The sequence below is a fragment of the Furipterus horrens genome, unplaced genomic scaffold, assembly GCF_987537825.1.
Source record: "Furipterus horrens unplaced genomic scaffold, mFurHor1.1.pri manual_scaffold_3, whole genome shotgun sequence".
Classification (NCBI taxonomy): Eukaryota; Metazoa; Chordata; class Mammalia; order Chiroptera; family Furipteridae; genus Furipterus; species Furipterus horrens.
The window spans coordinates 183,477,115-184,053,830 of record NW_028327173.1 but is presented as its reverse complement, the minus strand read 5'-3'; the positions used below and the strand labels follow the sequence as shown (position 1 = coordinate 184,053,830).

Sequence of the window (576,716 nt, the reverse complement as noted above, 5' to 3'; positions counted from 1 at the left end):
TGAAGACTTTTCTTAGATACATTTTCATTAAATAAATTCTTAAGGATTAGAGATCTTCAATGAAGTGGCAAAATGACAGGCAGTGGGGCAGGGACCCCTCCTGAACACATTTATTTCCCTCATACATTTGTTGTGAGGATTAGAGAAGATAATGTAGAGCAGTTGGCATACAGTAGATACTCAGTAAATAATAACAGTCAAAAACAGCTAATATTTACTGAGGGTTAACTGTGCACCAGACACTATTCTAAGTATTTTACACTTGCTAACTGACTTTATCCCCATGGTAATATGTGAACTGAGTATCAATGTTCCCCCAATATTATACAGAGGAAAATGAGGCACAAAAAGATAAAGCAGTTGGCCCAAAGTCACACAGATAGTAAGGGGGAAGGGCCGGGGTTCAGGGTTAGACATTCATCTCCAGGGTTTATGTTCTCATCCCAGCCTGCTGACTCCCAGAAAGCGGTGTTCCCTAGTGGAACAAAGGCTGCCTTTGGAATCCATGGCAGACACTGATCATGCCTCCGCAATATCCATTCTCTCCTCTTCCTTACTAACTGAATCCCAATATTTTTACAGGTCAGTAATATGCCCAATTTAAAAAACAAAACAAAACAAAACAAAACAAAAATCTTCCCCAGACTCCCTGACAGGCAGGGTGAACATGTGTCCCAGTCCCGGCCAATGAATGTCAGCTGAAGGGACAGACTCAGCTGGCACTCGGCACTCATCTTGGCACTTTCCCCCTCCCCTTTCACTGCCCGATTGCAGTTGTGAGGCCTGGAAGTTCAGGGGTCTCCTTGTGAACTAAAGAATGAAGTCTGCATGCCAAGGACGGAGGAGCAGAAAGACCGAGGGAGCCTGGGATGTTGACAGCATTGTAAAACCACCCAGCAGACCTGGAGGGGCTCACATCGGACCCCTCTGTGAGAGAAAATTATCCTTTCTTTAGTGAAGCCACTCTCAGCCTGGTTTCTGTTACCTGCCGCTAAAGCAATCATATTTGATGCAAAATCCCAACTCTAGTAGTGGGTCCCTCGAGTGAGGACTGTGTGTGTGCATGGCTGAGTTCTACCGCGTTAAGCGCAGAGCTTTGGTTTACTTATTTACTCTTATTTCCCATGTTGCACCCCGCAGTACCTGGAAAGGCAAGTACACAGCCCACTACCTGCAAGAAAAGAGGGAAAGGAAGGAAGGAAGAGAAAAAGAGAAAGGGAAGGAGGGAAGGAGAGAAGGAGGGAGGAGGAAGGCGGGAAATGAATTACTGCCGGCTGGTCAGGGACACCCACAGTGCAGGGGATGGCACAAAATGGGGTGAGTCTCTATGTCACGGGGTCACACAAAATCAGCCTCGATGGGTGCCTGGGAGTTTTGTGTTCCCCTGACCTTGTTTCCACTCCCTTTTTTCCTCAGGTGTTTTTTCTCCCTCTCCCAGTCTCTGTTTTATTTAGCTGGTGCTTCCTGTGGTCAAGCCCTGAGCCCCTAGCCTGGTTCTGTCACCAGCTCTAGTCATTCCCTGTTAGTTCCCAGGGAGCAGACTTGAAACAAAATAACCTTTCATCTCCTCGGCACTGGGCACCTGTGCGCCACAGCTGCCCTGGCACTGCTCACCCCCCGGGGGAACAGCCCTGAATCAGGACAGTAAGAGAAAGGCCACCCTAGTACAATGACACAGGGCAGAGGCAGTGGAGGAGGGAGTCCCTGGGCCCTCAGAAGCACAGAGGAAGTTTCATAGCAGGGAGTACTTGAGCTGAGACATGAAAAACAAGTATTTTTCTAGAGATGGGCAGGGATGGAAATTTTCAGGGAGCTGGAAACATCACATGCAAGTGACATTAATAATGACAGGTGAGATGAGAGGGCATCCTGCACTCAGGGGCCTAGAGATAAGTGTTGTTTTTATTGCTGGGATGCAGTTTAGGGAGGGACAGTGGCATGTTAGGAGGTGGGACCAGCAGGCAAGGCTGAGCATGAAGGCCAGTGGGCCTGCCTCTGGGGTCTGCCAGGACTGGGTTTTGTTCTCACCTGTCACCCACAGCTAGTCCCATTCTTCAGCCGCATGCCTTCAGGCTGTGCTGTGATTGGTGCTTTCAGACTTCCCACCTGGCTAGGCTTCTGCATATCACCTAACCCCGGACTAGACCAAAGCTGTTCTTTGCCTGCCTAGCAGCCAGCCAGCCAGCCAGCACCCTGCTGCTGGTCCACCTGCCTGAACCCAGAGGGTTCCCCAATCTTTTGGCTTCTGCAGGAAATGACTCTAATTTCTGATCATTAAAATGGTTCTCTGGAATGGACCTCTCCTTCCTACTTGCCAATGAGATTTAGCCTCACTTCCTTTCCTCATCTGATTTGTAAGTGGGGCCAGTGGAGATTACACTCATGGACATTCTTACCCAATAGAACCAGGGGACAAGGTATGTGCTGTCCTTGTGAATCTGAACTGCGCAGAACCCCTGTCCTGACTGACACCTTGGGAGATGTGTGACTGATGACTGAAGGTGTCAGGGATCAGCTCAGGTCAGATTTAGCCTGAGGCTGTTTCCCCATTTTGGATTTTGGGTTTTGGATTCTGACTCTCTTGCTATCAAACTCATTATATTTTTGCACAGTCTACAGGAAAAGCCCCAGTGTTAGGAATTCAGCATCTAAGATCCTTAAAAAGTGAGTGGTGAATTGGAACCCTTATATGTTGCTGGTGAGAATGTAAAATGGTACAGCTGTTGAGGAAAGCACATTGGCAGTTCCTCAAAAACTGTTAAACATTTGATGAAGCAATCTTGCTCCTGTCTATATAACCAAGAGAAATGAAAACATATGTTCGCACAAAGACTTGTACACAAATGTTCATAGCAGCCAAGTATTCATAATAGCCAGAAAAGTGGCAAAAACCTAAATGTCCTTCAGCAAGTGAACAGATAAACAAATGTGAGCTATCCACACAATGGGGTATTTTTTGCCATGAAAAGGAATGAGGTACTGATGCACGCTGGAACATGGATGAACCTTGAAAACATCATGCTGAGTGAATGGAGCTGACACAAAAGACCACATATTATGTGATTCCATTTATAAGAAACAGAATAGGTGAACATAGAGGCAGGAAGTACATTAGTGGCTGCCAGGAGTTGGAAGGAGGGGTGAGTGGCAAGTAATTGCTTAGCGAGTACTGCGTTTCCTCTGGGGTGATGAACTTAGAGGTGATGGTTGCACAACATTGTGAATTTACTAAAACCCACTACATTGTATACTTTTAAAGTGATCAATTTTATGTTTTGTGAATTTTACCTCAATGAAAAAAAGTGAGTAATTCTTTTAAGATTCCTGTGCATATAGAGCTCCCTGATGAAATAGTGATTTTTTTTAAATTGATGTATAACTGACATATAACATTATATTAGTTTCAGGTGTAGAACATAATTTTTCGATATTTGTATATACTGTGAAATGATCTATCACCACAATAAGTCTAGTTAACATGTCACCATATATAGCTATAAAAAAATTTTTTTTTCTTGTACATGATGTTTCTGATGTCCTTATAACCTGGTTCTTGTAGATCTCAAAGCCTGGTGGGTCTGAGTTCCATTTAGGACAGTAATATTTCTCCCATGACATCATCAGGTCATTTTTATTTTTACATTTCATCTGTGATTCTGATGGATTCCAGTGATTGTGTTCAATGTGTCCCTGTGACCCGGAGGCTCAGAAATTGTCCCAGGCAGGATTCCAGGTCCCTGGGGAGTGGGTGACGCATCCTCCTCTCTTGCTCCACCACATCCCCAAGTTGCCCACAGCCTCTCCCTGCCCAGGAGGGAACCATTCACGGGTTCACACTTTCTCTGGACATTTGTCCAGACTTTTGCAGCAAGCACTGTCCTAGGCCCCGAGGATCCAAACGTGGTTAAGACAGAGTCCCTGCTCTCAAGGAGCCAGTGGGGGCAGCAGAAAAGTGACTGAGCCAGTGCACGACTAGGTGACAGAGAAAATGCATGAGGTGGCAAGTGGAAGGGCTGGAGGGGAAACATGTGAATGGGGTCTGCAGGGACAGGTAAGAAGAGTTCATTGGAGAGACAAGGCAAGAAGACTTTTCAAAGCCACAAGTGTGTGGAATCTCCTAAAACAGTGAAGGGCTTGGAATGCCTTGTTCTCCAGCCTGAGTTTGGATGTTACTCTGACAGCAGAGGGAAACTACTCAAGGATTTTAAAAAAGGAAAGTTCCATCATTGGATTTGCATTTTTCGGGGGAAAAAACACACTGGGAGCAAACTAGAGGCTGGATCAGAGAGCTGGAGTAAAGGTTGGCCAGGAGGCTCCTGCAACAGTCCACGCACGAGATGACGGAGCCAGGTGGAGGCTATTGGCGGTGGAGGTGGAGGAGGCAGAGACAGAGCTGACTGGGCTGAGATGTTGGGTAGCTGTGGCTGGTGCAATAGTGGGGTTATAATAGGCATTAAGAGCATCCCGGGAAACTCCCAGGAGTAATTATGTAAGAAGGGACTAGGAGTGGAGCAGATTTGGAAGGAATAAGAAGCTGAGTTTGGGGCAGGGGGAGCCTGAGAGCCTGAGGCATGTCCAAGTGGAAAGGTTGAGCAGGCCCCCTGGTAGAAGGCCTGGTGACTTCTGCCTGTGTGTCCCTGCTTGCAAGTCCCATGTCTCCCCAGGAGTTCAGCTTTGGGACCCGTGACCTGGAAACTGCTGGTGGCTGCTCCTGTCAAGGTTATTCTGGTTTAAACTCTTTCTTCCTGTTGGCATACGATGTCCCACTTGTCACTTCTCCCTTTAATTGGAAGTGCAGAAAATGACCTTCACCTTCCAGTGGGGACTGAGACCTTTTTCTCTCTCAGCTCTGACACCTGCTACTGCTTCACTTGCTATTAAAGGGCTGTGTGACCGGGTGGCGTGCCTCTCAGGTGGTGCTAAATGGGTACCCGGGAGGGCATGGAGAAATGGCAGGACAGAGAGGCAGGAATGTGGCTCACGGCCAAGTGGAGCAGGGCCTGCAGTCTGGGGTGCTGAAGCCAGAGGGAAGGTTTCTGAATGAGGACCATGGTATGTGCCCCAGGAGAAAGGTGTCACCCCACCTCTACCACGTAAGGCTCTGCAGCTCTTTTCAAGCCTGCTTCCTACCACTTACCTACGTCAGTTAACCTTCTGGGCGTGTCTTATTCTGCCTTGTCTAAGGTCACATGGGTCATATACAGCGGAGCCGAGCAGAGTCTGTACTCTGTCTCTGTACCATAAGGACTAGTCCCAAGAGGGTGAAATTAAAGGACAAGCTACTCAACCGAACCCTACCTGGCTCCAACAATGGGGTGTTCCAATGTAAGGCCAGCCATCTGGAGAGAGATATCGGGGTGGCGGGTGTTCTGTGCAGCCCCTGTCCTGCCTCCCCTGGGAGCCCACCACCACCTTGAGTTTCTCCTCTCCAGTCCCCCTCAGGCTGCAGAGTGAAGCGGGAACTGCCTTCTAGTCCCGGCTTGTTTGCCAATTCATTTTCTTGCAAACAAATCCTGCCTTGTAATATTGTTGCTGTAATGGGAAAGAGGTTCATCTCTTTCCAATTCTGCAATGTGGGCAGACTTTTAAGGGATCTGTCTATTTTCAGTCACATATTAATATGCTGCCTGCCACAGCTCCAAATGCAATATCTTCTGCTCCATATTCTGGGCCATTTTACTTAAGGGGGTGGGGTGGGTGGAGGAGAGGTAATATTTCAGATGAGGCAAGTTTAAAAGGACTTGTCTTATCTCAAGACAATACTTGAAGGGATTTGGACAAGATACAAACCCAAATCTTTTATTTGTGAAAATTATTTGCTCAACAGAGCTGGTAAAAAGTGTGTGTGTGTGTGGTGTGCGTGCATGCCCACGCTCCCATGCAGGCATCTACAGTAACGTTGAGGTCTCAAGCTCTCCCTCCTTGGGACAGCAGCATTTCCTAACCGGAGCGATGAGTAATCTCAGTGATGCACATGGCTTCCTTTCATTCGGGGACACCGAAGGCCTGTGAAGGACCAAGGGAAGTGGTAGGACATTCTTGCCCACACTCCTGCGGCTGGCTAGTGGCACACTTTTCAACATCTTCTGCCCATGTCTTCCAAAGAGGTTTAGGCTAAGACCCTGCTGGTTAGACGTCTCCATTGCAAGGCTTTTGCTGACATTTAATCTTCCTAATCCATACGATTTTGTGGTATTATCTCATGTTTAACAGACAGAAAGACACATCTCGTCTTGGGGGGCAGAGCAGTCAGAGTTAAGCTGTTGGGAGGCCAGGAGTAAGATCCTAGAATGGACCCAGGAGTTCTGTCTCCTCCTGCCTCAGCCGTATCTGCTGTGCTGCGTTGTCCCTCTTCTGTCTGTCCTGGTGGGTTTAAGGGGTTGGAATTGCAACCCAGAAGGCAAAATTTAAATGTTCTTAATTCTCTGCCCTGAAACTTCAGGTTCATTAAAACCCTAATGTTCCAATCTTTTTTTTCTTTTTTTTAGATTGCATTTCTTGATTTATTTTCCCCTTCCTCCAATAGGAACCCAGTGACTTTCAATGACCATTATCTGAGAGTGTACATGCCTCGGGACTTAGATGTGCTTACTATGTGCAAAGCATTTTTAGTGCTTTTCCAGGTTTTTCCTTGCCTACGTGATGCTACTTAAAATCTACTATGTAATCTTAACACTCAGGATCTCATTTGCTTTTAGACTTCTGGGCCTTCAGATCCATGTGTGGCCTGCCCGTCTATGTATTATTCATAGACACACCTGTTCTCAAGTAGGAAACCAAATACAGTTTAATTCATTTTTTTAATTGAAAAAAGGAATCACAGCTCTGATTTGTAAACCTGCTGCCCCCTCCACTCATAAGTTATTCTGGAAACATTCCTGGAAAGCTTTTTTTCTCCCCAGTAAGAGGAGACCTGCTTTCTCTCTGAAGAGGACCTGAAATCCCTGCTGGCGGCGTCTCTGCCCTGAGACACATCTCTGAAATCCCTGATGTCGTCCAGTTGTGTTCTCTGCTGGGCAAGGGCAGCTGAGCAGTGAGAGCAGAACTGCAGCATTGGAACGTATTTAGGTTGGCATGAGAAGTGTCCAGAATTTGGAAGAGGGAGCATTGTACCTATGAGAATTTTGCAGGGATTTCATTATTGCCTAACTTTAAGCTTTGCTATTATTGATTAATATTGTTTCTAATTAACTTTAAAAATATTTGAAGTTGACTTCTGGTTGAGGATTATTTCCATCTTCCTAGTTGTTCTTATAGTGTGTATTTGTCTTGGTTGTACTGGCTTAAATCACACCTCATCCTATGGTAGACTTTTCTCCCAGAATGAACCACCTGCTGTTTTGATTCAGAGAAACATGGCAAAGGGACATGGCCTGAGTGGCAGAGAAATTCAGGAAATCTCCTGCCAGAACATTGCTATTTTGAAGTTAACAAAACTAGAAAGATGTTTATGATGTCGTAACATGGTTTAAATCATTGAGAATATGGCTGCTGGGGTTGGGAAGAACTACCACATATTGGTCAACCAACCTTGGACAGGTTAGTTAATATCTCTAAAGCTAACTAATCTCATCTGGAGAAAGAGAAAGAGACACAGACTGAGTGACAGAGAGAGACATACAGAGAAAGGGAGAGAATAAAGGATTAAATAAGAGAATTATATTTTAATGTCCAACACCCTCAATAAGTGTTAGGGATTGTATTATTGCTGTTGAGTTTGTGAAACATTTAAAAGCATAACACTGAATGTGGGATGGTCTGACATGTAGCTAGATGCACAGGATGGTTTGTGTTGCAGGCAGCCATCTCCATGGCAACCACAGTGCCCTCTACTTAGCAGGTCCCCTGAGAAATCACCCATGGCACCATTTTGCTTATAGCTCAGTGATTCCCTGGTCCTTCTAGGTCTTTTATGAATAAAGACTAAGAAGGGTTTTCTTTCTTTTGAAAAGGAATAATTTTTATTCATTTTAATTATACAAGGAATACATGAATATATTCTCTTTATTTAAAAAATTGAAACATTACAGATAAGGCTGAAGTCACCTTTGAGCACCACCTCCAATTGTTGCCTCCACCCCAGAGGTAACTCTTATCATCACATTGATGTGTCTTCTTCTGCAAATTTTACCCTGCATTAAAAGGTCCACAGGAAAAACATAGTATTGTTTAATGCACAGGGGTATTCTTACATATGTTATCATATTGTTTGTTATTCTTCAGCTGGATTTTCCCTCACTCAGAAATAGGTTTTGAAGCTAATTGAATTGCCAGTGTACTAGTAAGGTTTGGCAGGATTTACGGTGTCTTCACAAAGTAAAGATTGAAATAGGTTTTGAAGATCTTTCTACATAAGTACACATAGTGCGCTTCAAAACTTCTGTTGTGTGTGTGTGTGTGTTATGGATGTTGCTATTGCAAAGCTGCCACAAACATCCTGTAACCTGCCTTCTGAGCACATGTGTAATTGTTTCTTTGGGGGAGAAATGGATCGTAGTGTATAAACGTTTTACACTTTAATGTTGACATATTACTTGGCAAAGGGATCATACCAATTTACAACCTTATCTATAGTGTGTGGAAATATCTTCTCTCCTAAACCCTTTTAATTTTTTTCTAATTTAATAAGTTAAAACAAAAACAAAACTTCACTGTGTTTGAATTTCCTTTTTTCTAATTACTGAAAAATTTTGGGTAAAACTTATATTTTATATATTTTATTTTATAAAATTTTGCATTTATATTTCTGTGGATTAGCATTTTATATCTTTAGAATATTTTCCCATTGGACTGTTTTGCATTTTCTTTTTGATCTGTAGGAGTTCTTTATATACTCTAGATACTGATCCTTTGTTGCAAGTATTTTCTTTTTGTCCTTTAACTTTGTGTATGGTGTCTTCTGCCATGCAGAAGTTCTTGTTTTTAATATAGTCAGGTTTATGGTTCTTTTACGTGTTTTGGGTTTTGTGTCTTGTTTAGAAATACTTTTTGATACCAAGTCATTAAAAAAAAGAACTTTCTGCATAATATTCTAATGTTTGTTTACATCCATGTTGTTAATGAGAGAGGTTTTTTAAGTAATGCCTTATATACATTGCAGGTACATCTACAACCCAGGTAAGAGGATGAGCCCTGGGCAGTTCAGAAGTGACACACAGCTCTTGCTGGACTTGAGCAGTCCCAGCAGGTTCCAGCAGAGGGCAGTGTCTGAGCAGGTCTGCAGCCCTCTCTGTTGGGGCGCTCAGGGGTTCCCTGAAGCACCATAGGGAACATTTTAACAGCTCTAAAATTATCAGATTCTAGTGAGAAGAGACTATGTCTAGTTGAGGAAAAGTCCAGGAGCAAAGTCTGTTGCTGAATGTGCTGCCCAGTGGGAAAGAAAATGGGTCGAGGGGCAAGTGTCCTGGTGGACCCTGTGGGTTCCCAGGGCATGTGGGAAAGAGCAGATCAAAGTTAGCCAGCATCACAGAGGGTTTTCTTCAAGCGAAGCGTTGTCTGCTTAAGTCTGGTCCACACGCTTCAAGTGAAAGCTTAAGTTTTACAAAGGAGATGCTATTTACTAGACAAACAATCGGCAGGATAGAGACATGAATCCCCTAACTTATCCTTTTGATTTCATCAATAATCCAAGCTCTGTCTCCTTTTGAAAAAAATTTAAAAAGGAAGGGAGGGAGGGAGGAGAGGAGGGAGGAAGGAAGGAAAGAAAAGGAAGAAAAGAAGAGAAGAGAAAAGAAGAGAAAAGAAAAGAGAAAGATCGGCCACGAGCCAGAGGCACAGCTGACGTCACAGGGAAAACTGAGAAAACAAGAGACGATACTTACTAATCAGTCTCCTCCCCTCCCCTTACCTCAGGCACATTGGGGGCTAGCAGTTCCGTTTTCTGTTGTTGCTTTAATACTACCAATGTAGGATGAACTATATCATTATAAAGCTAGAAAAATATTGGCAGTGAAATACATAGATCCACATGAATATGTTGATCTACATAAATTTTATTCTTGTACCGGTCTCTCAGTTCATGTGCTGCTTGTCCCTGCTCATACATTCTTCCCCTTTTCCTGCCCTGCTTTGTGCCCAGGGAGGCCTGTGTGAACAGGTCAATGGGCTCCCTTGCTCATCGGTTTCCGGTTTGACCAATGAGAAGCACTTGCAGGAAGAGAGGTTTGAATACTTATTCCCGAGGCTCCTCCCTGCTGGGTTGTAGTTGGTGGTGGCTTCATTCCTTTGCAGACTGAGGGTAGTCCTACAGCTATAGGGATGATTCACCCCTCTCTTTTCTTCCCCTTCCATGCCTGAGGGTGTTAGAGCTCTCCAGATAGCCTGGGTGCTTCACCCTCCTGTACTGGCTTCCTCTATCCCTACTCACACCCTTAGAAATACTTCCTTCATTAATTTATCTTTAATCATCTCTTCTGAATGTGCTGTTTGAGTCCTGCCCTAACCCTGACTAATACAGAAACCTAAATCTATAAGGATTCTTCATCCTGAAATAGATTGTGTACAATTAAATGTATTGCTGTTTTTCATTCTCTTTCCCACACAAATAATCTCCAAGCCCAGTGGTGGCTGCTGGCCCTGCACCCTTCCTAGAGAAAGAGCAACAAGTCATTGCAAACCTGCCTAAAAACCCTGCTAACTGGGTGTATTTTCTGTAATTATCTCATATTTGTTTATCAAAGACTTCTTCCCCCAGGCCCACAAAAATGTTCCATTGCTATAAATACTCTTCAATTCCATTCTAAACTTTAAAGGCAAACAACCTGGAAGATGAAAGGATGGCAGGAACCACTTTGGATGCCTTGATGGTTTGATCAATTCATTAAGGGATGGTTGTAGAAAATTACCAGAGATGTAAATTGCATTTATATGCAGTCCTCCCCTTCAGAGAGAGAATTGCTGTCCTATAAACTAAATGGTCACAATAAACCACCACTCTAAGTAGGTGAGGTCATATAGTTTCCATTTACCACCACATGTACCTAACTGAGTGACCTGGTCTCCCACCCCATCCTTTCCCTTCTTCTACCTGCTGGTAAAGATGTGAATGAACAAAGTCCAGAGATTGCAATAGGAGGAACAGGACCCTAATTAACACATTAGATTACCATGAATAACTGAGTGCTCTGGACATCTACTTTAATTAAACACTAAGTGAGCCTTATTCACTGCAGACTGCCCGCCACTTGTTCCTTCTGGGTACACTACTTCTGCACTTGCAGCTAATGAGTGCTACCTCATTCCCAATCCAGCTCTCATCCTATTTTCAGCTCTTGTCTGGTGACCTCTTCTGGTGACCTAAAAGACATCCTTGATACCTTCTTATCCTCCTACCCCATATCCAATGTATCCAAAGTCTGTGGATTTCATCTGAGTTTCTGTCTCCAGTCTGCATTATTCTTCCCACCTCCACCACCAAGCACTAGGTCAGAATGCCCTGGACGAGTCTACTAGCCTCATAACTGGCTTATCCTCAACAGCTTCACCCCTATGGGAGCCTTGAGTACTGGCCTGAGTCCTGGTTCTTTGTTACACACTCCCCTGTGGTGTTCACAGGCTGTATTGGGAGAGAGATGCCCATCTCTTCCACACATGCTCTGTGAGGCCAGGAGTTGTCTTTGTGCACGTGGCATGTGTGTGGCATATAGGACAATTTCAAAAAAGACTTGCTGAAGGAATTAATGGGCACAACTTTGCTCTTTCCTTTAATAGCAGTGAGTGGTGTTGGCACCTCCTCACACTAAAGAAATGGAGGTCCAAGGTCTGGAGAGAGACAGATATGGTACTGATGAGAGTTGTGGAAATGGACTACATTGTTTTATGACAGCCTGTGATTCTTTGATTTAAAGGCTATTCATATCTTCTTGCCTCTTCTGCCTGTGTAGATACTACCTACCCACCCCAATCTGGCTCTGTCTTGTGCCAGTGTTGTTGGGTCCATGCCATCGCCCAGCCTGTGACCACAAGAGCCCCTCTTCCTTGTGGTTCTGTGCCCTTGTTTATTCTTGTGCTGAGAAACCTGGGCCTTCCATTCCCAGGCGTGCTTCTGATTAGATGCAATAAAGCACTTAAAAGTCAATTGGTCTCCTGGAATTTCTTTCCTCTCACTGTTATAGGCCATGCAAGTGAAGATTAAATTACAAGTAAGAGGTTTTGTTCAGAAGCTTGAGTTTTCAGAACTAACTTCAAAGCTGGAGTTTTCAGAATGATCTCTGGGGTGAATAGATGGAAAAGGGAAAACCCGAGCACGCAAGACCTTCCTTCCATTCCTCCAAATATTGGCTGAGATCACAGGCTAAATGATGTATCAGTGAGCCAGGGCTTGCAGAGGTGGTTGTCTGTACCAATGGTTCTCAAACTTGAGCTCGCGTCAGGGTAACTCGGAAGTCTTCTCCGACATGGATGGCTGGGCCCCAGCGCCAAAGTTTCTGATTCAGTTGGTCTAGGGTGAGGTCTGAAGATTTGCATCTAATGCATTTCCAGGCCCTGCAGGTGCTGCTGGCCTCTGGGAACACACTTGGAAATGCAAGGGGCTGCAGTGCACTCCTCCCCACGTACTCAGACTTGGATGTGCATTCCAGTCACCCGGGATCTTGTGGAAGCACAGGTTCTGACTGAGGAGGTTGAAGTGGATTCTGGTGCCCCTGCTGCTGCAGTGAGGGCCCCATGCTCAGAAGTGAGGCTCAGGAAAACCATCCTCTTCTTGAGCCCTGGTCCGCTGTGATCAGGGTATCTTCCTTCCTCTATGCCTTCCTGGATTATCAGGGGATACTTGGGGTGACCTTGGAAAGAGGTGGGTGCCAAGATGTGTGACTTGAACTTAAGTTTTTCAAGGTCTCATTGGCCTGGCCAACAGGAATCCAATGTCTGTATGCCAGAGGCAGCTTCTGTCTCAGCTTCAGATGGAAACCTGATCTTCCTTTATCCCCCTTTGCTGAAAAGACCCTCACCTGGAAAGCTGATAGGTGTGAAGAGGAAATACAATGGAAGAGCAACACTGGCAGAATCATGCCGCTGGGTCAGACAGGTGCCAAGTGTCTGTCTCTTGGGAATTGGGTCTCACTGAGGCTGTAAAAAGGTGGGAAGTCAAAGTGAAAAGGAAAGCTTTCTCCTTTATAAACGAACCGTGTGTTACAGCAGATTGTCTACAAGCATCAGCTCTGGGCTTAGACATGGACTCAAAGCTTTAAATAAAATAGCATTTGTAAACTTCATACCACAGGGCTTGGCACTTAGTGTGTGCATAATGAATGACAGCTATTGTAATTTTTTTAATAGGAAGAACTAATTATAGAATTAGAATTCATATCAAGAGGAAAACAGGCAGCTTGATAGCCTGTAGAATAAAATGGTATGACTGTTTACTCACTGGGATTTCCTATTCTCCACCTTGCTCAGTGCCTGGCCCATGGAGATACTTGGTACATATTTGTTGAGTGGAAGGAAAAAATAACACAAGTCTAAGTGAATTAGTAGATGGAGGGATTTGCACTGATGGAAATTGTCCAAAGGGAAAAAATTATGGAAACATCTGAATTCTTTTTTTTACTGCTTTTGCTATTACAGTTGTTCCCACTCTTTCCCCCTCTTCCCACCTCCACCAAGCCCGTCCCCTGGCAATCCCCACACCATTGTTCATGTCCACGGGTCATGTGTATATATGTTCAACACCAAATTCTTGAAAGTGAGGGTTCAGGCCCTGAGTAAACTCATTCCATTTTTTAATTTATAAAATTGGCCACTACCACTACTTTACAGGATAATTATGAGATATATTTGACAATATAAAAGTGCTTGGTGAATTGTAAAGCACAAATCACGTATTAGCTACTTCAATAAAGTGGGTCAGTTACCTAAAAGATCCTCTGGATTGTGACAACTTCAATGTTGAGACAGAGAGTGCAAGTCACCAGCCCTCGGGTTTTGCTACATTGGCTTCGTCTTTTAGGTTGGCTCCTGTATGCTAGAAAAATCTCTTAATTTCTTATATTATTTGCTAAATGTGCTATGAGCCTCATCAGAAGGCCTGAGTAGAGGTGGGTGTGCATGCAGGTAAAGCCACCTGAGTAGGGCTCACCTCTGTTGATAAAATGGGGAGCCCGTGAGCCTGGCTGGCAAGGAACAGCCCTCCAACCTCCCCCGCCTCCTCTCCGCAGCCTAATGAATCTCATTTATTGTTAATGCTGGTTCCACTGGCTCCTTTGCAAATAGTCTGAATAAAACATCAGAGTGTGATGAGGGGGGCAGTACTCTCCCTCTTCTCTTACTACCTCTGCTGCATTCCTTCCCTCCTCTTTTCTCATGCCCCTGGTCCCTTCATTACTCTGATTAACAATCTTTATCTAATTGGCTTATCATGAAGCAGCCAAATAGGACTCCTGGGCTCTTGCAGGGACGGTGAGGAAAACGACTGGGATAGGCCTGGCATTGGTTTTTGTTTTTTGTTGTTTTCCTTGGTGGGTGGAGGTAAAAAGCAAACAGCGAATTTGCAACCTTAGAGCGGAGATCTGGGAATAAATAAAGTAGAGGCTCTGACCTTCCCGGGGTGATTCCTCAGTTCACAGGACAGCAAAGGGTCAGCCTGGAGATGGGAGGCCAGATGGCTGCTACTGCGGAGGATACAAATCTGGCTACTGAGGCAAATGTTTGCATGATTCTGAGACAAGGCACACTAGGAAAGCACAGCCAGAAAGGCGTGTACTTGGCATGAGTCTCAATCCACACACACAGTTGCACAGGGAATGCAGTTCTGCTATTTTCTCTAGTTCAACTTCATTACTGACTACCCTGATTCTTAGAGCAACCACTTCCCTGTTTTCCTTATAGCTTTATCACTGACAAGTGCCTCCCCAAGACACTATCATTTACCCTCAACATTTAAAAAAAATCTGGTATATCTTTGAAGTCATTTTTAACCTATAAATTCCACCTAGACTCCTTCTTATTTTTATAAATTTTCTGTTTAAGAACCTGAGCTTTTTAACCTGTAAAGTTTTTCACAGTCTGAATTTTGCTGAATGCTTATTCAAGAAACAGTTTAATATGTTCTTCTGAGCTCTGTATTTTCTGAAAATTGGTAGCTGGATCCAAAGTCTTGATTAAACTTAACTTTGATCCTTTGGGCAAGATTATAGATGGCTGGTGTTGTGTTTTTCATCAGGAGGCACATAATGTCTAAGTGTCTTGACCCCTTTTGTGATGTTAACGGTTGTTGATGGTCAATGCCTAAATCTATTAATTCACTGGGGTTGCAAAATGGTGGCGTTCTATCATTTTTTAAAATTTATTTATTAGTTGGAATACATAAAGGCATGATTCCTCTCATCTATGATTTGGTTACCCAGTGCTACTATTTGTGAAGGAAAAGCAGGGCAAATACTTGATTCTTTGTCTTTATCAGTTTTCAAGATAATGAATAGGGCCTTTCATCCTCCAATAGCGACCAATTAGTTTTTTTCAAATATCATTAGGAACACATGGATTTAAACATATTTGATGGGTTTAAGTCGTCGTCGGCAGTCGTCCGTCTCGAGAGACGATGGTGTAGCTTCTTAAGAGTCTATCTGCACCGCCGAGAATGGCTGTGCAGTCCGACTCGGGAGTGACACGGTATCTGTCTCCTCCCGTGTTGAATCGACATCTTGCGATGACGCTGGAGTGTCCTCTCCAGTGGAGCTGAAGCTACAGAGCCTGGGCAGGGTGATATGGAGGGTCTGCTGTTGCCCATGCAGCAGACCCCCCCCCTCTTCGCAGCTGAAGGATCCAAGGGAAAGACGGAGTCAATACAGCTTGGCTTCAGGTGCGCCGCAGGAGTTGCCGGTGTTGACTACAACGTCAAACCGCCTTAGGGACTCCGGCTCCGGATTTTCTGTCGGGGTTTACTCCCTTAGCCTTTCCCCTGAAGAGGTATGCCGCAAGGCAGTGGAGGTTTTTTGGAATCAGAGTTTTCCTTCTCTGGATGGGTTTAAGTAGAGTTCTGCAATTATTATCCTTATTGGAAGGATAATAATTGTCCCATCTTTGGCAGTGGGGGCTTCTTCAGCTGGCTTCTGAGTCCTGCTGAAATGACCCTAGTAGTCTTTGATACCTTCCCTGTGATTTGGAATGAGAAGGTGCCCCAGGCTAATCTTTTGCATCTCCTGCCCCAGACCTGTAAGCAGCTGTTCCTCCAAGAAACCCTGATTTCTTATGGGGGAATACAATGCCAGGGATGCTCATTGATAATTTATTACAATGTTAGTCATTCTTTGTAGTCCTTTCAGTGGACAGAACTAAAGGGTTAATAGGAGGAAAATATACACAAAGCCAGTTTTGCTGTACCACTTGCTTTAAAAATGCAGATTTGTTCAAACACGATTGGTATGTTAAGGATCAATTGGAGCCCAACACAAATTCTGCATTTGTCTATGGGTGATTTTATACAGGAGAGATATTAGGTGAAGCTGAACCAAGCTGTGTAAGAATATGCAAAACAGCAAAAAAATCTGGAATAAGCTTTTCCGCAAAGAGTAAACACAATCTATACACAACGACCTTAAATCGAAATTGCCAAATCCTGCAGAAGTGGCACCTTTCACTGCTAGGAGCAGCTGGTTTGGTGGTTTCAAACATCACTTCAATTTTCAGAGTTTTCAGCTGTTAAGTACAAGTACAGATGAGAAAGCAGGAGAAGGATCCCCAACAATGACACCGAAGGCGGCTATACAATGGATGACATTTTCGATTATGATGGAACGGGTATCTATTATAAATGCATGCCTCAAAGGGCCTCCATCTCAAAGGCAGAAAAAATGACCCAGATTTAAGGCTATAAAAAATCCCATCAATGCTCAATAGAGGACGATGAGCCAGCCACCCACAGATGGTGTTACAAATTTCTGCCCAGTTTCAGGTACAGCTCCTTCTAGCGCTTCACAATACCTAATAAGCCACAACCCTTCCAATGCCCACTGCCACTCACAGACTCCAGGCCTTTTTCAAGGCAAGTGCCCATTTATTGCAGTGTTGATGTATTTCTTCACCAGTTAGCATATATAGAACTGTGCTACCATCTTTGACCCCATTTTCACCATAAACCCTGTGTTTTTTATTGCATGATTTTTCACACTGTGGTGATTTTTAAGAACATATGTATCATATTCTAAATACATACACACCCCATGAGTTCATACTGATACTTTCAATTCAGTTGCAGGTGACACACAATTCTTGCTTAACCTCATCTGTAGTATAAAATTTTATCTCCTTTCTTCCATGCCCCAAATCCTGGTTCTCAGGGATATAGGAGATGATAGAATATCCCAAAATTACTCATTTGCTTTATCCTATCTTACACAACAGAATAACCATAGAAAATTAATCACCATCTACGTAATTACTGAGAATTCTCCCAGAGAGGAGCCCTAACTGGTCACTTTCAAGAGCTGGTAGGGTAAAGACCCCTCTGTGGCTCCTTGAGGCCCACTGCACTCACCACTATTGATTGGGGCAAAACCCCTTCTAGATTCAGCTGCTCTTTTCAGGTTGACCTGCATGTTTTGTAAGGATCCCATATCCTCCCCAGCTTCCCCTGGTGCACTGGCTGATATCCTGCAGATGTTGAAGCTTTTGGTGGTTTGCCCAGCCTGTATTTTAGAGTTCATGGGGAGACTGCATCAGTTAACTGTTGCAAACATTGTCCATCAATTTTAAATTGTTTGCTATCTAGATGCTCTGTTTTTATGTGGGAATTTGAGAGAGATTTAAAAACCAAGTCATTATCACTGCTATCTTCCCAGAATCTCTCCCTGAAAACGATTTCTTCATAGTTTGTCTTTAAAAATGAACATTGGTTTTTTTAATATATATAAAGATATTTAAAATTTTTATTTAGTCAAGTGTATTTGACTTTCCCCCATTGTTTTTATATTTAACAAGGCCTTTGTCATCAAAATGTTAAATAAAAATCTTTTTACAATATCTCATGATATTTTAAGTTTCATTTTGTACGTATTCTTTTCTTAGCCATCTCACCTATTTGAACATTATTTTGTAAAATGCTGTAGGAGGAATGTCTAAGTCAATTCTTTTTATTTCCCTCAAACCCTAAACCTCCCATGTCCATTGATTGAATTTGCAATTCTTCCTTTATTATAGATCAATCAAAAATATCAAGATCTATAGGTTATTTCTTCTTGATATGTCTAATTTTGCAGTTGTACCAAAATGCTTATTTATTTTAGTTTAATAGTATATTTTAATGTTTAAGGCATATTCCTCCTCATATTTTTCTTTTAAAAGAAAAGTTAAGTGTCTTCACATACATTATTTCTTAATTCCAGCAGAGTAAAAAGCCCAAAGTCAATTTTGTGTGTAGGTCTTCGGTTCTCTATTAATTTTCTTTTTAAAAATGTAACTGTGTCTGCTTGTCTGATCTCTTCCAAATGTTGTGTAACAGCCCAAGAGGTGCTGTTCATGGCTGTATCTCAGCACCAGTTGGCAAGGATTGTGACAGCTTCTTCAAGTTGGGCAAATGACTTGGGGGGAAGGTTTAGGGCTGACATTAGACACCCTCAGTAGGATGATGGGAGGACCATTGAGCTGTGGGATAGCATCGGAAAGTTGGTACTCACCCAGGCACATAAGACTTCTTGTGCTGATAGACTTAACTTTTCCAGCTGTGATTTAAGAAAGTGCATGGAGTTGGTAGATCCAAAATGGAAAAAAAGGTCCATCCACAGGTAAGAAAACAAAAACAAAAACAAACAAACAAACAAAAAACAGCCCAAGCTTCAGTGCAGAGCAAATGCTTCATACAACCAATAACACACCTTTGCAGGATAGCTGTGTGGAGCTAGGATTCTGATATGAAGCCATGAACAGAACAGAGCTAATGGAATTACAAGGTACACTAATCCATGGTCTTGATCTCTCGTGGTTGCTGAAACCAACTGACTTGCATAACCACAAGCCAGCAGCAGCAATACAACACATTTGCATTCTGGAGTTGATGTTTTCTGCATTGGGCTTCTTCTCTGACCTTGTAAGGTGAGGGCTGACACTTATAAATGCCGTCTCTTGTCTTCCTGAGACAAAAAACAAAAACAAAATTAATATCCCCAAGAAATGGAATGTAAAGGCTCCCATCTTGTAAATCAACTTGGAAAAATATCCTGGAATATCTCATATAAAACATCAACTTCAGCTGAAATTCAGTAGATTTTATTGTATAGATAGACTATTGTTTAAAGGGATAAAAAGAGTCAAATAGTGAAATTCAGCCTTCAGGAAGATGCAGCGATACTAACCAGGAATAGGAAGCTCATGTCTGTTGGCAGTGAATCCTCTAGTGACACTGGCCCATTAATCTTTTCACGTTTTTTCTCTTTCCAGCAGTCAGAGCCTTCAATGCACCTGCAAGAAGGCATATTCACTGATTCCAGTAATACATTCAAATTTAGAGCTCTGAGGACTTTTTAGGATGACCATTTCCATCTCAGTCACTTTACAGGCCTGTAGGCTTGGAGTGGTGAAGGGACTCCATCATGCAGTGTGTCTGCAGAAAAGCCAGGCCTGCCAGGTCATCGCTGTGAAGTGACAGCTGCATTTACAGATTTAACTCTCTTCATTTTATAAATGGGTGAATGAAGCCAGCAACAGGGAGACTGTGAGGACAAATTATAAAGAGGTGTTATATAAATTTTATGGTAAGAAAAGCATCAGACTGTTTCTTGGAAGGACCAGAGCCTACGTGGGGTCACTTTTGTATATACTGACCATAAGGTGCTCTCAGAGGGTGCAGTTTTCTAAACACGCAGAAATAAAACAAATAATGCATTTTAATTATCTACAGAAAAGAATAGGAGTGATTTTAAGCTAGGAGAGCTGCCATAACACCATAAATAAAGTCAATACATTGCTCGGAACACGAATTAATTAGTGTTTAAATAATAAAAAGGACTATCAATTATAAAACATTACCACCAATTACTTGCTGAACAAACAGCTTTTTTTTTTTTTTGCTATTATTAATAATTCTAGCTACTGATTTTCTATAATTGTGGACCACAGTTTTCCTTTGGATAAACAGCTGAGCAGACTTACAATGCAAAGTCAAGTTGCTATTCAGACCAATCAAAGCTGCCTAATGCCCCTGTCCCCTTCTGCTGACCCTTCAAAGCTAGCTTGCTTCTCAGCCTCCACTCTCTGCTGCCAGAGAAACCTGAGAGAAAATCACTTAGTATTTGCTCATTAAGGTTAGAACTGGCTTTTATATGAAAATCAAACATCCAAGAAAACACCTGAGGTGACATTTTCTGTTTCTGTGTGTGGCTGCTTGATGAAATCATTCCAGCTTGTGTGACCAGCTCAGCCACGGTGAAGGGCAGAGCTTGCCAGCTGGTAGATGACAGGGAGCAGTGATTTATTAGGAGGTCTGGGCCTGTAGCTTAGAAGATCAGAGTTCAGGCCCCTTCTCTTCAATAACCTCAATGTGGGATTTGGGACAAGTTATTGAACCAATTTGAGATTTCATTCTCCCAGTTAGGAGTGGTAGACTGCTCCTTGCCATTTATTATTTCACAAGGAAATGAATGAGGATTAGAGCTGGCATGTAAACCCCAAATAAGACATAAGAGAGATAAAGAAAACCTTTGCTCTCCTTTTTCCTTTTAAAATAAGTTGTCTATTAACTCTCAGGCTGTTTAGGATTGGGTCAACTATCTATCCTGCATGAACAGGGCCCAAGGAACAAGGGTACAGGCCCTGGGTGTTCCTCACCCTCCTGGTCCCCTCTGAGACTCACATGCAGAGTCAGGTTCTGTCCCACCAACAGAGCTGGGCTTGCTGAGAATCCCAGGAAGACAAGCACCGTCCTCACACATTACGTGGGTTTTCTCATTCAGTCCTCTCAGCAACTCCATGAGGCACTCCACTTTCATTCCCTCTTTACAAATGAAGAAATGGAGACCCCAAAAGGTTAAGGTCACAGAGTTAACAAATGATAGAGCCAAGATATCAACCCGGAAGGGTTCTTCACCACCTTGCTAAACTGTCACATGCACAATTTACTGTCTTGGAGTGGGCTTCTGCCCTGCAGCCCTGCCTCTGTTTGTGTTTCAGTGATCTGGGTCTAACTTAGAAGGCAATTGTCTCACGTCAAAAGGTCCTTCCACACAGAAACCTCCACTTCCTCCAGAAAGTTCTCCACAGAACTCATAATGGAGCTGGCGTTAGTGTTGCCTGTCACTGCCAGACCCAATAAGCAGAGAGAGGGATTGAATCTTTATGGGCGCTTTATTCAGATGATCAGTGACTGAAAAGACAGCGGGTTTGTATCCTAACAGACCACCTTAAATTCCATTATCAATGGACCTTTTTTATAGGGAGAAGAAAAGTGTAGGTAAGGGGTTTGGAATTCAGGGAAAAGTTAATCAGATAAAAGCTGCAGCATTCTTTATCTGTGCCCTGGAGCACAGTGGCTCAGATACCATCTTGATTACTTGCAGTCCTCCTGAGGCACAAACGTGGAACTGCTTATGGTCCTAGAGTTAAGGGGGGTTATACCTTCAGTTACTGGAACAATAGCTTTTTACATGCATTGATTATTAAGCTTATTGGCTGTTACCTAAACTAAAATTTTCCAACTCTTGAATCCCCCATCAATAGCAGCCTAGGCCCACACTACCTGGCTCTCAGCTCAGTGATCCCACATGGCTGGGAGCTCTGGAGGAAAGGGACAGTTCATTGTTGGGTTCCCAGACCCTTACACAGGGTCAGCCACTAGTAGGTGAAACTTTGTATAACAAGTATGTCTCCCTTCGTCTCTCACACACATCCAAACACACACATGAAGACTCATAGCCTTCAGCTGCCAAAAGGTCCAGAATGTCTCCCCAGAATCCCACAGTTTAAAATCTCTTTTTCCTTCTGACCAATGGACTTTTTATACCTGCCCCCCAAAGATGGCTGTAGGGGTGGAGGTGAGAGAGAACAAACAGCTTCCTGCTCTAATTCTGGCTTTGCTTCAAACATAGTGTGGGATTTCTGGGGCCTCTTAAGCCACCCCTTTTCTATTCCTCCCCCAGGGCACTTAATATTTTTCCAGGCCCTTCCTCCAGGGGACTGGGTGGAGTGGCAGTGGGTAGAGTCCACTTGAGCAAAAGGATGCTTCTCTCTGCTCAGCTACAACCTTCCCCACTGGCTGTGAGCCACCCCATCCTGCTAACCATACCACCCTACCTTGAAAGGTGACTGCAATAAAACAGGAAATAAAAAGCAGAAAGTCCATATTCTTTGGCTGATCAGTCTTTGTGCTACAAGGTGGAACAGAAATAAATTTATGAACTATCTGAGCTGCAATTCCTTGATTTCAAAGTAATCCAATCGTGGGGCAATGTCAGTTCCAATTGAAGAAGAAAACAAACTTCAAGTTTCTGGCATTCCCCCAACCTGAGCAATCACTGAGGACATAAATGTGGTAATTGTTCGAGAGCTCCAGCAAGACCTGTGCTGGGCTCACTGGTTCTGTGTTTGCTTGCGGTCTGTGCAAGCAAAGGGCTCACTTAATACGCTCAGGTCCTCACCTGCTCTCCAGTGCCCCCTTCTGCCCACTGTGGAAGGGGTATTGATATTCCAGCCCACAGCAGTCTACAGAACTGTGACTCCAGAAGGCAAGAGGAAAGAGCCCACTGGGCTATTGAAAGCAGGAGCCACCATGGGTCTCAACATCAGAAGCCAGGCTGGTTTCATCTGGGGCCCCCAGGGCCAGAAAGGTCATCTGGATCAGTGGGAAATTAGTCAGAGGGAGGGCCACCAGCCCTCTCACCTCAGGCAAAGTTCTGCTCCAAGGCAGAGCCCACCCAGAGAGACCATGAAAGGACAATGGCTCAAAATGTCCTAGGGTCTTGCTTTTGCTCACTCAACCGAACATCCAGGAAATCTGTGGCTCGGGCTTTATTCACTCATCTACTGTGGGATTGTCTGAAATTTCTTGGGCAAAAATTTCTTTCTTTTCTTTTTAAATTAGGTAAATTCTTCATGTTTTCTTATAAATTTCTTATCAATTCTTTGCCTCTTTTTCTTAGTTTCCTGCACAGTTGATCACACCATCCTTTTTAGAGCCTTTTCCTTCTTTGCTCCCAGGACACTACCTTCCCTGGGCGGGTCTCCTTCTCTTTGCTGCTCTTTGGTCTTTGAGGGCTCCCATTCATGTGTCCTTGAGCACTGGCCTCTCCAGAGTTCTAGCCTCCACATTCTTGCTTTCTTCTCTCTCCTTGAGGGTTCCTATCCAGACCCACCTAAGTGCTCATATATGGTCCAGCTGAGACCTCCCCCAAGTTCTAGACCCATGTGTACTAAACTCATAGGCACCTCAAATTCAACATAACTAAATATAGCATCTTTCCCCTGTGTTCCCCACCTCATCAAATAACTTGCCCAAGGAAGAACCCCGGGAGACATTCTTAATTAACTTCTCTCTATAAACTATGTCATGGCAATTTCATTTTCTAAGTATCTTTCGAATCTCTCTGTTTTTCTCCATCTTTACCTTCATTATCATAAGCTTTCAGCTGACAGCTATAACAGTCTCCTAATTCATCACTATTTCTAGTGTGTGTCCCTGCTTAGTCAGCAATGGTCTCAATAATGCTGCATGCAGAAGACCCTCAGCATCTCATTTTAAAAAATCTATTTTTCTCTTATGGGTTTGTGAGCCAGCTGGGCGATGTGCACCAGGCTGCGACAGCAGGGGCGGCTCTGTTCCATTTGTTTCCCATCTCCCACCTCCTGGGCCAGTGGGCTGGCCAGGGTGTGTTTTTCTCATGGCAAGGCAGAGGTATAAGAGGGCAAGTGGAAGTACTCAAAGGCCTCTTAAGGCCTCGGCTTAGACATGTAACACTGTCACCTCTACCCATATGCCATTGGCCAAAACAAGTCATATGGCCTGACCCAAGGTTAAAAGGAAGACAAACACACTTGGCTCACTATGAGGCCATGGAAAGGGTCCGGATGCAGGGAGCAGTGAGCAATGGGGCCAACAATGCAATCTACCACTGGCCCTCTCTAATCCAGTTTCCACCTTGCAGCTAGATTTATAACATGCAAATATGATTATGATACTCCCCATTGCTTTTGAAAGAGTCTAAATCCATGATGTTAGCCCAGCTTATCTCCTTTCTTATGATACCAGTCACTCTGTTCCTGCCATATTGAATAATATTTATTTTCTAAATTTGCCTGAGCTCTCTTACCTCCAAGTCTTTGCACAGCTAGTCCCTTTGCCTGGAGCACTTTTTCAGCCTCACCTCACCCCATTACCTAGTCCCCATTCCTTGCATTTTCTGGTTAACTCCACTTGCCCTTCAGCTCTTTCTTTGGGTCACGTCCTCCAAAAACTGTCCCTTATCTCATGATAGAACTGCCCTCAGGTCCATTTCCTATTCTGTGTACTTGTGGCCATAATAATACTTACCCATCCATATAGTAATTACCCAAGGAGTGGGACTATTTTTAGTCTTGGTGCTTAGCCATTGTACCTGGGTCATTGTAAGTACTCCATAAATAACTTTCCATGGGTAATTACCACATGGGGGACTGTCCATGAATATAAAGCTTAATGCCTTTGTTGTTGATGATGTTGTTTTATATAACCAAAAGACAACAAATAATTATATAGCAACACTTATACTTGTTACGAAGGAGGAGACCAGGATGCTGAAAGAGAATAAAAAAGGAAACTAAATTATATTGGAGGGTGAAGGGAGGTGTTTTTTGGAAAACTACAAACTGAGACCTGAAAGAAAAGTAGGAATTTTGTGAAGGAAGAGCTGGGGGAAGAGAGATCCAGGCCCTATGAACATCATATGCAAAGGTCCTAAGGCAAGAAGGGAGGCGAGTTGCTGTGGCCCTTGTGTAGGAAATAAAGGACACAAGAGGAGCTGATGCCTTTTAAAAGCCTTCAGTGCTTTGGTTCTGGTTGTCCTTTATTAAGTTTTCTGTGGCATTAACTCTGGGTGCCCCTTTACTGAAGAAAAACCAGTACAGAACAAGGCCCAAGCTCTCAGGTTACAAGGCCCCAAGCAGCCTGCAGCCTGTCCTCTCTCTGGAGGGTAGAGAATAGAGCAGGAGTGAGGGGAGTCACCACCACTCCTATCATTTCTCTCCACCTTTCTTTCTGGCCCAGCTTCTTTGATGTAACTTCTGGAGATTTTCAAAATTAGAGTCATTACTGATATAGGGAGCCTGCCATGCAAATCAAATGAGAGGCTGTGGCAGGCTAATGAAGGCCAGAGACCTGGAGATCTAATGAAGATGAACAACTCTGTTACAAGTAGAGGATGCCATTTCTTCATGTGCTGTTGGAGCAGGAAAAGAGGTAAGATCAGGATTTTTACTGTGCTTTATTTTACAAAGACAAGTAAAATTAAAATATACACCTCTATTTTTATCTGTATCTATTTAATATTTATCTATCTATATCTGTGTGACAAGGGGAAAAATAATATTTAGATGGCTTGGACAGGCAGGAGACTCTCTTTATGTGGCCCAGTTAATCAAGTTTGCACCATTTTCATCCAAGCTTCAGGTGATAAGGTCATTGAAGGTCAGATGAGCCTCTAAAGGCAATGTGGAGGAACCCACTTTGAAACAGCTAACCAAACATTCAGACTGAGGTGAAGAAGTAACACAGACAGATAATGAAAAGTAAAAAATATTTTGCCTGTTTATGTGTAATTTCTCAATCTTAAATGTTTGAAATAGGTAGTTTCTGAATTAAACTTTATTCCAAATTTTGTGACAATTTTAGAAAGTCCTTGTCAATATAATTGGTAGACCATTATCCTCAGAATCTGTTTTAATCAGTTTTCAATTTAGGAACTCAGTGAGCTCCAATGCTAAACTCTGTTTTTGTGTTTCCCCATTAATGCAGTGAGGTTCCAGGATCTTGGTTTTCCAGAATTTCAGTCGTTCAAGGAATGCTAATGAGTGTGGCCATGAAGTGCCTGTATAGCATGGTACAGACTGCAATCACTGTTGAAGCTCTCAGTGAGCTGACAAAAGGCTGGGAATTTGGGGATCAATTCTCTCCATTAAACAATTTCAAGAAAATCTTGGAGGCACAGAGCAGAGAAACGTTGACTTGAAAACCACTTATTGGGGTAGGTCAATTAAGTTTGTATTTTTTTGAGCTCATCCTTTTTGGGTGGTAGCTTTTGTTGGTTCATTTTCATGAAAATCCAGCCCCTACTTTTATTGTCAATAAGTTAATAGATTTTATTTTTATATCCTTTTATCCCAGTATATAATTCTTTATGTTCATAGATTAATATTAGGGGAAATTTCTTTGCCAACTAATGATCCATGTAGTCATAATAAAAAATAAGAATTTCAAAGGTTTTCAGAGCCAGAAAGAATTATTGCAGATACAAGTGGGTCTATAACTGTGTTGTCCAAATGTTTCACCAAATTTATTAGCCATTTTCAGCTCTTTCATGATTGAGAGTGAACCTCTTAGTAATTGAAGCCAGGAAATAATCTGTTGAATGTTAGAGCTAAAATTCATCTTAGGTACTATACAATCCAATTCATGCACTTAGAAAAGAGGAGACTGAGGCCAAACTTACTGACAGCTCCTGCCCATTCAAAATCGTCTAGGTCATGGTCATGTCACTGATTTCATAAATAACAAACAGAATTCTTGACCCTTTTCACCAGTCTAAATTGCTTTTGAAGAAAGACTGAAGCTAAAAGAAGCCAATTCGCTCCAGATGATGTAGTCCTGGTAGAATTAAGACTAGAACTCAAGTCTCTCTAACACTCAGTCTAGAACTAATTTCCATGTAACCAAAAAGCATCTGTAAATTTGGAATAATAATATCTGCTGTACTGTTATGAGAATTAAACAGGGTGAACTGTGTGAAATTGTTATATTTACCTAGATTTCATTTTTCAGCAGGGAACTTGTCTAAACAAAATATATGGATATCTTGTCCTAACTAGTGTGGCTCAGTTGGTTGGGCATTGTTCTGCAAAGGTGAAAGGTCACTGGTTCGATTCCTTGATTCCCAGGCAGGGCATATGCCTGTACTACAGGTTTGGTCCCAGTCGGAGCATGAATTAGAGACAACCGATTGATGTTTCTCTCTCATATCAATGTTTCTCTCCCTTTCTTTCTCCCTCCTTACCCCTCTTTCTAAAAATTAAATTAATAAAATCTTAGGAAAACAAACAAACAAACCAAAAGGTGGGTATCTCAAATCACTCGAGGGTGGGTTTGCATTTAGACTTCAGGAAAAGACCATAATCAAGGACTAGAACCTATCAGGGCTCTCTCTCCATCTCTCCTCTCAGGCCCTCTTTTAACATCTGTTTGATTCTACATTGTCTACAGACAAATCTCTTCTGCTTTTCTGATCCACACATCACAGTCACCCAATTTGCATGTGAGAAAGACTGAGTCTTTCTCTCTCAGTTTCCACTGTGCATTCTCAGGGAAAGGACTTTACTTGGTCACAGTCAAGTGAAGACCAAGTAACTGGATGTGTTGGGGGTGGGTATGGAGTGTGGACAGTAGTAGGGTTACCATAGTTCGAGAAGTGCCAAAGAGTAGATAGTTCTCCTTAGAGAAGAAAATCCCCAGGAGATGAAAGATGCAGCACGAGCTCCCATTGGCTTAGAATTCAACAGATTCTCTTAACCCTTGGAAAGTAGGACAAGGTGCTCCATTGACTTTACTTTGTGTTTCCCCCTCTCACCTCTTTTGCTTCCTGCTAAGGCTGGCATGAGAACCTGAGTGTATTGCTTACATTCACCCCATAAGCAGTCCTGTGTGTGGTTACTAAAAACCTGTCTTAGCTCAGGCTGCTATAACAAAAAACCACAAACTCGGTGGCTTATAAACAACAGAAACTTACTTCTCACAGTCTGGAGGCAGGAAGTTCGAGATAAAGTGCTAGTCTGTTGGGTTCTGGTGAGAGCCATCTTCTAGGTTGCAGACTGCTGTCTCCTCACTGTGTTCTCACCAAACAAAGTAGGGCCAGGAGCTCTCTGGCATCTTCTTTATAAAAGCACTAACAGGACTCATGAGGGCTTCACCCTCATGACCCAATCACCATCTTCCCCATCCTTGCTCAGATGACCTCATTTCTAATTTTCTGAGAAAATTGAAGCAATCAGAAGAGAATTTTGACAATCCCCACCACCACATCCACCTCCACCAGCATCTCACATGTACTCTGCTTCTATGTATGTTAGCTCAGCTGACTACCCACCTCCATTTTTCTGTCTTCCCCAGGACACCCTTCTAGCAATCTATCTTTCTTCTCCATCATCAACTTTCTTTCTCTACAGAGTCATTCTCATGAGTATACAAGCATGCAGCTGACTCCTCTTGCCTGGCCAATCTGTCATTTCCTAAAATGCCCACCTTCTTTTTTGGTCCTCAGAAATTACAAGTCATATTAGATCCATCAAGGGCATCTTCTTGGCTCAGGTGAGAGGCCAGATCCAAATATCACACCTGTACTACTCTCAGCCACACAAGAAAATAGCAGGCTGCCTCCACTTCGCTGCCTGAACAACCAGGCAATCTGAAAATATTTATGGAGCCCCACCATAACCCAGGCACTGGGAATGGCAGTCGCCAAGTCTGAGAGTCCCTATCCTCAGAGACTATGTTCTAGAGTGGGGAGCCAGGTCATAGACACAAAAAACCAAAATAAATGAAGAGAGGTGATATGGGGTACTGTGAAGTGAGCCAGATGTGGGGAACATTTTTCTAAGGTATGACATTTGAGTTGAAACAGAATGAGAAGTAAGCAACATACCAACATCTGGGGGAATGGATCTTCAATGGGAAGAAACAGAAGTGCAAAGGCTATGAAACAGGAATGAGTTGGGCCTGTTTATTCTGCATTAGAGAGATTCTATGAGGCCATTTGTACACTCTCTCCACAGCTTTCCTGCCATGGTCTATGGGAGAACGTCCATAGGCTTTGCCCCCTTCCAGAGACACCAAAAAGAAGACTGACATATATGCTGCTCACAACCCCCATTCCCAAATATGCTGGTGTTTATGTTGCCCCACCCTTGGCTTAGGTAAGAATAAACCACCTTGTCAGCAAAATATGTGAAAGACTTTAGACACAGGCAAATTTGATTACTGGGTGTTCTATCTAGAGCAACCTTCTAATTCATCTTTCATCATCGAAGAGTTATTTAACACCTTGGTCACTGGTAGTTAATTTATGTGATTCTTGCCCATAGAAATTCAAACTGTATTCAGAAAAGAGGCTGTTGATTGTTGCCCTGTAGATACTGAACAATTTTATATCTATCTGTATTTATTTCAACTTTATTAATGGTCGATATATGTTTTGTAATCCTCCCTTACAATACTAGTTCCTTCAATAACAATGACATATGTCATTTTACATTTATTTGAGTCAAGATTTTACCTTTTATAAATATAGTTGACCTTTGAACAACTAGGGGTTGGGGTATTGACCCTCTATAAAGTCAAAAATTCACATAACTTTTGACTCCCCCAAAACTTAACTACTAATAGCCTACAGTTAACTGGAAGCCTTAACAATAACGTAAAAAGCTAATACATATTTCGTATGTTACAAATTATATACTGTGTTCTTATAATAAACTAGAGAAAAGAAAATATTATTAAGAAAGCCATAAGAAAGAGAAAATATATTTACATAGTTATTGAAAAACAAATCTGCATGTAAGTGCACCTGTGTAGTTCAAACCCATGTTGTTCAAGGATCAATGCTAAGTATACTTTGGAAAATTTAACCTCCTCTCTATTCTTTCTCTTCTGTCCTCTTTCTGGTTCTGAACAATCACATATCTTGGAGGTAAGTCAGAAGCAGATGGCATGCTCCTCTGTGCACAGAGGGAATAACTGGGGCTTGGAGAAGTGAAGACTCTCCCTGTTTGCTCACTCCTGCTCTAGAGCTCCATGGTGGACAGGAAGCATGTACCACTGCTATGAATTCTTTAGGAAATGCATTGAAGTGTCTTTGGGAAAGGGAAGGGGTCTATTCACAGATAACTAAATGTCCAGTCTCAGAAATGAAGATATCTTGCCCCAAATACCAGGAGCACCCCCAAGGAGAAAGGCTACACTTAGACAAAATCGATCTATAGAATGTTACTGTTGGATACGAGGGTCTTAATGATTATCCACTAAGAGTCCTGCTGGGACCCAGGCAAACATTCCATTCATTTACCAAATCACTAAACCAAAGCTAGTTTTATTGTCATATTTCTCCCTTGTCATGCAAAAATGTTTATGGCCTTCAATAAAGACTCCTCTCTATTGAGAATTGAGTTGGGTATATATTGTTTTAAACTTCAGCATCCTCCAGTAAGATTTATATTCTTGTTTTGCTTAAGATTCACATTTTAATGTGGCAATAAAATCAAGTGAAATTGTCTCATTGCAAAGGATCCTATTTAGTTAATTATCAGGCCTCATGCCACAAATCACTGCATTGTGTTTCTTGTACCCAGAGAAGGCCGCTATTTTCTTCCTCTTTTCATGAGTTCCATCCACTGGAGTCATATTGATGAGCAGAGATGGGGCTAGAGGTTATGGAGAGGGGAGAGTAGAAAAGAGGTAACTGCCCTGTACTGTGCAACCCCCCAAAAGCCCACCATGTATGCATCAATTCAGTAAGCAGTGTGGTGAATGAGCAGTGTCCAGATTCTGGGGTCAGATTTTGATTCCCAGTTCTGCCATCTACCAGCTCTATGACCTCAGGCACATTGTTGAACATCTTTAACTCTTCAATTCCTCCCTGCCCACATATAGGTTATAATGATGCTATATCAACCACCTGGCTTAGTATTAAAAATTAAATTAAGTAATGGATTTAAAGAAACTGGCACCAAACAAAGTGGGCAGAGAATATTGGATCACTTCCTATTTGAGGCTGACAACTTGGAGGAGCATCCAGCATGATGTGCCTGGCGCTTGCCAGAGGTCACCAAACAAGAATCCAGATGCCTGGGATGAGATAAGCGAGCATCAAGGGGTTAGGGGTTCAGGCAAGAGTCTAAGTAGTAAAGAACAAAGGAGGTCAAAAGAAACACAGAGAAGGGTTGACAGGCACACAAGTGAGGAACAAGAGTAGGATTTATTAACCTGATTAACATATAGGGGATATCTATACCAAGAAGGCTACTTCACTTCAGGCGAAAGTTGGGGTGGGCAGAATCGAGGACTACCACACAGAAGCGAAGCAAACTAGGAGATCCTCCACAGGTTCCTTTGGCAGAAAGCAGGGTCTGCTCTTAAACAGATTTGGTTTCCCAGCCTTCTCCACCCACCATGCAAATGGGTAGTGCTGAGGGCAGTCCTGACAATCCAGGATGGCAACTGTGATGAATCAGTGATTCAAACACAGGTTCAGGGGGAGCCTTTATGCCTTGACAGTGATTTGGATAGCCTGGGAAATCTCAAATGGATTTTATCTTTGGTGTCAACTCTGAACAATTGGTAGTGGCTGCCTGAAACATTGTCTTGAGAAATATTTTGAAGGCCACATTGGGCAAGGATGCTGTGATTGATGATTTAAGTCTGCCAATGGCTTAGAAAAGAAGAGTGGAGGTGTACTCACTCCCTTGTAGCTGGAAGCAGTAGAGCCAGTCCCTCCTAGCTGATGTGCAGCTGGAGCACGCCCACAAGGCGTTGGGGAAGGAATTTATTCATGTACGCATTCATTTCTTCAGCATTCCTGGAGCAGCCTCCCCAGCAGCACTGCTGCCCTGGGGGAAGTGAGGCTGTGCTGTAGGAGGAAGTTCCAGGGACTCTGGGAGCAATTTTGCAGACCCAGCAAGGCTTTGGCACTTCATTTAGATTCAACATCAGCAAACAACCCTGGGAAGGAGAAATTATTATTATCATCCCAATCTGTAAGCTAGAAAACTGAGGGTCTCAGTTTTTAAAACATTTGGCTTAATAATTTCTACTATAATAATTGTTGTGTCCTCAAATGCACAGCTTTTGCACCTTTCACTGAAAGCCAGGATAAGGATGAGAACATGCACATACAAAGCCATTTGCCCTCTGTGGTGTTTAAGAGCAGCCTTCCTGACACACTGGCCAGCCCTCAGCCAAGCTCTGAGTGTTACCTAAACTCAGGGGATGCGTATTCAGTGAATTGGCCCATATTTTATCTCCCTACAAAATAGCTATTTAAATATCCCTTGAGTATGCACTTTCTGAATCATTAAGGCCTTGGGGTGCATCAATTACACTAATTTGGGAAAGCGATCAAATTCATGCAGAGCTGTTATTTTTAAAGAAAAGACATTTCAGTATATTGATGGGGAATTGGTGTACGGAGCATATAGATTTCCAGTTATCTCCTGTCATGGCACGAGTCCATCAGTTTCCTTTAAGAGATGGAGAACCCATTATGCCTGGTATTAACTAAGATCAATTTCAGTAAAGGAAGACCTTCAACACAAGGGAATTGAACTGAGCTGGGAATATATGACGTAATGTTTCAAGCGATAAGTCATTGCGGGGACTCCAAATTCTTGTATAAACAATGATTAAATAGAATTTTTGTCCCTGCCTTTTGCTAAAGGTGATATTTTTTTTTACTATAAAGTATAATGTATCTGTTTTGGCATTGTTAGCAAAGTATGCAGTTAATAATTGGGCTTCTTAGAGATTTCAGAGTTCTTTGGTCTTACTGTGAAAGGAGGGCCTTATCTTTACTGCCAACTCATTTCTACCCTTCAAACTCAAGTGACAGTCTTTTGTAAAGAATTTGGCTTTGGGTGTTATCTTTCAAGAAAATGGGATTCCAAACTTCAACACAGTGAATAGAGTTACAAAGATACCATGACGGTAATATGGAAATAGAGTAAAGATAAGCTTTCTGCTGAGATGTGAGATGCAGGGAAAAAAACCCCAAAACCTGATAAGGTGAATAGGAACAACACTGGGGCAGGATATCTATCAGTGTCTCTAAGGAAAAAAATGAAGTGAAACCTGACTTTTTCCCTTTTTCTGTGAACAAAGTTCTTCAGGGTTCATAAAAGCTATTAATATTTATCTACTTAAGTATATTCATATAGATATTTAGAGTTGGAAAGGACCTCAGATATCTTAACAGACGAGAAAGCTAAAGCCCAGGGAAGTAATGTGATTGACCGAGGATCACAGCTTTCTGTCCTTCTGGTTTTTAGCTATTTCTTGGTAGCTAACTTTTAATTTTTAAGAGAAAATTCAGGAAATTTTACTTAGTAAAAGGAACATTGTTCCACTCTTTTGATTTTGTTTTTGATGGTGGCATTGACTTTTAAATATGCACCAGAACCTAGCACCATGATTAGATGCCAGAACCTCTAACTTGGAATCAAATTGAATGCTATTTTTCTGATTCCATGTTTCTCGGGGATGACATCACAAGGATGCAGAAAGCACATTCTCACAAAGTAACATTTAGAGGCCCGGAAAGAACATTAGTTTGGGTTCATCAAGTAATGGCTCTTCCTTTACCAGAACCCAGCCTGGACATACAAGACTGGGAGGCAAAAAGAGAAAAAAGCTGAGCTACTTGAGGGCTGGCACATACGACAGGTCCAGTTCAGACACAGTTATGGAGGAGCCCAGATCTGAACCAGGAGAGAAGAGCAGGACCTTCACCCTTCTTTCTATTTTATTTATTTTTCAGCCCAGTTAGCCACCAGCAGCCTTCCCTAGTCCTCAGAGTGCACACACTCTTGGCCATTTCCCTATTTCTCCTACATATAATCAGTCCCTCCAGAGCTTCTCTTCCATCCTTAAAGATCTCCAGTTCCCTCACTTTGCTGAATCTCTCAGTCTATCAACACTTTCTGGCTTTCCTTCCTCTTCTACCATTGTGTTTTTCATCAGTAGTTACCTCACTGACATTCTCCCCAGTCCCCTCCACTGCCACTTGAGTTGTCCCTCCACTAAAAATCAGCACACTATCAACCCCAGCTGTGGGATTGTTGGACCCATTCAACCACCCGCTTCCCCAAGTCCTGATGCTCAGTGGAGCCTGTGAAACCCATCACAGTGCCATCCTCATGCAACCCACTGGTACCCGAAGATTTTTGCTCTGGTTCCATAATGACTATTTCAAATCTTTCCCACTGTCCTCAGTTGCTCCACCATATCTTTGTTCCTAGTTTGCATCCCCTCATTTGTAGCACAAGATTTGGCTTTGTGTTTATTGAAAAAAAAAAAATCAACAGGGTAGTTCCCAAACTATCCTAAAATATCATGGAGTCTCAACAACCTGAACTGGGAGGCCAGGAAGTAGTTCATCCAAGAGTAGCACGAGCCAGAAGAAGACGGGTTGAGCCATAGGAGAGAGTGGGAAACAATTTAAATATCAGAGTGGGTTCCCATGCCAGAGGTCCTGAAGCTGAGGCAGAGGATTCGTTTAGATGCCCTTCAAGAGGACCCTCTATGCCTCATTGAATTTCTAGTTCATTTCAAATCTCAACTAAAGACTTTAGTGTCTCTTCTGCTTGAAATTCTTAAATTGTACCAACCACGAATAAATTTGCTCTGAAAGGCATTTTGGGATATAGAGCAGAAGATGCTGCATAATAAAGTTGTATTCTTTATATTGTGTTAGGTTGAGGGAGCCATCTCTGAAATTTTGTAATTCAAACAGAGCTGTGGCCCAATTATTTTCCCTTTTGTTTTCATCCTCTGACTTCCCAGCAGGTACAGAATTTTAGCCTGGAGAAAATTTTCGGTCAGGTATCCTGCTCAAGTCTCAGAGTTGTGAAGATGCTGACAAATTAGGAGTATGCTGGGTTGAGCGGCCCTTGTGTGGTTAGCTTCACTGCCTCATCTTTCCCTTGTTTTTATGCTGCTTGTTTCTGGTGATTTACAGACTCCCCAAGAAGGGTGGAAGAAAGTAATGACCCAGAGCAAAGAGCATCTGCTCATTTTGCTTGTCTTGGTCATAAGATTTTGATGTCTTTTGGCTCTTCCCTGATGCAGGAAGATATTTTTTAGGTGCAGCCCTTGGTTGTCAATTCTTCATTATGGGGAAAACTCTGTGCACAAATAGGCTCCGGGGACCCTAAAGCCACTGAGGAGGCTTTGTCCTATATAAAGTTCCTGAGCAAAGTCCAGTTGTTGAGTCTTTCCCCAGGCTCCAGAAAGTCTTGTGTAGTGAGAGAGAGATTATGAAGTAGATAAAAGAAAACGTCCTTATAGGTAGCCTACAGGCTTCTACACGACCTCTTAACTCAATCAGCAACCCTGAAACTTCAGTTGTCCAGCTGGATCACTAGGTCTCCTTTGTTAAAAGCTGAATAAGAGCTAAGGTGAAAAATAAACCATGGGTGGTAGTCAGTGAGAAGATGAGCTTAGCATCAAAGAGAAGAGCCTGCTGGTCAGTGGGAGATGGACCAACCACAAAAGGCAGGAGCTACTTGTTAGAGGAATTGCCATGGACCAGGGCTTGTCTGCAGACATATTCATCTAGCCAAAGTCTCAAAAAAAAGAAAAAGGAAAAAATAAAGAAAATTCTTTAAATCAGTTTATATTCTTTAATAAGCTAAAATGTTCACTATTAGAAGGAGCCTAGACAAATTATTCTGGAATAATAGATATAATTTTTGTTTTCTCAATAAATATGTGTATATGTTAGGTTTGATGATTTATTATAGATAGTCTCACCTACTGCCAAAAGAGAGCTTAAGGGAAATAACCAAAAGGCATTCATGGTGACATTTTTCACCTCCTGCTCCCTCGGGTTTTGTGGAAGGCACACTGAATGCCTTGTTCAGAGTGACCCTGAGTGACTGTTCCTCCTTGGCTTCAGCTCTCATGGGTCTCTGGTCACAGGCCTAGAGGTAGGAATGGCCTCCCACACAGCAGTTTCTGGGTGACTCAACATTCCTTGCTGTTTGTCTTAACCCTGCCCACATCTCTGTAAGAATCTCTTCATTAGAGTGCCCTCACTGAACAACTTTGTTTCCTGTGGAACTCTCATCACTATAATCTCCAACATGTTGGAAAATCTATAAAATTGTAACACGTAATCCCACCAATTTACAAAAATACTTCGCTCTGGGTGGTGCTGTGCGCTTTGTCAACGTGACACGTGTTAACTCTTTCTTGCCTGCTGCATCTCTGGGGAGAAGGAGAGTATTGGCATTGTATCAATCCTGTCTTACAGGAAAGGAAATGGTGTCACGGGAAGCTCAGGAATTTTCTCAAGGTCCATGACTAATTCGGGTCAGGGTGGTCAAGTTCTCAGATCTCTAGCACTCTCCTCTGGCCCAGATTGCTCTGACCCAGCAGCCAAAGGAAAGCAAGCCCTTGGCTTTATTCTTTATCCTTTATCAGTTTCTAGGGACTGGAGAAAGATGTTCCTGCCACAGGGTCACCCTTAGCATAATTTCCAACTTCAAAATACATGACTCCTTTCAGAACCAGGCGGTATTCTCCTTCTCCCTTGTTTCCGCACAGGGAGCACTGCTGTTTTACAAACTATCTGCCTTTCACGTTAGATTCTGTGTCAAAGACCTTTCAGAAATCCTGGCTGGGGATAAGCGGCCTGGGCTTAGCAAAGGAAAAGGGCTCTCATTTAATGATTTCTAGCATGTGTCTTTCTCTGTCTTGCAGCCGACTGTTCCCCTGTTTGTGTGTGTCCTTTTCTCTTTCCTCCTTTCTTCATGCCTTCCTTTCATCAGAGGTGTTGTGAGACAAGCTAACAGTCCCTGCACGTTGAGTCACCCAGAACAGTGGGAAGCCATTGCCACCCCGATGCCCGTGGACAAAGCCCAGGGAGAGCTGTAGTCACGAAGGCATGACTGCTCGGCCCCTGCCACAAATGTGATACTGGAGTAGGGAGGGAACAGGGAAGAATTACCCTGAGTCTTACTCTCTCCCCTCTCACCTTCTGATCTCTTGCTGGTGCTTCTCATTGGCCAAGGCCAACTGTCGGCCAGAAGGCAAGGGATCCTGGGCTAAGCAATCCATAAGGGTAGCCTTGGGCAGAGAGTGGATAGAAGCAATGGCACGGGGTGGTGGGTGGAGAACAAATAGAAAATAGCAAACACAGGAATGACCCCACCTATTGATAACAGTGAGATTAGTGAAATGAGTGAAACATATTTCAGTTAATTGCTTTAACCCTTGCTCTTCCCTCCAAAATGGTGTTGATTCATGTCTTGAGGAGTTTTAGAAAGAGCAAGATGCCGATGACACTCTCTGAGCATTTCTATTTTCTCCACTCAATCTGTCCCTTTGCCTTATGCCATTAGCTGGAGCAATCTATGGACACCTTGACTTTTCTCTTTTGTGAAGTCAAGAGTTGTATCTTTTTCTTTCCCCTGCCTTCTTCTCCTTTGCTGAATGCTGAAGAAGAAGACCAATTTCTGTCAATAGGGCCCCAAACAAGCCATGGCAGAGGTCTTTTCAAATGGCAACCAGGTTGTGACACTCTTGCTTCCACACATGTCAATCACCAGGTACAGGAGGCACTCTTACCATGAAGCTAATGAAATGTAATCATCAGCACCTCCATCCCACTCACATAGGTCCCTTCCAAGTCCCTCACAAAGGCCCAGAAATTTCATATTCATGATGTTGTAGTCTTGTTCTTAAAGATAGCCCTCAAAATTGCATAAAACTCAGGCTTCACAAGACCTCGACCTGTCCCTTCTTCTATACCTTTGCCCCTGATGACTAGTCTGGCAGTGTTTACAGAATCCAAGGCAGAGGTAATTAATATATGATAGACTTACTGGCAGAGACTCCTAAGACATATGGTCCAGTCAGTGGGCCCAAACAAAGGAGCAATTGCAAGGTGTCACTGCATTCTAATAAAGCTGTGGCAGCAAAACACAGTCGGTGACACAGATGACAAAGGCAGGCTGCCAAGGACCAGCCATTCCCAAACATGCTCTGGTGCTCTGCAGTTTCATAAACCTTCTGTATAACACCAGGGGGGCAACTGCCTTATCGGCTGGCTGACCAACTTGCACACCTGCTGTTCGGGGAGGCGTGGCGCCGAGGACACAGGCAGGCCTGCCCTGCAAGCCTTTCCAGAACCGAACCTGGTTCAGGCCACAGGGAAGCCAGCAGGGGCTCTGCACTTGGGTACATCTGTGGATGCCAGTGCTGGGACACTGTGCCCTGGTTTGGGTTACAGAGATGGAGCTGTAGCTCATTAGTTCCAGCCCCAGCTAACACAGCCCAGCCCTGGGTTAAGTCCCAGTCACTTGGGTTTCTTTTCATCCACAATCACAAAGCACCTGCATGCCTCGTGCTATTGGCCTCAGGAGCAACGGGGTTTAAGATGCATATGCCTTAATGCCAATCCTTCCCTCTTCAGAAAAACCCACCAGAGACCAATCCTTGAGTGGGAACCTACTAAGTGACAGCACTGAGGATTAAAGGAAAAGCAATTCACATGTTCTTTATATTGCTTTAGCATTTTAGTACTTATCAGACCCTTATTTAGAGACAGGAAAGAGGGAAGTGGGAGACAGAGGAAGGAAGGGTAAAAGAATATATTATAAAAGGAACTAAAAACAAAGGTGCTGGAGGGTTTGATCCTAGCCTCTTTATTGGCTGAGATCAAACCTTGGGCAAGAAACTTAATCTCTCTGAGTCTTAGTTTTCCAATTTTATAGAATGGGTATAAAAATGGTACCTGGCAAAAAGGAAAAAGACTTCTGGTCAAGATGATGGTGTAGGTAAACATGGCTCACCTCCTTGCCAAACCACATCAAAATTACAACTAAACAATAGAATAACCATCATTCAGAACTGCCAGAAACCAAGCTGAATGGAAGTCTTGCAAATATAAAATTAAAGAAGCTACATTGAGACAGGTAGGAAGAGTGGAGTTGCAGAACGAGCTGGTCCCACACCCACAAGTGGTGGACAAAGGTTGGGAGGGATGTCTCAAGAGCAAAGGGTCCCAGCCCCACACCAGGCACCCCAGCCTAGGGTTCACATGCCAGGAAAAGAGGTCTCTATAACTTCTGGCTGTAAAAACCAGCAACAAGTGAGGCTGTGGAAGACAGAAACTGCTGGACTCCCTGGCAATTCCTCTTAAAGGGCCCATGCACAAACTTACTCAGACTCTCTCCCTCTGAGCTCCAGCATGGGGCAGCAGATTGAAAAGCACCAGAGACATATGGGGGAAGAATTGAATTGCCTGGCACCAGGGCAAGAGCTGTGGGACAGTTTTTTCCCAGACAGAAGTGCTGGCAGAGGCCAATCTACCCTTTCTGAGCCCTCCCCCTACAAAGCCAGCAGGCAGGTGCCATATCTGAAACTTCATCAACCTGGCTCACACTGTTTGCCCCAGCCTGGTGATTCCTTGAGGCCTTTCCCCATCCAACTTACAGGCCCACCCTAGCTGTTTCCAGTGGCTTTTCCATATGAATGGCTTGTCTTGGCCCATGCTTCAGATTTTTCTAAATTCTCCCAAACAAGTAGAATCTGGCTTCAGTGAATGCCATATCTCTCACTAAGTTGCCCCAGGCTCAGCACTAGCAGCAGCCAGCCTCAGTTCACAGCCTGGCCTCACCTGGGCACCTCCAAGCCCAGCACAAGTAACAGCCAGCTGCTTGGTAGCTTATGCTGTGTGACCATGGACAGAACACAGGTGGTGGCTGACCTTGAACATGTCAATAGCAATCAAGGCTCAACTACAACATGAGGGAGTACACAGCCCACACAGCGGGCACACCTTGAGTACCCAGCTTGAGTAATAGGAGAGGCTGTGCCACTGGACCCTACAAGACACCTACTACTTTAGGCCACTCTACCAAGCCTAGATGATTTAATAGCTCCACATAACACATAGAAACAAAAACAGGGAGGCTGCCAAAATGAGGAGACAAAGAAACATGTCCCAAATGAAAGAACAGAACAAAACCCCAGAAAAAGAACTAAACAAAATGGAGACAAGCAAGCTACTAGATGCAGAGTTTAAAACACTGGTTATAAGTTTGCTCAAGGAACTTAGTGAGGACCTTGACAGCACAAAAAAGATCCAGTCAGAAACAAAGGATACATTAATTAAAGTGAAGAACAATTTATAGAAAACCAACAGTAGGGTGGATGAAGCCAAGAATCAAATTAGTGATTTGGACCATAAGGAAGCAAAAAACAAGCAATTGGAACAGCAAAGAGAAAGAAGAATCTAAAAAAATGAGGATGGTGTACAGAGCTTCTGGGACAACCTCAAGTGTACCAACATTTGCATCATGGGGGTGCCAGAAGGAGAAGAGAGAGAACAAGAAATTAGAAACATATTTGAAAAAATAATGACAGAAAACTTCCCTAACTTGGTGAAAGAAATAGATATACAAGTCCAGGAAGTGTAGAGTCCTGAACAAGATAAATCCAAAGAGGTCCACACCAAGACACATAATTAAAATGCCAAAGATTAAAGACAAAGAGAGAACCTTAAAAGCAACAAGAGAAAGGTAGTTTGTTACCCACAAGGGAGCCTCCATAAGACTGTCAGCTGATTTCTTAAAAGAAACTTTGCAGGCTAGAAGAGATTGGCAAGAAATATTCAGTGATGAAGAGCAAAGACCTACAACCAAAATACTCTACCCAGCAAAGCTATCATTTAGAATAGGACAGATAAAGATCTTCCCAGATAAGGAAAAGCTAAAGGAGTTGATCACTACCAGTCCATTATTATAGAAAATGTTTTAGGGTCCTCTTTAAGAAGAAGAAGAAGATAAAAAAAATGAGCAATAAAATTGCAACAAATACGTATCTATCAACAACTAAATCTAAAAAACAAAATAAACAAACAAGCGGAACAGAAACAGAATCATAGATACAGAGAGCATTTTGTTGGTTGCCAGATAGGGTAGGGGGGATGGGTGAAAGGGGTGAAGGGATTGAGAAGTGCAAATTGTTAGTTACAGAATGGTCATGGGGATGTAAAGTACAGCATAGGAAATAGGGTAGCCAAAGAACATATATGCATGACCCATGGACATGGTCAACATTGAGGGGAATTGCCTGAGGGAGAGGGGGCTGGGTGGAGTGGGAAAAAAAGGAGAAAACTGGGACAACTGTAATAGCATGATCAATAAAATATAATTTTTTTTAAAGTACCTGTTTTCTAGATGGCCATGACTTAACACACATAAAACCCTGAGAGCTGTTCCCAACACACAGAAAGTGCTCAGTAAGTATAAATACTATTTTATATATACTTGCATAACTTCCCAGGCTATGAGCACTGTCTTTGTCAGATAAAGCTCTATCTTGGCATAGAAGGGACAGGGCTCTGAGCTTACCAGCTATGGAATCTCAGGCTGACCTGTCCCCTCAGCCCTTGCCATCTATAAAGTAAGGGTGCCTATAATATTTGCCTCATCAAGTTTGTACTAAGATGCAAATGAAGCAGGCATCATGCCTGAGCTTTCATTCTCTGTGAAGGACAATGAAATGGCTATACTATTTGGAAGTTATAAAATTACTCAGACACTTGGGGTTTGCCTGCCTTATTGTTTTATGCATGAACCTCTGTCAGCACCCTTCCTCCATCCTGAGGTTAGTGTTTACCTCCACGGATGGTCAAGGACCCTGAGAAAAGCCACCTGCCAGTACCCTGAAGGATTCCATTCTGGAACAGATTCACTTCAGAACCACCTCCTCCTGGAGTGGAGTGCTTAGGACCAGCCCTGAATTCTGGTTTTGGGAGACACTTGACAAACTGGCACTTTGGGCCCAGGAACCACCTAGGCCACTGAGCCATGAGGACAGCGGGGTGCTGCACCCTGGTGCACGCTCTGCTGCTCTGTTCCAGCTGGCCGGTCTGCTTCATGAACTGCTCTCGGAGCCGTGATGAAAGGGCCTTTTTGATGGGCAGAGTCATTAGCAACTTTGTTTTAATTATGCTTCCTGGCATTTCCCCATTTCTTTCCTTTCACGATGCCTGACAATGTTATTATTGTCACCCAAATACCAAAAAGTGAAGAGCAAATGAAACTGCTATAAATAGGGATGAGTATCAGGCTGGTTGGAAAACAAAGGACATTAGTCACCTTTTTTTGTGTGTGTCAACTGAGTAGGCTGTTCTGGCCTTGCCTAGTCTGGAGCCCAGGAAGGGCCTTATATCTGAGATTTGCTGATGTCTGGACGGGATCTAATTTCTAACATCTGGTGCAGACAGTCCATTCAGGAAAGACAAAGAACTTGTCAGGAGTTCCTCAATGTCAGTTTAGTGATGCAATAAGAGAAGGGAGAGAAGAAATATGCCCAATCCATCCAGGTAGCTCTGAGTCCATGGGGACAAGTGGTAGACAGGAAGTGTGCAGGCAGAAGTGAGGGGGCCTTCTTCTCCTGGGGAAATTACCCAGGATGTTTCTCAGAACCAGCGCTGTGACTGAGAACTCTCTGAGAATGAGGAGGGATCCCTCAAAAACAAGATTTTTAGAAAAGTTCTGTTGGTAGTCAATTCTGACATTTGTCTAAAAAATGTTTTTTCTTTTTCTATCTTTACAAAAGAAGTTCTCACAGGGTTTACTATTCTTTCTTTTAAAAATGTATTTATTTATTCATTTTTAATTGTATTTTTCTATTACCATTGATCTCTCCATACCCTCTTTCACCTCCACCCATCCTCACCACCCCCACCATGCTATTGTCCATATCCATGAGTTTTCTCTTTTTCATTTAATTCTTGTTTACTCTAATACAGTTGTCCCAATCTCCCCCTCTTTGCCCTCCTCCACCCAGACCACCCCCTGAGTCCTTTCTTTTTATTTTTTCCTTTTTGCTCAATCTCTCCACTCCCCTACCCCTCGAGCTGAGAGAGATCAGGGTTTATTATTCTTTTTTTTTTTTTAATACTTCTGTTTTTTTGTTGTATTTTTTTTCCATTACCATTTATCGCCTTATACCACCCCCACAATCACCACACTGTTGTTCACATCTATGAGTCCCTTCTCCTTTTTACTCAATCCCTGTACCCCTAAGATATCCCCAGAGCTGTCATCCTGCCCTCTGAGTCTGTCTCTGTTTTGCTTATTAATTCAGTTTGTCCACTAGATTCCATATATTAGTGAAATTATATGTCTTTTTCTGAGTGTCATATCTCACTTAGCATAATGTTCTTCAGGTCCATCCATGCTGTCACAAAATGTAAAATTTTCTTCTTTTTTTTACGGCTGGGTATTATTCCATTTTGTTTATGTACCATAGTTGTTTTATCCACTCATCTACTGGTAGACACTTGAGCTGCTTCCATATCTTGGCTATTGTAAATAACACTTCAATGAACATAGAGGTGTTTATGTTCTTTCAAGTCAGTGTTTTGGGTTTCTTTGGATATATTCCCAGAAGTGGAATCACTGGGTCAAAGGCAGATCCATTTTAACTTCTGAGGTATCTCCATACTGCTTTCTGCAGTGACTGCACCAGTCTGCATTCCCACAAACAGTGTCTTTTGGAGCCAGAATCTCTCTACCTTCTGGCTTTTGCTGTTGAAAGGCTAATTGTTTTCACTTGCTGTTCCTCTGATCCATGTTTCCTCCCTGGCTGTCTTTAAGAACTTCTCGTTGCCTTTGGTAGGAAAGCAGTTTCACCACAATGTGTCCAAATGTGGATTTCTTTTTATCATCCTGCTTGGGATTAGTAATGATTCCAAATCTAGAAAATTCTCAGCCTTTATTCTTCAGATATTGCCTCTACCCATTTTCTGTATTATTTCTCTTCTGAGCTCTGCTTAGATCTGTTTGACCTCCAAACCCTTCTACTTCTCAGGCTTTTATCTGTGGGAATCCCAGGCAACTGCAATATGTTCCTCCAGAGGAAATGTTTGCTTTTGCTTCTGCCATCTGCCAGGAGTGCTTTAAATACTGGGCTGCTTGGAACTAATTTCTCATTAATTAGTCACTTTGCTTTTTGATATATAAGAATGGTGTGAATTCAGTCCCCAAACCTGCATTGGAACAGGCCTGTGGTTACAAATATTTGGAAGAGACTTTGTTTTCCAAGGGCCAAGGCAGAGACAGAGATGCTTCCTTGTTAGTAACCTTGTGAAGCAGAATCTTGTCTTCATCTATGCTTTCATTGAGGGTGCAGCATGTTGGAGACCTCTGCCACCTGCCCCAACATGGCCACGAACCCAAGGCCTTGGAATAGATGGTGGAGCCGAGAAGCCCTTGGGGGCAGTTGCAACCTTCAACAGACACTTGTTCCCACATTCTCAGCCTCTCTCCACTGGCCCAAGCATTCTGAATTTTGAAACAAATTTATTCAGACTTTTGAGATGTTGTTTCTTTATTTGTTTATTTTGGAGTGAAAAGATTTTTAGGATTTCCAGAAATGGAAGTCCACATCTTCATATTTATAAATCCCCTCTCTGAAGAACTTATCAGTTTATCACTGTTTATCTTCATTTTGTTCTCTGAAGACCTCTCCACCCTCCCTTCAATAGGAGGCATGAAAGGCAACCTCCTATTGCATGGATGAAAGTACTATGTTAGAACCTGTTTGTATGTTTATCACATGCATTGCTTAGCTCCTCTTTTTGTATATGCTTTACCAGGTGCACATTGTATTAGTATAGTAGTACATGTTTACAACGTATTCGTCGTCGTCGTCGTCGTCGTCGGCAGCCGTCCGTCTCGAGAGACGATGGCGTAGCTTCCTGAGAGTCTATCTGCACCGCCGAGAATGGCTGTGCAGTCCGATTCGGGAGTGACAATCCCTGCCGCACTTGGTACAGGTGAAGGCAGATGGCTGTTGTTGCTGCTGCTGACGCTGCTTCCGTCTCGATCTTTTCTGGACCGCCTCCTCGTTGCGCGCAGCCTCCGCGCGTGACGTACCTTGCCTGATCGCGAGCCTCCAGGCTAGGCGGTCGTCTGCTTGAACTTCCCATGTGTTGAGATTGATGGAGCATTGTGTCATGTCCTTTTTGCAGATGTCTTTGAACCGCAGTTTTGGGCGCCCTGTCATCCTCTTGCCTTCTGCTAGGTCACCGTAGAGGAGGTCTTTGGGGATACGGCCTGCATCCATTCTTTTGACATGGCCGAGCCACCTGAGGCGTCTCTCGCTAAGAACTGCATGCAAACTGCTCATATTGGCTCGCTTCAGCACCTCGGTGTTGGGGACCTTATCCTGCCAGGCAACATGCAGGACGCGTCGCAGGCACCTCATGTGGAAGCTGTTGAGTTTCCTTTCGTGCCTTGCGTAGGTGGTCCACGTCTCGCTGCCATAGAGGAGAGTGCTGAGTACGCAGGCTTGGTAGATGCGCAGTCTGGTTTTCTCAGTGAGGCTGGAATTGTTCCACGCTCGCCGGTTCAGTCTGGCCATAACTGTGGCTGCCCTGGCGATTCTCCGGTTGACCTCCAGGTCGACTGACAGAGAGCTCGAGATGGTGGACCCGAGGTAAGTGAAGTCGTTGACAACCTCCAGGGTGTATCCGTCAATGGTGATGCATGGGGGAGTCCCCGTGCCTTGAGCCATAACATTCGTCTTCGTCAGGCTGATGGCTAGTCCGAACTCCTTGCATGCGTGGGAAAGGCAAGTGACTAGCTGCTGGAGTCCCTCTTCGGAGTGTGATGTCAAAGCTGCATCGTCGGCGAAGAGCATCTCACGGATGAGCACCTCTTTGACTTTGGTCTTGGCTTGTAGACGGGCCAGGTTGTAGAGCTTGCCATCGGATCTGGTGTGAATGAAGACACCCTCGCTGCAGTCCTTAAAGGCGTATTGGAGGAGCATGGAGAAGAAGATTCCGAACAGCGTAGGCGCGAGGACGCAGCCCTGCTTTACTCCGCTGCTGACTGGGAAGGCCTCAGAGGTTGCGCCGTTGTAGGACACCGTGCTGTGCATGTTGTCGTGAAAGGACATGACCACAGCAAGCAGATGTGGTGGACAGCCAATCTTCCGTAGCAAGCTGAAGAGTCCGCTTCGACTGACCAGATCAAACGCCTTCGTGAGGTCAATAAAGGCGAGGTAGAGTGGTTTATGCTGCTCATGACACTTCTCCTGCAGCTGGCGTAGGGAGAAGATCATGTCCACTGTTGATCGGCCAGCTCTGAAGCCACACTGGGACTCTGGGTAGACGCGGGAAGCAAGGGTCTGCAGGCGGGCAAGAGCGACCCGGGCGAATACTTTGCCGACGACGCTGAGGAGAGAGATGCCCCGGTAGTTGTTGCAGTCGCTGCGGTCTCCTTTGTTCTTGTACATGGTGATAATGTTGGCGTCTCTCATATCCTGGGGGATGTAACCCTCCTTCCAGCAGAGACAGAGTAGATGGTGGAGCGGCTGTAGCAGGACTGGTTTCCCGCTCTTTAGGATTTCTGGAGGGATTCCGTCGCTTCCTGGTGCTTTCCCGCAAGCGAGGCGGTCGATGGCTTTGCCGAGCTCTGCCGCAGTAGGTGGGGTGTCTAGCTCCTCCATGACTGGTAGGTCTGGGATGGCTTTAAGAGCAGTGTCTGTTACGGTGTTCTTCGTTGCGTACAGCTCGAGGTAGTGCTCGGTCCACCGCCGCATTTGCTGTTCCTGGTCAGTGATGACCTCACCTGTCTTGGACTTAAGGGGGGCGATCTTGGAGGGGATTGGGCCTGTTGCCTTCTTGATACCCTCATACATTCCTCGTGCGTTGCCTATATCGGCGGCTTCCTGAATGCTTCTGCACAGGTTTAGCCAATAGGTGTTGGCACAGTGGCGGGCGGTCTTCTGGACTTTGTTCCTGGCAGCCCGTAGAGCTTGAAGTGTACTGGGAGTGGGCGTGACCTTGTAAGCCAGTAGGGCCTTCCTCTTAGCCTCGATCACGGGTTCCATTTCTTCCCAGTGAGCCTCGTACCAGTCAGCGTTCTTCCGCTCTTTCTTCCCGTAAGCAATAATGGCGGAGTTGTATATGGCATCGCGGAGACGTGGCCAATTGGATTCGATAATGTCATCTGCCGCCACTCCCTCGCCGAGTGCATCTTCCATCTTGTTGATGAATTGCTGGGTCTTAACTGGGTTGCTGGCACAACTGGTGTTGATGCGTGGGCGACCCTTCATCTTGGAGTGGTGCAACCTCTTCGGCATTATGCGCACCTTGCTTACCACAAGGGCATGGTCCGTGTCGCAGTCTGCACTGTGGTAGCTGCGGGTGAGGAGGGTGCTGCCAATATCCGTTCTTCTGGTGATGACGAGGTCAAGCTGGTGCCAATGGCGGGAGCGGGGGTGCCTCCATGACACCTGGTGGATCTCTTTGCACTTGAAGAATGTGTTTGTCACGCACAGGCCGTGGTGACACAAAAGCTCAAGCAGTCGCTGACCATTCTCATTGATCTTTCCTCTCCCAAAGTTTCCAAGGCAGGTGGGCCAGGCCATGTGGTCGGCTCCTACTCTTGCGTTGAAGTCTCCAAGGAGATAGAGAGCGTTACTTCTGGGAATCTTGGATAACGCTTCGTCCAGTGCATGGTAGAACTGTTCTTTCTCTTCGGTGGTGGCGCAGAGGGTTGGGGCATACGCGCTAAGAATGCTGACTGGGCCGAAAGTTGTTGACAATCGGAGGGTAAGTAATCTCTCTGTGCCTCCTGTGGGTGGCTCTATGGAGTTAACAAGCGTGTTCTTCACAGCGAACCCAACACCGTGCTGTCTTGGTTGGTCCGGAGACTTCCCTTGCCAGTAGAAGGTGTAGTTGGTTTCTCTGATAGTTCCGTTGTCGGCCAACCGGGTCTCCTGTAGAGCCGCAATGTCGATGTTTAGTCGTGCCAGTTCCCTATCGATGACAGTGGTTTTCCTGGCACCCTTGAACCACGGAAGGTCTGCAGTAAGTCCGGGGCACATGGTCCTGATGTTCCAGCTAGCGAGGCGAAGAGCCGGAGGCTTCTTTCTTGTTGTTTGCTTGGAATTAACTGGTGCGGGTGTTTTGTGGCCCACTTTTCGAGAGGCGCCTCTCTGATCCCCACGCACCCAGTGGGGCAGGCGAGCCATGGCGAGACGGTAGCTGTCCAGTGAGGTGCGATGACCTCTCCCACCGTCAGAGGAGACCCCTGGCGCTCGTTTCCTTCGCCAATCGGATGAGCTTATAACCGGTATCTGTCTCCTCCCGTGTTGAGTCGACATCTTGCGATGACGCTGGAGTGTCCTCTCAAGTGAAACTGAAGCTACAGAGCCTGGGCAGGGTGATATGGAGGGTCTGCTGTTGCCCATGCAGCAGACCCCCCCTCTCTTCGCAGCTGAAGGGTCCAAGGGAAAGACAATGTCAATACAGCTTGGCTTCAGGTGCGCCGCAGGAGTTGCCGGTGTTGACTACAATGTCAAACCGCCTTAGGGACTCCGGCTCCGGATTTTCTGTCGGGGTTTACTCCCTTAGCCTTTCCCCTGAAGAGGTATGCCGCAAGGCAGCGGAGGTTTTTTGGAGTCAGAGTTTTCCTTCTCTGATTTTAGAGATGTCCTTCCTCTTTCTCCAATTCTGCATAAGATTCAGTTTACAAGACAACGTATTAATAAATATACATATATATATTTTTTTTAACTGATGGGATATGTAATCACAAGAGTTTGGAGATTTCATTACCTTTTAAAGCTATTATCAACGTATGGCTAGATAGAAAAATCCAGAAATTCATACACATTGAACTCTACTTCTTTAGACTGAAAAATAAAAGGTCTGGCTTGGGTTATGAAAACAGATCATGTACCCAGGGTGGTGGGGAGGTAATGTGGTTGTGGGGTCTGAGACTGGGAGACTGTGACTGACCCTCTAGTGCAGCAGTTCTCAACCTGTGAGTCGCGACCCCTTTGGGCGTCGAATGACCCTTTCACAGGGGTCGCTTAAGACCATCAGAAAACACATATATAATTACATATTGTTTTTGTGATTAATCACTGTGCTTTAATTATGTTCAATTTGTAACCATGAAAATACATCCTGCATATCAGATATTTACATTACAATTCATACCAGTAGCAAAGTTACAGTTATGAAGTAGCAACGAAAATAATTTTATGGTTGGGGGTCACCACAACATGAGGAACTGTATTAAAGGGTCGCGGCATTAGGAACCTTGAGAACCACTGCTCTAGTGGAACCATTCTCTAAGACTCATTTCTCCTTCTTGACTGTAACCCATTTTACTCATTTCAACATTTCTTTCTATTGCACAATAAGTTTTTCCACAGTTTTTCACTCACCTATTGACACCACGATAGTTTAGTTTCTCTGCCAAAAAAACAAACAAGAAAACACCCTAAAACACCAAACCTAGAATTGACATTAAAAATATATATTAGCACCTGCAAAAGCAATTGACAGCTCTTGGCCCCAAATCACTAGTCAGAGCTCACCTGGGTTCTCTCCACGTACCTTGCCTGGGGCTATGTTTGCAGACTGGCTGCCTCCCTGTTCTTTCTGATGCTTGTTCCTCTGCTTGTCTGCCTCTGTTGCCTGGCTGGGTTATGTTTACAGGCCTCTAAAAACACATTCATTGTGATGGTGGACACAAGTGATCAGGGTTCAAGAGAGCCACCTGGCTGGAAGACCATAGTTTAAGTCTACAAACAGGAGTTAGAGTCCAAACTTCCTTTTTTCATTTTGAAACTGCCTTGACTTATGTTTCCGATGATAATTCCAGGACCCTCAATTCCCAGGGTGATCCCAAATAGGGATGCAGAGAAATGCTTGGTCTGGGGCTATTTGCTGTTTATAGTCTTCGAAGGTAGTAAACAGAAGGCTTAGATAAGTGTGTGTGTGTGTGTGTGTGTGTGTGTGTGTGTGTATAAACTGACATAATTAACAGATTGCCTGCAGTCATTAGAAAGTTTTTAGATGCAGAATTGAGGTACTGTGGTACCATGGCACAAATTAACAAGACGTTTTGTGCTACAATGCTGTGTGCACACAGACACATGAATTGTGCACATGTCACAGTTGAGTCACTCCCCAAAGTATTCAAAGCTGAAGCTGATGTCCTGTTTCTTCAGAATCTTTGAGAACTCTGAGTGCATTAGTGTGGACAGAAGCAGGCTGAGACTACACTGAGCCGATGGGCATTATCATCTCCTGTGAGGTCAAGTAAAACAAACCAGGTCTCCAAATAGGCCTGTGTTTTCCCAGCCAACAGCCCTCCCATTTGTATTTTCTCCTTAAGGGAGATATTTTTTAAAAGCCAATTTCACAGAATCAATTTTAGTGGGCCCTTTAAAATGGGAGGTGAGCTGGAGGTAGTTCAGTTTGTTTTAATAATAACTTCAGCTTATTGAAGCGAGCATTAGCATATCATGTCCCCATATGGCAGTCGTTAGAGACAAGGGAAACTTGAGAAGTTTATTGCTCTGAGATAGCTAATAGAAGAAATTGAAGACATTTTTATAGGACCTAAAGGTAGTGCCAATAAAATAAGGACAAAATCTATTTGTAAGTGATAGGTAAGAGCAGGAAAGCTTTGAGGAGAAGACAGATCTTTGCTCTGCAGTATGCAAGGTAGGAGTAGCTTTCAGGTAAGAGGTCTATGATTCATATCCATATTAGTTTATTCATTTATTTTCTCAGTGGCTCAATCTAACAATGTTGATTGAGCATCTGCTATGTTTCTAAATGCAGTGGATTCTGAGGATACAAGACACAATCCTTGCTTCGAGGACCTTACACATGGCTAATTAAACTAGGAAAGAGATCACTTGAGTGCAAAGGGGATGGGATAAGTGGTAGAATAGGCAGGGTGTGATATGCCAATGCATGCTGGGGATAAAGGAATGTTTTCTACCTGACCTGCCAGGGCAAGGCTTGGGTGTGGGTTGTTCCAGGCAGGAAGAGCTAGAGGTACAAAAGCTGCAAGAATGGAGAAAACGGGGTGTTTTCCTTGAGCAACTGCAAGTGGTTCTTTATGGCTCCCACTAGTTCAAAGGAGGAATGTGAAGAGGTTAAGCCAGAAAGGTAAGCAGAGATTCAGCTCACAAGGAGCCTTCTGTGATTACCAGCAATGGGAAACCATTAAAAGGTTTTAAGCAGGGGAAACGACATGATAAAATTTGCATTTTAGAAGAACGGTGTTGGTAGCATATGGGAAATGGCTTGGTGCTGGGATATGTGAGGATAGGAGGCAAGCTAGGAGCCTGGTAAGTAATAATCAAGTTAAAGGATAAAAGTGGTTGATGTGGGATAGAGAGAGTGAACAGACTGAAGATATATTAGAAAGGTAGAATTAGCAGGACTTGAGAATGGGTTGAATTCAGGAGGAGGAAAAATAGAAACTAAGGATAAAGCCAAAGATTCTGGCTGTTGCAGGGTGGGAGAGATGGTACCATTCACTGAGACAGAGAACACAGGGGAAGGAGGGAGTTTGAAGAGGAAGACCGTGAATTAAGTTTTAGGCATCTCATGTTTGCCTGTGGGACATCCAATAAAGTCTTAGATATATGTATTTGGAGCTAAGAATAGGGAGCTGGTAGGGCTTAGAAAGTTGGGAGTCATCAGCCTATTGTTGAGATATGGATGAGATCACCCCAGACAGAGGTGAAATGGAAGAGATCTTAGAAGAGAGCCCAGGGGAATCAACCAACATTGAAGAGATGGAATGATGATGAGAAGCCCTGAAGGCAGCCTGAGGATCAGCAGAGAAGCTGGGAGATCTAAGAGTGTAGTGCCAGAGGGACCATCAAAAAAGAGAAGGATGTGAGGAGTAGAAGGGGAGGAGGAGAAGGAGTGAAAGGACCCATTAGATTCAATAACAAGCAGGTCATTAGTGATCTGGGCAAGGGCAGTTGCAGTGATGTCATGGGAAAGTGGGTTGCAGAGTGAATGCGAGGTGGGAAAGTGGAATCTGGGAATAGACATAACCCTTCTCTTTGAAGTTTCTATCTGTGAAGAGGAGGAGGAGAGTGATAGTACAGAAGCAATTATTTAGGAGCCAAATGGTCAGGAGAGACTTGAGGTGATCCAAATGCTGATGAGAAATAGGCAACTGGAAAGAAAATGTTCATGAATCAGGAGGCAGAGGGGGTGATCATTGCAGAGGGGTCCCTGAGAAAGGGGTCTTGCCTGAGTGCAGTGGAAAGGACTGACCTTGGAGAGGAGGACAGACCTAGTGCCAATTAACAGACAACCACAAAAATCTAGGAGTATACACCAGTAACTGTATATGTTCCCACTTCTGGAATCAGCTGGGGGTCAGCTTATGGCTCCATTGACCTTGACTGGACTCACCTGTCTGAGACTTCACTGCTGTCCATTGATCTGGATGAGCTGCTTCTCTAGTGGCTGAAGTGACTGGGTTTTGCTCCCATGACCCTCATCCTCATCCTGGGGTCAGTAGGCTCGGCTCGGCTTGTCCCCCTCATGGTGATGGCAGAGATGCAAGGAAATGGGCTCCAATGGGCAAGCCCATTTGCAGCCTCTGTCTGTCCTGCCTCCTAACATCCCTCTAGTCAAAGCGTGTCATGTGTCTATGCCCCATCTCGAGTCATCTAACCCACATTGTAAAGTTAGATGGCAGAGGGCAAGGGTTCAGGACAGGATGAAGAATTTTTTAACACAAATAAAAGAGAAATACAGTTTTGACATTTTGTCAAACATAAGAAGAAAAAGAAGTTTGCAAGAATCCAAGGGAAAAAGGCAAATTAAAGGCCTGGCCATTTGCTCTTTTTTAGTTCATGACAAGGTGTTGCTGCATTATTTACGTCTGGAAAGGTTAACACTCAGCTGTGGTTAATGAGTAAAGCAGTTTGGAGGGGAACACGTTGTGATGGGGCCAGCATTGCCGTATAAAACTTAATGACAGCAAAGCCAGCTTTAGTGCTTCTGTAGAGAGGAAGGAAAGCCCTCCATCATCTCATGAAGTAGGTAGACTGTGCTCTCGGGCAAAAGAAAAAAAAAATTCTCTCCAAAGCTTGTTTACGAGAGATGGGTATTGAACTGTGAAAGAGTTTAAGTGTGTGTGTGGGAGACAGAAGTGTCTGCAAAAGGGAAGATGAGATGGCAGTGGGTTATGTCCACGTTACACCTACAAGGGCACAAAGTGAGCTCTGGGTCAGTGAAGTCCAGGGAACGGGAGCATGAGTCCATGATAGGAGCACTCTTCCCATTCTCTTCCTCTGTTTCCAGGCAGAACCATTCTACAAATACCTCCTTCTGCATTAGAAGCAGTACTGACAAAGGCTGCTCTGAGCTTTATAAATACAGTAACTGACCCGGGCATACATGGTTATCATCAGGAGATATTGTGCTGACATAAATCAGGGGTCTCCAGGTGGTGCCCCCTCTTCTTCGACTTCTTGTAGTGAGAAGTATTCCCTGTTGGGGCACTGATGGAATATAGTATCTAATTTTAACTCAACTAACTCTCAGAAAATGGACACATAACTTCAGAGTTTCCTGCAAAGAAATAGCAGTTGGAAGACAGACAATGTGGAAATGGCCAAGCTGACCACTGGCCCGCCCCAAGAATGAGCTGTCCTCACTCAGCCTCACTGTGTGGTGAAACAGTGGTGATCTGATCACTTCTGATGAGAATCAGCCAAATAAAAATAAATGGAAGTACTGAAGATTATTTAAAACACTGCATATGTGCATCCGCTATCATAAACTGTCATTAATTTGCCCCAGGTGTGTGTTGTACATGGCGTTATGCTGAATGGGAGTAGGATTAGTAGAACATTCAAAAATTAAGAATTTAGAACACAGATACCAACTTCTACAACAGCCTCAGCAATATTTTAGCACAAGTGATACCCAATCCAGTATTTTTCTGTACTGGCTGGTGTGGCTCATTGGATTGAGAGCTGGCCTGTGAATCAATCGAGTATTTTTTTAAGTGTCACCATACAACAATAAAAAGCATCTATTAAGGTTTCTTACTTAGAAAAAAACAAAAGACCACACTCTTTCTATGCTCTTCCTTCGGTGGTAAAAATGGCTAAAATACATTGAAAAGATTATGGCCACAAACAAAAATGGATTCCTTTATCATTAAATAATATTAAAAGATGGGTAGAAAATATTGCTGAAAGTTAGAAGAACTGCGTACAGAACAAATGACACCAAGTGGGAGGCTTGTTATGTTTTGGGTTGACAGTATAGAAGTTGTCTAAGTTAATGGTATTATTAGGTTCTTTTCCAATAATGAATAATATAAAGAGCTAGGATTTAGTGAGTCGCTAAACGAAAGAGGCACTAAAGAAGATATATCCTCTGCAAAAAATGACTTCTTAAAAACTGAATGAAAGGATTTGGAAGAAGTCAGGCTACTGAGTTGCCCCATATGTGAAATTTATTTAGTTTCCTTTTTCCTAAGCTAGCTATTGCAGCAAAGAAGTGGCAGCCAGACATTCACAGGGTAGCACTCTCAAATTTGACTGTGTGTGATCATCATGAATGTGTGTATGACTCACCTGGGGTCTTGTTAAAATGCAGGTTTGGATTCAGTCTGTCCTGGCCTGAGAGTCTGCATTGCTAAAAGCTCCCATGTGAGGCTCCCAGTCATAAACCACATCTTGAGTGGTGAAACCATTAAGAAGTATAGAATGTTAGGGTTGGTATTGATTTTATAAAAATAAGATGATTTATAATATAGTAAAATCTTTAGATTATTTTGTAGTGACATGTAGAGAGATTATCCAAATCATTTATATTCAGAGAGGTCTGCTGGTTGTCTTGTGGCAAAATCCTTAAGAGTTTTTATTTATGAGGATGTGCTGCTAATTGTGCTTTGCAAACATAATTTTTTTAAAAATCTGACCTTTCAAGTAATGACAAATAGCTAACAGTAGAATTCTATCTAGAAGGTATTAAATAAGTTAATTAATACACCTAATCTGTTTCTTAAAGTACAAGGGGCAGTTTACCAATGAATAAGGAAGTAACAGCTCTTCCAAAGAAACTTATGCTAGGAAAGACCATTATGAAAATAGATGTTTTCATCATTATGTAATTTTGTTGTTGAAAATGACACTGCACCACCTATAAAAACGTTCATGTCTTCATCCTAAGAAACTAAATTTTCTAATATTTAAATATCACTCACATGGCCAACTTTGAATACATTTTATAAAAATATTTTTAAAAAGCTATATTCCATCAATGCATCTTCTGATTTATTTGTAAGAAAATAAAGTTGACATTAGGGACTATATAATGGTGTTAGCTAAATTCTCACAAAATCTTTGCATAATTGGTGAATGTGATTGAACAGTGAATACCATGATTTAGTGAGAGGTCAATGGTGCACGCCTCCCATATGGTTCGATAAAGTATCTTTCCCCCCTCCTCCGACAGCATTACAACCAAGCAAAAAAAACAAAACAAATGTAGACCTACATCGTTGAACAAGTATACCACAAAGTCCTAAACCAAGATTTTAAAACATAAAGAAGCATATTCAATTGCATTGTTCTCACCAAGAATATTAATAGTAATGTGTAAATGGTTCTATAGGAATAAAATTTTATCATTAAAAAGTAAAATAATTACTTAAAACTATTATTTGTTTCTTTTTTCTTAATCCTTTTTAAATTTATATATTTTATATATTGTTATGTACATGAAACATGGGTACAATAGTACATTTGAATAATTTATGAATAGTTTATCAATACATATATATTTTAAGGGGTTGTTTACTCTTTTTACATAATGAGGTGTGTAATACAAAAATATCAGAGGACACATGTAAATTTACACATTTATAGATCCTGAGCTCTGAATGGTCTGGTCATTCTCCTTCATTCTACAAATATTCGTTATATGCAAACACTGTCTTAATGAGTGCTTGTTGCTTATATATTCTAAAAGACATTTAACCTCAGAGTGATCAGGTTTTGTTGGCAATATGCAACTATATGAATGGCCATCACCACAGAAAGAAGAAAAAATTATCTTTCAGGTTAGATTAAGCAGCTGGGCTGTGGAATGCTTCAAGTCCAGATTGTTCTTGTGGAAACTCAATAAGCATTTATTGTATCACTAGCATGCCAGGGGAAGATGTATGGGCTGTGGAGAGGATGTGGTCCCAGAGATCTTCACATGGCTCACAATGGGATCCCTGCAGCTGACTCACAGGGTCCACTCTTTAGGACTAGCACTCTTCAGAGGCACGGTGTAGAAAAGCCTACAGGCTCAATCAGGAGCTTTGTCTAAATGTTGCTTCATTTTTCTATTTAAGAGCTCTATCTCTTTCTTTAGAAAAAGACTTTCTGAGGAATGCTTACCACAAAAACAGGTTGTATAAACTGCCTCTTGAGAAACCATTGCTATGACCTCACTAAAATAAGTCCTATTGTGAATAATCACTACTTTCAAGAACTCCCAATGAGAAAACTCAATGAAAGGAGAGATATTTGACTCCTATTTGAAAACAAGTAGAATTAGTTTCTTCGTATTACAAAGAATCTGGGGCAGAATTATGTGTTCAGGATAAAGGAATAGGTGGTTTTTCTCTCTCTAATTCTGATACAGGGAAGAGAAGTATTGAATAAAAGAACTAGTGCCAAGAAAAAGGGAGTTGAAACACATGAAGAACTAAGTCATCTGCAGGCTTTAAATGAGAATAGAAGTAGCAGCAAAAAGAAGCCACAAAGCTTTGCAAGATAAACCTAGCCTGAAGGTCCAGCTCCACATATCAGCCTTGAGACACAATGACTCTAAGATGGAATTCATATCAAAGTAAAAAGAACATTTAATCAGAATATGGCTATGGGAAAAGTTTTATTTAATGGTAATTAATAACTAATATATACAGAGAGAAAAAACATGTTTTTCTAAGAAAAGTGTTTATTCTCTAAGAATAAACAGCTTTGTTGTTTACTGTTGTTTCAAGTCAGCAATTTAAAAAAGTATACTATATAATTAATAATTAAAAAGGAAAAAATAGAGACTTCCAGCCAAAATGGAGGCCCAGACAGACATGCTGCATCTCCCTCCACAACTAAGAAAGAATACAATTACCTCAAAACTAGAGACAACCAGAAGTTCCAGAATATCAAACTGCATGGAAATCCAACAAACAAAGATATAAAGAAGAAATACTCATCCAGACAAGTAGGAGGGGTGGAGCTGGGGTGGAGAGGACACAATGTGGTGGCGGCAGCAGCCGGCCAGTGGAAAGCGCAGTCACATGTTTTAAAAAGTCAGGAGGGACACCTGGGGAGTGCTCCCAGCACCAGAACACACCACACAGCTCATGGTCCCAGCACCGGGGAAAATCAAGCCTCATTGCTTCTGACTGTGCAACCCAGTTGGGGTTGGGGCAGAGGAAGAAACTGCCAGTCTCTCAGCAGAGTTCACTTATTTAAAGGGCCCCCACAATCCTAGAACGTCTGCAGACACACCCACTCTGGGAACCATGGTCAGAGAGCAACAGCTAGAGAGGCACCAGTCCTATATGGAAGTGGGAGAAGTGCCTAGAAAAGGGGTGAGCGCTGAGCAAGTGGCATTGTTCTCTCTCAGACCCCTTCCCCACATACAGTGCCACCACGTGGTGAAACAGGTTGCCTTGTCCTGATGAATACCTAAGGCTCTGCCCCTTACAACATAACGGGTGCAACAGCTCTTCCTAAGACATAGAGGCAAACAAACACAGGAGCCTGTCAAGATGAGGAGACAGAGAGGTATGGCCCAAAAGGCAGAATGAACCAAGGTTCCAGTGGGAGAACTAAGGGATGAGGAGACAGCAAACCTCACAGACAAGGAGATAGCTAACCTAACAGACATAGAGCTCAAAACACTGCTGATAAAGATGCTCACAGGCTTGACAGATATGCTTAAGTATGGCAAACACATAAGGGAAGAAGTGAAGACTATGATAAGTAAAATGAAGGAAAATTTACACAAAACCAATGGTGAAGGGAAGGAAACTGGGGTTCAAATCAATGATTTAGAACATAAGAAAGAAAAATAAAAGTCAAGCAGTACGGAATGAGGAAACAAGAATTGAAAAAAATGAGGAGAGGCTTAGGAACCTTTGGGGCAACTCTAAATGTGCCAACATCCAAACCATAGGGGAGCCAGAAGAAGAGGAAGAGCAAGAAATTGAAAGCTTATGTGAAAAAATAATGAAGGAAAACTCCCCAAATTTGGCGAAGGAAATAGACACAAGTCCAGGAATCACAGAGAGTCCCAAACAAGCTGAACCCAAAAAGAACCACACCAAGACACCTCATAATTAAAATGCCAAAGATTAAAGAGAGAATCTTAAAAGCTGCAAGAGAAAAGCAGAGAGTTACCTACAAAGGGGTACCTATAAGACTATTAGCTGATTTCTCAAAAGAAACTTTGCAGGCAAGAAGGGACTGGCAAGAAGTATTCAAGGTGATGAAAAGCAAGGACTTACAACCAAGATTACTCTATCCAGCAAAGCTATCATTTGGAATGGAAGGGCAGATAAAGTGTTTCCCAGACAAGGTAAAGCTAAAAGAGTTCATCACCACCAAGCCATTATTATATGAAATGTCAAAGGGACTTACTTAAGAAAAAGAAGATCAAAATTACGGACATTAAAATGACAACAAACTTACAACTATCAACAACTGAATCTAAAAAATAAAAACAAAATCCAGTGAAGCAAACCAAACTAGGAACAGAATCATAAGAATGGGAATCATTTGGAGGGTTATCAGCTGGGAGGGGGAAGGGGGAGAAATGGGGAAATGGTGCAGGGATTAAGAAGCATAATTGTTAGGTACAAAATAGACAGGGGGAAGTTAAGAATAATACAGGAAAGGGTGAAGCCAAAGAACTTATATGCACAACTCATGGACATGAACTAAGGGTGATGGGATTGCTGGACGGAAGGGGGTACTGGGAAGAGGGGAGCAGAGGGGAAAAAAATTGGGACTACTGTAACAGCATAATCAATAAACTATCCTTTAAAGAAAAGTAAAAACTAAATCATTATAATCCACTAGTTTGGATTTGGTCAAATAACCATTTGACTCTAAGGAAAAGTATGTGTCCAACTGATTACACAAAATAATTAAAACACTAACTGCCAATTGATCTCTGGATTCAATGTAATTCCAATCAAAGTTCTACCAGGCATTTTTTTTTTCCATTGGTATGCCCATTTTTAATTTATATAGAAATGCAAAGGTGTAGAATAGCATAATAATCTTACAATAGAAGAACAACATTGAGAACTTTATACTCTCTGATTTCAAGATTTAGGATAAAGCTAAAATAATCAAGCAGTTGTGGTATTGGCATAAAGATAGATAAATATATTAATGGAATAGAGTTGAATCCATAAATAGACTCACACTTATATGGTCAATTGATTTTTTAACAAAGATGTCAAAACATTTTAATGGAGAAAAAAAGTCTTCTTTTATAAGTGGTATTGCAACAACTGGATTTTCATGTAGAATAATGAATCTTGACCCCTATTTCACATCATATACAAAAACTGTTCTAGATGAACTATAGTTTTAAACCCTACTCTTGGGTTTACCTTTCACAGTGGCTTTAACAGTTTCTACAGAAATGTAATTGGTCAGCAAAAGGAATATTTCTGCACCCTTTTGTGCTGATGGGTATGGATTGGGGGATAATAAAGCCATTTATTTGACTAGCCTAAGACAAACAAGGACCCCAAGATGAAACTCAGCTCCAAGTCCTAGAGTAAGAGCTCTAGCTGTCGAGAGTATCTGCTCGACCAGCTGCAGACCTTGCCTGAAGGGAGAAGTGATTAATGTAGGCAGGTTTCAAGTATTTCTGGGTTCTCTGGTCAAAATTCCATCTTTAATGCCGTTTTTAATTCCCAACCTCTCTCTGGCTTCTAAGACTACCTTTCTTACTTATACCTGCTATTCTCACGACTATCACCTGATGCTCAGAGAGATATTTTCATCCAGAGTCAAGTTTTAAACAATAGTGTGTGTGTGTGTGTTTTAAGAGCACCGTGACATGCTGTAATTATGCCAATTAAGGAATTATTTTCTAAACTTTCTCACCCATTTATCAGAATTGAAACAGAAACATTAGATCTGAAAACAGGTGAACTCAGCTCAGCTGTTCTGGAGATAAAAACAGCTAAACTAAAGGAAAGAGTAACTCCCACAGAAATAAAAATGGTCACAGGAAAAGGACGAGTATAAAGAAAAGAGAAATCCTTAAAATAGGAAAATCAGCCAGGGACCTAACACTTTCTGTGTCTCTGAATGAGAGCTTCTTTTGACAAAGTAGCCCATTTTAGCTTGGTGGGTAGATGCTGGGGCTGGGGAGAAGGTTTCTTTATGCCTTAAATCAACAGAGAAAAGAGTTCGGCAAACTTATTTTCTCTCCCTTCTCCACATGTAAAATCCATTACAAAGCTTGAAGCCATCTCTCCACTGTGGAGAAAAGGAAAGTATTTACAGAGAAGACAGAAGAATGTCTTCACACACTTACACAAAAGAGGCCAATTAAAGCTCTCAGTAGAGGAAAGTTTTTTTGAGCTTGTTTCTGTCAAGAACAGAAAAAAGCCTGGCCATTGACCAGCGGCCTTTAGATGAGGAGCCAAATCTGAGTCACAGGGGTAAGAGGCCTGAGGAGTATGTGGGAATTTAAGCCACTGGCGTTATCTTGTGAGTGCCAGATAGGATGAATGGCCCAAGGGAAGCAGAATTTGCCCAGTACAGCAGAGACGCTTGATCACCCCAGGCAATTAAAAGGAAAGAACACAGTCTAATTCTGTCTCCATTCTTGGAAGCACTGACATTCCCCTTTGCATTTCCTATTCTTTTTCTACTTTGTTATTCCAGGTTTATTTTGTTTGTTTTTTTGTTTGCTTGTTTTTTTTAACCTCAAAAAATCAAATCCTCTTACTTTCTTCTAATTATTACCTCCTACAAATAACAGGAAGGGATGTTCCCAATTAACTACTGACTCCAAAGTGAGGTCAGCATGTTGGGTACCATGCCAGTCATGCTTTAGGAGGAGAGGCTGGGAGGCAAAGAGGATAAGGCTGGGATGTACTTGGGGAGGAGAACACAAGGGGTCAAGACATGCCGAGAGCAGTTGGGACAGGTGGGAAGGTAAAGAAACATATGAATCATACTTGAGAGGCAGAAAGTTGGGCTGCCATTTCATACCACTGGAGAGGCCATTGTTATGGCAAAGGAGTCTGACCCCAGTTAATGATATTAGACTGCTGACAGCTTTTAAGCCTCACCCCTTTCTCTTCCCCATGTACCCCTAGCAGCCAATACAATAGCCTGGGTGCTCCTTCCATTGGTGAGGGTAGGAGAGTCAAATCGAGCAAGCCTGGGACCTCCCATGCTGGCCCCATCCCCCAAGCACACAGAAAGCCTTGAGCTGGCTCCTTGGCTTCTTTCCTTGTTCTCTTTGCCTTTCAGGGATACCAGAGTAGCCTGCCCTGCCCTCCCCAGGGACCTCAATTATTTAATCCAAATTTTCATATTCTCTTGGTATGCAGAGGCCATTGTCCATCTCCACATCTAAGCCAAATTTTGGGTGGGAATCCACCTGCTTCTACAGGTACCCAGAGAACAGATATAGGAAACATGTACATTCATCATCCATGGTGACACCTAGTAATGATATATGCAGGCAAAACAGCAACAAAAGCAGCATCAGAAAATCTGGGCCAAGTTGGCAAGAAGAAGGGCAAGGCTAGAGGTTGATATAACTTATGGAGGAATGAAGATAGAGTGTGTTAAAGGAAGTACATATTTTTTATCCCAGCTTATTGGTCAGAGTCTATCAGAGGGATCACTTCCATAAATTTGAGTTGTCTACAAAATCACATGCCACAGGCATATAAAATGTGAGCTGAAAACATCAGTTATGGTTCTAGGACAATTTTAAACCTCCATTTATCGCACTTATTCTGAACATTTTTAGTTATGAGTTTTCAGTTTCTCTCTGGTTCTCTTTCTACCTCCAATTTTTATTTTATGTGCTCATGATTTGATTACTTGCTTTGAATATGATAGTATGACTTGTGATATTCCCCCTCAGATCCCATCCAGAACTTGATTTTTGCTACCACACATCAGGACTCTAGGTAAGCAATAACTTTACACGTGCACACACACACACACACACACACACACACACACACACACACATACACACGAGGAATCGATAACTGGCTATTGAGGACAGAGAGCTATCGAGATATATCCAGAATATAAGCTTCCCAGATATCTTAACCACTCCCATCCAAGGCTATACATTACAGAGAAATTAATGTGTATAGAGTCTGGCAGCACTGTCTTGTTTTCTCTGAAATTAAGGTATAACAGCTAAAGTCAATGAACACAAGACAAGTAACTGGCCCTGTAGGGTCTATTTTTCAGTTAATCAAGAATTTGGAGTTAACTGAGAAGTGAGATTGAAAATGTTATATTTGCGATATATACAAATCAGCACAAAAGATGGTCTGTGATAATGGAGGGAACTAAATTGGAAGTTTCAGTTTTAGCTTTGTCATGCTCTCTCTGTGAATTTATGTAAGTCACCTCCTTATCTATAAATTGGTGAGTTTGGACCAGTCTTTGAGGTTCTCCAAACTCTAAAACTTCAGTGAATAGGTTAGTTAGGGTAGTCTAGGCTATGTTGAAGTACCAAATAAACTGAGAATCTTAGCAGTTTAAAACTGAAAAGTTTATTTCTCACTCATGCAAAATCCATTGTTGTTCTTAGGGTTCTCCAGAGCAGTTCTCCTCCAAAGATCCAGGCTGATAGAAGCTCTGTCATTTTGTAGTTGTACCATCTAGAAGACAAAGTCTGCAAAGTCCTTGCAGCAAGCATAAGAGAAAACTGAGAGTAAACTAATAGCTTTTAAATGTTCTGGCCCAGGTGTGACATACATCATTTCCACTCACAGCCTAGTAACCAGCTGGCTCTGTTCATTTGCCAAAGAGCCGCACAATGTGGAGGAGCATGTCTCTGTTGTGGCGGGCTCTAGACCAAGGTCATAGGTTCACATCATATACGGCCCAGTCACCCCGACATAGAGATTTTACAATGACCACAGATAATACCTTCAAGAGGAAGCCGCCATCTTCCAGAAATGGCTCAGGGCTCACAAACACCCTTGCCTGTGAATGGCCCCAAACAACTCATTGCCAACAGGGCAAAACCAACTCAAAGCATAAGGTCATCTGACAGTGCAAAAGGAAATGGTCAGATGGTCTGTTTGAGGCCTGATAGGGGGTAGGAAGAAGATCCTCTATGAAGCTAACAGAACACATAAGGGTTGAAAATATACCCTTGCCTCGTATTTCTTATATTCCACTTTACCTAATACACTGGACTAGAGAGTAGACAAAAATAAGCTGCTTGAATTGCTCTTTCTGATTAAAAAAAAAAAAAAAAAAAGAAAGAAAGAAAAAGAAAAAAATAAAATAAACAGATTCCAGTTGCAAACCAGCAAAGCTGAAGGCAGAAAAAGCATTGGTACCTACAAACGTGTCTACTGGTTGGCAGCCTGGCCGGCTCACTGGAACTCAGCAATAAAGACATAATTCCTCCATGCTCCCAGCTGAGCTAAAGAATCTTGGTCTTTTTACAGATCCTGAGTGTGATGTACAGCCTTGGTGGATTTCCGGGGCCCCTCCCTATAGAACGAGTCCAGTTTGCAGCAGAAGGAAAAGAGCATTGGAACAGACCCACCTGCAGCCTGAGCCTGCCTCCGCTGGGTCATGGACTATGCAGAAGTCCTCCTTCCAAGCCCTGGAATGAGTCTTGCTGATTACTGCCCTCATAATCTGAACAAATTTGGCTTCAAAAGGCATTAAAGGGCCCAGGAGAAATGGAGAGGAAAGAAAGAAAAATGGAGTGGTCTGGCAGGTAGCAATTCAGTTTTTCTGTAGGCTGAGAGTTCAGCCATCGCGGCATCTTGCATAAGTTCCACCGGGGAATGTTTTCATAGGCTAACCGTCCCTCTGATTTAGGAAATGACTATCTAGAAAAATAGCTGTCTCACTAGGTAACACCTAATTTATCTGGATGAGTCCATGTGTAGCTTCTCTTGGGTAAGGCACTTTTACGAAGCAAGCGGTGGTAGGAATTCTCAGATGCTCGATCATTGAGTAGTATTTGCTGGGGCTTGGAAACTGCTAGAGTTCTCCTCTTGCAGTTTCAACCTGTTCTGTTTACTGCTCCTCTGTCTCAAAACTCTCCTTTGTCTTGACCTCCTCAGCTTAGCATTATGTTACTCCTTTGTTGCTCTGCAGTATTTTTCTCCTTTCAGGCTCACATGTCTAGATGTCTCCTATGCATGTATGTTCCTTGTAGTTCTGCCCTCAAACTTTGCTCTTTTTGTGCTAACCTTCTCCTTAGGTTTCAGCTATCACACTCATGGAGATTACTCTCCAATTCAGAGTGTTCACTTACTGAGTACCTACTATGTGTTGAACATAGAATTAGATGCTTCAGATGTAGGAAAAAATAACACAGCTATAGGACAAGTAAATATTTCATCTCAATTTCCTGTCCTCCAGATCCATATTATCTACAGCTCTACTGGCACCTCAATCCTAATTCACCAGCCTTCACAAACAATTTCTCCACTTGGTTTACAATTTTGGTTAATTGCTCCATCAGTCTTCTATTTCCCCAGGCTGGTGACCTTGGCTTCATTGTTGACTGTTTCTTTTCCCATAACAGTCAATTAATATGTATCCCAGATTCTGCCATTAGCTTGTTCACCCTTGTTTAAACTCACATTAATCCTCATCTGAAATATTCTGGGAGTCCCCTCTTTAATCTCCATTCCTCTCATCTCTCTCCCTTCTCAGTAATCTTATGAGAACAATTACTCTTCCTCAAGCATAGCTGTGATTAGGCATTCCTTTACCAAACTGGCTCCCCACTGACTGACAAATTAGGTATAAATTTCTCACCATAGAATCTAAGGTCTTTTATGACAAGGCCCTGATCTACCTTATTCCCCAAATCTACCCCACAGTACCTTACACATCAATCAAATAAATGACTTCTGGCAGTTTTCCATCTTTATATTTCTGCTCATGTCATTTTTTTTCCACATAAAAAGTTTGGGATGCTTTTTTCCCCACTCCTCCAGCCTCACCTGATAAAATCACATGGCTCTTCCTCCAGGCAGGATTCCTACCCTTTTGACCTCTCATTATCCTTGGTTTGTACCTCTCTTGAGTTTGATTGTATTTGTATTATTTGAATCTTTGTCTTGTTCCTATAGCTAGACTATGTCCTATCCAACATGACAGATCAAGTCCTTAAATATATGGAGAATGTACCAAGAATGGACAGTGTACATTTTGTTATAACTTAAATTGGTAACTCTAGGAGTGAGAATACCCTGGAACACAATGATATTCCCTGAAAGCTCTTCATTAGAACATAGAAGAAGGACTTGACATGAATCTGAGATGCCACAGTGACCTTCTGAGATTTAGTGAAATCTGAAGGGGAAGAAAAATCAAATTAAAAAAAAAAAAAAAAAGAAGTGGGTGTCCTATAGGAGGAGACTGACACCTTCAGAGCATAAATTATAAAAATAACAGCCAGTATTTATATATCACTTACTATTTGCCAGACATTGTTCTAAACGTTCCACATAGGTCAATTAATTTAATCCTCATAAAACTCCTTTTGCTAATGAGAAAACTGAACACAAAAGAGTTAAACATTTGGTTCAAGATCCCAGCTAATTAGTCATGGAGCTGAACCCAAGCAGACCAGCTTCCCAGTACTGCTCCCAAACATTATATTCTCCAGCCAGGCTCTTGCTGTGCTGGAGAGACAGGAAGTAAGTCCCATCCCTTGGAGCTGTGCTGAGCCCCAGGACACATATCACCTTTCAACTTGAATTATTCTGTCAAGGAAGCCACCCTCACATGTAGACCAGTATTCCTGGAATCTCCCAGGAGCCATGTTTCACACCAACCAGCCCTGGAGGGTCACCCCTCCCCCAACACATGAAGCTACTGCATGGACCTCTCTAAACATGGAAATGGTGCCACTGTCCCTGACCAGAGGATGGATGACAGCAGAATGGCCACTCAGGAAGTATGTGAAGAGTGTGGGGCTTAGATGCTCTGAGGAAACATGCCCCACCAAGCCTTAAGGTTTAGGTGGCTGCCTCAGCTGGCTCTCTTTCCCCCAGACACTGCCTGGCCCTCCCCTTTGCGGCCCCTGCTGAGGCAGCATGACAAGCGCTGGCATGTAACATTGTGCTGAAGCTTTACATCTGGGTCTCTGGCTCCCCACCCACTCCAGTCTCCCACTCATTGTCTCTTCTACTTAAAAAGTGTCATGCTAGAAGATGAACCACACAGAGCCACATGTACACATGCCATGGCTGGGTAGGCAGGTTGGCAGCAGGAAGCATGTCTGCTTTGCCTACCCTGGGGAGCAGTCGAGCTGGCATGGGCTGAGCTCCCACTGTGTACCAGGCACTGTTCTAAGGATTTTTCTACATATTAACTTACTGATCTACATAAAACTGCTCACTGAGTTGGTGGTCATTTTTTCTTTCTCATTTTTATGAGAAATTTGGAGCACAATTTACATGAAATCAAAAAAGACCCCAAATCACCTCAGCAATCTTGAGAAAGAAGAGCAAAGTTGGAGGGTTCACAATACCTGTTATCAAACTAAACTACAAGGCCACTGTAATCAAAACAGTCTGATACTGGCATAAGAACAGACACATAGATCAATGGAACAGAATAGAGAGCCCAGAAATAAACCCAGGTCTTTATGGTCATTAATATTTGACAAAAGGGGCATGAGAATACAATGGAGAAAATACAGTATCTTTAATAAATGATGTTGGAAAATCTAGACAGGTACATGCAAAAAAAGAAAGAAAGAAAGAAAGAAAGAAAGAAAGAAAGAAAGAAACTAGATCACTAACTTACACCACACACCATAATGAACCCAAAATGGATAAAAGACTTAAACACAAGTCATGATACCATAAAAATCCTAGTGGAAAACATAGGCAGTGAAGTTTCAGATATCTCACTTATCAATATTTTTGCCAATATATCTCCTAAGGCAAGGGAAATAAAGGAAAAAATAAACAAACATAAAATTAAAAAGCTTCTGCACAGCTAAAGAAATTATCATAAAAATAAAAAGGGAACTGTATGGGAGAACTTATTTGCCAACAATACACCAGACAAGGGTTTGATCTCTAAAATATATAAAAAACCTATATGACCCAACACCAGGAAGACAAACAACACAATTTAAAAATGGGCAAAGAACCTGAACAGATACTTCTCCAAGGAGGACATACAGAGGGCCCATAGGCACATCAAAAAGTGCTCAACATCACTAGCTATCAAAGAGATATAAATTAGAACCACAATGAGATATCACCTCACACCTACAAAAATGACTATTATTAATAAACCAACAAACAAGTGCTGGCAAGGATGTGGAAAAAAGGGAACCCTAGTGTACTATTGGTGGAAATGCAGACTGGTGCAGCCAATGTGGAAAACAGTATGGAATTTCTTCGAAAAATTAAAAATGGAACTGCCCTTTGAACCAGCAATTCCACTGCTGGGAATATACCCTAAGAATCCTGAATCACCAATTCAAAAGAATTTATGCACTCCTATGTTCATAGCAGCAATATTTACAATAGCCAAGATTTGGAAACAGCCTAAGTTTCCATCAGTAGATTAAAAAAACCTGTGGTACATTTATACAATGGAATACTACGCAACAGAAAAACGAAGGAATTCCTACCTTTAACAACAGCATGGATGGAATGGAGAGTATTATGCTAAGTAAAATAAGCCAGTTGGTGAAAGACAAATACCATATAATCTCACTTAGAAGAGAAATCTAATAAACAAAATAACCTAATGAGCAAAGTAGAACCAGAGACACAGAATCATGGAATAGACAGACAGCTATAAGAAGGGAGGGGGAAGAAGGTGACTGATTGAAAGAAGGTAAAGGGATTAATCAAAGAACATGTATGAAGGATCCATGGACATGGATAATGGTGTGGGGACTGACTTTGGAAGTGGGGTGGGGGGGGTAAAGGGGGGGAAATTGAAACAACTCTAATAGCATGAGCAATAAAACATTAAAATCTTAAAAAATAAATAAAACATTCACCATTGCAAGTGGATTAACATCAATCAATTACACTTAAAAAAAGAAAGAAAGAAGATTGGAGCACAGAAATGTACAATCATTTTTACAAGGTCACACAGCTAGTTAAAAGAAGAGTCAGGATTTGAACTCATCCAGAGCCTTTGCTCTTAGTCACAAACCTTCACTGAATGTCTTCTAAAAAAAAAAAAAAAGGATATACAGTAGCTATACACATGTGAAATAGCCCTTTAGAGCACTTTAGAATCTGTTAAAAAGCTTTCCAGGCACTGAACACCATCCCCCAAAATTCTGATTCCTTTGTTCCAGAATGGCATCTAAAAGTCTATTTTTTAAATAGCTCCCAGTGGATTCTAATGCTTTAGATTTAGGGTGGTTTTGGCATCCATGTAAAGTACATTCATTCTTAATTTCTGCCATCCAGTCATCAAATGTCATATGTGCCAACATATAAGAAAATAGAACTGAAAGAAGTCCCACAAAGCTTTAGCTAACTTGGACATATGAGCTTTTAGAAATACAGATAACATGATCAAACCTCTACTTATAGTTTACTTATTCATTTAGTCATAAAATTAAAACCATGCATTACACACACTAACAAATTAATTTAGAAACATTGCTTTTTCCATTCTCATATTCCACAAGACAACCGTCTTTGAACTTCTCACATACATGCACCACATTCTTGTTTTCACTTCCTTAAAGCCACAGTCGGTGACATTTGCACAGGTTTCTGGTCCACACCACCTGTACAGCTGTTCACTGATGGAAATACAAGTCTTTTCACTGTAGGTATCACGTAGCCATTGGAAACTTTATCCCATGACATAAAAAATAAGGACAGTTGGATGGTCCCTGTTTGTGTGTGTGTGGTGGGCAGGGCTGGTCATTGGCTGATAGGCTAGGCTTACTCCGCAACCCATTCTGAGTGATCTGTGCCTCCTGAGCAACTGTTAGATATTTCAAATATTACTTCTGCTTGTGGACAAATGCTTGATTGACAACCCATAAACCCCTTGCTGTACTGTTCCTTAAAGTGAGTCAGAGAAAGACAAGAACCACATGATTTCACTCATATATGGAATCTAATGAACAAACTGAACAAGCAAAATAGAAACAGACTGACAGTTTTCAGAGGGGAGGAGGGTTTGGGGGTTGGGTGAAAAGGTGGAGGGATCAAGAAACAACAAAAACAAAAAACTCGTAGACACAGGGACTAGAGGAGTGGTAATTACCAGAGGGAAAGGAGGGTGGAGGGAGATAGAAGAGAGAACAGGAGAGACAAATGGTGGAAGGAGACCTGACTTGGGGTGGTGAACACACAACACATATACAGATAACGCATCATGGAATCGTATACCTGAAACCTATATAATTGTATTAACCAATGTCACCCCAATAAATGCAATAAAAATGCAAAAAAAAAAAAAAAAAGCAAAAAATGAGGCTTATTTCCAATGATGGCCTGACTTGCAATTGTGATGTATAATAATAAATGGAGTAATAATAAATGGAGCTAAAACTAATAACTAATAGCTAAATAATAATGGAGCTAAAATTCTGAGATTACACACTCAATTCACGGAGCTTAATTATTCAATTTCTTTGCCTCTCATTTCTTTTTTTAACTGAGTCCATCAGAGGTGACCTCCAGGGTGTTGGTTGGAGCACTTTCTCCAGTGTTTGAGGTTTAAAATAAGGCAATGAAAGGCTGTGACCTCTAATGTGAGACACTTTGTAAGAGTTCCATAGTAAGGTGACTGACTCTTCCAAAAGCTAATTCAGAGAGAGAAGAAGGAACCTCATTGTTTATTCAAGCATAGGCAGTTTTGTTGAACACCAAATGATAAGTAAGGCATGGTTGCTTATAATTCTATGCCTAAGGGTTCAAGGGCATCACTTGGAGCTTCTTTCCCCTCTTTCATTCTCCTCAGTACCAGAGGTGACAGGTGTCCACATCCTCGCCAGGTCCAGGCCTCAGCAGGACTGTGATGCAGCCCGGCTACTTCTAGAAGGCATTCGTGTTTGACCGTGCTTGACTGGCAATGAGACGAACCCCCATAAGCTGCTTTTTCTAAGTTGAGGATTGTTCTTCACAGTCAGTTGATACAGGAAACAATTACTTAGAATCTTTGAAAACCAAATGTGTAAAGAGAAATTAAAATCTAATTAAATGGATGTAGGCAGTTCTGTCTGAGCTGAAACTCTCAAGCCACTGCAGTTTGTCAAAGGTTGCATTATCTCTCCGAGCCTGGGCACACCAGGCTCTGCTGGGCTCTGAGCCCAGTGCTCCCTTTCCAGCGCCCTTTTATCTGTCCCTGTCCTGGGCTCCAGATCCTCATTGTTCTTGGGCAGAGACACTGACAAACAGGCCATCTATTAGGGTTGCAGAAGGGCCTCCTACAGAGGACAGGGTTCTCCCTAATTGTTAAACTTCAAACCAGTGTTTCCTAACAGAGATTCTTCTGGCTGTGTGGCAGGACAATTCTTCCCATGCTTCTCTGGCAGGGGCAGTGGGCAATACTGACCCCAAATGAGAATCACCATGTCAAGGCAGTTCTGTTCAGCTACCTGCATGTAGCTGGCAGCCAGTAACCATCAGCCTTCCATCCTCAGCTCCACAGTGAGAATCTCTTAGACAGCAGTACCCCAGTCTGTGCACTTGTCACCAGTCTGCAGTGAGATTCCTGAATGAAGTGGCTACAAGTTTTTATAGCAAATTGATATTGTCACAACATTTTTATTGCATTTTATGGTTGGAATGGGGATGGGGAAAAAGTGGGCTGTTGTCTCTCATTGTTTGCAGAGTTCTGTCCTCGACCCTCCTTGCTCATTTTAGACCCTGCTCCTAGCCAAGCTTCTCCTGCTTGATGTGTAAAGGTGGTTTTCTGACTTTTTTGGACACGTGGTTCTTTCTTCCCATGGTCATATTTTTTCACAGAGGCAATCTTGGTTGCACAGAACAGAGGTTCAGTCACAAAAGGTGAGGCGCAGGTGGTCGCTGCAGAGATTCACATGGAGAGAAGCTGGGTGTGTATCTTTGAGAACCAACAGGATCTAAGGGAGGCGAGGTCCTGGGAGCAGCTGCTCTCTGCCTCCCTCCAAGGCTGTCTGCCTCCTCTCAGAGGCTCTCTCTCTCTCTGGCTGCATCCTGTGTGATCATGGTTTCTGCTCCTCTCCACCTGCCCTGCACTGGGCCCCCTGTAGCCTTTTCCAACCTCATGACCTCAGCTCCACCTGTCTACAGCCTGGGCTCTGATTCCCTGCTTCAAGGTTGGGGTGATCGAGTGGGCTCTGGTCATCTCTTCCTGCCGAGCCTCAGCCTGAGCAGGCTCCTGGCGGCTGTGCTTGGGTCAGTGTCCTCTCCAGGCTCACTGATGTCCTCTGAAGAGAGAGGGAAACAGAGCCACTTGGTAAAATGCAGCTCCCCCATCCTGTAAGCAGCAGGGGCTATGGAAGGGGCAGTTTTTCTGGATGGCACCCTGGTGGGTTCTGTGTGTCCAAAACACTCTTGCTCCATCTCCTGTTACCCAGACTGGCGACAGCAGACGGTGTAGCTGACTCCTGCCCACCCTGGTCCTCTGAGGGGATCTAGTAATAGGTACCAGGAAACTGCAGGGCCATCACCTATCAGGTTGTGTTGTCCCTGACATGCACATTTGTAGGCATTTCTCACCTTGGAACTCAGAGCTATTGCTTAGCTGGTGAAAGAGAAGTATAGGCAATTCCTGGAGGCATTTCCCACTACCCAGCCTCTGTGTGGTAGATAGCTCCGTGAGGGTTAATTGGCTTTCAGCTGATGAAATCACAGCAGAGTTATCCATTGTCGGAGCTCGTTGACAGCATAACAGTTATTACTCCCTGGACACTTCCCCACTACCTTCTGAGACATTTCATTTTCTCACTCTTGTCGGAAATGAGGATTTGCATCAACATGTCAGCGCCCTCTTGTAATAATGCCATAATGTTATTGTTTTCACACCACTGTTCGGAGTGGGTGCTGCAGAGACTGCCACACACGCACACCAGTTCACTGGCTGAGCCCTGTCGGGGGCCTGGGGACATCATTTCTTAGCAGGATGCCTAGGGGGAAAGGTACTTCTGCACCCAAGGGCCCTCCCCTGTGGCTAGCAGGGGACCTCCTGACATGGGTGCTCTTGTCCCCATAACTAGGCACTAGGAGTTTAGACTTCACTCCTTGCCCTTCTCTGAGTCAGGGACAAATGCCAGCTGTGGGCAGGATGTAGTTCACCAGTTCCAGTATCCTTCACACTGTTAAGGTTCATTCTGGCCCATAGCAGGGGCAGCTCATGGGCTCCATCACTCCATTTCTAATGGAGAAGGAGGATGCTGCTTCTTGCCCTTAGGATAAGACTTAGAAGAACAAGATTAGACTTTGAGCCTCGAGACAGAAGTAAAGGAAGAGCCCTGTGCTGTGTTTGGTCTGCTCAACCGGACCTGCAGAACTCTGGCTACCAGTCACGGGGTCTTCAGCATGACCTTCGCCCTGGCCTTGCCCCCTGTGCATAGACACTGGCACCCTCTTTGAGGTCCTCAAGGGTGAGCGTGCTTCCTCCTCTGCTCTTTCTCCATACCTTTTCACCTTAGAGATAGCTAGTAACCACTTTGGCCCACCTCCCTTTTCCTGGCTTGGACCAGGTCGCAACTAGATTAGTTTTGCCATCTCTTGGACCAAGATCTTCCATTCTCATCCCTTCTCCACAGAAGGAAGTCATAGGACAATACAGTAGAGACCACCATCTCCCTCTATCACTCCCTTCTGCTATTCAATGTCCAACCTTCAAACAATGACCTACATTTCCCTGATTATCTTTACACAGCAGTAAAAGGGTACCAAAAGATGGCTGGAGAGAATGCATTTGCTATAAATTGTCAACCTAGAATGAGGTAGAGTCTCTTGTCAATGTAAGAAACATTCAAACTTATAGAGAATTTTTGTGAGTTTATTTGAGCTAAACTGACAGTTGCTGGGAAGCCAAACCGCAATGGATTGAGGAAGTGCTCCAGAGAACGGCAGTTCTGAGCCACGCTTTACACGTTACAGTCAGAGGAGGGAAGGCAAGGGGGTTGTATGAAATCCACTGATGATAGATTAGGGAGGTAAGAGGAAGCTAAGTTGGGGGGGGGGGCCTTTCGGATAGGATAAGAAGTAAAATGATAGACACATTCTTCTTTTCCATAGGTGGGTATAGGCTAGGTAATAGTCAAGAATGAACACAATAATAATAACAGTGAGATTTGTGGTGCCAGCTTTGGTACTCTGCTGTGGTATCTGTGCTTTGAGGGGGTCAGAAAAAGGAAATTACTTTGACATTCTAAAGGTATGTTATCATTGATACAGAAAATGACAGATTTAATTAGGGAAGATCTAGCCTAGGACATAAACTGCTTTTAGTTAGTAAGCTTTCATTTCAGACCATCTTTTGTGGTTACTTTAGGCCTCTGAGTTGTAAGGTTGCCATGCAGACCTCCTCTAAGCTTGTCAGTTTAGTATATGGCCTTATTATTATTATTATTTTTTTGTCCACACTCTAAAATCATGAGGTAGACAGAGAAGGGGGCCTAAGGACCCAGGGGGTGCTATCACACCCCTCTGCCCAGTGCTTGATAAAGCAGTTGGTGTCGAGAGCTGGTGGCTGAAAGGACATTGGGGCACTGTAGTACCATTTCCTAGTCCAGACATCTGCTATTCAGCATCAGACGAATAGAGAAGGGAAAGGCCACAACACTCACAGGGGATCCCTCCCCAAGGACAGGAGCTCATCAAAGACTCAAGGGCCAGGTCATCTGTTAGTGCTGGGAGGCATATAATAGCAACTAATACCCTTAGGGTATGGATACATTTATAAATATGATATTAATACTCAATACATTATTTATGACCCCAAATATAAATAATTCAGTGTGTCCATATTTAGCAGGTTTCTGCTTAAAAACCAGCTTTGCCCTGGGTCTTGGCTATTGACATTGATCCAGGAAGGACTGGAAAAGGAGCAGCTCAGCTCATGTTCCCTGCCCAGAGTGGCTGAGCTGCTACTCACTGTGGGGACTGTCTCAACCCAGTTCCACCTTCACATGGGCACTCATTTAGCATCTCCATTGCCCTCTTTCCATTCACCCACCCATGTAATGAAGACAGTTGGGCTCAATGATCTCCAAGGTTCACCCCAGCCTTGAGATTCCACGGAGACAAAAAACTAAAGAAAGTGATCCATGGCCCAGAAGGGTTGCACTTGACTGCCCAATCCTGGAGGGCAGTGCCCAGGCAGTCGTCTTCAGGCTATGACTTGCCAGTGGTCCCACGCACCATGCTGGGGATGCTTGAAGTCCTGGTTCCTTAGGTGTCTACATGCTTGTACTATGGGGTCTGTGTCTCTCTTATCTGTAAAATACTTTATGTCAGAGACTTATGTTTACCTTTATTTATTGCACAGTCTGGGGTTTGTGGCAATATTCTCTCCACTGTGTAAGCCATCAGGACAATTTTATCTTTCCTTTTTTATTTTTGCCTGTGGCTGGAGTTAAGCTGATCTCACTTTTTTTTTTTAAGTATATTTTATTGATTACTATTACAGTTGTCCCAAATTTTTCCCCCTTGGCCCCTTTCAGCTTGGTACACCCCCTTCCCTCCTGCAATCTCACCCCTTAGTTATGTCCATGGGTCATGCATATAAGTTCTTTGGTTTCTGCATTTCCTATATTATTCTTAACATTCACCTATTTTGTTCCTACCAATTATGCTTCTTAGTCCCTACATCATTTCCTCATTCTCCCCTTTCCCCTCCCAGCTGATAACCCTCCAAATGATCCCCATACCTATGATTCTGTTCCTATTCTGGCTTGCTTAGTTGGATTTTGTTTTTATTTTTTAGATTCAGTTGTTGATAGTTGTGAGTTTGTTGTTATTTTAGTGTTTACAACTTTGATCTTCTTTTTCATCAATAAGTCCCTTTAACATTTCATATAATAATGGCTTGGTGATAATGGACTCTTTTAGCTTTACCTTGTCTGGGAAGCACTTTATCTGCCCTTCCATTCTAAATGATAGCTTTGCTGGATAGAGTAATCTAGGTTGTTGGTCCTTGATTTTCATCACATCGAGTACTTCATGCTAGTCCCTTCTTGCCTGCAAAGTTTCTTTTGAGAAATCAGCTGACAGTCTTATGGGAACTCCTTTGTAGGTAACTCTCTTCTTTTCTCTTGCTGCTTTTAAGATTCTCTCTTTATCTTTCACCTTTGGCATTTTAATTATGATATGTTATGATGTGTCCTCTTTGGGTCCAATGTGTTTGGGACTCTGTACTTCCTGGACTTATATTTCTATTTCCTTTGCCAAATTAGGGAAGTTTTCTTTCATTATTTTTTCAAATAAGTTTTCAATTTATTGCTCTTCCTCTTCTTCTTCTGGCATCCCTATGGTTCAGACATTGGCATGTTTGGAGATGTCCTTTAAGCCTCTCTTTTTTTTGTTTGTTTTTTTAATTCTTGTTTCTTCTTTTTGTTCTGGTTGAATATTTATTTCTTCCTTGTGTTCCAATTATTTTGTTTGAATTCTGGCCTCCTTCACTTCTTTCTTGGTTTCCTGTGGATTATTCTTTATTTCACTGAGTGTAACCTTCATTTTTCCTTTAGTTTTTTGCTTTACTCAAGGAGCTCTCTGAATATCCTGACAACCAGTGTTTTGAACTCTGCATCTGAAAGGTTGGCTATCTCCATTTTGCTTAGTTCTTTTTCTAGGGTTTTGTTCTGTTTCTTCATTTAGGCCATATTTCTTTGCCTTCTCAATTTAGCAGCCTCCCTGTGTTTTTTTTTCTGTGTATTAGGTAGAGCTGCTTTTACTTCCTGACTTAGTAGCATGGTCTATGTAGAAAAGGCACCTGTAAATTGTAAGAGGTGGAGTCTTAGGTAATTTCCAGGGTGGGGCTACCTCCTTGACCATTTGTGGCTATGTGGTGAGGTCTCTGAGAGGGGAAAATAACACCACCTGGCTTCTGGCAATTCACTCAACTCTCAACCCATTTTCTGTCACTTCACCCCCTTCCCATGTGTGACTGGCACCCTTCCAGCTACTGCCCTGGTGGTGAATCCTGAAGTGGGTATCTTTGTGTATGTTCTTAGACTGTGCTGGCCTTTTAAGTGGTGAAAATCCAGCAGTTTCTTCTCCTACTGGTTTTTACAGCCAGAGATAATGGAATCTATCTTCTTGGTGCTGGAAACCTGGTCTTGCAGTGTGGCCTGGGGCTGGGATTGCTCACTCCCAAGGTATCTCTCCCATCCATTTCACTACTGCTGCTGCCACCTTTCCAGGCCACACCACCTCTCCACTCATCCCTGCATCTCTGCCTCACCTACCCATCATGATGAAGGTGTCTTCTTTAAGTCCTTGGTTGTTGGACTTTCATACAGCTCGATTTTCTGACAGTTCTGGGTGTTATTAGTTTTGAGATCTGGTTGTAAGTCTTTCTGTGGTTGGGTGAGGAGGTGAAGCATGTCTACCTATGCCTCCATCTTGACCAGAAGTCTAATCTCCTCTCTTCTTAAGAACTGATCTCCCATTCCTTGGCCATAGAAATAGGAAGAGATAGAATAGCCTCTGGCAGCACCCAGGGGATCTGCCAACCTTGTGGCCTTGGACAGAATTACCTGCAAAACAAAAGGATTGGATTCAAAAATTTACAGGCCATTTTCAACCCACAATTCATTACAAAACATGAGTAGGGAGAGAGGCAGAGAGCCTGCCTTGAGTAACCCTGGATTTAGTGGCCTTCAGAATGTAGAAACTAAAATTGTCCATGATAGCTTTCATGGTAGAAGAATATTGCCACAAACTCCAGATCTTGTTAGCAAATTGTTCTGTCCCTTGGCCAAATAACTCCAAGTGCATTCCTCTGGGGGCAGGGAGGGAGGCTGAAAGAGGGTGATAGGTAAGCTTAGGTAAGAGACAGCATTTACTAGCAGTTAAGTTGGAAGTCTCCTGATTTAGCCAAATGTCCCTAAGTGCACCTGTCTTTAGACTGTGTAGGAAAAAAAAAAAAGGAATCATTCTATTTTCAAAGATATGAGCCAATAGAGGCTCAATTACCTCTTTTGAGACTGTGTTCTGGCTTGTGATCATGGGTGTAGTTTTCTTTTTAATTGAAATCCCTCTTGATGAGGCCCATTTCTTCTCCTTTAATCTTCTGAGTTGATGAAGAAGCCCTAGCCATGATTAAAAACCAGCCTTCCTAATGCTGTCTCTTCTTTCTCCATTAAAAAAATACCCTTGTAACCTTGGGGTTAGAAGTATTTCCCCTATTGTCTCAGTCTTTTTTACTTTTTTTTAAATTGCTATACCCTCTTTTCAAAAGTGATCTAAGATTAAATGTAGCAGCCCACTCCAATCGATGGAGGTGTGTTTTCTGTTACTCTGCCCCCAAATTGCATGCTTGCTTTTAAATAACACCAATTTCTACCTTAATTTAGCTGCTGTTTCACTGTGATTCTAAGATCATTTTCTCCCGAGAAATGCCTATTTCCATTGTACAATGCTCAGCTCATTTACATATAATGGCATATAATGACACTGGGGAATAGTAGATGGTGATGATTGTGATGTTCATAATAAAAATGAAAAAGCAGTGATGACTCCTGGGTTTGGTGACAGTGAATGGTATTGTTTGGATGCACGTTGCCTGCAGAGGCACCCCCTGGCTGGAGTGCTCTAGTCCCAGGAAGCTATAGAGGGTCTCAGACAATTGCCAGCACTCAGCATTGTCCTATGACAATTTGTTTGGTCACAGTTACCTCTCATCTCCTGGGATGTTGATGCTTATTGTTAAGCATTAACACATCCTGATTTTATTCAAAGTTTAGAACTTTCTTGATGGTCTCAGACATGCGGAGAGAAAAGCCATGGAGGAAGACAAGTGGGTAGAAACCTCCTGAGGGCTGTGTGTATTCGAGGGAGCCTCTGCGGCTGAGCCAGCTGCAAGGATGCCGGAGCCAGGGCCCGCTCTGCTGTGCGGTGGGTGGTGAGCACATCACTGCGGTGGCATAAGAAGCCCCACCCAGACTCTCAGCCGGCTCAGATTTCTCTCCAGCCTCAGCCTCACCATGTATAAAAAAGAGAAGATCATCCTGCCTCAGAAGTTACTCTTCTGTGGGTGCCTAAGGGTGCAGACAACTGGTGGGTGTTGTGAAAAATATTTTTGATGCTTTCTGGAGTCTCTTTCCATTTAATTCAGTATATATTTATTAAACACCTGCCATCCTGGCAAGTCGCTGGGGGGAGGGCAGGAAACACAAGGACAAAGTTCTTGCCCTGAGACACAGCAAACTGAGGGCAGGAGTGATAGGTAAGAAACACAAATAAGGAGGACTCCATGCTTTGACTCGGGAATAAATAAAGCCTGTGAGTTAACTGAGGAGAAACAGATTACCTTTGACTAAAGTGAGGTGGCATTTGAATTGCACCTTTAAAAAGAACTTTTAAAAAAAGTTATAAATGTTTTCAAACATATTCAATAGTAGAAAGAATAGTATAATTAACTCCCATGTGTACACCACCCAGCCTCAAACCTCAATACACGGTTTCATATAAAACCCCACTCACTTCCCACTACAACCCGCCATTAAATCATTTCCGCTCAAATCTCAGAAAGCATATCATTTCATAGGAATGCACTCTTCATTTCAACATAAGCACAATACAATTATTATACTTCAAACAATTCCTTTAATATCATCAAATGTGTAATCAGTACTCAGTTGTCTCATAATTTGTTTCTACAGTTGGTTTGTTCAAATCAGGATGCAAACTAGGTTGATAGGTCTCTTTAGCCTTTTCCTCCTCTCTTTTTTTCTTGCAATTTATTGTTGTTGTTGTTGAAGGAACAACATTTGTCCTTCAGAGTTTCCCTAAGTCTGAATTTTGCTGATTGCATCTCTAGAATATTTAATGTTCCTCTGCTCCAGTAGTTTGTATAAATTGGCAGTTCAATTTAGAGCTTCATCAGATTTGGGTTCAACGTTCTGGGAAAGACTCCTTTATTGGTGGGCTGGGCCTTCCTTCAGGAGGGTTATAGAGCCTGATGGTCTCTTTCTGTGATGTCAGCAGGTGCTGGTAATCGTCACCTGAGCACAATGCTCTTTTGCCTATTGTGGGTGACAGTCATGAAGATGGTTATTCTGTAATTATTTTATAATCTAGACATATATGTCTCATGGTTTTTTAAAAATTTTAAATAAAGAACATGAGCATTTTAATAGGCAGTATGGAGCCAATGCAGACTTTGTGCTGGGCAGTGACTAGTCAGATCCACAGAGTAGGGCAGAGTGAGTGTCTCACAGATTACAGCTGGGCCTTAATGGCTAAAATGTTAATTTGTTAAACTCAGAGACTGAGTAAGCAATGGTTTGAGGCCCGCATTCATGAGCCTCCCCTTTGGGGCACTGACTATTATAGTGTAGATTATGCTTCTGCCTCCCACCAGGTCATTTCAGAGGGTGCCAGGCAGCCCAAGTCAGGAGCTTGGTGAAGGAGCCTTCATCTGCCAATGTTTATCATAAATAAGAGTGTTTCTTAGGGTGGGTGTTTCCAATGTTTAGGTAAGAGTGAACCTCCACCAGAGCAATTTGCACATTTTGATTAATTAATACATGGTCCTGGGAGACTCCCAAATATGAGAGAGGAAAGGGTCTTATGGAATTAACTACCTAAATTCAAATTCCAGAGATAGCCTTTAAAAACTGGGATACCATTGACAAATTACTTAACATTTTCAAGCCTCAGTTTGCTCAACAGTAAAATGAAGTAATAATAGTACCCATCTTCCCATTCTGATAATTAAATGGATGGATGCTTACAAATCAGCAGGCAAGCATTGAGGAACCAATAAATGTTGGCTATCATTATCATGCAGTACATGATTCCTCTGACATTTGTTTCTGCAGCCTCAGAATGGCAAGTTTCAGGGTCTTAAAATATTAATTGATGAAGCTAGTATTGAAAAATGGCTGCTTTCTTAGATCTCTGAAGGGACTTGGCTGTGACACCAAAGTGGGTTAAGTAGTTTATTTTTCCTCTTTCTTTTCTTTCATTATTTCTAGTAAGGAGATTTTGTATGTTCGAGAAACTGGTGAACTTCCTGAGCGTTTGAACCGAAATAAATTATGGTGATCACATTGATTGTCAGCCTGCTCCTGAACCCTTTGCCAGAATCCTGCCAATGCCCACGTGGGGATTGAAAAGTCATTAGAAACAAAGATGTAATTAACATCCAAAACAGGCAGGGAGACAAGTTGTCAAACTTTGTGGTCTACAAATAACCAAGAAGAGGCTGAAATCACTGAAGAGAAATTGAAAGCCGTAAAAGCCAAATGCGTCTGACTTCTTTGGGTTAATGAGAGCCTGGCTTGAAGCTCATCAGTGGTGATGAGGACATGACAGCCAAGAGCATCTCTAAAATGAGGTCCCTCTTTTAGTTCAGATGTGATTTCCAAATGAGATGTTTCCTGGGGCTCTCTTAACGTTGCTGTGCAGTCAGTGATCCATCAATAAATATATATTGAGCATTTATAGTGTTAGTGTTAGTTCTGGGGAGCCAGTAATAAACAAGACAGACCAGAGCCTGGCCTTGGGGGACTTGCAAGCTAATGGTAAAGACAAATAAATGAGCAATTATAACAGGAGGAGAAGTCATATAACTTTAGGAGAACCCAATCTAATTAATAATGTCCAAAGGCAGTCTATGGGCTACTAGTCAAGGATTTAATAAGAATCAAGAATGGATACCATTTCTACCTCTGCTGTCATTGCCTTAAGTCTAGTTTGTTACCACTTTGTGCCTAGATTCATAAATAGGAGATTCCTCTCCTCAAAAAACCACTTTTATCACATCAGATTCCTGCAGAAAAACCTTCTGGGACTTTCTATACTGACAAGGTTAAGCTTGAATTCTTTAGCCTGGATCTTGAAACTTAAGTACGAATTTACACAAAGATAAGGACAGTAGGAGTAGGGGAGAGGATTTGTTGCACAAGTTTATTACAGGAAGAGATTGAGGAAGAAATAATACCCAAAGAAACAGATAGACTCAGTGCCCTTCTTTCTCATTCTGTCCTCCTGGTGAGTTCTTGGCATCCCCTGAACTTGTGCACCTGTCCCTGAGAGCCCAGAGGCACCTGGGCCATACTAGATGTCCCAGTCCTGATGCTGGTTAGATTCTCCTTCATCTCAGCACTCACAGATGAATATAAAAATTATGGCACACCCTGCATATCAGTTATGTGCAGTAATGGTGGTCCCAGTTAATAAATGTCATCCAGAGGTTGAAATCACCATTAATCCGAAGGAAGCAATGAAAAGATATTTTAACCAGCATAGATCAAATTTATCCTAAGCAGGACAAATGATAACTCCTCAATTCCAATGACTTTTCTACATTTGATGTTGACTCTCCAAACTTTAATATAGACTGTTATAGCATTTATCACATTGCATTTTAATTATCTGTCTCCTTGCTATCTCTGTGGTCCACCAGACTGTGCAGCCTTCCTCAGGAACCATCTTTTATTCATCTTTTAAACAAAACACCTGCCATAAAGCCCGGTACACAAGAGGCACTCAATAAATGGTAAGTAAGTTCTGTTCCATTGCCCTACAAAGCCATTTCTGAGAAACTTAGGTCACAGTAATTTGCCTTTTCTCTAAAGTTTTGAGGCAGTGATCTATCCTATTCATGTTTTTTTTTTTTTCACTTTTACAACTTTTAAATGAGTTTTAAAAGTTCATTGGAATATTCTCTGTTCACACACACAAAAAAAATTATAAATGCTATTGTTGCCAAAGCTAGTCCATCAATTCTATTTTTAAACCTCACATTCAACTCACAAACACTTATTGAACACTTGCTATGGGCTGAGCTCTGGAACAGACCCTGGAAATAAAGCAATGACTAGGCCCTGTATTCAAGAAGCTTACAACCCAAGAGAGTGGATTAACGATGAGTATAGTATGGCAAGTTGATGGCACAGAGGAGGGAGTCCTTACTCTGGTGGTGGACATGAAGGTTCAACAGGGAAAATAAATTAGAGATCACCCAAGTGGTAAGATTGGAAGGGAAGGAATTCCAGCAGAGGCAGGAGATTCAGAGACAGGCTGAGGTGCTTCCTGTGAAGTCTGGGTGGCAGGGAAGGTACCTATCACGGGACTGGGGGAGCTGCCAGTGAGTGAGGGGACAATCAAAGAGAGCCTTTAAGGCACCCTAGTGATTTGGACTTTATTCTATATGTGTTGAAGTAGGGGCAGGAGGAAGCTTTGGGCAGAGAAATGCTTGGATGACTCCGGTCTGATTGTAGGCTGAGGCGTGGGTTAGGGATGCGGCAGCCAGGGGAGAGAGCTGGGCAGAAGGCTGCTGCGTGGCTCAGGTGAGAAACAGTGAAGAGTGGAACCCAGGCAGCCCCCGTTTCCCTAAGCCTGTCCTGCCTTTCCTGCACTTCCATGCTCCCAAACTCTCCAAAAGGATGGAGAGTGGTGGTGGGATCCAGTGATGTTGAGGATGTTTGGCAGAGTTGGCATGTACACATGGACGTTTGCCAGTCTCGTGTTTATTAATGGAAACCACTCCAGTCTCTTGTCTCCAGACCATGCTCTAAGCCCCTTAGGGTCAACACTGAATCTTACACAACTATCACTATCCCACACTAGCACAGTGCCCTGCACATGTACAAGCCAATGAAGATTTATGAATTCAGACATGGTCACTAATCCATATACTTTGTCTATATTATATACTTTGGAAGGGAAGATCACTGTCAGGTGCACGTTTTGTTCACTGCTGACATGTTTTATAAACAAATATTAATTTAAACCTCATGGCATTAACAATTCTAGTCTAACAGATGACATGGAGTGAGGGCAGGGCGTGGAGTATAGACCAGCCTGGATCTGAGCCTCACCATGGCCCTGATTCAGCCCCAGCATCAGTTTAGTTAATTTCTTCAAGATTCAGACGAGGCCTCTGGCTCCCCTCTACCCTAGTAACAGCTCTTATAAACCTTCAGACAAGCAACGGTCAAGTTCAAAGATCAGACACGACCAACAATCACAGGATATTTTTTCCACTTTTAATTCAGTGAGAAGAGCATTCCTCAATATGCTACATAGGATTCACAGACACCAGAGACTTCAAAATGGCAAGTCAAACTGAAAATCATTGATGCTGTCTTTGAGGATTTAGGAAGTGCTTTGGGATTCTGATACTGACACTGCCCCCCACCAGAGCCTTCATTCAGAGCCCAGTTTTCACTGTTCTGTGGGAGGGTCTGGCACACCTACCTCCCCTACAAATACTGCACTGAAAGCTCTGTGTGAGGGGCATTTCCTGGGTATTGAACAGAACTTGCAGTTACTCATTTAAATAACATTTATTGAGCAACAATGTGTTTTAGGCACTACGATGCAAACCAGAAAAATAATGGAAAAGGTCAAGTAGCCTGAATTGACTCTAAGTCTCCCTCTGTAACCAGGGGTATGTGCCATTGCTCAACCTTTTTGAGCCTTGGTTACTTATCTGTAAAATGGGGACAGTAAAACCCTTTTTGTGGGTTGTGATTAGGTTAATGAAGGGCCATATCCCACTCACAGGTGTTCACAAAGTTCTCTTCCTCTTTCTTGTAGAAATCTTAAAATCCACAAGTGGATACAAACATCAGATAACTAGAAAATTACATAAAAGCAGAGTATATGTTGCATTAATTTATAGCAAACCGCTCAACATCAAACAAGGAAGCCTGCAGCTGTCTGGGGAGGAGCTGCTTAGAAACTCAACGCAATTTTTCAAAAATCTATTCCAAACCAGTGTTGACATAAATTCATCTTTATCTGAGCTTTAGCTTTAAATAATTGTAATATTAAAAGTAAATTAAATACTGCATATGACAAGGCATTGGAGGTGGTTAGGGAGCAATTTCACAGTTGACGACTCAAGCCTTCCTATCTGATAAAAATTTACATTTCCCCAGGGGTAGAGGAGCAGAGTCTCAGGACTTGGGGAGGAGATATAGACACAGGCAATGTGACCTGATTCGAGAAGGTGGGGTCTTGGGCATGGGACTCAGACATGTAGAGTAGATGCCATTTTCTGAGCCTTTAATTGGCCAAGTAAACAGATACTCTTGGTTACAGAAACTGAGTCAGGGCATGTGGGTTCTCTTCCCACATTTGCAATCATGCAGGTAACTCAGATCTGGAGGTGCAGGTGGTTATGTGGCTCCCCAGGATTTGGGGAGCCCCCCTTCTTTGCCCCCACCATGTTGTACTCTCCCTCACCACTGCCACCCATTCCCATCACCTCCCCTCTGGTGGCTTTTGGGATCATTATTGAATATATGTCATGCTGTGTAGAGTATGTCAGAGATACAGCTTCTGATTCTCAGCAGGGGATGGATGTAGAGCTACTTTTCCAGCAGCAGGAAAAATTGCAGCTGAGCTTTCCATGTGCTCCATCCATAGAGTGGGACTTGGGGCCCTGTGGGTTTTCACTGGGAGACTGGGCATTGGCCTTGATTATCCAAGGGACAGAGTTGAGTTGTGCTGTGCTTCAGGAATTTGAAGGAGAGAGACAGAAACCAAAATTCTGGGAGAAAGTGGATGAGAAACCAGAAGGGGCTGGCTTGGAGCCAGGGGAGGACAGAACCAAAGCCAAGTTGGTAATGAGAAGGGACCAAATCACTCAGGAGACATCACACTGGAGCAGCTTTGACAAATCTAACAAATCGCTATTGACCCAGCTGCAAGGGCTTTCCCTTTAGTGGCGTCTTAAAGGCACCGAGCAGCTCCCAGCATGCCTGCAGGAAGCAGGCCAGGCTTAGAGAGGCAGTCTGTGTCTGCAGCTCAGAACAATCCCACCTGGCCCTCAGCAACAGGCTTAACAGTCTTCCAGGGCTTAGGACTTTCCAATTCACAAAGCATTTCATGTGCACTGTAATATCAGAGCCTTGAAAAAAACCACTGTTAGTCCCCATTTTATAGCTGGGAGATAACAAAAATAAGAGATTTTCCCAAGGTCACTTAGCTTTTCAGTTGTGGAGTCTGATGTTGGACGTTCTTCTTCCTCCATATTCCATCTTGAATCTATGACCTTGGCTGTATCCACACCAAGTTCCATTCAATCTACAGGGAAAGCTAAAACTATTCCTTGCTCTTGGTTCACAAGCTGAACGACATTTTTGCTGAGTGGTGGCCTAATAATAAGCCACTACCCTATTTCTGATCTCACCTGTGCCACCCTGACCTGAATGCCCACAGTCTCCCCAAAGACAAGGTATAACCCATTTTGACCACTCACTATCCATTCACCAGTACTCAGACGTAGTCACAAGTAGTGACCCTTCCCATGTTGGCCCAGATATCCAAACTTCATTTTCTTTATTCCATTTGACTGTTCTTTACACAGCTGATCATTTCCTGTGCAATATCACCTGGCTCCTAGAGGAATCATGGCATGTGTTTTAACAGCTCTCCCATGTATGAAACCACCTGTATGAAATCTCAGCAAATATAGGTAGCAATCAATCTTCCATTAAGCAATATAAAGCAACCAGTCCCATTAAATTCAGTGTTGCAACGGACACGGTTGGTTGGCTAAATATCAGTGCCATTTATAAGTACATCCTTCTTGGGGTTGTCTTGAACTTGAAAATATTTTTCATTAACTAGCTGGTATTTAACAGAAATTAATTGGTTGCTATGCATCATCAATTTCATCCCCTAGAAGTGAGACCCACAGCTGCCTTGGAACAGCTGTGTGCATGGTGGAGCTTTCCAGGTGGTTCTCTGAGACACATTACGTTCCCTTTCCTCCCTTCCTCCCTGATTCTCTCTCACCTCTACATCTCCTTACCTGGCATTTTAATGAGGCTTCCTCTAACCGGGATGTATTTTTGCAAGCTGTTGCTTAATTTCTGTCTTTGGAGTTGGCTCATATTCTAAAACATTTTACTATTTGCTAATGTCCAACTGGACATGGGTACTAGCAGAATGAGAGAACTGGAATCAGAGAGAAGCTGAGGAGTGAAGGGCTGGTATGACTCTGAGCGAGGCAGCTTATCCTGCAGTGTCAGGGACTTCATTTATGGAATGATATGAGCATTTGCCACCCACCTGCCACATCTGTATTAGTCAAGAGTCCTTTAACTGAACTGACAGAAACCCACTCAAAAAATAATTGAAGCAGATAAACGGCATTTATTGCCTCAAATCAGTGAGTCTAAGGGAATTTGGGCACGGCTGGATCCAGGGATTCAAATAATATCATCAGTACTCTCTATTTATATCTCTGTATTGGTTTCTCAGGCTGCTCTAATAAAGTACCATAAACTTGGTGGCTTAAATCAACAGAAATTTTTGGACAACAATGTGAGTAGATTTAATGCCATTTAAAAGTGGTTAGAATGATAACTTTTATGTTATGCACATTCTACCACAATTAAAAACAAACGTTCCAGAAATTTATACTCTCACACGTTCTAGAGGCTAGCAGTCCAAAATCAAGGTCCCGTAGAACCGTGCTCTCTCTGGGGGCTCTAGGGAAGACCCTTTCTTGCCTCTTCCCGCTTCTGTGTTGCCAGCAGTCCTTGGCCTTCCTTGGTTTATAGACACATTACTCCAATCTCTGTTTCCATTGTTATATGGTACACTCCTTCTGTGTGTATGTTTCTGCATCTCTTTTTTTCCTCTTATAAGGACACCAGTCACTAGAGCCCACTCTTATTCAGTGTGACCTCACCTTAACTATTTATGTATGCAGCAGCTCTACTTCCAAATAAGATTATTCCAGGTAGACATGTATGTTTGGGTATCAGTATTCATTGAGTACTATCTCTTAACCATTTACTTGTTTTCTTCATTTTCATTCAGGTTCTCCAGTGGCTGAAGTAGAACTGGAGGAAATCCCCAGTAATTCCAGAAAAAGGGAAAAGTCTCTACCCCCCCCCCCCACCATAACTGGAATCTGCTTGGTTCTGCTTGGATCAGGTGCTCAGTTCTGGACCAATCACTGTCCAAGGTGATGGGCAATTCAGACCCCCCTGAGGCAGGGCAGGCAGGGTCCTGTGACTAACACACGGCTTTTCCAGAATCTATGGAAATGCAAAACAGACACAAAGAGCAGATGTCTCCTACATTAATCCTATTTTTATGTTACTTTTCATATGCATAGCTGTGTTTCCATTATTAAAGAAAAGGACCTATACTATTTAAAGTACTATTTTCACCTACAGAAACTTGATTAACTGAGCATGATGGCTTTGATTTAGAAGACATTAAATTAAGGGTTTCTTGAGTACTAGGAATATATATATATATATATATATATATATATATATATATATATATATATTAGAAGAGCAGTGACTTTGTAGCAAGACTACAACTTATAAAAATCCCCAACTCCTTCTCATTCACATAATTTAAGTTAGAAATTTAAGAGGAGGAACCCTTAGATGACACAAAAATGTGACATGTAGCATTCAGGTGCTCTTGGAACTATAAGGTATTCTGAGCATTAGTACTTTGTAAAACAAAGACCAAAGTGGAGTTAAGCTTACCTGCCCCTGATCTCCACCTGGCTGAATCTCATTTTGCAGCTTTTCTGTTCTCATTAAGTAGTCATAGCAGATTCACCCACAGAAGTGCCACCTTCAATCCAGACTTGCCAGAAAAAACTCAGTCACAATTGGATCTGCCCAACACCTTCTCAATATACCTCTTGTCCTCTTATTTCTGAAATGTAAGTAAGGAAATGAACCATTATTCCCCTTTCCTGAAGGGCAAGGTCAAAGGCTCTATTGGAAGAGATTCTGTCATCCAGAGAGGGGAAAGGAAATAGAATTCATCCTCTCCAGGGTGACATCTGGTGCATAGGCCAGCAATGTTCTCTGGTAACTTTCACTTTGAATGACTTCTAAATGCACGCTTAACTCCACGAGAAGATTTATCCAGACATGCGCACCTGCTAGTATTTCATTAATTGGCTTAGTCAGCAAATGGAGAGCCCTGGCCCACTGGCTACATCTGGCAGAACTTGAGCATCCTCTGCGGGCTTCCATTTGCCAGGCCCTGCTTATGCATCAGTTAACAACCTGCTTTTCCAGAACCCTGACATGTGAGTGATGGTTTGGACTTAAATACTGCACAAATACATACAGACTTTGCCCCTGCCTCACCTCCGATAATAGAGAGTGCTAGGAAGTGGCCTTTTTTCACTTCGTCTGAACAGGCAGTGGTTTTGACAGTTGCCAAACTAATCTAGGGGCAAGCTCCTCAGCAGAAATGAAGCAGGCAGCAAGCATACTTCCTTCAGCAGTCCCCAGCCCAGATGGTCTCAAACTGTGGTGACTGAGACACCCAGAGAGACTTGGAAGTCCCACTAACCAGAGACAAAGGTCTGAAAGCAAGAAAAGGGTTTCAGAAAGGAGACAGAAGGACCGGGAAGGAAATACAGATCATTAATGCTGCCGTGGAATGCAGGAAAGACAAACTGCCACTGTTAGTGCAGGAAACAGCGAGCCAACTCGTCCCAGTCTGCCAGGGACTTGCCCAGTTCTAAACCTGAGAGTCCCACAGCCAGGAACCCCTCATTCCCAGACCAACCAGGATGGTTGGACTCCCTCTGCAGCTATAACATGGGCCTGAAATGCACTCTGGGATGACTTTGTGGCCGAATACATTTAAAATTTGAAAATTGTCACTTGATTCTGTGGCCCTGGTTGCAAAAAGCAGACACAAGCATGCCTGCTCCCAGCACAGCCCCAGCCCAGGTCTGACTTCTGCACCTTCTCACTGATCGCTCCTCCTTGGACTGGGAATCCTCACGTTACCACTGTGACTTCTAATCCCTCTGTGCTGCAGGACTAGGCTCAGTACCTTGCCCACTCCTCCCCACCCACTGGTCCTTGACCTTGGCCTCCTGGCCAGGCATTGACAGCTGATCTTGAGCCCAGCAACGCTCAGCCCAGCATACAAAGAGTGTCTGTTTTGTCAACAAAAAAGCTCTCCTGTGGTTTCCCATGCTCCTGCCTGCCCATCTGGCAAATGTGGAATAGATCATATGTCAAGATAATTTTCCAGAGGCAAAAAGCAACACATAGGTCTTAGTTATCTTGCAATGAGTTTTTCTTAATGGCACACAGATCCATGGAATCATTAACTCATTTTTTTTTTTCATATTTATTGAGAAATCAGCACATGTCAGTTGCTAATGTAGGTACTTGGGATATAGCAGAGGACAAGACAGGCAAGACCTTTGCTCATAGAGCTTAGGTCCTAGAGAGGAAGAGAAAGATAATAAATGAGAACCTAAACAAATGAACAATAACAGTTCAGAAAGTAATAAGCACTGTGAAGATAATAACAAGGGGGTGTAACCTTCTTGGGGAGGGGACTTGGCTCACTTTACCATTAGGGACCTTCCTACCCCAAGGATATAGTCTAGCTGTTCCTCAAAGAACCCTGTACTTCCTGCTGCTGGCCAGGATCAGTGGGACTTATGGACTCTCAAGGGATTGCTTCACTTTATCCACAGACATTGTTCCTGTTTTGCCTCCCTGCCCTCTCCCTTTGCCCTTTGTGTAAACCACAGTGTTAGGACTATGGCTGGAGCTTTAGGGACTGAGCCTCTCTTGGTGAACTCCCTTCTTGAGATGCACTGGGTCAAAACAGGTCTCTGGAGGCCATGAGGCCTGCAGTTTGGAGTGTGGGCCTTGGTATCAGCCATCCTGAGTTCCCTTCCTTCACCCTTATCTGTCTTGCTATCTGGCACTGGGCCTTCAAAACCTGATCAAGCATCTCCCCTGGAAAGCACCCCCTGCCTACACCCCACTTCCAGCAACATGAGTCCCTAGCAGTAAGATCCTATGAATGCCAAGTCAGCATGGTCAAGTTTTACTCATTTTTACTGAGCAGAGTGTCTGAGGCATAGATGGGACTCAATAAGCATCTATTGAATGCATGCATGAATAAATGAACAAATGCAGAGCTCGGCAGGCGAGCCCAGATCTGATAAACCTAGTCCCCCAGCTCATCGCAGGACCCAGAAGTCCACAATGAAAGGCCAAGTCAACTTACTTTTCCACAAGTTACATTACGCCCAATCAAAAAGTTGGAAAAGCATCTCTTGGGTGGTTCAGATCAGCTCTCCCAGAAGTGAAAAGCAAAACTGTTTTCATCAAAACCACACAGAAACCCCCTCGGTGGACTGCTTTGGAGCAACTATTGATTTTTAAGAAAAGTTTAATTTAACAAAAGTGCTGTTTGCAGCTCCTTGTATTTCCCCCTGAATTCCCTCCATGTATCTCCAGCTGTAACGTGTAAGCCCCAGTGATGGTGAAATGCCTAGCTCACCGCGGGGTTGTTGGGAGAAATCTGTCTTCATAGCTCTCTCTGGACGAGATGTTAATCTCCAACAGACTGGAATTAAAAGTCTTCCAGGCAGCTTAGATCTCCCTGGCTCTGCTGGGTGGAGGCAGCGGTGAAGGTTAACCCCGATGAGCCCTGACTCAAGGCCAGGGTCTTTGGCATCTCCTGTGGGCTACTGCCTGCAGAGCAGCCAAGGGGTTTTTCAAAGCTGTTTGAGGAATAACGAAATGTCAGAGAGTCAACTCTTGCTAAATGCTTTCTTGTGGATAATAAGAAATCATCACCAATCTATAGTATGGAAGAATTACAAAACCCTTTCAGAAACCTTCTGTCACAGATCTCGGCCTGGAAACATTAAGAGAAGGTCATCATCAAGGTTCCAGTTTGCTGAAATGTAACCCCTCTGTTCTCTTCACGGTCAGGGATGTTGATATTCTGCCTCACCCCAACTCTGGTTAATAGCAAAATGGCTCCAAAATGATGATGAGAGCAGTCAGCTTGCTGGACGGACTGGGATAAGTCATGGACATTAAGAGTCTTTATTTTCGGTGGAACCCACAGTGTGGTTGTGAGGTTCAGCTATGAAGTTGTGTGTCAACATACTTTGTAAACTGTAGAGCACTATACAAATAGGAGAAGTTATTATTATGGGCCACCATAAGTTACTAATTTTGAAGAAAATTAGGCTGAATATCTTTTACTGTCTCTTTAATGTCACATAAAGCATTTGAGAACATCCCCATGGTTCAGTGGTATAATTCTGAACTTTGCTTGTCTTAGTCATAGGATGACTTCGTAAGCTCCTGAACCTATAGTGAAGATTGCTTGGACATGGTAATAGTAGCTCTCACCACAAGATGGCACTATTGGTGACATTTCTTTGCCTTGATTGCTTAAAACAAACCTGACATTTGAGTGGGCCAGGTCAAAAGTACAAAGGCCAGGTCAGGAGTACAAAGAGAGGCCCTCCTCCCATATGTTTAATTATTTAAAAGTTAAGTCAATCTAATACACAAAGTAAATAAAATCTGTTTTCTATCTTGAAAAGCATATCTTCCTAATGAGATGGAAAGCCAAGTGAGATCCCCAGAGGCCTGGGGAGAAACAGGGTGGTTCAGGAAGGCTGGCATCTGACCGGCCTCCTTCAGCTCCACTTTCACTGTGAAGGCCTTGCCCATGTGCTTCCACTCTCTGCTCTCACACCTGTATCCCTCAGCCTTGGGCCACCCTCAAAGGCCAGACCAGGGGGCAGGCACCTGCGTGCTCTGGAGGTAGGCTCAGGATTGTTAGGCAGGCACATGTGAGGCCCTGGGCATCCACAGAATGGTCTAGAACAGAGGTGAGCAGACTTTTCTATAAAAGGTCAAGTAGTAAATATTTTAGATTTTGTGGGCAATATGGTCTACGTCACAACTATTCAACTTTGCTATTGCATCCCAGAAGCAACCACAGACAATACATAAATGAGTGGTGTGGCTGTGTTGCAATGAAGCTTTATTTATGAAAATGGGCAACAAGTCAGATCTGGTCCACAGGCCATTGTCTGCATGCATCTGATCAGAAGCCGGGATTAGTGTTGCCAAATAAAATACAAAACATCCAGTCAAATCTCAATTCCAGAGAAGCAGTAATTTTTTAGTGTAAGTATGTTCCAAATATTGCATGGGATATACTAAAAATATGAGTGGCTGTTTGTCTGAAACTCAAATTTAACTGTGTGTCATGTATGTTTATTGGCTAAGTCTCACCACTCCAGCTGGGGTGGGAGCTCTGGCTAGGCCTGTCTCGTTGGCCCTGTGGCCTCCTTGGCTCACAGGGCAGGCTGCAGCCAGAGGGAGGCCAAGGGCAGACTCTACCACGCAGGCCCTTCGTCACTCTTGCCCGGGGCTAAGGGCAGTACCAGTTTGTTTGTTTTGGGGTTTTTTTGCTTTGTTTTGTTTTTGTACCAGTTCTTTATGCTCTCATCCCCTGGCCATGTCCCCTGATTTGAGGGTGATGACCTCCCTGCACAGACAGGGCAAGGAAGTGACCAGAGTTGGCAAGAAGCTCAAAATACACAAGAAGGAGAAAAAGGCTCAGGAAGTCGCAGCCTTCTCAGTCAGGGGCACTTGGTTCTGTGAGGCTGGGAATCCTCTGCACACTTCCTCAGTGGGAAAGGATGACCAGGAACAGGCAGCCTTGGTGCAGAAAAAGAAGCACAGGAGTCCCAGGGAACACAACATGAAGATGAAGAAGAAGAAGAAAATCCAACAGGAGGGAGACACCCACCTTGACCACCCCAAGCCCTCCAGATCCAGGGAGAGCAGCCCAAGAAAAGGAAGTAAAAAGGAGCCAGTCAAAGTTGAGGCTTCAGAATACATCCCAATAGGAGGTGACCTCAAGTTCCCTGTGAGGAAGAAAGTGAAGTCCAATAAAAAGGCAGAGCAGCTGGGCATTCAGGGGCCAGCTCTAAAGAGAAAGAAACAAAGAAGAGGAAAGAGCAAAGTAGCAGGAGAAACTTGGGAGGAGAAGCCTGACACAGACTTAGAGGTGGTGCTGGAAAAGAAAGGCAACCTCGATGAGGCACACATAGACCAGGTGAGACGATAGGCTTTGCAAGAAGAGACTGATCGTGAGTCAGGCAAAACAAAAGCCTCTGAAACCCAGAAGTGGACAGGGACTCAGTTTGGCCAGTGGGATACAGCTGGTTTTGAAAACGAGGAACAGAAACTGAAATTTCTCAAACTTATGGGCAGCTTTAAAAATCTGTCCCCTTCATTCAGCCACACCCCTGCCACGATTGGAAGGCCCAACATGGCACTCAGTAGGAAAGCAGCCAATACCCTGCATCAGAGCCTACAGCAGGACTACGACTGGGCCATGAGCTGGAAGTCCAGCTGGGAGACTGGCCTTGGCTTCTCTGCCACCCCAAATAAGATCTTTTATATTGACCGCATGCTTCCAAGTCAATCAAGTTTGAAGATTAAACTCTACTGTCTTGTCTCCGCCCAAAATAGATAGAATGTCTGCTTTGCAATTTAAATATCTGATCTTGTGTAGTTTGGACATTTAATTATTAAACAAATATTTATTGACCAAATTCCTGGTGTGTGCTAGGTACTGAGGGTTACACAGGATACAAAAAAAAAAAAAAAAAAAAAAAGCCTTAATTAATCCCTCCCTTTATGGGGCTTATACAGAAAGATATTATACTAATTCACATATACATAAATGGATCATTGCAAATTGGAGGACTATGAAGATAAGAATAACAAGAGAGAGAAATAAATTGGGAGGCAAGGTACATCTGAGTAGTGATGTTTGGTCTGAAATATAAGAAAACAAGATTCCAGGCAGAGGACGGTGACTGAGCAAAGGCCCCAAGCTGACACCTGAGAGAGGGGCTAAGGCGTAGTGAGTGGGAGGGAAGCAAGGATGAGAAGGGAGGGGCAGGGGCCTGGTGGGAGCAGCTCGTGATTCAATTTCATTTCGATTGCAGCAGGAAGCCACACACGCTTTCACACAGGGAGGGAATATGATCCAGTTCTCATTTCCAAGAGCTCATGCTTGTAGTTTCTCCCTGCAGAGAATGGGGACAAGAGGAAGGAGGGGACTTAGTTTGGAGGCCCCTGCAGCAGTTCTGGAAAGAGGGATGGGAGACTGCACAGCTCTGAGAAGCACATGCAATAGTGGAGGAAGCAGAGGTGAGAGAGAGGGGAGTGGGGAGACTGTCTCCTGGGTTTCTGGTTTTGCCGAGGTGGAGAAAAATGGAGGTGATGCTGGCATGGGAAGAAGATGGACATCTTCATTGTTGGCATATAAAATTGGAGATACCTCTGATTCTTCTAAGTGGGCATATCAAGTGAGCAGGTAGATATACTCGTCTGCAGCTCAGAAGAGAGGTCAGGGCTAGAAATGGATGAGGGCGTGGTTGGGGGCCTTTGGAAGGCATTATAGCCATGAGAATAGCTGGGCCCCTCTTGGTGTAAAGAGAAAGGGGCCTGGGGTAAGGGGGGTGACAGATTCCTGAGGCACCTCAATGTTTAGAAGAAGAGACAGCAAAGGAGGGAAATTAGGGGAGAGTAGTGCCATAGAAGCCAAAAGGAGGGGCTGTTTCAAAGGGTTCTATCTCTAATGATTGCCAAAAACATCCTTTTTCCTTTGACCTTGTGGGGCCCTTCCTGATCATGGCCTTTCTCACCCATCTCTGCTTACATTCATGATAGAAAGATGAAGCAGGCTGAGAAAAGATAAAACATATACATGACTATACACCCTCACTCCCATTAGTAATTTGCACAGTAGGCACCCACCATTGATGGAGTGAGTAAAAAGATGAATGAGTGACATTTGAATGAGTGGACAAGTGTCTTCATGCCCCTCTTTTATTGGTTAAGAAATAGATTCCGAATCTTTTAGAATTTTTTAAAACGAAATGGCAGCCTGTGAAGGGAGAGGCTCCTGAAACAAATGTAAGGTGCATTGGCCCTTCCCAGTCGGGGACGGTAGTCCTCTCCTGGGCCTTAGTAAGGCCCACTGGGCTCAGGAGCTTGGGGAAGTCAGTGCCTGAGCTAAGCTCACTAGGATGATGGGTGTCCTGTGTTGTTCTGAATACCTGCAGGGAAATCACGGGGCTCCCGTTATTCATATTAGTGACATTTCTCATTCCTAGTAAATAACCTTGTGTTTTGACCTGTAACAGTGTGAAATGCTAGCAAGGCTGCACAGAAATTAAAATTCCCTGATGTGGCTCAGAGGCTGCCCATGCAGATCCTGCCCAGGTGAGGAAAGGTCTGCTGGACCCTGGGAAAAAACAAAGGAAGGAAAAGGTCACAGAGGAAGTAGCTGTGTGGTGAAATGCCAAAGAACAAGAGTTTATCTAGACCAAAGAGCTACCCTTTACATAAAAGAATTCCAAGCCAAGGGTCAATAGCTGGTCTGGAAGCCAACTACACAAGCAAAATGGAAATTGATGATTAAAAGAGGACCCGGAACAAAATCTGGTATGTGACAGTACTTTCCTTTATCAAGCACTTTAAATGCTTTTTAGTAGATATCACCTTATTTTAATTTTCCAGAAACCTGACAAAGTAGGTATGACAAAGATTAGGGTTTCCATCTGGCAGATGAACAGAATGAGAAAGGCTCAGAGAAATTAAGCAACTTGCCTAAGGTCACACAGCAACCTGGTCAGGAGCGTGGTCAGGACCCAGGTCTCCTGAGCACAGTTTGTTAGTCATTGTAGCACAATGTCTTTCAGAAGAATATCAGGTAACAAAAGGAGATCCATACAAGACCTCACCAATTCCATAAAGAATTTTCTCCCCAGAAATTAGAAGACACCTATGGCTATTACATGTCTGTGTCCAGCAACCTTAGGAGTCTATAGGAACAGAAGCCACCAGTTAAGACGTATCAATAGTATTCTGAAATAGGTATCCTATAGAAAGCTTGTGTTTTCCACAGCAAAGTAATGGCTATCCGTGGAAGTCATGAAGTAAGGCACCATCAATATCAATTTGTTGCTACTTAGCGTGTTGCTGTCCATTCCTGGGAAAGGAGAGCCGCAGCCAGACTGCTCTGCGGTGCTGCTCCCTGGGATCCCCGAAGCTGGACTAAGTCAATAATGCCTCATCTGCCTCAAACCGTTCAATCCTCTCTCCCTGTTCCTTTTACAGAAACCTGCAGGAGAGTTAACCCCTGAACTTCCAGAAATTTAACCTAACTTCTGCCCCATCAGGCCAAGTCTTGGTGTGGATAGGATGGGAGTGAGAGGAAGAAGCCAGGACCCCACTAAGAATTCTGGCCAGTACAGGAGCCTAAAAACTAGAGTCCAGAATCCCAGAAGACATGGGCTCAGGCTTGGAGGCAAAGAATAGTTTTGGGTGTCACATCTCTTCGGATCCCAATGTACCTAACATAGTCATGCCAAAAGCACTCAGTTAAGATTTGCTAAATTGAATTTTCTTAAATGGATATAAGAGGGACTAAGTGAAAAATGAGGTTACGCAAAAAGACACAGCTTCTCCTACAAATCCATAAGGAAAAGGCAAACAACTCATAGACAAACAGGCAACATATCTGAATAGGGACTTCACAAAACCAAATATCTAAATAACCAAAAACAAACAAATAGGTGTTCAACTTGGGTAGTCGCAGGGAAATGGTAATGAAAACCACCTGAGATGTCACCATACTGATTAGAATGGCTAAAATGGAGGAGACTGACCACACCAGAGGATGTGGAGCCCCTAGAAGTCCCACACTCTATTAACTGGTTCAGTTCATACACATTGGAAAACCATCTGACAGCACCTATAGAAGCTGAAACTTCCAATTCCGAAGGCCAACAATGCTACTCTGAGGTACATACCCACCATGCACGATACATGTGTTCAGCAAAAGACATGGACTAGAATGCTCATAACAGAATTTTTATAATAGCCCCAAATTGGAAATTACCCCAATGCCCATCAACAGTAGACTAGATATAAATGCTATAGTCACCGTATTGAATATTATACAGCAATGAAAATGAGCCAACAGCAACAACGTGGTTGAATTTTATCAATTTAACGTTGAACAAAGGAAGCTGGACACAAAAAAGCACATCCTGGGGGCTTACATCAAGCTAAAAATGGGCAAAATGACTCCAGAGTGTTAGAAGTCAACACTTGCTGCAAGAACACGGTCTACAAGGAGGGCCCTGGAATGTGCTGGTCATGTTCTGTTTTTCAGTCGGGTGCTACTTACATCAGTGTGTTCAGTTTATGAACGATCTCTGCACACTTATGATTTATGCATGTTTCTGAATGCATTTTATACTTGCATAAAAACATCTTTGAACCAAAAAAAAAAAAAACGAGCTACATTTCACCAGCATCTCTAATTCTGCTGCTTCTGCTGTCATCCCACCCAGTGCAGAGAAGGAAAAAAATTTTCTTTCCCTCCATCACTGTCCATTGCCCATCCTTTCTTGGTAGATCTTCTCTTTTCCCTTCTCCTTTACTTACTTTCTGACTTAGATCTTAGCTCTTTTGGAAGGCCTGGTCCAAGGAAAGCTTTAAAGTTGACATGGTATTAGAAATCTGGGCCCATGGAGGAAGCCTGAGTCACACTTTTTGGTGACGGATTAGATCACAGGAGCGAGAAGCTGGGTAAATCCTGGAGACCTTTCATGGGACAATGAGGATGCTTAGAGCTGCCAGCATCAGGCAGGGTCACATTCACATTTTATACAGATGCCTGGAGCAGCAGTTGTGTGGAGGATGAAGAGGGACAAAATTAGAGCCAGGGGGGTGGCTTCAGAGCCCATTTTAATGGTTTGAGCAAGAAATGATATGTCTTAAAAAATGAGGCTTTGCTTTTTCCTCCTATCCTCTCTACCTTATCCACATGTAAATGATAATAAATAGCAGATGCCCTTGCCAGGAAAGGATGGAGCAGAGGAGGGAGGCAATGGCTGGGGTCAGACAAGAATAGGATGTCAGCGAGGGAGAGAGATGGATGCAGGCATCAGTAATCAACTGGGGCCTGGGACTTAACCTAGTGAGGATACCATCGGGCACCCAGTTAAGAGCTTAAGGAGTTTAGTTCCCCTTGCGATGACTAAAACCTGCTTTGAGACTAACATATCACATTTTGCTTTCCTGAAGAAGTTTGGTCTTTATTCTTCAAGTGCACACTTATTTATGTCCTCTTTTCTCGTCAAAGATTCCTACTGTTTAACTGCTGTGGCTAAAACAACTCTGCTGCGAGTCTCAGTAGCTTGCTTGTAGAAAGAGAATATGTTTGTCTCCTGCAGCTGCAAGACAGGCAAATAGAAGGTACAGAGAAGAGTGTCACGCCCACCCCCAGGTTGGGAGCCATCAGAATCAGGCAGGAGAACAGTTTGTTGATGCCAAAAGCCACTCTACAGTCTTTAGAAATCCCTGTTTGGATAACCTGAGCCCAGACTCTGAGCTGAGTATGCACAGATGACCGTGGGGGTAGTCTGCTCAGTGCTCACAAAGAAAGCCACCCCTGATGCCCTTCATCTGGGCTTTTCCCACAACCTCCCCCAACTCGTCCCCAAGTCCTGCGTCTCCATCCCCACTGCCACCTGTGGTTAGAACCTCTGTCACTTCCCTACCTCCTGCCACCAGCATCATTACCCTGAAATCCATTCTCTGCATTGCAACCCAGGTGGTGATTCTAAAATGTGGGACTGGTTGGATCTTGTCCCTGCTTGAAATCATTCAGTGTGCACCACTTATTCCACCACAAAAACATACGGAGTATCTACCCTCTGCTTGTCATCCTTTAGCTTGGGGGATACAGCAGTTAAAACAAAGCCTGCCTTCCTGAAGTCCAAATTCTTCAAGTGCTAGCTGCTCACAAGGCCCCCCAGCATCTGGGCCCACCTTGCTTTCCAGCCTGTTTGTACTCACCATACCCCTGGAATTTTCCACTCCAGTCATGCTGAACCATCTGTGACCTCCCAGACACAGCTGGCTCTTTCTCACCTCCGGACATCAGCCTATGCCCCTCCCCCTGCATGGAGCACCCTTCCCCTACTCATCATGCTGTCATTTGACTGCTACATCTCATTCTTCCTCCCTGTCTCAGCTTCAAGGTCACCTACTCCAGAGAGCCTTCCTTAACCTCCAAAGATACTAGGTGTTCCTACCATGTGTATCTATGGAACCTTGTGTTTCCTTGACTCTCCTCAAAGACAGAGACAACGTTTGATTGACTTTACATGTTCCGGATGCCCAAAGCATAGCACAGTATCTGAGGCCTCTACAAAACTTGTTGGTTACGAGAACAGAGGCAGCCAGTTCAGTCTGGGACATCATATGCTGTGAGACTTCCTTGGGTATAAAAACCCTGAGGCAGCCTCTCCTGGGCGACCGAAGCTTCTGAGGGGCCCATGAGGAAAAAGAACAGAACAGAAAGGTTGTAAAGATGGACACTGGGCTGCCATCCCACCTCCCTCCTGAGTCTCATCTCCCCCTGTCTGCAGTGTGAAGCCAAGTTCATTGCGATCCAACCCCCGCGCACACAGTTCATTTCAGCATCTGGACCATGGAAATGGAGTTTTCTTTTTTGCCAAACCATTAGAAATTTTTGTTTCTATCAGCTATTAGAGTTATCACAGGAATTTGTGTTACTGGGGAATTTGGGGGTGGGGGGATCTCTGTGCCTAGATATGTGTCTATTAGAGGAAAGGGAATGGGGGGGCGCAGCACTAAGGCGGGTTGGGAAGCTAGTGTCCTTCAGCTTTTTCAGGTCTGCTGGGTTTGGGCACCTATCGGCAGGCTATTTTAAAGCACATAAAATCTGAAAATAGACAGGGTAGGGCTGCGGTGGCGGAAGTCTGGTTTGGCGAGGACTGCTCCTCGTGATTAGCATTGTCACTGTAGGGCCCTGAAGCTGGGAGGAAGCTGGAGAAAGACGAGGTTGGAGAGGGAAAACTTTGCCATCATGGAAGGCATGGCTCACACACCCTCAGGCCTCCTCCCTCCTCCCTCGAGGATATTCATGTTACATACCCAGGGACCTTCTCCTGCTTCTTTCTGGAGCCTGCAGGGTGGGCTGGCAGGCAGAGAAGCAGCAGGAAGCAGCTTATTTCACTACAAGGGAAAGGTGCTAGCACCCAATTTACCTCCAGCACCTCCCTATGCCAGTGCCCTCCCAGCACATGCAAGCAAGGTGGCCTTGCCCTGACCCAGGTGGCCTCTCCCTGACCCAGGTGGCCTCTTCCTGACTCAGGTGGCCAATACCCAGTAGCAGGGAGCTCCTGCCTCGTGCCTTATTCTCAGCCTACACCTTGCACCGTTCTGCCCCACCGGCTTTGTACTTTCGTTCCTGATCACCCTGGAACCTGACCTCTGACCTCATGCTCAGTATCTGTCTCTGCTCTTGTTCAGTGTGGTCTAACCCTTGATACCTTTAATACTCTGGTCCTTCCCTTCTTCCCCTCATTGAAGATACTTTACATTTATGTCCCAGATTATATGCTCTAGAATACCAGGAGAACACCCGAGGCACCTGGAGGAGCGGGCATCTGGGTCACATTCCCTGGGTGTGAACGTTGGCTCCAAGGCTTACCTGCTATGAGCTGAATTGCTATAGTGAGTTTTGAGCCTCCCCAGCATTGGCTTCTTCATTTATAAAATGGGGGTCGTAATAGCACCAACCTCATAAGATTGCTGAGAGAATCCACTGAGCTGATTTACATGTAAGTAATTAGCATAGCACCTGATCCGTAATAGGGACTCAACAAGTGTTAGATAAAATAAGAAATTCAGCCCCCAGAGCCCTACTGACCTGCAGGAATGAGAAATGAGTGCTTACCACCCATACCTCCAAAAATGTAAGATAAAAATGTTTAGAATAATGGTGACTTTCTCTGTCCTAAGTTTAGGAAAAAGAGCCAGAGCTCCATGAGGCGTCATGGACAGAGTAACTTCGGCGTGGCTGAGGATGGGCAGCGGTCCCTGGGGCAGGGGTTTGTATCCCTTGGGCAGCGGTTGAGGAGTAGGAGAGGTCTGTGGGTCCAAGTGGTAGCGTCCGTGATCTCCCCGAGGAACCCAGAGCGAGGAGGGCAGAATGAGCCCCAGTTCACACCACCACTGCATCGGAGCTACAAAAGTTGCAGGAGGGCTAGGAGCCAGCGGACCATTGCAGACCCAAGAAAGCCTGTGAGGCTCAGAGAGGTGCTAAGCAATCAGTGCTTCTCAGGCGTCCTGTGAGGCACACCCTGGCAAAACCAGGCCAGGCAGAAGGTGCATTTTCAGTGGCACCTGCCAGGGTGGAGCAGGCCCAGGTTCTTGTGTTCTCCCCCTTTTCCTAAAGTGCAGACTTGAATCTGGGGCAGCAAATGCCTGTTCTGTTAGGTCCATGAGCTCCCCGCCCTTTCTGAGACTCCTGTCTTCACTTTGACCTTCAATCTCAGCCATGGTGGGACAGAGTCACTCATCCCAGGAAGCACCATCATTGGTGTCACCTCATTGAATTGAAAACAGCTGCTAACTCAGGTGGGAGATGCTAAGGTGTGCTGCCTCCTGGCCTGGGCGTGACATCCCCTGGGAGTTCCCTGTGGGCCGATGGGAACAGGTGATGAACATACAGGGGCCCCGCTGGGACAGCGGCCTGCTCCTTCTGGGCACTGGTCTGTGGGCAGCAAGGGTGTGAGATGAGAGTATTCGTTGGGATCAAGGCTCAGCTGTTCTCACAAAGACACCAATGGCAGTGGCTTAAACAAGACAAAAGTTCTTACTCTCACGCCCAGCAGTCTGGGGCCAGTATGGAGGCCCCACAGTGTTGGGGGCCCAACCTCCACCCTCCCACTGCTCCACTATTCCTCGGGTGTTCCACTCACCCCGGGGGCCACACAGGGCTTCCCACCCCATCTGCACTCCAGCCAGCATCAGCAGGAAGGGGAAGTGCAGAGCTCACCCCTGAAAAACAGATTTTATTAGGGGCAGTCATGTGCCCAGTTATGACTCAAAGGGCTGATGAAGGAAAAAACAGGTGGGACAAAATGACAGTCTTCTGTAACAATGACCAATTCAGAACCTGCCCACAGGGCCCACACCAGTGCAAAGACAGACAAACCTTACAGTGTGATGAATAATAAAAGACACACCATTCAATCAAATGAATGGCACATATATTAGGGCCTATGAGCACTGAGGAAACAGAGGTGAAATCACTGTCCTTACCCTCATCAGGCTCAGAGTTATCGGGGAGAAAAAAATCATCTAATGTGCTTCGTGATATAAAGGAAATACTTGTTTATTCATTAATGCATGTTCATCAAGCTCCTGCCTCATAGCGGTCAATGCACCAGTTCCAGGGAGACTGTGACTAAGGACACACACCCTGCCCCCAAGCTTCTGACTCTTTAGAAGGGGAAACAGACACCTGATGGTGGTCAGTGCTATGATTGCGATAAGCGCGGGGACCCCTAACGCAGCCTGGGGGTCTTGACAGAACCAAATGTTTCGACACTGATGAGACCCCAGAACCTTCGCCCAACCCTGGGGAACAGCCCCTCGATGACCGAAATTGAATTTCTCACAGGCCCAGCTGAGAAGTTGAGAGTTGGATTTAAATTGATTTTTGAAGGAATACAGAAATGAGATATTTCTTGCACATTTAATTTTACACAAAGAATTATTTCCACCACACGAAGTTGAGCTCCAGGAAGCTCTGTGTTCCAGGGGCAGAACTTTGCAGATCCCCAAAGGCAGGAGGTGTGTTTAGTGTCCCAAGGATAAACGGCAGCTCCTTTGCCTCCCAGGCACCCTGGAACTCCACAGTCTTACTTCCATCAGCCAAGATTTTGATGGTTATTGGGTGGTGGTGAGGTCAAAGCTGTGCACCCCGAGTTTCCCACTCCGCTCTGAAGCTCCCCCAAGGACAGAATCCACAGCACTCCAGATCACTTGCTCTGTGTTTTATTATCTCAATGGCCCAAAATGTGCTTTGTCCTACCAAAACCACCATTGCTTGAATTAAAACCCATTTTCTCTCATCTGGGCTTTGAAGGGCTGACACAGCAATAGTTTATCATCCTAAATTGTGAGAAAATGTTTTCTAAGCTGTAAAGACTCAAAAATATAAAGTGGCTTTATTTTTCTCATATATAAAACCACATAGCTAGTGAAGTGAAAACTAAACTTTATTGAATAACCAATCATTGCTAGGCTAAGCACATTACATACTTTATCTACCTATAAACCCACCATGCCTCTGCCAAGTAAGCATTACTTACTCATTGTACAGATGGGAAACTGAAGCACAGAGCGGTCAAGAAGCTTGCCTGTAGTCACACAGCTGCTTTGTGGCAAAGCCAGGATTAGAATCCAGATCTTTGTGATTCTTTATTCTTCTGTAATCCTATTATAGTTTAATTAAGTCAAAAATAGCCTTTGTTCTTTAGGTTAAACAACTCTAGTTCGTTTAATTTCTTTTTACTCTTTAAAACGGGCACTTCATCTTATAAAACATCTGACAGTTTTTGAAGAAAAACAACTGTTCTTGGTGGCTATAAATAGGTGGTTATCTTAGGGGCTTAGTATGTTGTAACCTCTGAGATTTTATACAAATCTTAAGATCCCACTAGTACTGGGGTCTTGTAACTGTGGTCAATTTAAGCCAGTAGGGTCACATCAAAGGCACTTAAATTAAGAGTAAAGATACATGTTGTCAATACAAATTTATTGCGTTGTGATAAAAAGTGGTTAATTGTCCTTTGAAAGACTTGAAATGATATTAACATAGAGTTACTTGAGGGTAGTAGAGACGGTGGCAGTTGAGAAAAACATTTATCCATCCATCACTCTGTTCATCCATCCAAATATATAGATTATCACTATGCTGGAAACTAGTGTTAGGCACTTTGGAAGACACAAAGTGTGTGTGTGTGTGTGTGTGTGTGTGTGTGTGTGTGTGAGAGAGAGAGAGAGATATGTTTGGAGAACGTTTGTTTTACATGGTTAATTTTGCCTCCTCACCTTGATTGGGTCAGTTTTGTCCTGTGCTTTTTATTTGTCTAATCATAAAAAAATAAAATAAAATTCCAATAAGGGAGCATCTTACAATATACCTGACCATTATTCCCTAAAACTGTCAAGGTCATCCAAAACAAAGAAAGTCTGAGAGACTGTCACAGCCAGAAGGAACCTAGAAGACATGACAATGTAGTATCTTGGATAGATCCAGAAACAGGAAAAGGATGATAGGGTAAAAAACAAGGAAATCTGAATAAACTATGGACTTCAGTTAATAATAATGTTTTTTTAATCACTCACAAGTTTCAGTAAAATAATGCTGTCATTCCTCATCACAAATAGGGGCCCAAAGGTTGAGATAAAGAGAAATGCTGAGGTCACAGTAGGGTAGCAAATGTGCAAGAGCCCGAAATCTCAGCCCTTCTTGGCCTCCAGCTGTTACTTTAGCCTCAGAGGTATCGTCTCTCAGAGGAACATGTCATGAACCCTCAGGCCAGTGACAACCTAGGGTTCTTGACTGGACTAGGGTCTCCCACAGGATGTAAGCCCATCCCAGACCAATTGTTTTAAGCCATTTCTTAAGACAAGCCCTTCATTTCTCCTTCACCACCTTTCAAATGGCCATAGATTTTACTTGGCAAGATTTAAAAACAATCCTCTCCACCTTGTTAAGTTTTCCCTTTAATTACCAGAGGGAGAAACAACATTATTGGAATCAACCTCTCTGCAGCACACGTCCTTCTGTTTGGCAAATTAAAAGCATTTGGATGAAACTCTTCCATGTTCCTGATCAATAGCTCAAGTCATAATTATTCAGCAGGCTTGGAGTTTTCTCTGATGACAGCTGTCTGGGTGAGCTGATCTGCAACTGTCTTGTATGCTTCTGCAGTCTATCACTCTGTGATTGGGGTCTGCAGTAGATACCTCTACAGGATCTTTGGGGAAAGAGGGGAATGACTTGCCACATCTATTAAGAAATCCTCTCAGGCCTCCACATTTCTCCAGGGAAGATGTTAGCCACAGTTAGGTGGGGCCATTTATTTTTTTACTGTTATTTGCCTGTTGTAGAACCAAGTCACACCTTCAGAAGACCAAAAAGACCACCCATTTTATAGGACAATTGAGTACTATCAGGCTTAAGATTGTGGATACTGGTTATGTATCTGAGGAGCTATAAACAATCACATCTTATTAGCTTAGATTTCACTAATTTCAGCATTAACTGTGAGTTTGGATGGGATGTGGACTATTTCTCAAGCAAATCTTTTGCTAAAGGATAGTGCAATTTAATGTTGTTAACAAAACTGCAAGGGTGAATTTTTAAGATATGTCAGAGGATTGACTTTTTCAACATCACCTGTCAGTCTTTTACAAGTGCCCAGTCACACACAAATAGTCAATTTATTTGTTCCAAATCCTCCCATAGTCTTATCATTGAGACACCAAACTCCAACCCTGGCTCTGTATTTCACTAGACAGATTAGTTAGCTCTCATTGTTAGTTGGTTTTGTTTTGTTTTTTCTGTAAAATAGGAATACGTCTTGTCAACTTTACAGAGGTACTATAAAAACTAAATGAAATAAAAGATATGGCAGTGACTCTTAATTATAAAAATACTGTCAGTTAATTATTTCACACATTAAAGAGAGTATTTTTAACACCTGTGGTTACTTTTTAGTTTGTTTGTTTTTTTAATGTTTTGCCTGTTTTAGGCTTACTCCACATCCTTGAAAGTAACCAACTAATTCTTTTAAGACAAAACACAGTTTAAGTTTGGCTCTATTCCAACTCATAAACAATGAGATCTAAGATTGTCTTTTTATATAAAAGGAAACAAAACCACTAGGGTCTGTGTGAGCCAAGCCCAGGTAGCTTGCACAAATTATACTGTCTTTTAAGTATTAGTGGGAACTACATTAGGTCAAAGGCATTGAGACTCTGCTAGAGCATCTTATGAGTGATGTCATGAATGGACTGCCCATTAGATTCAATGCTAAGAAGCATCCAAAATCATGGGTGCTCTTTGTAAGAGACTGAGGTGTCTGAGGATCTGACAATTTTTCTGTAGGAGAATATTGCCTGAAGACTAAGCAGGGCATGGAGCCCACTTAGCAATGGAATCTCTTTCTAATACTTTTGAAAGCATCTGGGCTTCACCTCAGTCTTGAACACCCTCACCTACTCTTTCAACAAATGCCTACTTGCTCATAGACCTCTAAAAAGCAAGCTTCGCAGAAGCCTAAACTGACCAGACCAAAGGGTGACATCACTGGGTGCTGGTCTGAGCCCTTCACTCAGTGTTGGACATACGCTTCACCACGCCCTTGGGATTTATTTCCTCAAGAACTGAACCACCTTGGATAGGGTTCAAGAAGAGCCTACCTTATACCACATCCCAGAAGCATTCCAGCATCTGCTCAGGAAGACCTATTCCAAGTCTGCAGAGATCATTCTTAATCATCATTATTATTTCCGTATTCTCACAGTCAACCTCCACCCACTATCATCATAGTTTTTAAAATTCAACATGAACAACATTGCATATATTCTCTGAGTCACTCTCTTCTTATGTCACAGGACAAATTAAAGCAAACCAGTCAAAAGTCTGGAAACAGAGTGGATTGGAAATAACTGTCTCTTTAAATGAACGAGAACAGGAAAACTGATGATTCTAAATTGGAGCATGAGCCATACTTTATCCTCGAAGAATTATTAGAAAGAAAGGGACATACATATATTTCTGTTGACACTGTATATTAAGTGAACTTTCTAAGCCCTATTTGTCAGCATTAAATAAATATGCTCAGCGTTTCCTACTGTGTCCTGTATTTCTTCTGGTTTTAAACCAAAGAGATTAAGACTCTTAATTAAGACACTGGAGGAAGGCCCCATCAGTTTTGCCAGCGCAAATTAGTTCAAAGGCCCAGAGCTGCTCCTTTTTGTTTGCTGGTATGGGAGATTTGTTTGATCTAACATGATTGAAGAAATGAAATATCCCTAAGACAAAGAACCAATATTGCACTTGTGGAGAGTGTTTGAAGGGAAATTGGAAACTAATGCACGTTAGCAGTGGGTCCAAAATACAACCAGAAGGAGAAATGCTATTTATAGGGAAAGTGATGTGACTAGACTAATCCTTTAGAATAGATTGCACCTTTTTCTTCCTTTATTTATTTTTTTTAAGAAACATAAATGAGATAGAATTTCAATTTTCTAACAAGGACCCATGAGCTGAGAACATTATCTTTCCTTGCTTCAGTACATGCCAAGTTTTTATATGCATTATCTTGTTAATATTCACAACATTTCTATGAAATAGTTATTATCACCCCTATTTTACAGATAAGGAATCTCATTCTCCAAGGGTAGATCCTCATCTAAAGTCAAGTATATTCTCTGAGACAATTGCTTAATTTCTGATTCCATCAACTCTTAGGCATGTGGTTAAGTCTGAAGAGGAGAAAGATCTTGGTCAAGGACAGTACAAGCTTGTTCAGTTTGGGTGTTGCATTGGGTTGGGTTGCATTGGGGACAGTGGATATAGCCAGGCCAGGATGACTCTTCAAGGGCACAGGGAAAATGAGCAAGACGCAAAGCTACCCCAGTGTCATCAGCTGAAGTCCAACAACAGACACGGCCCAAAATGCCTTTCTCTCATCCCAGTTTGGTCTTGCTTCCCTGTCAGAGCTCACTTTCTCCTCTTCCCTATCTCCTGGGGGGGGGGGGGGGTGCATACTGCACCTACTTATTCAAGACCTAGTGGTCACTTTTATAAAATGTGCTCAGCAAATTCAGTTGTTTGTTTTTATTTACATAACAATAGTCCATAAAAATGGAAAACCTTATGTTGGCTGAGGGAAGGAGAGATGAGTTCTTCTGTGTGGTGTGTGCTATATTGTTGGGATAACTAGTACCTGTGTCATAGTATTGTCACTTATCCCCTAAGGGGTGATCCCATTTGATGTCTAAATAGCCAGTCAGACTTTGAGAAGGAAGAGGATGAAAGATGGTTTGCTTTAATTTTTGTCAAGTTAGGCATTGTAATGCAGAACAAAGCCACATTCCTCAGTTTCTACTACCCCAGAACCCTGGGACCTTCATGACTGATGAGCCAAAAATGCAACATGCATACACACACACACATACACACACACACACATGTGTTTATATTATAGATAAGACACTGGGAACGATAAGGACTAGGTATCCATGGGTAACTCATAATGGGGTAGAAATGGGTGGTAGCTTTGTGTGGACAAAGTGGTTTTGAAAAATTTGTCTATAACTGTGATATCCAGCAGTCCTGGAGGAAGATTCAGATAATATCAATTATTGCCTCTTCTTCTGGTTACCTCATAGAAACATTGATTTATTTGATCATCTTGTGACTTTTGGCAATGTCTGTCAGGTTTGACAGTCTTTCAGATGTGTATTGTTTTAAGGGTACCCAGGATTTGTTTTAATACAGTATAATAAGACACACAGACCCAGAAAGGGTTGTCATGGAGGAAGACTTTTTTTACTTACAGATCAACAGAGACAGGAGGCATGGTATGCCATGCAAGGGGCCACACGAGAAGCACCAGGTTCAGTCAGGAGGCAGGAGCTGGGGGAAAGCATGGACAAGGGTCTCTTATGGTTTCCTGGGAAGAACAGGTGAGGCAGAGTGAGCAGGCTTTGTCTACTGTGAGTAATTCCACAAGGCTCTGTGGTGGAGGTGCTGTTCCTAGGCAATCAGTGCAGAGGAATAGTGGCCGTGAGTGTGAGAGCCAGTAAAGATGGTGGGTCAGGGTGTGGGCTCTGACCTGGCTGCTTTGCATACAAGAGTGTGCTCATGGGCGAGTTGTATACTGTCTCCAGGAACTGGCTAGTCCTGGGAGGAACAGTCCCTCTTGAGTCAGCAAGGCCCCAAAATACAGAAAATAAAAAGACATGGTTCATACATGCATGTCAACTGTACTTCCTACAGTTCTAAAAGACAGAGGAAGGGCTACAGGGGTATAGGTCTTATGTGTGTTGGGGGGGGACCTCTACAATGACTCTTTATTGTGTAAAAGGGTTAATGGCAGAGGGGAAAATACTATTTTTTGTTCTGTTTATTTTTTTGCTGAGTATACAATTCATTAGTTCAAAGTATATTTATAATCAGTGTAACCATCACCACTATCTAATTCAAAAATATTTTCCTCATCCCCCAAAAGAAACCCTATACCCATAAACAGTCACTCCCCATGCTCCTTTATCTTAGCTCCTGGTAACCACTAATCTATTTTCTGTTTCTATGGATTTGCCTATTATGGACACTTTATGTAAATGAAATAATATATTATATGGCCTTTTGTGTCTTACTTCTTTCACTTAACAAAATATTTTCATGGCACATCCAAGTTGTTGCACATGTAAGTACTTCATTTCTTTTTATGGCCTTATAATATTCCAGTGTATGAATGGACCACATTCTAGTTGCACATTCATCAGTTCCCGGGCACAGGGTTGCTTTTACTCTTTGTCTGTTATGAATAATGTTACGACGAACATTTGTGTACAAGTTTTTATATGATGTATATTTACATTTCTCTTGGATATATGCCTAGGAGTAGAATTGTTGGTATATACACTAACTGTATATTTAACTTTTTGAGGAACTGCCAAACTATTTTTCAAAGTGGTTGCATCAGCAACGTATAGGACTTTCAATTTCTCCACATCCTTAAGGACATTTGTTACTGACCATATTTTTGATAACAGCCATCCTAGTGGGTGGGAAGTGGTATTTCATTGTGCTTTTGATTTGTATTTTCCTAATGACTAATGATGTTGACCATCTTTTATATGAGAGCTCTATTTTTTATGTTAATTTTTTCCTTAACACACAAAGACTATGTAATAACTTGGGAAAAAAGTTAAAAAGGCAATAAAAATAATTATTAATTTTACAACCCATAAATTATTACTAACAATACTTTTATATATTCTTCCAGATTTTTTCTAAGAAGAATATAAAAATCATGCCATCTGTACTACTTTCTAGCTTCCTTTTTTCACTTAAGACGTATTGTAAACCTATTTCCATGTTAATACCTATTTTCTATAATGTTATTTAAGTGGCTTCATATTATTTCTCTGAACGCATTTACCAGGAATTATTTACTGTCCACTATTTTGGAGGGTCTAAATTGTTTCAAATTTTGTACTAAGATAATTTGGCAAATAACATCCTTGTAGTCAAATCCTTATACAAATAAGTTATTCATGCCTTAGTATAAATTCCCAGAAGTGGAATTTCTGAGTCAAGCAGTATGCAAAATACCAATGCCAAATTTGTGTATTATTAGTTGCCAGACGCTGTGCTTTGTTTAGTCCTACTTTCTAATTCCATTTCAAACTTTGAGACTGAGGATGTGGCTGGCCAGCTCAATTGGTTAGAGAATAGAATAACAATACCAGGACTGTGGGTTTGCTCTCTGCCTGATAAGCCTTGAGTACCCCTTTCCAGCCAATTTACAAATATCTATCACTGAGCATGAGTCAACAGAAAGAGGGTAAGTGGTCATATTGGTGCACTACCTTCAGGTCTCGCTCACATCACTTCCTAGGGGAGGCCTCCCCTGACTACCTGCTAAGACAACCAATAGGTTTTTGTCAACTTTGGCCACGAGCTAGAAGCTTTGCAAGGGAAGGCGCAATGTCTAACTTGTTCAACCTGGTGTTCCCAGTACCTGCCTAGCAACAGAAAAATACATGTATGCTGAAAAAAAGAACAAATTAATACTACTGAGAGGAACAAGCCAAAAGAAGCTTTAGTAACACTGGGCTGTCCACAAAGAGAGACACAGCCAGCACAGGTGACTGCAGACAGAAACAATATAATGACCAAACATGTCAGCTCTCTGCCCGCTGAGAAGGGAGGGAATTAACACAGTGGGGTGTGCTGTGTGCTGTGCATACAATATTGCATTCAGCCCTCGCCACAGTAACCCCTATAGAGCAGCAGGCCTTATCCTCTGTTTTAGACAGGAGAGCACTGAGGGTAGAAAATTTTTATTGCTCCCCCAAGGTGTCCCACCTATAAAAAAGAAAAGTCAGCATCTCACACCAGATCTGTCAGCCTACAGAGTACCCCCTTTCTTGGCTTACATGATCACATTCTATTTATTCCAGAAAGCTGAGAACCAGATATAACCTTGTGTAGTCCAAGCAAAAAGCTTTAAGGCCTTTTACGTGGCTCTGAGCATGACCAACATTGTCCCAAAATACCATTAAGTCTCGTTATATCACCATAGAGATGCCAAGTAGAGATGGCCTGATTAGTCTTGAAGGGCCTTGCCCTTGAGGGTCAGTTCTGCTCATGCTCCTGTCAAAAGAGCACTTATTTAGGACATGGGCCATGGTGACTCTCAAGTGTTAATGGCACAAGTAATGCATAGGCTGCACAGCCCCCTCAGCAGCTGTAAGGAAAGCTATATTTATCTGCCAGCTAATTCTGAGAGCTGGTTTCCCTTCATGGAGATCTGTGACCCTCTTGGGCCCTGTAGGCACATTTAAACAATGTAAGGAGATTGAACCACTCTGCCAAAGAGACATTTTTAATGTCAGCACCATAGCATTGACTTTTTCTACTTCAAACATTCTGTTGGCGTAAGTTTACACAGGGCTGCCACGTATATCAGAAATACTCTTTCTCACACTTCAGTGGTGTCTGCCAGGGGAAGTCACTTGCAGGACATATCTGATTGTGACCACTGAGTGAGTCCAAGCCTAGCAGAGCCCAGCCAAACTGTCCCACTGTGGAATCGGGTAGAGCATCTTTCTCCCTTAGGAACCGAGATTATTAAATCATTCCTGCCTGACCATAAATCAAAGTGTGAACTTGGCCAAGAGGCTGTCAGTCCCGAGGCAGGCCATCACTGCTCCCTCCCCAAGAGGATCATGAGGTTTTCTCTTTGAATTCCAGAGTCTTAGAGTCACAATTACATTTTTAAAATTTTGGGGGTGTGTACACTAAGCTACTTTCCTGACAGATTTTCAAGGGATCATGAGCAGAGATAGAGGTTGGAGATAAGGGTTGGTGAGACCCACCTTCCTCAGTCTGGCCAGGCTCTTCAAGCCTTTTCTGAGACCAAAATTAGGGCTGGATGCAACTGGGTGGGACTCTAAGAGAAAACTAGCAGAGATCTGCCAAATACGTTACCCTAATATGATAAGTGCTTAGTAATTTTGGCTACTTCAGAATTATAAAATTTTGGGTTTCTTAGTCAAGAGCAGAAAGGAAAAGGGGCATGTGAATTAACTGAGAAGTTTAAGAAAAGTATGGTTTTTAATGGATTGATTTTATGTTACCTCTAGAGCTTTCAATGGAATACATTTATATGAGCCATTATTCACAAGCACTCATAGATAACAATTATAGTGGTGACAACATAAATCTCCCTGATAGAAGCAAGGGAGTAGTAAGCTGGGGAAAGAATAGGGAATGGTGGATGAACCTTTTAGGTCACTCGTAATCATAAGAAAAGCAATTAGTCTTACCTACCTTTAGATTTAGAGATATACAGTGAGCCACCATCTTGGCCTCCAAATTTTTATTATTTATCCCATCTGTAAAAATTTTTAAACACAGATTTCCAATATGTTATATATTATATGCATGTCCTACTATACTAATCTATGATATACATTTAAATACATATATAAGAAACAGCATAGCATCAGAGGAAAATCAATAGACATAGATATTATAATGTTTTCTCCTTTCATCTCAAAGGGTCATCTAGGTATATCTTATTTTGGAGACTTCCACTTTAAATCTCATGGAACCTATATTAGCTTCCTTGGGTTGCCATAACAAGGTACCATAGGCTAGTTAGCTTAAACAATGGATATTTATAATATTTCTCCCAGTTTTGGTGTCAGCCAAGCTGGTGTCTTCTGAGGCCTCTCTTCTTGGCTTGCAGATAGCCACCATCTTGTGGCCTGTTCATTTGGGGCTCCCTCTGCGCATGATCACTCCTATTGTCAGTGTGTCCAAATTTCATCTGTATGAGGATGCCAGTCAGATTGGATCAGGGCTCAGCTAACAGCCTCATTTTCACTTAGTCACCTCTTTAATGGTCCTGACTCCAAATACTGTCACATTCTGAGATACTGAGGAATAGGCCTTCACATATGAATTGAGATGGGGGAAGACACAATTCAGCCCCTAACAGAGTCTCTTTCAGAAACTAGTGCAATGGCCTAGGAAAGCCTGCTGTCGGACCCTGGAACCAAGCGCAGGGTCTCGGAGGCTGTTCTAAAGCCATTAGCCAACCATTTGCATTCAGCCCCTGCAGGGTAATTTTGCCCAGTGATAACTGTAGAACCACCTCTCCCAGAAACCAAGGCTGATCCCTCTATATCAGGTAATGCCAGGCCACTGGCTGACTTTCCAGAGGTGACAGATCACTCGCTCTCCCACCTCACAAAGGGGAAATGCAAGAGAACCCTCAAAAGCTTTGGATAGTGTTGGACGGGCCTCCTTCAGACTCTCCCAGCTGTGGAGGCACCAGCTGGGACACTACAGGGTCTGCGATTGGAGATCCAGTAATGAGTCTAATCCACACACCTCCTTCCAGTATGGTGACAAGGTAGGGGTCATGTATAGGGTCCAATGAGGGTCCTTTTACATACTCTCTTTTCTCTTTGAACATCTTCTAGCCCTTAGATCTTTCAGGGCCATCACTAGCTTATGGGACTCCCTAATTTACATTCCCAGGGTTATTCCTATTTTAAGAGATTCAATTGAATTGAGGGAAAAGCCATCCAAAGGAATGAATCCCTAATGTTGGAATTTTGGACATTGGGATTCTGGGTTAGGGAAATATTTGAGGGGTAGCATAACCTTTCTGGCCTTTCAAATCACCCCTTGGTGAGAGATACTGATTCTAGCTGTTCCTATTATTAAAAAGTTGCTGCTGCCTCTACAGAACAGCTTCTGTTCACTACTTCCAAAAGGGAAAAGGATTAAGATCCGAGTCCATATGATACTAATTCCAAGGAAAGAGGCAAGTAGAAGTGGTGACCTTCTCAGGTGGGACAAGGGAACACATGAAGGGAAGATAGGGTTTAGGGGAGGTTAAAACGAGGCCTCTGGAATTCAGCTGCCTGAGCGTGACTTCTGGGTCTGCCCCTTTCTACTGGACTATTCAGTGTATGATTCAGTTTCTTCATTTTGAACTTGAGATAATTCTAATGTCTGTCTCACGGCACTACTAGGAGTTTTAAATGAGATAATACCAGTAAAGTGCTTAGCACAGTGCCTGACATACAGTAAGTACCCAATAAATGTTAGCTCCTGTCATTAACAAGGGTGCGTCAAGTCAGAAGGTCTAAAATCAGGCAAATATACAGCAAGATTGATCCCCCTTCAAAAGGGATGGAGACCTGCGGGAAAAGGACCTCAGAGAATGATTTTTTTTTTCCTACTTTAAAATATACATAGGTGTGGCGAGTATTTTGAAATATTTGAAATATTTAATGCAGGGTAGTGGAGGCTTTCAGAGCAAGATGGGGACAAGCTTCAAGAGGCAAATGCTTATTTTGAATTCCTGGCAAGACTGTGAAGAGGTGAGGTGAACTCTGTCCCAGAACTTTAGCATTGGGGGACAATGGTGATAATGTGAAGGAGAAATTGGCCAGAAAAATGTTAACCTTGAAATCAAAGCCCAAATGTATATTGAGCATTGGGGATCATAAACCCCTCAGAGAACCTGACAGCTACGCGTGCCCTTCCCCAATAAACCTCACATGCACATCAAACTCTACAGAGAATTCCAGAGTCACCCTGGACTGCCTGAACCCCATCAGTGAATCCTGAAGGAATCTATGACCCCAGATTAAAATTTTCTCATAAGAGAAAAAAAACAAGAAGCTTGTAGACTTACAGGGCTTAATGTCAGAAAATATTTGGAAGCAAATGCATCATGCTGAAGTGCTGAACAAGGCCAGCGTGTTCCTGAGGAAGCCCTCAAGGCCACTGCCCATCCTTGCCATGTAGTTTGAACCCAACAGCGGCCTCCACTGTGGATAGAGTTAAGTGGGCTCCTAAACCAATGGTGTGGCAGACTCCGAGGTCCAAGGTGGGCAGTGTAGCATAGAAAAGAAGAGGCCCAAGCAGGACAGAGCAGCCATCTCCATTTGGTGGAGAAACCTCCCCTGTGACATGATGGGGCAGAGCAAACCTGAGAGAGGCAGTAGCAGACCTCACTGGGGCTCCACCCCAGCCTTGCCACCATCACTGCTCTGCATATGAGTGGGGTTCCCAGGAGTACCCCTGGCTCCAGCCCTCTCTCCCACCCTACTTCCTAGTTATGTCTCAAATCCACCTTATCCCGGCCTCAGCCCTTGTCCCTCACTACCTGGCTCACCCAGACTCCTCTGTGGCTCCCTGCCCTGCCCTGTGGCCTCTGCTATTCATGCCCCACACTCAGCCAGTGTGCTCCTCTTCCTCAGAGGGAAATCTGATTGTGCCCCCAGAATGACACGCACTGCCTGAACACAGTTGTGAAGGCTTTGTCCCACCTACCCTCCAGCCTCTTCTCCTGCCCCACCACAGCATGGCTGCCCCATGCCTGAGCACCCTGCAGTCCAGCCTCTCCTCGGCGCTCCGGGATCTTACCCATGCCCATTGCCTGCCTGGCCAGCTCCCATGATTCCTTTAAGTCTCTTGTCACCTTCTTTAAGAAGTCTTTCCTACCCTTTCCTCCACCCCCAACATCTCTTACCATGACCCCAAACTCCAGCCATCAGAACTATTGTCCTTGCAGTCCCCTCGAGGCATGCTCTCCCTGGCTCCAGGCCACCTCCTCCTCAGCCAGAGCTCCTTTAAGGGGCCCTCCCCAACCAGCATGCCCTCAGCCCCTGGGTGTGTCCCAGCAGAGGTCTTGCCTCATCCACTATACGCTGTCTCCCGGTCTCTGCCTTGTCGGCCTGTCTTGTGTTGTACTGGGTTATGGCGAGGATGAATGGGTCGATGTGCACAATGCGCTTCAAACAGTGCCCAGAAAATAGTAAGCACAAGAGTTAGTCATTATTATTGTGGTTGATAACATCATCATCATCATCATCATCATCACCATCATCATCATCATAATCATTTACAGCTATGTTCTCAGCACCTGACACATGGCAGCATTCAGTAAGTTTCTGTTAAAGGAATGAATGGATGATAAAACTCAATGTATCATTGCTTTTTATTTTAGTTTAAATACTTTTTAAGAATCACTTTGTTCTCCTCAAAATATCTTAGGGATAAGGATTCTGGGCCTGGCAAACCTTGAAACTGAAGTATAGAAAAGCCTGTTCAAAGTTACACAAAGAGCTGCCAGCTGAGTCTGGGGACAGAGCACAGGGGCTCCAGGTCCTGGCTGCACCCCCATCCCAGGAGTAACTTTTCAGGACAGTTTTGGGGGCCCCACCTCCAGAAACCCTCCTTCTCCAGCCTGAGCTGCTGTGTAGAGGTGGGGAAGGAAGGGGGAGCACGTGCAATCTGATTGAGATTTCATTAACTTGCGTCCGTTTGTGTCACCTAATTATTGCAGTCTCAGGCCTGCTCTAATAAATGTGTTTTCCTAACCCACAGCCTCTGGGCTATCATTCTAACCATATCCATTATGACTGAATGGTTCCTTGGGAACAGAGCAACGTTCTTTGAATTGCAGGCTAAGTGGGGCATGCTAAAGAGCTTCCTGCCCACCGGAAGAGGGAGGTGGGCAGGCCAGTCCCCTGTGCTCTGGTGACCGAGCCCTGCCACTTCACTGTTGGTCACCTGCCGAAACAGTGGGCCTGGTGTGTTTACACAGTCTGTGCCTGGCTATAGCCGAGGAGTTCAACCACAGCCTCCAGGAAGGGGCAGGAGCCTGCTTGTGGCCTTAAATATTTAGTCAACTGGAAAAGCTCAGAGGAACATGAGGTCACTGAGACAGCATTAAGCAAAACGCAGCCCCACCCAGGGGATGATTTAGGTCGTAGGTCTTTCATACCAACATTCTCATACCAAGAGAATTCAGTGCCTGTGCAGGGTGTTACTGGCCTCTGCTCAATGCTCTATGTTAAAATTCTTCTTTTCTTTCTTGCCCTCCAGAATAGATGGCACTGGGCAGCGAAAGCTGGGTGTTTCATTGCAAACTCCACAGACAAAGCAGCTGCCTCTGTATTGACATTTGCATGTCTTTTGTCTTTACAGACACTTAAAAAATGTGTGGTGAGCAGAGAACTGTATGCTTTTAGGGAAACAGATTTACCTTCTTAATTATGTTTCTACTTGTTCTCGGATTGAGATTTGTTTGCCTTGTCTGAGCTGACGCCAACTGGGGTGGAGATAGAGGTTTGGAGAGAGTCCTAGAGGAAGCAAAACTAATCTGATGAACACGAATTGTCTGCTGCTGAGATTCTGGGAGGATGTTGGTCTCTGAGGATTTGCCTCAAAGGTCTGAGAGCTACCCGAGGTCCCCACTTCCTCACTCTTAAGAACAGTACTTCGAGGGTGGCCAAGATGTCACTCATCTGTGTTCAGGGGGAATTATTATAGTGCAGTGAGGACAGGTGTCTCTCCAAACTCACACGCTTCAATGAGTCCAGCAGCAGAGGAATGGAAAGCTGGGATGTGGTCTCCATACTAGGCCAAAGACAAGGGCTTCCTGACACCGTCTTTGGCCACAATTCCCTTGTGGAGATGGGAGCTGCATCTACAGTCCTGGATCTTACCAATTCCACCAGCTAAGTCTTGAAATTCTGCTCTAACTAGGCAACAGATCACTGAGGTTGGCAGTGGCTTAACAAGGCTTCCCATTCTGGTGCTGGCAAAAGTAAAACCGTGGCTCGAAGGCAGCCATGGTCACAGCAAGTCCAAAAGTCCTCATGTGTTAGATCAGACTGCCCATAGTATATTCAGTGAAGATGTGCTATGTGCTCCCTGCAGCCTGGCCTATGTAAACCCTCTGCATCAGTCACAGGTCATGGTTCATGGTTTTCACTTCCCAATCTGCTGGCTGATTTAGAAGATCCAGTGGGTAGAGACAGTAAAGAAGGTGCTTTTGTGCTAAACTCACCATGGAGACACAAGGTGGAAGTTTACTAGAGCGAGCAATAAACTTCCAGTGTGGTGAGCCACTGCTATTTGGGTGTTTGTTACAGCAGCTAGCATTACCTTAAAAATGTCTCTTCATATTTATGAGGTGGCAGTGACAGATTTCCCTAAGTTATGGTTTCTCCTCCCTTCCAGTGACCCATATCCTGACTCCATAGGAACACTTCTTAGTAAATCGAAATTAGGTCATTGCTTTTGGAAAACAGACAAGATAGTGGGAGAGAAGTTTAATCCTTCCAAGAATATGTTGGGGGAAAGAAAAGTAGGTGAAAAGAATCTTGAAAGAGATTGCAAGAATGATTTTAGAAACCACATCTTCTTCATGATGCCACCGGTATATTTGGAAGGCGATGAGAAGTGAGAAAAGACACCCCTGTGTGGCAAAGGAGAGACTGAGGCAGAATGAATGCTTTACTTTGTTGAGAAATCCATCAAGGCTGCAGCTTTTGTGCCTCCCATTCCACTGGTTGAATGAGCCTTTGCAAATAAGACTAGTGATATTTCCATTTCAAAAGCAGTGGGTACCGGGCTCCCCCTCCGGCGACACACCCAAAGAGAAAGCTCGGACTGGAATCACCACTTTTCCTACAATCCATTCTCAATTTAAATTCTAATTAGATAAATCCACAGGTAGGGGAGGTAACAGAGGATGGGGATGGAATAATCAGAGGTGTTGTGAAGAAACAGGGTGAAGGGAGTAGAAAAGAAAGAACAGAAAGCAGGCCCCTTTCTCTCGCACAGACCGCCCCTTATGGATCGTCATGAGGTTGGAGGCCCTGGGTTGTGGGCCCTGGAAATGCTCAGTGCTCTGTGCAAACTGGTCTTTAATGGGAACCCTCCACCCCAATATCTGGAGCCTGCTAAGATTCGGACTGAATAGGAGTAGAGAACTGGGGGTGCGATGTAAATACCAGGTTATTTGTTGTTATATTTTACATACACTACCCTGCAGAGTCTAGGCTGTGTTGCTAGGAAAGATTCAACTGTTCACCGCCAGTCACAATGCTGTCCGATGGAGTTTGCACTATGACAGCAATGTTCTATAATTCTTCAGTAGCCACTAGTCACACGTGACTACTGAACACTTGGAATGTGATGAGTACAGCTCAGGAATGGAATGTTAGTTCTGCTTAGTTTTAATTAATTTAAAATTGAATAACCACATGTGGCTAGTGGCAACCGTAGCGGACAGCCACGTGGATCAATGTGTTGCATGTTTGCCATTGGCAGCAAGGGAGCTCTGTGCCCTCTATAGCGCACCAGGTGGGAAGTCAGGCCCATCAGTGGACACTGACAATATCCTTGGTAAAGCTCAGCTGAAGCACATTGTTGGAAAGCAAAGCTTCCAGACTTGAACTCATGAGAAAAGCCTACAGACAATTTCTATATTCCTCTCTGTTTCCCTCTCATTTGCACCATTTTGGATTGTTAAGGAACAGTGGGTCTGAAAAGAATGCAAATACAGATCTTGAGCCCTACATGCCGGCACAAGAATAAGAGTGATTTAATCTTTACCAGCAACCTTATAAGGTAGCTATTATCCCCATTTTTCACATGAGTAAACTGAGGCTTGGGGGCTTGAATAATTTACCAGAAACTCAGCTAGTATGTGACCAAGCAGGGATTTTTACTATTTGATTCCATTATATTCTTCACCATATTCATAAATGTTCCATAATTCAAACCACAAACGTGCTTTTCTCCTCCAGTCTCTTGTACACAGAACATCTGGCCCCCGACTGTTTTCTTTCATTTCCCCCCATCACTAGTCTGATGCAAGAGATGCTAATTAAAAGAAGTGTCTGGGGCACCACTGAATCTTAATGCCTAGCATTTGCATTGCACTTTACAGTTTACAAAGCATCCTGCCATTTATTATTTATTTGCTCTCCCCCTAAAACATATGGATAATTATCATTTCCTTTTCATGGGGGGTGGGAGGGTGGAATGGAAGCTCAGAGAAGCTAAGTGACCCCACAGCTAGACAGAGATGACCCAGGGCCGAGACCCCCAGCCTGACTAGGGGGCCTGGGTTCTGCCCCCCTCACAGCGGCTGCTTCAGGCCCTAGGAGGCATCGCCAGACTCTGAGGCAGGCAGTCTTAGCCTTCATAGAATAATAATGATCCCTTAGCAGAAAAATGTTTTTAAATACACAAAAATCAAACATATAGCATTTCAAAGGAAATCAATTATAGTAAATAAAAATATTTTTAATCAAATGTACAATATAGTGTTATACATGTGCTTCTTTATTAACTCAGCCCATTCTAGTGGTGGCTCTATTAACTTTTGCAATTTCAAAGCAGTGATCAGTGGAAATTGTATTTTAAATATGTACAACAATGGTAATATCATATGAAAATATCTTCAATTTCCGATGGTAACAAAGACACAGCTACTACTAATACTCCTGTGGTTTGTTGACCACTTTTATAATTGGAGAGAATACCTATTTTCATTTAATGTTAAAAATAAAGATAAATTTTTTTCCCATCTAAGTTCACAGACCCTTTGAATTCCATTCATGGAACACCTAGAACAACCCACTTAGGACTTTTCAATCTGGAAGCTTCAAAATTCTTAGACTGGATCCTCCTTTTCAATCAGGGAAATGGTCTACTTATAAAATGCATCCAGTTATGGGAAGCCAGGGTGCTTGGTGGTGGCAAATTTAGCTCAGCCCTAGAGTGGAAAACCACTGGGAGCGTGGTGGCACGCAGGACCCACTCCACATACCAGTTTTCCCGCGGGGGACCAGGCCTGCATTTATATAGTAGTTAAAAAGTTTGCTTTCTGCTAAAGAACCCCCTCATCCTGGGCTGAGAACAACAGATGTTCAGCATGTAACCTTGAACCAGTCTCTTAGAGCCTGTTTTGGGCCAATTTCTGAGAACAGGATGTGGCTAGACAAGTTATCCTTATCATCCATGTCTGTGAAACATTCTTTTCTCTAATATGTAAAAGTAATAATCATATAAGGCAATGATTGGCACTATGATTCACAATTTTCTTGGAAGTAATCCACCTAAGAAATCAATAAAAGCCTGTTAAGGCAGGGGCAGACTGCGCTTTCTCCTCTAGAAAGTGGCCAGTTCTGTCCCCTCTTCTGCACGGGATTCTTGCAGTCGCTGTGCATTTATTCCCTCATCCACAATGCTGTGGACTCTGCGGGTCAGAGGTCCGCGACATCTGGTTTTACCCCTAACCTTCCTCCTACAAGACCAATGAGGACATTTGAGATTGCTGGTTTGAATTAAGCAAGAACCAGAAATAATTTTAAGGCCATAATAGTCAACTAAGCTCGACTTCTTTTTTTTAACTTTTAAAAATATGTTTATTGATTTTAGAGGGAGATAAAGACAGAGAAACATCGATTGGTTGCCTCCCATATGTGCCCTAACCGGGATCAGACCCCTAGCCTAGGTATGTGCCTTGACTGGGAATGCAACCCCAAATATTTTGGTGTACAGCACAACACTCCAACCAACTGAGCCACACCAGTCAGGGTGCAAGCTCCACTTCTGATGTGTTCTCATTGTATTGCCTTAGAGTCATTGAGTTTTCTATATGCCCCATGATAATGACAATGAGCACCCCAGTCATCCATCTTGTATCCACGTGGCATCTTCCTGCCCAGAGTTTGAGAACGTATGTCAAAGTACGCTCTCGGATAGTCAGAGGCTCATGTTTTCTTCTTCTGTTTTCATTTTAAACCTTCACTTCTGTAACTGATTCTCACAATATTTCATTTTGATAGTTCAGTGAATAGTATGGTTATCCCTGCTCTATAGATGGAAAAAATGAGGTACAAAGTGATTGAGTAATTGTCCCAGGGTCACGTAGTTTCCCTGCAGAGAAGAGATCTCAGGGCTCCCAACTTTCAAAATCCTATTTACTATTGAGAACTTTAAGGTGTAGGGGTAGAGGAGGCAGACACAGGGAATGAGGTCAGGTAAATGAGGCCACAGCTGGCGTACTTTGAACAAGAATGTGCTCAAAGTTCCCAGAGTAAACATTTGAAAAAGAGAAAAGAGAGAAAGGTGACCCTGAAGATTTGTCATCTTAAATTTCAAGGATCGCACTGCAGATGGCGGCGTGCCCAGACCTGGCTAGCGGGAGATGTTGGATGTCTCTAAACTCCTCCAGAGAGATTTATAGTAATTTCTTGATGTACCCAAGCAGAGTGACTGGCTGTCCCAAATCATTCCCGAAATCATAAAGGAGAACATTCGGGGAAATGGCATTTATACCAACTCACCCTTGAGTAAATCATTTTATTATTTTTCCCAAGTATCCTATGATGGGCGGGAAAAGCACCGAAAGCCTGGTTTTCCTTTCATCATTAGTCTTAGCCCATTAACTAAATGATAAACAAGAATTTAATTAAAAGCCACTGTCAGATTTAAAACTCATGACACATACCAGGAATAAGCTTGGCAGTTGAAAGGGTCACAGCACAGACCAGCCGGAGGAATTCTAAGAAAGTTATTAAACTGGAAATTCATTCACTCCAGTGGGGAAACCCCAAATACTTGATTTTAACCTGTCAAGGATCCTTAATTTGCTTTTCATCTAGTGAGGCATTTGGAAGTTCTCAAGTATTTGAAGCAATCTATCACTCCCTATCCTTTTTCTTCTCTCTCTGGGCATTTAGTGAAGAAAGCCTAGAGCTAAAACATGAACAAATAATTTGAGTGTGACACAAATAAAATCCAAAACGTCTTTTCCAAGACTGGTATACAATTATCACCATTGTTACTACCAAATTTCTTCAGGACTATACCAATATCAGGGATTGGGGGGGTGGATTCAAGAGGAGATATACTTGTTTCCAAATTTTCATTACAACAAAATACCACACATCCACAAGTGGTGGAGGGAGGTAGGGTGGAAGGAGTCCCAAGGACTTGTCCAGTGGCCTGGGAGGTCCTTGTCATATTTGCCACAATGCAGAAGGGACAATGTGCATGGAAATTCTTCCTCCTGGGCCAGTGGGAACAGAAATGAACATGAGGATCTCACTCTATCGTCCTCTTCCTGGGGGAGAAGTTTAAGAAAAGGGACTAGGGAAGGTGGAAATGGAGTTGGTTATGAAAATCTGTCATTTGCACCTGTCAAATACATGAGACTGATTACCATCCCCACCTATTATGGATATCATCAGTAGAGCCCAAACATAGCCCCTATGCCCTCTGCATAGGCAGCCTCTACCCACAGAAACTGGGGTGAGAGAGAATCCCACAGTCTTTGCACATCTGGTTGTGTTTGCTATTGTTGTTGCTGCTGCTGTTGTTTTTTCACATTTTCAGTCTCCTGGGTGGTGACTGGTGAAATGGCTGCCTTGGATCAGTGGCCCTCACTGCCCAGCAGGTGACCCTCACGTGCATTATTATGTACCTAGTATGGTGGTTCTCACTCAATCATTTTCACTCATATGCAGGAAAGCATATCCAAATGTAGGCAAATGTCGGAGATATTATTCTAGGCAGAATGGAAAACCATTTTATTTGTGTAGGTAAACAATCAGATATTGCTATAAGGCATTTCTTGCCATACACCTTTGAAGCTGTGGGTCTTGCTACCTCCATGAATCGCTGCCTTAGACATTGGGAGGCAGCTTCAGGTTCAGGATAAGATTCTCCAGGCCTCATTCTGCGAAGGTGACGATGCTCGTGAGAGTCAGCCTGACATCAGACCAAAGCTCAGCGATGTCAGTCTGTCCCTTTTGACCTGTTGCAGATAGACACTGAAGGACCCGGTGGTGGGACAGCTTTGTCTACCAATGGTTCCTCATGATGTGCTTCAGACAGTCCTGGGGCTGTAATTCAGAGAAGCCAGGATCTGCCAACTTCTCTCTCCCTGTACACCTTTCCCTAGACTTCACGCACACCCTGCCCACCCCGAGTCTGAACACCCCCACGTCCCCACATTCCACTGGCTAGTGGTAGACACCCGGAAGGCTTGAGTGAATGCCAAAGAGACAACAAAAAGAAATCTGAAATCAGTGAATGGCTTTATTGCTCAGTGTTTAACCTCAGCCATCTTCCAGGCAGGCAACTCTCATTCCCTATTCACTGTTTACCCTGAGGAATCTGAAGTTTAATGAGGTTCACACGAGAAAGACTCATAAAACCACAGCTGTCCAGCGAATCTTTCCTGCTGGGGAGGTGGGCAGAGCCGAGGCTTTAATTGCAAGCATCACCACAGTCAGGGGGGAGGCTCAGGAAAATAAACCTAGCTTCCTCTGCTGTCTTTGTTTCTTTTCAATGGTTCCCGGTGGTCTCCTTAGTTGCTTTTGCCAGTGAGTAGAAAAGCTTCCTAAATAATTCAGCACTTTATGTGATTCAGCTTCTCATCAAACTCGACCCAAGTCAGTTCTGGGATCACAACATTTTGGGTCAGGTTCGCACAGCGAGGCCAGCTGCACTCTAACCAGACCCTGAAGGGGTGTCCTGGAGGAGGGTCGCCTAGCAGGTGAGAAGGAATATTAATTGGAAATTCAAGAATGAGATTTTCACTTTCCCAGTGGGCCACTTAAAAGGTAATTAAAGAAATATTGTGTCAACAACTCCCTGGGAAAAGGGACACAGCCTCAGTGAGACACTGGGCCTTCCGTTTCGTCGTTTAGCCCAGCAGTGAGAGGACTCAGTGCCCTACACTGAGTCTATGTCTGGCGGTCACCAGGTGTTTTATTTCACGGGGAAGACTGATGCAAAGTAAAAGCAGAGATGGTAAGCACAGTGGAGCATTGGGCAGGTTGAATTCGAGTTCAGACCGGGCTGGCTGGACACTCCCCAGCTCAGGTAGTTTGTTTGGTGCTTGTTTGGTAGTTGAGGACTGTGTTGGTGTTGATCCTGGGAAGAGGGAGAGCGGGGGGTGGGGGGGGGGCAAGGGACAGTATGGAGGAGATGAAAAGTAAAGAAAGATGAGGGGAAGGCATCCTACCCTTTCCTGTTCAGAGTCTGTGTACTTAGAACACGATTCAAGCTTGGCGGGCCCACGGATATTTGCGATCATCAGAATTACCTTTTTTGCAGAAAAGAACATAAAAATAAGGAAAGCAGAGGCAGTCATGGTGGGCCCTAGAATACTGCCTAAAAGCTGTAGGAAGGCTGTTTGGAAGACCCAGGTCTTACTAATCACAGGCTGGGGTGAGGCTTCCACTGCTCCCCAGAGGCAACAATTTCACTGCCCTCTCAAAATTCATTTTCAAAAAAAAGCATTCATTTTCATAATGCTGTCAAAATTCATCAGGGACCCAACAAAAGAGAAACTTTAATTTCCATGACTAATCTTTGATAATGATTGTGATAGGAATATTTATTGAAAATACAATTAAAATGAAATACTCGCAAGCTATTAAATACAATTTACTCAAGTGATATCTTTTAAGAAATCCAGATAGGCATCATGACCAGCAGCTTTAGCCCCTCCTTCACTGGCATGGGCTTAGGCTGTGATAAGCTCAACTGACCTTCCAGTCCTGGGATCTGTTGAACTTGTCACATCAGCTGGCACTGATGACCACATTCCACCCCGATATAGTCCCCAACAAATGTCAACCTCATTTTTCTTATTATTTCAAGAATTCTTGTGACTGCTTTAGGAACCAGTAGAGCACAAAAGACCAGAGTAAACCTTTCCTCATACAGAAATCTCATTCTTGGCATAAGCCAGTTTGCATTTGATTCTTGCTGACCCCCACCACTACCACCACCAACAACAGCAACACCCTTTTTTTTTTTTTCAGATCACCATGAATTTGTCTCTTTCTCTTCTCTGCACCTGCCACTCCTCTTCTTACTCTCCCCTAGCTCCACAAACATTCTTATTTTGGTCACTACCTGGATGAGATTATACCTTGGCAGAGAGAACCTCATGGCCAGATGTGTTCGTTTCAGGACTCCAGAGCCAAGGCATGTGGTTTCTTGTGTCTAAAATGAAGCACCAGTATCATTGTGGGTAAAATCTAAAAAGTACTTTGGACGAAAGGACCACATTGTTCATCTGACGAATTCGGTATCCACACAAAAGCCACTTGACCCTGGGAGATTCTAGGAACCACGAGATGATGGTCATGTCTGAATGGATGCCCAAGCTCACAGGATCCCCTTGCTCTGTCTTCTTGATTAGAGTAAAACATTAAGGATGAAATTCAGAATGTATCACTTTTTAATATTAATAAGTGTTTGTCCTTGGTCAAGTGCAGAAAGCAGACCTAGCATAACGCTAATCTCTGGATGTTTAAGAAGGCTAGCGGGTCAAAGAGATGAGCCAGCCCACCCTTTGCAAAACTGGTGATAACTATGGGAAAGACTTAACAGAAGGTAATAAGAGATTCACAGAAGAATAGTAAATAGACAATATTTTTGCAGAAACCATCATGGTGGAGGAACAAATGGAAGATACTAAGAAGAGGAGGAAGTGTGGCTGGCCAGCAAGGAGACCACTGAGGACTGAAAAAAAGTTATTACATTGGAATTAGAGGCAAAGGAGTGCTTGAGAGAAAAGAGGAGCAGTGTTGTTGAATTAAAAACAAAAACAAAACCAGGGAGTCCATGCTCAAGCCCAGCTCACCTCCCATTGCTCTCCTTCCCCAGCCCCCTTTGCCTGTGGAACCACTTAGGTTTCGAGACATGTGGTGCTGATTCATACCTCCAAGCTTTGCTCACATACTTCTCTCTGTCTGCAATGCCCCTTTCTTTGTCTTCACTGTTTCCCCATACTCTATCTATGTTGGGCACACAGTAAGAGCAAGAAAATATTTAGTGACTGACAGACAAGTCAAAATACCCTATCAAAAAAAGAGATGCCGATGCCCTCCCCAGATACTTGTCTGATCATGTATAAGGAACTATGTACACTCATGGGTCAGTCACAAGTCAGAGCCACATCAATTATTTCTAACAACAGATTAATACAAGGAATAGTTAGCAAGTTAGGAAGTTATCTAGGCAGAGGTGATCACTGCAGAAAACAGTCCCTGCCTCAGTGGCTGGGATGACACCGACAGGAACAGAATTTACAGGAATAGGTTTCTTAGCATCACTGTCCCCCCGTAGCGCACTCTATTGGAAAGCCTAACAAAGAGCCATCTGGCAAAGCAGAAATGTGCTTTGCAGGGTCCCAACTCCAGTACAACAAAATATTACATAGGAGGGTGGTTTAGGAAGGAGACAAGTGCACACTTAACTTATGCTAAAACAAGAAATTAACAGAGTGCTTTTCTTAGCCTATATGGTTAATTTATGCCTTTTCCTTTCCTCTTTAGCATCTCTTCCCAGCCGTGACTCAGAAACAACTACTCTGTAATGATTGCCAGCCAAACCCTACAGAGACTAACTTTCCATCCAGATTTAATGCAAACAATTCCAGGGGCTCCCAGAGAGAAGCCACGAGCCTTGAGTTATGAAGAAGTGAATGGCTAACCGAGAAATTTAAGCACTCTCCTCCAGACTAAAATGTGGGGTGTTTTCCCCCCTATACCACCATAACTCTTTAGTAAAACAACTGCATTGGGTATTTAACTTCTGTACTCACTAATAGCAACAACAAACAAGAAAAACTATTCGACTCTACTGCTGATGACTCAAAGAACTAGAGCAATGTGTGAATCAGTGAATTGCAGGTAGAACCTACCCTCATCCACACAAGATATTTTAATTCGTGGTTTCTTGAAGGTAAATCTGTGAGTCAAGGCTTTTGTGCATGTAGCTTCTTTATCCTGTTCTCCAAAAGGTTTCTGTTATTCTCCCTAGTTCATTCCTGCCTCACTCCTCCATCAAAGCTGGACAGTGAAAATCAATCTGTTTTTTATGTCAGGACCTGCTTTTGTTTAAAAGTAAACTACATCTCCAGCCCTGAAAAACACAGAAGTCTTGATGCCTGCACTTTGCTTCATTCTAGGCATTCTTTTCTTATTTCTGTCTCCAGCAGCTTTTGGAGGGATCACGCAGAGTTTTCCACCACATCCCTCCCCACCTCACACTGGGCACAAGCCTTTGTTTTCTACATGCTTTCCTCCCACAAGGTATTGTAAATTGGGCTATACATACTATCATTTGCATAGGATACACTGGGGCTGACTCTGTACAGAGCCAAAAATCCAAAAAGAAAATAGACTTTGGTGAGCTTTTCATCACTAAAGGGGAAGCCCTGACACAGTGAAGCCTGGACTCCTCTAGAATAGTAATGTGTACGCAAGATGCCGTTTGCATAAGGCATTTCTAAAGAAGTCAGGATGGATTATGGGAGCTTTCCTTTTTTATATTGCAAAACCAATTTAAGCAATAAAATATGTGGTGTCATCACATGGAGTCATACAATATACATGTCATCATTGATCACTGTTTATGCTTCCAGGGTCTGATCTGAATGATTATGAAATAGGAGAAGGAATATGAGAAGAACAAAACAATATGTTCACTCTGCTTTTCGAATAGGCAAGGAGTTTTTTTTTAAGCTGAAGCTCAGTGCCAGTGAGGGTATAGTAAAACATATACTCACTTGAACTTGTTGCTAGAAGTATAATTTTACAGTGGTTCTGAAAAACAATTTGTAACTATATGTAAAGAGACTTAATTAAAAGTGTCTGAAAAACATTTTGGAACTTTATACCAGGAAACTTAAAACTGTTAGTATATATACTTTGTCCTAGTGATTTCAATTTCATAGATCTATCCTAGGAAATAACCAGCAATGGTAATAAAGATTTATATAAAACAATGTTCATGAAAATGTTATTTATAATAGTAAAAATATATAATAAGTAATCTAAATATGGAAAATGTCAAATAAACCATGGTGCATTCATATGATGGAATATTATTTTGTACTTAAAATAATATCAATTTAGTAACATAAAATTAGGAAAATTTAGTAATACAGAAAGGTGCTAGTGATGTGATGATATAAAAATGGTATGAAAGAGCAGCAGAACACAAAGCTATATATGTTGTTTGAACCTGATGTTGCAGAAAATTAAATATATGCATGGACCCCCAAATAATTGATGGAGTGCAGGTGAATTTTACTCTCTTGTTAAGCCCTACAGTAACTTCCAAATTATTTTTTAAATGAGAAAAAGTTTATTTTAAAAATATAACTGAATTATCTGATAATAGAAAATGATACTGACATATTTAGCATAGTCTTTAAAAATATGATCTAAGTTGAGTTCACAAGAACAATTCTCACAATCTGCTTTCCATTGCTTTCCCTATACTTAAAGTTCATTTTTCTTGCTTTCTGAGGCTGAGAGGTTATTACTGGATCAAGTGCCAGTGCCAGCAGCTAGGACAGCCAACTGGGAGTTAACTGTAAAGCGTACAGTCCTGAGATACACCTCAGAAATGTTCAAAAACTATGGGAAGGAGCTGATTTAATTTTTGAGAATTTAAGGATGAAGTTAAGTACAATAATACATGTTCTTTTTGAAGAAAATTACTAAAATAACAGGAAAGCTATTATGTCTCCTCTTGAGTCTTTCAGAGGAAATTGGCTATTTGGAGCTTTATCAGTTCTCTTTTTTCTTTCTATCCAGCAAACTGAGCTGATAGAGTGAATAGGAAGAAGAAATTATTTTCTAAGAAGTTGCTTAAAAATATTAATAACTAAGGTATAGGTTTCTTTATTTTTCCAGAGTTTTTCCTATATCATCTCATGAGTTCATCAAAATAATCCAATGAGGTATTCAGAACAGGTATTATAATCCAAAGTTGTGGAAATTAAGTACAGATGGATGATGACATTTGCCCAGAGGATATAAAGATCGCCTCTGATAACCTTTAATCCATTGTTGCCCAAGGCTCCTGTTCAGTCCCTGAGCCAATAGGAACTAGTATTATATTCAGAGCCCACTCCCCAGAATGCACTAAATTGAAGACCTAATATGTCTGAAGTGAGTGTCCAAGACTTAGAGTCTTCTTCTCCCCTGACGTGCACCACATGCACTCTCATTGCTAGAGCAACAGGTTCTCAGCTGGGCTGTGCCTTCCAGCTGAGGCCTGAACCTCAACTTTCCTGGGACTCTTATAGCCCCCCATACCCTAGACTAGTCCCCTTCCCCTGGACTGAACTTCACCCCATTGGCTTGGAGCCCCCAGCTCACATACCCACATTGTCATCATCATCATCATCGTCATTGTCACTACCACTGCCTCCACCATTTAGACTCTAGCTAATTTGGAAGTTGAGTTTTGACAGCTTGTCACAAGGTCACAAATCCATTTAGGTGCCAGAGCTATAACAGAATCAGGATATGTTTCCAGATTTCTTCAGTCTTGGGCCTCCCTCCCTTCCTCCCTTTTGTTTTCTTCCTTCCTCCTTTCTTATCTCCTTCCCTCCTTCCTCTCCCCCTTCCTTCCTTCTTTTTACTTTATTTAATTTTTTTTGGTTAAATTCCTCAGTTCATGGCATATTATCACCATTTGCCCATGTGCGGTCTCTCCAACTGTCTTATTTACCCAAAGCCACTCCCTCTGTCCTCTCCCACAAGACAGTTATAATATGTTTAGTGTACAATGGCATAATGAGAGGCAAATTGTTAATATGTATGCATATATTTTAACTGACATAGTTTGGCATTATAGATCTCATTCTGTTAACTACTTTTTTTCACAAAATATGTTTTTAGGATCTGTTCATGTAACTAGGTGCTCATCAAACCCAGTGCTTCCAGCTGCTGCACCCATGGGTGTAGACCCATGACATTCGTCCATCCTCTTTCATGTTCACCACTATCCAATTGCCAAGAAGAGCAGATGTGGGCAGAATCTGCTCTGTCCTTGCTCAGAACTGACCTCCAGCAGCCTGCCTGCTGTGTACTATATAAAGCATGAGCTCCCCCAGAAAAAGCGCACACTAAAGTATGCCAAGGTTCAGTCCTAAAATGACCACCAGATACATGGCTCTAAATTTCTCCTGTCTCCCAAGCCCTACTAAGACAAGGTTAGTCCTGGATGTATCTTCAAATGATTAGTTTGACAGTCCCTTGCTCTGTGTGCGTGTATAACAGTATAATTGTAAAGGCCCAGAGAATAAATAGGTCACGCTTTGATAGTCATACCGTCAACTGTTGTTACTATTCAACTTTGCCATTTTGAACATAAAAGCAATCATAGACAATATGTTAACAAATGAATGTGGCTGCATTTCGATAAAATTTTATTTAAAAAAGAGACAACAGTGAGCTAGATTTGACTGTGAGCTGGATTTGGCCATGAGTCAGCTTGGGCCTTCAGTTTGCCAATCCTGTTTTATTATAATCACTGCTCTCCTGGAAGAGAGATAAAAGTGAACAATTATGAGAATCCTAGTTGTCTGAATGCCAATCATTTGCGTACTGGTGAGAAGCTGAGATTATAAGACTCTTACCGCGTATGCTTACTTTTCCTGTCCTCCTCAAACACTGATATATCTGTGGTTTATACTACACTGAATGAAAAACATTAATACATGCAAACATTAAATTTGGTCTTCATGGTCACTAGAGACCAGTCCTCTCCCCAGCAATCCAGGAGAATTTCAAGCTTATCCTGAAGAAGAAACAGTTTCCTGCCTACTTAAAGGCACAGCCTCCTGCTTGGTAAGATAGGCTTCCGCACCAGTCCACCAGGGATCACTACTGAAAACACACATCTCAGACAAAAGGAGGTGCTTTTTAAATTGCAGTGTTTGAATTAAGCCCCTTTAATCCTCCTTCAGGCACAACGCGTTAAAAGCAGAAGGGAAGGCACAAAGAGAGAGAAGACTGAATAAAGGAGGACAGAAGAGAAAAATCTAAATTTAAACCAAAAAGATATGACTTTTCCTAAGTCGTGTATTCATTCAACAAATAGTTATTTTAATTAACATCTTTTCAATTGGAATATAATACATTCACACGTTCAGAAACTTCTAATACAGGTAAATAATGAAAAGGAGCCTGTTTTTGACTGAGACTTCAGTGAAACGCAGAAACATTCAGAGTCAGCAGCCTATAAAACAATTCCTTAAAAGAGGCACATAGTTCAGCAACCTTGCTTTTATCACTTCATTCGATGAGTTGGATTTAAATCTACTATTTTCCTGTCCGTTTTTTTAGTTGTCCTACCTTTTCTATGTTCCTTTTTATTTTCTTTTTTGCCCTTTTTAGGATTAATCAATATTTTTGTTTGTTTTACCATTCCACTGTTTCCTCTTACTTCATTAGTTCTGTAACCTGTTACTCTTTATTTTTTCAGGAAGTTCCCTGTAGACACATTAATTCCAAGGACCCTTGTGACTTCCTTGGGCTCATCCAGATAATCCAGGATAATCACCCCAATCCAGAGTCTATAACTTGATTACATCTGTAAGGCCCCTTTGCCATGTAAAGTACCATGCTTACAAATTTTGCAGTTAAAGACATGTGGACACCTTTGGGGGACCATTTTTCTGCTTACCATACCTAGTAATTCAAGGATGCCTGCGTTCTTGAATGGGCTAAGATTGTTCTATAAGACAAAGCTGTTTCTTCTTCCCCCTTTATTTATTTTATTTACATGAGGATGAATTCGTGAGTATCTGTTTCAGTTTACAGGTTTTAACCCAATTCTATCATTATTTATTTTGTTGCTCAAATTGTGCCAACTTTGGTCATTAGCTTTTGCTTCAGTTGCATTCCTGTGTCTTTTTTATATACCCTATCCTTTTTCAAGGACTTCTTTTCTTCTGATGCTACACAATGTTCATGCTCATTTTGCATTTTCTATGCTCAAATCATGAATTCTACTCTTTTTTCCATAGAACTCTTGTTCTTTTTATTAGAGAAACCAAGATCTGGGAACTAGGTAGCAAAACATTGAAGAAAAAGCTGGATGGGGTTACACTGCCTCTGGCAGTGAGGGGGGCATGCAATCAGATAAAGACATGGAAGAATTTGGGCCTACTAACAGTATTTTACTTTATTACTGGGCTAATGGTTATATTGATGTTTATTTTATTAAAAGGTATTCTTTACTTATTGTTTTGTATGTTTTTCATTGTGTGTCTTTTTCACAATTTAAATTAGATGGATAAAAAAAGAAATAAAGTGATTTATAGAATGACAACAGTAGAGGCAGGCAATACTCAGAACAGAGATAACAGCAAAGAAATAGTCATGTCAGTAGTAATGGAAAGAAAGGCATGAAGAATGAAATTATCATGGCTTCCTTTGACCATCGCCTGGGACTGAGGGAGGAGCCTACCTTCCGTACACTCTCTGAGACTCTATACCTGAAAAAAATTGGAGAGCTGCTCTCAAGAAAGAGATGGCTAATAAGTCAGCACCCAACAATGTCTGCCCTACTACCCTGTTTAGTCAATCACATTCCTTCTACACCATTCTTGTTCACAGAATTTGATTCCTTTTCTTGATTGCCTGTGAAGGCGTGGCTTAAATCTCCCTTCTTCTCAATGAGCCCTCCACTTCCACGCGCATGCACACACACACTTAATACAGTGCAAGCATCTACTCACACCAAGCAAGACCTTCATAGAGCCTGGGCACTTTCACTTTTGGAGACCCCCATGCCATTCTCCACATCACAGTCTACATATAGCCCACATTTAATGCAACTGTTTGCTGTAAAAATGTTTTGATGATTTGTGTGTGACCTTTATAATTTTTACTTTTGAGCTTTGTGAAAGCCTTGAAAATGGACCAAAATAAAAAGATCATTGTATATCTTCAATCGAAATGTATATGTTGTCTACCTTTCATTATCTTTGAGCTATTTTACAACTCTGTAATTGTAGAAATTAATAAGAATGCAAATCATTCTGGTCTATAAACATGAAAATGTATTTTGTCTGGCAGAAGGACAATTGATTACCCTTCCCCCTCTCACTGTGGAAAAAAACAATTTTGCATTTATTTGTAAACTCATGTGAATGCCTATATGTGTCTCTGCATTTTGAAATCTCTTTTGAATCAATTGTAACATATTACTGGTTCTCTTATTAATGAATAAGTTTAAATTAAATTATTGACATGTGTTAATATTGTATTTGCACGAGAGTCATGCTTTTACCTTTTCAAAAATACTATTCTTTATTTATGTTAGAGGCCTTCCACCAAGGTGTCCAGTGGATTCACCTGACAAAGCAGGAGAAATTGTACTGCCAGACAAGTGCTTCTCATGAACAATGGAAGCCCAAGTATGTCGATTCTTGACTCCCAGAAATGAACCTGAATTAATAATAGAAAATTTTGTTGAGTCTCAGTTTCTCTAGTTTCTCTGTCTCTCTCTCTCTCTCTACCAATTTTGTACTTTGTTTTGTTTTGTTTATGGCTCAGAAGTTATTCCCCAGTGGTGGTGGCAATGACTGGGAATTTGGTTTTGTAGTTTGATCATTTAATGATCTCTGTACATGAATTAATAAATTATAGACATTTACTTTTGTTGAGTAAACAGATGACAGAAAATCTGGTTGCTTAGTCTTATTTGTTTGTAAATTTGTCTATTTTGAGCTCAAAGAATTTTATGCCCACCAGGAAAGAGAACAGCTCTTTAATTTCTGGACCACTGCGTTTTTGTGTTTCTGTACCTCCTATGCCTTTTAACCTGGGGCTAAAATTGTAAAATTGAAGCTCTAAGATATTTTGTGGCTTTATATCTATGTGTCTGTAATTCAAGCCCTTTTTATAATATAAATGTAAAGTGTTCCTCCCTTGAGAGGGTATTAATAAATTAGATTATCAAGTATCTTAAAGAAGCTGTATTCTGATTATTTAAAGAGATAAATAAATGCTTATATAAATCAAATATTCCTGAAATTTTAATAAAATGAAGAAATTTAATTTCTAATGTTTTAAATATGCTACACTAAAAAGAAACCTTACATAAACTTAGAAACATTTTAAGAATCTAAGTTCTCATAATTAAAATAAACCTTTGGCAAATAAGACTAGTTTAATATGTTTGGCTTAATCAAGCAGTTGTGCCTTCTCTACTTTATTAGTGTAAAATATAATTGAACACACTTTTATTCTACTTGACTGTATTTTTCCTGTAGTTATACAGGTTACTGATTAAATGAACTAAACATTACTCTATTTTTTATGATTTTTTAAAAATATGCTTTATTGATTATGCTGTTACAGTTGTCCCAATTTCTCTTCCCTTTGTTCCCCTCTACCCAGTGACCCCCCTCCCTCTAGTTGTCCCCCCCCTTAGTCCATGCCCATTGGTTGTGCATATAGTTCTTCTCGACATCTTCCTGTCTACTCCACTCCCTCCTACTATGCTTCTTAATTCCTGTACCATCTCCCTCCCTTTCCCCACTTCCCCCTCCCTGCTGACATCCCCCCAATATGTTCCCCATACCTATAATTCTTTTCCCACTCTTGTTGCCTGCTTAGTTTGCCTTTGTTTCAGTTCCCTAGCTTCTGTTGTTGGTTGTTGTGATACAGTTTTCAGTTTAATATTCTCCTAAACAAGTCTCTTTAACATTTCATATAACAGTGGTTTGGATCTAATGAATTCCTTCAGTTTTACTTTGTCCTGGAAGCACTTTCTCTGCCCTTCTATTCTGAATGACAGCTTCTCTGGATAGAGTAATTGTGGTTGTAGGTTTTTGATTTTCATTACTTTAAATATTTCTTGCCAGTCCCTTCTTGCCTGCAGGGTTTCTTTTGAGAAATCAGCTGATAGTCTTATTGGGACCCCTTTGTACATAATTCTCTTCTTTTCTCTTGCTGCTTTTAAGATTCTCTCTTTATTCTTAATTTTTGACATTTTGATTATAATGTGTCTTGGTGTGGTTCTCCCTGGGTCCAGTTTTTTTGGAACTCTCTGTGCTTCCTGGACCTGTAAGTCTATTTCCTTCCCCAAGTTAGGGAAGTTCTGTTTCATTATTTTTTCACATAATTTTTCCATTTCTAATTCTTCTTCTTCTTCACCTTCTGGCAACCCTATGATTCGGATGTTGGCCTGCTTATAGCTGTCCCATAGGTTCCTGATCCTCTCCTCACTTCCCTCACTTGTTGTTTCCTCTTTCTGCACTGGTTGACTTTGTTCCTTCCCTGTGTTCCGATTTGTTGATTTGATCCCTGGTTTTCTTCCCCTCACCACTAGTTTTATATGTGTTTTCATTCATTTCAGCAGGGCTAGCCTTCATTCCTTCCCTGTCTCATTTAAGATCTGCTGTTAGGACTATAAGCATTCGTATAACCAAAGCTCTGAACTGTGTCTTAGGGGGTGGAGCCCCGTGCACTTGTCACAACTGGGCAACCCTCCTCACCACGCTGTGGCGTTTTGTGTGGGAGCAGGGGTCCAAGATGGATTTCTGCTGTTCACTCTGCTGAGAGACCAGGAGCCTCCTCCTCCATCCCCACCCCCTGTGGGCCTCACAGTCCAAGGCAATGGGGTCTGCCTTCCCCAGCATTGGAATCGCAAACTGACGGGTCTGGTCTGCAGCCGGAGGTGCTCCCCAGGCGCTTCTCGCCTCCCCTTAAATACGGCTGTCTGTGCTAACCACCTTCCCGCCGCTGCTGCCGCCACTGCTGCTGCTGCCAGCACAGCTCAACCTCTCTGCCCCGGCTTCACCCCCTTACCTGTCTGGATGAGCACCACTTCTTTATAACTTCATACATTGGACTTCCATTTTTTTTCTGGAGCTTCTGGTTATTTCTGGTTTTGTGTTAGTTTTATTCCCTCTCAGCTGTGGAGGGAAAAGGAACATGTCAGTCTAGGCCTCCATCTTAGCCGGAAGTCTCTAAACATTACTCTTATATAATATAAATCTGTGTTTAACAAAACTGAATCATTATTTTTATAACTTTATTTCAAGAATAATTATGTTTTTAGTATGCCAGCTTGAAGATAATTTCTGAAATTCCTAAGTAGCTTAAAACCTTGAACTGGTATTAAACTGAGTTAATTAAAGGATAACAAGATAGAATATTGAAACATTAAATTAATTAGTTATATGCTCTAGAATGGCAATATATGGGTCATGTTAATGAGCATGTTCATTTTTGTTACTTCAAGAACATGTACAAGAGAAGTGTATGGCTATTAAAAAGTATATTAATGAGCTCTTCTAGTCAGCTGTAATGCTGGTGTATGGCAGAAAGTTCTATTTTCCACTCCACTTTTCTCCATGAATGAGAAGTCCGCTGGTTTAGTTAAAAGTTATAATTAATGTGAGCGGTTGCAACTACACTTAGGAGGAATAGTGACAGAAAAATCCAACTGTATATATGTCTTGATTTTTTCAAAGAAAAAGACTACAGTAGTTTTATCCTAAAGCAGCAGTCCTCAATTTTGTGGGTCTCCAGACCGTTTTATTCTTGGGACTTGCTGAGAATCATAAATGGCTCTTGTGTGAATTATAACTATCAATATCATACTAAAATTAAAACTGATCATTTAAATAATACTGGTCTATTATTTAACTTCAGGATACTAGTAAACAAGAAATTGCCTGTTTGCATAAGTGGCATATCAGAATTATGAGAAAATTTGTTTGAATCTCTTGGCTCCCCGAGATGTATCCTAATATCAAATGTCAGTTTGCTTCAGAATATGAAAAAGGACAATGAAAGCAAAAACTCAGATATATGAATTCTGCTTGCCTTTGTTGATAACACCTGAGTCTGAAAAGAAGTTATGAAAGATGTTAGAGCCTTAGCAAAGTTCACTCTGTTTGGATGGGTTTGCTTCCCTGGTTTACCGATGAATGCCTTTGTTGATGATATGAATGGTGATTCTTAACTTTCTGTGTAAAGTACCTAGAAAGAAAAGATTCTGTGTCTTACTAAAATAATTCTGTTTTATGTTGACTTTATGTCCTTGATTATTTGAAGGGAAAAAAAGAATGAAGACTCCTTTATAAAAGGAGTAAGCATCTTTTCAATTGAGTTGCTATGAATGTGTACTTTTAAATGTTTTATTGTCACTTTGATTAAACAGGTAATAAATAGTTTCTCAGGCATCCATGAGCCTATCTTAATCAATTGTCCAAACTTCTCTGTCAATTCTTTTTTTAATTTTGCCTTCCCAAAATGGGATCCTACATATAGAAAAACAATACTTTCAGGATTTTTTAAATACCTAAAACCATCTTTGAGATTTCCCAGAGAACCCCTGGAAAACACCTACAAAGTTATTTTTTATTCTTTATAAAAAGAGAAGTATTGTAAATAATTAAGTTTGTTTAAAATGTGACTATTATAAGAATTTCGTGGGAAGAATTATCAGCAGAAACTCTCAGCATGCCCTAGCTTAAATTTGTATAAATAATATGGTATTAAAATAAACACTACAAAAAGGTATGCTTAGTGAGAAGTCCCTGGAAATTTGTCAGTGTTCTTGTTTTCTATTATGTGTTTTTACCTCAGGGGAAACACTGATCAAAAGTCTTAAGAAATAGTTCCTTTCAAGTTTTACTATATTTATTAGTGTCCTGGAGATGCGTTACTTGATATTAGTCCATGGCAGTATGGAGCTATAAGTCATATAATTCAGTTATTATTTGAAAATACTTACTTAGCCCAAACCTTATTCTTTAGTTTAATCTACAGGCCTATAAGCCATTGATTCTCAGCCAGAAATATGCATCAGATTTACCCACAAAATATGGGCATATAAATAGAAATATCCATTTATATATTTTATAAAAATATTTTAAAAGATCCAGACTTATTGGCTCTCTTTGCTTGATATCCTTGGTATGTTCTTGGTATATTGCATATATTATGTCTCAGGAGTATTGTATGCTATATCTCAAGACTTTTTTCCCCTTTATAAAATTATATTTATATATTCTTATATGCCAAATGTGACATTCACTGACTTCTTTCATTGTCTTTGAGTTAATTTACAATTCTCTAAGTTATTTTTTTAAATTATAGCAATGAAAATAATTATTATCTTTAAACATGCAAATTAATTCTGTCTGGTGGAGGAGCAATTGATCCCTTCCACCCTTCCTTATGAAAAAAGCCAGTTTTGCATTTATTTGTGAATTTATTTTATGACCTACATATGTCCCTGGTTTTTTAATTCTTTTTTTGAACCAGTTATAATATATCACTGATTTCCACATTCATTAATAAGTAAATAAAATAGTTGACACAAATTCACTTAGTATATTTGTATGACTAAGTAATATGAATGTATATGGTTTTTTAATTTCAAAAATATTATCCTTTAACATTTTAAATTCTTCATTTAGTTCTTCTGGTATAAACTTGATAATATTTATTATTTATACATAACTATAAAAGAGTTAAATTGTCAAGAGTTGAGAGGTTGTCATAATGTTAGTTTATTAGACACTCAATTAATCATTTATTAATTTTTGAATCTATAGGAAGTTTCTTGCTGTCCTGGAGCTAATAATTTTATTTTAAGCATCAAACATTCTATGGGCACTTGAGAAGCTCTTAAACCCTATGGGGTAAAATCAAAATAACTGTATAGTCATTCATTTGTTGAATGAATATATCTACCACTTAAAAAAATGCCATTTTTCTTTTTTTTTTTTTTTTTTTTTAGAGAGGGGAAAGGGAGAAAGAGAAACATTGATGTGAGAGAAAAATATCAATTGGTTGCCTCTCACACATGACACAACCTGGGGACAAACCCAGAACCCCGGCATGTGCCCTGACCAGGAACTGAACCAGTGACCTTTCACTTTGCGGGATGACACCCAACTAACTGAGCCACATCAGTCAGGGCAATATAGCTACCATTTTGGTAGCTCTTCTCATATGCCATACACTCATACATATTCTAGAAATAAGGAATACAACATGAGAAGAAAATCTGGCAGGGAAATTTATTGGAACTCATTAGCATTAGTATTACTATTATCATTTGATAGGTGAGGAACAGGCTAAATGAGGCTGAATACTTTGTCTATGATCACGCAGTTCTAAGTGCCAGAAGCAGTATTTGAATGCAAGTCTTTGACCTCAGAGTCTATGCCTTTCCACTACCCAGTGTATGGTATAGGGTCTTATGCCAGTTCCCCTAAGGGAATCCCATCAAGGTGATTTAAGGCTTTGCCCTTCATTCCTTCTACCCTCCAGCCCCATTTCCTTTTACTTGACTAAGGAGACATCATACTGGAAAGCACAGTGCTCATAGGCATTGGATTTCAAGTTCAGCAAGCTGGGGTACAACTTTAGTCCAGCCAAAAGCTACATAATTCTGAACAAGTTACTCAATCTCTCTATTAAAATAAGAATATTAATAATATCTAAGAGTTGTGAAGGGAAATGAGATAATGCATATAATGGGCTTGGCACCGTTCCTGGCACAAAGTAAGTGCTCAATAAATGGTTGTCATGGTAACATTCACCCCAGATTCCTGCCCCTAGGTGACCTCATATGGCTCTGAACTGCTGCTGCAGTCTGAATTGCAGGGACTGGATTAGGAAGGAGAAATCGGTGGTGGAAAAACATGATTTGCATAAGCATTTACATATTAAGAGAACTCTTTTTATTTCACAATGGAACAAGCCTTTTGAAGCAAGGCTCTACAATCCAGTGACAATTTAAACAAATTCAAATCAGAAAGTTACAAGGAAGATTACAGAAGGAAACAGGAGGAATCTAGCCTTAATGGAGCTAAATCCCAGAAACCCTGAGCCAAGCAGGCTCCAAGTTGGCTTTAACTCCTGCCCGTGCTGAGCATGAATTCTTCCCAGGTTCAGCAGTAATTGGAAAGAGGGAGACGCGGGAGCACAGGGCACAAGGGAAGGAGGCCCAACCTATACCTAGTAAAAAACTCAAGTCCAGGTCTCAATCTCTGTTCCTGGGGGCAGGTGGAGGGGTGCTCTGCGTAAGTGCCAACCTCCTAAAGTGGGAAACCAGGCACGGAATAGAGGGGGCCTTAACTTATAGCCAAGTGGGTGGGCTTATGACCAGGGCTGTCAGAGAGCTGGCCTGCAGTACTCAGTAACTGCCTTGGAAAAGAGCTGGAGACTGAACAGGGTTTGTAAGAGAGAGAGGACACCCTACACACACAGAACAGGACCATCACACCTCCAGTGAGGTCTTCCTGACACACTAGGTACCTCACTTGGACTTGACAAAGCTCCCTGGCAGCTGTCATGTGGCTTAGAGAAGGAGGTCAAGGCTTTGTGTGCCATCAATAAGACACTGGGGTTCAAACCTAGCTCTGTCACCTACCAGCAGAGCAACTTGATTTACATTGCGTCTCTAAACCTCAGTTTCTTCATCTCTAAATTAAGGATAATAAAGTCCTATAAGGTTGTTGTAAGGATTAAAGGAGATAAGTAAGTAAATGGGAATTAAACACATTTGCCACACAAGATGTTTTGAGATGACATGAGATGATGCATAAAAACACTGTGATAACAGCCCTAAGTGGCAGCTTGGCAGTTTGGGATAAATCTTGAATTCTCCCCCTCCATGATCTGAGCCTCTCCCTGACTCTCAGGTGTCTTGTGCAACTTTGAATAGTCATGTCACCCCACTGGGTCCTGGTTTCCTCGCCTGTCTACAAGGGATAATGACTAAACTTCCCCTCTTGGTTGCCAGGAGGGCTGCATGAGGTCACATGTGTTATGGGAAAGATAGTTTATAAAGTAAAGCTCCACATGATGGTTGGTCCTTGGGCTTCAGAGGTACACAAGACAGTTTCCTAATCTTTGTTGGGAAGGGTACTTATTCTGGATGCAAAATATTCACCAACGATACTCTAGAGCTTCCTGAGACCTCGTTCACCAGGGTAGGTCCTCGTAGTGACTCTCTCCAGCAGCAATGGGGATAATGCAACTATTGCAGGCACATATCCCACTCCTCCCAAATCAGAAAAATCTCCAGCTGCTTCTCACCACATCCCCTTCCTCAGCTTGAGAGAAGCTCCTAAAGGCCAATCAGAATCTTTGCCCCTAGTTGTCTATAAGCACACACACAAAACTCCCCCTTGCATGTATCCCCATCAATCATGTGCCAGTTATGAAGGTGTGATATCATCACTTCCAATACGCTCTTTTATTTTGCAGCAATCACAAAAGGGGATGGTCTTTCATCACTCCAAATCCATGCTCCCTTTTAATTATTACCTTTTGTCAATATCATTTTGACATAATATCTGTATGTTCTTTATATTTCTCTTTTTTTAATTTCTTTTTCCTCTTGTGGTTGATCCTGTGGATTTCTTTTTTTTTTAATTTTTAATTATCTTATTAAATTTATTGGGGTGACATTGGTTAATAAAATTACATAGGTTTTAGTTATACAATTCTATAATACATCACTTGTTATTGTATTATGTGTTCACCACCCCAAGTCAAGTCTCCTTCCATCACCATCTGTCCTTCATTTGCCCTCTTATACCACTCACCCCCCTTTCCCTGGCCCGTAGATTTCTGATACATCCTCTTAGCTAAAGTCATTGTGGATCTCCTTCCATTTCCAAACCAATTGCTCAGTGCCATTAACTTTGTAGTTTCATCTTTGAAAGTTCCAATTTTCGTATTCCTTTCTCTACTTTTCTTAACTTTTTAATAACAGAGACATGTCAGAACAGAAATTGCTTCTGGTCTGGAACAGGCTGTGCTCTTGATAGCACGTATATTACTAAGGCGCGGGTGGTTTCCCTTTGACTTGACACAAACCTAATCAGGATATGAGAACTCTGAAGATATCAGTCTTTCTCTGTGGCTCCACAGTTGTTAGGGAAGTAGGGACGATATTGATGTATGTACATTTCCTTGTAGTTCACAACAGAGAGAGAGAGAAAGAGAGGGAGGTGGGAAGACAGAGATCCCTGACATTTCTCTCTTAAACAAGACATGTGAGCAACCAAATGCCATTTGACAGGACAAATATTTACTGTGCCTACAAACAGCCCTGAACCACAGGGCAGGAAACTAGAAAACTCTGAGCCAACGCTGATCAGCGTTCAACGAAGATACCAGGTCCCAAGAGCTGGGGATTGAGGGCATCATTTAACAGCAAACCACCAACAGAATTTGTCTTGTTAGCCCCATATCCAAACGGGGCATTTTCTTTTCATTTCCTGGAGTCTCCATGGGCTCATATTCCCCTAAACTCTGAATTTATGGCCGATCTTTCACAGAGCAGTCAGCTGGATTATAGGGTGGCAGAGTTCTTGTGAAGATTTGCTAGTTCTCCAAAAAGACAACTGGACTCCTGAAGACCCACAGGAACATCACTGCTAATAGCAAGCAATGAGATGAGAACCCCGTCTAGAGACCAGGGCTGGAAAAAGCACTCACAGGCCTTTTTGGAGCAGCATCAGCAGCAAGCCACATGGGGGAGGGCTGGGGGGACTGTCCACTAACCAGCTTGCCAGCCCCTCTGTAACTGGGAGAGAAGTCCTGCTTACTTCAACAGCATTATTTTTTTCGACAGAAGTGTCTGAAAAACAACCTCCCAGAGCAATGCTCTTTGACACTGGCCACAAAGGCATCTGAGAAGTTTCATCTTCTGCCTTTCGTGTGGGAAAACCCGCTGCTGCAGGTTTTGCAAATGCTACACCGCTGGTTTTGAAGGTGGAGAAAGAGGTCCAGGAGCCGAGGAACACAAGAGACCTGCAGATGCTGGAAAAGGCAAGGAAACAGATTCTCTCCCTGGGCCTCCAGAAGGAACACAGTTCCTTTTTAGTCACTGAATTTGGGGTCATTTCTTCTAGCTGCCCTAGAACACAGATGCCCTGGGTTGTGGTGGACACCCGTGGGCCTAGTCAGCAGTGGAGGTGGGAACGCAGAGGAACCTTTGCCCGGCCGTTCTGACACTGACTCCATCCTGCCAGAGGGCTCCTCACGGAGGCCACAGCCCCGCAGGCAAGACCAGCTGCTTCTCATTCTCGGAAAGTCTTGCTATCAACAGAGGTACAGCTCAAGGCCAGAGCAGGCTGAGGGGTTGGGGGGCCATCCCGAATGGGGGTCGGGGATTGAGAACTGAAAGTCCTGTGGCAGGCCCAGGCCGCTATCTCCTCTCTCCGCAGAAAACCTCAGAGGAAGGGCCTGCCGAGAAGGTGTAGCTGCAGCGGCTGGCTCAGGTTCCGCATCCTGCTTCCGAGCCCCTGAGACAAGGCAGAGACCGCGTTCGCACGCAGCTGAAAATACTCAGTCCTGTCTTCTGTGGTCTCTGCAAGTGTTTCAACTGCCCCACGAGCCAGTTCTCAAAAATATTTATTGAATGAATAAACAACTGAATGACCCAACGACTGAATGAATAAATAGACTAGTATAAAGTATCTGGATGTTATCACAAGATACCACTGTTTTTCTTAGCCTGGAGGTGTGTGGGTGGGTGGTGGTGCTGGGAATTAGGTGGAAATGGGGTAAAGATCCTTTTTTTCTTTTAATCTCCCTAGGAAGGGCCTGACTGAACATAGAGCCTCCCTTCAACGGACACCAAGGCAGGTGTCCTTGGGCCCAGAATAGAAAGGTGGTTGGGAGCCCTGTTGCCGCTGCTGCAGTTGGTATGCAGGCAGACGCTCCCAGAACATTCGAAATCTGAGGGGGTGGATGCTAATAACCCATAATCAATGTTGCAGTTGCCAACAGCCAAAAGAAAAATGAACCTTTAATTGAGCAAGATTTGGCATCAATCAATGATGTGACTTTCGTCAGGCAAAACCAACAGATTACTGAGTCAGACATCCAACTGTGGGAATTGTTCTCTACTGAGGCAAAGGCAGTGAAATGTGGATATATGGCACATCTTTCCTAGCCTGGGGCCATAACTCACTGTGAGAAAAATCCTCTATATCTGTTTTAAAATCTCCTTGAGTTTCTTCTTTAAGGTATGTCCTAGCAGAGCTTAACTTATTTTATTCTACCAAGCTCTTTCACAGAAGCATTGTATTTTATTATATGCTGATGATAGTTCTTAAGAGAAAAAAATAAAAAGAAAATTAAATTAGCAGATACCTGGCCAAAGAGCCATTGAAAGAGGAGCTTGAAGGAACAGTAGCAGGTCCAAGAATCCTGGCAAGATGGCAGCAACGTGACTGCATAGGTTTGGATCTTCTTGAGTCTCCACATGAAAAGAGCTATTAAGTAGCAAAACCAACAAACCTGGCCATGGACAACATTCACCACAAAACTAGCTAGTAAGGTATCCTTACAAACCCCAAGTGCAAGCAAGTTGGGATAAAGCACCATCAGCAGCAAATCTGGGTGCTCTCAGCCCATGTAAGAAAGCAGGGAGAAGCCACAAGGCGTGTCTACAGACCCAGAACAGGAAAACCCAAAATAGCCAACAGATGAGGAGCTCGTGCAGGGCCTATCAAGAACAGCAATTGGTACTGGGAGGGGCTTTGCCCAACCCAAACAGAGAGTGTAAGGGTTCAATGGTCAGCTCTGAACTATGGGCTTTCCAAACTGACCAGCCAGGGCTCCCCTCCAGGACAGCACCCCACATCAGGGAATGCCCCTGGGAGTGGAATCAAAACTGAGCAGGAGTTTTAGACTGATTCAGCCTGTCCATAAAAGCAGGCAGAAACCCAGCTGCAGACTTTCATGCTGATGACCCTCCCCTCCATCTGCTTAGGTGACCAGGCTAGCTCTTTGTTGTTCTGAAGCCATTGCTTTGTTGACCTATCTGGACACAGTTCTGCAGCTCAACACTTGTTATTCTTTCAGAGGCACTTTTGCTATCACCCTCTGGCTTCACGCATAATTTCAATCAATTAATCCTGCTTCTGCCCTCTAGACCTATAAAGAAGTCGCTGCCCTCCTCCATATGATAGTTTCAAATATTTGAGAACAGCTATCACAGGCCCACTGAAAGCATCTGTGTTTCAGGCTGAGTATACCAGTTTCTTCCAAAGCTCCTTCTGGAATGTGGCATCCAGCATCCTTAGTCCAGACCACTGCCTCTGGGTTTGTTGCAGTTTAGTTCACGGAATAACAGAAAATCTACCAGTCCTGGAACCCAGAGAGCTTGTATTTAAGTTCTGGAATCTCCACCTGCTGGCTAGCTTTTTACTCTCTCTTAGCCTTAGTTTTCTTATCTGCAATATGGGGATAATATTAAATCATAGATTGCCTTTGAGGCTCAGTGAGATAATGTAGCCCCTTGCAGATCTCTAGAGCATAGACAAAATATGTATAAATGTTTAGGCATTGTTTTTCAAAGTTGTAACGTTATTGGCACCCAAATTGCATTTTTAGAAAGAGATCATTCCAGAAGTGATCTGTTTAGAAGAGGATGCCATTGGATTATCTTTTCCCTGTTATAGTCTATGCTTCTTCTAATGTCCCTTTTATAGTCTATGCTTCTTCTAATGCAGTTTAAGTTACATGAACTCAACAGGCCTATCACACTGTTGGTCCTTACTGAGCTGGCAGTAAGCTGAGGGAGAGCCATGCCACAGACTCAAGTTTCTTAATTGTCTTAGACAAGGTCAGACGTAGTCTTATACAACACTTTGATGAAGAGAGATGCTGTCAGCCTCATACAAAAGGCCTTTCATGCCAAATTAGATCAGTCCATTGTTCTTCCCCCAACTTGATTCCAAGAATGGGGGAGGAAGTGTACAGAAATTTTTACACCTTTCTTATTTAAAAAACATTATAGTTATTATATACATCCAATCTTTCTTTTCCTCAATATCTTTATATCAATCTTTAACCCAAGAACCAATCTAAAACTTTCAGTTATGCTTATTTTGGCCTATTCTCTCCTCTGGACAAAAAAGGCCATATACCCACGGTAAGATATATACACCCTTTTAGTTGACCTACATTTTTCTTTCTAGTTTCACAGGGTCTCTCCTACCAATATACCAAGATGTGTTAAACAGGTCCATAGGTTCTTGATTGTTTCCTTAACTACTGCTCTAAAATCCAACCATCTTTAAAAGTTGGCAATAAGGTTTTAGAAAATGCATGTGGTTAGCTGTTTTAATTAAAGGATGCTTTTAAAAATAAAAGGCAAAGCATGTTATTCACTTTGGTTAAATAAATGGAACCTACCGGGAGCCTGGATGCTTGGCTAGAATCAACAGGCCAATGCCCATGTGGTGCCAATTACCTTGAATTACCAGCCAAGAACAGAGGAAAAAACAAATAGTCACATGAGGGCTAGTGTTAAAATCAAAACAATACATTTTATTGGGGTCATTTGTACTGTAACATGCTGAGAATGCACATAAGCTTTCAAATATACTCGTGTAACCTTACCCATAGTCAGAGATACTCTCTCCACACACATATGTCCAGACACACAGTTGTCCTCATACCCAACAAGAATTAATCACACACACATTCTTGGAGAAAGTGTGACAATTTATGGATGTGTACTAATACCATCCAATCACAATAAGACAAGGAATAAAATCTCACCTCATAAGACTTCAAAAAGAAAACAAGTGGTGATTAACACTGAGCTCTTGGTTAACAGTCTCATTGGTGAAAGTCCCCAAGAGATGTTGACTAAAACATTGACCCAGCCATCACTGGCATTTGAACAGCTAAGCAGATCAGAGACCCTCGTGTGATATTTACATCCAGCACCTAGATCCAGGACTTCATTGGATATATCTTAACTCTGAATGTGTTTATGAAATGTCTCAGACAAGATAAATTTTCACTGTCTCAGTCCTCCCTTCCCTGGTATCCTTTATGCTACTGGTACTTTGTAGTTTATGGTTTCAAAGAATTCCCTTTAAATTTTTAACCTGCAGGATATTTCCCAGTGAAATTGCAAACTCTGTGCATATAAACTAGGCCTTCAGATTCCTTTCTCTTTCCCCACTGAGCTCTTAATCCTATGCCTTTCATAAAGCAAACACCCAAAAGACATTGCTTGACCCAATGGCCTAACGTGGCCTTGGAGATATCGACATGATGTCAGTCTTGAACTTCATGGTGCTGCGTGAAAAGAACTGTTAAAATAGGCTGGGACTTATTACTTTCCTGTAAAATTCCCTCTCCCTGCACTTACTACAGACCCTGTGATTTATTCATCCTTTGATGCATTTTTGCCTTGGCTGTGTGTGTGTGTGTGTGTGTGTGTGTGTGTGTGTGTGTGTGTGTGTGTGTTTTAAATGATGCTATTAGTATTTTGTTTCTCATTCAGGTAGTGAGTTAAAGAGATAATCCTTTCTAAATTGCTAGCATTCCAAAGAGTCATAGGGTTGCAGTCAGAAGTTGCTCTTATGCAAGAAAAGGGCAAATACAGTTGCTCACCCAAGAAGCAGAGCAGGATGATCCACATGCCCCCAAGTAAAGATGGTCCCATGAAGTGGCAGAGGAGCCTGCTTTTGATCTGTGGTAACCTGTAACCTAGCCATTGCCTGAGATCTGAGTCTTGATATTTTTTTCCCATTTTCCAAGTATGTGCTTATTTAAATTTTATAATCTTCTGATTATAAACTCCTAGGGCTTTCAAGGAGGAAAACAACAGGTCAACTTGAAGTTAAAGAAGGTAAATGAACATAGGCCAGGAAAACAAGGTCCAATTCTTGCTGAAGACTCAGCTAGACTTGTATCATGGGGACACCAGCTTGACTGCATAAGGTATCTGGCTCTATGCCAAAACTGGACACATCTGGAAATTATCATTTTGCAGTTTTCTCAGCCTCTTCCCTATGGCCAGGCTTCACTGTCTCACACATTTAGCCAGACCTCACAAACTCACACATTACTGGACAAAGGGGTTGATATACTTGGCCAACACATCCTTGAAAAATGACATCATTTGCAGCAGGTGGTCAGCAAGCATATAAACAGACCTCAAACACACAACAGGAACATATGCATCACCCGCAGGCAGTCACTATCCCTCAGTGTGCCGTTGGCCAAATACAGTATGACAACAGAGATATTGCTTCACCCCAGGTCCCTCTGAATGCTGGCTAGCAGCTCCCCAATGGTGAACATCAGAACTGTCTCTAAGCAGCTAACAGGCCAGAGCTTGGCCTCAAAGGTCCCAAGTGTAGAGCCTGGAATAAAAATGCAAGTGATGCTTCTGCTCTGCCTCCTCCTCATATGCAGGGAACTTGGAAGGTCACTTTGATCAGACCCACAGTGCCAACCATCCCTTATGAAGACTGAGTCTAATGGCTCTTGGCACACACCCTGGCTGACAGGTTTGTTAAAATGTAAAAAAACAAATGAGCAAAAACAATTTAATCAAATAAACAAAACCAAAGAACACACCTCTTCTCCAGCTGCCTGGGTGTTTCCCAGGCCTGCTTCCAGTTTCTCTCTTCTACTAAAGCCTGGCCCTGAGCCTCGCCCACTTGCATCATTGCTGGAGTTCTATCTATCTCCCCACCCACTGCTCTCATTAAGGCACCACGTCTCCCTACTCTAATCCACCTTCATGTAAAGGCAAGAAAATCAAGGGGCAAGATTAGTACCCAATCCAATGGTATGATGATCCAAACACCATGGAGGGCGCTAGCCAAGGATGAGGCGTGCAGCCCCTTCAGCACTGTCGCTTTGGCATCTGGGGGAAGGAACGCTGGTGTCACGGTCTTAAGATATGGGCAATGGGAGCTGTGCTAGTGGGTAGAGCACAGGCAAAAGGCCTTCAGATAAGGTCCCACTTCATTAATCATTGAACTGAACTCTGGTTCTGGCCCAGGCGTGTTTTGCCTGGTAGAGTGGTGGGCACCTGACATTTCAGGGTTTGAGGGGTAATCATAGTCAAGACAGTGACATGGTTCCTGTGTTTTTCCTTTGGGGAGGGGAATTGTGTAAGGAGGTATACCTGAGAGGTATCATTTGGATGCCTATTGAAATAAAGGTATATTTATTCAAAAAATTCAGATTAAGTAGTATCCAAGGTGGCCAGCTGGACTCTGGAGCCAAGACCATTCGGAGGGCCTCTGCAACGGTGTCTAGGCCTTCACCTGTGCGCTGACGCCAGTCTGCTTCCTGAGCCCTCTCTCTGCATTTTTCCAGAGAGGGAATCTAGCTGGCTGCTGACCAAGTGAACTGCCATTGGGTTGAGAGGGAGACTACATCATAGAAGAACTTGGCTGGGTTGGGGTAATATGATTCCTCTAAGAAGGGAGTGTGGGGGCAGGAGAGGACTGATGAGCAATGCTGCAGAAGACGGCTCCTATTTCTCCTCTTAGAGCTGGGAAAAGTTCTCACTTGCATCACGTCAATATGAATCAGAGGAGCAGACCTGGAGCAGGGAATCCCTCCTAACCTGGTCATCAGCAGATTGAAGGGAGACCAGATGCCTTCCGGTCAGTACATAGAACATCTGAGAAAGCTGGCATGAGGATTAGAGAGAAAGGGCAAGAAGATATGCACATTGCAGATTAATTAAACATCTTGATAGAGCAGACTCCCTTGCCCTCCCTCAGACCCTGCCTCAACTGTGTTCCCACCCAGAGGAATGGTTCATTAGTGGGAGGTCAGTGCATTTACATAGACTCGCTGTTATTTATCAGAGAGGCAGGAAGGGTAAGGCAGGAATGCCGGTTGACTCTATTATACAATCACCTGGAAATCTAATTTGTGGAACCAGTAGCCATCTGTTCCATGGGTAATGTGCCAAGGTAACTGCCAACCACAGAACAAGCTTTCTGCTGTTGGGTAACTAATTGCATCTAAGGGACCAACACAGCATGAAACTCAAATTGTGGAACGTGATCTTCCACCAAATTACTCCTTCTGCTTGGGTTTTCTCTGAGAGGCAGTGAGTGTGGTACAACGTCTGTGACCCAGCAGCAGGATGGAGAGGCTGGGGTAGTCCTGTGCCTCCAAAGTGTGGCAGGTTACCTGGTCAGAGGGGCAAGCACATACCTGGAGTGCTGCAGAAGACTGTAGTTCCGCTGCAGTTCATTTTTCCCTCCTGAGAAATGGAAATCAGATTCAGGATGAAGCTGTGAAAAGAAGTCAGACCTAGCAGGGTTTAATCAGTGGTACCTTCTATACTTGCTGATTTTCTTTCTTTTTTAAGTCAACTTTTTTAGAGACTATGGGGAGCGGAATGTAAAGGAAGTATGAAATCTACATCTTCACCCCTATCACTACAGATGACATGATGGCCAATGGTTTAGATTACAAGCTTCCTCGCCTTAATAAAGTCCTCATAGGAAAAGACTTCTTGTTCTTTGGTGTTACCCACAACATCCAGCACTCAGAAGGGAGCAAGCTAATAGCAGGTGGGTTCTCCACCCTCTTATGAACCCCTAGCCCCTGATCCCTGTCCACCCAAGGCTTAGCTGAGTCCCGAGCAGACTAGATCTTAGGTTTTTGTAATATTTAATAAATTTTCATGGAATGGGTGGATGTATATCTAATCTACTTAAAGAGACTTAACCCCAAAGTCCACGTTAAAGTAATTTTGTACTGTTTTTTTATTGTTTCTTTGCTTTTAAGATATATCAGCATCATCAAAAATGTACAAAGAACGCTGAACTTGTACAGGCCTCTCAGTATCAGCTACTTCTAGCCATCCAACGGGACCAGGAACAGATCTCTCCTCATATAACTGTCTCCTGGGCTTTTTCTAACCTCTCATTAAATCCATATCATGCTGGACTCTTTCTGAGCTTTGGTGAAAAAAAACACTTTTTGTTTTCTAGACAGACCAGTACCTAGCACACCACCCATGTGTGATGAATACTTAGCAAGGATGAGAGCCAGCAAGAGGGAAAACAAGGGACTTAACTAGCAGAGGGGAGGACGCTTAGCACTAAGGGAGCTAAGCTACTAATAAAAAGCATGAATCAAAGGCACTTTTGAGTTTCTGGTCCTCTGGAGGTCAGTGAAGGGGTTTCACATCAAAGCTGCTGCAGAAGGAAGAATAATCATTAGGCTGGGCCCATTGTGAAAGGTAAATAAGGAATATTTGAGAAGATTGGATTGGTTTTCCAGCAATGTCTCCATTACCTATGGAAACAGAGGTTTGCAGTGGTGTGGATAATCCCACAAAACAAAATACTATACCTACCAGTTAATTAGGGAGAAAGGATTCTAAGAGGCTCTTTGTTTGTTTGCTTTATTTTTAAAAAAAATGAAGACATGGTTATAGACTACCTTTCTGATTGAATTTTGCTGGGATGAATAGGAAAATGAAGTCTATGCCTGGGCACACACAAGCTGGGAGGCAATGGCAGTGAAAAGAATATTAGTCTGGGATTCACAATTCACTGTGATGACAAAAATGACATCTGCCCAGGGGTGTGATGGTAAATGTCTAACACCTGGCTCTCCAATAAAAGCCCTGATTTGTGATGCTGGCCCCTTTCAGTGGTATAAATACTCCCATCATGGCTGATTCCAAGGCACCAACCTGACATCACTGAGCATGGAGCAGGGAAGAGAGGCAATTCCAACATATCCCTGCATCTACTGGAATAGGCTAAATTTGGATGACAGAAACCCACCAACTCTGGTGGGGGCAGAATCTCATATTTTTGTATATCTGATGTCATAATTGCATTCAAAGAAATTAATTACTTTTAATAAAAATTGCTATATTAAAAAAATGATGTCAAGGAACATCTAAAGGTTAATTGTATGGCTTAGTCAACTATCTTGAAATAAAATATTTACCAATAAAGTTCTCAAATTGGCATGGAATTGACGTCTAGGCTTTCAATGACATCTGACATGTAGTAGACATGACAGTGCTGAAAAACTGCACTACAGCCACCTATCAGTAACAGAACTCTAATCGCAACTCTAAGTTTACCTTCACTTAAAACCCTAAGGAGATTTTAAAAATAAAAGATTTTTTCAGGATCTCTTAGCATATTTTCCCCAATTTTATTGACTAAGCTTTAAAATACTATGCCTTTTCAAACAGATGTCTCTGCTAGCATTTGTATTTGTTCAAAGGAGGAAGGAGAAAAGGTAGTTTCCTCTCCAGAAGTCAAGTACAAACATACCTGTAAACAGGGCAGAACTGTCCAGCTTTTTACATTCTGTATTTTTTATCTATAGAAGTTTCTTCATGCTCTAGAACTCTGGGAGTCTCCATTTCTATCGGAAGGCCCAAGAAATGTCATTTTGACGTGGTGCCAGCTAAAAGAGTTTGCTTGGAAACCCTTTCCTTCAGTGATGGCTGTTACCTCTATCAATTTCTCATTCATGCTATGGCAATAAGTGCACAGTAAGCTCAACACACATACAAAGGCCCATCGTGGGCCTTCTTCCTTGGAATACTCACAAGATTTCCCCTCTTCCAATCAGACAGTCAGCATCAGAAATGAATTCTCAGGCTAAAGTTTCCTCTATGTCAGGAGACATAGGATGTGTGATCTCTTGGAGTCAACCAGCAAAAGCTGGTGAGTAAGTCTCTGAGTTTAATGCCCAAATGATTAATTTCCCTACCCATTAGCAGTAAGAACTCTAAAACTTCCTGGCCCATCTGTTCCTAGGAAATTGCTTGAGTCTCCAATTCAAGTGTAAGGTTCTGTGGCTCCTCCCTCTGTCCCTGAGTCTGTCTTTTGTCTCTTCACTCATCACTGTCCAACCCCAACTCCTGGGAAAAGTCAATTTAGACTCAAGTTCCTAAATTGGTGTCCCTTCCATTTCCACACATCCACCTCTGTTAACTTCTGGCAAAGGAAACCACTTTAAATCTTTGTTCAGAAGTCATAGGTTTCAAATAGAGTTTTACGTGGTAAAATTCTACCATAAGCTGGTATTTATTTAACTCATTTTTCTAACAGAGTAAAGTCTGCTTCAAAAAAAGTGGAGTTAGCTGATTCTCATCTAGTGATGGTTGCTAGGAAACCATTCTCTGGCAAATTAGAATCATATAATCTCTGACTTCCCTATCTTGAGAACTCCTATAGAATTAATGTAGGCACAATTTATTCCATGATGAATCAGCACTGTTCAGTGATATCTTTTCTCTCTTACTGTTCAATTGTTATTAAAATAATTAACCTTTACCTACAGTTTATGTTTTAACTTCCTAGTAGTCTTAAAACTCTCAGAAAATAGTTGTTTTGCATGTACACCTTCGAATCCAGGCTCCCAAATGTCTAATCACCAGAGTTTAACCAATATGCACAGACTGTATTTTTTATTGTATTTATTGGGGTGACATTTGTTAATAAAATTATACAGGTTTCAGGGGTACAATTCTATAATACATCATCTTATACTATATTGTGAGGGTACGGGGGAGAAATGGTGATGGAAGGAGATGTGAGTTGGGGTGGTGAACTATTTGTTGTTGAAGGGTGGTAGTCTCATGGGAAAAATACCCCCAGATTGGAACAAACATAAACAGTCTGAAGTAAGTTCCATTGACAATTAAATGTGTTCTCAAAGCTATTTTCTTCCTCTGGTTTACATTTCTGTTCTATGCTCTTAAATTTGAAGCCACAAAAGGGAAAACTTACCAGAATATTCAAGAAGTGGTTGTGGGATCTGGTGCAATTTCTTCATAGAACAGTTTGGTGATATCTGTTAAAGCTAAAGATGCACAAACACTGAGACTCCCAAGTCCATTGCTAGAAACACTAAATCCTCATGCAACAGGAGAAATTCACCAAAAAACTATATGGAAATAACTTAAGTGTCTATCAACAATAGAATAGATAAAATTATGTACAAATTGGCATTCACAGAATAGTCACAGGGATGTAAAGTACAGTCTACAGAATATAGTAAATAATATTGTAATAACTATATATGGTGTCAGATGGACACTACATTTATCTGGGTGATTACTTCATAAGTTGTATAACCATCTAATCACTGGGCTGTACAACTGAAACTAATATACTATTGTGTATCAGTTGTAATTGAAAAATAAAAATTATTTAATAAAAAGAATTGATAAAATTGGTACTATATTCATTCAACAGCATAATTACTAGTAATACTATACTATCATTCTCTACCATACAACACAATATCACACTATGTTGTACTATGTAACAGTTAAATGAGCTGAAGCTACATGTGTCACCATGATAAATCACTGAGAAAAACTAAGGAGACATTTGCAGAGAAATGCATACCATATGATACCATTTGTATAAAGTTTAAAATATGCCACACCAAATTGTGTAAGAATATGGTATACAGTAAAAATATATCAATACAAATACTTATGAGAATAAAATCACTAAATCTAGGGCAGTGGTTAGCTTTGGTGGGGGGAGAAGGATGGGTAAGAAAGAGGTACATATTTTTTCTATAATGTTTTACTTATTAAAATATATATATATTCGGAGAAAGCTTAGCAAAATATTAGGACTGGGCAAAGCTGAGAGTTAAGAGCAGGGATGGTTGTTATTTTTTGTTTGATATATTGCATTTTGTTTTTAGAAATGTGTTTTAGACTAACAGACCTAAGATTCTTTTGCAGGCCACCATTGCATAGGGCTGGTGCATGAGAAAGTACTGAGGGCATTTTCAACTCAGGGAACTTGGTTCCCTCCAATTAAAATGGATGGATTCATTTGAGTTCTATCTACACACTAGAAAGTTCACATAAATTAGTCCTTTTAAGTATAGACAATGAGGCATGATCTTTTTAAAATATAGTAAATAAATCTCTCTTTGTTTTTCTTTGGAGAACAGCTCCTTATCATAGCAGTGCACCACTTGGACAGCTAACAATGCCTAAAGCAATGGTTTGAAGCTTTAATAAACATAAAAATCACCTGGGATACTTGTTAAAATGGAAATTTCTCTGACCCACCCCTTATCCACCCCCTCCCCCAGCCAGTGCTAATTCAGAACACCAGGATTGGGGCCCTGTCATTTCCACTGTTAGAAATCACCCAGCTAATTCTGCCACAAGAGGACGGTGAACAAAGTGTCCATAGAGTGCACTGGCACTCTTCCAAGTAGGTTGTCCACCGTGAACCAAAGAACATTACTGATTCTGATGACGAGAATCACTGAAAACCTCGTGAGTGTCAGAGTAATGTTAGCTAATAAATAGCTCCTTGAAAATCCAAATTTATAAAATTATCACATACCACATACTGTTCAGCATTCATGCATTCACCAGATATTTATTGAATGTCTGTTCCATGCAAGGTACTTTATTCTCTTCCTTAATTGTATGTACCCTATATTAATTTTTGACACATACACATATGTAAAATTTTACATAAATGTGGTCTGCTGATTCATCATCTTGGCTTCCTCCTGTCCCCAAATTAGAACTGATGTGTCAGGAATGTCTTTTTCTTTTTAAGGACCTGTATGGTCTTTTCTTGTCCTTTCTATTTGTTTAACCACCCCTCCCACTCTTCTTCTTCCATCCGTATCAGTCACTCCTGGCCCAGATAATCCATGTTAACAATTTAACATGTACCTACCCATATACTTCTTTATGCTCATATGATCTTATATTGACATATGTGCACATGCACCTAAACGTAGCATATCCACATGCATAGATGACTCAGCATCTTAAAAGACAGTCTTTATCTGTCAGAAGCTTATCATCCTTTGGGAGAGAGAATGCACATATACAAAAATATCAAGACAAAGAAGACAAAAGAGGAAAGTTGACACAAGTGCTATAGTACCATCGTCATACAGTAAAAAGTATATTAAAAGGGCCTATCACCTCATGAGTTGTAGGCTTATGGAAGGCAAAAAATAGAAATTCTAAGGGTCATTGTCATTGCTTGCATGTCAGATCAGGACCACCCAGATCAGAATTAGCTTAAAACCTGGGTCCTCTGTATGCAAGAGACATATTCCCCCAGGTCAATAAGGGAACGTCTTGTCCTCAGAGGACAGAGCTGAGGTGGGAGTCCCTTCCCAGGGTGAAGCTCCCAGATGCCAGGAACATCTTGGCTGGAGCAAGGTGAAGGTCATGCAAGCAAAGGCACTCTGTTTAACTTAGCAAATGCCATGGTGATATTTGCAGGCACAATCATGTGAATGTTATTTGCTGTGAGAAATGCATTTCCAAAGCAGATGCTTCTCACCATCTATCCTCTTGGCTGCCTCAAAATGAAGCAATTTCTTTCTCAGCCTCCCAGGAGGGTGTTAGTGAGCAGCGGCCTGGGATTGAGATTTGGCAGCAAACCTAAAAGAAGAGCTAAAATCATCCTCTTGCCTGGTGAGGTGGGCTTCTGCACTAGGGATGGCAGAGCCAAAACATGCAACTTTGGAAAACACTATTCAGTCCCCATCCCAGGTCAGCCTTGTGTCCTGAGCGACAAGGGAAGTGAGACTTTGGGTAGAAGTTGACCACCTGCGTGAACCCAGAATTAGAGCTCAAGGTGAGCAGGAAGGGAACAAAAAGTCTCGAAAGTACATGACACAGTGGCCAACAAACCAGTGAAACAGAAGCAGCTGGGATCAGTGAGGTAAAAGGAGACGGCTTTCTAGTTGATGAGTCCCAGCTCTCCTGAGTGCTGGCTGCTTGATTTACCCAGGTGGCTTTTATTTTTTTCAATCCTCTTGGCAGAACACGAATGTAGGGTCCTGGGGCTCCCTCGTCCTTGGCTGGTCCAGGTATCAGATGGAAAAATAAAGAAGTTGGCCAACCCAAAAAATCTACAGCACGACCTTTACTACCACTGCAAGGGTCAGCCCCATACCCACTCCACAGAGGGTGATAAGAACTCACTCGATTCCTCTGGAAACACCCATTGCGGTCCTATTGGTCCTATAGAGTGAGAATATTAACACCTTCCCACTCATCTTACCTGATTGATGTGAGGATTATGTGTGGCGCTGACTGCTAAAGCATTTTTTAAATCGTAAAGGTTATAGTATGATAAGGCCTTTATGGCGCTGTATCAAATCTTCTGCTACTCGCTTACCTAATGCTACTCTGAAAAATTGGTTGCCAGCCATCTATATTTTAAATAAGTAATAAGCGGGGAAAAGATAATCACATACACTTGTCATTTACACTTGTCCTGTTATGCAGCAGATGGGAGGTGGCTAAATTAACAGTTGATTTTTTTTTCATTGTAGAACATCTTTCACAACATTGGGCATTGTAGGTAAAATGAAAGAAGTACGAGGGAATGAAGTGTTGGCAGGCTCTTGGTGGCTTACTATCTCTCACCTCAAAGGTAGGCGGAGGCTGAGGGTCGGCAGAGGATGCACAGAGGTCCCTTAGTAAGGAGACTTGGGTCCAGCTTCATACTACACCTCCAACTTTGGGTGAAGACAACTTTTCCTACTCTCTGATAAAGCCATCCATAGGCTTCATATTCACCTGGGTTCTTTCATTGTTCAGTTATTTAAATCCTTAAGGACTGACAACTCCCAACCTCTTTCTAAAACTGTATTTTGTAGACCAGGGTCATCATTTGCTTCTCCGACTATGAAGCTGAGTCCTAGCCTCCTCCCTCAAGATGAGAGATAATAAACCACAAGGAGCCCTCCACCCCTTCATTCCCTCATGACCCAATGGTGTGAAAAATGTTCTACAATTGTTTTTTAAAAATCAAGCATTAATTCAGCCACCTCCCCTCTGCTGTGTAAGAGGACAGGTAGAAATGACAAGTATATGTGATTATCTTTTCCCTGCTTATTATTTATTCAAAATATGGATGGCTGCCCACCAACTTTTCAGATTAGCATTAGATAGCCAATATCACCACGCAGAGCTAATAATATAATTCTAATCAAAGGTAAAGAAACATCACATTTTTATTAGCATATACATTATTATCTGTATAAAAGTACAATTTTCAAGAGACTTTCTGAAATACTGAAAATAGTTTAAATATCTGTGATGAGAGCTGGGCTTCCAGATGGGCAATCACTTTGACATCCTCTTTCTTCCCATACTGCCCACCCCAGCCCCGGGCAGGAGTGGGTGCTGAGCTGCTTCCAAGCCAAGAAGTAAAGTGGATGGACTGGACCATCCCCTGGTTAACCCACTCATGGGGCTGACGTGTCAGGGACCACATGGCTCATTGGAGCTGAGCTGAGCTGAGCCTGGCATCCAGCAATCCTGCTTTCCAATCCATTTCTCTCTGTTTTTTCTTTGGAAGACAGGAATTTTCATGTTGTGGTGTAAAATAAAATTAATCTAAGAAATTCTACCATGATTTCTTTTTTTTTTTTAAGTAGCATTGCGATGATAGATTCGGAGGCCTAAGGAGGGATATTGGAAAATAAAATTTGGAGAGTAAGATGGTATTGGAACACCACCAATAATGAGCAAGGAAAAGGGTACCCTGAATTCCAAAGACCAGTACCAATAAGCCAGGCAGGATGATCTCTGGAGAAGAGTCATTCACTGGTAGAATTGTTCCTTGAGCACCATCCATATCTGCCGTGTGGTCTCCTGAGCAAACTGTCTGCCAGGAGGGACCATGATACAGATGGCTGGGATGAGTCATTCTGTATGCTGACGTCTGTGTGCCGCTGTCCTGAATCCTTTCTGAGATCAGCAGGAATTCTTTGTCCAGGCCCAGTCTCCCTCAATGACCCTTCTGAATTTGTATCACCAAGACCCAGACCTGGGACTGAGGTCCCCTGAGATGCAAACCCAGTCCAAAGGTGGGTCAAAGCAGCCTCCCAGCTGCTGTCCTCAGGTCTCCTTATCTGCACTGGGTTTTGTTTTTTTGTTTTTTTGGCACCAAGGACTCAGAAGGAAGACAGTACAATGCAGTGGGTGAGCGCATGAGCTTTGGTGTCAGAGCCTGACATTGGTGTGTGACTGGGGCAAGTATTCAGCCTCTCTTAATGTGTCCTCTTCTACAGTCTTGATGGTGATAATAATAATAAGACCTACTTCAGAGGGTCATTGTGAGGATTCAATGGTGCTTAGCACAGCAGCTGGCACATTGTAAGCGCTTCATAAATGTTAGCTATTGCTATTAATACCCAGCAGGCTCCCACCGTGTTGCTTGTAAAGAACATGCTCCTGTGCTCTGCAGAATTCAGTTTTCTCTCTTAACGTTCTGTCCTTCAACATCCTGGCCAGAGACTCCCATGTCCCTGTGATATTGTTTTACTGGACTTTATAAGACAGGATCAGAGGACATCCTGCCTGCATCGTGGTCTTAAGCCCACACCACCAGCCCATGGGCTTTCCTATCTCTCTCCGGGGGACTGGGAGCTCAGAACTTCAATCACCTCTAAATGGTACCAGATCAGGAAGCAAAACCAATGCACTCTCTGTGACTGTGGTTCTTCCAAGAGAAGGAAACCTTCTGATGGCCAGGGGGAGCCCTTGATTCTAACCTCTGTTGTGGCCAAACCCCAGGTGGTGGAGCCCAATCTGCTTAATGCAGTGGAGATACAAAATCAAACCAGAGACATGTGATGGAGCACAGCCCCAGCCTCTCTCAGAGGGAATTCAGATTGAAGAACATTGATTTAGTATCACACCCCAATTTCATGAAGGCTCTTGGATACAACCGAGGTAGCTGCACCTCCACAGCCCTCTGATAGAAGGGGGAGCCCACAAAATGCATTACTTCAAGTTGCTTTCTTGAAGCTTCCAGAGCAGTCAAGCAATTAGTTCTGTGCAAAAGCCAGGACAAGCTGGAGAGATAAGACTCCCTGGGAAAAAAGAACTCATTCTGCAGAAAAGCAGAAATGAGATGAGCAAAGAGCATGAAGACTACAATTAGAGGGGAGCTATAGATGATTCGTATTTTACAAATGAGTAAACATACTTAGAAAGATGATGCATTTCCTCCAATCACAATGGGTTGGAGGCAGACGTGAACCAGTAACGGAAATAAATGGCAGCTAGTGTTCATTTAGAGCTTACCATGTTTCAGGCACAGCGTTCGGGGCGTTATGAGGACCTTGAGCACATTATCTAGCCACTGTGCCTCAGTTTCTCCATCTGTGAAATGAAGCTAATAATAGTGCCTACCTCCACTTTACAGTTCTTGTAAGGATCTTAGAACACTGCCTGGCACACCTGGGTTAGTTCCTATTGCTACTATCATCACAAACATGATTATCATTGCCTTTATAGGTTGATATTGGGGAGGAGTAAAAGAAATGTTGTCTCAGAAGAAGAGCAAAGCCTGTGGCTAATTCAAAGACAAAGACAATGCCTTCACCAGCAAAAATAAGTGTGGGTAACACTTCTGGCAAGAAAGCAGCTGTGACCCACCACAGGAGGGCAGGAATGTCACCTGCCAAGAAACAAGGAGACTTCAGCCAAGCAGTGGCCACCCACAGCCACTCCAGGCAGAGCACAAGTCCCATGGGGCCAAAAGGGATGTGGCAGCCAAAGAGATGGTGAGCACAGGAAGGCTAAGGCAGACCCTGTGAAGAGAACAGTGACGGGGGCGGGGTGCAGGTGTGGCAGGAGCCAGAGGGATGTGATGTCCTCCTGGGAAAGCTTAGCACAGATTGGAGGGCATGGGGAGTCTGGACGGTGAGGGGTACAGCAGAGATGGCCAAGAAGATGAGCTTTAAAGGCAGTTGAGACAAGCAGTATGAGAGCTTGCCTTTGTCCATGAATTTACACGGTGTCACCTCATTTATAAAGCAGGGTTTGTCTGTTTTTTTCCGCACACATCTCTACAAAATGTTCTTGATATCTCCCTCCACAGCCTGTTGGGGGATCCATCGAGGTGCTCAAACTGGTTAAATACTGGGTAGGGGTCCCTGAACATATGCAGACAGGGTCCACAGCACTCTGCCTCTGTGCTCTGGGAGGACCTGGTTGGGTGCCCCCATTTCAGTCTACAAGCCAAAGAGGATGCTCTAGTAAGGCATCAGCGAGCCCCTGGGCAAAAGCTCTGTCGTATGCCTCTCTTCCCATCCCACAAAGCCATCTGGTCATCTGTCAGGGACTGGGAGCCAGAAGCTTCCCTGGCTGGAAGCAGAGGCTGTATTCCTGAAGCCCAGTTGGGCTGGTTCTGGGGAACCCCTGCTCTGCATTCAGACTGCAAGGCCAACTAGGGGTCATTTTAAGGCAATAAGCACCAGGCTCTTCAATCCAGAAGGCATTTCCTTCACCTCTTCACGTCTGCTTCTGTGTCTGGGTATCTGCATAGCAACAAAAATCCAAGAGTCCACAGGTAGCAGCCATTGATGTCTATCAACTGGTATGTGGGCTTCAGGTCATTTCCTCCACTTGACTGAGAGGCGGTGGTGCTGGGGAGGCTATATTTATCACAGGCTTTGAGTACACAGAAGGGGATGTTTTCCAACAGATCAGAAACATTTAAACTTAGGATAATAGCAAGCACAATACATTCTACAATAGCTTCATCGCACAGGTTGCTGTTGTTCTGCCTTCTCCCCATCCCTCCCCTCCTCCTTTGTTTCCTCTCCAGTCTTTCCCTTCACGACCTCATCTCCTTCTCTACCTTCAATTGTCATCTGCAGACACACGATACCCAAATGCTCATTTCTAGCTCCTCTCTTCCCCTGATGTGGCTCCACCCTTCCAGACTTCTCCTGAACATCTCCCCCTGAACGTGGTGCCAGCTTCTCAAACTCAATACTGCAGAACTAAATCCACCATCCGCTCCGCTGAAACCTGCTTCTTCTTCTGAGCTCCCTTCCCGGCTGGAACTATCATGCTCTGATCGCTCCCCTTCCCAGCCCCCCGGGATTCGATGAGATGAGCCTCCAGTTCTGCCAGTTCTACCTTTAAGAGGTCTCTTGCTTCTGTTCTTGCCTTTCTGTTTCCATCATCTGTCCCTTCCCTAATCATGGCTGTTTAACTTCTTACTGAACTTCAGCACAGCCTCCAAACTGGCCTCCCAACCTCAACTGCTCCTTGCCCCCATCCCAGTCCTTTCCAGGCTCTGTTGCCAGATTAATCATCCAAATCATAATGTTTGATTGTATCACACCTTCCACTGGGTGGGGAGAGCTGTTTCCTCCAGTCATTGTCTCCAGAAGGAAATGCTAATTCCCTGGCCTTTAAAAGGGCAAAGAGGGGTGTGGAATGAATTTTCCCTCATGAGCCAGTGCTAACTGATGAGTGGTGGCTGTGTGGAGTGCAGTATGGAAAAGAACTCTAAGGGCTAATGGAAAAGATTCCCATGATCGGTTGGTCATGTCTTTCATGAGCACCCCCCATCTAGGCCTGCCATCATTTAACCCGTCATCATCGTCTTTTTAACAGTAGAGCTCTCCAATCTATTGTTATGAAAGACCACTGCACTGTTCCCCAAACCTAGTGTGTACCCACCTACTTCTGTGGTTTATTCATGTTGTCCTTCCTCCTCCCCAATGCCATTCCCAAAGTCATACTCAAGTTCCATCTCCTCCCTAAAAGGTTCTTATTTTCCCCCAAACTGAATAACATCTCCCTTAAACTTCTTAATTTGTAGTCCCTCAGTCCCTCTCCAATATCACACCCTCTTTTCCATAAGAAAACTCAACAGCAGGAGCCATATTGTTTGTCCAGTATTTCACACCTAGTGGACAAATACTTGTCCAGTGAATGAATGAATGATATCCAAAGGTGATATGTGTTCCTAATAATGAAGTTGTCCATCAGTTATTTTTCAATTAGGTTAAAATGCAAGCATCACAATTGAATAACTGGCTAATCATTAGCAATCAAAGCTGTAACAGAAATACAAGCTAAGTTCTGACTTATTGGCCCTTCCCTTTATTCTAAAACCCTGGGAACTTTACCAGTATCACCCAATCAATTCAATTAAAAAAAAAAAAAAAAAAAACCCTGGAAACTTTATTATTAAACATTCCAGTCCCTTCTCTTGCCAGGCTCCCTAGAAGCACATGTGTGGAGGATAATTGAACCTCTCCAGGGCCAGTACTCTACCGAGGCCTTGGAGAGTTGTCTTGGAAGCATAATGCCATTTGGGGAATTTATGCTGATTTTGTTGCAGATGGTGTGTTGTTTCAATTTGCCTCCTACGAGTTCATGTTCATTGTTCTCCCTCTGGTTTCCAAAGACTCAAAAACTAGTTGACTCAGAGCACCCCCAAATTAAAAAGAAAAAAATACATGCCCTGACTACATGCATACACTGGAAGAACTGTGGCGGATTTTAATCATTGAGCACGGATTTAAGAATGGGTCACCTGTTGGTGTCACCTGTTTGTGACTCAGAGCAGGCTGAGCCCAGTGGTCCCCTCCCTCACTTGGTTGAGTACCAAAGTCCACTGGGCAGCTTTTTTTTCTAAAAATACACGGAGATTCTTGGGCCCCACCTTATGAGATCCTATTTTAGTTGGTCTAGAATGACAGCTTAAAATAAATATTTAAGAAAACTTTTCCTACAGAATTCTGCTGCGGAGACACATTTAGAAGCCAATTGTATAGCAGACGGACCATGTGGAGAACGGGGCCCCTGTAAAGACAGAAGGAGCACTGTGCTTACTGACCTGGCCTTGGAGCCTGCATGTGAGGCTGCCTGCTGCTCTGGCAGGGCTGGGGCAGGTCTCTTCCAGGCAGTGGTTCTCCAATTTGGTGAGCTGGAAACAGCTCCAGGAGACCCTGGTAAATAACTATATTCCCCGGCCCAGCCCTCTTCATTCCAACGTAGTAGATTTTGGAGATCCAGGGATTTGCATGTCTAACAAGCCCAGCATGGGAACCTGAGGCAGGTGGGCCAGAAACCACATGGAGGAATTCCTGCTATATGTTTGGGTCGAAGTCCAATTCTGAGATTGTCCTGTCCCAGCACTGCAAGCATTCAGGAATGCTCCAAGTGCCCCTCCCACTGCTTCAGCACATGAGGAGCCTTCCTAACTGACCTGCCGCCATCAGCAGCACCTGCTGTGACATCTCTTGCTCGGCACCACAGTCACATGATGAGCCCTCAGTTCTGAACATTTTCTCTGAAGGGAGAGAAACTTGTACCAGCACAAGTCTCTCTCACACTCTCTCCAACAACTACCTAGCCAGCAGGCCTCTCTGCAAGGTCATGATAGGGTACAAGGGATGAATAAGGACAGTCTCCCTCTCTCAAAGCCCAGGTGAAAGCTCCACCTCTATATGGCCTTCTCTCTGCACTGCCAGCAAATGCAGTCTCCCTTGTTCTGAACTTCTTGAGAACGATCTGTCCTCTTCTTAGAGCCTTTGCAGTACCTTTGATAATGGTGGGTATTCAGCCAGTGTGGGTACCACTTTAGGCAAAACCAGACCTATCTTGCCTGACATACCAGCCCCTCTGCCAGGCCTCACCTGACCCAGGCCTGCTGTGGACCTGCAGTCACTGAGTTTCCCTACTATGGACAATAAATATCCCTTAAGCCCTCATTTCAAAAAGCTCACAGGGGTCTCACAGGAGGCAAGACAGTCACCAGCAAGGTTACAGCACAACACCTGGTAGAATGCGGTGTGCACAGCGCTGTGGGAGCACAGGAGTCACACCTGACTGGCATTCGAACCGCCCCATGCTCCGATGCCTCACTCCCACCCTAAACAACTGACGGGTCCTGGGCCCCATCGCCATTCACTATGAGGTTACACTGACCTAAGCCACTTCATATAACTCCCAGCTCCCACTCCCTCTGTTTGGTTATGACTCTCTGTGGCCCTTTATTACAGTGGCCCTTTGAAGGCAGCCCCTGTCCCTTGATTGTCTGAGCTGGTGTGGCACCGTGGGTAATGGCTGTGCCCTTCAAACCAGGCAACCTGGGTTCAAATCCCACTTCTGCCATTTACAAAAAGCACGACCTCAAGCAGGTTAGTAAACTTATATATACGTCAATGACCTTCTCAAACATGGAAAAAATATCACCTGCCTCACATGGCTGAGAAAAATACAAATGAGGTAATACATGTACCATGGTTATTTTAAAAGGCCAACTTCTGATTCTAATAGTGGGAAATGCAGACTTGGGGGAGAAACGAGGAGGCTGCGGTAGGGTTTTGAGAAAGCAGGAATCTTATGGTTCACCTCACATCCCAGATTGCAGGGTCCTGCTTCCTTTCAGCCTAGGTCTGTGTTACAGCCATAGCCCAGCAGCATACGTTGGCACAAGAGTGTCCCCTGTGTGAGGGCCATGCCAGCCTCTCCTTCACTGACCATGAACTGCTATAAGCTCCTGTACAAAGGTAGGAGCGAGCCCACCTGCAGCTCCAAGTTCACCTGGCAGGCCTCAGTGGTCCTGAAACACTGGAGAACCAGCTCTTCTCCATCCGGGCCTACAAACCCTCTCCTCTTAGGTGGCTGCCAGGCCCCCCATGTGCTACACACACAGGTCTGCAGTCCACAGAGGTGGGCAGTGGGGGTGAAGGGAAAGGCTGCCAGTTGGACTGAAGGGGTATCTGATGGATGCCTGGCCAAGAAAACAGCATCAGGCAGCATAATGAAAGTGTGTTGGTTGTCATAGCAACTCCCTGTCCCTTCTGAGAGTCTGGCCACTGTAGGAATCGGCCCTGTTTGGGATATCCAAAGTGGGTTGGTTCCTCAGGAATCATGCCACTACTTTCTTTACTCCCATGTCCCTGGCTGATGAACACCTTTGAAATTCCTAGTAACAATCAATTCTTCCAGGCTTGGTGGACAGATTCTGCCTTGTCTATTCATTGTTGGGAATGTATTTGGCATACTTGATGGGAAATATAGGGGTTGGTTCCTCTTGCCATCCGAGGTGTTGATACATATACAAACTATTCCTGGTGTTCGCTCATGCGCGCATGTGGGTCTTAGCTATTCCTGTGTAACAAACCATCTTGAAGCCTAGTAGCTTAAAACAGTAAACACTGATTATTGGTTACAAGCCTACAGGTGCACTGGGAAGTCTGGCCTCAGCTGGGCTCGTGCACTGACAGCTGTAGATTGCTCAGGCAGTTCTCCTTCTCTTGGCTGGGCTCTCCCATGTGTTTGGAGGTCAGAAGGTTGAAAGATGATCTGAGTGCTCATCCACATGGAGAATAGCACCATCCTGGGCTTCTTCTCAAGTTGGCAGGGTTCTAAAAGAGAGAGCAGAAGTGTTCACTGATTCTTGAGGCCCAGGCTCTGAACTGGCACACCATCCTTTCTGCCACATTCTACTGGTCAAAGGAAGTCACAGGACCAGCACAGATTCTAGGACAAGAGAAAGAGATTCCTTCTCCTCAAGCAGAAAGCTACAAAGTCACAGGAACGATTATACATGGATACTGGGGGTGGGGGAATGGGGAGAAGTGGGGCCATTTTTGCCAACAATTGATTTCAATGCGGAAAGGTTGAGTGCTGTGAAACAATCTTCTTTAAAAGCCTCATGAACTCACTTTGCAAGAAATTGCATTATTAGAATGAATTTCTAATTATGTTAATGCCTGGTGAGTGAGGGAAGGACGGAATGAATGAATGCACTTTAGAACTTGTTTGAAGCACTGTTCCATCCCCGCTTGTGTATAGCTCAGGATTCCCAAGCTGCTCCCACTTTCCATCGCAGAAATCATCACAGTGAAGGGCCTGTGAATCGGGCTTTCCCAAGGCCAGCCGGGTGAAGTCAGGTCAGCAGGAATTCGGCCCAGGCATTGTAACCCAACGCCAGAGTGATGCCAAACACTGCCAGGAGCCAGCAGCATTAGGACTCCTCCCTGGGGCATCCTAACCCCAGTAGTTGCTGAGCCTGGAGAGTAAGTACGCAGCCGTGTCCTTTTTAAAAAAACTACTGGCACTAATGAGACCAACAAGATAATGTAGGACATTAATATGATTGTACCTGGGAACATGATCCTAAACTGAGTTGCCAAGGCGATGCCAGCAGGTCAGGGATGGGGAGGCCAGTGTGGAGACTCTAGAAGCTTCCACACTCGCTGCTGCTGCCCCTCAGGCCATACAACCAGTGACCCTTCTGCTGCTCGGTTCTACCTGCACTTGTTCGGGTCTCCCATTGAATGGTCGCCTCCATATTCCAGTTTAGCACGTGATGCCCCATATTCCCAACGTCGATGTAGGTTTTTAATCCAGGGGCACAGGATGGCTTCATCTGAAAGATACGACTCCTCGGTGCACGAAAGGGCAGGCCCCAAGGACCCTGCAGCCACCAAGCCCTCCCCTGTGCTTGAAAACCTCCTCTTCTCCTCACCTGCTGTGTGCCCTAGAAGCATCTACAGGACTGCCCTCCCTGCCCCGGACCTTGGAGCCCAGGCAGCCTCCCTTTTTTTCTAAAATGCCAGCAGAGGGAGCAGCAAAACCCCCAGAGCCTTGTTTTGATTTTTAACATATGTCTCCTGCATACATTATACCTAATCCCCTGATCCCCCACAGGACTGTCACCAATTTGTTCTTTCTGGAAACAAGACTATGGTTAAAAGAAAAAAAAGTCTCAAATACTAAATAATTAACTCAAGGACATCTTCCAAGAAAAATACAAGAATTCAAAAGACTAATCTTCCACTTGAATGATTTGGGCCTCTATTAATTATAACTCCCTATTCATTGTGATTAATGATTGCCAGGATGACATTTAGAACAGAAAATTGGGAGAGAATAACAAGCAGGAATTTGTCTTTGTGATAAGATCTAACCATGGAATAGCCTTTCCCAGGGGAAGTGACAGGACTTCATTTCAGGACCCTTTTAACACTTCCTAGCAAAGGCTGGGAGAATGCTTTAGAAGAAGCAATTGTCCTCTAAGGAGAGATCAGAAAGGCCTGAACAGTTACTTAGATCTTGGCTTTACAAAGTGATTGACAGCTGTGAATGATGACGGCAACAGCAACAGCAAATGCAGACAATACAGATTCAGAGAAAAGTTAACTTTCTTTCTCATTTTTCAAAATTTTATTGTTGTTCAGTTACAGTTGTTCCAATTTTTCTCCCCTTGCTCTTCCCCACCCCCCACCCTCTCCCACAGTCAATCCCACCCTGTGGTCCATGTCCCTGGGTCCTTTATACTCGTTCCTTGACTAGACCCTTCCGCTTCTTTCCGCCCTTACCCCCCTCTCCCCTCCCCTCTGGTCACTGTCAGTTTGTTCCTTATTTCCATGTCTCTGGTTCTATTTTGCTCATTTGTTTGTTTTGCTCATTAGGTTCTTGTATTAGGTGAGATAATGTGGTATTTGCCTTTTGCCACCTGGCTTATTTCACTAACCATAATACTCTCTAGTTCCAACCATGTTGTCACGAAGGGTAGGAGTTCCTTCTTCCTTTCTGCTGCATAGTATTTCACTGTGTAAATGTCCCACAGCTTTTTGATCCACTCATCGACTGATGAGCACTTATGCACTTATGCACTTATGCTGCTATAAATATTAGGGTGCGTCGGTTCTTTTGAATTGGTGTTTCGGGATTCTTAGGATACAATTCCAGCAGTGAGATCACTGGATCAAAAGGCAGTTCCATTTTTAGTTTTTTGAGGAAATTCCATACTGTTTTCCACAGTGGCTGCACCAGTCTGCATTCCCACCAACAGTGCACTAGGGTTCCCTTTTCTCCACATCCTTGCCAACACTTGTTGTTTGCTAATTGATTAATGATGGCCATTCTGATGTGTGAGATGGGATCTCATTGTGGTTTTAATTTTCATCTCCCTGATGGCTAGTGATATTGAGCATCCTTTCATATGTCTATAGGCCCTCCTATAACCTCCTTAGAGAAATGTCTATTCAGGTCCTTTGCCCATTTTTTAATTGGATTGTTTGTATTCCTGGTGTTGAGTCATGTGAGTTCTTCATATATTTTGGAGATCAAACACTTGTCTGAGGTATCATTGGCAAATATGTTTTCCCATATGGTTGGTTCCCTTTTCATTTTGCTGATATTTTCTTTAGCCATGCAGAAAATTCTTAATTTGATGTAGTCCCATTTGCTAATTCTTTTCTTTATTTCCCTTGCCCTAGGAGATATAGTGGCAAAAATATTGTTGCATGGGATATCGGAAATTTTACAGCCTGTATTTTTTTCTCTAGGACTTATATGGTGTCGCAACTTATATTTAAGTCTTTTATCCATCTTGAGTTTATTCTGGTGAATGGTGTAAGTTGGTGGTCTAGTTTCAATTTTTTGCATGTACCTACCTGTCCAGTTCTCCCAACACCATTTATTGAAGAGGCTATTTTTACTCCATTTTATGCTTCCACCCTCTTTGTCAAATATTAATTAAATAAATTATGGCGATCAGCTTAATAACTTGTTAGAAGCTATCAGTAAGCAGAAAATACGCAGCAATTTCATATTAGGAAGTCTTTCCTTCATGTATGTTATTTAGATCTAGTTTCTTTTTTTCTCTACAGACTCAATTAACACATAATATGTATCACCTGCTAAATCCAATACCAAATGTACCACATACTTCAGATGACAGCCTGTAATTTAGGAGGAAGCCCTCTGGAGATACAATTGTCCCGATCTGTTGGAACATGCTACAGTTCTGTGGTGCCTTATCCAGGTGGTGAGGAACTGTTGATAACTCAGTAACACTGAAATTGTCGTTACCAGATCTATTTGGTGCTTAGAGGCAACAATTGCAAACAAGCAATTGTATGAGCATCTCAAAGCCCAGCAGCTTCAACCTCCACCCAATTTCTTGTAAGGGTCCCCAGCCTTAGCCTGGTTTCAAAGGGTCCATCACCTTTCTGCAGCATACTAGGGAGCCAAGACCCCAGAGGGGTCCCTTGAGGCTGCACACCCCAGCAACTGCCCCCATCAGCACTTCCTGAGGAATTAAGTTACTCAGGCACCCTGCCCAGCAAGAAATGGAGGCATCTGTGGAGACAGGAGCAGTGTTCAAAGTCACTGCTTACTCAAATTGGGCTCACCAGCTGCCTAGATCCAGTCTTCTCAGTTTAGACTCTACCACTGCCTTCAGGCTGCATAAGGTACTACTTAAGGCTCAAGACATATCTCTTTCCACTCACACATCTATGGCCATTTTACCTGTGACCTATTCTAGTCACTGAACAGAACCACTCCAATCCATCAGATGTGGACAGGGTTTTCTTCCCTGCATGCTAGCTAACACATATTTTGGACCATCTGCTAAATCTACCATAGAACATGCCACAACTCCCAAGGCTCAGCCAGTAAAACTTCAACCCCTTCCCTTGATGGACTTCCTCTCACTTCCTGGTTGAAGTCAGCCGAAACTCTCAGATCTGTCTTTCTGTCTTTGTACCTCAGTGTGTGTGTGTGTGTGTGTGTGTGTGTGTGTGTGTGCATGCGTGCACGTGTGTTTTGATGATGATGATGATAAGGGAATGAGACCAACAAGGGCACTCCCAGGATCCTGATCTCTTCTCTCCCAAGTGTCTCTGCCCCTGTATAACTAGTTAGGTGCAGAGAGGCAATTCCACCAAAATGCAAATGGGTGTGTGCTGAATAATCTGCTGAGAGATTTATTTGCACTGGTTTTGCTTCAGTGAGAGACAAAGAATAAGAAGTATTTATCGTTCTCCCATCCCAAGAGGTCTTTGTGTTGAACAGCTAGGCTGCCTAGTCTCCAGGCAGATAGCCAGAAGCTGCAAATGCCCAGGAGATAGCTGTGCACAGGCCTTCATGACACATTACTTCCCCGCCCCCATCTATGAAACAGCCCCCGTATAGAAGCACTTGGTTTTGATAAGGCTGGTGTAGGAGCAACATGGGTGGGGAACAACCTATTTCAGGGAGAGAAGTAGGGGGGTTCTTCAAGGCCAAAGGTAGAAAAAGTAGCATGGACTTGTGCCTCCCACTCCCACACAGCAGCCAGAGGAGACTGAGCCTCTCTCTAAAGAGGTGCCACTGTGTGCCTGCCCAAGAGATGGACATTAGTCCTCGCAGCAGGGGAACTGTAGCCAAGATTCTACTTGGCCCAGAAACACTGGGCCACCCTGTTCCTCCAGCCATTTCATCAGCAGTGACCCTACAAGTATGGTGACCAGGGGCCCTGCCCCAGAAGATCCTACTCTGCCTGGGTATTTCCACAATACCCAAGGGGGGTGGGGATGGTGAGACAAACCGATAGCCAATCTTGACTACTTACCATTGGTAAGTGAGGGCTCATGGCAGGTTCGATTTTCTTCAGAACAAATGAAGTAGTGTGACACTCATTATCCTTGAAAGCGATGGAAAAACTGGGTGAGATATGATATTTAACTTCACCTACCCATGCAGTCTGAGTTCCAGACCTGAGAACGTGTCCTATCACACAGCGACACAGAGCCAGCTGCTAGGTTCTATTTACAATGCTGTCCTATGCAGCTAGTGAAAATCAGACCTTCCCCTGGAACCCGGCTGCCTTCCTGCCTTCCTCTCTCCTTCCCACCCATGTGGGTGGGCCTCAGCTGGGCCTGGGGAGGGTAGCTAGAGAGGCTCTGCTAAAGAGATAGGGGAAGCATTCTGGCTTTTACTTATTCCTCTCATCCCTCCTGTTGAGTCCCGCTCCCAGTGTGTACTGTGATTGATGAGTTAGCCAATTTCTCTCTTTCTGTCTTTAAATTCTAAGTCAGGCTCCCCCCACCCCCCAGCCAGATGAGCCCACTTCTCTTCCTTTCATCACCTCTTCCTACCCCTAGTTCTTTGCTGGACTGTCCAGGTCACATTAATTTATAGTTTCTCTTAGGCCAATCAATAGAAAGATTTCTAGATGTTTCTGATGTGGTTTGTTGTTGATTTGTTAGTTGACTATATGCTCCAGAAGAGCAAGAACCACACCTTCTACTCCACTGACAACCCCCGCTGATGTAGTTTAAATGCAGGTCTTTATCTCTATGGCCGCAGGCCACCTGTGTATACTAGAAATGCCCACCCCAAGAAGACAGTATCTGGGGCCTGGAACTAAACCCTCATCCCTCCTCCTCATTCACTTTGCCTTTCCTGCTTAAAGCCAAGGTTACATCACCTCTCCATGCAGGTTTGAGAGGAGTTGGGGAAATCAAAAGTGCCTTAAATCAGTATTTTGTGAATGCACCAAACTCAAGAAAGGAAGCAGCCAACCAGCATCAGTCTATTAAGGCTCGACTTGCTTGGTTTGGTGCTATAAGTAAACAGTTTTCTCAGCTAGATGGATTTATTGCCCTGCCGAAGACTTGCACATGAACTCGGCAAGCCTCTGAGTACCTCTCTGCTTTTGGGTCACCCTGGGGCCAAGCCTTCATGTAGAGGAGATGACATTATCTATGTCGCCCCTAAAGCGCAGTTCTGGGTGCTTTTGCTGTAGCATCTTTGCTGTAGATATCATTGCACAAGCATTTCACCAAATAACTCATCAACCGTAAGGCAAATTTGCTCTAAATATATATATATATAAAAGGATAAAATACCTGGGTGACAGTTTGGGTTTTGTTTCTTTGATTGGTTGATTTTCTTTCTCCATTGATGAATTGACTACCATAAAAATTGAAAATAACAGTTTGGGGTTTTTTTAATTTGGTTTTATTTCTTTACTGATAAATCAATGATGTATAAAAGATAAAATATCTGGTTGACAGTTTGGTTTCATTTCTTCATTGATGAAGTACTTCCATTTTTATATGATAGAAGCCTTAATCCACATATTCCATAGAACTTTTGGAATATTTATCAATGAACATGTGACAATATGTCAAGAACAAACAGTGTGGAAGGTTTCCACAACATAATATAAAGCTCAGTTCCAACTATGCATCTTAGCATTTGGAAACCGATACCTCTCTTAATGAGAGAAGAAATTTTAGCAAAAAGAAAAAAAAAATGCAATGTTGAACAAGGAAATGAATCAACAAGCACAAAACAATGCATAACACTATGTAACAGAAGACTACAAAGACAGGTGCTTATGCACAACCCAAAATAAAATCAGTCATTTTAGAAGGATTGCTATGAACTACACACATTTTAAATATATTCAAATATTTTATATTTTTCAATAGAGTCATAATTTTCTTCCTTTTTAGACGAAAGTGCTTATGGCCAACTAGTTATGTGGCAAAAATGTTTCTAGGAAAGATATCTATGGCAAAGACGTCTCGAACACCGGACCCCCCAAAAACTGCAGCTCTTTCCTGAAGCCAGTTATCTCCTGGACATCAATTCTCAGCCTGGATTTCCCCGCCAACTCACTTTTCTGAACACCATGTGCTGAGGGGAGGAAGGGTGAGTCTAAAGTCATATCCAGGCTCCCAGAAGGTATTTTAGGGTTTGTCAGCTGCATCCCAGGGAAGACACTGGCTGACCAGGGATTTCAGCAATTCGATGTTGTAGAATTGGTAGCACAGCCCGTGCTGAGCAGCTCAGGGCCTTCCCGATGCATTCTCAGCAATTCTGTCTCATTAACAGTCTTTTTTTTTTTACACCTGACCCATTTATGACAGTCAATCCCAGGTGACACCAAGAAGCCACCACACATCTGTGTCTTTTTAAAAGGCTCCCAGGCTCCCACCAAAGGTGTCTGCTTTCTACAGCTAATTCAGGCCTCCCTCCCCTTTCATGCTGTTCAAGACAAAGGGAGAGAGAGAGACTGTCAATTAAACAAAAAAAGAGAAAAAACCGGCAAGAGAGAAACCCCCACTAGCAGACGTCTCATCTTTGGTGCCTAGACAGATGCCCAGCCGAGTGTGGTGTGTGCAGGGTCACTGGCTGGTGCTGCCTCATCCTTCCCTTGGTCATTTCCACCCCAGAGCCCTGCTCTTCCCGCCACTGCTTTGCCAGGCTCCCTGCACTGATTGCATTTCGGGAGATCACACGTCACCAGAAACGTGCACTGCTAGGGCGTCTATGCTAGTGTACAGGCGGCACTGGGGCCAGCCTTCCCAGGTGGAACCACAGGACTTCTCTGCCAGGTTGGGTGCCTGAAATGCCATCTCCCTGCCACATCTGCTGCTACTTCCTAGTTTCTCATCTGCATTTCCTGTTCCTTGTAACTGTGGTCAGTCTGTTTCATCTATATTCCCTCCACCTTCTGCACAGTCAGAGATTTGGTTTATCAAAGCCTGTTGTGCTCTATGGTAATAATCCTGCATGCGTAGTTAGCAACCAGCGCAGCCCACTTTACTCCTGGGCCTCCCTGTCAGATACAGTTCAGTTCTGACCTGTTAGAGCACCCAGGTGGCAGGAGAAAGGTGCCCAGTCCCACTTCTCTCTGTGCACATTGACCTATTTGTCACAGACTGACAAGAGCTGGGAACATGGTGGAACACAGGCTCTTATTTGTAAATGTCACTCAGACTTTTGCAGGGATTGTTTTAAAGTCAGGGAATGGGGTCTAGAGTTTATAGATCTTGTTAGCAACCTATTTGTCTTACTGGATCCAGATCCTTTAGGCAAGACTACCAAAGAATTTCCTTCCTTTTTTTTTCAGCAAGCATTTTTGTCAATATTTCACACACTAACAAGGGGTCTGGCTAGAATACTGAAATGCTGGACAAGCTTCTTTCGAGGGAAGAAGAAATTATAAAGGATGAGGAGGGCTGAAATATGTATATCAGGGAGGGCAACATAAGACTAATGAAAAATTATTTATACTTACTGTAATAATTTAGTGATTAATCTATTAATAGTACCAAAATAAAAACTTAATCCCTCAAGTGATTTGCAGTAATATTTAGTAACTCTCAGTATTCCAAGTAAAGTAGTAATTAATGCTTTTAATGAATCAGGTGTTAGTTCCTTTAATTGGCCTTCTACCTTGAAAATTTTATGTCTCCTTATAATTAAAACATGTAAATGATTTTTATGTGTTTCACGTCTATTAATAACAATTTAATAACCAAACTTAAATATGTTCTCATTCTAATCATAAAACTATTTTAAAGACTTTAAAACGGTATCCAAGTCTTTATATTAGCCAATTACTCCTGTTGGATATAAAAACATTTTACGTTGTTCTTGATAACAGCTCCTGATATAAAAAATAGTCCAGATAATTTTAACAAATAATACTTAACATTTTGTAATGTGTGTATGCAGCCTATTGGCATATGTGCAATAACCAAAAGTGGACACTGGAGGGAGGTAGACAGAGAGGGTGAGAAGGAAGGAAAAAGATGGAATACGATATAGATATTATATATAAATATTGTTCTTGAATGAAGAATGGATTGGCTTGACCTCTTTGATGCTCCTTTACTGGAGGCTATACCCGGGGACCTAATTATAAAAATAATGTGTGATTCATGTAACATGAATTTACTTCATTTGGAAAAAGACCTGAGCTTGTCAGACTTGTCTCTGAAGAAAGTTCATTATCATGCTCCCTCTACCCACCCAATACTTGTATAATGGATTCTAGTTTTCAAAATGATTTCATAGACATTATCTTATTTTGGAGGCAATGTGGTGTAGCAGAAAGAAAATTAGACTTGAGTCAGGAAACCTGAATTGTTGCCTGCTCTCTTCCACCAGGCGCCAATGACCTTGGATGAGGTGCTTATCCTGTCTGGGCAGAAGCTTCCTCATATGTAACATGCCAGGGTTAGACAGATGATCTCTAAGGTCCTTGAAATTTTAAAGCTATAATTGTATGATATAGTTTGTGTGTGTGTGTGAGAGAGAGAGAGAGAGAGAGAGAGTGTATGTGTGTCCTATCTTAAACAGAATTCTTTCAAATAAAACCACTATTCTGCCTTCACTAAAAGCATTTTCTCCTTCTATCTTAGAGAAATAATGCAAATGCCAGGGAACTCCCAGGTAGTGAAACAGGCCCTCTGGGACTCAGCAAGTTCCAGGATTGGGTTACAAAACCTAATGTGTATATGAAATGTTTCCATCAACTTATAAAATAAAAGTCCAATAAAAGCAGTGGCTTTTTATTATTATTTAGATTTAGATCATCCCCTACAGTGTTAAAAACCCAAAGGCAACCTCCTGAGTTTAGTAGGAATCTCAGAACAAAATGAAAACTGAACATAGCAAGAAAAATAGATGCATTAGACATCATCATCCCATCTAAAAGGCAATTCTTATTCTTTGTTTTTGTGTGTGTTTCTTTAAGCCCAGCAAACAGCACAAATGTTGAAAGCTCATTAGAATTTTAAAGCATTCTTAACCTGCTGATCAATTCTAACTTTTAGAATTTCTGTGTCATTTTTATTAACTGAACACAAAGCATCTCATCCTCAGCCTGAAAGAAACCCTTTAAGTCTTTTGTTTGGGAGTGTGTGGCTGTACACCTTGCTTCTCACTCATGCCTCTATCTCTCAGTTCCCAAATTCTGGCAACAAACAAACAAACAAACAAACAAACAAAAGACTCTAGGAGAACTAAGAATGTGCATTGGGAATGCCCACTCAAGGATGGGATGGTGGGGGAGGGAGGGCAGGGGAAGGAGGATTCTGTTTCATGGACTATCAGGTCGAGGCTTGGGCAGGAGACCAGGCATCCCAGAGAGCACAGGCTGGGAGAGATCATTGCAGAGTTCCCCAGAGCAACTGTGTAACCTGGCTAAGGTGAGCTCCAAAGGGCAGCTCACTGGGTCAGTGCAACCCAATCTTCAGAGCAGAGAAAGCAGTCAAGGTTGTGCAGAGTGCATTTAGATTCTCAGGTACTGTGGCTGTACAAGAATTAAATTGAAAGCATGCACATTGAAAGAAGGACTAGAAAGTATGAACGTGAGGAGCATCGAAAAACATTTCAGTTAGATCCATAGGGCCCCTTTCTCTAGAGGAATTTCAGCTCAAGGGAAACGTTTTATTCACCAATATCAATTAAACTCCTACTGACCCTGTTCTAGGCACTAGATACATCAGTGAACAAGTCAGACAAAATCTCTGCTCTCATGGACATTATGTCCTTGTGAGCGAACAGTGACTATTATATGAGATACATACATCATCGAATGATTATTAGATTTTGGAGGCCAGCTGCTATGGAACTAAATAAGTAAGATAAAGAGGGTAAGAATGAGTAGGGACCAGGGAAGGACCGGGTGCTATTCAAAAGATGGTCAGCATGGGTGTCCCTAAAAATAGGTGACATTTCAGCAGAGTTTTAAAAGGTGAAGGAGAGAGCCATGCAGGTATGTAGATGAAGAGCATTCCAGGCAGAGGAGCAACCAACCAGTGCAAAGGCCCTGAGGCAGCAGCAGTATGTTAAAGGGATAGAAATGTGGTTAAAGCAGAGTGAATGGGGGCAGTAGTATGAGGAGGTGAGGTCAGAGAAATAATCATTGACAAAATGTGTAGAACTTTGAATACGATTGTGAGAACTTCAGTTTTTACTTTGAGTGAAACCCACTAGAGGGTTTTGAGTTGAAGATTTATATTTTAATAGGATAACTCTGGCAACAGTGTTGAGATAACTCAATTTCAAATAGGATTATCCATCTGAAATGCCTTCCCAACTGGGGCAACCCCCTAATATCCCTCAGCTCTACCTGCAATGCCCCTGTCTCTTAGAGGGTCCCTGGGCCAGGGCAGGACCTGAGATCCCTTGAGAGATAATCCTTCCATTTGGTGAACAGGGTTTGCTCAGTTCCTTCTTGGCTGGAGCCACTGCACCATGATGTGGCAGCACCTGTGGGCCCTTCCCAGAATACCTTCCACGCACCAGCCTTCTGCAGGCCGGCTACAGTCTCAGAAAGCAGCAGCCCGGGGGAAAGGGGAGGTGGTTGGTTTAGCTTACAAAGGAGAGCCTTCACAAACTTGATCCTTCACGAGGCCCCTTTCCCCAGACCACGGTCTCTCTTCCCCCCTCCGTCCCTACCCTCTTTGTGCAGCCCTTTCCTCATGTCCCCAGGCTAGCCTTCTCCTCTTCCTCCTCTGTACAGTGGAAACTCCACTCCTGCCCACAGGAGGGGTGCTGGCCCCTCAGACCCTAGCATCTCAGCGTTCAGCAAGATGCCCTCTCGTTGGCTCTTAAACAGGGCGGGAGGCTTGGGAAATGGGGAGGGGGCACAATGACTAGAAACACTATTGGCATTTAGCGCTTCAGGACCAAGGATGCTAAGCATCCAACAACAATCAGGACAGTCTTGTTCCACACCAAAAAGATCACTCATGTGCTTGAAAGTTAGAGCAGAGATGAGAATCAGACCCCAGGTTATTCCCACTGTGAGGGTCATGGCCAATTTTGTCACTGGTTTGCCTAAGAAGCAAGTTTTTCCAACATGAGTTTTAACTGACCACCAATTGTTCTGATAGAAAACATAGTCTGGTCTCATAGGAGGAAGGCTAATTCCTCTTGATAGCATGCCTTGGACCTTGCCCCTAACGACGTCTTGTATAGCACAGGGAGGCGAGCGCAGCTTCCAAGGTTGAGCTGCCTGCTGTGAATCCTGACTCTACCACAGATTAGTAGTGCTGCCCTGTCTAGGTTACCTCCCTAAGTCAGTTTTGTCATCTGTAAAATGGGGAGAAAAACAGCACCCACCTCGTGGGGAGATTGTGTGAGAACATGTGTCTGGGCTGAACCCCATAACACTAAGGAAATTAAATTCCCTCCCTGGAAAGAGGCATGCATCTGTTCACCCTGCCCCCAACCAAGATCATAATGTCTAACACAAAATACAGTATGCCAATAAATTGGGTGTGTATTTTTCACATTGCCTAGTTAGTGACTGAGGCCCCAAATCATAATTCAATACGAATCTAAAAAAAGTTGCTATTTTGCCAAAGTTCACAGGGCTTGACAAAAGCAATGGCTGTGGCTGTGATACAGCCCAAGAATTGCTCCATAATCACATAACAATGTTCAAGGCAGTCGGAAGAATATAACACACAGGACAACCCCAAGGTGATGCTTCTATTAGGGTCCTTACCTCTTCCAGCAAGTCCATCTGAGTGAAACAAGGAGCCAACTTAACTTCCCTGTGAAAGAGCAGGCAAATCATCGCCCCAGACCTTTACTTTTTAGCATGCTATTCCCCAAGACCTTTGGGGCAGAACTATAATCAAATCGTTTTTTGAAACTCTTCCCTGAATTGCTACTTTGTTCCTTCCCTGCACTTGCTTCCTTGAACCTCTCAGGTAGAGTAGTTAAATTGCACCCTTTCTTCTTCCAGGGAAATCAAAATGCCCTTTAAATGTTCAGATGATAGCAGAGATTCTCCTTTTCTACCAATTCAACTCTGTAGACGGGAAACTGGCCTAGATATGTATGTATATATATGAGGGATGGGGACAGTTGTGTGGAAGGAGTGTGTGTTATGTGTCTGTAGTATGTAATAATGTGTGTGTGTATATATATACTGGTATATATATGGGTTGTGTGTATGCATATGGTGTATATAGTGTGCATGGTGAGTGTGTGGTGTGTATGGCGGTGTGCATTATGTGATATGTGGGTGAAAGGAGTGTATGTATGTGGGGAGAGGATGTATGTGTGTGTATATGTATGTGGGGTGTGTGGGTATGGTATGTATAATACATAGTGTGTGTACACGGATGTGGGGTGGGGGAGAGTATGTGTACATGGGGGAGGGGTTTATCTGTGTATCTGTGTCCAGGTGTGTCCATGTGTGTCTCTGTGTTAGGCAGGGCAGAGTCAGGAACAGAGAGTGCTCCAAGTCAGGCACAGACCTGGCTTCAATAAGAGCGATGCCTGACCTTTGAGTGATTTACATACATAATTTCTACACTGCACAACTCCACAAGCATTGTTTACAGATGAGGGAACTGCGTCTCAGAGAGGATAGGATAGCTATCTTGACCAAGGTCACATAGTCAGTAAGCAGAATAACTAGGATTCGAATAGGCCTGGATAACTCCAAAAGCATGTTCTTGTTTTATGATCTCAGATACTTTACCATAACAGTCTAAGGGAAACCAAGACATTAATAATTTAGTCAATATGTCTTTGCCTTTCATGGTTCCTTTTTCCCAAAGTTATCTCTACCCATGAAATGTTCCAGTGTCAGGATATAACTGTGTAAGTGGATTTAAGAGGAGGGAACCAGAACTGGATCTTTCAATCCTGGTAATGCTGGGAAACAGTCAGCAATCATAGTTCTCCACTCTGGACCTTAAGAGTGAATGAGAGATGACAAAAGAGAAGGAGAGAAGAGCCAACTCAAATCATCTTCAAGGAATTGGTTGGAAAGGAGTTGGGCATGGAGCAATTATGTTTGGTCACACTTATTTGTAAGCCAGTGGTGATAGGACACCAGCCCAAAAGAACACAGAATGGAGAATTTATGGGAAAGGATAATGAAAGGAAGGAGTCTGAGTAAAATGAATGGGATCAGAAACAGAATGACTGACAGCTACCAGATGCTTGATAGACTCACGGAGGCCATTTGGCCTCAGGTCTCTCACAGGTGAAAGGCTGAGGATATCCTGGCTCCATTAACTCAAGCACAAGGCCTGAGATTGGGTTCATAGTGGGGCTTTGGAGAGATGCAATTAATGAAGAAAAAAGCATCTGTCAACTGCAGCAACTCTCCAGCTCTATTTGTTTCAGTTCTCTTATGGGGGCTGTCATTTGGCCTGAGAGACCCTGGAACCATCTTGACTGTGGGGACAAAGTCCTAGAGACAGGCTTTGCAGCACATTTGAATAGACATTGGAAGAACAAAATAGGAAGAAAAGGAAAGCAGGCATTAGATTTAAATTCTAAGAGGCACAAGGCAATGTAATCTGTTAATGTTGAATGAAAGAACACATGCAAGAGAGTATTGAAAGTATTTTGAAATACAAGGTAGGACTGTTTTCCCCAAAGAAATCCATGGTAGCCCTGGCTGGTGTGACTCAGTGGATTGAGTGCTGGCCTATGAACCAAAGGCTCACCGGTTCAATTCCCAGCCAGGATACATGCCTGGGTTGCAGGCCAGGTCCCTGGTTGGGGATGTGCAAGAGGCAACCACACATTGATGTTTCTCTCCCTCTCTTTCTCCCTCTCTTTCCCTCTCTAAAAGTAAATAAATAAAATCTTTAAAAAAAAAAGAAATCCATGGTAGATTGGTTCAGTTCATCTATTCATTCGACAGATGAGTGCCTAGTCTACTAAGTGTGATTTGGAGGCTGGACATACAACAGTGAACGAGGACTGTCCTTGTTCTTTCTGTAACTATGTCAGTTGGAAGAGACAGAATATCAGTAAACATATAAATAGGATAATTCCAGCTTGTATAACTGCTATGAAGGGAAAAAAAAGCAAGAGAGCAGCTAGTGGTGGGAGGAGGCGAGCTCCTGCTGATGGGCTCTGCAGTCGTCAATGCTGGGTTCAGACCCCAGCTCCACCACTTGCCCTGGGTAAGTCACTCTTCCATGCCTCGCTTTCCTGATCTCTAAAACAGGGCTAATAATGCTTGAGAGATGGAGAGCGATAAGTAGGTAAAGCACTGGCAAGTACTAAGACCTCAAAAAGTAAGCATGATGATGGGGTTTTTAGTTGCAAACAGAATGTACTCCAGCAAGTTTAAGGAGCAAAGAAATTTAATAAAGGATGGCTCAGGGAAGATGTAAGAGGGCCAAAGAATTAAGCTTCCATTCTGGAATAGTGCACAACTGCACCTCTAGACTGCTCCAGTGGAAGTCTTGTCTCAGCAGTGATCAAGGTAGAGCTTGGCTGTAGGATGCTACCACTAGGAGCTCCTTCACTCCAGTGCTGTGGCTTCCGAAAGCACTTTGGATGTCTATTGCTTCGCCAGACTAGATTCTATACAGCACCTCCTTCCTTGCATTCCAAATTTCTCTTATATGGTATGTCTGATTGACAGATTGTAAGCCCTGTCTTATCTTGTTCTTTGGCCCTAGCTGGTGTAGCTCAGTTGGTTGGAGTGTCGTCCCATACACCAAAAGTTTGTGGGTTTGAGTCCCAGTCAGGGTGCATGCCTAGGTTGTGGGTTCAATCCCCGTTCTGAGTGTGTATGGAAGGCAACGAATCTCTCTCTCTCTCTCTCTCTCTCTCTCTCTCTCTCTCTCTAAATCAAAGCATGAAAAAATATCCTCAGGTGAGGAGAAAGAAAGAAAGAAAGAAAGAAAGAAAGAAAGAAAGAAAGAAAGAAAGAAAGAAAGAAAGAAAGAAAGAAAGAAAGAAAGAAGAGAGAGAGAGAGAGAAAGAAAGAAAGAAAGAAAGAAAGAAAGAAAGAAAGAAAGAAAGAAAGAAAGAAAGAAAGAAAGAAAGAAAGAAAGAAATGGATTCTGGTTCCTTGGGAGGCTAATGAAGTGGGTTTATGGTTTCAACCTAGGGAGGCAAGACTCCTAATATAGGAAACTCTTCAAGCATAGGAAGAATAATCAGCTTTGCTGGGTGGTATGAATCTCAGGTGTCCATGGTACAGAGCAAAAAAAACCACATGGCTGGTTCAACATAACCCATGTCCAATATTGCTTCTTCTCTCTCCAAAGAAAACAAATCAGCACATAGAGAGATCATCACCTTTGCAAGTGTGACATCTCTACTTCCGAAGTTATTAAAGAAAAGGGGAAAGAAAACACATGTCAGCAAGACATAAAAGTCTAACAATACCATGCATTGATGATCATGTGGAGAAAAGAAAGTTCTCACACGTGGCTAGTGGGAGTGTGTATTGATGCAGCCATTTTGGCACGCACTTCAGGAATAACCAATGGAATTAAAGACGTGCATGCTCTATGACCCAGAAAATCACTCCTAGAGAAATTCTCAAATGCATATGCAAAGAGTCAAGGTAGGAGAGGACTGGATGAAAGAAGGTGGAGGGATTAGCCAGAGAACATATATGCATAACCCATAGACACAGACCACAGTGTGGTGATGGCCAGAGGGAAGGGGGGACAAGGGTTGGGTGGAGGTGGGCAAAGGGGGTAAATGGGGACATCTATAACAGTGTAAGCAATAAAATAAAGTTTTTTAAAAATGTATATGCAAAGAGACACATGTAAAAATATTCACTGCAGCACTCTTGGTAATACTGGGAAACTGGAAATAACTAGAATGCACACCAACCAGAAAATGGATAAATAAGTTGTGACTTATCAAATAGTGAAATACTCCCAGCAGTTATATAAATGAATCATAACTACTTACAGCAACATGGGTAGATACCTAACACATGAAAAAACAAGTCACAGAAGGACAAAGAAAAGCAAATCACAGTCTGATGTCAATTAAATAGAACTTGAAAATGCAAATCACTGCAAACACCCCTCAGTGGATACATTTACATGGAGCGAAACTGTAAGTCACACACAGGGGTGCTGTATACCACAGTCAGATGGTGCATCTCTCTGGGAGAGAGGGAAGGAAATTAAAGGAAGCCTTCAATTATGTATGAGCTATGATGTCTACATACACATACTCCTATGTGTGTTTAAAATGTTTCACAACTTTCTTAAAAAAACTAAAAGAGAAGAGGTCTAGAATCACTCAACTCTGAGTAGCAATTCTGACTCTTCCACTTCCTAGAAGAAAACAGCGAACCTTTTTTCATCTGGAAAATGGGGCCAATAACTGTTAGGTTGAACCTCATGAAATTGTCTCTTTCCCAGGACAAAGACAGTAACATATCAGGAGTTTCATAGATTCTGTCTAACTGTAGCCAGCACAGCTGTGGTGGGGACTAAAGGAAAATGCGTGTGTAAAAGGCCCCTCATTTGGCACTCAATATACAATCGCCCTTATGAAAAACAGAGATGTTTTGTCAGAAGGTTTGGATGTATCCCTGCTTAGAAGCCCCAGAGGAGCTAGCTGACCTCTGGAGGTAGCCAAGGTCCTATCAGGTGGGTCTAGAATTACCCATGCCATTGGAATAGGAGTCTGAGATGAGGAGAAAGATAGCTGATATCAAGTCTTGCAGCACAGCTTTTCTAGCACCATTTCAAAACCAGAGTATGGGTTAAGGGAGGCCTTTCAAAGACAAATGAGGCTTTCCCTGGCTGGTGTCAGATGGAGAGGCCTGCAGAGACACATCTGTTTGGCTCAAGTTCAGGGCAGCACCAGCCAGGGACCAGACTGTGATTTCAAAGCCAATCAACCTGGCCAACATGCTGAAAAGGGCTCTGAATAAGCCCCTGGCCAATCTTAAAGAGAACAGACTGGTACCTTTCCCACAGAATCAGCCTTCCAAACACTGAATGCATATCTTCATTATACTCAAGACCGAAAAAATTGCCTAGTAAATATTGGTAGTGGGTTTCAGAAATGGCAGTGTGTGGGGCTCTTTTTGTTTTGTTTTGGTATTTTGAGGTGGGGATGGCAGGAAAGAGCTGAAGATGATTAATGATCAAAGCCTAGTAAAAAAACACTCCAGCCAATTTGTGCTGATTTTCTTCTGCCTGAAAATGGGGAAAACCCATGGATTACTTAAGCTTAATTGATGTTTTTGCAGTGAAGGAAATGAAAGGTGCTTAATTCACATATACACACTCAGAAGTCCATTACCAAGCTGTCACCTCGATCAGCCACACCACTAGGATTTCCTTGGGCTCTCCTGTCTATGCACGCACAAATCTGCTCCCAGCTGTGTGTCAATCTCAGGGCAACTGGCTGGTCAGGTTGTTTAAGAGGAAAAGGTAGAGTCGAGAAAGAGCTGAAGAAAACAATCTGGACAGGAAATCAACACCTTTGGTCTTTGCAACTTAACAATCAAACATTTAACTTGTTCTCCTTAAAGTACAATTTTTCTGGCCCTTGTCCTGAAATAGTATTTAAGGACTTATCCAAAGTCACGGCAACTGTGGTAACCAAACTGGAAATTCTCAGGCAGGTATTTAACCTCCCCGAGTCCCAGTTTCTTCACCTATCTACCAGGGACATCTATAAAATTGGGACAATACTTTCCTCAAAGTCGTGGTGAGGATTCTGAGTCACAGAAGATATGTAAGGGACACAAACTGGTTCATTGTAGCACATTACTATTGAATACTACAATAATAAATGTTATTCTCTTCTCTCTGGCATTGATGAGGACAGTTAATCTTCATGTATATGACCCATAGTACTTAATGAGTGAAGAGGAGGAAAAAGGTACAAGCAAACGTATAGCATGCAATAGCAGCTGGCCTTTGTTAACTATCTAATCCTTCCTACTCAGCCCAAATGAATAGAAGTGTAATATCCTTATTACATACTCAGAAACCAGAGAGTGTACCCAATAAAGTCAGCACACAGATAAACAAAACTATGCCCAAATGAGGTAGCCCTTCGAATCACATGTGAGATGTCCAAGTGAAGAGCATTAAACAAGCAAGCAGCAAAGCAGCAGAGACCATATTTTCTGCAAGTGAGTGAATGCCCTTTAATTCCAGTTGTTGCTAAAAGCATGTTTGAAAGGGAGGGACAAAGAAGCAACTAGAGAGGCGGGATGTTTGCGCAATGAGAAAGGTTGTCCAGGCAGCACTCAGCTGATGAACACTTGGTTCCCCAGAAGCCCTTTCACCTGCAAAGGCTGTACAGGATGCATTTACATTCAAGGAGAGCTGCCCCTCCAGCACCTCCCAGATTGCCCCGATAGGCATTCCCTGTGAACACAAGCTTAAAATAAAAGTTCTAGAAAATCAATTGCATTCTACAATGGCCATGTATTTCTTTTGTAATCAGAAGACAATAGAGCTCACAAAAAAAGAAATAAAGAAAGTCAATTGATTAAGGCTATCCAATTGAGGCAGGAGTCTATATACAGGGTGTGGCAAAAGTAGGTTTACAGTTATTTGTATGGAAAATACTACAATAACTAATAGATAATAATACAAGAATAAACTCTGTTTTGTGTACTCACAACTGGAAATCTACTTTCGTCCCACTCTGCATATTGAAGCCTAGCCTTTACAAACAGTTAGGGACAGGCTGAGAGTACAAAACAATCCGTGTATAAACTTTGATGTAGCAAAGCAGCCAGCCGATATAGTGCTGACCAGCAGAGGCCAGCAAGGGACCTAGGTCAGTATGAGACAACAATAAACGACAGAGCTAAGAGAAGACAAAAGAAGAATAATTTTGGAACCAGAATAAAACCACCTTACCACTATAAACACCACAGGAGAACAGAGAAGACTGATTGTTGTCAACAGAACTGCCCTATAAAGACAACACACTTATAAACCAGAAAATCCCCTAGGTCCTGTCCTAGGCAAGGTCACTTTAATAGTTTGTATTATATTCTCTAGATCAATTTCCACCACTTACCCAGTTGTACAATCTTAATCATCTGCCTTCTTGTAACTTCTTAAGAATCTCCATAGGGATGGAGGACCTTTGGATTACACTGTATTTCCATTTATAATTAGAGTCCTGCGCCAGTCTGTCCTGTCCTCTACTCCACTATCTGTGTCACTCTGCTGCCCCTAGTTAGTGCACAGACTTGGTGCACCTCATTCTACCAGGCTGCCAACGTGGATGTTCTTCATGGCCATTGTCACTGCTAATTTCCTCCAGAAGGCCTGTCTGTGCTCTGCTCTGTGCTATTTCAGATCACCCACTCATGCTCCTGCCACTATGCCTAGCACATCCACCTAGAGCCCTGGACTTCACCAAACACTGGTCCTGGGCTTCACCTCCCCAGCCACACTGCTAGCCTGTGTCACCTGCCAGTCAGGAAATGCCGCCCACTTTCCTTGCTCAGCATTTTCAGACAGTCTCCCAAAGGAGGGATGCTCAGTCCCAGTCATATTGTTTTTTCCACGTTGTCACACAATCCTCTCCTTGCAGGAATGTCTCCCACACAGATTTGGGATAAATGAAGATGAAAAAAAGCACTTACCTAAAGAAGGCCAAAACCCAGTGGAAGGAAAAGAGACTCAAATAACTGAGTTTGCCAACAAATAAGGCTTCATTGTAGCATATCTGAAGTTGACACAACAGTACTTAGGCTAAAAAATATACATGCATACACACATGCATACATGCATGCATTAATAGAACAAAACCTCAGTGTCATCCTTCCATCTTCACTTTGGATGCAGTCTGTCAGCAAATCCTGTCTTCTCAGATTCTATTCTTGTCCAGGCCACCATCACCTCCCAACTGGCTTCTGCCCATGGCCCCAGTAATCCATCCATAACACTGCAGTCGGAGGGATCCTGCCCACATGTGAGTTGGGGCATGTTGCTGTTTTACTCAAAGTCCTCAAATGCTCCCACCCTCACTCTGACCCCCATGGGCCCCCATGTGCTGGGTCTTCTCTTTAACTTCATGTTCTTTTGCTCACTCCTCATCAGACCTGTCACATAAGCTCCTGCCCCAGGACCTTGGCACTGGCTGCCCTCTCTACTGGACATTCTTACCAGGTGACTGCTTGTCTACTTCCCTCATTGTCCTTAGGTCATTGGTTAAGACATCCTGCTCTGATCACCCTGTCTAAAACATCTCAGTCGCCCCAAACATTTATTTTTTTGTCTCTCTCAAACATTTATTTGTTCTTCAAGGGAAAAGGCCCAGAATCTACATTTACCACTCTAGTCAGTTTTCCATAGTCCAGAGTCTGACTCTCAGTCTTTTAGGCCATAAACCCAATTTGTATCTTTTCTAAGGAATCAGGCTCAAGTGACCAAATTATAAAATCAGAAAACCCACTTACTTCTTTACAATAACTTTTAAAACCTCTTATTTGGAAGGAAAAAGTCTACATGCATATGTGATCAGTACATTCACTCTCCTTAGAACAAGGGAAGGAGAATCTCAGGCATGAATATGAGCTACTCATAAAAAACGTGATGAGCAGGTGATAAGAGAAAAAATTATAATTTCCCCTGCAGCATACGACTTACTATTATATGTTCTTGTCAACGGTGCGGGAACCCTCACAGTGGGCCGTGTTGCCTCCTGCACACCCTTTCTCCACATTCCAAATGCCTGGATGTCTGCAGCCCAACATTCCCCGCCCTGCCCTGGTTAGTGCATGGAAATTCATTCCTTTTTCCGGGGCTCCACTGCTGACCAACCCCAGCTAACACATCAGGCAATGACAACCAAGGCCTGCTGGCTGGGGTCTCTGCATTCTCCCTCCTATAGATGAATTCACATGTCTATGCTCTAATTCAAGGTAACCCGGGTCCTTTATGGGAAGAACAAGTTTGTACCCCACTGTGAACTGAGGGCACAGTCTGGGGTGAACCCTGCAGACACATTTTCTTTAAAGTCTTAAGTCCCACCTTATTTTTAATATAGATCTTACATTCTATTTTATAGTATTTTACTTACCTCCCCAGTAAAAATGGAATGTCCTGGAATATGTGTCATGGCCACATACTGAGCTTTATTCACCTAAAATGCCACCCTGTGAAGCTGAGATTTGACTCCCAAATGCCGACCAGACTGTAGGAGCAACAATGAGTGTGGTCTGGGGTGTTCTGGAAAGGAGGTTTATATGGGACATGCAAGGGAACCTGTCCAGCAGGCAACTGGAGATATGGGCATATAGTGCAGGAGAGAGGTGGGGGTTGGCGATACAAGCTTGGATACCAGCATGATGTGATGGCAGGAGCCAAGATGGTAGGTAGACTTGTCTGTAGACCATGAGAAGAGGAAAAAGCTGCCGGTGAAGCTCTGAGTGCAGCCCACACAGCTGAGTGATGGAGAAGGAAGTGGGACCAGGTAGGTAGAATCAGGAATCTCTTTTAAAAGGCAGAGAAAGCCTCAAACACTCTAAGCAAGTGCCCAAGAAAGGCAGGTCAAGCTTCAATGCTGGACAATTGACCAGTACTGAGGCTGATCTAACAAACCAAGATTTCCAACCTGCTGAGCACAAAACTCATGGTACTCAATTACCCTGTCGCCATAGAGCTCAGGCTGGCAGGACCACTCAACATCACCTCCAGTCCTCAGTGATGCAGCTGCTGTGCCACAGAGGGGCCACCTGAGCTCACACAGGTGGGCAGAGCTGCCTATGAGAGGTCAATCCCTGTCTGCTGGCTTCACACTCTTTGTCCTTATTTGCCTGGATCAAAAGCCCAGAAAAGAGGAGGGGAAGATCAGGGTAGGCTGCTGTCTGCACTACAGCTGGCTAAAGAACTGTCTCTGTAAAGATATCTATCTGCTTGTGAATTGCTGGACTGGACAGGTTACCAAAAGCTTTTTTAAATTCTTAGATCCTTTCTAGAGGTGACAGTCACTAGGGTGTTTATAATGGAGTCTTTTGCCATTAGGGCTTCAAATCTTCCTTATGACCAAGCTTTGAACTGCTAGAAGAAGAGGAGGAACAAACATGGATTCTGCCCCCACCGTGAGCCGGCCTCATATTGAACACTCCACACACATCTCGTTTCCTCTGCAGAATGACCTGCAGGGCACGTGCTGTCATTATCTCCATTTTACAGACAAGAAACCACGACTCAAAGAACTAGTGAGTGGAAAGCTGCATCAGAGTACGTTTTTCAGTTTTCAGTAACAACTTCAGAGTTGACGAAGCTCTCCCACACAGAGTATTTCCTGTGGACTCAAGAGATTCACGCTGAGAATTAACCTCATTTTACAAATAAGAAAGCTGAGACCCTGAAAGTTCAAGTGGCTTGTCTGAGATCCGAAGGTGAGGCCATTTGGAGTTCAGTGTTCTCCACATGACACTTCTATCCACTCCTGTTTCCTAGTCATTCCAAGAGAAAGCCTGGAAGACATGAACAGGAGATTTTCCCATAAAGGACAGTTTCCTAAAGCAGAGGCCTCTTTCCTGAAAGATTTCGTGGGAAATGTCAAACTGTTGAGTCCCGGGGTGAAATCTGTGACCTAGAAGTCACAGAGGGCATCAATAGGGAAAATGACTCTTCTGGGTTTAGTGAAGCCCACGCCACCACCCTTCCTCATCGGCCAGGCTGCACCTCTGCTTCTGAGGGGCCCAGTGAGGTGACCATGTTGGCCACTCACTGTGTGTCCTTCAATCTCAAGCTTCATGAACTTGGCTCCTAACAACACCTCCGACCTCACCCTCCAGACTTCTCCCTGTCTCTCACTCACCAGCTAGCCGTGGAATGCCCTGTGCATCCTGTGTGCTATGCATTATATTCTCATCTCACTGACCCTTATTACCTGCCTCTTGCTCAGGGATCCCGCCACCCAGCATAAGAACAAAGGATCTTGTTTTCCTTCTCTCTGTAACCCTGTGTGGGTCCACACTTAGAGGATTTTTTTTTAATGACCTAACAAAAAGTCAGATTAATTAATTTTTTTACTATAATAACCACTCTGTACCAAAAACACCCTTTGACTATTAAGTGAGTGTGAATAACTTGTCAGGGAAGATGCTGGCAATTTCCCTGTTGACTCTCTCTGCCATGGAAGCCTTCTCTGCCAGCAGACTGTCCTAATACTGTTCCCCAGAGCAGCACCCAGTCAGTCATACATTCTGAGCATTGGCCAGTGGAGAATAACAGGTTGTTTGCTACTTTAGTGAGACCTTTAGTCTACCACTGGGAATAATAACGACTATAATAATAATACCAAGTATTTATATCATACTTTACATTTTTCAAAATAGCTATTGGATCTTAAAGCAGGAAAGGGCCTAAGACTGAGCCAAAGTCTTTCATTGACAGATGAAAAAATAAAAAACAGATGAAGCTCAGAACACCCAATATCCTGAGTGACCTTCATAATACTCCTTGTGGGTGGGCCAATTGACACGGAAAGTGACTTGTCCCAAGTGGCTCAGCCAATGCGAAGCAGAGCTGGGCCCAGACTTCCAGTTTCCCAGTCCCCCTGGTCTCTGGCACTCTTTCCCCCTTGGCCAAGGAACCATTGAAAGCGGTACCTCAGATCTGACCTTGGGCTCTCCCAGCATGGAACCCTGCTTCCAAAGGCCTCCCTGCTCTGGGGGTGTCTCTGCTCCCACCTCACTTTTCTTCCCAGTCTGCCTTGAGTCACAAAATGTGAAAAGCCTGCACACCCTAAATTGTCTGTTAGAGACAATTTTGAGCTGAGAGTTGAGTAGTTTCCTGTCGCTTTAACAACAAGTATGTTTTTGAAGCTTTCTACAGCAGCAATTCCCATACATGGGAAGACGTTTGTGCTCTAAGTGAGGGGAATCTTACGCACCCCCCCCCCCACACACACACACACACCCCGTATGGCCCTGTTTGGCTGGAGGAGCTGATGAGGATCAGGGACTAATCAGGAAGTGGACCCAGCTAAGCCTCCAGGAACAGCCGCCCAATCAGCAAGACAGTGAGGGCGCCTCCTGGTGGAAAGGTACAAGGTGCCTGCAGTCCTTGGGGCACAAAGGGAGAGCCAGTGAGAGGGACAAAAGAGGCTGGACTTCAGTGAGAACTCCTCAGCCTCTTCTCAGGCAAGTCAGTGTTGACAGCTGCTTCCCAAGGGCCACACACGCAGCTGAAGAGCCAAGCTGATTCTGCAGCAAGTGTTCTTCGTGGACTCCCACTTGCCAGGGGGGAAGTCAAGATAAATCTGTGATCCAGATTTTCAGTGCAAGGAATTTACATCTGGTCGGAAATTCAAGAGGTAAAACTCTGCCCTGGTCTTTACCGGCCTGGCATGCAGTTCTTTGCGTGCGCTCTCTCTCCCTGTCTCTCTCTCTTTCTTTAGTAACAGCACCTTGATTTTCCTCAAGGGTCCCTCACACCCCCAGCCATGCTCAGTCCATGTGTTTCTTCTGCCCCCACCCATTAGGCTTTCCAATCCAGGCCACCTGAGAAGCACCCACCAAGTCCTGTAAGCCCAGATAAACAATCTTCTTCTCAAAAGCCTTTTATGACCCTGAAAAGCAGTTACCCACGTTCTCCTGCGACGTCCCTCCTCTGCATCCATCACACTGTCCCACACTGGGGTGGGTCAGTCCCCCTTCCACACTCGGGCTTTGAAGAGCTGAGTCTGTCTTCTAATTATTTTTATATCAGAAGATTCTAGCACAGTGCCTGGCACATCGTGAGTGCTCAATGAATGTTGGATGGAGTAATTGAAGGACAAGACTCACTCATAAACTATAAATAATCATGTCAGTACCATATGGACAGATCAGATCCCCTCGGCTCATGGACGTTTTATCAGCCTCAGGTGCTACAAACCATCACCTGCCAAGGCTTTACTGCATTTATTTGTGAGGCAACATAAACCCCATCTGACAGATCCTCCTACCCATATATCAGACAGACAACACAAGATTAAACAACCGACCCTGGCACGCCCCCTCAGTGACCCTGAGGCCAGGCTACCTCTGGTACTGAGGGGCTGAGCAAGAAAGCTGCACCCCTGACCTGGAATGTTCCTCAAGGTCTCACCCTGGGTCAGGGCGGGGCCAGGAAAGGGAATCTGCAGAGGAGAGCGGCACATCTGCCCTACACTTTCTTGGTATCTGGTTTAGAAAAACAAAATACTTGGCCAAGGAAACAGAGAACCACCAGCCTGCAAAAGGCTGATTTTTAAAAACAAAATACTTTGCTATAAGAAACAGCTACATCATAATAGAGATTCTGAGCAATTCAGGGCATTTCTCCTCTTGTAAAATGCTTGAACTCAATCAATAAACATTCCTCCTCCACAGCTTAGCAGCCCCAGGACAATCTTGCCTCAATGGAAGAATTTCACCTTTGGTAGGAAGGGGGTGAACTCAGCCATGTTCTCAAGATAAGCAAATCCCAGCTAAGAGGTAGTTTTTCTCCTCCCTTTCTACCCCTCTCCACCAGTTTGGAAGAACTAGTACATTTGCTGCTTCCACAAGTTAGGATTCAGAGAAAACTAACGTTAAGAGTTATTTCTTCATTGCGGTTCAATATTCCTGTAAGTTTCCTTTTTGTTGCCCCAAGCCAGAGCCAGTTATCTTGTGATGGAAAGAAATTGTTTCAGTGTTATATGATTTGTATCTGGTAAATCCATGCACCCTGCTGATTATCATCATATTCCCGTCCTTTAGCTGTTTTCAAAATGACAGCCTATTGATCCAGCCATCTCCCGGGTTCTGAAGTTCATGAGAAAGGACATCTCCTTTGTATCGTTCATTCCTGCTGTTCCTTGCGCTCCAGGTAGAAGTCTTGCCTTTCATATTTTATGTACTTCCCCCGCCCTTTCAAATAAGGACAAATCACGCAGAGTCTTGTGTTGCCTACCAGGCACAGTTCCAGGCACAGATTTCGCTCTCGGGCTTTGCTGAGCTCAGTGGAGTTGAGTATAACCGTGGCTTCCAACCTGCACTGAGGCCCTGCCCTTTAAATTAAGAAATGACAGCATCATGGGTCCTCTCTGCATCGGCACAGGTACAGCAGGACGGCCTACATTACTGATGCCTTCTCTTCTGTTCAAGCCTTACAACCATCCAGTGAGGCTGGGAGAGAGTGGCCGCATCGACATGGTCCAAGGGTGGGAACTGGGTTGTGTTGAGAAATTCTGAAAGTGACAGACCTGGGATCTGGTCCTGGGAGTGCTGGGTCTAGGCATAGTGCTTTCCTCTTGATCTTGTCCCCGAGTCCATCTCAAGCATCATTTCACTGCAAGCCATATTGCTTAAACAGCACCTTGGCTCTGCCTTTCAGGAGCTCAGGCACCTTGAGCAGGTTTTATCTTGCCAATCCTCAGTTTCTTCACCCACTAAATGGAGCTAAGAATGCCCCAGTTACCTGCTGTATAAGCTAAATGAAATGATGCCACTAAAGATTCTTTTTTTTTTTTTTCTTGTGTGTGTGTGGGGAGGGGGTTCTTTTTTTTTTTTTTTTTTTTTTCATTATTTGATAGTCTAAGAGAAAAGATGTCAGTGCCCCTGACTAAATAGTCAGGTATTGCATGTTTTAAAAATTCTTAGCCCTGGCTGCTGTGGCTCAGTGGATTGAGCATCGGCCTGTGAGCCAAGTGTCACTGGTTCGATTACCAGTCAGGGCACGTGACTAGGTTGCACGACAGGTCCCCAGCTGGGAGCACAAGTGAGAGGCAACCACTCAGTGATGTTTCTCTCCCTCTCTTTCTCTTTTTCCCTCTCTCTAAAAACAAATAAACAAACAAACAAATTAATTAATTAAAAAAAAAATTTGCAGCACACCGGTCGAAAATTGCTGCTTTTGGGCACCTGATCTCACTTTAAAAAAGAAAGGAAAACTGGTATTACTTGTTTACAGTAAGGCTCAGACAACGTAGTCCCTTTTATGCTGGGGAAATTGGATGCTTCCTAAGGAGAAAAGAGACGAGAGAAAGGGAACGAACATTGATCAGACACTTCCTGGATAGGCACGAGGCACTGGGCTGTTTCCCTTGAGGTGTCACATGAAGACACCCGTTGAGAAATCAAAGCTCAGAGATGGTGAGTAGTCTGACCATCTCAGTTTGGGGGATGGTGAAACCAAGATTCTACTCGAGCCCATGTAATTCCAAAACCTACGCCCTTTCTGACCACAGTGCTCTTCCTTCTTAAGTCAAAGCTAGTCAGATATTGGCAGAGTAGAACAATGTTTCAGTGGGAAAGGCCGCTTTACTGTAATTTCCCGCCAAGTGTGGGAGGCTGGAATCTGTGAACTCCTGCAATTCTGTGACCTACCCACCCTGGAAAAGCTCTCCCAAGCCCCCAACAACTAACACAGAGTGCTCAGTTTAGACAGCATTTTCATATATATTCCCAACCTTGTAAGGAAGGTAGTAGTATCAACCAGTTTTAAAGATGAGGGGCTGAAGCACAGAGAGATGAACACCCCACATCACCCAGCCCAGCAGTTTTCAATCTGTGGGTCGCGACCCCTTTGGGGGTCTAACAACCCTTTCACAGGGGTCGCCTAAGACCATTGGAAAATACATATATAATTACATATTGTTTTTGTGATTAATCACTATGCTTTAATTATGTTCAATTTGTAACAATGAAAATACATCCTGCATATCAGATATTTACACTATGATTCATAACAGTAGCAAGATTACAGTTATGAAGTAGCAACGAAAATAATTTTATGGTTGGGGGTTACCACAACATGAGGACCTGTGTTAAAGGGTCGCAGCACTAGGAAGGTTGAGAACCACTGACCCAGCTGGTGGAAAGCAATCTAAGATTCACGCGTAGGTTCACTGCCTTTATTCTTGTGTTCTTTGCACTCAGCCACAGCATCTTCCACAGACCCCTCCTGCCCCATTGCCTTTGTCCTTCTGGGGATTAGGTGGTAACCTAGAGCCTAGATATCTGCTGCTGCTCAAGACCCCGTCCAAGCACCTGTGTTCCATCTTCCATGGCTTTTCAGTGTTTTCCACAACTTGATGATCTTTTCCATTTTGCTTCCCCCATCCTCTGTGATTCCACTTTGAGCATCTTATCTTGAGAACCAAGTAGGATAAAAAAATTTTCAAAGCCCTGTTGCCAGCAGTTTCTTTCTGTTCACTAACTAACTAAACATTATTCACAGATACCCTGTCTTTGTAATACAGTAATCCCTCTCTGCATCACAGTTCACTTATCACGGCCTCACTGTCTCACGGGATTTTTAAAAATATTATATTTAATTATTTATCGCGGATTTTTCACTATATCGCGGGATTTTGCGGTACTGTATACATATGTTGTTAAAGTTACATAGGGTTAAGGGTGTAGAATATGTTTAAGAACATAAGTGGTGTTTATAAAAGTGTGGAAGAGGTTAATAAGGGAGTGGGAAAGGTTAATAAGGGACTGGGAATGGTTTATAAGTGTGTGGGAAGGGTTTATAAAGCCTTAAAATATATATAAATACTAAAATAAATGTAAGGTTCCTACTTCGTGGATTTTCACCTATCATGGCGGGGGGGCTGGAGGGGGGTTTCTAGAATGTAACACCTGTGATGAGTGAGGGAACATTGTAATCTGTTTCCTGGTGCCCGCACCGAGCAGAGTGTTTTAAAAACATCACAATTCTCATAACAATGCTGCAACCCATGTGCTATTTTCCACCCCTCATAGGTGAAGTAACCAAGACCTAGACACCTTAACTTACCTAAGGCTACAAAGTTAGAAAGAGGCAAATAGAGATTCAGGCTCAGGCATTGTAGCCAAGGCCTCCATATCAAGACATTCCACAAACCCGTTTGACTGTGAAGTGGGTGGGATTTTGCTCAAACAACAGAGCAACTAGAAGGGAACCTTCACGGCTGTGGTCCTGCTGCCTCTAGACTGGCATGGCAGACGCCTGCGTCTCTGCCTGCTGTGCGCCGCAGCTGAAGATTCCAGCATAGTGGCTGTCCCTGCCTAGTGACAAACTACTCTTCCTGGTGCAACCAGCAAATTGCCTTCCAGAGAGCACCGCGGCCTGTTAATAGCAGTAACAGCTATCGTCTGCGAGCTCTCACCACGTGCCAAGATGCCGCACAGAGTGCTTCTTAAAGCCTTTGGGCCTTTGGAGGCAGCTACTGGGGTAGAGCAAAGGGTCCAAACAATTACTGCCCTTCCCCGGGGGATCATACTCTCCTCTCCCGTTCACTTGGACAGCGATCAGTGATATTCTTTCTCTCTCTCTCTCCCTCTCTCTCCCTCCCCCACCCCCACATCCCCATCCATTTCAGCCACGGAAATGTCAAGGCCCTAGACAGGGGCTGCATGTAAGACTGGGCCACAGTGAATGTGACAAGGACCAGCAGAGCTGAAACCAATCCACAGTGAACATGGAACATGAAAAAGAAATAAACTTTTGTGGTTTAACACAGCACAACTTGGTTTAAACTGACATGGTAATAAGGGAAATGGAGGCACAGACTGGTAACTGCCCAACATAACACTGCCGGCAGGTGGTGGTGTCCTAACGGCACAGCCAAGCCCTTCATTCCCAAGCTCCCTTCAGCCACCTGCCGTCACTGCCTGACCTGGCTCTCCACGGCAGCACAAGGTCTGCTGGTCACCGCCAAAGGCAGCCTCTCACCTGTGCCTTCACTGGCTTCTCCACAGCACGGGCACTGTGAGTCCCTTTTTCTCTCCTCAGATACTCCTTGGTGGCCTCCGTGACCTGTACCCCTCCCTGCCTGCTCCTTCAGCGTTTCTCTTTCTCCTCCAGAGGCAGCCCAGTAGTTACAACACAGGCTTGAGAATCAGACAGAATCCAAAGGTCCAGTCCAGGCTCTTCCAATCACAGCTATGTGGCTGTGGCCAAGTTGTTCATCCTCTCTGAGCCCCAGTTTTTGAACTGGAAGACTGGAATAAAAATGCCTCCTTCGCAGGCTCTTGGGAGCATCATTAAACCAGCTGGCCTGGGTGAAGGAGACATGCCAGCCATGGGACCTCATGTCCTTATCTGATAATCTTACCTCCCTCAATTGCCTGAAGGCTACTTGACCCTCTTCTTCTCCCTCTCTGGTCAGTTCATCCAACAAGTTGAACTAAAAGATCCAGAAACAAATCAGTCAAATCCACTAGCAATTGCTCAGTCTTCAAACCTCTCTAGAATCTGGTTTCTTCTCACGAGCCACCTTCTCAGCTTCCAGTCTAGGCCAGTCACCATCATCTCTCATCTGATCATGGCAATGACCTCCCAACGGCTCTCCCTGGTCCCACACAGTGCCCGCAGCCTGCCTGTTACAACGCAAGTCACATCATCATGTCCCTCCTCCACTCCCAGCCTCCCAAAGGCTTCCATCTGGTGATGCACAATGCCTATAGACTTTGCGTGGACGCCACTTAGAGCTCACCTCCTCTGACACCCCCCTTGCCCACTCACACAGGCCACACTTGTCCCTGAGCTCTTCAGTGGTCGCCTCAAGTGATGCCCCCTCTGAGGGTCTCTACGCATATTCTCCTCTCTGGCACAAGCCCTCCTGCCTCGGGTGTATGCGTGGATCTCTCACTTGCTCACTTTCTTCATATCTCTGCTCTGAGGTCGCTGGATCAGAGGGAGGCCTTCCTAGACCACGGTTACAAAACCAGCACTCCACCCTGCCACCCCAAAGTCACTTCCCAGACCCTCACTTGGCTTTATTCTTCTTCATGGCATTTTTGCCACCTGAAATATTGAATCTTTATTTGCTTACCATGTCTCCCCTACTAGAATGTAATCGGCAGCCGTCCGTCTCGAGAGACGATGGTGTAGCTTCTTAAGAGTCTATCTGCACCGCCGAAAATGGTTGTGCAGTCCGACTCGGGAGTGACACGGTATCTGTCTCCTCCCGTGTTGAATCGACATCTTACGATGATGCTGGAGTGTCCTCTCCAGTGAAGCTGAAGCTACAGAGCCTGGGCAGGGTGATATGGAGGGTCTGCTGTTGCCCATGCAGCAGACCCCCCCTCTCTTCGCAGCTGAAGGGTCCAAGGGAAAGACGGAGTCAATACAGCTTGGCTTCAGGTGCGCCGCAGGAGTTGCCGGTGTTGACTACAATGTCAAACTGCCTTAGGGACTCCGGCTCCGGATTTTCTGTCGGGGTTTACTCCCTTAGCCTTTCCCCTGAAGAGGTATGCTGCAAGGCAGCGGAGGTTTTTTGGAGTCAGAGTTTTCCTTCTCTGATGTGCCCTGACTGGAAGATCGAACCAGCAACACTTAGCTCGCAGGCCAACGCTCAATCCACTGAGCCAAACCAGCCACCTGCTGTTATCCCAGTGCCTAAAATTACTGCCTGACACATGGTAAGTATTCAATAAATTTTACTGGGTGAATGATTGGATGGATAATATTGGATTCTTGAACTGTTGTAAGAAGCTACAGTAAGTAGACAGAGAAGCAAGGAAGGCATACAGTAGTCAGCAGAGAGAAGCAGGAAAATGGAACAGACACATAGAGAAAAGCAGAAATGAGGTATCTTTTGTCCCAAGAAAGATGGATGAAGAGGCTACCATTCCTGACTTCTAAGGTCATGTTCCAGGTGGTCCAGCTGTTTCGTGTCCTTGGATATAATCACACTATAGACTGCACATACACACACTACATACACCACACCACACAGGCACATATACCACATACCACATCACACACACACACACACACACACACTGCATCACATCACATACCACACACTTTACTAAAATGACATTGAGTGAATTTCTGAGTCTCTCTGCTTAATGATCCCACACAATGCCCAACACAGAACCAGGCACACATTAGCGTTCATTAGTGTGAGTGCCCTTCCTCCCATTCAAAGCCCTAGCTCCGAGCAGTTCCCAAGGTTGGGACTTGCCCCCATGTTCACTTCCGCATAGTCTTTGGCTCCACCCTGCTGCCTTCCCTCTGCACAGCATTTCCAGTCCCTCCAGCTGTCCTCTGAACTCACTTTGTCCTCTGCTGCTCCCCCTGTCTAATGGACACCCGCTCCCAACCGCCCTGTCTGACAAGAACGCCTTTGATGTGCAGTCATTCTGGACAGAAACTCAGAAGTCATATTGAGCATCTATTTCTATCACCCCTACGTCTGCCCACAGAGCCTCTTAATTCCTGGCAAACACTTCCTAGAGTAACCTTTCTTTTCCATTTCCACGATTGGATCTTTCAAGCACTTCATCCAGGCATCCATCTCTAAGCCCAGGACAAATCAGGTCCGCGTTTATCTGTAACGGGCCCGTACTTTTCTTTCCAGCCTTGGCCAGGGTTTGTAATTGCCTCTTTGTGATAGCATTAGATTACTGTCTCTCTCCCCCACTAGACTCTAAACTCCACAAGGACAGCTCTCAATAGATGCTGTTGGATGGATAAATGGAGCTATTTTTTTCTTTGTTTCTTTGTCCTCATCCTGAGCTATCGCCTAAGTTTCCTGAAGGATGGAGCTGTGTTTATACTGCCTGTACCTCCCCCAGCCCCAGTGCTTAGTACAAAACCAACAGCATCTTAGGTGCTCAATAAATAAGGACATATTGATTACTGTGACCCTGTCAACCATTCAGGTGCTGAGTTTGTTTGGGGAAAGGCAAGATCTCATTCCCAAGCGACCAGTCAGGTAAACAGGCCCCGCGGGCCCCAGAACCTGATACCCAGGGATGTCCGTGTTCACACAGCGGCCCACCAGGCGGGCGGAGTTTCTTTCCTTTGCCTCCTGAGACGGCAGTAATTAGAAGCAGCAGCCGTCACCACATTGCATTCCCCAGAGCAGCCTGTGGGATGCGCGTAACACGTGTAGCTGCGAGACCCCCTGCTGGGGAGAGAATAGAGGAATCATTTGCTGAACATAACAGGGGTGACGGTGACGGGGATGAGACGCTGCATAGCAAATAGCTCCCCCATCTTCCCCAAAGCCCTAAATAATTTCTCCACTTGAAAAAAAAAAGGGATGCACAATTAATTTTTCATGTAGATCCCACTTAGAAGCTCAGGCGAGGGCTGCACGTACTAAAAGCCAGGCATAAGCGGCCATAGTCGTCTCGTTTAGACAAAGCCAAAAAGAGGGAAGCAAAGGAGGAAACCCTGTGGCCTTTATGGTGGCACCTTGTGGGCATGGAGTGACAGAACAGAGGGTGCCTGCTTGTTCTTTCTTGTCTCTAAGGTCCTGTTTTGGGCCCCAAGGTGGTCACTTTCATGGCCATATTTGCCACTACACTGCGGGGAGGACTTGACCTTTTGTACATGAGGAAACTGAGGCTCAGGGAAGTTGGTCACCTCGGCGAAGGTCACCCAGACGATAGAAGGCTGAGTAGGATTCCAAGTCCAGCTGGACTCCCCTCTGGCATGCCTGCCAGAAGCATTGATTCCCTGCAGGTATTTAGGGAGATGCTGGGTGACCATCTGTCAAGACAGCATGGCCGGCTGGTCTTCACTCCAGTGGACTTGCCTAATCCAGATTTTTCTATACACGTTAACTGTTTACATTCTCTGCTGTAGCTCCAAGGCAAGAGCAGACAGGAGCAGAGGAGAAGGCAAGGTGGTTCTGACTCTGCTGCTGCTCATGGCTAGCCATCCCATCTGGGTCCCTTCCAGCGCAACACCCAGGACTGCCATGGAGTGTGGTACCACAGAGAAAACAGTAAAAACATCAGCTCGGCTTACGTGTCCTCTGCCACCTCGCTAGCCGCAAACGGCTTAACCCCTCTGTATTTAATTCCTAGGGCTGCTGGAACAAAGTGCCGCAAATCCAGTGGCTTAAAACAAGAGAGATGTATCATCTTATAATTCTGGAGACTAGAAGTCTGGAATCAAGGTGTCAGCAAGCATTGGTGCCTTCTGAGGGCTCTGAGGGAGAATCTAGTCCATGTTTCTCTCTGAACTTCTGGTGCCTGCCCCCAAAATCCTTGGTGTTCCCTGACTTGTAGATGCATCACCCCAATCTCTGCCTCCACCGTCACATGACGTTCTCCCTGTGTGTCTCTTCTTGTCTTGTAAGGACAGCAGTCATAACAGATTAGGGGCCAACCCTACTCTAGGATGACTAACTAATGCAATTACCCTGTCTCCAAATACCGTCATTCTATGGTACTAGGCGGTCAGGACTTAAACATGTCCTTTGGGAAGACACAATTTAACCCTCTGTGCCTCTGTCTTCCCTAAAGGAAGAAAATAAGAGCGCCTACTTCCCAGGATGCTTGTGAGGATGGGCTAAGTTAGCAGTTGGAAAGGACGCAAAGGAGCGCCTGCTATATTATAAGAGCGCCACAGCTGTTATTTGTGATTAATGATGTTGTCGTTATGATTGTCTGTGAGGGGATGGAAGTATCCCTTTTCTCGGAGACACTAGCTGAATAAACTGTATTTTCATATAGAAACTCGCTCTTTCCCACAACTAGAAATTTAAATATTCAGTAGCTAAGGTCTTTAATGGCATATAAAGGAAATCTACTGAGGCCAGCATTGGCAGAAAGGGGAGAGACAGTAAAAGGGAGGAGGGGCATTTCCTGAAGCAGAAGCAAGAATTCCAAGAAGGCTGGAAAACCAAGGTCTGGGTGGCTGTAGGGAATTCAGAAAGTTTTGTTTTTTAACTTTTCTCTCTGTGTAACTTCTCTACTCCTTCACCTGTGTGGTTTAGGGAAACACGTAACCTCTGTGCCTCAGTTTCCTCATCTGAAACTGGGATGAGAACAGGGTAAAATGAGTACTAACATGTAAAGCTTTTGGCATGGCACAGAGGAGCACTGAGCATGCATTAGCTGTTGTTATAGTCTCGGCTTGGCTTTTCCTGTTCTCCTGTCTACAAGGTGGGAAACACAGCTACTGATCACTCCAGAGGTTTTCCTGATCCTGCCTTCAAGAGAATGGACCGGGCTGTGACTGACTATCCTTCTGGAAACCCCTAGTTGCTGAAGTGTCTCTGGCCAGCCTGGGTGGGGAGCCTGGCCTGCAGTCTGTGGCAACCTGACCATATCCAAGGCCATCTCCTGCCTTTGCCAAACTCCTTCTCTTGCTGGAGAGGCCCCCACAAGTACCAATTTTAAGTTTGCTGCCTAGACTTTCAGTGTAAGTCAGATCAAATCTGCAGCACCTTCTCTGCTTTCCCACGACACCTAGATTAAGACCCATATTTGTCACTCTGGTTAATAAGGCCCTCCCAGATCTAGCCACTGCCTGCTTTTCAGACCTTTCCCAGGCTCCCTTGGCCGTAACAGTCATATTGTCCTTTCTCTTTCTTAAGCACAGCAAGCTTATGGTCTCCCCAGGACCTTTGCATATGCCATTCCTGCTGCCTAGAATATCTTTCCCCTAGATTTCCACATGACCATCTCTTTTTCACCATTCAGATCTCTGCTCCAAAGACTCACTTCCCTAAGGAGACCTGCCCTGACCTCTTTATCTCACAGCAGCTCCTATCACCAGCCCCAGTCACAGTATATTCCACCACCCTATTGTCATTTCTATTTAGCAATTATCCCTTCCTGATGTTATCTTATCTGCCCATCAGCTTACTTGCTTATTTTCAATGACTCCCCACAGAAAATAAGCCTCATGGTAGTGAAGACATTGTTTGTCTTATTCACTTTGATGTCCCCTATGCCCAGAGCAGAGTTTAATATATCCTGCGTACTAATATTGGGGGAATGAACAAATGTAAGAATAAATGAATTCTGAGCCTGGTATCACGTGGGTGGTAGAGTCAGACATTTCCCTTTGTTTTGGATGGTGCCATTAGTGGTCCTTTCTAATCTTGCATCACCCACCCCAGGATGCCAAAGACACATTAGCTTCTCAGATCCCCACATTTTGCAAGACTTATGTCTTTTGGAAACTTTGAATCAGGTTTCTATTTTCCCATTGCACTAGCATAGTTCTTCAGTCACAGTTGTAAACATCACCAATAATATTTATGAATATCAAAACCAAGCTAGATCCCCCCACCTTTAGTTCTATGCAATCACAGAAATTCTCCAGTCTTATAGTTTATTATGTAATTTTATCATCACCCAAGGATGCAAAGTGATTTATTTGTTTACATAGGTTCGGGTTATTCAAATATTCCTTTATCTGCTCTCTGTAATAGATATTCTTTTTCTATTGCCTTAATTGTATCTTATCAGACAACTTGGTTTTGTTTTATGCTATGTGGCCTCAGGATATACTGCTGTGTTTAAACATCATCACACATACTTCAGTATATTACACAGTCATTTATACTCATTGTAACTTGTCTACTTGCCAAGAAACCATCCTGGATTACTCTGTTGCAAAGAAAAATTAAACAAGTGCCTTTTTCCTGCCTCCTAACATGTATGCACCCAGGCTTTGGAAGGTTCTCTTCCTGCCCAGCTCCCCTGCCTGTGCTGGACCTATCTGAGCACCTCTTGAGAGAAAGAAAAGAGAAAGTAGAAATCTCCTCAACTTCCCAAGAGGTTCTGAGCAGTGCAGTGACCAGGAGTGCCCAGGCACCACCAGAAAGGGTTTTACAAAATCTTCCCACTACAAATGAGACTTGGTCTCTGGTCCTCAGAACAGACAGGAAAGGGAAGCGGCCGAAGGAGGAACACTGCCCCGGTCTCACGCCAGCGCTCCCTCCTTAGCTACTTTCGGAGTTCGTTTCCTGTGGGTTTGATTGTTGAACGCTTCCTCTTTGTGCCCCACAAGTTGCTGGGTAATCAACCCACCTGCAAAATTAGACGATCGAGTTGGGGTTTGATCACTATTAGAAGGAAACAGACTCCCACCCAAGTTGTGGAGGTCCAGCTGCCCTCTGTCAGGAGAAGCTGTTCTGTCCTCATGACTTCCTCTTCAGCCCTGCCCCTCGCTGCAGCTGTTGGGTCTTAGCCTGGCGATCCACGGCTGGCCGAGACCTCATCCAAAGGGAGTTACTTCCCTGAAGTATATGCAGAAATGGATGCCTCGAGCAGCCAGCCCATTTCAGTACAAAGACCTGAGGCAGCTCTTTTATTTAACCTGAAATTAAGTCCCCTCTGTAGTGACTTGCTTAGGGAACTTTTATTTTCCAATTTTCCTTCTGGTTTTAAGGTTTTTCTCTGATTCCTTTCCTTTCATTGTCCTCTCTACCCGCCCCCCCCCCCCCCCCCACACACACAGAGGTCTGGAGCTAGAGAAATTGTTTCTTCTGCTGAACCCTCCTGGTTTGTGGTCATTGGTACCAAGCTTCCCTGTGACCTGAGTTTCCCAATCACTTCTTTCCTAGTGGGAAGCAGCAGGCTTAGAGTGATTGCATTGTCTTCTTTCCAAGTCATAAAATTTTCTTCCTCTCTCTAGGAGATTGCATGGGTCTCCGGGTAGATAACCATAGTTAAACCCTGGCACATGTCCTGCTAATAGATTCTGTGTTTATGGTGACTTGTGTGACCTAGCGCCAAGCCACTACCAGTTGCCTATGGGTACAGGTTTTTATTTGGAAAGTGCCCTTCCTCCTTGAATGAAAAGCCTTTTACAAAAGTGCTATCTTCTCATACAGAAGAGGTGTATAAAAATGGAAATAGGCACAGATAGAAGATAAGATGGGCCAAGGTCATATTTGGGAGTCAGAGACAGAATAAGAACTAGTTGCTGGATTTTTCCAGAACGTGCTGCATGTGGCCGTGGCAACAGTGTTGGTGCTCAGAGCACTGGGCCCAGGGCAGGCAGTGGCTGGGGCGCAAGTCACAGAGAGCAGGCCTCAGACCAGTCTTCGCTTTGTATTTTCTCAGGGCTTTAGGGCTGACAGGACCTTTCCTCAGTCCTGGTCTACACTGTCTGTTCCCAGGAATTAGTCAGAGACCCCTGCGTGTTGAATGACCTGACAAGTCACCACCCAACCTGAGCTGACAAGGCTGAAATCATAATTTCACAAACGCAGGTCACCATCAGGGCCCTAAATCAGGACACTTGACAGTTACAGAGAGGAATAGCATGACCACTCATGTAAACAGTATCATAAAATGCAAAGAAATTTAATTACTTTCTGTTGCTTTGACAGCAACACCAAATGATTTTTAGCAAAATATTAACAAGGATTTCTTTTTCATGTTGAGGCCTATGAGGTTTATTTTCTGGTGTAGCTATCCATTGACAAAAAGTTATAAGACAATTTATGGAAATACAACCTAATATTCATCATTAAAACCAAGTAAAATGTTGATTTGGAAAACTGCCTTTTCAGCGTGCACGAGCAACATGTAGTGATGTGTGCAAAACGGCCTGCGTGCTCCGTGTTGTTGACGCTTCTCGTCAGAGCAGTAGAATGAATGGGGTGAGGGCAAGGCAGTGTGGAGCGGGGCCAGGCTGGCATCAGAGTCAGCCTCCTCGGGCCCGGCCCCAGTGCCGCCACTTATCAGTAATGGTGCCCTGGGCAGTGACGTGGCCTCCCTGCACCTCGGTTTTGTTTCATGTAAAATGACACTAATCATCTTCTACCCTGTAGCACAGAGGCCTAAATGAATTAATTTATGTGAGTCTCTCGGTTCCACGCCTGCCACATAAGCACTGGAGAAACAGTAATGATTATTATGAAGAGGAATGTGACAAATTGCAAATATGCCCATGCAAATCAGGACGGGGGCGCGCCAGGGAGCGAGGATCTGCAGGCAGAGCTCCACTGGGCCTCAGCAGTCGGAGGAGGGAATATTTTGTCTATGAAACGTGGACAATGCAAGAGAAGGACAGTTGTTGACTTAGAAGAAAGCACCATTCAGTGGAGTTCAAGAGAAAGGCTGCCAAATTCTTTGCAGGTCATAACCCTGAGACCCGTGGAGAGGAGCCTATGTGAAAGGGAGAGAGGAAAAGAAAAGTGAGGAGCTGCTCAGACCATGCCAGCCCTTCACCGTGTCACAGTATTTGTGTGGCATCTTGGCTAAAGCAAAACTACGTGGGGACAGACTTCACTTAGGGCCGCAGGCCCCTCTATCCTCTGGAGCTCAGCCTGGGAGCCTGCAGCCGGCAACAGATCACACTTGTCTTGTATTTCTGGAGCTGGAGATCTGCAGGCCCTCACGTCAAAGGCTTTTCTGTGATGGAACAGCATCCTGCCCCCTCGTCAGTAAGCAAGGCCGGCAATGCACTGTGGACAAATGAGGTGCTTGGAGAAGGTTCGGAGCTCACTGGTTTGAGCAGGTCATGGAATAATTGTTTTCTCCGAGAGAAACTCATAAAAATATACATTTTATTTTGTCCCTGTGTTTAGGTTCTCAAAGTTAAATTTTAAACCTTTGTTTACCACTATATTACCCTTCATGATTAGAATATTTGCTTTCTTCTTTCCTTGGTTCTGATTTTCTAGTTTATTAGTCCTGTCTTTTATGTCTTTGATTGTAAGCTGCCTGGAATTCCTGTTGGAAGAGGTGAGATATAAACCATAAAATAAACATAAAGAGAAGACATTCCGTAAAAGTTTGCTGAATTTATTGAATTGTCGAATTTTTCCATATAAACCAGGCTGCTTCTGAAAAATGAGTAAGCACAAGAGAGAGCAATAACCAAAAAACATTCTTCTTATTTTCTTGTTTATGTATCAAAATTCCACCTAGGAGAGCAATCCCATTTCCCTTCTCTCCTGTAGCCATAATGCAAATCCTTTCTTCCTTGTGAGAGTATCTGAGAGTGTGTATGAGTGCAGATGCTTCAAGAGGCTGATAGTATAAGTTACACATCATCTGTTCATCATCTGCCCGGGGGCACATGCCATTTCTCATTGGAGGGAGCAACTTCAACAGCTAATTTCAGCCCTGTCTTGTATCGTCCTTCTACCACGGCCCTGCCCTGCCTCATGGAGGGGAAAAAGAGAGAGAGAAAAGAGAAGAACAGAAAAGAAAGAAAAGCACACCTGCATCCTCAAGGTTCAAAAGAGATCTCATTTGAAGCCATTCTTGAGGTTGCTATAGTGATGGACAATTCTGATCATCGGGGTGCAGGAGCCGCTGGTGCTGAAGAAAGCATTGAGTTGCAGAGTCCTGGCCAGATGGGTGTAGAGAGAGCACCAGAGTGGCTCCCCATTGAAGAAAATGACTCGCTCATTCAGCCCACTCTCCACACTCCTGCAAAGCCTTTCTGCTGTGAAGTCAGCCTCTCCAAGCTCAGATTAAACATTACCTGGCCCCTCTCAGCATGCTCTAGGGCTCCGGTGGAGTCTTTTTTCCATTATGTTCTAATGGGCCCTTCAAGGATGTACTGAACAAGTGAGCAATTTGCCTCTGAGGGTTCTGAATTTAGTTGATTTGAAAAGGAGCCCAATTTCTCCTCTGATAGACCCCTAGGGGACTGCCTTTTCTACTGCACCCCCAAAGCAGTAAACTTCTGAGTCTGGGCCACACCAGGACAGCCTTCACCTGTTTGTGGAGGGACAACAGGCATTTTAGGGAGACAGGGCTCGATGTCTAACCGCACTCTGAGGCTACCTCCTCCGCAGCTTTTCCTCCTGTGCTCACCCAGCCTTCTCTGCACACCTGTCTTCTGCACAGCTGTGTACTTTCCTCATTTTGAAAAAGATTTGCTAAATCCGTTAGATACAATTCACAAGACCTAAAAACTGAGCCTCTTTGTTTGCACTGACTAAAGCGAACTGGCAAGGAGAACAATGAACCATAAACAGAAGGAAGACAGAGAATGTCTCCATCCCCAGGCTGCAGAACCCAAGGGAAAAACGAAGGGTGAAGCCAACACACATTCCCAGTCCATTCTCCTGACTGGCTCTTCTACAAATGGGGAAAGCTCAAGTTCCTTTTTCCTAGCCTCTCTTGAATGTAACAATGGTCATGTGACATCACTTTGGCCAAAGATGTCTGCTAGGGCCTCCTGGAAGATTACTGTTTTTCCCAATAAAAAGTACCACCTTTTGGTTTCTTCTGCCATGGGACAACCTGAGAGAGGTGCCAGGTAGTCTCTGAGCCTGCATGAACGACAACCCATTTCCAGACCTGTTTGGGAGAAAAATCATCCCTGTGTCGTTAAAGCATTATAGTCAGATCGTTCTTGCACTGACAGCTGAATTGTTTCCTCTTTGATACACGCTCTCATTTACGTATGTTGACTCTTTCTCAAAAAAATGCATATATATAGGAGGAAGCAGATACTAAAGCCAATGAAGAGTTACTTCTTGGAAATTTTAATCTCATAGTTATGTCATTTAAATCATTTGGCAGTGCCCAGAGGTGTTCTGTCCATCATTTCCGCGGTTTCTAAAAGTTGGCTGGGTTAGGGTTTTCTTAGAGCCTCAGAAATTCTGCTATGTACCATAGCACATGAAGCAGTATTTCATTTTCTTCTGACCAAACTATTTTGGAAGAGACTAGGGGAGCAGAGACGGAAAGACAGCACAGCAGAATGATGAAGTAACTTAGTCCTATAATGTTCTGCAGGCAGAGATGAAAGGCCTCTTTTAAGAAGCAAAATTCCTAAATGGATCCTCTTACCAGAGCCATGTTAACCTTGGCTCTGTGCTTAGATTCCAATTCTGTGAAATGGGGTGTGTTAGTCTGAGTTCTCCAGAGAAACAGACTAATAAGACATACTTTTTTTTTTCATAAAGAGAGATATCTTTTTCAAAGAGAGAGATTAATTGATCGGTTGATTGATTTACTATAAGCAACTGGCTCACATGATTATGGTGGCTGAGTAGTTTGCAATTGACAAACTAGAGACTCAGGAGAGCCAAGGGTGTATGTTCCAGTCTGAGTCCAAGTCTGAAAGCAAGAGAATACTGATGTCCCAGTCCAAAGACAGGCAGATAGAATTCTTTCTCAATTAGCCTTTGCTCTGTTTAGACCTGTAATGGATTGGATGAGGCCCACTCACCCTGGGAAGGGCACTCTTCTTTATTCAGTCTACCAGTTTAAATGTTAATCTCACCTAGAAACACTGTTAATGACAAATCAGAAATAATATTTAACCAAATATCTGTGCACCCTGTGGCTCAGTCAAGTTGACACATGAAAATAACCATCACATGGAAAGATTCACCGGTCCTACGAAAGAAAAGTTGTGAGAATTAAATAACACAGATTAGGTACTTAAAATGATGTCTGGCACACAGTACGCACACAATAAAATATTTAAGAAATGAAATTCATCTGAGAAAGTCATTTTGTATCAAGAGAAGTTCTATTACAAATGTTGAGTTTAGCTTTAACCTCCTGAAAAATTTTTATTTCACCATTTTCAAATTGCTTTAATTACATTACTGTTGCACAATGGCACAATTAATCAACCCCTGCTAGCCCTGTGCTCAGAGGGCAAATGTGCCTTAATCACTGGGAAGGTCAGTGTCTGGTTAGGGAAGGGGCCCAGTCAGCGGGGTGCTTCCACTGAGAAAGGGGAATCGGTAAGGTGAGTTCCCCTTGATTGACCACCCACCTGTTCTAGTTAGATGAGGATTTTCTTCTAAATGCAAATCATAGGGCCATTCACTAAGTGACTTAATTTGAATGACAATATTGCGAAGAAGAAAATCAGACTAGACCTCTATTCTTAAAGAAAAAGCAAGGATAACTGGGCAGAAAAAGAGCCTGCCAAGAGAGGCAGGATTCTTGATGATGATTCAATGGCTCTCATTGCCCAGAAATTACAATAAAAGGACATAAAACTATAGCATCGAGTTCTCAAAAATGGCCCTGTGTTTCTTCAGGAATGGTCTGAGACATTTGAGTATTCATATATATAGGCTTTGAATTAGAGACAACATTGAGGGTCTCAGTCCTCTGGTAAAACCCATCTAGTGACTCCCTGCTCCCCTGCACCTGATTGAAATTCCAGGTTGAGAAAGAGGCTCCCATCACCCACTCGATTGGCCATGTTCCCATCTTTCATCCCTCCCAGATTTTGGAAGAAAACCTTAACATCTGTCACATTCCCAACCACCTCAAGAGTGTTCTGCCTGGGGGACATTGATGGGAGTTGTTAGGATGTGAAGTCTAAGTCCTGGGGACATTCGACTGGTCCTGTCAGTGATTCTGGCTTCTGAGTCTGACAAATAACACTGTTTCTGCTCTGTGACACCCCTCCAGCTGACACCCATCTACATTTTCAGAGGACACCATTTCAAATATTTTAAAGAAGAGAAGTTTAAATGGAGTACCAACAGGTGTTGTGTTATCATTTTACTTATTAATTAATAGAGCCAAGATTTTTTTTTTCATACTAAGAAACCCTGGTCTCAGTCTCTGGGTATCAGAGCTCAGACTAGACTGAAGTACAGGGGTACACCCTCAAGCATTTATTTGGAACAATGAGACTTTTTGATGAAGGAAAGGAGAAAATTAGAGGCCATGAGAGGGAAACGGGAAGTGCCAGAAGGAAAAGTTTGGGCAGTTGTGAAGTTAACAGGGTTTGCAGCCATCTAGGCTGGGAAAACTAATGCCACCCCCACTCTATTCCACCTTCCCCATTGAGTTAGAGGTTTCCAAGACCATCCCAAGTTCAATGTCTTGCCTGGAGGACTCACATGATTCAGCATACAGTCATACTCATGGCTAAGATTCATTTGAGCAAAATCAGCAGGGGAAACCAGACACAAATTTTCAAGAGCGCCATCCTGTCAAGGAACACAGGACCCAGTTCCTCCAGCGACAACTATTGAGAAGCTTGACAGAGACTCAGTGCCCAGGATTATTACTGGGGGTTGGTCACATAGGCACCCTCTGCCTAGCATGCCCCCAAACTCCACACTTCCAGAAGGAAAGCAGTTGTTGAGCATAAAGCACATTGTTTACACATACTCAGTTTAGGCACTGTGAGCCCCCTGAGGGTTGGAACCCTCCTGAAAGCCAAGTTCCCAGAGGCCAGCCTAGGAAGTAGGCCTTGCAAAAGAGAGCAGTCTCGGGCCTGCTATATTCACCCTCTCTGCACACCTTTCTGGATCTGTTCACTGTTCCCTGCAGCAACAGCCCCCACCGAGCATCCCATTCAGCAGGCTGCGGCTGCTGCGGACCCGTCAGGATAGAGCAAACAACTGTTTAGCAAAGTCATACTTTTACATACACATACATTTCAAGCGACCTCCTCTTCCTGGGTGTCAGAATGCTGACAAGACTTCTTTGCCCACTTCACCCAACCCAGCTTCTCCCTGCCTCACCCCACTGCTCCACTCCTGGAGTCAGGTGCACTGGCTGGCTGGGTTTAATGTTCTGCCTGGCCTTCAGCCTTCAGGGGTGAGCGCAGAAGACCCTGGCCATTCCCCCTCCAGAGGATGGACGGTTCACTCATCAGGTACTTACTGGGCATCTCAGGACACATAAAAGGACTGCAGAGGTCAGAGGCATGAAGGACCCTAATCTTAGGGTAAATCACTCTAGAAATCACACCTAGAAACAGAAAACATGGGTGAGGAAGAGATTCTGGGGTCTGGGTTCAAGTTCTGGCTCTACTGCTTACTAATTGTGGGGCTCCAAGCTTTATATTTGCAAAATGGGGGTGAGAAACTCCACCTCATGTTTATTGGGAGGATTAAAAGAGATTCTCAACATGATGTGCTAGTTCTCTTGCTCTTCATCTTTTCTCTGTTCTAAAGAGCTCCAAGTCATTCCTGCTTCTCTCAATAGCTAAATTCCAATGTTAAAGGCATTAGAAGACAGCTCTGAAGTGTAAGCAATTCCCTGCCTCGTCCTCCCAGCAAGGATTATTGACCCAGACAGGGTCTGTTTGCTCAGCAGAAAAAGGCTCTGAATATAAAGGTTCGCACAGAAATCCCAGAGCCCCAGAAAGCTAGACTAAAAGAGAAAAGTTTAAATAAGTTGAAGTTGAGAGTTCATCATCATCAACAAATATTTATCATAGCTCTAGTCCTGGGAAGGATACAGCAGGGACTGTAAGAGAAACGAGAGACAAGACCTAGTAGTGGTCTTTGTTCTTGGGGAATTGAAGAAGCCTCAGATACTTGGGGTAATAAGACAAGTGCATGCAGCAGAATAAAATCAAAGGCTTGGTTATAGGAAAAACAGACTCTATAGTGTGCTAAAGGAATAACTAGGTAAGGGGCAAAAATGTGTCTGGGCCTCGAGGATGGACCCCAACATCCCCACCTCCTCGTATTCAGACTTGAATAATCCTGGTAACCCCTGCCCACGTGGGCTGGACTGAATGGCTTGGTGTTAACCAACAGAATACAGCAGAAGTAATGGGATGTCACTTCTGACATTAGGTTATAGAAAGGTGTACCTTTCATCCTGGGTGTTCACACTTGCTGGCTCTTTCACCTGCCGGCTTGCTCTGAGAGGAACCAGATGCCCTAAGGAGAGGCTCCCAAGGTAAGGAACTGCTCACTTGGCCTCCTGCCAATACCAGCAAGGAAGTGAACGCTACCGATGACCATGTGAGCAAGCTTGGAAGTGATCCCCCCAAAGTCGAGATGAGACTGCAGCCCTGGCTGACAGTGTTTAGTCTTAGGGAAGACCTTGAACCGGAGGCACCGACCTAAGCCACACATTTTCTGACTCAGAGAAGTTGTGGGATAATACATGTTTGTTTTTGTAAGCCACTAAATTTGGGGTAATTTGCTATGCAACAATAAGTAACTAATACAACTGAAAAAGATGGGTAGGATTACAGGGGGTGGAGGGTGTTGGGGAAAACAAGGTAGAAGGGCAGATGGAAAGAGAGAGAGAGAAAATGAATATGAATGAATTTCAAGTGAACACTTTGGTGCGAAAAACTATTAGGAGTTCAGCTCCTGGTTGACAACCTCTGTGTGACTGTGTGATCAAAGGCTTTGCCTGGCAGGTCTGGGGGAACCTCCTCCCCACAGCAGCCTTGGCACACAGCCCTGCACCACAGCCGACAGAAAAAGGTACAGCCATTCACTCAGTGCCCCCTCGCTGGTCATGCTCTTCACATATTTATATTCCTAACTCAGAGGCACCTTCACTGCTAGATCTGGGGCCTCGGGCAGAGGTCCCTTCAAGCACCCATCTCTGCTGAGGTCTCTTTGCGGAGCGGGGATGTGAATGTGGAAGGGAAAACCAAGAAGACACGTCCCCCACTCTGACTCAGTACACAGTACTTTTCTACTTCTAGCCCTTCCCCCTCTCTCTGCCCATGACCGCAAGGTCCATAAGACTGAAGTTGTCTGTTCAGGAGCCCCCTCAACAGCCAGGCTGCCCCCACATTTACACTGACCATCTGACTCTGGGCTGCTGTACATGTTTGTGGGGGGAAATGAAACAGGGAGGAATCATGATCTTTTCCAGTTTTAGACTCTTGCTTTTACTATCGCAGTAGGTGATCAGCTTTCATTTTTGGCCTGTTGCTTTAATCAGCTACTCTGACAACTCAGTGCTCTCTCCCAGCTCAGCTGAGCTCCTGAGGACTGTCAAAGATACAGAGGGAGCAGTTCTTGTGACTGAGGCTGCATTCCAGCTGGAGAAAATGAGAAGCAAGAGCTCCAGAAAAGCTCAGCCCATCACTGAAGGAGAAGAATTCCAGAGGAGACCAAAGCTCCTGGATGGCAATGATGGACAGAAAGTATGTTCCTTGTCATCTAATTGTCACCTCCAATAAGTCTCCACTTGGTTTTTAGGGCTTCATCCACCTATGGACAGGGACAGCCTGTGCCCTCTAGGACCTGCTGTGCAATGACTTAGCTATGCAAAATCTGCTCCTTGGATCAGCGGCATCAGCATCGCCAGACGCTTGTTAGAAATGCAGCCTGGGAGGCTCCATGCACACCTTCTGCATAATCTGCATGCTAACAGGGCTCCAGGTGATTGGTATGCACATGGAAGCTGCAGCATCGCTGGCCTGAAACAGACTGACAGACTCACACGCTTAAAAACAAACAAAGCCAAAACCCTAACACGATTTTGTTAATAAGTAAAGTGGAGAACTGGGATCAACTGATTAATTTAATCACTCATTCAATTACTTATCTATCTATCTATCTATCTATCTATTTATTTTTTAAGAAACCATGTATTGGACATCTGCACTCAACATACCAAGCTGAAAAAAATATATGGTCTCCCCCAAAACAGCTTACAACTGGAAGGGGTTTCAGACACGTAAACAAAAACAGGTGTTATATACTACTACGGAAGTATTTACAGGTACCGAGGGGCACAAGGAAGGGGCTGTTCCACTCTGCACAAGTTGTGAGGGGTCAAGGAAAGCTTGACTTGGGTCTAGTAATATGAGTAATTGGTAACTCAAGCAGGGAAGGACATCCCAGGCTGAGGCTTATGAAGCTTGTTTGGCAAATAGTTTGGTGCAGCTGGGGAGCAGGAATGAGAGGTGGGTGTGGCCAAAAAATAATGCAGGATAAGGGTAAACTTGCAAAAACTTTATGTACTCACACTAAGAAGTCAGATTTTGTCCTACCGGAATCTGAGTCTTAGGTTGCTTTTGTTTGTAAGTGACAAAAGGGGGCCCACCTAAAAGTAGCTTAAGGTATAAGGACACTTAAGTTTCTCATGCAATAAAAAGTCCAGGAGAAAGCCTCAGGAACTCATCAGCATAGGGGTTGGGTCAGCTTCCCTCCATAATCACAGGGTGGAAGTCGAGGTCCCAGCATCATGGCTTCAACACACAAAATGCCAAAGCAAGAAAGGGAATTTTTCTCACTTGTGTCTTTTCTATTGAGGAGGAACATATTTTCCCAGAAGCCTTCAGAAGTCTTCATCTCTGGATTACAACCCTCTGCCCTAGCTGCAAGGAGATCTGGGAGGGTCAGCATTTGCCTCTGTCAGCATCTTTCTCAGGAAGCCAGCTCTGCCAGCGAGGAAGAACAGCATTGGGATTGGCGGAGGAGCAGTAACTGCCACCGGTGGGCATTAGCAGGACAATCATGTGATAAGATGTGCACCCAGATGACAACTCCGGTGGCAGTGTGGAAGATGTGCTGAATGAGGAGGGAGGAAGGTAATAGAAGGATAGGTTGAAGGTAGATCAGGGGGAGGTGGTGGACCATTAGTGGCCCCCAGAGAAGCACATATCTTCATGCACCCAACTGAGACATCCCCTGAAAGCCCTCAAAAATAGTAAAGGGAGTGCTTTCTGGGACTGAGGTGCTACAGGAGCCACTGACATCTGTGTTATTACAATCCCTGTAATCCCAGCTCAACCTGCCAGCGAAAGGGGCCTGGGGAAATTAGGACTGCAGAAGACACATCGGAATTCATTTCCCTTAAAATTATAATTACAGTTAATACTGTAGAGCTTTTATACTGAAAAGCTCAAAAAGGCTTCCTTGGGGCCAAATTGATGTAAATGTTTAAAAGGGTTCACAGAAATGGATTTCCAGGAAGCCTTTCAGCCCAACCTCTCAACTGCTGTCATAGTTGCAAGCTACCTGGAAAGATTTTTCAAAACGCTGAGACACAAACCTCTGGCCTTGGAAATCTTGTTCCTGGTTTGAGGAACAAGACTTACTTACACACATGGATGGTACAAGATAATGCTCTGATTAGAGATCTTGTGGTTGTAAAGGACTAAGGCCAGTACAAATAAAAGACTAGGGATAAAAAATGGTGCATTCACGCCAGCCAAAGGTGGGGAATGAAGAAATGCATTGCTTCATAACACCAGAGGTCACCAAGAGCTAAGGCCGTTCTTTCTTTCTTTTTTTTTTTGTCAACATGGAGCTTAGGCCCATGTGCCCTTGTACTAATTCCATCCTCTTGCTTACTGTTAAAAACTAAAAAAATAAGAATTAAAAAGCTAGACTTTTCTGCTTACTGTTTCTGCACAAAGCCCAGCACCGTAGTGCCCAGATCGGTGCTGCCTTCCAAGTCCAGGGCCGACTACAAACTAACCACAGTTTCAGCGTTTGAAGCAAGCCATGCCATTGGCAGATGATCAGTCCATGAATGGGATTCTGTAGGGCCAGGCAGCGCTCTCTTCTCCAATCATCTGTACCCAGTGGCTCCATCAGGCTGGGGAGAGAAGTAATATCAGGTGTGCATCAGACAGACAGCCAGGATCCAGTACGTGTTGAAATGGATGCCCAGAAAGTGTAAGGTGGAGAGTTTATTGAGCTGGCAAGGAAAGAGAGAAGGAGTTTTCTCATCATGAGACTCTGAAGTGGAAATATTACTCTCTTTTTTACATCATCCCTGTTTTAGGTATATTTTTCCAAGATGACAGAGCCAGATCCCAAAAGTAAGAACATAATAAGCATCTAACTCTTCTGACGCAAAGGGTCACTGAGAACTGCATTTCCAAGACCATGTTTTCTGAATGTCCAAGTCCCTTCTCCCCTCTGAACCTCTTTCCCTCACCTAGGACATGAGAGGCCACACTGAACGATCTCTAAACTTCCTTCCAGCTGGATCATTCTGTGACTCTGAGCTTTTTCCTTAGAGAGAGGGATTGGAAAAATAAACAAGTGAGGAGCACGTCTTCTCATCATAAAAAAAAAAGGCATCATCACTCATTTGCTATAGTACAATGTTTTGTCAGCATTAATGACCTTTCGTTTTCAGAAAATAATGGGCATGGGAGGAACTAAGATCTTAATTAACTCTGAAGCGTAATTAAAAAAAATAAATGATGCAAAATGAGACCTCTGTTCTCTACTGCAGTCTTCTGGTGGCAAACCAGGAAAATTAAAATGCTGAAAAATCCTCTGTATGAGACATCTGAAATGATAACCCTGCATATTACAAGCCAGAAAAAGCTGAGGGCAGCTCCCAGCCTGGAGTCTAGAGAAGTGCAGTTAATGAGGCTGGGTGGCTCCCAAGTGTCTCTGGAGGTCATTGAAAGAACCGAGACCTGGAAGGATGGGATTGCAGTAAACTCAACATCAGGAGAGTTTACGGAGCGGCAGTTATCACCATGGGCCTCTGAACTGTCACTTAGACTCAATCTCTCAGCCTGAAGCAGCCAAGCCCCCTGGCTGCTTACCTAGAAGGGGCAGGCTCCTACCATGGCGCTATTGTAACCATGTGACATTCATCAGTGCCCAGGTATCATCCGTGACAAGCACACTGGAGTCTCTCACATGGAAGTATATTAGATTGACCTTTAGGAGAAAAGGGAATGTTCATTGGGAATAAAAAATTGAGGTCAGAGCAAAGGCACCAAGCACAAAGTTTAATTTTCATCAGCTGTCCGTGATGTTCTCACAATACCATTTTCTTGGGGTCTGATTTATCTCCGTTCCTTCCAACCTTGTGTGAATCTCTAATTAGTTTAGAAACAGAATCAGGGTCTTTGTGTCATTAAATTGGAGTTGGCAGGCAGGCCAACAGTGCTTGACAGTTAGAGCCATTTTAGGGGGTGGGATGTAAAGGGGTAGGTTTCTTTCTAAGCGAGTGCCCAGGACAACGTCCTTGGCGAGCCTTCACAGGAATGATGATAAGAAGGGGGTGTCAAATCCAGGTAACCACTTTACCCACAACTCTATTCTTGAATGAGCAGCATCCTTCAGAGAAACAATGGGACCCAACCATGGTCAGGATCCTCGATCTCCTTTCAAGGCAATCTCTCCAATCTAGGGGACATTTATCGCCATTGAATTGGGCAATGCTTAGCTGATATCAGACAAATAGAAAGGACTAGAAAGAAGACTGCCCCAAGTGGCCTCAAGGCTGGTGATGTTTCAGCCAGCTTACACAGCTTGAGGCCTTGCTGATTCCCTTGTTGTGGCCGTATGGCATCTTGGAGTGAGGAGGTAAGCTCGGACTCCTGGAGAGATTCTTCTGGTCTGATGAATGGGCCCACAAAGGTTGCTTGCTGTCATGATGGGGTTTAAAGCCCATGGGAACAACAAGAGAATGACCTTCTGCCTACACAAATCCACCAGATGCACCTCTTCCATGAAACCTTTGACTATGACCACCCCCATTGACCTGTCTCTCCTCTGAACTCCTAATGGAATTTTTGTCCGAACACTTATGGGGTCTCAGAGCTGCAAGGATGTTACTTACAGATCATCCAGTGCACTGAGGGTTGATATAAGAGCATTTCACAGGTGAGGAAAGTGATACTTAGCAAGGTGCAGTGACTTTTGGGCTAGTTGGTGGCAGAGGCAGAATTAGTAACCAGGCTTCCTGATCCCTCTTTGTCACATAGCATATACTGTCAAGCATCATCAGTATGCCTCATCTCTTGCTTTATGTCTTGTATGGGAATCTCTGAGGGACAAAGGGAGCCCCTATAGGCTTGAGGTGAAAGGCTTGTGTAAAGGCCATTCTCAGAGTGGTGAAGGGAATACCAGAAGCTCAAAGCCTCTGTGTTGTCTCCAAGAAAGACCAAGGAGTGGCAAACTTACTTACCGCCTCACTCACTTAACCCCTGGGAAAAAGCTTACTTCCTCTTCACTCTGGCCTTCTAGGGAGCCCCAATTTCAGTGTGGCTGCCTGGAGCAATCCTGTCTTTGTGCCAGGCTTATGTTTGGATTTGTAGTCTTGGAAGGCATGGGTTCCTACCCCATCTCCTACTTGTGGGATGGGGGAAAACTTCTACCCACAACTTCTGGTTTATTCCCTTTCCTGGATTTTGTGGATTATCTCCTCTCACTAAAGAAGAAACATCTGCTCCAGCCTTCTTCTCTAGAAGAAAAAGGATTTACTAGTTTAATGCAAATGGATGCAATTATAATAGCCAATCCTTATTAGTCCTACAATGTGCCAAGTATTGTTATAAAGGCTTTACATATATTACTTTATCTTCCAACAACCCTATGAGGAGGATGTGAACTTGCCCAAGGTCACACATGTGATAAATGGCAGAGTTGAGATTTAAATCCAGATTGCCTCGCTCCAGAGTCTCGTGATGTAAACACGATTTAGCACTGCTTTGCAGCACAATGCACAATGCAATGTGAAAATACAGCACACACACATCTTCATATGATGGGGCACAAAGCTGTTGGTTTCTCCATTCCAAAAGGCAATTGGAATATTTTAGCTCTTTTCTTGAATAGGGGCCTAAAGAGCCACCCTGGGGCTTCTGAGTATATACAAAGAGCGGACCCCGCAAAACATGGAATTATCTTCTGGAGGGTGAGCCCCCCTTGTAGTACAAGCTTTCCCTGTTAAGAGAGTGTTCTAGGGACCCATCTGTATCAGTGTACCAGCTGCCAGTGTTGTGAGAGGCTGCATTAGGCTTTAGTGAATTTTTTTGAAGACTTTCAATGCATTTGCCCATTTCATGATGGATGATTTACAAGTGCACCTGCCCACAACACACTGAGTGTTTAGCAGTTTTTGACCAAAAACAGTTATGACCCCTGGATCCGAGTCCTTTTTCACCCAATCTTACCCTGAGCAACATTTTTGTTGTTTGTTTCCCCAGATGAAAAAAGTCCTTAAAGAGAAATGTTTTGCCAATGTGGAAGAGGTGAAACAAAAAACATTGGAAGCACTAAAAGGCATCAAAATGGACGAGTTCAAAAACTGTTTTGAGCAGAGGAAAAGATGTCTTCATAGGTGTAGTGCATCAAATGGAGAGTACTTTGAAGGTGACTGAAGTTTAAACATGTAAGAATAAATACATGATGTTTTATAAATAAACTCTGGGGTGTTTTTTTTGTACCCCCGCCCCCGCTTGTACTGAGTCTGGCATCATGGATCAGGTGAAGAGTTTGTTCTAACATTTTCTGAGCACTTGCTAGTATGTCAAGCACTATGCTTAACACTTTACAGAGATTATTTTATTTACTCTTAACCAGTTTTATGAAGGGAATTCTATGTAATTACCCCCCTCTTAAGGGAAGTGGCCCTTAGAGAAGATAAGTAACCTGTCCAAGGATCCACACTCCAATGTCAGAGTAGCCAGCATCAGAGTCCACACTCTAAGTACCGCCATTGCCTCTACCTCTTCCAGGGTGGCATGTTGAGTGACAGCATTAACTTGAAGGCTCTAAAGAGAGGGTGAAAGATTCGAAAGGTTCATGACCACCTTTATAAAATGGCTATTTCTCAGCAATACATTGATTTGCCCCATCCACCTTCTTGGCTGGTTACCCAGCAGAGAGGGGCAATGAAGTTCATCATGGACTGCACCCTATGACTGCAGCAGTGATAGTTAGTCAGCTGCTTTTAGTTATGGCTGTGACCTTGGACAGCATCTCAAGCCAAGAAGAAAGAAGTGATTCAGGGGGGATGAAGACCGCCCAAGAGTAATTCCCTTTCGGCTATGATTCATTGCAGGTGGGAAGGGAGAAAGCAGGGATGCAGGAAGGCACTATAACGTGACGGTTAAGTGTGAGGATTCTGGAGCCAGACTCCTTGGGTTGTAAATCCTAGATCTGATACTTACTAGCTATATCACTTTGGGAAAATTATTTACTCTCCTCTGTGCCTCAGGGTCCTCATTTATAAAATGGGAACAATAGCATCTACCTGAGAGGATAAATGGATATAGTATTTATAAAGCTCTTAAAATATTATGTGGTATATAGTAATTGCTCTGTATTTGTTAAATAAGCATAGACAGCAGACCACACTTAACTTGAAACTTTATACCCTATCTTATCTTTGGTGTTGTTGGGGTAGAGGTGGGATGCTTTTTTTTTTTTTTTTTTTTAACATTGTCTCTTTCAAAAATGTATTTCTTATTTTAGGGTATGGGGTTAAAGAACAAGATGATACTTACAATTAAAGAAAGCTTACAAGAAAAAAACCTGACAGAAGTTTTTCACTTAAAGTATTGTAACATTCAAACTTGACTTAGAACATAACAATATTTCAAACAAAAATGTTTATGGATTTTCCAAAGATGAATAAATGAAATAGTGACTAAGCCCTATTCACACTGATGGCTATTTCGAAAACTCATTAATGTACAAACAAGCCCAGATTATGAACTGTAGCAGTTGACTTGTCACTGCCATTTTTTTCTGCTTCCAAAATAGAGCCTTGATTAAAGCATTCATACCCCATATTGCTCCTACCTTTACTCCAGAGATTGAGAAATATATACAACAAATGAATTTATTTTCACCATATGGATAACATATTGTAGCTCTCTGCCAATGTTACTTGAAAACCTTTCATAACAAAACAATTTGACAACAGATATAAACAATTCAATAAATACGCAATGGTCTTTCACTACAGTCCTTTAAAGATGCATGTTAATTCATGCTGTTAACATTAGAATCACAGTTCATGGAATCCAAATAGAAACGAGCTAGGGTGACTTTCAAAGTAATGTTGGATCTCTCATTTTATTTAGAATCCCACTAGAACTGGTAATCATTTCAAAGGCCCTTTCATGCATTAATCACTGGGTGGCAGGAGTTAATGAAAAATTTTCCTGTTCTGACATCCATTGCCAGCAATGAACGCCCCCAAATCTCCAAGGAAGCATTGTTATTGCACAATACATGAGGACTTGGAACTTTTCCAAAAGCTTAAAAAAATAAAAATAAAAAATGGAATTATATTTGACATTTCCTGACACCTACATTAATACTGTATGACTAATAAAAGCACGTCAGTTGCCTGGACGGAACCAGCGATCCGCATGTGCCCAGAATGCACATGAGTGAAGATGCAGTAAATAAAAAGAAGCCATCTTCATTGCCTATAGATCTCTTTCAGTCAAAGGTTGAAGTTCAAAGACCGAATGATCAAAGTGTTTGTTCATTTTCTCAGTAGGACTATCTTCTCTTAGGAGGATGTTAATAGTGATGTCAACAAGTATCATCATGATACCACCATTTTGTTTTCTTTAGATTCTTGTTACATGTTCGAACATGTATCTGGTTGTCATTTCTTTCCTCTGCAGCCAGAAAGCATGCTATTCATTCTAAGGCAAACTGATTGGACTGACAGCGCCGGGGACCAGTCTTCTGTAAGAATGAGTAAACAGATATGACCATTGTTGTAAACATGAGGATGAATGGGGATATTTTCACCAGTAAACATGACCTGAGGAGAGTCAAAAGGACATTGACTATTAAATCGAAGTTGAAAATTTTCCCCTTCATATAAGGTATTTGGTGCATCTTCTGTATCTACAATCTGCCATGTAATTGGATTTTGAATATTCTTTTCATTTAAAATCATCCCAGGAGGTGGGTTATTTTGCAAAGCCAACAGCTCTTCCTGCAGTTATTTCTGCACTGATGCCTTGATGGAACCATCCCCCCAAGGCCAGCAAGGCTAGCGCAGAGGTGGGATGCTTCTGACAGGATGAAGAGGGGTGGGGGTAGGGAGGAGTAAACTGTGTGACCATAAAGCAGAAGCATTTAGAAAGGACAAGGTTTCCTTGACTGATTCATCCCTCAAGTCATACTCTAAGCACCTAGGAAGTTGAGTGACTCTCTCCAACATTCTTTACACTCTTACAGCTTCTATCCTAGTTTAGTTCCACATTCAAGCTCACCTTAATAGCTGAAGGTCTTCTAAATGGCCTCATCTACATCTCCTGCTGTCTCTGACAGGGGCCAAGCACAGCTTCCCAACTAACCTTCCAGGGTACACACCACTCCATTGCTTAGAAACATTTCATGACTGTCTCTGCCCTCATCATAAGCATCTTGACCTAAAATTCAGGCTCTGCACAATCTATTCTCAGGTGACATTTCTAAGACTATTTCTCTCTACTTCCCTTTCAGCAGACTATTAACCAGCTAATAGACTAATAGCCAGACTATTAGCCACAATTTCCCCAGGGGTCTCTTTCACATTCCCATTTAACACTTTTCTTATCTTCATATGTCAAAATCCTGCCTTACCTTCAAGATTTACTCAAATACTCCTGGTCCCTCCAGACAGAGAAGGTATCCCCCCTTCCTTTGAATTCCATGACACTTTGTATCTTGCCTTTCATACTTATCACATCCTGGTCTTATAGTTATTTATGGAGAAAAATTATCTTCTCTCCCAAAAGAATGTAAGCTCTTTAGGGAAGGATGTATCTAATACATATTTGTATCCACTACAGGGACTAGAAGTATTCCTCACATATGCTAGGCACTAAATAATTATTTTCTGGAATGGATGGTTAGATGGACAGACAGATAAGTCTTCTTAATACTGAAAAAGTTTCCATGGGGAGTCCTCTCTCTACATTTTCAGAGGACACTTTAGCCCTAGATCCACACTCAGTCATGAAGTAAGAATGACACTGGGACCCGAAGGTCTTAGTTTTGCTTGCCTTGATACATGTGTTAGGTGGCCTGCAATTTCAATATGGGGCCCTCGGGGGCAGAGAAGTGAAGGAGTTAATACTTAATTCCAAGACCTAAAGGAAATGCCTCTTTCCTGGTCGATATTCAAACCTTTACCAGGGTGCTCAGGATAATATGAACTGTCTGTTACCATTAGAGATTAGGCAACAGGTACCCCAAATTGAAATTATTTATCAATTACTGAAGGCACTGAGTTTACAATTCACAGTTGGAAGAGAAGAAGGAACTTTTATTGAATACCAACTCTTATTAAAAATAAGTCATCTACCCACAAAAGACCCTTGTGAAATAGGCATTATTTTTCCCATTTTACAGAAAAGAAAACTTAAAAAGGTGAAGTAGCTTGTCCAATATCACAGTTACAAGTGCTGAAGCCTGGATTTAAACTCATCTGACATCCAAATCTCTGTTTTTTCACAAAGCAATGTTACACCCTTTAACTGTCATTGTGGTTTCACCCAAGTTAAATCTGTCCAGAAGGTATCCAGCCATGTAATATGAAAAATAGAGACATTTATTAAAGAAGATACAAGAAACATTGTACATAGGGCAATGATGCCTTAGTCCCCTTCAAAGAAGGCACCTTGGGACCTCACACAGTTCTCCCAATCACTATCATCTGCTCCATCATATTTTCCTGAATTTCATCAACTGTCTGAAATCTCTGCCCTTTAAAAGGTGATTTCAGTTTGGGGAAAAGCCAGAAGTTGCAGGGCACCATATCTGGGTTGTACTGGGGTTGAGTCAGCTGGATGATTTGATGTTTTACAAAAAAACTCTACATAAGATGTGATATGTGAGTAGGCACATTGTCATGATGAAGCTGCCCATCACCCGTTGCTCATAGTTGTGGTCTTCTGAATCGTCCGAATAGTTTCTGTGGAGGAATGTTCAAGCTTAATGCAAAATTTGATGCAGATTCATTGCTCTACTTGCTCAATCACTGTGAATGTGATGGCCACACAGTACACATCCTCACTCAATTGCACCTATAGTCCCCACTGGCCAGTACAGTGAAGTCATCGTTGTTCACGCATATGCATTCCAGTCCACTCTCCTTGGCTGCCAGGTTACATCAATGTTGTGCAAACTATTCTTGTAATATTAGCAATGGCTGGACTTTTTCCAGACAGATCTCGTATGCTTCCTTATACTTATGCCTTGGATCCTCCATGGCTCTAGGTGGCCTCTTCATTCAACATCTCCACTGAATTAGTCAAGGTAGTTAACCTTAATTGCAGTAACAAACCATTGTCAAAATCTCAGTGCACAACAAAATACAAGCTTATTTCTCACTCATACCATAGTTGAATGCAGTTGGGCAATTCTTCTCCAAGCAGTGACTCAGGGATTGAAACTTCTTTCCAAACTCAAAAACTGCAAACTTAAACACATCATTTACAATGTTAACTTAGAGGAGGATGAGGGTGAAGACAATTGCACAGGATTAGAAGTGCCATACATCACCCCATTGATCAAAACCCAGTCATATAGCCTCAACATAATTTCAAGGAAGAAGGGAAAATGTAGTCTTCCTGTGTGTCCAGGGAAAGAAAATAGGATTCAGAAACATTAGCCAGTCACTGACACACCCATCATATCAGTTAGTGTTCTCATAGGGAACAGATGGCACACCTTGCTAGGATTTTGAATTTTTTAATATATTTTATTGATTATGCTATTACAGTTGTCCCTATTTTTCCCCTTTTCCCCCTGCACCTGGTACCCCCATTCTCTCCAGAAATTCCCCACCTTAGTTCATGCCCATGGATCATGCATATAAATTCTTTGGATTCTCTGTTACCTATACTGTTCTTATATCCCCCTATTTTGTACCTATAGATTTGTGCTTCTTTACCCCTGAACTTTTCTCCCAATTTTCCCTCTCCTCCTCCCCCTCCCAACCTTGTCTGGGAAGCACTTTATCTGGCCTTCAATTCTAAATGATAGCTTCACCGGGTAGAGCAGTCTTGGCTGTAGGTGCCTACTTTTCATGACTTTGAATATTTCTTCCCAGTACCTTCTAGCCTGCAAAGTTTCTTCTGAGATGTCAGCTGACAGCCTTATGGGAACTCCCCTGGAGGTAACTAACTGCTTTTCTCTTGATGCTTTTAAGACTCTCTCTTTATCTTTAACCTCTGGCATTTTAATTATGATGTGTCTTGGTGGTGCGGTCCTCTTTGGGTCTAGCTTGTTTGGGACTCTCTGTGCTTCCTGGACTTGTATGTCTATTTCCTTCACCAAATTAGGAAAGTTTTCTTTAATTATTTTTTCAAATAAGTTTTCAACTTCTTGCTCTTCCTTTTTTCCTCCTGGTAACCCTATGATTCAGACATTGGTACATTTAAAGATGTCCCAGAGGTTCCTAAGCCTTTCCTCATTTTTTTTTTTAAATTCTTTTTTCTTCTTGTTGTTCTGATTGAGTGTTTTTTCCTTCCTTGTGTTCCAAATCATTGATTTGATCCTTGGGTTCATCCCCTTCACTGTTGGTTCCCTATAGATTTTTCTTTATCTCATTTAATGCAACCTTCATTTCTGCCTGGTTCTTTTTTATGCCATTGAAGTAACCAATGAGTTCCTTGAGTATCCTTATAACGAGTGTTTTGAATTCTGCATCTGATAGATTGCCTATCTCCATTTTGTTTAGTTCTTCTTCTGGAGTTTGTTCTGTTCTTTCATTTGAGCAATATTCCTTTGTCTCCTCATCTTGGCAGCCTCCCTGTGTTTATTTCTGTGTATTAGGTAGAGCTGCTTTGACTCCCTGTCTTAGTGCACCTGTTAAGTTATATGGGGTGGAGCCTTAGCTAATTGCCAGGGTGGAGCAACCTGTGTCACCAATCTTCTACTCTGTGTAGGGGAGGGCTTTCAGAGGGGACAATGTCACCCCTTGACCTCTGGAGTTTTTCCCAGGAGGAAGCTGTCTCCCCACTCACACTTCACTTTCTCTCCGTATGTCACTGGTGCCCTTCCAGCTGTTGCCCTGGAGCTGAATCCCAGAGTGTGTGGGTCTGCGTGAGTCCTAAGTCCATTGTCAACTCTTTAAGAGGGCACAGTTTCTTCTACTGCCCCAATCCCCACTGGTTTTTACAGCTAGAATCTATGGGACCTATCTTCCTGGTGCTGGGTTCCTAAGCTGGGTGATTGGGACTGGGGCTGGGACCCTTTGCTCCTGACATATCCTTCCCATTTTTTATCCACCACACGTGGATGTAGGACTACTCTTTCCTGTCTTCACACCTCTCTGCGCCACTCTGAATCTCCATGCCTCTCTGCACCTCTGCCCCTCCTACCCATCTGGATGAATGTGGCTTCTTCAAATCCTTGGCTGTTGGACTTCTACACAGCTCAATTTTCTAACAGTTCTGGATGAAATCTGTTTTGTAGTCTAGTTGTATTTTTTGCTATAGTTGTGCGCAAAGGCAAGGCTTGTTTACCTATGCCTCCATCTTGATTGAAAGTCAGATTTTGAATTTAATGAAGATATTATTTACAGAGGCATCAATGGGGTTAAGGGAATCTATGAGGAATTTTGAGGCATCCAGGGACCAGCCAAAACAAGAATCTTATACCACCCTTATTCCAATGGCAAGAAGAGGAAAACATGTTATTAGAGCCCAGTAAGAGCTGGAGTCATGAAAGAAGTCTTCCTGACAGAAGCCACTGTTGTTTGTAGAGGATGAAACCACGGGCAGAACTGCAATGCCTAAGCAGGAAGTGAATGAGGAAGAAGTACCCTTAACTCTCTCTCTAACCTCAGATCTCCTGCCAACACCTCCCTATGGCCAAAGCCAATTGAAAGGCAGAGAACAAGAGAGCCTGTGCGATGCACAGAAAATGGCAGACAATGAATTCTGGGGATAGGAATTCAAAAGACTAAACAGCATGTTAACCATTTCATCTGAACCTCTCCCTTCCCTGAAAAGCATTATTCACCCATAAATTCTTCCCTGGTGCTCTTCCCCCCAAATTCCGCCTATCTAGATTCATTCCCCCAGATGGGCACATACATCACATGCCTCACACCCTCCCCTATCCACACAGGGCTTTTTCTCCAATATGACTTGTAGAACCCAATACGGGGTTTATAGCAACTCATTATTTCACTCTGTAAGAATGAAACTCTCTGTGAGAAGAGAGGAGAGGACCAGGAACTAGAGCCCCTGCTCTGAGAGACCTTGACACTCCAGGCCCTGAATACCTCAGTCCTTCACTCCTCTTCTACCTCCTCCCCAACTCTGTCCTTTTCCACCTTTAGTACATCCCCCTGGGACCTGCATCAGACCTGGCTCTGTGCTGATTGAGATGAACTGTGAAGATATGTTCACCGTCACTTGGTGCTTTTGCAGGGTTTGGGGAAACAGCTGCAGTAATTACACTGGATTTCTGGAAAGGAAACTAATGGTGCAGGTTCAGATCTAAAATACTTTTGATCCTCTTCATCATTAAAAGGCCATTAAAGGTACAACACATACACATATTACTGGACATCAAATACACATTGATGTAAAAAGAAATTAGGCTTATAATTGTTCCCAAGGCCATTATCTCCAGTGAGTGAGGACACGTGGTACCCTGTGTGGTTCTACAAAAGGACTTTCATTAACCCTGATCAGTTCAGTTAAGATGACATTGATTAAGCTTGTGCTATGTGCCATCCTAATCAGATGTCTACTTCTATGGCTGCCCTGACTTAAAATGTGACTTTCAAGGACTTGCACTCTGGTTTACAGGCAGAGCCCCAGGAAAAAAAGCTGCAGGCCTTGAAAGACCACAAGAGTTTGTGGCAACAGCAATGCATGACTTTGTGACCCCAGCAAAACAGGCAAAATCATAATGTGTAAAATGATGGAGATTGAAGAATCATCTAACAAAGTTCTTTGTGTGTAATAGGTATTCAATCAATATCACTTTTATCGAGAAATTAACCAATGACCCAAAAGATATTATCTTTACAGGCTTTATGTAAGTATATGAATTCCATTCTTATTGGCTTAGATCCTAACTAGCTCCCCCAAACTACCACCAAAGAGATTTTCATGAAGACTTAGCCCAGGCTAAGCCCACCTCATTTAACCCCATACACTCCCACTCCTAATCATTCAGCAGAACACAGCAGATCCAACTACCACCTCCTCCTGTCACAACTGTACCCCTTGACCTGACTCCTCATTCCATTTGTCACTGAGTGTGAGGTTAGGCGACACCAGAATCCTACTTCCAGAGAGTCCAAGATAATAAAGAGGAAGAGGGAAAGACAGGTGGTCAAGAAAGCTCTGAGACTCATGGGTCACAAAATTCTCAAGAGTAAAGACTGAGGGTGGGAGACAGCACAGAGCCAACAGTGATGCAGAAAGAGTGCCTCCCACAGGGCACAGATTATTAAATACACAGCACATGGCTGTTTTCACTTAGATTTTAGACAATACCTTCAGAACCATGCCAGACCCAGCCATTGCCAAAAAAAAAAAAAAAAAGAAATACATAAAAAGCCTACAACCAGTATAAGTTTGAGCTATAACCAGCAAAGGGTCTGTTGGAGACCTTCAGACTCAGAAACTAAGGCCAAGATATGACTGGAGTTTATGGAGTGGGTGATAATTGCAAACCCAAAAGAGACCAGAGGCAGGAGGTCATTCCTAAAATGCAGGGTGTACTTGTACCTGAGGCCACCTCCAGAAGGTATCACTGGGTTTAATGTCCACCCATAGGGACTGGTTAAATATAATGGTGTAGCTACAAATTATTAATATCTATAGATACTAATATGAAAAATTACCCAAAAAAGAATATAAAATAAAAATGCAAAGGGACATATACGTAGTGTAATATAGTACCATTTGTGTAAAAAGAAGTGAAAGGAATGCATACCTTGTTTGGTTATATATGCACACATTTTCTCTAAACGATATGTAAGAAACCAGTAACATTGGTTGTCTATAGGAAAAGGAAGTGAGGGGCTGGAGGTCTGGGGTAGGAGGGAGAATTTTCACCTTCATATTTCTAAAAATTAATTAATTTGACTATTATTTATTCAAAATATAAAATAGTCTAAAATTATTTTTAAATGAGTATGAAAAGAAACGATCCTTTTTTGAAAGTATATCAGGAACTTTGTACATATTGTCTAATTTACTTCTCTCAATCTTACAGAATTCTACTTTTTATTTTTACATAATTTTAAAAATCTTACAAATGTAATTAATATATATTCAATGCAGAAAATCAGAGAAACTCATATATAATATGAAAAACAAACAAAACTCAAACTCAGCTGTAATCCCAACTACCCTCAAAGATAAGCACTGTTAAAATTTTGGTGTAAAGCCTTTCAGGTATATGGTTGTTTTCATAAAAATGAAATTGCAGTGTTCATACTGCTTTGTAACTTATTTTTCTCACTTCCCACTATATCATGAACATTTTTCCATGTCAATACTTATTCCTTTACAAGATAACTTTAAGTTTATTATTTAACAATGTTGTCTAATAAGAAAGTATCATAATTTATTTAATAAATTTTGTATTTAAAAATACCGTTATGGAAAAACACGGCTTGCTTCCTCACACACAAAATCAAAATTACAACTAAATTATAGAACAATCATCAGTCAGAACTGGCAGAAAGTGAGTTGAACGAAAGTCTGTCTAGTTCCACCCATGTTGTTACAAATGGTAGAAGTTCCTTCTTTCTTTCTGCTACATAGTACTCCATTGTGTAAATATACCACTGGATGTCTTTCCAATAGGACAGTCTTACAGATTTAGAGACTTGTATGTGGGTTATGCTACACAAATTAACATGTGTTTTCTGTTTTCATAGGGCATAAGCCTATGATCTCATTACCTGAGTGATTGTCTGTATGTATAGGCCTCACTTAACCCTGTCTGCATCGCTGCCTCCTGAGATTCAATGGTTTGGCTGAACTAAGTGGCTGGGTTGGTGAAGAATGGGGTGGTCTGTGGGCTTCACTTTAAAACTGGTTTCTCTTTTCCATCCTAATGGCTTGGACAAAAGGAGCCCAAACTAAGTATAATGGGCAAAAGGGTTTTGAACAGGTGAGATGTACCTGGCACACCTTACTCCAAAGAAGCCCTTCTTTTCTGTAATGTGGGACATTGAAAAATTAATCCCTGACTTTTGTCATCTAGTGGTTATGGATTGAATGATGTCTTTTAACCCTGTTGACAGATCTGTTGCCCCCAGAATACAGCAAGGATGCCAGCCTGTTAAACCAAGCATGCCATTGTCCAGGGACAGCCAACTGACCTGGAGTCTGCACGATCCTTCCCCATGTGGGAAGGCCACCCTCCCCTCCACACCCCCACTCTTATTAGGGATTTCTGGACCCAAGGGTAGGCAGGACGATGACCATGTCCAGCTTGAAGCAGCTAGAAGAGCTCGAGACCTTCGCCCATTATCCTTTATAAGATTGTAAAGGGTCTTAAGTCTGAGAGGGAGGGATTGTTATTTTTTATTGTTAAAATAAATAATTAATTATTTACTTAAAAAAAAGAAGAAGAAGATATGAAAGGGTGAGGCAGGAGAGCTTGTATGTACAACCCATGGGCATGGACTTGGGGGGGGGGATTGTTGGGGGATGGGGGCTGCTGGATGGAGGGGACCAAAGGGGAAAAAATTGGAACTATTGTAACAATATAATCAATAAAATATACTTAAAAAAAAATAAAGTCTGGCAACTATGGAATTAAAGAAACCACACCCATCCAGACTGATATGAGGGACACAGATGCGGAATGGGCTGGTCCCACATATATGTGTGGTGGATAAAAATTCAGAAGAGATAGCTCAGGAGCCAGAAGTTCCAGCCCCAGACCAGGCCCCCTAGCCCAGGGTACCAGTACCAAGAAGATAAATCGCCACAACTTCTAGCTGCCAAAACTAGCAGGGATTGAGTTGGTGGAATTCACACATGAACTTACTCAGACTCACTCCCTCTGAGCTCCAGCACCAGCGTAGCAGCTTGAAAGGCACCAGTGGCATACAGTGAGGAACTGAAGTGCCTGGCATCAAGGTGAGAGCTCGGGGACAGCTTTTTCCCAGGCAAAAAGGCAGACAGAGCCACAGAGCCAGCATGGAGGTGCCATATCTGACTAACATTGTTTGCCTTCCCTGGAGATTCCCAGAGACTCTATCTCACCCAGCTTTTAACAGTTTTTCATATGAATGGTTTGGCTCAAGCTTCGTAACTTCCTAAATCCTTTCAAACAAGCAACAGCTGGTCTCAGTGTGCCTCCAGAACCAATACCTCTTGCAAAATGGTCCCAAGCATGGCACTAGCAGCAGACAGCCTAGATCTATAGTTTTGCTTTGCCTGGGAATCTCCAAGCCCAGCAAAAGTAGCAGCCATCTCAGATTGCTCTGTAGCTTAGGCAAAGTGACCCCAGGCAAAACACCGCTGGGGGCTGACCTTGGCCTACACCATCTGGGAAACCCAGGGCCAATGCATACAGTGGATAGCTACAGACCACATCAGAGTGCCACAACCCTGCCCCTGCACAACTGATCCTCCACAGAGGGCAGAGGTTGGTGGTCAGTAGTCACAACCAATCCCTGCAAATGACTACCCTTGGTAAATTCCTCCCATTGACCTTCCAACAGCAATCAAGGCTCAACTGACTACAAGAGGAGGGTGTATTCAGCCCACACAAGGAGCACACCTTGAGTACCCAGCTTGGGTGATAGGGGAGGCTGTGCCACTGGTACTAAGACAGGGAGCCATAGCAGCTCTACCTAATACATAGAAACAAACACAGGGAGGCTGTCAAAATGAAGAGACAAAGAAACATGACCCAAATGAAAGAACATATCAAAACTCCAAAGAAAGAACTAAACAAAATGGAGATAAGCAATCTATCAAATGCAGAATTCAAAACACCAGTTATAAGGATACTCAAGGAACTTAGTGAGGACCTCAACAGCATAAAAAAGATCCAGTCAGAAATGAAGGATACACTAATTAAAATAAAGAAAAATTTATAGGGAAACAACAGTAGAGTGGTAAAGCCGAGAATCAAATCAATGATTTGGAACATAAGGAAGCAAAAAGCAACCAATCAGAACAACAAGGAGAAAAAAGAATCCAAAAAAATGAGGATAGAATAAGCAGTTTCTGGGACAAATTCAAGAGGTCCAATATTTGCATCATAGGGGTGCCAGAAGGAGAAGAGAAAAAGCAAGAAATTGGAAATCTATTAGAAAAAATAATGAAGAAAACTTACCTAATTTGGTGAATATAGACATGCAAGTGCAGGAAGCACACGGAATCCCAAACAAGATGGATGCAAAGAGTCCACTCCAAAACACATCACAATTAAAATGCCAAAGTTTAAAGATAAAGAGAGAATCTTAAAAGCAGCAAGAGAAAAGCAGTTAGTTACCTCCAGGGGAGTTCCCATAATGCTATCCGCTGATTTCTGAAAAGAAACTTTGCAGCTTAGAAGGGAGTAGGAAGAAATAGTCGAAGTCATGAAAAGCAGGGACCTACAGCCAAGATTGTTCTACTCGGCTATGCCACTTAGAATCGAAGGGCACATGAAGAAAACAAGATCATAACTATGAAAATAAAATGGCAATAAATACATATCTGTCAACAACTGACTCTAAAAAACAAATTAAGCAAACAAAAACAGAGACAAAATCATGAATACAGAGTGTGTTTTGATGGTTGCCAGATGGCAGGGGGTGTAGGGGAATGGGTGAAGAGGTGAGGGGATTAAGAAGTACAAATAGATAGTTACAGAATAGCCATAAGGATGTAAGTTACAGAATAGCCATGGGAATGTAAAGTACAGTATAGGAAATGGAGTAGCCAAAGAACTCATACGCATGACCCATGGGCATGAACAATGGTGTGGGGATTACCTGAGGGACTGAGGAGGGGGGTACTGGGTGGAGGGGAGGCAGAGGGTGAAAAATTGGGACAACTGTAATAGTGTAATCAATAAAATATAATAAAAATACTGTTATGAACATCCTTTATGAGGGTCGTAGATTGGACTCCTCTCTCTTCATTCCACATATCTAATCTATCAGCAAATCCTGTTGGCTCTGTGTTCAAAACATTCTCCCTAATATGATCATTTTTCTTTCACTATGACTACTCTGGCCTGACCTACCATCATCTCTCATCAAATACAGAAGTGACATTTGCTACGTGTTGTTACAAGTGTTTTAACTCATTTAATCCTCACAACAACCATATGTTCTATGTGTTTCACATTTATTAATTCATTTAATCCTTACAAACACCCTATGAGGTCAGTATAATTATTATCCTCATTATACAAATGAGGAAACAGAGACATAGAGAGAATATTTAGTTTGCCCAAAATCATGTAGGTAGTAGGTGGCATAGTTGGGATTTCAACCCAACCAGTCTGGCTCCAGACTGCTCTTAATGCATAAGCTCTACCACCCCTATAGATAACTGCAGTATCTCCCAGCTGGTCTCGCTGCTTCTACCTATCTCGCCAAAGCTATTCTCAAGATAGCTACCTGAGTAATTATATTAACATAAATCTGATGTTGTCTAAAGGGAAAATAAATGGTGATGGAAGGAGACCTGACTTGGGGTGGTAAACACACAATACAATATACAGATGATGTATTGTAGAATTGTATACCTGAAACCTATATAGTTTTATTAAGCAATGTTACCCCAATAAATTCAATAAAAAATAAAACAATCAACTGTATAGTTAAAAAAAAAAAAAGAAAAGAAAAGAAAGAAAAGTTCAGATGATGCCATTTCATTGCTGAAAACCTTCCAATATCTTTCCATTCCAGTTAGACTAAGTCCATGTGCTGGTCCGCACCATCCAGTCTCCCATGACCGCCTGCTGCCACCCTCCTTTCTAGTCACAGCAGCCTCCCTGCTAGTCCTTGAACAACTCAGGCATACTCCTGCCCCAGATCCTTTGGATTTGCTGTCCCCTCTGCATGGAATGCTCTTCCTCTCCCTGGCCACATTGCTCACTCCCTTAACTCTTTCAGCTTTTGCTCAAATGTCAGTTTCTGAGTAAGGCGTTGTTAAGCCCCACTGTTCAATGTTACTTACGTCTCCGCCTGCACTGCAGCACTCTCCCATACCCCTTCTCTGCTTTTCTTTCATAATTCCTTTCATTTGACATATTGTAAGTTCATGTATTTATTGTTTGTCTCCCTCTTCGATTGTAAGCTCAATGAGGGCGGGAATCTTTCTGTCGTCTGCTCTGTCTCTAAGGCTGCAAACAGTGCCATTCAGCTGTTCCACAGTCTTCCAGCTCACCTGGGCAGGTGCCCAAACAGGGGCAGCTTTAAGGGGACAATTGCCCCTCTCCTCAACCTCAATTTCATAATTTTCAGGTCCTTTTGCCCTTTTTTCTTATTTTGCCAGCTGGGTGAGTTTGAACAAGTTATTTCCATTCTCTGAGCTAGGGCTTCCTCATCTGTGTATTGAAGTATATTAATCCCTAGCTCACGGGATTGCTGTGAGGATCCGATGAGATGTGTGTAAAGCACACAGTAGGCACGCAATAAGTCAGTGGTGGCTCCTGCTGCTGCTGCTACCAGGCATAGCAATAAGGTAGAAGGGAGCCGTTTGGCAGAGATGACCTTAAGGTCTTCTGGGGGCTCATAGCCCTAGGCCACAAGCAGGTCACTTTGAGTTGAGGCTGAGCACACTGAGAGAGAAATGCCTGGTGGTATCATCACCCCAGTTCCCCATCATGGACTCTCTGCCCATGCATGCAGTATGCACTGCCCCACCTCACATCTTTTTCTCTTCACCCTGTTTCCCTATGAAAGCGCTGAAGATGCAGATGTTATGGCCCCTTTGAGTTCAGCCTAATTGCCAAGCTTGTAAGTGCTTGGCACCATGCTGGCAAACGAGGCAGTGGGGATGCATAACGTTTAAGCTCTGGGTATATTAATAAGGAGACACAGCCTAGTGATAAATAAGCCAACTCAAGATGAAATATAATATTAGGGAGGATAATATGGAAGAACAAAGAAGAGACTGAGGTGGAGAGGAGAGGAGTAGAATGGGAGGTGGGCTGGGTGCAGATCTCCACGTGCTGCTTTGGGAGCCTTCAAGGACCGTGGAATGAGCATATGCTTAGAATCCAGACTTGGGCTTTAATTCTGCCTCAGACACATCAGCTATGTGTGTCTTGGAAAAGCTGGTTAAACTCCATTTTCTGACCTAGAAAAATGAGACTAACAAAAATCTACCTCCACTAAACTGTTGTGAGAATTAAGTGTTGTAAAGAGCCCAGCATGATCCCAGGAACATAGTAGGTGCTCAGCAAATGTTATTTTCTTCTGCATGCTCTCAATTCTCACAGCCTCACCACCAAGCCCAGAAGAGGTGCCCTGATATGGCCCAGACTTCACTTCATCCTCATCTTGGGGCAAAGAAAGAAGCTAAGCCTCTGGGAAGCAAGGCAGACAGGAAGGCCAGGAGGCAACGGTCATGGTTACCTCCTACCCAGACTGAGCCCATGCTGCTCACCCACTCAACAGAACAGCAGTCCGCCTGGCCTTGGGATACAAAGATCAAAGATGAACAAAATGTGGAGTCTACCTTAAAGGAGCCGGAGGTCGACAGGGGGAGACAGACACATAATCATAATAGCTACGAAGGGAGTAGGGGCTTCACTTATGATGTCTAGGAATCCCGATTTCGAAGAACCTGCTTTATTGCACCCACCATTAAATTTGACTTGGAGTTTGAAAAAAAAAACAAACGTTCTCACAGTTTCAACAGAGCTCTGAGCAAAGCGCTGCGCGGAGAACAGAGGGGAGTAATGAACTCTGCTCGGGAGAGTCAGGAGGCGGCATTTGACCGGGTAACATGATGCGAACTAACGTTTATTAATGTTTACTGAGCACTAACATGTCGGGCACCCAGTGCTTCACACATATTAGCTTATTCATTCCTCCCAACAGCTTTATGAGGGAAAGAATGCTCATATTTTACAAGGACAATGTCACATAGTTTGAGAATGGTAGACAGAGTCTTATTCTAGACCCCACATTCTTACTGTCTTTGCCAAACTGCCTCTGTGAGTCTTGAATAAATATTGTGGCCATTCTGAGATCCAAGGTCAGTTTATTCCCCCTCCCCCCAACAAACACACACATACACTGAAACTACATGCAGACCAATAGAGACTGGCTCATCCATCTATCCAGGCCGTGTTCATTAGCATCTACTCTATGAAAGACAGAACTATGGGACTTGTGTGTATAGAGGGGAGAGAGCGTGGGGGACGGCAACCCAGCACCCCCTTCTCCACCCATGAGCTCTGTTTTGCTGCAATTCCCCTTGGCTCCAGAGCCTAGAGAGTGAGATATTTAGAGTTGGAAGAGTCAGCTGGGCTTCTTTTCCACCTCTGTTCCTGGCAGTCAGGAATGATGGTACCTGAGAGGTGTAAGACATGAAGAAGGGCTCAAAGGCTTGGAGACTCAAAGGATCTTCCAAAGCAAGGGTACTCTTCTTCCCTATTTCAGGAGTGGAACAAGTCTTTAAATTCAATCTTACACAGAGCAGGCAGAGCGGCACTGCAGTGAGATAAGTTGGCTTGGGGGTGTTGGAGCCCCACTCACTCAACACTCTCGATATCCTTTCCCACCTTCTCAGGTGGCCCCTGAAGCCTCCCCATGGAGTGCAGTTTGAAACCCATCCTAGGCACAGCCCTGGCCAAAGCTTGCTGGTATCCTGTCCTCGGCTCTGTAAGCAAGAGCAGAAAGCAAGGGACTTACTCATTACTCGTCAGTCGGTGGTTTAATGAACATTGACATGACTCTCTGCCCTAATATGTGCTCTGAAGTGCCCAGAGCAGAGACACAGGTTCTGGGCTGGGATCAAGAGGAGTGGAGTCTCGAAAGATGGGCCAGGTTGGGGTGTGGGGGATGGGGAGATGCTAGTGGAGCAGGTAATAGATGTTTTCTCATTCTGGCCACAGTTGAGTGGCGATGAAAGAAAATGAAATCAGAGAACCATTCAGAGTGAATGAAGCCCTCACAATTGCTTTTATCCCATATGATCAAGGACACTATCATTAAATTCTGTTCACTAGGACACCTTCTACAAAGGCAGGGGAAGAGCGGACTTCAGTCTGTACTCCTCCCCAGGGTTGTTGTGAGGAATAAATGGGCTAATACATATAAAGCACTTAAAATAGCACATGGCATATAGGGTTAGTCAATAAATGTTAGTTTTATTATCGTCATCTTCAGAGGTACTTAATTATAGCTTTGGATGCCTTAAAATGTCAAATAACTACAAGAGCCTTCTCCTAGGCTCCCATGTCTAGATAGGCTCAAAACATGGTTTGCCAGATTAATTAATACTGTACGTTAAAAAAAAACACAATAAAGGCTTATCTCTCAGTCATATCACAGTCTGTTTCAGTAGAGCATGGGAGGTAGTACTGCTCCATGAAGTCGTTCGTGTAGGCTCCACCATTGCCTAGGAGTTTGAAGTTCTTGACTAATTTTTGCATCCAGCCTAGGGGCAAGGTTGAGAGGCAGCTGAGAGGATCATGCAGAATAAGGGTCGCACTTGCAAGAGACTGACATCACTTCTGTCCACATTCTGTTGGTCAGAACTTAAGCCACAAGGCCCGGCTACAAAGTGAAACCTAGCTATGTCCCTCAGGGGAAAAAATGAGACTGGAGAGTACTGGGCCAGCCTTTGCCACATATTTCAACACTTTTTATACTAAATTTAGATATTGATAAAAACTCTTTATTATGGAAAGTATTGAACAAGACTAGAAGGAATAGTGCAACAAACCCCCAGGAGCTGTCATTGAGCTTAGTTTTCATCTCACGGTCAATCTTACTTCATCTTACTTCCACCCAACTCCCCCTTTGGATTTACTTTAAAGCAAACCCAAAATATTCCATCATTAAACTTATAACTATGTCAGCACAGAAGATTTTTAAATATTTACTATGGGCTCATCACTATGCCTGCATTAGGAATATAATTATGAAGAAGATAAAAATTTTGTCTTTAAAAAGTTGTGGCTGGATTTCCAGCCAAGATGGAGGCGTAGAGAGACACACTGCATCTCCCTCCACAACTAAGAAGGAGTACAACTACCTCAAAACTAGAAACAACCAGAAGTTCCGGAAAATCAAATTACATACTCATCCAGACAGGTAGGAGGGGCGGAGCCGAGGTGGAGAGGACGTGGTGTGGTGGTAGCAGCAGCGCAAGTGGGAGAGGTGCCTGGAAAAAGGAACGAGTGCTGGGCAGGCGGCATTGTTCCCTCTCAGACCCCTCCCCCGCATACAGCACCACAACGTGGTGAAACAGGTCACCCTCTACTGACGAATCCCTAAGGCTCTGACCCTTACAACATAACAAGAGCAACAGCTCTACCTGGGATGCAGAGGCAAACAAACACAGGAGCCTGTCAGAATGAGGAGAGAGAGAAGTATGGCCCAAAGGAGGAAGCAGATCAAGGTTCCAGTGGGAGAACTAAGCAACAAGGAGATAGCCAACCTCACAGATGAGGAGATAGACAACCTAACAGATGCAGAATTCAAAATTTTGGTGATAAAGATGCTCACAGGCTTGACAGATATGCTTGAGTATGGCAGATGCATAAGGGAAGAAGTGAAGGCTATGCTAAGTGAAACAAAGGAAAATTCACACAAAACCAATGGTGAAGGGAAGGAAATTGTGGTTCAAATCAATGATTTGGAACATAAGGAAGAAAAAAACAGTCAACCAGTGCAGAATGAGGAAGCAAGAATTGAAAAATATGAGGAAAACTTCCCAAATTTCGAGAAGGAGATGGACATACAGGTCCAGGAAGCACGGAGGGTCCCAGGGGAGCTAGGCCCAGAGGGGACCACACCAGGACTGCATCATGATTGAGATGCCAAAGGTGAAAGATAAAGAGAGAGTCCTGGGAGCAGCAAGAGAGAGAAGGAGAGTTGCCTACAAGGGGGTGCCTATAGGACTATCAGCTGATTTCTCAGAGGACACTTTTCAGGCAGGAAGGGACTGGCAAGCAGTATTCAATACGATGAAAGGCAACCTGCAACCAGGATTACTCTATCCAGCAAGGCTATCATTTAGAATGGAAGGGCAGATGAAGTGCTTCCCAGACAAGGTGAAGCTAAAGGAGTTCACCCTCACCAAGCCATTATTATATGAAATGTCAAAGGGACTTATTTAAGAAAAAGAAGATCAAAACTATGAACACTAAAATGACAACAAACCCATCAAACCCATAAATATCAACAACTGAATCTAAAAAATAAAAACAAAATCCAATGAAACAAACCAGAGTAGGAACAGAATCATAGGTATGAGGATCTTTTGGAGGGTTATCAGCTGGGAGCGGGGAGGGGGGAAATGGTGCAGGGGATTAAGAAGCATAATCGGTTGGTACAAAATAGACAGGGGAAGAATAATATAGGAAAGGATGAAGCCAAATAACTTATATGCACGACCCATGGACATGAACTAAGGGGGGGTGGAACTGCTGGAGGGAAGGAGGATACTGGGTGGAGGGGAGCAAAGGAGAAAAAAATTGGAACTACTGTAACAACATAATAAAATATACTTAAATTTTTTTTTTAAAGTTGTGGCTGAGTGAGGAGCTTATAGATTAAAGCTTATTAAGATAAGCTAGACCAAATCATAATGAGAATAGAAAACAGAACTAACTTTCTTCTTATTTGGGAGGATATAGCCTCCAGCATGGGCTCAAATATCCCCTTTGAAACAGCTGAAGTGACCACAATAATTAATAATCTTATTTTCCCCTGACCTCCCTACCTCACTAGTGGGTTTCCTAAGCATCTTCGCTCTTACTTGAGAAGCTGCTCCTCTGAGAGCTTTTAGTATAGGAGCTCTGCCTATCACAGGACAGGAGCTCACCTGTCAGTAGCCAGAGTCTGATAATGGAATGACTGCTGACAGAGGCCGTTTCTGGCCCAGTCACCTCCTGGGGCTTCCGCTAAGCAATGACCTCAGGCTTTAACTCTCTGTCTTTTCTTAGAGGTGGGAAGGATAAGTGGCCTCCAGGGGTTAAGAGGCTAAACCTTAATCAAAAAGAAACTGAGTGTTGACAGCTCTGCTGGCTCTAAGCTCTCTCTAATCAGAGCCCAGGAACCTTAATGGGTCACTAACTTGCCCCAGATGTCCTGCCACATATCACCACCTGCACACCAGTGATTCAGCATGCCAGACAAAGCCAGGAATAAAATACCGTCTGTATCCTCTACCTCCTTCAGCTTTTCCAACCCCGCAGAAGCCTGGAGTGTGAAATTCAAATACAAGTGGGCTTGGAAACTACACAATTAGGTAAAACACACATGGAATATCTATTATCTCTCTGTCTCTGTCTCTTTCTCTCTCTCTCTATCTCCAACACCAACTTCAGTTGCAGAATATTCACCTGCATGGGGATAGTGGGTGATCTGAAGCACAACAGGGTAATTGTTTCTGCCCAGAGGTGTATCTTGTGAAGGACAGAAGGCAAATAGAGTCACATCTAGAGTTCCTCCTGCATTTAGGGATTTGGTGATAGCTCCAGTGCCCATTTATTATAATCTAGCCTCCGTGTGAGCCCAGCAGGTTGAGCTGCAAATGGACACTCTGTTAAGACTCACCTCGAGTTGGATGCAGGCAAGCAGAGGCCTGGAGAGAGGGAGAGGCCCAGCAGGTATCTCCCGAGCAGTCTGCTGCCTGCCTGTCAATTCACAGAATCCTCACTTGTCTCACCTACCCATCTATTTCCTGTTATGAAAGTGGGTTGGGAGTGAATAGAAAGAATTATGGAATGTTCGTTCTAACATTTTTGGAGAATGGGTGGGGGAACAAGGTTAATTAAAAACCATGGTTAATAATAAGTTCACCCTTAGAGTGAGCCTGGATGATCAAACTTCAAATAATCAAGTACTCCAAAGATAAATGAAGTATGTATCACCTAGTGTGGCTCTTCACTGCAGAAGGGCAAGACTGTAAAGAGGCTAGAAGAACAGATGCACGTGTCAGACATTCCTGGATTCAAGTCTGGGTTCTATTCAACCACCTATTAGCCATTTTCCTTGCAAGCAACTTAACTCAGTTTTCCAGGCACAAATAGATTGCAGGTGCACCACAAAATGCTGTTGTTTGTAAATTCTTTGATAATAAAACATCTAAAGCAATTTTTGCAACTATTCATTTTGTAATAGTTGAAGTTACACCTTACCACTATTTGTATCGCTCCGTGTGAGATTTGTGGAATATAGTATGTAACTGTTATTTGGTTGCATACTTTACACACAGTACCCATGACCAGAGAGGTCAGTCTGGGGTGACTACATCACCTCTCCTAATCCTCGACTGAATCATCTCAGTCAAGTTAATAGGCCCAGAGAGATGCCTCACGTCTCCTCAAATTTACCTCAGAATGCCCCCCAAAAGACTAGAATTTTCTATGTGTACCATTATGTGAAAAAGATTGGAAAGCACTAATTTAACCTCTGAATAAATTTCCTCAAAGGAAACGTGGGAAAAAATAGTATACCTCACATTGGGTTTTGTGAGGATGAAATGAGTTAAAATATATAAAGCACTTAGAATAGCGTACGGAATATAGCAAATGAATAATGAAGGGCAGTTATTATTTTTCTTTATCTGTAAGATGTGGATAATAATACCTACCTCATATGGCTGATGTGAAGATTACACATGTGAGATAAAGCATGTTAAAGGCTTGGTACTACATCTGCTATACAGTAGGTCAGTAATTGCAAACCAGTGTTACAAGCAATCTAACTAGTTCAAATGCACATAACTTTCTATGTTAGACTGTAACTTCCCAGTGCAGCTCGTGTGTGCATTACTTCCAGTTAGATTGTAAACTCTTTAAACTGACTTCACTCTTCAGGACCTATGGCAGTTCTGGAACGATAGAAGTCATCCAAAACATGGTTGGAGGTTGATTTTGTGGAGTTCTTTACAGAGTGATATTACATCTATTATTTTATCTCTCAAAACTGCTTTAAGCTACTTTCATGTTAAAGGTAGGAAAACTGAGGCCTAGACAGATGATGTGGCTTGCCCAAGGTAGCAGCAGCTTTCAGAACTGGAAGCAGAACCTCGGCCTATTGACTCCAAGCGGAGTGTTTTCATCAGATCACATTACACTGGGGCTGCTGCGTACAGTTGGACAGGGGAGTGCCATTCATATCACAGATGTTACAGATTTGTATATTTATGAAGTACTTTTATGGAAGATGGCAGCAAGAGTTTTGTTATAAAAATAAGTATTTTACAATCATTGTCTAAAGGAGCACCTTTACCTTATTTGTACAAATGTACTTTTCTCTGATGATTCAAACAGTATTTTGGGATGTTGAGGCCCTTTGGAATATCAATTTGAATCTAAAAGGTAGGAATACTTTATAGTAGTGATCAGCAAACTTTTTCTGTAAGAGGCCAGGCAGTAAATGTTTTAGGTCTTGTGGGCCATAGAGTTGTAAGTATTCAGCTTAGCAATTGTAGCCTGAAAGCAGCCGTAGGCAATGTGGGAATGAACGAATGTGGCTGTGTTCCAGGAAAGCTCCAGTTAGAAGAAAAGGCAGTGGGTAAAAACTTGCCAATACTCACTCACAGAATTATGGTTATATGAATGATCAATTAGAATTTTTTGAAAGCGTATTACCTCATTTAGATTGAACTTGTTAAAAGGCGAGAAGCCAAATCTTGGAAACAGAACTGATTTCAAACCCCTTGTTCTTTAATCTTAATATACTGCAGGTGTCCTCATTATTGGCAAGTTGGTGACTCACCAGTATGCAGTGATCAATTGTGAGGTATGTTTGCAAACAATTTCCAATGTTTATATATATATATATATATATATATGTATATATATATATATATATATGTGTGTGTGTGTGTGTGTGTGTGTGTGTGTGTGAATATATATATATATCTTTTTAATCCTCGCCCAAGGGTATATTCATTGATTTCAGAGAGAGAGGGAGGTGGTGATGGGGCAAGGAGCAGAGAGAGAGGAAGAGGGAGAAACATCATCAATCATCTACTTCCCATATGCACCCTGACCCGGGACCGAACCTGCAACCTAGGTATGTGCTCTGAAGGGGGATCAAACCCGCAACCTTCTGGTGTATGGGACCATGCTCCAACCAACTGAGCCACACAGCCAGGACAATTTTCATAGATATTACTAAAAAAAAAAAAAAAAAGTGAAATAGATCAGAAGGGTCTCACACTTGTTTTGATTTCTTGAATGGAAGGAAAAGTCAGATCTAGTCCAGACGGAGCCCTCACTCTTACCCTTGGCCCCTAGGAAACTGACTCCTCAGTCCTCTTGGCCTTTGTCTCTATAAACTCCTTTTTCCTTTGTTTAGATGAAAACAGAGCTGTGATTCTATGAAAGAAGCTTTATCAGGAAACAAAGGTGAGAAAAAAACAAATGGAGATCTACAAAAAGACCTAGTCACCTGGTTTACCAAACAGCCTTTGTTCCTCTCGCTACCAGACCAAGCTGTCCAGGCTGCTAATCCACACAGCTTCAGCTTAGCACCACTTATGACCTTGATGGAATCTCAGTCTCTACATGACCATAAGTCCATGACCTTTATAGACATTTAGGGCTGGAAGTTGGAGGTTACCTAACCTGTTACATGCATAAGGTGCCTTTCCTTTGGCATCCAATTCTGCCTGGACATCCTTGTAAGATCAGGAAGCCGTCACCTATATTAGCCAGTGTTATTGTCAACAACACAATTTATTAGGAAGTCCTTTTATATGCTGAGTTAAATTTAACTCTCATTATTGCTGCTTCTGCATACTTCTGCAGTCACATAAAATAGCCCCACTTGCTTTTTCACATAGCAGCCTCACCAATATCTGAAGATGCTATCATGGAATACCAAGCACAGGATTCAAGGTGAGATTTAATAGTCCAATACCTTCCCTGACTGGAGACTTCTGTTTTGTAGGGATGGGGAGTCACAGCACACTACTGGCAATTCTAAGTTATGGACAACTAACTTTTCTAAGTCTTTAGTTCTATCTCCCACAGGCTGAGTGAGGCACACCTGGCCTTCTGGATCTAAGAATAAACCACATTTGTAAGCTGTACAGTATGTTAAGTGCCTTAATATTCATTATCTAATGCAGTGATTCTTAGCCTTGAATATATGCTAGATTTGCTCTTTCATTTAAGTTTTTAAGCAACTTTTAGGGATCCTGATTCTCTCAAACAATATAATTTGCTATTATCTCAGCCTTTAGTCACTAAAAAATTTGATAACAATGCACTAAAAATAGTGATAATGGCTCAGATTAGTTAAGTTTTGTGCCAGGCATTGGGCTTAGAGATTTTCAAATGTTATTTACCCCTCACAAAAACCTTATGAAGTAGTTGCTATTATTAATGGGTAAACAATGGTACAGAAAGGTTGTTACTTGCTCAAGGCCACCGTGTCAATAGGTAGAGGACCCAGTATTTGAACCCAAGCAGATTGACAAGAGAACTCATACTTGTAATTACATCACACTGTTCCCATAAATGTCCTTTTTCAAAGCACTAATAAACTATGTGAACAAGTCTGGATATAGCTCTATGGCAAACCAGCAAGGCTTGAGTTAATCAAACCTTTTGAATAAATACAGCTCATTCTTAATATGACTACTTATGCTCAAGAAGCCTGTTAGTCTATTTTCTCCATACTAACACAGTTAATGGCCATGCTGAAATCCTAGAGGCAGAATCCATAGATATAGTATTTCTTGAAGTGGTTAAATGCAAAGCAATAGGCATCCTGGTTCTATCACTGTATAATCATTAAGACTTCTGTGCTTCAGAAAGTAATTGATAGTATCTACCTTATGATTATTATGATTACAAAGTAATTCGGGTTAGGTAAGGTGCTTAGGAAAACCCCAGGTACATAGAAAGTGCTCATTAAATGTTGACTATTATTGTAATTCTCATATGAAAACAATAAGTAATCTGGTATATCTGGTTCTTATAGTTATCACTCTTTAAATAATCTAGTCTAAAATTATTCAGGACTTGTCAAATTAATCAATCTGTATGTTGGCAATCTCATTTTTTAAAAAGTGAGTATCTGCTCATCTTTAATAATTCAGCACCTCATAGTCCACCATGCTTTCTTAAAGACTACCAAGAGTCCTGATTATCACTCTCTACACTGAGAACCAGAGACCTAAAGCATACTCTGATGCCTTGATATTTGAATGTAATGGAGAAAAAGGGCAGTAACTACCCAAGGTGGGCACCTCAATTTGTGGCCTGTTGAGTCATCAGCAGTCGTGAGCCCGAGTGTAGGAAATCAAGATTGGTAGTCAAGGCAATTGAGCTTTGGGGATCCTCAAGGCCAAGTCTGAGGAGGGCTCGGGGTGTTAGCAATCACAGCAGAGCTGTCCTTCAGTAGAGTAAGTCACCACGGAACCCAAGGATGAGAGCCAGCCAAGCAGACATTCCCAAAGAACTGGGACCCTTGCAGCAACTGAACCTGAAAGCATTGTACAGCTGTTACCCATCCTACCAATCTTTTCACCAGCAGAGCATTGAAGTTATAAAAGAACCTTCTAGATCTAGTTCAGAGGCTGTAAACTAATAGACTATAGACTAAAAAATAGCCACAGATGTCTTATTTGCTTCCCCTTAGTTATCTTTTTGAATTAACTAATATTTAAAAATCTGAAGATTTAGCATAAAAATAGATTCTGCTCCTCTTTAAAAAAAAAAAAAAAACAAAAACAAAGATCTGGCTACATTATGTCCTTTGAACAGGAATCAGCCAAAGCCAAGTAGTAGCTATCCTCTTCGGATACGCAGAACCTAACCAGACATTAACATTTGCAAATGCTGATTAAATCCAACCATTTCATTCCATGGATGAAGAAACTGGAGCTCTGAAAAACTATTTGACCTGTCTACATTTAATAGCAGTCAAAATCAGAAGACCAGGTATTCTAAATCTGAGTTCAGTGATCTTCAGTGAGTCCTGTTGATCTTTACCCTAGAGAATTTGAGATACAAGGACATTACCGGCTTGTAGGCACCATGACAAGGAGAAACAAAACTGTGAACTAGGCCTTTTGCTTTTGCACCCACTGTGCTGCATTCCCTCTGCTGGGCCAGAAATTCTCAGGGGCTACAAACCACTAGGGAAGTTAAAACTAGCCAGAAACTCCAAGTCCCAGCATTCCTCAGGCTGCTGACCACACCCACAGTCTAAACTATCTGTGCTCTCAGCGTAAAGCCCTGCACATTCTCAGCCTCCACAGATGCTCTCCTTACCAGCTGGGTTATGACCAAACATGCTGCTTTTTCCTTTGCAAATGACCTTTTCCCTACCCACACAGGCAGTTAGGGAACAATAGCCTCCATGGGACATGACTCGGGGGAGGGAGGGAACAGTTACAGAAGACAGGAGGTCAGTAGGCGCTCTGAACTTACTTCCTGGCTTTCTTCCCAAAACATCAAATGGCTATGGCCATGGCCTTTAGTACCTTGCTTTTAAAAAGTACAGACTCTGACCAGATTGACACAGTTTTACACAAAAGATGCCCTAGCTATGCTCCCCTTGAGTGTAGTGACATTGATTTGTAAATCTTTGAAATCTGTGGCTTAAATTGCCTTGAATGCATAGCATCATAGCTTCATTATATCTGAGGCCCAGGAATACACTATCTAAAACTGTCCCAGGGGCTATTTGGTTCCCTTTATATCTTGGAGATACCAATGACAAAATTACAGTCTGTGCAGAGGGATGGAATAGTAACTGTGGAACCATTTGCATGAGATCATACTCTATAAAGATAACAGGAATACCAAATCAAAACTTTAAGGATGAGAGCAGAAAACAGTTGGCAACTGAACTGGACTGAAGATGACAAGGCTGAACAGTTGAGCGGGTACTGAGTCAGAGATTCTGACCTGTATAAAGAACTAAAAACAAGCACACTGTCAAAGGGCAAGTGCTCACACAAGCATAATGTCAGTGACAGTTGAAGCCAAAGAACTTGCCAAGGTCTGCCTTTGCCCTGCCAAGGATCCTGGAACAACTCCTCCATGTTCCCATGAGAAAGACTGCTGCCAGGGACTAGTAAGTAGAGAGGCAAATAAAGGTGTTATAGCCAAGTTCCAAGATTCATCAAAATCCAAGCCACACATTTATTCTGTTCAGGTCTATCAGTCCTGGCTATTGCACAGTGTCCCAGGAGCACAAGTGAAATATCAGGCCATTGGCTATGGTCAAAGACTTGTCTGTCACCCCTCAATAAGGAGATTTATTCTCATTGAGGCAGAGGAGATTCTTCTAGATGCATCATTTAGATTCCAATACTTTTCCCACTTACTGAATATACAGGGACAGTATTCTCTCAGAACTAAATGATGATGACAATAATCATTCTATGAGATGGATTTTTAAATGTGCTTTTTCTCTTTTAACCCTCAACCCCCTCAGAAGCCTCAGAAGCCGAGTCTGTTGATGTTCTCAACTTTCTTAAGTGGGAACTTGGCAAACAGGCTAGGGTCTATGTAAAAGAAAAAGAAAAAAAACAAAAACTAGAGCTCAGAAAGGGAAGGAGGACTCCCCAACCCTACCCTTGGGTCGCAGGGGCGCGCATAGGGAAGTGCTCTCACTCACTGGCCCAGGTGCGCCGGGCCGTGAGTCCAGGCGTCCCTCGGACACTCCCCAACGGACATAAGATCAGTGCCCCAACGGGCACAGGGAGGGCCCACTGAACACGCAGAGGACCATGCGCAGATACCTCTAGACAGCTCCCATGGGCGCCGGGCCCCAGGCCGGAAAGCAGACCACTAGCGCAGGCTCTGTTCGTGCCCACCCAGACGGGAGAGGGAAGGCAGGCAGCTGCAGCACCGGAACAGCTGGCAGCAGCGACTCACAGACGCTCACTTCCACTGAGCACAAGTGTCCGGGGCACCGCCCTAAGAGGCGAGAGACCAACTCCTGGAGCTTGGCTCAGTGGGACTACGGGCACAGGCACGCGAGCGCCAAAACACCTCAGCCCGGGGACAATAGGCGCCAATCGCGGGGCAAGCTCTCGGGCCGCCCCGCCCGTGCAGGGGCTCGTGCACAAGGACACCTCAACTGGCTCCAGCGGGCAGCAAGGGAGCGCACCATTGCGGCAACCGCGGGTGCACACCATTGCTGCAAGAAACAAGAACCTCTGAACCGCCACACTAGACCAGCTGCGGACGCAGAAAAGGAAGGCGACACACCAAGGCTAAAACTGAGTAAAAACATCGCTTTTTTTTTTTCAATTTTTTTTTCTCTCTTTCTTCTTTCTTTCTTCTTTATTCTTTCTTTTCTTTCCTCTCTTTTCTTGGGTTTTTTTTGGGGGGGGTTGTGTTTTATTTTTTTAATTTTCTTTCTCTCTTCTTTCTTTCTTCTTTCTTTATTCTTTTCTTTCTTCTCTTTTCTTGGGTTTTTTGGGGTTTTTTTGTGTTTTATTTTTTTCAATTTTTTTCCTCTCTTCTTTCTTTCTTTCTTCTTTCTTTTCTTTCTTTCTTTCTTTCTTCTCTTTTCTTGGTTTTTTTTGGGGGGGTTTCCTCCCCTTCCAAAAAGAAAAACAAACTTTATCTCTAACGTGTTGCATATAACCTCTCCTTCTCATCCTTTCTCTTTAATCGTTGTTTATTTGTTTGTGTGTCTAGTTTAGCCCCCCTATCACTCTAAGTAATAGAATATAATTACTATATAAACCCAATACAATACAATCCCACTTTCTTACTATATTATGCATTTTTTCATCCTTTTCTTCTATTTTTATTAACATACAATGTAAATATTACCTACTGGCTTGCACAGTCTCAACTATTATTAATCTATCACCCCCCTCTATCAAAAATTATATTTTTCCTCCCCCAAAACAACTCTTATCTATTCTTCTTATAGTATAAAAGCTCTAATCTCTTTACATTTATATTAATATGGGCTCGTTGGCTGACGATAGCGGGATAGAGAGTGGGGGATACTTTTTGAGGGTGTGGGTCTCCTGCCTGGGTTGTGTGTTTATGTTTTTAACAGCATATCCACAAAAGAACTCAAGACAAAGTGGATAGAGTGACTCTCAACCAACTAGCCAGAAGGAAGATCCTACCAAAGAACATCTGAAATATAACCAAACAGCATAAACAAACGACATAAAGGGTAACTCAAGAACTTCAGGCTCAGGATATCAAAGAGACTGCACCACTGAAACCCCCCAGATCTCCGATAAAGAATCTCACACCACAAAGGAGGGAAGTCAAAGCAGACGCCCCCCCCCAAAAAAAAACCAAATAAATAAAAACAAACAAAAAGAATCCAACATGGTAAGACGTAAAAATAACCCCTCAATGAAAAGAGGAATCCCTCAGAAAGACAGATAGATGAAATAGACATAGCCCAAATGTCAGACATGGAATTCAAAACAATTGTGGTAAAGAAGCTCAATATACACGACATCCTTAAAATCAACTATGACAACCTCCAAGGAAGTTACCAGCAGCTCCAAGAAAATTACAGGGAACTTGCAGAGAACTACACCAGCATAAAAAAAGACATAGAAACTGTTAACAAGAACCAGGAAGAATTGAAGAATTCAATCTCTGAACTGAAAAACACAGTAGAATCAGTCAAAAGCAGACTAAACAAAGCAGAGGATTGGATTAGTGAGTTAGAAGATAATGTAGAGGAAAAACTCCCAGACAATACAGCAAAATGAAAAAAGATTGAAAAAATATGAACAAGATGTAAGGGAATTACAGGATAGCATGAGAAGAAATAATATCAGGATGATCGGAATTAGAGAGGGAGAAGAAAAGGACCATGGAATTGAAAAACTGATAGGAGAAATAGTGACAGAAAATTTTCCGAACCTGATGAGAGAAAAAGTTATACAAGTTCAGGAAGCACAGAGAGTTCCAATGAAGAGGAACCCCCAAAAACCCACTCCAAGGCACATCATAATTAAAATGGCAACATTTCAAGACAAAGAGAGAATCCTAAAAGCAGCAAGAGAAAAACAGCAAATAACATACAAGGGAGCTCCGATAAGGCTATCAACTGATTTCTCAACAGAAACATTACAAGCCAGAAGGGAATGGTCAAAAATATTTCAAGCAATGAAAAACAAAGGCCTACAACCAAGAATACTCTACCCAGCAAGGCTCTCATTCAAAATAGAAGGTGAAATAAGGAGTTTCTCAGACAAAGGAAGACTGAAAGAATACATTGCCACCAAACCAGCATTGCAAGAGATGCTAAAGGGAGTGTTCTAAGAAAAAAGAAGAAAAGAACAAGAGAGGAGAGGAACAGAGGTACAAAGGGCAATGAATAAATACATGTCAATAATAACCTTAAATGTAAATGGATTAAATGCTCCAATTAAAAGACATAGGGTAACGGAATGGATAAGAGAACAGGACCCACATATTTACTGTCTACAAGAAACACACCTGAAAACAAAAGATTTACACAGACTGAAAGTAAAGGGATATAAAAAAATATTCCAAGCAAATGGACCGGAAAGAAAAGCTGGGGTAGCAGTCCTCATATCAGACAAAACGGATTTCAAAGCAAGGGCAATAAAAAGAGACAAAGAAGGACATTTCATAATATTTAAAGGAACAATCCATCAAGAAGATATGACTTTGATGAACATATATGCACCCAACATAGGAGCACCGAAATACATAAAGAAAATACTAGAAGACCACAAGAAGGATATTAACAACAACACACTCATTGTAGGGGACTTCAACACTCCATTATCAACAATAGACAGATCATCAAAGCAAAGAAACACCAAGGATATACAGGCATTGAACAACACACTAAACCACATGGATCTAACTGATATATATATAGAACTTTCCACCCCAAAGAAGCAAAATATACATTCTTTTCAAATGCACATGGGACATTTACAAAGATAGACCACATGATAGGACACAAAACAAGCCTCAACAAATTCAAGAAAATTGAAATCATATCAAGCATCTTTTCAGATCACAATGCCTTGAAACTAGAAATCAACCTCAGAGAAAAAAAAACAAAGACACCCAAACTCATGGAGATTGACTAACATGCTATTAAATAATGAATGGGTTAACAATGACATCAAAGAAGAAATCAAGAAATTTCTAGAAACTAATGATAATGAGCACACAACAGACCAAAACCTGTGGGACACAGCAAAAGCAGTCCTGAGAGGGAAGTTTATAGCAATGCAGGCATATCTGAAAAGGCTAGAAGAATCTCAAATAAAAAACCTAACCATAAAGCTACAAGAACTAGAACAACAACAAACAAAGCCTAGGGCAAGAAGAAGGAATGAAATCATCAAGATCAGAGCAGAACTAAATGACATAGAGACTAAACAAACAATCCAAAAGATCAACAAAACTAGGAGCTGGTTCTTCGAAAAAATAAACAAAATCGACAAGCCTCTAGCCAGTCTAATCAAGAAAAAAAGAGAGAAGACCCAAATAAACAAAATCAGAAATGAAAGAGAAGAAATCATGACTGATACCACAGAAATACAAATGATAGTTAGAAATTACTACAGACAACTGTATGACAAGAAATTTGACAATCTAGAAGAAATGGACAAATTTCTAGAAACATACAACCTTCCAAAACTGAATCAAGAAGAAATGGAAAGTCTCAACAGACCAATAACAAAGAAGGAAATTGAAACAGTAATCCAAAATCTCCCTGCACACAAAAGCCCTGGACCGGATGGCTTCACAGGCGAATTCTACAAAACATTCAGGGAAGAACTAACTCCTATCCTCCTCAAACTGTTCCAAAAAATCCAAGAAGAGGGGAAAATCCCAAACTCTTTCTATGAAGCCAGTATTATCCTAATCCCCAAACCAGGTCAAGACACAACAAAGAAAGAAAACTACAGGCCAATATCACTGATGAACATAGATGCTAAAATCCTCAATAAAATATTGGCAAACAGGATCCAGCAATACATAAAAAAGATCATACGTCATGATCAAGTGGGCTTCATTCCAGGGATGCAAGGATGGTTTAATATTCGCAAATCAATAAATATAATACATCACCTAAACAAAATGAAAGACAAAAATCACATGATCATATCAATAGATGCAGAAAAAGCATTTGATAAAGTACAACACCCATTTATGATGAAAACACTCAGCAAAATGGGAATAGAGGGAGCATACCTTAACATAATTAAGGCTATATATGAGAAGCCTGAGGCCAACATCATACTCAATGGACAAAAACTGAAAGCATTCCCCCTGAACTCAGGAACTAGACAAGGATGTCCACTCTCTCCACTCCTATTCAACATAGTGTTGGAAGTCCTAGCCACAGCAATCAGACAAGAAAAAGAAATAAAAGGCAACCAAATTGGGAAAAAGGAAGTAAAACTTTCATTATATGCAGATGACATGATAGTATACCTAGAAAATCCTATAAACTCTACTAAAAGACTACTCGATATAATAAGTGAATTTGGCAAAATCGCAGGGTACAAAATAAACATACAGAAATCTAAGGCATTTCTGTACACCAACAATAAAATAGCAGAGACAGAGACAAAAAAGAAAATACCATTTACTATAGCAACAAGAAAAATAAAGTGCCTAGGAGTAAACTTAACCAAAGAGATAAAAGACCTGTACTCTGAAAATTACATAACATTGAAGAAAGAAATTAAGGAAGATACAAATAAATGGAAGCAAATACTATGTTCTTGGATGGGAAGAATCAACATCATCAAAATGGCCATACTACCCAAAGCAATTTACAGATTCAATGCAATCCCTATTAAAATACCAATGACATATTTCACAGACCTAGAACAAATACCCCATAAATTCATATGGAACCAAATAAGACCCCGAATAGCAAAAGCAATCTTGAGACAGAAGAACACAGCAGGAGGAATCACAACACCAGATATCAAACAATACTACAAAGCCACTGTAATCAAAACAGTATGGTACTGGCATAAGAACAGACATATAGATCAGTGGAACAGAATAGAGAGTCCAGAAATAAACCCAGGCCTCTATGGTCAACTAATATTTGATAAAGGAGGAAGGAACATAAAATGGAGTGAGAAGAGCCTCTTTAACAAATGGTGCTGGGAGAACTGGATAGGGACCTGCAAAAAAATTAAACTAGACCACCAAGTTACACCACACACGAGAATAAACTCAAGATGGATCAAAGAGTTAAATGTAAGCCGTGACACCATGAAAGTCCTAGAGGAAAACATAGGCAAGAAAATATCAGATGTCTCACGTAACAATTTCTTCACGGATACATCTCCTAAAGCAAGAGAAATAAAGGAAAAAATAAATAAATGGGATTACATCAAACTAAAGAGTTTCTGCTCAGCTAAAGAAAACATCAGCAAGATGAAAAGGAAACCAACCATATGGGAAAACATATTTGCCAATGACATCACAGACAGGGGACTGATTTCCAAAATATATAAAGAGCTGATACGACTCAACATCAAGAAAACAAACAACCCAATTAAAAAATGGGCAAAGGACCTGAACAAACACTTCTCCGAAGAGGACATACAGAAGGTCCATAGACACATGAAAAAATGCTCAACAGCATTAGCCATCAGGGAGATGCAAATAAAAACCACAATGAGATACCATTTTATACCAGTCAGAATGGCCATCATCAACAAATCAACAAACAAGTGCTGGCGAGGATGTGGAGAAACAGGAGCCCTACTGCACTGTTTGTGGGAATGCAGACAGGTGCAGCCACTATGGAGAACAGTATGGAATTACCTCAAAAAATTAAAAATGGAACTGCCTTTTGAACCAGCGACTCTACTACTAGGATTATACCCGAAGAATCTTGAAACACCAATTCAAAAGAACTTATGCACCGCTATGTTCATTGCAGCACTGTTTGCAATAGCTAAGTGTTGGAAACAACCTAAGTGCCCACCTGTAGATGAGTGGATCAAAAAACTGTGGTACATTTACACAATGGAATACTATGTAGCAGAAAGAAAGAAGGAACTCCTGCCATTTGCAACAACATGGATGGAACTAGAGAGAATTATGCTTAGTGAAATAAGCCAGGAAAAGAAAGAAAAATACCATATGATATCACCTAATAGAGGAAACTAAAGAACAACACAAACAAAGGAACTAAATAGAACAAAGAGCAGAATAACAGTCAATAGGGGGGAGGGGAGAGGGAGAGAAGGGGGATAAGTAAGGGAAGGGTTTAGTCAAAGAACCCGTATAAATGACTCATGGACATGGACAACGGGGAGGGATATGATTGCGGGAGAGGGGGTGGGTTGGGTGGGGAAGAGAAATTGGGGGAAAAGGGGACAACTGTAATTGAAAAACCAAAAAAAAAGAAAGGGAAGGAACTAGTCTCTTTAGATTTGGGAGACAAAGGAATGCTGAATTAGGGCTGAGAGCCCTTTCACAACAGGCATGAACTCTCCAGCTCAGGAGGGAACTCTCCTCCTTCCCCAACTACGCAAAATCAGACTTGAGTGGTAGGACCAGGAAACCCTTGGGACACTTTTGTAACTACTTTGTCATCAATGCACAGAATTCTGGTACCCAAATTCAATGAGTCCAGGCTAATAATTTGATTCTACATAAGGCTCTTTGAGAAATGAGTGTTATAACCAGGAAAAGACCCAAATCTTCCTAATCTAGCACTGGTCACTCAATTCAAACCAAGCAGGGTTTTTAAGCACCAGGCCCTCACTGAGAAAGCACAACGGGGTGAGAAAATGCCAGCCTTTCCAACGTGGCAGCATGTAAAGGAGGAATCATTACCATGTACATGATGATGTGCAAAACAGTGGCTCAGGAAAGCTCTTCAGGAGGATGTGGTCAGCACTATTTGTTAGCCCTTCACACCTGCAGGTTTAACAGTTCAGTTAGTTCATTTTCCTTCCTGATTGAAGCTACTAGCTCCCTAGCTATTAAGACCGGAGCCTGAACAAAGGCTGTCATAGGACTAAGCTCCTCCCTCCCCAACTACGCTTTTTCATTTTAAGTCACTGCCTCAGAGTTCCACTTCCTGTATGGTGGAGTTTAAGCATCTAATGAATAGACTTCCCAATGGAAAACAACTATAAACTCTTGAAAAAACACAAAAAACTACCAGAAGGCATTGGTGACTACATAGGCAAGTTCTGGAGAGAGGTTGAAACTTGGAAGAAGGAAATGGCACAAGGTGAGTTCCCACTTTTATGGCTTTTAGGCTGCTAGAAAACTGCAGTCTTTCTGGTTGAAGAATCAGAGCAATCACAGCTTCGGAAAAGTGAGCAGCAAAATCTCATAAGAAAAAGATTGAATTCTGTGCATAAAACTCTACTAACAGCTCTGGCTGACCCCTGAACCCTACCTGTGTGAGAGAGACTTCAGCTAAAGATAAAAGAACTAAAATGAGATTTGAGCTGCTGCCCAAGACGCAGCTTCCAGTTTGAGTCCAATGAAGTTAAATGCCTGCTAACTAACAAACAAACAAACCAGTACTCTTCAGAGAAATACAACAGAATGCACAGCATAATCATTTACAACATTCAGGACACAATCTAAAATTACTCAACATTTGAAGAACCAGAAAAATATGACTCTTTCTCTGGAGAAAAGACAAACAATGAAGCCCTGCTCTGAGATGATTCACATGTTGAATTTAACAGAAAAGAATTTTTCAAAAGTTATTACGTTCAATGTAGTAAACAAAAACACGCTTCTAATGAATAGAAACAGGAACGCTATAGAGAAAGATGAAGCAGTTACTACCAATAATCACATTCACTTATGCTGTGATGCCAAGTGGGATGGTAATTAGAAAACAACTCATATTCAAAAGTACTCCTGCTCAGTTAGAGATTTTTGTTTCAAGTGACTTTTATTTGTATCAAAACTAAATTGAAAATTGCTTACTGACATTATAGGTAGTTTTTGCATTTTGGGAGACTTGACTGGAGAGATAAATGATTTAGGGAAGTTTGGTGGGGAAATTTTGTGTGAAGGTAATTTCGTTTAGTGAGGATATAAAATCTGTTTGGGATTCCTAATATTCAACGCCAGGCCTCTACTGATTCTTACATGGACCAATTTTTCTTTTTTCTTTCAGAAGTTAGAGCACATGCTATGAAATACTCCTACCAGGCATCAAAAGGAGGCAGTCTACAGTAAAAAGAAAGTGTTTTTATAGAGAAAAGTTGTTTTCAGAGAGAAAGCATGGAGAACATCAAAGTTTTGTCTTCTGAAGTTATTCTAACAAGGAATTATTAAGAGGAATTACAGTAGTCCCTCTCTATATCGCAGTTCACTTATCGTGGCCTCTCTGTACCGTGCGATTTTTAAAAATATTATAATTATTTATCGTGGATTTTTTGCTATATTGTGGGATTTTGCAGTACTGTATACATATGTTGTTAAAGTTACGTAGGTTTAAGAGTGTAGAATATGTTAAAGAACATAAGTAGTGTTTATAAAAGTGTGGAAAAGGTTAATAAGGGAGTGGGAAAGGTTAATAAGGGACTGCGAATGGTTTATAAGTGTGTGGGGAGGGATTATAAAGCCTTAAAATATATATAAATACTAAAATAAATGTAAGGTTCCTACTTTGCAGATTGTCACCTATCATGGGGTGGAGGGAGGGGGCATCTAGACCATAATACCCCCAATAAGTGAGGGAATAGTGTACTTGGAACACCCTGGCTGGTTTGGCTCAGTGGATTGAGCGTCGGCCTGCGAGCTAAGCGTCGCTGGTTCGATCTTCCAGTCAGGGCACATCAGAGAAGGAAAACTCTGACTCCAAAAAACCTCCGCTGCCTTGCGGCATACCTCTTCAGGGGAAAGGCTAAGGGAGTAAACCCCGACAGAAAATCCGGAGCCGGAGTCCCTAAGGCGGTTTGACGTTGTAGTCAACACCGGCAACTCCTGCGGCGCACCTGAAGCCAAGCTGTATTGACTCCGTCTTTCCCTTGGACCCTTCAGCTGCGAAGAGAGGGGAGGTCTGCTGCATGGGCAACAGCAGACCCTCCATATCACCCTGCCCAAGCTCTGTAGCTTCAGCTTCACTGGAGAGGACACTCCAGCGTCATGGCAAGATGTCGATTCAACACGGGAGGAGACAGATACCGTGTCACTCCCGAGTCGGACTGCACAACCATTCTCGGTGGTGCAGATAGACTCTTAAGAAGCTACACCATCGTCTCTCGAGACGGACGGCTGCCGAAATGCGAAAGTGTACTTGGAAGAGATAATCCCAAATCCATTTTGGGTCTCACACTGGTTCTTCGCTCTTTTGTTTACTGAATTCTATATCCTGTGAGACTTGAGTTTCAAAAACGGAGCCCCTAAGATTCCTGGCACTCTCAAAAGCAGGATATGACAGAAAAGAGTAAAACTGGTTCCTGGATAAAACAAAAGGACACAAAACTCACAAAAAGGTGACAACAACTACTGTAATAAAGGTTATCAACAGGCCTGAAACTATTAGTTTTAGAAATAAATGGAGGTGATAGTTTCTCTGAGGACAAGGAGTATAATTATTTAATTCAATAAAAACAAACACTGTCCAAACAAAATAAGAGAATAAGACCTCCCAAAGAGTGTTCTTAGCAACCTTGTATATGTACCGAGTAAGCTCAGTTTTCAGTGTTAAAATGCAGCAATGACTCTTGAGCTAAGGCCTGATTAGTCAATCAGAAACAGAAAAAAAAAAAAAGCAGAAAATCTAGAAACCCCTTTTTATCATAGTTTTTCCACTATAAAGCGGACCACCACACACTCCAATGATATAAAATTCTAGAAACTCCACAAAATGCCTCTTTTTTTAATTTATTTTTTGTTATCAAAGAGAATGTCCAGAAACACTGAGTACTAAAGAATCTGTTCATGGCATCATTTTACAAAAGTTCCTAATGGAGTGTGAATATTTTATTGTGATGTATCTCCTTCACTTATTAAAGATGAGGTGGATGAACTGATGCAATTACTTAAAAAAGTTCCAGACAAAAACATCCCTTCTCATTCCGAATCTGCTGAGTGGAGTGAATTCAGTGGTTACAATACCACCACTGCCTAATAATCAACCTCCCCAGCGTAGGGAGCTCATTAGGTCTCAGGTCTCTCAGATATAGGCACCATGTTTAAAGTCTCACACAAAACGTCTGTGTCACTTAAATTACACAATGTGGCAGTGTTTTTTTTTTTTTTTTTTTTCCATGGGGACATAATCTTGAAAGAAGGGGCAAAATAGAAAACAACATGTGAGTACATTATTGGACGGGACTTGGAATCTGGGCATTGTAGACCTTGTTGAAGAGGAATTCCACCAACGAAGCATCTGTCAGTTCTGAGTTGCTCCTAGTGCTGAGGGTGTCCACACATTTAACCATGTGTTGTTGGTCAGGGCCTTCTTCATCTACTGTTTGGCTCAAATGGTTTGAACTGAGTTTGGTTGTCCTTCTCCTCCATCTTAAGCTTTATTTCTCGGCCTCGGGGTATGTGGGGTACTTGACTGTTTCTATCTTTTCTCGGACTTTGTAGGAGGGATATAGGCCCGTCCTTCCCAGTTTCCTGTTGACACCTTTAGAATAGCCATCCCAATGATTTCCAGCCACACCAATGATGTCTCCAGGTTCCATAGGAATTTCATCTGCAGTTCGAGGCTGGTGGGGATAAATGGCAATCTGGTTGTGGGCATTTTGGCCCCCAAAATAGTAGATGTCATCTAAAGAATGGAAGTTTGCAGAGGCATCAGGATGCAGTGTTTGCATGATTTCATAAGCAACTCGACAGACCTTGGGGGAGAATGAAAAACAATTGTCAGTGTATGTCAGATCTCCTTCATGGCAATCTAAAAGCCCCTGGACAAAGAGACTAGAACGAGACTAGGACGAGGACCGAGAGAATGAGAAGTAGCGGATTCTAGTTACAAGTTTCCAGTCTATTTGCTCTCAGATAATGGTATAGTATAAGTCATTTTTCATCTCTGTGCTTATATCTTTTTAACATAAAAGATTATTACAATTAAGGTCTCTGAGAGATAGAAAACATAAGAATATGAATCAGTTAATTTTAATAATCAGAGCTACACAGTACTCCATGTTGGGCACTGGTGGCACAAAAATGAGTAAGACATAGTTTGTGCCCTTGAAGAATTTGAAGTTTAGAATTAGGATTATAAATACTTTACAAAAATGCTACTGCTCCTTTTCCTTCATTCAGTTGATCAATTACATACTCCTTTCTGCTAATTTGGACTTGGTCTCAGAACTCTTCTCAATAGAAACTCATGTAATTACTGACAGTCTATTGGCACTGGCAAGTGAGGTAAAACATATCTATTCTGTAAAGTACCATTTCTATTCTAAAGTTTTTTTATTTTTTTATTTTTTTTTATTTTGGTTTTTCAATTACAGTTGTCCCCTTTTCCCCTAATTTCTCTCCCCCACCTAACCCACCCCCTCTCCCGCAATCATATCCCTCCCCGTTGTCCATGTCCATGAATCATTTATACAGGCTCTTTAATTAAACCCTTCCCTTACTTATCCCCCTTCTCTCCCTCTCCCCTCCCCCCTATTGACTGTTATTCTGCTCTTTGTTCTATTTAGTTCCTTTGTTTGTGTTGTTCTTTAGTTTCCTGTATTAGGTGATATCATATCTAAAGTTTTTTTATTTTTATTTTTTTTAAGGTTTATTTTATTCTCATTCAAGAAAGAGTGGAAGGGAGAGAGAGGGGGGGTGGGGAGAGAGAAAGAAAGAGAGAGAAACATCTATTGATTGCCTCCTAGGTACCCTGACTGGGGATCAACCCACAACCGGGGCACATGCCCAGATTGGGAATCAAACCAGTAACCTTTTGGTTTACAGGACAACACTCCAACCAACTGAGCCACGCTAGCCAGGGCTCTAGTCTAAAGAGTTTAAAGTGTGCTATGTAGATAGTAGCATTCTAGGACTAAAATAAGATGGACTAGTCTTCGAGGAAGATGCATCTACCTGATGCACTTAAGGCTACTTAACAGATTCCTCTGTCTAAAGAATACCTACCATGCCCATTGGATGGATGGCAGCTGAAATTTCTTGAGCCTAATGCTTGGGGATTAAGTTATACTATAACTATCCTCATGGAGGTATAACATTTTAAGCAATTAATAAATACATTTATTATAGGATAAATGGGTTTCAGAAACTCTTCCAATAATTTCTGGTGAGGAAAGAAGAGAGAATATTATTATTTTGCTTAGAAAACTCTTCCAGCCCTGGTGAGTAAGCTCAGTTGGTTAGAGCACCGTCTGGATAAGCCCAGGTTATGCGTTCAGAATTTTATCCCTGAGGAGCAACCAGCTGAGTTTGCATGAGCCTCCAGAGCTCTCTCAGAGTAGATGGGATCTTGTTTCTTTGTCAAAACAGACACGGTCAGGAGGACCTCTTAGTGAGGAAAGTTGGAAGTGGGTTCTTGTCTCATTGGGTGATGCAGGATATTTGTAAACTATTTTGTTTTGCTATTCAATGAGAAAATAGTATCCACTGTTGTTTCCTGAGCCATACCTTGGGGGAAATTCCCATCCAGAGCCACTTGTCTGGAATAAATGTAGTATCTGGTTTCTCTCACTGCACCTTCCAAAATCTGACTCAAAGAGTACTAAGGCCAGTTACACTGTGTATGGATTTGGAAACCGACGACAGAGAGTGCCACAAGAATGTGTCGCAAGGCAAAGTGTCACAGGGGGATACTTTATTTACTTTATTTAATGTTAGAGCTTCATTTAACTTAATTTATTTAATTTTAGAGCTCTATAACTAGAGCGGTGGTTCTCAACAAGGGCAATTTTGCCCCTGTGGGACATTTGGTAATGTCTGGAGACATTTTTGATTGTCACAACCTGAGGTGCGCATGCTACTGGCCAGGGATGCTATTAAGTACCCTACAGTGCACAGGTCAGTGCCTCACAACAATTTATCTGGGTCCAAATGCCAGTGGTGCCTAGGCTGAGAAATGCTCAACTAGAAGAACAAACTTTAGGCAGGCCTACAGCCTAGGCCCACAGAGGAGGTGGTACATATAGGAAAGTGACCCTTGATTTACTCATTCTAATGATACACATTCAAAAATGTGTGGAGACTGTTACCAGTTATTTGCACCTGTTGATCAGGCAGGCACACAGCAAGATCATCAAACAGTTGAGAGAGACCAAGCAGTTATAACCACTCCCACCCCCACCCTTGAGAATGGAAAAGGGATCATGACGCTAATTAGGGAGAAACAACAGCAGTGGATGCCTACATGAGAACTTGAAGGTCAAGTCCCTTCTGACTAGGATTGCTGCCTATGTGAACAACTGTTCTGTGCAGCTACCTTTTTTGAGTAGTAAATTGTATTCTTATTCCATATTGAAGAAACTCATATAGCCTTTGTTGGAAAAGTATCTTTCCAACAATCACATCACCATCCCACTGTGACCATGTGCATTGTCACAGGATAGAAAACTGCCTGTTTCTTTATACTCTCTGAAGTATATTCTCATGAAAACGATGTGGCATTCCTTTTCTCCGTTTCTTTTCTCAATTGCTTCTAAGCTTTCAGGCATATGTTATTCTTACATGCTTTACATTTCTTGGTAGTTATTTCATGAGAGTATTTTGCTCACTATATTCTGGACCATGGTAAGATCTGTACTTTTATCTCCTCTGAAATCCCCTCTGCACCTAGTATAATTCTGAGCACAAAAAGTCATTTAACAGATTGTTGAATGAACTAGCAAATAATATGCATATAAATTAAAGAGCAGAATAAAATCCACAATAAATAATGCTATGCTGATATTCCACTGGAACATATAAGGCTGCTTGGACTACTCATAAAAACACATACAGCAAACCCATAACACATAATTATATGCAACAATTAAACTCAAAGAATGAGTGTAGTACAGTATTGCTTACATTTAATGTACAGTTTCTTGCTTGATAGAAATGTAATAGGACTTGAAGGAATTACATTTACTCTTTTGTATTTTCTATAAAGCAATCAAGTGAGGCAAAATGGAGAGCATAAATGTGTAGAAATGGATGTATTCCAGTTAAATATTGACTGTATGCAAAATCAGGAAGTATTAAGTAAGCTTAATTACTTGCTGTTTCTGTTAAATGCCATGAACAAGTCAAGCACTTTAAACTCCAGTAGTTGGTTTCAGTGGAGATGTATTCAACCGTTGCTTCCAAACAACTAAATATTCAGTGCACTTAAATAGCTATTTTGGGGGGGGAATCTTCTCATACTTACATAAAAGAAATCATTCCCAAATATTAGGAAAACTGCACTGGAATTATGATAACTAACGTTAAAAAAACCACAAAGAAAACTAGAACTTCCTTACCACAATATGACCAAAAAGTTCTGGCCACTTAAAAATACCCTACTATCACTTACCTGGGATGAAAAAGTACACACTAGGAAGTCTGCCTGGGAGAGAAAGTGTATATCCAGAATCACACCCCGAAGTGAATTTTCTGTGTATCGATTGTGTAGTCCAGCTGACCAAGAGATAGAATTATCACTGATAAACTCATAAGTAGGGTACCTGAAAAAGAAATAAATTCATACATAGTCACTGAAATCACAGTATTCTATCAGGAGCTGGTACCCTATCAGCAGGAGGCAGACCTTCTCCTCTGACCAAGAGTTCCTGTCTTTCTAACGGTCAAGAGAGCTTTAAAATTATAACATTCAAGAGAGTAGTCAACGAAGCACCTTTGAATCCAACAGTGGGACCGAAACCATTCTGGAGTGCTCTGTATGTTAAATATCATGGCATGTCATATAAAACACACAATGATGCATCAAAATGTCCCTTCTCAATTCATGAAAGAGCTGAAAACAGAAAGTTCCTATATTCTTTGTAATGAGTGACCTCTAAGAGGTTTTTCAAGCTGCTTTCATACTTGATCACTGAGCTTTTCCTTTAAACTATAAATATCATGACTAAACTTCATTTAAATGTTTAATTCAGAATTTGTAATAATTCAGACTGGTCTCCTAACTACCATCCTTGAAGCACCATCTTAACCAATATCGGTAATGCAACCATTCTAATACATTTATGAAGGTAAATTCCTTGTAAATGGCCACCCAAGTAACATTTTGGTAGTCTTGAGACAGATATTTAAAACTATTATAATAGGATGTCTTTAAAAAGTCTACCATATGTTCAAATGATTCTAGTCTGAATTAGAGGTTTAATTATACTCTAGAGTGAATAAATTTTCTCAGTGTATGAGATAGGTCTTCAGAGTTAAAATGCAAACTTTGGGCAGTTAATTGAAAAGGAGATAATAACGGTACCTATTTTATATAATTTTATAAGCATTAAAGATATTAAGCAATGTAAAGCACTCAGAAGAGTATCTGACATGTAGTAAATGCTCAGTCAATATTGTTTGTGACTGTTAAACATTTTTCCCTATACATTCATCTGGTTTTATTCCTTAACTTCCTTTAGATCTTCTGCTCAAATACAGCCTTATTAGTAAGGACTTGGGCAATCTGTATCTCTTCTACCTGCTTAATTTTTCTCCATGGCTCTTATTATCATTTGACACAATATAAATTTACTGTTTATTTACTGCTTCCCTCCATTCATTCCCCACCTCCATCATCCCTAACTGACAACAGGCATTTCATCTGTTTTGTGTACTCTATTATTCTTAGCACCTAGAAGAGAAATTGGGATATAAGAGAGGATCAGTAAGTATTTGTTGAAAGAAGAATAGTTCCTATTTACAAATATGGAAACATTATAAATTGGTTTACCTGTCTGTCTCCCACATAGTTTTGCCCCCAAACTGGGACTAAGCTTTACGTATTTTCCTTTGCATCACAGCATCTTGCATTCCATACAATGTTATGTGAATAGATACACAAACAAGTGAGTGCTATCTATGTCTGGGACTTTTCCCTAATCCCTTATGAGCTGCTTCGGATTTCTCTTCATTTCCCAGCCACCAAGGAGCTTTGTCTCATTGCCTCTAATAATGACTGTGAAGGTAAAGTCTCTGAGCACTGTTTTAGACTGGTATTCAGTGTTCAGATCCATTTGGTCTCATTATTTTTGACATTTTGCCCTCCTCAACTCCAAACCAGGGAGATGAAGGAAATGTCACATTTGTTCTAAAAAGAAAATAAACAAAGAGACTTTTAATGTGATTCCTGCAAAGCTGCATACCAGGCATAGGGCAGAAACAGCAATAAATAAATATGAAAAGGCTGGAGGGCAGAGGAGAAGGGGAATTGCTAAAACATAGCAGTAAAGGTTTTATCCTTAATTAAAGACTACTTTTGTCAGCATGGTTTGGGTGCTCAGTGAAACACAGAAAAAAGTGATCCTTTTACTGAGAAGTGACACTAACATTAATGCCATTCTTAACTTATAGGTCCCTCCCTGAAACCAAATCAAAAGGGCACCTAAATTACTTAGGCCTTCTCTCTTTATGCAAAAGACCACTTGATGAAGGACACCTAGAGTGGAAAAAACAGGAAATGGAGTGAATAATGGGAGAGCGAGAGTTTGCATCTCCAATAATGAGCATGGAACTTTCTGTACAAACATGCTTCTTTCTTGTCTTGCCCACAAGTATGTCAGCAGAGGAATTCTTCCATTTTGAAGCTGCAGAGATTGGCAATAATAAAAAATAGTTTTTTCTTCTTCTACCTTACAAAAATTTATTTTTATATCACCCACAAAGGACTAATTTGAAATTAAAGACTAACATCAAATGTTCTTTTCTTAAGTCCTTCTCCAGACTGAGGGTGATACTCCTCATGACTCAGAAAATTAAAATTAAAGAATTTTCAAAGAGGAAAAGTATGCACAAATACTACATTTATAATAGAATATGAAGGAAACTGCTGCCTGGACTACAACTGGGAAAGGAGTTTCTAGCTGTTGACCACCAAAAAGAAAATTCAAATTTTATTAACCCCATAATCCAAGTACTGCCAACTGTACTACAAGGGTTGCTTGGTATAAAAACATAATACTGTGTAATGAATCAAAGCTGTAAGCACGTCAGATTTTTTTTCTAAATACTTCTATGTCCAGAAATATAGCTTAAGGAAATAATGAGGATAATTTCAGGCACATATCATAGCATTATTTATAAGATTTAAAAAATTATAAGTAACCTAACTACCCAATATTGAGAGAATGGTCAAGTATGCAATGGAATATCCATACTTATTAAAAAAGATGTTTATAATGATTTTTTTAGTGACCTGGGAAAACAGATCTACTGCTGTATTAATCCAAAAAGAGTTCACATTATACAGAATATGATAAAACTACTAAAATGTGTAACTGTATAAATGATTGAAGGAAATATGTCAAAATTTGAACAGTTACTGACACTGAGTAATGGGACTGTGGGTAATATTTTTTCCCTTGCTTGTATACTTACCAACTTCCATATTTTCTAATGAGTATGAATTACTTTGCTAATTAAGGAAAAAAGAAAAAAAGCTTGTAATGCATTCAAGAACAAATAAAAGAGTAGATAAAATTAATATTTTAATACTTTTTCAACCAAGCTACAAATTTAGTCTGGTATTTTAAAATGAAAGAGCATGGTGAACAATTTCTACATCTCTCTAATAGGTCTAGATATCAAACTGGAAAAGTACTTGTGAACATTTCTTATTCTGTTTTGTGCCCAAATGTTCATTTAATCCCCAATTCTTTTTTAAGAATTATAACTGCATAAGTTGGTTTATACTTGGCTGGTAAATATCTTGGTTCTTGTTTATAAGTGTGTGCGTGTATTTAATAGAGACTTAAGGAAAAAAGCAACTTACATCAGATTAATTTGAATTCTTAGGAGATAAAAGTAAGATTTAAATTATTATCCAATGATTTGGAGAAACTCCTGCATGATAGCCCTCATTCTAAATTTGTTTTCCTTCCCAACCTCCATTCATGACATATAAATGGGACCAAGACATAAATAAAATAAATTGAATAGTCAAATAGCTTAAATAATTAATAAAATTCTTTCAAACTAATAGGATCGAAGTAAACATAATTCGGCATAGAGGAGGGACACAGTCAAGCATTTAGGGATGACTTCTGGAACAGATAGTATCTGAGCAGAGCTAAGACTGCTTTCACATATATTTAATACATCCTTTATTTACTGGTACTAAATAAAGGCCAACTCTAGGTTCATCCAGATCCTATGATAAATTCCCAATTAGGATCAGTGCTTCATGAGTTTTCATACTACCTGATGTTAATTCTGTATTAGTCCTACTCATTCTGTAAAGTACTTGTCTGCACCCCCATTAGAAGTTCCTTGAAAGCAGACAGTGTCTTACTTATCATGGATACCCAGCACCTAGCACACTGCCTGAAATATAGGCAGGTCACATTATTTAATACATACTAGCAGTCCTTTTCCTGAACTTACAGAACATATTTTTTGGCTCTTAATGCTTCTTTAATAAAACTTCCAAATCCCAGAAATTTTAATAAGATGAAACTTTTATCTTACATATGTTTCAGTTGCCGGTAATTGTTAGTGAAGCTATCACAGCAAAAGGGCAAGCACCTGCTGTGTTATTGCTAACCGTCTTGTATGGTTGGTTAGTGTTACAGACTGAATGTCGTTACCCCCCAGAATTCGTGTTTTAAGCCTTAACCCCACAATGTGATGATATTTGGAGATAGGGCCCTGGAGAGGTAATTAGGGTTAAAAAAGGGCATAAGGTTGGGGTCCTCATAATGGAATTAGTGCCTTTACAAGAAGAGACACCAGAAAGTTTGCTCTCTCTTAAAAGCACACAAAGAGGTCATGTGAGTACATAACAAGATGGCAGCTGCCTTCGGTCCAAGAAAAGAGGCTTAAGAATGAAATATACACTTTGCTGGCACCTCACAATTGCTTTGATTATATTAACAAGTTACACAAGTACACAGTTGTTTGAGTTTAAAAACCCCAATAGTTAGTACTAATATTATAACAAGAATCACAAGTCATGGGAATTAAGGATTCCTTTCAACTGAAAAGTTTTACTCTAGAATCACTACTTTATCTAACTTACTTTGTTTTTGCCTCCTTTAATAAGGAAGGGTCATCTGTGGCCAAATATACTCTTTTTTTATCCACTTGCATCCTGCGAGCGAGAAGCTGAAAATGTTCTTCAACGTACACCATGTACTCCTCAATGGGATGGAAGGCAGCTTCTGTTCCCACTTTGTCTGTGCGTCTGACATGAACTCTGGGGGCAGAGGGACAAAGTCAGATTCTGCTGATAATATCCTAATTCACTGGGTGCTCTTAGGGTACTCAACTTTATACTCCTATTCATGATGGCTTTATGAACATTTTAAACTAATTTTTCTTTCCCTTTTCACCATTAATTTTTTTTTAATTCAAACACATATATCTTAAATATATTTGTATATTAACACAATACAAAAGGAATTAAAAACTAAGTAAAGCCTTTAAAAAAATGCATTCTTATAGAAAAAGTAATTGGCATATCAGGAACAAATGGAAGATTACAGAATTCTAGTCCCTAAGAGGCAGCAAAATACCAACTAGCCTTTCAGAAAAAACTGGATATTAACTTTTAAGATTTTTACAATGAATAATATTAAGATTCTCAGCTGTTATTATAGAACGTTAATATATTATTTGTAACATTTTGATGCCAACATTTTTTTCCTTCATTTTATCCTGTTGGTCACTCTGAAACTGCCAACTTGTAGAATTTAAAGTTGCCTGCTTCTCTCAAGAAATTGGAATTGTTCACTGTGATCCAAAGTAATGAAGCGGGACAAAAAGAATAATTCCACTGAATTTCAGTGAAATTTTTCATGAGAAGAAACAGTGTTTGATATTCTGATTTCACCTAGTATTTTCTTTAGCTTTAACATTTGAAATAGGGGTCAGTAACTTCTATACATATGAAGACTAAGACACAAGGGAGTCATGCAAATAAAAATAAAAACAAAGGAGAGATGTAAGAGAAAGGAGAATCTTAGGAAGAGGGGCATTTTAGACAGTGGCAGAAAACTACACTAAGCAATTTTCTCAATTTTCCAAGTACTCCTGACATTAGGCACGGATCAATAATTTGACAGAGGATCATAATGAAATTTCTATGGAAGAATCTGAATTTCAGACCTCTGAAGGATATTAGAAGTCATTTAATTTAATGTAACTTTTACCTGACAGTTAAGGGAACTGATGCTTCTGAAGACAATACAGTGAGCAAAGACAACACAAGGTACTTCAACCCAGTCCTCACAAAAGTAAAAGTGATTTGTATACCTGACTGATTTTCACTATTAGACAGCAAGCTCCTTTGGTGTAGAAAATCTGATTTTATTTATTCCCAATTTCACTAGATGAAATGAATGAATGAATGAATGAATGACAGGTAGATACTAAAATCTGTTTAGTACTATGTTAGTAGAGACCTTAAATACCATCTAATCTGGTATTTGTTTTTAACAAATGAGGAAAGGGTGACAATGAAGGCCCCAAATGAGCAAGTAAGTTGCCCAAAGTCACAGAACTTGTTAGTGGCAGATGTAGCTGGGACCTCCAGATTCCTAAACCCTAGCACACTTCTCCTTCATTACAGGAGACTACCTTAGCTGTCTGTGCTACCTCAATTTTCTGTCGTTGGCCAATTCTCAACGTGGTGGATGGCCCACGGAAAATTAATAAAGGTTGCTTTCTGGTATGTAAAACTATAGGAAATCTAAAGTTAAGAAGGATCTGGAAAGAAAGAGATTTTCTTTCTTTAGTTTCCTCACCTGTAAAATAATGATCTCTCCCCACTTCACAGGACTGTGTTACAGGATCAATGAGATAATGTAGTTGAAAGTATTTTGGTAATTTAAACACTATACTGTTATCTTTCTCCATCTTTCAAGATCCTGTTCAAACGCTGCAGCTGTGAAGCCTTTCCTGATCCAGATGGAAGTACATTTCCCTTTCCCTGATTTCTTACAACATTTCTAATGCTTCTCTCATGGTAGTTATCACATTCTACCCATAATGTTAGTTATGTAAGTCTCTTTCCCACAGGCTGTATTGAGTTGGAAGTAGCCATTTAAAAAACATTAATCTCTGTCCCCCCATAGTAGCAGGTATTCAATACATGTCTTACAAATAAGTGAATGAATTAGCAATGTATTAATATTAATCAATAGTTTATCACAAACAGTATAAGCTACAGAATGCCATGGTCTAGTCTACAAGTCCATTTTGAGGAATCATTTACATATCAGTCACTCTGAAATGTGATATTTTGTAGGACCTGCTTTCCCATAGAACTAAAATCCTGTTTTAATCCTTATATTATCACATCACCATTTTTAGGGCAGGTATTACCTACCCAGTTTTACTGATGGAGAAAATCAAAGCCAATGCTACTATTAGGTAGCGTGGCCCTAAATAGGGGAAAGCCAGGACTACTAACCAAGTGACTTAACTTTTAGGTCAGTATTCTTTCCATTAGGCAAAGAACATTTCCCATGGGGTTGAAATCTGACATCAGGACCCAGGCAATCTCTTTTTCCTGTGACTTTTTATGTACGTGTATAGGAGTACATGCTTGTGAGCAAACATGTTCTTTTGGAAATATTTCTTGCTCCCAGGATTTCCTGACATACCTCCCTTAACATAAAAGCACCAGATTGAATACATATGTACACTGTAACTCCCAAGTGGGCCAAGAGATCATTTTAAACAATAATTTTAACATTACCTTAGAGTACAAATGATATCCTTGTTCTCAAAATACCTTCCAGGACAGAAAAAGAACAACAACAACAACAAAACACCCAGAACATCAAAAAAGCAAAACAATCACCAGCGGTAATTAATGGAGCCTAAGAATAAGGTACAATTGAAAAGCTATAAATTTGACAGCTTCATCTCACGGCTCTGTTAGGGTAAGACAAGGTCATGTATAATATCCAAAATACTCCCAATAAAATAAAATCTTGCCGGTTTCCCAAGGGAAACATCTAATTTCAGAAATATGGGCTTAATACATTTATTGAATGAATAAGTAAAATAAGGATGACAAAGTACAATGACTCAGCCATTCTAAGTGAACAAAAGAAGAATAATCTCCCTGTAGCTAAGGTGAACTGTGGAATCTGTTTTGGGGTAAAGCTATAAAATTAAACCATATATTGTAAAGTTCACAATACATTGTAAAGGTATATATCCCTGATACTCCGTATCACGTCACAAGGAACAAATCAGATTCTTACCCAATAACTGGATGTTTGAAGCCAAGCTTCTTAGTGGCCTCTTCTATTTCCTTTTCCAGCCAAGGTTGTGGGCGGATCAAGTATTTGACAAACTGAGACACCCACCACACTGCAGGATCACCATGGACTCGAACAAGTCGATCTGCAAGGTCTTCTGGAACGGCCAGGGGTAGATATGGAGGACGAGGGTGAAGACTGTCGACAATGGGGAGCTCAACCACCTGAACGTTTTTGTCCTTTATTTCACCTAAAAGAATATCAAAATGTCATCACCACCACACTGTGTTGCTCATACAACTATCATTTAACAAGGACTCACTCTGGGTGTTTTCATTCAATAGCAACTCTAGAGAAGTATTATAATTTTCACTTCACACAGGTGTTTACAAAGGTGCCCAAGGTGTTAACACAAAAGTGACAGAGCTGTAGTTCACATTTGGATTGGTGTGCCTCTTAAATCCATAGCCTTTTTCTTTTCTTTCATTATATGATGCTAAATCAACACTTCTACCCCAGATAAAGAGGGTATCTAGAACCCAAAGTGTCTAATCAGAGAATAACCGTATTGCCAGTGGACAAAGCCAGAAAGGCAAAGTTCTGGGTTTTTTGGTAATTATTATTATTTTTTAATTAGACATAAAGTGTTCTCAAAACTTGCAGCTTGTCATTATAGCAAATGGCTCTTGCATTACTTTCATGCTGGAGCAAATGACTTCAGGGATACCTAAAGATTACAATTATAAGCCAAGCATTATATATCTTTTTAAGAAAAAAAAAGATAATTCTAAAGTCTTTTTTTCTTGGCCAAAATAGAGCAATTATATTCTCAATTATGATAATAATAGAATCTGTGTTTACCTGGACATTAATTTAAAGTTACAACAGAGATTAGATGCTAGTTTTTATAGATGATGATTAGTTTAAGAATCCAACTTCTATATGTCACTAATGTTAAACACCATGTAGTAATAAGTACAAGACACAAAGAGATACCAGGCAGAGAGATTTCACAAATATAAAATATACTGAATTAAATTTTCAATAACAAAATATTATTAACTTGAACATATAACTCCAGTCAAGATGCTGTCACTGTGCATAATGAATGAGAATCACAGTTAATCACTGAACCATTAAGGAAAGAATGTACTTGTGGAGACTAAACCTAGAATACATTTAAAATGTACCCACAAGAATGAAACAACAGTCCTCAAATTCTGCTTTTCTGCATATATTCAAAGTGTTTTAAAATAAATTTTGTGATCTGGGAATGCAATCACTCAAACCAACTGTATAGTTATTAGAAAGTCAGTGGTACAACTAAGAATTAAAAATGTCTGGCAAATATTCTCTCTCTGATATGTAAAACTCATTTCAGGATTTAGAACAAAGCCCTTGAAACAGAGTTGGGCACTTTTATCATATGAGAAACTGTAATTAAGAGTGTGTGGGGGCAGAGTGAGCTGCATTTTCAATTAAACTCTAATAGTCTCCCTAAGGGCAGGAAAATTGGGGTGCTTTCCCTGATGTGAAGATAAGAGAAGTGGTACACAATCAGAGAGAAAAAAAGGAAGAGAAAGAGGTAGTTCTTTTTTATATAAGAAACAAAAGAGAGAAAGAAAGGAAGACCCTGGCCTCTGATAAATGACCATACGAAAAAACACAATTAGGGACTTCTGGCCATGATGGAGGTGTAGGTAGACACCAGAAGATCCAGAAGATCAAGCTGCATAGAAGTCCAATAAACAAAGATATAAAGAAGAAATACTCATCCAGACAAGTAGGAGGGGCCAAGCCAGGGTGGAGAGGGCACGGTGTGGCAACGGCAGCAGCAGCAGCAGTGGCAGTGACAGTAGCTGTGGCCAGGGTGGAAACACAGTCATGCATTTTCTAAAAAGTAGGGAGGGACATCTGGGGAGCGCTCCCAGCACCAGACCAGACAGCATAGCTCACAGTTACTACACCGGGAAAAATAAAGCCTCATTGCTTCTAGCTGTGAAAACCAGTGGGGGTTGGGGAAGAGAAAGAAACTGCTGGTCTCTCAGTAGAGTCCATTTGTTTAGAGGGCCCCCATGGTCCTAGAACATCTGCAGATCTACCCACTCTGGGAACCATGGCCAAGGCAAAAGTTAGAGAGGCACCAGTCCCATACGGGAAGCAGGAGAAGTGCCTGGAAACGGGGCAAGTACTGAGCAAGCAGCATTGTTCCCTCTCTGACCCCTTCCCAACATACAGTGCCACAGCATGGTGAAACAGGGTCACCCTATACTGACAAATACCTAAGGCTCCTCCCCTTACAATGTAACAGGTGCGACAGCTCCACCTAAGACATGGAGGCAAACACAGGAGCCTGTCAAGATGAGGAGACAGAGAAGTATGGCCCCAAAGAGGGAACAGATCAAGGTTCCAGTGGGAGAACTAAGTGATGAGGAGAGAGCCAACCTAACAGATGCAGAGGTCAAAACCCTGGTGAGAAAGATGCTCACAGACTTGACAGATATGCTTAAGTACGGCAAATGCATAAGGGAAGAAATGAAGGTTATGCTAAGTGAAACTAAGGGAAATCCACATGAAACCAATGGTGAAGGGAAGGAAATCAGGGTTCAAATCAATGATCTGGAACAAAAGGAAGAAATAAACAGTCAACCAGTACAGAATGAAGAAATAAGAATTAAAAAAAAAAACAAGCAGAGTCTTAGGAACCACTGGGACAACTTTAAATGTGCTAACAACTGAATCATAGGGGTGCCAAAAGGAGTAAAGGAAGAGAAAGAAATTGAAAACTTATGTGAAAAAAAAATGAAGGAAAACTTCCCAAACTTGGCAAAGGAATAGACATACAAGCCCAGGAAGCACAGAGAATCCCAAGCAAGCTAGACCTAAGGAGGATCACACCAAGACACATCATAATTAAAATGCCAAAAGTTAGAGAAAGAAGGAATCTTAAAAGCAGCAAGAGAAAAGAAGAGTTACCTACAAAGAGGTTCCCATAAGTCTATCAGCTGATTTCTCAAAAGAAACTTTGCAGGCAAGAAGGGACTGGCAAGAAGTAGTCAAAGTGATGAAAAGCAAGGACCTACAATCTAGATTACTCTATCCAGCAAGCCTATCATTTAGAATGAAAGGGCAGATAAAGTACTTCCCAGGCAAGGTAAAACTAAAGTAGTTCATCATCACCAAGTCATTATTACATGAAATGTTAAAGGGACTTACTTATTTAAGTAAAAAATCAAAATGATGAACATTAAAATGGCAACAAATTCACAACTATCAATAACTGAATCTAAAAAAAACAAAAACAAAACAAACCAAGCAAACAACCAGAATAAGAATGGAATAATAAGTATGGGGATCATTTGGAAGGTTATCAGCAGGGAGTGGGAAGGAGGAGAATGAGGGAAAAATGGTGCAGAGGTTAAGAAGCAAAATTGGTAGGTACAAAATAGACAGGGGTATGTTAAGACTATTATTGGAAATGGAGAAGCCAAAGCACTTACATGCATGACCCATGGACATGAACTAAGCTGAGATGGATTGCTGGAGGGAATGGGGTACTGGGCAAAGGGGGGCAAAGGGGAAAAAATTGGGACAACTATAATAGCATAATAAAATATATTTTAAAAAAGAATACTTCTATTCATAATATAAAATACAAAAGTAAATTAAATGTTATTTAGAACTAACATTTTCATATCCTTCGTTATCGCTATTTGTGATCATTACTATCATTATAATAAAACGTATTGTACTTTTTCATTTTCAGAGAATTTGCACATACTAGTTCAGTGTATTTTTAAAAGAGCTCACTGTTCTCCTCAAGACCCATTTTCAAGGAAAACTTTTTCCTAGAGCCTAAGCTATTGAAGATGTTTTACCAAAGCCTAACCAACCTCGGGGAAGGAATATACCCATCTCAGGTTCATTAAAGACAGACCTAATCAGAGGAATTTGGAATACTTCCTTTACCTCATATTATACCACCATATCAATAGGTCTACTGAGTAGTAACAAAGGATTACAGCTAAAAGAACTGCCTATTTAAAGAGTCTTCAAGAAGATCTAAAAACCACAAGGCAGTCAAAAAGATACTAGAGGAAAATTTAGTATCTGATTTCATGGCTATAGCTAAGAGTTAACACAGCCTAACTCCCTGCCAGATAAATATAAATCCTGACACTAAAGGCCTATGTATTTCAGTTTCTTCTTAGCAAATACGGCAAGTCCAGCTTTCAACAAAAAAAGTTACAAGATGTGTTAAATAACAAAAAAATAAAGACCAAAGGAACAAAGCAACCACCAGATCCAGACTTGTATATTGCAGAGATCGTATCAGACTGGGAATTTAAAAGAACTATGACCATATGCTAAGGACTCTAACGAAAAAAGTGGACAATATGCAAGAAAAGATGAGCAATGTAAACGAAGAGATAAAAACTCTACAAATAATGAAAAGTAAATGCTAGAAATCAAAAACACTATAACAGAAATAATGCCTTTGACAGGCTTATCAGTTAGCCTGAACATGACCAAGGAAAGAATCATATTAAAATATCTTTTAAAGGCTTTATATCTAAAATATAAAAAGATCTCAACTCTTTGAGTGCCAACATCGCTGTGACACTGACAAATTTTCCCAAAAGTGCCAGCGTCGCTCCCAGCAACTCTTTTCTCAATGGCTATAAATGTAAATAACAATGGAATAATTTGTATTTTATGTTTTGTTCTCTTTCTTTGTACCTTAAGTTATATATTGATATAATGTTCTCTCATGTTGATCCATATTTCAAATTATACATGGCACTCAAAGGGTTAAAACTCAACAATAAGAAAACAAACAACCGTATTATAACATGGGCAAAAGATAACTCACTAAAGATAACACAGATGGCAAATAATCATATGACGATCAATATTATAGATCATTAGTATATTGCATCTTAAAACAGGACACCACTAAATGCCTCTTACAATGGCTAAAATTTAAAACAGTGAGTGAAACACCAAATGCTGGGAAGGATATGGAGCAACGGGAACTCTCATTCATCACTGGTGGAAATGCAAAATGGTACAGCTATTGTTATGAACTGAATGTTTGCATCCTCCCAAAATTACGTGGTGCTCTAATCTCTCATGTGATGATCATTAGGAGGAGGGGGTCTTTGTGAGGTAATTAGGTTTAGATGAGGTCATGAGGGTGGGGCCTCTATGCTGGGAATGATGCCATACAAGAAGGGGAAAATACCGGAGCTCCCTCACTCTGTCAAGTGAGGATACACCAAGAAGGCATCTGTCTGCAAGCCAGGAAAGGGCACTCACCAAAATCCGAATTTGCTAACATTCTGATTTTGGACTTCTAAGCCTCCAGAACTGTGAAAAATAATGTCTGTTGGTTTAGCCACCCAGTCTATGGTATTTTGTTATGGTAGCCCAAGCAGACTACGACAGCCACTTAGGAAGACAGTTTACAGTTTCTTCCATAGCTAAACATAGTCTTACCATATAACCCAGCAATTTCTCTTTGGTATTTACCCAAATGAGTTGGAAACATATGTCCATGCAATAATCTGCACATAAATGTTTATACCAGCTTTATTCATAATTGCTAAAAACTGGAAACAATCAAGATGTCCCTCTTAGGTGAACAAATAAACAAACTGTGATACACCCATACAATTCAACATTATTCAGCAATAAAACGACATGAGCCTTCGAGACACAAAAAGACAGAGAGGAACTTTTTTAAAAAAGTCCGTCAGAAAAGCCTTCATAATGTATGATTCAAACTATATGACATTCTGGAAAATGCAAAATTATGGAGACAGAAAAAAAGATTAGTGATTGCCAGAGGTTGGGGATAGAAGTGAACATGGGATTTTTAGTGCTCTGAAACTCTTCTGTATGATTGCGTAATGGTGGACATATGCCATTATGCATTTGGCAGGACCCTTAGGACTATATAACACAAAGACTGAACCTAATGGTAAACTTTAGATAATAATAATGTATCAATATCAGTTCACTGATTGTAAAAAATGGACCACACCAATGCAAAGATTAATAACAGGGGAACTGGACTACAGAGGAGGAGGGGAGGAGGAAGCGGAGAAGGAGAGAACATCTGGGAATGCTATACTTTGTAATAAAATTTTCAGTATACCTAAAACTGCTCTAAGAAATAAAGTATATCGATTAAGAAAAATACATGCATTCAAAAAGACTTAAAGAATACACATACACATTTTATTTAAGGTATTTTAATTTTCTTTGTCATATTTTCTATACTTTCTGGGTTTTTCAACAATATGTGTTCATTGCTTTATATTTTAAAATACTTAAAAATAATTATGCCAAATATTATAGAATGAATAAATCTGGCAATAACAGAAAGACAACACGATCCAGATTAAATTAAATCTGGAAAATTGTTATCTCCAACACTGTAGTCCAGTTAACACAATCTTTAATCCTTTTTTTCCTCATCATATATTAAAAATCATGCTATCACCCTCCTAGGGTTTTCTAGAAAGAAGAAATGAGGCCATTCTTTAAAAATTTAAAAAGATACCACAGAAACTCTAAAAATTATTAATGATGGGCGCTGACCAGTGTGGCTCAGTTGGTTGGGCATCAGCCTGCAGGGTGGAAGGACACTGGATACCCGATCAGGGCACATGCCTGGGTTACAGTTTGGTCCCTGGCTGGAGCACATGCCAGAGGTAGTAAATTGATGTTTCTCTCTCACATCAATGTTTCTCTCCCTCTCTTTCTCCCTCCCTTTCTCTCTCTCTAAAAATATCACAAATAAATTTTTTTTAAAAGGAGTCTCTCCCAGCCACCCCCACCCCTTCTTTAAAAAAAGTTATTAATGATGGGAAAAGATAAGGTGTCTCCTTTGACTGAAAAGGGAGCTAGGCATGGAAAGGGTCCCTTCCAATGAAACCTCTATCCAACTAACAAGGCTAAATTCAACACAAATTGAAACACAAATTTAGAGTTTTCTATTAAATAAAAAAGGCTTTTTTCAGTCCAGCTGTAAGGCTATTTGGACAAACAGCCTAAATTCAATAAAATATGAGTCAGAGGTTACCTGATACCTCTTTTCCTCGGAAGAAACTTGTTCTATCTGAATGTATTTAATTTCTACGTCAGTGTAGATGTTTTCAAGTTGACAACTGTAAGGATTTTCTGGTCAATATTGATAGAAACGCTATACGTTGATATAAGTGAAAGGATAGCTTTTTCAAAGTACTCTTTCTTTTATGGCAAACAGATACATTAAATTTGCCATCATGTATAACAGTTTCTTACTCTTTGCTAATTGATGGAATTTAAAAGAAATCCAAGTGATATATGAGGCCCCTTTCCCTATTTATTGTTTCCAGATTGTTGTTAACAAAGTAAAATCAACTCTTAAAATTAACACTATTAACACAATGTTTATTAAAACGACTGTCATGTAATAACATGTCATATCCATTAACAGGCCTCAATCTTTCATTTAAGCCCATCTAAGGAGCTTGATCAAGTTCCAATATAATAATGTGTGCTTCCTTTCATTCCAGCAAGACACAGCACAGGGATTTTGTATTGAACTTAAAAAAAAAAAAAAATGGACCCAGGAACAGGTGTCTCAGGCTAAATTGGGAACTGCATAAGTGAGCTTTCTGTTAGGGGATGATAAGAAATCATTTAAAATTTTAATTGAAGAATGCCAGGCACCAGAGGCAAATAGCATGCAATTTTTTTAAATGCTAAATAAAGCCAGCTGTCAAAAAGGGCAAGCTCGCTGGTGGTTACAGCTATTCACCTTCATGCAACAACAGCCAAAAGGTCTCTATTTCTTGCAGTGTGTTTAATCCACATGGTGGACTGTAGCCTCTGCACACCACTTCCATACCCTGGGGTCAAGTTGCCATAGCATGGGAATAAAATTCAAAGTGAAGAAAAAGTGACTTTTTGGCTATCTGTCCTTTTAAATTATCTACAATTACATCTCTTTTAATTAATTTAGGAGAGATTTGACTGCAGCATTCTTGCTGTTCTATGTATTGGTCTCTGTGAGAAAGTGAATTCTTTCATTTAGTGCTAAGGAAAACTGCATCCAAACCACTTTTTTGAATTGGGAATATTGAGCGGCAGGTTGCAAAAATGTGTTGTCTCACATTCCAATGACAAAAGAGATTGTAACTGACAAGTACGAAAATAAAAGATTCTGAACTTCTACTTTCTCATTTCTGGAAGTCACTAACCTAAACAGAGAGGAGAAAAGACAGGAGTAGAGGCAATGACCTTTTTTAAAAAAATCCACAAACTGAACAGTACTTTTCTGTAAGTATCTCTTACCTGTGGTCCTTGATAGTTCTTTGTTAATTTAAATTAAACCAATTAAACATAAAACTGAATAACAGCATATTGTGTTTTACTTAAAAAAGCAATAGCTTTAAAATGCTAGCCTGTCCTTGACAATAGATAATTTCATCAATGTCATCAAAATGAGCTGTGGAATGATTTATTTCCCTGTTATTTTTAAAGAATGACATGGCTAGATGGAGGGTTCAGGCTATTACTTTTAGCTACAATGCAAAGACTGCATTCAGAACTCTAAATGATTCTTTTCTTCCCCCTTTTTCTTTAATCTGCTCAGCATAACCTAAAGACCCAGGTAATTCATTACCATGAGACAGAACTGCAAAGTGGTTTTTAAGAAATGGTATGGCAAATGCATTAATTTACACAAGTGTTTTCTTCTGCATTTGTGGCCACTCTGTTTTTACTCAATTACACAGATAATTTCATTATTAAAATAGAGAGGAGTATGTATAAATAAACAGGCAAGGGCATATTACAGTTGTTACAGTGTTTCTGTTAAACTGAAAACGTCATCAAGTACACATTTTTATGTAAAATTATAGCCATTTTATATAAAATCACAAAAACAAAAATTACTATTTATCATTAATGCATATTTTTCAGGCTAAGAAGAATATTAAAAAAGAGATTTCATTTAATCAAATGAGAGACGTTTAATTTAAATTATATATCCACAGAAGACCAAGGAACAGTGATTTGGTCCTTATATACATTAGTTAGTTCGATAATTATATAACAGAATTAATGATATTCAAAAAGTATCTAAAAGCTATTATCAGATTTTTTTAACTGTCATGAATATAGACATAACATTTATTACTTAAAACTATGGATGCTGGCCTGCACAAACTACAAAATTCGGGAATCTTTATGCCTCCCCTGCCTTTATTTTTGGTGCTCAGAATATTGTTCAGTTGAGATGGAGTAACTTACCCTTTTCTTCCTTTGAGGAAAACCCTTTCATATCCAGCCTTTTGATGAATTATTTAACTGTCACATTCTAAATTATCCTAGCAAAAAATGTATCTCCTGATATAATTGAATACTTTCCTATGTTCTTAATTTTAAAAGTACAAATCTTTCAGGGTAACATTCATTGTTTATATCCATGCCACTATTTACAATGAATGGTTGAGTGATAATAGTGGCAATCCAATGTCATTTCCTCAATTCAATTAAAAAGTTTCCTAACAAGCAATTCTATATTAACTTGACTACCTTTTGCCAATATTCTTCAAAAGCATGGTTGTATTTATTTACTGTTTTTCCCAAATCATTGCTAATGTGTTATAAAATTACATGTTAGCCCTGGCTGGGTGGCTCAGTTGGTTGGAGCATCATATGTACACCAAAAAGTTGCAGGTCAATTCCTGGTGAGGGCACATACCTAGGTTGCAGATTTGATCCCTGGTGTCATTGGGGCTTGTATAGGAGGCAACCTATCGATGTCCGGCTGTCTGTCTGTCTCTCTCTATCTCTCCCCTTCTCTCCCTCCCTCCCTTCTTATCTCTCTAAAACCAATAATAACATACCCCTGGGTGACAATTTTTAAAAATTGCACGTTAAATTCCTATGAATAAGAAACCTACATAAAGATTGCAATTACTCTGAATGTAAACACTGATTTACAATTTCACCTATTCAATGACAGTTAAGAATAAATATAATACACAAGGTTTATTTACCTAAACCACTATCATTTTCATAATTCTACAGCTAAAGAAATTTACTTGCACTCAACACCCTCAAGCAGGTCTGTTTTGGAGTATGTTGAGAAATACAAACCTAATTAGACTGGTTTTTTAGTCACTTTCTACTAAAAGATAACTGAGAAGCAGATGGTTTAATGCTCTCTTCCACATAATTGAGGCAATCAGAGGCAGAAGAAAAAGTAATGCCCTGGAGTTCTGATACGTTGGCACTACCCTACGTAAGCTAAGACATATGACAGGCATGTGAGCATTTTTATCATCATCGGTCCAGTACTCCCAGTGTACAGAATACTATACTTAAGATTTGTGGACACTTTACAACTTTTTCAAGACCAGCTCAATTTCTGGCTGGAATGAATGTACCTTCCAATCCTTCACGGTTTTTGTTTAAATTTTTATAACATCACTAACCACATTTTAGCTCATGAGATAGAATTTTCAAATTATTGTGTTGATCTTCTTCCCTTTTTTAAATTTTTTATTTTTATTATTTTTTTTATTTTTGACTTTATTGTTTTTCTATTACAGTTGTCCCATTTTTCCTCCATTGCTCCCCCATAGCCCACCCACCCCTTCTCCCACAGTCAATCCTCACCCCGTTGTCCACATCCATGGGTCATTTATACTAGTTTCTTAACTAGACCCTTCTCCTTCATATACCCCCTCTTCCCCACCCCCCTACCCCTGGTCACTGTTAGTCTGCTCCTTGTTTACATGCTTCTGGTTCAATTTTCTATTTAGATTGAGAGCTTATTAATTTGAGGCAAACAAATTTTTAAAAACACTATTCACAAATTTACAACAATTGAAACTATATATTTGTTTGGTAATTATTATTGTAGAGCATTGTAGAGCAAACTTATTTTGTAAGAAGTCATATAGTAAATATTTAGGCTCTGAGGGCTATATGGTCTTTGTTGCATCTACTCAACTCTGCCACTGCAGTATAAAAGCAGCCACAGACAATAAGTTAACAAGTAAACATGGCTGTGTTCCAATAAACTGAATTACCTTCCTATTTTCTGTATATAAAATAATAATGAAAAATTGTTGCCATACAGAGATCATTCACATTTTAAAATGCAGAAAAAATACCATTAGGGAAATGTTTTAAGCAGTTCATTAATAAAAATACCATGCTGCTTTTTTCTGGATTTTATAAGTTTGTAGTATTTGTCAGCTTTTAAAATTTACCAAGAGTGAACTTTAAAAAATATTAAAAATGCAATATTTTTGATTTTTAAAAGAATTTAATGGTTCCTAAATAACACCAAGACCCAGCTAGCTGAAAGCATTTTGACTTCTAACTTTGTCCACTCTTGGAAGAAAAAACAAAACAAAGAGCATTAACCCTTGAATTAAAACCTATTGGTTTATAGGGAGAAACAAAATCACACAACCATTCGAAAGCCAATCCTATAAGTGACCCATGTTTTCAAAACAAAAGATTAATTAGTCTCTCAATCGTCAAACTTTACTATGGATTACTTGCAATTACCCCATTGGCTCCATGTCCGCTTGCCTCTCTTTTTACATGTGTCCACTGACAGAAAATTCTCCTACCACGTCTCTATCTGGTTGACTCCTATTCATACTTTGTATCTTAGCTTAAAAATCACTTCCTCCAGAAGAATCTCTGATATGTGTTATGTATGTGCTTCGGAGTATTATCAGCTTACTCATATCACAATATATTTCAGTCGTTCTTTCAGCTGTCTGCCTTTCCTCCACACCTCCTACGGGGCAGGGACTGCTCCTGTCTTCTTCATGTAGCCCAGCATGGTGCCTGCACGCAGCAAGTTTTTTTCTTCAATTATTGTTATTCTAAGACTTCTTCCATATAAGGATGCCAAATAAAACTCTCTGACCAAAAGCCTTTTTAAACGAGATATGGAGAGAAAGTAACCATCCAGTTTAGATAACTAAACATAGCAAATGGCAATCTACCTAAACTTGTACTTAAATCAGGCACCTCAAGGGCATTACATTTTATCACATTTACAAACACTGTTTCTTTCTAGTCATTATTTTCATTTTTAAAAAGTTTGCCAATTAGATTTACTAAAATAAGTAATTCAGTTCGATTAATTATGTATTTATTAAGACAGTGGGGAAAAGATAAGAAGGAAATACAAAACAGCCAAAGTGGTTAAGTGCTAATCTGAATAAATGTTCAATTTTTAGAATGAAAAAAAAAAGAAGAATATTGAGGTTTTCTGTTGCTAAATTATCTATTCGAGAGTGTTTATATCAACTAGAAAAGCATTTTGGAAGCTGGTCATCATACATAGCCTATATACATAGTCAATGTATTTTATATAAACCAATAATTGTTGAAAGATACACCAAACCATTAAATACCAATATTCCCATTCTGAATTATCATAAGAAATCTATTTGGAAGAATCAGGCTTATTATAGTAGTTAGTTCAGGTTTAGAAAACGTACTGTGATATAGAAAATTAAATCTACCATTTTATCAGCACCTTTAGAATAGATATCCACAGATGATGGAAAAAACTACTATTATAATTTTTAACTGGAAGCATAATTTTTAATATTTTTGCTTCACTTAACCAAATTACTACACAGGATATGGTTTCAGAAACAAATATCAAATAATGAAGAAGAAACATAGAACTCAACCTACAAGGTATGACTTAGCCACTGAAATGATCAGAAGTGCATATTAATTCCTGTAGTGCTGACAGATTTGAACAGGAATCACTAAATTCCACCTGCAGGTACAGCATGTCAAGTACGTATGAACAATAATAACTTGATGACAGTTGTGCCAAAGGAAATACCCCAAGATACTTTGTACAAGTCAGAACAATAACAGATATAGTTGATTTATGGCTAACTAAAGGATTAATGTCAAAGAGCTTATTAAATTTTATTCTGTTTCTTCTAAACCTAGAAATAGGGTAGTTTCTCCAAAAGGTACACACATAGATAATGTACTGTATATACAGAAGTAGATAGCAAGCATAGTTTGCTGTGCTCAAACATAAATCTCTCCCTTCTTCTGTATATAAGATTAGCATCTATTTTAGTTATGATGAGTTCTACAAGCATATTGAAAATAATCACTAATTAAATGTATCCAAAGGCACAGTTGAATTGATTAGCATGAATAAAAATCTATGATTTTATATAATACCAACAGTGATAAAAGGAAAGATCTATTTAATTAAAATTATAATTGTGCCACCATGATAAAAATATTGCAATAATTTCTTTAATCAGGGACTGCAAATGAAGAAGAAAATACCACTGACAACTTTTCAGTACTGAAAATTATATGGAAGGCTTGGAAAAATTTACAGAATAGGGGGAGTCGAGAGGGTAGAGATATTAAGATTAGTCATTTTATTTAGTTCCTAGACTTAGGAATTGTTATGCCTGTAATCATGTTTCTGCTAGGTACGGTGTTTGGCACGTGTTTACCAGGGAGAACTTAGATCAGAGGTAGGCAGAAGTGAATGTACTAACAAGAGTGGTTATTTATAAGCTGTATAAATCACAATCTATTAGGCATTAGATTCCAGATATATTAATATAAAGAATGATTTGTTTAATTATAACATTAACAAATTCTGAATGTTTCAAATTCAAGCCATTTCAATCTTCATATCCTGTACATACAGAATGCATAAGGATTAAAAATCAAACAAACCAAATAACTAGTTGTAGCCTATAGGCAGGGCCAAACTATATACTAAATTTGATGTGTCGTGGGGTCAACTTTTTACTTTTGTGTTAACTGAATACCACCCAAAAAGTTGCCTCTCCCTTGAATAGTAATACTAAGAACCACGCCCTACTCTGGCTCTGTACTTCTACAAAGAAGCTTGAAACTGAACTAAGTCCATAAAATGAAAAAGTTAGCTTCAGTGAGCCTGACAGAGCTGCTTTTCTTTTATCTTCCTAACCTTGATGCTTACTCTGTTTGCATCAGCTGTAAACTACAGAGCAGACCAATGGAAGACGTAACTTTAAAACTAAAGCTCAGTTAGGTTATAGATTAAGAGAATCACTTACAAAGAAAAACATGTGTTGATATATAGAATAAAGCTCCTAAATCATCCTAAGGAAGACACAACTCACATCACAAGAACACTTTAAATTCATATAGGACCTTTTAAAGCACTTTATAGAAGTTATCCAGTTAACTCTCCTGACCATTTCTGTGAAGCATCAGATATTATCTGATATTTTTTCCAAAGGAGGCTAAAAGAAACAAAGGCACTAAAGTTACTCACTTTGCCAATGACATAGCTTCCTATTCCACAGCTAGTTTTTTAAAAGGTTTTACTTATTTATCTCTAGAGCAGCGGTTCTCAACCTGTGGGTCGCGACCCCTATGGGGGTCAAACAACCCTTTCACAGGGGTCGCCTAAGACCATTGGAAAACACATATATAATTACATACTGTTTTTGTGATTAATCACTATGCTTTAATTATGTTCAATTTGTAACAATGAAAATACATTCTGCATATCAGATATTTACATTATGATTCATAACAGTAGCAAAATTACAGTTATGAAGTAGCAACAAAAATAATTTATGGTTGGGGGTCACCACAACATGAGGAACTGTATTAAAGGGTCACGGCATTAGGAAGGTTGAGAACCACTGCTCTAGAGAGACAGGAAGGGAGAAAGAAAGAGAGGGAGAAACACATCGATGTGAGAAAGAAACATCAATGTGCTACATCTCATATGCGCCCCAACTGGGGATTGAACCCACAATCCATATAAATGCCCCGACCAGGAATCAAACATTCAATCTTTTGCTTTGCTTGGAGGATGCCCAACCAACTGAGCCACACCGGTCAGGGCCACATCTCATGTTTTTGTCTCATGAGAAATTATATTAACTGGGATGCCTCAGCCTTTTGAAAAAAAGTTTGACTTCCCACAAGATGTGAGTGCAGAGACAGTCTATTATCTTGCTTAGAATTTCACCTAATAACTTAGTTCAGTATTTTCCACACTGTAGGCACTCCATGTGTATTTGTTCAATGAATAAAAGCTATTAATGACGGCTATCAATTACTAGGGCTCATATATCAGGGGCTGTGCTAAGTGCATTACACATACCATTTCATTTAATCCTGCCAACAACTCAGAGGTAAGTAAATTATTAATTCTCATTTTACTGATGAGGAAACTAACTTGCTCAAGATTACCTCTGTTTAGGCCTTCTTTAAAGATCACCAATGTAGAAAAATACAACAGACTTGCAATAAGAAACTCTCCGTATATGTTCTCTATATATTCTATACCCTCTACCACCAGATCATAAGAGAAAAGGGAAATCACTTGCTGATATTTATATCTCTTATAATGCCTATAGTATAGTGTCTTAATCAATTATTGATCATCAAATGTTTTCTGAATAAAATGTAGAACTACATAAACAAATTATGCTTTAGTGTCTTCAACTGTAAAATGGAGATAAAGGAGCTTCAGTGGTTCACAAAGTTTGGTCCCTGGGTCTGGAAATTTTATCAGAAATACAAATTCTTAGGCCCCACCCAGACCTACTGAATCAAAAACTAGTGTTTTAACACATCTTCCAGGTGATTCTCATGCACACTTAAGTTTAAAAAAAAAAAAAAAAAAAAAGCAGGTCTACATTACTTGTAAGATAATTTTAAGAATTAGCCGAGATCAATAATGTGGAGCAGGGTGGGGCTTGGTTAGTACTTGGATGTGAGACCACCTGGGAGTACTGGATGCTGTCCGCTTTTTACCTAGAAATAAAGCTAACTAAGAATGTAAAAGAACTGTACTCAGAAATTATAAGACATTGAAGGAAAAATTGAAATAGATACAAATAAGTGAAAGTACATATCATGTTCATGGATAGGAAGCATTAACGTCATTAAAATGTCCATGCTACCCAAAGCAATCTATAGATTCAATATAATTGCTATCAGGATTCCAATGACACAGAACTAGAACAAATATTTCAAAAATTTATATAAAAGCACAAAAGGCACCACATAGCAATAGCAATCCTGAGAAAGAAGAACAAAGTTGGAGGAATTACACTACCTAATATCAAACTATACTATAAGGCCATAGTAATCAAAAAAGCATGGTACTGGCATAAAAACAGACGCATAGATCAATGGAACAGAACAGAGTGCCCAGAAATAAACCCATACCTTTATAGTCTATTAATGGTCAACAGAGGAAGCAAGCACATATAAATTGGCTAAAGATAGATTATTCAATAAATGGTGTGGGGAAAATTGGAGAGATATGTGCAGAAAAATGAAACTAGACCACCTTATTACACCACATGCAAGAATAAATTCAAAATAGATGAAAGACTTAAATGTCAGACCTGAAACCATAAAAACCCTAGAAGAAATCAGGCAGCAAAATCTCGGACATAGCTCATAGCAATATTTTATCAAAAAAATCTCCCCAGATAAGGGAAACAAAAGAAAAAATAAATAAATGGGACTACATCTAACTAAAGAAGTTTGTGCACAGCAGAGGAAAACATCAACAAAAGAAAAAGCAACCCACAGAATGGGAGAACATATTTGCCGATACATCTGATAAGGGGTTAATATCCAAAATTTATAAAGAACTCACAAAACTCAACACCAAAATAACAGACAACCCAATTAAAAAATGGGCAAAGGACCTGAATAGACACTTCTCCAAGGAGGACATACAGATGGCCAATAGACATATGAAAAGATGCTCAAAGTAACTAATTATGAGAGAAATGAAAATTAAAACCACAATTAGATAACAACTCATACCTGTCAGGATGGCTATCATCAATAAATCAACAAACAACAAGTGCTGGCCAGGATGTGGAGAAAGGGGAACTCTTTTGCACTGTTGGTGGAGATACCTCAAAAAATTAAAAATGGACATTTAGACCCAGCAATCCCACTTCTGGGAATATATCCAAAGGAACCTAAAACACTAATTTTAAAGAACATAAGCACCCTGTTCATTGCAGCATTATTTACAATCGCCAAGATATGGAAGATATGGAAGCGGCCCAAGTGTCCATCAGTAGATGAGTGGATAAAACAACTATACTATGGGACCTTTTCACAATTGAATACTACTTGGCCATAAAAAAGAAAAAAGTTTTACCCTTTGCAACAGTATGGATGGACCTGGAGAACACTATGCTAACTGAAATAAGCCAATCAGAGAAAGACAAATACCATATGATTTCTCTCATATGTAGAATCTAATGAACAAACTGAACTAACAAGCAAAATAGAGACAGACTCATAGATGGAGAGCTAAGGGAGGAATTAGGGGGTGAAGGGATTGAGAAAAAGGAAAATGGACTCATGGGCATGGACAGCAGTGTGGTGATTGTAGGGGACAAGGGGGTGTAACAGCACTACATGGTAATGGTAAAAAATACAAGAAAAATCATTAAAAACATAATGTGGAATCACCCTAAAAAGTGAAAGGTATATCATCACCATCACCATCACCATTAAAAGAGTAAATTTCATTCCTTTGAAAAAGCTTAGTGATTTTGCTAAATCCAGATGAAAATAAACATCAGAAATAAAATAGATCATGAAATACTTTTTAAATAATATATTGTTCTAGATTTAATTTGAATGATGGGACAGCATTCATGGATCCAAAGAAAAAGATGACTATGAGCCATAAAGTTTTACAAAGAAATCTGATAATCTGGTTATATGGCAGTTCAACCCAGAGAATCTGACAAGTTGCACAGGCTTCTTACCTGACCAGTGACCAGTGGAGATGCCAGCTCTGTCTGTGCAGGTCTCACTTACAGGTCTAAACACCGTTTCCCAACCACCAGTAGCATAGCGCCAGTTCTGAGATTCCAAGATAAGTGTTCGCTGGGTGCCATATGCAATCATGAAGCAGTAGACCACATGATGCAGTTGACAGCCATAGCCACAGCCTTTGTTGATATTACACACTAGCTTCTTGGCTTTGCTGCAGTCCTTGGGATTCTGCCAGGAAGGAAGAGAAACAAAGGTGAAGGTAAGCTACACAGAGCGACTTCTCTTCACAGGTGATAGTGCATAAATCATAAGACAGGACTGGTCCAGTATATTTTATAAAGCAAAGAATACAGCTTTAAAAACTGAATTTCAAAGAAACTGTATGTGTATACTTAGGGGGGTGGCAGTAAAAAAAAAAAGTTACTTTGGAAACATCACTAAACAGATACGAAATTAAGCAGTTACATTTAAAAGAATACTCTTTCACTTTTCTATCATGTAGAACATTCAAGTGTGATCATCTGTGAACTCAAAGTTGCATATATTGAGATTTTTAAAAGGAAATTAAAAAGTTCATTTATTTCAGTTTCAATTCAGCATTCTGGGTATATCTTCCCTGATGAAACTCAAATCATCTTAAAGAAAATATTATAATATACCTTTTAATTCCACCTGTCTCCAAAGTTCTAGATGTCACAAAGAAAATCATTATGGAAGTAAAGCCACTGAATAAAAAGATATCTGAATTCAACAATTACAAAATATCAGTCATGGGACTTAAAAAAAATCAATTTTGATAGCTGCTGGGAATTTTCACAATAAAATACAGAACGTATTCTATAGTAACTGTCTTGAAAATTTGATATGCCACTTTTTAATCAGAACGGTCATTTTCTTATTTGTATATTTGCTATAAGATGAATAGGAAGTGATTAAAACACTTAATACTATTTAACAGTGGGTGCAATGTCTTTGCTAATATGAGAATTTCCTTTTTCTACTCTAACATCAATTTTGCTATAACTTATATGAGCTGTTGCTAAATATCCCTAAGTGTAGGGAACCACTCCTCGTGGTTTAGGGAACTGTAGCCCCAGCCTGAGCATGACTGCCGCCGGCATTCCAGCTGTGCTTGTCTTTAAGTCTCAACATAAGGCTGTGTGTGCAGCATGACTGAAAACCACTCAGAGGGTTTCCATGGGAATTGGATTTAAAGAATGCTTCTTATGCTTTAGAACTTGCTCTGCTTTTCTTATCTCTTAGTTAAGTATAAACAATCTCTAGCAAGGAATGTATGAAACCTTGCACCTATTGCCAGTGTGGCGTCAAGATGTTTGATAGACCCTGACACAGACTGGTCACTGTACCCTCTGTACTAGTTCACATAATCTGTTACTGTCAACTGTAATCCTAATGCCTCCAAACTACTGATAATTCATGAATCTTGACCTTGTATCTCTCATGTGTATCCTCCTCAACAAAAGGCATGACGGAAGAAGGTCTAATTGCTGGTCTCCACTAGAGAGAGCAGTCACCTTCCTTCCCCCAGACATAATAAAATGTCCTGGGTAAAAGCCTGTTCATCAGACATAATTAAGTGTCCTGGGTAAAAGTTTGTTCCGCTGTGGTCACAGAGCAGCTTCCAAACGAGCCTAGGGTGTTGTGAGGCACATCCACCTCACCTAAGCATCTTAGTTCTTCAAATAAAAATTTGTTTTGACAAGGACTCCTTAGCCTGAAAGGTTTTTCAAGCTGTTTTGTCTGAAAGGGAAGAGAAAGAGTGGATGTCTTAAGGAACAGAATCTTCTGTTCCAGAAAGCAAGAAGCAAAGTAACTACTTCTCAATTATATGAGCCTTGAATAAAGCAGTCACCAAATCACAAATCTCCCACTATTTTCTAAGCATATTATCTGTTCTGTCAAGTTGAGAGATCCCTAGAACAAAAGCTAGGACAATGAGGCCATAAAAATGTGACTGAAGGGAAAAATGCAAATTTCTTTCAGAAGAGGTTACCTTCCACATTCCAACATGCCACTGCAGGCCAGCCTTTTAATATCAAAGCAGAACCTGTACCAGCGATTTTCAACCTTTTTCATCTCACATAAACTAATTACTAAAATTTTGTGGCACAAAAAAAGTTTTTTTTTTTTGCTGATCTGACAAAAAATGTAGGTATAATTTTGATTCATTCACACCAGACAGCTATTGTGTTAGCTGCCGTCATTTTTTATTTGACAACCTAAGGGAAAAGAGGACAGTTCCCCTGACTAAATAGTCAGGTACTGAATGCTTTAAAACTTCTTGCAGCAAACCGGTTGAAAATCGCTGACTTATACCCTCAAGAGCCTTCTGAAGAGTTAACAGTTCTATGACTCCAAGAGAGCCCGGATAAAATTCAGCAAGAATTGGTCACTACTATTTCTCCAGTCAAGTACTACATTTGCTGATCTTTTCATTTAAGACCCTGAACTCATGACAGACTGCTACGGCAATTAAGATTCTCATTCTAGTTATAACACAACATATTTGAGAGGCACAGAGGGCTGTGATGTTATGGGTACAGAGAGACCGATATAATTTACTTTCTGAACAACATTATACAAGGACCCTGAAAATAAACATCATTCTGAAACTGATACAAAGTTTTATTATTAACTCAATAAGTTAATAATAACTCAACAAGAAAGCAAATCAATATTATAAAATGGTACACCTGAAACCTATAGGATTTTATTAACAATGTCAACCCAGTAAGTTCAATTTAAAAAGAAAGCAAATAAGGAACACTGTCATGTCAGATTTTTCATGTTTAGTGTAAGAAATACACTTTAATCTCTAAAACTCATATAAATGAAAATGTCCTTCATATAGTTTTTAATAAATATTTTCTTTTAGAACAGTTCATAGATGTGCAAAATTATTACAAAGATAGTACAGATATCCCAAATACCTCACATCCAGTTTCCCCTATTATTTATTTTCATTAGTCTTCATGTTTTTTAAGAAAACAAAAGTGAGGGCACATAATAAAAACCTGTGACCTTTAGTTTTGAAACTAAAGATTTATTTAAAAGATTGCTCACTTCTGTATTTACGAAAAGCATATATACTGTATTTCTTAGGAGACGAGTTAAACCACAGCCGTTATTAAATGACTTTGGCACTGCTAGGATACAGAGGTTTCCACGGCCTTCACTTAATAAGTTAATAGTAATTGTGGGTTAATGATGTCATATTACAAAAAAAAAAAAATGTAGTACTGATTCCATGGCTTTTAAATTGAATCATAGATAAAGCCTTTTGCCATGACTATTTACACTTTCCATACACACAAATAAAAGCCTCTTTAGAGGAAAATTTTCCAGCCACAATGTAATTTCCCTCACTTCTCTGCCTGGTAACTACAGACCAAAAACATTGCACAAAAAAGCTAAACTAAAAAAATGAAAAAACATTTAGTCAAAGAAGCTAAAACATAATATCTCCAGGCATCTCTTGCAAAGAGTAAATGTTTAATAAACTATTATTAGTTCTACTGAATTTCATGTACACAGACAAAAGTGATGTCAGTTTTTGGTGGGGAGAACACTTAAAATCAGCTCTTAGCCAATTTCAAGTATACAATACAGTACTGTTAACTACACTCACCATGCTGTACGTTACATCTCTAGAGCTTATCCCACATAATCAACCGAACCTTCGTACCCTTTGACCAATATCTCTTCATTTCCTCCACCTCCCTGCCCCTGGTAACTACTGTTCTACTCTGTTTATTATGAACTTGACTCATTTAGATTGCACATGTAAGTGAAGTCATGCAGTATTTGTCTTTTGTCTTATTTCATTTTAGCACAATATCTTCCAGGTTCGTTTGTGTTGTCACCAATAGCAAGATTTTCTTCAATATTATGGCTGAATAACATCCTATTACACATGAGCTTACACAGGCACATGTGCACACACACACACACTTTTCTTTATCCACTCATCCATTGATAGTGTAGCACATAGGTTGTTTCCATTATCTTGGCAATTGTGAACAATATTGCAATGAACATGGGGGTGCAGATGTCTTTTCCAGACAGTGATTTCATTTCCTTTGGATATATATACTAAGTAGTGGGATTACTGTATAATATGGTAGCTCTATTTATTTGTAAAGAAATTTCTGTACTGTTTTCCATAACAACAATACCACCAACAGCGCCTGAGGGTTCCCTCTTCTCCACATCCTCAACACTTATCTTTTGTCTTTTTGATAATAGCCCTTCTAACAGGTAATACACATTGTGGTTTTGATTTGCATTTCACTGATGCTTAATGACCTGTTGAGCATTGATATGTCTTCTTTTAAGGAATATTAATTAAGGTCCTAAGTTCATATTGGGTGCTATCGTTGTTGTTTTGCTATTAATATTAAGTTCCTTATATATTCTGGATGTTAGGCCTTTATCAGATATCGTCGGCAGCCGTCCGTCTCGAGAGACGATGGTGTAGCTTCTTAAGAGTCTATCTGCATCACCGAGAGTGGCTGTGCAGTCCAACTCGGGAGTGACACGGTATCTGTCTCCTCCCGTGTTGAATCGACATCTTGTGATGACGCTGGAGTGTCCTCTCCAGTGAAGCTGAAGCTACAGAGCCTGGGCAGGGTGATATGGAGGGTCTGCTGTTGCCCATGCAGCAGACCCCCCCTCTCTTCGCAGCTGAAGGGTCCAAGGGAAAGACGGAGTCAATACAGCTTGGCTTCAGGTGCGCCGCAGGAGTTGCCGGTGTTGACTACAACGTCAAACCGCCTTAGGGACTCCGGCTCCGGATTTTCTGTCGGGGTTTACTCCCTTAGCCTTTCCCCTGAAGAGGTATGCCGCAAGGCAGCGGAGGTTTTTTGGAGTCAAGAGTTTTCCTTCTCTGATGTGCCCTGACTGGAAGATCGAACCAACGACACTTAGCTCGCAGGACGATGCTCAATCCACTGAGCCAAACCAGCCAGGGTATTATCAGATATATGGTTTGCAATATTTTCCCTCATTTCATAGACTGCCTTTTCATTTTGTTCATTATTTCGTCTGCTGTGCAGAAGCTTTTCAGTTTGATGTAGTCCCATTTATTGATTTTTACTTTTGTTGCTTGTGCTTTTGGTGTCATATCTAAAAAAATATCACTGCCAAGACCAAGGTCAAGGAGCTTTTTCCCTATGTGTTTTTCTAGTCTTTTAACGCTTGAAGAACTTATATTTAAAGGTTAAAAATCCAAATCCTGGGGATTTTTCCAGGCTCCTCTCTAACAACATTCCTTCTGTAGGGAAGACTTAAGCCATAGAGATAGCTCTTAATTCCAATAAAGAGAGGTCAGTAAAAAAAAAAAAAAAAAGGAATGAGCCAGGTGTGTTAAATTTTATTGTGCTTTTTGTATGCTCTAATCATAACACTAAACAATTTTCAATTTGTTTATTTAAACATTTTGCAACATATAGCTTTGTGTGTTGGTAATGAAGAAAAGATTCACTAACAATGTGGTGAAAGCACTTCATTATACTTGGAAACAATCTGATTTTTTTTTCTCTAAAATTATTGTCAAAACCAAAGCAAAAAGGTAATGAAGCAAATAAGAGAACTGAAATACCACATAGTGGTAATTAAAATGAAAACTCTGGGCATAGTTAATAATCATGAAAGAGAAAGTTAAAAAACATTCTCATTTTTAAAAGCCAAGACCAGAAATTATTGCCTCTTAACATACTAAACAAGAATATTTTCATAGCAAAGTTAAGATAGTATCAAGGTGTCCTTTCCACCTCTCTAGTAGAGAAGAGTCCATTGCAAGTACTAAGGACAACACAATACCTGAGGCACAATTAGGCTCCTACGTGCTTCAGGAAATCAATTTCCCCGTGGGTAATTTATAAAACTTCAAGTGCGAATACTTAATGGAGAAAAGATATCAAGATACATAGTTTACAGAATGCTATCCTGACAGACTGAAGCAAAGGCAGACAATTACTATACAGTTATAGAGGAGGAAAGCCTATCTTTGTAAGTACAGCAGCAATTGGCCTGTTTTAAATGCATTTTCAAGACTTTTGCTCTTTCTGAGAAGTCTCAATTGAAAATTTTAAAGCCATTAAAAAAAAAAGATGAAAACTTTACTAATTCAGTAGAATGCAAATAATAAATGTGGCACATTTCTTCCACTGCGGGTCTTTGAGACAATGTTCTGTCATCTCTGGATATTCCATGTGGTCTCTAAAAATTATCTACCCCAGAGTCAAGAGATGTGTACACCAGAGCAATCTTGGTAGTATTTTCTGCTATCATATGGGTCAAAAGGAAAGGCAGAGAAAGAATTAGATGCAGCCAAGTCTAATTCTCTCATTCAAGAATCTAACATAAACAAACCTCCTTCCAATGCTAGAAAATTTTAAGTTACCCAAGGAACCAGATTCTGCTAATCCTACATAAATGCACATAAGATCTCATCAAGCACCTTCAATTTTTCTCTGTAAGTTTACAGCCTGATACCCTGAGCTGAGAACCAGCTTAACTGGCCATGTTAAAAATAGCTAGCATGCTTACAAAATTAAGGTTGAATTTCAGAAAGGTCCTCCACCATCATTTTACTTAACAGGACTCATCAAGCTCTTCCTCAAAACCAAAACACAGGATGATATGATGGGTACTCTTTAAACAAAAAAAGGAGAGAGAAGGGAAAGGGGGTGAGGAGGTAGTAGTATAGAAAAGGGTGAAGAAGGGAAGGGGGGAAATAGAGAAAGAAAGAGAGCCAAAAAATGGGGAAGAGGGAATGAGGAAGAAAAGAGACAGGGAAAAGCAGGAGAAAAGTAAAAGCAAGCTCCAGAATGACTAGTCTTGTTTTACTAATAGGATCAAAAGATGAAGGAGAGAACAGACACAAGAGAAACCCTCGTTAAAACTTTGTTCTTGTACAGAGGCTGCTGCAGATGTTTCGTTTTGCTTTAAATAAAAGTCAGAGTAATCTCCATCATTTTGCCAGCTCTTTCATTCTGCTAAGTGCTACTCTTCTAGGTACTACTGGTACTTATAGCATTTGTCTATGCACTGCTTTTTGTTTTCGTTTTTTAAATCAAACCATTAACAATAATTAAACCAGATGTCTAATCTTGCTACCTCTTCTGGATAGAGGCTTTGTTGCATTTCTCTGCAGCTACCTATGCACCGAGAATCCAATGTTAACTGAGCAGAAATTTCTTTGGGCTCTTCAGTTCTTGCTATTTATTTAATTTTTTAATTTAAAAGTATCCTTTCTCACTGCTTCAGTTTAATAGTGCTCTTACACTAGTTCTCTAACACTGTTTTTGTTGTTTACTTTCAAATAATTGAGGAACCCACAGTAAGTTGCAAAAACAATACAGTTACCGTGTACCTTCCACAGTTTCCCCCAATGAGAACATCTTACTTAACATTAGGAAATTGACATTCCACAATATTATTAACTAAAATATAGGCATTATTTGGATTTAGCCAGTTTTTACATGCACCCTTTTTGTGGTGGTATAGTATTATCATACCCCTGGCTGGTTTGGCTCAGTGGATTGAGCGTCGGCCTGCGAGCTAAGTATCGCTGGTTCGATCTTCCAGTCAGGGCACATCAGAGAAGGAAAACTCTGACTCCAAAAAACCTCCGCTGCCTTGCGGCATACCTCTTCAGGGCAAAGGCTAAGGGAGTAAACCCCGACAGAAAATCCGGAGCCGGAGTCCCTAAGGCGGTTTGACGTTGTAGTCAACACCGGCAACTCCTGCGGCGCACCTGAAACCAAGCTGTATTGACTCCGTCTTTCCCTTGGACCCTTCAGCTGCGAAGAGAGGGGAGGTCTGCTGCATGGGCAACAGCAGACCCTCCATATCACCCTGCCCAGGCTCTGTAGCTTCAGCTTCACTGGAGAGGACACTCCAGTGTCATCGCAAGATGTCGATTCAACACGGGAGGAGACAGATACCGTGTCACTCCCGAGTCGGACTGCACAGCCATTCTCGGCGGTGCAGATAGACTCTTAAGAAGTTACACCATCGTCTCTCGAGACGGACGGCTGCCGCCGCCGAGTATTATCAAATTTTATAATATGTACAGACGCATGTAGCCACTACCACAATCAGGACACAAACTGCTACATCAAAACAGAAATCCTCTTATACCACCTCCGTTATAGGCATACCTTCCTCAAACCTTAATCTCTAGAAACTGATCTGCGCTCCATTGGAATCAGGCAATATTTGGCCTTTTGAAACTGGCTTTTTAAAAATTATCACTTAGCTTAATGCTCTTTGAGACTTGCCCAAGTTATTGTGTGTATCAACAGTTTATCCCTTTTTATTACTGAATAGTATTCTGTTCATGGACTATACCAGTGTATTCATCCATTGGAGGACATTTGGGTTCTTAGGTTTCAGTTATTACAAATGAAGTTGCTATGTATGTGAGTGTACAGATTTTTGCATGGGCATGGGTTTTTATTTCTCTAAGATAAATATACAGGAGTATAATTGCTGGATCATACTGTAAGGGTAGGTTTAACTTTATAGCAAACTACCAAAGTGTTCTCCAAAATGGCTGTATCATTTTACATTAGTATGAGAGAGCTGGTTGCTCTACATTCTTGGTATTTTTGCATTAGCCATTTGTATAGGTATTAGTGGTATCTCATCACGTCTTTAAGTTGCATTCCCCTAGTAATGATTTTGAACATCATTTCATGTGTGTACTTGTCAACTTTGGTAAAGTTGTCTTTTCAAAACTTTTGCCCATTTTCTAATTGGATCGTTTCTTACTGTTGAGATTAGAGAGTTTTTAACACAATCTGGATATAAGACCTTTGTTGGATATGTGATTTGCAAAGAATTTCTCTCCAATTCTATGGCTTGTCTTTTCTCCCTCCTCAACACAGTCATTCATAGATCAAAATTTTTAAATTTTGACAAAGCTTAATTTATTGATTTTTTTTCTTTATGAACCATTATTTTGGTGTCAGATTTAAGAAATTTTAGCTTAAGTCACAAAGATTCTTTACAACACTTTCCTCTAGCAGCTTTATAGTTTTACATATGATAATTATTTTATACTGGATTTACTACTTAAGTTAATTTTATATAAAGTGTAAGGTTTAGATCAAGTTTCTTTTTTTCCCTACAAGATGTCCAATTATTTCAATACTATTTATTGAAAAGACTGTTTCCTCCATTGAACTGCTTTTGCACCTTTCTCAATTGTCCACTCATAGGTATATATTCGAAAGTGATAAAAACTGATACTCAAATACATGGAGAAGAAGCATGTCTATAGCAGTGCTATTCCCAGGTAGCAAAAGGTGAAAATAGCCCAAATGTCCATTACCAAATGAATGGATGAAAAAATTCTGTAAACACATATAATGGAGTATTATTCAGCCATAAAAAGAAATGAAGTACTAATACATGCTATAACATGGATGAAACTCGAAAACATTATGCTAAGTGAAAGAAGCCAGACATAAAAGGTCACATATTGTATGATTTCATTTATATAAAATATTCAGAATAGGTAAATCGATAGAGAATACAGACTGGTGGTTTCCAGGGGTTGAGGGAAAGTAGAATGGGGGAAAAGGGGAGCAACTACTTAATGGCTATCAAGTTTTCTTTTGAGTTGGTGAAATTTTGGAACTAGATAGAACTGGTGATTGCACAGCCATGTGAATGCATGAGGTATCACTGAATTTTTCACTTTAAGATGGTCTATTTTATGTTATGTAAATTTCACATCAATGGGGAAAAAAAACAAGTTAGCATACTTATGTGGGTCTATTTTGGACTCTATGCTGTTCCATTGATATACATAAGTCTACCCCTCCTCCAATACCATATATTACTTTAATAACTATAGCTGTATTGTAAGTCTTCATATTAGAAAATGATTCTCCCAACTTTATTCTTCTTTATCAAAATTGCTTTAGTTATTTTAGTTCCTTTGGAATCAATCTATATATAAAAAGAAAAAAGAGCTTGCTGGGATTTTCATAGGAATTGTGTTAGCCTATGGGTCAATTTGGAAAGAACTGACATCTTTTCTACGTTGAGTTTTGCAACTCATGAATAGGATTATGTCTGTTCATTCATTTAGGTCTTGACTTATTTCATCAGCAATTGAAAAGTATCTTCACCTAAGTATTGCATTTTCATTTTTTAGAGCAACTGCAAATGGCACTGAGTCTTAAAATTTTGCTTTCCAATTGCTTCTTGCTAGGATGTAAAGATATGATTAGTTATAGTGTGCTCATTATACATCTTGTGATTTTGTTAAATTCACTTATTTGCTCTATGAGTTTATTTTTAAGTAGTTATTAATGTTTTTAGTAGATTACTTGAGATTTTCCTTGTAGACAATCATGCACCTGCAAATAGGGATATTTTCTTTCTTTCTACTACATATGTCATTTATTTCCGTGTCTTGCCTTATTGCACTGCATAGAATCTCCAATGATGTGTTGAAAAGGTGTGGTGATAGTGCTCATCCTTGCATCATTCCTAACATAAGGTGAAAAGCATTTAGTCTCTCATCACTAAGTGTGATGTTCACCTATTGACTGTTTATTATACCTACAGGCTGTGAAGCCATCTGATCCTGTACTTTTGCATGTTGAGAGATCTTTTTTTAAAAGATTTTGTTTATTTATTTTTAGAAAAAGGGCAAGGGAGGGAGTAAGAGAAGGAAAGAAACATCAGTGTGTGGTTCCCTCTCATACGCCCCCAACCGGGGACCTGGCCTGCAATCCAGGCCTGTGCCTTGACTGGGAATCGAACCGGCAACCCTTTGGTTCGCAGGCCGGCACTCGATCCACTGAGTCACACCAGTCAGGGCAGGAGTGTTTTGATTACCACTTCAATTTCATTGGTAGTAATGGGTCTGTTTAGATTTTCTAATTCTTCCTGGTTCAGTCTTGAGAGGCTACATGTTTCTAAAAATTTGTCCATTTCTTCTAGATTGTAAAATTTGTTCGCATATAATTGTTCCTAGTATTCTTTAATAATTCTTTGTATTTGCTTTGTTGGTTGTAAATTCTTTCATTTATCATTTTATTGGGCTCTCTTTTTTCTTGATAAGTTTGGTTAAAGGTTTGTTGATTTTATTCAATTTTTCAAAGAACCAGCTCTTAGTTTCATTGCTCTTTTCTATTGTATTTTTTTTTTAAATTTCTATTTCATTTATTTACTCTGATCTTAATTATTTCCTTCCTTTTGTTTACTTTGGGTTTTATATGTCCTTTTCCTACTTCTTTAGGTGTAAAATTAGGTTATTTGAAATTTTTTTATGTGTTTGTTTCTTGAGGTAGGCCTATATAGCTATAAACTCCCCTCTTTGAAATGCTTTTTGCAGCATTCCGTAAGTTTTTGAAAAGTTGTGACTTCATTTCCATTTGTTTCAAGGTAATTTTTGATTTCCTGTTTGATTTCCCCTTCGAGCCATTGGTTTTTTAGTAGCATGTTGTTTAGAGTCCATGAATTTGTGTTTTTCCTGTTTCCTTCCTGTAGTCAATTTCTGGTTTCATGCCATGTAGTCAGAAAAGATACCTGATATGATTTCAGTCTTCTGAAATTTACTGAGGCTTGTTTGTGGCCTAATTATGTGATCTATTCTGAAGAATAATCCATGCACACATGAAAAAAGAAGTGTACTCTGCAGTTTTTGATTGGAATGCCTCTTAAGTCGATCTGGTCTAAAGGGACATTAAGGCCATTATTTCCTTATTAATTTTCTGTCTGAAAGATCTATCAAATTAGGAAGATTTCAGTTATTCTTTTCAAATCCTCACTCTTATTTCACTTTCCTTATAAGACTCCAAAGATACAAACATAAAAAAAAATCTTGTTACCTCCTTAAAGGTCCCCGAGGCTCTGTTTACCTTTTCCAACCTTTATTCTCCCTATTGTCAGATTACATAATTTCTATTGATCTAACTTCAAGGGCATTGATTCTATCCTCTGTTATAGCTCTTCTACTATAAGTCAATTTTTTACTTAAGTGATTGTATTTTTCCGTTCTAAAATTTTCATTTGGTTTTTCCTGGTATGATCTATTTCTTTACTGAGACTTTCTACTTTTTCATTTGTTTCAAGTCTGTAATTGCTTAATGGAGCATTTTTATTATTATAGCTCCTTTATAAACCTTGTCAGGTAATTCCAACATCTGTGTCTCATTCACTGTGGTGTCTGCTGATTACCTTTTGTCATCTGAATTAAGATTTTCCTGGTATGATAACAAGCATTATATTATGAGACTCTGCTTTCTATTTTAGTAGATAGTCTAACTGTTTAGATTCCTAGCTCATGTTCATGGACTGTTGCTCAAATGTCAATTTAATGGTTAAAAGCTTTTTCACTGATATTTTGTTCTGCCCCACTTGTGGGCTACCTAGAGGCCATTCTGAAGCCTGGCTAGTATAATATACCAGAGTTCAGTTCTCAAACTTCTTTCTGTATTGATTCTGATCAGATTCACACCTGGCACATTCACAGGTCTGCCTGGGATTCCAAACACAAATTTTAGAGATCCTTTCTCAGATGGCCTCCTCTTCCTGATTTTCCCTCAGTTTTATTTGGAAGAGGAATGAGAACTGCCTCATTACTGCAGTGTGGCAATAGTGAGTTTTGTTCAAAGTCTCTGCATTTCTAATGCCAGTAGGGACAGGTAAGAGTTGCCCTTGTTATTCCAGGGCAGATATGGTGACAAGGCTATGTGTTCAATCTCCACAGATGTCGGCACCTGGGGAGGGTAGGAAAGCAACTTTTCATGAAGTTCACCCGGAATAAGGTAGATATGAGGAGGGACCCAAAAAACCCGGAATTATCTTCTGGAGGGTGGGCCCCTTATGGTACAGGCTTCCCCCACTAAGTGAGCATTCTAGAAACCCACCTGTGTAAGTGTACTAGCTGGCACTGTTGTGAGAGGCTACATTTGGCTTCAGTGAATTTTTTTTGAAAATTCTTTCAATGTGTTTGCCCATTTCATGATGGTGACTTACAAGTGCACCTGCCCACACTGCACTGAGTGTTCAGCAGTTTCAGACTGCATGACCCCCACGCCCCACACTCCCTATTCACCCCATCTCACCCTGAGTGACTTCCTTTTGTTTCTCCAGATGAAAAGTCCTCAAAGGGAAACATTTTACCAGTATGGAACAGGTGAAACAAAAAATGGAGAAGCACTAAAAGGCATTAAAATGTATGACTTCAAAAACTGTTTTAAGCAGTGGGAAGAAAATTTCTCGATAGGTGTTCTGCTTCAAATGGAGAGCACTTTGAAGGTGACTGAAGTTTAAACATGTAAGAATAAATATACAATTTTTTATAAATAAATTCTGGGGGATTTTCTGCTCCATAAGTTGGTATTTTTAGGTTGGAAGAGTCTCCAGCACCCCCAACTAAGATATATAGGATGCAAAACAAACAAGCAAACAAACAAAACACAGGAAATTCACTCTGTACAGGGTTTCTTTTTGTTGTAATTAGCAGGAAAAATAGCATATAATGTGTTTTCTATATCTCATCCAGAAACAGAAACTTGTAGTTTAAACCTAACGTATTTTCAAACATTTGATGCACATTTAACTCACATCTTAATGCTACTTACTTATTGGCAAACTAATGATTTTGTGTTTCCAGTGGCATTTTTGCTCATGTAAGTTCCTTTAAAAAAAAGGATAAACCAACTTTTATTCAACAATTTAAATACTGAGAACAATATGGTACTGTATCTTCTCATATAAAAGGAAAACATAACATTTGTTTGAAGAAAAGAACTCTAGCAGTGAACGTTGAAAGAGATTATTTAAAGCCTCTATGGGACGGAGTCTTTGAACACAGGAAGAAATAAGTTTTCTTTCAGGGCTCAGCTTTATTTTCTTTTTCATCCATTATATAAGCAGAAAGGGCAGGGCACTGGGTCTTTGGGTTGCAAAGCCAAACATAGCATCTATCCTGTCCCTAACCTTTTAAACATAATCAACCCTTTCATATGGCATACTATAAAACCCCTCTCTTTATTTCTAATGATACTTGGAACTTCAATATATGGTCTCCTTTGCAAACCCTGACACTTCCAAACACAGAAAGTCCAGTCACTCTAATCACTCCAGTGGAAGAGGATTCATACCAAAATTCAAAATAAAACAAACCAAGAAAAAAAAACCCAAAAACCTCCAAACAAGTAAACAAACAAAAAACCACCAACCTAAGGTAGATCTGAGCAAGAGAAAAAAAATCCAAAGCTATAGGGCGATTTTACTGGCAGAACATTAACTAGAATTCTTCCAGCAATCCTAGATAGCCTCTGATGTGCATTGACTTGATAGAAGAAATGACGGTACATGTGCACATAAAAGTGCTGAATTTTTATGGTGACATAGTTTGTTTAACAATGAACAATGGTTATGCCAATAAAAAAAGAGGAATAAAAAGTACAACAGTTATGGGAAAGACTAGAAATGATTGAGAGAAAACAGTAACAAGCAATGGTAAAAATAATGACCTGTCTCTATCCATTCAGATATAGTCTCTACACATTCAGATGGTTCAACATACAAAAACTAATCAATGTAATATGCCACATCAGCAAGACAGAGGAAGAAACCACACGATCATCTCAACTGATGCAGAAAAAGCATCTGAAAATTCAACTCCTTTTTGTGATAGAAAACACTCAACAAAGCAAGAATAGAAGGAAACTTCTCTATACTGAAATCTCTACGTGCTTATCTATACTGAAATAGACGGCCAGTATAAAAATCAGAGATAGTTTAACTGGAAGCAGAAGCTAGAATAGTTGTATTCTCTCTGTCAAAACAAGACCAGGAGCAGATTATGGTTCTGACCATAAACTATTTATATCCAACATTACAGTAAACTGAAGAAAAGCACTAAAAGAGTCATAGTGTCAAAAAAAATGTAAATAACATCCCTGATGGATTTAAAGTTCACATAAAAACATATGATAACCAGAACTGTGGGCTAAAACTAGACATATTAGAAAAGGATGTGAAAAGACAATGCCAGAAATATAAAGAAAAGAAAAACTGAAAGGATGACAGGAGGAACATCACAAATTATTACAGACAGGTGAGAGGGAAAACAGAAAGGTAACAAAGTCAGGCTCAGAATCCTGAATGCAGTTTTTCAGACTGTCTCATAGAGATAAAGAGAACATTACAATAGGCACTGTGAGGAGACAGAAGGGAACAACAACAGCAACAAAAAGGAAAAACAAGAAATCTCTACCAGAAGATTCAAGAAATAAAAGGGAAATTTAAACCTAGACGGGGAATGCTGACCAACCAACCAAGAAGCACACTAGCTGGCTAGGAGAAAATAAAGGGAAGGTGGAAACAGTACACTGAAAATCTGCAGAGAAGCGACAAAGGATGACAGATAACCTTTGCAGATAGTTCCTAGGAATCCTGTAATTCCTGAAAGTGAAGTGAAAGCTGCCCTGAAAGTACTGGGAAGACATAGATCCCCAGAGATAGGATGGGAGATACCCATAGAATTAGTTCAAGCCACAGAGACAGAATCTGTCAAACTCTTAACAAGAATATGTCAACAAATATAGAAAACAAAACAATGTCCTACAGACTGGAAATGTTTAATATACATTCCAATCTTCAAGAAAGGAGATGCCCAGGGGTGGAGTAACTGTAGGACCATTGCTCTAATTTCCCATGCAAGAAAAGAGATACTGGAGGTGATGCAGCACAGTCCTCTACTTTATATGGAGCAAGAAATGCCAAATGTTCAGACTGCATTCAGAAAAGGAAAAGGCACTCGAGTCTAATTGTGAGCATTTGTTAGATACTAAAGTGTGGCTTCAGCTCCACTGGAGAGGACACTCCAGCGTCATTGTAAGATGTCGATTCAACACGGGAGGAGACAGATGCCGTGTCACTCCCGAGTCGGACTGCACGGCCATTCTCAGCGGTGCAGATAGACTCTTAAGAAGCTGCACCATCGTCTCTCGAGACGGACGGCTGCCGACGACGATTATTTAAATGAAATATTAATTTAATATTAAGTGATAACTTGATAGTACAGTGTTTACGTCTGTTACAGACCAGTGAACTGAGCTGTAGTGCTTTGCACAGTGAGAGGCAATGATAGGGCTATTTGATAGTGCTATTTGATTCTAGAGACTAAACCTTTAATACTACCACATACAGATAATCTGGAGGCTCCTTTGGGAAAAATTCTCTGCCTTTCTAAGTGTGATGGCTATTAGAAACAAAAAAAAATAAATATTTTAAGGCCAGTAAGAGGGGGGTGGGATGGGATAGTGGAGGATGTTAAATAGAATAGAATTTATTCATTTTAAGACTGAATGAACCTATCAGAAAGGAAGGAAATGGAATATAATTTACTTTGTAAATCAAGGGAGAAGGAAAGTTTGGTTAGGCTATTGTAATGATTAGATTTTATGATGCTATAAGCATGAAAGCTTGATATATCAATAGTTTAGTAAAGAGCTTATGATCACTAGTTTATAGACTAGCACTGTCCAGTAGAAATAAAATGTAAACAATACATGTAATTATAAATTTTCTGGTAGCTGCATTAAGGTAAGAAGAACAAGTGCAGTTAGTTTTAATTATATATTATTTAACCTAATATATTAAAATATTTTTTGTTGTTTTAAAGATCTATTTATTTATTTATCTTTTTTAGAGAGAGGGGAAGGGAAAAAGAGAGGGAAACATCAATGTGTGTTTGCCTCTCATGGGTCCCCAACTGGGGACCTGGCCCACAACCCAGTAATTAATTTTAAAAAAATCAATGAAATGCTTTACATTCTTTCATCTCTTAATAAATTGGTGTGTGCTTTGTACGTAGACCACTTCTTAGTTCAAGCTAGCTGTATTTCGCATGCTTAATAGCCATATTTACCTACTTACTATCTTACTGGATAATGAATTTATATACCATCAGAAGATAAAAGGTTGATGCTGTTGTTAAGTTCATTAAAAATTCGTGATTAGATTGCAAATAAATGCCTTATTTTCCCTCTGTATATTTAAAAAATGTAGCCCTGGCTGGTTTAGCTCAGTGGATTGAGCGTCGGCCTGCGAGCTAAGTGTCGCTGGTTCGATCTTCCAGTCAGGGTACATCAGAGAAGGAAAACTCTGACTCCAAAAAACCTCCGCTGCCTTGCAGCATACCTCTTCAGGGGAAAGGCTAAGGGAGTAAACCCTGAAAGAAAATCCGGAGCCGGAGTCCCTAAGGCGGTTTGACGTTGTAGTCAACACCGGCAACTCCTGCGGCGCACCTGAACCCAAGCTGTATCGACTCCGTCTTTCCCTTGGACCCTTCAGCTGCGAAGAGAGGGGGGGTCTGCTACATGGGCAACAGCAGACCCTCCATATTACCCTGCCCAGGCTCTGTAGCTTCAGCGTCATCGCAAGATGTCGATTCAACACGGGAGGAGACAGATACCATGTCACTCCCGAGTCGGACTGCACAGCCATTCTCGGCGGTGCAGATGGACTCTTAAGAAGCTACACCATCGTCTCTCGAGACGGACGGCTGCCGACCGAAGTGCTCCAAGAATTTCAGAATAAGGTTAGTCTATGTTTTACAGACTATAGTAATGCCTTTGACTGCATCAATCATAAAAAGGTATGGGTTGTTCTGAGGGAAACGGGAGTGCCTGAGCACTTGATTGTCCTGATGCAAAACCTGTATCGTAGACAGGAGGCCATCAGGATCTAATGGTTTCCTATAGGCAAAGGTGCCAGGTAAGGGTGCATTTTATCTCCGTATTTGTTTAATTTGTAAGCAGAATGTATATAAAAAACTGGGCTAGACTCAGAGGAAGGAAGAGTAAAACTTGGTGGAAGAAATATCAGTAACTTAAGATAGCCAAGTTACACCATCTTATTGGCAGGAAGTAGCAATGACTTGCAACAACTTTTGATCAAAGTGAAAGCATCAAGTGCCAAAGCAAAACTGCATTTGAACATCAAAACAAAGATCTTGACTACAGCCCTGGCCAGGTGGCTCAGTTAGCTAGAGCATTGTCTCGTACACCAAAAGGTTCCAGGTTCAATCCCCAGTCAGGGCACACACTTAGGTTGTGGGTTCAGTCCCCAGTGGGGGTGGGTACAGGAGGCAACCGATAGATGTTTCTCTCTCACATCAATGTCTGTCTGTCTGTCTCTCCCCTCCACCTGCTCCTTCTTTCCCCTTCCTCTCTCAAATCAATAAACATATCCTTGGGTAAGTATTTTTTAAAAATCATAACTACAAAAGAAATACATAACTTTAACATAGAAAGGAAGACACTGAAATTGTTGAAGATTGTGTTTACCTTGGTTCTGCCATTAAGTCAAATGGAGACTGCAGCCAAGAAACCAAAAGAAGGCTGAGACTCAGAAGGCAGCAATGGGAGAATTAGGAAACATCGTCTAGAGCAAGATGTGTCATTAGAAACCAAGGCGAAGATCATCCACATGCTTGGTGTTCCCAAATACTATGTACAGATGCAAAAGTTAGACAGTGAGAAGGCTGAGAGAATTATGATATTGGAGGAGAACTATGCAGATACCCTAGACTACCAACAATTCAGTTCTAATACAAATTAAGCCTGAAACATCATTGGAGACAAAGCTGAGAAAAGTGAAGTGCCCTACTTTAGGCACATCATGAGAAGGTAGGGTTCTTTGGAAATGACTATTATACTGGGGGCTGGGCAGAGGGGAGAAAACAGCAGGAAATGAAGACCAAATACAGGATGGACTGACTCCATCAAAGAAGCCACAGGCATGAGTCTACAGAAATTGAGTAGGGCTGTTGAGGACAAGATAGGTGGGCATCCCTCATTCATGAGGTCATCAGGAGTTGAAGCTGACTCAAGGCAAGTCACACACACACACACACACACACACACACACACACACACACCATATCCACTTACCACTTTCTGATTCTTTTCTAATTGAACCTGCTTATAATTTTGATCTTGGGAAAAAATTCTTCTCTTTCTCAGTATACTCTTTGCTCTTAGTTCTCAGAAACTGTTTTTCTCTATTTGGTATCACGTTTCACACAGGGAAAGGTCCTGAAAGCTTCTTTCTATTCCAGCTATTTTAAACATCTAATAAATATCTTAATATAGCTAAGATAGTGACTTTTCCTAATAAGTTACAGTTATTGCCACCCTTCGCTTTATTTTGGTTCTCATCCCTGATGGGCTACAGAAATGCAACTGCTGTCTGAATCACTCCGTAGGACACACTTCACAACTCTGACAACCCCTGATGTTTGGTTTGCTCTCACAGTCAGTGTACTAGCAGACAAATGCAGTTCAGAGTTACATTCTGGCCCGAAACATATTTTGAAGAATTTTTCCAAGAAAAATGGGGCCAGACACATCCTGTGTTGGAGTGGGGGGTTTCTCCACGATCTGAAATAGATGTTTATTAGTATCACTAATGCATTCATGTGTAACCTGGCCACTTCCCATTCCAAAGACCATCCATAGTCATTGGAATCCATACAGGAAAAGAGAAATGTGCTATTTCTCCAACTAGTCTGTTATTTTTTAATTTAAAAAAATCCACAAAGCTCTATTCTCATTTAAAAAGTAAAATAGCTGTTTCCCATATTCACATCTTTGTTTTCTCTCTAAAAAACCAAAAATTATTAGCCCACCAATTTCCGGTTGAAATCCTATTTAAAACATAAGTAAATAAAACAAAGCCCCTCCAAACAAACGAAAAGTCTTTTACTATTGTCACTTTTTATATTTATTTAGATTCCACCTTAAATGGGCTCAATTTTCCTTAAAATGGCAACTTTGGGGCTAAGCAGGAAAAAAAAAAAAAAACCACCCTGAAACTTTGTCCCACTATAGTCCAGTTGCTCTAAGTATCTTCTTATTTTCCAGTATCTTGTGAAATTGCTTCTCCCAGATAAACCCAAGGGAGAACCAGAAGATAGGTAATTTGAAGTTAAACTGGGAATAATCTATATGCCTTAACTAGAAGCTCTTTCTACCACAGCTGCAAACTTCCAGCTGTTCTAAACAAGTAAAAAAAACAAGGCATTGTGATCTCTTTCATTGTTTATTTAATATAAACTGATTAGAATTTAATATGAGCTGATTAGAAACCACAAAGTATATTCTAATAACCACAATGAAAAAAGAATCTCTTCCATGTCATTCAAAAGTCTAAAAAAATGACTAACATGATGGTAAAATGTGAACTCATAATGAAAATACCAGCAATGTACAATTTTTAAAATGGGCTTGAAGTCATATAAAAAACCAGAGGATACAAACAACAGCACTTTCTCAATTTGTTATGATCTATACAGTACAAGAGAAAACACCAGCATAAAACAGTATTAAACAAATCCAAGTAATTAAAAGAATTTTTAATAAAAAAATGTAAAAAAAAATAATAAAACAACCCAATATAACATATTCACTTTATGGATGAAGAAGTTTTAAGACAAACATATAGAAGACTAAGACTTTAAGAGAATCAGTTGGTCCATTCTACTAACAGCATATTAGCATACTAGGAGTTATCCTCAATCAGACTATTATAATCTTCTAGTCAGTTTACAGTCTTTTTATGCCATAACATAGGGCCTTCGACTCTAAATAGAATATAATTTTAATTAGGACAACCATGAAACTTTGTCCCACTGAAGTCCAGTTGCCTTAAGTACCTTTTTATTTTCTAGTATCTTGTGAAATTGTTTCTCCCAAGTAAAACCAAGGTATAGAATAAATTAATGGAAACCTAAAATTGAGAACAAACTTAACTAAGCTATATGACTGCAAGTCAAGCAAGGTTTTCATGAGACATGATGATATTTGCTCATTAGAAAGGATTGCAGAATTGTAGAAAGAAAGGGTTGGATGTAGAATAAAACTTATTATAGATAAAGACAGGGGCTTAATTTAGGTTGTTTTCTTTGTACTAAGGTATTGCATATTACCTTAAATAAATCAGGATTTTAAAAAATGCTTGTTGGTGATATTGAGAAGTGATAATAAATTTCAGTATAAGTAAAAATCTGGTAAAACTGAAAATGTTTTAAACTAACCAAACCAATAATTGAAAGTAAGTTATAAAGTTTGGAATTATTTATCAGGAATACAGTAAGGTACTAAAATGACTAAAGCCTCCCAAACAGATTTAAAATATTAAAAACATTTGCTTTTATTGTACTTTTCCCCTATTATTTCCTACTTAGATACAAATTATTATCATCTTTCATATGACTACTGGCTGATGGACTAAACAAGAAAGCCTTCTAAAGTCTCCACTAGTAAGTTATATGAACTGCTTATTTTTCATTTTGAATACAGGTAACAAAGGTCAAAGATTTCTTTTACTTTAAGCCCTATTTTAGCTTTATTTCCTACTATGCTACCCATTTTCTAAGCCTTGTTGAAGTCTTTAAGAATCTATTTTGTTTGAATAGCTTTTTTTACAGTAATATTTTACTTAAAGTAATGGTATGGGAACACCGATAGATCTGAATACCAAGAAAAAAGTTGTAATGAGAAAAATGTAATCATTTTTTAAAATTCACACACAAAAAAAACCCTCCACTTTTCTGATTAATCTATTTCATTAAACCAGTGAAAAATCATTCTTAAAAATACACTGGGAATAAATATTCCAGTTAAAGAAGGCATTCCTTAAAAATATGTATGTTTAATTTTGTTGGAATGGAGAAATAATTCTTATTTACATCTATCCAGAGAGCATGAAGACTGACTGACATCTTTAATCTCTTAACAAATAAGGTGTTAAAAATAGAGTTCTTGACTTCAAAACACGTTGACCATGAATATATTAAATAATTAAAATTATTTTTCTAAAACATTTTTTTCTACCATGATTTTCACTGTCTCCTTGAATATTGAAAACCACTTTTTCACTGGAAATAAAACAAAAGCATGAAAGTAAGAATTTTTAAGTAGTAATAATTGAAACTCAAGTTTCAAGTGAAAAGCTATTTTGCCAATGTCTAAAAAATTAAAAAGTCAATGTAGTTTTAAGTCATTAGCATGACTTACAAGTGAGATTCTCTCACACAGAAGCAGAGAAATCCACACACAGAGGGTCATATTTGCACTACAGGTCAAAGCACTTGGCCGCTTAAAAACCAAGAGGAAAAAGAAACTAAAGCAGTTTCTTGTTACAGTGTGGGGAGCTGAACTATGACCAAATCATAAGTTTAAATACAAATTTTGTTGGTGAAAATTTAATAAATATGTGTAAATGGAAGAAACTCAGAAACTATAGTTATTTCCATTTTAAAGGAGGATGATAGTTCTGCACCACCAGCTGTTTATAGTTCATTGAATGGGGTTCTAGCTGACAAGAGATAATTACCTCTTCTCTACAGGAGGCAAGTGTTTCTCGTTTTACAGACATCTCTGATGAATGGTCATGGGAGTATGAGACCAAGACAGCATGACAAGATCATTTTGGTTTTCAACGATCTCTTCAAGCACTTAAGTATTCTATTTTTTCCTATTTAAGTATAAGAAAACATACACCTTAAAAATAATACAGAATCAAGTCACTGGCTATTATTCTCCTTTTAACCTTAAAATGAAAGCAGGGTGACTGGACACAGAAAACATACATACTATCAATAGTATTGAAAAGGATAGGCATGTGCCCTGGCCGGGTGTCTAAGCTGGTTGGAGCGTCATCCCATACACCAAAAGGTCAGGGTTTCAATTCCCAGTCAGGGCACATTCCTAGGTTGTGGGTTTGATACCCAGTTAAGAGCTCATGAGGAGGCAACCGAACAATGTTCCTTTCTCTATCTCTCTCTCTCTCTCTCTCTCTCCCTCCCTCCCTCTCTCTCTCTCTCCCTCCATCCCTTTCTCCCCACTCCTTCCTTTCTCTCTAAAATCAATAAACATATCCTCAGATAAGGATAAAAAAAGGATAGGCATGATCATATCAACTTGAGTGTTAAGAATTCCACATACTAACATTGTTTTCCCCTGAAGACTATTCTGTCTGTAAGTTCCTCATTAATTAATGATGCCTCTATTATCCCAGTCCCCTCGGCTTTTTCACCTACTTGACAGGGCCTATCAATTCTATCTTCCCAGTGTCTCTCAAATGTCTCTGCACTTCCAATGCAAACTGTCCCATACCTCAATATTTATCACTTGTTGAATGGTCCTCATATCCTAAATGGTCACCTTACTTCTAGTCACTTTCAATACTAACACAGTTTAACAAAAATACTACTGTCAGATTAATATCACTAAAGCATCACTCTCATTGTGCCACTGTTATGTGTAAAAACCTTTCAAAAGTAGGTTGTGACTACAAAATAGAAAAATGCTTATGACAAGATGAAGCAAAAATGAAGGCCACCCTCCCCTCCACACCCCGACTCTTATTAGGGTTTTCTGGACCCAAGGGTAGGTAGGACGACGACCATGTCCAGCTTGAAGCAGCTAGAGGAGCTTGAGACCTTCGCCCATTGTCCTTTACAAGATTACAAAGGGTCCTAATATTTGAGAGGGGGGGGATAGTTAATTTTTACGAACCAGGGGTATGGACTTGGGGGGGATTGCTGGGGGAGGGGGGTGCTGGGTGGAGGGGAACAAGGGGGAGAAAATTGGAACTGTTGTAACAATATAATCAATAAAAAACATTAAAGAAAAAAAAAAAAAAGAAGTAAATCCATTCTAGCCTCACAATTTGTAAGAGTCAGTATGCATATTAACGACCAAAAGAGAACAAAACATGAAGAGAATAAATTTAAAAGGGCCTTGGACTTGGGGTTTACCCTTGATTTTTACTTCCTATTTCTTGTTTAAATGATTTGTATGCAATAAATAAAATTTCAGTAACCACTTACTACTTAGGTACCATAAAGCTTAACCTGCACCAAGGACCTCTGCTATCTGGCTCCCAAACCTACCTTTTTCCAGCTTATTTTCCACCACTTCTTTCATATAACCCAAAACTCCAAACTAAAATATCCCATATCTCACTGTGTTCCTGTATTGCCCTTTCCCAACTACAGACGGTAACTCACATCATACGCTTCAACTAGTGTGCTCTTCCCCTCCACTTCTATGTGTCTAAATTCCACCTAACTATCCTTTACTGCTAAGGTCAAATAACACCTTTTCCATAAACCTACTCCTAACATCTCTTTCCTCCAATGAGCATTTCATCTACATCTCTTGTATAAAACGGGGAACTTTCTACTTTGCATTGTAGTCGTGTGTGTGTACGTGCAAACGCACAGAAGTAACCCCCTTTACGGCAGGAGCCTGGTGTTAGTCATCTTAGTATTCCACTCAAGGCATCACAGAGTCTGAATAAATATGTAAAATGAGTAAGTACTGCAAAAAGGGAGGACTAGGAAGACTAAAAACCAACAGCAACTCTTAGTTTTATTATGATTTTCCTTCTTTTTCACTCGTTTATTTCTTAACCTAACCTTCTTACCTGAAGATATGTTATTCTCCGCTGGACCAGTTCTGTCAGATCTTTGGCCTCTTTTCCCCGCCAATCACCTGCTCCATCTGCTTGACTGAGGTAGTATAGATCCGTCATTATAGACCTATAAAAGCAAACAACATTGGAGGTCTCACTTATTTGTACTCTATCATGGGATTACACAATCATAAGAAGAGTCAGATTCTTCATAAAGATTAATGTTCACATGAATGCTGATACTCATCTTTTATTGTCTACCAAGGCTGTGAAATTCAACAGTTCGTCTCTAACATCCAACATTCATTACTATTGTAAATTTTTACTGGTAAGAAAAACCTACCTCTAGCCAGTCAGCTTTACTTATTTCCCAATACAGAGCACTACAGAGACCAGGGGAAAATGGATACCCATGGCAAAAAAGAAGAAGAAGTAGATTAACATAAGAAAAAGAAATTAAGTTAGTGCCAGTATTTGAATACTATCTTTTTGTTCTCTCTACTGTCCTTTCCTGTCCCCTCTTAAGTTTTCTCTGTATACTTTAACACTGAGTGGCTGGAAAAGGATCAGAGAAAAATTTTGACATAACCCTTAAACAATTGTCTAAGCCAAGGATCAGGAAAGTTTTTTTCTATAAAGGACCAGGTAGTAAATATTTTAGGCTTTGTAGGCATCTGTTGCTTTTATAGAAGGAAAGCTGCCCTAGACAATATGTAAATAAATGGATGTATCTGTGTTCCAATAAAACTTTATTCACAAAAACAAGCTATGAGTGAGAATTGGCACTTGGGCCATAATTTGACAATCCTTGACCTAAACTAATAAAAAGATTATTAAGACACTCCCTCATTTTTGTATAGCATGAGTTATTTCAATTATAAAATGGTGAATTTCCTACAAAGTAAACTAACATGCCCAGAACATTAACAAGAAAAACTTTAAGGCCGTTGCAGATGGTTTTATTTATAGTGCATTATATAAAAGCCATGACTTAACATTTACCATAAAAAAACAAGATCCTTTCTTTTTCTAACACTCCCCACCAACCTATCAGTGAACATTTAGTCCATTTCTAACCACATATCACCACTGGTATTGCAACCAGTGAACACTGAGCCATCAACTGAGCCACCATCTTTTCTCACCTGATTTCAGTAGTCCTTGAATAGGTCTACACCATGCTTCCACCCTTGCCTACCTCTACAGTCTATTCTCAATAGACCAGCCATATCCTATTAAACAATCAGTCATATAAGGTTACTCTTTTGCTCTTAACATTGTATGGAATCTTCATCTCAGTCAAATCCAAAGTTATTACTTTGACCTACAAGGCCCCAAACAATATGACCATCCATTACTTCTTTGATTTCACCTCCTAATACCATCTTCCTTGATTATTCTAGTTCAGCCAACAACACTAACCCCTGAGCATACCAGGCATGTTCCTACTTCAGGGCCTTTGCATTTGCTCTTCTGTTGCCTGGAATGCTTGTTTCCCAATACCCATCCACATGGTTCACCCAAATGTCCTTCAAATCTTTGTTCATATACATTGCTACTTATACTAAAATGCCTCAAGAGTTGCTTCAGAGCTTTTATCTTGTTTCTAAAGAGTACCTACTAATAATTCTACAGCTAAGAGCAATGATCCACTGGGTGTAAGTGACAGTAATATGTGGTACTGAAGGCCAGTTGAAAAAATAATCCAAAACCCAGTGCCTTACAGCACCTTGAAGGTGATTGATCATTGAGGACTCATTTAGCAGATGAGGAAACTAGCCCTCAACTGAAACTCATCTAAGCATACACAACATAGTTGCAGTCCTCTTTTATTCCTGTTTCTTAACTAAATGTTAAACCATTTAGTAACCAAACAATGGCCATCCACAGGAAAACTATTAGAACTATACAATTAACAGAGAATACCTGATAATAGCCCCTTTGAATACAGAAAAACTACTAATAATATACAAGTGAAATTAAAAACCATAGCCACAGTTTAGAATATTCACCAACAAATAGTAGAACAGTTTTCACAATGCTTTGTTTAGTGTGCCAACATTATCCACACACAGGGTACTTCACAGCTTTACTACTTCCATGTACTCTTTTAAAAAGTGCAAGAGTCTAATATGTGATGCTTTATCTTTATAGCTATTACTCTCATCTAAGATCCAAGACATTTTCTTTTTATGAAAAATAATTATTTTAGTTAAACAAACAAAACAAACAAACCTACACCTGTCTCCTTAAGAAGTTAACTTGTAGTCTTATGCAAACACTGAAAAAAGGTTCAGCTTTTAAGTTTTCCCAAATACAAAACTGAGGCTCCTGTGGACTATTATGTAGCCTATAGTTACTGGGGAAAAAGTCACCACCCATAGGAAACTCTGTCTCTAATAATAATAGTGTTATAGAGCTAAGCTGAAAGTTTAAATTATTTTCTCAGTTTTATAAGCCTCTTTCCCAACACTCTCATCACATTCATTATTATTTCTATTTCATATGTTTCATCATATCCAAATGTGGTCATTTGCTTTTTCCTACCCATCAAATAGAAGTGATCACAAAACTTGTTGCAAGCCTCAACTTTAAATAGCAGTATTGTTTCTGGAGAAGTAGTACAGTGGGATAAATAAACAGTCTATCAGCAAATGCCTGTTGAAGGAAAAAAGGAAATTCAATATGCTCTGCACGACTTTACATTAAACATATAAACAAAGACAAATAGTAACGTACTACATTTCATTGACAATAATTATATAGCCTTAAGCAGGTAAAAACTACATTAGATTTAATTTGGAGGAAAAGAAGTCTTTGAAATATAGGTTTACGCTTTCATATCATAGTAATTAATCTATTCCTTTACCATTGGGAATGAAAGCTTTTCTCTGTATTTTTTAGTTAATTAGAACAGTGAAAACATAAAAGTGAATTTTTTTTACTAAGTTACGTCAGTACTAAGCCTTAGCAATCAATTTTTCATATTCATTCCAATCTGTCTAGAAAGTGGGATAACCAAGCTTACAACTAGAAAGCCAAACACCAAAAACAAAGAAACAAATAAACAAATAAGCTACAATAGTCAACTAAAATTGAGTTTGCTGTTTAAATATTTTTTATTTTGGCCTCTCCATTGGAGATCACATAAGGAAGACAAGCCCAGAAAATGATGTTAAATTCAAACTAGTTCTCTGTTGATTCAATAATGTTTAGAGGTTACCATCCCACATAATTTATCATCTTTTGGCCAAAGACATGAGAATAATCAAACAGAAAGTTTCAGTTGTGGCCCATTACTGGGAAACATATGACTGAAAACCATTCTACAGAAATGCTCAGTATTCAGTGACTCCACTCTAAAATCAAATCTCCTAAAAGTGTCCCAAAAGCTGGAAATTTGGCTGTCTTGGTTTTGACTATAAAGATAACAAAAAATATAGAAGGTGGGTGGTAAATCTAAAGGCCTGGTATGAGGCCAGGTCAAAGCCTAGGAAATACAAATCCAGGCGAAGTACCAGCAGAACAGTGTTAGTCATCCCAGGGGAGCATACAGGTGCCTGAAGACAATTGGCAGAATAAAACAGAATCTATGACTCTGACAGCAAGCCAACTACACCAGGCAACGAATCCTTTATTTCAAAAGCTGGGCTACATTCATGTTCTTCATATTTTCTGTTAAATTTCCTATTTTTATATTCTAATATTCACAAAACTCCTTTTAAATTTCCTACTCCATTCTCAATTATGCCACTGAAGAACCACAAGAAGACTATTTTGCTTACACTTGATTGAAAATGTTAAAGAGATAAATTCCCTGAAGACCAGTACAGAACAGATGTAATTCAAGCAAGAAAATCCCAAAGTGAAGGAACTAATACTTATTGAAGTAAATGTCACATGAATTGTAAACAGATTACATATATTGAGTAACAGTATTTTTTATCAAGCACATTCAATTAAAAGCAAGTTCATTCTCCATTGCTTAGCATCATAATTATATTCCAAATGAGAAACACTATGGTATTTTTAGGGAGTTGTGTAAAACTGTGTCTTAAGACTACTTTTAAATATAGGGATCACTTAAGTCCTCCAAAGTGAATCAAACATGAAGTCAAGAATATTGAATACCAAAAAAAATCTTTCAATGTCAGGTTTTTTTCTAATCCCATGCTTCTATCAGTATGATTCCCTCTAAATACTAGTTCACTTCTAACAGATACTCTTTGTTGCAGAAACAACTGTTGAAATAAACTACGGCTTCTACATTTATTCAAGGTAAATGATTTTTCTTCTGTAATCTGTTCTTCACAATTTTTAAGATTCTCAACTGCTGAAGAATATTTTCACCTCAATAACAATTTTCTTTAGCTGCATAATTTTCATAAATCCTTCAATGGAACAAGATTTTGTTTTTACAAAAAGGCACAAAGTAGAGTATGGAATAGTCAGTCAAAGAATGCATGTGCCTGCTTCCCAACCCAATAAAAAAGACATAACTTGCTGAACACTAATGAAATAGTGAGTGCTTAGCACTATGAGGTAGAGAAGATGTTTAAGTTAAGAGTTCCAGTTCTCAGGAGATCACAATTTGTCAGGGAAAAAAGCCAAATTCGTACACAAGAAACAATAACCTCCATTTATGAAAGCTATCCTCCTACCAAAATACAAGTCTGTAGAGGACCGCTTCTTGTGGTTTTGGAAATTGTAGCCCAAGCCATGAGCCAGCCCCCCCTGGGAGGCTTCTAAGTCTCAATGGAAAACCGGAAGGCTGAGAGGCAGACAGGACCGAAGGCCACTCAGAGGGTTCCCATGGGAATTGGATTTAAAGAATGCATATTATGCTTTAGAGATTGCTATGCTTTTGTTATCTCTTAGTTAACTATAAACAATTTGTGGCTAAAAATATATGAAGCCTTTCACCTGATGTCAGTGTGGTGTCAAGATATTTAATAGACCCTGACACAGACTGGTCATTGTGTTCCCTATACTGATACATGTAATCAGTAACTGTCAACTGTAATCCAAGTGTCTAAAAGCTTATTGATGATTTGTAACCCTTGACCTTGTATCTCCCGAATCCCCTCCTCAATAAAAGGCACAGGACATGGGAACTCTGTGCTCTTCTCCACTAGAGAGATTAGCCACCCCCTATCCCTCCAGACAAAATACAATGTCCTGGATAAATTTGTTTTTCCACCGTGGTCCTGAAACCTTTGCTGGACAGTGGTTTCAGAGTAAGCCGGGGCGCTGGAGGCAGGACAGCCTCACAAGTCCTCAATTACTTTAGACTTCCCCTTCTCCCCACAACAGATCTGTTACCAAGTCCTGCAGCTTCTATTTTTCACACATTTACCCTTTCTCTCTCTTCCCACTGCAACTACCCAGATCCAGAAACTCATTAACAAAATTCTTTTAGTTTCTTGACACCAGATTTTCTTTCACATGGCTCTCAAAATGAGCTTTCTAAAATGCACAGTAAGACTTGTATCCAGAAAAGTAAAGAATGCTTTTGAGCTCAATAATAAACAATCCCTCTGCCAAAATTAAGTATGTGATTTGAACAGACACTTTAACCAAGGATGATAGATGGAAGACAAACATATAAAAAGATGCTCAACATCATTAGTAAGGAAATGCAAATTAAAATCACAATGACATACTGTTATGCTGTTATTAGAATGGTGGTGGGTTGTGGGGGAGAGTGTAAAACCTGAATATACCAAGTGCTGACAAAACTACAGAGCATCTGGAACTCTTATACATTACTGGTGAGAATACAAAATATCACCATCACTTTGGAAAACAGTTTAGCAGTGTCTTATAAAATTAAACAAACACTCAACTTATGACTCATCAATCGCACTCCTAGATATTAATTCAAAATAAATGAAAACATATTTCTACAAAAAATATGTATGTTACTGTTTATAGTGGCTTTATTCATAATAACCAAAAAAATGGAAAACAACCCAATTGCCTTTCAACTGGTGAATGGATAAACTGTGTGTGATATAACCATACAATGGAATATTACTTAGCAATATAAAGGAATGTACTACCTATACACAAGACATATGGGTGAATCTCAAATGCATTATGCCACGTGAAATAAATCACACTCAAAAGACTACATAACGTATGATTGCATTTACATAAAATTCTGGAAAAGGCAAAATTATAGGGACAAGAAACAGATCTGGTTACTGCCAGGGACGGGTGGTGAGGGGGAGTTGCTGATTACAAAGGGGCATGATGAAATTTCTTGGGGCAGTAGCAATTTTTTGTACCTTGACTATGGTGGTGGTTCCAAAACTTTGAATGTGTGTCAAAACTCATAGAACTATAGGTTAAAATATGTATATGTTATCATATAAAAATGAAACTGTAATAATTAATTCAAAAAGGACACACACAAAAAAACAAGAGAGAGAAAAATCAGTGTTTCTATCAAAGTTCTAAGAAAGAAAGAAACCCTTCTTAAGAAACAAAAGTCCATAAATTTTTTCCCTATAACCGATGTCTTTCTGAACCAAAAAGACGTGATTATAGGGAAATCTGAACAAGAAAACTGATAGTCTCAACCTTTGATTTCTCAAAGAACACTATAATTTGGGCAAGTATAAAAAATGAAATAAAGATTTTTGTGCAATGTAAAAAGTCACAGAGGCAAACATAAATGTCTGTCTTAATTCTCACACTTAAGGACCCTGAAAATTATAGGTAAGATGGTATATTACATACACTGATGTGCGTGTGTGTGAGTGTGTATAGATAAAAACAAATCTTCTCTATTTACACATTCATTAAATGTTATTTCTCTAATGTTTGATTGTGCCCTGCTCATTATTTGTACCACTGTGTTCTAATCTGGCTGCCTGGAGTTAATTTATTACTCTGTGAAGTTGTATCACAAGTTATAATTCTGCAAAAGACAGCAAAAGAAATTGACCTTTGTACCTTGGGTACCTTTCCATTTTTACTTTCTATGGAATATTATTATTTAACATACTCATACACTAAGAGGCAGTATAAGGAAACATAATTCAACTTATAAAAAACTTAACATTGATGTACATAAACTATTCAGGACCTGACTTTTTTCTTTCATACATTTGTACAGTGTTTCTACATATAGTAACAAGTATATGTATAAAAAATTATTTAAATAATTACTTTGATTTTAAAACGACCTAAAAATTAAATTTTCAAGTAATTTAATTAAATCATTCAAATGTTCAACATCCCAATAGTCTATCCATTTGCTCTAATGGTCTAACTACTGCTGAACTGCAAAGTAGGCTAAAAATTTCAATGGGTCTGTAGAATGTGTGGCTTAATAATTCAACGCCCCTTAAAATTTATACTGTCTTATTTCTGTAGATTCACTAATGTTAAAACTATTCCAATAAACTGACAGATTTTATTTGTAATTTCACTTAAAACAGTAGAGCAATATTTCAAAATTTCTACAATATTGCTGTGATGTTAATATGTATGAATCCCTTGGTTGTAGGGTAATTCTTTTCCCCTTCACAGTGGTAGGTTGTGTTACTACAACAATTTTTCATTTATTATTCACTAATGAGATAGGTAATTGCCATCACAATCCTACTGGGAATATAGCTTATAAATATAATAGGGCTAAGGATGTTTTTCACTGTATTTATGATTTTCAAATACATTTTGTTCTGCATCAACACACCAGCCCAAAATAACTTTCTTGTAATATATATAATATAAACTGCATATTTTCAAAAATGTACAAACAGAAGAAACAAATTTAATTTGGCAGATTTCAGGTTCTTCTTTCTAGCAACTACACAGAAGAGCAATGAACAGAATGCTCCCTTTTATCAAAAACCTGTTAATCTTTAGACACCCAAAAAGAGGCTATTTTAAAGTTTTTAATGTTTGAATTAGAAAAATAATTGCCAGCCTCAGTATGAGTTCCAATATACTGTAATATAAAACTGCAGACTCCACTTCAAATATCAACTGTACTTTATGGCAAGATTTCCAATGTAGTGTTGGCTGACACCACTACTGTCAAGAGTTTACTTAGGGTATAGGGTATAAATATTTCTAGAAATATATTTTAAATAATATTTTCCAGGGATATATATTTTAGTCAATGAACTACATTTTATAATTATTATCCTTTGAGGTCTCAGGTATTCTCCTGCTCCTAAATATGATAGGTGTCATTTACCATTCAGCAGGGAAATTACCAAAAGTTCCAGTTTCCCATTCTTAGATTATACTTTTTACTAAAATAAAAAGAGTACCTTTCATGATGTCCCAAATCTGACAGAAATTCATCTGCATGTCTTTGGAGTTCACGTCCTTCTAAATTCTTTAATTTCTTCAATTCACTTTGTAGAAAAAACCAGAGCTCTTTAGCTCCATTTTCAATCCTCCTTCTTAGGATTTCATGATCCTTCCCTAAACCTGCAGTCAAAGAATAGAGAGCGTCAGCATTTCCCATATTCTGATGAAAGGAAATTTTCAATTATTTTTGCTAATATAAATATATTGAAGAGAAAAAATATTGTATAATCACCTACCACTTCTAGTTTGTTTCTTATAATTTTCAATTTGTTCTTTGGCCTTCACAAGCTGCTCTTCTAAAGCATGAATTCTCCCTGAAGCGGGCCCCTGATCAATGGGGCCTTCTGGTAACCTGTAGTTCAGGGAAGAAAAGGTAAACATTTAGCTTATAAAATATGCAGCAATACATGCTTACTAAAGTTACATGCTAAAACATATTTACTGGTAACTTTAGAAGTCACTGAACCATATAATATATTAGAAGTACCAAATAAAATTTTCTCTCCAAAGGTATATGATAAAATATAAACACTGGAATGAACATAAACAAAAAGATAATAATCTAGTTCAGAGATCTATGATATTCTAGAAATTAAAGAACATTTAGAAGTCTCTCCTAAAAGCTCTCATCATATTGCTTAGAAAAACTTTGCCATCAGTGACAAAGTGGTCAATCCTTCATTAGTGTTGAGAATAACAAAGGTGAAAGAGAGGGTAATAAAAAGGTTTAAAGGGAATAAGAAAGCACATATCTGAACATGTATCTATGTTCAAATGTCAAATATAAATTACTTCTAAATTAATCATAATGTCAGGCTATGTAAATCAACACTCCAATTCATGAACTCATGACCTCATATTACTAAGCATAGGGTAAGACAAGAGTAGAAGTCAAAGTATATCACGAAAAAACTGAAGATTAATGTCCTGTTTGTTTCTATCAGAAACAAAAAACATCTGTCAACAATATAAAATGTTAGAACACAGCAGAAAAACTCCAGGATCTCTTGCTTATATTATCGATCTATCTGTAAAACTTCTTTTCCAACTGTACTGGTTTCTAACATGTTTTGTTTTTATGTGACTTTTGGCAGTACTCTGTATTCTGTTTTGGCCATAAAAGATGTCTACATCCTAATCTTGGAACCTGTAAATGCTTCCTTATATGATAAAATAAACTTTAAATGTGTAATTAAGTTAAGGATCTCCAGGTGGGGACAGTATTGAATTATCCAGGTCAACCAAAACTGTAATCAAAGGTGTTCTTTTAAGAGGAAGGCAGAGGAAGATTTTACTACAAAAGAAAATGGAGAAATGGGTCATGAACAACAAATGCAAGTAATGCGCTTTTAGAAGCTAGAAGAGGCAAAGAAACAAATCCTCCCCTAGATTTTCCCTAGGGAATGTGGCCCTGCTAACAGGTTGGTTTTGCCCCAGTGAAACTCATTTCAGACTTCTGCCCTTCCAAAACATAAGAGCATAAACTTCTATTGTTTTAAACCACAAAGTCTGTGGTATCTATTACAGCAGCAATAGGAAACTAATACACATCCCTACATACATACACACATACATACATGATATATATATATATATATACACACACACACATACTTTTGCGAAGTTATTGTTTAGATTAAGTAATATTTTTCTTCTAAAATCTATTTAAATGAGAAAAATGTTTATAATAGTACTTCTCACAGAGTAAACAAGGTATTCTATAATTTTCCATGAAATTGTATGTATTGACATGGAACAGAAACATGAAGAATGTCCCAGGCCACAGAATTTGAATTTAAAAGCCTTCATTTTTATACACACAAAGTGAATAATGATAAAATGAAAAGAGTTGTTAGGTGCACAATTATCCAATTTATGAGCATAAATGTGTATACATTCATAAATGAGGCATTTCCTGGTACATATATTTTAAAACTTGGCTCTTTATCTTTTTCTAAATTAGATGACTGGTTTCTCAGAAATCATTTGAAAACAGAATAAAACAACTACCTCTTGAAATTTATTTTGACAGTAATATGCCACAGGACAAGGATGTCCTTTTCCAGAACATACTTCAGTGGTCCAAAATTTAAGGCAATAGAAAGGTATGTCTAAGTTCTCCTCTTTACTCCTAATGTTATGGAATAACATTAAGGGAAAACAAGCATGAAAGATAGCATAAGATCTTTTCAGCAGAGTTCCATTAAGTACTAAATACAACCTAATTCTAATAAAACATAAATGTATTAGTGGTTTATATTTCATTATTATATACAATAATCTAATCCAATTGTGGATAAACTGTAGATAAAGAAAAGTAATGGAAAAGTCTATGTAAAAAAAAAAGTACACAAAAGGACAATTCTTTCCAAACCCCAATGAGAAAAAAAGTCAATCTGCAAGAACAGTCTCCTTATCTAAATATTTAGGGAACTGATTTTTTAAATAATTATACTCACTATGCTTCCCTGGCTGGTTTGGCTCAGTGGATTGAGCGTCGGCCTGCGAGCTAAGTGTCGCTGGTTCGATCTTCCAGTCAGGGCACATCAGAGAAGGAAAAAACTCTGATTCCAAAAAACCTCCGCTGCCTTGCGGCATACCTCTTCAGGGGAAAGGTTAAGGGAGTAAACCCCGACAGAAAATCCGGAGCCGGAGTCCCTAAGGCGGTTTGACGTTGTAGTCAACACCGGCAACTCCTGCGGCGCACCTGAAGCCAAGCTCTATTGACTCCGTCTTTCCCTTGGATCCTTCAGCTGCGAAGAGAGGGGGGGTCTGCTGCATGGGCAACAGCAGACCCTCCATATCACCTTGCCCAGGCTCTGTAGCTTCAGCTTCACTGGAGAGGACACTCCAGCGTCATCGCAAGATGTCGATTCAACACGGGAGGAGACAGATACCGTGTCACTCCCGAGTCGGACTGCACAGCCATTCTCAGCGGTGCAGAGAGACTCTTAAGAAGCTACACCATCGTCTCTCGAGACGGATGGCTGCCGACGACGACTCACTATGCAAAAAATATATAGAACATCTTCTGGCCAAGATGCAATAACAGAGATGAGACTTAACATTATGCCTAAACAACTGAAAATCTAGACACCACGTACGAAACAATGGTTTAATAAAACTGGAACCAGGAGACTGATGTCAGACAGATGGTAAAATTGATGGTTCCCTCTCAGGGGAAGGGCAGCTAGCAGCTATCCATCCCAGAACACAGCAGTAAGGCTGAAGCAAGCCCTTGCACTACAAAAGCGAGGAAAAACTGCATTAGGAAGGTTAAAAGGAGCACTTTCACTTTGCTCCTCCCCCAGGTCAGCACAGTGCCACATGGTGGGGGCCCCCTGCGCTTACAGTTTCTCCAGTGGGAAAAGGAGATCTCAAGGTGGATGTCAAGCTTCCCTAGCATTCTGGATGAACCCTGGGAGGCCCACTTAAGTACGCCTCATGAGGATTACTGGGAAAGTCAGCTAGAGATAGAGAAGGCAGGAGAGGCTCACAAGTGCATGGATCTTGACAGACTGTGTTCCTGTCAGTGATTGGGGCCTTAGAGAAGATTCAAGTGAGTGACTCTGATCATTTGCAAAGCTGAGCCAGTGGCCCCAACTGAATAGGGAGTTTGATTGGCAGTTCTGCCTGGTTTGAGTCACCAGCCAGATGGCTGTCTTGGTGGAGAAGCTTATTCTAGAGCCCCTTCTAGAGAGGGAAACAAGTCAGCAGGGTCTACTCAACGGAATTGCTGAGCGTAGCCCCCAGCCCCACTGGAGGAGGAAGCCTGGCCTGAAATGCAAGGCAACCCTCTAGCACCTCATACAGCCCAGCATGTAGGGAAGCAAGTCACTGGCCATACCCAACTGCTGAGCATAGCCTCCAGCCCCACTCAATATAGAAGCCTGGCCAAAGACGCTAGGCAGCTGCACAGTACATGCTATAGCCTACAAGAGCAGGAAAGTAAGGCAACAGCCCCACCCAGCAGCTAAGCATAGCCCTCAGCCCAACCTGGCTACGAAATCTAGGTAGCCTAGGTAGCACAAAGCTAATTCTTCAAGAGCATGTAACAGCTGTAAGTTTATATGCACCAAACATCGGAGAACCTAAATATAATAAGCAAATACCACCAGATCTGAAGGGAGAAATAGATAACAATACAATAATAGTAGTGGATTTCACTACTACTGTGGGACTCCACTTTCACCAATGGATCGATCATCCAAACAGAAAATCACTAAGGAAACACTGGACTTTAACTATACTTTGGACTAAATGGACCTCATAGACATACTCACTTATGTAGCACTTAATGATGAGGGCACGTTCTGAGAAATGTGTTATTAGGCAATGTCGTCGTGTGCCAGCATCATTACACAAATCTGGATGGTAAAGCCAATTACAAATGTAGGCTATACGGTAAAGCCTATTGCTCCTACCATACAAACCTGTATAGCATATTACTATACAAAAACAACACGAGATTAAATCAAGCACAAAAGAAAATGATGCAATCAAGAGATGCAATGACCAGGAAATGTGTAAGGCTGCTGCCAGCATAACATAGCATACTGTGTTACAGAAAACTTTTTTCTCTTTTTAAGTGGAAAAAGTACACTCTTAAAATAACAACAAAAATATAATCTAGTAAAAATATAAACCAGTAACAGTTAGTTATTATCATTATTAATTATTCCATACTATAAACTGTATGTGCTATAGTTTAAACAACTGTCAGTACAGTAAGTTTGTTTATATCCATATCACCACAAACACTGGAACAATGTGTTCCTTTATGATGTTAGGATGGCTATGCCATCACTAGGTGATAGGACTTTTTCAGATCCATTATCATCTTATGGGACCATTACGATACATGCAGTCTATTGCTGACTGAAATGTTGTTATGCAGTACATGACTGGACAGAAGATTCTATCTGACTAACTGAAATAGAAATAGGAATAGGAATTTTTATGCAGTAAAGTTTATAGGCAAGTCACAGATGGAGACAAGATAATGGAAAATATCTAGATCATTATCTAGATTATATAAAAAACTTCAAACCTAAAAGAAAAAGACAATCTGAGAGAAAATGTGAAAGTATATGAACTAGTAATTCATAGGTGAAGGCTTTATTGATTAACAATCATGAGAAGTGGTTAATTTTATATTTTAGTAACTATGATATTCAAATTTAAAGAGATACCATTTCTCACCTATGAGGCTAATGATTAAAAAGTGTGATATTGAGTGTTGGTGAGGATATAAACTGGAACTCTCATATACTGTATTAGTTTGCTAGGGATACCCTAACAAAATACCATAAAGTGGATGGCTTAAACAACAGAAATTTATTTTTCCACCATTATGAAGGCTAAAAGCCCAAAATCAAGGTGTTGGAAGGCGAGATTTCTTCTGAAGCTTCTCTCCATGGCTTGCAGATGGCTACCTTCTCCTGTGTGTTCCCCAGGTCCTTCCTCTGTGTCAATGGCTCTCTGATGTCTCTTCTGTGTGTCCAAATTTCCTCTTCTAAGGACAAGTCAGGCTAGATTAGGGTTTGCCCCAAAGGCCTCATTTTAACTTAATCAACTCTTTAAAAGCCCTACTCCAAATTCAATTGCATTGTGAGCAGCTGGAGGTGAGGACTTCAACATATAAATTGGCAGGGGGTGGAGGTGGGAGGGGTGTTACACAATTCAGCCTATAATGTATACCAAAGGTAGAGATATAAAATTGGAACAATCCACTTAGAAAATATTGTGAAATCACTCCGAAGTTTAAGATGCATGTGTAGTAAGGACTCAGCACATGTCCTAAGTTAGCACCATAAAGAAACTTCAGCATATGTACACAAGGAGACACTAGGTATTCATCAATAGAGGAATGGATATATATATATATACAGGTATCACTCATACATAATCCTGCTTGGGCACCACATGTTGAATAAAAAAAAGTCACAGAAGAATACATATATGAGGCCTGTCCAGAAAGTATCCAGCCACACAATATGAAAAACAGAGACATTTACTGAAGAAGATTCAAGATACAAGAAACATTATACATAGGATAATAATGCCCCAGCCCCCCAGGCACCTTGGGACCTCACACAGTTCTGCCAGTCACCGTAAGCTGTCCTGTCATATTTTCCTGAATGTCATCAGTGGTCTGAAATCTCTTCCCTTTAAAAGATGATTTTAGTTCTGGGAAAAGCCAGATGTCACAGGGCACCAAATCTGGGCTGTAGGGGAGCTGAGTCACCTGGGTGATTTGATGTGTCACCACAAAACTCTGCACAAGATGTGATGCATGAGTGGGCGCACTGTTGTGATGAAGCGGCCAGTCACCAGTAGCCCATAGCTGTGGCCTTTTGAATAATCCAAATTGTTTCTATGATGGAATGTTCAAGCTTAATGCAAAATTTGATATAGATTCGTTGCTCTACTTGCTCAGTCATTTAAAATGCTATGGCCACACGGTACACATGCTCTCTCAACGGCATCTACTGCCCCCACTGACTAGTGAAGACATCATTGTTCATGCATACACATTCCAGTCCACTCTCCTTGGCTGTCAGTTTACATCAATGTCACACAAACCATTTTCGTTATATTAACAATCAGAGATTTTCCAGACAGTCCTCATATGTAGTATGATACATTCATGTAAATTTTTAAAACACATAAAACAACATATTTTCATGATGCATACCTACATAAGAAAAAATAAAAATGTGGACAGGAGCTATTATACAACACTCAAAATAGTGATTACCTCTGGGAAGGAAGGAAGGAAAATATGATTTAGGAATGGAGTAATATCTGTATTTTTTCTAGCAATCTGAACCAAATACAGCAAAATATCAACATTTTTCAATATGAGTAACAGAGACATAGGATTAAATTATCTTCTGACCATCTATATATTAGAAATGTTCTTTAATTGGTGAGACATCTCTCAATAAAACTAAATGAGAGGTAAGATGGCGGAGGAGTGAGGAGAGGTTGCGGTTTTAGGCTCCGGAGACCCGTCTGCAGTTTGGTCTAATTGCAGACAGAACATCTCAGTGAGCAGCTGGACATTGGCGGGAGTTGAGCCAAGGCACTGCTGGATTAGAGAAAATCCATCTGGAAACAACCTGTTTAGTGAGGATAGCGGAGAAAAAGGGGACGAAACGGGATTCCTGACTGGGGCGGCTGCCCGAGCTGTGGCGGGAAGCACACAAAGGATTTTTGGTGACCACAGGCTACCCCAGAGAGGAGTCAGGCGGAGAGCGGATCTCTGCCCGCTGGCAGAGACGGGACTCGACCAAGTGGCATTGGCGCTGAAGGACAGGAGACAGCGTGCTGACGGACAAGTGAGAACATAATTCTCCTTTATATTTTTCTCTAGTGGACGGTGGAGAGGGGAGGAAAGTTTGGGTGTGGTAGGCCGTTCTGGAGGAGCCCAGGCGCAGGGGCGCGCTAATCCACTCCTCAACCCTACCATTGGGTCGCGGGGGCGCACATAGGGAAGTGCTCTCATTCACTGGCCCAGGTGCGCGGGGCCGTGAGTCCAGGCGTCCCTCGGACACTCCCCAACGGACATAAGATCAGTGCGCCAACGGGCACAGGGAGGGCCCACTGAACACGCAGAGGACTGTGCACAGACACCCCTAGACAGCTCCCGTGGGCGCAGGGCCCCAGGCCGGAAAGCAGACCACTAGCGCAGGCTCTGTTTGTGCCCACCCAGACGGGTGAGGGAACAGGGCGGCTGCAGCACGGGAACAGCGGGAGGCGGCGACCCACGGACGCTCGATTCCACTGAGCACAAGTGTCCGCGGCCCCGCCCTAAGAGGCAAGAGACCAACTCCCGGAGCTCGGCTCAGCGGGACTGAGGGCACGGGGCAGCGCGCGAGCGCAAAAGCACCTCAGCCCGGGGTCAGTGGGAGCTCTCGGGCCGCCTGCGCGGGCAGGGTCACCTCGGCGCGAACGGGGAACCGCCGCGGCCCAGCGAAAGCAGGAGCCAATCCCGGGGAAAGCGCTCGGGCCGCCCGCGCGGGCAGGGTCACCTCGGCGCGAACGGGGAACCGCCGCGGCCCAGCGAAAGCAGGAGCCAATCCCGGGGAAAGCGCTCGGGCCGCCCGCGCGGGCAGGGTCACCTCGGCGCGAACGGGGAACCGCCGCGGCCCAGCGAAAGCAGGAGCCAATCCCGGGGAAAGCGCTCGGGCCGCCCGCGCGGGCAGGGGCACCTTGGCGCGAACGGGGAACCGCCGCGGCCCAGCGAAAGCAGGAGCCAATCCCGGGGAAAGCGCTCGGGCCGCCCGCGCGGGCAGGGACACCTCGGCGCGAACGGGGAACCACCGCGGCCCGGCAGCAGTGGGCTCCAACCGCGGGGCAAACTCTCGGGCCGCCCGAGCGCGCAGGGGCTTGCGCGCAAGGGCACCTCAACTGGCTACAGCAAGCAGCAAGGGAGCGCGCCGTGCCGGCAACCGCGAGCGCGCACCATAGCGGCAACTGGGGGCGCACACCAGTCCTGCAAAAAACAAGAACCTCTGACTTGCCACACTAGACCAGCTGCGGACCCAGAAAAAGAAGGCAACACACCAAGGCTAAAACGGAATAAAAACATCGCTTTTTTTTTTTTTTCCAAATTTTTTCTCCCAAATTTTTTCTCCCTTGTTCTTTCTTTCTTCTTAATTATTTCTTTTCTTTCCTTCTTTCTTTATTCTTTTCCTGGGTTTTTTTGGGGGGGGTTTTGGGGGGTATATAGATATATATATTTTTTTTTCTTTCAATTTTTTTTTTCTATCTTTTTTCTTTCTTTCTTCTTTATCCTTTCTTTTCTATCTTTCTTTGTTCCTTTCTTTCTTCCCCTTTGGGGTTTTTTGGGGGTGGTTTTGTGGTAAATTTTTTATTTTCTTCTCTTTCTCTCTTCTTTTCTTTCTTCTATTTTCTTGGGGATTTTTTTGGGGGGGGTGTTTTTCCTTCACCTCTTCCAATAATAACAAACTTTATCTCTAACGTATTGCATATAACCTCTCCTTCTCATCCTTTCTCTTTAATAGTGGTTTATTCGTTTGTGTGTCTAGCTTAGCCCCCCCTATCACTTTAAATAATACAATATAATTACTATATAAACCCAAATACAATACAATCCCACTTTCTTACTATACTATGTATTTTTCTATCCTTTTCTTCTATTTTTCTTAACATACAATGTAAATATTACTAACTGGCTTGCACAGTCTCAACTATTATTAATCTATCAACCCCTCTATCAAAAATTATATTTTTCCTCCCCCAAAACAACTCTTATCTATTCTTCTTATAGTATAAAAGCTCAAATCTCTTTACATTTATATTAATACGGGCTAGTTGGCTAACGATAGCAGGATAGAGTGGGGGATACTTTCTGAGGGTGTGGGTCTCCTGCCTGGGCTGTGTGTTTATGTCTTTAACAGCATATCCACAAAAGAACTCAAGACAAAGCAGATAGAGTGACTCTCAACCAAGTAGCCAGAAGGAAGATCCTATCAAAGAACATCTGAAATATAACCGAACAGCATAAACAAACGACATAAAGGGTAACTCAAGACCATCAGGCTCAGGATATCAAAGAGACTGCACCACTGAAACTCCCAGACCTTCGATAAAGAATATTACACCACAAAGGAGGGAAGTCAAAGCAGACTACCCCCCCCAAAAATAAATAAATAAATAAATAAATAAAAACAAAAAGAATCCAACATGGTAAGACGCAAAAATAACCCCTCAATGAAAAGAAAAGAGGAATCCTCAGAAAGAGAGATAGACGAAATAGACATAGCCCAAATGTCAGACATGGAATTCAAAACAATGGTGGTAAAGAAGCTCAATATACTCGACATCCTTAAAATCAACTATGACAACCTTCAAGGAAGTTACCAGCAGCTCCAAGAAAATTACAGGGAACTTGCAGAGAACTACACCAGCATAAAAAAAGACATAGAAATTGTTAACAAGAACCAGGAAGAACTTAAGAATACAATCTCTGAACTGAAAAACACAGTAGAATCAGTCAAAAGCAGACTAAACGAAGCAGAGGATCGGATTAGTGAGTTAGAAGATAATGTAGAGAAAAACTCCCAGACAATACAGCAAAATGAAAAACGATTGAAAAAATATGAACAAGATGTAAGGGAATTACAGGATAGCATTAGGAAAAATAATTTAAGGATCATCGGAATACGAGAGGAAGAAGAAAAGGAACATGGAATTGAAAATCTGATAGGAGAAATAGTGACAGAAAATTTTCCGAACCTGATGAGAGGAAAAGCTATGCAAGTCCAAGAAGCACTGAGAGTTCCAATCAAGAGGAACCCCCAAAAACCCACTCCAAGGCACATCATAGTTAAAATGGCAACATTCCAAGACAAAGAGAGAATCCTAAAAGCAGCAAGAGAAAAGCAGCAAATAACATACAAGGGAGCTCCGATAAGGCTATCAACTGATTTCTCAACAGAAACATTACAAGCCAGAAGAGAATGGTCAAAAATATTTCAAGCAATGAAAAACAAAGGCCTACAACCAAGAATACTTTACCCAGCAAGACTCTCATTCAAAATAGAAGGTGAAATAAGGAGTTTCTCAGACAAAGGAAGACTGAAAGAATACATCTCCACCAAACCAGCATTGCAAGAGATGCTAAAGGGACTGTTCTAAGAAAAAAGAAGGAAAAAACAAGAGAGGAGAGGAACAGAGGTACAAAGGGAAATGAATAAATACACGTCAATAATAACCTTAAATGTAAATGGATTAAATGCTCCAATTAAAAGAAATAGGGTAACGGAATGGATAAGAAAACAGGACCCACATATTTGCTGTCTACAAGAAACACACCTGAAAACAAAAGATTTACACAGACTGAAAGTAAAGGGATATAAAAAAATATTCCAAGCAAACGGACCGGAAAAAAAAGCCGGGGTAGCAGTTCTCATATCAGACAAAATGGATTTCAAAGCAAGGACAATAAAAAGAGACAAAGAAGGACATTTCATAATACTTAAAGGAACAACCCATCAAGAAGATATGACTTTGATAAACATATATACACCCAACATAGGAGCACCCAAATACATAAAGCAAATACTAGAAGACCACAAAAAGGATATCAACAACAACACACTCATAGTAGGGGACTTCAACACTCCATTATCAACAATAGACAGATCATCAAAGCAAAGAAACACCAAGGATATATAGGCATTGAACAACACACTAAACCACATGGATCTAACTGATATATATAGAACTTTTCACCCCAAAGAAGCAAAATATACATTCTTTTCAAGTGCACATGGGACATTTTCAAAGATAGACCACATGATAGGACACAAAACAAGCCTCAACAAATTCAAGAAAATTGAAATCATATCAAGCATCTTTTCAGATCACAATGCCTTGAAACTAGAAATCAACCTCAGAGGAAAAAATCAAAGACACCCAAACTCATGGAGATTGAATAACATGCTATTAAATAATGAATGGGTTAACAATGACATCAAAGAAGCAATCAAGAAATTTCTAGAAACTAATGATAATGAGCACACAACAACCCAAAACCTGTGGGACACAGCAAAAGCAGTCCTGAGAGGGAAGTTTATTGCAATACAGGCATATCTGAAAAGGCTAGAAGAATCTCAAATAAAAAACCTAACCACAATGCTACAAGAACTAGAACAACAACAACAAACAAAGCCTAGGGCAAGAAGAAGGAATGAAATCATCAAGATCAGAGCAGAACTAAATGACATAGAGACTAAACAAACAATCCAAAAGATCAACAAAACTAGGAGCTGGTTCTTCGAAAAAATCAACAAAATCGACAAGCCTCTAGCCAGTCTAATCAAGAAAAAAAGAGAAAAGACACAAATAAACAAAATCAGAAATGAAAGAGGAGAAATCACGACTGATACCTCAGAAATACAAATGATAGTTAGAAATTACTTCAGACAACTGTATGACAAGAAATTTGACAATCTAGAAGAAATGGACAAATTTCTAGAAACATACAACCTTCCAAAACTAAATCAAGAAGAAGTGGAAAGTCTCAACAAACCAATAACAAAAAAGGAAATTGAAACTGTAATCCAAAATCTCCCGGCACACAAAAGTCCTGGACCGGATGGCTTCACAGGCGAATTCTACAAAACATTCAGGGAAGAACTAACTCCTATCCTCCTCAAACTGTTCCAAAAAATCCAAGAAGAAGGGAAAATCCCAAACTCTTTCTATGAAGCCAGTATTATCCTAATCCCCAAACCAGGTCAAGACACAACAAAGAAAGAAAACTACAGGCCAATATCACTGGTGAACATCGATGCTAAAATCCTCAATAAAATATTGGCAAACAGGATCCAGCAATACATCAAAAAGATCATACATCATGATCAAGTGGGCTTCATTCCAGGGATGCAAGGATGGTTTAATATTCGCAAATCAATAAATATAATACATCACCTAAACAGAATGAAAGACAAAAATCACATGATCATATCAATAGATGCAGAAAAAGCATTTGATAAAGTACAACACCCATTTATGATGAAAACACTCAGCAAAATGGGAATAAAGGGAGCATATCTTAACATAATTAAGGCTATATATGAGAAGCCTGAGGCCAACATCATACTCAATGGACAAAAACTGAAAGCATTCCCCCTGAACTCAGGAACGAGACAAGGTTGTCCACTCTCTCCACTCCTTTTCAACATAGTGTTGGAAGTCCTAGCCACAGCAATCAGACAAGAAAAAGAAATAAAAGGCATCCAAATTGGGAAAGAGGAAGTGAAACTTTCATTATATGCAGATGATATGATAGTATACCTAGAAAATCCTATAAACTCTACTAAAAGACTACTCAATATAATAAGTGAATTTGGCAAAATCGCAGGGTACAAAATAAATATACAGAAATCTAAGGCATTTCTGTACACCAACAATAAAATAGCAGAGACAGAGACAAAAAAGAAAATACCATTTACTATAGCAACAAGAAAAATAAAGTACCTAGGAGTAAACTTAACCAAAGAGATAAAAGACCTGTACTCTGAAAATTACATAACATTGAAGAAAGAAATTAAGGAAGAAACAAATAAATGGAAGCAAATACCATGTTCTTGGATGGGAAGAATCAACATCATCAAAATGGCCATACTACCCAAAGCAATTTACAAATTCAATGCAATCCCTATTAAAATACCAATGACATATTTCACAGACCTAGAACAAATACTCCATAAATTCATATGGAACCAAAAAAGACCCCGAATAGCAAAAGCAATCTTGAGACAGAAGAACACAGCAGGAGGAATCACAACACCAGATATCAAACAATACTACAAAGCCACTGTAATCAAAACAGTATGGTACTGGCATAAGAACAGACATATAGATCAGTGGAACAGAATAGAGAGTCCAGAAATAAACCCAGGCCTCTATGGTCAACTAATCTTTGATAAAGGAGGAAGGAACATAAAATGGAGTGAGAAGAGCCTCTTTAACAAATGGTGCTGGGAGAACTGGATAGGGACCTGCAAAAAAATGAAACTAGACCACCAACTTACACCACACACGAGAATAGACTCAAGATGGATCAAAGACTTAAATGTAAGCCGTGACACCATAAAAGTCCTAGAGGAAAACATAGGCAAGAAAATATCAGATATCTCACGTAACAATCTCTTCACGGATACATCTCCTAAAGCAAGAGAAATAAAGGAAAAAATAAATAAATGGGATTACATCAAACTGAAGAGTTTCTGCTCAGCAAAAGAAAACATCAGCAAAATGAAAAGGAAACCAACCATATGGGAAAACATATTTGCCAGTGACATCACAGACAGGGGACTGATTTCCAAAATATATAAAGAGCTGATATGACTCAACATCAAGAAAACAAACAACCCAATTAAAAAATGGGCAAGGGACCTGAACAAACACTTCTCCGAAGAGGACATACAGAAGGTCCATAGACACATGAAAAAATGCTCAACATCATTAGCCATCAGGGAGATGCAAATAAAAACCACAATGAGATACCACCTTACACCAGTCAGAACGGCCATCATCAACAAATCAACAAGCAACAAGTGCTGGCGAGGATGTGGAGAAACGGGAACCCTACTGCACTGTTGGTGGGAATGCAGACTGGTGCAGCCACTATGGAGAACAGTATGGAATTACCTCAAAAGATTAAAAATGGAACTGCCTTTTGAACCAGCGACTCCACTACTAGGATTATACCCGAAGAATCTTGAAACACCAATTCAAAAGAACTTATGCACTCCTATGTTCATTGCAGCACTGTTTACAATAGCTAAGTGCTGGAAACAACCTAAGTGCCCATCTGTAGATGAGTGGATCAAAAAACTGTGGTACATTTACACAATGGAATACTATGTAGCAGAAAGAAAGAAGGAACTCCTACCATTTGCAACAACATGGATGGAACTAGAGAGAATTATGCTTAGTGAAATAAGCCAGGCAAAGAAAGAAAAATACCATATGATATCACCTAATACAGGAAACTAAAGAACAACACAAACAAAGGAACTAAATAGAACAAAGAGCAGAATAGCAGTCAATAGGGGGGAGGGGAGAGGGAGAGAAGGGGGATAAGTAAGGGAAGGGTTTAATTAAAGAGCCTGTATAAAAGACTCATGGACATGGACAACGGGGAGGGATATGATTGCGGGAGAGGGGGTGGGTTGGGTGGGGGAGAGAAGTTGGGGGAAAAGGGGACAACTGTAATTGAAAAACCAAAAAAAAAAAAAAAAAAAATTAAAAAAAAAAAAAAAAAAAACTAAATGAAAATCAGGTAGATGTTAATCATTAATGTTATTTAACTCCCAACTTTTGGCATCATATAATACTATATTTTAGAATACTATTACAAAATATCAATTGGAGTGTCTTTAATTAAAAGAGATTAACTAACATAGTTGTTCATCATCCACCTAAGAAACCATAGGCAGCAAAATCTCAGACATTGCTCATAGCATTTTTATCAGATATATCTCCCAGGCATGGAAAACAAAAGAAAAAATAAACAAATGGGACTAAATCAAACTAAAAAGTTTTTGCACAGTAAAGGAAATCATCCACAGAATAAAAAGACAACCTACAGAATGGGAGAACCTATTCACCAATTCATGTGATAAGAGGTTAATATCCAAAATTTATTAAAAACTTACAAAACTCAACACTGAAAAAACAAACAACCCCATTAAAAAATTGGCATACTACCTGAATAGACGTTTCTCCAAAGAAGACATACAGATGGCCAACAGACGTGAAAAGATGCTCAATGTCACTAATCAGAGAAACGCAAATTAAAACCACAATGAGATACTATCTCACACCTGTAAGAATGGCCATCATCAATAAATCAACAAACAACAAGTGCTGGTGAGGATGTGGAAAAAATGGAACCCTAGTGCACTGTTGGTAGGAATGCAGACTAGTAAAGACACTGTGGAAAGCAGTACGAAGATGCCTCAAAAAATTTAAAATGGATCTGCCCTTTGACCTAGTGATTCCATTTCTGGGAATATATCTGAAGATCTGAAGGAACCCAAAACACTAATTCAAAAGAACATAAGCACCCTATGTTCATTGCAGCATTACTTACAATCACCAAGAAATGAAGCCGCCCAAGTGTTCATCAATAGATGAGTGGATAAAACAATTATGGGACATTTACACAATGGAATACTACTCAGCAATAAAAAAAGAAGAAAATTTTACCCTTTGCAACAGTATGGATGGACCAACATAGTTGTTCATTATCTACCTAAACATTCAATCATTGCTAAATAGGACTAGGGCTGCTATAATAAGATCATTTCACCCAATAATGTGTTTCTTTTTTAAAAAGAAAACAATCTTTAGAAAAATATCTATAATAGAGGCATCTTATCAATAAACTACTATGAATAACAAAAATTTAGACTATTTATAAATATGAACTAAACTGGCTAAAAATTAGAATTATATTTAATACCTTACAAATGATTTTTTTTTCAGTAAGAATTAGCACTAAAATATTCCCAGCAAAAACACAAATTGTAATTACATATATTCAGATATCAAGCTTTGCCAAGAGTCTGTCAAATTAGATAAATTGAAGAGCCAGCCCTCTATCTACTGAGAGAAAATATAATTTTATTCAAACGAACTACTTTTTGTGCCTATACTTATTCCTTCTTACCTATTGTGCAAAAATTCAAAATGGAACCCAAAAAGGAGTAAAAGGTCAAGCAACAGTTTTAACAGAATAATCACACGGGATAATCTGGAGCTAAATTCAGCTCTAAGATACCAACACTAAATAGGTCTCGGGCTCTATTCTCCAAGGAACTTGGTGCCCATGTTTATTTTGACAAGTGAAAAGTATAAACTGGATGACTCTACTATCATTCAGCAGCCAAAAACAGAATGATATGGACTGAGAGTTGTCCCTACTCACTTCGAATATGACTATACTTACAAATGAGGGTAATAAGTAATTTAATAATTCAAAGTTTTTACCTGCAGATTTCTCTCTCTCTCTCTCTCTTTTTTATCCTCACCCAATGACATTTTTTCACTGCTTTTAGAGAGAGAGGAAGGGAGAGAGAAAAACATTAATGTGAGAGAGAAAGAAGAAACAATTGGTTGCCTTGGTACATGCCTGGACTGACCAGGGATCATAAATGCCAGACCAGGGATTGAACCTCCAACCTAGGTATGTGCCCTGACTAGGAATTAAACCCATAATCCTTCAATTGACACTCAGTCAAGGCAATTACTGATACAGCGTCTTACACATTCTTCTAGAAATGTTCTATACACTTGCGTGTAAATATATACATCCTACATATATACTATAGATAGCTAAATATAATATATGTAGCTACAAAATATTCGTTTCATGGAGACATCATAATCTATTTAACCCATCCTCTACTGATGGTAATTTAGTTTGTTTCTACAACCACTTATTTACTGTAAGTGCTTATATGTCTCCTCTACTATACTCAAATCTGTTGGAACACTATTTTATATCTAGCACCTGACACATTTTCTGATACATAGTAGTTGTTTCAATTTTTTTAAATAAAGAAACTAAAAAACAAACAAATCATTGACTATCAGAGCCAAGGGGAAAAAGAAAAATGAAGTAGAAAAGGCAGGGAAAAATTACAAAGCACTGTCATGTAGCCAGCTAAAGATCAGTCAGAAGTGAAAATAAAGCATTTGTAAAATTAAAATATGAATAAGTGGAAAATCCAATTACTTAGTCAAAAATCCAATTGACACACTTTTTACAGATTCTTGCTTTGCATTAAGAAATGAATAACTTCAAAGAAATAAAATGCCTCAGATACAGGTTTGATGTGGGAAATTTAGACATATTATTCTAGGTTTTCTTGTTCAAAGTAAGTGTCCAATAGTGGCCTTGATATCAAGTTATACTACTTTTAACATGTATTGGTTTGGGGAGGAATTTCTATATTCCAGTAACATTTCTTAATAGTAATAGCTAATTTTCTCCATGTACTCAAAAAGGCAAGAATCTTTGGTTAGAGTATCTTCTGGGCAGATTACTGAATTTTTGTTAGAGCTTATGTGCCAAGTAGACCTGATAAGTAAACTATTGTTGGAAATCTCCTCACAAATTAAGAGATCAATGAATAGGTTTAATAAGAAATAAAAAGACCTTGGTTGTCTGCTAGTTCATGCTACTGAAAATCTTTTAGATGCAAGGTTCAAAGGTAGATAAAATGATAACACTACAATTACTAGTTTACTAAGTGAAACAAAACCCTTAGGGATAAAATGTTAAAAAGCTTGCAAACCAGAGTATTTCTGACATATGGCCCAGAGCATACGCTTGAATTATTCTAAGCACAGGTTTCCTGCAACATGGTTGTAGGGCCTTTTTTATGACATAGGCCCAAACTTAAGTAACTTGCTTATATGCTGTACCAGCCATGCCCTGGCATGAGGAAGACTGGGGAACATTTAATAAAATACTCATATCAAACTAACAAATAATATTAAAATAAATAATATTTCTCTGAAAAATAAATTTCCCATAGGGTACTTTTGTCTTCTAAGATTTTTAAAAAACGCTTCAAGATAAAGCAGATTTGAACCACTGTTAAAGATGTGCAAAAAAGGAGGAAAATGAACGTAGTTCTCAATGAATTTAGATTTGTTTTCTTTTCTTCTCTCCTCCTCCAATTTCTTTTCAGAAAATTGATGATCTTACTTACATGCCTGATACTAAAGTGAACAACATTTCTGAAAGAATATTTTTTCTGTTTTACTAGGGCTGATAACAGATTCTGTTTTGGCCTGTTTCTCATTTATAAGGTGGACTCAGGTAAAAATTAAGTTTTATGTTCAGAGGCTTATAAAAATTATTTTAAAACCATTACATATTTGTAAATTTTATGTTAACTTCTTAATAAAATATATCTTCAAACAATATTTTAGTCTTTGGAATAGGTAAATGTACTATTATGGAAACATAACATTATTTTCTCCACAATTCAATGATGAAAGTAAACTAAGTTGAATTTAAAAAATGAGGATAAGACCTCTACCACACCAAAAACGCTCAAAACTAAATCTTTAAGTCTGAATTTAAATAGATGCATACATATACTCTTTTCTCCAAAAGAACCAATGTATAGAAATATATATACAGGCACAACTAAAAGTAAACATACGCTTCCATTCATATGAGAACTCCTTTAAGTTAAACAAATTGGCAGACTGCTATGACTATGGTGTTTTTGTTTTTTTGGTTTTTTTGGTTTTTCAATTACAGTTGTCCCATTTTCCCCCATTGTTCTCCCCTACCCTGACCACCCCCTCTCCCACAGTCATATCCCTCCCCATTGTCCATGTCCATGAGTCATTTATACACGTTCCTTGACTAAGCCCTTCCCTTACTTATCCCTCTTCTCTCCCTCCCCCCTATTGACTGCTATTCTGCTCTTTGTCCTATTTAGTTCGTTTGTTTATGTTGTTCTTCAGTTTCCTGTATTAGGTGATATCATATGGTATTTTTCTTTCTTTGCCTGGCTTATTTCACTAAGCATAATTCTCTCTAGTTCCATCCATGGTGTTGCCAATGGCAAGAGTTCCTTCTTTCTTTCTGCATAGTATTCTATGGTGTTTTTAATATAAGAGGAGAGCACGTTAATCCCCCTGACTGCTTCCCACCAAACTGCTCCTTTCCAAAGGTCTCAAGTCTGTTCTAACATCAATAATGAAAATGATAATAGAGTAATAACAGCTATTATCATATAGGGTACTATCATTAGCTTCAAGGCACTATGTTTAGCATTTAACATAATAATTTCTTTTTCAACAACTCACAATAATCATGAAAAGAAAAAGGTATCCTTATGGATAAGGAAATGGAGGTTCAGAAAGGTTAAACAACTGTGTTCAAAATTCCAAAGTGGTATAGCCAGAATTAGAATCCAGGCTTTTATTATTCTTCCCTTCAGTTAGTTAACAGAATAAAATTAAGACACATTAAGAATAAATTTACTGTGAGATGGCATAAGGTGTAAATATCTGGCTCACATGTTGATCAGTGATACCTGAGGCCAATTAACATCAGCTGTTTTAAGATAGATGTAAACAGTTTCTAGGTCTCCAAAGAAAGCTTTTGTCATACTACCATGCCCTTTATCCCAAGCCAAGTCACTCTGGGGTATACATTATTCTAATATGTGTGGATAAATCAGACGAAGTCATCACTATCATTGTAAAGATCATTCCAATCAGTGCCTTTCTAACTGCTGGTGAGGCGCATTATCTAGGGCAGCAGGTACAAAGGTTAAAGCCACAGGTTTTAGATGAAGACACACCTCGATCAGGGTCCTACTTACTAGCTACGTAACTCTAAAGAAGGTATTTAACCTTTCTAATCCCCCCGTTTACTTATCTGTACTATGAAAATAACAACAATACCACAAAGACTCATTCTGAGAACTAACTTCTCCAAAATAGTTGCTCAATAAACGTGACCTATTAGCATTTTTATTTGTGTGCTACTGTAGAACAGCACAGACTACTGTGAAATATCTTCACGGTATATCCCTAAAATTTTACAGTTTATAAAGAATATGATGACAGCTTCTTTTTATGAATTATATTGCTGAGCTACATTGGATGGCCTGTCTAAAAAAACTTTAATAAAATTCTACGTATCAAAGTAAATGTTTACACAGAATCATGCTTAAAAAACTCAATATACTAGAATACAGTAAGTTCTATGAGAGAAAATAATTAAATTTAAAGCTGAGATTTTTAAAAAATCTCTTAGGGTCATCAAAGAATTGTGTCATTTCTAATCTTGTTTCTTATTATGCTATCTTGGAAATGTTGAGAACTATCAAAAGAATAAGATTTCCTAGCTATTCTACACACCTACATCAAAATCTCCTAGAAAAATGTAAAAGAGAATGAAAAAAAATCTTTTAAAACTTTTAGAAATATTAAAATACCTTACCATTTAAGAAGACAACCCTCCTCTAGAACAATAGTCTTGATAACTGCTATAAATGAATTAACAGCTTTGAAAGGAATACTATATAAATTATATGACAATGCCAAGAATTCTAAATGAGGTTTGCTACTGTCAAAGCAATGATTAATAATCTTCAAGCTATGTATATTCACATCCAAGTAAAAATGTGGTTTTTATTATAGAGCTATAGTTAAAATCATAACATGTCAAATTATAACTTTCCATTTTGCATACATATGTACATGTGATCATCCATGTATGTTTATTTAATTCAGCTGAAAAATAATCATTTCAAAGGACAAAAGAAATCAACAGAATCTAAAGGGGACAAAAATTAATTTCAAATCTTCTGTAAAGGTTTTAGATTCCAGATCACCAGTTTGTCAGGTCATTTTACAAACTACATTTCCACTGTTATTAAATAAGTTTGTATTTTCTATTCCAAGTGATATTATTTATGCTGACACTTTAAGAAAAATGAGTCAAAAGACTTATCAGCCATAGCAGTAATGTTTTAGGCTCAATGATAGAAGAAAATGTTGTGGGAGATAAATAAATCACTCTTGAGTTATTTAATAAAATGTATATGTCAATTCTACTTAATTTAAAGTAGCCTTTCTTCCTAAAATCATGTGATTAGCTTTAAACTTTCAGACTAAGGTATACAGAGCATGGAAATGAGGAAACATGATACTTTCACTTAAGAAAGATGAAGTCAATCCTGGAGAGAAACAAATTTTCTTTATCATTTCACCTCAAAAAAGAAATTCTAATATTTTTAGTTCATATTAAATAGACAAATAGACACAACAAGATTCAAGGAAAGTCCCTATTTAAATACTTTTGAAATCTGGCTGATGAAATTCTAGTTATTAAATCCACTCATGTTAATGATACTTAGACAATTACGGGAGTCTTAAGGATTATTAATTAATAAAACACAGTAAATATAATGTGCTAGATATATGCCACTAACAAAAATGAAGTATTCTAATTTATATTTTAAGAATTCGCATTTGAAAGCTGTTTTCCACTTTAATTAATTTCTAATTGTTTTTCATAGAAATTTCTTAAAAATAAAACTGGCACTGTGAAATTCATTAGAAAAGCACATCACCTCACAACTATTTTAATTTCTGTATCAATGTAACATTCCCTTACATGGGCATTAGGTAGACACATTTAGTCTATATCCTTACTCTATGAAATATAGAAACTATATAAAATCTGAACGTTTCAAGAGCAAAAAAAATCTGGTTTCTTTGCTAAAGGAGAAATTATCCCTGTTTCAAAATAAATCTAGCAGATACCCCACGTGACTTCAAGAATTTTAGTTAAATTGTATTATCCTTTATTAAAAACAGTATATATTTTCCTTACTCTACTTTTTCACTCAAGAAATAAAGAAAAAGCATCGACACAAAAACTCACAAAATGAGTGGCATGCAAGTGACTGTTTTACAGTGACTCACGTAAGTGATTCAAGAGAAATATGTGGTAAACGTCAACAGGCAATAAAGGATTAGATTTGAAATCCTGCGGAGCTATGTTGAGGAACATAAACATACTGAAGCCTAGAAATACTGAACAATTGCCTGAACACTAGTTGAAAGAAACAAAGCTATATCCATGTCACATGAAGAATATAGAAAAGAAACTGCCAAAATACCATGCAGAGAACTTGCTCTGTGGAGATGATGCTCTTACAACCTTGTCCATTACTGCTCAATCAATCTTACATTTATAGGAATGTATGTATTCTTCCCTAAAAGAGGCCGTTTATATCACATTTCTGAATGTCAGGATTCTGGAATCCCAAATTAAACACCCCACTCATTTAAACGAATCATTCTGCTTTCTGATGTAATCTATAGGGGATCTCCACTGACTAGTAGCCTCAATATGGCCTCAGACTGGCTTCAGAGTACTTTAATCTCTTTCTGTGTTTTGTTTTCAGTCCAATTCAATTTTATAGCAATTCGATTTTTTTCCAATAAATATTTACTGTGGGTTTTAATTATACCTGACACAGGGGCAAATTCTGGGGAATTCTAAGATGGTAAGACATGGATCCTACCTTTACTAACTCTTAAGAAGCTCACAATCTCGTAGGGAAGGACAAGCAAATAAGCAAACAATTACAATCCAGGGTGAAAAGTGCAATAGCAGATTTCGGTCTAAGTAGCAGAAAGGAGAAAGTGGTTAACACAGGGAGTGACTAGAGGGACCGAGAAGAGGCAAAGGTGGCTTTACAAAGAAGACAACACATGAGCTGTATTTTAAAGAATAAACTAGAACTAGGTCAAAGTGGGTGGAAAGCCTTCTAGGCAGGAAAATACATTATGTGCAAAAAAATTGGTGGTGTGAAGTAAAATGTTGAGTCGCTCAGTACTACTGATTTTAGAGAGGAAGTGGAGGAAAATGAAAGCAAAGAGACAGGTAAGAGCCAGATTATAAAGACCTCCTATGCCATGCAAATGTTAGATATCACTGGAGAACACAATTTTCATTGAGTTAGATCTGACACTTGTTTTTGACTAACTTTTGGCATCTGAATCCAAAAAATGACAGTTTTTCCCTATCACATCAACTTTTAAAGGTACAGAATACCCTCCCTTTGTCCTGAAAGTCATACAAAATGTATATACAAAGGAAAATAAAGAAAAAAAAAAACCCAATATACTGTTTATTTAGAGTTATTTTATTCATGTAAATGCTACATACTGTTAATGTTAAGTCAAATTGTGTATAAGTAGTAAAGTTCTGCTACCAAACATACATATTAAAGTATTTTATCTTTTCAAAAGACAGGCTAGGAAATGCCAAAATGAGATACTTGAAACAGTCTCCTTCAGTCGGCAAAGCTTTAACAAATTGCTTCATGAGACTCAGTTTTATGCGCAGAGGGGGGAATATAATGTTCTTTCTGTCAACAAGTGTGAGCTCATGTAGAATGTTTGGATCACCAGGTTTGAGGTCAGATCTTGGAAGCCAATTCAACTCCACCCAATGCTTCCCACAAGCTCTGCTGTCCCACATACACAGAAAACAGGGATACTTGGTGTATCCACGTTGCTGACCAAAAAGGAAGCAGACCATTTTAAGTTCAACACAGATGATCCAGTTGTGCTTGTGATATTGCAACAGATCAATGACTCTCTTGATGTCTTCATATTCTTCATGAAAACAAACTGAATGGCCAATTGGGACTGCACCAAATAAATTGTCATTGTGGAGGAGGATATGCTTCAAGCTCCGCTAAAAGTAGGATACCTTCGCTCCTTTTTCAAGAAAGTTTTTCTCATGCAGTCTTGGTGCTAGGAGTTCTGAAACCTTTTTGGATAGTCCCAAATCTTGTGCCAAATCATTCAACTCATGCTGATCAAATCCCTTATGAACTGAGTCATCTTCAATTTCAAAATCTTCATCATTGCTGTCACTTAATTCTTGACCATACTCCTGTTTTTCGAAAGAGGGTAGTTCAATGAAAACTGGCACTGGGATTTCAGCTGAATGAGGCACTGGGCATATAGCTGATGATAGACTAGGATACTCTATTTTATATTTATTTTTCTTGTTATATCCTGACGTTTTCACTATACAAAAGTAACAGTCACTTAAATGATCTACGGGCTCTCGCCAAACCATAGGTATACCAAATGGCAATTTATCATGTGTTTCCTTCATCCAGATTTGTAAACTCTCAACACACTGCTTGCACACCTTGTGAGGGGCCCAAGACTTATCTTGATTACCAAGTTTTACTTTAAAATATGCAAAATAGGCTTGCCTAACAAATGCACTGATATTTGTCCTTTGACTGGGAATGGTGAAACTGCCACAGATATAACAAAATGAATCAGGGTTGTTTAGGTACTTACGACAAGAAATAGCAGAGGCAGACATGATCTGAAGGAAAGGAAATAAGTATGTATGTAAATAAATAAATAAATTCTGCTAACTTCTTGTATACAGACAAGAACTCGGACTACACTTCGGAATACGATTCAGTACATAGAGCAGCACACAACCTCTCACCACACTGTCTCATGTGTAACTGAATAGCTTAGACAAGTATGAACCTGTCACTGGTCTTCAAGGTCATCCCCCACCCCTGCCCACTCGAGGGAAGCTTGCTCTCAGCCAATAAGAGAGCACTAGTGCTTCCCTCAATCCAGGCCTGATCCAGCCTAGAGTGGTCACATTAAGATAAGCTGTACAGGGGGAAAAAACTTGATGTGATAGAAGAAAACTAACTGCAGTTTTGAAATCAGCATGCCTATTTAAGTATAAAATAGCTGAAAAATTGAACTCAACAGGAATTATGTTAAAAATTGTTCCCCTGTGTATTTATTACTATATGCAGTGAGGGGCCATTGAAGGTTTTTAAACAAGTCGTGGCAATATAATGACAAGAATATTCACGTCGGAGACTTCCGGCCAAGATGGAGGCTTAGACGGACACGCTAGGTCTCCCTCTACAACCAGAGAGGAATACAACTACTTCAAAACAAAGGATAACTAGAAATTCCAGAAAATAAAGCTACATGGAAGCCCAACATATGAAGTTATAAACCAGCGGTGCCATTTGGGCAGGTAAGAGTTAAAGAAGGCAAAGCTGTTTGCGGAGCGGCGGGGCGGGGCGGCGAAAAATCCCGGAGGCAATCAAGCCCCTGGCGTGCGCGACTCCAATCAAGCCCCTGGTGTGCGCAACTCCGGTGCTGGGGAGAGCAGCTGCAGCATCGCCTTGAACAGTGAGGCCCAGGGGGGCGGGAGGACGGATCCCGGTCTCCTAGCTGAATAACTGTGTGAATCCATCTTGGACCCCCGCCCCCACAGAAAGCACCACAGGGCTGCGAAATAGGTCGCAGACAGGCGCCAGTCGCTGACTTGTGACGCTTACACAGGCACCGCCCCCGACAGCCGGCCCAGGAAAACAAAACGCATCTGTCAAAATGTGGCAGACAAATATAGAGATCCCGGTGGCACAACTCACCAGGCAGCAGATAGAGAACCTGACAGATGAACAGATAAGAAACCTGTCAGAGGCTCAGTTCTGGGCCATTGTTATCAGGTGGCTTACAGAATTCACGAAAGAGCAGGAAAAAGATATGAAAGAAGCGAAAAACTTTCATAACGAAAGGAACAAAACCGCATACGAGACAGATGGTGAGGAATCCAGAGTTCATTTCAACAAACTGGAATATGGAGAAGGAACAAGCAGTCAACCAATGCAGCGAGAGGAAATAGGAAGCAACAATGAGAGGATCAGAAACCTCTGGGACAGCTATAAAAGGCCCAACATAAGAATCATTGGTCTGCCAGAGAATGAGGAAGATGAACTAGAACTTGAAAAATTGAGTGAAAATATAATAAAGGAGAACTTCCCAGACTTGGGGAAGGGAATAGACTTGCAGGTCCAGGAAGCAAGGAGAGTTCCCAAGAGACTGGACCCAGGGAGAACCACTCCAAGACACATTATAATCAAAATGTCAAAAATTAAAGATAAAGAGAGAATCTTAAAAGCAGCAAGAGAGAAGAAAAGAATTATGTACAAAGGGGTCCCAATTAGACTATCAGCTGACTTCTCAAGGGAGACCCTACAGGCAAGAAGGGACTGGCAAGAAATATTCAAAGTAATGAAAATCCAAAACCTACAACCACGAATACTCTATCCAGCGAAATTGTCATTCAGAATAGAAGGACAGAGAAAGTGTTTCCAGGACAAAATAAAACTGAAAGAGTTCATTAGGTCCAAACCACTGTTATATGAGATGTTAAAGGGACTGGTTTAACAAACAGAAGCTAGGGAGATGAAACAAAGGCAAACGAAACAGGCAACGAGAGTGGAAAAGGAACTGTGGGTAAGGGAAGCATAGTGGGGGGAGGTCAACAGGGAGGGGGAGTGGGGAGAGGGAGGGAGATGATATAGGAATTGGGGATCATGGTAGGAGGGAATGGAATAGACGGAGAGAGGTTGGGAGGAACTGTATGCACAACTAATGGACATAATCTAAAAGGGGGGGACAACTGGAGGGAGGGGGGCCACCGGGTGGAGGGGAGCAGAGGGAAGGGAAATTGGCACAAATGTAATATTTTAATCAATAAAACACATTAAATCTGAAAAAAAAAAAAAGAATATTCACGTCAGCTATAGCACAGAGAATGAAAGACAGGAAGGTAGATCAGTTACTGTGGCAGTGAGGGTTGGAACTACGGGAGCAGTAATCATGGCTGGAGATGTTGAGGACTTTGACGGTGTACTACATAAGAAGAATCAGGGGAGAAAGAGTCTCTTTCTGCTCTCCTACTCCATAACAAGGCCAGAGTAAATTAATAAAAGTGGAGTAAAATATTGTTCAAGAAATAAAAAGAAAGAGCTGAGATTTCAGGAAACTTCCCTCTCTAATCAATTTAGAGAATTAGATTCCTAAGTGATTCAAGGAATTTTATAAGAAAATAATGAATGGGGATGGGAGGATGATTAGGTTTTTTCCCTTTACAAACAATATTAATCCTTTAAACTGCTCCAAAAACCTAATTTTTAAAAATACTCAGACAATTCTGGTGATCAGCCAAATTAAAATCAGTGATTCTGAATCTAACATGAAAGAATGCTAAGGAAAATAGGGGCAGGTTAATATAATACTTCTACACTAATTATACCATATACTGATGGTTCATATTGCTGGACCTATTTGGAACTCAGCCGAGGACCATAAAGTAAGCCAAACAAACTTCTGAGTAGCAGGATGGATGTCAAGTCTCAGCACTGGAAGACAGGTGGTTAGTAACTGTCAGCAAGACATAGAAAATGGGCAAAGGATAACCTCCCACTAGGAGAGAGGAAAAAGTGCTGGTGGATTGAATCCAGCCACTAGTAGTAATAGTATCTATTCCTCAAAGCAAAAAAAGTATCCCAAAAGTACTCGAAGGAAATTTATGTTTTTGAATTCTCATTATTTCTATCCAGTTAAATAGAAATATAATTTGTGGAACATGAATGACTTTCATTTGAAAAATAAAAACCATTTTTGCAAATAATACCTATGTTATCATCACTAAGGAATTTCTGGAAAATTCAGTGAAGTTATGGAGCAGCATGTGAAAGGTAACATAGCTGCAAAGTTTATCTGTTGCTTTAAAAAAAGAAGAAAAACTGAAGGGAGGGAAGGAATAAGGGCAGAAAAGACAGAGAGGGAGGGCAAAACACCCAATATTTACCCATAAGTAGCAATTCTACACTTAAAGAGCAGCTACTTACTATGTCCTATTTAATACCATGAATATGGCATGGCCCCACCCAAGCGCTGGCATATAGTTAGTGCTCAAGAAATGCCTCTCGAGTGAATGATGCATTAAAGAATGACTAATTTCCCAACAAGCAAGAGAGAGAAATATTTTCCACAAAGACAGAAATACACGAAATTTGTTATTCACGATGCGGATAACTCACTCAGGTTCAAACAAAGTTGCAATAAATCAACAGATAGCAGATCCACAGGGATTATTTTAGGACGAAAGGTGATTGAGTATGCCTGAAAATTTTTCAGGTTGAATCCTAGAGAATAAACTGTCCTGTGACAAATTAAAACGTCTGTTTGTATCATTGACAGATAGAACTAAGGTGTCTGTATGAAAGAACAGCATTCCTTAAAAGCAAGCCCATCCTCTGACAGAGTCCTCTGTTGGTTCCATTCTGAATGACCTTTATATCTCTGATAACTAAAGAGGACCTCACCACTTCTGTATTCATTCTCTAAGAGGACACAATTACACCCTTATAAGAAGCCATTGCTTGAATGAAGGAAAAAAATTGGTCGTAAGTTGCACTCCCTTCTCCCATTAAAGCCAGTCATTCTTTTGTCCATAAATCACAAAATGTATACTTTATTTCAAGTCACACACACAATCATTTTTTGCGAACTCCTTTCCAGCAGTGGAACAATTATGACACAAAACCAAAGTGAAAAATCCTCAAATAAACCCAAAGGCACTCAGGGCCTGTTTTGAAAATGAAGCTGGCAGAAAACCAGCTGCACATAAGGCTGCAAATGAACAAAGCTGCAGTGAAGTCTTCATAATTAACCCCTCAGTTAATAAGCAACTGGAAACTTCCTGAAGAGCTAAGCGGTGACATCTACAAGCAATGACATTCTGTTTATTCCCAGTTAAAAAAATATTTTTATTATCTTGCAATAGATTTTACACCTTTTTAGTTACAACCCCAAGTCATGCAAAGACTTGCTATAATTCATCTGTGACTTGGCTGCAGTGTTAACCGTATGAGCCTCGTTCTTCCCTGTCTCTCTCTCGCAGGCACACCACCCAAACCTGCTTTAACAGTGCACATGTTTCCTGGCTAATGTCCCATAGTAACTGAAGAGAAAGACAACTACTTTTTGGCTGACATATTAAAGATGGGACCCACTTGAAAAAGAATTCTAGCTTCAGACTACACTACCTGAGAGAATAAGACCAAGATAAAGACTCTCCTCAGCTATCTTCCCCTCGTGTAACCTATGAAAAAATGATCACTGGTTTGCAAAATGACAATCATAATAGTACTATCCAACCTTTAATAACTGCCTTTCACCCAAGGGTTTCAAGCTGTTTTGCTAAGGCTAATTAAGCTACATAAAACCCCAGGGAGGTAAGCATTCTCAACAACTGAGGGTTAATCCTTTCAAAGAAAGACTTGTACAGTTTTTTTTGGATATTGTCTTGCTACCTGGATGAGGTACAACACAATTGTCAGAACAAAGAAGTTGAAGTTCAAAGATATAATGTATTAAACTTTCAGAAGTAGAATTGTATGCCCTTTTCATATTCTTAATATGTCAATCTAAACCTGAATTTATTTTTTTGCCTTTCATTGAAAACAATGACAAGTAATAGACCAAGAGAAAGTCACACAGGCTGTTAATAAAGTTCAAAGGTAAATCTGAATTTCTCCATATTGAAATGGGAAAACTTTAAGCTGACTCCACATTCAAGTAACTAATGTATTCAATACAGCTATTCTTAGGAATAATTCATTTTTTGCCTCCAAACTAGGCTTTGTTTCCAAGTATCAACAAAGTATTTTCTTCCATTATTGCACACTATGTTACATATGCGTGTGTGTTTTTAATATATATATATAGATAAAAAGACTCAAACAGCAAGCATAACATTTTGCCAAGTCAATATAGAAATGTTTGCTTTTTCCCCTACAATGAAATGACACATGTGTAAAAATTCCCAAAAGATAGTACTAACACCACCTTTCTCCCCAAGAAAATTTTTATCAAGGCAGATGGAGTGGCAAAAGGAGATGAAAGAACATTACTATCCTTTGCCCTCAGGCATAGAATCCATCCTGAAGTATAAAACCTATTTTCAACAAATGGCAAGAGACTAGAAAAACAATGTTTTAAGTAAGATTTCACTGCAATACTGAATCCTAAAGTCACATGGTAGTGTCTCGAAGCCTTCTGTTCGATGGTCAGATGCATAGGTTTTAGGTGTTTACTGTGTCCCCACTTCACAAAAGGACTGTAGTTCTCCCATATACCTGATGCATTCCGGATACTAACCCACAATTAGGAAATGGATAAATGACACGTCAGGTTCTATCAGGCTGCCATCTAGGCAATGAAACCTTTTCCATTAGTCAAATCTCGGTTCAGGAACATCTTGGTTCTCAGACAGTTAGGTTCTCCACCCACTTGATCACGGAAAAAAATGTCTTGGTTGTCTTAATAAAACTTCGGGTCTCGATTCTCTACCCAACCACCCTCTCATGCTGATATCTGTATGATCGGTGATGTGTCTCTCAGCTGACAAACAATAGAAATTAGCTTTTTGAATAAACTGCTTCTCAAACACTTTTCCTGAATGAATTAAGTTCAGGAACCGAAGTTCCACTGTATTCCCAATTTGCTAAAAAGGAGAGAGACATCTCAAGGATCTTCTCAATGGTCTCTAATTTTTGACTCCATGATGCTAAGATATAGGAAAAATTCTGCAGGTCAAATCAAGATGTACATACTTCAGCAAAAGTATAAACTTTTCTGTCTTTTATTAATCCCATGTGAAGAATGAACTGGCTCTATTGGGTTGAAAAGACTCATTGCAAAGTCATTTCCAATTCCAAAGTCTTAGAATTAATGTTTTTATATTTTAAGTGGCTATTAAAATATTAAGTTTCTGCTCAAGAGCTCACAGTCAGAAAGTGATTCTTTGTGTTATAAAGAAAAAAATGTGAACTTGTAAGGACAAAATCAAGTAAGCCAAGCTTTCAAGCGACTACACGCATAGTTAAGAGATTACTCTAACAAGTGAGGTGATCCATATGTCATATATTTGTTTATTTCCTCACAGATAGGGAGGGTATTTCTGAAAAGATGTACAAGAAAGTGATAGAGGCAATTGCCTGTGGAAAAAGGTTGGAGGGGAGGTTAGAGAGGGAAATTATTTGCCACTGTATATATACCCTTTTGTACTAGTTAAATGTTTTACCATGTCCATGGGTCACCCTTCAAAAATTGGAATCTGTGTCAAAAACTATTAAAGCTGAAGTTACATATATCTTTATTACTACAAGCCAAGAAATAAACGAGAAGAGAGGTCTTCATACTAAATGAGTGAAGGTTGAACTCTGAGTGAACACATTTAAGGCAAGGCCCTTGGCAAACAAAGAGTTAGGACCACCATGTTGTAGAATTATAAGTCTCCATGACAATTCTTATTTTCAAGTTTGTATAAACCCATTATTCCTTATTGTTTTTATGTGCATACATTTAAATAATGCTATTAATACTCTTTGATATTTAAGAGCAAGTTTCTAATGAAATCAAGATTTTTTTAATGATTTTATTATTTTTAGAGGGGAAGGAAGGGAGAAAGAGAGGGAGAGAAACATCGATGTGAGAGAGATACATGATCGGTTGCCTTTGCACACCCCCAGCTGGGACCTGGCCTGCAACCCAGGCACGTGCCCTGACTGGGAATCAAACTGGCAACCTTTTGGTTCACAGGTCAGCACTCAATCCAGTGAGCCACACCAGCCAGGGCAAGATTCTTTTTTTAAGTGTTGTTTCAGAATAAATAAATGCAGCCAACTTTTCTGTAAGAACAAGGAAATAGTATTCATTGGCAAATTTTATGACAACTTTTTCCTGGCAAACACTTACTACTGAAATTGCCTCTCTTCTATATATTACTGAAGAAAAGAACAAAACTGAGGAGGAGGCAGGAGTGGAAAAAGGAAGAAGACAAAAGAAGGGTTGGAAGTAACAAGAAGTAGGAAAGAAGAGAACGGAAAAAGAAAATCTGATCTCTGTAGGACTAAGAATCACAATTCATTCAAAAAACAAATTTGCCAAGGGTTTGTTACATGCCAGGTACCTAAGAACACCAACATAAATCAGCAATAGCTACTGCCCTCAAGGAGTTCACAAACTGTTGTAAAAATCAGACACAAATTATAAAAGAGGAATTACACTAATAACAGTTATGATTCAGTATGAGGTTTTGGACCAGAGCAAAAATAGACACCTGGTGTAGCTTAGGAGCTTAAAAAGGACAGCCACATTGAGCCATCCTAGACATTAAGGAAGAGTCTGTAGGACGATGAAGGGAAAGACATTTCAAAGAGAAGGAAGAGCATGAGCAGAGGATCAGCAATATGAAAGAGCACACTGTTTTCAGGAAACATGTATATAATTTTATATGGTTGGAATATAGAGTACACAGAGGACTAGAAAATAAAAATGAAAAGAGACGTTAAGGTGGATGACAGAATAGTGGGAAATTAAGCTAAAAAAGCCAGTTTTTTTAAACCACAGAATGTTTGAATTAAATTGTTTATTACTTAATAAATAATTATATAATTATAAATATATTAAATACTTATATAATATATAAATAGTATATTATTAATTGTATAAATATTTATTGGGATGATGGTTGGTGGTAGTATTTTATCTTTCAAAAACAAATTTCTTTGGAACACAAATATACTAATTAATGGTGTATAAAAGAATGGCTCTATTAACCAATAGCTCTTATCTATTAATTACAGCAGGTATAGTGGGTTCTCTACTTGGAAATTTTGTTGGACTTATTTTGGTTTACATGAAGTCAAAGCAGTACATTTATTTTCATCATAAATTATATATAATTCACAATAGTAATTAACTTAGATTGATTACCTTCCCCCCAAAGCAAATTACAAATGTTTAATGACACAACTAATACAGTTGCACATTAGCTTTCACAATTCAGGCATGCATACAAAGTAATTATGCAAACTGAAACCCCAGTAATATTTATATTTAGTACTATTTTAATAGTCCAAGAATGCATGAGATTCTGTGTTAAAATTGTGCTGCACCCTGGGTGGACCAAAGGGTTGCCAGCTTAATTTCCAGTCGGGGCACATGTCTGGGTTATGAGACAGGTCCTCATTTGGGGGCATGTGAGAGGCAGCCAATTGATGTTTCTCTAGCACATCAGTGTCTCTCTCCCTCTCTTGCTCCCTCCTTTCCCCTTTCTCTAAAAAATAAATGAGTAAAATCTTTAAAACAAAATCGTGCTGCCACCATTTATGCCTACTTTATAAAAGTTTTCTGAATGTTACCTAAACAACATATTATAGCACATGCACTACAATAAATAAGTTTGCCTTACTAAAAATTCCTAGCCTATTTGATAGATATATGAGGTCTGTCCAGAAAGAGTCCAAGCATTGTTAACAAACAAGAACGGTTTGCACAACATTGGTATAACCTGACAGCCAAGAAGAGTGAACTGGAATGCACATGCATGAATAATGACGACTTTATTGTACTAGTCAGTGGGGACGGTAGACCCCATTGAGTGAACATGTGTAATGTGTGGTCGTCACATTCAAAATGACTGAGTAGAGCAATGAATCTGCATCAGATTTTGGGTTAAGCGTGAACATTCCCTTGCGGAAACTATTCAGATGATTCAGAAGGCCGCAGCTATGGGCAACTGGCACCTGGCCACTTCATCACAACAATGTCCCTGCTCATGCATCATATCTCATGCAGAGTTTTTGGTGAAACATCAAATCACCCAAGTGACTCAGGTCCATACAGCCCAGATTTGGTGCCCTGTAACTTCTGGCTTTTCCCAAAACAAAAATCAGTTTTGAAAGGGAAGACATTTCACACTGTCAATGAGATTGAGGAAAATACGACGGGGCAGCTGATGGCAATAAGGAGAGCTGTGTGAAGTCCCAAGGTACCTAACTTTGAAGGGGACTGAGGCGTCATTGCCCTATGTACAATGTTTCCTGTATCTTCTTCAATAAATGTCTCTTTTTCACAGTATGTGGTTGGATATTTTCTACACAGGCCTTTGTATATACACACATGCATATGCTTATTATTTGCTCTATTTGTGATAAATTGTGGATCGATATTCTACTACCCTAGAAAAATCTTAATGCCATCTATTATTAGTTCTGTAAGAGTAAAAAAGGAAAAAGACAAAGAATCAGAAGACTTGGACTCCTGAACTAGTTATAAAACAAACTAAATATTTGATTTAATCCATGTCATTTCTGGACCTCACTTTTTTCCCATCAGTGAGAGTCATGACTTTTTCCTAAATATATGAAAATTTTTATTTTAGGGTAAATAATTTTTCCCTAAATTTATATATATTTACTTTACTAATTTTTGTAAGTCAGTACATACTCTTTGAAAAAAATTTTTTAAAAAGAGCACGTAGAAAACAATCTCAAGTACTACTACATAGAAATAGCTATTATTTACATTAAGTTAACATAATTCCAGCTATTACAATGCATATATGAAAATATATAAAAAAGCTTTTACAAAAATTGGATGATCTTTTTCATGCTTTTAAAATATAAAACATTTACTTTCATAGAAGCATAACTTCAGTGAAAATGTATGAATTTTAAAATTTCAAATGGATATTTTCCAAAAAAAAATCTAAGGTTAAAAATTATGAAAAACATTAATCGATTAGAGTACTTATGTCACAAGCAATTTTTAATCATAGGTGTTATTAACTAGTACATGAGAATACTCACACTTCCTCCTAACTCCAAGTACCACTGATATGTCATTTTTCACAATGTCCAGGTTCATAACAAATATATTTGATTCCATAATCATAAATTGCATAATTGTCTAGTATTCCATATAATATGACATCACTTGCCAATTTTGTTACCAATCTGTTTTATCTTTTAATTGGCTAGACTTCATAACAGTTTTTCAAGAAGAACTCATGGGTATTTAGGAATGTCTGCCTGTTGAACTTACACTTGAATGATATCCAGGCTAGGAATAATATTCCTGAAACACATTTTCTTTCTTTCAGAAGTGAACAGACATTGATACATTGGTCTGTAGTACTGTCAGTTGCTGCAAAGATGTTTACTGAGAGCCTGATTTCCACCCCTTTGAAATGACACATCCTTTTTTCCAGATATCTGGAAAAATAATAAAAGTTCTATCATTTAACCTAGATATGTCTAGCAATCAAAATCTCTAGAATGCATAATATTATTTTATTTCATGACGTTAGCATACCCTGATACCAAAGCCAAATAAGGACTCTATAAAAAAAGACAACTACAGACAAATATCCAATATATCTGATGACTATGGATGAAAAAAAATTCTCAATAAACTATAAGCAAATCTAACTCAATAGCATAAAAAAGTTCACAACCATGATCAAGTAAGATTTATTCCTGGGCTGCAAGAATGGTTCAACATATGCAAATCAACAAATAAAATACACCACATTGACAGGATCAAAGATAAAAATCGTTACCTCAACAGATGTAGAAAAAGCATTTGACAAAATATAGTACCCTTTCTGATAAAAACACTCAACAAATTGAGAACATAAGGAGCGTATCTCAACATTTTAAAGGCCACATATGACAAACTCAAAGTTAATATCATACTCAATGTGAAAGACTGAAATCTTTTCCTCTAAGATCAGAAACAAGACAAAGGTACCCACTCCCACCACTCCTATTTAACATAATAGGGGAAATCCTAGCAATAGAAATCAGGTAAGAAAAAGAAATACAAGGCATCCAAATAGAAAGGGGACAGTAAAATTGTCTTTGCATAAGAATTAACTCCTCTATTAAAAAAATCCTAAAGGTTCCACCAAAATACTATTAGGACTTATCAACAAATTTAGTAAAGTACTAGAATAAAAAAAAAAAATCAACATACAAAAATCAGTTGTGTTTCTATACACTGACAATGAAACATCTAAAAAAAAGGTTTCTTTAAAATTCCATTCACTAAAGCATCAAAAACAATAAAATACAGTTGACCCTTGAACAACAGGGGTTTGAACTGCAAAGGTCTATTATATGCAGATTTAGGAAACTTACACTGATGTGGATGCACACAGTTCAAATCCATGTGTACAAGAGTCAGCTGTATTTTCAATAGTCATTGGAAATCTACATATGCAAAAAGCCAACTTAAGTTACACTAAACTTCTCAACAGGATTAGTGGTCCACGTACTTAACTCCCATGTTATTCAACATCAACTGTACCTAAGAATAAATTTAACCAAATAGTTCTAATCTGCACACTAAAAACTACAACTCTTTGATAAAGGAAATTGAAGAAGACAGAAACAAATGAAAAAGCTATCCCATGTTCATGAGTCAAAAGAATTAGTATTGTTAAAATGTCCATACTACCCAAAGTCATCTATAAATTCAATGCAATTCCCATCAAAATGCCTACAACATTTTTTACAGAAATAGAAGAACAATCCTAAAACTTGTATGTAACAACAACAGACACACACACACAAAAAAAAAAAAAAAAAATAGGCAAAGCAATCTTGAGAAAAAAGAAAAAAGTTAGAGGCATCACACTTACTGATTTCAAACAATACTACAAGACTAATGAAAAAGAATCAAGAGTCTAGAAATAAACCCACATATACGGTCAATTGATATTTGAAAAGAGAGCCAAGAATACTCATTGGGGGAAGAAGAGTCTCTTTAATAAATGGTGTTGGGAAAACTAGATAAGAACTAGAACAGGTACTCCAAAAATTTATAGGGACCTACAAAAGACCCAAAATAGCAACAGCAATCTTGAGAAAGAACAAATTTGGAAGAATCATGCCACCTGCTATAAAACTGTACTACAAGGCCATAGTAGTGAAAACAGCATGGTGCTGGCATAAAAACAGACATATAGATCAATGGAACAGAACATAGAGCCCAGAAATAACCCCATGCCTTTATAGTCAATTAATACTTGACAAAAAAGGTAAAACCATACAATGGGCTAAAGATAGTTTATGCAATAAATGGTGTTGAAAAACTAGATAGATACATGCAAAGAGAAACTAGACCACCTTCTTACACCATACAAGAATAAACTCAAAATGGATTAAAGAGTTAAATGTGAGACTCAAAACCATAAAAATTCTAGAAGAAAACAGACAATAAAATCTTGAACATTTCTCATTGCAATGTTTTTTTCTGATATATCTCCTTGGGTAAGGGAAACAAAAAGGAAAAATAAACAAATGGGACTAATCAAACTAAAAAGTTTTTTTGCATAGCAAAAGAAACCACCAAGAAAATGAAAAGACAATCATGAGAGTACAGTATTCCCTCACTTATTACAGGTCTTACATTCCAGAACCACCCCCCACACCCCGCGAAGTAGAAACCTTACATTTATTCTACACTCTTAAACCTACGTAACTTTAACAACATACGTATACAGTACCACAAAATCCTGCAATATAGTGAAAAATCTGTGATAAATAATTAAATATAATATTTTTAAAAATCCTGCGATACAGCAAGGCCACAATAAGTGAAACACGATATAGAGAGGGACTACTGGTATTCCCTCACTTATCGTGGGTATCGTGTTCTAGACCCCCCCGCGACAGGTGAAAATCCGCGAAGTAGGAAGCTTACATTTATTTTAGTACTTACATATATTTTAAGGCTTTATAATCCCTTCCCGCACACTTAAAAGCCATTCCCAGTCCCTTATTAACCTTTTCCACACTTTTATAAACACTACTTATGTTCTTAAACATATTCTACACTCTTAAACATACGTAACTTTAACAACATACATACACAGTATCACAAAATCCTGCGATATAGCGAAAAATCCGCGATAAATAATTAAATATAGTATTTTTTTAAATCCCGTGATATAGTGGGGCTGCAATAAGTGAACTGCGATATAGAGGGACTACTGTACCTCAAAAATTAAAAATGGAACTGCCTTATAACCCAGTAATTCTATTTCAAGAAATTTATCCAAAGAAACCAAACTCCAATTCAAAAGAATACATGCACCCCTGTATCCATTGCAGCATTATTTACAATTGCCAAGATATGGAAGCAGCCCAAGTGTCCATCAGTAGATGAGTGGATGAAAAAGCTGTGGTACATTTCCATAATAGAAGACTACTTGGCCACAAAAAAAGAAGAAAATTTTAACTTTTGTGACAGTATGGAAGGACCTGGAGAACATTATGCTAACTGAAATAATATCAGAGAAGAAGTACCATATTATTTCACTCATATGTGGAATCTAATGAACAAAATGAACTAACAAGCAACATACAGACTCATAGGTAAGAGAGCAGGCTGACAGCTGTGGGGGGTTGGGAGAGATTGAGGGACTGAGCAAAGAAGAAAAAAGAGAAAGAGCTCACAGACCTGGAAAAGCGTGGGGATTACCAAAGGGAAGGGAGTTGAGGTAGGGTGGAGGAGGGTATAGGGGGGAATAAATGCTGATGGACAGTGACTTGGCTTAGGGTGGTAAATACATAATGCAGTGTGCAGGTGATGTGTTATAGAATTGTGCACCTGAAACCTACATAATTTTGTTAATCAGTGTCACCCAAAAAAAATTAATAAAAAAGGAAAAAAGAGAATCTGTTATACAAAATATACAAGAATACCTCAACAGACAGAGAACATGGACTTGGTTACCATTACAGAACAGAGTCTGTGACTGTTTTTGCATCTGCTTGCTATTATTTGTGGGTGGCAGAATTTAATTTGAGTCTTGCCTTTACTATGCCATATGAAATGTTAGCAAAATTATAGGAGATGCCTACCTTCCTCACTGATCTCTAATTTTTGGAAGCTGCCAATATTTATTAAAATTAATCAAATGATAATAACTGATCAACTGGCTTAGGTTGGTTTGCAACAGATGTGTGTGTGTGTGTGTGTGTGTGTGTCCGTCCACTATATAGCACTATCAGTTGTGGAGAGATGTGCTCTTCATAATGCTGGGAAACCGGAGCCATATTTATTATTGCGATACCTTTTGCTTTCTTCTTTGGGATCAGTATAGGGCTCTCATGATTTTGTATTTGGCTCAAGAACAAATAGATCCCACCATATATATATATTTCCTTAAATGGAGGTGTACAAATTGTTTGCGTACATACTTCCAAAAAAGTGATGTTAGCCCTAGGTTTATGTTATAGCAAGAAATGAATTTAGGTCTGGCAAGACATTACCTTGGACAGAAACTGCACAGGCAGTTTGTGACTCCATCAAGGACTCTAAAGCACCAAGCGAAGCTACATTTAGATATATCACATCTATTCGTTGTCCCTGTGGTCACACCACTTCCAATAAGCTTATATATAGGTGACCAAATACACTGATAACTTAATCTAAACTTATAGTAGCATGTGGTTCTTCCCATAGTTCCATAATCAACAGGAAATGGTGCAAATACTGATAGCAAAATTCTGTGTCAAATGTGCCATCTGTATTTATTTATACAGATTATAAGGGACTACCATAATTAATATCAATAAATGTTAAACACAGTCCCTATATGCTTTTACAGGTGTATCTATATAACTTAAAGAGGTAATGATTAAAATGGCCATTTCTATTACTGATATATGGAAACCTCTGATCACACCTACTTACCAAAAATAACTAATATAAAACAGGATATTTTATCATTATCCATAGGCTAGTAAAACATACTGTCCTGAGTTAATTCTTAAAGGAAGAGAACCTTGAGAAGATATAAAAAATGACAGTGTTGGCAACATACTGAAAATCAGATACAACTTCATAATTCCTTGGAAGATTCTATTTCTGCTTCTGCCACTGACTTGCAGAAAAATGACTAAGTCACTTAGCTTCTGTACATATCATGTGGTAAAGGAGATAATATTTTTGAAGTGCCATTGAATATAAATGAAGATTAACATTAAACTATACTTTTGAATGTCTCTTTTGTCTTTATTTATTTGCACATGTAGCATTCTATATTTATTAAGTACAACTTTCTCTCCAAACCTTATTAGAATCTCATGCATTTCTGATGTAGAACATCTCTGCCAAGCAACCGCTTTTGCATACGTTTTAAAAGAACCAAAGGACTAAATTAAACTAAAACATATTTTATTTGAACCAGCATTAATAAGAAAAACACAGTGTGCTATTTTATACTATACTTCCTTATAGTCATTGTAATTCAAAGGCTAACTCTAATATGTTGAAATATTTTTATATTTATTCTTTTCAGATAGCTTTGTCTAGAATACTGATCAAACTAAATAACCACTTTGTTTCATGACACTATCTAAATGAATTATAAATGTCTACATGATAACCTTTAAAAAAACCCGAAAACTTCATAGTGATATAAAAGTTTGCCTAAAGGAAACATGAGAAGGAGTCCAGGCAAGTTTTTTCCAAAGCAATTACCAGATTATGTGCCACCTATATGTCAAGTGACAGTGAAATAAATGAGTCACTAAGGCCATATTTCTTGTAATTATAGTAGTAGCCCCCTCACCCATGGGGCATATGTTCCAGGACCCCAGTGGATGCCTGAAACTGAAGATAGTACCAAACCCTATATACATTGTTTTTTCCTATTCACACATACTATGATAAAGTTTAATTTATGAATTAGGTACAGTAAGAGATTTAAAAAACAATTAATAAAATTAAAAAGGTATAACAATATACTGTAATAAAAGTTACATGAATGTGGTCTCTCTCTCTGATAGCCAATCTGGTGACTGAAATAGTTAATGCACAGGTAGTCTATGCAGCATGCATACCTGGGACAAAATTCACTTCCCAGGCTGAACAAAGCAGGGCAGCATGAGACTTCATAACACCACTCAAAATCAATTTAAACCTTATAAATTGTTTAGTTCTGGAATTTTCCATTTAATATTTTCTAGCCATGTAACAAACCATGGAAAATAAAACCACAGATAAAAGGGGAACTACTGTATTTATCTTCAATTATTACAATAAGTGTTTGAAGCCATGATCAGATCAGTAATACCAGGATAAAAAAATAAAGGATAAAATGTAAAGAATGTTTAATCAAACCCCTAAACTCAAATTCATATTCACAAATTATAAAATATTTAATGTAGATTCCCTTTGTCTAAGTGGCATTTATATGTGGAAGGAAAGAAAAAGTTCTTCTACATATAAAAGTTTAAATTTTTTTCAATTAATTATTTAAGATTTTAAATATTATATAGCAGTGTTCTGTGTGTGTGAATGTGTGTGTATACATGAGGGGAAACCAAAAAAAAAAAAAAAAACCACCTGGAATTTATTTATAAAAAATTGTGTATTTATTCTTACATGCTTAAACTTCAGTCACCTTCAAACTACTCTCCATTTACTGTAATACACATACTGACATGTTTTTTCTACTACTCAAAACAGTTTTCGAACTCATCAATTTTGATGCCTTTTAGTGCTTCTGCCATTTTTTGTTTCACCTATTCCACATCAGCAAAATATTTCCCTTTGAGGACTTTTTTCCATCCAGGGAAACAAAAAAAAAAGTCACTGGGGGAGAGATCGCGTGAATAGGGAGGGTGGGCCACAGGGGTCATGCAATTTTCGGTCTAATACTGCTGAACCCTCAGCATGGTGTGGGTAGGTGTGCTCATAAATCATCCATCATGAAATGGGCAAATGCGTTGAAAGAGTCTTCAGAAAAATTCACTTAAGCCGAACGCAGCCTCTCACAACAACGCCAGCAGATACACTTACACTAGAACACTCACCTAACAGGCAAAGCCTGTACTACAAAGGGCCTACCTCCAGAAGGTAATTCCAGTTTTTTTGGGTCCCCCTTTATGTATATATCTCTGGGTATGGACAAGAAAATTAAGATGACAATAAATGATGATGAAAATAGCAATACATTTTCAATGCTCTGTTTTCTTACAAAGGTTCTGCTCCTATAAAAGCTACTAATGATAATAGTGTGAAAAAAAATGTGACCTTTGCCTTTGTACCACATTACCAATTGCTATAGTCATAAAATGGGTGTAGTTTATCTTTACAGACACAAATTCATTGAACAATAAAATTCTCTGCCATGTTAAGATTGTTGCTGGCTCTACAAGAGTGTGTTAACACTATTCCCACACTTCCTCCTCTCCATGACAACTGTGGGTCATCTAAAATGATGGAGGAATTTTTACTTCGAACACACATTTTCTGGCAATCACTTTCATGTGGATGATCCCCAAAGGTATCTTTCTCTCCCATCCTGATTTTTCCCAAGTGCTAGACTCACTTTCCAACTTTCTGCTGAATAGGTTCAACAAACACATCAAGCTCTATCTGAATCTCATCTTGATATCTTTCTCTTAATAGATTTACTGCTACATCAGTCAATGAAGCAGAAATTAAAGTGATAGTTAAAATTTTCCAACTCAACTAAATTCCTCCTTTCCTTTACCACTGAATTGGGGGGGGGGGGGTGTACAGCGAGAAAGAAAGCTAAAACCTGAAGAACTAGGCCTTGAAACAGGCAAGAAGCAGAAGAGCTCCAGGGATCCAGCTCCAGGAACAAACAGAAATTTATTTATGGCAGCAACATCAGTATAAATGAACTTTAACCATTTTAAATCCAAGTAGAGTACTTTTAGTTCCAAGTAGGAAGTAGTATATCGGCAAACCCTATTCTTGCTGTAATAATAACAATAACATGAAAAATAACTTCTAAACATAACTTTTTAAAAAAGCCATCAGAGAAGTGTCTAAGTACATGATTAAAATAACTAAAACTCCACAGGACAATAGTCTATAATAAGCAATGTTCTTGCCTGGGGAGCACCTGTTGATTCTGTAAAGCACAGGCTAGGATTCCACAGAACATTGGTGTGAAAATTTGAAAACTACAGGAGCCCTAAATACACACCCAGTTTTCTCCCTGGTACTTGCTGAATTCTTGGGCTCCAGAGAAGGCTAGAAGGCTAGAAAGCAATTGTTAAGACAGACTGAAACCCGTGGCTCAGTGGATTGAGCATCGGCCTGTGAACCAGGTGTCGCTGGTTTGATTCCCAGTCAGGGCACATGCCTGGGTTGCGCGTCAGGTCCCCAGTTGGGGGCGCAAGTGGGAGGCAACCACACAGTGATGTTTCTCTCCCTCTCCTTCTCCTTTTCCCTCTCTCTAAAAATAAATAAACAAATAAATTTTAAAAATAAAATAGAAAAGTCACCATTTAAAAAAAAAGACAGACTGAAAATTCTCATAGCCTTATGATATTACAAGATGAAGTCTTGCTTGAGGCTTACCTTAAACTCATTGCTAACCATTTCTTCAGTGTTTGCTAAACTTAGACACTACATGGGGCAAGAGGCCAGAGAGGAAAGCTTAAAAAGTCTCAAGAGCAAACTAAATTTCCCATAGTGTTTCAAGCCTTAAAAGGAATCAATCTAGTTCTCAAATTAAAATCATGAGAGAATTATGCCTGAGTAACAGGGCAGAGGTAGGCTAAATTTTACTAAAACCACAGTGCAGCCATGACCCAGCTCAATCACTGCCTGCACTGGATTAAAATGAAAGCACAGAGATAATATCACCCTACCAGTGGGAAGTCTCTGCAGTACTTTTGCACATAATATCTGACATAAATTAAAATTATTAGACATGCAATGAGACTAAAAATTTAACTAATAATCAAAAGAAGAATCAAGTTGACCAAAACATGATCCAAATATCATCTAGATAATAGGATACTACGTAATATATTAGAAAAAGTATATATTTAAATAAATTACAATAAACAGAAACAAAATAGATAAAAATGGAGAATTTACAAAGAAATCTGAAATCATAAAAATAATCAACTGAAAATTCAGAATCAGAATATATGAAAATTATTAACTGAGTGCATTTAACATTACAATGAATACAACAGAGGATAGGTTAAATAAATTGAAAGACAGTTCAAAAGAAAATATACACAATGAAGTACAATGAGAAATTAATTGTGAAAGATGCAAAAAAGGCATGTGATACACCATAAAAGGAAGTCTACTGATATATGTACCATATTTTTCGCACTATAAGAGCACCTGACCATAAGATGCACCTAGGTTTAGAGGAGGAAAACAAGGAAAAAAATATTCTGAACCAAATGGTGTACTAAAATATTTAATAAAATATAACAGAATAATATTTCAACCCATAAAATGAACAGCAGTCAACAACGGTATTAAGAACCACCATCACTGTCATTAACAAATGAGGAGAGACTTTAAAGCTCAAGTACTCTTCTAGTTTTCTGGGAACCCCAAGAACTCATCATCACTAGTGTCAGAATTTATGGGGGGCTTTAAAAACAGGCATTGAGGGAGTTAAGAGATATCACTAGTTCTAACAGTCACTGAGAGCATCACTATCCTAATAACAGGTTCTGGAGGACTACCTCCAGTGCATGTTATGGCTAGCAATACTCCTTAACCCCCTCGGTGCCTGTGTTACTATTAGAATGGTGACCCCACCATAACTTCCTTTATATACTACAAACTTCAGCTCACCCAGTTACTGCTGGCCTCCTCACACAGAAAACTGGTGTGCATTGGAAACAGTACGGAGGTAGACGAGACAGCTGTAGCATCTAACAGAGCCAGTAGCCAGCGGAGAGCATGTTACTTCAGCTCCACCCATCCGCCTCTTGTGATTGGCAGAGCTTAAGACACAGTGATTGGTGACTGGAGGCAGTTCTACTGACACAGACCCTAGCCAGTGTCAAAGACAACTGGCAATTGGCACTATGCCTCATACCCGTTATTAGCCTCAGCTGACTCGATAGGTCAGCGGTGGTAGCTGGGAGTGTCAGGTGGCTCTCTGCACTCTCTTAGGTCTCAGGTGATGGGCAGAGGCAGACGGCAACTGCCCAGACGCCCTGAAATTCAGCAGTAAAGTGGGACATTTAAGCGTCCCCAGGAGTTTCGCGTGGACCCACCACTTCTTCTTCTAACAGCTGTCGCCACCACTGACAGGTCAGGTAATACACATCATGGTCTGCGACACAATACCTGCTCCATTAGACGCACAGACATTTCCCCCCACTTGGGGGGGGGGGGTGGATTGCATCTTATGGAGCGAAAAATACGGTAATTGAAGTTCCTAGAAATGAAAAGATAAAGCACTGTCCAAAAGCAATAGTTGAGCAGATAATGCCTGAGGATTTTCTAGAACATATAAAAGACATCAAATCCCAGAACTGAAAAGCTCAGTGAATTTTTAAGCTGGAGAAAAATAAAGCCATATCTAGGCACATCGTAGTCAACTGTATAACACAAGACAAAAATTAAAATGCAAAAGTAGCTAAAAGTGGGGGGGAGAAACACTTCAAGTATAATTTCTGACTTTTCAATAGAAGCTATGAAACCCAGAAAACAATGACATGACATTTCAAGTACTGTAAAATACTACAGTAGTCCCCACCTTATCCACAATGGATGCCTGAAACCATGAATAGTAGCAAACCCTATGTGGACTATATTTTTACCTATATCTGCATACCTATGATAAGTTTAATTTATAAATTAAGCACAGTAAGAGATTAACAACAATAACAATAGAGTAGAACAATTATAACAATATAATGCAATAAATTATATGAATGTGATCTTTCTCTCTCTCTCAAAATATCTATTGTACTGTAGTTACCCTTCTTTTTCTTGTGATAATATGAGATGATAAAATGCCTACATAATGAGATGAACTAAGGTGAATGAGACATTATTAAGTAAAATAAGGATTACCTGAATACAAGCACTGCAATACCGCAACAGTTGCTCTGGTAACTGAGATGACTACTGACTAATAGGTAAGTAACATATACAGCATGAATACACTGGACAAAGGGATGATTCATGTCCAGGACTGGGGTACAGAACAGGACAGTGCAAAATTTCACCACACTACTCAGAACAACACACAAATTAAAACATGAATTGCTTATTCCTGGAATTTTCTATTTATTATTTTCAGACTGCAGTTTACCATGGTTAATTTGAACCATGAAAAAAGCTAAACTGCAGATAAGGGGAGGACTACTGTACTGTGAAACTAAATTTTATATTAGCACTTATACTCAAAAATGAATGCTAAAAAATAGCTTTCATAAAAAAAGAGTAACTAAGACATTTATTGCTATCAAAACTGTACTACAAAGAGTTCTAAAGGATATTCTTCAGGTTGAAGGAAAATGATTGAATGGAAGAATTAAACTGCAGGAAGGAATAAAGACTAGAAAAAATATGTGGTCAATTATAAAGAATTAGGACAATTTAAATCAAAATTATAATAACAATGTGCAGGTTCTAACAAACACTAGGTTAAAATATATGACAATAAAAAGATCAAGAGTAGAATAAAATTCTTGTATTACTCTAGAAATGATGAAAATATTAATTCAAGATAGACTACAATAAAAGACTTTTATACTATCTATGGTAGACATTAAAAGAATAAACTAAGCCCTGACTGGTGGGTTCAGTTGGTTGGGCATCATCCTGCAAAGCAAAAGATCACCAGTTCAATTCCTGGTCAGGGTACATGCCTGGGTTGTGAATTCAGGCCCCCATTGGGGCACTATGAGAGGCAATCAATTGATGTTTCTTTCTCACATTGATGCTTCTCTCCCTCTCTTTCTCCTTTCCTTCCTCTCTCTCTAAAAATAAATAAATAAAACCTTAGTTAAAATGTATAACTAGAAATCTATAAGTGAAAAAAAGAGTAACAATAAAAAATTTCATCAATTAAAAAAAAGGTAACAAAGAAAAATTAAGGATAAAAAAAAAAAAAGGATGGGCCCATTCCAGCTCCGACCCTTGATTCAGCAGCTGTGGTAATGTTGATGCCCAAGAAAAACACGAAGGACATTTGTGAACTCCTTTATAAGGAGAGAGTGATGGTAGACAAAAAGGATATGCACATACCTAAATACCCTAAGATGGCAGATAAAGACTGCGCCTAATTTTCATGTCACGAAGGCCATACAGTCCCTCAAATCAGAAGTCTACATGAAAGAACAGTTTGCCTGGAGACATTTCTACTAGTACCTTAACAATGAGGGCATCCAATATCTCTGAGATCGTGACTGTGCCTGCCACCTTGCGCTGCAGCTGGCCTGAGACTGGCAGGTCAAAGTCCCAAGGTCTGGAGGGCAAGAAACTTGCAAGGCTCACTAGTGAAATTCTAACAAAGATTTAAAATAGAATGAATACTAATTTTATATAAACCCTTCCAGAGGCTAGAACTGGACTGTATAACCTTGATAACAAAACTCAAAAGACATTATAAGAAAAAATTACATTAAATGTCTTGTTAACTTAGAAAAAATTCCAACGGTGAATTTAATTCAGTGATATATTAAAAGGTTAATATCCTGGCTGGTTTGGCTCAGTGGATTGAGCGTCGGCCTGCGAGCTAAGTGTCGCTGGTTCGATCTTCCAGTCAGGGCACATCAGAGAAGGAAAACTCTGACTCCAAAAAACCTCCGCTGCCTTGCGGCATACCTCTTCAGGGGAAAGGCTAAGGGAGTAAACCCCGACAGAAAATCCGGAGCCGGAGTCCCTAAGGCGGTTTGACGTTGTAGTCAACACCGGCAACTCCTGCGGCGCACCTGAAGCCAAGCTGTATTGACTCCGTCTTTCCCTTGGACCCTTCAGCTGTGAAGAGAGGGGTGTCTGCTGCATGGGCAACAGCAGACCCTCCATATCACCCTGCCCAGGCTCTGTAGCTTCAGCTTCACTGGAGAGGACACTCCAGCGTCATCGCAAGATGTCGATTCAACACGGGAGGAGACAGATACCGTGTCACTCCCGAGTCGGACTGCACAGCCATTCTCGGCGGTGCAGATAGACTCTTAAGAAGCTACACCATCGTCTCTCGAGACGGACGGCTGCCGAATATTAAAAGGTTAATACAAACTCCAGGAAGAAAGCATCTCATTGTCAGATTGGGAAAGCTAAAGATCTTGACTAAAATCTCACTACGATATTCTAACCTAAGGAAAAATAAGATATTCTTGATAGCATAAGGAATAATGGATGTCAAGTTGCAAGAATAAAACCATATTTAATGAAAGGTTATACTCATAGATGGCAAGTGCTTTATGCATTCCAATCCATTCATTTGCTCTAGAAAATTAGTACATTCTATAAATGAGAGATGAGCACTTGCAGAGAAGAGTTGAGAGCAAATTCTCCAATCAACCAGCAAAAACAAAGGCATCCCCATTTTCTCATACCAGCTTTTCAAACAGAGAAAGTAAGGTATGACCTGTGAAACACCACATCAATTCTCTTCCTACCCACTGCAGTGTTCCATACTTCTATTGCCTAAGACAAATTTTTCCACCAGAAGTTCATGCTTTAGAGATTACATAGCTCAGAAAAACAGGTAATCATAAATTAATCATACATTCTTTGTAGTTTGTAAATTTACAGTTTACAGCTGACATCTAAATTCCAGATGAAAATTTTTCTGCCTCCCTGAACCAAACAAAAAAACAAAAGAAATAAAGAAAAAAATATATTAATAGGTTATAAAGTCACATTTGCATTTTTAAGTTGTACTAACAAAATTAATGGACCTAGAATAACAAGGATTTAAGTTAAGAGGAAACCTGTCAATTAAGTGCTCTTTAGATTTTACAAATTCTGTCCAGTTCTGACATCTGTCTAGTTTAAAGGTCACAGCTCAAGGGGTTTCTGAACGAGTTTCAATAATTTTCCAGGTGTTTTCTGCTAAATTTCGCCTTTGACTGATAGGCAAAGCGGCAGGTTCAAATCCCAAAAAGCAAAAATTCTGTGAAATGATAACAATTTCACATTACTAAAGATTAAGATGAAACATACGAAGCATGGAAAGGCATTCTATAAAGTGGCAGGCTGAGAAAGTGATGATTTCTAAGTTTTTAAAAGAAAGCTTACTGCATGTATACCTAATGTGCTGGTTATTAACAAGTAAGAAAGCAATGTGTAGGGAAATCCAAATAAAAAAGTATGTAGGAATCTTGAGTATGTCAGTCCATGTATCTTAGTACAAAAGCCAACAGAGTCAATCATTAATTTAATCTAGGTCAGCATCACTTCATGCCTAGAATAATACTGTCTCCCAGTTAATTTCCCTCCAGTCAGGTAGATGCCCCAAATCCATTTGAAAATCTAGATCTTCCCGAGCCATTTTCACTGTGTCACTCCTCAGCTGAAAACCCAATCATGGTTCCCTATTATCTATCAACCAAGTATAAACTAAACTCCGGTTATAGAGGACCTCCATGATTTGACCTAATCTAATCTATTCAATATTACTTCTGGAGATGAGAATGGTGGGTTAATTATGGCTACAAACTCTCTGGAGTTTCTCCCTTCATTTCCTGAAAACAGAGTTCCCTTTAGTTTACACAGACGAACAGAATGTGGCAGACATGACTGTACGACTTCTGGTGCCTGGCCTCAAGAAGACTTGTAGTTGCTGCTTTTGCCCTCTCAGAACACTACTAGGTAAGAAACCTGAGCTATCCTGCTGGAGAAGTCATGTGGAAGGGAACCAGCTGAAGGCCCCAGCTAATCACCAAACCTGTGAATTAGGTCATCTGAACTGCCTTCTAATAGATATGTCACATTTTTTAATAGACTACAAGTAGCAATGATAATATTTCTCTAGATTCCAGATCCAGTTATTTTATTTAAGAATGAATTTTCAATTCTTCATTTTATTGTTATAGTTTATATGAACTCAGCTTCTCAATGATAATGTTTTTGTTATGATAAAAAAATGTAATATGATAAAAAATTTAATATACACTAGTTTAAATCATATAAAGTTCGCATTTAATGTATCAAAATTATCAAAATGCTGAAGATAATTATAAAGGAAATATAAGTACATAAGTTAAGTGGCATAGTTTTTCTATATTAAAATTCATATGCAAAATAAGATTTGTCACTACTGAGAAATTCTGTTAAGTATATAGATATCATTAGTATTAAAGTACCTCACTAAGACATTTAAATTTTTGCAAAAATAGTTTATAGAAATCATTAAGTATTTTTTAATAGCTGAATGAAAACCTCTACCTAAAAACAAAGTCCAATATTTCATCATTCTTCAGTTTTTTAGAACCTACCGGAGAGATTCAGCCATTCGCCTCAAGTCTTCATTTTGCTGTTTTAAGCGTTCAAGCTTTGCCAGGATCTTGGACAGTTCTCGGCTAGAGTGATCAGGGTGGTCATTATCTCGTACCAAATGACCACCTATATAAAACAGCAAGGTCCCCCAGGCAAAAAGAATGAGCATAATCCAACGCCAGGAACCAGTCCATGGCCGCATTTTCAGATTTTCACCTCACTCCCCTGGCTTTCTGGAGCTCAAAGAATTGCAAACATCGTAACTCTGTTTTCTGCTAGTGCAAAGGTAGTAGCCTTCTGTTGTTTCAACACATGATGATTCAGACAAATTAGTGTCTCTGGTAGTCCTGTGGTGAATCTTTCAAAGAGATCCTCTTGGTGGTATAAGTAGGAAGCTTTATTGTCCTGTGCTTCATGGACAATGCATGCTGTGGAAAGAGTAAAATAGGTATTTATATTACTTAAGGTACATAAAAATGGCACATGCTGAGACTCCTGGAGTTCAAGGAAACACATTGGTGTTGACTGGCCAACAGACTGGCAAATAACTTAAGTGCCTACAATAAGTAAAAACCAAAAGCTTTTAAATTTGTACATTAAATCAACGAGGTACATCAGGGCTCTACCAGATATATTAATTAGCTCTAAGATTGAAAGTCCTCTAGGCACCGTTATCATCGTTCTTCCTTACTTACATCATTGTACAATAGGTCATATATGAATATTAAAAGATTGTATCTTTGAATAATCAATCAAACCAAACAAAATGTATTCAAGTACGTATTCTGAACTAATCTCTCTGTTATCTCAAAAAGAAACATTTTCTCTTTATGAGTGAATTCATTCTTACAAGATCTCAACTCCATCCCCCTCCATCTCACTGCTCAGCTACCATTATACCACTTAATTTTGCAGGTGACAGGCAAATTGTCACTTTTAGAATAAATTCTAAAAACAACATACATATTAGCCAAGCAAGTTATCACCGCCATTAAACAGATGGCAACCACTCCAAACATTACAAGCAAAGGTTCATATGGGTTAAGCTAGATTATTCCTTCCTCAAATTTATTTTAAAAACCAACAATTGCAATAGAAGTCTGATATCAGTTAAATCTTAGTTACTGTGCATCTTAACCTACAAATGCATGTGCTTTCTCAACCCTCATTACGGATTTCATTTGTCACTTCTCTGTGATTAGGCTTAGGATTCCCTTTGGAAATAACACAAAGAGAAAATCTGCAAGCAAAGATATAATATTAACACAATTTGATAATTCCAGGGTTACATAAGAAAAGTCTTATTTCCAGGTACATTCCTTGTAAAGGAAAAGAAATAGTTTCTATATACAAGACTGAATATGATGGAGACTTGACCGCTAATTAAAGTTATTAGATGAGAAAGAAAAGTCAGAGAAGAGACTTGGAAAATTAAAGCACAAAGCTGCTATTTTTCTACTTTTGAACCTCAAACCTCAATGGTTTTTAAATGGCTAAGTATTGAAAGAGAAGAAAATCTCTTCAAATGAGGTCCTAGAAACATTCTACTTCCTTCCATTTATTCCTACACTATTTTCTTCATTGTTACTGGATCACACTATCTAAAACACACAATGAAAATAATTATACTCACTGAGAATTGTTGGAAAACTAAGTAAAGAGCAATAATCCAAATGAAAACCTGGTATTTTGTATGTTGTTTTAATAACTATTCTTAAGTCTATTGAAAACAATCTTTTACTGACCATTCTGTCTCTGACTCAAAATCCTTTCTAAAACCCTGCTCCGCTAATCACAGGTACCTCCATCTATTCACTAAACATAAGAATAATTAAAGTCTATTCAACGTCTCAGGTAAAACATCCAGTTATGTGAGGTCTATTTCTCATGTTATATAGAAAAAATGCAGACATTCAGGGCTTCCTAGTTAAAAACAAATTTTTTAAAATGAATCAATTCTGTTGGTCTAAGGGATGAATTTAATTAAGTCCACAAAAAGTATTAACTTTTGAGTTAATAATGTTTATGACAATATATCTTACACTATAAAATGCTATCATTAACATATGCTGAAAACATATCCTAGTTAATTTCAAGCTACAGTAAGATATTAACATTTTTTAAATCATTCCCTTCAAAGTAAAAGTTAACTTAGGAAGATAACTGTGATAAAAGAAAATAAAGAGCTTTTCAAACAAGAATCATTTAAATAATAAGATGATGTGCTGTAACATTTTATCTAAAATTACAACAAAAAATTATCATAAATATTCAAAGCCAGCAAAAGTATAATATAAATTGAATATAAACAAAAGTTTATAAAAACATAAATTGTTATACAAAGTAATTTAGGATTTTATAAATCACCATCAAAAAGCCAATATAGTAAATTCCACATTTTACAGCACTATTGATATTACATGAGTTATAAAAAGCAAGACATTATTGTAGGAGCAAAAACAGTCCTTTCCTTAATTAATATTCTAAATGTTTTTGAAGAGAATGTTTCCCCAAATTTTATTGTTCTTAGCAGTATTTAAAAATGGGACTAACAAAAGGCCCTGGCTGCTATGGCTCAGTGGATTGAGCATCAGCCTATGAACCAAAAATGGGATTAACAAAACAATCCAAGCTAAAAACCAAGTTGCTTTCTATGTAATTTTCCTTAGCATGACTTAAACAAGCAGTTACAAAAATTTCCCTTATCCATAATAAATGTCTGCTTAGATGTTTAATGTTTGAGCCATGTCCACAAAAATGTGAACTCCATGATCTTTTATATTTTGTTCACTGATGTATGCCAAGTAATTAGAGCGGTGTTTGGCAGTTAGTAGGTACTAACAAATATTTTTAAATAAATGTGTAAATAAATGAATGAGTGAAGGATATGATACATAACATAAATTAGCATGACAAATGACATAGAATCCGAGCATCTCTGCTTCAACTGCATTTTATGTCCCACATAAGATAGCAAATTGGAATGTAGAAAATCAGACAGTGCTTTTTTTATGGAAAAAGAAGTTCCAAAAATAAAATCATTCTTAAAAGTTAGGATTTATTATTGTCAGCATAAATCTTGCAATATACCATAAGATCCGCAGTCTCACCTTTTAACCATGAGAAAATAATTTCTCTTCACTTTGCCTTATTTTCCTCATCTAGAAGATCCACTTTGCAAAGACAGTAGGAAGACTAAAGAAAGTATGTATAGCCTTTGATACGAAAGCCACTCAATTTATTTGTGGAAGAATTTATTAGTGAAAATATGTCAAATTTATTAATAAAAATATTTTAACATCAACTACATGAACTAATTTCTGATTTTTTAAAAAAAAATAAAATATTCAGCAGTAAAAAGGAACAAATCACTAATTATACAAAAACATGAATGAATCTCAAAAAATATTCCTGGCAAAAGATGCCAGGGACAAAAATATATATATTTATATGAAGTTCTAGAACAAAGAAACATATAGTGACTAAAATCAGAACAATGCTTGACAGGGAGCAAGCATATGACTAATTAAAAAGGAGAATGACAGTTACATGAAGGTATAGATTTGAGAAAAACCATCTAACTGTATACTTAATATGGGTGCATTTTATTGATATAAATTATGCTTCAATAAAGTTAAAAATATTTTTTAAGTTTAAACAATATTTTGTGACTGGAACTGAAAATATTAATAATTGAAGGTTGTTAATTTATTAAAAATGGCTAAATTATGTGCCTTCGTTTTGCATTTCAATAAGACAGTTTTTCAGCAAAATCATCATTGTGTAGTCTTATTTCTAATGAAAAATTTTTCAAAAATTACTATATAGCTATAATCAAGTTCAATACAAATGTTAATATAAGAATTATATTTTCCACACATTTCATAGACAGTAAGAATCAACTCAAATAACAATTAATATAATTAACAAACACTGCTGAATTTTCTTAGCAGCCAGACTAACCTTTTCTCAGAGCAAAAGAAATGATGATAAGTATTCAAAATAATGATTACCTAAATTATAATAAATATCTACTATAGAGAGCTATTATCTTTAAGAGAATTTATTTACTCAGCAACTGGAAAAAGTAAAATGGAAATTATTATTACAGAGTGCTTCTTGAGGTAAGTCAATGCAATGGAATAAACTAAAAAATTTAACAGAAAACTATAATCATTTATTCAACAAATTTAATAAATGACTACTACAATACAACAAAGGTTAAGTAGACTATTATATTCTAAAGGCATCAGTTGGTAAAGGAAAGTATAAATAAAACTTTTAGAGAAAAGCTAATCATCAATTATAAAGTACAAATATTTAAAGAGTCTATACATATATAATTCAATTCAATTCTAGATTAACCTGCACGCAACACTATATCTTTAAATATTTTATCATTTGATCTCAATTCATTTTCAAAGTAAGTATTATTACAGAATTTATTTAAAATCTTTCTTACTATCCAGCCTCCATATATGGGAGAATGATAGTTTATAAAATTGTATATTTATTAATTTAAGAAAGTAGGAAAAAGCAAGTATAAATAGTATCACAAATTAAACTAGCCCTTTAATACTAGATGAAATTAACTTCTATTTATGTAAAAGTGCTTAGTAAAATCAACTAAACTGAAATGTAGAAGAGAGAAAATTTCTTCATATAGCCCCTACCAAGATTATAAAATTCAATTTTCTCTCATTACTTACAGTCATTTATCATACTTTCACATTGCTTATCAGTAAGGTCACAGTATATACACATATGAATTTAAAATGCAAGGCATTCTTAATACATGAGCAGAAAATACTCTTTTATTCAGCGAAACCAGTCAATATCTTAGAAATTAATCATCCTATTTATGAAATGCAAACACATAATCACATTTACAAGGTTTCTATCAGGAGCATCTTACTCATGTTAACTCAAAATAACGCACCAGGTTATGTTTACTAATGCAATTAATTTATACTATTCAAATAGGTCCAAAAATCTGGCCTTGGCATCTTTTGTTTGTTTTTTGCCTCTTTTTAATTCTTGTTCTTTTACAGTTGTCCCAATTTTTCCCCCGTTGCTTTCCCCTGCCCTACCCACCCCCTGACTCCCACAGTCAATCCCCACCCTGTTGTCAGTGCCCGTGGGTCATTTATACATATCCCTTGACTAAACCGGTCCCCTTGTTTCCCCCCTTATCCCCCTCCCCCTCCCCTCTGGTCACCATCAGTCTGTTCTTTGCCTTCAGCTCTGAATAAATTAATACTGTCCGAAATGGTAATACTAATAAATTCAAAGGAAATATATATTTTACCATTTTATCTGGTTATCAAGTATATACATAAGATGTACTTGATTGGCAACATGACATAGTAGAAAGAGCAACCATTTCAAATCAATCACTAGCTATACAGTATGGGCAGTTTACACAACTATAATATGGGAATAAGAGTGTATCTTCATCACATAAAATAATGTATGTAAAAGTGATTTGTACTGCAGTTTAAAAAGATCAGTTATTATCTTTTCCTTATTTACTAGAAACTATGTATACCAGCCTTCTACCAGTTTCCAGAATATATCAAGTTTTTACCTATCTAAACTGCACTTCATTTGGTTCATTCTTAAAATTCAGATCTCTACTTAAATGTCACCTCTTTTAAGAGACGGTCCCTGACAACTTGCATCAATTATAACACGTCAGGATACAAGTAAGAGAAAAACTGCTCAAAATGGCTTTAAAAATTAGAAAATTTTAATTTCTCAACTGAGAAAAATATAGTTAATTCAATAGCGTCTTAAAATAGTCAAAAATCTCTTTTCATCTTCCTATTTTATGCACTCAGGATGTTAGTTTTTGTACTCCAGCTAGCTCTCTTCCTGGTAGCAAGTTGGCTGCCTCAATTCCAGCCACATGTAATTATGGTTAAAAAGAACAATTGGTGATTTCTTCTGGACTGTTTCATTTTAAGGGAGAGGAAATGTGCACATTTTATTAGCCAAGACTGAGTCACCTGTCCCTTGCAAAATCAATCACTGACAAGGGGAATGGGATTTCTATTATGGCTTAGACTAATCAGAATTTATCCCTAAGGGTAGGTTCCAGACAAAATTGACCCTGAAAGCAAGAATGAAAGAATGACTGCAAGACTCTACAAGAATGCTACAACACCTAATCTTTTCTTAAAAAGCACTCACACCCCCATTATTCCCTAACACAACACTTATTGACTTTCTTATTTCCTATGCTATAAGATACCTACCAGTAGAGCAGGGTCTCAGAATATAAACCCTTTACTAATACTAGTCAAATAAAAAAGGAAATGCATGAATATCACCCAAATGTATATATTTATTTAATAACTATAGTCAAAATTCAAGGCAAAATATAAATAAAATTAAGCCTTAGAAGAACAGAACTAAGACTCAAAGTCATTTCTATATGTGTATTCACTTATTTTTTTACGCAAAAAGTATCAAAAGTAGATCCTCAGAAAGAAATATATCCAAATATAATTTCAAACCAAAAACTTTCATTCAAGCCAACTCCTGATAAGCTGCTTAGTCCTTAAACAAACATTACATTTAATAGTTAATAAAAAGAATGGATAAAAGACTTAAATATAAGTCGTATTACCATAAAAGTCCTAGCGGAAAACATAGGCAGTAAAAATTTCAGATACCCTACATAGCAATATTTTTGTTGCTATATCTCCCAGGGCAAGAGAAATAAAGGAAAAAATAAACAAATGGGACTACATCAAATTAAAAAGCTTCTGCACAGCTAAAAACCATCATCAAAATGAAAGGGAACTAACTGTATAGGAGAACATTCTTGTCAATCATACATCACGTAAGGGTTTAACTTCCAAAATATATAAAGAACTCATACAACTCAACACCAGGAAGACAAACAATCGAATTAAAAAATGAGCCCTGGCTGGTGTGGCTCACTGGACTGAGCGCCGGCCTACAAACCAGGGGGTCACTGGTTTCATTCTCAGTCAGAGCACATGCCTGGGATGGAGGCCAGGTTCCTGGTTGGGGGGCGGGGGTGTGTGTGTGAAAGGCAACCACACACTGATGTTTCTCTCCCTCTCCTCCTCCTTCTCTTCCCTTCTCTCTAAAAATTAATAAATAAATCAGTAAATTTTATTTTAATGGGTGACTTCCAGTCAAGATGGTGATGTAGGCAGACACGGCTCACCTCTTCACACAACCATATCAAAATTACAACTAAAATATAGAGCAACCACCACTCAGAACCACCAGAAATCAAGTTGAATGGAAGAAACCACATCCATCCAGACTGTAGGAGGGGCACGAATGAGGAATGGGCAGGTCCCACACCCACCTGTGGTAAATTAAAATTCAGGAGGGCTATCTCGAGAGTCCAGCTCCACACCAGGCTACCCCAGCCCAGGGTTCTAGTGGCAGGAAGATAAGTCCCCACAACTTCTGGCTGCAAAAGCCAGTGGGGATTGAGTCGGTGGAAGAAACTGCTGGCGCCCCAAGCAATTCCTCTTTAAGAACCCACACCTGGACTCACCTACTCACACTCACTCCTTCAGAGCTCCAGCATCAAAGTAGCAGCTTGAAAGGCATCAGTGGCATACTGGGAGAAGCTGAAGTATATAGCATGAAGGTGAGCAGAGGCCATTGTTCCTTTTCTAAATGCACCCCTACAGAGCCACAGAGCCAGCAAGCTGGTACCATAACTGAGACTCCATCAACCTGGCTAATACTGTTTAACCTAAATGGAGAATTCCAGAGACTTTGCCCCACCAAAGTTACAGGCTCACCTAAGCTGCTTTTCAATATGAATTTGGCTCACACTGCACAACTTCCTAAAAGCTCTCAAAAAAGCAACAGCTGGCCTCAGTGAGCCCCAGGCCCAGCACTAGCAGCAAGCCCAGCACTAGCAGCAGCCAGCCTAGACTCACAGCTTGACTTTGCCTGGGAATCTCCAAGCCAAGCACAAGTAAGTAGCAGCCATCTCAGATTGCTCTATAGCTCAGGCAGGGTGGCTCTAGGCAAAAAACAGGTGGGGGCTAACCTTGGCCTACATCACCCGGGAAACCCCAGGGCCAGTACATCCAGTGGACAGCTACAGAGCATGTCAGAAAACCACCACCCTGACCCTGCACTGCTGCTGATCCTCCAAGAGGGAGGAGGTTGGTGATCAGTGGTCACAGCCAGTCCTTGAAGCTTACTGGCCTGAGTAAATCCCTCCCATTGATCTGCCAAAATGAACCAAGGCTCAACTACAAGAGGAGAGTATACTCAGCCCACACAAAGGGCATACCTTGAGTACGAAGCTTGGGTGATAGGGGAGGCTGTACCATTGAGCTCTACAAGACACATACTATATAGGCCACACTAACGAGACAGAGTCAAAGCCGCTCTATTACATACATAGAAACAAACACAGGGAGGCTACCAAAACAAGAAAATGAAGAAATATGGCCCAATGAAAGAACACATCAAAAGTCCAGAAAAAGAATTTAAAAAATGAAGATAAGCAATCTATAAGATGCAGACTTCAAAACGCTGGTTACAAGGATGTTCAAGGAATTTAGTTAGGACCTCAACAGCATAAAAAAGATCCAGTCAGAAACAAAGGATATACCTATTGAAATAAAGAACAATTTACAGGAAAACAACAGTAGCATAGATGAAGCCAAGAATCCAATCAATGATCTGGAACTTAAGGAAACAAAAACAATCAATCAGAACAAGAAGAAGAAAAAAGAATCCAAAAACATGAGGATAGTAAAAGCAGCATCTGGGACAACTTCAAGACGTCCAACATTTGCATCACAGGGATGCCAGAAGGAGTAGAGAAAGAGCAAGAAATTGGAAATCTATCTGAATAATAATGAAAGAAATCTTCCCTAATTTGGTGAAGGTAATAGACATAAAGGTCCAAGAAGCACAGAAAGTCCCTAACAAGATGGATGCAAAGAGGCCCACTGTAAGATATATCATAATTAAAATGCCAAAGATTAAAGATAAAGAGAGAATCTTAAGAGTAGGAAGAGAAAAGAAGTTAGTTACATGCAGAGGAGTTCCAATAAAACTGTCAGCTGATTTCTCAAAAGAAACTTTGCAGGCTAGAAGGGATTGGAAAGAAATGTTCCAAGAGATGAAAAGCTGGGACCTACAGCCAAGATTGCTCTACCAAGCAGAGATATCATTTAGAATTGAAGGGCAGGTAAAGAGCTTCCCCAAGAAGAAAAAACTAAAAGAGCTCATCATCACCAAATAATTATTATACGAAATGTTAAAGGGGCATATATAAGAAAAAGATCAAAACTATGAACAAAAAAATGGCAAAAATACACTATCAACAATTGAATCTAAAAATCAAACTAAGCAAACAAGAAGAACAGAGACAGAATCATGGATAGGGAGAGCGTTTTGACAGTTGCCAGATGGGAGGTGTGTAGGGGAATGGGTGAAGAATGAGGGAATTAAGAAGTACAAATAGGTAGTGACGCAATAGCCATGGGGATGTAAAGTACAGTACAGGAAATGGAGTAGCCAAAGAACTTCTACACATGACCCATGGACATGAAGAGTAGTGGGGGAAATGCCTGAGGGATTGTGGGGTGATGCGTGGAAGGGGGCAAAGGGGACTAAATCAGGACAACTGCAATAGCATAATCAATAAAATATATAAAAACAAAGAAAAAATGGGCAAAGGACCTGAACAGACACTTCTCCAAGGAGGACATGCAGATGGCCCATAGACATATGAAAGGATGCTCAACACACTAGCCATCAGAGAGATGCAAATTAAAACCACAATGAGATATCACCTTACACCTGCCAAAATGGATATTATTAATAAATCAACAAACAACAAGTGCTGGCAAGTATGTGGAGAAAAGGGAACCCTAGTGCACTGTTGGTGGGAATGCAGACTGGTGCAGCCACTGTGGAAAACAGTATGGAATTTCCTCAAAAAATTAAAAATAGAACTGTCATTTGACCCAGCGATTCCACTGTGGGAATATAGCCTAAGAATCTTGAATCACCAATTCAAAAGAACCTATGCACCCCTTTGTTCATAGCAGTACCATTTACAATAGCCAAGCCTAGAAACAGCCTAAGTGTCCATCAGTAGATGAACAGATCAAAAAGAAAGCGGGAACTGCTTACCTTTTGCGACAGCATGAATGGAACTGGAGAATATTATGCTAAGTGAAATAAGCCAGTCAATGAAAGACAAATACCCTATGATCTCACCTCTAAGAGGATTCTAATGAAAAAAATAAACTAACAAGCAAAATAGAACCAGAGACATGGAAACATGGGACAGACTGACAGTGGCCAGAGTGGAGAGAAGAGGAGGGGAAGGGTGGAAGAAGTCAAAGAACATGTATGATTGACCCATGGACATGGACAATAGTGTGGGGACTGACTGTGGGAGTGGTGAGTGGCAGGGTGGAGGAGGGCAAAGGGGGAAAAACTGGGACAACTGTAATAAAATTACAATTAAAAAGTTAATAAAAGAAGATAAGTGTATTGAAAAAAATCCCAAGCCATATTCGATATAAATGGAAATTAGAGAACTCTTTCTAAAGAGTTAAAACTGTTTCTATAGAACACCATATTCAAAAGTGTAATAAACATTTTTTGCTACTGAAAATTTTAGTGCGAATAATTTTTAAAAAACAGACATTTCAATCTTCATATAAGAGGCATGAAATCCCTATAAAGGCTAATCTTTATTATTGCATGTATGAAGAATATTAAAATGAAATTACTGGCTAGTATTCGATTCACTAATACATAAGGCAGATGGGTGACAGACACCATTTATATATATATCTTTATATTCTACTTCCAGTTACCAGTGTTTTTAAACTAACTGGAGGAATTTTTTTAAAAATAATGAACAGTACTAAATTTATGCTATTTCAATGTACCTCAATAAATGAAATATACAGCATCTTTATTAATAAAATGTTCCTATTTTAAATAAGATTTGCTGCTTTTTAGTTATATTGAATTCTGTTTTTTAAAAAATTACCATAAAACAGCCAGTAATCTTCAGTGAGGCATAAAAGTACCAAAAAGAATCAGTTATTATAAATCATTAGTTACACAAACTTTAATTTAATACATCAGTTGATTACTAACTAATATTAGATTAAAAAGCAATAGAAGGATGTTTTATTTACAACTATGTGTGGAAGAATAACAGAAATGTTGTTATTAAGATTAATTTAGGCAAAATTTAAAAATGGATTTTTACAAATAATAGTATTTGAATACAATTTGAAATGGGCAGAATATATAACTTGCTAAGAATATCACTGTTCATTTTAAGTGTTAAGAGATCTCTATTTTCATCCATGAGAAAGAAATAGGATCCAGAATTAAAAATAAAACTGGGCAATCTATGTACCTGGCCTTGGACAACAGGAAGCTCAAAACTAACACCTAAGAAAAGGGAAACAAAACAGGTGAACCCTATAATCACCTGGGATGTCTGTCTGAAATCATTTTTGGAACTGCAGTATGTACAAGAAATCCAAATAGAATCCAGTGCATTGCTGAGCTGAAAAAACAGAGATCACGGTATAGAAAGGCCAAAGCAACGATTATTTGGGGGGAAAAGTCCCTCAAGTGAGAAAGCTATGCCAAGACTTATGGGGGAAAAAAGGACCCCCTTGAATACCAATCTGCACATGCACAGTGTGGAAATCCATAAGGATGAGCAATAAAACTTCTTGGAAAGAAAAGTTACCAGGTAGCTAAAGGTGAGTGATTCCCAGAGCTAATACAGGGCCAAGAATCTTTCAGATTCTCACAAGCAAGAAAGAGTCCTCACTGAATCCTTGGGGCATTCAGTAAAGATCCACGAAGTGAGGCCCACTTTGTAATCAGTCTAAGGAAGCCCTAGAAAACCTTAAAAAACATTAACATACATGGAAAGGGAAGAGGGAAGAAAAGAAATTTGCTGCTGTTGAGCATGTCTCAGGAAATCTCAGTCTCAAAACTCTCCCATCCATGCAGTTTCACTTTATACCACACGCGACTTTGTCTTGCATGCCAACACATGAAAGGATTCTGAGATGCCACAAGGCATTGCCTTGCCTGCGAATAAAAGTAAAGGAGGTAAAACAGGTGCAGGGTAAGAATGAGAATAAATCCAAAATAAATGAATTGGTGTATAAAGAGGATACATAAAAGTATGCTCAGGTAGTCAAAATGTTGAGGAAAAGATTAGAAGGAATATGTTTTGATGATGTAAAAAGGTTATGTCATAGCAAACAAAATTGAGAAAAATGATTTGAATAAATACCTGACATTATCTGATTGATCTTCCAGACCATCAGGATAACAAAAATAATGTAATTTTTTAAAAAACAATGCAGATGAAGCTGTAAATCTGCAGGCATAAGGTAAGCTTCCAAAGGATGCTAAAATCAATTAGACAGATACATTTGATGCTAAAAATGATGATGAAATTCAGTTTGCTAATACTGAATATGATGATAAAGACCATAATGATATCTAAATTGAACTCAATATTTTATAATACATTCCAAGTTTTCTAAGGATTAATCCCAAAGGTGATATGGCATCCTGGAACTTTAGAAAGTTAACCACTTTCTATGTAGACTCCTAGATAGCTTAGCAATTTTATCTAGGCATCTTTCTTCAATGAATACATGAACTCCTGATGTTCAGATACTCTTGGAAGCAGGTTTTTGTCTCCCTGATTGTTCCCCTCACTAGGCAGATAAAACTAACACAAGTTAACAAGTAACTTTAAAAAGAAAGCTTTTATTGAGCCCAAGTATGTCTGATTCCGAAGTCCTATGTTCTTAGTAACTTAAAAAAAAAAAAAAAAGAGGAAAGAATAGTCCATGAGTAGATTGGAAGATTAATGGAAAAAAAATCCCACTATGCAAGAAAAAATATTTACACCAGAAAGAATACTGGAACAGGAATAACATAACTATCTTACGAATAAAGAAACCAAGGCATTTAAAGCTGAAGTAATGGAGAGAGTGGGGGAAAACGATGTTACATAGCAAGTGTCAAACAAGAATTTCAACCCAGCTAACTGATTACAAATTCTACTGCAAGGAGGTCTTTCACAGCCAGCATCTTCCCATGTCTAGAGCAGACATCTGAAACCTAAGGATCCCCTACCAATAGTTAGAATAAGAGATAAAAGTCATTGCCATCCAGAGAAAGCTACTACTAATTAACAGTGACTTTCAGAAGAATCATTCTAGCTAAAGAGCTCTCTTGTTTTCTTAAGATCTATAAAGATGTTTGCAATTCAAAATATTTTAGTAATACTATAAACTTACAAAAAAATTCCTCCAAAATTCCTCATCATTCCTGAATTCATCCCTACTGATTCACTGCTCCACTGCCTACTGTGTGTTTGGCACTATACTTAGAACAAAAGATACAATGATTAACAAGACAAAGATAATCCCCACTGTTTCAGTGGATCATAGAATATACTGGAAAAGCAAAAATGAAAAAAAAATTACACAATTAATTTCTTATGCTTCTAAATATAATGAGCCTGCATTCAACATAGGGCTTCTGAACTTTCTGAAACACTCTTGCTCAAATATCTACCATACCACTATCCCTCATCAAATTTAAGTCATTACTCAAATACCACCTTCTCAGCGAAACCTCCCTTGACCATTCTATACAAAAATGGTACACTCTCCACTCCAGCATCCCCTAATATGTTCACTGATGTACTTACTTTTCTCTAGAACACATCACCATCTAGTACACTTATTTGTTTAGTATCAGCACCATTATTAGAATTTAAGCTCCATGAGATCAATAATTTCTACTTTGTTGACTGTTATCACTCATAGTCTAGAACGGTGCCTATATAGAAGATATGTAACACTGTCCAATAATGAATAAATGAGTACAATGAAGGGAAGTACAAGTATTGTGAGTGTATAAAAGTAGAAATCATTAATTTCATTTAGACTAATGTACACAATGTTTTTTTAATGTCTTTTTTTTTATCCTCATCTGAGGATATATTTATTGCTTTTTCTTAAGAGAGAGGGGAAAGAAGAGGGGGAGAGGGGAGAGGGAAGTGGGAGAGAGAGAGAAAGAGAGAGAAACATCGAATGGTTGTCTCCCAACTGGAGATCGAACCCACAACCTAGGTATGTGCCCTGACCAGAAATTGAACCCACAGCCTTTCGGTGTATGGGATGACGCTACAACCAGCTGACCCACCTGGCCAGGGCTGAACACAATGTTTTTATCTATATAAATGCAGTCATGTAACAATTAAAATACCACTTATAAATGGTAGCTATCACTCATGTATATGGTATTTAGGCATTTTGTTTCAATTTTTCTATAATTTCTCTTATAAATCATTTTTAAACATTTAACGTATTTATAATAAATGACTTAAGCTAAAAAGATTCATATTTTTGTACTAGAAGGTAGTTAACATCTAACAATTTATTCTCCATTCTATAAACTATCTTACCTTAAAAATTAAGAAACAATGAAATCTACTATTCTACTTGGATCTGATATTACCGTATTAACTAAACTTGACCGGGAATCTTATTTTTCAGAAATAAAAAAGCAAATTTAAAAAAAAGAGAGAGAGATGTAAAATCACCTTCTAAGGTTTATGGTTTGATGTCTTTGGTTTGTATACTCAGTTTGTGAAGATTTTACACAATCATGGCACTCATAGCTAAAGATCCAGAAAAAAAAATTATTGTTTCAAATTTAAGGTATCACAATCCAAAAGACTATGTGGCCTGACAAAACTCTTGTTTTGAAGAGGATAATACTTTTATTTATACTTAAGCCATGGATTAACATTATCATTTAAACAATTATTTAACAATATCATTTAAAAAGATAAACAGATCCTGAGACAGTATTCAAATTAAATCCTGCACTGTATGAAATTCCAACAAGTTATGGTGATCTTCCAGACAATAAAAAAAAGGAAAATTGCTATAATATGTCTAATAAAATGAGTTTCTATGCATAGAAACATTTTTCATGAATCCATTAAGTTCTTCTAATAAAAACACATTATTGTTAGCAATTAAGGAAAAAATAGTCATGAAGTAATAATTTAATATGATCTTCCCTATTATACTATGAAAACCTAAGACTATTGACCAGATATAGCCAGGACTCCCAAAACACATGTATTCCTCCCCTAATTAAAAACAATCAGGATAGACAAGACTTCCGGCCAAGATGGAGATATAGAAAGACACACTGCATCTCCCTCCACAACAAAGAAAGAATACAACTACCTCAAAACTAGAAACAACCAGAAGTTCCAGAAAACCAAAGTGCATGGAAGTCCAGCAAACAAAGATATAAAGAAGAAATACTCATCCAGACAGGTAGGAGGGGCAGAGAGGACAGTGTGGTGGTGGCAACAGAGGCAGTAGTGGTAGGCTGGCAGAAAGTGCAGTCACACATTTTAAAAAGTCAGGAGGGACACCTGGGGAGCGTTCCCAGCTCCTCACCAGACCTCGAAGCTTACTGTCCCGGCACTGGGGAAAATCAAGCCTCATTGCATTTAACTGTGCAAACCAGTGGGGGTTGGGACGGAGGCAGAAACTGCCAATCTCTCAGCAGAGTCCACTTGTTTAAAGGGCCCCCACGGTCCTAGAACACCCACAGACCCACCCACTCTGGAAGCGATGGCCAGGGCAGCAGCTAGAGGGGCGCCAGTCTGGTGCAGAAGTGGGAGAGGTGCCTGGAAAAGGGGCGAGTGCTGGGCAAACGGCATTGTTCCTTCTCAGACCCCTCCCCCGCATACAGCGCCACAATGTGTTGAAACAGGCCACCCATTACTGACAAATCCCTAAGGCTCCGCCCCTTACAACGTAGTAGGGGTGACAGCTCTTCCTGGGACACAGAAGCAAACAAATACAGGAGACTTCCGGCCAAGATGGAGGCCTAGACCGACATGCTCCATTTCCCTCCACAACTAAGAAGGAATACAACTACCGCAAAACCAGAAATAACTAGAGGTTCCAGAAAATAAATGGAAGTCCAACACATGAAGTTATAAAGAAGTGGTGCTCATCCGAACAGGTAGGCAGGGCGAAGCTGGGGAGGAGAGTTCAAGCTGTGCTGTCCGCGGCAGCAGCAGCGACGGAGGCAGGGCAGCAGTAAGCACAGACACCCATATTTAAGGGGAGGCAAGAAGTGCCTGGAGAGCACCCCTAGCTGCAGACCAGACCCATCAGCTTGCAATTCCAAAGCCGGGGAAGGCAGACTCCCATTGCCTTGGACTGTGAGGCCTGGAGGGGGTGGGGACGGAGGGGGAGGTTCCTGGTCTCTCAGTAGAGAGTGAACGGCAGGAATCCATCTTGGACCCCCACCGCCCCGCAGAAAACGCCACAGCGTGGTGAGACGGGTCACCCGGTTGTGATGAGTGCATGGGGCTCCGCCCCCTATAGCATAGGAGGTGTGACAGCCCTGCCCAGGAAGCAAAAGTAAACACAAAACGGTTAGGATGGCATAGATCATGATAAAGATCCCAGTGACACAGCTGACCAGACAGCAAATATCTAATCTAACGAAGCAGCAGAAAGGAAATCTTTTTGAGGCTCAGTTCAGAGCTTTGGTTATAAAAATGCTTACAGATCTAACAACAGATCTTAAACAAGACGGAGAAGGAATGAAGGCTAGTCCTGCTGGAATGAACAAAAACATACAAAACCAGTGGCGAGGGAAAGAAAACCAGGGATCAAATCAACAAATTGGAACATAGAGAAGGAACAAACAGTCAACCAGTGCAGAAAGAGGAAACGACAGTGAGGAAAATGAGAAGAGGCTCAGAAACTTATCGGACAGCTGTAAGTGGGCCAACATCCAAATCAGAGGGCTGCCAGAAGGTGAAGAAGAACTAGAAATTGAAAAATTATGTGAAAAAATAATGAAGCAGAACTTCCCGAACTTGGGGAAGGAAATAGACTTACAGGTCCAGGAAGCACAAAGAGTTCCAAAAAAGCTGGACCCAGGGAGAACCACATCAAGAAACATTATAATCAAAATGTCAAGAATTAAAGATAAAGAGAGAATCTTAAAAGCAGCAAGAGAAAAGAAGAGAATTACGTACAAAGGGATCCCAATAAGACTATCAGCTGATTTTTCAAAAGAAACTCTGCAGGCAAGAAGGGACTGGCAAGAAATATTCAAAGTAATGAAAATCAAAAACCTACAACCATGATTACTCTATCCAGCAAAGCTGTCATTCAGAATAGAAAGGCAGAGAAAGTGCTTCCAGGACAAAGTAAAACTGAAGGAGTTCATCAGATCCAAACCACTGTTACATGAAATGTTATAGGGACTTGTTTAGGAGAAGAAGGATCAAAACTATGAACATTAATATGAACTGTATCACAACAACCAACAACAGAAGCTAGGGAATTGAAACAAAGGCAGACTAAGTAGGCAACGAGAGCGGGGAAAGAATTATAGGTATGGGGAACATTTTGGGGGGAGGTCAGTGGGGAGGAGGAAGGGGGGAAAGAGAGGGAGTTGGTACAGGAATTAAGAATCATAGTAGGAGGGAGTGGAGTAGACAGGAAGAGGCTGAGAAGAAATATATGCACAACCAATGGGCATGAACTAAAGGGGCGGACAACTGGAGGGAGGGGATCACTGGGTGGAGGGGAACAAAGGGAAAAGAAATTGGGACAACTGTAATAGCATAAAGAATAAAGCATATTAAAAAAATCACTAGTCATAATAAACAAAGGAGACAGCAAAAACAAATCTTTGGATAAAAAAAATCAGCTCAATTAATAACTACAACCAAACCAAGTTTTCAAATGCACAAAAAAGCTAAAGCACTTTCTCAGCTCTCTGTCATCTAATTATGCAGACATTCCTCAAAGTACCTACAAAACAAAATTGAAATTACTGTTAAATATTTTACCATTAAAAACATTTAAAAAATGTTTCTGTTCATTTTAAAAACATACCTTAAGTATTAAATGTAAATGTCAAATGTTAAAAGTAAATATTTCCCTGTGGTTAACTATATTCTTCCAGAAAGAAAATGCAGAATTTCTTAATGTAGACAGACTATCAACCAGTAAATATGTCTGACATTTATCCAAAAATCTTATAAATTAGCCTAATTATTTTTAAATGGTGGCACGTGGTTTTAAACAAAGAAATTTAACTTCCACAGCTGAAAGCCTTTTTAAGAGAAAGTTCATTAGGCCACTGCTAGCAACAACAACAACAGAAAAGATCAGTCTGAGGGCATGGAGTCTAAACCATCAGCAGCATGGCTAGTAGTAAAGACAACATGTCCATCATCCTGAAGTCTTCAAAGCGTTTTTATACATCAGGTAGTGGGGAGAAAGATGGAAGCCAATCTATGGACTAAGGGGATGGGAGAAGGTGAAGTGGAGCTAGTTCTGCGGTAGGCACAGCAGAGTCCCCAAAGAAGTGTCTGTTCCTGTAGATTAGCTGTGGGCAGCAGATTAGAAGTTTCTGTGTAAATAAGAAGCAGAAGAGGATCTTGAGGTTCCATGGCTCTCTTTTGGATAATCGTAGAAACAGCCACCTAAAAATTAATCCTAGATTCCAACAGATGCGCAAGCTAAGGCAAATATCCTAAGATCTCCCTCCTGAAGCAAATTTCTCAGTCTGAATCTCTTGGGCAGGAAAAGGGGGGAGGGTCAAAGGTTCTTTCTGAGTCTTGTTTCTTAATCAACTTAAAATCAATACCCCAAAAATGCAGCTTCAGGGTGGGGCAAAGCCTTGGTTCCCTTCAATTTGTTTCCATTTTTTAAAATATCTCTAATGCAATGAACGGACACTCCCACTTCACTGAAATGTCCCTTATTCCAAATGCTTCTTCACATACAGACGTTCATTTGTTCAAGTATTTTTAAGTTCCTATTATGTTCCACTAAATAAGTATCTGTATTGTAAAGGATTTGGGATAAGGGGCAAAATTATAATTGAAATAATAAAAAAGTAATTTTGCTTCACCAGGAAAAATACTCTCACGGAAAAAGACCAATGAAACACCAAAACATACCAAAATGGTTTTTTAAAGTCAAATTTTGGCCTTTAAAATTACTATAAAATAGATCTACTGAGAAACCTCCAGACATGTTTAATCTGTTTTCTTTCATTAGAAAAAACTAGATACTTAGGGATTAAATTAGAATCTAGAATAAACTTTGAGATATATATGGCATTCATCTTTCTGCCTTTTAGCACATTCACAGGTAAGCCAATTTACACACATAAGAAATGTATCAACAACAAAGAATTGTCTGGCTCAAGAAAGGAATGGGGTAGGAGATGAAGTCAGAGTTAAGGTGAGAATTTGGAAAAAGGAATGTAAGTCACTCTAGTTAGCTAATTATAAGGAAGAAGGCAAAGGGAATCAGACATTGTTGAACTTGTAAACTGGGGAGCATAAGCCTTTTTGTTTCACCAGGAAGTTAGTTTTACACATTCCAGGAGGTCACAGCATTGCCCCACCAAGGATTAACGCCCTTCCCTTCCCCACTCTGGTACCAGATTGTTGGGAGGAACAGGGGAAGGTGCTCAACCACAGAGGCCTATCAGTCTAACCTGGGAAAGGGATCAGTTGGCTAGGGGGTGGGCCCATCAGAAGACCACAAAACCTTGGAAAGTTGATCGGTTGTTTTGAAAAAGCTCCTGGTCTTTCCCAAGCCCAAAATAATATAATCCCAGGGAACAAAGAAGAACTCTCTTGGTGACCCATGCCGGCCCCCTGCACTCATACAGTCTCTCTCCATAACTATGTGGCCCTAACAACCATGTGTCTGACAGCTATGCAGATTCCTAACTAAGGTTCCAGATGCGTGCCTGGATTCCACAGCACTGTTAACAGATTGCAGCTGGGAACACAAGCTAAGCTAGCTGGATGGTGAGAAAGGCTGGTCTGGTCTAAACTTTAATATTTAGCCACAAAAACTTTGGGCACTGGCCTTCGTGTTAGCCTTGTTGAAGACACAGTTGGACTTTTTCCATGGCAGAAGGGATGGAGATGGGACAGAGGGGCGGCCTTCGACCTGAATAAATCTTGCCACAATACAATTTCTCATGCATGGGTCCATGAAATGCTTTTCTAGCCGTGAATGAGACCCACTTCTACTGTCAAAGTAAGGATATGGTCATTGGAAAAGATTGTTTAGAGGAGTGTCATGATCTAACTTCCATTTAAGTATGATCACCCCAAAATGTATACTTTAAGTTAAATGCATGTGTTAAAAGCATATGCTTGAATGGAATATGCATACTGATTATAGCCATGAGTTTTGCTCTTTAACTGGTTAGGATGACATGCAAAAACCTTATGACCACATTTGAACATATACTTGTACACCAATGCTAATAATGGCATTATTCACAACAGCCAAGAGGCAGAAATGTTGACAGGTGAATCGATAAACAAAATGTAGTATATCATAAAACAATACTATTCAGTCTTTAAAAGAATAAAATGATGATATATGAAACAAGGATAACCTGGAAGACACTACATTAAGTGAAAGAAGTCAGTCACAAAAAGACAAATACTGTATGAGGAACCTAGAGTAGTCAAATGGATAGAGACAAAATAAATAGTGGTTATAGGAAGTGGAAGGAAAGGAGAATAAGGAGTTAGTGTTTAATGGGTAGTGTTTCAGCTCAGGATGATGAAAAAGTTCTGAAGATGGATAGCAGTGATGGGTTGGCAACAGTAAGTGTACTTAATGTCAATCAATTATACACTTAAAATAATTAAATGGTAAGTTTTATGTATATTTTACACAATTGAAAAAGGAGAAAAATACATCATGCCACATTATTTTATAAATGACTTGCCCAAATAATACTTTGTAAATGTACAATCACAGAATTCTAAGTTCTTAACATTAAATTATTAAGAAAAGTAGTTAAAAAGTAATTACCCAGTTTTTTACTTAATTATCTGTTTCTTTAAAAAACACACACAATACAAAATAAACAAAAACCCTGATAAACAATACTTATTTTGATTTTCAGCAATACTCATGTAATTCATTTATTCTAACTCTGCAAATCCTTTGCCTTACAGCAAAAATAGTTAAACATGGCCATAATCCACATACCCATGTGTCCTTAATATTCATACATTAATTCATTTCTATTTTCTCAGCAGAAGCTATTCTGCACTTAATGTTTTCTTCCCTCTATGGGTAAAAGCTATAGAGGCAAAGACTATTCTCTAATTTGTGAAACATTTTCAGTTTGGTTAACAAGCATCTAATAAAGAGCTGTAACATGTCAAAGAAAATGAATTCTTGCAAGTGATTAATACTCTGTATGCCCAATTATTTCCTAAACTTCGGGAAATGTATAAGAAAATAAGTTAAAATTTACATTCATCTGAATAGATACAAAAGCTAACTTCTACAAAATATGAAGACAATGATATTTTGCTGATTATATGAAAGTGATTCACATTCAAACGAATCAAACTGAAATTCATGGAACCATAACATACTTAAAATTACTGAATCCCTAGTTCATCACTTTGCAAACCTTCAATACAATATACCACATACCTCAATTTCAATTCTGTGATTATGTGAAAGAAATTATATTGATTTAACACATAGTTAAATTCAACGATAATATTGATTTAATTCATAACTCATTTAACATGATTCATTCATGAGTCTTGACCTTAATTTACCAAACTAAACGTTAATACTGATGTATTTTTTCTTTCTCTGGAAATTACCTAACTAGAAAATTTTCAGTTCTGATGAATATTCCAAGATCTGCCCACAAAACCAATTGCATACTAAAGCCTCTCATTAAAAAATGAAAGCCACCAAAGATAAAAATAATTAAAGCAAAGAATTTGACTGCCTTAGTGCCCTATGTATATTCTTTTTACAGATAGCATTAAGAAAAATTAAGTATTATAGAGTCCTCCCATAAAAAGAGAGAGAGATTTACTTTTCCCTGTTTATATACCTTCTACTATATACTTCTAAAAATATACATTGTAGATTTGGTATCCAAAAAAATCTATCCAGAAAAACTCCATATTTATATTAATTTTTAGCAGTTAACATTCAGATTCAACAAAAACTTCCTAGACTATGCAAGGAAATGAATTCTAACCACAACTGTATAAAGAGGGTATTGAAAAGTGTATGATTGTGGAGAACCGCTCCTTGTGGTTTAGGGAATTGCAGCCCCAGCCGTGAGCCTGACTTGCCCCCTACCCCTTCACCCCCTCCCTGGCTTGTCTTTAAGTCTCAACAAAAGGTTGCACAGGAGACATAACCGAAAGCCACTCAGAGGGTTTCCATGGGAATTGGATTTAAAGAATGCTTATTATGCTTTAGAACTTGCTCTGCTTTTCTTATCTCTTAGTTAAGTATAAACAATCTCTAGCAAGGAATGTATGAAACCTTGCACCTAATGCTAGTGTGGAGTCAAGATGTTTAATAGACTGTGACACAGACTGGTCACTGTGCCCTCTGTACTGGTACTTGTAATCTGTTATTGTCGACTGTAATCCAAGCGCCTAAAAGCTATTGATCATTCATAAATTTTGACCTTGTATCTCCCATGCATACCCTTCTCAATAAAAAGCATGAGGAATGGAGGTCTTGCACTTTCTCCACTAGAGGGAACAGCCACCTTCCTTACCTCCCAGACAAAATACAGTGCCCTGGATAGATTTGTTCTGCCGTGGTCATGAAACCTCTGCTGGACAGAGTAGTTTCCAACCGAGCCTGAGAGTTGGAGGCAGCTCAGCCTCATATGATAAAGGAAAGTGACTTTGAGAGAGAGTAAATAATTTGTTCTCACAACTTGTAACAAGTGAATTCAAGGACTAGAATCCAGAAATTACTGATGCCAAAAGGAAGGAGAAAAGAGAAATAACACTGCATGCCGGTTTTGTGCCAGGCAATTGCACAACTTACTCATTTTGAAGATGAGGAAACTGAGGTAAGAAGTGATATGACATGATCAAGGTTTGTTCAGCTAGTGAACAGTCAAGACAAATCAGAAACCCTGGGAGTTACACACTGATAGATTTTGTCCTCAAAATGAAACGGGGTATAGTACCAAAACAGAAATGTTCCCCACAGCCCATGGGTTGGGGGACAGGGTAAGTAGACAATACTGTGGTAAAGAACTTTGCATAACCAAAAGGTGGGCTGGTAACTAGATAACAGCTGTGCTACAGCCCAGGGGCAAAGGGTATGTACATGACTTTCAGAATGTATCCTGACTCAAGACATAGCCAGGGAAGGCAAAGGCCCAGAAACACTCACTCTTGCCCTAAATAAACTCATGGGCAAACAGGGCTCTAAGCTAAATAAAAACCTGTTTCTCAAATGAACAAGATTGAACAAAGAACAGCGTAGCAGTTATCAGGGGGGAGGGGGGAAAGGAGAGAAGGGGCAGTAAGTAGAGGAAGGGTTTAGTAAAGGAACTAGTATAAATAACCCATGGACATGGACAACAGGGTGGGGATTGACTGTGGGAGAGGGGGTGGGCTGGGTTGGGGGGAGCAATGGAGGGGAAAGTGGGACAACTGCAATAGAAAAACAATAAAAATAAATTTAAAAAATAATAATAAAATAAATTATTTTTTTAAAAAAATCCTGTTTCTCTCAACAATAATTATTAAATTATATACCACGTGCAAGGCCCCTATGTGCTCAGTTACAAAACCACTACTTGTCATCCAAGGCCAGAATGATGTGTTCTTTTACTTTTGCTTTCAATATTGTTCTTTTCCTACAAAGAAGAGAACAATTTCACAGGATCAATTTTAACAAGATTTCTAAGTCCTTGAGAGAATCTTATCTATGTTGGCAATCCCTGTAGGTTAACTACCAAAAATCACCTGCAGACAAAAGATAACATTGATTACAGAGCTTAACAGGCAAATAAAAGTCAACCCAATATTAATCCAATAATCCAGAAAACATTGTGAATGCCTCATGTCATTAGAATAGCTTTGCAAGGAATTGGCCCCCACTTAAACCAGGTGGCAAATCTTGAAACACTGCAAAATGAGAATTAAAGTTTTAGAGAAAAAACTAAAATTCTTTGCATTTTACCCAGTGCCCCTATATTCCACTAATTTAAGCCTATGATCCTGCTTGCCACAAGGGTAGCTCCAAAGGACAGATAAGAAAAGGCTAGTCTTGAAATGGAAAAGAAACTGTGGGGACTAAAAAGAAATATGCTTTTCCTCCCAAGTTCTAAATTCACATCTAGCTAGACTATTAATCACACTAACAGAAAGATTAACATAAGAAAATCAAATTTTAATATTTTCACACAGAGAATTCACATATGCTTGAAAATTCCAAATATCATTTTGGACAAAGGAGAAAGTGAGGTTAGGATCTGAGATTTCAAAGGAAGTAGGCAATTTACAGGTACTGGAGGAAAAACAACCCAGAAACCATGAGACACGGAGAATAATCTAGTCAACAGGCCCCTGCCTAGGGCACCTTCTAATCTACCATACTTAATTCAAGTTAGTCTGCTAAATAGAACATCCTAAAATTCCCTTATGTCTTTCCCTCTGAATCACTTACGCAGGAAAGGGGGGAGAGACAACAGTTTCTTTCTGAGTCTTTTGTTTCTTAATAACCTGCTCAAAATCAGTATCTCAAAAGGCAAAACTTGGGTCCCCTTCAAAATACTACCATTTCAAACAAACAAACAAAAAAAAGAAGTATTTTTCACTGCTCCTTTAAAAAGTTCAGCTATTTATCATAAAAATCAATCTGTCTTTGATAACCTATAAAATAGTCTTCTAAATCCAGTTAGAATATTCTCTTCCTTTACAAATTCTCACCCTTCCCACCCCCACCTCCATCATATCTGCTTCTGTTCTCTCTCTAGATCAATCAAAAGAATGAGGCAGTGGGTCATTTGAAGCTCTATTAATCAGAAGCAAAGGTCAATAATTATCAAATATTAACCATGCTATGAGGGACTCATACTTCACAGCAGCTTTCATTTATAAAACTATGAGGGAGGACCCAAAAAACCTCAAATTTACATATAAAAATTGCATACTTATTCTTACATGCTTAAACTTTACCTTCAAAGTACTCTCCCATTTGATGGAAGACACCTATTGAGACATTTTTTCCACTGCTACAACATTTTTTGAACTTGTCTATTTTGATGCCTTTTAGTGCTTCTGTTTTTTGTTTCACCTCTTCCACGGTGGCAAAACATTTCCCTTTGAGGATTTTTTTTCACCAGGGAAACAAAAAAGTTACTCAGGGTGAGATCAGGTAAATAAGGAGGATGCGGCACAGGATGGGGGGATTATGCAATATTTTGGGGGGGAGGGTCAAAACTTCTGAACACTCAGTACAGTGTGGGCAGGTGCACTCAAATCACCATCATGAAATGAGCAAACGCACTGAAAGTCTTCAAAAAATATTCACTGAAGCAAATGCAGCCTCTCACAACAATGCCAGTTAGTACCTGATACAGATGGGTTCCTAGAACACCCACCTAGCAGGAAAAGCCTGTACTACAAGGGGCCCACCGTCTGTTACAGAGCAGGATCCCCAAAGTCCCCACAGCCCATGGTTTTGGGGATGGGGAACAGGGATAGTGTAGCTTTTGGGGTACTTTGCGTATCTATGGCAGGTTGATACCTAAAGCCAATAAAAGGTTGATGGTACAGTTTAATATTCTTTGCATATCAATGACAAGGGGATAGCCAAGCCTTTTCTTGAAGGGGACAGCCATAAGGACAGGAGCCAGGCAGAACAAAAGGCAGCAGACCCTCCCCTATACTTTCCACCCCTGGCATGTAACTAGTCATGTGACAGACCCCCTTAGAGGAAGAACAAGGGGCCAAAGAGTGGCCTCATGTGACTTCCACATGGGCCTTTGCTCGACCAATCCCTTAAGCATTAATCCATTGGGATAACATCTAGGCCTCAGTTGTGTTTCAGCTTCAGGCCCAGAAAAGTAGCAAAACCAGACAAGTGATGCCATGGCCGATACCAGCACCAGCGGCATTACTACCCCCTGCCTTAGCACCACACAATCAGTAGAGACCAGCACCCTGAAAATACACACCTGGAAAGCTGATGAATATTCTATTGTAATCCTACCCAGACCTCCAGATAAATACTCTCAAGACAGGGGACCCAGTATGGCTCTCTTTACACACTCATACCTTTCCCCAACTCCTTCTCCCAGCATTGTTTTCCTTGCCTCTCTGTTCCTCCTAAGCTCCAAGGGTTCTTTTCTTTTGCCTCTGTAACTCGTTCCCTGAGTCCATTTCTTTTACTGCTCACTTCTTCTGCCTCTGTGACTTTCTAAATAAACTTTCTCTTAGGGTTTAAGCCACGGCTCTGAATTTTTTTATTAGCCATAACTACCAAGGTTGCTGAACCAAGATCTGGTCTAACACCTGGTGCTGTTCTACTACCAACAGATTCATCTATTTCTCTTTGCAATTCTATCAGGGTTTTTTTTTGTTTAGCTTCTTGATATAACAGTATATCTTTCTCCAGCCTTTTAATTCACTCTGACTGATATTTAAAGTAATTATTGATATACTTGGATAAATATCTACCTTATTTGTTACTGTTTTCTATTCATTACCCTAGTTCTTTGTTCCTATTTTTGTCTTCCTCTCTTTTCCTATCTTCTGTGGTTTTAATTAAGCATTTTATATAATTCCATTTTCTCTTCTTAGCATGTCATTTATACTTTTTTTTTCACTCTAATGATTACCCTAAAGTTTGCATTACAAATTTACAATTAATCCAAGTCCACTTTCAAATAACACTGTAGCACTTCATGGGCAGTTCAAGTATCTTATAGAGAATATTCCTAATTCCTCCTCCCCGGCTTTTGTATCGTTGCTATAATTCACTTCACTATGTTATAATCATTGAATATATTGTTGTTAATGAATATATTATGTTATCTGTTAGATCAATTAAGTATAAGAAAAATAGCTCTGGTTGATGTGGCTCAGTTGGTTGGAGCAAGACATGTCCCATAGATCAAAACATCATGTGTTTGAATCCCAGGCAGGTTGGAGGTTCAGTTGGGGCACATACAAAAGGAAACCAATCAGTGCTTCTCTCTCACATGGTGCTTTTCTCCCTCTCTTTCTGCCCCTTTCCCTCTCTCTAAAATCAATAAGCATGTCCTTGGGTTAGGGAAGGAAGGAAGGAGGGAAGGAAGGAAGGAAGGAAGGAAGGAAGGAAGGAAGGAAAGAAGGAAGGAAGGAAGGAAGGAAGGAAGGGAGGGAGGAAGGAAGGAGGTCAATTTAAAAATAGTAAGAAAAATAAGTGTTTTTTTGTACCTACATTTATTCTTTCTCTAATATTGCTCCTTTTCTATAACATAGATCCAAGTTACTGGCCTATACAATTTTTCTTCTCTGAAAAATTTCCTTTAACGTATCCTGCAAGGCAGAACCACTGCCAACAAATTCTCTGAAATTTTGTTTACCTAAGCATAACAGAGTACTCAGTCTCTGACCCATCTTGTTTGGGCCTTCTTTGTTCTCATAGCCTTGAGGCTAAAGGTTCCTGCTTTGGACACGCTAATTATAGAGTAATTCTGTTGGGGGCTTCAGTTTTTACAAAACAGCCCCTCCATTTTCCCCTCCCTTGATTTAAAAGAAGCCTGGACCTTGTGCTTGCCTAAAACCGGTTTGAGAATCTGCAAGCACCCCTGTCTTCCTGAGCTGGTGTCTTCTCAATCAATAAGCTTTTCCTCACTCCAACTCTGCCATTTTGAACACTGGCCTTTTTGAAGATTTGGGCACACAAAGTTTTATAATGGTAACATAATTCTTTATTCTCATTCACCTCAGAAGGATAATTTTGTAGCATACAGAATGCTAGATTTTTGGGAGATTTTGTCTCAAAATTTAAACACTTAGCTTTTCTTGTTTGCATGGTTTCTGACGAGAAGTCGGATGTAATTCTAACTTTTGCTTCTCTATATGTAAGATGGCTTTTCCCTCCGCCTCTGCCTTCTTTCAAGATTTTAAGACTTAGTCATGTTGGGTGGTTACATATGTAAAAACAAGCAGTTCAGGGGAGAATGGGTAGTAAAAAAAGACAAGAGAGCCTAGGAAATAAGCACAGAATGTAGTGCTGCTCCAAAAAGTCATGATATTTAGAAAGTCAGTGTATCATCTCTAGAGCTAAAATAATGTAGTCTCAGTGGAATCTTTTGAGAGACGATACAGCATCAATAAATATTATAGTGTTTTCTGTACCCAAAGAGAAAAAGATTTCCTAATGTTTAATAAGAGAAAAGTTTGATTTATTAACAAAGTTATTGTTAGGTCCAACAGGGTGAGAACTTGCCTGTTTGCAGCTGGCCAAATAAACGTTTTAAACACATGACCTGTTCTCCTGTGGTTTCTCCTTTGCTTTTCTAAACCTAACAGTTATTTCAATATTAACTGTGAAAAATGACTTACCTTCATTCCCCTAGAACATATGAAACTGATGAAACCACACGATATTTCCAAAGATATTATTGCTTCAATCTGGGTCACTGAAATTATCAACTGTTCAAAATGAGACAAAAGAAAGGGATAATATTAATTATTTACAAATATACATTGTCTTTGTTGTCATATCTCATATAAAACCTCCTAAGGCCATTCAAAGGAGATATTTGTCCCTAAGTTTAAGTTCTCCAGGGATAGCACCTTTGAAACAAAGACTGGGCAAATAATTAGCTCTATTCAAACAATTATTGACCATTCAATGTCTACAGGGTTTTTTTTTTTTCATTAAAATCTTTTTCTTTACTATTTACCATTATTACCTCCCTTAAAAATTTTTTCCCTAAAAAAAGAATATTAACGTTCAGCTAATACAATAAAGCTCCACTGTAAAAAGAAGAAAAAAAAAAAAAAAGACAGGATGAGGGACAGGACAGGAATATCCAAACAGCTTCAAGGACAAAAAGCATGCTCCAACCAGATCATGTTTACAGTTCCTCATCTAGAATTCAACTAACATACAACTGCAGCAATCAGCCAAACTTAGTAAATTAAAATAACAGTAATTTTGACAGATTACCTTCTATAAATATTCAAATATGGACGTTTGTGTACATGCAAGGGTCTCTATATGCCAATCAAAATGCTTTGTTTAGGACCCTGAAATTGAGCTTTTTTTCACCCTCTTTTCCATAGGAATTCCCTGAATTAACTTCCATTTAACTCTTTCACCTCACCTGGTAAAAAGACTATTAATAGGCTAAATTATTATCCATTGCCTGAATTAAAAATATAGAATAAGATTCATATAAACCATTAACAGATAAAAAAAAAGGTGTACCTAGGATCTTTGAAAATCTATCTGTAAAAACAAAAGGGAGACCCAATAGGAGTGGACAAAGAGGGAAGAGGCAGGATATTGATGGATGGTAACTGAAAAAGAGATTAACTTTTTACTTATGTAATCAGGCATGCCTTGAAGCATAGTAAAATCCAAATGCAAAGAACAATTAACAACATCAGAAATCTTGGCTGCATTCAAAGTTCCATCAAGATAAACTGCCACCCTGGCTTGTGTAGCTCATAGGACTGAGCACCAGCCTGTGAACCGAAAGGACACTGGTTTGATTCCTGGTCAGGACACATGCCTGGGTTGTAGGCCAGGTCCCCAGCTGAGGGCATGTGAGAGGCAAACAATCAATGTTTCTCTCACACACCAATGTTTCTCTCCCTCTCTTTCTCCTTCCCTTCCCCATCTCTAAAAATAAATAAATAAAATCTTTTTTTAAAAGACTACCATTTATTTGGCTCAAGGCAAGACTCTATACTTTTAACAACAAGGTTAAATATATGAGAGTCAAAAGTGGGAAACTACAATTAAAGTTGATACTTACATAACATGGGTTTACACTGCATTGGCCCACATATATGCAGGGTTTATTCAATAGGTAATGTAGAGACTTCTGGCAAAAATGGAAGCAGAGGTAGATTACATCTACCTCAAAACAAAGGGCAACCAGAGTTGCCAGAAAATCGAACTGTATAAAAGTCTGGCAACGAGGAATTAAGAAGAAATATTCATCCAGATGGGTAGGAGAAGCGGAGATGGAAAGCAAGGGTGGCTAGGTGGTGGTGTCAAGGCAGTGGCTGCAGCGGGTGAAACGAGTGGTCCCACATCCACCTGTGGCAGATAAAAGCCAGGAGGGACACCTGGGGCGTGATCCTGGCCCCAGCCTAGACCACTAGACCACACAGTTCATGGTTCCAGTACTGGGAAAATAAAGCCTCATAGCTTCTGGCTGTGAAAACAAGTGGGAGTTGAGGAAGTAGAAGAAACTGCCCCTCTCTCAGGAGAGTCCATTTAGAGGGCCCCCACGGTCCCAGAGTGGGTGCAAACACACCCACTCTGGGACCCACCACCAGGGCAGCAGTTAGAGGGGTGCCAGTCACATATGGGAAGTGGGTGAAGTGACTAAAAAGGGGCAAATGCTGAGCTTGCAGCATTGTTCCCTCTCTGACCCCTCCCCCACATAGAGTGCCACAAAGCAGTGAAACGGGTCACATGGCACTGATGAATACCTAAGGCTCTGCACCTTACAACGTAACAGGTGCAGCAGCTCTACCTAATACATAGAAGCAAACACAGGGAGGCTGTCAAATTGAGGAGACAAAGAAGTATGACCCAAATGAAGGAACAAATCAAAACTCCAGAAAAAGAACTAAGCAAAAAGGAGATAACCAACCTGTCAGATGCAGAGTTCAAAACACTGGTTATAAGGATGCTCAGAGAAATGACTGAATATGGCAAACATATAAGGGAAAAAATGAAGGCTACACTAAGTGAAATAAAGAAAAACCTACAGGAAACCAAAAGTGAAGCGAAGGAAGCCAGGGTTCAAATAAATGAATTGGACCATAAGGAAGAAATAAACAGTCAACCAGTACAGAATGAAGAAACAAGAATTCAAAAAAATGAGGAGAGTATAAGAAGACTCAGGGACATCTCCAGAAGTGCCAACATCCTAATCAAAGGGATGTCAGGAGAAGAGGAATCAAAGAGATGCCAGAAGGAGAAGAGGAAGAGCAAGAAATTGAAAACTTATTGGAAAAAATAATGAAAAAAAAAAAAACTTCTTTAATTGACGAAGGAAATAAGATATACAAGTCCAGGAAGCACAGAAAGTCCCAAACGAGTTGGACCCAAAGAGAACCCCACCAAAACACACAATTAAAATGCTAAAGGCTAAAGATAAAGAGAGAATCTTAAAAGCAGCAAGAGAAAAGAAATCTACAAAGGAGTTCCCATAAGACTATCGGCTGATTTCTCAAAAGAAAATTTGCTAGCAAGAAGGGACTGACAAGAAGTATTCAAAGTGATGAAAAGCAAGGACCTACCACCAAGATTACTCTATCCAGCAAAGCTATCATTTAGAATGGAAGGGAAGATAAAGTGCTTCTCAGACAAAGTACAGCTAAAGGAGTTCATCATCACCAAGCCCTTATTATATGAAATGTTAAAGGGACTTATTTAAGAAAAAAAAGATCAAAAGTATGAACATTACAATGACAACAAACTCACAACTATCAACAACTGAATCTAAAAAACAAAAACAAACTAAGCAAACAACTAGAACAGGAACAGAATCATATATATGGAGATCATATAAAGGGTTATCAGCAGGGAGGGGAAAGGGGGAGAATAGGGAAAACGGTACAGGGATTAAGAAGCATAACTGGTAGGGAATAGACAAAATAGACAGGGAATGTTAAGAATAGTAAAGTAAATGGAGAAGCCAAACAACTTATATGCATGAAACATGGACATGAACTAAGGGGAGGGGCGGCATTGCTGGAGGGAAAGTGGGGCTCCAAGCAGAGGGCAGCAAAGGGAGAAAAAATTGGGACAACTATAATACAGCATAATCAATAAAATAGTTAAAAAATAGATATCCCATTTTTTAATAAATAAATAAATACTGTAAGTGTATTTTCACTTCCTTACGATTTTCTTAGTCACATTTTCTTTTCTCAAGCTTACTTTATTGTCAGAATATAATATGTAATATATATAACATAAAATATGTGTTAATCCACTATTTATGCTATTAGTAAGGCTTCCAGTCAATAGTAGTTAAGGTTGGGAGAGCCAAAGTTATGCGCAGATTTCTGACATTGTTCATGGATCAACTGTAATATGAAATTCAAACCAAATGCGATTTTTGAATCCATAGATAGCCTATTTAATCATGAAGACATCTGCTGCATGAATTTGCTCGTTGTCTTTCTATCCTATATCCCGAATGTCAGATTCCCTTAAACATACACACAATTATTGAAATTCTGTATCCAGTATAACATCTAAATGACAGAAGAAAAGTGAACTTATTCAGAGGCATATGCCCTTCTGTTCCCACCTGGAAAAAAAGAGCTATTAATACCTCTAGTAAGATTGCTCGAAATACTTCTAGAAAGAGGCAGGCCTGCAACAAACTCTTACTTTATGATTGTTACTATACGTAGTTAACTAGTTATTAATAAGAGAGTAAAGGGAATTGGACATTGAGTTAAATAAACGGGGGAGCATAAGCCTGCTTACTTAACCAGAGAGCGATAGTATTTACAGACTCATTCACACACTCCAGGGGACTGCGGCCAGGGAGGCTTAATCCTCAGAGCACAGAAAATCCCAGCAGCACTGTCACCTTCCAGTACCAGATTGTTTAGGGGTACAGGGTGAGGTACTTGACCACAGAGGCCTGTCAGTCAAACTAGGGTGTGTGGACCCATCATAAACCCATGAAAGCTTGAGAAGCTGATTTGTTATGTTGAAAAAGCTCCTGGTTATAACTCCAAGGGAACAAAGAAGCTGTCTCTCTCTCTCTCTCTCCCTGCCTCCCTCCCCAACTCCCCCCATCCAAACTCACCACATGTGCTCACATGTTCCCTCTCTATAACCATGTGGCCCTAGTAAACTCTAACTGCAGATCCCAGGTGGGATACAGCAGCACAGTCAGGAACACAGGCTAAGCTCACCAGATGATGAGAAACACTGGACTGGACTAAACTAGCCTTGGCATGGCACAGGATCTCCAGACATGGGCTCTATTTCTGGGCCCGACTTTCCATCATGGGATGAATAGAAACGGCACATCAGGAACCCAGGAGAGGTGCTCTTTTGATTTTGCATCAAGCACCCAAATAAATCTTATCACCAGATCTCATCCTCCCTTGTGGGTCCCCAAAAATGCCTTTTCTCACAACACCACAAGGACTCCGCTTCTATCAGCAGCATGATCACTCATGATTCAACCACCCAATCCCTGTCCCAACAGTGCATCCAAGCCAGATCAGTGGTCCTCAAAGCAGAAAATGGAGAAGAAAAGTCTGCTCTAGGGACCAATAGCTCAGCCTTCCCTGATGGCTTATCAGAAATGCAGAATCTTTGGCCCTATCCAGGGACATATTCATTCAGAATCTGCATTTTAACAAGATCCCCAAATAATTCATATATGCATTAAAATCTGAGAAGATCTTAAGGAAGAAGAATATATTAGAGTGAAAGAGAGTGTATATTCTTCTGTTTGAAGATTGGATCTCAGTACAGGTCACTGTTTGGCCAATAAGCAACTGATTTTTAACCTCTGATTTACAGCATCTTTATTCCTGCCATAATTTTTTTTCTTTATTTTTTAAATAAAGAATCTTGAAACACAGAAATCCTTGAGACCCAAAGAAACGTGTAACTAATGATTAAAGTGCAGGTCCCAAGAAAGGCTATGACAGAGTTACCTAACAGCAAGTGGTCCTTTCTTAAGCCCACAAATCACATTAACAAAACTAGATAATTTTAAAATAATAATAACCGACTTCCGGCCAAGATGGAGATGTAGACAGACACGCCGTGTCTCCCTTCACAAATAAGAAGGAATACAACTACCTCAAAACTAGAAACAACCAGAAGTTTCAGAAAATCAAACTGCATGGAAGTCCAGCAAACAAAAATATAAAGAAGAAATACTCATCCAGACAGGTAGGAGGGGCAGAGAGGACGTGGTGTGGTGGCGGCAACAGCAGTGGTGGTGGCGGTGGCAGGCTGGCGGAAAGTGCAGTCACACATTTTAAAAAGTCAGGAGGGACACCTGATAAGCATTCCTAGCTCCTCACCAGACCCCGAAGCTCACTGTCCCAGCATCTGGGAATATCAAGCCTCACTGCTTTGGACTGTGCAGACCAATGGGGGTTTGGGTGGAAGCAGAAACTGCCAGTCTCTCAGCAGAATCTGCTTGTTTAAAGGGGCCCCACAGTCCTAGAACGTCCACAGACCCACCCACTCTGGGAACAACGGCCAGGGCAGCAACTAGAGGGGCGCCAGTCCGGTGCAGAAGTGGGAGAGGTGCCTGGAAGAGGGGCGAGTGCTGGGCAGGGAACATTGTTCCCTCTCAGACCCCTCCCCTACATACAGCACCACAACCTGGTGAAACAGGTTGCCCTGTACTGACCAATCCCTAAGGCTACGCACCTTACAACATAACAGGAGTGACAGCTCTACCTGGGACGCAGAGACAGACACACAGAAGCCTGTCAGAATGAGGAGACAGAGAAGTATGGCCCAAAAGGGGGAACAGATCAAGGTTCCAGTGGGATAACTAAGCGACGAGGAGATAGCCAGTCTCACAGCTGAGGAGATGGACAACCTAACAGATGAAGAATTCAAAACACTGGTGATGAAGATGCTCACAGGCTTGACAGATATGCTTGAGTACGGCAAACGCATAAGGAAAGAAGTGAAGGCTATGCTAAGTGAAACGAAGGAAAATCCACACAAAACCAATGGTGAAGGGAAGGAAACCAGGGTTCAAAGCAATGATTTAGAACATAAGGAAGAAAAAAACAGTCAACTAGTGCAGAATGAGGAAGGAAGAACTGAGAAAAATGAGGAAAACATCCCAAATTTTGCAGAGGAGATGGACATAAAGGTCCAGGAAGCACGGAGGGTCCCGGGCGAGCTAGACCCAGAGGGGACCGACCATACCAGGACACATCATGATTGAGATGCCAAAGGTGAAAGATAAAGATGGAGTCCTGCAGGCAGCAAGAGAGAGGTGGAGATTTGCCTACAGGGGGGTGCCTATAGGACCATCAGCTGATTTCTCCGAGGACACTTTACAGGCAGGAAGGGACTGGAAAACAGTATTCCGTGTGATGAAAGGCAACCTGCAACCAGGATTACTCTATCTAGCAAAGCTATCATTTGGAATGGAAGGGCAGATGAAGTGCTTTCCAGACAAGGTAAAGCTAAAGGAGTTCATCATCACCAAGCCATTATTAAATGAAATGTCAAAGAGACTTACTTAAGAAAAAGACCAACACTATGAAGACTAAAATGACAACAAACTCACAACTATCAACAACTGAATCTAAAAAATAAAAACAAAATCCAACTAAGCAAATCAGAATAGGAATAGAATCATAGGTATGGGGATCATTTGGAGGGTTATCAACTGCAAGGAGGGAGGGGAAGAAATGGGGAAATGGTGCAGGGATTAAGAAGCATAATCAGTTGGTACAAAATAGACAGGGAGAAGTTAAGAATAATATAGGGAAGGGTGAAGCCAAAGAACTATATGTACGATCCATGGACATGAACTAAGGGGTGTGGAATTGCTGGAGGGAAGGTGGGTACTGGGTGAAGGGGAGCAAAGGGGAAAAAAATTGGAACTACTGTAACAAAATAATCAATAAAATATACTTTAAAAAATAAAATGAAATGAAATAATAATAACTCCGCTCATTCCAAATGCTAGACCCTAAGAGCACATGAGGTCCGAGTGGCTAACAAAGAGACCAAAAATCCAAAAGCCTATGCCATCGTGTCAGCAGAGAGGAGAAGGCTGTATGTGCTGGTTATTCAGTTATTGTCTCTTAGCTCGAAATTCACTCTTACTACTCAGCTCAGTAATGCTAAAATAGAAATCTGGAAACAGTTTTTCTCTTTTGCCAGCTAGCTTTCTCATACTCCTAAAAAGGGGACCAGAAGGAGAAACTTGCTTTTTCCAGTCAGCATAGCTGCAGCATAGGTCCTCAATCCCAGTCCCAGAAGTTGGTGACAGCCACTCGTGTTTTACGGTACTCTCAGAAGTACCCCTTGTATCAGAAACATCCAAGGAGTACCCCCTTCAAAGGTTTTGAGCCCCAAATCTACTACTCCAAGCTCTTCTTTGTTCCCTCAGCCCTATGGGTGATTGAGGTTTTCTGCAACTATTGTCTGTGTTATGCCAGTGTTCCTTTTTTCTTTTTAAGCCCTCCAACACCTTTATAACCCATAGCCCATATTAAATTTTCTTGGTATATCTAGTATGGGTTGATTCCCAGTCCAGAATCTAACTGATACCTCATGGCTAGATGAAATAAAATTCATCATGATCTTGATCAGTTTGGAAAATTATTTTCCAAAACATGATCATCCATCAGAAAATATCTACTGCTTCTCCCTTAAAATAGGTGCAAAATGGTAAATGTATGCAAGAAGTACACTGAGAAAGAAAGAGGGAACAAAACCTAAAAAAGTAATATATTGAAAAAAACACCATGGTAGAAAGCACGTTATCCCCCCAAAACATAAAGAAAAGGCCAATAAAAAGTCTGAAACAAATATAAATTTCTTCCTTAAATAATAAAATTCAGAATTTGAGAAGCGGAAGGAACTTTATTCTTCTGCCACTGCTGTCGTTCAGTTTGTTAAAGCAGTTTTTTACTGTGGTTGAGTTACTATACTTGCAGGAAACTGTTGAGAAATTAGGGAAAATCCAAAGATCTCAAAAATGATGAAAGCAACAGAAAACAAGATACATGAAGAAAGGTTCGATGAGTCATATGTTTTAGTCCAGTCTAGTGAAAAGAAAACTTCAAGCCAGCAAAACAACTACCTCACAGTTTAAGACTTCTGACCAGCTATGCTTCATCATCCCTATAGGTGTTTAAAATGATAGAAGATAAAGTAAATAAAGATATAAAATGAAGCTTCTTAGCTTACTGACTCTCCTTAAAATCACTAAAGCAGTAGCTCTTCGTGCTGTTTACATATAAGAATGACTTAGAATACTTTTTACAAAAGTGATATTGATGATGATGATGATGATGATACTCAGAACACTAACGCCAGAGATCTGATTTCACTGGTCTGAGATAAAGTCTAGGCATATTTAAAAAAGAAAAACAAAAATACCCAAGTGTTTACAGTGTACTGACAAAACGACTGAAAACCACTTAATGGAACATTCCATAACTTTACTACTCAAGGTATGGTCTAAGGACAACCTACGTCCAGAATGCCTGGGGGGTTGTTAGAAGACAGCATCTCAGGCCTATTCCAAAACTGTTGATTAAGAACCTACATGTTAACAAGACCCCCAAATAATCTGTATGTACATTAAAGTTTAAAAACATTCTTTTATTACAATTTGAAAAGCCTGTATCTATCTGTGTGCTAGAGAGTCCAAGCTCCAGCCTAAAAATAACTTTCTAAACATAAATTTTTCTTAAGTTTTAAGTATCTTATTTTTTTCCTTTCAGAGTCTATTAGAGCTTATAGAATACTATTTTAGTGAATGAATAACTAATATTTAATAATAACTATTATTTATTCAGTATGAAGTATTTGTAAGCATTGTTCTCTACAAAATTATTTAATCCTAAACACATGTCCCTAAACTAGATAATTTTATAATCCCTGTTTTACAGATAAGGAAACTAAGGTAAGAGTTATATTTAAAAATAACTAAATAACTTGCTCCACACACATCTAGTAAGTGGCAAAGTTAAAAACTGAGCCTACACAGTCTTGTTTAAGAGCTTATCTTTATCAATACTATCCCAAAACATTCTAAAATCACTCAGGAGGAAAGTACAATTATTGGTAATAAAAATTATATGAGTAAAGGAAAAAAATCAGTGTGCTGTTCTCCAGTTTAAAAAAAGAAAAGTCAACAGAGTTCCAAAAATTATCTAATTACATCAACACTGTTATGGATCTGTGGCCCATACTTAAAATAAAGAGGAACATGACCAAGAAGAGAATAACTCAGATTATACCAGTATTATCAATATTTGGGGGAAAGTTATAAAGATACCAATACTGCACATGAGGCTGTTCTATGGAAGAAAAATTTTAGTAATAACCACTCTGTTATCTACATTTAGAAATAACTGAAACCCCATGTTAGGAGATAATCCCTCAATGCCTCCTTAATTTACCCCTAAACTGCTCCTACTGGCATAACCACCCCCGCAGAAAAGTGAAGTATGTAAGGCTATGATTACTTCTCACAATGGTTTTTACCTTTTCTGTATCCCTTGGCTCCTAACTTCTACAAAAGTCCAATCTGCTTCTGTCATTAGGGAAACAAAAGTCCAAGTCCCAATAACCCCAAATGTTACTTCTGAAAATGTTGAAGATGGCTCTAAAAGAAGAGGTCAGACAGAGACTGTCAGTTAAAGGCCTATTAGAGATTTTAATAATTCATGATAATTCAAAATAGCACAATAGAATAGCCGAAGTTCCCAGAGATAAACAATATTATTGTACTGGCAAATAGAATGAGTTTAAAATAGGCAAAATTATATCCTATGAGTATTTAAAGCAGAACAACAATTTCTAAAATGTTTTAGCTTCATTCAGCCCAAGCATGCTACTAAAAAAGCAAACAATGCCGTTTTCATTAACAATAACAAAGCCCTAATGACCCAGTTTCTCAGAATAAACAGAAATTAAAAATAGAGTTCCCACTCTGGCTGGTGTGGCTCAATGGATTGAATGACGGCCTGCAAACCAAAAGGTTGCTGGTTCAATTCCCAGTCAGGGCACATGTCTAGGTTGCTACATTCTTTTCAAATGTACATGGAACATTTTCAAAGATAAACCACATGGTAGGATACAAAACAAACCTCAACAAATTCAAAAATCTGAAATCATATCAAGCATCTTCTCGGATCACAATGGCTTGAAACTAGAAACCAACCTCAAGGAAAAATTCAAAAGCATTCAAATTCATGGAAACTGAATAACATGCTATTAAATAATGAATGGGTTAACAATGACATCAAGGAAGAAATCAAAAAATTTACGGAAACAAATGAAAAAGATCACACAACAGCCCGAAACCTATGGGACACAGTGAAGGCAGTCCTAAAAGGTAAGTTCATAGCAATACAGGCGTAACTAAAAAAAAGATAGAAAATTTTCCAATAAACAATCTAACCCTACATATAAAGAACGAGAGCAACAACAAAGCCCAGATCGAGTAGAAAGAAGGAAATAATCAAGATCAGAGCAGAATTAAATGACATAGAGACTAAAAGAACAATTCAAAGGATCAATACATCCAGGAGCTGGTTCTTTGAAAAGATAAACAAAACTGACTAGCTTTTAACCAGACTCACCAAAAAAAAAAAAAAGAGAGAAGACCCAAATAAAATCAGAAATGCAAGAGGAGAAATTACAACCTATACCACAGAAATACAAAGAACTGTAAGAAATTACTACGAACAACTATATGCCAAGAAATTTGACAACCTGGGCGAAATGGACAAATTTCTAAAAAACTATCATCTTCCAAAACTGAATCAAGGTGAAGTAGAAAGTCTGAATAGACCAATAATAGCTAGTGAAATTGAAGCAGTAATCAAAAAACACACAGCACACAAAAGCCCTGGACCAGACGCCTTCACAGGCAAATTTTACCAAACATTTGGGGAAGAGGTAACTCCTCTCCTCAAACTATTCCAAAAAATTAAAGAGGGGAGACTCCCAAACTCTTTCTTGAGGCTAATATTACCCTAATTTCAAACCAGGTAAAGACACAATAAAGAAAGAAAAGTACAGTCCAATATCGCTGATGAACATAGATGCTAAAATCCTCAACAAAATATTACCAAACTGGATTCAGCAATACATTAAAAATATCATACACCATGATCAAGTGGGATTCATCCCAGGGATGCAAGGATGGTACAATATTCACAAATCAATAAACAAAATACACATAAACAAAATGAAAGGCAAAAATCACATGACCATATCAATAGATGCCGAAAAAGCATTTGACAAAGTATAACACCCATTTATGATAAAAACACTCAGCAAAGTGGGAGTAGAGGGAGCATACCTCAACATAATAAAGGCCATATACAAGAAACCTACAGCAAACATCATACTCAATGGGCAAAAACTAAAAGCTTTCCCCCTAAGATCAGAAACAAGACAAGGGTGCCTGCTTTCACCACTTTTATTCAACATAGAATTTGAAGTTCTAGCCACAGTGGTCAGACAAGAAAAAATAAGAGGCATCCAAACTGGAAAGGAGGAAGTTAAACTGTCATTGTTTGCAGATGACATAATACTGTACATAGCAAACCCTATAAGCTCCACCAAAAAACTACTCAGTCTAATAAGTGAATTTGGCAAAACTGCAGGATACAAAGTCAATATTCAGAAATCAAAGGCATTTTTGTACACCAACAATGAAATATCAGAAATAGAAACTAGGAAAAAAAATTCCATTTACTATAGCAACAAGAAAATTAAAGTACCTAGGAATAAAACTTACCAAGGAGGTAAAAGACCTATACTTGGAAAACTACAAAACACTGAAGAAAGAAATTAAGAAAGACACAAATAAATGGAAGCATATACCATGTTCAAGGATTGGAAGAATTAGCATCATTAAAATGTCCATACTACCCAAAGCAATCTATACATTCAACACAATTCCTTTTAGAATATCAATGGCATATTTCACAGACTTAGAACAAATATTTCAAAAAACTTATATGGAACCAAAAATGACCCCAAATAGCCTCAGCAATCTTGAGAAAGAAGAACAAAGTAGGAGGGATCACAGTACCTGATATCAAACTATACTGTAATGCCACTGTAATCAAAACAGTCTGGTACTGGCATAAGAACAGACACACAGATCAATGGAACAGAATAGAGAGCCCGGAAATAAACCCATATCCTTATGGTCAATATTTGACAAAGAGGGCAGGAGAATAAAATGAAGTAAAAATAGCCTCTTCAATAAATGGTGTTGGAAGATCTAGACAGGTACATGAAAGAAAAAAAATGAAACTAGACCACTAACTTACACCATACACCAGAAAAAACTCAAAATGGGTAAACAACTTAAATATAAGTTGTGAATCATAAGTCCTAGAGGAAATCATAGGCAGTAAAATTTCAGATATTCCATAAAGCAATATTTTCACCGATATATCTCCTAGGGCAAAGGAAATAAAGGAAAGGATAAACAAATGGGACTACATCAAACTAAAGAGTTTCTGCTCCATGAAAGAAAAATTATCAAAATGAAAAGGGAACCAACATTATGGGAAAACATACTTGCCAATGATACTTTGGACAAGGGTTTGATCTCCAAAATATATAAAGAACTCACAGCCCTGGCTGCTGTGACTCATTGGATTGAGCATTGGCCTGCAAACCAAGTGTTGCTGGTTCGATTCCCAGTCAGGGCACATGACTAGGTTGCAAGCCAGGTCCCCAACTGGGGGCACATGAGAGGCAACCACACACTGATGTTTCTCTCCCTCTCTTTCTCCTTTCCCTTCTCTCTAAAAACAGATAAATAAAATAAAATATTAAAAGAAAAAAAAAAAGAACTCACATGACTCAACACCAGGAAGACAAACAATTCAATTAAAAAATGGGCAAAGGACCTAAACAGACAATTCTCCAAGGAGGACATACAGAGGGTCCATAGGCATATAAAAGGATGCTCAACATCACTAGCCATCAGAGAGATGCAAATTAAAACCACAATGAGATACCACCTCACACAGGTCAGAATGGCCATCATCAACAAATCAACAAACAACAAGTGCTGGTGAGGATGTGGAGAAAATGGAACCCTAGTGCACTGTTGGTGGGAATGCAGACTGGTGCAGACACTGTGGAAAATAGTATGAAATTTCTTTTTTAAAAAAAATTAATTAATTAATTTGTTTGCTTGTTTTTAGAGAGAGGGGAAAGGAGAAAGAGAGGGAGAGAAACATCACTGTGTGGTTGCCTCTCACTCGCGCCCCCAGCTGGGGACCTGATGTGCAACCTAGTCATGTGCCCTGACTGGGAATTGAACCAGCGACACTTGGCTCGCAGGCCAATGCTCAATCCACTGAGCCACAGCAGCCAGGCCTGGAATTTCTTTAAAATACTAAAAATGAAACTGCCTTTTGATCCAGTGATCCCACTGCTGGGATAATACCCCCAAGAATCCTAAAACACCAATTCAAAAGAACCTATGCACCCCAATGTTCATAGAAGCATTATTTACAATAGCAAAGTGCTGGAAACAGCCTAAATGTCCATCAGTAAATGAGTGGATCAAAAAACTGGTGTATTTACACAATAGAATACTATGCAACAGAAAGTAAGAAAGAACTCCTTCCTACCCTTCGCAACAGCATGGATGGAACTGGAGAATATTACAGTAAGTAAAATAAGCCAAGCAGCAAAAGACAAATACCATATGACCTCACCTATAAGTGGATCCAATGAACAAAACAAATGAGCAAAATAGAACCAAAAGCATGGAAACAAGGAATAGACTGACAGTGACCACAGGGGAGACTGGAGGGAGATAACGGGGAAAAGAAGCGAAAGGGTCTAGTGAAGGAACATGTATGAAGGACCCATGGATATAGACAATAGGGTGGGGATTGACTAGGAGCAAGAGGGTGAGCTGAGAAGGGGAGAGCAACAGGGGAAAAGTGGGGCAACTGTAATACAGCAACAATTTAAAAAAATAGAGTTCTTTAACCAATAAGAGTTATTAAAGTGTATGCTGGAAACAGAATGATTTGGGGATAAAAACATTAATGCAAAAACTCACTGAAATGTAGTCATCTGAACATCTAAGTTTAAAATTATGACTTGAAGCAATTCATTGGTCCTTCTGAGTGAGGTTTTACATAAAAAAATTTAAGGAAGAAGCTAAGGTCCATATGAAGAAACACTGTAGGGATGTAACTTAATTCCCCACAGTGGAGTAAGACTTTCCAGGAAGCCAACATAGAAAAAACCCAAAGAAGAATGTTCTTAGGAGGCAAGGAAACTATTAAAAACATAGAAGCTGAGCATTCCTGATATGACTCTTTCATTAACTAGTACGACTAACAAAATGACCCACATCAAAATTTCTCGCAAATTTCCATCAGGTTTTAATTAATCATATGACTTATGTGAATTATTTGTAGTTATTTTTTTTCTTTCTTACAGTTAGCACCAGAAAAGCCATTCTCTTTGCCTCTCAACTAGCTTCATAATGGTATGTCCTCAATCTTCCTTTCCTACCCTATTCAAAGTCATTATTTAAATAATAAAGTAAGATATAATATATTTATGATAAATAAAAATATATCTCAAGTGATACATACTAAATACTCTTTGAATGCATAAATACCACCACCCCTACTACCCTCATAACATAGAAAAATGGTATTTATTATATCTCATGTATAAAAATTTAAATGGAAGAAATTTACCACCTCCATCACCAATAAAATAGCTTATTATATCAGAGAAAAATAACTGTTTAAAAATCACTAGCATCATTTCCTCATTATAAGGAAGAATAAATTTAAAAGATGATTCTCTAACTTCATAGTGAATAAGAATTATGTATTAAGCTAATAAAGTTTGCAGAATCTGAGCTCCATGACCAGAGATTCTAATTCAAAAAATCTGAGTTTCTGAGGATGAAGCCTAAATTCTATGTTAACAAGCTTCCAAAGTGAGTACCATGAAAACTATCCTTGAACTACAGTTTAATATATCTGTATATTTCACCCTCAAACCACAGTCAGCTTTCCAATTAGTCCTTTAAGTCTCATCAGAATTTGCAGTTCTCTCATGTTAACAACCTCAACTTCTGATTAAACTACGTGCTTAAAACTAACACAGAAAAAAATAATAGCAACCTGTTACAGGACATATATTACTATGGGTCATATACTCTACATGATCTATAATATACATAAGAATTAAATCAATGATCTGGAATATAAGGAAGAAAAAAACAATCAACCAGTACAGAATGAGGAAACAAGAATTGAAAAAAATAGGAAGAGGCTTAAGAACCTCTGGGAAAACATTAAATGTGCTGACATCCATAGGGGTGCCAGAAGAAAAAGAGGAAGAGCAAGAAATTGAAAGCTTATGTGAAAAAATAATGAAGAAAAACTTCCCAAATTTTGTGAAGGAAATAGACATACAAGTCCAGGAAGTACAGAGAGTCCCAAACAAGCTAGACCCAAAGAGGACCACACCAAGACACGTCATAATTAAAATGTCAAAGTTGAAAGATAAAGAGAGAATCTTAAAAGCAGCAAGAGAAGGGCAGATAGTTACCTACAAAGGGGTGCCTATAAGACTACCAGCTGATTTTTCAAAAGAATCTTTACAGGCAAGAAGGGACTGACAAGAAGTATTCAATGTGATGAAAAGCAAGGACCTACAACCAAGATTACTCTATCCAGCAAAGCTTTCATTTGGAATGGAAGGGTAGATGAAATGCTTCCCAGACAAGGTAAAGCTAAAGGAGTTCATCATCACCAAACCATTATTAAATGAAATGTCAAAGGGGCTTACTTAAGAAAAAGATAAAAACTATGAACACTAAAATGACAACAAACTCACAACTATCAACAACTGAATCTAAAAAATAAAAACAAAATCCAACTAAGCAAAGCAGAATAGGAACAGAATCATAGGTATGGGGATCATTTGGAGGGTTATCAGCTGGGAAGGGGAAGTGGAAGAAACAGGGAAAAGGTGCAGGGATTAAAAAGCATAATCAGTTGGTACAAAATAGACAGGGGGAAGTTAAGGATAATATAGGAAAGGGTGAAGCCAAAGAACTTATATGCAGGACCCATGGACATGAACTAAGGGGGGCAGGATTGCTGGGGGATGGAGGGTACTGGGCAGAGGGAAGCAAATGGGGAAAAAATGGGACTACTGTAACAACATAATCAATAAAATATACCTTAAAAAAAAATAAGTAAACTTTGGTACATCAAGGCAATGGAATATTATTCAGTGCTAAAAAGGAATGAGCTATCAAGCCATGAAAAGATATGGAGGAATCTTAAAGTAAAAGAAGCCAATCTGAAAAGGCCACATACTATATGATTCCAAATGAAGAGGCAAAAGTATGGAAATGGTGAAAAAATCAGGAGTGTCAGGGCTAGAAGTTGATGGCTGGGGAGGAATGATGAATAGGCACAGATGATTTTTAAGTTAGTGAAAATATTCTGTATGGTATTGTAATGCAGAATACATGTCATTATATATTTGTCCAAACCCATAGAATGTACATGACCAAGAGTGAACCCAAAGGTATATGGACTTTAAATGATTATGATGTGTCAGGGTATGTTCATCAATTGTAACAAATGTACCACTCTGGTGAGGGATGTTGACAATGAGAGAGGCTATGTGTGGGGGCAGGAGTCATGCAGGAGACCCAGAAAAGCCCAGTATTTATTTATAAAAAATTGTGTATTTATTCTTACGTTTAAACTTCAGTTATCTTCAAAGTACTCTTCCATTTGATGTAATACGCCTATCAAGATGTTTTTTCCACTGCTAAAACAGTTTTGAACTTGTCAATTTTTATGCCTTTTAGTGCTTCTGCTGTTTTTTGTTTCACCTTTTCTATATCAGCTAAAAGTGTTTCCCTTTAAGGAGTTTTTTTCATCCAGGGAAACAAAAAAAAAGTGAGTTGGGGCATGATCAGATGAATAGGGAGGGTGGGGCATGGGAGCCATGCTGTTTTTTTTGTTAAAAACTCTTGAACACGGTGTGAGCAGGTGGAGCCATAAATCAACCATCATGAAATGTGAAAATATGTTAAAAGAGTCATCAAAAATATTTCACAGAAGCCAAACGCAGCCTCTCACAACAATGCCAGCTCGTACACTGACACAGATTGGTTCCTAGAATATCCACCTAGCAGGGGAAGCCTCTACTACAAGGAACTGGCCCTCCAAGAGATAATTCCAGTTTTCAGGGGATCCCCCATTGTATGTGAAATCTCTGTACCTTCTCAATTTTGCTGTGAACATAAAACTGCTCTAAAAAACTAAAATCTTTATTATAGAAAAAAAAAAAAAAACAGTAAGCTTAAATTTCCCTAATAATAGAGTTATTATTTTGTGTGGGTCCTCATAATGACCCTATTGGGGTTGCTATTGTTTCCAAGTTGCAGTTAAGGAAATTAAGGTTTAGTTAACTTGCCCAGGGATAGTTAAGGAAAAGAAAGAGACAGGATTCAAGATAATGATGTTAACTCCGAAACCTGAAGAACTCTTTACTCTAACCTAGGCTACCTTTCTGAAGCAGCATGGCAACGAAAGTGAATACAAAACCATTCCACATTCATAACCACTCTTTACAAGAATTTTCCTAAGTCATCCCCAGGTCAATCATGTGTTAGACACATTCTCACAAATGTTCTTAAATGACTAGGAATTAAAAGACAGGCACAGGACTAACTATGATGGATGGCCAATCACAGGTCATTATAATAGCCAATATTAAGTACAGGTTAATGAAGAAACTACTTTGTATTAAGAAATATTCTAATAAATATAATACTTAGTATTTAAAGACTAATGTTTTCAGAGCATGTTAGAACTATAAATTAACAGTAACTCCACAAGTGTCACTGGTTCGATTCCCAGTCAGGGCACATGACTCGGTTGCACATCGGGTCCCCAGTTCGGGGCGCAAGTGAGAGGCAATCACACAATGATGTTTCTCTACCTCTCTTTCTCCTTTCCCCTCTCTCTAAAAATAAATAAACAAAACAACAAACAAATAAATAAATTACTTTAAAAATAATAATAATAATAACTCCATGACAAAGGTCAATATGACTATTAACCTTCCAGCAGAAAACATAAACAAACAAGCTAATGGAATGTAGTCTAAAGCCATTCAATGTTAGTTGTTTAACTCAAAGGCATTAGAAACTCAGTCTTATGACTCTCCACATCTAAGGACTGTGATCCTTACTTAAGAGTCTAAGAAGCCATGGGACAGTCAAATTCAAAACAACTAAGAGACTTTTATACTTCAGCCACACAAAATATGAACATAATAAAGATGAAATTCAAAGCTCTCTACCATGATGTTTCCTACCCAAATTTTGTAAAATCTGATTATGTTTCTAATGACTGTTTTGTGTATAAGTCATTTATTTTTTAAAAACACTAAGTTTTCTCAAAACATGTTCTTCATCTCATCTCAAGTTCATACCAAGTGGCTATTATTTTCTTTCTTCCAAGTAAATTTCTAGCTTGCCTATTCCCACCACCCCTCCCCAAAATGGTAAGCACTCATCTCCACAAACCGCCCTTACCCACTTAAACCAAGGCCACACTCACAACAAATAAAACGCAACTGGTCATAGCAAAAAGATTATATTCATATACTGATAACATCAGCATATTACTAAAACTACAAATTCAGAAAATGGAAACTACTGGTGAAAAAAGCACATTCTATTCTGTTAAATCATACAGAGAACTTATATTTTAACCTGATATCTCTCAACAAGTTAATTTTAGTCCTGTGGCTGTTTTTTGGTTTTATAAATCTTACAATTTTATAGAAATTCTCTAAGAAGATTTTTAATTAAATTCATTAAAATGAGGCTCTTAGACAAATAAAATGTACAAATATACAAATATAACTCAGCAAGAACAACACCCATTTGTTCACTCTCTCCTTAAAGGAAATAAAATTTTTAATACCTGTCCCATACAAACCAGAGAGGCTCTGATTCACTGGAGTGCTACTCCCCAAGAAACCCCAGTATGGCAGCAAGTCAGAGAGAACATGAGAACTTCCTTCTACTGGAAATCTGTTCATTAAATAAGTATTAGTAGGTATATCCATTACCTAAATATTTAAAAAGAATGCATATTATACTTTTACAGTTAGGAAAAATTTATTGTCTTTTTAAAAAAAATTTTTTTTAATTTATTTTCAAGAGAGAAAGAGAGGGAGAAAAATATCAATGTGTGATTGCCTCTTGCAAGCCCCCAACTGGGGACCTGGCCCACAACCCAGGCATATGTCCTGCCTGGGAATCAAACTGGCGATCCTTTGGTTCACAGTCTGGCACTGAATCCACTGAGCCACACCAGCCAGGGCTTATTGTCATTTTTTAATGTGATAAGTTTATCAGTTCCTTTGTTTTTTAGGAAATAGAAGATTTTAGAAATTCCTGCCTGAGAAATGTAACCTTAAGCATATTAAATCCCACAAAAAGTAAACCAGTGACATTGTGAAGGTTTCCAGAATCCCTGAACCAATAAACGTTATGCTTCAAGAGTTGAAAACTGTGTGCTTCTCCAGAGCTCTGTCTACAGCAAAAGCACTATTCCTCTAACGAAAAATCCACAGAATTTCAAACAGCAGGAAGCCTACACATTTGGTAAATCTATCCTCACCCACTCTTACTAAGTATTAGAAATATGTTCCCCTCTTCAACAGATTCTGTGGACACAACTGATCGGTGATTAGTGATGCCTTTTGAACTGACACTGCCTTTCACTCATTTTTTAAATATACAGAGGGAAAATAAGGCATTTATTTGCAATCTAATCACGAATTTTTAATGAACTTAACAACAGCATCAACCTTTTATCTTCTGATGGTATATAAATTCATTATCCAGTAAGATAGTAAGTAGGTAAATATGGCTATTAAGCATGCGAAATACAGCTAGCTTGAACTAAGAAGTGGTCTACGTACAAAGCACACACCAATTTATTAAGAAATGAAAGAATGTAAAGCATTTCATTGATTTTTTTAAAATTAATTACTGGGTTGTGGGCCAGGTCCCCAGTTGGGGACCCATGAGAGGCAAACACACATTGATGTTTCCCTCTCTTTTTCCCTTCCCCTCTCTCTAAAAAAGATAAATAAATAAATAGATCTTTAAAACAACAAAAAATATTTTAATATATTAGGTTAAATAATATATAATTAAAACTAACTGCACTTGTTCTTCTTACCTTAATGCGGCTACCAGAAAATTTATAATTACATGTATTGTTTACATTTTATTTCTACTGGACAGTGCTAGTCTATAAACTAGTGATCATAAGCTCTTTACTAAACTATTGATATATCAAGCTTTCATGCTTATAGCATCATAAAATCTAATCATTACAATAGCCTAACCAAACTTTCCTTCTCCCTTGATTTACAAAGTAAATTATATTCCATTTCCTTCCTTTCTGATAGGTTCATTCAGTCTTAAAATGAATAAATTCTATTCTATTTAACATCCTCCACTATCCCATCCCACCCCCCTCTTACTGGCCTTAAAATATTTATTTTTTTTGTTTCTAATAGCCATCACACTTAGAAAGGCAGAGAATTTTTCCCAAAGGAGCCTCCAGATTATCTGTATGTGGTAGTATTAAAGGTTTAGTCTCTAGAATCAAATAGCACTATCAAATAGCCCTATCATTGCCTCTCACTGTGCAAAGCACTACAGCTCAGTTCACTGGTCTGTAACAGACGTAAACACTGTACTATCAAGTTATCACTTAATATTAAATTAATATTTCATTTAAATAATATTTAATATTAAAATATCAATACTGTAGGTTGTGATATAGTATTAAAAAAAAGCATTTATAATAGCACTGGGACTACTATTTTAGCTACTATTATCATCATTATTTCCCTTTTTGTCCTGTAGCTTACCCAATAAAATGTAAATAAAACAGAACAACAGATGGGGGGGTAGGGGGGATCATCTGGGACTGACCAAAACAAAAAAATCCAAACACAAGAGCCCATAAGAAAGTTTATTATATCACATAACAAAGATTCTTCAAGCTAATTTGGGACTCTGGAAAAAGAATCAAGGGGGATTGAGTACATGTTCCTTAAGCACCCCCTTATTCTTCTAGCCCCTATCAGGGCATCCAGCCCAGATATTAAAATCTGGAACCTATCCCATTGAATTGACAATACTCATCAAGTCTAAAAATTGCACATTCTTTGTGGCAGTTGACTCAGCTACTGACTCCTTACTGTACACCCAAAAAGTCAACAAGCTCATATCTACAGCTATTGGAGAGCCCAAGTTTAGACTTTCACTATATGGCAACCCAAATTTAAAAAACTGTCCACTCACACCTGAACCTAATATAATAATGTATGCCAACTATATTTTAATAATAATAATAATAATAATAATAGTAATAAATCTTTGGGGGGGGGGTCTGTCCACTCCTACCTAAATGTAGAAAAATGTATATCAAAAGGTCAAAATGAATTCTTTTTTCTTCTGGGTATTCTGATTGGTTGATTTTTCCTTCCTTATATTCCAAATAGCTGATTTTATTCTTGGCTTCATCCACTGTACTGTTGATCCCTGTAAACTGTTCTTTATTTCAATTAGTGTATCCCTCATTTCTGACTGGACCTTTTTTATGTTGAGATTCTCACAAAGTTCACTAAACATCCTTATAACCAGTGTTTTGAACTCTGCATTTATCTAATAGATTTCTTATCTCCATTTGATTTAGTACCTTTTTTTGGAGTTTTGTTGTGTTCTTTCCTTTGGGCCATATTTCATTGTCTCATTTTGGCAGCCTCCCTGTTTTTGTTTCTATGTATTAGGTAGAGCTGCTACATCTCCCAGGGTTGGTAGAGTGGCCTAATATAGTAGGTGTCCTGTAGGGTCCAATGCCACAGACTGTCTCAAGGTGTACCCATCATGTGGGCAGTGTACACCCTCCTATTCTAGTTGAGCCTTGATTGCTGTTGGCACATCCAAAGTCAACTACCACCTGTGTTCTGTCCAGGGTCACACAGCATAAGCTACAAAGTGCTCTGCAAATGGCTGCTACTTGTGATGGGCTTAGAGGTGCCCAGGCGAGGCCAGGTTATGAATCAAGGCTGGCTGCTGCTAGTGCTAGGCCTGGGGCAACTTAGTGAGAGGTATGGGACTCACTGAAGCCAGATGCTGCTTGTTTAAGAGAATTTAGAAAAATCTGAAGCATGAGCCAAGACAAGCCATTTGTATGGAAAAGCCACTGGAAACAGCTTGGGTGGGTCCAGAAGTTAGGTGGGTCAGGGCCTCAGGGAATCACCAGGGTGAGGTAAACAGTGTGAGCCAGGTTAAAGGAACCTCAAATAAGGCACCTACCTGTTGGCTCTGTGGTTTGGGGTGGGGTGGGGGGTGCTCAGAAAAGGTGCAGTAGCCTCTGCCAGCACTTCCGTCTGAGAAAAAGCTGCCCCCAGCTCTCACCAATTCAGTTCCTCCCTATATGTCTCTGATGTATTTCAACCTGCTGCTCCCAAGCTGGAGCTCAGTGGGAGCGAGTGAGTAAATCTGTGCAACAGTCTTTTAAGAGGAACTGCCTGGGAATCCAGCAGTTTTTGTCTTCCTAAATCCTCACTGGTTTTTATAGCCAGAAGTTATTGAGACTTATCTTCCTGGCACTGGAACCCTGGGATGGGGGGCTTGGTATGGAGCTGGAACCTGAGATATCCCACCCAATTATTATCTGCCTACAAAGGAGTTCTTATAAGACTGTCAGCTGATTTCTCAAAAGAAACTTTGCAGGCTAGAGGGTATTGGCAAGAAATATTCAAACTGATGAAAAGCAAAGATGTATAACCAAGATTACTCTACCCAACAAAGCTATCATTTAGAATAAAAGGACAGATAAAGAGCTTCCCAGACAAGAAAAAGCTAAAGGAATTCATCACTACCAAACCAGTATTAAATGAAAATATTAAACAGTCTTCTTTAAGAAGAAGATCAAAAATATACACAATAGGCAGCCGTCCGTCTCGAGAGACAATGGTGTAGCTTCTTAAGAGTCTATCTGCACCACCGAGAATGGCTGTGCAGTCCGACTCGGGAGTGACACGGTATCTGTCTCCTCCCGTGTTGAATCGACATCTTGCGATGACGCTGGAGTGTCCTCTCCAGTGAAGCTGAAGCTACAGAGCCTGGGCAGGGTGATATGGAGGGTCTGCTGTTGCCCATGCAGCAGACCCCCCCTCTCTTCGCAGCTGAAGGATCCAAGGGAATGACGGAGTCAATACAGCTTGGTTTCAGGTGCGCCGCAGGAGTTGCCGGTGTTGACTGCAACGTCAAACCGCCTTAGGGACTCCGGCTCCGGATTTTCTGTCGGGGTTTACTCCCTTAGCCTTTCCCCTGAAGAGGTATGCCGCAAGGCAGCGGAGGTTTTTTGGAGTCAGAGTTTTCCTTCTCTGATGTGCCCTGACTGGAAGATCGAACCAGCGACACTTAGCTCGCAGGCCGACGCTCAATCCACTGAGCCAAACCAGCCAGGGGCAAAATATACACAATATAATGGCAATAAATACATACTTATCAACTTTTGAAACTAAAAAACAAAAAGAAGCAAGCAGAACAGAAATAGAATCAAAGAAACCAAGAATGTTTTGATGGTTGCAAGATGGGAGAGGCGTTGGGAGGATGGGTGAAAAAGGGGAAGGATCAAGAAACACAAATTGGTACTTATAGAACAGTCATAGGATATAAAGTACAGCACAAGGAATACAGTAGACAGTGAACATATATGCAGAACCCACGGACATCAACAATGGTGTGGGGATCGCCTGAAGGAGTCAGGAGGGGCTGGGTGGAGGGGAGGAAAGGGGGAAAAATTCGGACAACTGTAATAGCATAAACAATAAAATATAAAAAACAAAAAAAAGATAAGGCCAAATGCTCACTTTGTCACTTGTGGCATACTAAGTCTCATGGACTTAGCAGATTCAGGTGGGTAGCTCTTAACTAAAGCAAAAATCTAGGTTAACTGAACCTGTCATTATCCTTTTCATATTCTGCCACATATTACAGACATCTGTAAATACTACATATTTTATTTCCTTCTCCAAATTAGACAGGAAGTATGTTAAAGGCAAGGACTATAGATCTTCCTGAATTCAAAAATTCACACTCCTTATTCTGAACCGAAATATTTGTCATGCTGATTAAATCTATAGTAATAAAAACAATATCATTTACCCTGGCTGTGTGTCTCAGTTGGTTGAAGCACTGGCCTATGCACCAAAAGGTCGCAGGTTCAGTTCCCAGTCAGTGCACGTACCTAAGTCACAGGTTTGATCCTCTGTTGGGGCACGTATGAGATGCAACCAATCAATGTTTCTCTCTTAAATCAATGATTCTCTCTCTCTCTCTCTTTCTTTCTTTCTCTCTCTCCCCTTCTCCTTCTCTCTAAAATCAATAAACAAATCCTCAGGTGAGGATTAAAAAACAACACACTACCATTTACTTTGTGAAGTCCTTGGTTTTTAGAACATTGTTATGCTATTATGTTATTTCATTTTATTCTCCTAAGAATCCTGTAAGTCACATCAGAGATGCAGTCTCATTTCTTGTGATGTAACTGAAGCTCAGAAGCATAACTAATTAAAAACTATTTACTTTTTATGTTTTCATAGGCAAACTTTTAGTCCTAGACCATGCTTGTCATAGTGACAAAGCCTGAACCGAACCATACCATATCACACCACATCACACTAGTCTTTCTCGGAAAGAATCAGTAGAAGAAGGAAGAAAATGAAAGACAGTGACAAGTTTTGATAATGAGATAAATGTATCAATGGTCCCTCAATAAAAATAAGTTGGTTTTCACATTTCATTTTTCCCATCTTAACTTCGCATAGTTTTATTTTCCTTCCTAAAAATTTGTCTGTGTTAAGCTTCTTCCTTAGTCTCACATAATTAATTGTACCTTCATCATCAAAATTACAGTCCATCTGAAATTTTACCTGCCGTCTTCCCTCATATTTAAAAGCCAATCCATGTTTTTAAAGTTATGCAATTTTGTTAATAGTTTCCTTATTCTGTCTTAATGAATGTGTTTTACTATTCATTTGAATTCACCAATATTCTCTGAAATGGCTTTTGTTCAATTTTACCCCTTATAAAAATAACCTACTATATAAGTTCACATTCTGCTGATATTCCCACTAGACTCATGAGAAGAAAACCAGCATTTTCTCTATAAAAATACCTACAACAATCAATCAATCAACATTACCTGACATCCAAGATCATAAAAGCAAAGTTAACTTGCTACTATTGTCTATCACTCTTGAGTTCCTATTTAGAATGTCCTATAAATCTATTTAATCAATGACAAGGTAATTCACTCAACTTTTCCTCATAAGTTTTAATAAGAAAGTTGGTCTAGATCTTTTGAATTTCTTTAGACCTAAAGAGTTTCTTAGTCAGAGGATTTAAATCGAAGTTTATTTATCCTCTAAAAGTTGATATGTTATTTTAATATACATATTTGCCCCTTTTCTACCCAGTGGAACTTGAAGGTAAGAACCATACACCTCTGTACCCTTATCACTTTGAACATGGTACAATGCACATACAGGCATGTTTCATTTGCTTTTCTGCCTGATATGAGTTAAATTGTTAGCTTTGGCAGAAGACTCTTTCGATTTCAATGTGTGATTGAACAAGCAAATCATTACAATGTTGAGCAAAGCTCTGAGAAGGTACCACTGTAAAAGTCTGGTAAGAATCCAAGTTATGTTATTATAGCCCCTGAACAATACGCAGCATAACTAGCATCTGCAAGAGATGGTAATTGTTTGTGACAAGGAGATTGGCCCCAAACCTTGCTCTTAGCCACAATTCTCCATAACCCTTATACCCAGTCCTTGACTAAAAACCAGACCTTAGAATTATATCCACATCCCTGGATCATATAAAGCTACAGGAAAGAAGAGTGAGCACAACACTAACATGAATGTGTATTTGACTTCTGATTTGTTACAAGAAAACTTGCTCCAAAAATTAAAAGATTTACCAAATATGTTTTACACAAAGTTAATAGGCAATTTCATACTAGAGTAACACTTGAAGAAAAAATTTTTAATAGATGTAAGGTTTGCAGATAATTTCAGTGAACTTGTAATGTCAACATTAGCTCAAATTTAGAGTGAGAAACTATATCCCTATAATTAGTTTTAGCAGATGCCTGAGCCCTGATAAAACTCACTAAACTGTGTTTGGAATACACATATAGCTATAAAATTCAATGCAGAAATTAGCTGACAAAAAAAATCATTTAACTGTATAGTAGTAGAACTAAAAGGCTTCAGGAACTTCAATAGAGTCACATATAATCATCAAATCTGCATAAAGTTAAAACATAGCAATCTAGTTTCAAGTATCCTGAGCTTACCAAAACTTTCACAACTAAACTGAGCTACTTGGGGCCGAGGGAAAAAGATGCAAAAGAGGGTGAGGAGCCTTTAAAAACCCCTATTTTGACTAAATGTGCAGCTGTAATAACAGCTGTTCTGAAGTTTTTCTTGGGACAGCCAAAATACATTTTTTTTAATCATAATAACCAACAGTAGTTTTAATAAACTGAAGATAGGATGACTTCTTCATAGTTAAAAGCTATTTTTTTACTATATAATTAATTATATTCTTTGTTTTTGCTCTGCAACTAATAGATCGGAATTGTTATATAAATGAAGGAAACATTCTCAGCTTTCTTAGGTTTGGAGTTCTTAATTTTTTTAACATTAAAAATGTACATTAGAAAGGACACTGCATTCCTTTCCTTTGGTATTTTTACAGAAGATCACATTTTAAATTTCTTTTCCCTAGCCATGCCATCTGTTTTATGTAACTATGAAACAAGTCTATAACCCAGATTACATATATGCATGATCTCAATAAACAACACATAAAATCCTTTTGATATTATTCCAGATATTCCCTTCTAGTATATTTAGTAAAAAAATTTACATCCTGCACTAACACAATTGAAATTACACAAATTTTAAAACCCATTTTTGTGTTATACTTTAGATATAATCAGCAATGTTAATTTCCTCGATAATTATTCATTAAAAGGGACAATTACTTAAAAACCACCAACTGATTCTGGTCCAAGATGGTGATGGAGGAGCTCCTGAACTCACTTCCTCCCACAGACAGATGGAATGTACAACTAAACAGGGAACAAGTCCCTGTGAAAGAAATCCAGAAACTGGTTGAGCAACCACCACACACGAGATAAACAAGAAAACTGACATCAAACAGGAAGGAAAGGCTAAAACACACTTTCATCATAACCCCAGTCCCAGTACAGCAGCGCAGAATTGGGAGGGAATTCACAACTACTAGCTTTTCCCTGAATAGTGAAAGGTTTGGACCCAACATCTAGCACTCCAACTTTTAGGACTTCCATCAGAGGAATATGCCCCCCAAAACACCTAGCTCTGAAAGCTAATAAGGCATGCAACCAGGGGACCCACAAGACCAGAGCAAACAAAGGAAGACTCACTATGGATATCCCCACAGCACTCAGCTGACAAGCAACTGACAGAAATCCCATCTCCTTGTGCTTCCCTGAAAAAGGTTATCTGTGTATCTTTAAAGGTGCAGCCTAAGGGGCAGGCTTCTTATTGAAAACTGTATAGGGACCAACTGAGATCCTCACTGGAGACCAGGGAGGCCAGAGGATGCCATCATGAGTAATCTCTCTGCCTAAGCTTTTGCCTCAGCTCCGGGTACCCGGTATCTCCCTGAAAAGAGTTCATGCACATGTCTGCTGCTTGGATTTTGAAGCTGCTGCCTGGAGCACAAACCTCCTAACAGCCTGGCTTGCATTCTCAGGCTCAAAAGGAGTGTAGCAAAGAGATAGTTTTTAATTGGCTATCTCCCCAGCGCTCAACGGAAAGCAAACAGAAATACCCATCTCCTGGTCGTTCCTTTACATACTTTAAAAGCAGCTGCCTAAGGGTCAAGCTTCTAATTTAGTAAGCCACTAGGGACAGATGCTTCCTGGAGAACAGGAAGGCAGCAACCACCACCTATCTCTGCATTCTCCCTGTAGACCACTCCAAATCACAAGTATCTCCATGGAAAGAGCTATACATACATCTAGCACCCCGGTAGGGGATGCACCCCTTGATTGCCTGATTCTGGGTAGCAAGTAGGGCTTGCTTTCACAGGTCCCATGAAGTCCTATCAAAAAAGGGAACAGTTAAGTGGCTAACACACAGGGCTCAGCAGAGGGACCAGACAGAAATCCAGATCCCAGTCTTTCCCTCTACATACTTGCATAATTTAAAAGTTGATACCTAAGGGTCCAGCTTCCAATCACCCTGCATATTGGTGCTAACTGGTCCACACTTTTGTACACTGACAGGTCTTGGCATCAACTTAAAACAATCACAAATGTTTGAGAGACAACCAAGAGCTAGGGTCAAGCTGAACAATTTCATCATCTACACAAGACCACTACGTCAACAGGGAGAGGTAGCTATTTTATCTGATGAAAAGAAAACAAAACAGAGAGCCAAGGAAAGTGAGGAAACACAGGACTATGTTCAACAAAACAAATCAGTAAAACTCCAGAAACAGACCTTAATGAAACAGAGATATTTATCTGATAAATGAGTTCAAAACAATCATCATAAAAATGCTCACCTACATCAGGAGAACAGTGCATAAACAAAATGAGAAGTTCGAAAAAAGAAACTACAAAAATAAGAAAGTACCATACAAAAACCACAACAGAGCTGAACAACACAATAAGTAAAATTTGAAAGAAAGAAAGAAAGAAAGGGATTAAACAGCAGACTAGATCAAGCAAAAGAAAGGACAAGCAAACTTGAAAACAGGGCAGAATTCATCCAATGAAAGAAGAAAAACAAATAAAAAACAGTGAATATAACTTAAAGGAATTATGGGACACCATCAAGATAACCAATATACACATTGAGGTTCCAGAAAGAAAAGAGAAAGGGGTAGAAAGCTTACTCAAAAAAGTAATAGCTGGAAACTTCTCTAATCTGGGAAAGAAAAACAGATGTCCAGAAATCCCTGAGTTTCAAATAAAACAAATCTAAACCAAGATACATTATAAGTAAGTTGTCAAAAGTTAAAGACAAGCAGAGAATCTTAAAAGCAGCAAGAAAAGAATGTTATTATAAAAGGGAAAAAAGGTTGTCAACAGATTTTTGCAGGACAGAAGATACTGGCATGATATATTCAAAGTGCTGAAAGAAACAAAAGAGCCATCCAAGAATACCCTCCCTGTCAAAGCTGTACTTTACAACTAGAGGTAGCGTTTCCCAAGCAAATAATTAATCAATATTAGACCAGCCTTAAAAGAATAGTTAAGAAGATTTCTTCAAGCCTCAACAAAAGAATGTTAATTAGTAACACATTAAAGTATAAATCCACCCTGGCTGGTTTGGCTCAGTGGATTGAGCGTCGGCCTGCGAGCTAAGTGTCGCTGGTTCGATCTTCCAGTCAGGGCACATCAGAGAAGGAAAACTCTGACTCCAAAAAACCTCCGCTGCCTTGTGGCATACCTCTTCAGGGGAAAGGCTAAGGGAGTAAACCCCGACAGAAAATCCGGAGCCGGAGTCCCTAAGGTGGTTTGACATTATAGTCAACACCGGCAACTCCTGCGGCGCACCTGAAGCCAAGCTGTATTGACTCCGTCTTTCCCTTAGACCCTTCAGCTGCGAAGAGAGGGGGGGTCTGCTGCATGGGCAACAGCAGACCCTCCACATCACCCTGCCCAGGCTCTGTAGCTTCAGCTTCACTGGAGAGGACACTCCAGCGTCATCGCAAGATGTCGATTCAACACGGGAGGAGACAGACACCGTGTCACTCCCGAGTCGGACTGCACAACCATTCTCGGCGGTGCAGATAGACTCTTAAGAAGCTACACCATCGTCTCTCGAGGCTCTGTAGCTTCAGCTTCACTGGAGAGGACACTCCAGCGTCATCGCAAGATGTCGATTCAACACGGGAGGAGACAGATGCCGTGTCACTCCCGAGTCGGACTGCACAGCCATTCTCGGCGGTGCAGATAGACTCTTAAGAAGCTACACCATCGTCTCTCGAGACGGACGGCTGCCGACGAAAGTATAAATCTCACTGGTAAAAATAAGTACAGAGTTAAATCCAGACTAACTGAATTTGTAATGGAGTGGGTAAATCACATAAATCTAATATGAAGGTTAAAAGACAAAACTAGTAAAAATAGATAAAAATTATGACATCAAAGTTATAAAACGTGCAGGGACAGAGTAAAAACATAGAGCTGCAGTGTGCATTTCAGCATAACTTGTTATTAATTTTAAATACTTACAAATATAAGATGTTTTATATATAACTCATGGTAACCACAAAGCAAAAACCCCTAATCGATACACAACAAATAAAGAGAAAAGAATCTAAACATACCACTACAGAAATCATCAAAGCACAGAGAAAGGCATAAAGAAAGAAAAGGAGAAATTACAAAACATCCAGACAACAAATAACAAAATGGCAATACAAAGTCCAGTCAATAATTACTTTATACGTAGGTGGGCTAAGTTCTCCAACCACAAGACAAAGACTGGCTAACTAGATTTAAAAAATAAAAAAGCAATGCCCAACTTTATGCTGCCTACAAGGGACACATTTTAGCTTTAAGGACACATACTGACTGAAAATAAAAGAACATAAAAAGGGCATTCAATGAAAATGAAAATCAAAAGAAAGCAGGGTACCTACACTTAAATCAGACAAAATAGAGTTTAAGCCAAAGACAAATGAAAAAAAAAAAAAGTTTATTGTATAATGATAAAGGGGTCAATGCAACAAGTTATATTTCGTAAATATGTATCCACCGAACAAAGATCATCTAAATAAATAAAGCAAGTAATAACAAACCTAAAGAGGGAAAAGACAGCATAACAATAATTGCAGGGACTTCAATACTCCATTTTTAACAATGAATAGATCACCTAAAAAGAATATCACGCCCTGGCCAGTGGCTCGGTTGGTTGGATCACTGTCTCATGCACCAAAAGGTTGTGGGTTTGATTCCCAGTCAAGGAACATATATAGGTTGTGATTCGATCCACGATCCCAACACACACAGCACACATGGCATATGTAGGAGGCAACCAACCCATGTTTCTCACATCAATGTTTCTTTCTCTCCCTTTCTCTCCTCCCCTTTCTCTCTCTCTAAAGTTATAAACATATCCTCGGGTGAAGATTAAAAAAAAAAGAAGAATATCACTATGGAGACAATAGACTTAAATTAGCTAGACCCAATAGACTTAACAGACATCTCTACAAAACATCCAAATTTTTTTAAAAAGTAAAATTTTCACCATTTGCAGATTACATAATATTATATACAGAAAATCCTAAAGACTCCACCAAAACACTTAGAACTAATCAACAAATTCATTAAACTGACATGATAGGAAATCCATATACAAAAATCAGTTGTGTTTAAATACACTACCAACAAAATATAACAGAAATTAAGAAAACAATCCTATTTACAATTGAGTCAAATAGTTTACAAAGTAATACCCCTGATATTCAAGTACCCATCTGGCACCACACATAGTTACTACAATATTATTGACTATACTCCCTGAGCTGTTATATACCTGTGACTGTTTCATAAGTACCAATTTGTACTTCTAAATCCCTTCATCTTTTTCACCTAACGCTCCAACACCCCTCCCATCTGACAACCATCCGTCCTTTCTCTGAATCTATGAGTTTGTTTCTATTTTGTTTATTTTGTTCTTTAAATTCCACTTATAGGTGAAATGATATAGTATTTGTCTTTCTCTGTGTGACTTACTTAACTCAGCATAATACCCTCTAGGTCCAAATGGTGTGATTTCATCTGTTTTTATGGCTGAGTAATAGTCCCTTGATGTACCACAGCATTCTTATCCACTTGTCTGTTGATGGGCACTTGCGTTGCTACCATATTTTAGCTATTGTAAATAACACTGCAATGCACAAAGGGGTGCATGTATTCTTTCATATTATACCCAGAAGTGGAATCGCTGTGTCATAAGGCAGTTTCAGTTTTAATTTTTTGAGAAAGCCTCCATACTGTTTTCGACAGTGGCTGTCCCAATCTGCATTCCCACCAATGCACAAGGGTCCCTTTCCTCCACATCCTCCACCAATACTTGTTGTTTGTTGATTTACTGAAGATAGCTGTTCTGACAGGTGTGAAGTGATATCTCATTGTTGTTTTAATTTGCATTTCTCTGATGAGTAGTAATGCTGAAAATCTTTTCGTATGTTAATTGGCCATCTGTATGTCCTCTTTGGAGAAGTATCTATTCAGGTTCTCTGTCTACTTTTTAGATTGTTTGTTTTTTTAGTGTTGAGTTGGAAGAAAACATTTTTAAATCATATATCTGATATGGGATTAACATCCAAAATACACCAAGAACTCTTACAACTCAATAGAAAAAAATTTCGATTTAAAAATGAACAGTTTTCCATAGCATTTTTCCTACAATAGCTAACAGGTACATGAAAAGGCAGTCAGCATCAGTGGTCATTAGGGAAAAATAAATCAAACCCACAATGAGATATTACCTCACACCTGTCAGAATGGCTATTGCCAAAATGACAAGTGATAAATATTGGGGAGGATATGGTAAAAAGGGAACCTTTGTAGGCTATTGGTGGCATCATAAATTGATGCAACCACTATGGAAAATAGTATGAAGTGCCTAAAAAATTTTAGAATAGAAGTACCAGATGATCTAGGAATCCTACTTCTGGCTTAATATCCAAAGAAAATTAAAACAGGATCTCAAGAGATATCTACACTTCCATGTTCATTGCAGCATTATTCACAATAGCCAAGATATGGAAATAATTTACCTCCATCAACAGATGAATAAATAGAGATGTGATAAGGAGAGAGAATGGCATTATTATTCAGCCATGAGAAAGAAAAAGATCCTGCCATTTGCAACAACATCAATGAGCCCTGAGGGCATTATACTAAGTGAAACATGCCAGAAAGAAAAAGACAAATGCTACATGGTATCACTTATATGTGGAATCTAAAAAAAAATTAAAAAGTCAAACTTACAGAAACAAGAAAGTAGAAACGTGGTGGAGGAAATAGAAAAACAGTAGATGCTTTCTCAGTCTTAGAAGAATAATATCTGAGGCTCTAATGTAAAACACAGTTTCTATAGTTGATAGCACTATATTATACACTTGACATTTGGTAAGAGAGAAAGATCTTCAATGTTCTCACAAAAGATAAATAGGTGAGGAGATGGATATGTTAATTAACTAGATGGTGAGAACCCTTTAACGATGCATATATACATGAAGTCACTATAATGTACATATACTTTAAATATCCTACAATTTTGTACTGGCCAGGTGGCTCAGTTGGCTGGAGTGTCAACCTGTGCACCAAAAGGTTGAGAGTTCAATCCTGGATCAGGGCATATACCTGAATTGCAGTTCAAATTCTTGTCAGGTCATATATGGGGGGCAACTGATTAATGTTTTTCTCACATTGATCTGTATGCCTCTATTTCTTTCTCTCTCTCTCCCTCTCTCTCTCCCCCCCCCCCCCACTTCCTCTCTCTCTAAAATCAACAAATATATCCTCGGGTGAGACACAACACGTGGTCTGTCCAGAAAGTATCCAGCCACATACTATAAAAATTAGAGGCATTTATTGAAGAAGATACAAGATACAAGAAACATTGTACATAGGACAATGATGCCTCAGTTCCCTTGAAAGTATGGACCTTGGGACCTCACATAGTTCTCCCAATCACCGTCAGCTGCCCCATCATATTTCCTGAATCTCAATGATGGTCTGAAATCTCTTCCCTTTCAAAGGTGATTTTAGTTTTGGAAAAAGCCAGAAGTCACAGGGAGCCAAATCTGTGCTATAGGGGCCTGAGTCACATGGGTGATTTCATGTTTCACCAAAAAACTCTGCACAAGATGTGATGCATGAGCAGATATATTGTCATAATGAAGCTGCCAGTCACCAGTTGCCCATAGCTGCTGCCTTCTGAATCATCTGAATATTATATTCAAGCTTAACACAAAATTTGATGCAGATTTGCTGCTCTGCTTGCTCGGTCATTTTGAATGGGAGGGCCACACAGTACACATGCTCACTAAATGGTGTCTACGACCCCCACTAATACAGTGAAGTTGTTATTGTTTGCACCAGCGCATTCCAGTCCAGTCTCCTTGGCTGCCAGGTTACATTGATGTTGCGCAAACCCTTCTCATTATATCATATTGACAATAGCTGGACTTTTTCCAGACAAAACCCATGTATGTATGTGTGTGTATGTATACAATTGTGTCAATTATACCTCAATAAAGCTGAAAAAGTGAAACAAAATCACTTATCTATGGAACTTTTTAAATAACTGATTTGTTAATGTAAAACATGTCCTAAAGAGCTATTTTACATTGCAGGTTTTTATTTCTATCTGTGGGCACCAGGAATTTTTACAAAAACATCAAGAATAAATGAAAATACTATTTTCTTGAGAAGAAATAAAAAGGATAAAGAAGCCTTTCAGGGTTCCTAAGATTTAAAGATATCAAGACTAAAAAATATATTTCCCATAAAATTAAAGAAAGTAGGATAGTAACATTTGCTTCATATTACAAAATGCTACAAGTGGAGGGAAATGAGGTTTAAGGAGCAAAGTAATATATCACAAATAAATCCTTTCCCATACTTACTATTTAGTCATAGATAAAACTGTTTTCTAACCTCCTCTAAATATCAAGAATAGAAAGCCATATTATTGAAATTTTGTGATATTTTGCAGTACAAAAAACATAACTTTCTCATAATTTACAAAAAGTATTTAATTATACATGACAATAGTAAAATATTGGTTACATAGGACCCATTTACCAAGATAGTCTCACAGTAAATCAAATAGATTTTACATAACTATGGTAAGTATCTACATGTAGAAGTAAAAGATATATTATTCTTCATATATCGTTTTTCCAAATGGTGAGCTATGATCAGAAAAAAAATAAGAAACTCCTTCTTTTTCTATAGTCTGAAAAGTTGGGAAGAAATGCCCAAATAATCCTAAATATGGTGGTCAAATATTCATGTTTTCCTAATATGTGCAAAGGCCAATGTTTTTCGTAGATGCTAATTGTATTTAAATTAAAAACTAAACAAGCATTACAGGGAGCCAAAAAGCAGGAGGTAAACTACCAGATAATAAGATTTATGTTTATTGAAAGAGGACAAGAACCATTTAGTTTCAAAGCATAAATTATATTTTCAAGAGATTAGATCCACCTGTAGTCAAAAAGTACCTCAGAAAGGCAAAGAAATCATATGAAGCTCAGACAACAATTCACCAAATTCAAGAATTAACAGTGTTAAGCATCAGCTACTCAAAACCATTAATACATTAAAGAGATACAAGAGAATAGCTGATCCACTCAGGCTGAGCTCCCTGAAAAGTACAGGTAGGTCTTGGAAGGCTGACTGCACATACCAAAGTTTGCAAACCATCTATCAAAAATGATCTCATTTGACTTCTACTAGAATCATCACAGAAGGATAAGGTAGAATTTTAAAGTCAATTACAGTTTAAGATGAATATGTGTCATCAACCAAAAAAGCTGCTGCAAAGTCCTATTCAAATCTCTCTTCCAGCTGTATGCCTACTTTGAAGCTTTTCATTATCATACATTATTACTGTTTCCTCTACTGCAGAGCACCTACGTAACAGAATCTGAAACTCAGTGCAAAGAAGGCGGGGAATAAAAACTGAGAGAACTTTTCAGCACTACAAAATACTTAATTCCTTGTTCTTCGAAATTTCATAAAGATATTACCTTCTGAGATCAAGCATTAGAAGCAGGCTAAAAATCATGATCGGGGTAAGAGGTCTTTCTGTTTGGGGGTGAAGGTGGGTGAGGTAGTTGGGAGAAGACTGTAAGAGCCAATGATAGAAAAATCTACTGTGAAAACACAAAAAACCTGAGAATTTTTACATTGGCATTCTCCTAGCCTTGCTCCCCACAGGTGCTTCTCCCCAACTCTCTTGATAAAATGCAAATTGTGCAATGGCTGCTAATCTACAAGATCAATTCACTGACAGTCATCATTGACCAACTATTCCCCTAACTAATTGAACTATGCCTGACCCCCTCCTGCTAAATCCCTATAAAAAAATTCTACCATCCTTCCCCAAGTTACAACTCTCTTCCAGAGCCTTTTCATGCCCAGCATTAGTCTTATGTTGATAGTGGCCTGGTTAATTTTCTTTCAAACTGTGAAAAGTTCCAGGAGGTCAACCCAGCAGGAATTTGCTTCATTTTTATTTTCTTGCTGGGCTCCAAGGTAACAGTGGGCCCTATGTCTGTGTCCACATAGACTCACTAGGGAAATAGGCAATAGAAAAGTAAAGTTTCCACCGGTCATTTAAGAAAATAATAAAGACAAACATTTATTAAAGGCCTATTTCAACTACTATGGAATTTTATATAATTTATTCTATTTAATCTTCAATACAACCCTTGGGATAAATAATCTTATGCTCATTTATAGGTAAGATATCAGAAACTTAGATGGTAAATTTTATAAGTATTTTATCACACACAAACAAAAGTATGACTGCAATCATTACCAAAAACTAGGAATTCCCCAAATGTGCATAAGCTGGTAGGCAGATAAGCTAACTGTAGTATATCCACACAGTAGAACACCACTCAGAAATTAAAAACAAACAAACAACAAAAAAAATCCTACCACTATAAACAACATGTATGAATCCAAATGAATTATGCTAAGTGAAGGAGCCAGATTTTAAAAGGTACATGATACTTCTGCTCAATATGGAGCTATCGGTAAACACAGCTCCTCTCTTCGCACACAAAATCAAAATTACAACTAAAATATAGAAAAACCATCATGCAGAACTATCAGAAATCAAGGTGAATGAATAGAAGTCTGACAACTACAGAATTAAAAGAACCACATCAATCCAGACTGGTAGGAGAGGCAGAGATGCAGAATGGGCTGGTCCTACATCCACATGTGGTGGATAAAAATTCGGGAGATATATCTTGAGAGCAAGAAGTCCCAGCCTCACAGCAGACTCCCAGCCCAGGATTCCAGTGCCAGGAAGATAAGTCCCCATAACTTCTAGCTGCAAAAACCAGCAGGGTTGAGTTGATGGAAGAAACTTCTGGAGTCCCAAGCAGTTCCCCTTACAGAACCCACACACGGATTACTCTGACTCACTGCTCAGAGCTCCACCACCAGGGTAGTAGCTTAAAAAGCACAAATGGCATACACAGGGGAACTGAAATGTCTGGTACCAAAGAGAGAGCTGAGGGACAGTTTTCTCTAAGGCAGAAAGGGAGCAGAGGCCAATGTCCCTTTTCTGAACTCTCCCCCCACAGAGCCACAGAGTCAGCAAGCGGGGCCCACCCAAGATATGAACGGCTGGTCTTGGCTCATGCTTCACAACTTCCTAAATCCCGCCAAACAAGCAACAGCCTGCCTCAGTGAACCCCAGGCCCAGCACTAGCAGCAGCCAGCCTATATTCACAGCTTGGCTTCACCTTGGAATCTCCAAGCCCAGCACAAGTAGCAGCCATCTCATGTTGCTTTATACCTCAGGCAGGGTGTCCACGGGCAAAACACAGTAGGAACTGACCTTGGCCTGCACCACCCAGAAAACCCCAGGGGCAGTGCACCCAGTGGACAGCTACAGAACACATGCCCCTGCACAGCTGATCCTCCATGGAGGGCAGAGGTTGGTGGTCAGTGGTCACAGCCAATCCTTGCAGCTGACTGGCCTGAATAAAACCTTCCCATTGATCCGCCAATAACAACCAAGATTCAACTGCAAGAGAATAGTGTACTCAGCCCACAAAAAGGGCACACCTCAAGCACCCAGCCTGGGTAATACAGGAGTCTGTGCCACTGGACCCTACAGGACACCTACTACATTAGGCCACACTACCAAGACATGAAGTCAAAGCAGCTCTACCTAATACATAGAAATCAACACAGGGAGGCTGTCAAAATGAGGAGACAAAGAAACATGCCCCTAATGAAAGAACAGATCAAAACTCCAGAGAAAGAATTAAACAAAATGGAGATAAACAATCTATCATATGCAGAGTTCAAAACACTGGTTATAAGGATGCTCAAAGAAATTAATGAGGACCTCAACAGCATAAAAAAGATCCAGTCAGAAACAAAGGATACGCTAATTGAAATAAAGAACAATTTATAGGAAAACAACTGTAAAGTTGTTGAAGCCAAGAATCAAATCAATGATATGCCATTAAGGAAAAAAAAAAAAAATCAAAAGAACAAGAAGCAAAAAGAATCCAAAAAATGAGGACAGTATAAGCAGCCTCTGGGACAACTTCAAGAGGTCCAACATCCGCATGATAGAGGTACCAGAAGAAGAAGAAAATGAGCAAGAAATTGGAAATCTATCTGAAAAAAATAATAAAAGAAACTTCCATAATTTGGTGAAGGAAATAGACATACAAGTCCAGGGAGCACAGAGAGTCCCAAACAAGTTGGACCCAAAGAGGCCCACTCCAAGACACATCATAAATAAAATGCCAAAGGTTATGATAAAGAGAGAATCTTAAAAGCAGCAAGACAGAAGAAGTTAGTTACCTACAGGGGAGTTCCCATAAGACTATCAGCTGATTTCTCAAAAGAAACTTTGCAAGCAAGAAGTATTCAAAGTAATGAAAAGCAAGAGCCTACAACCAAGATTACTCTACCCAGCAAAGCTATCATTTAGAATGGAAGGGCAGATAAAGTGCTTCCCAGACAAGGTGAAGCTAAAGGAGTTCATCATCACCAAGCCATTATTATGGAAATGTTAAAGGGACTTATTGAAGAAAAAGAAGATCAAAACCATAAACATTACAATGACAACAAAATCACAACCATCAACAACTGAATCTAAAAAGTAAAAATAAAAACAAACTAAGCAAACAATCAGAACAGGAATGGAATCCTAGGTATCAGGATCATTTGGAGGGTTATCAGCTGGGAGGGTAAGGGGGAGGAAGGGGGAAATGGTGCAGGAATAGAGAAGTATAATAGGTAGGAACAAAACAGACGGGGGTGTTAAGAATAGTATAGTAAAGGATGAAGCCAAAGAACTTACATGTATGACCCACAGACAGAACTAAGCAAGGAGGGATTGCTGGAGGGAAGGGAGGTACCAGGCGGAGGAGGGCAAAGGGAAAAAAAAATGGGACAACTGTAACAGCATAATCAATAAAATATACTTTAAATAAATAGATAAATAAAATGCTGAAGGTTAAAGAGAAAGAAAGAATCTTAAAAGTAGCAAGAGAAAAGAAGTTACGGTACCTACAGGAGAGTTCCCATAAGACTGTCAGCTGATTTCTCAAAAGAAACTGCACACTAGAAGAGACTGGCAAAAAATATTCAAAGTCATGAAAAGTAGGCACCTACAACCAAGAAGGATCTACCCAGCAAAGATATCATTTAGAACCAAAGGGCAGATAAAGAGCTTCCAGAGAAGAAAAAAACTAAAGGAGTTCATCATCACCAAACCATTATTATATGAAAGGTTAAAAGAACTTATTTTAAAAAAAGATGATCAAAACAATGAACAACAGATTGGCAATAAATACATATCTATCAACAACTGAATCTAAAAAACAACCTAAGCAAACAAGAACAGAGACAGAATCATGGTTTTGATAGTTGCCAGAAGGGAGAGGGGTGTAGGAGAATGGGTGAATTGGTGAGAGTGTTAAGAAGTACAATTAGGTAGTTACAGAATAGCCATGGGGATGTAAAGCGCAGTATAGGAATGGAGTAGCCAAGGAACTTATTATACACATGACCCATGGATAGGAACAATGGTGAGGGAGATTGCCTGAGAGTAGGGGGTGCTGGATGGAGGGGGGTAAAGGGGGAAAATTGGGACAACTGTAATAGCATAATCAATAAAATACTTTTTAAAAAAAGTTACATGCTAAATGATTCCATTTAAATGACATATTGGAAATGGTAAACTAAAAAGACAAAAAAAAAAAAAAATCAATGGTTGCTCAGGATTGACACAGACATGAGTGAATTTTGAAGCTTTTAGTGATAAATATACATTTGTCAAAATTCACACTGAATCCTAAATACAAATAAATAAAAAGCTTAATGAAATCTGGACAAAAATGAAACCTTTAAAATTCAGCTACTGTCAAAAATATTAAGATGAATTATTTTCAGCACCAAATATGCCATACAACAATGCAAGAAATACAATGTATATTCAGCCACAACTTGGTTTGTTTGTTTTGCTTTTTTTAATCCTCACCCGAGGACATTTTTTCATTGCTTTTAGAGAGAGAAAGACATGGGGAAAGAGAGGAAGGGAGAGAAACACCAATGTGAGAGAGAAGCATCAATTGGTTGTCTCTTGCATATGCCTGGACACATACTGTTCACACCTGGACCGGAAATGGAACCTGCAACCTAGGTATGTGCCCTGATTGGGAATCAAACCCACAACCTTTCAGTTATTGGACAAAGCTCCAACCAACTGAGCCACACCTACCACAGCCAGCCACAACTTGTTTTATCCAGCCCCTGACTTTAAAGTATAAAACTATTACATAGGAAATACATTTTTCTTTTTTTATTTCTTTTTTTGGGGGGGGGCGGGTTGGAATCCACATTGTCCTATTTATTATTCAAGGGACTTTGAACATGTCAGTCTCTTGAGGACCATTTCCATTATATGTACCTTACTTGATATAGATATTCTTTTTTTTTTTTTCTTTTATGATAAAACTTTTAGGAAATACATTTTTCATTTTATGCATTTCATATTATACATAGTAAATAATCTGAAAATATTTGTTAACTAATACACAATTCAGTAGGGTTTATATTGGTCTTTCTACTTCAATGATACATACCTATATAACTTCAAACACAAAATCATTCATTTATCACCCTGATCAGCGTGACTAAGTAGGTTTAGTGTCATCCCACAAAGCAAAGAGGTCGCCAGTCTGATCATGGTCAGGGCACATCCTGGGTTGCTGGTTCGACCCCCAGATGGGGCACATACAAGAGGAAACTGATTAATGTTTCTCTCCCTCTCTTTATCCCTCCCTTTCCCCCTCTCTAAAGATAAAATCTTTTTAAAAATATTCATTTCTCAAAATATTAATATATAATTGGAACAGGTAAGTGCTATGCACAAAATGTACTAACCTTAATTTGTTCAGTTAATCAGTAGGGGCAATAGAGCACTTAATCGTGAATGAAAACACCATCATTGTCATGGGTGCCCTCTTAGCAAAAGCAGCAACCTAGAATAAAAGAAAAATATATGAAATTCAGCTCTACTCATATTTCAGTTATTCTTACTATAGTTTTTTTATCCTTTTTTTCTTTCATTATGTAGCCAGTTGTGATATGTAAAATGTCCACATATTCACTTATTCTGCAAGCAGTGCTTTTCAAATCCCAGTAAGGAATGTGTTGTCATTTTGCAAATTATACTCAAATGCAGTAACATTCAGTGTTTTAATCTGTTTCATAGTTCATCTTAAAATAAGTCAACACCTATAACATTTCCTTTGTGAGCATGAAATTCTTTAATTTTGTCTACTTTTTAAGACAGGGCAATTGACTTCCGGTCAAGTTGGTGGCGCAGGCAGACATGGCTCACCTCTTCACACAATGACATCAAAATTACAACTGAAATATAGGACAACCATCACTCAGAACCATCAGAAATCAAGTTGAATGGAAGTCTGATAACTATGGAATTAAAGAAACCACATCCATCAAGACTGGTAGGAGGCTTCCAGACACAGAACTGGCTGGTGGTCTCTCACCCACAAATGGCGGATAAAAATTCGGGAGAGATATCCTCAAAGCAAGGAGTCCCAGCCCTACACCAGGCCACCCAGCCCAGGGTCCAGTGCCAGGAAGATAAGTCCCCACAACTTCTGGCTGCAAAAACCAGCAGGGATTGAGTCATTGGAAGAAATTTCTGAGTCCCCAAGCAGTTCCTCTTAAAGAACCCACACACAGACTCACCTACTCGCACTCACACCCTCTGAGCTCCAGCACCAGGGTAGCAGCTTGAAAGGCACCAGTAGTATACATGGAGAAACTAAAGTGTCTGGTACCAAGGTGAGCAAAGGCCATTGTCCCTTTTCTAAACCTCCCCCTTACCCCAAGAGCCAGCAAGTTGTTGCCATATCTGAGACTCCATCAGTCCAGCTAACATTGTTTGATCCGTCTCAGAGATCACCAAAGACTCCGCCCCAGCCAACCTACGGCCCACCCAAGCTGCTTTTCAATATGAATGGCTCGTCTTGGCTCATGCTTCCTTCACAACTTCCTAAATCCTATCAAACAAGCAACAGCTGGCCTCAGTAAGCCCCAGGCCTGACACTAGCATAATCAATAAAATATAATTTTTAAAAAATATATAGGGCAATCTCTTTTTACATTAGTGCTTAAAATCTTCTATATCCCCACACTCCAATTAGCTGCAACCTACTTTCTGACTACCTTCTACATAAACTTCCACTCAAGGAAATTTAATTTGCTTGCTTTCCACAGAACAACTTTGGTATTCTCAGCTGTCACCCTACAACACACCATTGCTTCTTTTTTGAACAGGGACTTCTTCTCCTTTATCCTCTTTGTCAATCAATATACATCAGTCAACTTTCTCAAAATCCAGCCCTATTCCTCCTGAGAGCTGATATAATCATTCTGCACTCCATTAATCCTTGCTAGAATATTTTGCTACCTATGTAAGTGCTATCTCATTTCATCTTCTGATTGGAGACCCTATCTCCTACTTTTCCTGCTGCCTCTCCATCATCTAGGACCATGTTTGACACACAGAAGTATTCATTATGATTGACTGACAAGTGAAATGGTCTTAACTTCCTAACTCTACATTCTACAAAGCTGGCTAGACATTTTAAGTAAATAATACCCAACAACAAATGTTCTCTAGGCATCTCATATTTACTATGGTCTAGCTAAATATTATTAAAGTGAGGCATTTGTAATGAAGACAAACTTCTCACACAGTTTTCAGTGTTGAAGGCCAGGAGCATTATTCTTTTGGTTTAATAGTGCTTAACTTATTAAGCTAAAACTGGACTATACACTTATTATACTAGTTAATCTTTATATCATCAAGTTCATAAAAAACAAGTATCAAATTCATTTACATTCTAAGATTTCTACTTCACTTTTATTTAAATAACTTTGTAGCTCAGTATTGGCCATTGATAAACTACATTTGAATCTCAGAAGTATATATGCATTTCAGAAGTTTACTATTTCATAACAGGAAATAAAAATTTATAGCAAATAACCCCATAAAGTAAGACTTCCTGCCAAAGCAAACACTGCTATATAAAATAACTTGAAAAATAAATAGTGCAGTAATTTATTCATTGTTTTTACTTCCAACTTGAGCTTTCATTAATATATGACTTAATAAATGCTTTTATGGGTATTATATAAATGGGAAAAATTTAAATAAACCATCTTTAATTAACACAGTCAAAGAGATACCACACCTATTTATTATTAGCCTTTTAAAACATAATTCTACACTGTAACACAGTAAAATGATGACTTTTATGAATGTCAAGTTGCTAAAGAGCTAACTGCAAGGAATTAAGGATCTAATGATATGCTACTGCATCTTTAATGTATACCAAATGCCTTGACTAAGCACTATACATGGGCTACTGTTAAATCATTTAAAATCTCATAACTACCCTGTAATTATCATCTCCATTTTACAGCTGAAGTAACAAATTCAGTTAACAAATGGTGGGGTTAGAATTTGAACTCAGTTCTGACTCCAAAACCATAGTTTTTTCCACTCTACCAAGTGACAATCTAGATTAAAAGTTGCTATTCAATCATTTTTTAATAAAACATCAGTAATATTATCATTCAGCCTCAGTTACACAAAAATATAAATTATCCGTAGTACATAGTTTAACATGAAACTCAAGATATATAACCCTTGATGGTTACAAGCTAGTAAATACTTGTCATGTGACAAGGAATGAAGACCACATATATAAAAATGAGCAGGCCACCGTGAATGAAGAGGCGATTCCAAAACCTATTCAGGATTCAGAATGCACTTTCCTTTTATATAAAAATGATGATAAAAATGGTAATTCTATTCCCAGGCCAGCCCACACTTAAATAGCAATCCATCGACTATATCTAGCTCCATTTATAAATATTGGGAAATGTGTGTGTGTGTGTGTGTGTGTGTGTCCATGGAGGAGAGTGGTATTAATATTCTAAGTTCCAAATTTTGAACTCAGGAATTCATCTGCCTCCCAGTTTGTCAGTGAGAGCACAGGTGTCCCTGACATCCATGGCAGCATGGCAGCCTTGCAGAAAGGGAGGTATTCAGCAGCAGAATCTAGGATCAATGATAAGATTAACTAATAGTATCTGCTGGAAAAGTTGATCACATAAGAGAAAGCATTCCTCTACAAGGAATCACTCACTTTCTGGACAATTTCTAAATTTCTACTCTATAGAGCACTTAAAGACTAAACTATTTTACAAGTTAATTTGGTGTACTGTAGAAAACACATCTTATATTCCTTTTTGTCTATTTCTACTTAAGCATAAAAACTATCAATTTGGCAACATTAAGATTCAAATTATTAGCACATGCAACAACATATTATCTCTACACTCATTTGTGAGAGAAAATCCATGATTATTAAATTGATTGATGTTAAAAATTATTTCACTTACACCTCGTAACAGGCCTCTGAGCTTGCTGTTAACCCATTTTACATATAGAAAAATAGAAGTTTAGTAAAGTAATTTCTTTTCAAGGCCACACAACTAATCAATGGTAGAATAAGTTCTGCTATCAAAGACCATGATCTTATTCACTTTATTACATTTACTGAGCACCTAGCAGCCAGGCACTGTGGGGGGAAAAAAGAGGTACAAAATCATAGACCCTAACCTAAAGATATTCACATCCTAATATCCATTCAACAAATACTTCTTGAGTCCCTATTATGTTCCAGATACCGTTTTAAGCTGAATCAAAGATGTTTGTACTGATGGCTCTTAGTTGAGGTTTTCCTTTAAAAATATTAACTCTACTATATAATAATCTCCATTGCCAGGGATTTTTGGACAAATGGCTGATTCCACAGAATCATCAGAAAATTACAAAGTAAGCCTGGAACAACTTTATCATATCAGCAGCAAGAAAGCTATCAAATACTACTAGGGTTGTGTAAAAGGATTCAGAAACCTTTTAAAGTTGCTCCCACTGGTCAGATAGGACAATTTGAACTTCATTAACCACATTGATTGTAATGAGTTAAAATCTAAATATGTTTAAATTTATGAGTGCAAAATAAAAACACCTTCATATTGTTGGTAAATAAATTTACTATCTTGAAAACTGGTAAATAAAGAAATAAGCATTTATTTTGTCTTTCCTTATAAATTGTACTATTAGATAACAACATAGGAGATAAGGAGAATATTCTCTGGAAGTATGTTAAGTCATAGTAAAAGAGAAATTATTAAGAATATCACCACTTTGCAACCCCCAATGAATTATTGGATCTAGGCATTAAATATCAATGGCTCATAACATCACACACACAAGACTCAGGCAGATATCAAGTGCCTCCTGATAAACACACCAACTACATACAGTCTTGCCAAAGAAATCACACCTGATGCTGATCAAGCCTCTGGTCCTCAGGAAAACCTGCAGGACATATAGAGAACAGACTGGCAGACTGAATTATAGCATTAGTATGCAATCAGCAGAATCCAAAGTGTGGGAAACTCTACAACTCAAAAAGTCCAGAGTTCAAATGCTGAGCTACTATAAGGAAAAGAAATGAGAAGGGGGACATAAAGATTATAAGGCTCAAAATACATTTCAAATTCAAAACGAAAATAGATAAGATTAAATTACAATGTCCAGAGATACATATTTGGGGGATGAAATTACGGATTACTCTAAACTTAAAATAATGGTTAGCAGTTGGGAGGGAGGTAGTTATGACTGGGATAGAGTACATGGAGAGCAGCTGGGGTGGCTGGCAAAGTTCTACTTCTTGACCTGGATGGTAATTATAGCTGTGTTCATTTTATAATACATTAAATTTTTGTGTGTGATTTTTCTGAATCTGTGCTTTATTTTGCAGTAAAATGTTTTTTTAAAAAAGAATTCTGAGTCCAACAAACAAATAGTTGAAATTCTAGCTCTATCACATTCTTGTTGTGTGATCCTAGGCAAGACGTTTAATATCTCTATGCTTCAATTTCCTTATGTGTAAATTAGGGAAAATAATACTTAACCATAATTATGAGCAAAGTATAGTTAAAATGTTTAGCAAAGTGCCCACTGGACAATATTATTTCAATAAATAACAGTTATTATCTATTCAAAAATGTGCAGTTGTATAGGGTGACCACCCAAAATCTTTGTACAGAATGATTATAGTACTAATTCTTTTAATAGTAAAGATTTTCTCCATTATCAGTCACTCTGCATGTAAATCCTTGAAAGTTAAAAAAATCTAATAGAGAAATCATAAAGTACTTACATAAGATTATTTAGGCTGAAGTTAGACCAAATGCCTTGAAAAGCAGAAATGTGTATGTCTTTGGTTTTACTTTTGAAATTAACATACAGTAAAACTGACTTTTGAGAAGAGGGGAGTGGGAATATATAGGTTTATGAATTTCAACACATGTATAAATTTGTGTAACCACCATACTCAGGATACAGAACAGTTCCATGGCACCACAAAACTCCCTCATGCTATCTCTAGCTCACCCTCCTCCCACCCACAATCCTTGAACCAGCAATTAAACCCATGACCATAGGTTTATATTTTTGAGAATGTCATATAAATGGAATCATGAGACTGATTTCTTTCACTAAGCATGTTTCCAAGATTCATTCAAGTTGTTGCATATACCAACAGTTGGTTCTTTTTACTACTGAGTAGTATTCCATTATATAGTGTATCCATTCATACAGTGTATCTATTCATACGTTGACATTAAGGTCTCTTCTGGTTTTTGACAATTATAAATAGAGCTGCTATAAATATTCATGTACTAGTTTTTGAAGTAATATAGTTCCATTTCTCTTGGGCAAATTACTATGGGTAGGATTTCTGGGTTTTATGCTAAATATGTTTAACTTTATAAGACACTGCCAAACTGTTATCCAAACTAGCTGTACAATTTTGCATTCCCATCAGCAATGTGTTAAGAGTTTCAGCTGCTCCACATTCTTGCCAGCATGATATTGTCAAAGTTTTTTTGATTGATTGTTTTTGTTTTGCTATTCTAATAGGTATATAGTGGTACCTCTTTGTGGTTTTAATTGGCATTTCCCTACCTGCTAATGATGCTGATGTACTCTGTTTTTTGTTGTTGTTGTTGTTATTGTTTTTTACTAGTACACTTAATTCAACTCGTTCAAGAACTATGTTTAATATTTTAGCACTCAGCCTGTTAATGGAATAAGATTTATAAACTAAACTAAGCTCGATGCCTTTTCAGAATCATTTACAACACTGAAAATTTCAAATTGGCTTCACAAGCAATAACAGAAAGTATATGGAAACATTTTCATTGCATTGGGTATAAAATGTATTCAAATAAATTCAACTTGTATTAAATTGAGTTTTTGTAGCTTTTTAATAAAAATTGAGAAAATTAATAGCTTCTTTTTCAAATTGCTTCTACTCATCTTTCCAGAAGCTCCTTCCACAAAACAACCTAAGTGTAATGTTATCACTCAACATTTACTGAGTGCTTATTTTCTGCTATGCAATATATTAGATCTTAACTGTACAAAATTACTAAGTCAAATGGCCTGTCCTCAAAGAGTTTATATTAGTCATAATTTTTAAAAAGTACTTTCTTGTGTTTTAAATAACGCTTCTCTTTTAGAACAGTTTTAAAGAAAAATTCATAGGATAGCAGAGTTCCAATATACCATCCTCCCATCAGTTTTCTCTACTATTAACACCTTACATTAAAATGGTATATTTATTAAAGTTAATAAATCAATACTAACATATTATTATTAACTAAAGCCCATAGTTTATTCAGATTTCGTTTTTACCTAATATCCTATTTCTGATCTAGGATCCTATCCAGGATATGACATTATATTTAGTTGTCATGTCTCTTTAGGTTGTTCCTGGCTGTGACAGTTCTTCAGACTTGCCTTTTATTAATGACTTGATGGTGTTGAAGAGCACCAATTAGGTATTTGGTAGGATGCCCCTCTATACCATACTTACATTTTTCCCCCACCTGAGGAAATTTTTTCATTGCTTTTAGGACGAAAGGAAGGTGAGAGCAAGAGAGAGAAAGGGAAACATTGATGTGAGAGAGAAACATCAACTGGTTGCCTTCTAGGATGTCCCCCAACCACGGATCAAACCTGCAACCTGGGTATGTGTCTTGACCAGGAATCAAACCTATGACCTTTCGGTCTACAGGATGACATTCCAACCAACTAAGCCACACCAGCCAGGGCCTACCATACTCATTTTTAAACTTAAATTTTTTTATTCATTAAACAAATCCCATTGTGAAGGAAATCTTCATTCAAATTTTAAATTATTGATGAAGATATATGTATATTCCTCTACAAATATAGGAAAATAGGAAATGGCTGCTATGCTAAGGTACAGTACTATAAACTACAGTTAAACTGGCATCTATATTTCAACAATCCTGATCTCTAACTCCACAACCATAGTGTATACTAGGTCTCTACATATCAAGGAAGAAAGGAAATAAATTACAAAAATTATGAAGAAAATTACTTACTTGTCCATTTATTATCTCTGTAAAAAATATCTTGCCACTTATCCAAGACATCATCTAAATAAAAAATTAACAACCTGAATGCGTGGCTTTTTTGGTTGGAGCACCCTCCAGTACACCAAAAAGGTTGTGGGTTCATTCTGGTCAGGGCACATACCTAGGCTGCAGATCCCCAGTTGGGGTGCGTATGAGAGGCAACTGATCAATGTTTCTCACATCAATGTCTCTCTGTCTCTGTCTCTCTTTCTCTCTCTCCCACCCTATCCCCACTTCCTTTCCTCTCTCTCTAAAATCCCGCTTTTATTTAAATGGCAGGTATGATTTTTGCTATACTAAAAAATACAATTCTAATTCTGTGACCGTGGGTCTAAAATAATTACTACAACATTCCACTATTATAAATTGCTCCATTGGTAAATTTCTCCTCAAATTCACTTAGGTGAAAGGTACTTCTCATCTACAACAAATGAGACAACTGGACTATGACATATGATATATGACATATGATACATGACAAACTCTAATGCTGTGACTTACATACCAGTCACAGATGTCATAAAATCTAAGAATTAAAAAAAAAAAAAAAAAGCCCTAAAACACCAGAGCAGTTAAGTCCTTCCCAGTAAGAGGGCCTCTGGCTGGATGCATCTTAAGGTAGATGTTGGGACAATTCACTTAGGACACAGAAGTTATTGATAAGTTTGGTAAAAAAAAGTTTTATCAAGTGGAAATAATACAAATCAAATGTGTTGCAGGCAGTGTAAATTATTCCAAATCTAACTATAGTGAATTCTAACTAAAGCAAAACTTCATTTCTAAAACAAGTCAAGAGGCATGAGGGAGAAGAGGGGAGATGACTATTCTAGAGTAAAAGAAACTTAAAACAGGTATTACACAACTAATTATAGTGAGTAGATCTTTTGTGGTCTTCATTCAAACAAACCAAATGCAAAATGACCTTTTGTACATAATGGAGAGTTTAACACAAACCGAGTAGTAGTTAATTTTAAGGAATTGAAGTTAATTTTTTTAAGTATGATAGTGGCATTATGGTTATACTACAAAAAAAATTAAGTTTCACCCTCAAGTATTATATGTATGGAAAAAACAGCATTTCTGGAATTTTCTTGGAAATACATCCACAAAAAAAGTATTGAAAAAAGATAGAGTTGAAAGACAAGTGATGATACATGGGAATTCAATAAAATCTCTACTTTTGTGTTTAAAGTTTAAAATTACAAATACAATTAATAAATAAAATAAGTAAAACTTTAGTACTTAGTTATTAAAATGTCTTCCCTTCAAGTCAATTAGTTACTGCTAGCCATATGACCAGGACCTAATACAGTGCCTGTCATATAGTATTCCTCAATAAACAAATATTTGCTGAACAGTTTACTGAATTGCCTAACAAAGAAGAGAACAGACCTCTAAAATTCAAAGGGGTAGTGTAAATTCCTAAGAAAATGTGCCTCTGCCAAGTCTGGGCAGCAGTACTAATAGCATGTTTAGGAAATTGTCCCGTACAGGAGCAGGAATTTCAGAGACAAAAGAAAAGCTACCTTAAAATATCCTCACTAAAGGAGTAGGCAAAGTTCAGAAGTACAGGGAAAAGTTGGCCACGGGCAGCAGAAAAGAAAATCCAGCGTCATGAGGGGGAAACTGGAATACTTTAGAAGCTAGGTTCACTCTCAGGAGTACCATATATATCCTTAGGGTGATACCCAACAAGATAACTCCTGACTTCACTGCCTTCTCCTTTCTCTGTACCTCAATCTAGATAATTCTTCAACCATTATATTTAAAACAGTGGGGCACTACTAAAAGTATTGTGGTTACTCTTTATAAATATTCTTTCATTTTCCAATCTATTGCTCTATGAACAACTAAGACTTTAGGAAAAATCTGCAGTTCTAATTTAGAAAACTATATGATGCTGCTTAAGAAACCACAGATGATTCTGCCACAAAATAAATAATTATTGCATTTGGAAAGAAACGTAAATATTAAATTAATGATAAAAGACAATATTATCAATGGTAGAGATAGCAAAGTGTTCTCTATTACTTACCAGCTACATTTGAAAGGACCAGTATAGCCATTGGTTCATAACATTTCTATATAGTATTCCAAAAATAAAATCATTTCCTATTTATAAAGCGGTACACAAGCAGAACCAGAGGGCTCAGCATTTATATGATGGTTTCTTGGCAGTAAAAGGTTGTTGTGCATATTTTTTTGTTTAGGATGGGTCTGGGTTTTTTCCTTTAAAAAATCATCTGCATCAATAAAGCAAAACCTGTAGGTTCTTTTTTTCTTCGTAAAACACTCTAGTTTACCAAATAAATAATTTGCTTGAATAACTAAGACAATACAATATTTTTACCAGGCAAGAACCTTCTTCAAAGTACAAAGAACACAGTGTTTCCAACACTGTTTAAATTTTTTTAAATATATTTCTTTATTTGTATTTAGAAATATGGTTTTAAAGAAACTTCTGATCCTTCATTTGACCATCCAGTTCAAGTGCCTAACAGTGTCTGACTTCAAATTATGTATCAACTACAAATTACCAGAAGTTACTAGAAAAGAGATTCTAATTAGGCCGGATGAGGTAGTCCATTTTCTGAAAAGACTGGATTGTTTCCCTCCATCTCTATTTCTGCTTTTGAGTATGATTCTAAACATTTTGATCCTAACGCCTTTCTATATCATTACAACCTCAAAACTAGAGAGGACCTCTTTCCCTGATAGGCAGACTTCCAGTAATGCAGAACAGACCTAGTATTTGCTCATCTCACATAACCATTCTTGAATCAATAACTGTGACAGTAATAAGCTTCCATTTAAACCATGTGACTAAAGCGGGGTAGGAGAGGGTCTCCAAAAGAGGCAAGTAAAAAGAGGAGTATTAGTGATCTCGACATAATCACTGAAGGAGTTGCTGGTAGCCAATAAACGCCTGCAAGGAACTTAACGCTACACATTTTTTTTTTTATTATATCTTTTTCATTAGGAAATAAAAAATCTGTAACTGCACTTACATATTCACTTATATTTCTAAACGATTTCTTTAAATTAATTAAAATTTCAGAAACTACATAACTAGCCTTTATAGCAGCTTCTAATTGCAATGTTTTATCTGTGAACAAATATTACAGAAAATGTTGGGAGCAGAGATGCAGGGATTTAGAAGTAGAAAGTGAAATGACACTTAGAGTTCAACCATAGACCAGGAAGCAGCAGAAAGGGAACTGTCTTAGAATGGAGTAGGGGGGAGACTGGGAGGGTAGCAGATTCATCTATACATAACAGAAAAACCCGAAACTGTGGCTTAAGCAAAAGAGAAGTTTATTTCTCTCTGACATAAAATAATCTGAAAATAGGCAATCTAGGACTTGTTCTACCATGTCATCAACTTACAGTGTCCTTCTGCTCTCCATTCATTCCACCTACCACCCTGTCCTCGTGGTCTCTGCTGGCAACTGGAGAAAAAGATAAGGGTACATCTCTCCCTTTAAAAAGAACTTTGGGAAGTATCACACACTTCCACTTACATATCATTGACCAGAACTGCTTCACAAGTTTATACCTGGTTGCAAGGGAACCTTAGAAGATTAGTCTTTCAGCAAGTGGAGACAGTGTCCACTAAATATGTAGGTTTTAACTTGAGAAAAACAGAGAATCTGCTATAGTAGATCAAAGGCAAGAAAAGGCAGATGATATTAGGAGATGTGAATGCAAACTTTCCTTCTTTAATCTCAAGCTACAAAATGGCTAGAATGAAATATTTTTGATGTATTAGTTACCTAAGAAAGAAGAGAATTAAGAGGAAAAGGATCTTTAATTCTACTTCTTAGACTATTTCTTATTCCTCCCTATATTACAAAAAGTCTACTTGAGAAATAACAAAAGGTGTGAGCCAAAAACTTTAGTCAAAATAATTTGGCTCAAAGTTGTGAAATCTCCTTACCATAAAGAGGTTTGAAACTAACATATTTAACAAACAGAAAATACCCAAATACAAACAGTTTAAAAGCAAACAAAATTGCACTATCACTCTTCTACAGGTAAAGCTTTTAAGTCACTTCCCAGGACCAGAAACTCAGCCTCACTCCTCTCCATTCCCACACCATTGCTCGGTAAATCCCTCTCCTTGTGTCCATAAAGCAGATTTAATCTCCCTGATGCTCCTTCCTTACTGTTTTAAGGACTTCACTTTAATCAAAATGAAATCACAAGAATAATAATCATTTAGAAACTATGAAGTTTTTTCAAATCTTATAAAGTTTCCTAGAACCTCAAATATTCTCACTTTACTGAACAGAACTAATGATGTGAACTAGTATTCATTCACATATCTTCTTGTCCCAAACATGTAAACTGCATTTCTAAGACCCTAAACATTAGGTGATATAGTTCAAAAACTCTTTCTCTAATACAGGCACAATACAGAAATGGCCATGGTGGTGGTGGTGTTAGAACAGAATTAAGACCTGTAAAAGGCTCAAAGCACAAAAAAAAAAAAAAAAAAAAAAAAAAAAATAGTATATTACTCTTCCTCCAACCTATAAGTACTAAATAAGTTAATACAATAAAATTCTTATTTATTTTCTGACTATGTCAAAAAACAATTTTTAATAACTGTTTTCTGTTTTTAAAAAAAGAATGTTTTCCTACGCTTTACTGATACCCTAAGCTTTTGGTAGATATGCCTTTTGGGTAATCAACACTAGTCCTAAGAAATAGAAAAAGCAGTTGCAACTTGAGGAGTTCTATTTTATGTCAGCAATTTATATACATTACTGATAATTCTTACCATATCCACAAAAGATTGCTATAATCAACCCTGTTATGCTGATAAAGAAATGGCTTCAAAGAAGCCAGAGTTCCAAGATCACGCATGCGATAAACAGCAGAGTATCTGAAATAGGCCTTTCTGCCTCTCAGGTCTGATACATTAGACATACACCTTTAGGACATTTCTTTAGAACCTGCTCCTGGAAAAAATTTTATTTCAGGAAAACACCAAAAAAAAATTTATTTATTTTTTAATAATTTATTTGTTTGTTTTGTTTATTTATTTTATTTTTAGAGAGAGGGGAAAGGAGAAAGTGGGAGAGAAACATCACTGTGTGGTTGCCTCTCACTTGCGCCCCCAACTGGGGACCTGACGTGCAACCTAGTTATGTGCCCTGATTGGGAATGAAACCAGCGACACTTGGCTCACAGGCTGACGACGGTCAATCCACTGAGCCACAGCAGCAAGGGCAAAAAAAAATTTTTTTTAATGCACAACTTGACAGTCCTCAAATTTTCTTTGGAACCTGATCACCAATAATTCTAGATAATGGTTGTAAATATATAGCCAAGACCTTTTCTTTTGTTTTTAAATGTGAATGGTGTCTTCTGATTGTGCCATGTAGCAGCTACAACCCAAATGTTTGCCAAAGGCCTTGTCAAGGCCATTTACTGTTCTGTTTTAGAAAGAACTACAACCATTTTCTAAGAAACCATGGATAGTACCAAACCCTACCTAAACCATGTTTTTCCTATACATACATACCTATGAAGTTTAATTTATAAATTTGGCACAGTAAGAGATTAGCAACAATAGGTAATAATAAAAGAGCAATTATAACAATACACTGTATTAAAGTTATGTAAATGTGGTCTCTCCCTCTCAAAATACAGTCACGTCTGCCTTAACATTAGAGATACACCCCAAGAAATGCGTCATCAGGCAGTTTTGTCATGGGAACATCATAGAATGCACTTACATAAACGTAATTTTATAGCCTACTCCTTAAACATTCTGTAATGAATAATGATGCTTTAATCATTTAAACTACGCAGAGCTAGCAGTAAATTCAATATCATAGTTGGGTCCAGCCTTTTCTTTTAACATCACCAACAAATTTTTTGTTTTGGCCATGATTGTCATGGTGCTGAGAAGGATAAGCTTCTGTTGTCTGGTCTTCAATATAGGTCATTAGAAATCTCCCCATTCCTGATACAGGCCCTTCTCTAATTTTGTTAGTCTCATTGACTTCAGTAAAGCAGATCTTTAAACAAAGTCCATCATTTGTTCTCGTCCTTCAAGATCATAGCTATAGTAGAATGGTACGTGCTTGCCTGACACATAAAAACAATCACTAATTTCCACCTTTATAGTCCTTAATTACTTTTAATTTCATTCCAATTCAGTCATTTGACATGGCCTCATACCGGTAGCACTAGCAGTGGATTTTCTATGCTTAGGGACCATGATGAACAAAACACCACAAGATTAAATCAAGCACAAGAGAATACGATGCAATCCACTGAAACAGTACAAGAGGTATGATGCTGTAGCTGGTGTAACATGGCATACTATTTTATAGCAAACTTTTTTTAAGTAGAAAGAGTACACTCTAAAAAACAACAATAAGTATAGTATCGTAAATACATAAACCAGCAACAGTCATTTCTTTTCATTATCAAGTACTGTACATAATGGTATGTGATGTAATTTTATATGATTGACAGCTCACTAGGTTTATACCAACATCACCACAAACACATGACTAACGCATTGCGCTAAGACTTTACAGCAACTGGATAGGAAATTTTCAGCTCGATTATAATCTATGGGACCACCATCATATATTTAGTCTGCCGTTGACCAAAACATCATTATGTGGTGTATGACTGTTAACTTACTGTACTGTACTCACCCTTCTCCTTGTGATGATGTGAGATGATACAATACCTATACGATGAGATGACATAGGCACTGTGACATAGTGTGAGGCTACTTATAAGGGTGACTTGAATGTAAGCACTATGATACCACAACAGCAGATCTGATAAGCAAAACAGCTACTAAGTCACTAACAGGGGGGTTGCACATACAGCATGGATATTCTGGACAAAGGGATGATCCATGTTGTGGGCAGGATGGGGCAGTACAGAGCAGGACAGAGAGATTTCATCATGCTACTCATAACAGCATACAATTTAAAACTTATGAATTGTTTATTTCTGGAATTTCCCATTTAATATTTTGAGAATGCCATTGATAGTGGATAACTGAAACTGCAGAAAGTACAGCTGTGGATAGGGGGACTACTGTATTTCCATCCTTTGGACAATTGACCCTCCCCTATTTTATGTGGTTCTGATGACAATGCCAATGTCATCAATCCCACAGTGATTAGTCCAAGGACGGGCCCCATTAGAAACTGTCCCTCGGAAACATCTCAGTATTCTGAAGCATGCATCTCTGCCACAAAAGCAGCATTCTAAAACATAAGCAGAATATATATAAGACCAACGCAGAGAAAAAAAAGCAAAGTTAGGAAACAGAGGCTATCCTGAAGACATCATTTAAATTCTGGACCTGGCTGTTCCTGGGCTGCTCTACTTCTGTTCTTCCTCCTTATAAAGCCAATAAGTCATCTTATTGTTTAGGCCACTTGAGAATTCTGATTGTGTTTTTAATGCTTTCCATTTTAAAAGAAGTAACATATTGTTTCCCTAATAGACCAAAAATAGTAAATTATCTCTTTACTTGCTGTGGCTATCATTATTTTCAGTATTAGTTGTAATTAATATAAAGCTATTACACAGCCCTGCTGTAGGGAATCACACAAGTATGAAAAGAGGAAGAAATAAAAAATAAAGATATATATAAGTACTGAAAATAGCTACCCACTGAAGATTTATATTCCAAGTGTCAAAAATCTTAAAGATGGGTTTTAATGTAAATTTTAGTCAGATTTTAAGTCTTTAATGCAGGTAATGCTTGCCTTTCAACACGTGGCATTTTACCACTCTTCTCATGCAAAGCTAAGTAATAAAGATACATACTACTGTGTGTCACTCTGGCTTTACATTGTTCATTCACTGATCTTCATCAACACCTGAAAGAAAAGCAACATATATGCCAAAACACTCACATGCAATAAGGTTTAAAGCATGTCTTATGAGTTGGCAACATATGATAAATTTCTAATAAGACTTTCCTCAGTTTATCTGCCTGTAATTTCCTACTTATTCTTCGATGCAAAACTTAAAACATCAGCTTCCTTCAATACAGCTTCTTCCCATCTCACCCTAGAACTGCCTCTACCTCCTATTCCTCCATCAAATTATAATTATTTATATGTTAGTGGTAATGAGAACCTAAAAGTCTATAGTAAGAAGTGAAATAGAAAAGAACAGATGAAACACTGCAGGAACAAAATTCACAATTTGACAGTTGAATGAATCGGATGTGGAATTCAAAGATGACTCATAATTCAAGCTTGGAAATTGAAGGGATAAGCCAGTCATAGAGAAATTAAAGTTAGAAAGAATACATTTTAGAAGAGAGAAAATGAAAGGAAATTCATATCTGAGCATATTGAGCTTGATGGCATGACAAATAGGTGGAGCTCTCCAGCTAGAGACTGAAGCTCAGACAGAGCCTGGGCGTCATGTGAAAGACGTACTCACAGAAGCCAACGGACCAGGTAATGTTACAAGAAAAAGAATCTTGATTAAGAAAAATGTGTAAGGCAAATGCTTAGGAAACAAGTTGATCTTGAGAATAAAAAGAAGAGTGACTAGAATATATAGGATAGACAGGAGAACTACAAAGTTATAAAGAGAAGCAAGAAGGAAAAGGGGTTCACAGTATCATACCTGAAGAATTAAAAAGCAAAAATTAAGACTGAAATCCCCATTTGATGATTCAAAGGTCTGTGGTAACAACAGAGAACAGTTTTAGTAAAAATGAAGGTAACAAAATTAAAACAATAGACATAATTGCTTTTTCCTTTGGACTGTTGCATAATACAAAAAAAAAAAGAAAAGAAAAAGCAGAGAAAAGAGAGAAGAAAGAATAAGAACAGTTGTTTTGGGGTTTGTTTGTTTGTTTTGGTCATTAAAGATGTTGTTAGGGGAGCTGGAAATAAAAAAAGAAAATAAAGGAGTTAACTAATGAACCTATATATTCCAGCAGATAAGAGGAATAAAAGAAGTAGCCATGAAGTAGTCACAAAAGCCTAACATACACATCCCTAAAATCAAATGGTAGAGAGGGGGAATTATACAATTTAGAAATAAAGAAAAGAAAAGCAGAAGAAGTTTCTGTTGGGTGTACTCTTCTTACTCTTTTCAAAAAAAAAGTGAAACAACCTACAAAGTTTCTCACATCAATGTCTCTCTCTCTCCCTTCCTCTCTCTCTAAGAGCAATGAAAAAATGTCCTTGGGTGAGGATAAAAGAAAAAAAGAGCTACTGCATTCCTCTTCTCATCAGAAGCAGGCAACACAGATGGGCATTTTGTAGGCATGATGGGATGCAAAAACACAAAACAAACACAATATCCAAGAAATGCTGGCAACACAGTACACTGTAGGGTATCATGATTATCGTGATTGCATGGCTAAATGGGAGCTGCAGCTTGCATCACAAAAGAGTATCTTACCATATATTGCTAACCCAGGAATAGATGAAAATTCAAAATTTGAAGTATGGTTCTACTGAATGCATACTGCTTTTGCACCATCATAAAGCCCAAAATTCTAAGTTGAACCATTCTAAGTTGGGACCAGTTGTATACTGGAATCAGGGGCTAGGAAGAGGGTAGAATAGATCTGAGCAAACAGCCCCTGTAGTCAATCAATTAGAAAAGAATTGCCACCCAATATAAGCAAGAATTTGAAGCATGCTTTCTAAATAATTGTTTATCTTATTTCCACTTAACTAGCAGAAGCGTACAAATTCTTAGTCTATTTGACTTGACTGCTATTCTTTTGTAAAGACAGACTTCTGCATTCTGACCTGAGGTAATGATGTTCTATCTGTCTTTTCCACTGTGTATTTCTCCATCTTTTTCTTTGCTATGATACAAAGCTTAAATTAATCATTTCGACGTGGTTTTAGCCCTGCTCTGACACTTCGCTTAAATATCAAAGTAGTATTTGATTACTCAAGAAATCCTTAATATCTATTTTCTAGAAGACAAGTATTTGAGAACTATATAAAAAATAGCAATTCTGAACCTAGAAATGGCTATATCTTCTGACAGCTGCTCATTTATTATGATTAAAAATAAAATGCCCTGGGAAAATATGAATGATGATCATCTTCAATATTTTGAAGCTTCAGAAGTTACAGAAAAAGTGTCTGTTTTCTTTTATACAGAAATTTTTCCTATTACATAATTCATACTTAGGCACTTTATATGTATTACAAATTCAGTGGGGCATTTAAAAATAAATATGGCATAGCATACATTCAAAAGGATATTGTTGCCATAAAAATAGTCACCTTAGAAAGCTCTATACTTATTCCTAGAATGCTGTCACTATATAAAAAGCTCTGGGATTCGACTTTTGGAACTCTTTTAAAGTCTTGGCACAATCTTTATAATATTGTCAAAGTAACAACTCTTCATTCATTAAACATAGCTTTGATTTAGGGATATTTCTAGTTATCATAAGGTGGTTTATCTAAATTAGAAATATCACTTTTGAACAGAAGTGTGACTATAATGCATGAAACAAATTTTCTTATGCCTCTATGACACCATCATTAAGATATATTTATAGATACATTCCCCTCCTCCACAGTGTCTGTTCTGTGGGTTAACACTCATACATTCTAATATGTTGGGTAAAATAAAAGTTAATCATTTTATAGCCATACTTCTTATTATTAGGTAATACAAGAAGCTCTGATAGTTTCTAAGAATCAAATTATTGAATATTTGAAAATAGTTAAAGCACTCTCATTTTTAAATTTAGCTAGTCGTTAGTCAATGCCCTATCTTTTTTTTATACTATACTAAAAATGCACATTACCCCTTTGGCATATACTCAATACCACCCTACTCGGTCAGTTGTCTACTCATGTTACACACATATTATATACACATGCATACCCCTATTTGTTAATTCCCCGTATATGTATTTTTTCTCTAGTTTGTCACCTGAATATTACCTGCTGGCTTTGCCTCAGATGAGCCCTAGGACAGTCTTGCTAACAGTAGCCATCCATTTCCTTTGGTCTGTCTTTGAAAAACAGTCTAATCCCATTCAGCTGCCTTAAGCCTAACTTAGTTCAAACTTAACTAAAATGAGTCCACCCCACCTTCTACTCCCAAAACAAAAATATAAGCAAAAAGCAGTCTTTTCTTATGTTCATAAGAAGCTTCAATCGCTTTTGAAGCCCTACCTCTGAGCATTATTTAACTTTGCCTTTATTCTCTTCAAAAATCTTAATTATTAACTTAGCACATAAGATTATCTCTATCTCAAGGTTGTGCACATAAACTAAGAAATTCCCAAGGAAAAATTTAATTGCCATTTTGATTCCTCAAGACAGTCCCAACTTGTCCATTGTTGAATCATCTTTACACCATAAGACTTGTTTTTGACTCAGAAAAAAAATATCATACTTACTATATATAAGGAAAGAGTTAAAGTATATTCTAGGAAAAAGTCAAAGAATCTCTACATATTGGTGAAAATTGGAATAGAAGAAAATTAAAATAATTCATTTTATGGTGAAAGAAGCAGAAGCCAGAGGGGAAAAGTGGCCTACCCAAGTTCATGTGTTTGGTGGCAGAGCCAACACTAGTTTCCAAATCTCCTTGATTCCAAGTTCAAAGCTTTTGTTCCTTATCTAGTCATTCAAATTACTGAACAGGACTATGTCAAATGAAAGGAGCTGGACACAAAAGACTACATATCGTAGAAGGAGGGTTTAGGCAAACTGACAAGAGGGAGCTTTTGAAGGTGAAAATATTTTAAAACTGGATTGTGATCATTGCACAACTGTACAAATTTGCTAAAACTTGAACTGTATATAAATTATACTTGAATAAAGCCATTCAAAAATTAATAAGAATTCAGATTTTACCTTTAAGTCTGTAGAACTCTCAGAATATGCCAAAATATTACTAAAACACAAAGAAACCAACTTCACATCCTTTTCCCTTCAGAATTTCTAAAAGTTAAGTACTTTACCTTTCAACCATACATCTGCCATGGAAACCGAAAATGACAGGTACTGCACAAATATACACATAAGAAATGTGCAAAATTCCTATGAAACACTTTAGCTATTGATCATTATTCCCTTTAAGGTAGGATCTGCACCATTCTAGGTAAGCCTCTGCAGACAGTTATAGAATAGATGTGCTCTTTTATCTCTTATCTGGTCTGACAAATTGCTCCAAAACAGAATTCCATGGCGATTTCATTTTCATGACATCTTTATACCATTATAATTTTAAACACTTACAGAGCCTTTTTATTAAGAGAAACTATTCCTAATTGCATATTAGCAAGTTTCTTTAGTTATTATTTGTGAACCTTTAGTAGACATACATCTCTTCCGCTTACTCAGCATTGACGGCATATTCTTCATTTACTTACCAATTAAAAATATCCTTCTCTCTCATCCTATGAATGCTTCACACCTGTCAGCAGTATCGAGCTGGTACTTCTACTGCTTAGACTTTAAAAATTAGCAGATTTTTAACTCATGGAAGCCCAGATATCTGTAACTATGTTAGAGGAATCAGTCAGGATTTACATTCCTCATGCTGCTGAGGCTCAGTTTACCAAGGCTAAGGAAAAACCTTTTGGCCTCAAGAAATTTCATTACCACCTTCCTAAGCCCTAGAGTTTCACTAAACTTTCTAAAGAAGAAATAAAATCAGAAACTTATAAAAAGACATCTAAATGTTTACACTGGCATAAGCTCTCATTTTAAACAGGTCTTCTCAAAATTACAATTTTTGACATTTGCTAAACTGTAAAGATTGAGTACTTATTCAAAGAAATCAAGACATGAAAAATATAACACAATCTCTACTGAATATATCTCTTCTTTCAGGTACAAGTACAATTCCATGTGTGACAGAAATTGAATCAGTCAGATCCCAAATGATTAGGGGCCTGACTATCAAACACACGGTTTTCTCACTGTGAACTTTTCACAATAATTGGCTAACCCTGCAACCAGTACTCCCATGATTGGAGAACACTGCTCTTAATTTTAGTTGAGGAGTTAATAGTTCTCATCAAGGACACAGTATTTTTCTTTTTACATTACATTATTGCAATGAGGCACAGAAGAAGGTAAAGAGATGCTCTAAAAATCAATTCCTTGTCAGAAACTCCATGGATGAAGAAAATAACACAGGAGGCATGAGAATGCATTCCAGGAAACTGGGAGAGGGCATTATAATAAAGTAAATATTATATTAAACCAAATAATAATGTGACTGATACAGACCCTTAGAAATGAACCAAGAGCTCACACTTCCCTTTTTACATGGAGGTACAAAGTCATTTTTAAAATAGATATTATTAAACCCTATACCAACTGAAGTTCTAGTCTCTTGCCTACTGGCTCAAAAGGAAATAAAATCATTAGAATAAACCTACTGTAATAAAAAAGCTAACGTTTTTCCAGGACATGTTCTATGAACTCTAAGAAAAAAATCTTCATTGCTTTTGAACTTTAGCTGTAGGAGAGGAAAAAAGCCTTTGTTTTGTGTTCAAGAGATATTTATACATTTCTGCTGATGGATGAAGCCAATGGGGAGGGATTGATTTTTACAGGAAAGGCAGAAAAATAATCAAAACACATATCACTAAAAAGGAAGGAAAGACCCTGGCTGGTATGGCTCAGTGGATTGAGTGTTGGACTGCAAACCAAAGAGTCACTGGTTCGATTCCCAGTCAGGGTACATGCCTAGGTTGCAGGCCAGATCCCCATTTGGGAGGCAGAAGAGGCAACCACACATTGATGTTTCTCTCCCTTCCTTTCTCCCTCCCTTCCCCTCTCTCTAAAAATAAGTAAATAAAATCTTTTTTTTAAAAAAAGGAAGGAAGGGAGGGAGGGGGTGGGGAAGGAGGAAGAAAGCCCTGACTGGTGTGGCTCAGTGGATGGAGCACCAGCCTGCAAACCAAGGGGTCACTAGTTCAGTTCCCAGTCAGCGCACATGCCTGGGTTGCAGGCCAGGTCCCCAGCTGAGGGCGCTCAAGAGTCAACCATACACTGATGTTTCTCTCCCTCTTTGTCCCTCCCTTCCCCTCTCTCTAAAAAGTAAATAAATAAATTCTAAAAAAAAAAAATCCTATAAAGAGGGTCAACTCCCATATATCCTACCACTGTTGGGAGAGGAAGGATGATTAAGGATGAGAAACAGGTAGAAGAATGTGGAGGAGGAGAGAAAAACTGAAGAAAAAGATCTCCCTCACATCCATATAATGCAGGCTCATCAACCAGTACAATCCTCTGCCTTTCTCCATCTACCTCCCCGAACTGACGGCCGCAAGCATAGCTAAAGTCTGCAACAATGGATATAACATGAAAACTACAAATCGTATTTTTCCACCTTTACCACTAATCAAGACATTATAATCAATGATATAATTTTTAATTATAAAAATGATTTTTAAAACTAGCTTATGAAATGTTGACTTAAGTCATTTCATAACTTTGGTATGCTTTTACAGTTTGATAGTTTGTAAATACTGCTTTTGCTAAGGCAAATTTATTCTGGTTCTAGGTATTAATGAGACCTGATATCTCATTTAAGGGGTATGATATAAATAACCAGCCACAAAATTAGTAAAACTTTAAAATTCATTCATAGTTCATTAACAATCTTGATTGAATAAGATTTACATAGACACAAAACAGATTCATTTTAGGTATATATTTGAGATAAATCAAATAGAAGAATCTTCCATTTTTATTTTACTTTTGTTCATTTATAATCAGAAAGTTATAGCATTTAAAGTTCATATTATGTAATGTTTCTCATAACTCAGATTCTAGAATAAACATTAGCTTTTTCCATTTACATCTAAGATTAATATCAACATTTTATTAGTTTATAACAGCAATTTTTCAACCTGTGTGCCATGAGAATTTTTAAAACATATACTACCTGATTATTTAGTCAGAGGCACTAAGCTCTTTTCCCTTAGGCTGTCAAGTAAAAAAATGACAACAGCCAACACAACAGTAGCCATCTGATATGAATGAATCAAAAGTACAACAAATACATGGAGCATTTCAGTAATGATCTTTAAAGTTTTATTCCAGTGCTTCAATTAAGAGGTTATACCATAGAACCAATACAAGAGAAAAAAAGAATAATACAGCAAAGGCATGTTTGAACCACATCAGTACTAGACTTATATTGGTATAATTCATCAATTTTTTTAAGAAACTTAAAATTCAGAACATATTTTTCTTTCACATATCATTTTCTGACCAAAAAATAAAAAAATAATAAACTATCACAAAAGTAATTTTAAAAAGTAGTGGCTGAGTGTGAGGTATTAGGTTCTGGCAAATAAAATCTTTTTAAATAAAAACTTAAATGAAATTAACACTATAGCTTTGCAAATAAAATATTTTAAAGCCCTAACTGGTGTGGCTCAGTGGGTTGGGCTTTGTCCTACAAACCGAAAGGTCGCCAGTTTGATTCCCAGTCAGGGCACATGCCTGGGCTGTGGGGCCAGATCCCTGGTTAGGAGCATGTGAGGTAACCAATTGATGTTTCTCACACATAAATGTTTTTCTCCCTCCTTTCCCCTCTCTCTAACAATAAATAAATAAAGTATTTTTTAAAAATCTTTTCAGCCCTGGCTGGTGTGGCTCAGTGGACTGAGTACCAGCCTGTGAATCAAAGGGTCGCCAGTTCGATTCCCAGTCAGGGCACATGCCTGGGTTGTGGGCCAGGTCCCCAGTTGGCGGCACAAGAGAAACAACCACACATTGATGTTTCTCTCCCTCTCTTACTTTCTCCCTCCTTCCCCTTCTCTCTAAAAATAAATAAATAAAATATTTTTTAAAAATCTTTTCAAAGAAAACTTAAATGAAATTAATGCTATACCTCTGCTTTCTATAAAGAGTATAAATAACTCTTGTGTTGAAATACATGGCATAATCCCATTGGCCCTATATGCTCTTCCTCCTCCATTAAAAAGAAAATGTACAGTATCATGTAAAGATTATATGGGTTCCAGCTCACCTCCTCACACAACTACATCAAAATTACAACTAAAATATAGAAAAACCATCACTCAGAACCAACAGATAACAAGTTAAATGGAAGTCTGATAACTACGGCATTAAAGAAACCATCCAGACTGGTAGGCGGGGCAGAGACATGGAATGGGCTAGTCCCACATCCATGTGTGGTGGACAACTATTCAGGAGGGATATCTTGGGAGCAAGAAGTCCCAGACCCACACCAAGCTTCCCAGCCCAGGGTTCCAGTGCCAGGAAGATAACTCCGCATAACTTCTAGCTGCAAAAACCAGCAGGGATTGAATCAATGGAAGAAAAATGCTGGAGTCCCAGAAGTTCCTCTTAAAGAACTCATACACGGACTTAGTCAGACTCTCTCCCTGTGAGCTCCAGCACTGGGGTAGCAACTTGAAAGATACCAGTGGCACAGAAGGAGGAAATGTGGCATACATAGCCCCATATAATTTTTGTCTGTTGTGAATTTTAAAAAGGTTTTTATAAAAGTCAATTGTAAATATATTTTATTTTTAAACATGTTTAATTGTCTCATATCAAACTACAATTTAATAACAATTCAAATTGCAAAAAAAGAAAAAGAAAGAAAAAAACTATACACTTTATGGTAAAGAAATATAAGCCAGAGAATCACTGAAAGGAGGACCAAAGGAAATCTTGTATTTGTCCTCTAAATGCTACACCTATGACACAACTATTGACTACAGCAGACTGAAAGTAGATATCTCAGCTGAAAATTACCAAAGGGCCAGTATTATGCAGGGTATAAAACTACTATAATAGTAACACTTTTAGTTTGAGTTGTTTAGAATCTTAGTTTTCTTTTTAAGGAAATTGTTTATGTGTGTATATTTAGTCTTATGATTATAAATGGAAACTCTTTGCCCTGACTGGTATGGCTCAGTGGGTTGTGCATCCTCCTGCAAACCAAAAGGTCACCAGTTCAATTCCCAGTCAGGGCACATGCCTGGGTTGTGGGCCAAGTCCCCAGGTTGGGGACATGCAAGAGGCAACCAATGGATGTTTCTCTTGCACATCAATGTTTCTCTCTATCTCTTTCTCCCTTCCTTCTCCTCTCTCTAAAAATAAATAAAATCTTTTTTTTTAAATTTTTAAGTAAATAAAATTTTTGTAAAAATTTTTAAAAGGAGACTCTTTTATTAATGCACTATAATATAAAATGGGTGTACTTACCATTTACTTAAACCAAGAGATTCATTAAATGCAATTTTTAGTAAATCAAAATAACAATTAAAAGACCATAGTAATTCAAACAGCATGGTACTGCCATAGTACAGAGATATAGATCAATGGAACAAAACAGAGTCCAGAAATAAACCCATGTCTTTACAGTCAGTATTTGACAAAAGAGGCAGAAACATACAATGGGGTAAAGATAGTCTATTCGATAAATTGTGTTGGGAAAATTGCAAAATGGTGTTGAGATACAAGCAAAAAAATGAAACTAGATCACCTTCTTAAACTCAAAATGGATTAAAGACCTAAATGCTGGACTCAAAACCATAAAAATCCTAGAAAACATAGGCTGTAAAATCTTGAACATTTCTTGTAACAATATTTTCTCTGCTATACCTCCTCAGGCAAGCGAAACAAAAGAAAAAATAAACAAACGAGACTAAGAAAAAATAAACAAACGAGACTACATCAAATTAAAGTTTTTGCACAACAAAATGAAAAGACTACTCACTGAATGGGAGAACATATTCGCCAATGATATAGCTAATAAAGGATTAAAATCCAAAATTTATAAAGAACTTATAAAATTCAACACCAGAAAACAAACAATTCAATCAAAAAATGGGCAAAGGACCTAAACATACACTTCTCCAAAGAGGACATACAGATGGCCAATAGACATATGAAAAGATGCTCAACATCACTAATCATCACAGAAATGCAAATTAAAAGCACAATGAGATATCACCTCATACTTGCCAGAATGGCTATCATCAATAACAAACAATAAGTGTTAGTGAGGATGTGGAGAAAGGGGAACCTTCATGTACAATTGGTGGGAATGAAGAATGGTATATCCACTGTGGAAAGTAGTATGAAGTCACCTCAAAAAATTAAAAATGGAACTGCCTTATGACCCATTGATTCCACTCTGTGAATACATTTGAAGAAAGCAGAAACACTAATTGGAAAGAACATATGCACCCCTATATTTGTTGCAACATTATTTAAAATAGCCAAGATTTGCAAGGAAGCAGCCCAAATGCTCATCAGCAGATGAGTGGATAAAAACAGCTGTAGTACTTTTACACAGTGGAATACTATTCTTCCATAAAGAAGGAAATCTTACCTCGTGCAACAGTATGGATTGACTTGAAGAGTATTACGCTAAGTGAAATAAGCCAGTCAAAGAAAGACAAAGCACCATATGATTTTACTTACATGTGGAATCTAATGAGCAAAATAAACAAACAAAATAGAAACAGACTCATAGATTCAGAGAACAGACTCACTGCTGTCAGGGGGGGAGGGAGTACAGGAGCTGGATCAAAAAGGTGAAGAGAGTAAGCAAAAGAAAAAAACTCCTAGACACTGGCAACAGTATGGTGATTACCAGAGGGAAAGGGGGATGAGGAAGGTAGGAGAGGACAAAGGCGGGATAAAGTGGTGATGGAAGGAGATTTGATGTGGGATGGAACACACAATACAATATACAGATGACATATTGTAGAACTGCACCCCTGAAACCTATAATTTTATTAACCAATGTCATCCCAATAAATTCTATTTAAAATAACAATTAAAAACAATAATGGTTCCTTCCTGAATTTTAGCACAAAAAAACAATGGTAAGAAGTACATAAAAATATCCCAGCACGTCTTATAAAAAACTGTTTAATTTTTAGCATTAACCCCTTAAATATGGTGAACACATAACTAATATCATAAATAGTCATTCCTTTAAAGAATCTATTGTTTTTATTTTATCAGCATTGAGATTCTATTTACATAATGACAAACAATGGAGAATATACAGCCCAACCACTATCCTCCAAAACTAAATATTCTAATGATTTTAACACATACATTACCAATTTCTAGCCTTGAATTTGAAGAATGTGAACAGTGAGAAGAAAATTCACATACCTTACTAACACCTAAACAAAGTGCCATACACCAAAAAATAACTGCTTCATTTCAAAGGCACAAGTTCAATTTAGTAGATAAGCTAGACTCACTGCACTATATTGCAGGAGGCAGAGGTTAAGAAGTGACCTTGGGATCCTTGCTCTACAGATATCTCAAGGGTCCATTTCTTTACTGAAAGTACCTCTACTTTTAATAAATACCTATATTACTATACAATTTATATCTTTGCCAACATAAGACTCTACTTGAAGCTTTTTTGATATTTAAAACTGTAGATATTACAATGAAAAAAGTTAACAATATGCAATAAGCACAATGGGTCAAGGTACACTCCTTCCCTTCTGATACACTGCAAAAGAAGGTTAAGAAACTATTACATGCTCTAAGTTTAGAGACATATTTTCAGAGATTTTAAATGAGAAATTCAATAAACCTTAAACATGTATTTTCCATTATTTCAGGTCATGAAAAGATACTTTAATTAATGTGTAATATACAATAAATATACTCCGCAAACAGCTATGTACAGATATATGCCCAAAAAATTCTCCTACTCTTTTCATTAAAAATGTATGTTTCTTCATGTCATAAAAATCTGAACTGGGGTGTTCTAAAAGCTCAAACATATTAAGCTATGCTTTGCTTTGGCACTAGCTCCCCCTCCAGACCAACCTGCTAATAATACAACTGCACTTAAAAAAATAAACAAAGAACACAATTTTTTCCAAGCTACTAGCAAATTTCAAAATTCACCATTTTTAAAGACATTCCAATTCCTTAAAATAACTAGTTAAGATTTGTAACCAAACAATGCAGAATGTAAACAGAATTACTGTTTTTTCAATTCCATACATCTCAAACAGAAATGACTTGTAGAAAAACAACTCCAAATGACTCTTAAAATTTAAAAACATCCTAAAATAAATCTATATAGTGGTATGTTTTATGGAAATTATTTTGAACAATTATCCTAATAAACCACAAGATACTCTTCATGTCAGCTCCTACTCGATCAAAAAATTTTTTTTGCATATTTCTGCAGTCTATGCAAGTTTCATTCCAGCTGTTCAGCTCTTCAATTCAAGTAGAATTCTCAGTTTATAACACAGCAAAAGGAAAATCCATGCCTCCAAACTACCCTCTATTTTTCTTCAAAACTATTCATTTCTAAGTCCCTACATTCTTACATACTAAACTATAAAATCAGTTTCAAATGTTTGAATTCCCACCTCATTCTTACTATTGTATTTATAAATCAAGTAATCAAGACTTTCTATACACATTTTATAGTATATTTCACAAGGCTAGAAACATACAGGGCCTTATATTTTAGCATAACATTTCAGATTATTTTAACTTATTTTAAAGAAGGGAGAATACGACTTACTCCAGTATTTCAGTGTAGCTTTGTTGTGTTTAAATAATTTCTGTCCTAAAATTATTTCTATGTGATGTACCCTTTAAACAAATTATGTATAAAAACATAAAGTTTAATCAACAAAATAAATATGCACTTAACCCCTGGAATTCCAAGGAAAAAACAAAAACAATATAATGAAATCTTGCCTACAGTTTCTAAAGAGAGCCAAGCCAAATTTCAGTCAATTATATGTGATGAGCTTTATTCTAAACTGCTAAAAAACACTTTTGTTGAAATTTGTTTTGTTACCTGTAAGTCTGGGGTTATCTACTAGAGATTCTGGCTTTCTAGGTCCACCTTCTTGATTTGGCTTAAGTCAACTGTAAATTAATTCAAACACGGGAAGTAGGACAACACCCCTCCCTGCCTTTAACCAAGACCTCAAAGTTAATAGAGAGATGGAGAGCTGCTCTTGCCACCACCAACATGGAGACTGTACCATTCTTAGTGTTGGAATGCCTCAACCTGAAGCTGAAGAAGCCACCCTGGGCGTAGGCTCCCGTGGTGCTGTCTTACTTCCTCACCACCAGAGGAATAATTTATTGTATTATTGTCGAACCTCCAAGTGTTGGCTCTATGACTGATGAACACCGGCATCAGAGACCAGGAGCTTTCTTGGCCTATAGAGTAATTGGACAATATATTATGGAAGAACTCACATCCAGCTTCCTATTTACAATGAGAGCTTTAGATTTCATAATGTTAGACCAATTGAGTGCACCAACATCCCAAAACGCAATAGATTTCTTCTTCTATTCATTGAATTCATCCCTGTTCTATTGAGTTTTTGTTGTTTTTTTTTAATGGCTAGAGTACTCATGAGAATGAAACTGGCAGGCTATCTGATGGGTTAAGAGTGCCTTTTGAGAAGAAATCTGTGGATACTGGATTGGTTCCTGTTAATGAAGTTTTAAAGGCTGTACCAGTCTTCTTATATGAACTATGGAAAAGGATGAAAAACATCTAGTTGAAAACATGGGAAGCATATTAAAGCGCGGACTAGAATATGGTATCAAAGAGACAAGCTTATCACAGTGGTTTCTCCAGCTGATCTATACTGACATACCAATGATATTAAGTGGCATTTTCTTCTCAGTTTTTAATTTATTAAAGACAATATACTCCATTTCTACAACTAATAAATAAATAAATAAATATAAAAAGTTACTATATGGCAAAACGGGAAAAGCTCCCCAGAGAGGAACTCTAGCCACGACACTGTCATTGAACTTAAGAAATACTCTGCGTCTCTGGCGTTCTGCGTCTCTTAAGATTGCAATCCCTACCGTGAGAGAACAGGTGCTGCGACCCACAAGCCACTCACTCTTGCAGAACAAACCTCCTTTAACTAATAAAGATGGAATCGTTTAATCTTCCCAAGTAAGTTTAGATACTCAAAAGCCGCCAGCTCATCATTTCCAAATCAAACGGGGTGCGGGAGCACTCGTGCCGTTAAGTGCCCAGGCACTGGCCCCTCGCTGGGAGTGAATCTTTCTATGTGTCCACTCCCTGATTTCTAGCCCGAGAACCCCTCCCGAAAGCCTATAACGCAAAGGCATCCTCTTCCCCGCAGTCCGTTATTATTGGGACAGACTGCTGGAGAAAGGGCAGGTAGGTGTGGAGGAGAGAAGAGGACACCTCCTACCCCGCCCCCATCCCTTCTCCTCTCCTCGGTTTCAGCCCCTGCCCTATGCAACGATGCGAGACAGAGGGCAGCGGCCGCGCCGCTTCGCGTCCCGGCCCGGGCGGCGGGCGCCCCTTACCCCCTGCCCGTGCCCTCCCGGCCGCGCAAAGGACCCGCCAGATCGTCCCGTGGGCTCCCTCCCCACTTTTCCCAGAGACGCTGGATAAGCAGCAGCAGCAGTTGTAGCAACAGGCCCGGGGATCGCCTGGGGGAAAAGAGCAGCGACAGTCTCCAGTCCTATCCCCGGAGCCTCGGTGGATCCCGCGCTTGCCCAGCCCCAGACCCGGAGGCGCGCAGGGCCCGGCCCCCAAACGCCCCCTTACCCGTGGCGGGAGCAGAGGCGGTCTCCGATCATTCCCAGTTGCCGTTGCTACAGCACTCAGCCGCAGCTGCCCTGCGCTGTGGGAGTGGGAGGGGTGGCTGGGTGGAGGATGCTACTCCCGACTGAAGGGAGAGGAAGAAACGGAAACAGGAACCACCGCCGCCGCCGCTTAACGGAGCCGTCGGCGCCAATGACTGAGGGAGAGCGCGAGGCGGCGCGAGCCTGCCAGTAGCTGACAGCGCGAGACCGAGCGCGAGCCGGGTCCCGGGCGCGCGACCCCGAGCAGCGCCAGCCCCATTCCGCGAGGAAAAGAAGGGGACGGGTTGCCTGGGGACTCGGAGGGGGCGGCGAGGGGCGGGGGCCTGGAGCAGAGGGAACCCGGCCACTCTGGTCGGCCGCAGATAACGCGCGCACGCGCCGGAGCGGCTTTGACAACGGGAGCAGGCGGGGAAACCCAGGCTAGCGCAAGCGTGCGCGCGCAAATGGGGGCGCGCGCCCCTCAGCGTTCCCGGCTTCTGGGAGCGGGCGCGCATGCGCTGGCCGCTGCCACCTACGGCAACCCTGGCGTGTGCCAAGGGGTTCTCCCCGCCCCCTTCTCGGGGCGCCCGTGGATAGCGTAGCCGCAGCATCCACGGCCGGGCAGAGCTGCGGACCACAGCGGGACCGGGAGACTTTCAGCAGTGCAGCATCTGCACACGTGGGCACCGGCTCCAACACGAGCGTGGGCCGCCCTCTACTGCTTGAAGGCCGAAGGCTGAGGGGGACGCGAGTCAAGCCGGCTCCCGAATCCCGGGAGCGCCACCTCCAGGGAATGCCGCATCTCGACCGCCGGGACGGACTGACCCGTGCCAGTTCAGCTGCCGCCCAAATGAGCGCGGGTACTGGAGATTGGAAGCGGGCTCGCTGCCACTTATTAAGGGTGATCGCTGCTGTCCGGCTGCAGCTTGCAACGCGAACTTATGGCATCACACCCACACTGGACTAGCGAAGCGCTACTTTATCTTGAGAGAGCTGACATAAAGATCTCCAATGAGGGCCTGATTTCGATGCCTGGCCTCTCCCCCGACCCGCGGCTGCGACAGCCCCTCTGAGGCGGAAGTTTATTCTGTACGGAAAAGAGAACACGGGACGGAGGGTTGTGGGGGCTTTTCCTTAGGATGCTTCCTACCCGCTTAGACTCGGGAAATTCCTGGCGCCCGCGATGCAGAGCAGTGGGCCGAAGAGCTAGCTCACCAGCCCAGACGCCGAGCTGAGACCGAGGACCTGAGCGCGCTGTCCCGGCACACAAAGTAGTCGCGGGCCGAGTGGGGTGCCACAGTGGCCAATCAGAGACGCGAGCTGCATGAGTGGAGTACGAGTCGACCAATCAGAGGGCGGGAGAATGAGCTTCCCTTACCAAACTCTTCCCTGTGCCTCCAGACCCAGATCCCAAGCCTGGGATGCAGTGCCGCGGGAAGCGAAATGTTGCCATAAAGAAAGAAGAATTATTTCTCTAGACTTGGATATTTTTAAGTAAATGCCTCGGGTTCTAATCCTAGAACAAATAGGGGCGGCCTTTTAGATGCTGAGTGTGAAAAGGATCGCAGATAAAAGGTGTAAAAGGCAGTGGCCTGCCAAAACTAATCTGCCTAATAACGTGCGTTAATGTACAGTATTTACTGAGACATTTTTTTAAAGACCAGGAACTGTATTACAGAAACGCAAATAAGATACTGCTGATTAAAAGAAAAAAGTTGTCAATCCCTCAAGAAGCTCAGCTTCTGAAGGAGGTTTGTGAGACCTGCGACTGATATTTATGAGCAGTCCTTGAAACAAAAAGTTCTCCACGAAGTAGTTAATTTTATTATCTCCCTGTAAGGAGAGAGAATTAAGAGAGAAGTGGAGTGACTTGTTTAAGGTCAAAAAATACAGTGACAGAGCCAGAATTATGTTCCAGCTGGGCTTAGTCATCATTCAACAAGCATGGTTGCCATGATTATTGCACTGAGCTTATCAACAGGACAGAATTCTGCTGTGAGGTCTGCAGCCTTTGGTTTTTGGAAACAAACAGAAATTGTAGGCTTATGCCATAGTAAGATGGATTAAAGGTCAAAGTCTTATCAGGCATACTCCCGATAATTTTTAGAAATAAGGTAGATACTTGCTTTTTAGTTTAAACAGCGTTTTAAAAAGTATTTTAGCAAGCATGTTCAAAGCTTACCTTATAAAATACCTCGAGATCTCCAAGTTAAAAGCTTTACATTTACCCCAAAACATCCATTTATCTGGTCTTTATTTTTCCTTTCCAGAAACCTAGGAATTAAAAGTTATTTTCTCTTATGCTTTAAAAAAAAAAATCTGACCAAGGACTGTTTTGTCCAAGATTTAGTGCATTTTTATAGCACAGTCTAATATGTATTGAAATACCAAATAATTGGTATCTCTAACAGAAACTAGTTCTGCAGTGATTCCATTTGTGCTCTGCTGGGTCAATGTGCCTCTCAGCCTGTGACAGGACACTGTTATCAAAGCCCTTTCCAGGACATGCCAAGGGTTTAGCTGCCACGTCAGAACTGGAAGTATCAAATAACTGGCTTTTAAGAACAAATCTTTACACGTTAAGTTCCAGGCCAATAATGAATCCAGCATTAAAAAATATATACAAATCTTTTACTCTCTCCAGAGAGGAATATTACTAAAGCTCTGCTTTTCTCTTGACAGGTTAAATGAGAGAGAAAGTATCCCCAAAAATGTTCTCCACCTCGCTGACCACCAGAACACACCTCTGTCAAAGGGTGTTTTCTCCACAAGCTCCAGCCTCCCTCTCTCTGCTGCTGGGTCCTCTCACTCTCTCTTCTCACCCCAGCTGCCTGCCTGTGCCTCACATCACTCCTAGTTTCAGATATTTGCTTAAGAAAGTAGAAGTGTTCTACCACTTCCTCCACCCCTCCCTCACCGACTATGCTTTAGGCCTATCTTTGCTTATGCAAAAACTTAAAGATAAGTTCTGCTCAGCAAAACACTGTACAGAACATTCTTTATGACATTATGCTGAGAACTAATAGAAACTTCCAAGTATAGTGAAACCTCAGTTCTTGACTGTTTTGGGTCTCAGACAATTCAGTTCTCAACCAAGTAGTTCACAGAAAAAATGTCTTCGTTGTCAAACAAAACTTCAGGTCTCAATTCTCTACCTGACAACCCTTGCATGCTGATACCTGTGTGATCAGTCATGCGTCTCTCAGGCGACAAAGGAGATTCGGTTTTTGAACAAACCACTTCTTAAACAGTTTTCCGGAACAAATTAAGTTTGAGAACAAGGTTCCACTGTACCTCATATTCTTTTACACAGCCTGGGCCAAATGCTGTCATTAACCAGAGCTGTAGGGTTCTTACAGGTGGGACAAGAGGAGCCAACCATTAGACAATGGAAAATATCAAAATGAAAGTTAAGTGAGTACCTGAGTAGTAATTTTATTGAGAGATTAGCTAGATCAAAGTTAATGAACTTGAATACTATCACATTTCCAAAGTCGTGAACATTCTTGTAGGAACTAGTTTGACATTTACTACCATTTTATTAATGACTTTAATAAAATAATTTCCAAGGTGTAATATTGCTGAGTGCCAGCCCCCATAATAAACTCTTTACCTTCATCATTTAATTCTCAAATCAACCTTTCACAGTAGACCCTATTATTACAGGAGGTGAGGCTTTGTGGGGTCACAGAGAAGGTTTGAGGAGGCTCTTAGGAAGTTGAGCAGCAGTTACCAAATAGTTCAGAAATTTTCTCATCTCTACCAATGTAGAACAACAGGATAACAGCCTTGGAAACACTTAATAATTTTTAATTGTTCTGTTTTCTAATTGTTGCTCTAGCTACATTGTGCTTAGAAGATTCCATTTTTCAGTAGATATGCAAAAGACAGCACTGTTATTGCTACATACAAGAAGATGTGACTTTGAAATAATCATTTTACACATTTGGGCCTTAGTTTCTCATCTGTAAGATAAAGGGATTGGACTAGACAAATTTTAGTTAGTTCCCAGTTCTAAACTATAAACTAGCTGGTTTGACAGTAACTACAAAAGTGAAATATGGAAAAACAGCCTATATTTTCAAATTCAATAAATGTTATAAGTCACTTTTAGGCCAACTCCTTAAATAGAAACTGTCTATCTACACCCACTCATTAAAGAGCTAGAGCCAATCTTTCCAATCAGAAGAGTAAATGAAGTGATTGATTTAGAGGCTGATGAAATTAGCCAAACTATTCTTCCCTGTGACTTGCCTCCATGGCTGAAATTTCTTTCTTCTCCTTTGGGACAAGGTATCATATAGTTCACACTATTGATTTCTTATTCAACATCCAGTCCTATATTTTCCTTATTAATAGAGTTGCTTGTTTTATTTTTGTGTGTTTTTTAGGTAACCATTCAACCTTCAGCTACAAAAGGGCAACTCAATTAGCCTGAGTCAATTAGTAAATTAATTCCCTGGTATGATAGACACTTGTAATGCTTACCCTGTCTTTCCAGGCCTTTACAGAGATTACATTTTCACATGTACATCCCTGCCACCACTCCCTCCCTTGTAGTTGGCTGGGTCATGTGACTAGTTGTAGTCACTAGTCTGTAGTGGATTGTATGTTAAAGTGATATGTGTCACTTTCAGATAAAACATTTAATTGCAAATGTAAGTCCTTACAATTTTTAATCTGCCACAGCCTCAGGACTAGTATTATTGAAGATGATACAGCTTTTGTCAGCCTAGGTTTCCAAGAAAGGACAATGTATAACAGCCTATCTTTCACCCTCATTAAGTCAGATTGGATAATTTGAGTAAAAAATATACTTTGTTGTTTAAGCCACTAATATTTAGAGGGTTTTTTTTTTTCATTGCAGTATGACCTACAATTAAGTTATGCTAGGTTCTACACTATTCTAATAAAATACCTGAAAACTGTTATAGTCCAGGAGTCAAATGGCCCAACTAGACTAAAGGGAAAGATTTTTATAACTGAGATTGCCTCTGGCAGCAATCTAACAACCACAAGAGGACCTAATCTTAGAATGAAATCAACATACTAAGGATGGCAAACAGAGAAAAAAAGCCCTTGACAATATGATTGAACTGATGGCTAAATCGCTCATGAAGGCTAATTCTCTCTAGACTTACAGTTCTGCAAAATAATAATTCTGTTTGTTTTCTCCATAACATGTAAGCAGAAATATATCTTCATCTCTGTGTTATCTTTAATTTCATAAGAGGTCTTAACATAGATCTAGCTAAAAAAAACACTGAAAAATAGTAGATGAATTAAAATTTTAAAAATATAGTAGCTCACACTCTCGCCTTCAGAAATAAAATATTATCTGCACTAACAAAGAGAAAAAGTAATTTGATTCAACTCTGTATTTTTATAGATGAAGAAATTAAGACCAAGACAGTGTAGGATTTATCAAGTTCATATAGCTTTGCTAAGGCAAAACTGAGGGAAAAAATAAAAAGTAATAATTGCTTCATCAAAAATTATAGTAGTTTTCCACTCAAAATAGGAAAATAATGAGACAGTATATCATCCTGGTAGTTAAAAACTTTGAACTTAAGACAAATATAGCTTACTTACTAGTTATATGATCTTGGACAAGTTACTTAACCTCTCTGATCTCTTATTTTTCCAGCTATAAAAGAGGACAATAGTCTCTACCTTATCGAGCTTTGAAGAATTAATGACTAAACATATTAAAAATAGCCCTGACCCACATGGCTCGGTTGGTTGGGCATCAACAGTTTGATTCCCGTGCCTGGGTTGCAGATTCTGTCCCTGGTTGGGGGCAGGTATGAGAGACAACCAATTGATGTTTCTTTCTCACATCAATGTTTCTCTCCCTCTTTTTCTCCTTTCTTTCCCCTTTCTCTAAAAATAAATAAAATCTTTTTAAAATTAAAAAAAAAAACACTTAGCATAGTGCCTAACAAGTAGTAAACATTCTATGTATTGCATCTCTACCAAATGAAGTTTATTCATAGCTAAGTTAATTTTATTGCATTAGAACCAGTCCTGTTCTCCTTTATCATTCATGTAATTCAGACACTGACCTATATTTTTCCATCACGTATAATTATAGGACAGCTTACACAACTATATAGCCAGCACTCACCTTTCTTAGAGGAACTTCTCCCATTTCCACACTTCCTATTATATTATGGCAGCAGAGAAGCCATGTTATTACTTACTGTCCTTGACCACAGCTAAGTTGTCAAGAGCTGGATGGACAGCTGACCCAAGATGAGTTAGTGTAGTCATTTCGCCAAGATTTTTAGACTTTGGAAGAGAGGTCATCTCAAGCCTCACCTAGATGTAAAATCTGCGTTATGTCTTTGGACATGTTGTTGTCGTTGTTGTTGTTGTTGTTTTTGCCAAGTGGGAATACGCATTTAGTATCGAGAGAATAAAGTCAACAGACAAAGGGAAGCAGAGAGGGTGGAGAACGTGTCTTTGTTATACTGGAATGCTCAGTTTCAGGTTTTCTTGACCATTGATTGACAAACCTCTGCTTTTCCTTCTGCTTAGGCTTGCTTCTTCCAAGAGTTTCTCCCATATCTTTTCAATATATTCTCCATTTTGCATAAGCTAATTCCAGATGGGTTTATTTGAGGTGCATAATATAATTATATGCTATATTATTATAAAGTAAAAAATAAGAGGGAAAATCCTTAAATTTATTTTCTTTATTAACTTGAGTGTTATCTCTAAAAATATGATTATCAAGTTTATAAAAATAAATCAAGAAACCTTTATCAAATACCAACTATATCTAAAGTACCTATGACAGAGACTTTAAATTACCTCCCTATATCTATTCTCTTATTCTTCCATAATAACCAAACCCTAATTTTTAAATGGTCCTATTACCACTGAGCTAAAATCTAATAATTCTTTCCAGTATCCTTGTATGGGTGTAGTCACATGACTAAATTCTGGCTCTTGATATCTAAGCAGAAAAGTTGTATGGGACTTTTTTGTTGTTGTTTTGTCCCTTTTGTTGTTTTTTGTTTTCGTTTTTGTTTTAAGTCATAACAAGGAAGGAGATATACCCTTCTTATCACTTCTCTCCATCCTGTTACCTGGACATGATGTGATGACTGGAGCCCATTCAGTCTTTTTAGACCATTTATAGCTCTACAAAAAGCCTAAGCTAAAGTGAGCCTTTGTGGATACTATTGTTATTACCTGATCTAAGTCCGAAGTCAAAATAACATGAAAACTGAACCTCAGGGAAAAAAAAGAAATAAATGATTGACAAGGTTTCAGGACCAAAAACTTTGAATGTCATTTTAGTCTATGGTATGTGCCGTAACACAACTGTTGGTATTTAAAACAAAGAATAAAGGTCCTAAAAACAACCCCCTATAAATTGTGTTGGCACAATTTACAAGTAGATTTGTAAACTCACATAGATAGGATCAAGTGGAGCTAACATATTTATTTCAAGGCTGATCATTAAAATACACTCCTGCTCTTATGGGCTCTGGCTGAGAAGTTCATCCAACTTACTTGAGCTCTTTAAGATGCAAGGAACCACATAACTCAGGTTACTTCAAGGAAAGAAGGACTTTGAACTGTTTTCAATTCAAAACACATGGACTGAAACTTACCTGGGGCTGAACTGCAATCAGATACTGAGGCCACTGGAGACCTGCTCCTTCATGTTTCCATCTCTCTTACATTCCTCCATGTCAGTTTCTGCTCTTCTCTCAGTATCAACAGACTTCCATTATTTATTCCACCTTCAGGTTTTTGTTTGCTCATAATTTTTGTTTCCTTATCATTTCATCCTTTCCATGGCATGACACTATCTTAACTATCCAATTCTCAGTTTCTTTGGTTCACATTCTCCAGAAAGGGAAACTTTGTTGGGTCTTCATATCTGTCTCTACTAAGTCACATCATAGGTCTTCTGACCTTCGGTCAGTTATTAATTCTGGTCCAGACCACTGTGGCAAGGCAGTGGCTATGGTGTAAGCATGAAAGACTCTTTAGAAGAAGTAGGAGGGGGCAGACACAAGAACTGATATCTCTGATGCCCTGCTATATTCCTTTCCCTTGCTTGCCCTTCAATTTTCTTTCTTTCTATATATATATATTTTTTTTTTTTAAATTTATTTACTTTTTAGAGATGGAAGGGAGGAAGAGGTGTGAGAAATACATTGATTGGTTGCCTGCCGCACACCCCCACTGGGGAACCTGGGCTGCAACCCAGGCATGTGCCCTGACTGAAAATCGAACCTGTGACCTTTTTTGATTTGCAGGCTGGCACTCAATCCTCTGAGCCACACCAGCCAGGGCTCCCCCTTCAATTTTCTACAACTCTCCTAATCCTTCTAATAGTCACATAAAGATCTTAGCACTCTTCTATTCTCAGTACTTAGCAATTCAACTCAATCTCAGCCTTCATATTGGCATTTCCAAATTCTTCAATGTATTGTTTCCAGTAAATGTTGGTCCTGGTTTTATTTATGAAGTCAGGTGGCTGTGCTAAAGTTCCTCTCTACGTTGACCATCCAGCTACTCACCAATTAAATGACTCAGCCCCTCTTACATTGGTTTGGCCACAAGGTGAACTCAGGAAAAATCATGAGTATGTAAATGCAGTACTAATTGCTCCTTTTAAAATCAGCGAAAAAGTGAAAGCCCTATGATAATGGGGAAAAACTCTCTTCACAAAAGAAAGACAAACATTTTAAAAGCTAATCTCTAGACAAGTATTATTAGTAAGAGCTAATGCTGTCATACGTTGAAACAAAGAGTTTATGAATGTTTAATACATAAGTAGTGGAAATAGAAGTCAAATAGCTCTGAATTAACAAAAGGGAGACTGGGAAGTACAGAGGAGCACATGGATGTTTGCTGGGCACCATTGCCTCTGTTACATGCAGTAGATGACCTACATAATCATGTGACATGGCTTTGGGTGCAATAATTTCAACAAGAAATAACTGGGAGATAAAATGGATAGCAGGAGGCAAATGTCGAATTGTGAAGGATGTGCTAACTGATCAGGTGAAAAAGTGACTACAGTTAAATGAGATTTGGGGTTTGAGTAACTAGTTATGTGGTACCATTCATATAATTCATGGTTTGGTATAATTGCATTTAGAATTCAGGTGTTCTGATCCCAAAACCAATATTCTGTTCATTCTGTCAGGCTCAACATTTCATTTACAAAAAAGCAAAATCCTAACAATCATTGAATCAGATGGATTCACCATTATTTCCCCAGTGTCTAGAGTAGTGCCTTATCTATAGGAGATGCTCAATGAAGTTATTGAATGGATGGATGAGTAAATGAATGAATGAAGAAAGTGGTCTTTTTTTTTCAACAGAAAGGATTTGACTAAATAAAAGATTTGTCTCTACATGTTGCAAGATACTGCAAATGGATTACGAGAAAGTTCTAATACCTTCTAATGGCTATTTTTAAATTGTATTTATTGATTTTAGAGAGAGAGGAAAAGAGGGAGGGAGGAAGGGGGGGAGAGAAAAAGAGAGAGAAAGAAACATCAGTTTGTTGTTCACTTATTTATGCATTTATGTTGCTTCTTGTGTGTGCCCTGACCAGAGATCAATCCCCCAACCTTGGTGTATCAGACAACACTATAACCAACTGAGCTACCCGGCCAGGGCTAATAGCTATTTTTAAAGTATCACAGGAAACCTTATATAACTTATGTCCACATTGCTCAATAATAGAAGAAATCCAATTAACTTTTTATTCCTTATATAGGAATATTCTTCATTTTAAAATAAGAGCCTAATAAAATAATCTACACAGCTCTTTAACTTTTAATATCCTATGTGCCTCTAAGACAAAATACTTGATTAGTTTTCCTCCACAAGTTAGAATGAACGCATTTACCAATTCCTCCTAGACATATATGACTACAAAAACCATATTTTTCTCACCAAAAGGAGTGAAACTAAATCTGGTATCTAAAATCTGACCTTACCTGGAAAGTCTAAGGTACATGGATACCATACTGATTAGTCCAAAATATGTATTTAAACTCTGCCTTATAGTTATGATTCCTCATGATCTTGTACTTCAAGTATCCTTGGTTCTGTATCGCAGCTGATGTTCATCAATATGGCAAAATTCTGATTGGTCAGGAATTTATTTTGATTGCCTGAGACCATGCAGTAGTGTTTTGAATATTCAAAGGCAATCTCTGTCCTCTGTGAGCTTAACTTAGTAACAGGGAGGCTAAATGAAGCTCTGATAAATAGAGTTGCACCCAGATAATTTTGATTTTGTAGTAGGAAAGTTTTTATCCTTCCTTCACTCTCTCCCAATGACAACTTACCATTTTGCTTACCAAAGGACCTGAGATAAAGTTTATATTCATCACATCTATAACTCCAATATCACACGCAGATGAAGTAAGACAAATTTTTGTAAGTAGAAACTAACTTAGATGTATATATTTTTTAATAATTTATTTGTTTGTTTGCTTATTTTTAGAGAGAGGGGAAAGGAGAAAGAGAGGGAGAGAAACATCACTGTGTGGTTGCCTCTCACTCGTGCCCCCAACTGGGGACCTGACGTGCAATCTAGTCATGTGCCCTGACTGGGAATCGAACCAGTAACACTTGGTTCACAGGCCAACGCTTCATCCACTGAGCCACAGCAGCCAGGGGTAGGTGTATATTTTTTTAAATGGTTTTAGGCTTAATGTCAGTCATGCTCTAACAGAGTAGCATGGACCACTCAATGTCTTGAAGTCTCTCCTGTATTTACAACTCATAATTTTGCACACATACAGTTATGAAAACACCAAACTGCTAGATGTACATGCTCATTAAACTGTTTTTACACAAGAGAAAGGATATTATTTTTTTATGATCAAGAAGAAAATTGAATCTTAGAGTGTATGAGATTTCCTCTATTATCCCCTCAATCCTTTCCAACTATTAGAATCATCTTCTAATGCTTTCTAGATTCAGAGCAGCACAAATTCCGAGCCTCTTGGGTGGTCAGAATAGAACCATGTTCTAGCTATGGGATGTAGACAGAAGTGATGTAAATCATTTCCAAGTCTGATCAAAAATGCCTCTGTGAGAACCTCCAGCTCTTTCTTCCCCTGCTTGGTGATCTTGGAAGCTAAATAATCTAGGTGGTCTCACTCTGAGACAGAGATAGGTACCTGGGATCCCTGAACATCCATGAGGAGGAGAGCCACCCTTACAGGCATTGGACTGTGACATGTGCAGGAATAAACCTTTCATTGTATTAATCCACTGGTGTTAATTAACCAACTACTATACTGGCTGAGAGGATAATGGAGGGGAAAAATCTAGCCTCTGATTTAGTTACCAAACCACATGACTTGGCACAATCTTTTTCCAAAATATGCGTCTTTCACCTGCATCCCCTCAGGGGAGGTGCCTTTGGTAATTCACATGCAGATGCCATATGGACTAGGAGTAGTTCTGACTGTATCCCATTTTAATTGAGTACTCTGTCTGCACTTTCTTCCCTTCACAATCACTATATAAAGAAATAACAGATTAATATTTTCTAAGGCACAACTCTGATCGTGTCATTTTCCACTCAGAAACCCCCGGAGGGGCCCCACTCCTTCTTGGATTAAGCCCAAGATCCTTAACAGTCTCCAGGACCCTCCACGATTCATTGAACAAATCCTCCCATGCTTCCCAATCACTACTTTGTCTTCTCACCCTCATGTACTCCAGGTCTGGAAGCCAGTCTGGCATGAAGCCAGGAGCTCCCTCAGCCAGATGCCACATAGCAGGTGCACCCCATCTCATATCCAGCATTCATTGACCAGCTTTTGGAACCTCCACCTTCATTTATTCCAAGAATCCATAGTATTGAATTTCTTCAGGTCCTCCAGCCTTCTGGAGTCACCTTTACCTCTAATATATAAATCAAAAGGCTCAACTTTCGTCCTACATATTTTAAGGGCACCTCCCTCCATCTGGTGTATTTGGGCAGAATAAGGGGGTTTGTCTCCCTGTTGTTCTTGAGTAAATTTACTCTACAGTGTGTTCCTCCATTCTGGCTCTGCAGCATAGCAAGAATTCAGCTGTGTTCTTACCCCTGGTTGGATCCTACTTACATGGAGGGTGTCAATAGCAACTCGTCTTGCCACAAGGGACCCAAGAGGTGAAAGAAAGACAACATACAATGCATCCACTCCTACTGTGTAGCAACTAGGATTAGAAGGTAAAATATAGACTGTCCAAATAAATTTGACTTTCAGATGAATGGCAAATCATTTTTAGCATAAGTATGTCCCAAATATTGCAGAAGACACACATGCTAAAAAATGGTATATTGTTTATCTGAAACTCAAATTTAACTGGGCATCTTGCATTTTTACTTGGTATATCTGGCACCCCTAGTAGTGGCCTCCTTTCATTAAATCCTTGAACTTTGGCTCAGATTGGGGGTAAAAGCAGGACTCATCCTACCAATGTAATATACTAAAATCATTGCTCTTTTAAATAACATTTCCCCCCTCAACAGCAATGTTTTTCCTTCCTTTTGCTTGTGTTATAGTAATTTTTACACAATAATATCTCTCACATGACAAAAATAAGTTTCTTGAAGTCAGGAATCTTATTCTCCATAATCTTTTATTGGCTGGCTGGATCTTAGAGGCATCTTTCTGGCTTTATCTACTTGCTGCATTGGCATTTCAAGAATTCAAAACCAGCAAGAGAGCCAAAAATTTTAAAGCAGATAACAGAATTAGAAAAAGTGCCTTGGGCATATATAATTACAAATCCTAGGAGTTTTTCTGACTTGCATAATGAGCCATGGATTTTTAATCTTGGACTTGCACATATGTTTCCAAATATCTCCCCATGTCTTCCAGGTAACACTTCGCTGGATTTTACCTGAGGGGCTTCAGACACTCATAGGAACACAGATTGCAGCTAGACATCGTTCTTTAAGATAGCTTGCCATAGATGTAGCTCTCTCCCCAAAACATAAAAGTTAGTGTCTCCACTTGGTGTGTTTTATTTCATTCTCTTTCAAACACATTTACACATTACCTGTAGTATTGGAAAGTAGCCTACTGGCTTCGAGTTAAAATCTTATCAATCACACAGCCTCGCTATCTAGCTCCTGCACCCTGTGCTTTCTTAGAGCTTCTCTGAAAGCCAGAAAGATGGATGGGTCAAAATAAAGGTTAATTAAGTGCCATAAAATGTACATAAAATTATTAGAAACAAATGGCCTTGTTCTTTCTCTCAAGCACCTATATTTAAGCAAGCACTATCCTCCTGATGCCAGTTACTTACGTATTTAGCATGATGATTCTTTTCATGAGGAAAAAGGAATTAAACAGCCATGGAAGTGCTATTTACTTTCCTGGAGTAATAGGAGAAAGAGTGGGTGTGGTCTGTCTCCCTTAAACACATAATCTGGAGATGGGGAAATTCTCTCCTTCATGGAAATCTAACTCTTTAAGAGAACTTCAATTACTTCACTGAAAAATATATATATATACATATGCATATATATCAATAGCAACATTTAAAAAACTAAATAACATCTGCACATGGTTTTAAAAATTCAAAGGAAATATAAAAGGGCGTTAAGGTAAAAGTCTCTCTTCCACACTGTTCCCCAGTCCTCCTCCCCTGAGGCACCAGTGTCACTAGTTTGTATATCTTTGTAGATGTATTCTCTGAATATACAAGTATGTTTTTATATATTGCCTTGAAACAGATTTTATTTACATATAATACATGTAAGATATATAGTAATATACTATTATACACATTGTTTTTGCTTTTTCGATTTGTGTTAAATTATTTTTATTGTGAAATATATAAAAATATTAAAATATATAAAAGTATAAAATTATAGTGACCTTCTTTTCTTCACTTAACACTATGTCTTCAAAAGCATTCCATCTTAGCACATACCATTCCACTTCAGTTTTGTTGGCTGTTGTATAACATTCCATCATATGACTTTACCGCTAACACATACACACGCGCGCGTGCGCACACACACACACATCCTAAAAAGTTCTTTTCAACTTTTGCTATAGGGGAAGCTTTTTCAATTACTTTTCTCTGTTAGAAAAATGGCTTCAACAGATATTTATTAAACACCATGTCCAATGAGCAATGCCTAGAACCTATAAACAAAAATGAAACCAAGAGAATTCCTCTCCTCAAATTATTTGGTCAAATTGCTATGGGATTTGTGTTGTTCCTCCCAAATTTGTAACTCAAGATTCCCTCTTCATCTATTAAAGCACAAACCTTCTCTTCTAAATTTACATTACTGTGGCGAAATGGGGGTTTCACAGTTCTGATTTTTTAAACTATCACTTTGAAGACTATATATCAATTATCTCTGCAAAGATGCATCTGCACTTAATTCTAGAATTACAAAATTTAAGAGCCAGAAAAGAAACTAATGATCATATACCAACCTCTTCATTTTATAGATGAGGAATGTAAAGCTAAGAAGAGAATAAATGACTGGACCATGGTCATACTAGATTTTATTTCTCTGATATAAAATTGGTTCAGTATACCTCCCCATGTCCCACTGAAAAATCAAAACTGTAATTTTAACTGGTGGCCGTGATGGAATAACAGGAACCTACTTTACCCTTTACCTTAAACAAATGAAAAACAGAAAATATATAAGTAACTGTTTTCATATATTGGATAACATGCAGCACAAGATAGTGACCTCTGAGAGAATAAAAACAAATGAGGTGAACCCATAATCTTCCAGTTTACTGCTTGCAGAGATTCCAGGCTATACACAGGCAAGGGAACCCCAACAAAGCCTGGCAGTTTCTTGAGTTGAAGAGATGGGAGTTAAGAATTCAGATTGGCTAAGGCAGCTAGAATTTGTAGAGTAGGTTATCAGAGAGAAGAAAGCTGGAGAGAGGGAGAAGGAAGGGGAAAGGGAGAGAGAGAAGAAGAGAGCTAGAAAGATAGATAATTTTCTGGAGATCAGCAGGGGCTGAGTACTGATCAGCACACATTTCAGGAAATTACCTGCACCCAGGGAGAGAAACACCTGCAGGGAGCAATTACTGGCATTCACACAGGGCTGGAAATAGTTCATATTCCCAACAGCCCGAATGGAAAAACTTTCTAACACATTGGTCATCCGGTTGAGTACTCAGAAAGGTATTGCCTCATAAGCCAAATTAGCCCTAAAGGCTTCTCTGCTCCAGCTTATTCCAGTTTAAATGCAAGCCTCAAAAGGATCAAAATGTTTCTAACTACCTTAACTGTGTCCCAGAACATAACTCAGAAATATTTAATGGAAACCATCCCCCCACACACACCAAAACAAACAGCAACAACAAAATTCAGCATCCAACAATGTAAAATTCACAATGCCTGGATTTTTTTTTTAAACACGAATTTTTTTTTTTTTTCCAGGCCTGGAAATTGAAGCAGTCAAATACAACCCATAATGAGAAAAACCAGATCAATCAATAAACAGATCCAGATATGACATAGGGGACCAAATTAGTAGACAAAGACATTAAAACAGCTATTATAACTACAGTCCATATGTTCAGGAAAGTAGAGGAAGGAGTGAGCATGTTAAGGAGAAAAAATACATATTAAAAACTAAAGTTGAACTTCTTAAAATAAAAAATACAATATTTGAGATGGAAACTCAGAACTGCTATGGGAATTACAATTTTTGCCATTTCTATTAGTATCAACACCACAAATATAAAATAATATCTTCATTGTGCCTAAAAATACTCCTTTTCAAATAAAAATGTCAAAGCCACATAACAATATGCCTTAAAACCATCAATGTAGAATAGTGTTTGTGTAGTAAAAATATGTTAACTGCCCTTGCTATTGGTATTTATAAGGAATAGAAGAAACACACATCCTTTACTATATGCGAAACATGTTAAGCCAAACATAACTTCTATTGAGAAGAGTTTAAAGTCCAATGAAGACAATAAATTAGGTTCTGTGACTTCATTTTGAAGCTTGTTGCATGCATAAATTAGAGAAAAAATTATATATACAATTTAGAAGATGGACTAAAGCTAGAGATTTTTAGACCCTTGCCATGCATGATTCATGCCAGTATAGCCAACATTTTGTTGGTGAGCTGCAGTTTGAAGTATCTAACCCAAGAAATGTAAGTTAGAAGGAGAAAACTAAAGCAAAAAGCCAAAGACCCAAAAAGAAACTCTTATGTAAAGTAAGAATGTAAAAAATGTGAAGACTATGGTTTACAAGTATATATGAATCTCCCTGACAGAGTCTGAGAAGGAGATAACATGAAAATGCAATTAAATTCAACCAACAGTTATTGAGTGGCTGTTACCTGCAAGACACTGTGCCAAATGAAGTACGATCCCTTTCCTCCATCAGCACAAAATATGATGCAGGAGATGGATGCAGATACACAAATAATTGTATCATAAGTCAGACTGATAGCTGCAATAATATAGACATAAGAACAGCTAAGAAAGCATAAAGGAGTGAAATAATAACTGGATCTTGGGGTACAAAAATGAGGGAAGACTTCATATAAAAGATGACATTTGAACTGTGTCCTTAAAGACACAAGGGATTATACTATATATAAATGGAGATTATGTGGTTATTCACCATTTAATATTCCCCTTCCTATATCACTGTTTATTCTCTGCCTTTCTCTGCCTTGCTTTGTAATCTGCCTCATTTGACTGTCCTTGGTGGTTGGCTGGCTTCTAGCTGAGTTTGATTCATCAAAGACACTTGTTGGAGATTAGAGGGCAGGAGGAGAGAGTCTGGGATGTTTATTCACTGTCCCCTCTCTGCTTCAGCAATGGTGCAGCAGTCCTCCTGCCTATAGCTCCTACTGATGGCCCTATTTCTATGGCCCCAGTTGTCACTGAGCTGTGGTAACACTATTCCATGCCCTTAGCCCCTCATGCCTAGCGACGGTAAGAGCTTCTTACTCTGCTAGTTTCTGTTGTCTCAGCCACTCTTGTGGCTTCCCTTTACCCTGACTGTGTTGTATTTCTGTAAATCATCTCTTTGTTTGAACCACCCGAGTTGAATCTAGTTCTAGACAGAGAGAATAGTATAAGTAAAAGGAAGAAGGAATACATGTCATGATTCACAACTAAATTATGGGGAACATCATGGAGTGAAAATACAGGAGAGGAGATTGGTTTTAGATGATTGGGACCAGATTGTAGGGGCCTTGCTAAAGAATTTGGACTTTATTCTTGGGTAAGAGTAATTCAATGGTTGTTATTTGATACAATCAAATCTGTGTTCCAGAAAGATCTTCCTACTAGCATGTGGAGGATAAAATGAAGAGGTGAAAGACTGAAAGCAGGGAGGCCAGATAAGAAGTTATCGCTGCCCTGGCTGGTGTGGCTCAGTGCATTGAGTGCTGGCCTGCAAACCAAAGGGTTGACAGTTTGATTCCCAGTCAGGGCACATGCCTGAGTTGCAGTCCAGGTCCCCAGTTGGGGGTGTGCAAGAGGCAGCCACATGTTGATGTTTCTCTCCCTCTTTTTCCCTCCCTTCCTTTCTCTCTAAAAATAAATAAATAATCTTTTTTTTTTTAAAGAAGTTATTGCAATAAGGTCCTAAAATGGGGCTTTAGATGGTGGTGGGGAGAATGAATTTGAAATTGGTCAGCAATAAAATCTATAGGACATGATAAATAGGTGAATTGAAGGGCAAAGCAGTAGACATTTATATGGATGACTAAGTCTCCAACTTAGGAGAATGGGAGAATAGGAGAATGGAAGTCCTATAAACATAAAAGAGGTTCTTAGAGTTGGGAACATGAGTTTGATTAAGATCACCTAGAAATTAAAGTGCTGTGCATATATGTATCAGGAATAATGTAAGAACTGAAGATAAAAGTAGATGTTCTAGAGCTACGTTTCTCGGTCCTGGCTGTATTTAAGAATCATCTGAGGAGCATTAAAATAATAAACACGAGGGTCCAACCCCAGATCAATTAAATCCAACTTCTAAATGGGATCAACAATCAGATTTAATTGGTGTGTACTTGATCAGATTTAATTTGGCTTCATACTTCTAAAGAGTTCCACAGTTACATCTTATATACATCCAGACTGAGAAGTATTGAATCAGAGCAAAGAGAGGCAATTAAGAATGGGCACTTGAGGAAACAGCACTTAAGGTACAGGTGTGGGAGATCATAAAGGGTGGCAGATGAACATAAAGGCAGTCAGAAGAATTTATCAGGAGGGTACGTAAGTACATCATACGTCATGGAGATTGAAGAGGAATAAGAAAAGGCCACTGGATTTGGTAAATAGGAGTCATTACTGATCTTTGGGAAAGCAGTTTTAGTAGCTGGAGAAGTCACATAGCAATAGGCATGGGGCAGATTTTCAATGAGGACCTGGAGGGACAGAGTTGGAAACTACTCTTTCAAGAAAACTTGGCACAATAAGTAGGAGAAAAAAGCCAGTCATTTAAGAAGAAAGAAGGTTGAGAGAAAGTGTTGTTGGGTTTTGAGGTAGAGCACATTAGCTAAGGTCAGGAACCACTAAAATGGGAGAGAATGAAGACACGGCAGAGAAGGGGTTACTGGCTGAGTGGGGCTACAGAGAGGAGACTGGAAGGGTTAGTGTCAGGATTATCAGTGGAGTCAGACCAGGAGAGGAATACCAAACAGATGAGCTTTAAGTTGAGAAAAGTTGAAAGAGTTCAAGCCATTATTTTCATAATGAGATGGACGGTATGGGTGACTGCTGAGAGCAAAGAAGGTAGAAGGGAGAGGGAAACAAGGCAGAAAACACTGAGCGCTTTCCATGTGCCAGGCACTATGCTGAAATTCTCCCAACTTACATATTCAGTAATTAAATGCACTTTTGAATGACACATGTCAAGTGGGATAGGAAGCAAAAATTAGACCTGTTCTGCCCAATTTCAGCCATTTAAGTCACCTTGCTCCTCTGGTACTATTATTAATCAATGGCCCATTTAACCTTGGACTACAATTTGTTTTAAGTTAAGTGTTCATTTCTAGCTGAACCAAGAAAGATTTCAGTTATGATAATAGTTCCTTAGTTTAGTTTAAAGGGAAAAGCTATAGAAGAGCATTTAAGAGAGAAAGCCTGTTATTGAGAATGCTCCATTAGTGAGGGCAGAGAGATGGAGTTTCAGAAAGATAGTGTTTAACGGTCTGAGTTAATAGGAATCAATAAATATTTAGGGAGTGGGATTAACCTATGTATTTTAGGTTCCTCTTTTAAATGTAAAACATGTACCTTTAGATTACAAATTTATAAAAGGCTAGGACTGTGCCACTTCTTTCTACAATGGCTGGGCAATTGTATGGGCTTGGTGGATATCAACTGAGGATCAAGCCATCCTACATTGCCAGACCCTCCCATTATCATCCACGCCATGTGGTACAGGTCAGTAGGTTAGCAAGTTAGATGGCTTCCACTTTTCCAGATGCAAATGGAGCCTCTACCTGGGAAGTGTGTGGCATTGGCTGTCCTTTTCTCATGGAAACACTTTCCAAAAGTGGGATCAGTTCAGAATAGCTGCCTGGTGTTGGATTCATTGACGTTCCTATGAACCAAATTGTGGAGTGGGCATCGCTTCAAGGAAAAGCAGGAAATTTGACCAGTCTGCCTGAAATGAGCCTCGGAGACCCTACAGAATAATCTTTCAGCTGCCAGGAATCCACGGGGAGTGGAGGTAGGGATGAGGTTGCAGAAGGCTGGGAATGGCTGGGATGAAGTTAGGGTATAGCACCCCTACTTGGCTCTCCACAGCTTGAATACTGAACCACTATAAACTATTTCCAAAGCCACCCTTGGACTCCTTGCCATAGGCTGCTAATCGCTGCCTTAAAAGGCTACTTTATTTCATTCCTATTCCATTTACTATGTTTAGCCTACTTACAAAAAACAGATTTCAGATGAATAGACCTTTCTCTCTCTCTCTTTTATTTTTCATTGCTTTTAAAGAGAGGAAAAAGAGAGAGAAAGAGAGAAACATTGATGTGAGAGAGAAGCATCAACTGGTTGCCTTCATGTATACACCCCAACTGGGTGTATACATGACCAGGTATCCCCTGACCAGGAATCAAACCCACAACCTTTCAGTTTAAGGGATGACACTTCAACCAACTGAGCCACCGGCCAGGGCAGGCTTTTCTCTCTTGAATTTAGAGAGGCTTTCAGCTTTTAAGTTCTGTGAAGATTGGATCCTGGTTTACATCACTCACCTCTATGATTCTGGTTCCAAGAACAGGCCTGGTATGTAAGGTCATTGGAGCTCAGTAGATAGCTATTGAATATTTGAACTTTGCTTATATGATTCCACTTTCCTGTGTTACTATATATTATTTATTTGTTGAAAAACTTCTTGTAAAGTGTTTTTAAAAGTACTACTTTTTTTTTTCACAATTCTTTACATGGAATAGTCAAAGAAAAATTTTGATGCTCTAAGAGTCACTATGTAGACACACATTTACCTATCCCTCCCATGGACATAATCTGCTGTAGTCCTGGAAATATTCTGCCATAGATGCACTGAGAGAGTATTAATCTGAAACTTCAGGGCTTTCTGTCCTCTGTTTCTTAAATAAATAGCTAGAGGACCTTCAAGTGTTATATCTCCTGACATTTACTTAATGTATTTCTTTAGGGGAGTCTCCATTTCTCTCCTAGAGTCTGTTCTTCTCTATTACATCCTGGGCAGGTAGATACAAGATAAACATTCTCATTTCATCTCCATTCTAAAAGGTCAAAATAATGACAGAATTAAAAATAGAACCCACACTTTTGGCTTTATTGCCAATTTCATCCTTTTTAATCTTTATCCACTGGGCCCCTGTTACCAGTGACTGGGATTATAGACAACTAACTTGAAATAAGCATCAGTTCTTTCTCAACTTCTTCCTTATTAGCCCACCTTCTTATTTCATGATTATACTGGCTCAGTAGGGTGACTCCCAAACCATAACAATGAGAACAGTAAACTTAATTTTTTATATAGGGTCTTTCATACAGCTCTATTACAAAATGCTTTGCCAATTTAAGAGTTGTAGAATTACAGAGCAGCAGTGCTGAGTTAAATAATAAGTAACAGCTGATACTAATAATTAACTTAATTTATGGCCTAGTAGAACTGTCACAACTGAGGCAGCTTTTCCTCCGTCCCTCATCTCCTTGTCTTTTCCTCCGCCTCCTTCCTCCTTTGGCAACAGCAACTAAATGAAGTGCTGAAATTGTCATTTCAGTCAACATGACATCAAGTCACTTCTTCCTTTATAGCTTTATGACCTTATTATATCAAGAATTTTCAAACTTTTTGGAGTTGCATCATCCCATTATTGTTTAATTTCACAACTGCTTCTCCTGCTGTCATGTACTTTGTAGGAGGGGTGTACTTGCAATTTGCAACAACCTCAGAAAGGCTCTTGCTTTTTGCAAAATCAGGCATGACCACTATTGCTCTACATGGTAACCTGGTAAAAAGGGTTTTCTTCTCCATTTAAACCAGGGGACTAAAAACCAAACGCGTCAGCAATCACCCTGAGAATGACTGTTTGATTTCCAGTGTCTGTGCAGGGTAGCTTTCCATAGACACTGACCGCGCTAGTAAAAGAAGGAATTCAAGAATGTTCTGACATAAACCTGATCTAAATATTTATGCAGTTTAGATTTAACACAGAATGCCCATTTTAATAACATTTATTTATCACTTATCTACTGACCCCTAGGCTCTAAGATCTGAAGCAGAAATAGGTGCTTTTTCTATAATCAAAATAATGTAACCTGGTGACCTAACTCTCCAGGGCCACCAAAGCTGCTCCTTCTGTAAGACATATTCTTGGCACCAGAAGGAATTAGAACTTGGAGGCTTTTTATATCAATATTTCTGCTGCAGCATGAGGAGTAATTGTCAGTGTCCTCTATGCTCTGTTAAAATTGTCAGCTTACCTGGATGAAATATATCTCAACACTCCAGGCCGGGGAGGGAGCACTGAACAGGAAGCAGCACTAACAGTTTATGCACCTTTTATTATTGCATAAAAATGATTAAATGACAAATTATTACTAGGTTAAGATATGAAACAATTAAAATGAACATAAAAATCTAACATTGCCAGACTCCTCCAGAATACCTGAGAATAACTGACATATCTATCTTTCTCCCTCTCACATGAAACTCTTTATAGGAACTAACCTCTCTCTAATACCTTCCTACCTGGAGGTAACACCTCGGCCCAGGTACGAGTCCCATCAAGCTTGGAGTTGTCTTTTTGTCAGGGAAAGAAGTGTCCTGGTTTTCCTGAATATGAGCTTCAGGAAAGCCTAATAATAAAGGCTAAAGTGAGAGGCAACAAACCTTTATTTGAAACTTAAAAAAAAAAGCTATTCTGGAAGCAATGATTCAGGCAGAAATCTAAATAGTGTTCCAATTAGAGGTGAGGGCAAGGGGTATTTAGGAGAAAGGGGAAGGGAACAATTACATGAATAGAAGGAAGGAATTTCTATAGGTGCAGATAAGCTAGCAGTGTGATGCTAATTCTAAAGAATGTCTTTAATTTTCAGTCCCTGGTCATAATAAATAGTTGTTTGGAATACAATGCTGCTTTAGGCAGAGTCCAAAGGTTATTTTGGCCAGTTTTGAGGTATAAGAGAAGCACCGTAGTTCCTCTTGGATGGCAGCTCTGACTCTATTTTAAAGTGGTTCTGTTTACGTTATTTTTCACATCCCTATAAAAGAAAACCAGTGCTCTTTAGCTGTGAACTGAATCAAGAGACATTTTCAGTTCTTGCTTCTTGCCCTATATATTCCTCTTGATTTTTGTTTGGCTGATACCACAACCAAAACGGAAGACTTCCTGACAACTGCCCTCCCGATTCAGCCGCCATGCAATATCTGCTACAGAAACAATTCATTGTGAAAAACCATGTTTGGCAAATATAGAACAGGAAATTTCCTTCTACTGAAAGTTGTTGGGTTTTACCCTTTCCTTTCCCAGAATGAATATAGGCTCTTTGGATTCTTAAATTCAAAGAGGGTATAAATCCTTAAGAGTCAGTGTCTGAACAACATGAATTTAAATACCAGTAGCACCTGCTGCTTACTACAAGGCTCTCTGAGCCTATTTCATCATCTGTAAAAGGGGGTCAAATCCAGTGAAGGCTGCTGGTATTCTGTTCCATTCTTGCTATTCACTTCTATTCCTTGACTAAGGTGATTATCAGCCTGAATTTATTGCCTACAATATTTGCTACATGTACCAACTAGTTCAATTGTGACAATATGAGTTGATAGAAAATACAATAATTTTTTGGAAGTAATCAGATTACTTCTGAAATTTCCTGGGCTCATTTCAGAGGGTATGTCCAAGGAACTTGACAAAGTCCAGGGTCCTCAATCTTCAGTGAGTCTTGGGATCCCTCACCTTCCAATTTAACAAATGATCCTGGGTGTTTATTTATTAGTGACAGAAGAGCTTTTGTAAACCAATTACAATGAACAAACAGCACTTATTGTAAAGCAATAAACAACAATAAACCCTGCCCTTATCTAAATTCATTGCTCTAAGCCACAGACCTGCAGGGAATGGTTAGGTTATAACTCACAGTTGGTTAAGATTGAAGATTTATATGCACTCTAGCTAGCCCAGCATTCCTTGGGGAGCCAACAGTACAAAGTCTGGAAGGCCCAATAACTCACAACAGGGTCACCTTTGGTCTTTCATTGAATAAACCCAGAGGAGAGAGAGAAGAAAAAATTCTGGGTTTATTCAAACACCTTTTTCCCAGGGCATTTGAGTACACAACACATTAGAGACAACTTTTCTCCTCCAGGTATATTGGCCAATAAAATAAATAGAAGAATCATGGTTGTCCAGTTAAACATGACATATTGAACATTCAAATTTGTCTCTATTCTCACAAAACAAATTCAGCAAAGCTTTTTTTTTTTTTTTAATGATGTGGACAAACAATAAACACTGTCATAAGTCTAACTGAAAGTAACCTCCCAGGGTAATCTGATCATAAATTCATAATTTGGCCCTGACTGTAGTGTCTCAGTGGGTTGGGCATCATCCTGCAAACCGTAAGACCACCAGTTCAATTCCTGATCAGGACACATGCTTGGGTTGCAGGCTAGGTCACAGGATGGGGGCGTTTGAGAGGTAATGGATGTTTCTCTTATCGATGCAGAGAGATCTGATCAGACCACTGGGGAGAAGTAGGGAGGGACCGTAGGAGGAGTTTGCCAAGGCAATGGTAGACAGTCTAGGGTGAGATTGACTGAAACCTAAATGCCTCCAGAAAACATGGAATTATGGGCTAGAAGATTTAAAATAAAAGTAGGGGACTTTCAGTCAAGATAGTGGCGTAGGCAGACATGGCTTACCTCTTCTCACAACCATGTCAAAATCACAACTAAAATATAAAATAATCAACAGCCAGAACCATCAAAAATAGACTTAAATGGAAGTCTAACAACTACAGAATTAAGAAACCATATCCATCCAGACTGGTAGGAGGGGTACAGACACAGAATAGGCTGGTCCCTCACCTATGTGTGGTGGATGAAAATGCAGGAGGAATATCTCAGGATCAATGAGTCCCAGCCCCACATCAGACCCACCAGCTCAGGGTTCCAGTGCCAGGAAGATAGATCCCCACAACTTCTGGCTGCAAAAACCAGCATGGATTGAGTCCATGGAAGAAACTGCTATAGTCCCAAGTATTTCCTCCTAAAGAACACACATCTGAGCTCACTTACTCAGACTCACTCCCTCTGAGCTCCAGCACTGGGGTAGCAGCCTAAAAGGCACCAGTGGTATATAGGGAGAAACTGAAGTATCTGTCATCAAGGCGAGTAAAGGCCATTGTCCCTATTCTAAACCCTCCCCCACAGAGCCACACAAGAGACTCAATCAACATGGCTAACACTGTTGGACCCACCTTGAAGATCCCCAAAGACTCCAGCCCTCCCAAAATACAGGCCCACCCATGCTTCTTTTCCATATGAATGACTGGTCTTGACTCATGCTTCACAACTTTCTAAATCCTATAAAGCAAGTAACAGCTAGCCTCAGTGAACCCCAGACCCAGCACTAGCAGCAGCCAGCCTATATTCACAGCTTGGCTTTGCCTGGTAATCTCCAAGCCCAGCCATCTCAAGTTACTTTATACCTCAGGCAGAGTGTCCAAGGACAAAACACAGGTGGGAACTGATCTTGGCCTGCACCACCTGGGAAACCCCAGGGCCAATGCACCCAGTGAACAGTTACAGACCACATTAAAGCACCACCACCCTGCCCCTGCACAGCTGATCCTCCACGGAGGGCAGAAGTTGGTGGTCAGTGGTCACAACCAATCCTTGCAGCTGATTGGCCTGGGTAAATCCCTCCCATTGATCTGCCAACAGCAACCAAGACTCAACTACAAAAGGATGGTGTACTCAACACACACAAAGGGCGCACCTCAAGCACCCACCTTGAGTGATAGAGGAGTCTGTGCCACTGGACCCTACAAGACACCTACTACATTAGGCCATGCTACCAAGACAAAGAGTCAAAGCAGCTCTACCTAATACATAGAAACAAACACCAGAAGTATGCAAAAATGAGGACACCAAGAAACATGGTCCAAATGAGAGAAAAGACCAAAATTCCAGAGAAAAAAATAAACAAAATGGAGGTAAGCAATCTATCATATGCAGACTTCAAAACACTGGTTATAAAGATGTTTAAGAAAGTTAGTGAGGACCTCAACAGCATAAAAAAGATCCAGTCAGGAACAAAGGATGCACTAATTGAAATAGAGAACAATTTACAGGGAAACAACTGTAGAGTGGATGAAGCCAATAATCAAATCAATGATATGATATTAAGGAAGCAAAAAAAAAAAAAAAAAAAAAAAAATCAGAACAACAAGGAGAAAAAAGAATCCAAAAAACTGAGGATAGTATACTCAGCTTCTGGGACAACTTCAAGACATCCAATATTCATATCGTAGGGGTGCTTGAAGAAAAAGAGCAAGAAATTGGAACTCTATCTGAAAAAAAATAATGAAAGAAAATTTCCTTAATTTGGTAAAGGAAATAGACATACAAGTCCAGGAAGCACAGAGAGTCCCAAACAAGATGAAGGCAAGAGGATCACTCCAAGACACATTATAATTAAAACATCAAGGATTAAAGATAAAGAGAGAATCTTAAAAGCAGGAAGAGAAAGGAAGTTAGTTACCTACAGAGGAGTTCCCATAAGACTGTTAGCTGATTCCTCAAAAGAAACTTTGTAGGCTAGAAGGATTGGTAAAAAATATTCAAAGTTATGAAAAGCAGGGACCTATAGTCAAGATTGCTATACTCAACAAAGACATCATTTAGAATTGAAGGGCAGATAAAGAGCTTCCCAGACAAGAAAAACTATAGGAGTTCAACATCACCAAACCATTACTATATAAAATGTTAATGGGACTTGTTTAAGAAAAAGAAGATCAAAACTATGAACTATAAAATGGCAAAAAAATATATATATATATATATATATCCCGAGTCGGACTGCACAGCCATTCTCGGCGGTGCAGATAGACTCTTAAGAAGCTACACCGTCTCTCGAGAGGACGGCTGCCGACGACGGGATAAATCTATCAGGCTTCTCAAACTCTCATACTCAAGGATGCCTGGATGTTGGTCCTGCAGCTGCCTACATTTCCCAGTGGACTGTATTTTGTATGGATTTTGGAAGGGAAGGAATTCTGAGCACAGCCAGGATAGGGCTGGCCTGGCAGAGGGTAGCAGGAATATTCTCCTATGGGTGTTCCAGAGGGGACAACCTCTGAGGCAGAAGCCTGCTGTTCTTCCAAAATTGTGTAGCTTTTGTATCTTATGTTGTCTTAGTTTGTAAACTAATTCTATAAAAATAAGATAATTAAAAACCAACAGGGGGAGTGATAGGAGAACTGAGGTGATAAAGAGTTTAGCCTTAACTGATGAGCTTAGGTGACTTATATGTGGAAAGCTATTATTCCAAAACTGTGGAGCTTTTGAATAGACTCCTTTCCTTTATCACCAAACCTCTGCCTCTGAAATTTTGCCTGGAGGGTGGCAGTGGGCAGCCAGACCCCAATTACTATTCAGTAACATTACCACATGGATGTTTTTCTCCCTTGCTTTCCCCCTTCCTTCCTCTCTCTCTGAAAATAAATAAATAAGTTTTTTTTAAATTATTAAAAAATAAAGAAATAAATTCATAACCTGGCAGGTCATGGTGGGTAGTCATGCCACAGGCCTATGACACCCATATCTTTGCATTAAGCAAGTCCTGCTCACTGTTCTGGGGCACCTAGGTTAGCACTCTTCCTTTTCAGACCCCTAGGAAATGGAACCACCCTCAAGAGAGCATAAAATCTTGTCACCTATCCTGTAATCTAGTCTTAGCCTGGCTTTCCCCACTTTCTAGTAATCTTCCTATGTTCCCTCCCTAATTTCAAATACAGGAAAGAGACTGAAAACTCATTCACTGAAGCAATTGAGCTCTTGCTTTCCAGCAATGTCCTCACTGTGACTCAAAGTTTTACGTTTTTTATTGAATGTATTGGGGTGACATTGGTTAATAAAAGTATATAGATTTCAGATCAGAGAAGGAAAACTCTGACTCCAAAAAACCTCCGCTGCCTTGCGGCATACCTCTTCAGGGGAAAGGCTAAGGGAGTAAACCCCGACAGAAAATCCGGAGCCGGAGTCCCTAAGGCGGTTTGACATTGTAGTCAACACCAGCAACTCCTGCGGCGCACCTGAAGCCAAGCTGTATTGACTCCGTCTTTCCCTTGGACCCTTCAGCTGCGAAGAGAGGGGGGGTCTGCTGCATGGGCAACAGCAGACCCTCCATATCACCCTGCCCAGGCTCTGTAGCTTCAGCTTCACTGGAGAGGACACTCCAGCGTCATCACAAGATGTCGATTCAACATGGGAGGAGACAGATACCGTGTCACTCCCGAGTTGGACTGCACAGCCATTCTCGGCGGTGCAGATAGACTCTTAAGAAGCTACACCATCGTCTCTCGAGACGGACGGCTGCCGACGATAGATTTCAGATGTACAATTCTGTAATGCATCATCTCTATATTTTGTTGTGTGTTCACCAACCCAAGTCAAGTCTTTTTCCTCATATAAATTCTTGAATAAAAATGCTCTATAGATTTGAATGTTCTTATATCAACAATGACACAAAGACTAAAATAATACTAGACAAAGATGCAGCAAATGAAGAGAAATAAACAATATTCTAAGAAAGCTGAAACCTAAACCTTCAGTTAGAGTCTCAGAATCCCAGAAAGAATGAAGACACTGGGGGTCATGGGTATCTCCAAAGGTTGGAGTGCTGGGCAGGCCTAGATACAGGAGGACCTGTTGAAAGTTTGTGCAACACTCATTTAGATCACTTCTGATTCTCCTCAAGAACCCTCCCTGCCAGGCAGTGGCCCCTCCCCCACTCCTCCAAGTTTATGTTCAAGACAGGGACACCAGACACAATTTGAACAGAGGTGGATGGACAGTGGCACTGAAGACAGTCTGCACACTGGTCCCTTCCCACAATTGGCCTGTGGCACATTAACAGCTGTGCTTAGAGCCCCAAAGGGCAAACTGAAGGATTTTTCTCTGAAAAAACTGATAGGCCCAAGAAAAGAAAAACTGGGTTTCCTCTAGTTGACTTTGATCTCACCACAGGTTCTGGATTAACAAATAAAAATATACGCTCGGGTAGATTTAAATTTCAGATAGAACAGGTAATTTCTTAGCATAAATATGTCCCATGCAATATTTGGGACCTAGTTATATTTAAAAGTTATTTATTGTTTATCTAAAATTTAAATTGAACTGGGCATCCTGTATTTTATCTGGCATCTCTATCCCTCACCCCAAATTCCTATCACCTTATTGCTTCATTCTTATACAGGAAGAATACTTGTTTCTTTTTTACTTTTTAAAATGTGGCTACTAGAAATCTTTTCTTTAGACATTTTTAAATTACATATGTAGCTCACATTATATTTTCACTGAACAGCATTGCTCTAAGGATAGCCCTGTTTTTTCAAATCAGATTGCAAGCTTTAGTTATGCAGAGTTTGGATATAAGAAAAATAGGATTGGAGTGGTGGGGGGAAAGAGGAGGGGGTGAATGAAAAAGAGGAATAAATGCATGGTCTGGGTATTGGGAACAATTTGGGGGATTTGATGAGTAAAAGTCGCTGTCAAATACAGATTAAGGTGGAAAGGAAAGGGAATTTGAGAGGAGCCCTCTACATTATGAATCAGATTCCCTTTAGTGTCCTTTTAGAGATTTGCATCTCTAAAGACGGGAATGCAGGTTTAATTTCTTGTTGGCTCCTGGATTACCTTCTTTGATTATGATTCTGGGAAACTGAGCCTCCTGAGGGCCTCAGGATTTATTCAGGTTACTTTATTCTTCTAATTTAGTCCACAAAACTCTTTAGGACTTTTCTTTCCACCACTTTTCCCTATTCTTTCCACCCTTCCAACTGGGGCCCAGGGAAACAAAATGAGGATAGGTTGGTTACTCAGTGCTAGAAGGACCCCTCTAGATTCCCAAGCCCACCTCACCCCTCCCTATCTCCTGCCCAGTTAGACCTCACACAGTGTTTCTGTGGGATTGACAGGTGATGGTGGTCTCATCCCATTGAGGCTTTCCTACCTTCTAGGCTCTTCCTTATTTTTTTCTTTTTTTAATTTATTGATTTTTAGAGAGAGAGAGAGATTTGTTGTTCTACATACTTATTCAATCTTTGGTTGATTTTTGTATGTGCCCTGACTGGGGATCAAACCCACATTCTTGGCATATGGGGACAATGTTCTAACCAACTGAACTACCCAGCCAGGGCTAGGCTCTTTCTTAAAGATGAAGAAGTCTCCAAGTATGCCCAGTTTACTCAAGCAAGAACCTGCAATCTCTTAGGGAGTAAATTACTCAAGTACTCACAGCCTTCCCTCCCTCCCTTTTCCCCTAATTTTCCTTTTCTAGTTCTCTCCAGTATGTGGCCCTTCCTTTCCCCCTCCCTTCCCCATACAGATTCTGTATCCTTTGTAGAACCATAGTGTGTATGCAGGGCCAGCTGGCTACTTCTCCTGAGGGTATTACATTTTTAAGCCTTTAACTGGCTGTACAATGAAAAACTGATTGAGAAGAATGTTAATCTCCAGGGTATAGTTGGAAAGTCCAGGATGTATTGAGGAATGGAAGGCCTTTCCTGGGATTCTAAAAGCATAACACATTGGTAAAATGCTTAATTTAATTGGATAAAGTAGACTTTTTCTGTAGTTTATTCTGAGGGATCCTTTGGTTCATTTGCCACTACTAAGCAAAGTGATGCTTCAGAGCTGTAGCAGGCTATATGCTGAGTACTGATTCTGGTGGGCTGTTGTTTATACCCTAGCAGTAACCTATAATAATGTCATGATCAGAGAATAAGACTTCCTAAGGATTTCTTTTCTCTGCAAAATGACACAGAAGCATTAAAGGGAAGCTTGTTAATAGCTTCCCAGTGCTCAGTCTTCCCAAGGCTGGTTCATTCAAGTCTCACCTTAAATGTCACCTCCTCAGAGAGCCTTTCCTGGCAACCCAGTGTATAGTAGCAATTCCCTAGTCACATTCACTCTCTGCATATCATGACAGTGTGTCATTTTCTCATAATATTTACCATTACCTTTAATTTTCTTGTTTATTTATTAACTGTCTTCCCTGTGAGAACAAAAACTCCATAGGGTAGGAATATTGTCTATCTTGTGCTGTCTTTAATGTTTGGCACAGACTAGGTTCTCAATAATCACTTGTTGAGTGAACTAGTGAAGAAATGAGAAAGAGCAGAGCGAGCAAGGGGCAGAATGTATCAGGCCTTAGGAGGGGAATCATGCCCCTCTTTGTGGGGCAGGGGGACTGCAAATGCTCAGACACTCATCAGAAATTGCAGAATATTCAGGGGCCAGATGGGTATTAGACATACTGGGGTCATCACTTTGTTATGTAAATGTCTAGTCACTATGTTGTACAACCTCACACTAAAATAATATTGTATGTCAAGTGTAATTAATTTTTTTAAATTTTTAAATAAAAAAATGTTTAGGTCATAAATTAGAAACAGAGGCATGGACCCATGAAACATACTGACAGCTGTCAGAGGTGGGGAGGGAGGGAGAGAGGACTGGATGAAAGAAGGTGGAGGGATTAGCCAAAGAACATATATGCGTAACCCATAGACACAGACAACAGTGTGGTGGTGGCCAGAGGGAAGGCGGCATGATGACTGGGTGGAGGTGGGCAAAGGGGGATAAAATGGGGACATCTATAATAGTGTAAACAATAAAAATAAAGAACAAATAAATTTTCAAAAAGTCATAAGGAAGCCACAAGCAATTGAAGGCCTTGCAGGTAGGCTGCCCTATATATCTAAAAGATAAGGACAGTGAACTTTAACTTTGTCTTTAACTGGAAATAATACTGCCATTATTTTATTTCTAACTGAATGTGGCCAGCAGGGTAGAATACCCTGGAAAACTTGCCAAAGCAGTTAGAATAGATGGAGAAAAGATAAATGTGAAGTTGATCACTCTAAACTTCAAAAGGTACATACTGTACCTGGGAACACAGCCAAAGCACCAGGGGTGGGTGTAAACTGCAAGCCCTCAGGTGTAAGCCCTGGCTCAAAAAGGAGACACGTGTGGGCCCAGGAATGATGTGACATTGTAGAAAATGAAGTGAATGAGATCGTTAATGATGCAGATGTGCCTAGATTTCAAGGAGGACTTGGGCCCATTAGGAGTGTCATCCCAGATACATTGTTGGCAAGATTGCAAACAGAAATGGGTGTGGCTCTGTAGCACTCAATTAAGAAGGGTATAAACCTAGGTGAGCCTGTCTGGACCAACTAGACAAAGGCAGGTCAGTGGGGCGTCTCTCCCTCTAAGTGAAATATGTGGAAGTGCCTAGTGGGGTGGGGGCAGGACAGGGTGCCAGCTGGGGTCTGCTCTGATAAGGCAAGAGAATCCCGAGAAGGATGAGAGTGCCTAGCACTGGCATGAGCTCTTAACTTTTCAAAATCACTTCAGGTCTTTGTCTCATTTTACTCCTGTGAGTTGGGAGGGCAGTTGCTGTTTTCATAGCTATTTATAAACATGAAAACCAAGCACAGTAAGTTTGTAGCTTGTCTAGAGTCAACTTGCTTAAAACAGTAGGAGAACCAGTGCTCTCTCTCCACCAGGTTTCTAAAAACGTGGAACCCCTGCATCAGAATCACCTGGGGAGCATGTCTAAAATGACTCACCCTAGAAATCCTTAATCAGGGGATTTCTGGGGCCATGGTCCTGAAATCCGCACTTTTATTATAAACTCCAGGTTATTTTTATGCATACTAATAATGCAGCCTGGCATACCACCCTTAACTCTAAAATAATTTATAACCCACTAAGGCATTAGCTCAATTTTGAGCTCATCTCTTCCTATATTCTTTTTCTCGATTAGCTCCCCTTGGAACTGGAAATAAAGGGAGTTCCTCAGAAGAGAGGGTTGTGTGGTTGTAAAGAGAAGAGTGAACAAATGTTAATAGGGACTATTTGAAGCTCTAGTGGGGAATACTTGTTTAAAAAATCATAATTAATTTGCGGATTGTAAAACACAGCAAAACCTGGGAATCCACGCCTCAGTGGTTAAAGTGACATGAAACCCAACTAGCCAATCAAGCATTCTAGGACTTTAAATTTAAAAATAATAAAACAAATAAAATAAAACTGACAAGGGCCTTTAGCATCATCACAACTGGCAAAACCAAATTCCCATTGGCAGGCTAGAGGATTATTGAAACAAGATATACTACAACAAGTTCTGGAGCAAAATAAGGCAAGTATTTTCAAACAGCTGTTGAACGTTTACAACATAGGGATGGGGGAGAATCTATCATAACATCAAAATCAATTTAAGGAAACATCATGGCCAAGAGAGAATGGATTCTTGGGGATAGGGGAGCGGGATTTATAGTCTATTTTTAACATAAAATATTGTGAGTTTGTACACGTAATTAAGAATAGTGTCCTTGCTTCTATAGCAACCCCTTACATATGTAGAGCTCTTTATGGCTTAAAATCCTGCACATAATCATTCTCATGTTATCGTAGAGCACCTTAAAATTACAACACCCTTTCACCACACTGTATTACTTATATCCTCTATCACCGCTCTGCCATGTTTATCATGCCCATTTTGCAAGCGAGAAAATTTAGGCTCATAATGTTAAGGGATCTGCTGGAGATCCCCCAACTGATTTGTAGAGAAGCTGGAACTCAGCTTCAGGACTTTCCCATTTCCACACTTGCCTCCCTACTATTGATTTTTGCAAATAAATAAAATGTAGCTTAGCATGTGAGTGTGACGGCGATAAGTCAACCTCCTATTTGTCAGCTGAGAAAACTGAGGCACTTACAGTAAAGTCAAGGCTTTGGCCCAGGTCACATGGTTATGAACAGAGTTCTGAAACTGGATTCCCACTTCCTGATTATCCAGTTCAGAGTTTGTTCTACGTTGCCTTGCTTCCTCTTGTAGTTTGTAGGTAGCTAGATATAAACCCCACATGTTAATTTGGAATCTTGGAATACACACCTCAGAATAAAAGTCAGCTTCCTTAAATATGGAAGTCTAACACATTAAAAGTTCATTAAGTTGATTTAAAAGGGTATCTTTGGCCTTTTGCATTCAGTGGCTTTAAAAGCTTGGAGTTTTGGCTTCTCACACCTTGATATTATAATCAATATACTTGCCACAGTAAGCAGTGGAGAAATATTTGCTTTGAGTAGTGCCCAGATTTCTCTTGTTGGTGTAGTTGGCTGTGAGCTCCAGATAATGGCAGGACTGAACAAGCAATTTTATGTTGGAATTTGGTAAAAGGACGAGAGTGATGGAAAGGAAAATGAGTTCTAAAATTACCAGTTACTAGAGGCTGCATGAGGGCTAGCCACAGGACAAAAGGTAAAAATGAGTGTTCTTTATGGGAATGTACACCCACGTTCATAGCAGCATTATTCACAATGCCAAAAGATAGAAACAACCCAAGTGTCCATTAACAGATAAATGAACAAGCAAAACATGACATATGTATGGACATTGTATATATAAAACAAAGCAGCCTTCAAAAGGAAGAAAATTTTGACACAAGTTACAACATGGATGAACCCTGAAGACATTATGCTGAATGAAATATGCCAGCCACAAAGGGACAAATACTGTACAATTCCTCTTATATGGAGTTCTTAGAGTAGTGAAATTTATACAGACAGAAAGTAGAATGGTGGTTGCTAGGGGCTGGGGGAGGGAAGAATAGGAAGTTAGTCTTTAACAGCTATAGAGTTTTCAAAAAAATGTGTGCCTTGTTTTTTGGTTTCTCCCCTCATTTCCTATGGACAGCAGGGTGTATGTCTTTGGGACAGCCAAGGGACTCCAGTTCAAGTGTCAGATTTTTTTCATCCTTTCTCAAAATTTTCACTGAAAACAGCACTGGAGGAAACAATAAGACAAGTCCAGACAGTTGAACTCTCTGTAAGACAGATGGCCTGGCCTCTTCAAAAGTCAGTGTCCCTAAAAAAGAAAAGATGGGGTGGGGGTGGGGGTATCCAGATTTAAAGAGATATAGCCAAACAAAGTGCACATATAAACTATGATCAGTTCCTAGTTGGAAAAAACAATGCTAAAAAACAGTTTAGGAACAACATGAAAACTGTGAATATCAGTATTAGATAATATTTTAAAATCTCTGCCAATGGTTTTAGATGTGGTAATGATATTGTGGCTATGTAGGAGAATCTCCTTATTTGGAGGAGCTACATGCTAAAGTATTTAAGGGTGACTTGTCATGATGTTTACAAGATACTTTCAAATGATTGAGGGGAAATACACACATATACACAAAACAGCAAGATAACCACAAAAATGCAAATAACAGCAAAAATTTCAGTCAGGAAAAGCAATTATTGAATCTAAATGATGTGGGTAACAATGTTCATTGTATTACTTTTTCAAAATTTTTGTATACTTAATAATGTTTATTATAAAATGTTTCAAAATTGAAAATTGTTGGGATAATAAATATTAAATTGCTAATTGATGGCTTCTCTGGTCAAAACCACCATCATCTGCCTTGACCGGGTAGCTCACTAGGTTAGAGTGTGGTCCCCATAGGCCAAGGTCACAGGCTCGGTCCTCAGCACACATACAAGAAGCAACCAACAAATCAATGCGCCTCTCTCTCTCAAAAAAACATAATATCATTATCAGTTAGTAAGGATTCAGTGTGTACCACGCACTTTGTTAAACCTTTACATACACTATTTTATTTCATTCTCAAATACTCTTTAGAGAGGATAGTTTCATTTGTCTCCCTTTTACAGACAAGCAAACTGAGGTGAAGAGATCAAGTAACTTCTCCAAGATTCCCAGCCAGTGAGGACAGAGTCAGGATTCATGCGCAGTCTGGCTGCAGCCTGGGTTACCTCTACAGAACTCCTGGAAGCACCAGCAACAATTTTACGCATTGAGGCCAAGCCCATGGGGGAGCTGTGTTGGGACCAGAAAGCCTTTCAAAGCCCCTCAAACCAGGGTCAAAAAGAGTTATTTCAATCAGAGCCCAAAAGTAATAGCCTCTGTCGCCTGGATTCTAGTGGTGAATCTGGATATTTTGCCCCTCCCCAGGAAACTTCAAGTGATTATAGTTGTTATCTCATCTGCAGCCCTAGGCAGGATGGGAGCAAGTATAAATAATTGTTTGTGGATGCAGCTCCAGAAGCTTGTTGGAGGCTCCTGGCTCTGTAATACACCTGGCTTTAGACAATAACCACAATAACTACAACCGTTAACATTTCTATAACACTTGCTATGTGTCAGCCACTCTTCTAAGTGCTTTCAATATGCTGACAAGCCCACACAAACACTCCTCTGGAGTAGGTATGTTATTATTCCCATTTTAGGGATGGAAAAACCAAGGCACAGACTCTAAGTACCCAAGGCCACACAAAGAGTAAGTGAAGGGATTTGATTCCAATCACAGTATGCTGGTAGCTTCTTTTAATCCAGATGAGACCCTAGTAGCTCATGGCAGTCCTGGGGAGAATTTTGTCTCAGTGTTGGCCCCCCCTAATCATGTGAGTTTAATAAAGTCACCTCCTACCTCACCCTAGTGGCACTGAAGGAGACCTCTGCCCTCAGTGCCTCTGCCAGATATGGAAACCTGCTCTCTGATTCCCTCCTCATTCTAAACCTGGCCTTGAGGGTCTTTGTGTCTTACAAAACTGCAATAACTCCCAGGTGGTTATCCAAGCTGATCACCCCACCTTACTCCCTGACTAGGCTGTGGTGGCCCAGCCCTAACAAACCACAGAAAACTTGCAAGCTTATCTTCAACAGAGAGAGGAGAAGGCTTTCCCATCAGCATCACCTGATGCAGCCAACCAGAAAGCCAGCAGCTGGACCCGACTGTGAAGTGTGGCAGAGCGAGGCTTCCCCCAGATTCTCCACCCATATTCTCTCAGCTATCACTGTGTCAATGCCAGATAAACCCCTTACAGTAAAGTAAGGTGCTTTGTTACTTCTCCCAAGGTGGGCATCTTCGGAACCCTTGGATTCAACAACATCCCTCCCAAAGGAGTGGGAATTTGAGGCATGAAAATAGAATATGGCTCATATCCCACCTGCCATAAGAAAATAAAAAACCTTCCTCTTCATTGGCCTTCTAACCCCACAAATCAGCCAAGGTTTTGTGTTCAGTGGTCTCAGCTCCTGGTTTTTGTCTTTGGATGGGGGTGGCAGCAATTCACCGATGGCTCCTGTACAATTCAGGGTCAAGCCCAAGAAGGAGTTAAGCTGGAGATTCCCCAGAGGATGGGTGGGATGTGTGGAGTGAAGCTGCGGCTTCCTGGATGAGGGAGAGAGCTGGGAGTCCACAAGTCTGGGAGGCCATTGAGGAGGAAGTGCCCCGGGTGGTGGAGGCCTGTGCCTCTTCTGTGCAGGGCTCAGGAGCTTGCAGGGCTCTGGAGCAGCAGTTGGGCCTGGCAGGCAGGCCTCCCAAATGTCTCTGCAGGAGGGGCTCAGCAGCAGCAGTCTGGGAGAGGAGGAAGATGCTCTAAGCTGTTTAAGTGTATAGATACATGGAAATGAGTATTTATCTACAGTGAAGAATGGGGCACCTAACCCACATTATGGCGGGAAGGTCTAAAGTTTCCTCATAACTCCTCTACCTTCCCCTCACTCCAAATGTGGCACAAAACCAATGCCTCAGGAGCAATCTCTAATTATATGACCTTGAAAACATGGACAAGGGCCCCCTATGGCAGAGCTTTCAGGCAAAGTAGACACTATGATTAGAAACACTTCAGGCTAACAGCTCCATCTCGATATAAAAGAAGTGATACTAATAATGGTGGCTATGTTATTGATTATCTCTAGCCAGTCCCATTTTTCTGTTACAAGTAGGCCCCTGGATTCTAGTACTGCCCAGTAGATGGAAATATGGCATTTCAATAAGAATTAATATCGAGAATCCCCCCAGCCAGGCCAAGGTGGGGCTCAGAGCTTGATTTCAGTTGATTGGAAAAATAAAGAAATATGTATTTCCTTGAACTTATACCTGTTATTTAGGCATCGGTGGGAGGGCAACTGTGGGAGAGGGGAGTTGTTAGAGTGATCCTCAAACCACCAAGCAGCTGGAGATGCTGCCAGGCTGTACTTGCCTCCATTTGCCTTTAGCTGGCAGAAGACAAATCAGCCAAGTGCTTCCTGAGCCAGTTTGCCACGCAGCGTCTGCAAGAACGTTTGCTTGGGGAGCCGCGTGGTTCTTTATCTCAGCAGGTGTAATTCCATCACATGATTGTTTTGGATCTGCTTTCCCCTGCTCCAGCCCAAGCTTGCCAATTCAGACAAGCATCACTGAAAAATAAATAGTCCTTCTCTATGTCAGCTCAGAAGGCACAGGGGCCCCTTTACATGGAATATAATGAGCATTTCCTGACTTCTGGGGTTGAGAGGGCTTGTCTCCCCGCCCTGAAGGCTACAAGCTGAACTTCCTCTTTGCTGGCCTCCATGGGGAAGCCAGGACTCCTCTGTGGCTTCCCTGCCCTGTCCTGAGCTTATAGGTTGCCAGCAGACCAAAGAAAGAGGACTTCAAGGGGAGGCAGAAGGACCAGCCCAGGACCTCCGTAGGGACAGCTACCAGAGCCCTGCTGCCTTGGTACAAACTTGCTTCTCTGGCCCCAAGGGTTATTTCTGTTGCAGCTTAAGGTTACATGGGACAGGTAACTTTCACTGTGTGGAAAATGCTCACAAGAAAATGAATAGAAGGGGCCTCCTCAGCCTAAGTACCAAAGGTCCAGCCACTCAGCCCAGAAGTAAGGGAAGGTGGAGCCTTTCAGCGATGGCTGACTGCCCATTCATACCTAAAAGACATGTGGGGGCCTGGAAAGCCAAGTCATGGATGTTCCTCTGGATGTTTGCTGAGGACTAAGCTAGCTCAGGAGACTCTAGGATTCTGAGGAGCCCTGATGGGGACCAAGAAAACTTAGACGCTGTGGTTGAGTTCCAGGGACTCCTCACAAGTAGGGTCAGACGCTTGTGGTGACTCCCTGCTCTGAGTTCTCTTAGAGGCGCTTTTACTTTAATAAGCTCTTAGATGAACATTATCATAGCAAAAAAGTTTTAAAACTCTGAACACCCATACTAACCAATCACTCTCAGTTGTCTGCTCCCCCTCCCTGTCCTTGTCCACATGCGTACATACTTTGCACAGAATTGTTTTCTCAGCACAGATAACTGTTACCACTTTCTTAAGAAGATCACTGCTATTGCTCAGCCTTTCATTTTATAGTTGAGTGGTTCTAAATGTTGGACGTGTATCATTAGGAGTGCTCGTTTAAAGTTCAGGTTTCTCGTCCATTTCTGAAGTGAGGCTTGATTCTTATAGGTCTGGGGGTGAGGCAAGACCATAACAGTTAATGATATGTTTCTTATAAACATACTACAGGGCAATATAAACAAGATGATAGTAAAAGAAATTGCTTTACTGTTTTCCTCAGTGCTTGTTAAGGTACACAATAGCCACTCTGGTCCCTTAGCTGTCTCTGATGGATGTTGGATTCTCTCCATTTTCCCCTCATGATCCACTCTCCACGCTTCTACACCTGCTCTTTGCCCCAAGAGGCTGAGCCACATGAACTGCATCAGTGACTTCTTTTTGCCCTTCAGCCTCTGGAAGGGTTAGCCAATGAGGCTGGCACATAGTAGTCCACCCTTACACATGGACTGGGTTATTTGCACTCAACCACAGCCTGAAAGTATTAAATGGAAATTCCAGAAATAAACAAGTCATAAGTTTTAAATTGTACACCATTCTGAGTAGCGTGATGAAATCTCACACTGTTCGACTTCATCCTGCCCAGGACACGAATCATCCCTTTGTCCAGTGTATCCACATCATATATGCTATCTACCAGTTAGTCACTTAGTCGTCTTTGTTGTCAGATGGTCTGTTATGGTATCACAGTGCTTGCGTGCAAGTAACCCTTACTCTACTTAATAATGGCCTGAAAATCATTCACATAACCTTTATTCCAGTATTAGCCTGGATCCAGTCTGGCATCTTCTTTCCCAGTATGATCACCTGACTCAACCTCAGAACTGGGTAGAAGGTTATGAAACGTCACCTTGCCCTGCCCACTTCCCCTGTCTTTAGTCCTACCCACTTATCCTTTCCTCTGGTCTAAATGAATTGGTGTCCAAATTTGATCCCTTTAAAGATATTCAGGAGGAGATTGATGACAAACACAATCTTCTCATTAGAAGCTGTTGCTGCCTACTGCTAAGTACCATGCTTTGTTTCTGTCATCAGGCTCCTAGGAGAGTCTTACCTGGATTGGACTGGGACAAGTTCCACCACATGGGAACTAAAGGAAAGCCGTGAACAGAGGCAAAAAGTGACTTTAGGAATCAAGTCTCCTTTACCTTGGAGCACACACTGCTCTCCTCAACTTCAGACTGGCCACTTCTTGACAATTTACCTTAGACTTGCCTTTGATTTTTTGACTCTTGTCTGTGTGAACTTACATCATCTCTGCTTGAGGCTCCAATTGCTAGTCATCAGACTACCCTGGCTTCTGTCCTCTCAGTTCTGCAGCAAGCTGCTCCCTTGCCAATTCAAGCCTGACTCGACCCTTTTTCTGATGAAAGGCAGGTCCCACCTGATTGGCAGCTTCATCTGACACAGAATAATGAACAACCAGAGCTATGTTCTTCCCAGTGAGGAGCAGTAGTCACCATCAAAAGCTTTGAGGCAAGTGGTGACATAATCAGAGCTTTGTTTAAGGAATACACACACACACACACATACATATAGCCACTTTAAATATATATATTTATATATTTACATAGTGAAATACAGACTTGCCCCTAAAGTCTGCATGGCCCAGGGCAGGACTACAAATGGAGGCCTACATACCACAGGTCTAAGAGTTATAAATCAAACTAATGAACTATTAAATAAAACATCTTCTCTATCCCTATACTGAAAAATAAACCTTCATAACAATGTGGAAGGCCAGGTTCAAATATGGAACTCCTGAATTTCTTGAAGCCCCAAGCTGGGACATGATAGAATGAAGACAAGCTGTCCCTTGGCCCCCTACCCAGCTTCACCCCTTTCCTCAGTCCAGACATTGTCTCATATGACAGGGGGCTTCGAACATGTTCACTTGGACATGTCCAAGCTCCATCCACATTCTTTCTCCCATCTTTCCAACAAACAACTACTCTTTGGGCACCTTTCAGGCTTAAGAGTAAGTATAGTAGTCATGTGGTCTGTCCTCAGGAGAATTTACCTGGAGAAAAGGCTATCCAGGGCCCAGGAAATAAGCTCTAGAAAGGTTACAGGAGCTTTGGGTGGGAACTGATGTGCTCCTTGGAGAGGTGGAGCCAAAATTGACAAGGGTGGGAGGGCTCTAAAGCAGGGAACCCAAGGCAGAGGGCATACTCTTGAAATAAGATAGCTTAGATGGAAGATACAACCTACAGTAGGGAAACCACTAAAGATGTCATGAAACCTTTAGGTAAGATGGCGACCTAGGAAAAAAGACGGGGAGAGAGTTAGATATCAGGAAACAGAATGTGAGCAGACATGCAGAGAAACAGAGATGAGTCAGTGCCTCGGCAAACTCTGCCTGGCTTCCTGAGAGCCTGGTCCTGGCTTCAGCCTTGGCTGAGGCACACACCCACTGAACTCTGCAGACACCTTATAATGTAAACCCTTCCTTTGCCTAAGCTAGTTACTATTACCTGAAAAAAAAAAAAAGTCTCAACTAAAATACTACTTAGTGGTTGGCAAAGGAAATGAAGGTTTGCCCGGGGAGAGGGAGAGAGAGAAAGAAAGGGACTATGAAGAGAGGTTTGAAGAAGTCTTTGATTTAGGATGCAGAAAAATGGAAAAAGAACCACAGAAAGAATTTGAAAGAAGTAGGGGAGAACTAGCACACTGGGGTGAGCATTTAAGAAAGAGGGGCCATGTCCTGGGTGGTGTGGCTCAGTGGATTGAGCTCCGGCCTGCGAATCAAAAGGTCACCAGTTCGAATCCAGACCAGGGCACATGCCTGGATTGTGGGCCAGATCCCCAGTTGGGGGTGTGCAAGAGGCAACCAATTGATGTTCTCTCACCCTCTCTTTCTCCCTCCCTTATCTCTCTAAAAATAAGTAAATGAAATCTTTTAAAAAGAAAAGAAAAGAAAGAGGGCTGTCAGCTGGCAGATGAGGCCTGAGAAAAGGCCACTGGACTTAGTGACTGAAAGGTTACTAGTGGTCAAAAAAAAAAAAAAAAAGCCATGCTGGGAGATTGAGAGCTGCAGCTGTTGGCACATGGCTGAGGTCTTTCTCCTTTCCTGGCACTAGCAGCGGCATGACTGTCCCTCCTGTTTCCCTTCCTCCTTTCACCAGGCATGCTGATGATGCATGGCACCTTCAGGGCCAAAGTTGGTTTGAGAGGTGTCAGAGAACAGGGAATGATGTGCCAAGATCCTGTATGGGAATCCTTAAGGATAGAATCACAGGGGAAAATAAAACAAACAAGAAAAGAACCACCACTGGGTAGTAGTCTTCACCTAAAACTCTTAGAATTCCCTCGTCTTCTTGTTCTGCATTGCCTTGGAAGAGTTAAAGACAAATCCTAGCCCAGGTACCAGTCTCCACTTGTCTCTAGCTGCTGGCCAGGGCAAACCAACTTCCTATCTTTCTCATCTTGTGTGTGTGTGTGTGTGTGTGTGTGTGTGTGTGTGTGTGTGTGTGTGTGTGTGTTAGGAGTTGGGGGGATGGGAGCAGATCCCCTACAGAATCTCTTTCCCAAGTCTCAACAATTCAGGGATAACAACAAACAAATAAAACTAACCTTTTTTCTTTTTCTTTTTAGTTGGAGAGAGAGAGGGAGAGAGAGAGAGGAAGAGAGAGATACATCTATTTGTTGTTCCACTAACTTATGAATTCATTGCTTGATTCTTGTATGTGTCCTGACTGGGGATCAAGCCCACAATCTTGATGTATCAGGACGATGCTCTAACCAACTGAGCTACCCCATCAGAGCAAAATTAACTTTTTCTTCAAGAAAACACATCCATGGCTTCCACTTTGTACAGCTGAGAACAGGAGAGCCCAGGCTGTGGAGCCTGCAGTTTTCCAGAAAAGCACATTGTTGCTTACAGCTCAAGAAAACGAGCAGGCAAGACAGCCGGTGTCCAACTTGTCCACTGTGACTGTTGCTCAGAGACAGTTACAGAAAAAAGAATTTCAGTTGTGTGAGGAATCACCCTTAACACAGACCAGACCAAGCACTCAGATTGTCTTTCTTCCTGAGAGCCCACTCCTTCCTCCACTCCACTTCCCTCCTTAATCACAGTTTCCAACCTGAGTGATCTCCAGGCTGGCTGACCCCCACCACACCTCCTGCAAGGGGTAAAGGGAGGACAGAGTCCAATGCCTAGTCCTCTTAGCAACTCTCCTTCCAGCTTAGCAGGGTGCCCTGTCAGCACCTCCAGACACCTCTGATACTGTGCTCCACGGAAGAATAAAAAATAACTGTTCATTGGAGAAATGCAAGAGCCCTGGCCTTTTCCTATTGATCCCCACCCCCACCTCTTTTGATGCAGATATCTGCATTCCCCGGGTGTTCAGAGTCCTCTCTTAACTTGGGGCCATTTCCTGAGATCTTTCCTCCCTTCTCAGGAGACAGAATTTTTTTAACTCATGGGCTAAGTTTTCTCTTATCTCTGAGGAACTGGATGGAGTTTACTGAACAACACAGTAGTCTCACGTATTTCCCTCAAACACTGTTGACTGGTCACAAGTTAGCTCATGTTTTCACGTCCAGATGCTGTTGACCGGTCATGAGTTAACTCACATTTGCACCTGCATTAGCTATTTCAATTTCTAAAATACAGGGTAACACAGGATATTGTAAAATCTTTCTTCATCTTGTTTGATCATATTCACTTTATTATTAAAAAATTACTTTTCTTGATTTTAGGTTTTTGTCACAATTTTGGTATTACAAAAATTTCAACCATGACGGATCATGATGGTAAAGAATTTTTCAATGAATTACATGCAGATGCTTTATCTGATTGTCTGAGTGATTTTGCAATATATTGTAGTGATCTGAAAACTGATAGTGTATTGGAAGACAGTTATCAATTTGATATTAGACCACCAAAATGGCAAAAAAGAAATGTAATAGAATCTGAAAGTGATTTTGAAGAAGAGTGGATTGAAAATGATATTACACCAACTTTGGAAGATTATTCAAATATTTCTGGTGTAACTGTTGAACTTATGAGCCACAGAGCATCAGTGAAGTGACAGATTTACTTCTTGATAATGATTTTTTTTATTTAGTTGTTTCTCAAATCAATTTATGCCACAACTAAATGAAACAATTTTATAAAAACTCTGCTAAAACTTTACCATGGATGGAAGTTACCACTAGTGATATAAAGAAGTTTCTCAGTTTCTTGATATTGATGGGACAAATTTAAAAATCACATTGGAGAAATCACTGGTTGACAGACCCTTTGGTTGAAGCACCAATATTTTCTAAAACTATGAACAGAAAGAGGTTGGAGCTAATTCTTACATTTTTCCATCTTAGTGATAATTCACAAAATACATCTAGTGAAGACAGACTATATAAAATTAGACCTTTTTTGGATTACTTTATTCCAAAATTCCAGTCTTTGTACATACCTAAGCAGGAGCTATCTGTAGATGAAGCAGTGGTACCATATAGGGGACATATCAACTTCAGAACATATAATCCAGCAAAGATAACAAAATATGGGATTTTAGTGAGAATACTTTATAAAAGTGAGACTGGCTACAATTGCAACTTTGAGATCTATATGGTGAAGGTAAAAAGCTACAAGAAACTATATCATCTGTCTTAGAACCATATCTTGATTCTTGATACCATATATATCAAGATAATTATTATAATAGCGTTTCTGCAGCTGAAATATTATTAGAAAAAGGGAACACTAATCTGTGGTACCATAAGAGAGAACTATGGTTTGCCAAAGGTACTAAAAGAAAAGTCAAAGAATCTTCAGAGAGGGGAAATGACGTTTTTATGGAAAGGACCCATTGTTTTTATATTATGGAAAGATAAGACTAGTGAATATAATATCAACTATTCACGATGCCTCTATGAAATCCACTGGAAAGCAAAAGAGGAATTCTATGGAAGACATAGTTAAACCTGCATGCATATTAGACTACAGCAAGTACATGAGAGGAGTTGATCAAGCAGACCAGTATTTGGTGAACAGCAGTATCTTTCGAAAAAGTATAAAGTGGTATAAAAAAATAGCATTCTTTCTGATCAATTGTGCTTTGTTCAATGCATTCAAAATTTACTGTAATTACAATTTTCAGAATAAAATAAGATATAAAAAATTTTGCAGCAGAGAGCCTGGCACTTCTTCTGGTACCTCTGAAAGAGCTCCTTACATTGATTCACCACTCAGGCTTTCAGGACCACTAAAAAACCACGTTTTAGGAAAAATAGTCACTGGCATAAAAAAGAATCCAACTAGAACATGTAGAGTATGCTCTTCAAAAGGGAAGCACAACAAAACCAGTTATATTTACAAAACCTGTTGTGTCCCATTACACGTAGGTGATTGCTATAAGTTTATCATACCAAAAAAAATTATTAAAATTTATACAAAAGATATGCACAAAGTTTCATTTCAATTCATTATGTATAACTAAAGTATACTGAAGTTTATTAGCTTGTTTCATTTTCATACTCAATTATGAAATAATAGCCGGTGACATGAGATAGCTTCTGCATAAAATTGCCGGTCAACAATGTGTTAATTGCCTTGTGGATCAGGTATTGCTGTTATCTCTGTCTCACCAGAGAGAAAACAGATGTTTTGAAAGGTTCAGTAACTTGCCCAAGGCTGCTGGTATCATAAGTCCTGGAGTTTAGGACTGGACTTCTGCCTGACTCCAAAGTCTATGCCATGCTCACCAAACCTAAGGCTGGGGGTTTGGGAGGCAGAATCTCAAAGCCCTGTCTTTCCCTCTTTTTAGGTAGCCCAGACATTAGGAGTAGAAAAACATACACTTCAAAGAAAAAGGGAGAAGAAAATATACTGATTTTTAGAACAATGGCTTTAAACCTTTTAAGCTGTCACCCTTAAAAAAAAACCCACATTTTACGTCTTCTCCCAGGACATCACAAAAATATATATAGATATTGGTATATAGATATATATATTGGAATAAATATGTATCCAAAGTTTTACCAGAAGTGATGCACTTATATATTTTGTTCAACTCTAATATATTCTTTTTTTTATTTTGATGATGGTCTTGACACACAAAATTGGTTTCATTACCCACAAACAGGTCTGACCTGCGGCTTGAGAAATGCTGCCTGAGAGCATCAACTCCACATTCAGAGTTAAGCCCTCTGAGTTGGTTCTTGTGTAAAGAGCCAGCTGGGTTAGTGCCCAAAGCACAATATGTGTCCAGGAAATACTTGTTGAACTTCTGGACTTTTAAGGAACCAATAATCCACAAGTTAAACAATTTGTTCTGGAAAGTCTCCAGTTTGCTTTATGTAGAAGAGATAATCCCTAATTCCAAATCTCAACAAACAAATCATTCACAAACACAAAGCTAGAAGTTGATCTTTAGTGTGAACCTAGACTTGAAACTCTAAAATAAAATACCAGAAGACGAATTTTGTTTCGCAAGCATGAGGTAAGTGTCTGTTCTGTACTGGGCATTGCCCTAGGGGCTAGAGCTACAGCGACAAATCAGTCCCATCCCTGCCCTCAAGGAGCTGGGTTGTGGTGGGAGACTGAGAAGTGAAGCCACAATTACAATGCAGTGTGATGAGGGTGGCACAGGCTGCCATGGGAACAGAGGGGAGGTATCTGTCTCCTTGGTGCTCAAGCCTATGCTTGAAAGACAAATAGCAGTCAGACTGAAGGGTAAATGGAAGAGGACTATATCAGACAAAGAATATAACACGCCAAGTTGTTTCAGTCACAGTTGATTGTCCCCCTCTAGTCAATCCATATGTTTCTGGTTGGCAGTGCCCCAAGTTTGGGGGGTGGGGAAGGAAGTGTCCACTGCTATTCCATATAATTTAGGAGAAAGTCCTGATTAACATGAGCCAATTATGATGGTCCCAGGCTACTTGCCAGTTACTAGTTTAGGAATTGGCATAAAACCACAGTCCAACTAATGAGATTCAAGGGCATTCCTTCTGGGAAGGGACTTCGGGAAAAGTTCTCTTGTCCTTCAAAAGCAGCTCATGGGAAGAAACAACCCTTCTTCTTCTACTGGATTCTGTACTGTCATAATGGGGAAGCCATCTTGTGACCATGAGGTAATCTAGTAGGACAGTGGCAATGACTTTGGTGAGCAGCTAAATTAACCAACCCTAGAACCACTCTATCCCAGGATATGATGTCATGTAAGAGAAAAGATTTTCCTTATGGTTAAAGTCAGTTGAGTGAGGATTTTATGGTACTTTCAGTAAAAGTGAACCTAAACTGATGCAAAAGCTGTGGAGATATAAAAAGCATGTTCTGGATTCTGCAAGGCAGGAGTTGGGATACAAAGACCAGGTAATATTATGCTACAAACATTAGCTTCAAGATGAGATATATATGCTAAACATATAAATAACTCAACCTCACTCTTAAAGAGAAATACACTTTAAAACTACCATGAGATGCCATTTTTCACTTCCATATTGACAAAGATCAGAAAGTTTGATGACATCCAATATTGTCAAGAGGAAACCAGCATGCCCATTTGTTGCTGATGGGACTATAAGTGGTATAAATCTGTAGAAGGTAGTAACATTCAAAACTCAAAATGCACTTGATCCAAACACCCTGCTTCTAGGTGTTTATCCTACAGATACACTTCTATACGCACAAAATAACATGCACAAGGATACCAGTGACAGCATTGTTTGTAAATGCAAATTGGATCCGATTGCTCATCAGTAGGGAATCAATTAATAAATCACATTATATTCACATTGAGTTGTATGCAGCCATTTAGAGGATGAAACAACTCTATATCTATTAATATAGAAATACATCAAATAAATATTAAGTGAAAAAAGCCATATGCAGAATAGTACACAGTGGTGCATTGCTATTTGTGTGTGTATGTGTGTGTGCGCATGTATGTGTGTGTGTGTGTGTGTGTGTGTGTGTGTGTGTGTGTGTGTGTGTTGGGGGTTGGAGGTAGAGGAATATTTGAAAAGCTGTAAGCCAGGTAAACACACCAGTGCCCCTAAACACAGCTGAGTAGACTCTACATATGCTTCCAGACTTAGGGGGCTGTACCCTGCTTTAGTTGAGAGACACTTGAGACCAGCTCACTCCTTAGTCTGATTCCACACTTCCTAAGCATTCCCTGATGATCTAGCTACCCTTGAGACCAATCTAATCTGTGGTTAGGCTGACTTGAGCATCCTGGTCCACTCAAGATGGTGTTTTATTTGTAAATTATTAAACCTTAATGCCCCATTCTGCTCCAAAACCTCTCCCCTGTCCCCATCACTCCCTCCTCCCACCCCCCACACACCCCATCTGCTAAGGCCCCAGGTGCAACTGCACTGCAAGCCAGGCGTATCTTCTATAAAACCCTCTTTGAACAACTCTCCATCTCTGAGCCTTTTTCTATGAAACGCAACCTAAGATACTATGTATGTGTGCAAACATACATACATTTCTTTACAGAGAAAACCACAAAACCTTCCACAGTGTCTGAAAATATGTGAATGAATGAAAAAAAATAGAGGTTGCTGAAGGAGAAGCCTAAATATTATATAAATATCTGTTTCCTACAATTAATTTAAGTTACAGATTTAACATAATCTTGATTTTAAAAAGAAGCAATAACATCAAACCCAGAAGGTTGTTTATAAACATATGACAAAAGGAAGGAGAGAAAGAAAAATTCTAAACAGGTAAGAAAGAAAATCTGTTGGGGGAGGGGAGTGAAGGAGGATAGTAAGGAAAGCAAACAAGATTTATTAAAAGCAAAAACCTACAAAAATACAAATAAGATAGTGAAGTCTTGGTATAAGAATAGACAGATCTCTGGAATATAATAGAAAGATCAGAAATACATACTAATTTTCATAAAAATTTTACTACATGATGAAATATCACAATACAATGAGATAAAGATTTTTTTCAATAAATCGTAGAAATAGCTGATTATCAATTTGTGAAGAAGAGAAGAATTTAAAACTACACACCAAAATGAATACACTTAAAACTATGGTGTCTAGAAGAAAATAGGACTGAATATTTATCACGACACTAGTGGGAAGTTGACTCTATACTATTGCTATAAAGAAAAGATGGAAATACTTGATGACATTAAAAAATATTAAAGAAACTTTACATGTAAAATAATCACCAAAATAAAAAATAAGTAACATACTAGAAGATATAGTTACAAAAAACATGAGAGAAAAAGATTACCATTATCTCAAGAATTCACACAAGTTGGTATCTGAACAAATACTAGTATCAAACAATTAACAACAACAAAAAAAAATCAGTGAGTTCATTAAAAATATTCAATTTTACTAGTTATCAAAAAGCAACAAATTAAAATAAGTATGGTTTTGCCCTGGCTGGTGTGGCTCAGCAGATTGAGCACCAGCCTGTGAACCAAAAGGTCGCTGGTTCAATTCCCCACCAGGGCACATGCCTGGGTTGTGGGCTAGGTCGTGTGAAAGGCAACCAATTTCTCTTGCACATCAATGTCTCTCTCCCTGTCTTTCTCCCCCCCTTCCCCCACTCTCTAAAAAAATAAAAAATAAAAACATCTAAAAATATTTTTTAAATAAAATAAGTATAGTTGTTTTTTCACTAAATTAACTAACTAAATTAATTCTACTAAATTAACCTCCCCCCAAATTAAAATGCAAATTTCCAAATCTGTAGCCAGGGATATTGGCACCTGTATTCAATGTGGGTACAATAAATCAACATCATCAATTAAGAAAATAATCAAAGTCCTAAAGATGTTTATGTCTTTTGAACTAATACAGTTCTCTCAGAGAATGAATCCAGAGCAGAGCAACAGAAGCAGGAAGCCATTGCCAAAGTCCAGGCTTCCACCCTGACACGACCTCACAAACATCAGGCCTCCCAAGACCATGTTCCTATGCCTCTCTTATCCAGTACAGTAGCCCCTAGCTACATGGGGCTAGTCAAACTGAGGTGTTCTGTAAATGTGAAATATCCACCCAATTTCAAAGACTTATGAAGAAAGAAAGAAAGAAAGGAAGAAAGAAAGAAAGAAAAAAGAAAGAAAGAAAGAAAGGAAGAAAGACGAACGAAAGAAAGAAAGATCATTAATAATTTTTATGTTGATTATATGTCAAAATGATAGTATTTTATATACTATCTTAAATAAATATATGTCAAAATTAATTTCATCCTTTTTATTTTTAATATGGCTACTAGAAAATTTTAAACTACTTATGTGGCTCACATTCTATTTCTTTTGGACAGCATTGTCCTAGAATTTCCTAAACCTAATGTGACCAGTATCTTGGGAAATCACCTTTATTTCTAAATTACACCATTGTTTGTATCTAGTGTTGTGGCAAAGCTAACTTTATTTTCTATAAAAAGGAGGAGGAAGGAAAAGTAGGTGGCTCAGAAGAGGAACAGGCTTCTGCCATAATTATTGTCCCCAATGCCCTTGCTTCCATGCCTGAAATTCTACATGAGCCACACTGTTGGGCTGGACTATTGAAATGGAAGGAAGTTATGTTGCAGTGACTGCTTTCCCACACTTTCATCCCTCTGACCCCAACATCCCTCCACTTGGGTCCATCCATGATGTCACCAGTCAGAGCTACAAATGTAAACAAGTCACATAACACCCCGGCTTAACATTCTCCAATGACTTCCTTTTTGACTTTGAATAAAATCCACATGCCTGTGCTGGTCCCAAAGTCCACAGGATGTGGCCTTGCTTCTCTCTCTGACCTCTTTTCTCCTCTCTCCCTAGGCTCTAGACACACAAGCTCCATTTCACTTTCTCAGCCTGGTCAACTTCTTTTCTTCTTGAAGTCCCCTGAATGTACCATTCCCAACCTAAACTGGTCCCTCTAGGCATTCTCTGTCACATCATGCATTTTATTTCCTCATTACATTTGTAGCTTCCTGAAATTATTCCTGTTGTGTTTCCTTTATGACCAACCATCTTTCCTCCACAGGGTAATAAACTCCAAGAAGAGGAATCCTGTCTACCTTGTTCATCACAGCATCCCAGATCTTACAACAGTGCCTGGTGCACAGTAAAGAATCTACAAATATTTGGTGAACAAATGCCGAATTATTCTACCTACTGTTCCCCAAATATGCTTTGAATTTTCTTGCCTCAGAGCACCTTTGCTTTTGGTGTGTCTTCCCATCTAGAGTCTTCATTGCTTTTCTAAAATGATGTATTTTCCTGCTTCAAGTACCACCCAACTCAGAACATTTGATAATAAGAATAATAAGGATAATTTAATCTCATATAATAAGAAGGCTAGAAGCGGCACACTTTCAGGGTTGGGTAACTCAGTGGCTCAACTCGGATGTTAAGGAATGATGCCTTTCCAACTTTTCCCCTCTGCCACTCTCAGCACACCGGCTGTTAACTCCAGCTTTCCTTTCCGTGTTTGCAAGAGGACAGCTGCAGCTCAAGCACCACAGCCTTACACAACGTCTCCAGTCTAGAGCACCTCAGACTTAAGAGAATTTCCCAGAAGTCCCTTCTGCAGAGTTCCCTTCTATGCTCCATTGTCTAGAATTATAGCACATGCCCATTCCTAAACCAGCCCATTTCTCAGCTAATTATTGGCAAGAGCAAGGAATTTCCATGATTGACTTAAAGAATCAAGATGCGCCTCCCTTGTAATGGGTGAGTTCCTGGTCCCCAGAAGTAGAGGTTACTAAAACTTAACAAAGGAGCCCTTGCCCCATGGCTCAGTTGGTTGGAGTCTTGTCCCTTGCAACAGAGGGTCACGAGTCTGATTCCCGGTCAGGCTGCACTGAGCATTTAAAAAAAAAAAAAAAAAAAAACTTAACAAAGGAGTGAGATTGAGGTGGGAAGATAGGGTCCAGGAAGACAAAAGGGTCTCAGAATAAACCACAAATCCTACTAGTTTTTCAAAATGCAGCTCAAACATTGGATCTTTCAATGATCCTTCTCTGATTATCTCAACTAAAAGTAGCCACTCCTTCCTCTAGGCATAAAATCTTGAGTTCAGGCCAAAAACCTTGGAGTCATTCCTAATTTCTCATTATTCACAATCCTGTGATTTAGCTAGCTTGTTTATCCTCAAAATATATTCAGCATTCAACTTCATCTTTCCAACCTCAGTCCTATCACTTCGGTCCAAGTCACCATCATTTCCCCCTGGGTTATTGCCGTAGGCTTCTTTCTGGCCTCAGGCTTCTCCTCTTGCACTGCTAGAGTGTGTCCTCAAACACGGTGACCTTTCCAATGTGGTGCTCTGTGATCTACTTGGTCACTTCTCTAACCTTATCTGTACCCATGCACTCTTGCTCACTGCTCTCCAGCCATAGTGACCTACTTGTCCTTCATAGAATACACCAAGCACACTCCCTCCTCAGGACTTTTTCACTAGCTATTCCTCCAATTTGCTTGAAAATTCTTCTGGATATTTGAATGAGTTGGTCTCTCTCTTTGTCCAGGTTTTGACTCAAATGCCCCTTAACCGAGGTCTTCTCTGACCTCCCAGCCAAAAAAAAAAAAAAAAAAAAAAAATCACCTTACTACACTTCACTTTCCTTTAAAACACTTGTCACAAGTTGCTGTATTATGTATTTATTTACTTATACTCTGTCTTATATCATCAGAACCTCGGATCCATATATTTTGTTCAGTGGTTTAGCCTTAATACTTAGAACAATGCATAACATGAAATAGGTGCTCAATATATAGTCATTGAATAATTGTGTACTCCTTTAACCTTTGTTATCTGTTTGGTTCATTTGGCAAGGTCTCAAGCTGTTTTCTTTGCATGTGCACACATCCTGTCTCTTAAATGGGAACATAATCTTCTTAAGGGCCAGAGCTGAGTCTTAAAGCACAATGCCTGACATAAATGTTACCAAACAGCAATTGGTTCCTGCTGCCAGCCACCACGCTCTAGACAAAATTCCAGAGGCAAAGATTTGGTGATAAAGGAAAGGAGTCTGTATTCAAAAGCTTCACAACTTTGAAATAGTCATGCATTAGTCACCCAAGCCTATCAATTAAGGCTAACCTCTTCAACACCTAAGTTCTTTTATCATTTCCCCGTTAGTTTTAATTATCTTATTTCTATAGGGTTAGTTTACAAACTAAAACAACATAAGATACAAAAGCTACACAATTTTGGAAGAATGGCAGGCTTCCGCTTCTGAGCGTGTTCTCTCTAGAACACCCAAAGAATGAACCTGCCACCTTCTGCCAGGCCAGCCTGGAATCCTTCCCATCCAAGATACTGTCCATTGGGAAATGCAGGCAGCTGCAACATGATCATCCAGGCATCCTCGAGGAAGAAGAGACTGAGAGCCAGAGCCTGCCAGTCAGAGAGCCAGATTTCCAATCTTCTCACCCAGAATTCCATGCACTTTGGAGACATTCAGCTTCTCAGACAATCCCATCCTAGGCTATTTACCATTGCCTTGGGCAACTTCCTCTTTTGGCTCCTTCATACTCCTCCCCAGTGATCTGATTAGATTTCTCTGTATCATAAAGAGGCCCTCAGTTAATGATGTCACAGATTGGAAGGAAGATACATGAGGGCAATAACAGCGGTTATCATTTTACCTAACCTGGCAAGACCCTGAGAAGGTGAAGTATGAGACAGGATAGCACATTTAGGAGAGGGTGTGGGGTTTGGGACTGTACCCTAGAAGAGAACACAAATTAAATCCTTGAGGAAGAGGAGTCAGCATCTCTGATATTGAAAGAACACAGGGGCACTTTTCCCACACCACAATTTCACCAGGTGCTGGTCTTCCCAAGTTTGTTTACAACCTAGTATTTCTTTGCAACTGAATAGGGCTTCTCCCTTGTTAATTGGCAGCAAAGGTCTCTACTTAACAGATGCTAACCGGAAGCAGAGCAAAGCAGCAGTGGTTTAAGGTCACATGAAGTCATTGTTCAAATTTAGGTGCCACCAGGTGCCATCTCTCCAGCCCCAGGGCACTCCAAACTCTCAAGTACACTGTGTAGGCCCCAAGAGGGGCATCTGAGCCCCAGGAGAGCAGATCGCGTTAGCCCATGCTCTGGCTTCTGAACACAGTTCTCACACTAATTCTAGCAGCAAGACCATTTTCCAGACTCAAGGGAATCAGGCCACATTCAAATGCGGATAGCAGTATGATTGGCAGAGAGAAAATGACAAATGAAGAGCGTGAAGGCAGTGCTTTAAACAGAAGAAAAAGATATCATTGGATCTATGCTAAGCCTAAAAACAAATGCCTGGAATAACTGTGAGCATTGTTTGAAGCCAAGATCCATGCAGAAAGGACCCAGGTGGAGGAGGAGGCAGGAGATGAGGTGGTCTGAGGACACAGAGCAAGTGCCCCAGGGGGAGGGGGCAGGAGGAGAGGGACATATTTTAAGCATCCTTAAAAGACTCATTTTAGCACAAAGCAGGAAATGAAAAGCAGATGGGTCGCTTTGGAACTTGTTTACATGTTATTGGCCTTTGCGAAGTTTCCAGGGCAGGCAGAGTTAAAACTAGAGAGAAGGGGTATTTTAAGCATATATTGACAGGGCTTCCCTTCTGAGACAGTGGGCCTTTCTTAATTGAATTATCTGCCCCTTGAGAAGCAGGCATCTAGACTGAAGAACCCTCATTGTCCCAGTGTAGGGCAGATCTAACTAGAATGAGTACTGATATGATATGTAGTACTGATGTGCTTGTACTTAAGGGAACTAAGGTTAAAACACCTTCTCTCTTGCCTTCCTGTCATGCCCTACTCAGCAAAAAAACAAAAAACAGAGGCCCGGACAATGGAAGGATATGGAAACATTCACACCAAAGGTTTGTAGAAGGCTTGTTAAAACACAGATTTCTGGGTTCCACCCCTGGAGTTTCTACTCAGTGGGGCTGGGGTGGGGCCCAATGGCCAGACATTGGAAGTATCTAGAGATTAAAATATACTGATGGCTGGAACCTATTTCCAGAGATTCTGATATTAAGGGTAAGGGTTGTGACTTGGGCATTGCTTAAAGCTCTCCTCATATTTCTAAGACACAATCAAGGTTGAGAACCATTAATCTACTTCTCTTTTATCTGCCTTCATTATTACGTATATCCCCAGTTTAATTTCAATTTACCTGACAAAAAACATGGCCTCCAGGTGGTTAGAACCATAGGAAACTGTGGGATCCAAATTAGGCTTGAACCTAGATTTGAGGAAAAGAGCTTAAAAAAAAGGTGGGGGGGGGGGAGGCTCTGAGACACAGGCTACTAAAAATTTATGTAAATGCAGACAATTACCCTTTTATGTAATCTTCCCAGGAAATAGTGCTTCTAAAAAAATATTTATAAGTAAGTTGCTGCTAAGAGGCAGCAAAAGAATAATCTTTAATGATTATCGAGCACTTATTATGCACTGTATACTCTTCCTAGTGCTTCCATTTTCAACTCATTTAATTCCCACAGCTCAATGGTGTGGGTACTGTCATCTCCTCTCATTTAACAATTGAGGAAACTGAGTCACAGGGAGGTGAAGTAATTTGTCCCAAATCAGTTAACAAGTTCCAGAGCTGGCTCTCCAACTTTGTTGAGCATCTGAATTACCTACAGAGGTTGTTCAATACACAGACAACCAGGCCACCTCACAAACCAATTGGATCAGGATCTCCTGAGGTGGGTCTTTATCAAAATTATTTTTAGTGAACTCCCTGGAGACTCAGTTGGTTACCAGGGTAATGAAACTACTGTTGAGATGTAAAATAAAGGCTTTGGAATTAGATTATCTTAGGGTCAATTTTTTCTCTACCACTTGTAACTGAAATCTTTGAACAAGTTACCTATCCCCTCTTTGAGCTTTCATTTCTTTGTCTGGAAATGAGAATGATAGTACGTAGTTTGGGGGATTGTCCTGAGGATTACATGGGTCTTAGGCACTCAGCACAGTGACAGGGTCATTGCCAGTACAGAAGAAAGACATTCTGAGACATTAACCAGGTCTTCCCTGATATCACCAACACTGTACACTTCACCTCTCTCTCTTGCTCTGCAGTCCAAGACAAGCCTTGCCCCAGGGAAAATGATTGCTGCTACAAATGGAATGCCAGACAAAAGGAAGTAGCTTACTTTTTGAGATTCAAAAGCGATTAGTGAATCCAAGACCTAGACTTGAGAGAAAAGAATTTTTGAGCATTCACATAATATTTGGGCCTGACCAGGAGACAAATAAGACTGGTTCCTCTTTCTCCATCCATGATTACCAGATGTCAGGCACTATAGTAGAGTTACCTGGACTATAAGACAAGCCCCAGGCCCCTGCCATCTTTTCAGGATGAACCTCCCTGGAAGAGAGGGAACTGTGGTTGGAGGTAGAACACCAGATAACCTTTGAGGAAACTGGAAATGGGGAGGCTTGTGTCTACTTCCTATCTAGGGAGAGCAGTTAACCCCACAGTGATATGGGTTCAACAGAGAAGAGACGGCTGTACAGATGATAGAGGAAAAGAATTCAATGACAACTTTGTTTCCTGTGGTACCAAAGAGGTGTGAGAGAGTAGCTGAGTCCTCCTCAAACCCTGAGACGGTTTCAGAAGTTAGCTGACAGTGACAGCCAGCAACCTGAAGGAGTCACACCATGCAGAAGCAGCCCCAGACGGCAGCATGAGCTGAGCAAATCAGGTGGGAACACAATCCCCATAGAGAGTAACTCTGGAGAGCAGTGGGGAGGGATCACACGATCAAAGAGGAGACAGGGCAGTTACGCATCTCAGTAGCTCCCAACTCAGACACATACATGGTGCTGTTATATGGTCCCCCCTCCCATTCTCCCACCACTGATATTCCATCTAAAGGAGAGCAAGGGAGAGTGTGGGGGTGTGAATTGATCTCCTTGGTAGTTACTAGACTAGTTTTTCTGCATCACACAAAATGGGAGTCTGAGATTTAAATTATGTTCTGTTTTAGAAACTCAAAGGTACAGCTGTACACATCTGAAACTATCTTGTAAAATTAACATCTGCTAATTAAGGCTCTCAAGTTTCCTAAAATTCAGCAAGACATCTAGTATGACTCCCTAAAAAGTAGCACAACAATCAATATAAAATTAATTTAATCAGCAGATAGCTTAGAAACGGCAGAGTGTCTATAATGAAGAATAAGATTTTTTGTGATTTATTTTAAAAATTGAAGAAAAAAATGACAAAAAAAACGCAAATAAGAAAAAGTTTTAAAACATGTCAGAAAAAGAGAGTTAAAGCTCAGCATTATTGCAGCACTCTCTGAGGGGAGACACACCATATCTGTTTGACTGGGTTGTTATCCCTGCAGTCAGACATCCAGAGTTTCCATGTCCTGCAGCCTGAATGTAGCGCCCATCAGCCTACTTAACCTGCATTCACCAAACATTGACAAAGTTGGTTTTCCAGACACCTAAAGAGAGCGGTACAGAAAGTAGACTGAAGGGCTCTGATATGTGGAAAGGTGAGCCCTGCCCTGTATATGCTCACATTGACATTATGATTTATAAATCAGTCACTGGTGAGTTAATTAATGGAAGCTTCCTGGATAAGGCTGCCAGATTTACCAAATAAAAATACAGGTATTACAGGAGAAATACTTATACTTAAAAAATTACTCATTGCTCATCTAAAGTTGAAATTTAACTGGGTGCACTGTATTTTTTTTCTGTTAACCCTGGTGGAGTCTGGGCACTGCCAGGTCCGACAAGGCTGAGGGCCACTTCCGGCTATGAGCTACAATGCTACCCATGGAGGGCTCATCTAAGCAATCAGCCCAGAGTTACCTGTCAGGGTTAGGGTTACAGTCTCACTCTCTCTCTGTCTGTCTCTCTCTCTCTCTCTTTCTCATAATCTTTATTCACTCAAATCCTTCTTTTCATTTGTGCACAAAGTAAGTAACCTCCCTAAGCTTCCTAGGTCTTCATTACCTATTAACTCCAAGGCCAAATTTACAACTTGAACAATAAATGCATAAAATTGAAATCCATTTCTTGGTGGCACCCAAGGAAGTAATTAACCTTATCAACAACATCTATTATGTTGAAAGATTAGTTGCTTCCCTGCAGTAGCTAGTTAAATATGAATAGTTATTAACTTTAAACAGAGAAGTTTTCTGTTCCTCAAACTGAGTCTTATCTTTTCCCTGATTTTTGCCTCAGTCACTACCCAAGTTTTTACCATCCTTTGCATGCTGGGATCTCCAGCCTTCAGTCACTTTATAGAAAAGTCAGCTGATGGATCTCTGTAGGGCCACGTCATTTGTGCCCAGGGAAGATAAAAGTAGGGGGAGCACCACAGAAGAAGCAGAAGAGCAGGTCTGGTTTCTGACTCAGCGAGCAAGGAAGATCTTGTTCTTTTTCCAAGCCAGCTCTCCTCTCTAGCACTAACATATCACAGGACGTCAGTATCTTACACTTGACTGTGGCTTCCCTTGTCATCTACTGAAGAGGTTCCTACCCATAGAGAGACAATATTGATTCTTTATCCCCAGACCACCTGGAGCTACTAAGTTCGTGCCACTTGACTCAAACCATTATTAAGCTCCTTCTAAGACGTAAAATGCAGTTTTTGTTAAGGAAGTATAGAGTTTCTCTGGTGAAGTGTGATTTAGGTTGTTCCTCTAGAATTCTGGTTTTAATTCATCGCTGGCATTTCTGAAGTAGTTTAGGGTGAACATCTGAGATAAATGAGTCATCTAGGTCCTTCCATCTCTTCTATTTCCCATTATTTTCTAACTTAAACATTTCAGGATTGAGGATTAATATCTCCTCCCAGCGCTGGCACAGGCAAGTCATTTTGTAAAATATATTGGGAAATTAATGGACTTCCATTTGGAGAGAAGTAAACAAAAATAAATAACAAATATGCCTGTTTATCTATAGGCACACAGTACTGGGAGCTGAAAAACGGCTGAGTAGTTCTAAGCCATGCTTGTCATTAGGTTAAAAAAAATACCCAACCAGCCAACCACCAATTTGGTTTCTCTCAAGCTATGAGCTGGAAGTAGTAGGAAATAAAATGTTAAAATGAACCCAAAAGAGTTTTCGAGTTTTTCGAGGGTTGTTTATAGAGCTAAGAAGACGCTACATTTGCCTTCATGTTCTCAACCAAGTCAACCCCGTTGTGTGGCAGTGAGGGATATCTCAGAATCTGGGCTCCCAGGGGAAGTTGGAAGGAATCCTTGTTCCCATTATGGTTTGGTGAAAGATGTGGTTAGGAAACCTTCTCAGACTGACCACCTGGATGGTTTAGGGGACAGAGGCAACCAGAAACAAGGCACAGTGAGGCTTTAAAGTCCCCTTCCTCCGTGGGCACTTGACAGCAGCCCAGATCAGCTATGTATCAACCTCAGCGTTTGCTCTTCCATCGTCCAAAATACAGACATTTCCCCCTTGGTATTGCACAAGAACATTGAGAGAAGCCTGCAATTCACTCCTGTAGAAAATGTTGTCCTCATGCTATGTACAATATTTTGTGATTAACATTAGTACTACATCTTACTGCTTGCAAACTGCTCTAAGATATATGCCTTTATTTGATCTGGTTGCACACAAGCATTACCAAGATGTGCCACTATCACGAGACATCAGGTAATAGCAAAGGTACTAAAGTTCTCCAGTACTTGTCTCAGTCAAGGAAACCCATCAGTATGATCTTATGAAGGCTATAAGTTTATTTGAAAACTGAAAAAAAAGCAAATTTCAGGATAGTTTGTGTAATGTGAACCCACTTTTGCAAAAGAAATATAGGTATGGCTTATATATGAACAGAGGTAGATTCATTTGTTTATCTACACTCAATACACAAACACAGGGTGGGGCAAAACACAGTTTATTCTTGTATTATTATTTACTAATTGTAGTATTCTTTTCCATAAGAACAACTGTAAACCTACTTTTGCCCCACACTATATATATAGGTACATGTACATACATTCAAATGTTTATATACAATTTTATAATAAACATTATTTTTACATTTCTTGTTTTGTATATATTTATATATTAATTTTACAATGATAATAAGGTACATTTAAGAAAAAAAGTTTATTGTGATCATTTTATAAGGTGTACAAATATTAAATCATTATGTTGTACACCTGAAACTAAGATAATGTTATCGGTCAATTTTATCTCAATAAAAATAGATAGGTAGATAGATAGATAATAGATAATCTGAGAGGAAAGCAATGATAAAAGCTACTTGGTGTTAGCACTTCTTTTTCTCACCCTCACTTAAGGAAAGAGAGGTGGGTTTTGCACTGTTAAAGGCTTGAATTGCACTGTATTTGGAAGACAAACCTTAGAAGGAACAGGGACTCAATAGGGAGGGAAGGATCCCATTCCAATAGTTTGTCCCCATGGCCCATACAAACACTATGTTGCCAAGGGCCAGCATGACAGCTGTTCTGTTGGAGAGGGACATCTTCTGTTCCTAAGAACAACTCAAACTCATCCATGGGTGGTTCAATCCACATTTGAGTCAGAAGATCGGAAGTATAGGACTGTACATACTCTCATTCTGACTAATCATACAGCTTGAAAATGTTAGGACTAAAACGGGAACTGATGGCAAGCCCTGTGCCAGCTTCTGGGGAGGTAATAAGGTGTAGTGGGAAGAATAGAGAATTTGAATCCGGAATTTCTGGGTTTGGACCTCAATACTGTTACTTACTTGTGTCCATGAGCATTGTCTTAAGTTCTCTGGACTACAGTTTTCCTCTCTCTTGTATGTGACCAATAATACTATGTCACAAGGTTACTTCACGTACACATCTCAAGTGACACTTTATAGAGATGATGCATATGCTATTCCCTTTGATTGGAATGCCCCTTTCCGTGAATACCCCACATCTGCCAAGACAGCTCTTCTTTCAAAGTTAGCCCAAGAAGCACCTTCTTGAAAAGGCAATCAGATGCCTCTTCTCTATATGCTGATTGGACCATGTGAAATAACTCTGTGATGGTATTTATCAGCCCTGGCTGGTGTGGCTCAGTGGATTGAGCGTCGGCCTGCGAGCTAAGTGTCGCTGGTTCGATCTTCCAGTCAGGGCACATCAGAGAAGGAAAACTCTGACTCCAAAAAACCTCCGCTGCCTTGCGGCATACCTCTTCAGGGGAAAGGCTAGGGGAGTAAACCCCGACAGAAAATCCGGAGCCGGAGTCCCTAAGGCGGTTTGACGTTGTAGTCAACACCGGCAACTCCTGCGGCGCACCTGAAGCCAAGCTGTATTGACTCCGTCTTTCCCTTGGACCCTTCAGCTGTGAAGAGAGGGGGGGTCTGCTGCATGGGCAACAGCAGACCCTCCATATCACCCTGCCCAGGCTCTGTAGCTTCAGCTTCACTTCAACATGGGAGGAGACAGATACCGTGTCACTCCCGAGTCGGACTGCACAGCCATTCTCGGCGGTGCAGATAGACTCTTAAGAAGCTACACCATCATCTCTCGAGACGGACGGCTGCCGACGACGACGACGACGACGACGATGACGACGACGACGACGACGACGACGACGACGACGACGACGGTATTTATCACCCAGCATTAGAGTTGTTTTCTAAAAAGAGGCTGCCTTGGGAGAGCTTGTATGTACGAACCATGGGCATGGATTTGGTGGGAGATTGCTGGGGGAAGTGCGGTGCTGGGTGGAGGGGAGCAAAGGGGAAAAAACTGAAATTATTGTAACAATATAACCAATAAAATATAATTAAAAAAAAAAGAGACTGCCTTTCTGCTCTGACAAAGAACTCAGTACAAGTAGCATCACTGGTGCAGGTGAAACTCAAGAAAGGGGCAGGTGTGCAGGTGCCTGTTCTCCCTGCACCCTGCAGAGAGGCGGGGTAAGGTTGGAGTACAGCAGGAGGTACCATCTGGCAGTGCTCCTGAGGACAAATCCCATGTCACTCTTTCTTTTTATAGTTAACTGGAGAGTGGCTTTGCTGGGGTATGGTGGGATAAATATTTTGGGGTTCAGTATGAGCTTAAGGGCCCACTGCTTAGGTAAGTGCTTGAAATGCTCAGCTACAGGCTTTGAGGTCTCCTAGTCTCATAGGAAGTAGAGGTTAGGTACAGCCAGCCCCTCTTGTTGGAGAACGAGGAAGGTAGCCCACTGCCAGTCAGCCCCAGGGAAGGCTCATGGAACCATTCATTGGTAAGTCCTACCTGTCACACCACGCTTTCTACATATATCTCAAACCTAGCTAAGTACCCCAAACAAAAGGTATTCAATAATAACTAGAGCTCTGGCTTGTGTGGCTCATTGGACTGAGTGCCAGCCTGTGAACCAAAGGGTCGTTGGTTCGATTCCTAGTCAAGGCGCATGCTTGGGTAATGGGCCAAGTCTCTGGTTGGGGACATGCGAGAGGCAAGCACACATTGGTGTTTCTCTCCCTCTCTTCCTCCCTCCCTCTCCCTCTCTCTAAAAATAAATTTTAAAAATATTTTAAAAAATAATAAATAGAGCTACCACTTACTGAGTGCCTACTACATGCAAGTAACCTGACATACAGGGCAGGCAAAAGTAGGTTTACAGTTGTTTGAGTGGAGAAGATAAATAATACAAGTAGATAATACAATAATAAATGAATGAATAATACAAGAATGAACTGTGTAAACTGTAAACCTACTTTTGCTCACCCCTGTATTTTATTACTAGTTCTCACAATGACCATGCAAGATAGGCATTATTAGCTCCACTTTATAGGTGAGTAAATTGAAGCTAGAAGAGGCTAAGTGACTTGCCTAAGAACATACAGCTAGTAAATGGTGGAGTTCGAATCTGAACCCACATCTCTATGATTCCAAAACCAATGCTCTTTTCCATAAGCTATGTGGCCTTTCAGTATGGAATTCTCTCTTTCTCTCTCACTCTGTCCCCTCTCCCTTCTAAGCAGGTATCATTACCTCCTTTCCTGAAGCCCATGCCTTGAATGTCCTCCTACTGACATGTGTCCCTCCAGTGAGGCCTCCTCCCTCTCTGCATTGTCATTAGTTGTCCTTGAGTTTCTTCCCTTACCTAAACCCAGTCTAATCTGCTCTTTATCTTTCAAACCCAGTGTGTTCTTGAAAAGCAGTGGTTGTCTGCTGTTCATCAAAGCTCCAAGAAAGTTAAATGAAGAGGAAGTTAGGAATAGGAACAAGGAGCCTAAGAGACAGGAATCTAACCTGGTTCCTTGGCCGGGCCTCTGGGGACGGAATGACTCCAGATCAGTCAGAGCTGGGCCCTGAAGCAGGAATGGCCTCTGGCCTTTTCACTGAGCAAGAAGCCTAGGGAACAACCCAGAACAAGATGACTCTGGCAGAGGAGCCTGCTCTAGTCCCCAGGGACTGCTAAACCCTAACAATTCCTCATCTTCTTCCCTCTCCTCTTCATAGAAAGTATTTATTAAGTAGCTTAATTATTAAATAAAGCAGGTGGAACAGAAATTGGAGGTTTGAACTGAGCTTTTTAGAAAGCCAGAAAAATGACTCAGCATGCGTAACACCTCATTGGAGGAACAAAGCAGATAGCCCTGATCCCGCCAGGTACATTGTTAAAGCTGTAGGGGAGAGATAGGGAAACAGACCATTTTTTTCTCTCTCAGTCACAAATAACTATGAGCTTACAGATGAACTGTCAAGCTTCTAAAATAAATCCACAGGATTTATTTTCCCAACAGGGGCCAGAGAACTGACAGAGTCACAGGAAAGAAAAATATATAATATCTGTGCAAGCCAGTGTTTAGAATATTCTAAGTGGGACGATATTTTATTAGCAAATTGACTAGACCATAAGCTCCTTGAGGTAAGAAATTGTGCTCTATTTCTTTACGAATTCAGTCCAGTGCCTGGCACAGAGTGGACACTCAATAAATGTTTACTAGAATAAAATTGAAGGCAGGAGCTCAGTCTTGCACAACTTTGCACTCCCCCTTAGTGTCAGCATTAAGTGAATGAATGAGAAATGCAGAGTTTTAGATTTGCCTTTGAAGAAAAGCATAAGCTTTTGCATGCAATGGTACCATGTCCCCAACTGTGTAAGAAGTCCATGCTCACGTCCTAATATCATCTTGCTTTTACTCCCTTAGAAGACAGAGCTTCTGCTAAACCAAATCTGGCTTTTCTTCATCCTCAGGAAGCGTCAATGGGTCCTGAACTTCTAGAGCTATCAAGGCATTTCTTTTGATCCTGCCTGGGCACAGGTCAGGCTCCTGGGATTCCCATGAGAGCTGGTCTCATTTGCCTCCAGCTCCCACCCTTTTACTTCCTCCTGTCCTCTTGGTTCTTTGTCTGCCTCACCCCAGCTCAGTTTTGACTCCCTTTGTTCAGCAGCTCCAGCATCTGCCAATCCAGTAAATCACATCTCCCTCAGTTGAGCATATTTACATAGAAAGTACATCAGGATCATGCGGCCAGCCAAGAAAGGACATAGAGTATGTGGGGAAACGGAGGCAGGAGCGGGGAGAAGCAAGAGCTTTTCCCCATGAGAGTCCTCATGAAGGACGGTGGGGCATGTTCGGCTTGCTTTCTCATTGGCAAACAAAGTCAGGTCCCAGGCACTGAAGGGGGTTCATTTGGGAAGCAAGGGGCGCCCTAATACTATATCGGCTTCCCTCACAAATACATAAAACCTACTCATTTCATAGCAAAGGGGCAGAAACTCAGAGAGGTTAGACCACTCCCTCCAGGCCAAGCTACATACCCCTGCTTTAAGCTCCCCTTATGGGACCCCTATCTTATCATTTACCATACTGTAACACAAATATTTATTTATTCATCTTTTCCTCCTCATTGTGTGTGTGTGTGTGTGTGTTCTTACCCCCTTAGGGTAGAAACTGTGTAATTCATCTTTATAATTCTCAAAGATAAAGCCCTTAGTAGATGTTTGCTGAATGAATAACTTGCCTATGGTCAACTAATATGTGGCCGAGCTGGGACCAGAACCAAGTCCTCTGTCCCACCAAATTCTACATCATTGTTCAGGGACACTCTCTGGAAGAAAGTGGGCCACAGACCTATAAAGAAGCTAATGAAGCATTTGGCAGCTTTATAAACTATATTGAGAGGGTTTTGTTTTTGTTTTTTTTGTTTTTTTGCTTTAATTTTTCTTTCTTCTTGATATTGTTGGGAACTCAAGGGAGTTACTCGGAGCTGAACCGTGGTCACATCTATAATCCCTGTTCCTGAAATAGCTGAATTCAGCCCCTCTTCAGAGGGTGAAGTTTTTGCCAATGAAAGTGAAGGCTATAAATCTCCCCAAATGGTTTTCAACCCCGTCTCCTGCACTGCCGTCAGGTGTAACCAAAGGCTTGGAAATAATTTGGGGAGATGATTGAGAGGGAATGTCGATGGCTTTGATCCATAGTTCTTAAACATCGAAGAGTTTTCTGATCTTGTTGGTCCTGAACAACCAGGCTGGAAATCTCATGAGAAAAAGCTTGTTTCTTCTCTCATCTGGTCACACATGTTGATCATGGAGGACCTGTTCTAGTCATGTGTTTGTTAGTATGTCAGTGTTTTCCTTATATCTCCTCAGAGATCCTATCATTTCTACACATAAGAACCTGGCTTCCGGTGGCCAGTACCTCTATCTTAGATGGAAAGCTCCCTCCAGACAACCATGGATGGTTGGTTGGAAGTATTTGGAAGTCAATGTCCTTCTGGGAGGCAGGCTTTAACAATGACTAAAAGTTGTAGGAGTACAAATACCCCAGCTCCCTGGTATGTAATTTGCAATGTCTTCAGAGTTTCCTTGAAAGATTAAACTCTAGTTGCTCACTGTGGTAGCTGGCTTAGTAACACCCCGTTTGTTGACTGACTGCCTCTCCCTGCATCCCTCCCCCACTTCCCTATGTATACTTCCCAAACATCATTTGCTCAAAGCCTACTCACAACATCTGCTTCCGGAAAAATAAAAACCAAGATAGTGTGGGCATGCTATTTATTAATTTATTTGTTTATTCATTTATTTATTTTTAGAGAGAGGGAAAAAGAGGAAGAGAAACATCAATGTGTGGTTGCCTCTCACACACCCCCAGCTGAGGACCTGGCCCAAAACCCAAGCATATGCCCTGGCTGGGAATTGAACTAGTGACCCTTTGGTTCACAGGCTGGTGCTCAATCCACTGAGCCACACCAGCCACAGATCTAGTTTATTTAATCATTGTTTTTCTCCATGGCCACTTAAGTTGTTTCTGCTTTTCAGTAAGAATAACATTGCAATAAAATCTTTAATCACGTGACTTAAGCATGTGCACACATCCCTGAATCATAATAGCAAGGTCAAAAGGAATCACACATTTGGTATATAAGAGAGACTGCCAAACTGACCCCCTAAATGGCTTTATTAACAATAGCCTCACCAACTGTTTGTTGGAGTGTACTTTGCCCCACCTCTTGTCAAAAGTGGATATCATATGTATTTAAATTTTTTCTGATCAGGTAGACAAAACTAGATGTATCATATTTTAATTTGCATTTCTTAGATTAACTAGGACAAACAGTGCAGCATTTCTAGTAGTTATCAGTTGATGGGAAAAGAACACACAAAAAACACACACAGCCAATATGGAAAAAATTAATGTCTGGATTTAATTAGCCAATGATACAAAATATTATCAGCTGGGGGGTAGCCACATGGAGCAAAGGTAGATTTCTCAGTGCAGCTTTCCCTGGTCTCCAGACTTTGGGGTGGGGTACACTACACTTGCAAGGGAAATCAAGCCAGACACGGAAGAATCGAAGTCTTATTACACCTTAACCTTGCTAGATTCTGGGTTTTTGTCACCTTTATACACACAAGACATATTTCTGTCTAAGGGAAGGTTTATCAAACTTGGGCTCTCCTGGTTCTTAAAACGAACTTAACAAGGCTAGGTGTCCCTGAACAATAGCTCTGCCTATGCCTTTCCAACTTTCTGGAAAGCCTATTTCCCTGAAGACCATCCCTTGCCTATGATTTAATTCTCTTGTATGAATGGTTCTGAAACTGAATGTTGTCTGAAAACCACAATTAAAATCAATTTCCCTAAAACCATCTGTGCACATGCTCAATGACAATTTGTATCTCATGTGATTGGCCAATGTATATTCTTTGTCCATTTTTCTACTGAATTATTTGTATTTTTTGTATGTATTTGTTGAAATTTTTAAATATTGTAAATATTAACTTTTTGCTTGTTATATATGTTGCAAACATGTTCTCTTAATCTTTTCATTTGCCTTTGTTTACAGTGGCTTTTAACTTTTTATTTACTCATATCTGTAGATGTTTTTCATCTATGATTTTGGGTTTCGGGTCTTGCTGAAGATGATCATTCTTTCATATCTAACAATCATAAAAATATTCTCCTACTTTTTCTTTTAGTATTTTTATCATATGGGTTTTGTTGTCTGTTTGTTTGTTACATTTAGATCTTTAATACATTCAGAATTTATTTTTGTGTGTGATGTGAAAAAGAAACCTACTTGAGAGCAGGGTAAACCATATTTTGCTGCTACTATGAGATATTTTTCGCATTGCATTTTCTGAGTGCTTATTGCTAGTATATAGATTACATGCTTACTTTGAAGATTCTATTTCATCACCTCCCACTGCCTCATCTCAATAGGACTAGATACTTGTGTTAAAGGAAGATCTTCTCAGACAGGTCACCTTGGCTGCTCTGTAGCTATTAAGGAATCTCCCTTGGCCTTTGTTTCCTCATCTGTTAAATGGGGAACTTGGACCAAATGCCCTTCGCAGTCCCTTCCTGCATTAATAATGCTAAGGTTTAAATGACTTCTTTCTAGCCGAAGTGCAGTTTAATTTCAAAAGGTAGAAAACTGAATCCTGTAGCTCTAGTTGCTAAAGGGCATTGAGCCTCTTTACATTTGAAAATGAAACCAAGGGTGGTGAAGATTAGCATCCCCTGCTCTTGGATTCAATACCGTGGTTATTTTTAGCCAGACCTAGTAGTACCTTTGGGAATAAGACACCTGCAATACAAAGCTAAGAGCTGTGTAAGACAGACTTTCTGTGACATGCCACGCTTCACACCTCTTTCCAAAGAAAGGACAGGGAATGCAGCAGTGGTCTCCTGCTTTTAGGAAATTCTTTACAAATGACCTGGTATTATAGAGCTTGCCAAGCCTGACTTGGAGGCAGTCCATCCATGACCAAGGGGTTCAGTTACATGTGAGCCCATGCACCTCATGCTGTCTCCAAGTGGTTTCAATTGTAAATTCAGGGAGAATTTTGATGTTTAGCTACCCAAATGAAGCACGGTTATCCAAAGGTGCCAGATATAACCTACAGTTCCTACTGAACTTCAGGGCAGCCAAGATTTGTATTATATTGTTATCATGTACCTCAAAATATCAGCACCATTAATATGAAATATATGTCATCTTCACCATAAGAGCAGCCAATTAGCATTTGGAATCTCCTAAAAGACATGTACTCTTCTGAGATGAATAGTTTCTGAAAGACTCTAAGCAGAACTCTCAGCAAAAGAAAAGAAAAAACAAAAGACAACTCTAACAAGAGAGAAGTACCTCAACAACTTCAACTATCTTTATGTGTATTAACACCACGGGGCTTGTTAATTAGCATAGTAAATGTTAGATATTAGTGTTCACTGGTAAAATGAGTTGTGTTCACTAGTAAAATGAGTTATGTTCAAGACAGGTGCATTGGCTGGAAATACCGTGTAGGCACTTGTACCTTTGCCCAAACAGTTCAGTAGCCGATGCCCTCAGAACAGCCCAAGCCAAGGATTCAATTTGGTCCAGTGAAAGCCACTTACAAATTATTCTAATACCAGATCCCAACTAGAAGGTCAATTTAATCCTGCCAGTTTCTAATGGCAGGTGTAATAGTTACTGTAATTTTGAAGCAGTGTTGAACTTTTTAAAAAAATTTCAAGATAACAGCAATGACAGCAAAGTCATATAAAGATATCTATGACTTCTATGGGTGACAAAATCACAGGCTCTGCTAATACTACTGCAGTTTACTGCCTACATCATTATTGAAGGAACTGCTAATTTTTATTTAGGAGTTAATTTAAAAAATGCTTCACTCAAGTACATAGAATCTTTGAATTCTATTCGCTGACCCCTTGGGGGACCATAGACCCAGGGTAAGTATTGCTATGCCTAGCCTAGTGAATATATGACACCAGAGAAGCCCCTCAGAAGGGCCTCATTGCTAATGGTGTGCATCATGGGGATGCCAATGTTCTAGCCAAGGAGGTCTGTCCTGGAGTTGGTAGAGCAGCCTGTGTTGCTTGTGCCTAGGGTACCCATAAAGCCATTCACCTGGGATGAAGCTTCACACAGACAAGCTTCAGTAAGGCATCAGCCTGGAAAAAGCTAAATCCTTTCTCAGTAAATCCAGTTTTTCCTAAAGAAGCTTAGCAGAGACCTACATGATACTCTAATATAGACGCATCCACTCACTTTACCACCCAGCTTACTGTATCACTATATTTGCATAATTAATTAGGACATTACATTGATTTTCCCAGAACTAAGTTCTCATCTTCAGGAAAGTTGTATCCAAGCCTTGTCTCTTGAAAACCCAAGGCTCACTTATGGAGTCTTTAAAATGTGGGTTTATTGTTGACTTGCCATCTGTGTCTTCTGTTCTCTTCACAAAGATCTCAAAGGTCTTCAGGCCAAAACTCAGTCCCAGCTCAAGCATCTTATGCTCCCCTCTCCTAAGATAGCCCAGCCCTACAAGGATGGTGCTGAGAGGTCACCTTCTCCATTTGTGTCCCTGATGGCTGTTGCCCTACACCACCCAGTGCCCTGATGCTGATTACACTGTGAGAGTCACTGACCAGCAGGACACTGCCACTCAAGGGTCACAACCTGGCCTGGGTGCTAGGAGAGGATAGGACCAGAGAACAGGGAAGGCAGAAGAACAGCTTTCTCCACTTCCAGTTCCTTTTTCTCTCTTGTTCCCAGGCCAGGAGGGAGTTTAGTGTCCCGAGGAGAGCATGTCCTGTATGACTTCGTGGGAAGGAGAGAAAGCACAGAATCAATCTAAATGTTCGTGCCACCCCTGCTGGGGCCACTGGTGTCGCTGGCAGAGGTGTGAGGAGTTGCAGGGAGAAAGTTGTGCAGAGGCTGTAGGGGAGACTGAGGACTGGAGAAGGAGCTGGGTAGGGTCTTCCAGCCCTCTGGACACACTCTTTCTCGCCATGTTGGTGGGCAGTGGTACTGGGTCAAGAGGGGCAAGGAAACAGGCCTGCCCTCCATGGGCACCCCTGCACTCTGCCAGCACCCCTGGACTCTGTAAAGGCTGCCTGTTACTCTGGGCATTCCTACTTTGGCTGGGGGCTGCAATTTATCACTTGGTCTTGTTACTTAAATGTGGCATGGAAAGAGAATAAGGAAGGGAACTCTTTGCAGGAAAATGTCCTCTCACTCCCAGATCCACAAGTTTCTTACCCTTCACAAAGTCTGACTTTATTCCTTAATTTCTACAGATTCACAATGATATTTCTTACAAGTGGTCCCCTCCTGGGTCCCAATGGTGATCATTCCTCCAGGGAGTCCTAGTTACCGCCTTGAGGGTGAGCGCCCCTACCCCAGGGTGCAAGCAAATGGCAGCCAAAATTAACCTCTATTCAAAAGTAGGATTCCATCTATAGAAGCTCATTTGTTTCCCTCCCTGCAGCTGGCTGGGCTGGGAGCCCCTCTGTTGCTTTTTTCTTAAACCCTTCTTTTCTGTTCAGGAAATGACCAGTTTATTATAGTTAAAGTGTATGTTAGGGGCAGTCCTAGCAACCAGCTAACTCCTTGTATTTCCTGCTTTGTTCCATTAAAACGCCAGAATAGTTTTTTATCTTAGGCACTCCCTTTCCGGGACTGAAAGAGAACCTGGAGGCTATTTCCAGCCCCAGGCCTCCCTGTGAGCACTGTAAACCACACCCCAAGGCTGCCTCAAACTCACCATCCTCCCCAGCATCAGGAAGCTCAGGGCAAACCCCTGGGGCTCTACTGCAAGCTGGGTATCTGCCACCACCCCACCCCCAAAGTACTGTACCCACTGTGGAGTTCAGAGTCAGAAGAGACCTGGCTATCTACCTTCCTAGCTGTGTGATCCTGGACAAATTCAAGTCTCTGAGCCTTAGAAGGATTAGGATAATTATAAATACCAACCTGGAAGGTTTGTAGAGAGTAAACAAAGTGAGTTTTCTAAATGGTGGTTAACAGACTTTAAAAGCCTATTTAAATTTTAGCCTGCGTCACTTCTCAGAATGTGAGGCTAGAGAGGACCTTTTTGGAATTTTCCTTGGCAGCCCAGAATGTAAGCATCTGGTAACACCCCTGATAAGGAGCCCTAATAAGATAAACATGGGGTTTTTGTCACTGGCCTTCAAGGACAACCCTTAAGGAAACTCAGTGCTGGGCACACAGTGGGTTGTCAGGAAACATTTGTGTCCTGATGGTCCTGGGTAACTGAAGGAAGCTAAGGATGTATGTGAGACACCTACACCTGCCTCACAGATGGTTTAAGGTGACAGCCTTGCCCGCAGCCCCCAGAGTTGTGGTTGCCCAAGGACAGCAGTGCAGCCAACCACCCAAGTCTCCATCTGACTGAATCCCATGCCTGGTCCCTCACACCCCAGTCCATGTGCCCTCTCTTTAGCCATGTCTGACTGAAGTGGTGACAAGCCCGTATGTCCACACAGGGTTAACCTTCAGGCTGTCATCCAGGTGATTGCTTAACTGGAGCCCGGACTCATATTTACTGGCACATAACTCCGTGCTTTGACAATTGTGTCTGAGTGTTTTAACGCCTGGCTGGCCATGCTGGAGTTTGTTTGACCATGTTTTGAAAAGTGACTTTGGTGCTTGTGGTGATAATTGGCACAGCCCCATAGACTAGCTGCGGGCAGTGTGACAGAGTGGTGCAATTTGAGCTCAAAGGCTGATTGATTTTCTGAGGCTTCCTGCTGCTGTGCGTCTGTCCATGCACGCAGGGTTGTCAAACAAGTCACTGAGCCTAGGGTCTTCTCTCTGATAGCTGTGCATGGGGTGTGGAGGTATGTTACTCCCTTAGATTCTGTCTAGCAAATAGCCAGCTATTTTCCAATGGCGCCTGGTGGAAAAGCTCTGATGCTGTGTTTTTACCTACGACAACCCTTTGGGGTCAGTGGGTACCAGGTTAACCTGAGCCGCAACCCCAGAATGAGAACAAGCAGGGGTCATTTATGCAAAGCTTGCTATGCAACGGAGTCAGCCACCATCACTTGCTTTTGGCAGAAACTCAAAGACAGGTAGCCAAGTGGGAAAGCTTCAGAGTGAAAAACAGGAAAGGCTTCAGGTGTGTTCAGATCAAAGGGTGTGGGCATGAAGACGCTGGAAGCCAGCTCACTAGCGGGACGGGGTACCCTCTGTAATTGGCTTAAAGAGCATATTTATTTCGCTTTCTCTGGTTGGTCCCAAGTTGGAAGCAGGGGCAACATTTAGGGAAGTTGGAGATTATGAGCTGATTGCTATGGAAGTTATGGTTTGGCTTCCTGGACTGGTGACTGCAGAGGTTTTGAGTCTGAGTTCAATTTTTATATACACTCTGGCCATTGCTCGTTTGTATAGTCAGCCGTGCAAGAGAGAGAAAATCCTGATTAATCTGGATTACCTAATTTCACTTTGGGATGGTTATACTGCTGCTCAGTAAAAATTTATGCACAAACGAAAAATAGGGCTGGAAACAGCCAGAATGTCCAATTTTATAGTGTTAAGAAAATTAAGGTGTAGCCATATCGTGCAAAAATTTTTGAAAAATGTTTCTGATTTAGTAACATTGGAAATGTTTACAAATGTGATGCAAACTGACAGACACGATCCAAAAATCATATATACTGTATGACTGCAGGGATAAGCAGAGGTCAGTCAGAGGGTCTTCCTGGCCTTTACTTCTTAGGTAAGATGTGCTCAAACACCCGTCACACAGGTATCCATAGTCCCATTTTCTCCCTGGGAAAAACTTTCTGAAGATATGTATGATCTGTCTGTGAGCTCCCGCTTCCCCGGGGTTATTTGAATTCTATAATATTTTCTCATCGTCTGCACACGCCGCCCCGGATCTGTGCCACGTCAATCTAGCTGTGGAGATCAGCCCCTTTGTTCATTTTGACAAAAAATCACTCACCCAGTGCAATGCCTTTGCATAGAGGATGGGGGGATTTACACCCAGTCAGGCGTACTAAAAATGAATATATTTCTCTCAGTCTCCGGGCAGCTTCATTAGTTCTGGCTCTGGTGTCCCGCCGTGCTCTCAAGACCTCCTCTTCTTTCTCTTTTGCCCTCTTTCTTCTCTGCCCCACTCTCAAGGGGAAAAAGTCTTCCTATTTACTTATGCAACCAATTCATCTCAAAGTACTGCCCTCCTCAACCTGTGCAAGGACTCTATTAAAGCTTTCAAATTGCCAGTAGGACTTTGTAAGGACCCCAGATTACATACATTCCTCTGAGAGACAAGGCTCTTTTCCTCCCAGGCCCTGTCTGATGAGTGCAGGTGGGAGTGGTTGTGAATGGGTGGTTTTTTCCAGTAATGCAGGGTTGTCTGAAGATTAGAGATAGTGTATGCAAAGCTCCGAGCACTGTAGGTCCCAGCGCCTTGAGCGCCCTCATTTCATCAAACAGCCCCGAAGAGGGTCTCCCCCAGGTCCTCTGAATGCTCCAGCAAGTTCGTCAGGATTCACAAATCGCTAAGGCCAAAGGCTAGGACTTTCTACCTCTGCTTTTTCCTAAATCATCTCAGTTGGTGCCCTTTTTGTTTTTCCGATGTTTATCCAAAAAGTCCTTATTCTATAAGCTCAGTATTTTCTGTTGATCAACTCTGCAGTTTCCAAGAAACTTATACTTTTAAACTTTACTATTTTTTTCTTTAAAAAGTGATAAGGATCCAAGCTGGGGCTCAGGCATGTGTGTCCAGGCTTGTCTAGAGAGCAGGTGGAGAAGCCTGTCAGGAACCTGTTAGTGTGAGGGACCAAGGAGCCACTGAGGAAGGACTCTGAGAGAGAAGCTGGCAGACACAAGCTTCCACTGAGGATAATGCCTTTGGCTTCTGGGGAAAGGAGTAGTTTTGAGGAGCAGCTGGTGTATGTCTCTCAGATTGTTCCCCGTCCAGCTCCCTGTGGATGTGACTAAGTCTTAAGGATAGGAGGCTGGGGAGACCTGAAGTAGGCACAGTCACACAAAATTTCCATAAGATATTGGGGGCAAGCAGAATTGAGTGTGTATCAGGGATACTCCCCCATTTGCAGAGCCATTTGGGATCCATGCAATAGGAGCAGCCTAAAAATGCTTCCTGCTTCAGCAGGCAGAACCTCATCCTAAGAGGCAACAGCCCAGTGAGGTGGCCTAGCAAAGAGGCACAAGGCAACTCTAATGTGGACACCTAAAGCTTGTGGGGATGGCTACAGTGGTGGCCTCAGTGCTGTTACTTCTGTGTTGACATCATTGGCTTCAAGTAGGAGGCAGCACCATTAGCTCAGAGACCAGCACCCTACATGGTAGGCACTGAAAAATGGCAGTGGAGAACTCAGCATCAGACAAGACCAAAAGAAACCAGAGAGGCAGGAGATGAGGTTGTTGGGAACCCAAGAGAAATGTGAGATTTGGTAGCTAAGAAGACTTACCAGTGAATATACCTAAGTTACCCCTGAAGACTCAGGAATGTTTGAGGGGAATGTTGAAGTGTTCCAGGCATTTTTCTGGTAGGGGCAAAAGCCATAGCTCACTACAGTATATGGTGTGTTTGACATGAATTAATACTTTTAATTCTCATAATTATCCAAGAAGTAAGTGATATTAGCCAGGGACCTTCACCAATGAAGAAGGAAGAGGCCAAGGAGGACAAATAATGTACAAGGAGTCACACAGCTTGTGAAATTTGATGTGATTCTAAAGTCAATGCTCTCACACTCCACGATAGCATCTTCAAAGAGGACCAGAATTTAGTCAACAGATTCACTCAACAAACATCTGTTACATGTCTACCACATGCCAGACACTATTCTAGATGCTCACTCTATAGCAGTAAACAAAATAAAGAAAACCCTTGCTCACGTTAGGTTTGAAATATGGATGTTATTGAAATTATGGCCCTACTGTTGCCAGGCTGTTTGGACCTTGGACACACAGGTTACATAAGGAAACTTGAATAAGTCTGAGGCTTGAGATAACTTGGACTCCTAGTACATTCATTACTCAGCCATGCTTGGGACCAGCTGCCAATGTCTCCCCCACCACTTGTCTGTACATAATTTTCTCCATTACATTGACTTAGGACAAAAATATAGTTCTCATAACTTCTGTTCTCCAAAGGATGAGAAGAACTTGTGCTGGAGAGCAGTTAAGGACAGGGGAACTAGAATGTCTCATTCAAGGACAGAAATAGAGGACACAATGTTTTTTGACAATTGCTGATGCCTATGTGAGAATGTGTTGCAATTAGAAACAGCATCTACCCATATAGCTTATACATGATCAACTTCTCATCACATCCCTTGGAACAGATGGGATACCAAGAAAGGCAGGTCAAGAGCATTTTGAATATATTTATACAACTGATGCTATAGGAATTTTGGCAAGGGGGACGTGGTGAAAGTCAAGCTTAACAACATTGCTAGAAGTTTCTATGCCCCATTGTAAAAGGTTTTGGATACCTGGGATCGTGACTTGATTTCCATTTTGACTAAGTCCATGACAAAGGTAATATAGCACAGTGGTCAAGACTGTGGACTCTGGGGAAAAACCACTTGAGTGTGAATCCCTCTTGTGTCACTTACTAGCTTTAGGACCTCGAATAAGTGATGTAACTTTCTGCTTTACCTTCCTCCTCTTTAAAATGGAGAAAATAATAAAACTGCCTAACAGGATTATTATAAGGATGAGCAAATATGTGTTAGCTATTATTAATAGAGTAAGATTCTTTGAATCATAGGTCATGATGCATATCATGCTATGTATATACCAAATCCTATTCTACTTTTTCCCTTTCAGGACACAAAGGAAGATAATATATCCCATTGTTCCTTTAACTTACGGTTGGATGTAGCCAAACTGGGTGTTGGTAGTGATGATATAAGCCACCCACAGACAGCTTTTACAAACATCATGCATGATACTTCAGTTTTCTTTCCTTGCTACAGCAACTCCAGGAGCCGCGTGATAAGATGACAGCAGTCCAAAACGAGGAACCTCCATCAGCCTGGGTCCCTGAAAGATTATATGAAGCAGAGCTCCCCTGCACACCCCATCCTTATCCATGTTGGACATGTAGCATGAGCAAGAAATAAATGTTTATTGCATCCAGACACTGAGATTTAGAGGTTCAGTGTTACCATAGCATAGCCTCATGTATCCTGATGAATTTATAAAGTTATATCAATCATTTGCAGCTGCTTCTTCCCAGCACAGTGGACCTTTATATCCCAGGAAGACTTAGGGTTTTAAATGTCTAAGTGCCAGGTTAACAGCTCAAGTCCTAGGATGTGGTGGTTTCTCCATGTAGGTCCTTCAACTCCTTAAGAATCATGGATTGTTTTTAAGCTACTGAAAGCAAACCATATTTTTAAGGAATGATAAAACATTTCCCCTTCCTTCTCAAGCTAGATCTCAGCAGGACGTCTTGCCACTGTTTTCCCAGATGCCACACTCATTCATTCTCTCACTCCCTGACTCATCAGATCTCCTTCTGTCTTGATAGTCTGTCCAGTTCATGGCCCAGCTGCCATAAAATATAAAATCTGCTTAAAATATTAATGTTCCCCTTTTCTAAAATTTTATTGCAGTTATAACTAACATTGGCACTTAATAATATGGGACTTCATTTGGGGAAACTATGGTTTTTTCACTCCAGTGAGATTAAAGATAGGAAAGTTCTTTTAGATCCCCACAGGGCCTAATGTAGTATTAGACTTAAAATAGATTGCCTATAAGTATTTACTGAATTAGGTTTCTAGGCAATATATTTAAACTCAGGCTTGCCACATTCCTGACCCCGTCTTCCCTGAACAGGTCGGTAGGGAAAGAAAGGTGGCTGGAAACATTGTTGTGCTCTGGCCTGGATGAATTAGGGTGCTTTTCTCCGTACTCATTAGGAAGGTGGATATGAATGTTGTAGGTTAGGGAGCTGGGAAGGGGTGAGAGAGTCAGGAAGTCGACACAACATTTATTTCTACTTTCTTATATATTGCTTAATAAATATATTTAAGTTTGTATCATTAGCTTGGTATATGCCCGCCTCTGCAGGTAAGCCATCAAGTTCTCTGAAGACAGGGACCATGTTTCCTATAGATAGTTCCTTTATTTCAAAGGAGACCCAGTGATAAGAAAGAACTTATACTTATATAATTATTTAAAATAATTACACAATTTTGTATAACTAAATTATACAACTTAAGATAGCTTTTAATTTATTGTCTCATTTGCTCTTTACAATAACCAAGGCTCCAACGGCTTAGTTCAGGACTCACTTCATTACCAAGTTCAGAACGAGGCTTGAAAATATCTCTTGGAGTTCCTTTGTATTTCTATATACTCAGCAATCATTTTCCTTACTTGAAAGTCCTGGGCATAACTCAATGCCCACTGCTAAGACCTGGCACCTTATAAGTGCTACTAATCTTGGCCTGTGTTGTTTACAAGAAGAGAGGCAGCTTCCTGTGTGCTTAGCCACAATGACTAGGCAAACGCAAAGTTGTTTACTCTCTCAAAGTACACCTTGGGACAAGCAGAAAATGATCACTGACTGAGAACCCCTTACCCAGGGCATCACTTGAACCCCCAGACAGCAGAATTAAAGTGTTCCTCCTTGCTCTAGTTGGTCTGAGCTGGGACCCGGGCCATGAAACCAACTCAATTACCCGGCTTACCAGGAAGCCATCAAGTGCTGCTGGGAGGTGGAGTGGAGGAAGCTTGGTGGTAATTCAGCCTTCCTGGGCTCAGAAAGTCGGAACCAAACTGGTCTTGGGGGAGCAGAAGAAGGAGGGAGGCCTATCCTTACCAGAGCGCTCTTCTTCCTTAGCTTCCATGAGGAAGCTCCAGGATGCTTCTCGTCCGTCTTTTCCAACCAGTCCTTCCCCTCCTTCCACCTCAGCCTTCTTAGGGTGACCAACTATCACAGTTTGCTTGAGACTGAGGAGGTTCCCAAGCTAGATTTGTAGTTTTTAAACCAGGAAAGTCCTGTGCAAACCAGAACTAGTCAGTCTCCCCATGGCTTCTGTAGTGCTCTGTGCCCAAGTCTCACTTCTCACTTCATGATCTCCCCAGGGATTTCATCAGACTTTGATGAATAATCCCCCACCAGATCTCCACTTGGCAGTGCTGTGTGCGCATCTAACCTTAAACCCCAGGGGCTCTAAAATGACTCACCTTCTCCCTTCTCTAGTCCACTAACCCTGGCCCCACTCATCTCTTAGTGTTTCTATTTCTTGTCAATGTGCCACGTCACTGTCAGTTCTTCGAGATTTATCTGTTCATATTCGCTGAGTACTTACACTGTGTCAGATTCTGTCCTAGATTCTGGGGATTTAGCAGTGAACAATAATCCCTGACTTCATGAAGCTCACATTCTAGTCAAGGGAGACAGAGAAGAAATATATACGTAGTGGCCAATGGGTTAAACATTATAGAAAAAAACTGCAAAGGTGTAAGGAGTGCTAGGGTGGGGGTTGCAGTAAAGGAAGGATTAAGGGGAGGGTTCAGGGAAGCCTTTCTACTGAGATGCCACCTGAGCAGAGACCTGAAGGAAGTGAGGGGATGATCCAGGGGGCTATGTGGGGTAAGCATCCCAAGCAGAGGGCACAGTGAGTGCAAAGGCCTGTGTAGGTGGGCAGACTGGGCAAGGGCAAGAGTGGTAAGAATAAGTCAGGGACAGAGCAGAGGGGTGAGGACCTGTAGGGCCTTGCAGATTAAAATATTTTGACTCCTTTACCCTCTAATCTATTGCCAAACCACGACAGTCCCACCTCCTCAGGGTCCCTCTTTTCTATTTCTGTGGCTACCACCTTGTGAAAATCCTCGTTATTTCTCATTTGAATTATTATATTGGCCTCCTGACTAGTCTTTTTTCCTCTTGTCTCTCCCTGCTCTGATCCTACTCATGACTGCTATAATCATGGAGCACAGTGCTCATTGACACACTCCTAAAATAAGTAGCATACATGTATGTAGCTCTGAATAAACATGTACTTTGAAGGAGGGGACACACATAGGGGATATGTTCCCACAACTTCCTAGCAGCATGTCCTTGTCAGAGATAGACAGAACTGTCAAAAACATCTTGTCAAACATGTCAGACTTCCATTTTTATGCCACAATGTAAAAATTGCAAATTTTTCATCAAAATAAAAAATAAATAGAAAGATGAATTAGTCAGAACCCCTTTGGTTGCCATTAACAAACATCCAGTACAAGCTGTCTTTGAAAAGATAACGTACTAGCTCATGTAATTTAAAACTCTGCCCCTTCAGGAATGGCTGATTCCAGCTGCTTAGCAAGGGCAACAAGAAACCTATGTGACTCCATCTTTCAGATCTGCTTTTTCCTTCTGTTGCCTTTATTCTCGGGCAGAATCTATCCATGCAGTGGCAAAGATGGCTTCAGCTGACATCTTCTCAGTTTAGAAAAGAGTGCTTTTTGCAGCAAAAAAATCCCAGTGCTGACTCTTACTGACCCGCCCTGAACAGAGGACTTGCTCTTCAATCAATCACTATGACTGTGGCTAGCCAGGCCTGGGTCATAGAGTCGGGGGTGGGGAAGTGTGAAGTCATTGCCACCTGAACTAAATGGAAAGAGATTGGAAGATGGGTGGTTCCCAAAGGACCGTTTGGTATTTGAGGATGGGGGAGGGAGGAGGAGGCAGGCAAAAACAAGTGTCCACAACAAAAGGCTAGAAGCACCATTTTTGCTAAGTCCTAACCCCAAATGCCTGAGTAATCAATAGGACTCCACCTTAAAAAAATTTGAGTCCCGTTTTTGTGCCTGTATTTGATTATTTCATGAAACTTTTGCTCCAACATCTTAAAATGGCTCTTCACTGCTCCCACTCACCAGTCAGCAATCTTCCCTCATTAGGTCTACTTCGCTTGCTTGACAACCGGGCCTGAGGATAAAAAGCGTCTTTGTGTCTATGAGCAGGCTTTCAATAAACTGTAGCCATTGTTATTGGCAGCTGTGGTCATGCACACAGGCAGCCTTATTGACCCCTCAAATATCCCAAGTAGGTATGCAGTGAGGCCGTGGTGGAAAGGAAGAGCCTCTTGTGTAGACTGAGGACAATCCCCCCCCTGCTGATGTGAAAGGTGGTTCATTAATAACAGGAGTTAGAGAACAATTGAGAGAGGTCCTATTACTCTTTCCTGCCCTGCTTCAGCAGTGTGTGTGTGTTCAAGCTCATCTACTACACAACAAGCTTATGAAGTAGTGAAGTAGGTAGGATTATTCTCATTTCGCATGTGGGAAAGCTGAGGCACAGAGATGTTGACTATGTTTCCCAATGTTGCCCACAGTTAATAAATGGAGGATCTGAGATTGAAACCCAGGGCTCTCTAACCCAAACATTCTTCAGTTCCTGGGGCAGGGAGGAGGGGAGGCGGATAGCTCCTCATCTAGATCCTTCCACAGCTCTCCAAGCACTGCAAACTTACCCGCATCCAGTCTGCCTCCCAGGCAAGCAGGAGGCCAGATTTCACCTCATTGTAGTCCTTCAAGGGGCAGATAATGGGGCAGACCCAGGACCGGTGGCTTGGTAAGAAATACTCAGAAAGGTAGAGGAAGTGGTGCTGCCTGGGCACCCTGTTGCCCTCTCACCTCAAAGATTCTTCCACTAGATACATACCGCCCACCCCTGAAACCTGTTGTGCGGTTGGAAGAGTGTCCGTGTAAAAATAGCCAGGCCCTTCTCACCCCCACCTGCTCCACTGCCCTGTCCAAGGACTGCCTGCTGCCCTGGTGGACTCGGTGCCCAAGCTGCTTCCACCCACCTCTGACACTGATGGGGACGGCTTGGCTTGCCACCCTCAGGCTCCCTCCACACTTGCAGAACAGAGTTGACAGCCCCTCAGATCTCGTTTTGGGAGCAGAGCGTGTAGCTCTGCAGAAGCCCTTCGGGCGGAGAACTTTTAACCCCGACTTGCCCCCAGCTCACAGGACCCTCCTCCGACCTGCGCCCCGACTGACCCCTGGTGGACTTGGGTGATCCTTCATAGCCCACAGCATGTGGGCGCCTTGGGAGGATCAGGTGGGCCTGAAAGTCAGTCTCAGCAGAGACTCCCAGGTGAGTACCCTGAGCAGGTGGCCAAGTGAAGCCGCTGGTGGAGAATGTGGGTCCAAGCGTGTGTGTTTGAAGGGAGCGGGCTGGCCTGGTGCTCTGCCAGGGCATGAGGCTTCTGCAAAAGCAGGAAGCTAAGAGGCTGGACTCTCTGAGGGAAGGGCAAGGCAAGACCCTAACGAAGCTGGCTTTAAACACACACCCTCTCTGGGCTGGAGCTTGGGGACTGAGGGAGGAGGCAGAGTTGGAAGCCATGAGTCAGAAGATAGGTCTCCAGGGAACCGAAGGAGGTCCAAGAGGAGCCCCTGGCTAAAGATGCCAGGGTGGAGCTGAGTTATTGATGTGGGAAAGAGGGCCTGCCCTGCCCATTGTGGGACCTGGAACCTAGAGCCTTGACTTTAATGGTGATGTAAGACACATGAGACAAGATCTGGGGCCACTTCCTTGGTAAATAGTCACTATATTTTATCCAGTATATTCAGATGTTGTAGTGAGAAAATATTTCAGAATGTTGATAGAAAGAGAAGTCCAAAAAGACATTCGCAAAAAGCTTTAAATGTATTTTAACTTTTCATTATAAGACACTTTAACCCATTCCTGTTACCTGGATTATTTTGAAGCAAAACCCGAACATTAAATCATTTTACCCATTAAAATTCCAGGAAAGGTCTCTAAATTTTAGAGCAATAATCTTCAACCCTGGGCAATTCTCCCTGCCCCCTGCCCCCTGCCCCACCAAACTCAGGGGACATTTGGCTGTATCTGGAGACATTGTTATCTTGTATGTGTGTCTTGGAGGGGGGCGGTTACTGGCATCTAGCGGATACAAATCAGGGGTGCTGCTAAACATCCTACCATGCCCAAGAGTTGCCCCTAGCAACAAAAAATTGTTTGGCCCAAAATACCAACAGTGCTGAGTTGAAAAACCATGTTTTAGAGTCTAAAAGATAAGAGCACTTTGAATAAATAACTACAATATTATTAGCATGCATAAAAATTAACAATAATTTCATAATATCAAATATCCAATTAATATTAAAATTTCCTTGATTGTCTTTAAATTTTTTAATGTTTTTGTTTAAGTTAAGATCTAAATAAGGCTCATACACTGCAATTGGTTGACATATTTCTTAGGTCTTTTTCATCTACAGGTCCTCATCTCTTTTTTTCTTGTAATTTATTTATTATAAAATAAATTTATTTTTAGTTACAAAAGAACACATAAATACATTCTTGACATCAAAATTGAAATAATACAGATAAAGCTAAAATTTCCCTGCCACTGATATTCCAATACTACCCCCAAAGAGTAATTAATTTATCCAATTACTGTGTCTATTCATTAAGATTGTATTCAGGTGTGTATTTCAAAAAACAAACAAACAAAAAATCAGAACAACAAAAACTTCAAGTTTACTTATTTTTCAGGAGAACAAGTCCAAAGGTAGTCAGTCCAAGGCTAGTGTGGCAGCTCCAGGAAGGTTTTAGGGTCCCTCATCCTTATGGACCAAAATGGCTAAGGGATGCTCAGTCCTCTTATCTGCATTCCGGACAGCAGGATGGAAAATTGGGGAAGAAGAGCATATCTCTCTATATGAGTTCACTAGGCTCCTGTGACCAAGTACCACAAACTGAGTGACTTATGCCACAAAATTTTATTTACTGTCTCATCATTCTGGAAGATAAAAGACTGAAGTCAAGGGGTCAGCAGGAATGGTTCCTTCTAAAGACTGGAAGGACAACTTTGTTTTCTCTCTCCTTTCTACTGGTAATTTGTGGCAATCTTTGATATTCCTTAGCTTGTAGCATTCTCTGCCTTGATCTTCAGATGGCTCTCTCTCTTTCTCTCTCTCTCTCCCTCTCCCCCTCCCCTTCTGTACATGTGTGTGTTCAAACTTTCTCTTCTTATAAGGACACCATTCATATTGTATATGGCCCACCCTAATAGCCTCATCTTAACCAATTGCATCTGCAAGGACCATATTTCCAAACAAGATCATATTCTGAGACAGCATCTGAGACTAGGGCTTCAACATACGAATTTTGGGAAGACTTATTTTAATCATAACACTCTCCCATAGGAAGGTTTTAGAGAAGTCTCTTACACCTCTTTGCTTACACTTCTTTGGCCAGAACTTAGTCTCATGGCCACACCTTGCTTCAAGAGATGCTCGGGAAACTGGGCATTAGCTGAGCACATTGCCATTCTACCAAAAAAAACAGTTTTCTGATACAGAAAAAAAATGAAAAATGGATGTCAATGCAACAACTGGCAGCCTGTCATGGGATGTGTCTTTCCAGACATTTTTGTATGTATTGCAAACACATTCGTGTACCTTTTCGTAGACACTTAAGTGCTCGATTCTTCATCCAGACAGCTATACCTCTTATAGAGCACCCACTAGGAGCTAGGCACTCCCTAGGGCTTCATGTTTTTATCCATAATCCTCAGAACACTCTGTGAATAGAGGTAGACTTAGTTTAAGCCTCAGACACCCTTATTTGCAAAAGGTCCTTTTAAGACACCATTCCTAATTTTAGATTTCAAACTTTTCATTCTTTTCCTTTCAAGAGGTCTCTAAAATTATGCAAGCCTCAGATCCTGGATCTGGCCCTGCCTACAAGATAGACATTATTATCCTCATTTTATAAAGGAGGAAACTTGAAGCACAGAGAGGGCAAGTGGTTTGTCTGAAGTCACAGAGCCTATAGTGGAGTTGAGTTTTAAACCACCTGCCTGGTTCCAAAATTCAGGCTATTTCCCTGTGCCTTCCCCACCGATGGATGCTGAAAGCACCCCAGGATGCTTTCCTCAGTGTTGGTCCTTGGCCACGGCCCCACCTGGCTGTTTGGATTCCCCCAAGAGTTGCTGTTGTGGAAGATGAACCTGAGCTGGGGTCAATCCTGAGGGACACACTTGTAGTCATTTCCTAGAGCTTCTGTAAGAAATGACCACAAACTGGGAGGCTTTAAAACAATAGAAATGTATCCTGTCCCAGTTCTGGAGGTCAGAGTCTGTAATCAAAGTATGGAAAGGGCCTCGCTCCCTCCAAAAGTTCTAGTGGATAACCTTTCCTTGCCTCTTTCAGCTTCTGGTGGCCAAGGAGTCCGGAGGCTTGTGGCTGCATCATTCTGCCTCAGTCTTCACATGGACTTCTCCTTTCTGCCTGTATTTTCTCCTCTTGTCTCTCATTAGTACTTTGCATTGGATTTGGGGCCCATCAGGATAAGCCAGGATAAGCTCATCTCAAGAGCTTTCATTTAACTACATCTACATAGACCCCTTTTCCAAGTAAGGTCACATTCACAGGTTTTCTCGGAGGCTACCACTCAACCCACTACACACTGTATCCCAGAGTAGCAGACATTATTTCTAGGACCAGGGTAAGGGGTGGGAAAATACAGAGTCTTTCTGGTCCATTTTAATTTGTGATGGCAAAAGGGACTGTGCTGGAATCGTGGGGGCAGTGCTACTTACTTTGGGAAAAGCCTAAGTGGCCCCTGTGGCCCAGGGCCTGCTTACAGTTGAAGAAATTCTGAAAGTTCTGCCGAGGGTGGGCATGCGGGTGCCAAGCTTTTTTAGTAGAATGGCAAGCTATGTTGGCATGTGTCCTTGTGTTTACTCTCCACTCTAGAGACATTCCCTGTGAAATGAATTTTAAATTCCGATGCCAAGTCAGGAGGGGCACAGAAGACAGAGGAATGAGAGAAACATTTCCAAGTTAGCAAGTTATGCATTCCATGGCCTCACCTCTTACTTATACCCATAGCTAACAAGTAGGCTAAGAGTAAATGGTAGGAACCTACTACTGCCAGAATTTGGAGGGGAGAGAAAGAAATAGTTTCAGATCAATACCTGTCACCATGTCCTTCGATTTGAATTCAGTTTCAGCGAGTGTTTACTAAGAGCTTACAGAGCACCAGGCCTTATTTTCCTCAAACTCACAACCAACTAGGTGTTATTACTTTCTCTACTTTCTGGAGGAGATGCTGAGACTCAAAGAGATTAAGGGATTTGCCCAACATCATGTAGCTGTAAGTGGTTAAAGCTGGAGTTTAGAAACTGTCTTTTGATTCCTAACTCAGTGCTCTTTCTAACAGAGCCCAAAAGATGACCATTCTGGTGAGGAGGGAGAGATGGGAGCAAGCATCTCCTACCCACCAGAGTTGGAGTTTCCTTCCATTTGAAAGCAGAGCGCACGGCAGCTGGAGGCCTGTGACCAGCGTTTCTACCCATCCCCAAACCAACTGCGAGAAACAGCCTAATTAAAGTCTGCAGCACGCCCAGAAGCCTCCTCTGCCGCCAGTTGTTTCCTGCACAGTCTCAGCACCTGATGACAAATATTCTTCATGTTTATGTGGCACAATGCTCTCTGCTCCAGGAACATGAAGTATTAGTGAGCCAATTTCACCATGCACACAGCTCCAGAGCAACCAGAAGGCATCCCTGTTGTAATTTATGAGGAACCAGCATGTGCAATCAATAGGTGCCCTACAGGTTATTAAAGAAGAGAATGATGGCCCCAGAGGCCCTGTTTACTAATAGGGAAATGGTCTCCTGGCAGCTTCTGGCACGTGGCCTGGGGAGAGATTTACATTTCCTTTTCCGTCCAGAAACAGGGGGCTTCCTTTTTCTTTGTTTGTTATTTTAGTATATTTTATTGATTATGCTGTTTACAGTTGTCCCAATCTTTCCCCCTTTGCTCCCCTCCATCTAGCTTCACCCTTTCCTATACTATTCTTAACAGCCCCCTATTTTGTTCCTATCAATTCTGCTTCTTAATCCCTGCACCATTTCCCCCATTCTCCCACTTCATCTTTCCCAGCTGATAACCCTACAAATGATACCCATATCTATGATTCTGTTCCTGTTCTGGTTGTTTGCTTAGTTTGTTTTCTGTTTCTGTTTTTTATTTTTAGATTTAGTTGTTTAGTTGTGAGTTTGTTGTCATTTTAATGTTCATAGTTTTGATCTTCTTTTTCTTAAATAAGTCCCTTTAACATTTCATATAATAATGGCTTGGTGATGATGAACTCCTTTAGCTTTACCTTGTCTGGGAAGTACTTCATCTGCCCTTCCATTCTAAATGATAGCTTTGCTGGATAGAGTAATCTTGATTGTAGGTCCTTGCTTTTCATCACTTTGAATACTTCTTGCCAGTCTCTTCTTGCCTGCAAAGTTTCTTTCAAGAAATCAGCTGACAGTCTTATGGGAACTCCTTTGTAGGTGACTCTCTTCTTTTCTCTTGCTGCTTTTAAGATCCTCTCTTTTTCTTGAACCTTTGGCATTTTAATTATGATATGTTTTGGTGTGGTCCTCTTTGGGTCCAATGTGTTTGGGACTCTGTACTTCCTGGACTTGTATTTCTATTTCCTTTGCCAAATTAGAGAAGTTTTCATGCATTATTTTTTCAAATAAGTTTTCAATTTCTTGCTCTTCCTCTTCTCTTTCTGGCACCCCTATGATTCAGATGTTTGTACATTTATAGTTGTCCCAGGGTTCTTAAGCCTCTCCTCATTTTTTTGCATTCTTGTTCCTCCTTTTTGTTCTGGATTAATGTTTATTTCTTCCTTTTGTTCCAAATTGTTGATTTGAATCCTGGCTTCCTTCCCTTCACTGTTGATTCCCTGTATATTTTTCTTTATTTCACTTGTGTAATCTTCATTTTCTCACCCCCTCTTTTTTTCTTTTTTTGCCATACTCTATGAGTTCTCTGAGCATCGTTCTCACCAGTGTTTTAAACTCTGCATCTGATAGGTTGGCTATCTCTGTATCATTTCGTTCTTTTCATGGGGTTTTGTTCTGTTCTTTCATTTGGGCCATATTTCATTGCCTCCTCAATTTGGCAGCCTCCCTGTGTTTGTTTCTGTGTATTAGGTAGAGCTGCTTTTATTTCCTGTCTTAGTAGTGTGGCCTATGTAGCAAAGGTAACTATAAATTGTGTGGGGTGGCGACCTAGGTAAATGCCAGGGCAGAGCTCTGTTTGTGGTGGGGGAATTGGAGAGGGGACAATGCCACTGCCTGACTTCTGGCAATTTGCCTGGCTCTTGTCCCATTTCCAGTCACTTCACCCACTTCACGTATGTGATTGATGTCCTTCCAGTTGCTCTTCTGGGGTTTGCGTACACACGTGGGTCCTTTAAGTGACAAAAATCTGATAGTGTCTTCTGCCACCCCAACACCCACTGGTTTTTGAAGCCAGAGGTAATGGGAGTTTATCTTCCCAGTGCTGGAACCCTGGGCTGTGCTCCCTGACCTGGGGCAGGGATCACTCACTCCTAGGTTATCCATCCCAATTTTTATTCACCACATGTGAATGTGGGATCATCTGTTCTACCACTACCACTGCCACCATCATCACTTGTCTGAGCCCCACTGCCTCTCTGCCCTGTCTCAGTGACTCTGTCCCTACTACCCATCTGGATGAATGTGGCTTCTTTAAATCCTTGATTGTTGGACTTCCATATCATTTGATTTTCTGATGGTTCTGGTTGTTATTTGTTATTTGTTTTTGATCTGGTTATAATTCTTTCTATGGTTGTGTGAGGAGGCAAAGCGTGTCTACCTGCACCTCCATCTTGACTGGAAGTCTCTTCTCTTTTCATCTCAGCCTAAGCCTGAGGACAAGGGACTAGCGGAGGCACAGATGGAAAGTACCCTTCAGTACACTAGAATCTCAGATGTGGCTAAGGGAACCAGGTGTCTGAGGGTGGGGACCAGCCCAAAGCTTTCATCAGGTTATTTATGTTTTGAGGCCCCAGAAAACAATAGCGTTCCAGGATCTGGGTTGAGACATAGGGGGTGGGAGTGGGTGGATGGTATGCAGTCAGGCCAATGAAGCAAAAAGAAATAGGCAACTCCTACCATGCCACCAAGAGCAAAGGTGGTCCATGGTCAGCCTTGCAAGGCTCTGTGGAAGCTCTGTTATTATTCACATCTTTTTCCTTTTCTCTTCATTTTGAGTCCTTTGATGTCAGGAATCTGCAGTTCTTTTGCAGTTTTCTTAACAGTTTGGGAGAAACAGGGCAGGTTGGATTTAAAAATAAAACAGTAACAGCATTGGCTTATTTCGGTTATTGAGTAAAGGGGAAAGAACCTCCCTCCAGTCCACTGTCTGGAAGGCAGGATGGTGTAATGTAGCTGTGCTTGCTCAAACTCTTTAGTTTCAAGACCACTTTACACTCTTAATATTGGTGTAGATTATGTATATCAGTAGAAAATCTAAAATGTTTATTAAGTAATTTAAAAATAACAACAATAAAGCCATTACATATTAACATAGATAACATATTATATTAAAAAAACATACCTTCCAACAAAAACAAATTTATGAAAAGAGTGACTTTTCTACTTTTTAAAATATTCTTTATGATTTTTTTAAATGTCTGGATTAATAGAAAGTAACTGGATTCTCATATATGCTTCTGCAGTCAAGTTATGCATATTCTAAAATTTTGACACATTTTATTATATAATATTAAAAATTCACATTCATTAATGCCACCATCAATCTCATTAAAAAATCTCCTTGAGTATTGGCAAGGTATCAAGCTCCACATATTAGATTCAAGCTTTCAAAAATTCTAAAGCTCAAATTTTATCATTGGCAACAAATACTATCAGTAGTTTTCCTTGAAGGGACAGGCTCCCTTTGTTCATTTGAGAAAATGTCTGTCAAATAGCCAATCTGAAAAAGCATTCTTTGTCATTTAGTCTTTCAAGGAAAAAGAAAGTGTCATGAGAAAAATGGCTAGTTCCACACTTCCAGCTCCATCACTAACTACTTTTCCTAGAGGCAGCCATCATGCTTCAGGCTGCAGTAAAGGTACTTTATGCATACTCCCCATTTTGCTACACAAAATATTTTGAAAAGTGTCAATATTGAAAAAAATTAGTCATTTTCACTATTTCATCAAAGACGGTCTTAAATGAAATGGGCGTTTGTTTTTTACTGCAAGTGTGTGGCAATGACAACCAGTACGGCTCGGTGCCTGCCGTGACTCCTGCCTGCGCAGATGCTGGCAGTTTTACCCACCATTGCTTTTGCTCCTTCAGCACAAGTGACGACACAATGAAAAAGCAGGGGGCGGGGGGGGGGGATCAAGGTATTATTATTAAAATAGATTTAACTTCATACACACCTCAGCAGTGTTACAGGGACCCTCAGGGGTCTGTGGAGCACACTTTGAGAACAGAAGGTATAGTAGATGCAACAAATGACTAAAGCTCAGAGACTTCTGGCCCCAGCTTTGCCTCAGGCTAGCCCTGTCTTCTGCAAGTCATTTTACTCAAGTGTCTCAGTTTCCATATTTGTAACATAAGCAGGCTGGGTTAAGTAATCTTTATCATCTCACTGTTACTTTAGGAGCACTGTGGGACACTGAACAATCTTTATCGTTGACTTCTTATCATTATTATTGCCTGCACTGTTGTCAGGATATATAGGGATATATAGGCACATATTCTCTTCCTATTCCTGTACAAATGGGAGGGCATGTGGCTCTCCCGTAGAGTGGGTGTTTCATCATAGAGAATGAACTGAAAATCCACCTCTCCTATGGGGAGAAATTTGGACATTAGAGATCTGCTATTTGAACACAATATCATTTTTCCAGAATGGTTCTGGAAGGAACATTTTTAGTTAATGGAAAGGTGAGTATTCTTCATTGTGAAATCCGGGCCAGGAAATCAGGGCCAAGTCATAATAATAAGAGAAATAGGCATTTTTTCATGAAAGATAAGAAGACCAGACTGTGTTGTTTTCTGAAGAAATCTACATTTTGGGGGGTGGTAATTTGTATTTGCCTTCTGATGGAAAGAGGCTGGTCCTGATTCTCCTCCTTTACACACATTCGTGTACCAGGGTTTACCCCCCCACCCCCGCTGCAGAGCCAGTGGAAGCCCATGATCCTCAGTTGGGGCCTGAAGCACAGGTTTCATAAGGCACAAGGCAGGATGAGCTGGGGCTGCTCATCCTGAGGGAAGAAGGGGTATGCCTGAGAAAGAGGTTGGGGCCCCTGACTGGGAGGTACATAAAGCAGGAGTGTGGAGGGAAAAAAAAGTTCACATATCACACAAAAGACAACACAGAGGCATATTTTCCTCTTTATGTATTTTAATTTTAAAAACTTAGCAACAAAGGTACAGCTACTTGTTTTTCTACCTTTGAAAGGCTTTGGAATAAGTACAGTACTTGAAACGTTTAATAAAAGAGGGGAAGCCCTGGCTGGTATGGCTCAGTGGGTCAAGCACCAGCCTGCGAATCAAGGGGTTGCCACTTCGATTCCAAGTCAGGGCACAGGCCTGGGTTGTGGACCAGGTCCCTGGTTGGGGGCGTGTGAGAGGCAACCAATCGATGTTTCCCTTGCACGTCAATATTTCTCTCCTTCTTTCTCCTTCCATTCTCCTCTCTCTAAAAAATAAATAAAATCTTTAAAAAAATGTTTTTTTAAGAATGGCACAAGCCACTCCCAAAGTCTAATATATATTTGGTCTGGAGGACATAAATGAGTCAGTGTGGCAGAAGTTCTCACAACTGGCCTCCACCTAATCACATCACTTGGTTAACAGATGCCATTTCCTCTGGAAAACCCACTAGTGCCCACGGCATGCCAGACACTCAGACTAGGAGAGACACTCTCAGGTGCTTTTGTGCTCACCAGGGGTCAGTGCTGTTTGTTCCCAAACCCATTTCTGCCTGTTGTGCTTGCAGTTCTGATTGTGCAACAAGCATTGAGAAAGCCAATGAAATGTAAGTGTAAAAAAAGAGTTCTTATTCCTGTAAAAATGCATGTTGTATGTTTTGGAGAGACTTGATAAGGACAAGTCACACAAGAAAGATGCTATTGAATTGGTATGGAAAGGACATGTGCAAAAGACTGGAGAAAGAGTCATAAATATTGTAGGATAATTCTGTAGTCAGAATGCTTTGTGTCTTGAAGTTCTCACCCAACTTTAAAGAAACCTAAGAGTCCGATCGAATGTAAGCTCCATGGGTGTGGAGACCCAGCACCTAGAACATACCTGCCACATAGTAGGAACATAATAACTATGTGTAGAATAAGTGAATTGTGGGTGTAGTTAGTACAAGAACATTAAAGCAGAACTCCAGTTAACAGAAGCCTGCTCCAAAAAATATGTCCTGATCCTACCTTTAAAAAAAAAAAAAATGGTGCCCAAACATACCTGTATAGGTTTCAAGTTAAATTAAAATGTTTAAGGTAAGTTTCTCTTGGTTGCCCCTTTAAACGATATTGTAAATTAATGGGCCATCTTCTGTAAACACCAGAAGAGGGTTTTGCCTGTATTCAGAAACAGGGAAGTGCCTTGGTTATCTAATATGCACTGCCCTCCCCAAGGTGGAGTGTTAGACTACATCAGGAGAGGACTTCTCAGATCAGGAGACCTCTTCCCTCTCCAGAAGGTGGCTAGACAAAGCTTCTCTAGTTCAGAAAGAAAGAAACTTGATAGGATTCAGACTGCTTCTCTGAATATAGATTGGTCCAGCAGACAGAGGCCAGAACATTCTGACTCTGTAAGCTATAGTAAAGACGCATGATAGTAACAAATGTTTCCCCCATCTCAGACTATATTTGAGATTCTTTGAATTTGGACTCAGAGGATCTGGGTTTAAACTTCTCTTGAACTAGTTAGCACACTTCTCTAAGCTAGAACCTCCCAACTGTTAGGCAAGGAATGAGTTACAGGTGTGCTGAGATATTGACCTTAATGCTTGGACTAGCTAGGCAAGGGCAGCCAGAATCTCTGGGCTCATCAGCTCTGGTGTCAGAAGCTTCATCCCTTTTCCAGAGTGAGATAGATACAGATACAGGATACAGATATAGATATATGTATAATATGTATGTGAACATATATGTATATATGTATACATGCAGATATTTTCAAATTCCTATATGTATCATGATATGGAAAATGTCAGAAGCACTAACAGTTGCAGCCTTAGCTCCTCAGCTAATAAATCCTGTCCTGCCTTTGTCAACAGGTGGTTGTGATCACGTGAGACATAGATGTTAAATGCTTTGAAAATTGTTGATAGTTTCACAAACAGAAGGCATCGTGCTTGATATCAGCCAGTAGCACACGGAGAGTTTAGTTCAATTTCTCCAGCCCTGGTTTCCTCACCAGATTCCTGGATCAACAGAGAAATAAGAAAAAGAAAAGGCTGGCATGTAGAAGTCAAAACATTACCCTTATTTCTGATAAATCTGATATTAGCAAGTGTAACTGTAGGCAAATGACCTTCCTAATACTGAACTGCAATATTAGATCAATTTACCCCGCCAGTCACAGGCAGCTCTGAAAAAACATATTCTTCCCTTGCAGGGAAGCCTTGTCCCTTGAATTGTGGGGCAGAAAACATATTCCCTGTAGGAAACTTATTCCCAAAAGAAAGAGAAGAGTTAGAAACTGGCTCATGGATGTCAAATTTCTTCTTCCAAACTTACCAATCAGATATGTCACTCCACCTCGCTGGGAAGGAGTGTCACACTAACAGAGCTCCTCCTGCCCTTGCTGGTGTGGCTCAGTGGATTGAGCACTGGTTTGCAAACCAAAGAGTCACCAGTTCGATTCCCAGTCAGGGCACATGCCTGGGTTGTAGGCCAGGTCCCCAGTTGGGTGTGCACAAAAGGCAACCACACATTAATGTGTCTCCCCCTCTCTATTGCCCTTCAGTCTCCTCTCTCTAAAAATAAATAAATAAAATAAAGGTATACCCATTTAAAAAATAAAAAAACAGAGCTCCTCCCATGTGGAACAGAGAACATCAGATGCACCCTCCTGAGATCTAAAAGGAGGCTGTGCTCTGTTTTGTGTGCTGTTTTCTGGGAAACGTGGCCATGGAGGCACTGGACTTTTGCAGCAATGTTAGAAGTCCCAGTGCCCCGTCTGTGGCTTCCTGGGTACAGAAAAGCAAGAAGTGGGGCATCCATTTTAGCTCAACCAGATCCAACAGGCACAGTCTGGCCCTGGATGTGGTTTCCTGATCCCTGGATGTTGGTATTAAGTGGTGTCATTTGGAGCCATATATGTTGTGATTCCTGGAGCTTCTTGACTGTGACACAGGTGGCAGCCACCCTACTCAACATTTCTGCAGTGTTCTGCTGGTTACCACGGGAAGCGTCACCTGGGACCTGCTCCTCCAGCCAATTTATGAATGTTCAGGCACCTAATATCCTAAATTAAGTCCTTTTCTCCTTATAGTATTCAAGTGGTGTCTTTGGAATGGTGGTAGGGAATTCGGGTGCAGCTCCCCACCAGCACCTTGTCTGCAACTCATTACTTAAAGAGCAATGAGTTGGCACCCCTTAGGTAAGAAGAGGGCCAACTTTACATCACTTGGGTTTTTTTTTTTTCCTGAAGGAATCATGCCTCTTCTCATTCCACAGTCTGAGAGTGTGATGGCATTTTTGAGTACTGCATTGGTTTTGGTCAAACTATTTTTCTTCTTGGAGATTCAGGTCAAATCAGTGAATATATAGTGAGTAGCCACTTCATGCAAAGAACACAGGCCTGTAGAGTATACACCTTGGTTCTTATCCTCAAATGGTTTATAATCTGATGGGACAGGGGCAAGAAATGCAGATATAATGCTTTTCTTGTTTATTTTTCACTCCCAGGTCATTAAAAAGATACCTGAAATTCATATTTCTGATTGATTTGAATCTGTGTATGGGGAGACAGAAGGACTTCTACTTCAGCTCAAAAAAACCTTACATAGCAATCTTTTACATCTTTTTCTGGAGACTGAATGAAACCATTATTCCAGGTCCAGAAGAAGTGCTGATCATGATCACTTTAGGATCCTCTCTGCTTCTAAGGCAAGGACCGTGCTCACTCGAATCATCTTTAATAGTTAACATAGCTGAACTGTAAATTCATAAAGGCAGGGACTCGATAGCATCGCACATGTATGTACCTGTGGTTGCCCTGCCCGTTTTAGATACTGACAAATATTGATAGATTCAGAAAAGAATGAAGAAATGGGTGACAGCACAAGAACAACTACTCAGCACATGTTTTAGATGGGGACAGTTTGACAGTCACCTCCCCTGTCTACCTTGACCAAGATCTCCCTTGCCATTACTTTCTGCCACTCTCAGCCCCTTCACCTCTCTCCATGTCATCAGTAACTTCTGCTAACATTCAAATCCTTTGAGGATGCCCCACCTATGAATCTGAATTTTTATAAAAACAAAACAAAAAGGCAATTTGAAGGAGAGATGAAACTTTCAAAATTCTTTAAACCATCATGAGGTTTTTTTAAAAAATTGCATTCTCCTGATGAGCTCTCAGCCCAAAGCATGGTAATTTGTGTAGGAGATCAAACCTCCCAGCCTCAATGAGGGAGCGCCGGCAATACCCAAGTCTGTGATTGGGGTCCTATTCATATATATTGGATAAACAGTTCCTAAACATTTGCTATGTGCTGAATTATACACCCCTGAAATTTCCGTATTAAATTTCTAACCTCAACATATGAATTAACTCAGACATCTGAGTTATTTCAGAATGTACCAGTATTCAGAGATAAGTTTCTAAAGAGGTGATTCTGTTAAAATGAGGCCATTTGGGTGGGCCCTGATCTAATCTGATTGGTGTCTTTCTAAGAAGAGAAAATCGGGACACACAGAGACATCAGGACTGAGCGAGAAGCTACCCAAGGACAGAGGCCTCAAAGAAAACCAAACCTGCCCACACTTGGGTCTTGGACTTCTGTGAGAAATAAGTATCTGTTGTTTAAACCTCCCAGTCTGTAGTATTTTGTTATGGCCCTCCTAGCAAGCGAATACAACATTTATTACAGAATTCTTCATTGTGGCGTTACCACAAAGAAGTGTTTGTGCAACACATTTACCGTTCTCACTGGGCACTGTGTAATTGGGTTTACATAATAGCACATAACTGACCTGGTAACACAAGAGATAAGGTTTGGCTAGAGGGAAGCAATTTCAAGACTTGATAAAGTCTCAGGAAATTGTAAACTTGACACCTGTAGCTAAATTTTCTTACCCCTAAAAATTGTTCTTTTAAATATTTCTTTATATTTTTCACTCCCATATTTTCTCTCCCCACTTTGCTGTCCTTCCACTCTTCCCTGTCAATCACACCCTCTACCACAGCGCATCTACTTGCCCTCCAGCAGGCCCTGACACCATTTCTGACTTTGCTTAACTTCTTTGTATCTCAATTTTATTCTCTATAAAATGTGAATGATAATAGTACCTACTTCATAGCATTATTGGGAGGATTTAAGTGAGTTTCATATATTTACAGCACTTAGAACAATGCTTGGCACATAGAATATGCTATTTAAATGTTAGCTATGATTATATTATTACATATGACATATATGTATTATATATTATCTGTTAGATGAATGATTGCAGGTGAACAAATGCAAGGGAGTGACTAGATGTACAAAGAAATTCTTCTGGAAAACAAATGCCAATTATAATATTGACATAACACAATAATAACAGTAACACTGGTTAGCATTTATTAGATGTTTAAAAATATTTTACAGGCATTATTCCATTAACTCTTTATAAAAATCTTAATAGGCAAGAACTACCATTGGCCAGATTACACAGATAAGAAAACCAGGCCTATGGAGTTTTATCCCAATATCACATAGTCAGTTAATGACTCATTTTGACTCCAGAGGTTGAGCTCTTAACCACTGGTGTCTACTGCTGTATCAACGGCCCCCTCAGCCAGCTCCAGCCCTCATGCCTTCTCTCCTCTTCATTGTACTCCCATTTCTTCATCTCTTCACCTATCCCTTCAGGTCCATCCAAGACTTACTTCCTTTCGGAAGACTTCCCAGACTGTTTCCATTAGTATGATGCTTTCAGCACTTCCACATATTGTATGCCTCTCATTCTCTGTTGCCTGTGGCTATGTTAGTTACACAGCTGAGTCACAGAAGAAGCAATCTGGAGATTTTGCAAGACCCAGGTTAAATTCATGCCCAAGCTAAGACACTGCTCCAAACCCCATGACTCAGCCAATCCATGCTGAAAGCTGCCCTGAATATCCATCAGGGTTCCCCAGAAACCATGCTCTGGGAGTATCTCTAGTATTGGGGATTGTAAAATGGGAAAAATGGGAAGTTCAGCTGGATAGAACCAAGCCCTGTTCTAACCAAGCACCCTTGACTTCTCTTAGTCACCTGGGCTTGCTGATGCAGAGAGAAGGGTGGGGAGCTGAAGTCAGCTGAGAAACATTCAAGCTATTTCTGCAGAAGAGATAATACAGCCTCTACTGCCTGGTCAGGGGTGCTGAACTCCTTCAGAGCATCTACAGAGCAACTCACAAGTGAACTAAGCAGAAGTAGTACAGGGCACAAAGAATCCAAGGGGGCTAGAAGTTAAAAGGAGTGCTCAGAATGCAGTAGAATCCTTCAGGGAAACTTTTCCTCGAGGTAGTGAATAGATTTTATGAAAGTTAAAAATATATATTTTTCAGTACAAATGCAATACATGCCCCTGACAAACAAATCAGATAATACAGACAAGCAAAGAAAGAAAAACTTTTTTAAACCACCTACAAATCTCGCCCACTCAAAGTCAACTTCTGTTAATACTCTCAACACCTTGACAACCAGATTTTGTAGGATGTAATATGCAGAGCTGAAGCACAGTGTGTGTGTGTGTGTGTGGCTGGCTGGTGGAGAGCTGGGGAGAGGGAAAGTGGTCGAGGCAATTTAAGTGATAAGTAATCTAGGTGAATGGATTGGGAAGAGCAGGAGGATTCACAGATCTCTCTGACCAAGCAGGGATCTGAAGCAGGCAGTAGTACCTAGGAATCTAGCTGAACATTAACACTTGACCTTAGCCAACTCTCCTAACCTCTCTAGGCATCAGGAAACTTATATGTGAAATTAGGGAGTTGGCCTTAATGATCTCAAAAGTCCTTTCAGCTATTGTGGGAAGATACTATTTAACTCCCAGCTGCACATACTTCTGCTGTTCTTGTTACCTCTGAGGTTAGTTCACAAGGTGACCTTTACCGAGGAGGCTGGGGAGACTGGGAGCTGCTCCAGTCCTGGGTGGGATACCAGCACCTCCCTACACATTATCAACTCTAAAACCTTTCTTGTACATTATCTCATTTGATCCTTCCCACTCCCTAGTGATTTTAATATTTACAGTCACCCCATGTATGACCTCAAGGCAGAGGCAGAGAGAATGCTTATGGGAAGGAATGTCCCTTTAAGAACACCCAGGAAAGGAAAAAGTCAGCCAAGTTCCCCAGGCTCTCGATTCCAGGATATGAAGCAGTTGGCTCAAATTACCAGGAAAGTTTCCCTAACAGTGCTCAGGACCCACCTTCTTTCTCTTTCTCCAACTCTCATAGGTTATCTGGCTGCCAGTCAGCATAGACCCAGTCTTCCTATTGGGCTGAGTTCTCCCATGTCACCTCTAAAGTACCTGTGACAAGATAATGGAGATATTAATTCATTTGCTGTAATTTTCCATTGCCCTCTCATACCAAGCAGGCACTGCTAGTCAGGATTTTTGTTTTTTCTTGCCTTAGGAATTTATGCAGGACAGAAAACAGACGCTTCTTAAAGCTAATAAACAGATCTTCCTTGCTTTGATAAAAGCCCTGGCTCATTGAGATTATATACAGACCCAGAGAGTGAAAGAGAAGGGAGGTCTTTGAAGGACAAAGAAAGAAAGCAGAGTGCTCTGAAACCAGAAGGTAGAAACACGTTGAGTAAAAAACAGCTCTGATGATGAGAACAGAATCCATTCCAGGGTCCTAGGTAGGGACCAGATCGCAGCGGACATGCAGTCTTAGGCATTGGGTTTCCACCCTCAGCAAAGATTCCGGGACCCCATTAGTGACTCAGAAATAGCGAAATCACCAAACTGGAAGAGACCCGTGAGGGAGGCATCAGAGAAAAACTCAGTGTGGACTCTTGGCTGCTGAGTAAATAGGACGCCTCTACGCTTTGCCCAGTTAGGCACAATCTTTCAGAGGATTGAGCCTCCAGAATGACAGGTTAATTATCTGCCCACTGAACAGGATTAAGGGCTCAGAGTCAGGTTTACTTTGACTAAAGGGAAAAAGCAGAGGAATACAATAGTCCTAGTTCAGCTGGGTTATAAAGTAGCAGTCACACCTGACCCTATCGTCCTGGCGTCACCATCCTGTGAAGATACCAGTTACATGCCCTTAATACCCAAGTCTTATCCACCTCTAAGCTCCTGCCAGCTAATGTGGCAATTCCAGTTCTGTCCTCTTTTGGTTAGGATATTTAGCCTCAATTAATAGAAATTTTACCTAAGGAAGATTCAAACATATAAGGAAATACCATGTCTCACTAAAAGGAATTCCAGAAGTAGTGCGTTCCAGGTGTAGTACAATAAGCAGTTCAAAGGGTCAAGAACCCAGGTTGTCTGTATCTCTCTGCCTTGCCGTCCTTAAGATAATGGCTTTGTCCACCAGCTGGCTCCCTTTGTGGTTACAGGACAAAATAACATCCAGAGGAAGAAAAAGTTGTTCTTCCTGTGTCTGCTTCTTAGAAGCACAGAAACTTTTTTCAAAAGTCCCCTGTAGAATTCCTTTCAGGTCTCATTGGCCAAAACTGGGTGCAAACCTATTCTTAATCCAATCCCTGGCAAGGGGAATGGGATCACTGGCTTGAAGGGAAGCTAAAGAGTCAACCACAAAGAATACTGACAAAGTACTTTCCACCTCCCAAGTACAGCCTCACTCACTGTGAGGTCATACAGACCCCTCCCCTCCGCATGGTGGAGTTTATGTTAAATGCTTTCTCAGGGACCCAAGCATTCTCTCCTATAGCCTGGAAGGCTCTCAGATTTACCAACTCCTGAATCCCAAATGCAAATGCAGCTCAAGCTTGCTTTCCCAGGAGATTCTTCAGCAGAAAGAGCTCCTTAGAGGGACATGTGCCTGGGTAGAGGGGTGATCCATATTTGTCCTTATACCAGACAAATCTAACATCAACTCTGGCCTAGCCAAGAACCTCCACTGTGTGGCTGTTTCCAGCTTGTGGCCCAGGCCCCATCCTATCTTCTGCCTCCAGGGGAGTTAAGTTGGGCCACCAGCAAATCATGCTGCATAAGCTATGGTAGCCACATTGGGAAAAGACTAGTTGTGCTCATTTTCTCAGAGGCTATATACACGACATTAAAATTTCCCCTTCAGGTTATTATTCAGTGCATCGATATTAACCCCATTTTACATCAGTGTAAACTCACATGCTTAAGATCACTCACTTAGGTAGCAGAGCCAGAAACATTCTTGTAGAAGTCTTTTGTGGACATGTGTTTGCATTTCTCTTGGGTAAATGCCTAAAATTTTAATTGCTGGTTCACAGAGGTGTGCATGTCTAACTATGAGAAACTGCCAAACTGGTTTTCAAAATGGTATATGAGTGTGTAGCTGCTCCACATCCTCACCAGCATCTGGTATTGTCAATATTTTAATTTCAAGTATTAATTCCACTGGGACCCTCTAAGAAGTTATTTGAAACACACCTCAGGATGGTCTCTGAGGATTACAGAGAGCTCTTTACAAAACCCAGGGCTAAGGAACATATTATCTTCCAGCTGCTTCCAAAAGATCAGAGGGCACCACTGTATTTTTTAATTAAAAGCCCTTTTACATAAGTATAAATTAGCATAGAAAAAGAAGAAGATACACCAAAAGGTTAACAGTGATTATCTCCGAGGAATAAAATTCTGAGTGGTTTCTTTTTGTTTTGTTTTGTTTTCTCGAGTTTCTAAAATTTAAATAATGTACATGTTCTATCTTTATGATGATAAGAAGAAGGATGCCCTATATTTGTGTACCCCTCCCATTTGATGACATTTCATTGTGCCTTAGAACAAATTCAGAGGCCATAAAACTAACTGTTCCTGATGATAAGCTCACCTGGGTGACAGCCAATTCTACTGCTACTCAACAGAAAAACAGGCCTATTGAATTCTGACACCCTCCCTGCCCTCCTCTCCCCAAACAAAAGATTATTTGAAAAGTTTCCTTGTTCTCTAACCAAAGGATATCAGCCCCACCAAAAGCATTTCTCTCAAAAGCCTTCCAGAATGTCCTGATAAAGCCAAATCTCCCAACAGAGTGTGAGTCAAGGAGCCAGGCAAAGGGGAGACACCGCTGGGTTCCACACTGGCGTCAGTGTGGATTGGGCCCTGGATTCCTGGGTATTCTCTCTCCTTCAACTCGGGCTAAGGGCAGAGGAGAGGACAACCTTTCCGTCAATGGAACTCACGGCTCACTGCTGCCCAACTCCTACTTCCCCTTTCAAAATACCAAAACGCTCTGCTCCTCAGAACCCAGAGCAGCAACTCTGGAGACATTAGCATATTCTGGCCAGCAGCCTGATGGCTAATAGATACCAGGTTATCCAGGAAATAATTAGAAGCCAGCGCCCACACGGATCAGTTGCAAAGACTGACCTCTTTCATTCAGGATATGACCCTGAAAGTAAAGAACTCTTTTCCTTTTTTCTTTCACTTTCAGGGGCTGGGAAAACGTCAGGACTCTCTCCCTTCTTTTATACCATGACAAGTTAACAACTGCTGAATCTCCCATAGGCTCTTAAGCCCTCCCAAGCACAGAGTCAGAGAGACCCAGAAGGTTCTCTCCCATGAGCCCCTGGGGTGGGTGAAGAGGGTATCAGTCCATCAGGTGCCTGCCTCAAGGTAGGAGGCCAATTCCAGCTTGCGTTTTTACCATTTCCTGCCTGTCTCCAATCTTCTTGTCCTCCTTGCCCACACTTCCGCCCCTGCCCTGCTCCATTCCATGTTCATGGCTGACTGCAGAGGAAGATCTTTCTAGTCCTGATGTTTCTTTCCCAATTCAGCACATTGCATTCCCCTAGCTCCCCTCCCCAGCTTTTGTTTGATTGGGGGGGGGGGAGCAGGAAAGTACCAAAATTCATAAATAAAGCTTGTATTTATGTTTAAGAAATTCATGTCCATTCACTGCTACAGGTTATATCTTTTGTGTTACATCATTGCTACTTTCAATAATGATTTCCAAAACTCTTTTCTCTTCAAGCTTTCTTTACCCTTTTCTTCAGAAAGGTGTATAGAAGTTGAATGTACACAGGGAAGTAATGACAGATTGAAGCTTTCTTACTCTCTTAAGGAGATGAAAACAGTTAATAATTCTTTTCTTACGCACCCTGTAAATTAAGTCAAATAGATTTTTCCCCCTGTCTTTGGATAGGGCTTGAAGGTGTTCAGAGCGGACCTCCCCAAAATGTGCCACTTTGGCACAGGAATTATTTTGAGCTGAAGGCAATTCTGACTCTGAGGGCTCAGGAGAAACTTTGATCTCTCTCTTAAAGGATTTAAATTAGGGGCCTTGCCCATAATGAGTTATCACCAGAAATAACTTTCTATGGCCCATCTCTATGGCAGAGCAAACTTCTAACTACTGAATACTTGCTCTTCTCATGTCTTGGGAATGACCTTTCTCCCCTCTGAAGCCCCAAGGTGCCTTACCTCATTCTTAGCTCTGAATGTCTTATATTCCTCATTTCTCTTTTGTATCTCTGTACTTTTCATGTGTACGGAGTCTCTGACTCTCTTGTGTGTGGGGGGGGGGGCGAGGGGGTTCCCATGCATACAAATGTAATTAAATTTGGTCATTTTTCTCTGTTAATCTATCTCATGTCTATTTGATTAGTAGACCAGCTGAAAGAACCTAGAAAGGTAAAGGAAAGTTTCTTTCTCCTCCATAGGCTTATGTTTTTTTTCTCATAAAATCAATAGTAATAACAGTAGTTACCATGTTTGAAGCACTTACATGTGCTGAACTATGCTAGGCACTTCGTGTGCATTGCCTTATTTAACCCTTTCCACCCTACTGTATTCTTATTCCCACTTTACAGATGAGAAAACAAAGGACTCGAGAGATTAAATAACATACCCAAGGTTATTTACAGGGAAAAAAAGGTAGAAACAACAAAGATTCTGCGATTCAAGTCCCTATCCACCACATTTCAAAGACCCATCCTTGTCACCTATGCGAAGGGTGCTTGGATCATGCTAGGCATGAAGGAAACTATCAATAAATGCAAGTGATTATTAATACTTAACAATTTCTACTAGCATCTAGTAGCTAGATTTACCAAGAAGCTACTATTTCAGTTAGTATAATTTACATTCCTCTGCCAAAGACAAGCTCCGTAGACTTTTCTGCCTTAGTTTAAATCCTCCTCAGAAGAAGACTGTTTTCCTTCAAGTTGCAAGTAGTTGATTGGGATGGTGATTCCAGGAAGCGCCAGGAGAGAAGGGGGAAAGCGAGACAGGGAAGGGAGGCAGGTCAATAAAGGGTGTTAGTGAGCAGGTTACCGCAGAGTGGGAGTGGAGGGAGTCCGTCCCACTGGGACCCTCTGAGAAATGGTTTGGGACTCACCTCAGAATGGTCTCTGAGGATGGGCAAGGGTCGCTCCCAGGTGTTCACTTCCTGCCCACCTCAGTGCCAGAGTGCACCCAATGGCAGCAAGCAGCAGAACTATTGGTACACCGGGGAGCCATTGGCAGGCGGCCTGGGATAGGCCAAGGATGTGTGGGCGGGGCTTCGCCTGCCAGCTGCACAGAAATCCCCCACTGTTGCTAGTGCATACTCTCGGTGAATGTTTTCTCAGAAACACTTGCCAAACAGCACAATAGTTTGTTCTGGATATAGTTTTAAAGAGCAGCTTCCTCTTTGAACTGTGAGTGCCTGCTTAGAACTGTCCTTAGAAATTCTAGGTAATCAAGCCTCCCTTAAAGTATCCATAATCCTGATAATCCCGAGCATGTCTGTGCATTGTGTCTTCCAGTTCAAAATTACAAAATACTTTTGCACATATGATTTCATCCAGTCCTTGTGGTAGAGCAGCGAGGAGGAGGACAGTCCTCTGAAGCAATCCTGGAGTTTTTGATCCTTCTATGTAGGATGAGAAACAGTTGAGTGATTTCAGCTGAGATGATTCTGAGGCAGTTTTGCAGCATCTTTTCTCTACCTGAACTGTCCCTAATGCACCTAAAAAGACCATTTGACTCAAGTTTGGAAGCTTTAAGAATATTAATGGTGTCCTGACCAGGTGACTAGGTTTGTTGGAGCATTGTTCCATACACCAAAAGGTTGTGAGTTTGATTCCTGGTCAGGGTACATACCTAGGTTGCGGGTTCAATTCTGGTCAGGGCACATGCCTGTATCACAGGCCAGGTCCCTGGTTGGGGGCTTGCAAGGGGCCACTGATCAATGTTTCTCTCCCTCTCTTTCTCCTTCCCTTCCCCTCTTTCTAAAAATAAATAAAATCTTTAAAAGAAATAAAATAAAATAGAAGTTTCTGCTAAGGCCTGAAGACACTAGAGAGCACGTTCCAAAAACTGGTGCCAGACCCCAGTGCAGGCTTAAAAGAAAAGAAGCAGAGAAAAGCCATTTTCATGATTCTCATACCCCTCATTCATGGTGACAAAATAGCCAGTAATTTGGAGATGAGAAAAGAGGATTTCTGGACAAAGTTTTTGGTGCCCTGTGAATTCATTCCCACCCAATGTGGGAGAAAAGGGAGTATAGGGACCTTGTCACAAACTTCAGAAAAGGGGATTCAACTTGTTCATCGAGAGAGCTTAATATGTGCCCCTCCCTTGTAGCTTAGGGGACACAATGCACAGGTGTCCAAGCCCTACCTCAAAATCTAAAAGACAAGTGGTGGGCTGATTATGGCTTTGATTTTGGATTAAAGGGAAGGTCAAGGGGAGGTAGCTTTGACAGCTTGTGCCCCCCAAAGTTGTCACAACAGGGGATATGTGAATGAGTGGCCGGATGTGGGCCTCACCCAAGATCGAGTGGGCAGTGAAGGGACTGAGATGCAAAACCAATACCCACATTTGGGGATAATAGTAGTAATGGGCTTTTCACCATGTGTCAGTCGCTGGGGTTTTGTTTAGTTTAGTTTTTGAGAGGAAGAGGACATGCATTGACCTGACACTCACATGAAAGGGCGGTATATTAGAGAGAATCCTAGTCAACAAGCTGTGCAGGGTTTAAATTGGTTACCAGATGCTTGTACCTTTTCACTACACAGTCAAAATAAGAGAACTAAAGGATATTTCAGTTTTAGAATAATAATAGCTGATGTTTGTGGAGCACTTTTTATGTGCAGGCGCTGTTCTAGGTACTTCACTTGCATTAACTGATTTAAGCCCACAGGAATCCTATGAGAAGAAGCTACGAGTACCTCAGCTTTAGAGATGGGACCAATGAGGCACAGAGATTACACAGTGTGCCCAAGTACCCACAGATAGGATGGGGACTTGAACCCAGGTGGTGTG

The 576,716-nt window shown here is 40.4% G+C and overlaps 1 protein-coding gene and 4 pseudogenes across 5 annotated transcripts; 3 read left to right on the top strand and 2 right to left on the bottom strand.

Moving 5' to 3' along the window:
• Positions 1-71,158: 71,158 nt before the first annotated feature.
• On the top strand, positions 71,159-93,380 carry LOC150016930 (lysine-rich nucleolar protein 1 pseudogene; annotated as a pseudogene).
• Positions 93,381-222,240: 128,860 nt separating this feature from the next.
• On the bottom strand, positions 222,241-222,968 carry LOC150016929 (ubiquitin-conjugating enzyme E2 W pseudogene; annotated as a pseudogene).
• A 36,027-nt stretch (positions 222,969-258,995) lies between these two features.
• FUT8 (fucosyltransferase 8) lies at positions 258,996-552,896 on the bottom strand. 5 transcript variants are annotated; one of them, XM_090271000.1, is made up of 13 exons: positions 552,745-552,896; positions 552,149-552,200; positions 441,997-442,094; positions 400,270-400,359; positions 371,771-372,199; positions 321,989-322,104; positions 321,710-321,872; positions 313,434-313,548; positions 288,923-289,160; positions 271,083-271,329; positions 267,887-268,063; positions 263,225-263,375; positions 258,996-259,589 (listed from the first exon to the last, which is right to left on the bottom strand). In XM_090271000.1, exons 5-13 carry the CDS (start codon positions 371,971-371,973, stop codon positions 259,272-259,274), a joined length of 1,728 nt encoding a protein of 575 aa, XP_090127126.1. In that variant the 5' UTR covers positions 371,974-372,199; positions 400,270-400,359; positions 441,997-442,094; positions 552,149-552,200; positions 552,745-552,896; the 3' UTR covers positions 258,996-259,271. The 5 variants fall into 5 exon arrangements, with proteins under 5 accessions (XP_090127126.1, XP_090127127.1, XP_090127125.1 ...); XM_090271001.1 differs by lacking the exons at positions 552,149-552,200; positions 552,745-552,896 and adding an exon at positions 473,407-473,520; XM_090270999.1 differs by lacking the exons at positions 552,149-552,200; positions 552,745-552,896 and adding an exon at positions 472,240-472,691.
• LOC150016928 (eukaryotic translation initiation factor 1A, Y-chromosomal-like) lies at positions 383,852-384,297 on the top strand (annotated as a pseudogene).
• LOC150016927 (oligosaccharyltransferase complex subunit OSTC pseudogene) lies at positions 470,659-471,086 on the top strand (annotated as a pseudogene).
• Positions 552,897-576,716: the final 23,820 nt, after the last annotated feature.

Coding starts and splice junctions, on each gene's coding strand:
- FUT8 (XM_090271000.1), bottom strand. CDS start 371,973: ATGCGGCCATGGACTGGTTCCTGGCGTTGGATTATGCTCATTCTTTTT. Junction 322,105..371,770: donor CGAATGGCTGAATCTCTCCG/GTAGGTTCTAAA, acceptor CCTGAACTACAG/GTTACCAGAAGGCCCCATTG. Junction 268,064..271,082: donor TTCAAACATCCAGTTATTGG/GTAAGAATCTGA, acceptor CTCTGCCCCCAG/AGTTCATGTCAGACGCACAG.